This window comes from Bos javanicus, chromosome 9 (genome assembly GCF_032452875.1).
Source record: "Bos javanicus breed banteng chromosome 9, ARS-OSU_banteng_1.0, whole genome shotgun sequence".
NCBI classification, from domain to species: domain Eukaryota; kingdom Metazoa; phylum Chordata; class Mammalia; order Artiodactyla; family Bovidae; genus Bos; species Bos javanicus.
The window spans coordinates 11,130,576-11,707,291 of record NC_083876.1 but is presented as its reverse complement, the minus strand read 5'-3'; the positions used below and the strand labels follow the sequence as shown (position 1 = coordinate 11,707,291).

At 39.2% G+C, this 576,716-nt stretch overlaps 2 protein-coding genes across 36 annotated transcripts in view; both read right to left on the bottom strand.

Annotated features, from left to right (window-relative positions):
* LOC133253673 (regulating synaptic membrane exocytosis protein 1) overlaps positions 1 to 181,437 on the bottom strand; it is a 256,940-nt gene extending 75,503 nt beyond the window's left edge. For 2 of the 34 annotated variants that reach the window (XM_061427155.1, XM_061427156.1), the window contains exons 1-19: positions 175,151 to 175,472; positions 115,817 to 115,884; positions 115,114 to 115,224; positions 113,476 to 113,575; positions 109,447 to 109,570; positions 105,730 to 105,776; positions 102,974 to 103,086; positions 100,712 to 100,842; positions 99,954 to 100,125; positions 99,696 to 99,849; positions 98,488 to 98,559; positions 94,943 to 95,096; positions 93,845 to 93,970; positions 92,130 to 92,192; positions 87,382 to 87,471; positions 70,690 to 70,761; positions 60,268 to 60,380; positions 35,180 to 35,292; positions 29,242 to 29,408 (exon numbers count right to left, since the gene is read on the bottom strand). In XM_061427155.1, coding sequence (XP_061283139.1) covers positions 29,242 to 29,408; positions 35,180 to 35,292; positions 60,268 to 60,380; positions 70,690 to 70,761; positions 87,382 to 87,471; positions 92,130 to 92,192; positions 93,845 to 93,970; positions 94,943 to 95,096; positions 98,488 to 98,559; positions 99,696 to 99,849; positions 99,954 to 100,125; positions 100,712 to 100,842; positions 102,974 to 103,086; positions 105,730 to 105,776; positions 109,447 to 109,570; positions 113,476 to 113,575; positions 115,114 to 115,224; positions 115,817 to 115,884; positions 175,151 to 175,346 — 2,186 coding nt within the window. In that variant the 5' untranslated portion in view covers positions 175,347 to 175,472. Of the gene's footprint in view, positions 1 to 29,241; positions 29,409 to 34,903; positions 35,037 to 35,179; positions 35,293 to 60,267; positions 60,381 to 61,441; positions 61,625 to 70,689; positions 70,762 to 79,720; positions 79,805 to 87,381; positions 87,472 to 87,921; positions 88,015 to 88,629; positions 88,708 to 92,129; positions 92,193 to 93,844; positions 93,971 to 94,942; positions 95,100 to 98,487; positions 98,560 to 99,695; positions 99,850 to 99,953; positions 100,126 to 100,711; positions 100,843 to 102,973; positions 103,087 to 105,729; positions 105,777 to 109,446; positions 109,571 to 113,475; positions 113,576 to 115,113; positions 115,225 to 115,816; positions 115,885 to 175,150; positions 175,999 to 181,095 lie in introns of those variants that run through there. The other 32 variants (XM_061427157.1, XM_061427159.1, XM_061427158.1 and 29 more) reach the window with 29 other exon arrangements.
* Positions 181,438 to 269,471: 88,034 nt separating this feature from the next.
* Positions 269,472 to 533,236, bottom strand: LOC133253675 (regulating synaptic membrane exocytosis protein 1-like). 2 transcript variants are annotated; one of them, XM_061427188.1, is made up of 4 exons: positions 532,210 to 533,220; positions 427,245 to 427,325; positions 273,326 to 273,539; positions 269,472 to 271,401 (listed from the first exon to the last, which is right to left on the bottom strand). In XM_061427188.1, exons 1-4 carry the CDS (start codon positions 532,371 to 532,373, stop codon positions 271,294 to 271,296), a joined length of 567 nt encoding a protein of 188 aa, XP_061283172.1. In that variant the 5' UTR covers positions 532,374 to 533,220; the 3' UTR covers positions 269,472 to 271,293. The 2 variants fall into 2 exon arrangements, with proteins under 2 accessions (XP_061283172.1, XP_061283173.1); XM_061427189.1 differs by lacking the exon at positions 427,245 to 427,325 and having other exon boundaries at positions 532,210 to 533,236.
* Between the last annotated feature and the right edge of the window lie 43,480 nt (positions 533,237 to 576,716).

Sequence of the window (576,716 nt, the reverse complement as noted above, 5' to 3'; positions counted from 1 at the left end):
CTTGAATCTGTCCATGTCAACATTCACCGACAGTATTCAGGTATTCACATTGTTTCCCTTTACTCTAATCACCTTTTCATCAAGCCAAATGCTTTTTAAAGCGATTTGCAAATCTGGTAATTTCACTATGCATTTTATGCAGTCTCTTTTTCCAAACATTAAAAAGGCAGTTTTACATATAATAAATTTAACACTGATTTCTGAGAGGTTTATATACCCAACTCTAGTGGACTTCCTTTTCAGATAAATATTAAGGCCAATTTATTTCGTGTCCTCACCAATTTATTTGAATGTATTTCCTAACTCTGTGATCCTGCTCAAGTCCTCTCTTAGTGTCTGGTTTCTCTACTATTTTATTCACACGATTCTGCTTGAAGGATATACAGAAATGACAGGATTTGGCCAATTTCACCACTATAATACCCATCTTCAAGCAAACACCTGACACTGAGAAATCCATAGTTTTCATCTCTCATCAGTCTCCTCAGCACATTCCCCACAGTGGTTACTGAAATCGTCTTTTCTAGTGATTTTATTTTTACCTTTAAAGTACAGATAAACCAACACACACCTTTTTTCTCCACATGATTCATGAAAACAGAATTATATCACAACTCTCAATCTGCATTTTAAAAATCACTGCACAAAAGTACTATTGTTAAATTTTAGATGCTGTTATTTAGGTTATAGAGAAGTTTGAAAGAACAGGAAGGTGTTTTCTATAATAGTTCTATTATAAAAATGTATCCAATGACGAAGATTCACAAATTTTTCATGGATATTTAATTACAGCAATGAAATGTTCTACGATGTCAACAAATAAAAATTCTGAAAAAAATCAGATAAATCTGTACAGTAAACAATTGCCATTTTTTGGTGGGGGGTGATTTAAGAAGTTATGTTAAAAGTAAGTCTATGAATAAGTAAGACACATTTTTTTCCCTCAAAAAATAAAATATTTTGTTTAGAAGCTCAAAAATCATTATTACGTGATCTGAATAGTTTCCTGAAGAATCTACAGCATCATATGTTCAAATGGAACATGTTAGGGCATTTTCAATTCTGTCAGCTAACTGAAGGGAGAAGTTTGGAGTTGGGTCTAATCAGCCAGATCAATTAAACTAAAGGAAAGGTCAGAGTCTTAGCACAGATTTACCTCTGTTTGCCTGTTTCTCCTTTATTCTGCTTCCATTATCCAAAAACTGATTCCTGTCCTTTAGATGTGCCTGAGTCCTTCAAGGTGCCCTGGAAGGGCTTTTGCCTTATAAAGCTTTTTGGGGGTCTCTGTCAAGCACTGACTGCTACCTCCCACCCCTGTATTTTATATTTTGTACCGGTCACATTATGACTTGGATACCTAATATCAGCACACACTAAACATTTGCAGCATTCCTCCCATTGCTGAGTAAAGTGAAGTTCAGTCCTTTGCTCAGCTGTGTCTAACTCCTTGCAGTTCCATGAACTGTAGCCTGCCCAGCTCCTCTGTCAATAGAATTTTCCAGGCAAGAACACTGGAGAGGGTTGCCATTTCTTCCTGCAGGGGATCTTCCCAACCAAGGGATCAAAGCCAGCCCATGTCTCCTGTGTCTCCTGTATTGGTAGGTGGATTCTTTACCCATCTGGGAAGCCCCTAAATTGAAGCTGAATAAGTGAGTTCTCACTATACAAACAGGCTGACACAACCCATATTTAAAGATCAAACAAAAAACCCTCCTTCCTCCTTTGGAAGACTCTCCCCTAGCTCCTGACCTTGTGCTGAAACCTCTGGGTTGTACATCCAACTCTCTCTCTATTCTCTCCTAAACTAAGCAAAACCAGGCTCTGTCACCAGCACTTCATCCATTCTGCCTTTTCCTTTCATCAAAGTCGAAAAATGACTCCACATGACAAAATCCTACTATTTTTCAGTCCTCATCTCTTTGACATCTTCATACATCATGTATTAGACAAAGCATTTGATTTTGTTGATCCTGGGACACTCTGGTCTCATAGGTTTTCCCACCTTGTGCCTCCTGGCAAGACTTTCATTCTCTTTCATCACTAAAACCGGAGTTCTCGACACCTGCTCCCCACACCTCTATAACTTCAGGAGACTGACCCTCTAGGTGTCTCAGCTGGTTCCAGGTTTTACTTTCTTCTATGTTCTGCCAATTTTCATGGCTTTTCTCCACCTCATTGCAGGCCTTGACTCTGAATTTATGTACCTTTCTTGTGAACTGCTTGGGTTTATCTGATAAGGCTCTCAAAAATGTGTTCAACCCAATGAAAAAACTGCCTTTTCTAATCTTGCACATTACATTAAGGGTATGCCACTTACCCAGCTGCTCAGAGTAATACCTGCCTTCTACCTGTTAAGAAAGGAAAAATCTAAACTTGGAAATGAGATTAGGAAAAAAAAAATCTGGTTTACCTCTTAATGCCATGTTTAAGGATTATCTACTAAGCACCTCAAGGGCCTACAAGCATCTGACTCTCTGAGGGAATGGAATATTTATTGACTTACTATTTACTCTTATAATAATTATGATCCAAAAATTTTACAACTCTGTAAAAGATGCTATGAAGACGGGTCACAAACAGTAGGACATGACTAGGTGACTGAACAACAAAAAAGATGTTAACTTGAAAAGAACATAAGGAGCAAATGATCACTACCTGGTAGTGAGGATAACTCCAAAGGATAGGGTTTTATTGACCTAGAGAACATGATCCAGTTGGGATCAAACTGGACAATGTTCCAGCATTTTCACTTTTTTTTCCCTAATGACTATATATTTGTGTCTATATGCACATCATCTGAGTAACCAGTTTGTTTCTCTGTTGGTTTGCTCACTAATGAGTTAAAATTTTGACATTTCCTATATACTTTTCTGACAACTGTTTTAAATTTGGGGATTATGTTTTAAGAGTGTCAGAGATCCTGTAAAAATGCCCAGATGGACATTTGCTGGACCTCTGGGGAGGGCGCCCCATGAATGCTCTGAGCCCAGTGATGCCTTTTTCAGGCTCCTGAATTTAATATCAAGAGACAAGAGAACGTTGCTTTCAATCTCTGTTTTGTGTTCTTAACTCTGGCCTTGTTTTGTTTGCTGCTGGTTCTGCTTCCTGCTGAATCTGGCTCTTCTTTTGCTTTGTCTGTGGCAGTGGCAGCAACAATAGAGGGTCTGTCTACAGATGAAATCGGGTCGATAGAAAATCTCAGAGGTGTATTGAGAGCTTGGTGGCAGATGACAGAAAATCTGGTTTTTCTGTCTGTTAGTAAGCTACAAAAGTTCATATCATTCAAGAAAATGTCTTGTCCATAATAAAGAACAGCCCTTCATCTTCTGGGATTAGGTTTCTGTGTCCATTTCCATCTATGTCAAGTGGTAAAACTGGAACTACTAGTTTTCTCTGCATGTTTTAAAAAAAGTCATTTCAATTGGTGAAAATGGTCTCTCACTTTCTGTACCCTAAGAATACTGGTCTGGGCAGACAGATATCAACTGAACAGAGCTCCTGCTCTGATTGATCTATGTAGACATAGTTCTCATGCAGTTAGCTAAAGAATTCCCAGGGGGAAAAAAGAAACTGAACTTCTAATACTGTGAATATGCTTCTCTTTCAAGAAAAAGCCATTTTTAAGAAATGGATGACTCAAAAGAATTTTAATATAAGAATCTGAATCCACAATCAAAGTGAATTATTTGAAATATCAAACAAGTTTGATAAATTTGGCTTAAAAGAAGCTTTATGAAAACCATGATGAGAGGCCACTTTGCAAGCACAGGACAGCTACAGTAAAAAGAGGATGCTAACAGGCGCTGACGAGAATCTGAAGAAACTGGACGCCTCATACACAGCTGGTGGCAGTGTAAAATGATGCAGTCACTTTGGAAATAGTTTGGCAGTTTAGTTAAACTAAAACTTAGAGTTTTAAACTAAAACAAAACTTAGAGTTAAATTAAACTTTGAGTTGCCATACTACTTAGTAATTTCATTCCTATCACATCTGTGAAAGTGAAGTCCCTCAGTTGTGTCCGACCCTTTGAGACCCCATGGACTGTAGCCCACCAGGCTCCTCCGTCCATGGGATTCTCCAGGCAAGAATACTGGAGTGGGATGCAGAACGCCATTTCCTTCCAGGGATTGAACCTGGGTCTCTATCCTTGAAGGCAGATGGTTTAACCTCTGAGCCACCAGGGAAGCCCATGAGAGATACATTCATGAGCTGAATTGAAAACATATCCAAACACTGACATAGGAACATTCAGATCAGCATTATTCATAACACTTTAAAAAAGGAAACAACCCAAATGCCTATCAAATGATGAATGGAAACGTGTTTTATCCATACCATGGAATATTATTACTCATAAAAATGAATGGTACATGTTACAAAGTTGGAAACATTATACTATATGAAAGAAGTCAGCTACAGAAGGTCACATACTATATGGGTGCATGTGTGTTAAGTCGCTTCAGTCACGTCTGACTCTGTGTGACCTCGTGGACTGTAGCCTGCCAGGCTCCTTTGTCCATGGGATTGTCCAGGCAAGAATACTGGAGTGGGTTGCCATGTCCTCCTCCAGGGGATCTTCCCAGCCCAGGGATCGAACCGGCATCTCTTACATCTCCTGCATTGGCAGGCAGGTTCTTTACCACTAGCGCCACCTGGGAAGCTCATATACTGTATAATTTCATCTAAATTAAATGCCAAATCAAGAGACAAATGTAGATAAGTGATGACCAGGGGCTAGAAGAACAGGGGGAGGGGTATATGCCAAGGGTTATGGGTTTCTTTGGGAGATGAAAAAAATGTTCTCAAGTTACATGGTGGTGATGGTTGCATAGCTAATTGTGAATATACTAAAAACTACTGAACTGTGTTATATGTACCATAATCCCAAACTCCTAACTTATTCCTCCCCCTTTCCCCTTAAGTGGCCATAAGTTTGTTTTCTATGTCTGCTAGTTTGCTTCTGTTTTATAAATAAGCTCACCTGTACTTTTACATTTCATATATAAACTGATAAGTTTATATATGTCTTTGTCTGACTTCACTTAGTATGATAATCTGTAGCTCCATCCATGTTATTGCAAATGGCATTGCCTTCATTCTCATTTATGGCTGAGTAAGATGGTGACTGCAGCCATGAAATTAAAAGACGCTTACTCCTTGGAAGGAAAGTTATGACTAACCTAGATACCATATTCAAAAGCAGAGACATTACTTTGCCAACAAAGGTTCGTCTAGTCAAGGCTATGGTTTTTCCTGTGGTCATGTATGGATGTGAGAGTTGGACTGTGAATAAGGCTGAGTGCCAAAGAATTGATGCTTTTGAACTGTGGTGTTGGAGAAGACTCTTGAGAGTCCCTTGGACTGCAAGGAGATCCAACCAGTCTATTCTGAAGGAGATCAGCCCTGGGATTTCTTTGGAAGGAATGATGCTAAAGCTGAAACTCCAGTAGTTTGGCCACCTCATGCGAAGAGTTGACTCATAGGAAAAGACTCTGGTGCTGGGAGGGATTGAGGGCAGGAGGAGAAGGGGACCAGGAGATGGCTGCGATTCATGGGGTCACAAAGAGTGGGACACGACTGAGTGACTGAACTGAACTGAACTTAATATTGTGTTTTATACACACACATACATACACACACCCACTCACACACACCCCATATTTTCTTTATCCATTCCTCTGTCAATAGATAGTTAGCTTGTTTCCTGTCTTGGTTATTGTAAATAGTGCTGCTATGAACACTGTAGAGGTGCATGTATCTTTTTGAATTAGAGTTTTTTTCTTCTCTAGATATATGTCCATAGTGGGACTGCTGGGTCATATGGCAGTTCTATTTTTAGGTTTTAAGGAACTTGCATGCTCTTCTCCATACTGTTGTACCAATTAACATTCCCACCAACAGTGTGGGAGAGTTCCCCTTTTTTCCACATCCTTTTCAACATTTATTATTTATAGATTTTTGGCTGATGGCCATTCTGACTGGTGTGAGGGGACACCTCTTTGTAATTTTAATTTGCATTTCTCTGATAATTAATGACATTGAGCATCTTTTCATGTGTCTTTTGGCATCTATATGTCTTCTTGGGAGAAATATCTATTTAGGTCTTCTGTCCATTTTTGATTGAGTTGTTTGTAGGATGTTTATTATATGTGCTGCTACTTGCTAGGCTGCAAAATTGCTTGTATATGACAGACAAATTGTCATGCTCAATTATCTACCTCCAGATTTTCTCTATCAAATAGAAGCTGAGGTTAAAAGTTGATCAATGGGAAGGAAATCTAAAACAGAGGGGATGTATGTATACATATAACTGATTCAGTCTGCTGTACAGCAGAAACTAATACAATATTTTGAAGTTAACTATACTCCATTAAATTTCTTTAAAAGTTGCAATTAGTACAGATGGTTCTTTTTAAACTATAAAAAGTGACAAAAATATACCACATATTCAAGACAATAGATGTGTTTTTATTTATTATATAAAGTAAGGAAATCCTTCTTTACAGTAAAATACTGGAATATAAATAGGGATGGTAAACAACAGAAGGTGGGTGAATATATTAAATTGTAGGAGGTTCGAGGAAAATAAACTATTTACTCTTGTCTGTTGTAGTTCTAAACAGTAAGTCTAAAGTGAAAACAAAAGCAGAACTTTAACTAATTGGCTCTATTTAATGGAAATCTTCATAATATATAACAAAGATGTATGAACCATTTACTGACAAATATTACATTAATGCAAGATTAGAATTGGGTTTTCTGTTAAAATGAAGAATCAATATGCACTTAATCAAATCAATAGGACTTCCCTGGTGGCTTAGCAGTAAAGAAACTGCCTGTAATGCAAGAGATGTGTGTTTGATCCCTGGGTCAGGAAGATCCCCTGGAGAAGGAAATGGTAACCCACTCCTGTGTTCTTGGCTGAGAAATCCCATGGACAGAGGAGTCTGGCAGTTCATGGGGTCACAAAAGAGTTAGACACAACTCAGTGACCAAACAAATCAAATCAATTATGCTCAATATTAAGACACATCAAATTTTATGTATTTTAAGAAAGAAAAATGCCATCAACTGTAAAACATATATATGGAATTCATATATTGCATAGTACCTACCAGTGTGCATTGTATTAATACAGCCAATGAAATTACGGTAACAGGCAATGTAGAAACTCATTTTAATCAAGCGTTGTTTTAAAGGTTGATAAAATGAAGCTGGAACCCTGTGAGCTCACTTTCCCTAAAGTAGACAAAAAGACTTTGCATTACCTATAGACATCCCAGAGATCAACCACACAGGAACCAAACCTGCACCTTTCATTGTCATACTCTGGCTCCTTATTCTAATATAAGATGACTGGCATGTAATTTGGGAACAGAATGAAAAAAAAAATGGGCCTGATACAGCTTCTCATTTTCAGAAAGTAAGGCAACTTTCAGGAAAAGTTTATGAGACACTACGTAAAGATGATTTCCACTCTTAATAATAAATTTAGCCTAAAAATCATAATCAATTTCTGTATCTTGGACACACCAAAAGAAGGTAGACGACTACCATGACTCCACCCTAAGGCCAAAAAAGGATAAGTAATTTAAAGCATATGAAAAGATGGCTATAATACACACAAATTCACCGCTGCTGCTGCTAAGTCGCTTCAGTCGTGTCCGACTCTGTGCGACCCCATAGACGGCAGCCCACCAGGCCCCTCCGTCCATGGGATTTTCCAGGACAAATTCACTATATGTTTTCAAATAAATCAGAAGTCTCCTCAAATTATTTGAGTCCTACACTTGTTTGGATCAATATACAAGTTGTTAATGATAAATGGTCAACACAAAAGGAATTTGCTGATCAAGAAACCCCCAGGCATCTCACTCATAATTTCTAGGAGTTAAAATTCTGGGACTGATAATAGGATGGTGTCAAATTCCATCTAAGCTTATCCACTGGACCTATTTTGACAGCCGCATCACTTTAGAACCAAGGGATGTGCTCCAGTTAGATCGCTATTTACATTTGATCCCTCAAATAGCCAGACCTTTTGAAGTAGTTGTGTCTGTGTAATTCTTATTGAATTTCACTCACACACAACTGGATTTATCTATGAGCCTATAAACACTCTTCATATTGAGGACTTAGATATTATTGATCGATCCCTATTCATTTAGTTTATTTCTAATTAGCTTACCTACTTGGAATTATTCTTAGGTATTTCATGTTTCTAATTATACTGTATTGATGTATTTTATAAATTTCATGTCCTAATGTTTGTTGCTGGCACATAAAAGCACAACCGATTTGTTACTGTTGTTGTTACTGTTATTATTGCCAACTCTCCCCCGTATGTTGTTCCTGTTACTTTTATTCTTACTACCCCTCCCGTGTATTCCCTATTTCTTCTTCCAGTTTGCTCCCAACCAGAGACTTTTTCCTTCCACATGAAGAGTAGGTTGGCTGGTGATGAATTCTTAGAAATTTCATCCATTCATCCTTGCACTATCTGAAGGATATTTTCACTGAGTAACATGTACCATGGAGAAGGCAATGGCAACCCACTCCAGTGTTCTTGCCTGGAGAATCCCAGGGACGGGGAGCCTGGTGGGCTGCCGCCTATGGGGTTGCACAGAGTCGGACACGACTGAAGCGACTTAGCAGCAGCAGCTGCAACATGTACCAAGCATAAACAGTAGGTCTGATGTTTTTCTTTTTTTCTCTACCATTCTTCTTTTCAGTCATTCCATGGGTTTGGGGTTTTGATAACATCTGCTGAATTTCCAGCCAAAGTCTCACTGTTTCTTTCCTGAACATAATCTCTTTCTCCCCTCCCTAGGATTATTTTAAGAAAAATTGTTTTCCTTGTTAGTTGGTTGGTCCTTTTCTTCATTAATTTAAGTTAGATGCCAGACTTTGTGGGTGAAAACCTACAGAGGCTTTGGATGATATTATTTTCCTCCAACAGGAGTGAAATTGTTTTTGATTGGCAGAGAGAATAAGTCCTGCTCCTGTTCAGAGCTGTGCTTAAAGAAAGGTCTGCTGTTACTTGAGAGTGTGATGCTATTTCCAGAGTTTGGCCCTCCTGGAATTTGTCCAGGACACCAAAGTGTTTCCCATGCACTTGAAGTGGGCATGGGGTCTCCCAGCACCTGGCAGCTGCTGGAGAGTTTGCTCAGAAGTTCATCCTCCAGCTGCTGCTGTTTGGTTAATTTCTTGGTTAATTTCTGTGCATGCACAGCTCAGCAGTCAATAAATTAGGGAAATCTGTTACAAACTGTGGGACCGCCCCTTCCCAACTCAGTTTCCAACTTCTCTGTCAGTTCCTGTACTGTGACATCTGTATCCTCACCCCAGGAAGATGCCGCTCTTTGCTTGGTTGCACTTATCTCACACGCTAGTAAAGTGATGCTCAAAATTCTCCAAGCCAGGCTTCAGCAATACATGAACCATGAACTTCCAGATGTTCAAGCTGGTTTTACAAAAGGCAGAGGAACCAGAGATCAAATTGCCAACATCTGATGGATCATCGAAAAAGCAAGAGAGTTCCAGAAAAAAATATCTATTTCTGCTTTATTGACTATGCCAAAGCCTTTGACTGTGTGGATCACAATAAACTGTGGAAAATTCTGAAAGAGATGGGAATACCAGACCACCTGACCTATCTCTTTCGACACCTGTATGCAGGTCAGGAAGCAACATTTAGAACTGGACATGGAACAAAAGACTGGTTCCAAATAGGAAAAGGAGTACGTCAAGGCTGTATATTGTCACCCTCCTTCTTTAACTGATATGCAGAGTACGTCATGAGAAACGCTGGGCTGGAGGAAGCACAAGCTGGAATCAAGATTGCTGGGAGAAATATCAATAACCTCAGATATGCAGATGACATGACCTTTATGGAAAAAAGTGAAGAAGAACTAAATAGCCTCTTGATGAAAGTGAAAGAGGAGAGTGAAAAAGTTAGCTTAAAGTTCAACATTCAGAAAACTAAGATCATGGCATCTGGTCCCAACACTTCATGGTAAATAGATGGGGAAACAGTGGCTGACTTTATTTTTGGGGTTCCAAAATCACTGCAGATGGTGACTGCAGAAATTAAATTAAAAGATGCTTACTCCTTGGAAGGAAAGTTATGACAAACCTAGACAGCATATTAAAAAGCAGAGACATTACTTTGTCAACAAAGAATACTTTCCACAGACCTGGTCACTAACTCTCAGTCCTGCTGTTTCTAACATTCCATTAAACCCACCTATTAAATGTACTGTTAGGGTTTTTTTTGGGGGGGCATTTTTTAGTTTAAAATTATCACTCAATTTGTAAAAAAGGTCTGTCTAGCCACGTTTTTCCAGTAGTCATGTATGGATGTGTGAGTTGGACTACAAAGAAAGCAGAGCACTGAAGAATTGATGCTTTTGAACTGTGGTGTTGGAGAAGACTCTTGAGAGTCCCTTGGACTGCAAGGAGATCCAACCAGTCCATCCTGAAGGAGATCAGTCCTGAATATACATTGGAAGGACTGATGTTGAAGCTGAAACTAATACTTTGGCCACCTGATGCAAAGAGCTGACCCATTTGAAAAGACTCTGACGCTGGGAAATATTGAGGGCAGGAGGAGAAGGGAACGCCAGAGGATGAGATGGTTGGATGGCATCACCAACTCAATGGACGTGAGTTTGGTGATGGACAGGGAGGCCTGGCGTGCTGTGGTTCATGGGGTCACAAAGAGTTGGATACAACTGAGCGACTGAACTGATCTGAACTGAATATCTGTGTCACTGGATTGCAAAGTCCCTCCAGAGGAAAAGGGGTCCATGTGGCATTACTTTATGTCCTTTTCTTCTTTCAAGGGTTGCAGCCCCTTCAATTTCTTTGTCTGAAATATTGCTTATAAGTGCTGTCAAATAGTTTTTTATCTGTTCATCTGTTTTGGTTTAGTTTTTATAGCTTTGTAGGAGAGATGATCCATCTGATACCAGCTACTTTGTCACACCTGCAACTGGACAGGCTGTGTCAACTCACTCCTTACTTTTGAATAAGTTTAGAGTCATCAGGACCAGAGGTGGTGTCAAAATCTCCACTTGGTGAGTAATGAAGAGGTATGCGTTATAGGGCTGTAGCAATTCATTTCTTTGCAAACTACACTGGGTAGTGTTTTCCAACTTGCTTCTATTCACAGTTCCCTGACAGGCTGTAGGTGACACACAGCCTGGCACACCGGCAAGGCTTCTCCTCTGAGCAGATGTCAGCTGCTCCTCTGAGGTATGAATCACTGCTTCAGGATGTCCCAGGCCTGGAAGTTCTCTAGTTCCCACAGATCTGAGGTGCACATTTTAACTGGGCTTTTTAAGGCTATGCCATTTAGAGAACTCTACATTATTCAGGAGCTGAATAAGTCAGCATCTACTCTTGGTATTTCTCCTCCTTTTAGTACAGATTTCACTGGATTTGAAAGGTGTTTTCTATAGTTTATAATTTAAGGAAGCTGTTGTCTCCTAGTTTCATAGTAGACAAAAGTTTAATCTTCTTCTTACAAAATTTGGGTAGCTTTCAGTTGGCAATTAGAGATGAATAAAAATATCTATTGTCTTCAATCTGCAGTCTGTGATCATGAGTTCTATTTAGGAAGTAAAATCGATTGTATTACTTGAAGACTGGCTTGAACACAAATTCTTTATGAGAGTGATTAAGTCTCCCAAAGGTAATCACTGGTTCCTGGAGGCGGGAGGAATGAAAAGATCTCAGGTAACACACCGGTTGGGTCCTCCAAGAGGCCACAGTGTATCAAGACAAACACAGAGTACCTGTGAGGTTAAAATGTCATGTGGGGAGGTCTTTAGGGAAACAACATCCAGAAATATAGTGGGGGCTGATAATGCTACAAATAAAGTGTTAGAAAGAGGACTGGGAGGAGTTAAAACTAGGGCAGCTTCCAACTTTTTGATTTGGGAACTAGGTGGTTAATGGGGTAGAAAGAATATACTTATTCTGTTCAAATACTAAATCAATCAATCATTTGTTTATTATTATTCTAAGAAACATTTAAGGACCTTAGTGATTATAAATAATGAACTAACTATATACACATGTATTTCCAGTCTATCATGAATTCAACCAAATATACATGTGTGTACACACACACACACTGTTCAACAAAAGCTGGTGTGTGTACAATATTCAGTAAATACTGAAACATTAGAAAATAAAAGGGAACCTTCCTACATTGTTGGTGGGAATGCAGCCACTATGGAGAACAGTATGGTTGTTGTTCAAAAAATGAAAAGGAGAACTACCATATGATGTACCAATCCCACTCCAGAGGAAACCATAATTCAAAGCAATACAGGCACTTCAGTGTTCCTTGCAGCACTATTTGCAGTAGCCAAGACATGGAAGCAACCCCGGTGTCCATCCACAGATGAATGGATAAAGAAAATGTGGTACATATATGCAATGGAATATTACTCAATCATAAAAAATGAAATTTTGCCAATGTTAGCAATATGGCTGCAAGTAGAAATGATCATTTTAAGTGAAGTAAGTCAGAAAAAGACAAATATTATATGATATCATTTATGTGGAATCCAAAAAGTGATATAAATGAACTTATTGACAAAATAGAAGTAGACTCACAGATAAAGAAAAACTTACTGTTACCAAAATGGAAAGCGGGTAGGGAAGGGATAAAATATGAGTTTGGATTAACAAACACACACTAAAATATTTATATATATATATATAAATTAGATAAACAACAAGGATCAACTATATAGCAAACTATATATATTCAATATCTCATAATAACCTATAATGGAAATGAATAGGAAAAAAATATACATACATGTATATGTGTATGTGTATATACACATATATACATATACATACATACATATACATACATATACACATATATATGTGTGAGTGCATGCATGCTAAGTGGCTTCAGTCGTGTCCAGCTCTTTGCAACTCTAATGGACTGTAGCCCTCCAGGCTCCTCTGTCCATGGGATTCTCCAGGTAAGAACACTGGAGTGGGTTGCCATGCCCTCTTCTAGGAGATCTTCCTGACCCAGGGATCAAACCCATGTCTCTGAGGTCTCCTGCTTTGGCAGGTGGGTTCTTCACCACTAGTGCCACACGGAAACCATTCCCCTCATATACATACATGTGTGTACACACACACACACACACACACACATAAATGTAACTGAATCACATTGCTGTATACCTGAAACATAGCAAATCAAACTAAAGTAAAAGAAAAATATAAAAAAGTAAATACTTTCTCATATCATGTATGAACCATAAAATAGTATAAATGAGTCACAAAATGATAAAGTCAGAAAGCTGAAGATGGACACACAAGTGATTTCATAATGTAACTGCTGTTTTAGTTTACAAAGGAACAAAGATCATCAATTATTTTGGATGATGCAAATAACTTAGAAAACATTTCCACTAATTATAGGAAGCTAGGGCATAAGGTCTTTTGAGAATCCTTGAAGGTCTAGGGTTTTGAGTCATTAAACTGGGTATGTACTATGCATTCAGTCAGTGAGTGCTGATTATACCAATTTCATTATTGTGTCTGTGCTTTACGATGTCCTGGTTGAAATCAAGGTAATCATATTTAAAAATGAGTAAAGAAATGTAGCTCTAAGTGATTATTTTCTTTAAAAAATGATAAAGTAAAAAAAAGCCTTTACAATTTTTACCATATTGTTTTAAATTTAAGTTACCAAGTGTAGTATGAAATCTGTTAAGTATGTATGCTAAAGCAATGGATTTGAAAGTAAAATATATTATTTTATATAGTATGTATCATACTGTGTAAAGCTATTGTACTAAAAAGCAATCCCAAGCACTTCTTTTACTTCATACACCAGGTGTATAATTCATAAATAAAATATGCAGTGGGAAAAAAGACCATCTAAGCTCAACATAGACCTAGCAGTCTGCAAGTTTCCTTTTTCTTTGAAATAGATTTTTTTCCTAATGTATCATACCAAGGACTTGCAACATACTAGACAAACCATTGGCCAAATTATAATACTATCTGAATTAAAAATACTTAATAGCTAAAGAATTAGAACTGAATCTCATATTTTAATTTTTTCCTTCAAATCATAGCACTAGAAATTATTGTGCCACATTTGTTTTAAAATATGCTTTTTTAAAGGCAGTGATATTTCCTCTTTATATTTAATGATATATTTAATGATTGAATTAATAAAACAAATCCTAGTAAAATTGCTCTCTCGGAAGGGTAAAGCTCAGAGCCCTGCTATCTGAGTCTCCTCTTCTTATCCTTTAATATTCCTGTTTCAAACCTGTATGTGGCAATTTGCAGACAGTTACTGTTCATTAGAGTACCAACAGTCCAGGGGCATGACTCTGAAAATTTCCACACTAATGAAATAGGACTTCTCCAAGCCAACATACAGTCATTCAGCTCATCATAAAGCCCAGTCAAGTGGAAAAGTTAAATATTAATAATCAAAATCCAGATAATAAAAAAAAAAAAGAAAGGTGTTGTGTCATACCTTATGTAGTCATCTGACCTGTGAGAGATGTAAGGATAACTTTTAAAAGACCAAGTAACTCACTTAATTCTTGACATTTGTGTGCAGTAGCTGAGTTATAAACATGCAGCCTAACTACCTTTCATTCTATTCTCTCACAGTCCTGTGAGGCAGGAGTGGCAGGTTGAGTCTCATTTCTCAGATGAATATGCATCCTAATATTACATATATACTATGAGTAGGTTTTGCTTCGCACCATATAATTGGCATCAAGTAGATGGCACCCCGCTCCAGTACTCTTGCTGGGAAAACCACATGGACAGAGGAGCCCGGTGGGCTGCAGTCCATGGGGTCGCTAAGAGTCCGACATGACTGAGTGACTTCACTTTCCCTTTTCACTTTCATGCATTGGAGAAGGAAATGGCAACCCACTCCAGTACTCTTGCCTGGAGAATCCCAGGGACGGGGGAACCTGGTGGGCTGCTGTCTATGGGATCGCACAGATTCGGACACAACTGAAGCAACTTAGCAGCAGCAGTAGCAGCAGCATGGTACCTCCATGTAATAGAGACTCAATAAATGACTGGTAAGGGATGAATGAGTGAATGAATGGATGGCTAAACAGAAAAGTAAATTCAGCTCTACAGAAGTAGTGTAGATGTTGAAGTTTTCAATACTGGTTAGTGATAGTATCAAAGCAGATATAGACAGATAGACTGATAGATATAGATAGATGCTAGAGAGATAATGATAGACAGACAGATGCTGCTGCTGCTGCTGCTAAGTCACTTCAGTTGTGTCCGACTCTGTGCGACCCCATAGACAGCAGCCCACCAGGCTCCACCGTCCCCGGGATTCTCCAGGCAAGAACACTGGAGTGGGTTGCCATTTCCTTCTCCAATGCATGAAAGTGAAAAGTGAAAGTGAAGTCGCTCAGTCGTGACTGACTCTTAGCGACCCCACGGACAGCAGCCTACCAGGCTCCTTCGTCCATGGGATTTTCCAGGCAAGAGTACTGGAGTGGGGTGCCATTGCCTTCTTCATAGACAGATGATAGGTAGATAAATAGACAGATAGACCTATAGATAGATAGATAGATATAGACAGATGCTAGAGAGACAGATGCTAAAGAGACAGATGACAGATAGACAGATAATAGAGATGGACAGACAGACAGTAGATAGTGTTTGCATGTACTTTCAGTTCTTTGTTTACTCTGCATATACTATCTATTTAGTACGTTGTGTGTGCTTAGTTGCATCAGTCGTGTGTTACTCTTTGCAACCTTATGGACTGTAGCCTGCCAGACTCCTCTGTCCATGGAATTCTCCAGGCAAGAATACTGGAGTGGATTGCCATGCCCTCCTCCAGGGGCTCTTCCTGACCCAGGGATCAAAGCTGAGTCTCTTAAGTCTCTGGCACTGGCAGGCAGGTTCCTTACCATTAGTGCCACCTGGGAAGCCCATTAGTACTTTACTTCCTACTAAATAATCATCTTACTTCCCCTTTTTCACACCCTTCTGAATCCCTCAACTTCCTCACACGGGCTCTTGCTATGTTTCCAAGTGTCCTTTTTCATACCTGAGATGCAAACCTGACCACTTTCTGGAACTAGGAACTTATATTAGATAAAACCATACATAAGTAACTGATACTTATAAATGATATAAACTAACATTATAAGTGATAATACAACTAAATACTTTTACTATTTAATATTATTAAATAATATCATTTAATATATGGCAAATAATGCTAAAAATTAGATATTTAGCATGCATTTTATATCACTAAAGTAAATGTAAATATTAAGAATTTCTTATAGTTTATCTTTTCTATGTTTTAATAAAGTAAAATCAAGAATTTATGCACAGACACAGAAACATTTGGAGCAGATTCAGTTAAAAGTTGAATAAGGAGATGATATTTGACAGTGTTTTGAAAGTAATAGAATCTTTCTGCAATGATTTGATCCGTAATGGCTGATCTCCGTTCCCTTCAGAATCCCGGCTTCCTAATGACCTGGTAGGATTTATGCACACATTTCCATCCACTCTGACTACAGCCTGACGCTAGAGGGTCCATGAACCCAGTCCCACTCTAAAGCGAGCAACAACCAAGATGCAGGAGGTCAGCGGCAGCTACACACTGTGGAGAACTCTGCCCACAAAGGTGATCTTCCTTAAGTTCAGTAAAACACACTCTCAGAAAATTCTTCAATCTGGGTAAGGCCTCCTCCTCACACTCATTTTCAGTCGTCAAGCTTAACACCCCTTTATATATGTCTACTCTGACTATAGAAGTACAAGATCTAGATGACCTGCAGTCCCCATCAGCTTTCTGTCCCCATTTCCTGCAAGTTTTCTCCAGACCTTAACTTTGGACTTCAGACCGAGGATCTTGGTGGCTGTCTCCAGGTGTCTACCCAGAGTCACAAAGGATATCCCTGACAAAGGGCTGGGAAGCCACGATTGGCTCTGCTCTGGACAGAATGCAGTTTGGGTGAAAACTCGGTGCTCTCTCATGTGAGTCAGGGGCTTGGGGAAGAGGCTCCCTTCAGTATTTTCTAGAACCTACAGAGACAACTGTAGGCTTCCCTGGTGGCTCAGATAGTAAAGAATCTACCTGCAATGCAGAAGACCCATATTCGATCCCTGGGTTGGGAAGATCCTGTGGAGAAGAAAATGGCAACCCACTCCAGTATTCTTGCCTGGAAAATCCCTTGGGCATAGGAGCCTAGTGGGCTACAGACCATGGGGTCGCAAAGAGTCAGACGCAACTGAGGACTAACACTTTCTACAGAGACAAGTGGACACCTGTACAAACTCCCACACTTCCACCTGGGGTTTCTCAGCCTCACTCACTGCAGTGTAGGGACCTCAGAGGGAAAGAGGGATTATTGTACAGAAACCTCAAGATGCAAAGCTCCAGAGTTTGTCAGATTTCTGGTCTGTCCCTATGGCTGCAGGGTGGGGAACTTTCTAAATTCACTCTGGCCTTCACGGGTCTTATCACTGAAGTCATGTTAGCATTGAATTTACTTTCTTTCCTATTTATGTCTTTAAAAACTTCAATAGTTTTTAAAAGTAGGTGTGCAGAGTAAAAAATAAAAATAACAACAGCAAGCCTATAAGCTTTAAGATAATAAGGACCTAGATTTTTTGTTTGTTTTTTTAAGGAAAGACCTACATTCCAATGACAGTATCATTATTTGCTATTCATGGCCTTGCACAAGTTCTTAAAATCTCATATATCATACTTTCTCATTTCTAAAAGAGAAACGTCTACTTTGTAGGATGACAGCAAATCACCTTTGCCTAAAATTATGCTCAATTGTAAATAAATAGTAGCTCCCAGTATTATCATTACAAGCCTCAGTAATATACTGTCCATGGAATTCTAGTTACTGTGAGGCAGTGATTGTTCTTCTCAGGTGTAGTGAAATGATTTTATATCAATCTGTGGGATGTTAATATCATGGCAAATAGATGGGGAAACAGTGGAAACAGTGACAGACTTTATTTTCTTGGGCTCCAAAATCACTGCAGATGGTGATTGCAGCCATGAAATTAAAAGACGCTTGCTCCTGGGAAGAAAAGCTATGACCAACCTAAACAGCATATTAAAAAGCAGAGACATTACTTTGCCAACAAAGGCCCGTCTAGTCAAAGCTATGGCTTCTCCAGTGGTCATGTATGGATGTGAGAGTTGGACTATAAAGAAAGCTGAGCACTGAAGAATTGATGCTTTTGAATTGTGGTGTTGGAGAAGACTCTTGAGAGTCTCTTGGACTGCAAGGAGGTCCAACCAGTCCAATCAGTCCTGAATATTCATTGGAAGGACTGATACTGCAGCTGAAACTCCAATACTTTGGCCACAAAGAACTGACTCATTTGAAAAGACCCTGATGCTGGGAAAGATTGAAGGTGGGAGGAGAAGGGGACGCCAGAGGATGAGATGGCTGGATGGCATCAATGACTCACTGGACATGACTTTGAGTAAACTCCGGAGTTGGTGATGGACAGGGAGGCCTAGTGTGCTGCGGTCCATGGGGTCGCAAAGAGTTGGACACGACTGATTGACTGAACTGAACTGAACTGAACTGACGGGATGTTAGAGGTTGAGGATTTTGTTGTCGATTTGCTTTGCTTGCTGGCTTCTCGGCATCCTGCGCTGGTCCTGCTCCCTGGGTGAATACAGGGGCCCCAGGTGTCCGGCAGGCCCAGCTTCACATGCTGGGCTGTCCTGTCACCTCAGCCACAGCTGACCAAAGACCGGCATCTGAGTCCAAAGCAGCCTCTAACGGCCTCTTTATTCCAGGATGACCAACAGCTCCCTCAACGTATGGCTCACTCAGGCGCCATCCCTTAAATTCTGACATCCTCAGAGTCTCTTCCTCCATCTGGACCGTAATCTGCCTTTTACCACAGCTCACGTCTCTCTCCCTGGTTTCCATGTCTCCTCAGCACTTTCTCCTCTGGACCTCCCTCTTTCCCTCTGTTCTTCCCTCTCCCTCTCTCCTTCCCCCTCCCTCTCCTCTCTCTCTCTCCCACCCTCCCTTTCCTTATCTCCTGGTCCTCAGGTCCCTCCTGGTCCTCAGCTCCCTCCTCCCCCCATCCCAGCATTTTGTCTTCCTAGGCCTTAGATCTCACTGCCAGTTCAAGACTCAATTCTCTTTTCCCTGCCCTGGCATTTGCCCTTTGCCTTGGGACAAGGTCCTTAGGGCCACAGTGCTTTTTGCTACAATTATTTATTTGTTCCTTTTGTTTTAAACAATATCCTTTTGAGTAAACCTTTAAAAAATTTAAGGAAATAGTAGCACATTTAAATAGGAGCTTCTGTTTCTAGCAAAGTAGTAGATGATACGTTCTGAAAAAATCCTTTCCTTCCCCAGTACCCAGAACTGATGGGAAAATTACAACAAATACGTTTTAAAATACAAACCCAAGTTCCTAAGGAAGGAAGAGAAATTCTGTGGCCCAAAGACCAAGAGGGCCTGAAAACAGGTTGTTAAATAAGTATGAATGTCTTGGGAGGTTTTGCAGTTGAGAAATTTTGATACTTGAGTCCAGGGTCCAGGGAGACTTAGAAGTGAAACCCCTGCACGAGTCAAGACAATTAAAGACAAAGGAAAAATGTGGGTTTTGTCTAAGCCCTCTGGGACCTTCACTGGTGCCATAGATTTGTTTAAATAAATAATAAAATGTAATATAATGTATATATTTCAGGAAGACAGAGAATGCTCCCCCAAGGGAAGCTCTACAATGCACCAAAAAATGGTTAACAGAGAAACTAGAAAAAACATGCATCATTCTAAAGCATTTAAAAAAACCACATCCAATAATGCAAGAAAGAAAACAACATATAATTAAAACACTAGACATAAAATATGTAAATGGTGGAGGGATGGTAACAGAGCTCAAGTGTACTACAGTCATTTTTTTTCCCTCTGGGCCAGCAAAAATAATTATTAACTTTTAGATTTATTGCTTAATGAAATATATATATATCCTTGAAGCACAAAATTAGGCACTAAAATCAAAGAAATAATATAATTTCCATAACAATGGAGAGTGAAATAAAAACAATTCAATTCATAACCAATCAGGAAAGAGAAAAAATAATAACAGCTGAAAATATTAAATAAGATAGTAGAAAGAATTCCAAATACATAAGAAATCAAAATAAATGTAAAAGTATTAGGTAGCCAATTAAATAATACAGATTGGCAAGCAAGAAGGAAAAAAAAATCTAAATCCAGCTCTGTGCTGGTTGTAAGAGATATAACTCATATATAACTTATAACCTTTAACAGATAGGTTAAAAGTAAGAGGCTGTGAAAAGTTAGACTGAACACTGGTTTTAAAACTTTTCATGTAAGACAAAATCAACTTAAAGCAAAAAAAAAATTATTAGAGATAAATAGATTTACTACATAAAGACAAAAGGTTAAATCATCTGGCTCTCAATTCTAGCTCTACTGCTTATTGCCAAGCGAAGTCAATATGTTGCTTCACATTTTATTTATAAAAAGAGACTATTAGCAGTTACACTACTGGGCTGTTACAGCACTCATGATATTGCATGAACACCATCTACTGGAATATCTTATAATCATAAAACACACTTTACATGTCACCACATTTTTAACACATTAAAAATTATGTATGTATTACACAGTCATGGAAAAATTACAAATGTGACATGTGAAATAACTGAAGTTTGGGAAGCATTGGTTTGGAGTGAAAGGATTCATATCCACTTTAAATTATAGGATAATTTCCATGGAAATATGAAGACTGTCCCAAAGAACAGATATTTAATGTTGACAACCAGACTTCATACATGGAGACCATAAAAACTATTAGCTGTTTGTTTATGTAATACTTCCAGGTTTAAAATCAGCAATCAGTTCTCTAACATGCAGATATAAACATGTAAACACAGTAAGATAAATAGAAACTTCAGAATCTGTTAGAAAATTCCCATTAGAAATACCCCTTTATGTTTTGGCATAAAAATACAGTAACAAATTGAGTTCCTCTCAGAACAGCATTGGAGGAGGAAATGGCAACCCACTCCAGTGTTCTTGCCTGGAGAATCCCAGAGACAGCGGGGCCTGGTGGGCTGCCGTCTATGGGGTCGCACAAAGTCGGACACGACTGAAGCGACTTAGCAGCAGCAGAACAGTCACCCCGCTGTTTGAGAGCGAACAGAGTACAGGGCATCCTTCCTATAGCCAGTGTGTGCAGTAGTGACCGCACATCAAACAAAAGGGTCACATCAGTGGTCCTTTAGGAAGCCCTCACGTGCTGTGGAAATTACAGAGCATTGAAGCAAAGCTAGTCAACACCTTACCAACAGGAGTGGCCTCCTACACCTGACTCTGCCCCGAATCCAAAGGTGGTACTTCTGGACATCACTCATAGCCCCAGAGTAAATGCACTGCTCATGCCTGCTGTCAAAAACCAAGATCACAACTACAATCATATCCCTCACAGTGAACGGGGTTTTGAACCCCAAAGTTGAATTCTTTTTCTCTTTCAAAACTATTCCTAGGAAATAAATTGGTTTTATTTGAAAGTTGCTTTAATATAGTCAATTCACTATAGGATTCACAACCTATGTTATTTTCCTTGCACTTAAAAGATGTATAAACTATAGCTTTCTAATAATTTGTTACACTGAAGATGTGCTGTTAGAAGTATGTAAGTTAATTTCTTGTGTATTGTGGGGAAATAATAAGAAGAGAGAGTTACATTTTTATTTCATTTAACAACAGTATTAAATGAAATGTGTAACTTCTTTTAGGATAATTAATTAAATTGGAAAATTACACTCTCTTAAATAAAATCAAGTATGATTTAGTATCATAAATAGATGAGCATGTACTTACAAGCAAAGTTATTAATATAGTTTGTTGGTTTGAACTTTCAAAGATTTTTTTCACCTCAAATAAAATAATAAATGAAATAAACCTTCTAATACATTCTTCCAAACACAGTCTTATTTTTCTCATTAAAGAAAAGTTTCTAATTAACAGTATCTATGATGTCCATTGAGCATGCTCTTTAAAATATTTGAAATGTTAAAAATTATCTGATTTAATCCTTACAGGGAATTCGATTTCTACAAATAACAAAATGTTACAGCATACTTTAAAACTCCATATTCAGTGTAGCTATTTTTCCCTAAGAGACAGAAGTCGTGTCTGAGATCTAATTATAAATGATCACTTTGACAAGTAACTCCCATCTTTATGAGGTATTCTGGGTTTCCATCAAAATTTGAAAACTTTATTATAACTGACCATTTTTATTGCCTATTAAGTAGGAAGCATTTATCTAATACTCTGCTAACTTTCCCAGATTTCAACAAAACATCTCAGTAAACCTATAAGGAACTGACAGAACACATGAGTAAAAACACACAGAATGGAGCTGTTCATATCAGACTGCTGCTGCTTCCCTTCAAACTGCAGTCCTTTATATATATATATATTTTTTGACTGCACAGCTTGCAGAATCTTAGTTCCCCAGCCAGGAATGGAACCAGACCCCTGTAGTAGTACTAAAGGTTTGCAAGGAAGACTCTCACCAGGAAAATCTACTCACTTGCCCCAAGAGCTCAAATTCGCTACTCTAAGGACTGTCTGTTACTTACATTCACAGGTCAAAAGAATTGTGTTTATGTGCTGGACATGGCACAATTTAGCAACTCAGTTGCATGGCCCCTTCAGTCATATGGTATACTAACAGTATCATTTAGTAATTTCACCATAAAGGCAGAGAGTTTTTAAAGGGCACGTGGCACAGTCTTCCCATCTCTCTACTGCTTCCATCTGGTCACAGGAAATAATAATAGTCCACTCATCAGTCTTAGACAATTAAAATGAAGAAATTCCATGAAAGAAGAATGCCAAAATATATTTCCTTCCTCAGATATTGATTCAATATCCAGCATCTCTCACTGTGTTCCAGTTAGTTTCTCCCCATCACCAAATGTCCATGTTATTTTCCCTTCTTTTTAGTACTTCTGCAGATCTCAGTTGACTTTGTTTTTCCATAGGAGAACAGGAGGGCATGCAAAATTGTGTGGACAGCTTTAAAATTCCCTCGTGGTCCTCTTGACTATATTCAGTGTCAGTAGGCATAATAAGAAGTATATAAAAATGAAAGTTTCATTTGTTATTCTGAGCTATAGATACAGCAAATAATTTTGCAGTTAAGTATTTTTCAAATGCCATCACAAAATTTCCAAAGATTATTTTTAAATGGTATCTTGTATTCCCTTGTGGAGCTGAAGAACTACCATGAAATTAAGGGCATTTGAAATTTTCTGTAATATTTTTCAAGCATAACTGCAATATCAAGATTGATTTTCCAGGAGATAGTAAACTACGCACTCATTCTCTATCACATTTTAAAATATCGAATAATTTAACCTACAATGTTTTAAAATCCCTCAATAAGCATATTTCCTTAAGTATGCGCCTACTTATTATTATGCCTACTGACATCAACTGCCAGATTTTAGTAAATTTCCTGCTCTGAAATTACTATTTGTGTATAGGAGAAAGCTTCGCTTAAAAAGCTCTCATATCTTTCAAACTATGATTGTAGAAAAGAACTGCTTTTGAAAATATTCTTCTAAAAAGAGATGATAAAAAGACCAAAAACTATTTGCATCAAATATGCTCAGCAAGTTTGTTTATCAAAATTCACCTTGATATAGAAAGGCAACTTTGTAGATCTAGGCAAACCTTTGTCAATGCTGACAAAAGTTTATATGTGAAGGTCGCTGGGAAACTGTTGATTTTGACAGAACTAAAATTATGTATCATCTGAGTACAATTAAAGGATTTTATAGGATTATGCTTATATTTGGTTTTGTAGTTTGATCTTACATAAAACATCTGAAATTTGTCTGCCTGGAAAAAAAATTGATATATGATGAAGATGAAAAAAATTCAGAGCTATATCATAAAAATTCAGCCTCTTTTTGCGATGAACATTTTCTTTGATGCAAAAAATAAAAAAAATAAATAAAACTTAGAAACTTGAAACTTAACATACTCTTTCTGACTTCCAGAACATGTGCATTTCTTATTATCAATTGCGGGGCTTCCCGCAACGTGGGAGACCTGGGTTTGATCCCTGGGTTAGGAAGATCCCCTGGAGAAGGGAATGGCTACCCATTCCAGTATTCTGGCCTGCAGAATTTAACGGACAGAGGAACCTGGCAGGCTACATACAGTCCATGGGGTCACAAAGAGTTGGACATGACTAATCGACTTTCACTTGTCATGCTCCCTCTACTAATACACTCTACATTCTTTATGGTTGGAAAGGAAATGTTCTTCGAGAACTATTTAAGCTAATACTAAATGAAAATTATATGTCACATTCAGAACAAATCTGAAAAACAAGGGACCTCAAATCTTTATTGATGTTTATTATTTTGAACTCGGTTTCCCAGGTGGAACTAGTGGTAAAGAAATTGCCTGCCAGTGCAGGAGACAGAAGAGACATGGGTTTGAGCCCTGGGTTGAGAAGATCCCCTGGATAAGGGCACAGCAACCCAGTCCCATATTCTTGCCTGGAGAATCCCATAGGCAGAGGAGTCTGGTGGGTCACAGTCCCTAGGGTTGCAAAGAGTCAGACACAACTGAAGCAACTTAGCACGCATGCACTTTGGATTACTCTGTTGATTTTGTCCTGAAAGAATCATCCTAGAAATTACTTAAGTTTTAAGTACTTCGAATCCATGATAACATTTTTTTTGGAAGAACTTTAAATTCATTCTATCTACAAAAGGTTAATTAATATAAACAGTATAGTATATGCTTTTCTACTGTAGTTCCCTGTTTACATAACCTTTGAAAACATTAAGTATGTTTTGGTTTATTTTGAATGAAGCATTTACAATGCACCTAGGGGGAGAGACGTCCTTATTTCAGTTTACACAGAAATATGTGGTTTAGCTGGTGCCACCCCCAGTGGTCAAGTATCTTTTGCCTAATCATTATGTCAAACACAAAAGATTCAATATATGGTCTGTGAATTCCTAATATTCTGAAAATGATCTTTAAGAGATTGATCTAAATATATTTGTATTCTTCAACCTATACACATTCTGTAAGGGCTTAATTTCATTTTTTCCCCAAACAGGGTTTTTAAAGCTCTCTTTACTGCCTATTATCTCTTAGGCAGTAGGATGCTGGCTATCTAAAATGGAATTTCTCAAACTTCACTTGAAAACTATGTAACACATTAATTGATGTCCTTGGGAAATAGGTCTTCCAGAATGAAGTAATCTTGGTATATGCTGGAGTAAGCAGAGGTAAGCTATTACAAGGTAGAACTCAAAACCTCAAGAACTGTACTTTGTCCTGTGAATCACCAACAGGCAAGTGTAGCAAGCAGTGTTTGGGAGATGCTGGCCTATGTAGCACTCTGTGCAGCCCACTGCTCATCTCAGAGGTGCCTATCTTGACATTTTTTTGGTTCATCACATACTTGAATAGATGGAATCAGAACCATATATGGTATTTAATTGCCTGCATACTATGGTTCTATATGATCTGGACAAGGTGAAGTCAGTGGTTTCTCTCTCTCTGGGTCCTTCAGGGGTGTACTGGACACTTGGTGGACTTTTAGATACTGAACACTGTCTTCAGGGGATGCTGCAGTGTCTCCTAATGCTTTTAATGACTTTCAGTATAAAACCCATCCCAGGCAACGTAGAGCCAAGCATTCCATGTTATATCTTCATAGGAAGATAAAAGCAAAGATACTTATATGTGATCCCTGAACAACATGGGTTTGAAGTGAGTGGGTTTATATGCTGATTTTTTAAAATAAATATAGCACATATTTTAATCTTTAAATTTACTAAGTGTGGGGGAAAGTTTGTGTTCAGTGTGGAAAGAAAAGGCTAGGGTTTGAGTCCTGGTTTTATCTTAACCATCTCAGCTTCCTGCCCACATTGTCAAAGATCTGACCTCTTGTATAGGGATCAGATCAGATCAGATCAGTTGCTCAATATAGGGAACCAGAACATAAAAAATAGGTTTTAAGTGTGTGGCATAGATATTATACTATCATGAAGTCTTGGGAAATAATAAAGTCTTTATGCTTGATTGGATCTCAAAGGTTTGCTGGTACCTATTATGAAATGTAAATATATCTATTATCATATTGATCAGATACTTTATATATGAGCTTGAATACATAGAATTTTAAAACCTATGAAGGTAGTTACTAAAAACAAAGAAATGCAAAACAGTATTATATTGAGAAAAATAAATATTCACAGTGTTATAAGCACTAGGAATATTTAAGTTTGAAGAGCCTGCAACCATTTGATATCATTTTGTTCTTTGTTTCTCCATTACAAACCCTCCTCTCAAGTTTTTCAGTTCAGTTCAGTTCAGTCACTCAGTCGTGTCCAATTCTTTGCGACCCCATGAACTGCAGCACGCCAGGCCTCCCTGTCCATCACCAACTCCCAGAGTTCACCCAGACTCATGTCCATCGAGTCAGTGATGCCATCCAGCCATCTCATCCTCTGTCGTCCCCTTCTCCTCCTGCCCCCAATCCCTCCCAGCATCAGAGTCTTTTCCAATGAGTCAACTCTTCGCATGAGGTGGCCAAAATACTGGAGTTTCAGCTTTAGCATCATTCCTTCCAAAGAAATCCCAGGGCTGATCTCCTTCAGAATGGACTGGTTGGATCTCCTTGCAGTCCAAAGGACCCTCAAGAGTCTTCTCCAACACCACAGTTCAAAAGCATCAATTCTTCAGCACTCAGCCTTCTTCACAGTCTAACTCTCAAGTATTTACCACAAGGCTAATGGTGGATGCAAAGTAACTGAACTGTGTGTGTGTGTGAGTGTGTGCATGCATGTGTGTTAACATGTGCGTTTGTGCACCTATGGATATTCCTTGGGAAGAACATATATCAAAAGATAACTAGGTTTTAAATGTCAAAAGAAAGTCATGCCCCTCCGTATCTCATCCTACCCTCTTTATTCCTAAGTGTTCTAAGAAATCAAACATCTACCAATTATGACCTTGAGCATCGGGCCACAGGAAAATACTTCTTCACCTTAGCTTCAGGGGAAACTTGTTTAGCCATTAGTTTAACTGCCTGCCTTTACATAATCCACTTATATAAAAATAACTCAAACATGCTCCAAGCTACAGAGAAAAGAAAGAGGAGCTGAAAACAGGGAAATGTCCAGAGAAAACAGATTTGTCACTAAGAAATTCACTTGTACTGTTTCCAGGTCTAATCTCTGTCTTCATCAACTTCAATAAATAGAAATCATATGAATCAAGGAGGCAAAACATCATCTATCTTCTACTTTGATTCATGGTATAATATAGTGAGTGTTATCACTGGAAGGACTGATGCTGAAGCTGAAACTCCAATACTTTGGCCACCTGATGCACAGAACTGACTCATTGGGAAAGACCCTGATGCTGGGAAACATTGAAGGCAGGAAGAGGAGGGGACGACAGAGGATGAGATGGTTGGATGGCATCACCGACGTGATGGACATGAGTTTGAGTAAGCTCCAGGAGTTGGTGATGGACAGGGAAGCTGGCATGCTGCAGTCCATGGGGTTGCAAAGGGTCGGACACAACTGAGACCGAACTGAACTGATCTGATAAACTATCATTTTCCCACGAAGTAACCTTGGCTCCAATCACTATCATGTAATTCCTTCTCACGCTTTGTACAAAATCATAGTACCTTGCTCTTGAGCTGCCTAAAAATTCTGTTCTTTGCTTTCTTCCTTAAAAGCCATGCTGCCAAGTTTTTTCTGAAGATAAATTTTTGAAGACTTTATTCTCCTGAAATTTCAAGAGAATGACAGTGGACCCACATAGCATTCTCAGAGTTGGTTTGTGACGTGAATTCTATTAATTAGTTATACTTTATACCATAAGACTCAGGCCACTAGAGTCTATCATGAATATAAATTGTTTCTAGTGATTAAAAGTGAAAAGTTTTTGTTTAATCCCTATTTATCAATATTCTTGCTAAACTGAATAGGTTCTGAAACACAGTATCTTAATAATATTTCAATACAAGGGGATCAATTAGAATCATTTTTACACCCTCTAACCTAGCAGCTCAATAGATATATTCTCTAGCTCTTCTAATTCTTTCTTCACTTTTAGAGAACTTAATACTCTGTTAGGACCAGAGGCAGAGAATATTCAAAATAAAGATAAAACGTTCCACTAATATCTTGACTGATCAGAACTTCTCTTGTAGATTCTCCGTGAGACACTGTCAATTAACAGTAAGATAACTGCTCTCAAATTACATCAACAGGTGAGCAAGGTGCAGAGAAATCCAGGAAGACAGAACACTCCAGGATCATCATTCAAACGTGCCATCATACCAGCTTTCAGAGTGTTAGGAAGATAACTGCTCCTGTTTTGAACATTTACATTTTATGGGCCTCTCAACAACCCAAAACTGCCTTCAGTCAAACTTCTACTTCTGGGAACTAGTTAAGAGCAAATACAAAATATGCCTTGTCCATACTGAATCTGTTTTACTGAAGACAGGACCAGATTCCTGAGGTCTTTTCCCCTTTAGCAGGGTTATTTACCTCGTGAGAACCAAGATAATTGCTGGTGATTTAAACAAACTACATGCAAATCTCTTACAAGTCCCATAATGTAAAAAAGAGGTATGTGTATTTTGCAATCACCCCCACCTGAAGGTGTACCAACTGCTTGGGGACTGAAGACGAGCTCAGTAAATTATAGCCTACGGGAAAATGTAGCCTGCTCTCTGTCCTTCTGTAAATAAAACTTTATTGGACTATGACTGTGCTCACTCGTTTGCAGAGTTTCTGTACAATGACATTATAAATCATCGCAACAGAGGCTGTCCAGCAGAGCCTGAAGTATTTACTACCAGGCCCTTTACAGAGAGGCTTCCCAACACAGGACTAAAGAATGCTTTATGGATTTAATGATATTAGAAGGAATTTTAGAGATTGCTCTGTGGTTACAAGCCCCACCTGATAGGAAGGACCACAGAATCTGGGCAATATTACACAACAGTGAACCAAGGCTGAAGCCACCCTAGTTCTGGTCGTTTCAGTGAAACGCTCTGGCTCCTCTACCTAAACTCTGAGCGAGAATAAGCAGGAGGCTAGGTGCACTTCTACCTGGTTGGCACGAGTGGTGGCCACTCACCTGATCCTGCCCCGAGGCCGCTCAGACTGCTCGGACAGGAAGCTGGTGCTGCTGAGGCGGGAGGCACTGCTGGTTCGGGACACGGCAGACGCGTCGCTGACGTCGCTGTCTGAGGATCTGGTGGAGACGTTGTCGCAGCTTCTGTACTGATCTGTGTGTGCGTTATACTAAGGAGTGAAAACAAGAGCGTGTGAGCTCCGTTACCGGGTGGGGGGAAGCAGAGATAACACGGTGAGGTTAGTGGCTACTCTGCCTGCATCAAGCAAAAGTGCACTTTTATAAAACTAGGTGTGAAATCTAAAGTGACCCAACGCTAGCATGATGTATGGTTTCCAACAGAACCATCCCGCGTCCTCTGAACGGTAAGAAGTGCTCTATGAGGACCGACTGACAAAATAATCAGAAGTGTCAATGCTTGGGTGGAAAATTTACTACATAAATGACTCGCACCTACTTACTGCCTCAAAATTGCATTATTCCTCTTCTCCAGTACGTCAATTTCTCTTTTCTTGATTTTCATCACAGCCTACAAATTCTACTCACCTTCTACTCTACTCATGAAAGAGACTACTTCCATTTGTCTGTGCTTCTTGAGGCATTCTAAAACTGATATTTAATTTACCCTACACACTCTCCCCATTTTAAGATGTCACATTCTTTCACATTTTACCAAAAAATATAACTCTCAAAAAAAAAAAAAAAGAGTTGATAAGAAAGCAAAGGGATTATGCCAAATTCAAGTGAGGTGATGGAGGCAAAGACAGAACTTTGACTTTCTCTCTATTATGGTTTAATTACTCATTTTCAGATTAAACTATTAACTAAGTGTTGAAAGTTAAAAAAAAAAAAGGATTCCTATTAAAATTTCAGTATATGCTACATCTCATATTTAAATGTCTTTATTTTTAAATTAATTAATTTAGTTGTGCAGGCAGGTCTTATGTGGCACGTGGGATCTAGGTGCCCAACCAGGGATTAAATCTGGGCCCTCTGCATTGGGAGCGCACAGGGTTAGCCACTGAACCACCAGCGAAGCCCCTCAATGTGTCTTTGTATCTGTCTTAAGTATTTATTATCTAAAGTTGTAGAAATCATTAGGTAAAAGTTAAAATTGGTGAAGATATCAAAAGTATTTTTTTTTCTATTTCTACTTTACTGTCTTACTGCAACGAATCACACTGTGAGTAGCTTTATACAGTCTATATTTTTATGTGTGTTTAAATCATAATAAATAGTAAGGTTATATAAGTATCTACAATTTTGAAATAACAAATACATAATTGATTTTCTATTGTTAGGTACTGGAAGGTAAGATAACTTCTTACATAAAATAAAAGAACATATGACTAAAGGGACACATGACCAACACCAGCTATTTATGTTTCTTATCAAGCAATTTAATTCTGCATTTATGTGCTCAGGTGTGAAAACATCAAATGTTTGTTAAACTTGTAGAAAAACTCACCCTTCCTCTATGCTCCATATTATGTGAGTTTTAACAAATCTAAAATAATCCTAACTAGTTAAACATTTTGCATAAACAATTGTCTTGCTAAAGAATACTATGTAAAATGATGCTTAATTGTGGTTCTATATATACAATTATAGGACAATAATACTTACTTTAAAAGTTCTAGAAAAAGGACCATGTTTATTTAATAATTCTTCATATGACAGCAGTTCAGGGTGAAGGTATTTAAATGTTAGCTTTAATTTTCCATCTCTCACATGTATGTGTTGGGCAAAAAATTTCACAACTCCAAATGTATAGAATGTCTATAGAATTCTATTTTCAGATAATTTTTTCATGATTGCATGATTTATTTTTGAAAGCCATATGCTAAATAGTAATCCAAAAGAAAATGCATATATGTTAATATGTTCAGAAATGAGCTATTTACACAACTTTGTATGTGACCTAAAGTTAACATGAGTTATGATAATGTATTTAAAGTAGCATGGTAATTTTTATCATCAAATTGTCATATCTGGTAGCCTGACACTAACTGGCAGGATTCATTTCAATCAGAACTGGTTTTTATTTACATAGATGTAAAAACATAACATGCTCACATGGTGGAAGCTGAATTTAATACTGTTGCTGGGGTAAAAACATAATTCCAATATCACTTGTCTCTAAAACTATTTTGCTATGTAAATATGTCATTCCTGTAATATTTCCAAAAATTGAAATGATAGCTTGTACTTGAGAGAATATGAACTAATTTGTTTCTAATACAATGAAAATTAATAGCTGTAGGAAATATTCTGGCATGGTGTTGACCCCTAGAACAAAGTCTCCCCTTATTTGGCAAATGCCAATAACAAGCAGTGAGGACTATAAACTAAGGGTAATGGAATATGCATGGAATTATTTCTCCAACTAAAGATTTTCTCCTTTCCTATAAATTATCTGTTCTTCTCCTTTTGTATATAGACTTCTGCTACTCCTGTCAAGAAACAAAACAAAAAAGTTTGAAAGACTGTCATGTTAACATTTTTTTTTTATATTGGGGTAAAGAATAATTCGTCATTCTGACACGTCACAGTTTTCTTCACATGTGTAATTTGAAGGAAAGACTTTACACTCACTTTATACTACTGTATCTATTTATTTTCAAAATCTGTTAAAAGTTTAATAACTTTGACTTTTCATCAAGCATGATTCTTTAAAACTCCTATTTAACAATTAAATATTTTAATGGAAATACATTAAATGTATTTTGAGAAATGTAGCATCCTCAGGAGAAATTCATATTGATCATATAGTAGGGAAATTAGTCCTTGATGTGAAGGAAGCCCTGATAATAGGGCTGCCGTTTTCATAACTTATAATAAACATTCAGAAGCTCCTACAAAACCTATCACGTCAACTCTTGCTGTTTCTAAGTTACAGAAACAGAAGTGCTCTTTCAAATGTGAGACCTATATGAAAATTTGCTACCCATTGATGAAATTCACTCCATCGCCAGGGCATGTGGCTCTAATATCAATGAAAATGTAGCACAGTGTCACATTTCAGGGACAGTGATGTAGTTTTGTATTTTCTCAGAAACCAAGTTACTGCTAATTCCTTACTCAGGATGGAGTTAGGTTCATTTAATACTTTAAGGAGGTGTCAGGCTTGAAACATCTTAGGAATTATACTACATCTGTCTGGTAATTCTTTGTGCTGAAGAAAATCGAATTCTGTTGGTGTTTCATTATAAATATTTGAAAACAGTTAATCAATTTCTAATTTGCCAGAATTTCAATTAAGGTGCTTTGCTTTAGCAAAGTGCTGAATGACTAAAAATAAATCAATCAGGGAATAAAGTTCAAAATTTAGTGTACATTAAATTTATGAAATTATTGGTTCTCAGCTATACAAATACAAATAGATCTTTGTAAGTTGTTAAAAGGTTGGGGTAAAAGGGTAAATTTAAGAAAGAAAAAAGAAGAGAGGATTAACAGAAATTACTACTGGACATTATTTTAAAAATTCATTGTAAGCATTAGGCATATTAGAATCATGCAGAGTATTTACCTTTTACTTAACCCATAAAATTTAATATAAGCCAATTATTTGTTATTTTACCCTAAATATTTTTCCTGTATTATAGTCTCATGTTTTTAAAGATACCATATCTTTGATCTCACACTTATCAGTATAATTTATAATAATTTTATTTATGTAATATATAGTATCAATATATGCAGTGAAAGCAACTGTAACATATTTAAAAGTAAAGGGTTTTTTTAATATTCAAATACATTGAAAGAGAAAAAGGAAAAGCATGCCTATGCAAACAAGAAAGGAATGTTAGAATATAATAATTCAACTATATACAAATTAAAAGCCATAGGAGAGCCTCTGAATCAGGCTGGAGTCATGTATACATTTCATTGGTGTCATAGGAAGAGCAAAGGGCATCTAAGTTCCAGCTAGGGAATGGAGGGCTGACCACCAAACAGGAAGTCTGCTAATGAAGAGAAAGTATCTCCCTTCTTCAGAGAGAGCCTCAGTTTTCATAAATCTGGTAAATGAGACAGCTGGACTAGAGAGGGTCATTTTTAGGTATTTTCAGATTCTGGAATCTCTCAATCAGGATACACCTACTTTTGATTCATTACGAAAACAAGTGTTAGTGGTGGTTTAGGGTGGTTTAGAGGCTAGGGCACTTCATCTTAGAGTTTTTTGATCACCTGATGAATGACTAGAGGCCCAGTTCAGAAAGGCTTTCAGGATTTTATGCTGATTCTTTATTAGAATCTTTCTTGTTTTCTGTACTGGCTCTACCTCTCTCTGTGGTTCAATCTGACCTCGTCCTTTGACATGATGCTAAGAAATTAAGAAAGCATTTCCATCTTTGATTAAGCTTTTCTAGTTTAAAGATCCTTCCCAAATAAGCACATGCCACAGTGAAGGAAGAAATTCTAACTTAACCTGTTTTATAATGCTTACCGCATTTGTGTAAAGGAAAACAAAAATGATGATGATATCCATAAAGACAGACAAATAGCTGATTAAGTGATAATATCATAAAGTACAAACTGGAGGAAAAAACATGTGGAGAAGGAATCAGCAACTTTGGGCAACATCAAGATATTCTGCTTACTAATATTTCTCTCTCTCTCTCTTTTTTTTTGCCTTACTGATTTTGCTTTTTAAAATATTGTTTCAGACTCCTAGGGAGTTGGGCTCCACCAGATCACAGTGACCTTGAGCTTTGTTCAGCTGGAACCTTCTGCAGTTAAACTAAGACATAAAGTCATAAAATGATAAGACGATGTTCAACACACATGCCTGTATGGTGGGCTGGTAACAAATCTGATTTTGTTACCGCCTGTATATTTTTGTATTAGTTTCTGAATATCTGGCTACATAATGAACAACCTCACTATTTAAAAATGAGTAGGTTTTACTAGGTTCATACAACAAGCTAACAACATTAATTTAGTATAGTTTTTACTTAATTTTGAATTTCTAAAAGGTCATTACTTGTAAAAGGGCTCTAGATACCAAATTATAACACAGGGTATCCTGTAGTGTGCTTCTCTGGTGGCACTAGTGGTAAAGAGCTCACTTGCCAATGCAGGAGACATAAGAGTTGAGTTCGATTCCTGGGTCAGGAAGATCCCCTGAAGGAGGGCGTGGCAACCCACTCCAGTCAGTATTCTTGCCTGGAGAATCCCATGGACAGAGGAGCCTGGTGGACTGCAGTCCACAGGGTTGCAAAGAGTTGGACATGACTGAAACAACTTAGCATATCCTGCAGCTTTTGTAGTCTTTTAAAAAATATTTTAAAAATAAATCAGATAATATATTCAAAATTGCTTAATGAAGCATAAAACTCTTATTTTAATTAAAAATCATATTTTAATCAAAATTATCAGACACTATTTAGCAGTTTATAAACTCCTCAATGCATCCTTACAAAATAATTTTGAAATATAAGTTTTTATTATCTCTTAAAATTATGTGGATTTCAGTTTCTAAGAGTTTAAATCAGTTTTCTTACTAAAGACAGATCGATAAGAAATCTCACATCACACAATTTTCACTCACTGTGAAATCTCCTAGGAATTATCAACCACAAATAGTATATGACTATAAATCTACATCTTAATATTTAAAATAGAGTGTTGAATGAAATTCAAGAGATAAAATGGCTTCATTTACCTTACTGATGTGAATTTGACTACTGACAATCATTAAATGACTGTAACATCAAGCATTTTCTTTTTTCTAGAAAACATTTAATCCAAATTCATAAATGATACATTACTAAACTTCTATCTTGTGCCCATGTTAAGAGCAGAGAAGCCATGATGCAAGGCCATCATCTGAAGCATAATTTCTCTCCTGTAACTTAAGGGCTCACTGGTCCTACCTGCTACCCACACTGTACTTTTTTTTTTGTTACCAGGGAAACTATTGGTCAGTTACTGGTTTTACCTTGGAATATTGCTCGCGATCAAGTTCTTGACTAGAACCAGACCCTGTTGTCTGCTTAAATCGATGCACTTTCATTTTCATCTGTCTCGTTCGCTCCTCCACTACTAAGCTTGCTGCAAAAACACACAACGGCAATCTGTTAAAACACCGAAGCACCTCTGGGGAACCGAATGGTTTAATTAAGACTGCAATGCTTTTGATAATGATTTCAAGTAAAAATCTCAAAATGACATGATTAACAAACAAAAGGCAGAAGATCAAATGCTAGCAACTGGGGCTCTAACAAAGAATGTGACTCAAATCACACAGGATGGGGGACACAAAGGTTAGTAACAAAAGCTAAGGACCCTGTGAGTTTATCGGAGATGAAATAATATCAATTCTTCATAAGTGATTATGTAAAATTGAGTTTGATTGTGAAAATACGCTCCCTATTGAATGAACTGGTTGCTTGTACATATAAAGCGAACACATCACACAAAGCTCCACGTGTTTACTGAGACACATGCACACCAGGTAACATTGTCAGCTGAAGCAGGCTCCTAAAAACTCTTCTAACGGAAGAGCATCCGCTTTTCTGAGACATTCTTATTAAATCCTTCATTTCTACCAACCGTTTTTCATGAATATTTGCCAATCTTAAAAACTGGGCTTGCTAAAGGAAAAGATTCATTTTCTATTTCTGAAAGCTCTGTCTGACCACAAAAACGAAATTCATACTTCTTGAAAATGTGATATAGAACTTTAGGTTTTTAAATTGTAAATAAAAGAGTGTATTCCAGTTAAGCCTTCATTAAGCGTCTAAGTAGTGTAGCAGGTGTGACTGTATAGATGTGAAGTACTGCCTTCAGTAAAGTACGAGCTATTTTAAGTCAGAATCTATCACAAGGAGCTTAAAGACCCTGTCTTTAATTCCTTCATTCTTACAAATGAAAAAATAAGAATACAGTTGTGTACATGTACCTGTGTTGTATGAGGACTATGTTTATGCTTTATAACTTATCTTTTGCCAATCTCTGCAACAAGTGCTAGAGTTTATTATTAAGTTGCTTACATACACATATATCTGACCAAAACCCATTGTTTTGTAACAAATGTACTGGGGTTTCTGCCAAGAGGTTTTGTGATTTAAAGGAGAATGGGAATACTGATACATTTAATTGACCTGGTTGTCAATTTCCTATCTAACCAGGAGTTTATAAAGACACTTGCTAACAAATCTTTTCCACTGCAGTGATTAAACATGGCCTGTGATCCTTGATAAAAGACACTGACACTCATGGAAATTCAGTAAATATGTAGCTTTTGCTGTGTGTCCAAGTACAGACTAATAGCCCATGAGATAAGTACATGGTATGAAATGTATGGTAAATGTTTTAATTATCTTTTCACACCAAGTTATTAGATGTTTTGCTTTGCTTAAAGTCAGTGTATTAGACAGATGATATCAACCCCAATGACACAGTTAGTGAATGAAGCAGTCACAACACCTGCTTTGAAAATGTTGACTCATGGTTGTAAATGATAACTATTGTGATTAAAGTGTGGCTCAATAAAGACCTTGGGAAGAGCAGTTTCTAAATGTGTTACTTACTTGACAATATATAAGGAGTCATAGTAAGTATTACAAAACAAAATGCTATGCAAGAGAATTAAAATTATTGAAAATGTGAGCTGTACTTATAGAAAGCCCTATACCCAGTGAGAAAATGTACAGGAGTCTGCTGCCTGCCATCTGCCTGTGATGCGGGTAACTCCTCGGTCATCTGCTTTGGGCTTTGAGGAAAACAGATGAACTGTAAGCAGCTGTACTCTACAATTAATGCTTAAAACAAATCCAAGTAATCTCGACTTGTGATAAAAGCGGATTTAAATGATGTCAGCTTAATATTCTCAGCAATGACAGACATTTTAAGAAATTTTTGACATTGGTTAGCCTATAGCTTTGTGACCTTCACATTTAGCATCATGTAATTCTTGGTGGGGAGCATTGAAAAGATTATTTCCCAAGAGCTACAGCCTAAAGCAGTCTGAAATAGTTCTGGTGACCTAACTTTGCCAGGAAAGCACCTCATTTCTTTAAATAAGAGACACAGAATTCCTGGGGTGGGCCTGAGAAACACGTAGCAGGGTGACCAAGAAGTCATGGAAAAATTAAGGAAGATGCTTCAGATTGAAGGTGATGTGTGATTAGCAAAGTACACGCAGGTTACAGTTGTCCCTTAGAGAAGACCAGGTTTTTCATCCCTAAGAATGAAGGATGGCTTTCCATCTAATACACCTGGAAGACCCTACAGACAGGCTGGTTTGTCATCAGCTACATACCTCCACGGAGAAGGTGATGGCACCCCACTCCAGTACTCTTGCCTGGAAAATCCCATGGACGGAGGAGCCTGGTAGGCTGCAGTCCATGGGGTCGCTAAGAGTCATACACGACTGAGCGACTTCACTTTCACTTTTCACTGCTTTGGAGAAGGAAATGGCAACCCACTCCAGTGTTCTTGCCTGGAGAATCCCAGGGACAGGGGAGCCTAGTGGGCTGCCGTCTATGGGGTCGCACAGAGTCGGACACGACTGAAGTGACTTAGCAGCAGCAGCATATCTCCAGCTATATTTCGTTTTTATTCTTTTCTAAAGGCAACTCCATCCAGACTAGCAATTCTGAAGGCTTTTCTAAAGTTTACAAAAAGAAATGACATTTCCTTTCTTTCTTACTCTCATTTCTTTTTCTTTCCCTTTATTAAATGCAGTCTTATCCCCTGCCTCCCGCGCACCGGAGGAGGCTGTGTCTGTGTTGTATCGCTCTCAGGAGGACCTGCTGGTGGCAAGGGATGTCGGCCCTTCTGCTTTCAGAGGCAGGACAGGGCCACGGCGGATACCAAAGGTGAACTGCAGCAGCAGCGGCAGGATTTTTAACGACTTTAAAAAATACCAACAACAAACTGAGTCCTACAATGGTTCAATGACTTCACTCTGACCTCCCAAAAGTGATTAAGTGATTAATATACTATCTTTATTCCTAAAGAAGTTAAAGTTGACATCCTCTAAGCTGTCAAAGAAAGAAAATCTCCAAATAGTTTCTTTTCAAAATCATGACTGGACACCCTTGACTCATCAGCAGTAATGTCGTTTCTATGTCCTCTGTGCTTGCTCTCGGATTCCAAGATCAGAAGTGAAATGCAAACAGCTTATTGTTCACCTATATAAAAAAGTCAGGTAATTACATGTAATTCACATTTTTAAAGAGTATTTCTCTTTATTTCCGGATGGTGTGCACATTAGTGTGTATTCTAAAATAATTCTTGATACAAGTCGTCATGTTGCAGTAAAATTGCTTTTTGTAAACATCAATGAAGAGGCTTCAGTGTGAATTGGGCAGTTCTTTAGCTTTTCTGGAGAAGGAAACGGCAACCCACTCCAGTATTCATGCCTGGAAAATCCCATGGACCGAGGAGCCTGGTGGGCTACAATCCATGGGGTCGCAAAGAGTCAGACACGACTGAGGGACTTCTGTGTGTGTGTTAGCTTTTCTACATATTTTGTGTATTGTACATTTTATTTTTCAACTGTACGTTATGGAATGAAATGACATCAATTCTGGATTATTGATGTGTCAATCTAAATATGAAGAAAATTTATCAGCTAAAATAGAACATTTATCACAAATTGATAAAGAATAAATGTACATGATTTATAGAGAGAATAATATACTTGGTAATGATTAGAAATAAATCCTTGGAATGTGATTAACTCTTGAGTAAGCAGTTAAAAGTAAAATTAGGGGGGGAGGAGCCAAGATGGCGGAGGAGTAGGACGGGGAGAACACTTTCTCCCCCACAAATTCATCAAAAGAGCATTTAAACGTCGAGTAAATTCCACAAAACAACTTCTGAATGCCGGCAGAGGACATCAGGCACCCAGAAAAGCAACCCAACTCTTCGAAAGGAGGTAGGAAAAAATATTAAAAACAAAAAAAAAGAGACAAAAGAGGGAGGGACGGAGTTCCGTCCCGGGAAGGGAATCTTAAAAAGAGAGAAGTTTCCAAACATCAGGAAACCTTCTCACTGCCGAATCTGTGCCGAGCTTTGGAAGCACAGAGGGCAACATAACAGGGAGAAAAAAATAAATAAACAATTTAAAACTCGCAGATTGCGAGCCCTACGGTAACTCCCCCAGCAGAGAAGCAGCGCAGACGCCTGCATCCGCCATTAGCGAATCGGGGCTGGGCAGGGAGGCGCGGCGTGGGCTGCATCGCTGAGAGTAAGAATCTGGCCTGAATACCCTGAGCGCTATCTGAGCGAAATAATTTGGGCTAGCAAACCAGACTGTGGGATACCTACCACGCGAAAAGCCAGCCCTAACCTAAGACCGCCAGGCCCGCGCACGGAACAAAGGACTGAACAGAGATAGCCGGCTGCAGATCTTCCCCCTCCGGTGACAGGCAGCCAGAGCCGGAAGGGGGCAATCGCAGCCCCAGAGAGACATTATCTATAAAATTGTAAGCAGGCTTCTTTGCTAACTAAAACTTCTTGGGGGTCTGGACGGTCAACATCTGCCTGAGAAGGTGCGCCGGTTTTACATCCAGATAACCGAGTGGCGGGGAGGCGATAAGTCGCAGCATTGGCGCTCGCCTGGGAAGAGCAAATTGGCGCTCGGACCTGGGAAGAGTACAAAACGCAGGCCCAACTGAGTCTGCGCCTCTGAGGACTACCCGAGTGCCTGAACCTGAGCGGCTTGGACCTGGGAGGTGCATGCAGCCCAGGGCCAGCCTCGGATTGTTCCCGGCGGAACAACCTAGAGTCCGAGCAGTGTGGACAGGGAGGCTACACGCGCCGTGAGCGGGGGCAGACCCAGGGTGGCTGAGGCACTGCGAGCCCACGCCAGTGTTATTTGTTTGCACCCTCCCTCCCTCCCTCCCCACAGCGCGACTGAACAAGTAAGCCTAAAAAAAAAAAAAAAAAAAAAAAAGTGTCCTCCACCGTGCCCTTTGAGTCAGGGCGGAAACCAGATACTGAAGAGACTAGCAAACAGAAGAAGATATAACAGAGGGAAACGCCTTGGAAGCTACAGGCAATAGATCAAAACCCTGTGGTTACTACGGACTACATAGGAAGTGGCCTATAGATCTTGAGAAATATAAATCTGACCAAGGAACTAGCCAAAAATGAACTGAACCCACAACACCCACAAAAAAAGAAACAAAAAAGTCCTAGATATATTTTTATTATTTTTACGATCATTCTTTCTTTTTTTTTTTTAAGAGAAAAAAAAAATTTTAAGTCCTCTATTGTTCCTTTAATTTTCACTTTTATAACCTATTACTTTGCAAAAAAAAAAAAAAAAGACCCTATTTTTTCCTTCTTCAGCAAACTTCATATATATATATTTTATAATTTTTTGACCTTGTTTTTTTTGTTGTTGGTTTTTGTTTTTTTCTTCTTTTCTTTAACATTGTATTTTTGAAATTCCAAACTCTACTCTAGATTTTTAATTTTCGCTTTTTGGTATATGTTATCAATTTTGTACCTATAGTTTTTTTTTATATAATTTCTGTGATTTTTTTTTTTTCTTCTTCTTCTCTGTTTCTTTCTCTTCTTCTTTTATATAACATTGTATATCTGAAATTCCAAACTTTACTCTAGATTTTCAATTTATGCTTTTTGGTATTTGATATCAATTTTGTACCTGTATTTTCTTTATAATTTTTGTGACATTGTTCGTATTTGTTTGTTTGTTTTCTCTCTTTATTTTTCTTCTTCTTCTTTTTTTTTTTTTTAACATTGTATTTTTGAAATTCCAAACTCTACTCTAGATTTTTAATTTTTGCTTTCTGGTATTAGTTATCAATTTTGTACCTGTACTTTCTTTATAATTTTCACGACCTTGTTTGTTTTTGTTTGTTCATTTTTTCTCTCTTTCTTTTCCTTCTTCTTTTCTTTAACATCGTATTTTTGAAATTCCAAACTATACTCTAGATTTTTAATTTTCGCTCTCTGGTATTAGTTATCAATTTTGTACCTGTACTTTCTTTATAATTTTTGCGACCTTGTTTGTTTTTGTTTGTTCGTTCTTTCTCTCTTTCTTTTCCTTCTTCTTTTCTTTAACATCGTATTTTTGAAATTCCAAACTCTACTCTAGATTTTTAATTTTTGCTTTTATGTATTTGTTACCAATTTTGTACCTTTAAGGACCCAATCTTCAGGACCCATTTTTCACTAGGGAGTGAGATTACTGGCTTGACTGCTCTCTCTCCCTTTGGACCCTCCTTTTTCTCCACCAGGTCGCCTGTGTCTCCTCCCTAACCTCTCTCTACTCTACCCAACTCTGTGAATTTCTGAGTGTTCCAGACGGTGGAGAACACTTAGGGAACTGATTACTGGCTGGATCTGTCTCCCTCCTTTTCATTCCCCCTTTTATCCTTCTGGCCACCTTTGTTACCTTCCTCCTTCTTCTCTTCTCTGTATAACCCCGTGAACATCTCTGAGTGGTCCAGTTGTGGAGTGCACATAAGGAAGTGACTACTGGCTAGCCCACTCTCTCCACTATTGATTCACCTCATCTCATTTGGGTCACCTCTAACTCCCTCCTCCCTCTTCTCTTCTCTATGTAACCCTGTGAACCTCTCTGAGTGACCCTCACTGTAGAGAAACTTATCATCTTTAATGTAGATGTTTTATCAATGGTGCTGTATAGAAGGAAAAGTTTTGAAACTACTGTAAAAATAAGACCGATAATCGGAAGCAGGAGACTTAAGTCCAAACCCTGACTCCAGGGAACTCCTGACTCCAAGGAACATTCATTCACAGGAGCTCATCAAATGCCTCCATACCGACACTGAAACCAAGCACCACACAAGGGCCAATAAGTTCCAGGGCAAGACATACCAAGCAAATTCTCCAGCAACAAAGGAACACAGTCCTGAGCTTCAAGATACAGGCTGCCCAAAGTCACCCCAAAACTATAGACATCTCATAACTCATTACTGGACATTTCATTGCACTCCAGAGAGAAGAAATACAGCTCCACCCACCAGAACACCGACACAAGCTTCCCTAACCAGGAAACCTTGACAAGCCACCTGTACAAACCCACATACAGTGAGGAAACGCCATAATAAAGAGAACTCCACAAACTGCCAGAATACAGAAAGGACACCCCAAACTCAGCAATTTAAACAAGATGAAGAGACAGAGGAATACTCAGCAGATAAAGGAACAGGATAAATGCCCACCAAACCAAACAAAAGAGGAAGAGATAGGGAATCTACCTGATAAAGAATTCCGAATAATGATAGTGAAATTGATCCAAAATCTTGAAACTAAAATGGAATCACAGATAAATAGCCTGGAGACAAGGATTGAGAAGATGCAAGAAAGGTTTAACAAGGACCTAGAAGAAATAAAAAAGAGTCAATATATAATGAATAATGCAATAAGTGAAATTAAAAACACTCTGGAGGCAACAAATAGTAGAATAACAGAGGCAGAAGACAGGATTAGTGAATTAGAAGATAGAATGGTAGAAATAAATGAATCAGAGAGGATAAAAGAAAAACGAATTAAAAGAAATGAGGACAATCTCAGAGACCTCCAGGACAATATTAAACGCTACAACATTCGAATCATAGGGGTTCCAGAAGAAGAAGACAAAAAGAAAGACCATGAGAAAATACTTGAGGAGATAATAGTGGAAAACTTCCCTAAAATGGGGAAGGAAATAATCACCCAAGTCCAAGAAACCCAGAGAGTACCAAACAGGATAAACCCAAGGAGAAACACCCCAAGACACATATTAATCAAATTAACAAAGATCAAACACAAAGAGCAAATATTAAAAGCAGCAAGGGAAAAACAACAAATAACACACAAGGGAATTCCCATAAGGATAACAGCTGATCTTTCAATAGAAACTCTTCAAGCCAGGAGGGAATGGCAAGACATACTTAAAATGATGAAAGAAAATAACCTACAGCCCAGATTATTGTACCCAGCAAGGATCTCATTCAAGTATGAAGGAGAAATCAAAAGCTTTTCAGACAAGCAAAAGCTGAGAGAATTCTGCACCACCAAACCAGCTCTCCAACAAATACTAAAGGATATTCTCTAGACAGGAAACACAAAAACGGTGTATAAACTCGAACACAAAACAATAAAGTAAATGGCAACGGGAACATACTTATCAGTAATTACCTTAAATGTAAATGGGTTGAATGCCCCAACCAAAAGACAAAGACTGGCTGAATGGATACAAAAACAAGACCCCTACATATGTTGTCTACAAGAGACCCACCTCAAAACAGGGGACACATACAGACTGAAAGTGAAGGGCTGGAAAAAGATTTTCCATGCAAATAGGGACCAAAAGAAAGCAGGAGTAGCAATACTCATATCAGATAAAATAGACTTTAAAACAAAGGCGGTGAAAAGAGACAAAGAAGGTCACTACATAATGATCAAAGGATCAATCCAAGAAGAAGATATAACAATTATAAACATATATGCACCCAACACGGGAGCACCACAGTACGTAAGACAAATGCTAACAAGTATGAAAGGAGAAATTAACAATAACACAATAATAGTGGGAGACTTTAATACCCCACTTACACCTATGGATAGATCAACTAAACAGAAAATTAACAAGGAAACACAAACTTTAAACGATACAATAGACCAGTTAGACCTAATTGATATCTATAGGTCATTTCATCCCAAAACAATGAATTTCACCTTTTTCTCAAGCGCACATGGAACCTTCTCCAGGATAGATCACATCCTGGGCCATAAAGCTAGCCTTGGTAAATTCAAAAAAATAGAAATCATTCCAAGCATTTTTTCTGACCACAATGCAGTAAGATTAGATCTCAATTACAGGAGAAAAACTATTAAAAATTCCAACATATGGAGGCTGAACAACACGCTGCTGAATAACCAACAAATCACAGAAGAAATCAAAAAAGAAATCAAAATTTGCATAGAAACGAATGAAAATGAAAACACAACAACCCAAAACCTGTGGGACACGGTAAAAGCAGTCCTAAGGGGAAAGTTCATAGCAATACAGGCACACCTCAAGAAACAAGAAAAAAGTCAAATAAATAACCTAACTCTACACCTAAAGCAACTAGAAAAGGAAGAAATGAAGAACCCCAGGGTTAGTAGAAGGAAAGAAATCTTAAAAATTAGAGCAGAAATAAATGCAAAAGAAACAAAAGAGACCATAGCAAAAATCAACAAAACCAAAAGCTGGTTCTTTGAAAGGATAAATAAAATTGACAAACCATTAGCCAGACTCATCAAGAAACAAAGGGAGAAAAATCAAATCAACAAAATTAGAAACGAAAATGGAGAGATCACAACAGACAACACAGAAATACAAAGGATCATAAGAGACTACTATCAACAATTATATGCCAATAAAATGGACAATGTGGAAGAAATGGACAAATTCTTAGAAAAGTACAACTTTCCAAAACTGGACCAGGAAGAAATAGAAAATCTTAACAGACCCATCACAAGCATGGAAATTGAAACTGTAATCAAAAATCTTCCAGCAAACAAAAGCCCCGGTCCAGACGGCTTCACAGCTGAATTCTACCAAAAATTTAGAGAAGAGCTAACACCTATCCTGCTCAAACTCTTCCAGAAAATTGCAGAGGAAGGTAAACTTCCAAACTCATTCTATGAGGCCACCATCACCCTAATACCAAAACCTGACAAAGATCCCACAAAAAAAGAAAACTACAGGCCAATATCACTGATGAACATAGATGCAAAAATCCTTAACAAAATTCTAGCAATCAGAATCCAACAACACATTAAAAAGATCATACACCATGATCAAGTGGGCTTTATCCCAGGGATGCAAGGATTCTTCAATATCCGCAAATCAATCAATGTAATACACCACATTAACAAATTGAAAAATAAAAACCATATGATTATCTCAATAGATGCAGAGAAAGCCTTTGACAAAATTCAACATCCATTTATGATAAAAACTCTCCAGAAAGCAGGAATAGAAGGAACATACCTCAACATAATAAAAGCTATATATGACAAACTCACTGCAAACATTATCCTCAATGGTGAAAAATTGAAAGCATTTCCTCTAAAGTCAGGAACAAGACAAGGGTGCCCACTTTCACCATTACTATTCAACATAGTTTTGGAAGTTTTGGCCACAGCAATCAGAGCAGAAAAAGAAATAAAAGGAATCCAAATTGGAAAAGAAGAAGTAAAACTCTCACTATTTGCAGATGACATGATCCTCTACATAGAAAACCCTAAAGAGTCCACCAGAAAATTACTAGAAATAATCAATGACTACAGTAAAGTTGCAGGATATAAAATCAACACACAGAAATCCCTTGCATTCCTATACACTAATAATGAGAAAACAGAAAGAGAAATTAAGGAAACAATTCCATTCACCATTGCAACGGAAAGAATAAAATACTTAGGAATATATCTACCTAAAGAAACTAAAGACCTATATATAGAAAACTATAAAACACTGGTGAAAGAAATCAAAGAGGACACTAATAGATGGAGAAATTTACCATGTTCATGGATTGGAAGAATCAATATAGTGAAAATGAGTATACTACCCAAAGCAACTTATAGATTCAACGCAATCCCTATCAAGCTACCAACAGTATTCTTCACAGAGCTAGATCAAATAATTTCACAATTTGTATGGAAATACAAAAAACCTCGAATAGCCAAAGCGATCTTGAGAAAGAAGAATGGAACTGGAGGAATCAACTTACCTGACTTCAGGCTCTACTACAAAGCCACAGTTATCAAGACAGTATGGTACTGGCACAAAGACAGAAATATTGATCAATGGAATAAAATAGAAAGCCCAGAGATAAATCCACGCACATATGGACACCTTATCTTCGACAAAGGAGGCAAGAATATACAATGGATTAAAGACAATCTCTTTAACAAGTGGTGCTGGGAAATCTGGTCAACCACTTGTAAAAGAATGAAACTGGACCACTTTCTAACACCATACACAAAAATAAACTCAAAATGGATTAAAGATCTAAACGTAAGACCAGAAACTATAAAACTCCTAGAGGAGAACATAGGCAAAACACTCTCCGACATACATCACAGCAGGATCCTCTATGACCCACCTCCCAGAATATGGGAAATAAAAGCAAAAATAAACAAATGGGACCTAATTAACCTTAAAAGCTTCTGCACATCAAAGGAAACTATTAGCAAGGTGAAAAGACAGCCTTCAGAATGGGAGAAAATAATAGCAAATGAAGCAACCGACAAACAACTAATCTCAAAAATATACAAGCAACTCCTACAGCTCAACTCCAGAAAAATAAATGACCCAATCAAAAAATGGGCCAAAGAACTAAATAGACATTTCTCCAAAAAAGACATACAGATGGCTAACAAACACATGAAAAGATGCTCAACATCACTCATTATCAGAGAAATGCAAATCAAAACCACTATGAGGTACCATTTCACACTAGTCAGAATGGCTGCGATCCAAAAGTCTACAAATAATAAATGCTGGAGAGGGTGTGGAGAAAAGGGAACTCTCTTACACTGTTGGTGGGAATGCAAACTAGTACAGCCACTATGGAGAACAGTGTGGAGATTCCTTAAAAAACTGGAAATAGAACTGCCTTATGACCCAGCAATCCCACTGCTGGGCATACACACTGAGGAAACCAGAAGGGAAAGAGACACGTGTACTCCAATGTTCATCGCAGCACTGTTTATAATAGCCAAGACGTGGAAGCAACCTAGATGTCCATCAGCAGATGAATGGATAAGAAAGCTGTGGTACATATACACAATGGAGTATTACTCAGCCATTAAAAAGAATACATTTGAATCAGTACTAATGAGGTGGATGAAACTGGAGCCTATTATACAGAGTGAAGTAAGCCAGAAGGAAAAACATAAATACAGTATACTAACGCATATATATGGAATTTAGAAAGATGGTAACAATAACCCGGTGTACGAGACAGCAAAAGAGACACTGATGTATAGAACAGTCTTATGGACTCTGTGGGAGAGGGAGAGGGTGGGAAGATGTGGGAGAATGGCAATGAAACATGTAAAATATCATGTAGGAAACGAGTTGCCAGTCCAGGTTCGATGCATGATGCTGGATGCTTGGGGCTGGTGCACTGGGACGGCCCAGAGGGATGGTATGGGGAGGGAGGAGGGAGGAGGGTTCGGGATGGGGAACACATGTATACCTGTGGCGGATTCATTTTGATATTTGGCAAAACTAATACAATTATGTAAAGTTTAAAAATAAAATAAAATTGGAAGAATTAAAAAAAAAAAAAAAAAAAAAAAAGTAAAATTAACCACAGCCCAGACAGCTCAAATATCTTACTTTGAAAAGAATGATTATTCATTATTAAATTTTTTATATTAACAATGTTAATGCTAATAGCAAAATTAAAATATGAAATAAAATATTTTCTAATTCTTCCATAAATCCTAGCATTAAATTTACATTTTGGGAGCACTCTGAATACTGGTAGCATTGGAAACTAACAAATCATCAAAATGCCAGTCACTATTCCTTTTTAAAAAGATTTTAAATTTGGAGAACATCTGGGTTTTAATTTTTTTTTAATTTCAATACTGCCACATACTAGAGAGTTAAACAACCTTGCTCATGTTTTACAACAAATGTAATTATCACATAATTTCACTTAGTATTTTAATGAAAATATAGCTTCAGTTATAATTCCCATAGAGTGATAGTAATATAATTCATTTCCCCTAGCCACTAGAGTATAATTAACACTGTAATTTTATATAGAAGCTTTTTTTAAAAAGCCAGAATTTTTCACTATGCTTTCTACAAGCTGACTGATGTGTCTGATGTTAAATAAATTATGTCTTTTAAAAAGCAGGTATTAATTTTCCTAAAAGATACTTATTGAATTTCATCTATTTTCTTTAGATCAACTTTAAACCCTCAGTTAATTTTAAACTCTGACATTTTTATCCAATGAATGTACTTATATCAAATATTAACTCAACATGTTAATGTATGGCAAAACCAATACAATATTGTAAAGTAATTATCCTCCAATTAAAATAAATAAATTTATATTTAAATAAAATAAAATTCTTAAAAAATAGGGAAAGTTTAGAACTTTTCTTAGAGTTTAAGTTCTAATGAGGTGGATGAAACTGGAGCCTATTATACAGAGTGAAGTAAGCCAGAAAGAAAAACACCAATACAGTATACTAACGCATATATATGGAATTTAGAAAGATGGTAAGAGTAACCGTGTATACGAGACAGCAAAAGAGACACTGATGTATAGAACAGTCTTTTGGACTCTGTGGGAGAGGGAGAGGGTGGGATGATTTGGGAGAATGGCATTGAAACATGTATAATATCATATATGAAACGAGTCGCCAGTCCAGGTTCAATGCATGATACTGGATGCTTGGGGCTGGTGCACTGGGACGACCCAGAGGGATGGTATGGGGAGGGTTCAGGATGGGGAACACATGTATACCTGTGGTAGATTCATTTTGATATATGGCAAAAGTAATACAATATTGTAAAGTTAAAAAATAAAATAAAATTTAAAAAAAGAGTTTAAGTTAAAAAAAAACTTGTGAAATCATTTCTTGTCTTCTAAATTCAACAAGGATAACTGATTGGAACACAAAGGGTAAGACTTTCTAGAGTTTTTTTAATGGAAAATATTAGATATTATTAAAGGTAAAGACAGAGTAATATAATTACTTATATTTTCATGCTCCATGTTGTGCTGTGAATCCTTAATCCAGTATTATAGGTGATCTTGGGAGAAACTATGAAGAAGCTGCAATCATTTGCAAATATTGCGTTTGGACCTATATGCACTTTTCTAGATCTATCCTTTCATAAGATTATTAAAGAGGCTTATGACTTAAAATAAAGCTAAAGAATCATTAATAAGTCTTCCCTAATCCATCACTGAAAAATTCTGAAGGTATCACCTCTTCCGAAGAGAAATGCAGTTTTCGGGGAAACTCCTTTGACTTGGTAGACGTTCATGACCTGCTTTAAAACACTGTAAATATCATGGCCCTGTGTAATGTAAGATAATTATTATTTAAACATTAAATTTTCATAAATATATTTTACATATTATTCTTGAATTTACAATTATGTAAATAAAATTGTGTTCTTTTCAAATTCCTTAAGTCTTTCACATTTCTCCCTGTGCATCTAGAAATTAACATGAATTTGCAATTTCAAACATTTGTGTTTATAGGCAAAACAGACAATCCATAAAATTTATTGCTAAACCTACATTTTCAAGTATTCTAGGTGAAATACGAGTATAAAAGGGAATAGAGGTAATGAAAATTTCTGTATTATTAAATATATTAAAGTAAAAAGGCAATGGCACCCCACTCCAGTACTCTTGCCTGGAAAAATCTCATGAACGGAGGAGCCTGGCAGGCTGCAGTCCATGGGGTCGCTAAGAGTTGGACATGACTGACCGACTTCACTTTCACTTTTCACTTTCATGCATTGGAGAAGGCAATGGCAACCCACTCCAGTATTCTTGCCAGGAGAATCCCAGGGATGGGGGAGCCTGGTGGGCTGCCATCTATGAGGTCGCACAGAGTCGGACACGACTGAAGCAACTTAGCAGCAAAAAGGTTATTGAGTATTTTTTTTATAACAAGATTAGCTAACACATGTGTGAAAAGTAAAACATGGTAACATTTGTACAGGATAACAACCTTGTCTAAAGCTTGCTACCACACTGTATGAAATTTTAGTGCCTTTGCATCAAAACGAGTTTGGCGACAGTGAAGCCCTGATCTGGGTCTAATGTGTCTCAAAGTGATGATAAACGACCCCAGGCCCGAAAGCTGTCAGAATTAAACATATGAATGAGATATCTGCAATGCCTGTTACTGACAGCCCTGAGGAAAGCCCTTCTCTGAAGCATTTATTTTTACAAATCACTCCTGGTGGGCACTCAAATACACTGAACAATGTAGCAGGAAATGTGGAGATTAGAAAGTAATAAAAGATGAAAAAAAATGAGCTGACTGAATCTGTAAACTTTGTAAGGTATACACAGCCTGAAGAGAAAGGAAGATGCTTTTATATTAGGAAATTCAAGACTGCAAAACTTATCCCTACACATGGGTTTTTAGACTTTAGAGGAACGCAAACTGTTAAGATGTAGGAACCTTCTCCACACGCCTGGAAGCAATGGGGTAGCATGGTAAGAGCTCAGGACTCAAAAATACTTGGCAGAGATTAAAACCTCAGACACACACCATTCATCAGTGCGAATTTATCAGTCCTGACATCTCACCTTTACGGAGTTTTCACTTGTAAAGAAAATGAAAACTCTAAGACATCACTTAGAGTAACTTCCTGCTGTTGTAGACTCTGACTCTGTACCGTCTCAATAAATTTTGATATTTTTCCGATATTTTTAAAAAATAGGAAGCTAACAACTTTGTCTCTTGCTCAACTAACGAATTTCCAGCATTTTTACTTTTTTTTTTTGTTTGCCCGAATTTCCAGCATTTTTACTATTTTCTTTGTTTGCCAATTTACTAAAACCATAGAAATTAAGGGGCAAAAATTCCCAGTTATATTTGGTTATTTTTTATAATTTTTTTAAAAGATAAAGCAGTCTTTTTACGTCTATCCTTATCTTTGGAGTCATACAAGCATAATAAGCAACTTTGATACAATACCCACATACCCACTTCTCTTGCCTCAACATATAGAACATGTGTATCTAAAGAGTAAATATTTCAAATATTCTGACACTACAGCAATGCCCATATTCTGGGTCATTTTCCTAGAATAAAATGAATTTCAATTTGCAAGGGGAGAAATGTGCCCTTTCATGATTCTCTTGGATGTTAAGGATTATGCTACAGTAATATAAACAATAAAATAAAAGATACTGTCTATCCAGGATGAGAAAGATAAAATGTAACAAGTAAATGACACATGCAAAGTAAAAAGAACCATATCGCCTTTAAGAATTTGAAAAGAGGCTGTGTTTTGGCATAGAAAATTGAAATGGAATATTGATTTAGAGGAAATAGGTAACTTCTATGTATTATCACTTAAATCTCTTTTGTCTGCAGCCAAAACCCCAAGGTCATCTCTTGTTTTAGCTGATTTTCACTCAACTGTCTAAAACAAAGTTCAGGATTTCCAGCCCCATGTATCACTTTCAGTGTCAAAACAGCCAAGCCCCAGAGTAACAGTGAAAATATTAATCTGATACTGGGCGGATGAGAAAGTCAAATGAAAAATCTGTCATTTGACCCTGCCCTTTTGTTACACAGGTTTAAATAGCTTTTTATGTGTATGTCTGTCTTGAGAGCAAGCACTGTCCTCCTTACAAGGCTCTGCATAGAACACAATCTTCGTGAGAGTAGTCCATGGACTTAAGGCTTCTCTGGGAACACAAAGGGTCATGCTGTTCATCCCCAGGATCTCTTAACATGTTTATCCATCATTTTTTGTTAATCCAATTACACTGGAGGCAACAGAATCTATCTTGAAAGGTTTGATGTGGCATAACTACTAAATTCAATGTCTCCTTTCTTTTTTGCAAAAAGTGTTGACAGATTTTAAAGTTTAGAAAACAAAATTACAGTATTTAGGGGAAATACACAGCTTTAGAGGAGAAAACCCAAAAGGTCTATTCATGGCTAGACATCCACCTTTTACCTTCTCTTGCAGAATCAGGGAGGAAGGGGCAAAACTCTTCTCCCTCAAGGGTGCATTTCTGGCAAACTGACACCTGGTCAATTCAAGTGTTAAATACTTAAAACTTTACGAGTCTTTAATACTATTATAAAGCATCACATTTGAATCAGCAGAACAGAAAAAAATGGGTCCAAACCAAGAGTTCAGAACTACTGTACATGGACCACTTTCATATGTCCCTAAAGTTTAAAAAGAAGGCTAGAAGTGGGAGGAGGGTTCAGGATTGGGAGCACGTGTACACCCGTGGCGGATTCATGTTGATGTATGGCAAAACCAATACAATATTGTAAAGTAGTTAGCCTCCAATTAAATAAACTTAAAAAAGAAAAAAAGAAAGAAAAATAAAGACAGTAATCAAAAACAAACAAACAAGAAAAGAAGGCTAGAATGACAAACATAGGTTTGTGATAAAAAGAGAAATGGACCAGTTTGATGCTTTTACTAACAGAGCTCTAAATGTTTATGACTAAATATTCATGAATATTCATCATAAGTGTTCAAGAAAAGCAAAGCCCTAGAAGATTAAATAACTTGAAATCTTTACACACAGTAACATCAAATGAATCACCTGGGTAATATGCACCTACTCAAAATGCAGTTAAGAAAAATGTGAATAAAGCCAAAATCCTTTTCTACATAATGACAGTTAAAATAATTCTGCCTCCATGGATTCACAAATAAATTAGTTTACTTATATTGGCAAAAGCCAAGAGACATGATTTTTCTCCTATAACATGTTTCAAAAGAAACTCCATAAACAATAAACAATATAACATAAAACCATTAAAATGATGTTTTTCACTTTTAATCTGAATTACATTTAATTCAGATTAATGCTAATAGTTCCATAAAGATTATAGGTTGAGTGCTTGCCATTCAAACTACTCTTGTCAACACTTCAAAAAGAAGAGACAGATAATTTATTGGAGCATTTTTCTAACAGAAGTTTAAAAATTCAGTTGACTACAGATATCCTTAAATGGCCCTCATGACCTGCTTACAATAATTATTATATATTTTATTAGTTAAACAGGACCACAAAACAGATGCTAGCTCATTCCTTTTCAACCCTTTAGTTACTTGAACTGTAATTGCACTTCATTCTGTGGGTAAACTACACATTTCTTATGATAAAGGGAAGTTTACTTGTAGAAAAGACAGTATAATGGGTTTTGTTATTCCAAATTGCTTCCAAAAGGCAAAAAGTTAATGCACTTTAGAGATCCTATCTTAAAGGCATATAAATTAGAAACTTATTATGATAATAACATTTTTTCTCACCTGAAGCCTTTTAATTTCTGGTTCTGATCTTCTTATAGCATTATTTCGATGCCCCCAAACTACATTCATGGGCTCTTTAAAACTGTCCAAGAAATGTAGCAGAGAGGGAAAAATTGGCTTACTTTGAGAAGGAATGATTTAAAATATGCCTATAAAACAGTCTGTGAATCCTAGAAAGACAGGGTACCTCAGCTTCCAACATACAAAGAGGAGGTGGGAAAGAGGTAAACAAGCTGTGTGAACGTTTCTATTTCCTCAGTTAACTTTTCAACGCTAGACCGCGTCATCTTAGTCCGAATAGAGTGGTTTCCTTTTCTCAGGGTGCAGGGTTCACTTGAAGAGCAAGCCAGGGATTGGAAGATTTGGCTGAGAGACATAAAAATGGGTCACCGGGGGCGGCAGGGCCCCTGAGTGGGCCTCCTCCACAGGAAGGGGAGGTGACCGCGACCCAAGGGAGTGGCCAGGACGTGGGCTGCGGCTTCGAGGTCCAGCTCTGTCCTGCAGCAGCTCTGCTCTTCCGGGCATCCTCTGCCCTCTTTCTAAAAGAGGAATCACTACACCTTCCTTCAGCTTGTCCTGGGTCATTACCCTGATTATGCAGTGTCACCCCTCAGTGGGTGCTTGGTCAGTGCTGAATGTGGGAGAGGCGGCCGAGCAAAGTGGTTCAGCACAAGGGCTCCAAAGTGAGGCTCAAGCCCCATTCCTGGCCAAGCACTTCCCCAATGAGCAGCTGACCTGGGGTCTGGCTCTGCATCTCTCTATGCTGTAACTCCCTCAGTTGATAAATGAGGATATGGATAGTTATGTCTCAAGTTGGGGCAGAAATATGATGAGATGAAGAGATGACCTTGTTAGTCAAGACACTGACCTAGAGGAAGTGCCCTATAATCTCTAACTCATATTAAAAATGTTCAGTATATTATACCTCTCTGGATGTGTTTTACAAAATACGCTTGAAAATTATATACTGGTCCCCTACGTCCCCTTTGGGTAGGGTGACCTGGTGATATTGCCCAGAGCTTTCCTGGTTTTAACACTGAAAATCTTGTGTCTTATGAAACCTCATAAATCCTGGACAAACTGGAAACATCTTACAAATTTGTCTGCAATTCATCAAAAGCCACCTCTCACTAGGGGTCCTGTAAGCCTGCAGGCTGTTACCTCCTGTAGTTAAGGCAGTACCTAACACTCAGGGAGCACTCAGGATAACCTAATTCTAAATATAGTCGACCTCAGAAAGGTCAGCTCACAGCAGCAGGGTTTCTATGCAAAATAAAACGTTTTCTTTCCTATGGGGCAGGTGAACCTACAATCCGACTCAAAAGAAATTTCTTGAATTTGCTTATATCTTTTCCAGGTTGCCCACGCTTTTCATGGCTAAGCTGTGGCTCCCTTAAATCCCAGGAGAGAAATGCAGCATCCTGGACTGCTCTCTGCCTTACTGGTTGCATTTGGAAACAAGTCTCTTCGATTGTTTTCAGTCACATGGTACATCCCATGAAACTTATCTACATCCCATGTCCCAGGAAGACTTGGAAGAATGATGACACACCTCAGTTAGGACAAAAACGACCTTGTTAAAATGTAACCACCTGACATGCTCTGTAGTGCGGCTGCAGAGGTCCATACTTCCTACACTTGAAGTTGTACAACCCATGAATTTTGCATTGTTTCAATTAGCAAATTAAAGCTTTGGCTAGTAATAATATAGGGGAAGAGCTCTCCAACTGAACAATTATTATACTTATTTTCGGCTAAACGAATGAGGTCATTGACCCATCTCCAATATAACATCTTTTAGCATACTAAAATTTATCTTGCAAGTCTAAATAAATTCTTCTGAATGTAAGCACAAATGCATTGGCCATACCACTGAACCTAAATTTGTGTTTCTGATACCTGAATTAAAAATGCAAGATGGCCAGAAATCTATGAAAAATCTAGGGACCAAAGCCTAGCATCTCATAACATCTTGATCTGAATAACATTTTATTTTTATTAATATCTATTCATTGTCTAGTATTTCAGACACTTTGTCAGAATATGTATTATGTGCTAGAATATAAATAAATTTTCATAAACTCAAACTAATATAAGTACTTGAATATTACCTCCATTTTCAATCTATGACATTGAGAGATATAACACATACTTCACTGTACTCAAAGTTAGGAGTAAACTTGGGATTTGTGCCTATTAAAATAGAATGCAATCAAGTATAGAGGAAGGAGGTCCAAAGTGGGAGATGGGCTTGTAATCTATGTCACATCACCAGGGTGGATGGGTAAATCTCTGAACCTCTCTCAATCTGAGCTTTATTTTTCATAAAAGGTCCTCTCAGGACCAACTTTTAGAGTTACTGGGAACAATAATTACATCATCAAGCTACAAAGAGGGAGCAAAGGTACTTTTGTTAAATTATATAATCTTTTAGCATTGCTAATATTATTTCTTTAAGCTGAAATCTCATATTCAAATATTTAACTATCAAGCTAATAGTCACATCTAATAAGATGGCACGTGAGAGTGGGTTGACGTCTGCATCTACATGAGATTCAAATACAAAGACCAAATATCACATGTGATTCGAAGGGCAGGGCAGGTCAGCAAGGTGGCAAAACAGCAGGATAAATGGTTTCCCTCGAGTGTCCCTCAAGAAGGAAGAACTGATGGATGTTCTAACCCTCCTGGGGCCAAGAGGAGCAGGAATTCTGGCAGCCACTTTCCAATGCATGACTGCAGGGGCCAAATATTCCATAAGGTTAGAAGGAAAACCTAGGGATTTTCTACTCCTTTGCATTATAGACAGTAACCATTGAACCCTGTATCTATGAGTGCAAGGGAATGCAAAAAACATAAAATAAATATGCTACTCATTTCTAAAGAGAACTGCTTTCTAGTTGTCAGTATCGAAAATTAAATTTTGAAGCAAAGCTACTTTTAATTTTAATCCTCTCTTCTTTGATGTGAACTGCTCACAATACAAAACAATTGACACCAAATGCCCTACAAAATCAATGCAGGCAAAAAAGCTATCCGTTAAATAATGTAGCTCATACATAACTCATATACTATGAGAGAAAAGAAACAATATTCAATTGTTAAAAAGTTACGTTAATATTTACCTTTTGTGGATGAGTTATATTTTTCTTGTTCTTCAATGAATTAAATGCACATAATGATGGAAACAAAAGAAAGAAATCAGCAAATTTATAGTTAGACATGGAAATGTGAATCAACACAATGGCATGAATAATAAAAATATGTAACATATAATGTGATATGACAAACTTTAATGACAAACCATGAAGAAGTCTCAAACATGGCACTAAAATCAATCAAAGAAAGAATGAATGCAACAATTTAAAGATTTTAAATAAAAGCATAAGCATTGGGAAATTAATATATTTAGAATTTGAAAAAGTATATTTTGTGTTACTTTTCTTGCCTTTGAAGAATTGCACAATATTTCAGCACCGACTTAACTAAGACATTTTAATCTTAATATATCGTGACAGTTTATTATAAATGTACTTAAAAGCATATTTAATATTCCAAAATTAACATTTTAATTTCAAAAATGATAGCCTTTCAGATAATTTAAAATATTATATAATAAATAAAAACATAAATTCCATTTTTTGGTAGGTCGTAGGCATTTTCTTTTCACTGTGGAAAGTATTCTAGAACATTTTCCACCTGGGAAAAAAAAATATTCTACTTCAAGTAATCCTTTCCTCCTTCTCAAATTAATTATATTAAACTATTTCAAAGTGAAATGTTCTCTGGAGATTATATTTCTCACACATTTCTTATGCATTTATCTACCTCCTTGTTGGCACATCCATTACTGAGAAACAATGGCCTATCTAGATATTTTGAAGGGGTGTGCCATTAATGTTAGGTACCAGAATAGCAGAACAATAACAACAACAACAAAATAATTGGCACATTGTGTCAGTTTATGAGTGATCTTTAAATAGGTCTTCTTAAAAAAAAAAAAAAAAAAAAAAACCTATGCTGCACACACACATACAAAATCACTTGGTTGGCTTCAGAAAACCATCCATTTTAATGCAACTGATTATCTTGCTGTTCTGTCTCACACTGCCTTGGGTTACATTGGAATACAACATTGGAATATACCCAGAGTTTCCTGAAAGCCTCTGCTCTCAATTATCACATACCTTTAGAGTTACCTAAATGTTAAGGCTACTTTTTCAGCTACTTTATCTCAAAATCTGTATCATAACCACAACTGTGCTTCCTCCCTAACTGTAACATAATCAGATTCCATGTAGAAAATAGGCTAGCATTCCTAATTTTTAAAAGAAATTTTAAAATACATTTTTAGAAGTTTAAGTAAATGTGTTTTTTTACATGATGTTAGCCATATATATATATATATACAGTTTTCATTGTTCAAAGAGAGAATGGTAGGACTGAATTACAATGAAGAAAATAAGCATCCAAGCAATCTACAGATCCTAAACACAATAATGCAGATAATTATATCCAGAAATTATGCATGAATATAATTATAAGTTCATCAAGAAGTTATAGCACTATTCAGGAATCTAAATCATTTGAAATATTCACTCTTACCAACCAATTGTCAACTCAGTTCTTTTAATAAAATACAATTATCCTTTGTTAAAATTTTTTTTTAAGTAAAAATAAACATAAAATGAGACTGGAAAGATGGAAGTCAAATACGGTAGGGCCTTCATTGATTGTAAATAAACTGCATTTGGCATTAGTCTTCACAGAACACAGATGTAAATTTTAACATATAATATTAAAGAAAAAAATGACATGATTATATCGCCTTAAGAACATCAATGAACTCCATCTTCAGTAAAATGAGCTAAATTCTATTGAGCCCATGAATAAAATTAGATGTTGATTTTTAAAAACATATTCTAGGAAATACAAAGATGTCATGTGAACTCTTCAGTTTGAAATAGATCCATAATAAGACGAAGGTGGGCAGTATCATCATTTACCAATGTCCTGAAGCACACAGTAACATCATATAGTACATCAGATCCATTTTAATTATAGAATACACAGATAAAATAGTACATGCTTGCTATATTTTTAAAAGGTTGTATCTATACGACTCTTGATGAGCTTTAGGAACCTCAAATAGCAAGTGGCTAGGAATATATTTGTGATATTAACTATCAAAATAACTCCACCAATTTCATTCTCAGTCAGTCCTTTCTTCCCACCTCAATTCAATCCTTACAAATTGGTGATTTCTCTGAAAGACAACTGTGAATATGAATATCATAAAGCAGTAATGTTGATTGACATTAACAACCAAACATGAGTTTAAAAAAAAAAACACAAAGTCTAGCATACATTCCATCTTATTTTGTAGAAGCAAGTCTTATTTCTATAGATTAATAAAACTATAATCTCACTATATGAGAGTTATATTCAATACCCTCATATGCTTTTGAATCTTAAGTGTTTTAGCAACTGGAGGAAATGCAAAGAATTTTAGGAACACATGATTTTTGGATATCAATCTTTAGCACACTATGGCCAGTAGTGAGTTTGCGGCTAGCTGAACACCAGAACCTGTAGTTCTTTTGGTTGTGCAACAGGAGTCCGTGACTGGGTAATTTAAACAAACACCACATTTTTTAAGATAAATTTTAAGACAATTTCATTTAGACTATCGCTAATTACAGCCTTAATAACGATAATTATGAATTATCTTCTCAAAATGTTCCCAAATAAGAGAAAGTTTGTTAAAGACATGAATTGAGAATTCCCATGAATTAATTGCTATTTTAGAAAAGAAAGTCAGAGTTTCACATAGCCTTTTATTTTTCTGATTAGCTAAATGAATAATGTTATAATGACCCTGAATATTAAAGCATGGCATATCAACAGGACGCATGATTTTTAAAAAAGAATACAAATTCAGAATTTATTGTAGCAACATTTTTCTGTCAATAAGATGACACTTCTTAAAATCTATACTAATTTTCTTATAACCAAGTATTCTGTGTACAAACTGTCATATCAGTCTTTGCAAACACATATTTATCTTTTTTGACCACTAATATTTCAGTGATACATTCAGCAAAGTGCTTTGAGTGAGTAGAACACATATTCAGCAATATAGAAGGAAATATACAAGTTTTACATCAACAACAACCAACACTGTTGAAAAAAATATTCAAAATGTTAACCTTTCAGTTTTTCACAGGGATGAAGATTTTTAATACATGTTTTAAATATAAGTCCACTGTATTCACATTACAACCCCAAATTAAACATTATTTCACTAATTTGTTTAAGAAATTTATGATAACATTTACTGATAACATATCATTTCACTTACTGAGAAATGGGAAGGCACTTTGAGTCACATGAAGAAATCTGACTCTTTCAACTGTGTTTAACTCTTGGCCAGGTAGCTTAGTGAATTTAATTTCCAGGAAAATATATCCCCCATTCCCACCCCCTTTCTATCTAGAAGATAAAAACAATGGGTATATGCTTAAAATAAGGGAAATTTAAGTGATGTTAACTGTTTAAAAACACTAAAATGTGTTTTCTAAGTCAGTTTTTCATCATCAGACATATGAAAAATACGAGCTATTGCAAGTAAGTTAAAATGAAAAAACACTAGCAAAGCCTTTAATACGATTGTTTCATTTAAAAATATTTTAAAAATAAGGTTAAATAAGTCTTCCTTTAACACCAAAAATACCGTATTGTACTGAGGTCTTTAAAGTTTTATTTTTTTTCCTTGGTACCGTTGGAAGAAGTATCTCTAAGGGCTCGTTTTTTTCTTTTAACCGACCATCTAAAATTTATTCATTCACTCACTTAGCAAAAACAGCACAGAGGCACCAATTGTTATAACCAGGTGCTGGGAATAAAGATCTAGGTAACTTGAGTTCTTAGGATTCATCCGACTACATGCAACCAGAATATGATTCTGTTAACAGAAGGCATATATAAAGAGGGGTTTCTCGAACCCAGGCTTTTGGCCAGGCTCCCTCTGTGGATACCTTGTTCTATGCTGCCGCTTCGCATGGGCACCTGCGGGAGCTGCCTGCCCCTGCGGCTGCTGAAGGCGGCGTCCATGGGCGGGGACCGGGTGGGGCTCGCCTGCCGGTGCGTCCTGCGGAGGGAGACAGAGAGGGACAAGTCACAAGATGAAACCCCGGAGGGCCCGACAAAAATCCCTTACTTCTTCCTGCTACTATGAAAAGAGACATAAAACCCCTACGTGGGCCTTTCGAAGTAAAATCAAATTATCTTACATGATGTGCATAAAATGACTATGACCAAAAAAGGGGCTAAAAGAGAAAGGAAGCTTTCGGCCACAGACAGTGTTGCAGGATGAATTCCTGAACCGGGCAGAACTGAACACACTTCTTTTCATAAACTGTGTATGAAGCTGTGACTTGCTGTTCAGGTATCCATTTTCGGTAGTACTGGACGGAATGTATGTACTCACAGCCTCTGAATCTTAACAACGTGTGTCAATTATTTAAGAAAGGCTGTTAGACTGCTACAATTAAATCCATATAAGTGACGAGAGTAGTTATAGCTACAGACTTTTGTAAGCTACCATTCACTTGCAATTTATTTTTAAATAGGAAAAGTCTGAAAAGATATGTATAAAAAGAACCTTGGGCACATGCTATGAAATATCCTGGGGAACAGATCAAAATTACAAATATAAATTTAAGAAGCGTGCAGACACATTACTACTGTACCGGAGTAAGCTGACCTCTATCTGTTGTTATTCAAACTTTTTTTTTTATACTCAAGAACTTTAAAGCACTCTCAGAATTTTGTAAACAAAGATGAAAGACTTTTTTTTTTCCTTCTAATTCCTCTTATACATTTTAAAGCAAATATACATTTAATTCCAGGCAATTTCTTATAAAGAATTTCACATAATTAAAAAAAAAAAGTATATATGAATATGCCACAAACAGATGGAAGGACGTAACACAGGCAAGTTCAGTTTTCAGTGATGGCTAGTTGGCAGGAAGTATAGAAGAGAAGGTCACCAGCACAGTGAAGGCAGATGCAGGCAAGGGTGGAAGTGGAGAGGTTTAAGTGTCACAAAGAAAGGATCAAGAGCTATGGTGCCGTAATGAGTGACAGTGGCGAGAGCTCAGGAAGGCACAACACCACAGCGACACCTGGAGGCAGACACTGAACAGCGACCTTGTCAGGAGCGGAGAAGGTGGCGCGGACCCTCCGGGGGCAAGGTGGTGCATAGAGCAGAGTGTTCTGACACTAGGGTGCTCGCTCGAGCGGGAGCGAGCGGGATGTTTCCCCCTAAGGACTGGCTGATCAGTCGCTCTCGCGGCTGCGTATCCCCTTCTAGAAAGACATGGTGGGAGAACCCTAAAACATTAGGGTCAGAAAAGATCTTCAGTCAGCAGGTCACATCCACTTTGATACCAGCACATCTGTCCAAGGAAAACCTGGTTACTCGTACAAGACAGTGATTTTTAAAACCCAGGAGCAAACCCATCACAATGTTACTGAACGGGACTTCACATCAAACCGACGCGTTATTGGGAACGTGCACGCCCAGTGGTCCTGAGAGGACCCATCTGGGTTCCTCCAGGGAGACAAGCCTTCAAGGCCCATAGGGCCGAGACTTCGGACTCTTGTGTCTTACTGAGCTGATCTCTGGTGCCTGGAACACAGCAGCACAGAGACCAAGACCTCAGTAAAGAGATTAGGGCTGCACGAGTGAGCACCATCAGGACAATGAACCGGGGGAAACTTGAAGCACTTGCCTTCAAAAAGGAGCAATATACTCAGCACATTCTCAATGTTCATAATTGTACTCTGCAATAGGAAGTTCCTACCAAACAGCAAAGGGAAGCTGTCTTCTGAGGTTAATTTAAATAGATCAACAAATTAAAATGATATAAGGTAGAGAATTCTTTGCTTTTGAGCTGACTAAATGCGAGTGGCTGATATATGGATAAAAACACATCCTCTAATGCATAAAAGTATCAGAAAGGATATTTGTCCATATATTGACAGCTATTTTAATATAGTGTTCAAAATTATTCTGAAGCCAATTTCTAAATTAAGGATTAAGAATTAAAAACTGATGTTTACATGTGAATAGATGTATGTATATATTATATATATACTTCTTTAAAACATGTACATTTTTGCTTTATCATTTTTTGTATTTTAAATAAAGTGCATATTTAAAATACCTAATCTGTATTATTTTTCATAGTCACAGAAGCCAAGAAATAACACTTCATCCTTTTGAAAACAATGCTGTAATATTCAACTAAGTAATTTAAAGTAGTGAGTTAAGAATCCATACTGATCACTACAGGAAGTAGTGGTACATTAATTACCAAGTGCTTTATTCAGCTTTCATTTGGATTGACAATATTTCTCTTAAATAGAATATCTTCTGCAGCTGTGATTATATTGATTCAGGGTATATCCTCTATTTTCAAACAATAAAATGGGAAAATGTCAGATTTTAGAGCATAAAAAGGTACAGCTTGGGTATCTAATGTGCATTTAACCTTTTTGAGCTCTGGATTAATGCTGCATCAGACCCTAAGGCATATCCAGAAACCTGGATGGTCATTTTGATTTCTGAGTTAATGGAGGAAAGCCCTGGCATCATGTATCAAAACTGTTCATTCATTCTGGATTGACTTCTCACATGAACTCAGCTCTATATAATTAACTTACATGGGAAGGATCAAGGTATGATCAAGTCCTTTCCAATGATAAATAATGAGTTTTTATCTATTATTCTTTAAAAGTCATTATCATGAGAATAAACTTCAACACTCCCTTGTACAAAATACACTTTAATGTGGTTTTAAAGTTTAATAATATAGTTTTTACCCTAGTCCAGACAAATTTCACAGATCTTGCAATTTCACTAAAATCTTGCTTCATTTCTTAATGCAATTCATAAATTAAAAGAACTTCCTAAATGCAACCTGAAACATAAATAAATTATATGAGTCTATACGGCCACAAAGTAAATGACAAAAATATAAAAAGCACAGTTTGCTGGTGGTCCAGTGGTGAAGACTTTGCATTTCCACTGAAGGGGGCGTGGTTTCAATTCCTGGTTGGGGAACTAAGAGCTCCCAAGCCTTGAGACATAGTCAAATATCTATCTATCTATTTAATTTGCCACTTATTTTGTATAAATATAGAAAAGTAATTTCAGGGGCAAATAAGTGCAAATTCATTTCTCGATGAATGTTACACAGATCCTCCCAAGCCACGAGCTTTCAGGGCCCAAGAATAGTGTGCCCTGTTGGGGGTTAATTACTTAGCCCAGGGCTGTTTTTCCTTTGAAACCAATCACAAGTCCCTCAGGAACAAAACAGCTTCTGATCCCCCCCACCCCCTGCCATCTATAACTAGTATGGAAGCACTGACTCTGAGGAGGAGTGGAAACTGTTCCGCCTGAGGATAAAGGAGGCTGGATCACAGGAGCGAGGCAGAGGGGAGTGACAAGGCAAGGGCTAGAGAGAGACGGGCCAGGCTTTGGAGAAAGAGATGGTGAAGCCAAGTTTGTTTCATAGGAGAGGAAGGAGGGTGAATCAGGAAATTCTGAGGTCCAGGAGTGAGATGGGAGGAAATCCAGACTTCTCCATGAAATGGGATGTGCTGAGAAAGTATCCGAGGGAAAGAGACCGGCAAGGAGCAGGACAGAGGATGGACAGGGAGTGAATGATGGAGAAGGAGGGTGATGGGAGCTAGTGTTCCTCACCAGGCATCCACGTGGTGCCGTCTGCATACGCCAGGCTCCAGCGTATCTGTCTGTGTACATGCGTGTGCTGTGGTGTACATATCACATACATACACGTGTCCTTTTTTTGCATTCTCACAACAGCTCTTCAAAGTATTATCATTACTATATGTTATAGATGGGAAAACTGGGGGCTTGTAGTGTGAATTGCAAAAAGACAAATAACTAGCTTGATTAAGGCAGGACCCATAGAGTATATGAAGCGCCAACACTGCTCTCTTTTCTGCCTTTGAGACAGGACTGGCTTCTATTATTATGAGATGAAACATGGTAATATCGATGTATTGTTCATCTTGCAAAACAAAACATAAATGCATGTCCAGTAACAGATTGTTTGACAAGATTTCATAGAATTCTATTTTGAGAGTTTATAGGAACAAAATATATGGAAAATGGTATTTAATGAACATCAACTCTGCTTCATATGTCTACACATAACATACTATTGAAATAATAATAGTGAGGGTTCTAGAACAAAATATGAATTCAATCTAGCTACAACTCCAGTTCACCGTCTCCAAACGAGTTTCTAAATATTTACTGCTGAGTTCAACCCCTGCCTACTCTCTTCACTTAAGACTAGTGTTCCTGAACTAAAGTTAATATTTCCCCACCAAAATCTTAGCTTGTTAGACATTTCTGTTGCTGCAAGGAGACTTGCAGTACGTTGCTTCTATTGCTGCTTAAAAGTAGAGTCCTTTTTAAAAAAAATTACTTGTTAAAGGATAGACATGCATGAGGTACTTAAGGTCACCATGGTTCCTCCCGTGGTGACTGCCTTTTTCAGGAGCACCAGCACAGCAGAAAATGAATGTGTACGCAATTCTATACCAACCCTGACCAAACACCCCCGAGTCAGGATTCAGAAAGCAGGTTCCACAAGAAGAAAAGTCCCCAGAGCAGGACATGCAGCAGTGCTAACAGTCCGCAAAGCTCAACACACATGAGGGTGAAAAGATACACATTTATTTACTAAGGAGCTTCCTCACAGGGTCTGAAGCTGTACTTCAATGGTTAGGCATGTAAGTCAGAAATCAGTTCTGCCTTTCTTCTATCTAGAAATGGTTATCATAGCTTTCAAAACATTTTATTACACAGCTATTCCTGAAAAGGTCACTTTTTTTGAGGCCAACAAAGGGCCTTAAAAATTATGATCGTCACACAGCAAATTCTGCCTGAGGCCAAGATGGGTCTGTGCTGGGGCTCCTCTGGGGAGCCGTCAATTCCTGAGGCCAAGAATCAGTGTCCAGAGCATTCATACTGTGGCCTCACTCACCTGTAGCTGAACATCAACTTAGAAGGTATCGTCAAAAGAAATGAGTGCTAACATAAACCTAGAGAATCCAGGCCAATTCTTCTATTGTAATGAGCTATTCATCAATTCCCTTGAAAGTTAAGCGTGTGACTTACACTCTAATAAATATCAATGAGGAGCTTTAATTATAATCAAACAAATTCAAATACCTAACAGGCTTGAGTTTTCTACATGAAACCTACAAGTAAAGTAAGTAATGGAAAGAGTAATATGAATATGGCCCTTAGACTTCCCTGGTGGCTCAGACGGTAAAACGTCTGTCTACAATGCGGGAGACCTGGGTTCGATCCTTGGGTTGGGAAGATCCCCTGGAGAAGGAAATGGCAATCCACTCCAGTACTATTGCCTGGAAAATCCCATGGACAGAGGAGCCTGGTAGGCTACAGTCCATGGGGTTGCAAAGAGTCAGACACAACTGAGCGACTCTTCTTCTTCTTGAGCAAACATTTGAGACTAGGGGGAATGGAATCCCTTCTCTTCTTACTGGAGGGAAGATCTGTGATTATCCACACACATGTGGTGGCTCAGAATGTAAAGAATCTGCCTGCAGTGCAGGACACCCAGGTTCGATCCCTGGGTTGGGAAGGTCCCCTGGAGAAAGAAATGGCAACCCACTTCAGTATTCTTGCCTGGAGAATCACATGGACAGAGGACCCTGGAGGGCTACAGTTCATGGGTTGCAAAGAGTTGGACATGACTGAGTGACTAACAACGACACACGTGTTCAGTGTTGCCAGGCATGACACTCAAATATCCCTCATCTGGAGGAAAACACGGTCAGTTGACTCTAGAATCATCTAACATTTTGTAAAACCGTATCTGACTGTCAAAAAACCTTGTTCATTGATTCTGGAAAATGACACATGGTAGATATTTAACTAGTAATTGTTAAATGAATTAAAAAGGCCTCAATGGAATATAATGAATATGTAACTTGAGGAAAATTTTTAATCTTGTGAAAACAAATGGGAGGAACTTAAGTAATTTACAACCTGGTAAAGAGACTGTATTATAATTAGATTTATTGAGAGTAAAGAAAATGCAAACAGTTACACAATCAGTATTTTCATTACATTCTTCTCATCTATCATCTATCTAGCTAGCTAGCCATGTATCTATTTCTGTCTGTCCACCTATGTATGAATGCGTGCTTGTATGCATGTATGTATGTACACATGCTGTTGTTCAGTCCCTAAGTTGTGTCCAACTCTTTGTGGCCCCATAAACTGCAGCACGCCAGGCTTCCCTGTCTTCACTATCTTCCTGAGTTTGCTCAAACTCATGTTCATTGCGCCTGTGATGCCACTCAATCATCTCACCCTCTATGGCCCCCTTCTCCTCCTGCCCTCAATATTTCCTAGCATCAGGATCTTTCCCAATGAGCAAGCCAGTTATTCTCATCAGGTGGCCAAAACATTGACCAACAAAGTATTGAGCGAAAAACACTCTCGCTTTTTCAGGAAATCTTGGTTTCTACTAGGCCATTATGACAAACTAGGAATTCTGCAATGGAAAGCAATCCCTTCTGAATTATCCTGATGTACTCACTTGCTGCTGCTGTGCTCTATGTAAGTTCTGAGTCTGAAATTTCAAAGTTGCCTACTGAAGGTATTTTCTAGGGTTTTTTGGGGAGGAGAAAAAGTGGAAAATTCACTTTAAATTTTATAAAGTGAGCGTCATCATCAGTCCTTCCAATGAATATTCAGGGATGATTTCCTTTAGGATTGACTTGTCTGAACTCCTGGTAGTCCAAGGGACTCCCAAGAGTATTTTCTAGCACAATTCAAAAGCATCAATTCTTCAGCACTCAGCCTTCTCTATGGTTAAACTCTAACATCCATATATGAACCTTGTCAGCAAAGTGACATCTCTGCTTTTCAATATACTGTCTAGATCTGTCATAGCTTTTCTTCCAAGGAGCAAGCATCTTTTAATTTCATGGATGAACTCACCATCTGCAATGATTTTGGAGCCCAAGAAAATAAAATCTGTCACTGTTTCCACTGTTTCCCCATCTATTCGCCATGAAGTGATGGGACCGGATGTCATGATCTTAGTTTCCTGAATGGTGAGTTTTAAGCCAGCTTTTTCACTCTCCTTTTTCACTCTCATCAAGAGGCTCTTTTATTCCTCTTCATTTTCTGCCACTAAAGCAATATCAACAGAATGTTTGTGGTTGTTGATATTTCTTCCAGAAATCTTGATTCCAGTTTGTGATTCATCCATCCCTGCATTTTACATGATGTACTCTGCATATAAGTTAAATAAGCAGGATGACTACAGCCTTGACATACTCCTTTCCCAATTTGGAACCAGTCTGTTAGTCCACATTTGGTCCTAACTGTTGCTTCATTATCTGCATACAGGTTCCTCTGGAAGCAGGTATGGTGGATGGTCTGGTTTCCACAGATTGTTGTGATTAAGACAGTTAAAGGCTTTAGTGTAGTCAAGTAAACAGAAGTAGACTTTTTTTTGTGGGAGGATTTCCTTTCTTTTTCTATGATCCAATGGATGTTGGCAATTTGATCTCTGGTTCCTCTGCCATTTCTAAATCCAGCTTATACATCTGGAAGTTCTCAGTTCACGTACTCCTGAAGCCTAGCTTGAAGGATTTTGAGTATTATCTTGCTAGCATGTGAAATGACTGCAACTGTAGGGTAGCTTGAACATTATTTGACACTGCCTTTCTTTGGATTTGGAAAGAAAACTGACCTTCTCCAGTCCTATGGCCACTGCTGAGCTTTTCAAATTTGCTTACATATTGAGTGAAGCACTTTAACAGCATCATCTTTTAGGATTTTAAATAGGTCAGCTGGGATTCCATCACATCCACTAACTTTGTTCATGGTAATTCTTCCTCCAACCCACTTGACTTCACACTCCAGGACATCTGGCTCTAGGTGAGTGACCACACCTTTGTGGTTATCTGGATCATTAAGACCTTGTTTGTATAGTTTCTCTGTGTATTCCTGCCACCTCTTCTTAATCTCTTCTGCTTCTGTTAGGTCCTAGCCATTTCTGTCCTTTATTGTGCCCATCTTTGCATGAAATGTTCCCTTAGTATCTCCAATATTCTTAACATTTTTTTTTTTCTTTATTTCTCATGTGTTCCCCAACCTGAACCCTCCTCCCTCCTCCCTCCCCACACCATCCCTCTGGGTCATCCCAGTGCACCAGCCCCAAGCATCCTTGAAGTGATATCTAGTCTTTCCCACTCTACTATTTTCCTCTTTTTTTTCTCTCTCTTTTTGCATTGTTCACTTAAGAAGGCTTCCTTTTCTCTCCTTGCCATTCTCTGCAACTTTGCATTCAGTTGGGTATATCTTTCCCTTTCGCCTTTGCCTTTTACTTCTCTTTTTTCCCTCAGATATTTGTATGGGCTCCTCAGACAACCATTTTGCCTTTTTCCATTTCTGTTTCTTTCGCATGGTTTGGTCACCGCCTCCTGTACAATGTTACAAACCTCCGCCCATAGTTCTTCAGGCACTCCTTCTGTCTTTATCTGTTTATCTATCTGTTTATCTATGTATCTATTTCTCTGTCCATCTGTGTTTTTATGTATGTACATATCTATTGAGGGCCTCCCTGGTGGCTTAGTGGTAAAGAATTTGCCTGCAATGCAGGAGATGACAGTTCAATCTCTGGGTTGAGAAGATCTCCTGGAGAAGAAAATGCAACCCACTCCAGTATTCTTGCCTTGGAAATCCAAGGGACAGAGAAGTCTGACCGACTACAGTCCATGGGATCACAAAGAATGAGACACAACTTAGCAGCTAAACCACCACTATCACCACTACTGGTCTATTTTATCTACCTGTCCATCTATGTAAGTATGTATGTATGTATCTACCTATCTATTTCTATCTCTATAAGATGGGTATGTATCTATTTATTCAGTGTCTCTGCAAAACTGAATTTCTATTCAGCACTTTTTTTGGCTCCTGGGATCCTTGTTCCATTGTAAGTTAAGTTGCCTATATAGTCCAAATCTCCATAGATCATCAGCCAGAAACCAATTCAACCTCCTCTTCACCCACGATGCTTGATGTGACTAACACCTACTCATTTTTCTAACCTCACCTAAGAGGTATTATCCTCTGGAAAGCTTTCCTTTTTTTGTTGCTCACTATTTATTCCTTGAACTGGACACGCAGCTTGGCACATATTTATTGACTGCATGGATCACTGAATTGCAGTTTTCCTGTCCACCAAGTTTCCTTCTTGTGACAGCCTTGTGGGTGTTTCCCATCTACCCCTGGGTCTTTCAATCCACTTTCCAAAGTGTCGTTCAAGTGATCTACAACTTTGGGACTCAGACCAATCATGTGGAGGGAACTGCCGTGGCTCAAGGTGTAATAAGGTAGAAGTTAAAATTCTATACCACAGCGTGTAAGGTCATTGATAGCAATCTCTAAGAATTTCTCCCGTGTTGTTTTCAGCCTCTCTCCCATCTCCTGAATCGTCCCCAGTAAACATGAGTTCCACAAACTCAAGAGGGTATTTCAGTCCTCAGTGTTTTCACATGCTGTTCCTTTCTCATAGAACATGCTCCTCTTGACACCTACTTTTATACACCTAGATTAGTTCATCTAATCTCACCTGCAGCCTCTCTTTTCCTTGTGTTCTCACTATGCCTTGTGTCACCGCTATGGCAGCTGTGACACCTGAATGCATGTATCCACTTACATCTATGTCACCCTGCACATTCTCAATACTGATGGGATGAGTGGATATATGTTAATTGGATTTTTGGTGTTTCTTTTTTACAGCTATGCAAAAATTGTTTGTATCTTGAACCTAAAAGCACTTTAAAATTTTATAAAAATTGCAAACAAAATACAAGAAATCACTTAATTTCTACATTAACTTAGCGAGTATCTTAAGTTGTAGTTATGAGTAGACTCAGATTATGCATTTGTAGAACAGATTTTAAAGAAGATGGCATCATTTGGATAAATAACAGACACTCAAAATACTTGCATATTTCAGGTAACATATTCATCAGTAACATTTCAATCATCTCAGAAACAAAATATTAATGTCTTAATATGTATATAGGACTACACTGCATTTAATCGTTTTTTAGTGATCAGAATGATCACTAAGAGAAATGCATGAGAATTTTCTTAAGCCCTAAGACTTAGGGGTTGCCTTCAAACTATCCATCTCTCATTTTTTGAATGAGGCTATCCCCATGTAGGAGATTTCTCAACAGGAATGTCTCTCTAAGCATTACAATTGTGTTTAAACACCAATCTTGTAAAATGAGAGAGGAGGTGCCCCAGAACATCTTAGTGAAACAGAAGATGCTGCACAGCACAACACCGAGCCTACCTTTCTGCATCAGAGGCAGTGCCTTTCCTAGTCTGGCTTTGGATGCTAGATCTTTCAGACTTTCTGGAGTGCCTGTGGAATGAAATGTTAAAGAAACACAAAATATATGATGAATCACGCTACAGTCATCTGGTCATCTTGTACAATGATAAAAAGCAACTGACATGGAAAATGGCAACTATTTTACTAAATGGTTTTGTCAATCCGTACTTTCTTAAAATAAAACAAAAATGAGAACGGGTGTTGTGCAGAAGACACAATTTCCCACCAGGAGGCACAGAAGCTGACACCCCACCAGTGTAGACGAGAAAGTCTACAGTCCTGATGTCAAGGAGACTCCTGCTGGCAACTGAGGCGGAAACAAACTCAATGGTGAAACGCAGTGATGAGAAACATGATGACAGTCGTGGTTTAGGTGCCGAAAGATCACACACAGGGGAAGTACTCTCCACCCTGAAAGTCTCAAACCTGATGCTACAAAGATGTTTTCCTTTGCTTTTTTTCTCCTCCAAAAATATGCTCTAGGCTGCTCTAGGGGAATGTGTTTGACATAAAGAAAACTATTTAAAAATCAACTATTCAAATTATTTTTAAAATTATCATATACTTTTGTATTTGTGTAGTATTTTAAAAAGCTAATCATCCATTGCAAACCAAAGAACTAATAAAGTTTGCAATTTACTCTATATTCTAAAAGTACTTATGTATATTGAACATTTGAAACTTGAAATGCATTTCCCACAGAAATAATGCTTATACATACAACTGACCTCCCCAAGGCAGCTTACATACATCTATCTATTCATCCTAAAATGTGTCTGGACTACAATACATTTGAAATAAATAAGAAATACTGTGGTCAAGAAGCTCACTTATTAAAAAAAAAAAAAAAACAGAGAAACTATAAAAGCAATAAAGTTTATCCTGAAGGACAGAATTCTCCAGTATTCTTGCCTGAAGAATTCCATGGACAGAGGCGCCTGGTTGGGCTACAGTCTATGGGCTTGCAAAGAGTCAGACACGACTGAATGACTCTCACTTCAGATAACTGGTTGCCTACAATATATTTTTATTTTCTGATATCCTTTCCTTCCAACAATGTTAAGGAGAAAACTCTGCTTTTTTTTTTTTTTTTTGAGATGTTATTGGCATACATCATTAGACTAGTTTCAGATGTGTGACATAATGACCACCCCAATAAGCCTGGTCTATACCCATCACCACTCAAGTCAGAAAATTTCTTGTGATGGGAACCTTTAAGACCTAGTCTCTCATCTCTATTCTTTTGATATATTAATGCCAGATGCTCCAAGTGTCCAGCACACGTCCAGTTCTGTAAGGCCCAGGGGTGCAGGAGAGCAGAGGAGTCCTGAGCACATGCCTGTGATCAATGAGGATAGTCACTGATAGACAAAGATTTCTCCTGGAGCAGAGGGAAGTACCAGGTGCAGAGCAGGAAGTGATCAGGAGGGAAGGCAGAGGAAAGAGGTCTGCAGACCCAGGGGCCTGAGCTCTAAACAACATGTGGTCCATTATCTGGGGAAATTTATACTTGGCCCCAAGCTTCTCTGGTGGCTCAGATGGTAGAGAATCTGCCTGCAATGTGGGAGACCCAGCTTTGATCCTTGGGTCAGGAAGATCTCCCAGAGAAGGAAATGGCAACCCACTCCAGTACTCTTGCCCAGAGAATTCCACAGACAGAGAAGCCTGGTGGGCTACAGTCCATGAGGCTGCAAAGAGTCAGACATGACTGAATGACTAACACACACATGTTTGGTCCCAAGAGTGTCCTGGGACCGAGAGAGCCAGAGTCCTTTGTCTCCTATGAGAAGTGTGAGAGCCAAGTGAAGACACAGAGTTTCAGGCCAGTTCCTGAAACTCACAATCACTAAGGGTTTTCACTCATTCATTGAACAAATACTGTGTTTATATGCCAGATGCTGCTCCAGCTGCTTGGGCTACATCTGCGAACAAGGTAGACAAAATTTCTGCCCTCAAACAATTTGTGTTTTATGGTAGTAAACAAACAATAAACAAGAACCCCTCAAACAAGTAAACTATATAACATGTCAGATCAATAATGAGAACAACGAGAAAAAGTCAACCAGGGCAACACAGTTCAGAGACATGCCTGAGGGACTGGGTCTCAGATAAAAGCAGGTTGCAGTTTGAAGGAAGATGCTCTGGAAGTGTGTGTGGGTGCAAAGGGCAGGACCAGAAGCAACAGGCAGGCTTTTGTACCAACTTTCTACATCCCTGCAATGAAAAGGTGATGAGCATCCTTTAGACCTTCTCTGCTTTTCTTCTATCCCTAGTCATTGCTACAAAGTCAATGGAGATTTTATTTCCTCTATAAAACTTCCACTCTTCCTCTTCTCATCTCTAACATTTAATGGGCTCACATGTAAGACTGATCATCACAGTGCCTGGTGATAGTGATGATGACAGCGCTGATATTAACAATATCAAATATCTACTAAGAACTTGCTGTCTTTTCTCATCTAAGCTCTCCCATCCAATGAAGGCATACTTCACTTTCATCCTTTTAAGAAGAAGCAGATTGAGGCTTGCAGGGGTGAAGTCAGTTGCTCTTATATGGACCTTGCCTGTCAAACCCACAGCGTAAACTGAGAGTCTATAATCTCAGTAGCTGGGAATGTGTTGCATCTGTGGCACAAACGACACTGGATCGTGGTAGCTAAAAACACGGATCCCAGAGCCAAACTGAGTTTATTCCCCACCCTCTTTCTGAATGATGAAAGAGTGATTTTCGCTGGGTGATTTTAGTCAATTTACTCAAACTCTATGTGCCTCAGGTTTCTTCTACTTGCAAAGTGGCAAAAATACTATCACCTCACAGATTTGCTAACTCTGCTGCTACTGCTGCTAAGTCGCTTCAGTCGTGTCCGACTCTGTGCGATTCCATGGACTGCAGCTTACCAGGCTTCTCCGTCCGTGGGATTCTCCGGGCAAGAACACTGGAGTGGGTTGCCATTTCCTTCTCCAATGCATGAAAGTGGAACGTGAAAGTGAAGTCGCTCAGTCGTGTCTGACTCTTAGCGACCCCATGGACTGCAGCCTACCAGGTTCCTCCATCCATGGGATTTTCTGGGCAACAGTACTGGAGTGGGGTGCCATTACCTTCTCCCTTGCTAACTCTAAATATGTCAATATTACTATTTGTATTATAGTATTTGTAGTATGACACAGAATAAGCATTTTAGTTTTAGCATTACTTAGAATAGCAAGAGATCAATGCTATAAAAGTATTATTTAAAATGATAATAATATGTATTTGTTTCCCTAAAATAAAAACTCTTACTCATCTATAAGAGTATCAACCTCAGGTCAGTGCCCCATAACTAGATGATAAATATTCACACAGAGGTTCATGTGTCTAACTTGTGTTTTTGCTTTTGTTTTTAACCCTCTATTTAAGGATGCCCCTTTTTTCTCTTCAAATGCTACAGACAATTACTCTATTGAAGATTCTTCTAAAGATTTCTACAAAGGATATGTCCTTATAATTTTTCTAACCACTTAAAAGAATCCTGGAGTTAAGTTAAAATGACATACACTTGATTGTAATAATCCAGTGTAAAGCAAGAATAGAGAAGAAAATAGAAAATTCTACTGTCTTTTCTCTGAATATATTGTACATTGTAAAGACAGATTTTTTTGGGAATAGTTTTGTGATGTGTAAACGTGCTTGTGCTCAGTCGCTCAGTCTTGTCTGACTCTTTGCAACCCCATGGACTGTAGCTTGTGAGGTTCCTCTGTTCATGGAATTTCCCAGGCAAGGATACTGGAATGGGTTGCCATTTCCTACTCCAGGGAATCTTCCCGACCCAAGGATTGAACCCACATCTCCTTCATTGGAAGGCAGATTCTTTACCACTAGTGCCACCCGGGTTAAAACCATCAATTTCTATTCATGTACTGTTTTCCTGAAACTACTGGCCACAGAATCATAAAAAAGGATCACAGTGAAAAAGAAATACCTTCTATCTTACACCATTCTTTCCTAAGCTCTTTATGGGCAGGTATTGTGTCTGTAACATCAACACCCAGCACATAGTAGCTTCTCATTAAATATATGTTGAATAAATAAGTGGTTTAAAAAGTAGTATTTTGAGTATGCTACTGGAATTTAAGAGTCTAAAAGATTATAACAAGTAAAAATCTAACTAGGACTATACAATTCAGCTTATATCAATCAATTTAGACATACATTGTTTTCTGATCATCAGTATAACATAAAATACCATATATAAGAAACGCATTCTGGTTACTGCCTTAGGCATAAGGAAGAGTTATCACTACTGGCCCAACGCATGTTCATCATGATGCAACCAGGCAGCATGGACTCAGTTTAGGGTCTTAAGCCATGTCAGAATTCAGCTAATCCATCTACACCCACCTAAATCTACAGAAAGGGAAATGAGTCCCAGGAAGGTTGAGTGACTAGTTGAGGGAAATACAGGCCACAGTCAACTGGTGAGGACACTGCTATCATGGCCCACGATCCTGCCCTTCTGCCATCCAGCAACTCTGAATGATTTGATATTCATTGAAGGGATACCTCAACAAAATCAAATAAAAACAGTGATAGCATTTCCATCATGTCTTAGCTATTTTGGGTTCTAACATGCATTTTGTTACATTAAAATTTTTAATGATCTTTTATTATTCTTAAAGAATGTTTCTCTGGTTTAGGTACGCAAGAATCAGAAAATCCTCAGTTTTTTTTTTTTTCTTAATCACAACTTATAGCTGTACGATTTTGTGCCCAGTTCTTTAAAAGCTATAAAGGTCTATTCAAATATGTTATAACAACAATTATATCATTAAGTGGAAGCGAGAGAAATAATCATAAGAGTGGGGGTGTTCCTAATCAAAGTTAATTTTCTGGACGTCCTATTTTCAATTATCATTCTCTATTAGATTAAGTGTGAAGATTCATAAAATGTACTAATGAAATGCAAGGCAATTGTTAAAAATCTGTCTTTGTGATATTTTCCTTTCCTCATCAATAACTAGGCTCAATTAGAACAATTCCCTGAAGACACTGATAAACACCACTTTTCTAAAGATACTAAAATTCTATTAAAGTGAAAAATTAACATGTTAATAAAATGAAAATATAATATGTTCTGCTTTGGGGAGTAATAAGTTCTACCACATAATGTTTTAATTATAATTAACACTGATGTCATAAGAATATTTCTGTATATATTCTGGTTGATTCTCCAGATGGTCTGATGTGAAATGCAAATCTTCATCATCATGTTGTTTCCTCATAATTTTGGGAAGAAAATATTAAATTTAGATTAAGAATCTACTTAAGCAATGTTCATATGCAGTAAAGATGGATGCATACAATTTAGATACATTTACCCTTTTGCTTATTATTGATATTTATGTATATGACTACAGCCATTAAAAAGACTAAGTATTTTAGTATATGAGTATATTTCATTCCTTTAAATAAAGGACATTTTTGCAAAGCATAGATAATAAGTATTATGAAGCAAACAAAAATGACTAGTAATATACTGAATTTACAAGTGGTTCTATATTAACTCTGCACCTACACTGCAAAAGTATGAATTCTGGAAGTGGAAAAGTGGATAATTTCTTTATCCTAGAAATATTTCCAGTGGAGAAAGAAGATCCATCCACTTCGAATAAGAGGAACCACATGATATTTTTGGTTAAAAATTCCTTGGCAAGTAGCTGCTTCCAAGTTGCAAGTGTGGGCAACTACAGAAATCTGGTTACTTGCAAAAGAAATTAGAACTAGAACAGCAGAGTAATTCAAGAATTAATCTTTAACACAGTGGGATACTTTACTTTTTCTAATAATTAAAATCGCAAAAAATAGTGTTATTCCATTCATATTTCCCATTTTATCAAAGTCACATCAATAAACTGCATCTTTAAAAATATCATGTACAAAAATATGTACACGCATGCAAAAATATTTTTAATCAGAACATTAGAGTCAGTACCTTCAAGCTAGTGAAGCATTAAAATACATCTTAAAACATACTAAAAAAGAAAATATTCTATCAACTCACGTTTATTAGAATGGTCACTATCAATTTTTAATGTATTTAAAAAGAATATATGTATCTTCCTGAAAAAACATTTACCAAAAAGTAATTTAGATGATAGTAATAACGATAGTAATTTATACTTGCCTTTCACATTTAAATATGACTGATTCAACTGTGAGTACTGAACTCAGAAACTTGACGATTTAGGGTTCTATTAAAATACGTTTTTTCTAACTTGCTATTCATAAATTTTGGTTAAATAAGCAGCCATAAGTAGCTCTGAATTTATAAGAGAATTATGTATACACAGGTTCATAAAAGCTACTATTTATATATTAAAATAATGCCATTTACAAAGAAATACTTTGTTATTGGAAAGGTGATTCTTAGAAGTTTCAATATTTTTAGTAATAAAACTACAAGAAAATGTACACTAAACTTTACGGTAAAAAAAAAAAGCTAGGGCTACAGATTTACGTATTTTTTCCTCATCATTGTTTTAAAAAAATCCTACAACTTCTAGGAAATTTTTTTGATCTAGATAAACATATTCCATGTTAATTCCAAATAAAGCTATTGTACCACTTGAAATGACATCAATATTTTTTACTGTTGAAATTAAAATTATGGAGAAATGGTACATTAAAAATTTTGTGTGTGTGTACATGCGTTATGTGAAACAAGACAGCAAATCAATGCTTTCTAACTCACGAGCAAGCTCTCTTAATCAAATATTTACCTCTTGTATTACTATACTGTTTTCAAAATAATCAAGTATGCAGGACATCCAATGGCTGATAACATAAACTGTCACTGATTTTAGAATATTTTTTTAAAGTTACCCATTTCCTAGTGCAAAATTTATCTGATGGCAAATTCTTATGAACATTCACTATCTCCAAATCTGATGCCATGTTCACTTAATTTGCAAATTTTTCTAAATTAGTAAATAAAGCTTATAAGAGGTAAAAAGGAAAGCAAGTATTAAGTGTTTGCTCAGGTTACCAATGGATTTTTTTTTTCTACATCAGCTGATACAGTAATTTCTCTCTAATTTTTATGGGCACTTGTTACTCATATTTTAATAAAAGTATATTTTAAACACTATAAATAATATTCTGTTCCCTACAGTAATAAATCATAGGATCAAGCCATTTAAAATGTATTTCCCTTTGTTGAACCCAGAACTTACTTACAAATAAATTATAATAACAAGTAAAATGTATGCTCAGAATTACTTATTAGGAATAAATTATTATTTATTAGTAAGAGTTTCATTTAATAATCTTATCTAAAAGGACTATTTCTGCTTCTAAAATCTACCTTTACAATGATATATACAATCTACTAAATCAAATGTCAGAGTTAATTCAGGTTATTAAAAAACAACTAATTTTCAACTAATCCTCATCTCACATAATGTTAAGAACTGAAATTATTATTTGGATTTCCATGTTGCTTATTCTAAACCCAGTTAAACTTATGTTTATATTCATTACAAAGAGCATCATACTTAATCATCTTATACTCTGGCAGGCATTATATAAAATGAAACCCAGAACAGCCTTTCATAAAAGGAAATTTTATTTCCTTGGTGTCCATGACAGTTTTTCTTAAACACTGCTGTGATTCTAGCCATTAGAACAGTACACATAAATAAGCACACAATTAATATTTGTTAAATGGATGAGTAGCACTGTGGATGCACATTTTAAATTTTAGTATACATTATTATTTTATATTTTTATTCAAAAAGACTTTATGTTTATAATAATGTTTAGATTGGAAATTTTACTAATGTTTCTAGTCTGATTTCTATTATCCTAGAAATCGGACAGCAGTAGAAAACATTAGATTTACATTTCAAATATGTAAGTCATATTAAGGTCTTAAAGATTTAAGCATAATAACATATTTGAAAAACCTCCATAAATATCATCTTGGGGTCCAACATTTGTAAGATGACTTACTCATTTTTTTCTGAGTGATGATGTTTAGTTTTTCTTTCAAATTGTAATCCTGACGATATCTTGACAATTTACAGATACAGAAAATAAATCATATCACTCTTAACTAAAGGTACAATTACTTTACTATATACACACATACTAAAAGATAAATTAATAAAAACCTGTGTGCTGGCATGACTCCATATCTGAGATACCCCATCTGCTTATCTGCTTAATAAATGTTACCCGTGTGTTGATTGAATTTCTGCTTCACCTGAAGCAAAACAACCAAAACGCCCGAAGCCTTTCGTGGCCAGTTGGGAGAAGATATGCGCTATGTATAACAACTATCACAAAATAGGAGAACGGGGCCAACTCTTAATACAGCCCAGAAGGAAAACAAAGCAAGGGAAAAACACACTTCGGCACTTACGACATCACAGCACGGAGTGGGTTCAAAGCACTGATGTTATTTTCAAAAACCTACCTTGATGACTGACCCTAGCCCTTGACAATATTTGGCTTAAAAACACAATATTCATAAAACAGGTAAGAACCAGGTATTCTACTTTAAATCAGGGAATATATCTAAAAGCCTAAACTTCATCATTGACAAAACAAGATGGTGAAGATCAAACCATCAAACAGGACCACAAAAAGAATAGGCTCTGTGATAGTCTTTAAAATATCTTAAAGCACCTGAGAATTTTAGTCAAGTGTAAACAAAAGCAATAGTTAAATATGTTTCTAGAAAATTGAAACCCTGAAATAAATGCTCATTAAAAGAAAATTCTCCCACTGGACCCAACGTTCTTTCTTTGAACCACGCCCTGTGCATACAACTTTCATTTCAGAAAATATTCTGAGGTGCTTCATCAGAGGTGGACGCATTCAGTTTTGGAATCTCCACCTCTTGGGCTCTGCCCCCCTGAAAGAAAGGCGCAGTAACCACACGCGTCTGGCTACCCTCCACCTGATGGCCTGGCAGCCTCTGGAAGCCACTTGTCTGGGAGGAGGAAGTACCTGTCATTCTCCGGAGACGCATGCTGGATTTGAATCCTGGGGCTAGGAGGTCGTCTCCTATCTAGGGAGGGGGACCATCTACCCCTGTTTGCCCAATGAACAAGACAGGAAAAAACAGGACATTTAGTAACTCCTAAAGTAAAAGAATATATGGAACAAGAGGACTGGAAAAGCACCCCAGAAAGGCAAAGTGTAGGCTTTTTGCTTCATAATGTATTCTTCAGTTTTACAAGCCTTGGAAAGATAAATGATAATGCTGTAAGGAAAGAAAACTGGTAGCCTTATATGTGAATAGGGAAACTCATTTGGGAAGATGTCTAAAATATAGTAAGTGTATTTTTTTTTTCTTTTCAATGTGGTTGTGTGTGTTTGCCTATCTATAGACACATATCTCTATATATGTATGAGATATATATATGTATATGTATGTACATATAATTTTACATATATGTATATAAAACTTTATAAGTATGCATGATTAAGAATCTAGCAGATGTTGAACAAAATAGATTTAAGAAGCTGTCAGTGCTTACTTGATACAAGGTCTTGAAATTACTGGATTAAAGTGGCAAAGATGAGGTATGTACATTTGATACAAGGCAGAAGAAATAAATGTACTCTCTAGTGTAGAAACAATGACACAAAGAAATAACTCACAGAAATGCTACTAGTGACATCTACATAAGTTTCCTTGGCGAAAACTGAGGGTTAATAATTGAAATTAAAATATTGTGAACAAAATCCACTGATGTATAGAAGTGGGAAATGCAGATAAATGCCACAGTAAAATAGCATTACCTTTAAAATAGTCTGCTAATCTTAACTTGCAAAAGGATCTATCAGTGAGTTACATAGTTGTTTTCTTATTTCAGCATTTAGAAGAATACTAATTTTTTATGATTAACAATCAAATGAACTTTCAAAACTTGGTTCATTTTTTTGTTCAGCTATCTTGATATTAAGTCTGTGTAACTACAAATTACAAAAATCTGGGCAAATACTGAAAAGAGGCAGTAAGGGACTAAACAGCCCTATTTTGGAAATTTTAATGTATTAGATATGCACATTGCAAGCAGGATAATTTCTCTGCATACTGGCTTCCTCATATGTAACAAAGAATCACTGAATGATGTTTAAGGCTCATCTAACCATAAGATTTTATAACAATCCAAAGAAGATCAGTCATAATATCTTTTAAAAGCCATCTTTCCTTGCCGTTAATAGCTTGGCTTCCTGGATTTATCAATCTGCACAAAAGCAGCAGAGGGCTACAGACATGACCAGGGTAGCCTTGGTCAGCAGGCTCTCATCTCTGAGAGCCCCCAGGAAACCTGTTCATCATCTCTCAGCTTTGGATGGATTCAAGGAGGGCTGTGCGCAATCGGTACAGCAAGTAGAGATACTCAGTAGCAGAATTTGGGCACAAGACAAAATTGTGTGGCATGTCCTCTGTAATGTGTTACACGTTTGTGAAGGCAAAAATAAAGTTGCATTCAAGTGAGTTAATTATTTTAAATGATTTAAATAGCTGGTCAATTCAGTTGGAATGCTTGAAAAAATATCTTTTCACTGACTTTTGCTCTGCAGACACAATAAAGAAAAATATTTCTAAAGTTTTTAAAGAGAATTACAGCTATAGTGTTTTCTACATGAAATTGTACTCAGTCATGAGAAAGCTTAAGGTGTTCTTTGAAAATACACATATAGAGTCATTATGATTTTCTTTGAACAGTTGTGAAGGAATAAATAGTATTCACTCAACAGGATTATGAATAACCTTGCTTCCTGAGGCAAAATTCCAGTCCTTGTGTTTATTTAAGTGCAAAAATTAAAGAAAATGCTATAATTATGAAACATGCAAGGAAAGCCATGAAGAAGAGAGACGTACATTTAGAAGCAAGCCACAGTGAATGCAAGCTATTAAAAGGGAAATTCTGAAGAAACATTTAGCATCATACATTTATATCTGTACACTCAAAGTCCTTCTGAATATGCTGATATGTAGTCCCAGTAAAAGCAAGGTTTGCTTTTCCCTTGTATCTTGGATATGATAAGAGCAAGATCAACTTATACCTATTTTTTCACCCAAAGATCAGAGATTACCTAAGTTTTAATAACATACATTTATGAGCACTAAATATACTAATGTTTTATATGTTTTTAAAATGTGTGCAACTTCTTTCTCTGTTCCTACTGCCAAACAGATGAAGAGGATCAAAGTTTGAATCTTTATTCGTTATTACTGAATGAAACACCTTCCACATGCATTTTCATGCTAGAAGTGAAAAAGGCACGCTACGCTGGGGGCATTCATTGCAAATCTGAACTACAACAGCTGCTTCTTTATTTCTCCTTCCAAATCATCTTGCCTGCAAGTTACATTAATAATGCTTTAATCTCAGATACTTTAAACTCATTAATTCAGGAAGTCTGTTTACTGAGAGCTCATCCTTTTCACTGGCCTCAAAACAGGGGGCAAAGGTCCCTCTGATGGCTGTGGGACTGAAGGAACAGGCTGCAGAGGAGGTCCCTAAATAAGGGTCTACAAAGTTTTGTTTGGCTTTGTTTTGGCAGTGATATCAACTATGCACAGCACAGAATAAATAATGAATAAATATTTGCAAATATTTAAGTAGATAATAAAGAGGATAAGATTTGAGGTTTGGGGGTAATACTAGTAAGAAATGAGAAACTAAACTGAGAAATCGATAGTGGTGAGGCAATACAAGGACTTAGAACTGACTGTCCTCAGCAAGCAATCAAATGGTTCTTATCTTGGGGCTTTTCCCTACCATGGATATACCTTAAGCCAAATGCATGTGTATTTAAATGTGTAACTAGTATTTATGCTTGCATGTGTACACAGCTTTCAGTGGTGCACAACTCTTGGCAGGGCTGTTTTAGTTACCTGAAAGAGAAAGTTTTTGGAAATGCAAATCCTTCATTCCATAAGCTGCACACATAAAAAGTATCTGTGAAGTTCTGTAATATTAGAAACCAAACCTGACCAAAGGAGAGAATTGATTACATTTATTTTCATGGTCTATTCCCATTATTCATGGAGTTCTTTAAAACATTTTCCCCAATACTATTGAAAATTAAAATTAATATAGGTACTTACATTTTGGAATAAGGTTTATCTATTTCAATTCAAGTTAACAGTTGCTAAGTTTTAGGCAGGAACTTCTTTATCTTAGGCTCTTGTTTTCACATGGAGGGAAATTCTTTCAAGTCGTGCCTTGGGTGTCTGTCCACCACAAGGAGGGAGTAGGAGTAGGGAAGACTTTGTGGTAAAGAATCAGGCACAGATTACTTAGCCCTCTCTGATTTCCTCTTTCCAAATCAGTCTGACTGCAAAACAGCAGCCTTTTGCTGAGCCATCAGGAAGCTTACGGCCTGAAGTCTGGCTCCTGAACTTGCTCACTGTATCTATGGTGATGACTACATCTCCCACCTTGCAGTTCCTGGGTCTAGTTCACAACTGGACACAGACTTCGGAGCAGAAAATAGGGAGTGTTTTTTAAGTGCCCTCAAATCCCCAAACTGAGCATTTACTAAGTAAAAATAATAATAATAATGCTATTGCAACAAACAGCAACGACAAACCGGATATGATCCCTGCCCTCCAGGAGGAAAATCTAGTAAAAGGAAAAAAATACTTGCCTAAGTGAAACAGAAAGTATGCAATACTATGTGAATCCAGAAAACAGCATCGATAATTCTGCTTGGCAGAGAAAGGGAAGTGGGAGGGAGGTTAGGAGAAGTTCTACAGGAGATATGGTTATTTGACCCCCTTTTTGAAAAATGAGGATAAAAACAAAAAGAAAAGAGTATTTTAATTGTAACGGAAAGACAACTTCATACGAAAACTAACAGAATGATTAGTAGAGCTTATGAGAAATTTAGGGGGCAAGAATGACACTGGAAGTGGAGGAGGACTTTGGTGTAATCTGTTTTGAAGATTCTTGAAGGAGAATTGATAGGACTTCCTGTTTCACTCAATGAGACAAAGGAGCAGGAGACGTATTTCCAGATTATGTGGATGGTTAGATGTCAAATTTGTCAAAGCACAGGGACATGTCAGAAAACAAAGCATTTTGCTGTCAAAGGGTGTGAGGGGAGACAGTGAATTTGATGCCTGCAGGGTCTGCCAATCACTGAGGAACTTAGGCATTTTCAGGGGAAGGTCTGGCCTGACCAGCTCCAGTGGACTGTGGTCCTCATATGTATTAGTGTGAAAACTTTTGATAGACATTGAATTTCAGAGATGGGATGGGTGAGCAACAGAGGAAAGGTGAGAGGGAGACCGGGGGAAAAGAAGCCTGTAAAGGAGACTGACTTGACACGGAGGCGTTAGGGAATTTGTAGAGTGTGCTTGAGAAAGGAAAGATTCTAGAGGCAGCAGTGACTGTAAGATGTTGTAAAATGCTGCTGTGCCGGTAGAGGCCAAGGTAACCCATGGCAGGGTTTTAGCAAAGTGGTGGGACTGCAGAACTTTCTGGAAGGTACAAAAAAGAGGTGGCAAGTATAGACTACTCTCTGATGGACTTTAGCAAGGCTACGGTTTCTTCAAAAGGTCCAAGAAGAAGATAAAACATCTAAGAAAAGGACTCATTCTCCAGTGGCTCTAAAAATCAGTGTTTCCAGATACATAAGCGACATTCTGTTTGAAAATCTGGGAAAGGAAAGGCTAGGAGCAGACATGTAACTCACTCCTTTGAAATCAGGTACAAGGGGGAAGTGATGACCTCAAGCTGACCTTGACACAGAGAAAGGAAAGTACAATGACCTTGACTGGATCTCCTTGTAAACATGCAGTGGTATTTGCCAGAGAAGAGATGAAAGCCAGCCATTTCTATTAGACATTTTCAGTTGGGTATAACCAGTCTTTCGGATTATCTTTCATTGTAAATGAACCTCAATTTCTTGACTTATGAGTCATGACTGTATGGGGCTAAGGGTAATATGTATTTTTTCTAGTTCTGTAATCCTCAGAATACATAACAGAGGTGCTCAAACACGGAAATGACCTCCTTTGAAAACAGGATTTCCATTGGCTTATATGGAAATTTATCTCTTAACCTGGGCCAAACCATTCTCCTAAGGAAGACAAGGTCATTCTGACAGTCTGGGGGTAGTTCAGGAGAAGAACATGCTAATTGTACCTGCTGCTCCTGTATCTTGGAATCGTTAGGGATGTGTGACAGTGAGTGTTGACTCAGCTTTAAGAAGTTCATGCTTTGTACTAACACAGAACTTCCTTTGCTCCCAGGCTTAGTGAGGAAACTTCAGAAAGCCTCCTAACTAGGTAGAACACCATAGAAATGGTCATCGAGATGGTTTAGAATCAGCAAACTGCTTCACCTAAACAGGTGATAAAACTGTGGAAATGCGGTGCTATCTCAAGAAAATGAAATTATACTTCTAACAACTTTTCTCTAACATTGTGCCTACTACGTACGTATGAGGCATTAACCAGCTCTCTGCTCCATCACAAGAGCTAAGTAATCTGGAAACCCTGGAAGCCTCCCCAGTGTTTTCACGTCCCATCTGTGGATGGACAAGTGCATCTTCCAAAAAGCACAAAGCCCCCACTGCTGGCCCTGTTCTGTCCTGTCTTGAAGCTGTTCAGGGGTCTGAGCATGCATGAGCAGCATCTTCCACACCAAAACGCATCTATAATGTCTGCAAACTTCCTGATGAAAACTCTTCTCATTTTAGTTTCTTCTTGACAAGAAACTGACCCCAATAAATTAAAGATCATTAGTAATACTGATTCTTGAATTCTCACCCCTTTTTCATTTTAATGGGAAACTTCTCTCTTTTTTTCAACACATAGAGTGAACATGAGTTTCATGCATATTTTATCTTCTTCTATCAAAATTAAGTATCACAAGTGAGTGTACTCAGACTTAACTATGGCCTGTAAAATAACTGTGGCTGGATTATCTGCCTACAGGTTGGCCTGTTCTAAGGGTATTATCCGAGAGATTAAATTCAGCAGCACAAGGGTTTGTGAATTCTATAGCTTCAGAGCAACAATAGAACACGTGCTAGACAGGATTCAACAAAAGAATGACATGTCACTGTCCAATGCAGTGGCCACAGAGCACTGTGAAAAAGGGAAAGCAGAATGTCTCACTAGCAGTTTTTAATTGATTATACGTTAAAATGATAACAGTTCACATACATATTAAAGTACTAATTTTACATCTTTAAGATGGCAAGCAGAAAATTTTAAATTATGCTTGTGACTCAAATCATACTTCTAAATTAGAACTAATACAGATGATATTTAAGATGTCTGGGTGGTGTTTTGTCATCAGCAGGTTCCACTGACTCTTTCTACCCTTGATTTAACACCAACTCTAAACATATAAGGAAATAACAATATGTAAATAATATAAAATATTTTTCTTGCTACTCTTGTAATTGGGGGAGGGGAATATAAAACAAATGCAAACAGTGAAACAATTTCAATTGTGCTTTTACAAGAGCCCATAGTCATTTCAACTAAAATCTCTCCTATAAATGTAAAAAAAATTACAAAACGTAAGTTAGATTCCATTGTTTTCTAACATAAAATTTGCCAATACAAAATAATACAAAATTCAAAAGCAGATTTTTTTAGAATAATCTTATGAAGACATTGAAAATGAATATTTGAAAATGAATATGTCTACCTGAATCTATTCAATTCTAGAAATAAATGTTTCATAAACAAATGAATAGAATCAGACTATAAAGATTGCTAGAGCAAAGCTTTAAATAGCCTCAAAAGAAGAGGAAAAGTGGGTTACATTAACAGAATGAAACATTTTTATTCAGGATTTGTGATGAGGTAGTATCTTATCTCCAGTGAATGACTTCTAATTGAAGAGAGATAACATTTATAATGAACACTATCAAGTATAACCAAGTTTACTGGAATAGAAAATTCCACCGGAAAATTAGCTGCTCACATAGGCGACAGGTTAACATGTGATCACTGAATACCTTTAAATTAAAATCAGACTTATTAATTGATCAGTTAAAAGCATTAAGCAAAATTATGTATGTGTGTATATAATGTGCATTTATTTTTGTAAAGCATCAGGAAATCCATGATAAACATACCACATTTTGTTGTCAAAACATAATTTAATAACAACATGATCTATATCAAAGAGAAAGTTGATTTAATGAGTGAATGCAGATGCACAAAGGAAGTACTCTATCTAAATAAGACTCTTGTTTTTGAGCTTACAGAAGATCGTTGTTGAACCTACAGAACTATTTATCAGCAGATCTACTACGTGATTTTCTCCTTCAAATAATTCCCTGTCCCCATAACCATATCAGCGTACTGAAGGCTCCCTGAGTAGACGTAAAGAAAACCACAGAAAGGCAACAAAAGGGAAAAGCAGCAGCCAGAAGCAGTTACAAATCACATCACGCCATTCGCAACGACACGCACGGAAATATGTGTATGTGTGCCCTCGGGCTCCCCCACGTACACATATGTCTCTGCATGGACTTGGACGGGAGGGAGGGGAGAGGCAGACAGTCGGCGGGTGAACATGGATGAGCAACCTGTGAAGCTCCGTGACACGAAACACAGTGATGGGAAAAAAGGTGACTGTACAAAATGATAGGAGAGTAAGAAAGTCTTTACTGTATACCTTTCTCGTTCTGGTGAATGCAAACTAGCATCTGGTCTCAAGCAGTTGGTACTAGCACTCCTCGCCCTGTCAAGGGAGGGCTGCAGGTCACTAGTGCCAGTGCATTGCGTCCAGGGTGGAGGAGGAGGACAGAGAAAACAGAGAGAGGAAGACCGGTTAGCGAGGAACCCATCCAGGCCTGCCCCTGTTCACAAAGTGCAGAATCGCTGCGCCGCGTTCTAAGGGCTGAGCACCGACAGGACGGCCATGCACAGTTTTGTTTAGAAAGTGACACTAAACAAATATTATGCTCGAATTGCTTTGCATAATTTTTAAAAGGGTCTCAGACGGAAATAAATAAGACTAAGTCACACCTACTCATGAAAAAAACTGGATACAGAAAAAGCACTGAAACGAAATGCCTAACACTCCGTTACCAAGGACAGATGCCACACCAAAACAAAATGAAGGACAGCAGAGGAGGAAAATTTTACAACTCAGCTACTCTGGATCAAACACTAGACAGGGGAGGTGGAAGGTATGACGTCCAAACGTCCTTACCCAACCAGAATCTCATCAGTAAACCTCAGTGCTCTCGAGTGAAAACATTCATGGTGAAGGGTTTGGGTTTTGGTATGTGCAGGCAGAATTGAGCTCCACAAAGTAAAATTATCGAAAAATAAAATAAAATAAATTAATTCTCATAATTCAAATCAACAAGTAACATAGCAAAAAAAAAAAAAAAAACGAAAAAAGATGACAATGACTAGAAATCTGACATTTGAGTATGTAGATTTCATTTAGAGAAGTAGTCTAGCATAAATTTTATAATTAAAATGATCTTATTTTTACTTTCAATTGATTTTTATTAGTTTTTCTACACTGTTGAGTTGTCTCTGCTGTACAGCAAAGTGAATCAGTATATATATATGTGTATTTACTCTTTATTAGATTCTTTTCCCATATAGGTATTGAGTATTGACAGTATTGAGTAGAGCTCTCTGTGCTACACAGTAGGTCCTTATTAGTTATCTATTTTTAAATACAGTACCGTGTATATATAGTGTTTTATTTGTCAGTCCCAGTCTCCCAGTTTATCCTCCCCCTTCCCTCCCTTAAAATTATTTTTAGAAATCATTAGTGTTTCTCTGTGTATAATTAATTTTAAGAGGAAATGCTAGTGTTTTATTAGACTGTACATTTGCTATTTTTAGTAGGCTGGGGATTAGGGATTAGTTTATAACTGAGACTCACTGTTAGGACTCTTACCTGTAAATATCCCAGTCAGAACAGGTCTCTAATAAGGGCATCTTAGGCGGTAATGTTTTATAGTGCCTAACAAGATGTCTGGAACGTGGCAATGGAGACACGCAGAAAACAGAAAAATATATATGAAGTGAGTTTTATTAGAATACAAAATAAGAGGCCTAGAAAGCTAAAAAGATGAATCTTTTGTTTTTCTCAGAAGGACCACCTTGATTATTTGAAGGTAGGAATAGAACTATTAAGTATGGAATTACAGTCGTCTGTGTGCATAATTAAGATACTCTAAATTATAGTTCAAAAGCCTTAATTTGAAAAAGATCTGTAACCTATACTCTATCCAGTATCAGGCATGAAACTTACTATTTAACTCCTGATTTAATATTATACCTACTTCTTTGGAAATAACAACTCATAGTTAAAAAGCACTAACAAAATAATTCATGAAACTTGGGAATTAATATGACTAAAAGTTAATATTCTAATAAGAAGGAAAATGCTAACCAGTGTTTCAGGGAAAAGGCTGGTCATGGTACTGACCAGGCAGTAAAGCGGAGAAGATTAGGAGATGACAAAGCAGGGGCAAGTCCTTTCCACTTATTAGCTTTTGGATACAAACCCAGCAACAGGTAACAATCACTGGAAACTGGGTGAGATGGATATTAGCTGCAATCAGAATATTAATTCTGATTTGGCAGAACAAATGGCAGGAACAAGGCCTAATATCATCTGAATTCACTTAAAACCTATGAGGGCTTCTGGCTGTCTATAGGACAAACGAGTCCCAGTCAATTAATTTTTTTGATCATTTAAATTTAATAATATTTCTACAAATTTAACTATCAATTATGAAAATATATTGTCCATTTGGCTTACATTAAAGTTTGATAAATTGATAATGGATTAAACATTTGCTTAGGACATACTAAATATCAAACACCCCCTCCTCCCAGTTTATTCATGTTTATACTAATGGTTGAATCGGGAAATCTCTTAAAACATTGGTTTAAAATGTATTAAAGTACCACCTTCAAGCACCAGTCAAGGACACTTAAACTGAAGCAAATGATTCAGCCTATCTCACAAACAGTAGAATCTTCTTCTCAACTCCTAAACCTAAGGCAACTATCTTACGAAATAGATTGCCAAATAACTTTTCTAAGCAATTGGTTCAAAAATGATTTGGGGAGGAGTACACTGTAATTGGGGTCAGAAGAGAATGGAAACAATGAAAAATTGCACGCAGTTTACAGAATGAAGGTCCACATTGACTTTGCCATTTACTGACTGTGAACCTGGGTGATTCAAGTCAAATCATCCAGCCTTTTTCTACATCTGTATCACGGGAGAAATAGTCTTTGATGGGGACGCTGTCTGTGAGCATTAAATGAAATAACAGGTACAAAGGATCTAGGACACAGTAAGGAAGCCACCGCATTTTCTGTACCACATGACTTTCTCAGGACATGCTCTATGAAAAGATTATTTGATATGACAATCATAGCAGGGGATGAATTAAACGATATGGGACAGATATCTGTAGCACACAAGTTTGGTATGGTTTGCATGTAAAATCTAGGCACTGATTTTAATTTGTAAAGTTTTCAAAATATGTTTGACTTGCAAACTCTTAAATTGTTTGAACTTTGCAAAACTAACTCCTTGTCAAATGTTTTTTTTGGGGGAAAAAAACCTAATTTAGTGGAAAACTTCAAATAGAACTGATTTTGAATCCTTGCTAAATTACATATCAAATAAAACTTTCTTAGCCTCTTTCCTCAACTGGGAAATGAAGATAATAATATTAATGTGATACAACTTTGTCAGGATGATGAGAAAAAATACATTAATTAATTAGCATAGTTCTTCGTAGTCAATGAATGCTATTTTCCTTGTTTACTGAAAAGTAGTAAATCCACAGGTTTTATTCTTAAAAGTCCTATGTGAATATGACAGGCTGTATCTTGATGATAAAATTTTATAAAATGATGAAACTACTACTTTATTTTATTGAGCATATTATGACATTTTACCTTGAGAAATGAAATATAAGCGAAAGAAAAACCACATAGTTAGTAATTCTATGTATATTATTGGTGTAAGAGTATTAAAAATACCCACACTTTGGTGCCTAATAAACATGAAGGCTGTTTTTTGCTTTTGTTTTATGGTTGGAGTCATGTCAACAGGAATATGAGAAAACTTTCTGAATCAGTAAAGAAATCATTCCTATTAAACTGTTTGTCAAAACAACTAATACTAAAGCTTGAGACTTCAGCATTATGAAGAATCTGAGTTGATTTTTCTAATAGTTATGATTTTACATGATTTATCCAGTTTGGAAGCAGAACTGACATTCCTCACTTTTCACTGTGGCACTGCACAGAGAGCCATTTTTATTTCGAGGCATGTTTTATACGTGTAAAACGTTAGGGCTTATTTGTGTTAAGCACGTATTTGTGGTAAGCATATGTGCTTGTCATGGTCATGGCAGTGACCATGTTCACCACCTCAGCAGAAGCCCATGTCTTCAAAGACGCAATAAACCTGCCCGTGCAGGGGAGGATTTCCAGTACAGCTCTTTCATTCTCTTTCCTACCTACTCTTTACTGCCACAATATTTGAGTTTATCTCTGTGTTGGTTTGTTTGTTTTACTGAATTACTACTTCTTTCCTTTCTATTACTGACATAGTGACATACTATTACCCATACTGACAATAAATATGCATAGATTATCCTCTAAGTAATCTGTAAGATGGTTTATCTGAGATATGAGATCTAAGAGATGTAATAAGATGAAAATAAAGCTCTAGGTTCCAATTTCGAGGATGGTATTATGCCCCTTTTGGTCTCATCTTTAAAAAGCCTTCATACCCTTATGTGCTTTCACGAGAATGTTTGCAGTGGAGCACTTCTGAACTGGTGGCAGCATGAAGGACTGGAGGGCTTGGAAGTTTACATGTCAAATATCCTCACTCTTTATCAAGATAGGAACTGAAGCTCAGCTATTAAAAATGAAAACGGTCAAGATTTTATTAAAATCAAACAAAGAAAACAATAGAATATGAAACACACAAAAATTTAAAAAAAAAGGCTAAAACAAAGCTAACTTACAATGATGTAAACAGTAACACTGCCACGCACAGCTGATCAGATTTTTGTGCCTCGATGGGTGTATGTGGCAGGCCTGGGGACCCCTCACAGCGAGGTTATGGAATTTTAATTGCAGAAATCGGTTCCTTGGTTTTGGCAATGTGTAAACAGTTCTGCAGAGAGGCTCACTAGCCTCTGGATTTCGAATGTACAAACAGAAAAGCAGTCGTCCTGGATTAGAATTCAAATATATTGGAACCTTTTCCACAACCTCCATATAAGACAAAACCAACTGAATACTGGGTAAATTGATTTTACGTATTTGTAATCATACCGCTGAGGGGGAGATGGAAGCAGAGTAGAATGGAAAGAGTCATCACACACAGTTACTTCACCAAATTCCTGTAGTTACCTGGTGGTGTGTAGGCATTCTGCACTTCGTCCTCGTTTTGCTCTGGGAAGCATGAGAAGCTCACTGCACAGACAGGATGGGTGGTGAGTGAAACAGATAGGTCATGAGGCATTAGATGACATGGGTTTTGCCAATGGTATGCCGATGACAACAGGAAAAGGGAAGAAACCAGATTGTCTGCACTAGCATATTTGCTTGAGAGTTCAAACAAAAATAAACATGACAGTATTTTTAAAAATTTAAACAATAAAGTGCAAACATTATGGTCAAAGTCCTAGCTGTTGCTGATTTGCTATTCTACTTCAAAATGATTTTATAGAGTATCAAGAAAAAACTTAATGGATCCCTTCCCATGTAAGACCCAGAAATCTATTTCCAATTCCAGACATTTGGTTATTTTAATAGCTTTTAAAAGCCCTATAAAATCTGGCTTTTCCACTTCTAATGGGAACTCTAGATCCTTTCATTTCTTTTTAGCAACTCAAAGCACAATGGATTTCTCAGCTTTTACAGCCACTAAAATGTAACATCTCATTTTCTGTTTTTCATTTTCTGACTAGGAAAATATTTGATTAGGAATGTTTATCTTAAAATTGATACTTTTTCTATACTCAAATTAATTTCATTCTATTGAACGCCCTGGTCTAGAAGTCCTTTTTTATCCCCTCGTTCACATAAATTTATGGTGGCCCTGGTGACTGGCAACAAAGGGACCCTCAACTGACATCACTCCAGCCTGAGTAGCCTGGAACCCTACTCTGGAGAGCAGTGTTAAGTCCCAGTAAGTTCCATCACCCCATCCTGAAGGTCTTGGCCCCACTCCCTCTACGGCAGGGTGACAATTATGGAGCTAAAGGGCTATCTGTGAGTTCTGTGTCCTTGATTGCACAGCAAAAAACTGGCCACCGAGTACCACACTCCCTTCCTACCCCTCCCTAAAAACCGCTCCACTTCAAAAACCCAGAAGACATTATCCAACCAGCTGGGGACTCTAACAACTAAATCAAACCCTGAGCTAGTGGTCAAGCACATCCTACACGAAGAGGGTTGGCCAGAGGAGCAGGTCCGTGGAAATATAGAACGATGGAACCAGAACGCTGATTTTCAGTAACTGTAAGTAACAGGAAGTACCTTGTTCATAAATAAATGCAGAACTAAGTTTACATACACATCCATAGAAGAAAGAGTCCATTTCAACATTTTGTACTTTATAGACATTTTAGGTTACTACATTTTATGAAAAGTAGGTGTACTAAAAAAATATTACTATTGAAGTTCTCACAGATACTGTGAAAGTAACAGTCTTTCAGATGACCTGTACTTTTTTATTACAGAAAAAACATAATTTCGCAATTATACAAATAATATTCCTAAGACTGAAATACACAAAAAATAAAATATTTAAAAGTAGCTTATATAGTCTCCCTTCTGTAATTTAGTTATGTAAGTCAACAACAAACTGTATATTTAAAACTGGCTAAACATAAATTCTGATTTTGTAAAATAGTGCACATTTTATGACAATATACTATTAGTCAAATACTTCCTAGAGGTGCATTTCTATTAGAATATCTCAAAAGGCATTCCTTGGGAGAAGTTCAGTTTTGAAAGATGGAATTCTTTTACTGTCTTTTGTGCTCCGCTAAGATATCTATCATATATGAAAACATGGCAAAGAAAATGTATCATGTTGAGATCATAATGTGAAAAAATACCTGTCTTGTTCTGATAAACACTGACTGTCCACATCTCTGATTCTCTGATCAATTGGGCTTCGGGAGGCATCACGGTGTCTGGTTGGAGAACGTGATCTTCTGGTTGGATGAATTTCATCTAAACTCCTAAAATGATTACAAAAAATTATATGTCTCAAAATACAACATTTTTCCCAAGCAGTCTGAGAGACTGACAGGAACGAACTGATAGTAATTGGCAAACAACTGACATGGCTTATAAACCTCTGGCCATATCCCCAAACACCTGTTTTAAAGGTATTTATTGTCTGTTGTTGCTTTGCCTGTGCTGTATTTCCCCAATCTCCTTTTGAACTACTATCAAAAAAGGACCATAGTTTTCATCTGCATACTTAAATAAAATTTCAGAACTGCATTTCAGGGTTAGGTGAAATACAGAAGGACATTCTTTATGGTTTATATGCTTTTCCAAACATTTACAGTGCTTCAAAGAGACAGCACCAAATTTCTTAAAAATACATTCTGCCTTTTAACCTTATTTTCTCTGCCACTTCTCTGTCCAAGCTAATTTATTATCCTACAATTTCTCCCAACAGGAGAGAAAAAAAAAAAAAGCAAAGAGAATATAAGACAGTTATTAAAAAACTGCGCTTGTGACATTAACTTCTTCCACGCCCTGGGAGATGTGTTGAGATTAGAGAACAGAATGTTGCACAGGTTGGGTTACGAATAAGATGGCATTTTGCCCACACAGGGTTCTGAAAAATAACTGATTGACCAAACCGTTCTTTCATTGCCCTTAGAGTCTCCTATAAGTTTGCATGTTATGATAACAAAAATGTGCTGTCAGGGCTTCCCCGGTGGTTCACTGGTAAAGAATCTGCCTGCCAATGTAGGACGTGCAGGAGATGCAGGTTCGAATCCCTAGGTCAGGAAGATCCCCTGTAGGGACGAGGAAATGGCAACTCACTCCCATCTTCTTGCCTGGGAAATCCCATGGGCAGAGGAGCCTGGCGGGGTACAGTCCTTGGGGCCTCCACGAGTCCACAGGACTGAGCACGCATGCACATAACGTAAAAAATGTCCCGTCAAGGATGCAAAGCCCTTCTCAAAGCCTACCTCTGTAATGGCACATTTGGTAAACGTGAGCGTGGCCTCCCCTGATCGTCCCCGCGATGAGGAGACACCGACCGTGAGCGGTGATGAGTTGTTCTCTGCTGCTCTGGCACGGTTAATGTCGAAGGTTTGCTTTCTCGAGTGCTAGACCTATAACCTACTGGTGAGAGTACACACGAAGAACAAGTCAATATTCTTCTATAATGTCAATGCTAATGTGGCGACGTCAAATTATACCCAAAGCAGCCACTGACCTATGGAGATAAGTGCCATGCAATCAGTATTATCAGGCTTATCTTCAAAACTACCAAGTACAGGTATGGAGTGTAACATACACATGCATGAGGACCAAGCAGAGTTTGGCTCGACTCAAAGGTTACCATGGAGATACTGACATGAATATGACAGATGATGCCTCAAAAATCATGATGAGTTGGGATACTGGCTTAATTTAAAGAAAGAATTAGTGATTTTTTTTTTTTTCAGCAATACAAATAGAGGACTTGCCAGTGAACTGTTATTCATATACAAGTCAATGCTTAGAAATGTAGTGCCTTTTTAAATTGTGTTTTTTGATTTTTTCATCCAAATGACACTATATGTTATTTGGGTTTCAGATGGCTTCGATAATAAGAAAATAAAATCAATATCATACCAATTTTAATGATTAAAGAAGAGTAGCAGGTCTTCACTATTACAAATACTGATTGTGAATTTTGTGAACCACAGATAATACTGCAATTTTCAAATGAAAATATGGTATGGGTGGAGATGACTATGGAAATAACACAGAACAAATTAAACCTCCTAAAGAAATAATAATAAAATCTACCCTGGACATATGAAACTATTCCACAAATGTGCTATTAAGCTAAAGTAATTAAATTAATAGTTCAAATTAAATTTTAACAGTCATGCTCCCATGAAACAAAAAGGTTTTTACAATCTCTGATTTAGTTAAACAGCAATCTCAATTACATAGTAATAGGTTAAGTATTTTTCAAAAGGGTCATTATTACTATTGTTGCAAGAAAAATAAAAATTATGTGGCCAAAGGAAAAATAACTATATTTACAACTACATAAAATGTACACAACCTATGAAAACATTAAATTTAACTGGGCAGCCTGACTAATGCTCATCTATTTACGTGATAACTCCCACATCATTTTTAAAGGCCATGTGGCATCATTTTTAAAGGCAGACTAAAATTCCCCAACAGTGTATCTGTTGTGATTGTATAATCTTTTGACCTCACTTAGCATATAAGGAAGGTCTTCAGATATTTCATAAAGGCTGATTTGACAATACTGACACCAAAGAAATTCAGCCATTTTATCACTCTCTAAAAACATCTAGCAGCTGGTGCTACAAGATGGCCTTGAAAGGAAAAAAAAAAAAAAACTGAAATAACTTCCAAGCAAGTTTTCCATTCCAAGGAGAAAGCTAAATTTGTACCATTACTCTGAAAGTTTGTAAATTAAGAATGCTTGTTGACATTAACAAGTCCAGAAGCACTATACTGTGAAGACAACAGTAAACTTGGTAGCTTTTGGTGTTCTTGTTTTGGAGATAGGGAATGGCGGGAATGTTTGAAATGTAAACAGTAGTGGTGCAAAATCATTTTCATTTAGTATTCATGCAAAAAAGTAGTAATTACATAGTGGTGCAGTGGTAAAGAACCTGCCTGTCCATGCAGGAGACTCAGGTTCGATCCCTGAGTCGGGAAGACCCCCTGGAAAAGGAAATGGTAACCCACTCCAGTATTCTTGCCTGGAGAATCCCATGGACATAGGAGCCTGGCAGGCTACAGTCCATGAGGTCGCAAAAGAGTTGGACATGACTTAGTGACTAAACAACCACAAAAACATCAGTAAACAACCAAATAATTATAAACATAAGTGCTATTAATTTATAATTTCATATACTTTCATAACAAAAACAATAGCAATTCATGTATTATTTTTAATTTCATGTAGAGTTTCCTTGTTCAGAAATTGTAATATTAAGCCTAGAAAGAGATCAACTAAATATACATGTAATATTTATTATATTAGCCCTTCATTTGCTATCCTGCCCCATCATAAAAGTATGACGTTTTAGGTGAATCAAATATGAGAACCACCCACAGAAGCAGATTCTATTTAGATAAGTTGGAAATCACAGCATTAAGGTAATTGGAAGGCAAAATTTTTGTTAGAAAGATTTGATAACAAGACCCCATTCCTATCAGGAATCATCTGAGTTCTATTAAATACGCCAAGGGGTATAATTTACCTTCCCCCTTTCAATTTCATAAAAAATATTCTATTGAATTTTGTGTGGAAGTTTCCATGTAGAGTGAGTGTGTCTAATTATTCTGATCCTTTTAGAAACCAACAAACTCAGAAAGCAAAACATGAACTGTAATCCACAATTATCCACTATTATTTAAAACTCTCCCTGATGGTCTGATATCAAGGGGTAATCTAAGTATATAGATATACAGAGCCAGATTTATTGTTGTTAAGGATATCTGACACTTCATACAGCAATCAAAGACTACATTTTCTCTGAATTACAGGGAGCAAATGAAACCTAATTTAAAGGAACTCTCCATAATATTCTCCCAGTTTTAATGAAGTCGTAAAAAATCTTTAAATTGTAAACTCAGTCACTAGTGTGGCATCTGTCTATTGACATTTACCAAAATCGCTGCCTTCAAATTAGGTGCATCCCTGTCTGAAGAATTATGCAAATTAAGGGGGCATATGTCAATATCATCCTAAGAAAATGTTCTTAATATCCTAACATGTTCTCTTAATTTTTTTCTCATTTGAATATCTCCCTACTTTTCATTAGCAAATAAAAGGAACAGGGTTAGTGCCAAGAAAATAAGTCTTTACTAATTGGTTTTACTCACTTTCTGACTAGAGTCAGGTGAGAAACAGACTTGAACTGCAAAATATCACAGAGATTTTACTAATTTATACAGTGACAAAAGACATTGACTTAAATAGTAAACTTTTCTAAAGCATTTCCTTTTTGTAAAACGTACATACACATTCTAGGTATAATCATTCTACGTATAATCAGCACATCACAAAAGCATTGAAGTTAAGCCATGCCACATGCAATTTAAACCCTGCCATGCACATTTCTCGGTATATTCCATGGACGGCTACATTATTTCCAGAAACACGGGAAGGAAAGTCACAGAGATACAATATAAAACATAGGAGAGTGGGGTTTTTATTTAAAAATTAACTATATCTTTTCAGAATTCATATTTTCACTTCTGCTCAGAACACTTTGAGTTGACAGTTTTAACCTCACGAGCCATGCTTCTAAAGGAGAACATATCTAATTTAATTTAAGGGAGATGTTAACGAATAGTTACTAGTCCATTTCACACTTTCTCAATAATTTGGAACACAAGTCACCATGGAATAATATCATTCAGACTTCTCTGTGCTATAGATCTGTAGCGTGGGACCCAGGGAAGTCAGGAAACCCACAGGACAGCAAGCACAGAAGCACCGTGACGCCGCCCCGCTCCCCCCACGCACCTGGAGGGACCACTCCAATCGCATCATCAACCTCATAGTCTGACATGTCACTGTCACTGATTCGCTGGGACCCTGCACGACAGGAAGGCAAACAGATACCTCTGCGTCTGCTCGGGTCAGGAAATATGGAGGGCATGGTCACAGTTTTCTCTTTAAATGCTAATTACATTACTACTAAACACTTTATTTTTAGTGAATGAAGCATATTGACTTCAATGTCTCAGGGTGCAAAAAAGTGATTTTCTTGTACATATATATTCTGCGAAGTTCATGTGCAGTTGATTTTCAAGTACTTGTTCTCCAAGGACACCATGTTCTCAGCATCCTTATAAGCACTGAAGACACACATAAGAAAGAAGATTTCATAGAACAGCATTTGGACTTTTCAAATTATTCTTTAATTAAGGTCTAGAGCAAAGTGTATACTGTTTTCTACCCACGTATACACCCTCCTGCACAGTGCAGGCAGGATGGGGCTGAGTGGAAAGGTTCAGAGAGACCTTTCTTGGCTGGGACTCTGGAATTCATGTCATTGAAAGGGTATCAGGTCCCTTTATAAATATTTGTGTTTAGCCTTCAAAATTAGCCATTACACTGCATTAAAGATTTAATCTGAGGAAATAATTCATCAGAGAAGCACTAACATGACATTTAATTATATGAACATTTGAACAATTATTTGAACATTGATTCCAGGTTACCAAAATGAGGCTTCTAAGTTTCATTTGTCCAATAAGAGATTTAGTCATAATTCAAAAATTAATAAATAAATGCAAAAAAGTACTTTTTTTCCCCCCTCCAATCATCAGAAGAGTAAAAGCAAACAGATTTTATAATGTTTTTGAGAAAATGTTTCTTATAAATAATACTAAAATATCCAGGAATTATATGGTTATTAAGATATTCTACACAGCAACCCATCAATTAAGGCAATAACTGCCCCATCAGTCAGCCAATGAACAACTCCATCAGCACAAAGGATTATAATTCACAGGTTCTAAACTTTCACCTCTGGAATGACTCCACTATATTGTATGTATTACTTTCACTGGGAAAAGGAGAAAACGGTCTTGCCAGGCTTCTTTATATAGATGACTAATTTTTCAATAATCTCTAATGAACATTTGAAAAAATACCCTGAACGTCCATATGGAACTCAGACCTAACAACACAATTGCTCCTGGCAACTGAGCAGAGCGTCCACCTACTTTGCAGCTTCTTGCTGGCGCTTTCGCCGTGGGTGTGTCGCCGCGGCATGAACGGCGATGGCTGAGGCAGAGGTAGTGAAGATTCGTCGTGAGTCTGAAGTTTATACCAATGTGGCTCATCGTCTAGAAGCGCTGTTTCCAACTCTATGAGGATCTGAAAGGACAGCCCTCGGGTTAGACCAAGGAAAGGCATTAGGAATAATGCACACTGCAGAAGCTGCACGAAGCATCTCACTCGGCTCTTGACCATATACTCACCTCTCCAAGGAACTCACTCTCCTCTTCCTGCACCCTGGGCTGGTCCCACACGGTTATTTCCAACATCCGTTCTCTAAAGTCTCTACGATGCACGTGCGAATAGACAAAAGTCTGATTCCACTTTGGTTCGAGGACTTTCTTTACCGTTTTGGTTCTCCTTTTACTTTTATCACTGAAAAGTAAGTATGCTTTGTAAATGAAAAAGCAAACCCAAGTATATGCTGCCACCTACTGTAGCTACATGCAATACTGATCTTGGAATATTTTTACCATTTGTAATTTATACCTGTTATATAAAAGTCTGAAAAGACAGTTGCGTTTATTACAATTCTAGTTTTAACTATGATATAAGCAGTTGTTACAATTATAGACACGCACACACAAGGGTACAAGCTAAATGATGTAGCTCTCAAAGACCAACAGATATAGAAACAAGGTAATGAAAAAATTTTTAATTGACAGGTTATTTTAAAGAAATATAAGGCTTGAGGGAATTTTTTAGGGACAATATATAGCTTATCCCCCCATAGAGGATTACCTATTATATTTTAAAATTATATCAAGGTGTACACATATATGCAAACTCATCAAAATATAAATAATTATGTGGAAATTTTGGTATATCAATTATACTTCAATAAAACTTTAAAAACTAAATGAAACTATATCCCAGGAGAAGAAATTCTACTTTTTCTATAAATAAAGATTTTTCTATAAGTAAAGATTTTATTTAAAAAATATTTTAAAAAATTTCATACCTTCTATCTGGAAGAAAATACATTTTTACATAGGGATTCCTGGGACGCCCATCTACTCTAGGGGGTAGGTCTGTTGCTTGCAGAACATTGACAATCAGTTGGTGGCCCACCTTGTCATACCACAGCTTCACCTAAGCGCAAGGGACACAGAAATTAGCATTTATAAAAATCACAAGGTATTAAAATTTCAAAAAAAGTACTAAAATTATTTTTGAAGGACATTTCAAGTTGCAAAATACAGCTGAATCATACTTTTCAGCAAAGAATACCGACATGAGAGCATAACCACTTTAGAACTTGACTTTCCTCTTCACGCATTTTAAACATGACTTACAACAGGCAGGCCTGCAGTGTTGATATATACTCTCTTATACTGTGTGATGAAATAAAAATAATAGTAAAAATTTTAGAAAAATAATAAGGGAAGAGGGAAATATTGAAATAATTATTCTTGTTTTTAAATGCTGAATGCAACTGTTTGGTGATTATAAGTATCTTAATGATTTACAGCATGGCTAAAGGCATTCTGCAGCGCCACTTGTGGCTGAAACAAAACGTCTGATGCTAAAAACAGTACACTGAAATAAAATAAATAAATAAATAAAAACAGTACACTGAAATAACTTGGAAGAGGTCAGGAAACACATTTACTTTAGGCCTCTTTATACCAGGTACTGCTGCGTTCCTCATTTAATTTTCAACTAACCTATTACAGGTTAATTTTCATGAGAGAAGAAAAGCAAAAAGGAAGGTATCCTGCATATATGATGCCTTCAAACCAAATGAAGATCAAGCGATATTTCTTTAACTAAGATTCATGATAGCATGAATAAAGAAAACCAGGAAAAGAGCACATACTGAAATATTACTAAAACTGTGGATACAGTCAGGGCAGTATCTGTACTGGCAGGAGACAATGTTAGCTTTAATTCTTTTTCTTTTTTTAATTTAGAAGTTAGCTTTGGGTTTATGGTTAAATAAGAACTATCAAGATAAGTTGTTTAATAGGTACTTATTGTAATACATTTAAGAGTCATTGTAACAAAATAAGCTAATTTAACAAGGGAGTAGTAAGGAGAAGGCAATGGCACCCCACTCCAGTACTCTTGCCTGGAAAATCCCATGGATGGAGGAGCCTGGTGGGCTACAGTCCATGGAGTCGCTAAGACTCAGACATGCCTGAGCGACTTCACTTTTACTTTTCACTTTCATGCATTGGAGAAGGAAATGGCAACCCACTCCAGTGTTCTTGTCTGGAGAATCCCAGGGACAGGGGAGCCTAGTGGGCTGCCATCTATGGGGTTGCACAGAGTCGGACACGACTGAAGTGACTTGGCAGCAGCAGCAGCAGTAAGGTAAGGGACAGATTAAGAATTCAAATCCAGATCTGTACCAATTCATATCTCTGTTCTCAATTAATTCCAGAGGTGTGTTTTTCATTAATCTGAGATGGATTTTTATCCCTCTTAAAATATAGGTGGCATTTTTGAGAGATTCTCACATGCACTGAAACAGTGGCACAGGGACTAGACAGAGGTCTTCAACCTACTAAAAACAGAAGCTGAAACCAGGAAAGGTTTTAAAAACAGCAACAATTTTACAGTTACCTTTTTTATTTAATTAAAACTAAGAGGAGAACAGCCAAAAATAGACTATAGAAATGCACACATTACCGACGTAGCAGAAGACCAGCTACTAGAGAACTGTGTGAAGCAGGATTTTCTATCAGCTATTAACACAAATATCCTGTATTAGACATGCTTCTTGACTTCAGCTTTTCCCAGATCACATATAAAACAGTAGTGAAGAAAACTGTAGCTTTTTCACACTAAGATCAGTAACGGAGAGTTTCATCAAATGTCTTAAGAAGTTAAAAAATATGTTAAATTTAAGTTTTCCAAGATCCAGGACAATGAGGTTGTTAAGTAAACAGAACACAACTCTTTGCTTTTATTATATCTAAACTACTTACCTTAGAAACTTTCATCCAACACACACAAAAATAATTGATAGTTTATTTTCTTAAGGTATCACTTAATGTTCGGCACATCTGACATATTGTAGGCACTCCATAGATATGTTCAAATAAATATGTGAGTAAAGGAACAATCTAATAAGTGAATGAAAAATTGATGAAGTAGATGATGATGTGAAATGATTCTGACTATATCACAGGCTTCAAGCAAAGCCACACACTTTAAAGACAGAAGCAGAGCAGGGAGCGGACATTAATGGTCAGCAACATGCACTGCAGATACATACAGAAAGTTGTCCTGGTAATACTTGTGGGGCATCTTTGAGAGCTCCAGGGCTTGTGGGAGAAATTACAGAAATGGAAGGCCTTTCCATCTTCTGAGACTCAAAAGAACTAGAACCTAAAATGAGGGGGGAAATTAAGTATTTTTTAACAACATAATTATAACCTATATGTGAAGAATACATATTTTTCATGAAATGTTAAGTGCATATGTTATTGGTATATAATCATAATTCAGTGCCACCCATAAGAGCAGAAACCACTTGCAGTGGGGAGGTCGTAGAAAGTTATTCTCACGTGTTCTTGGATTGTCTATTTTAAGGGAATTTAACGATGGCACCCCACTCCAGTACTCTTGCCTGGAAAATCCCATGGACGGAGGAGCTTGATGGGCTGCAGTCCATGGGGTCGTGAAGAGTCGGACACGACTGAGTGACTTCCCTTTCACTTTTCACTTTCATGCATTGGAGAGGGAAATGGCAACCCACTCCAGTGTTCTTGCCTGGAGAATCCCAGGGACAGGGGAGCCTGGTGGGCTGCCATCTATGGGGTCACACAGAGTCGGACACGACTGAAGCGACTTAGCAGCAGTAGTAGCAAAGTGATACAAACACATATTGGATTTGTTTGCTTCACTCTGTTAGCATTGACTTTCTAAGTTTCTAGAGGATATTGTCCAGTGTAGGTTCTTGTACAGCCTTATCCAGAATTAAAGGCTTCATGCTTTAATGATAAGAAAGATGGTACCCATTATGTTAATTATCTTAGGATCATCTATGACGAACTGCCCTCACTGAAATTAAAATGAATGCACGTATCATATAATTTATGAGCTGCGTCTAAACTAAGATAGTATTCACCACTCTTTTAAAACAAGATTTCCACCTCTTTCGGTTGTGATTTTACAGATCTGTCTCCTGACTGTCTGAGGATGCTGTCCAGTGATTCACCTGTGGAGGAGGGACAGTGGCTTCCCACACAGCACCGCAGAGAGGGTCTTCTCCCCCCTTTCAAATGAAAGTCCACTTTTCCTGGGTCACTGATAAAGTGTCCACAACCAGCAGGATGAGCGTCTGCAGAATGCTATATCCCCAGCAAGTACAACCTTGAACCCACAGCCATCAAGACTTAGTTTTATTGAGAAAACAGTACGTATGAACCTTTTCCCAAGAGTACATCATCCACACTTTTTTCCATACATGCAAATTATCAATATGGTTAAATTAAATCACACAGTGTCATTTTGCACCTTCCAAAGACTTTTAAATATAAGATACAGTGCTATAAAATTCTTTGTTAACTGTGTCTCCTTGATGAAGTATTCTTAGGATAATTTTCTTCTTAGTTCTCAGACATCGTCGCTTCTAACAGTACCTTTCTAATATTATAGACTTTTTTTTTTTTTAAATACAACATCAACATTGTAAATTATCCAGTTGGTCCCATTTCTCCCTTCATATTAGAAAACTCAAAACCAACCGTGGGCTCATGTCTAGCGGGAATGTGGAACACGATGCTATACATTCGAATAATTCATCTGATCCCTACTTCCTTGTTTATCCCACCCGTAAATTTCCTTCTTATAACCATCACTTGTTTTATCCTAAAATCACCTTGTATTTTCTATTCCAATAAGCTAGGTTACATAATAACGCTTGGTGATAAAGCCCTAGTATTATCAATTTAATGCCAATACATTGCAAAGTAAATATTTAAGTCACTTCCACACTGTCCTTGAAAACTTCATTACCCACATTATCATCTTTCATTTGGGGTCCCTTTAATGTCCCTGTAGATAACTTAACCCTCTAGCCTCAACCCCTTTATTTGCACTGAAATCTCCCTCTACCCCACCCATCACTTTCATGGTCATATTCCACACTGTTACACTGAATTAAAATCATTTGCTTCTGTGCCTGTTTTCCTTCACTAGACTGCTCGTGCCATGAAGTCAGTTTCCAATGAAACAGAATAATCCAGCATCAAAACACATGTTTATGTAAGGCAACTAGAATTGTTGTTGTGTTTAGTCGCTAAGTCATGTTCAACTCTTTGTGACCCCATGGACTGTAGCCTGCCAGTCTCTTCTGCCCATGGGATTTCCCAGGCAAGAATATTAGAGTGGGTTGCCATTTCCTCTTCCCTGCCTGCTAAGCAAGAGAGACAGTTTAGATCTCTGGGTCTGGAAGATCCCCTGGAGAAAGACATGCTGATCCACTCTAGTGTTCTGTGAAATACAGAGAAAACTGAGGAATCTCATGGATAGAAGAGCCTGGAGGACTATAATTCATAGGGTCGCAAAAGAGACATAACTTAGAAACTAAACAACAACAAATAGACAAATAGAACTGTTACTGTTTCATTAATTTTGCCCTGTGCATCTTAAATGCTAAGATGCAGAAGGCTACTGCCAAGAAAGACTTTTGAACTTTTGACAGACATATTCACATCCCCTGGTGGTTCAGATGGTAAAGAGTCTGCCTACAATGCAGGAGACCAGGGTTCAATCCCTGGGTCAGGAAGATCCCCTGGAGAAGGAAATGGCAAGCTATTCCAGTACTCTTGACTGGAAAATCCCATGGATGGAGGAGAGGTCGCAAAGAGCCAGACACAACTGAGTGACTTCACTTTCACTTCACATCCCCACCCCCCATACACAAAGAATAGAAAGAGAAAAAAAAGCAGATCTTCTTTGGATTTCCCATGGTTGACAACTCATTTATATCAAATAACTGAAAAAGACCTTAAATTTTATACTCACTGGACTCCAGTGGTGGATGGGAGCTCTCAGGAATCCTTGGAATGTCACTAAAAAAAACAGGGCATGGTGAAAATCCCATTAGCTAAACCACCCTGCCTGAGGCAATCATAACCACACTTTATCTCAGTGGTGTCAAAAAACCTTTTGGTGTGGAAATGGACAAGAGTTACCATTAAGGCAATTTCTAATGTGCATGAATGTCAAACACCACACACACACACACACAAAAACTTCAGTAAAAACAAGTTTTTATATATTTAATACCAAAACACTTTAACATGACAACAATCAGAATAATATTGTGGCTAAAATCGCCACAATATTTTTACCACCAAAACAGCAGGTTTTGGAAATAAAAAATGTTAAAGGCAATATTTTATTTCAATTCTAGAAAATCAAAATGACACATATTTTACAAATCAGTAATATGCTTTACAAACACATCTGAAAGAGTTTACTGAATGAAAGGAATGGAAACATCTCCTGAGAATAAAATAATATGGTGAATATCATGGGCAAAGTTAATAAAACAAAAAAGATGGATTGCTTTGGAAATTAAAAATGGTTCAAGCTAGCAACAAAAAAGCCAAAATATATTATATATGTGAATATATAATTCATATACACATATATAACCCTATACAGAGATTCATATCTCTATGCTCAAATTAGCTAAATATATGGCCATTTACTAGATGATCAGAAAGTGACTTGTGAGAACACCCACTCCTGACACACTCACAAATTATTCTGAATAAATATTTAATATGACCTCAGCTTCGTCCATTATCCACTGTGGCCTTAGAACCCTGGGGTTTGGGAATTATATTGTATTAAACTATTTAACTTCTTTTTTCCAAGATATTTTTGTATCAGTGTAAGGCCATTAACAATATACAAGTATTAACAGGACAAATTAAAGCAGACTGGAGTTAGTTAGTCCCAATAAAATTATCAGAATATTATTTAAGAATTTCTAACCACTTACCTTGTGAACTAACTTTACTTTGATTTTTCTTTGCACTTTTGGAGGGAATTGAAACAAAAACAGTTTTCTGTTTGGTGATTTATTTTCCTGACTCTTCATTTTCACATTTTTGGGCAAAGTAATTCCAACCACCTACAATTTTTACTTCTTACAAATGACAATTAATCTTGTGTATGTTATGTGTGCTCAGCTGCTCAGTCATGTCTGACTCTTTGCAACCCCATGGACTGTTGCCTACCAGGCTCCTCTTGTCCATGGAATTTTCCAGGCAAGAATGCTGGTGCTAAGTCACTTCAGTTGAGTGTGACTCTTTACCACCCTATGGACTGACTGTAGCCCACTAGGCTCCTCTGTCCATGGGATTCTCCAGGCAAAGAAACTGGAATGGGTTGCCATTTCCTCCAGGAGATCTTCCAGGGGAGAATACTGGAGTGGAATGTCATTTCCTAATACCAGGGATCTTCCCAACCTAGAGATCGAACCTGTGTCTCTTGTGTTTCCTGCATTGGTAGACAGGTTCTTTGCTACTGCACCATCTGGGAAGCCAAATTTTATTATATAATCATGTACAATTAATAATGTGTCTGAAATAAATATTTTATGTGATAATGAGGCTAATTATTCAATACCTAAGACACAAGAAAGCAACTATTTATCTTCTACCTTCTTCTTAATTCAAAGGCAAATTCAAAGGCAAAAAAATCAATTCTTAAAAATCTAGAAACAATATTTTTTTAGATAATGTTACTTCTTTGAAAATTAGCCTCAGTTATGAAAGTAAAATTTGAAACTTCAAAACTAGATAGAAGTTTGAATTTTATGTGTCTGTGAAAGAAGAACTGTGGAGAAGTTACAAAAAATTCTTTTGAAGAGACAGAATTAAAATATATTTAATGTTTATTAATTGCTTCAGTAATATTTTCAGGCAAAAAATGTCCTCTTGACAATTATATAAGCCTTCTGAAATTGTTCTGCTCACAAATAAGGTGGTAAAACAGTCTGGATAAAAATTACAATCATTAAAAAAAAATTATAGTTACCATCGTAAAGGTAAAGAACATTACATTAGGTGGGCTAGCAAAAACGGGTGGTACCTCAGGATGGCTGATGTCTATTAGACCATGGTGGTCAGTGTGCGTGTAAGTTACATTTGGGATGATTCTTGGAATCACTATAACTATCCCCTTAAACAATGAATACATATCTGCTTTCTGCTTTAATTATAGAACTACATGAAACATAATTACTAAATACATCTAGAATTAGTCTTCCAAGATTCTAATAAGTTCCCTATTAACTAGAAAGTTGATATCAGATTTAATTTTTATTTAAATATAATCTTTGTATTCCCATATTCTTTGAGTCCCACAATCCATGATGGTTTAGGTCTGTTTTGCAAAGAATACTTTTAAAATTATCTTTACACTAAAGATAATTTGAATGTTATTCCAGTCCACTTTAACTGTCTGTTAATTTTTATTTTTTAAATCACCATGAATCAATGGTATTTTGGCTGATTACTTTTAAAACCACTATATATTTGAAAGTATTTGGTAATGTGCCCAATGCTTTAAGTTTTGTTTTTTATACTTTTGATTCATTCTCCAATTTACTTACCTCTTTTCCAGCCTCATGTTTACCTCAGCACTAGAACACGTCATGTAAAACTAGCATAAATTATATAGTGTTGTTATTCTTAAAAAATCTGCATGGAAATGTACAATACTTCTGCAAATGCCTTCAATCTTTATTCTTAATAATCACCACTTAAAATTGACTATAAGCTTGCCTTCACTTTCGAGTTTTATATATGTATATTATTCTTTAGAATATATGATCATACAGTTTAAGTTCTTTGAGAATTAGGATAATTATATTTTCTTGCATGTTTTGCATTGATATGCATTCATGAGAACAACAAAAAATTAAGGTTACTACTCTTCCATAAAAAGTCTTGAATTTATGGCTCTATAATATTTTAGAGAATAGAAAAAGGAATAATTTCAAAAAATATATTCAAACATTAAGCTAATTATGAAACAGTTCAAAATGCCTTCCAAAAAATTATAGACAGGCAAAATGAATATTCTGGACTTGTGGGTTTCTTAGGAAAATATACCAATATGGGAACTCTATATACAGAGAGAAAATATCCCATTGACTGTAGATTATTAAATTATGCTAAAAATTGGAGTTTTAAAAATATCACACAGATTATCATGGCCAATTAAAATGCTTAAATATTTCACACTTGCTTGATTTTAAATAAAATTTGGAACTATCAATAATTAAAGATATAGAAAAAGTATTCCATTCTTAGTAGAATAACAAAAAGTCATGTAGATGTATGAAATGACTACTATTTTAAATATCACAAAAAGATGAGTTTGTAAGTGACTCTCTTTAAGGAAACACTATAATAATTTAGGATTAATAAAAATAAATAGTTCTACCATTAAAAGAAAAGATTTTTACTTTATAGCCCACTTATGAAAAATACATACTTTTTGATACTACAATTGTTAAATAGTGGAGCTCCTAAAATGTAGTGAAGGAAATTCAGTCCAAGTTTAAAAAATTGAGATTTGAAAGATCTAAAATGTATGCCCATATTTGAAGAAAAAACTATCCATTGTAACATGTACTGTATGAATGTATAAACTTCTTTTAGAAACCCTGCTAATACATGTAATTTACTAAACTTAAGAAGCAAGTTTTTTTAGCCTTACCCAATAGGCCTTGAAACAATAATTTCAACTTGAGGTTCTGATTTTGATTCTAAAATAATGTTGTAAACTTCTTCATTTGTAGCTCCCGGCAGGGGTTTACCATTCCATTCTAGAACTTCATCCCCTTGAATTTAAAAAGAAGGGTATTTTTTTACCTTATATATTGTTTATTTTTCTTATCTTTTCTTGTTTTTTTTTTAACAAAGAAATGCAAAACATATACAAATAGTTTAATCATCTAGGCTCTGCTCTTGAAAGCAAATTGATTGCCATATAATGTCAGCTAAATGGTTCTTTCTAAACACTTTTTTCTTTTTGTTTTTTTCTTTCCCCCATAAAAGATTACTGGTCATTTGAAACAGTACAACACAAACTATCTTTTGAGAAATATCAGAAATAATATAAAAATCATCTCATGCTATGGGATGGAATTAGCATAGCTCATTTGGCAATATCAAAAATAATAATTAGCAGCATGCCCTCCATAATATAAATGTAGGCGGCTCTATACATGAAAGATTATTAAATGCTGCATAAATCCTGCTTTACTTTTGGTAGAAATAGTAATTAACATTTGTTAGCATGAATTTTCCAACTATAAATCATGCTTCATTGCCTTCTCCAGATGCACAACAGAATAAAAATGCATGAAAGGATTTGAATTCATACCCAGAGGGTAACGCAGGGAGCTATGGCAAAATTACAAAGCAAGCAGATGTAAAATTGTTGCATGACAGTCAACCTACTTCCAGATGTTCATACACACACGTTCTATACATAATACATATCATGGTAATTAAGGTAAAATTAGAAAATATTTTAATAAAAATATAATACATATTAAGTTGTTAAATAACTGAAGATTCACTGAAGAGAGTAACACAGTATTAAAATACAAGGACTAATCACCTCCTATATTAACCAGAGCTTTCACCAAAGAACATTTGGAAAAAAACACTTATTTTCACAAATATTTAGAGCAGTTTTAGTTCTCAAATGTCTCTGCAATGTACCCTTGAATTGACAATAGAGGCTCAGCTGAAATATCCCAGCCACAGGGATACTTTGCAGAGTCTTAGTTTTGTGCTTGTTTTGTGCATGCTTATTTTGCTGTTATCAGTTCCTGTAATACTTCAGTAGCAAATGAAATATGTCTCTAATAAATGGATCAATATCACCATCATACATTTAAAGCTAATGACAAATATGGAACTTTTTAGTTTTTAGTTATGCCTTTTAAAAAAGTAGATTTTTGCTTTGCTAGGTTTACTTTAAAATAATTCTTCTCCCTACCCCCAAGTGTCTGCTTACTGAAAAGTAAAAAGGCAAATATTTGACAAGCATATAATGCTGTTTAGGTATGACAAAAGAGTATGGTTAGTACAAATAGTTAAATGACTTCTGATCATTTGACCTAAGATGTTAACTTGCAGTTTTTCAAACAGGAATGAACACACATCACTCTATTAAAAAAAAAGTAATACAATTTTAAAATGTATTAGGAGTCTTTTAAATTTACTGACCAAAAAAAGAAAAGAAAAAAGAAAGTTTACATCATGTGAATGTATATGCGTGTGTGTATGAAAAAATATTTTCTAAAATAATAATTACCCTGATATTTTCTATTCTATTTTGTTCTATTTCATTTTTTTAAAAATAATGAATGTAATCCATTAAGTCAACTTTACTATCCAGTAATGTGCAGCAATCAACATTTTGCAAAAAACCCTGCATTATAAAATTCTTCCTCTTATAGACAGCAATCTAGCAGCACTACTTTTAATATAAAATTAACTTACTATATGTATTGATTTATTTACAAATCAAGAATTCCTAAATTAGAAGCTGGTCTCCTTAAAACTATTTATGAAAGATAATGGGTAAACAAAGATGAAAAGGAGGCTTTCTTCTGTCTTTAAATTTGTTGGAGGAGAAATACAAGAGTGAATCCCTTTAATAAAATGTTGTATGCAATGAGAGAAATCCATGTGAGGAACAGAGGGAGAGTCCAGCTGCACCGGGGAGCAGGGGAGTAGTTACTGCTCAGGGGAAGTATCGGGAAACGCTTCACAGTTAAGGCAACTTTAGAAGAGTTTTGAAGGATGGCAAGGATATCAACAGGCAGAGCCCAGGAACAGCAAAGCCACCTGAGGAGGACAGGCACGGCCAGGTCCTGCAGGTGCAAACAGCGCCCAGGGCCGCAGGTGGAGCACGGCCTCGGCGGGGGGAGGGGGGGGGGGGCGGGAGCGGAAGGAGGGGGCGGGACTGTTAGCGGAGGGCAGACTGCAGAGCTTCAACCCTAGCAGACGGTGCCTGAGGGATGATGGAGGGACTTAACAAGGGGGGTGTCTGTGAGTCCATCATCCAGCAGTGGGCAAGGACTGAAGGGAACAGCAGTAGGAAAAGCTACCGCAGATTAAGGCAAGAATGCAGATGCTGAACAAATGTCATGCTAAACAAACAAAATAGTTTTACAGGCTAAAGCTGTTTATATGTAAACAGAAGGAAAACAGTTCCTAAATAACATGTAAACCAAACAGAATATACTGTCTAATTTTCAAGCACATCAATTGCTTCAAGTGAAAACTACATTTATATGTTTTACAGTTATTTAAGTAGAGCTTCTAATGTTTTAAAGTTTCTCAGACTCTAGGCACATAAGAGGGTTAAATAAGTGAAATTAATTACTAAGGGATATATATACTATAGAAAATCTGACTTTCTTAAGTAACTATTAAAAAATCCCACAAAAATAAAAAAAAATATCATGTTTAGAATCTGATCTCCAAATTCAGATTTCTGTAGTCAAAGTTATCTTACATTTGAGTAGACAACAAGTGATTCTTACAACATTTCAAGTCTTTAAGCCCCTAAACAAGCAGAATCGGTTTAATGACATAGTCACTCCTGATTGAGCTATGTTCTTATAGAATCATAATAGTCCCTGATGAGAAATAACAGAGGACAATGACAGTACATATCTTCAAAGATGTGCATATAGCAGATGGAGAAAAACCTCTCATTTGGATTTTCCCTCTATATAATACCTGGAGAGCACGTCCCTAGCAAATAAAAAAATCTGAATGATTCTGAACTGACACTCTCATAATCAGTTACAGCAAAACTGTCCTTAATAGAATATTTTTCTAAAGGTTCCAATAATTATAACCTTAAGGTATAAAAACTGAAAATAAATAGTCCAGAAATGTTCTCTTTCCACATGCTATGGGTCATTAATCCTCACTTTGACAGGTCAGCTTACTCTGTTTTCTTTATGATTGTCTGGCAAATGAGTAAGCAAATACTCTCACCAAAAGATTTTTACTAAACTCTGAAGTACAGCAAACTGGAAAAAAATATGTTTATATGGCTTTTACTAAATGAAAAATAAAAGATTTATCAAAAATAAATTTTAAAATATGTTGCTACTAAGTATGGCACATTTCAACATGTAAATGATGTTATTATATAATATTAAGGTTACAAGGTAACAAAATGTAAATTTCCAAATACTAAGAAGTAGCACATCTGTATGAATACAACAGTATATGTCACATTTAAATTAACAAATAATATATAATCTGTGTAAGAAATGTGATTGTGATGAGATTTTACTAAAAACTCCAATAATGAATAAGTGTTTTGGGACCATTATGAGAAACTTTAGTAATTACTATGACTTATAAAATAAAGGACTAAACTCTGACATTATTTTTTTCACAGGCTGAACTGTTTAAGACTTTTGTAGCAACATTATGTAGCCATATACAAAAATCAGTAATCCTTTGGCATTTTGCAACTATTTATTTTTAATAAATGCAAAGATTTGACTCATTATCTCCCAACTGCTATTCATGTATAGTTGTCTATTATGACAATCAATTAAATATTCATATCCAGAAAAATATCTGTATGCCTGCATGAAAATTGCTTGTTTACTTAATGGGCATACATAACTTACCCAAAATTGAAAACCACCAATTCATGCATAGAGTACATATGACTTAGATATGAAAAGAGGAACTTTACCTGCTCTCAAGTGTCCAACCACATCTGCAAGGCTACCCTTCTTTACTTTGGTGATGAAGGCACCGAGGCGTCCTAAGTCAGTCATTTTTCCTCCAACAACCTGGATAATTATACATTTGTAAGTTCCCAAGACTCACACTGAAACAAAAGTCTCTTAGTTTGGGGAATTATTCCTACATATTTTGTGATATGTTTAGAATTGAATGTAGGAACAAAAATGACATGAAATCTATTTTTGGTTAAAGGGGGCTGCAGCATAGTAGCAACAAGAACTTACCCTATTGCATGTGAGATAATGTGTCCTAAGGAAGTTTATATACTGGTTCGTTGTACCAACCTCACACAAAAGGGTGTCTGGGACAATGTGCCCCTAAGAATACACGATGTCCCCTTTCACCATCAGACAACAGGTGTTTGACACTTTACTAATACTGGAGTTCATTTTTCTTTATCTAAATTCACTTGAATTTCTATAATTGACCATGGTCTATTGTGACATGGGAACTTGATCCTTTTCATATATTTTTAGTCTAAGACAAAGACTGAGGATTTAAAATTTAAACCAAGAACAGACCACTTTGGGGAAGCAGTTCACCATGGTGCAGAGTAACGGCCTAAGTTTATCACATCTCCTGAACACCTGAATGACCTCCTCATCTGATATACATAGAGGATCCAATCTGAGTCTCCAAGGCTAAGTTATATCACTGAATGGTTAACATGCTCACCTGGATTTTCCTCAATAACTAAAATTAAACATATCTGAAAGGTTCTCAGTTTAATTTCTCCCAATGCAGGGGCTCAATACATATGATTCAAAATGGGAAGGGTATCATCAAAAGTTGAAGTTGATCATTAGGGACATGGCCAATAGTGGAGGTGATCAGAATTAGTTCATAGCAAGAGAATTAATGATAATAATCAATAAGGTGACATTAGCTGAAAAAAAGTTTTTAGTTGGATTCATAGGCAATGGTTTTAAGGAGATCAAACTATTACCCAACTATACAATACAATCTCTTGATAAATAATCATTTTAAAGCAACATTTATGAGTGTTTATGAAAGCAAATAAAACCATGTGACAACATTCATACATGTTACACACAATAAAACAAAATGTATATATATATTTTTTTTCTTGCCAAACAAAATATTTGTAATTTTTAGTTGCTTTGTTATCTGTTAGAAGTCAGTTAATATTTTTAAAGGTACATTTTACTCTTTGGGTATAAATTTTATTGCACTTAGGAAACAATCTTTTCAGTGATCTTTGAGTTGCTTGTCAAAATATAATAAAATTATGAGGTTCATATTATCTAATGTTATTACTTTCCATTAAAACCATTTTAATGTAAAAACAGTCCTTTAACTTTATGTTCAGAGGAGAATTCTACTATTTTTCAACATTTTATTGCAGTTTCCTAACGTATCTGTATGCCATTTTAACAAAATGAGTTTAAAATACTGCCCAGATAAAGGTACTAAATACACCATAAGCCATCAATATATTAACAAGATATATTTACTAGAAGAACTTTTTTCTGAAGAGGAGAGGATGACCACTGTCAGAAACTTTGTTGAATGCAGTCACACTTTAATTCATCATTTAAGAAACATTATAAACCAGGATACTTACTTTCAGACCCAGTAATGCACCTGATTCTTTGGGCATGGTTGTTCTCTTGTTAAGAATAACACGTCCAATTAATCGATCCCCTTCTTTAGAAGGCTGCCACGTTACAGGATGCTATTAAAACATGAACAAAGTTAAGAAGCTAAACCAGCTATTCTCTTTCCTATACACACATAATTACTGGTTGTAGTGTGATGCAATTTCCTCAGTTAAGGACACTCTGAGGGGATTCCTTCTTCTCGTGGGCTCTATCCTTGGCTTATAACAATTTTCATTTACAGTTGTAATTTTTTCGAAATAGGCACTTATTATACTACATCATTCTAAAAAGTAAGAATCTAAGTACCTCTCCAAAATACAGCTCTGAAATGAAATGAAATGAAATATTAAAATGTATCTGCTGATATCAGTCAAGTCGATTCTGTATTCTGAGTTGTCAGTGATGTTGATATCATTAAGCAAATAATATCTCATTTACAAATAGCCATTACTTAACACTTGCTTTTACTACTTTAAAATTTGTTTGAAGTATTATTCAGTGCTAACTTATTTTTCTTCAAAACTGTACTGTCTTAAATGAAATCAGTATTTTCTTTCATAAGATATATAATGGAGCAGAATAAGGTTACTGTCTATCACATATCAGCAAAGGATGAACGGCCTACATCTTCCCGGAGCTCCCAAATCTCCCTCCCCGGATGCTCACCGAGCTAATAGGTGATGTTTCCCGGCTATGCCACGTGGCGGGATCCAGCCAGTAATAATCCAAGTCACCTGCACAGTAGGGAGAGAAGGAAAAGTGCAATGGCTTTGAAGTGGAGAAGGAATACCTTATGTGCAACTTCCTCAATCTATGAAGGGTTAATAAGTTTCATAATCTCGGGTGTGTGCATCTCAGATTGTACACATCTGCGCTGCACAGGCTGTGACCTGCACGCCCAGAATGAGTGGGTGCAACAATGCATATTGTCCTATGGGAGGGTTATCTTTCCTCTCATCCTAGAAACACATAAAAAGTATAGAAAGAACTAGGTTATCTCACGCACTGCCCCGCAATGGACTACCCACGCCAAGACACAGACTGTCATGAGTGATACTGGCTAAAATTATATTCACTGCACTGAGATGAGTACTAAAATTTAGTGCCTCTTCTTCAACTCTTCTGAACTACATCGTTTTTCAAAATTATTCTCTAGTCTCTATAACTGGACACACAGTTTAAGGACATTTTTGAACAGTTTAAGGACACATTCCAGAACACGTGTATACCCGTGGTGGATTCATGTAGATGTATGGCAAAACCAATACAGTATTGTAAAGTAATTAGCCTCCAATTAAAGTAAATAAATTTATATTTTAAAAAAGAGTACATACAACTGACAGAATTCACTTTTACTAAATCATAAAAAAGACTTTAAAAATTCTAACTTTTTAAACATGAATTTATGAACATTTACTTTGGATTTTTTGGTTTAAAAATATAATGTGATAGAAAGGATTTGAGGAAAAAAAAAAGAAGAAGAAAAATCAACGCAAAGCAGCAGGGCTGTAAGTATCCGCATAGGAAGATAGTCCAAATCGGGTAACCGTCTGAAAATTAATGACCTTTAACATTTTAAACATCAGGTTAAATCCATGAAAAATTTTCTCCTCATGGATGCTGAAAGAGAAAAATACTAGGAGAGTGAGTAAAGCATGCCAGTTAACAGTGAGATGTCCAACTCACTGTTAAGAAAATGTTAGGATGCTGCCTGTGAAGGTCATAAATAAAGGATTTTATGTAGATGACAGGCATGACAAACATAATAAGCATGATAGAAGAAATATGACAGAAACGGAAAAACAGTTTAAAATGTGTAGGCACAAAAACTGCATGCATTTCAGTTTTTTAGTAGCTGCCTCTTTTCCTTTTACATAATGTGTTAGGAATGTGGGCGAGTGTTATACATACTATAATAAACACTTAATGTTTTTCAAATACGGCATGTAAATAACTAGCAATATATTCTATGAAGCCGTATTCTGTTAAAATTTACTCCACATGGAGTCTATATCCCTCCCCAAATCACAAAGTTTAAAAGCTGTACATGAATTTGTGACTATAGATCTCAAATATTCTTCTGGACGGGCTTAGGGAATGGAATATAAGGAAAGCTGTAAAAGAAATATTTTTTTCTCCTTTATTTTTACTGTTTGTGAAACTTCATATTTAAGTTTAAATATATTTCACTAAAGCTGTTTCATCTTTAATATTATGACACCATTCCTCTTGAAAGAAAAACTATCTACAATAAAAATAAAATTAAAATTTCTACTAAGCAGTAACTTCAAATATTCAAAGGATTATTTCAATTCATAAAGCTTTCTCCCTAAAATTTCACATACCAAGTAATAAGGCTGATCACTTCTCAAATTCTGATTCACTCTGAAATACTGTGACAAATTAATAGACTTACTGAGATATGCTTGGGGCTTAAAGAAAAAAAAAATTAGTCATTAAGTTGGAAGCTGCTTTGAGAAGTCTTTAAGGATGCAGAAATGACAAAAATCCTCACTATTTTAAAGGCTTTAGGGAAACAGTTCATTGCATCCTTCAGGAATTGATTGAGATCTTAGAAACTAGAATCCTTGGGCCCTTCTCTGTCTCTTCCTCCAAATCCTTGTATGGACTTGAACATTGTTTCACTCACCTTTTCCTGAGCAAATCTGGATATCTGTATCTAGTGAATGTCTGTTGTGCAAAAAGCGCTCCTTATATGCAAAGAGTCAAAAGCTAATGTATCTGGTATAATTCAGTAATGACACTGAATACACTTTATTATGAAAAGACTGCTTTCAGGCAATGGTTTTCTATCAGGTATAAATTGTGTAGGGAAATGATCATAATAAAGATTCTGATTTAATTGGCTTAACCTCAGATACACAGATGACACCACCCTTATGGAAGAAAGCGAAGAAGAACTAAAGAGCCTCTTGATGAAAGTGAAAGAGGAGAGTGAGAAAGTTGGCTTAAAACTCAACATTCAGAAAACTAAGATCATGGCATCTGGTCCCATCACTTCATGGCAAATACATTGGGAAACAACGGAAACAGTGAGAGTCTTTACTTTTTTAGGCTTCAGGTGACTGCAGCCATGAAATTAAAAGACACTTACTCCTGGGAAGGAAAGTTATGACCAACCTAGACAGCATATTAAAAAGCAGAGACATTACTTTGCCAACAAAGGCCCATCTAGTCAAAGCTATGGTTTTTCCAGTGGTCATGTATGGATGTGAGAGTTGGACTATAAAGAAAGCTGAGTGCTGAAGAACTGATGCTTTTGAACTGTGGTGTTGGAGAAGGCTCTTGAGAGTCCTTTGGACTGCAAGGAGATCCAACCAGCCCATCCTAAAGGAGATCAGTCCTGGAAGGACTTATGCTGATGCTGAAGCTGAAGCTCCAATATTTTGGCCACCCGATGTGAAGAACTGACTCATTAGAAAAGACCCTGATGCTGGGAAGATTGAAAGCAGATTGAGAAGGGAATGACAGAGGATGAGACGGTTGGTTGGCATCACTGATTTGATGGACATGAGTTTGAGCAAACTCCGGGAATTGGTGATGGACAGGGAAGCCTGGCGTGCTGCAGTCCATGGGGTCACAGAGTCGGAACACGAACTGAGCGACTGAACTGAGTGACATATGGGCTTCCCTAGTGGCTCAGTTGGTAAAGAATCTGCCTACAGTGCAGGAGACCTGGTTCAATCCCTGGCTTGGGAAGATGCCCTGGAGGAGGGCATGACAACCCACTCCAATATTCTTGCCTGGAGAATCCCCATGGACAGAGGAGCCTGGCGAGCTGCAGTCCATGGGGTCACACAGAGTCAGACATGACTGAGTGACTAAGCATAGCACAGCACAGTGACATATGAGCTTTCTGAAAAGAGATCTTGCTTTTCCTAAACCCAGGTTATTATGGCAAGAGTATGTAACAGTGCATAAACATACATGTCTATGATTTAAATATTTGCATCTTTTGATAGCTAATTTCAAAGCACAAGAGATTTCAATAAGACCAATCAAAGGCAATGAACAAAAACACTTTCTAAATAATACATATGGATGGGTGCATGTGTATGAATATACTAAAACTGTAAGGAGAAAACCATACATAACTTCACACATTAAATATCTACTTAAAAACTCACATAACAAATATACTTGATCAAGCTGAAGGTCTAACTAATGTTCAAGTAGCAAAGGAAAGAGTATCAACATCAAACCCCTGAAGCATTAGAAAATGTGGACTTCTCCATCACCAGAAGACATAGATGGTGTATTTTTAACATCATTATAATGGGTGATAATAAAAGAGGGGACTAAATCAATTACAAGATAGACTCACAGAAAGTCTGAACAATATATATCCATAATTTTGCGACTTATTATCTCAAAATAAATGGATTGTTCTTCCTACATAGAACAGATTGTACCATTCAAAACCATTATAAAAATCATGGACCTAAATCAGAAGAACAAGTCTTCCCAGAGGTTTCATATACTTCTTTAAATTTTTCCTCTTTTTTGTTTACACTCTATGGCAAGGTATGTGTGGAGACTCAATGAAACTATTAATAGATGAATCCTAATGTACTTTATTATAGCACAGCACTAGGCAAATTAAAATATGTCTTAATATCTTAATTAAAATTAAATTTAATTAATTTAAATAATTAATATTATTTCTTTAATTAATTTTAAAATATGTTACATTTATTATATATCTATACACAGTGTATACATAAAAGCCAACTCAGTTATAAGAATATTTTAATTTGAGACAAAGCAAGGTATTTTTAATACTATGTACCATGATCAGCATGTAAGTTAATAAATATTGCTAAATTGCTATTGTTATGATATAATAGAGGCATGTATCCATTTTATTGATTTTAATACATTACAAGGACATTCTTTTCATAAATAGGAAATAAACTATGAAGTCTAAGAATGGAGGAAAAAACTTAACTTCTGATTGATATAACAAAAATGCGTGAAATAGTTTCCTTATGTTTTTAGAAGGTTCTATGCCAATAACCTCAGATATGCAAGATGACACTACCCTTATGGCAGAAAGTGAAGAGGAACTAAAAAGCCTCTTGATGAAAGTGAAAGAGGAGAGTGAAAAAGTTGGCTTAAAGCTCAACATTCAGAAAACTAACATCATGGCATCTGGTCCCATCAGTTGATGGCAGATAGATGAGGAAACAGTGGAAACAGTGTCAGACTTTATTTTTGGGGCTCCAAAATCACTGCAGATGGTGATTGCAGCCATGAAATTAAAAGACACTTACTCCTTGGAAGGAAAGTTATGACCAACCTAGATAGCATATTCAAAAGCAGAGATATTACTTTGTCAACAAAGGTCCGTCTAGTCAAGGCTATGGTTTTTCCAGTAGTCATGTATGTGTGTGAGAGTTGGACTGTGAAGAAAGCTGAGTGCTGAAGAATTGATGCTTTTGAACTGTGGTGCTGGAGAAGATTCTTGAGAGTCCCTTGGACTGCAAGGAGATCCAACCAGTACATTTTAAAGGAGATCAGTCCTGGGTGTTCTTTGGAAGGAATGATGCTAAAGCTGAAACTCCAGTACTTTGGCCACCTCATACGAAGAGTTGACTCATTGGAAAAGACTCTGATGCTGGGAGGGATTGGGGGCAGGAGGAGAAGGGGACGACAGAGGATGAGATGGCTGGATGGCATCACTGACTCAATGGACATGAGTTTGAGTGAACACCGGGAGTTGGTGATGGACAGGGAGGCCTAGAGTGCTGCGATTCATGGAGTCGCAAAGTGTTGGACATGACTGAGCGACTGAACTGAACTGATGCCTCCCAAGGGCAAGTGTGTTCACTCTCACTCTAAGTTATATACAATAATGGAGCTATCTGTGCAATCACTCAGTAAAAATGTGTTATACAACAGAGTGCCAGAAAACCTAATCTCACCTCAGTTACTTTAACAATCCAGGAGAAGAAACAAATATTACTTAAAGATACTTAAAATCTAGGCATTAAAATTAAATTGGAACATGTCCTTATTAACTTTACTGATTAACCAAATAATCTGTGAAAAAATAGAGAATTTCTGCACAGATGCAAAATCAGCAAACTGTCATTCATGACTGGAATCCTGATAGTCTAAGCTCCTAGTAGAGTAAAAGTATCAGCCCACAAACGCTTTCTGGTAACTTCATTCAAATCCCACCATGTCCACTGCACAATCTGGATGGCAAATTTTGTGTAATTAAGTAGCAAATTTATGTCCCTTGAATGCAAGGCCTGAGGCACGGCTGGAGGCATCTTTGTTGGTCTTTAGCAGAAATCTCTTCAGTAATTCTAAGTAACTAAATTGTCTGGTGCTGGCCCAAGACACACACAGAAACTGTCAGTCTTGGAAGAATTATATTCAGTCAGTTCAGTTCACTCCCTCAGTCATGTCCAACTCTTTGCAACACCTGTCCATTGACAGCAGGCCTCCCTGTCCTTCACCAGTATCCAGAGCTTGCTGAAACTCATGTCCACTGAGTCGGTGATGCCATCAACCATCTCATCCTCTGTCGTCCCCTTTTCCTCCTGCCCCTAATCCCTCCCAGCATCAGTCTTTTCCAGTGAGTCAACTCTTCGCATGAGGTGGCCAAAGTACTGGAGTTTCATCTTTAGCATCATTCCTTCCAAAGAAATTCCAGGGCTGATCTTCAGAATGGACTGGTTGGATCTCCTTGCAGTCCAAGGGACTCTTAAGAGTCTTCTCCAACACCACAGTTCAAAAGCATCAATTCTTCGGTGCTCAGCTTTCTTCACAGTCCAACTCTCACATCCATACATGACTACTGGAAAAACCATAGCTTTGACTAGACAGACCTTCATTGGCAAAGCAATGTCTCTGCTTTTTAATATGCTCTATAGGTTGGTCATAGCTTTTCCTCCAAGAAGCAAATGTCTTTTAATTTCATGATTGCAGTCACCATCAGCAGTGATTTTGGAGCCCAAGAAAATAAAGTCTGATGCTGTTTCCATTGTTTTCTCATCTGTTTGCCATGAAGTGATTGGCCTGGATACCATGATCCTAGTTTTGAAATGCTGAGTTATAAGTCAGCTTTTTCACTCTCCTCTTTCATGTTCATCAAAGGCTCTTTAGTTCCTCTTCACTTTCTGACATAAAGGTATCATTTGAGTATCTGAGGTTATTGATATTTCTCCTAATCTTGATTCTAACTTCTGCTTCAACCAACCCAGCATTTCACAAATGTACTCTGCATATGGGCTAAAAAAGCAGGGTGACAATATACAGCCTTGACGTACTCCTTTCCCCATTTGGAACCAGGCTATTGTTCCATGTCCAGTTTTAACTGTTCCTTCTTCAACTGAATACAGATTTCTCAGGAAGCAGGTAAGGTGATCTGGTATTCCCATCTCTTGAAGAATTTTCAACAGTTTGTTGTGATCTACACACTCCAGTACTCTTGCCTGGAAAATCCCATGGATGGAGGAGCCTGGTAGGCTGCAGTCCATGGGGTCGCTAAGAGTCGGATACGACTGAGGGACTTCACTTTCACTTTTCACTTTCATGCACTGGAGAAGGAAATGGCAACCCACTCCAGTGTTCTTTCCTGGAGAATCCCAGGGACGGGGGAGCTTGGTGGGCTGCCGTCTATGGGGTCGCACAGAGTCAGACATGACTGAAGTGACTTAGCAGCAGCACACAGTCATTCAGAAACCTAAGATCATGGCATCCTATCCCATCAACTCATGGCAAACAGATGGGGAAACAATGGAGACAGCGTCATACTTTATTTTGGGGGGCTTCAAATTTACTGCAGATGGTGACTGCAGCTATGAAATTAAGATGCTTGCTCGCTGGAAGAAAAGCTATGACTAATATAGACAGCATATTAAAAAGGAGAGACATTAATTGGAAAACAAATGTCCATCTAGTCAAAGCTATGGTTTTTCCAGTAGTCAGGTACAGATGTTAAGAGCTGGACTATAAAGAAAGCTGAGCCCCAAAGAACGGATGCTTTTGAACTATGGTGCTGGAAAAGATTGAGAGTCTTTGGACTGCAAGGAGATCCAACCAGTCATTCCTAAAGGAAATCATTCCTGTTTATTCAGGAGGACTAATGCTGAAGGACTGATGCTGAAGCTGAAACTCCAATACTTTGGCCACCTGATGCAATGAACTGACTTACTGAAAAAGACCCTGATGCTGGGAAAGACTGAAGGAGGGAAGAGAAAGGGACGACAGATGATGAGATGGTTGGATGGGATCACCGACTTGATGGACAAGAGTTTGAGTAAGCTCCAGGAGTTGGTAATGGACAGGAGAGCCTGGCATAGTGTGGTCCATGGGATCACAAAGAGTCAGACACAACTAAGCGACTGAACTGAACTAAACACAGTCAAGGCTTTGGAGTCATCAATAAAGCAGATGTTTTTCTGGAACTCTCTTGCCTTTTCTACGATCCATTGGATGTTGGCAATTTGATCTCTGGTTCCGCTGCCTTTTCTAAATCCATCGTGAACATCTGGAAGTTATCAGTTCACATACTTTTGAAACCTGGCTTGGCGAATTTTGAGCATTACTTTGCTAGTGTGTGCTGCTGCTGCTAAGTCACTTCAGTCGTGTCCGACTCTGTTCGACCCCATAGATGGCAGCCCACCAGGCTCCCTTGTCCCTGGGATTCTCCAGGCAAGAACACTGGAGTGGGTTGCCATTTCCTTCTCCAATGCATGAAAGTGAAAAGTCAAAGTGAAGTCGCTCAGTCGTGTCCGACTCTTAGCGACCCCATGGACTGCAGCCCACTGGGCTCCTCCATCCATAGGATTTTCCAGGCAAGAGTACTGGAGTGGGGTGCCATTGCCTTCTCCGTTGCTAGTGTGTGAGGTGAGCGCAAATATGCAATAGTTTGAAAATTCTTTGGCATTGTCCTTCTTTGGGACTGGAATGAAAAGTGATCATTTCCAGTCCTGTGGCCACTGCTGAGTTTTCCAAATTTGCTGGCATATTAAGTGAATCAGTTTCATAGCATCGTCTTTAGGATTTGACATAGCTCAACTGGATTCCATCACCTTGACTAGCTTTGTTCATAGTGATGCTTCCTAAGGCCCACGTGACTTTGAATTCCACGATGTCTGGCTCTAGGTGAGTGATCACACCATTGTGGTCATCTGGGTCATGAAAGTCTTTTTTGTATGGTGCTTCTGTGTATTCTTGCCACCTCTTAATATTTTCTGCTTCTGTTGGGTCCATACCATTTATGTCCTTTATTGTGCCCATCTTTACATGAATGTTCCCTTGGTATCTCTAGTTTTCTTGAGGGGATCTCTAGTCTTCCCCATTCATTTGTTTTCCTCTATTTCTTTGCATTGATCACTGAGGAAGGCTTTCTTATCTCTCCTTGCTATTCTTTGGAACTCTGCATTCACGTCTTTCCTTTTATCCTTTGTCTTTAGCTTCTCTTCTTTCTCAGCTATTTGTAAGGCCTACTCAGAAAACCATTTTGCCTTTTTGCATTTCTTTTTCATGGTGATGGTCTTGATCATTGTCTCCTGTACAAAGTCATGAACCACCATCCATAGTTCTTCAGACACTCTGTCTATCAGATTTAATCCCTTGAATCTACTTGTTACTTTGACTGTAAAATCATTATGGATTTGACTTAGTTTATATCTGAATGAAGAAGGCAATGGCAATCCACTCCAGTACTCTTGTCTAGAACATCCCATGGACGGAGGAGCCTGGTAAGGGTCTCGAAGAGTCGGACACGACTGAGCGACTTCACTTTCACTTTTAACTTTCATGCATTGGAGAAGGAAATGGCAACCCACTGCAGTGTTCTTGCCTGGAGAATCCTAGGGACGGAGGAGCCTGGTGGGCTGCCGTCTATGAGGTCTCACAGAGTCAGACACAACTGAAGTGACTTCACAGCAGCAGCAGCAGCATACCTGAATGGTTTACTGGTTTTCCCTACTTTCTTCAATTTAAGTCTGAATTTTGGAATTTTTAGATTATGATCTGAGCCACAGTGAGCTCCTGATCTTGTTTTTGCTGACTGTATAGAGCTTCTCCATCTTTGGCTGCAAAGAATATAATCAATCTGATTTCAGTATTGACCATCTGATGATGTCCATGTGTAGAGTGGTCTTTTGTGTTGTTGGAAGAGGGTGTTTGCTATGATCAGTGTGTTCTCTTGGCAAAACTCTGTTAGTCTTTGCCCTGACTCATTTTATTCTCCAAGGCCAAACTTGCCTGTTGTTCCAGAATCTCTTGACTTCCTACTTTTGCATTCCAGTTCCCTATAATTAAAAGGACATCTTTTTTGAGTGCTAGTTCTAGAAGGTCTTGTACATCTTCATAGAATCATTCAACTTCAGCTTCTTCAGCATTACTTGTTAGGGCATAGACTTGGATTGCTGTGATATTCAATGGTTTGGCTTGGAAATGAACAGAGATCATTGTATCATTTTTGAGATTGCATCCAAGTACTGTGTTTTGGGCTCTTCTATTGACTATGATGGCTACTCCATTTCTTCTAAGGGATTCTTGCCCACAGTAGTAAATATAATGATCATCTGAATTAAATTCACCCATTCCCATCCATTTTAGTTCACTGATTTCTAAAATGCTGATGTTCACTATTGCCATCTCCTGTTCGATGACTTCTAATTTGCCTTGATGCATGGACCTAACATTCCAGGTTCCTATGCAATATTGTTCTTTACAGCATCAGACTTTACTTTCATCATCAGTCACATCACCAGCTGAGCATTGTTTTTGCTTTGGCTGTGTCTGTTCATTCTTTCTGGAGCTATCTTTGCACTCTTCTCCAGTAGCATATTGTGTACTTCCCAACCTGGGGAGTTCATCTTTCAGTGTCATATCTTTTTGCCTTTTCATACTGTTCACGGGGTTCTGAAAGCAATAGTACTAAAGTGGTTTGCCATTCCTTTCTCCAGTGGACCACATTTTGTCAGAACTCTCCACCATGACCCATCTGTCTTCAGTGGCTCTACAGAGCATGGCTTATGGTTTTATTGAGTTAGACAAGGCAGTGGTCCATGTGATCAGACTGGTTAGTTTTCTGTGATTGTGATTTTCATTCTGTCCACCTTCTTATGGATAAGGATAAGAGGCTTATGGAAGCTTCTTGATGGGAGAGACTGACTTTGGGGGAAACTGGGTCTTCTGATGGGAGGGGACATGATCAGTAAATCTTTAATCCAAGTTTTTGTTGATGGGCAGGGCTTTGTTCCCTCCCTGTTGTTTGTCCAGAGACCAAACTATGGTGGAGGTAATGAAGATAATTTAGGTCTGACCTTAATCCATTAAGATTATACAGTGGAGTGACAAATAAATTCAAGGGATTAGATCTGATAGACACAGTGCCTAAAGAACAGTGTACAGAGGTTCCTGACATTGTACAGGAGGCAGTGATTAAGACCATCTCCATGAAAAAGAAATGCAAAAGGCAAAATGGTTGTCTAAGGAGGCCTTACAAATAGCTGAGAAAAGAAGAGAAACTAAAGGCAAAGGAGAAGAGAAAATATATACCCATTTGAATGCAGAGCTCCAAAGAATAGCAAGGAGAGATAAGAAAGCCTTCCTCAGTGATCAATGCAAAGAAATAGAGGAAAACAATAGAATGGGAAAGACTAGAGATCCCTTCAAGAAAACAAGAGTCACCAAGGGAACATTTCATGCAAAGAAGGGCACAATAAAGGATAGAAATGGTATGGACCCAAAAGAAGCAGAAAACATTAAGAGGTGGCAAGAATACTCAGAAGAACTATACAAAAAAGACCTTTATGACCCAGATAACCACAATGGTGTGATCACTCACCTAGAGCCAGACATCATGGAATGTGAAGTCAAGTGGGCCCTAGGAAGCATCACTACAAACAAAACTAGTGGAGGTAATGTAATTCTAGTTGACCTATTTGAAATCCTAAAAGATGATGCTGTTAAAGTGCTGCACTGAATATGCCAGCAAATTTGAAGAACTCAGCAGTGACCACAGGACTGGAAAAGGTCAGTTTTCATTCCAATCCCAAAGAAAAGCAATGCCAAAGAATGTTCAAACTACTGCATAATTGCACTCATCTCACATGCTAGCAAAGAAATGCTCAAAATTCTCCAAGACAAGCTATAGCAGTACATGAATGGAGAACTTCTAGATGTTCAAGCTGGATTTAGAAAAGGCAGAGGAACCAGAGATCAAATTTACAACATTCCTTGGATCACAGAAAATGCAAGAGAGTTCCAGAAAAATATCTGCTCCTGTCTTACTGACTATGCCAAAGCCTTTGACTGTGTGGATCACAACAAACTGTGGAAAATTCTTAAAGAGATAGGACTACCAGACCACCTGATCTGCCTCCTGAGAAATCTGTATGCAGGTCAAGAAGCAACAGTTAGAACTGGACATGGAACAACAGACTGGTTCCAAATCAGGAAAGGAGTACATCAGTGCTGTATAATGTTACCCTGCTTATTTAACTTTTCTGCAGAGTACATCATGAGAAATGCCAGGCTGGATGAAGCACAAGCTAGAAACAAGATTGCCGAGAAAAATATCAAAAAACTCAGATATGCAGATCACATCACTCTTACGGCAGAAAGCAAAGTAGAACTAAAGAGCCGGTTGATGAAAGTAAGAGAGGAGAGGGAAAAAGTTGGCTTAAAACTCAATATTCAGAAAATGAATATCATGGTAGCTGGTTCCATTACTTTGTGGCAAATAGATAGGGAAACAATGGAAACAGTGTGAGACTTTATTTTTGGGGGCTCCAAAATAACTGCAGATGGTGACTGCTGCCATGAAATGAAAAGATGCTTACTTCTTGGAAGAAGATCTATGCTTGGAAGAAACTATGACCAACGTAGACAGCATATTAAAAAGCAGAGACATTACTTTGACAACAAAGTCTGTCTAGTCAAAGCTATGGTTTTTCCAGTATTCACGTATGGATGTGAGAGTTGGACAGTAAAGAAAGCTGAGTGCCAAAGAAAATGATGCTTTTGAACTGTAGTGTTGGAGAAGACTCTTGAGAGTCCTTTGGACTGCAGAGACCCAACCAGTCAATCCTAAAGGAAATCAGTCCTGAATATTCATTGGAATGACTGATGCTAAAGCTGAAACTACAATATTTTGCCTATCTGATGCGAAGAACTGACTCATTGAAAAGACCCTGATGCTGGGGAAGATTGAAGGTGGGAGGAGAAAGGGATGACAGAGGCTAAGATGCTTGGATGGCATCACCACCTTGATGGGCATGAGTTTGAGTAAGCTCCAGGAGTTGGTGATGGACAGGGAAGCCTATTGTGCTGCAGTCCCTGGACTGCAAGTAGTTGGAGATGACTGAGTGACTGAAATGAAATGAACTGAATGAAGGTAAATGCGACCTCCTTTAAAAGGTCCTTTGCAGGCACTGCAGCACTCAGTGCCCCAGACCCTCCAGCAAGCCACTGCTGACCCACGCCTCCGCCAGAGACTACTGGATACTCACAGGCAAGTCCGAGTCAATCTCTTGTGGGGTTACTGCTCCTTTCTCCTGAGTCCTGATGGGCACAAGGTTTTGTTTGTGCCCTCCAAGAGTCTGTTTCCCCAGTCCTGTGGAAGTTCTGTAATCAAATCCCACTTATCTGCAAAGTCAAATTCCTTGTCAAATTCTCAGTCCCTTTGCCAGATCCTCAGGTTGGGAAATCTGTTGTGGGTCCTGGAACTTTCTAAACAGTGTGAGAACTTCTTTGGTTTAATTGCTCTGCAGTCTGTGGGCCATCTGCTTGGTGGCTCAATGGAGGGCTTATTGGTGACCTCCTCCAAGAGGTTTTATGCCACAGGCTGTGTGACCCAGACAGCTACACCCAGAGTCCCTGCCCCTGTGGCAGTCCACTACTGACCTGTACCTCCACAGAAGACTCAAACACAGGTCTGGCTCAGTCTCTGTGGGGTCTCTGGGTCCTGGTGTGCATAGGTTTTGTTTGAGCCCTCTGAGTGTCTCGGGTGACTATAAGGTTTGATTCTAAAGACGATTTCGCCTCTCCTACCATCTTTCTGGGGCTTCTCTGTTGCCTTTGGACATGGGGTATCTTTTTTTTGTGGGATCCAACATTCTCCTGTCAATGGTTGTTCATTGACAATATTGTATATGTTTTTGTTCATCAACAATAGTGTATATGTTGACAATATCCATGGGAATTCTCTGGTGGTCCAGTGGTTAGGACTCTGTGCGTCCACTGCAGGGGACCAAGGTTTCCATCCCTGGTCAGAGAACTAAGATCCTGCAAGCCTCCATTCCACCCCTGGGCTGTTCCAACACTGTCAGGGATCCATCTATCACTGGGGAGCACCCTCCTCCCCAGGGTCCTGCCCTCAGCTGGCTGAAAGCAGACACATACTTGCCATTTGCCATGAGACACTCCCCCTCCCCATGAGCATTACATTATCTCCAGCTTTTAGGGATTCAATAAAAGTGTCTGTTTTCCAAATGTACCTTAGCAATTTCACTTTCAAAATCCCCATCTGTTGACAATGTGCTCTGCTTCTATCACAGAACCAACAATACCACCATCTCTCTGTCTTTGATGTATAAATTTGGCAGTTCAAGTAAATTCAGCAAGTATCAGTTGCTAAGTTAATGAGGTGTCAAAGATGCTTGCATTCAGAGATTATTTATATTAAATAGAACCTACAGAGGTGAACTACCTCTAGGGAAAGGTGAAATATATGTTTCAGGGCCTGTAATGCTGTCTCTGTGGTTTACAATCTCAAGCACAGGAAGGAAGGCTGGTAGCCAATCTGGGAAAGGAGAATTTGTAAGCCTTTTTGGTGGAGGTGGTACTTTTCTCGATACATGTGTCATTTGGTGAGTCTGAGAGCTAATTTTGGGTATGTCAACCCGACCACGAGAGATTTCTACAAAGTGGTGATGTGTAACTGCGAATGAGCATTTCTGGCTGAGCACTGAGTTCCCTCCACTTTGTAGATACTAACTCTTATGACATCTCAGCACTCTTTCCAGGGTAGGATGAGACAATGAATGTGAAATTCTGTAATAAACTGTAGAGCATTCCAAATATGCAAGTGGTCATTAGAGTGTAAAAATACACACTGAAAAGTATTTCCCATCATAATACTGATAAATATTTTTGTCGATTCAAACATTATATAATTTTGTTTTTCTGATCTACAGTTTACTTTTTTAAATCATGACAAATCAAATAATCTCCCTGAATTTTAATTTCTCTGTTAGCAGTATCATCTTACCTAATAGTTAAAATTATGCTGTTTCTATAAAACATACAAAAAAACAAGATGTGATATAAAAAAGCATAGCACTCGAAGCTGGAGACTTGGGACTCTCACCCTAACTCTACTATATCAAGTGCACCAACTTAATAATATCCCTTCATTCCTATAATCCTTGACTGAAAAGGAGGAAGATGCCACTTCCTCACGAAATTTCCACGAGGTTTAAATGAGATCTGCCAGTTTTGTACAGTGTCAAGGATTTTAGAAACAGGTTTTATTGTCTAATTATACAGTTGAGAATAGGAATATGAAGTCATGGTGTGAAGAGATCAGATTGATGCTGAAAGCGCAGCCACAGCTAAAATTCATGCAGTATCAGTAATCTTTTCAAAGGATGAGTTGAAATGGGCTTAGAAAAATGTTAAGTGATTTTGTTTATAAAAATTATTAACTGGCCTGCTATGAAACAGACACCCAAGTGCTCAGAAGGAAGGAATAGTTCTTTAACTCTGACTGCTAAAAGGTGAGAAAAGCAGCCACCATGTACAGAAACTGGGGCAGGAATCTTCCTGTTAATCTCTGCAAAGCTAGCAGGAGCCAGGGGATGAGACAGTAGTTACTTTTTCTGGGAGGTTTTTCATACACCAACATGTATACTGATTAACCCAATCCCAAAGATGTGAAGGAATTAATTTGACCAGGTTGCTTAATATATTTTTAGTCTAATGATAAGCATTTTGTCATTTTTCTTTATAAGATCACATTTTCATGTGGAAAAATGAAACACTTTTGGTATATAAGTCACATACTTGTGACTGAAATCTTCCGTATCTTGAAACAAGGAGGTTATTTTATCCCTTTATATGTTTTTTTCTGATAATTCAAAGATATTCCTGAAATTACTTTTTGAAACTAGCCTGTATTATGGTCTTAAAATTATGTGGTACAGATACAAGTTATGGGATATATTTCAATATTTATATTATAATAGTTATAAGATTCTTAACTTTCTAATATTCCTTTTTTTTAGCTTACATTCCAAACAAAACAATCTAAATCATAACAAGATGGATGGTCTTAATGAAAACCACTGTAAATTTAAATCTGTAACTGGGTTCACTCAGAATGATGGGGTTGTGGCAAAGCACAGAAAATTTTGTTTTACTTTAAATGGGCTAAAAGAGAGGAATACATGAAAAGTTATTACCCACAGTAAATATGAGTCATTTTATTTTTCCTAGCTTTAAAAGTTATATAAAAGTGTATTTTTGAGACTATGTAAAGTTTCAGGGTTCAGAACTACTCCTACAACTGCGATGTCCGTACCCTTACTGCCATGTGGATCTGATGTCACAGATCTTCAAAGAAGTAAGTAAAGTACAATTTCTAAAAGTTCTAAACAACACAGCAACAGAAAACACACACACACACACACACGCACACACACACACACACATCTGTGCTTTTAGAATAATAAAATAAGGATGTTTATATAGTCTTTAGGAAATCTACGGCAGACTGTATATATTGCCCATATTATATAACAATAAAAAATGGGTCTAAAAACAGGTCTGAGGTGACTGATGACGGGAAAAGCATGTCCATGTAGAATAGTTTAGAGAAGGCTTCACGACTGAGCCATTGCCTTCCCAGAATCTACACATACAAAGAACAGTGTTGTGCCCTGAGGAGCAGATCCCCAAATTTACAATCACAGGGACCCTGCTCCCTTTCTCCCAGCACAAGGACCTTTCATAATCGACTTGGGCACTCTTCCTATAGGAGGTAGGGTGTCCCTGCCACTCCCAACTGACCAGGCTTCCTCTGTGACACTGAGCACTCCATTCACGGGCAGACCGGCTGTCACGTGCAAAGTCTCGGAAAAGCCAGCCAGGAAACCCTGTGGAAGAAACCAGGGTTTATTTGTTTTCATGGTCTGGGGACTGGGTGTTACCCATAGGTTTCAGTAGCTGTAGTGCTGGGTGATGACCTAGCAGAGATTCTGGATACAAACATCTCTGATCAAGGAAAACTCTCGTCTTTATCCAGATCTCATGCCCAGGCAACACTAGCAAAACAGTATTAACCGCAATGATCCTGACTGTCGATCAATTTCCACCTGCCTTTACATCCCAAAGACACAAAAAGGAAAAATAGGGAGATCAATGAAGACCAATACACTCTCCTGGTTTTAATGATATAAATAACAAGAATAATACTCAAATGACAAAGATGAATTTTAAGGTTATACAGATCAAAACAGAAGTTCTTATGAGGGACTGATACAGCTTACCTCTTATAAATACACTGTGAAACTATAAAAGAGTAGAAAATAAATTCACCCTAGCAAACATTTTGCAATAAAAACATGTTTTAAAACCAGAATTCCCTCCTGCCAAGTAAGTTATCATAAATACTGTTTCTTTTTTTCTTTTCTTGTTAATTTGTCATTTTTTTATTCTGGGTATGGAAGCAAATGATTTATAGATCTACTAAAGGAGATTGTTTTAAGTTGGAAATTCCTTGACTGGCAATGGGAAATCAATAGGCAAAGCAATCTGGAGAACACTTTACACCTCCACATTATTCTAGAGAAAACTGCTAAGTACTCATATTCATACACCTTCAAAATTATAGCCATCAGAAACCAGACTGCAAAACACCCCAAGGTCACTGGCCTAGATCGCCACCACAGTGCCAAAACAGTCAAGCTGTTCACAGGCACAACCTCTCAACTGGGCTCCCACTCCAGGTGGTAGGAGGAGGCAATGCAAGTATCAAAGCAAAAACAAACCAAAGGAACGAGGCATCCTCAAACCACACGTGCACAGGCCACACACTGCTAGTCACACAGACATCTCAGTTCAGGTGATCAGAGATTAACCTACTGACACAGGAAAGGAATTCTCTCCCAGAGGCCCCGAACATTTAAGGTTTGGATAGATGAAACCAAAGTTACAATTCCAATACAATCATTTCAAAATACATCCTTCTTAGATTAAACCTTCCTACCAAAGCTTGTTACTTGGAAACATCAGGATAGCTTGCTGGCCTTCAAAGTGTTCAGCATGGTTTCTTGGCTGCTCATGGGTGCTGTCTTGGGAAGGATGGGCTTCCGCTGGTTATTTAAACCCAGGACTCCTCAGTCATCCAGCTACACTGACCTACCCAGGCACAGCTCAGGGGGGATTCTGGAACACCCTATCCCTGGATATTTCTGACATGTTTAACTCAAAGCAGTAATGCAGAGCAAGGTCTTGGTGAGGGAGATGCAATGAATGCATTTAGCTGTTCTAAAATCCAGCTTGGCATTAACCCAGACCACAGCCACGCACCTGGACTGCACGCCATCCCCAGTCTGCCCCACTGTTCTGCTATGCTGTCCTTCAGCATGTTATATATTACACAGATTATCACACAGATCACACTGCTGCTGCTACTGACTGTCTTCTCCAGGAAACTGTACAGAGGAGCCATCTTTATGGAGTCTGTGTCAGGACCATCAGTGAGCACTTGAGCAAACCCTTTATTTTCATGTTATGGATGCTGTCCATTTTAAACTAATGATATTTTTCTCAAAGCACATGTGTTAAGATGTTTATGGTTAAATCTACAACTAAATGCCTACCTTGATTCTCCCTTCCCAATCTTTTTCACACATTTTTCACTGATTCCATATGGCTGTATTTTTACATTTTAGTGAAAATGTTAAGTCTCTTTGGTATAAAGGTAGACTGTATAGTGGGAATAAAATAAAAATGAATATACATAGAATAATATTTATTATATTAACTGTAAACCCTGCTTTTGTTAAAATATAGATTTTTCCATCTATCAATCTCAAAATGTCCTTGCTTCCATGAGAAATAACTAAGATGCAACTGATATACAGATGTTAGCTTATCCAGAGCTTAAACCAAAGCATTCAGTAAATAGCAAATTACTGTACTTTACTTGGGAATCTTGCCAAAGAATGGAAAGCAAGCAAAAAAAGATTCTCATCTGACAATCAGTATCACAAATCTGAGCTCCTAGATTGTACTCTTTTAAAAATCCAGCAGGCTTCACTCATAACTTTATGGTCACAATCATATGACAGTTTTCTCTGACATTCAACCCCACAGGATCACTGAAGATGCACATTGTAAGCCAGCAAGGAGTTGCTACAAACACATTGACAACAATGAGAATTCTAAGAGAACAGGAATGGGAAACTTTAAAAAAAAAAAAAAAGCACAAAACCAAGTCAAACAAGTTGGCAAGGCTTTACCTGCCCTCAACACTTCAAAACTGTGAGTCGCTATGAAAAAACAACCGTACTACCAGGGAACAAAAAATGAAAGGTAAGACAATATCCATTAGGCAACAATTATTACTTTATGACATATAAACTTTTATGAAAAGAAGATGAAACCCTCTTCCCCCCTTTCCTGATTTAAAACAAAAAAGAGTAAGTTGCAATTCTGATGAAAAGTATCTGACTTAAAATTATAAAAAAGGAATAGCATCAATAACAAGGTGGCTGGTAAATATTAAGCATATTGTTAAACTCAGCAGTCCAGGGGTTGGAGGCTACATTTTCACAATTTCAAAATTATCACTCATCAATACTATGAACAACAGAAACATGTAGTAACTGCTTATCAAATACTGCTTTAAATTTACCATGTATTAAAGAGTCATGCACTATAAATATTATTTATTTTCTCCCTTTGAATGCTGTATTTTGACATTTTGTGAATGCAATTTAAAAACACGAGAAAAAGATGGTTAATTGCTTTTTGCATAATGTCCTACACACAAAGTGGCTGAACTGTCTTCTAAAGATGCTCAACAAAAGTGATGTCTCTCAAGTAAGAACAAAGTGAAGCAAACAAAACTGCCTTTTCTCAGTACACTTAAGTTCAGTCGCTCATTTGAGTCTGACTCTTTGGAACCCCATGGACTGAAGCACACCAGGCCTCCCTGTCCATCACCAACTCCTGGAGTTTATTCAAACTTATGCCCATTGAGTCAGTGATGCCATCCAACCATCTCATCCTCTGTTGTCCACTTCTCCTCCTGCCTTCAATCTTTCCCAGAATCAGGGTCTTTTCCAGTGAGTCAGTTCTTCACACAGGTGGCCAAAGTATTAGAGCCTTGGCTTCAGCATCAGTCCTTCCAATGAATAGTCAGGATTGATTTCCTTTAGGATGGACTGGTTGGATCTCCTTGCAGTTCAAGGGACTCTCAAGAGTCTTTTCCAACAACACAGTTCAAAAGCATCAATTCTTTGGTGCTCAGCTTTCTTTATAGTCCAACTCTCACATCCATATATGACCACTGGAAAAACCATAGCTTTGACTAGATAGACCTTTGTTGGTAAAGCAATGTCTCTGCTTTTTAATACTCTGTCTAGGTTGGTCATAGCTTTACTTCCAAGGAACAAGCTTGTTTAAATTTCATGGCTGCAGTCACCATCTGCAGTGATTTTGGAGCCCCGGCAAAAAATAAAGTCTCTCACTGTTTCCATTGTTTCCCCATCTATTTGCCATGAAGTGATGGGACCAGATGCCATGATCTTAGTTTTCTGAATGTTGAGTTTTAAGCCAACTTTTTCCCTCTCCTCTTTCATTTTCATCGAGGCTCTTTAGTTCTTCTTTGCTTTCTGCCATAAGTGTGGTGTCATCTGCATATCTGAGGTTATTGATATTTCTCCTGGCAATCTTGATTCCAGCTTGTGCTTCATTCAGCCTGGCATTTAGCATGATGTACTCTGCTTAGAAGTTAAATAAGCAGGGTGAGAATATACAGCCTTGATGTACTCCTTGCCCGATTTGGAACCAGTCTGTTGTTCCATGTCCAGTTTTAACTTATTGAGCTGCATACAGATTTCTCAGGACACAGGTAAAGTGGTCTGGTATTCCCATCTCTTTAAGAATTTTCCACAGTTTATTGTGATCCATACAGATAAAAGCTTTGACGTAGTCGATAAAGCAAAAGTAGATTTTTTTTTCTGGAACTCTCTTGCTTTTTCAATGACCCAGCGGATGCTGGCAATTTGATCTCTGGTTCCTCCGCCTTTTCTAAATCCAGCTTGAACATCTGGAAGTTCATGGTTCACGTACTGATGATGCCTGGCTTGAAGGATTTTGAGCACTACTTTGCTAGGATGTGACATGAGTGTTAATTGTGTGGTACTTTGAACATTCTTTGGCATTGCCTTTCTTTGGGATTGGAATGAAAACTGACCTTTTCCACTCCTGTGGTCACTGCTGATTTTCCAGATTTGCTGGAGTATTGAGTGAAGCACTTTTGCAGCATCATCTTTAGGATCTGAAATGGCTCAGCAAAGTTCCATTACTTCCATTAGCTTTGTTCATAGTGATGCTTCCTAAGGCCCACTTGACTGCACATTCCAGGATGTCTGGCTCTAGGCGAGTGATCACACCATCGTGATTATCTGGGTCATGAAGGTCTTTTTTTTTGTACAGTTATTCTGTGTATTCTTGCCACCTCTTCTTAATATCTTCTGCTTCTGTTAGGTCCATACCATTTCTGTCCTTAATTGAGCCCATCTTTGCATGAAATGTTCCCTTGGTATCTCTAATTTTCTTGAAGAGATCTCTAGTCTTCCCCATTCTATTCTTTTCCTCTACTCTTTGTATTGATTGCTGAGGAAGGCTTTCTATCTCTCCCCGATATTCTTTGGAACTCTGAATCCAAACGGTTATATCTTTCCTTTTCTCCTTTGCCTTTAACTTCTCTTTTCTCAGCCATTTATAAGGCCTTGTTAAACAACCATTTTGCCTTTTTGCACTTCTTTTTCTTGGGGACTGATTTCCTTTTCTTGAGGACTGATTATGCAACAGAATTAAATTATGAAATAAACAGACATTTGTTGAAAAAAAAACTGAAACTGAATAATGTGAGCACTGTTACGAAAAATTTTCAGTGACATTAAGTCTGAAATTTGAAATTACCTTTTAACTCCTTCATAAAACGAATAAATTGAATGTCATTTCAATAATGTTAAAAGTAATACTTTTTACATGTAATTTCTATATCAAACTTTATAAATCCATAAAAAAAACCTTTATGTAATTTCTCCCAATAACTATGAGCACATTTGCTGCTACTGCTAAGTCGCTTCAGTCATGTCCGACTCTGTGCGACCCCATAGCCAGCAGCCCATCAGGCTCCACTCTCCCTGGCATTCTCCAGGCAAGAACACTGGAGCAGGTTGCCATTTCCTTCTCCAATGCATGAAAGTGGAAAGTGAAAGTGAAGTCGCTCAGTCGTGTCCAACTCTTAGCGACCCCATGGACTGCAGCCCACCAGGCTCCTCCATCCACGGGATTTTCCAGGCAAGAGTACTGGAGTGGGGTGCCATTGCATTCTCCAATGAGCACATTTAAGATTGCTCAAATAACTTCAATGATCTTAACTACATAAGATCATTATACTGCACTTGATTTTATATAAAGAAACTTAAATTTCAGTTAAGATATCTTAATGATCACAGCAAAAATGAGCTGGAGAAGTGGATATAACCTATGAGAAATAACTAATTATTATAGTGATTATAATATTAATGGTTCCAATGTTATTAAAAACAAGAGCTTGACTTAAAATTTCCCTAAATATACAGACTTTTATTTTATATATATTTTAAATCAAATTAAAGTCTAATCTCCATTTTAAAATGAGTCAGTAACATTTCTTAAGTTCAAGCTCATATTCTTTCTACCTGGCAAGACTCTAAGTGTAGTATACACTTTTAGGTATAAGCAGCTTATTATTCATATTTCAAATATATTTTTAAAGAACTTGGATTAAAATAATTGTTGCAACTGCATTCTAATAACTAAATACTTATTTTTCAAATGAGAAACTCTATATTATTCTTGCTTGTCTAGTTTGCATTTTCTCCTGCGGAAAAGGGTCAAAACATTCAAAGACAACATATTGCTTGCCTTTATAATTTCACTTTTTACGAAGAATTTCAACAGCTCTGCTTGTTTTCTAAAGTGATGCACTAATAGTTTTGACAACAAAAAATTACACACTTCTTTGAACCTGCTACCATCTTTGGTTGGGGTAACTGTCACTGTATCGCATTTTAGTGCAAACGTCCAGATGGGCTGTTACTTCAATGCACAGAAATGTGCCCACTGCCATTGACCTCCGTCAAAGCAACCAGGGCTGGTAGAGACCAAAGACAGTGTGTTCTGTACAATGAACACAGCGGAGACAATTTCAAGCAAACACTCCAAAGAGGGATCCTTCTCAGGACAAAACATGGGTATCCCACCAACCTCTAGGGGTCTTTCAGAAAAAACTGGGGTTTTTTGAGGCTTTTGTTTTGTGCTCGATTGTTCTATCACTTTCCTGCCTTCACTGAAGAGCTCTAACTGCAGCAAAATCTAATAGACTAAGGCCAATCTTGCACAGAGATTTCTAAAACTATGTGTCTCCACCTAGAACAATGCTGGCCTCTAAGTCAGGGTATCACAGCATTTGGTCAAAGAGACCTACTGTCAGGAAAAACCTGGTCTCTGTCAAGCTGTTCTGAACAGAAACAAGCCCTGTCCAGACCTCCAGGTTCAGGGAAATAAGGCTGGCATGCTGGTTATATTTGGGTTTTCAGTCATTTCTAATCCATTTACTTATATCAAGGTATCTAATCATTTATTCCTGTTCACAGAATTCAGCTTGGGATGGATTTTTTTCACTATGACCTGCAATAACATAACTCATAAAAACATCAAATGGAAATTAAGATTTTTTTTTGGTTTTTGTTTGTTTGTTTGTTTTTGTTTTTTTTTTAAGTAAGAGCTGGTTAGATAGCACCATTGACTCAATGGACATGAATCTAAGCAAATTCTGAGAGATGCTGAAGGATAGGGAAGCCTGACGTACTGCAGTCCATGGGGTTGCAAAGAGTTGGACACAACTTAGCAACTTAACAACAACAAATCCTGAAGCAGGTCTTCCCAGCTGGGGCCTGGGGTCTGGGATCCAACAGACCAAGGTCTCTGATTATCCTAGTTAGCACCCAGGGGCGGGGACCTCCTCTGTTCCCCTACGAAGGAGCTTGGTTTTATCTACTAACTTCAGAATGGGAAACAGGTTACCTTCAAGTTGGCAGACTTTCTCTACCACTGAATGTCAAGTCTCTTGTTTCTGTGACCTTTAGGGCAAGGTCTATAACCTGGGGCTTCCCTGATGGCTCAGACAGGAAAGAATCTGCCTGCAATGCAGAAGACCTGGGTTGGATCCCTGGGTTGGGAAGATCCCCTGGAGAAGGGCATGGCAACCCACTCCAGTATTATTGCCCAGAGAATCCTTATGGACAGAGAAACCTGGCAGGCTATAGTCCATGGAGTTGCAGAGTCCTAAGAACAGCACAGCATTATAACCTGGGATATGTGAGCTGAGCCTTTGGACATGGTCTCTGATTAGACTCAGGGGTTCAATATACTCCTTGAGATTGCATGTAAAATTTTGTGTGTATGTGTAAGTGCTCCATTTCCTCAAATTCTATAAAGGGTCCATGATCTTTACCCAAATTAACAGCAAAGGAGTGACGAGTCTGGATGAAGGTGACTCAGCCTGGGATCTGCTCTACTACCCGGGTGCTTCACCTCGAGCTCCTCTCCCACAGGGCCCCAGCCTCAATGAGAGGTTTTCATTAAGACCCCCATTTAAGCTAGACATTCAGGAAATCCAGAAACCATACTTAGGGAAAATGAGCTTTGTGGTTACATATAGAGAGCAAAGAAATTAACATCAGAAAGCACATTCGTGTGCTCTCAAGACTCATAAAGCACATTTTCAAGAGCCTTTCGTATCGATAGGCAAGAGAAATACTATATACAGACATGCTATTCCTCTCTGATCTCCCTGATGAGCATCTTCATTTCAATGACATTTGCTAAATGCAAAAATACAGAATAAATAATAAACTTTATATAATTTAAATGTTATTAAAAATTATAATCTTGAAATAAAAGTAAAACTCCAAGTGAATAAACATTATTCTAATTTGGACCCGCTTAAACGTTAAGAACAAGTATCAAGGGCTAAGCATTCCCTGGAGAGAAAAAAAGAAAGAAAAACACTGTCAGAAACTATTATTAAGTCTAAAATATACAACAGATGTTGCATTGCTGAAAACGTATTTGATAGAACCTACATTTTATTACTATCAATATGCCCCTTTTACTGAAGTCAGCTTTAAAATTTGTTCAATGTTTAGAGTTTGTCAACATTTCTCTCTCAAATCTTTAAAACTTACATAATACATATAAAACTTTCTCTGAAACAACCTATTTAAATTAAGTAGGCATCCAAAATTCTTCCTTGCACTTCTGCAACAAATTGACCAATTCATTATATGGTTACAACAGTTCCCTTCTTTAATGACCAAAGATGGGCTGCCTGAAGCAGGCTCTCCAAGACCTAAACCCATTTCATTAGCCTGCAATTTACAAGCCAGATAATAAATACTGTAGCAGTCTCCTTAATTCAGTTCAGTTCAGCTGCTCAGTCATGTCCGACTCTGCAACCCCATGTATCACAGCACACCAGGCCTCCCTGTCCGTCACCAACTCCCAGAGTTTACCCAAACTCATGTCCATTGAGTCGATGATGCGATCTAACCATCGATGATGCCAACCAACCATCTCATCCTCTGTTGTCCCCTTCTCCTGCCCTCAATCTTTCCCAGCATCAGGGTTTTCTCAAATGAGTCAGCTCTTTGCATCAGGTGGCCAAAGTATTGGAGTTTCAGCTTCAACATCAGTCCTTCCAATGAACACCCAGGACTGATTTCCTTTAGGATGAACTGGTTGGATCTCCTTGCAGTCCAAGGGACTCTCAAGAGTCTTCTCCAACACCACAGTTCAAAATCATCAATTCTTCGGCACTCAGCTTTCTTTATAGGCCCAACTCTCACATCCATACATGACTACTGGAAAAACCATAGCCTTGACTAGACGGACCTTTGTTGACAAAGTAATGTCTCTGCTTTTTAATATGCTGTCTAGGTTGATCATAACTTTCCTTCCAAAGGAGTAACTGTCTTTTAATTTTATGGCTGCAATCACCATCTGCAGTGATTCTGGAGCCCCCCAAAATAAAGTCAGCCATTGTTTCCACTATTTCCCCATCTATTTGCCATGAAGTGATGGGACTGGATGCCATGATCTTAGTTTTCTGAATGTTGAGCTTTAAGCCAACTTTTTCACTATCCTCTTTCACTTTCGTCAAGAGGCTTTTTATTATTAAAATTACTAATTCTTCCATTGATTCCTCTATGTTGTAACTTGATATAGTTCTTCCTAATCTCCCTGGCCTTGGAAAATTGAGAACAGAAATCATTTATTTCATTTATTAAAAGTTTCTGTGGATTACCTGGAGAGATACAGGGAAGAATATAAAGAATATATACTTGAAGTTCACTCAGATTTTTGTCTTTCTTTTGCAAATGCCTTTCTCCAAACCTCTGACAGTGCTCTCCTCAGGAATATTCCCAGGTAGTCCTTGAAAATGAGCACACCACTTTCTCCTGAAGAGCTTTCCAACCACAGGCAATGACTAACAGCACCATGTAAAGTCAGAAAATCAGAAGACAGCTGAGGGGACCTCCTTCCACCCAATGGAGAGTCACTTTCCTAACAAAGCCACTTCCCTCCATGCATGTCTCACACAAGATGGGCTCCCTGGAGCTGGGCAGAGGAGCCCACCATGCTGTTCATCTTTCATCACCCACTCCTTCACAGTGAGGGGGGACCGTCACAGCCTCAGCCTTCCCCCTGCAGCTGGGTCTGCATCACCCAGTGATGATGAGCATGAACACAAGATTCACCATCTTCATCCATCAGGGATGATCAGCTACGCTGCCAGCATGTGACTCAGTTTACAATCAAATCCTTCTATCCTCCCTGAAGCAACACTAACTGTGTCTAGACTCAGGGATGGGAGCTGGCACTCGACAGGCAGCAACTGATTCACACTTCATCAAGGGGTGGGTGAAGGTGGCTGGAAGCTGCTCTTCTGGTCACCTCTGGTTGTCAGATCCTACGCCTGCCCTCGGCAGGAGGTGAACCTCTTGAAAGTCCTCTACTGAGAAGAGAAGATGGAAGCTGCCCTCAGTTGCCCTCTGAACACGTGTACTGCCAGGGAGAGAGGTGCGCTTGCAGCCCTGGAAGGCATCCAGAGAACTCTTAGTCTGCATCAGCCCTGCATCACTGCAGCAGGACCCTATGACTCCTGTCCCTCCTGGGGGGCAGTCTGCCAGCAGGGGCCCTCAGGACACCGCAGACTCCTCAAGGCCTGTTTGGCAAATGACTTAGAGTGGAGCTGAGGGATTTATCAGTTTAAAAGAGCTGTAAGCTCCCTTTCAGAAAAGCCTCAGTTTCTAAAATGCTGTGAAGGGAGGACTCAAAGAGCTCCATGGCCCCCCTTTACTCAGAAGATTGTATACCTTTAAAAACTTCACAGTGGAGTCTTCTTCTGCACAGACAGAACCATCAGACAATTCTGAGCACCTGAACACTGTGATACTACCCCTACTAAGACGAGCAGCAGAGTCTTCCCCACACTGGCATATGGAAACGGGGGCCAGGGTGCTGCTCCATCATCTGAGGACACATACCCAAATCTTGGACTCAAAGCACTGCCTGGCCCGCCCCCTTCTTTCTGACTTGGCTCCCCGGTCCTCGTATCCTAGCAGGTTTTCCTTCAAACCACAGCTTAAGATCACACAGAAACTCAGGCATTTCCATAACATGCTCTACAATTAGGGCCATCAGTCACAGGAAACCCAGCCTCGGCAACCTTTGTTTAAATGCTTCAAAATAGCAATCTATATATAAACTCACTCCTTTGTATTTTTAAGAAGATTAAGGTATGAGGCCTTCTGATTTCAGCAAAATTCAGTAAACAAGGAAAACAGTTGTCTTGGGTCAGTAAGAAAAGGAAAATACGTACTTTCTGAATTAACTGTATATTATACATACATCAGGTTGAGAGTTAAATACTAAATCATAGACAACTAAATGCACACTTCAGATATTCACTTGAAGGATGAAACATGAAAATAACCTCATATAGATGATTACCACTGCATTCCAAAATGATGTTAATAACATATCTGTGCAATTTCCCTGGTCAAATTCCTTATTCTCTCCTGATAGACTCTAGATAAAGCATTTTATTTTTTAATTGAAGGATAATTGCTTTACAGAATTTTGTTCTCTGTCAAACCTCAACACGAATCAGCCATAGGAATACACATATCCCCTCCCTCTTGAACCTCCCTCCCATCTCCCTCCCCATACCACCCCTCTAGGTTGATACAGAGCCCCTGTTTGAGTTTCCTGAGTCATATCTGACTGTTTCGGATAATGAAACAAATATCCCATTCATTTTACACTTATGCATAAGATTAATATTAGAGCTTGGTTTACCTGTTCCTGAGTGCAATGTATGAAGGAGTCGAAGCTGCAGAAACACAGCCAACATAACAGCAGCACTGGAGGGGTTAAAGAGAGGCTGCTGGCATCAGATCACTAAACTCTAGCTAGCAATGGCAGCAAATCCACAACACAGTCAGAACTCTACTGAAATGCAAAAGAAATGCTAAATAGCATCCCCTGTGGTCCTTGCATTCTAAATCAGAAACAAACGAAAAAAATCCTGCAGTGTCCAACATTATAGAGTAGTGACATTAAACAAGGCCAGAAGTGCCGCTGTCATCAAAACAGATCTCTGCAGTGTACAGATTCTCATTGATTACCGCATTACCGATCCAAAGTGCTCTGTGCTATGCTACAGAGAACCCTGCTGTAGCAAGCACTGAGGCCCTGGCAAGTCTGATTAACCGTTTCCTGAACCAATGCACAGAAGATGCTACCCTCCTGTAGGCAGAGACCTGAAACGCTGTGGTCCCTTAAAGCCAGCACTGGAGAGAAGTCCCAGGCAGAGGCTTGAAAAGCCCCTCCTCTCATCCCTCTTCTGACATTTCAGAGAGACATTCATGGACTCAGATGACAAACGCAAGCAGACCCCTGCCAGTCAGTAGACCCCAGAACACTCACCTGAGATGATCTGATCCCATTCTCAATCTCGGGCTGTGGTCCTGCCAAGCTCTGTAAACCCCATCACTTCCTCTGCAGTCTCCCTACCTGGGACTTTACTCAGCCCAGGGACGACTGGCAGGAGGAGACGTCAGCCAGGAGCTCATGAGTGACCAGTAACAGGACACAGAGCTTCCTCCAGCTGTGCTGGACGGACGCCCAGCCTGCCGCTCACAGGGCTCATCTCCAGGGGGCAAAAGGACAACCCAAATTGGTGTATCTGAGAGCTCGGGAGATGGGGTGGGCTCTCAGCTTCGATATTTTTAAAGATGCAGGCCTCTGATGACTGTGGGATCACACTTAATGGCCCACTAGACTTTCCCCCCTGAGACTGAATCACCCTCCTCTTACCAGATTTCCTACACTTCTTGACCCTCCTCCCCCACGACCATGGATGACAGAACAGCAATGATCACAACGAAACTTTGAAATGCTTTCAAATGATGTCACTCCTCCAAAGTCATGTTTACTGTGGCCTATCATTCAGTTTCCAGAAACAACAAACTTCTCTAATCTAATCTAAGGGAAAATCATTGAAGAATTGGCGCCGACTGCTTCTAGTTTGCTTTAGAAAATGAAATGATCAAATGATATAATGGCAGAATTAAGACCCAGGTTTCATTTATCTAAACTAAGTACACTGTGCTTAAAGTATAGATAATGGTCAAAAATAACTATCAGCAAAGGAAAAAATTATACTGAACTATGATGGATCATCTCATCATTACCAAGGCAAGTGCAAAATACCAGCCTGAAACAAACTGACTAATCTGAACATTCTCCTCCTAAAGCAAACAAACAAACAAACAAACAAAAACAGATTTTTTGATCTCTACCTAGAATCCTTATTTTTTCCTTTACCCCAAACTTTCAAATATGCTTTAATAAACTGGCTCGAATCAAAAATTAGCCAGATCGTTGCTAGTGGAAAAGAGAAAGGGAAATACACATTAGTTGAGTGAGCCTGTGCCAAATATTGTGCTAAATAAGCACGTGCATTGTTTTTAATTCATGTATTTTTCACAGGCATATGGCAAAGTCGATATTATTTATCCCACATTATAGATGAGGCTCAAGAAGCCAGCAAACTTGCCCTAGGTCACATGGTTCATGACTAGCAGAGCTGGGATTGGAACTTGGCCTCATCTAACTAGGAGGCCCAGCTTTTCATGAACCCGGTACATAGTCGCTGCAGAGACTATTTTTTGTAGATCATCTTGAAGTCCTCTCAGGTTTTGTCAAAGTGCTAGGGATTTGGTGTGGAAACTGGCGAGGCAGGAGGGCTGACATTCATCTACCTCTGTGTCCCATGTTGGGAGCCAGTGAATATTCTTCAGACCAGCCTATGGGGCAACACTGGCTCTGTCATACAGACACACAAGCATCCGGGTCTAGAGATGGAGGGGCTGGCCCCACAGGTGCACTGGTGAGAACCAGGGGAAGGACAGTCACACCCTCAGTAATCAGGGCCCTCGCCCCCAGCTGAGCCTGGCACCATGGAGTCTGCCTGTGGGGAAGTAAAAGAGGCTGTGGATATAGGGACTTCCCTGCTGGTCGAGTGGTTAAGACTCCATGCTTCCTATGCAGGGGGTATGGGTCCCACCCCTGGTCCAGGAACTAAGATCCTACATGCCCTAGGGCACAGTCAAAAAAAAGTCTATGGATCTGAAAAAATTTTTCTGTACTAATGTTTTCTGTGGCTATCATCATGCCTGACCTTTACATATTTCTTTTCCATATTTCTCTTCTTCTACTTCTTTTTTTCCCGTTTAGCACCTAGAATGGGCTTGTTTCAAATGATAACATCATTTGAATGCTGCTCATCTCATACCTATCCCTCATTCCATCTTAGAAACTTATGTTAATTTGATGTAATTATCTTGAGTTCCCTACATGGAAACAAATTACTATTTCTAACCAAAGATGCTTGATAAACCAAGTAAAGTCTGTGAAATGGTACACACAGCTTCCCTAATTACAGAACCCAAATAGAAAGTTGAGTTTTAAGAGTGGCTAAGGTTGACCTTATTTTAAAAGACCCTTTCTCTTGTGTCTGGGTACTATTTACTCTGACATCCCATCAACAGTAAGGTGAAGAATGTCTTTCATGGAGGCCACTGTCCACATGTAAATAGGAGGAAAAAATCCCACTTCCATCTATCAATTCAGAAACGTATATTAACAATATTTACTCAGTGAAAATATTTCTACCACTTGGTCTATCTGAGCCATGTGCATCCTTCTCTGGGGCTATGTGTCTCACAGCCTCCTACTCAGCTGTGGACCACAGTCACCCCAAAGACCAGCTAATTTGTTTTTGTCATTGCTGTTCAGTTGCCTAGACATGTCCGACTCTTTGCAACCCCATGGCCTGTAGCATGCCAGGCTTCCCTGTCCCTCACCATCTCCCTGAGTTTTGCCCAAGTTCATGTCCATTGCAACAGTGATACCATGCAGCCATCGCACCCTCTGTCTCTTAGGAGAAGACACATAAGACCTAACACCAACCATGATGCTGAGCTTGCTTCACATACACCATTGACTGCTTGTTTTGTGGTCAGCGTCATGGCTTGTGTTTGTGGAAAGCTTCAGCCCTTTCACAAGCATTCAGAATCCATTATTTGGATAAAGTGACACAAACTTCACATTTGGGAGTAAGATCATTATAGCATTTTTCTATATTCTGTGTCTACGATCTTTTTTGCGAGAGAGAAATAGAGATACAGACATAGGAAACAAACATATGGACACCAACTGGGAGATCGGTACTGATGTACATACCCTACTGATCATATGTACAAAGTAGGTAACTAAAGAGATCTACTGTATAGCACAGAGAAGTCTACTCAGTTCTCTGTGGAGATCTAAATAGGAAGGAAAGCCAAAACAGAGGGGATATATGTATACATACAGCTGGATCACTTTTCTGTACAGCAGAAACTAACACAGCAGTGTAAACCAGCTATACTCTGATAAAATTAATTTAAAAATTCCTATCTGGGGACTGATTCCCTTCCAATAATGACTCCAACTTCTCAAGTCTTTTTCATTCTTTGAATGCACGATAGCAAAGCACAGAAAACATGGACTACAAACAAAACTCATGCACAATTAAACAACCAGCTATTGTTTTCTCTTCAGAAAACACTGACATTCTATTACCTCTTTCTTGACTTAGCTATTACTCAAGAAAATAAAAACACAAATATGATTAATCACCCTGTAATCTTTAGGGCTATCTTACAAGTCTTATCATGTCTTTTCAAAGAAAAACACGGACGATCAAGTTGAAAGCTGGAAACTGCTCTAATGAGAAAATGGAACAAAATCATATTCTACCTGATGCACACTGTTAATATTTTCATGGGAGGTAGATACAGCGTGAGCATTAAATACAAACTTGCATCTGACTGGACAAAACAATAAAGCAGGATCCCCGAGCCCCAGACTCTGGTCAGGCTTACCAGCACCTGCTCTCCAGGCTTCCACGCTCCCCTCTTTGGGGTTGACCGCCCTCATATCTTCCCACCCTTCTGAAGACACAGGTGTCCCGGGGGCACACGTGACAGCAGCTTCTCAGAGAAGTCCAGCCTGGCTCTGAAACAAGTTCAAGATCTCATCCAAGTGGCGTACACAGTGTCTCCTCTGGCCCTCTGCTCAGGCCACTGAGCTACCCGGAGGTCAGGAGCAGCAGCAGACGGAACCCAGGGATGCTGCTGTGAGCGGGAGAAAGTCGCTCTGCACACCTAACTCAGGTCATCGCAGGCACTGCCTGGACGGGACGCCGCACGTGAGCCTTGGTGGCCTGGTGGCCTGGAGCCTGGTAGCATTTACTGAACAGAAACATATTGGCATCTCTGCTGGGTTTTAACCAGATCCACAGGATTCAGGAAATAAGCTCTCAGCCAGATGACACTCTGCTCCAAGTCCTTCCTTCTGTTTACCTACCCCCCAGTCATTCTAACTAGTGTCCTTTATCCTGCTGTGTGCTTATTTGTAGAGGGCGCTAAATAAAGGCTTTTTATGACAACCACATGGCCAGTCGCCCATAGGATGACTCCTTAAAGCTCCAGTCTTCTGCTTCTGTGCAGGGACATTAAAGCCAGGTAAACTGAGAGGGTTCCTTGGTATTAGAGCTCTGACTTGTGAAGAAAAACAATATATTCTTTATATATTTTTCTCCTATTACATAAACTTTTAAAGGTAGATTCCTTCTTCCTATTGCTGTATTTTCTCAGCAGAGGCAAATCCTTTAAATACACACACACACACACACACACACACACACATTTGGCTCTGGGATTCTTTTCAACTACCTGTGACATGATGTAACATTTCTAGACTATAAACAGCTGTATCTTCTTTTAGATAAAATGCAAACTCCAACTTTATGGGAACAAAAAGGAATTAGGGAATTATATTTTCGTCTACTAACTAAAACAACAGATACAAATAACTTTAAGAATATACTATTGTGCAGGTGATCATTAGCTTTTGGATTTTAATACAAACAATGTAAATTGTAAAAATGATGTATATTCAGGTATCTCATACTTCCCAAAACACGTACAAGGGTTTTATTTTTAATGTGGATCCTTTTAAAAGTCTTTATTGAATTTGTTATAATATTGCTCCTGTTTTATGTTTTGGTTTTTTGGCCTCAATGCATGTGGGATAGACTAGGAATTGAATCCACACTCCTTGCATTGGAAGCCCAAGTATGGACTACTGGACTGCCAGGGGAATCCCTCCATGGGTTTTAAAACAAATCTGAAAAGGGACAAGGATGGAGTGCATTACAAGAGAATCAGCCGCTTATAGAAAGAGATAGGGAGTAAACTTCCAGACTAGTATCTCCTGGAAACTAAACTCCTATATTACCAACCCAATATTTCTATTACACCAAGCTTTTATTTTTAAAATTAAACTTTAGTACTAATACAACAGCTGGAAAATAGAGATAAAAATTATTACAGTCAAATGCCAATACTGCTAATGTTGAAATATTAATCACATTACAATTACAATACCCTGGGAACTAGAAGTTTGTGTGTGCGTGTGTGTTTTTCCCTCCGCAGTCCTAGTAATTAAAACAAAACAAAATCTGACTTCAAATCACAAATCTCCTACTAGTGCACACTGAAGTAATAATCAATATGTATTGAATCTCTATGTTCTACATAACCCCAGAACATTAAGGAAAACAGCACTGAAATACTGTCCAGCAATGATTTGTGTGCACATGCTCAGTCATGTCCAACTCTTTTTGACTGCAGGGACTGTAGCCAGCCAGGCTCCTCTGTCCATGAAACTTTCCATGCAAGAATACCACAGTGGGTTGCCATTTCTTACTCCAAGGGGATCTTCCTGATCCAGGGATCAAAGCCACAGCTCTTGGGTCTCCTGCACTGGCAGGTGGATTCTTTACCCCTGTGCCACAGCAAGGTCCTGCACAGTAAATTTATCCATTATCCCTCAGCTGACTCATCTGTGTAATGTCCTTGGCTGCTCACAACCATATCTCAGACAAAAACAAGGTACACCTCTATGTAGACAGATATACTGAGTAATTATAAACAGTGACATTTTAAGTTAGATTGCAAACACCTGTCGGGAGATAAGTAAAGCATCTACTTTTCCAAGAGGTTACAGACTAGAGACAGTCCAGGTGGAAATAACTCATTCTGTGAGCTACACGTGTATTCTTTTAATGCATTGGTGTAATAATATAAATAATTCATTTTTTTTCCAGGTTGAGAACTTCGTTCACACTTGCCTTTCCTGAGCCATAAGGCTGCAGCCTTTCTTGTATCAGGATTTATAGTTTTTCTACAAGGATTTGTTGGATACTAGAAGGACCCTGTCTATAAACTAGCTTGAGAAAGTTTCAAAGGTCAAAAACACTCAAAGAATGTGATGCTATTAAGGACCTCTGGATCCCAGATCACTCTGAAATTCTGAAATACAGGTATGGGAATTATTCTTTCCAAGTTGTACTAATGAAACCATTTTCCATGAAATGAACACAGTCCCCCGAGGACCCTCCCTGTCCTCTGTCTCACAGTGTGTGTGTGAAAGGGATCTTTCAGGAAGAACTGGTCACCCAGCTTTCCTTGGTCTGTGCTCTCCAAGCTCGGGATCTTAAGGCTCCCAGATCACGTTCCATACCTCTATCTGGTATAGAATAAAGGTATCAGAACAGCAAATAGCCCAACACATCAGATAGTGAAAGGATATGAGCCAGGGCTGGTTGGAAAACTTTAGTGAGAATCTCTTTAGGGAGATTAGGGGAAAGACAACTGAGTTATGAAAGGTAGAGAAACAAAGAAAAGGCAAATGTTTGTTATGGATAGTGACCTCTTTGTAAGCCCAACTCTCACCATGGAATATTCCTCCAATACATACCCTCTGATGCGTCCCACACATCTCCTAGAGGAGACCTAGCAAAGCAGGACAATTGGAAATTGTTAATGTCATTGGTGGCAACATTCCCTGGTGGCTTGGTGGTAAAGAACCCACCTGCCAATGCAGGAGCCACAGGAGACACAGGTTCAATCCTTGGATCAGGAAGGTCCCTGGGAAGACGAAATGGCAACCCACTCCACTATTCTTGCCTGGAAAAGCCCATGGACAAAGGGGCCAGGCAGGCTACAGTCCGTGGGGTCACAGAGTTGGACACAGCTGAGCATGCATGCGTTGTACTGCAGATGAACCTGGAGATGATCAAACTAAGTGAAGTCATTCAGATGGAGAAAGACAAAGACCTTATGGTATCACTTACACGTGGAATCTAAATATCATACAAGTGAACTTATATATGAAACAGATACAGACTCACATAGGGAATAGGCTTGTGGTTGCCAAGGGGTATAGGGGGATGAGGGAGGGAAAGATTGAAAGATCCGGATTAGCAGTTCAAATTATTATGCATAGAATGAATAAACAAAGTCTTACTAGATAGCACAGGGAACTATATCCCATCTGGGATAAACCATAATGGAAAAGAATAGAAAAAAGAACACGTGTGTGTGTGTATACACATAAATGTATACATATATGCATGTATAACTGAGTCACTTGGCTGTACAGCAGAAATGAACACAACATTGTAAATCAACTACACTTCAATAAAATAAATTAATGACATAAAACAGAATGAAATTGAGGGCTTTTCATGGTGCTGAGATACTTTAAAGGACAGTCAGAAGTTGAACATTTCAGCCTAAAGCCTGGCACGAATGCTTTAGCCATTACTGCGCTGCTCTGTAAAACAGAAAACATGTCAAAAGAAAAAGAAACCCAAATGATAAAGCCAAAATATTGATTCTCTGAGGGCCACTTCATAGTACTTGTCTGTTCTTCAGAACATTGTTGTCATCGTTTTTATTTAAGTCAAGTCCGACTCTGCAACTCTGGGGACCATAGCCTGCCAGGCTCCTCTGTCCATGGAGTTTCCGAGGCAAGAATACTGGAGTGGGTTGTCATTTCCTTTTCCAAGGGATCTTCTGGACCCAGGGATCAAACCTACATCTCCTCCTTAGCAGATAGATTCTTTACCACTGAGCCACGAGGGAAGCCCATTCTTCAGAACATAGGTCATTGATTATAAAGAAATGGAAGGCTTCTGAGCTTGAAGCTTTCCCTGATCAAGGACCAAAGGAAATACTAATTTCTTGCCTTGAGATTAAATCACAATGTATGTAATATAAATTCGGTCTACAAAATCCACCTTAGGAACAGAAAGAGATTTCAAGTTCTTACAAGAGATACATTGCTTTTTGTTCTCCTCCCAGCATTCAGACAGAAACAAGGTTTCTCATTTATCCAAACTATGTGAAGTTTAATATTAATTTTCTTTTCATTGTGGGGGAAGCATTCTGAGGGTCATATTCTCACGCAGAGATGCCAGTTCCAATCACCTGCCTCTTGCAGGGACCACTGCTCCTCACAGCCCCGGGTTGCTTAAGGCCCCAGACATCACCCGTGTCTATGCAACTAGAGGCATTGCTGAAGCATCATCCCACATCCTTATGTAGATGGTTTTCTCATTTCACTTCTGCCATTTGGAGGTTTCTCTTTTATGCAAACTCAGTGATGCATTTTTAAATAAATGTTTTCTACATCCACCATTTATAGATTTTTGCCAGTGGAAGTTGGTTCTGTTTGATCTTAGTTTCTTTAGCTTAGGCAGACTTGTAACTATAAACTGGAAATAGTTTCCGGGGGTGTGCTGCTCAGCTTTTTCACCTGGATATGATGGCAGTTTAAAATCTAAATGGGTAAGCTCAAAATCCATTAAGGGGATATATTATGTTTATTTGTCTTTCAGTTCAGTTCAGTCGCTCAGTCGTGTCCGATTCTCTGCGACCCCATGAATCGCAGCATGCCAAGCCTCCCTGTCCATCACCAACTCCCGGAGTTCACTCAGACTCAACGTCCATCAAGTCAGTGATGCCATCCAGCCATCTCATCCTCTGTCGTCCCCTTCTCCTCTTGCCCCCAATCCCTCCCAGCATCAGAGTCTTTTCCAATGAGTCAACTGTTCATGAGAGGTGGCCAAAGTATTGGAGTTTCAGCTTTAGCATCAGTCCTTCCAAAGAACACCCAGGACTGATCTCCTTTAGGATGGACTGGTTGGATCTCCTTGCAGTCCAAGGACCTCTCAAGAGTCTTCTGCAACATCACAGTTCAAAAGCATCAATTCTTTAGCACTCAGCAATTGAAGTGGGGTGAATAATGATACCTTTTGCTATTAACCTGTGGCCCAAATACCTAGCTTCCTACAGCAGTGGACACGAGTTATTTCTCCATAAAGAAAACAACTAATTCAAAGGGCTTAGTAGAAATGTTAGAAAGGACAAGATTTCCAACAGCAAGTTATTAAGGAAATCACATTGTCAAGGAGAGGTGGAAGACTATTTACATGATGTACAAGCTAATTAATTAAACACAACATAAAAACCTATAGCTTTATTTCATTATTTCTAAAACCCTATTTACCTTTTTATTTATTTTTATCCTAATTGCTGTCCTTTTTCTGTTTTTGTTAGAAGGATTTTTCAAATCTTTCTAGGAATTAAGCAAAACATACCATAACCATTGATTTCCCAGAACAGGAGGTCCCTAAGTTCCACCTCAAGTGAATTTCCAGCCAAATTACACCAAGGCCAGTCTTTTCTCTGCTTTATACCATGACTGAAGGGCCACAGTGTTTCTGGTTTGCTTAGTCCTCCTGCACTTTGTTCAAAAAAATCTTAAAAATGATATATGTGCTTCAGGTCCAGATAAAACATGCCTATGTTCCTCACTTCTGCGCCATAAATGTAATAAAATATTTATTCCAAAAAATAGTACTTTTTAATATTTATTCAAAAGAGAAAAAGCCTGTGCTGTACACCCAGTTGGGTGTCCTGCAAGAAATGATAACAAGCTATTCCTAGACTCTCACTGGAAGAATGAATACAGGATAAGCTCTGACAAGAAGAAAAATGAAAGCGGGAAAGAAAAGAGATGTAAAAGGTAATAACGAACATGAAATCAGGTAAAACATATTAAAGATGTTGGCAAATCTAAATAAGTCTTAATTATAAAAATAGTAACACCTACTTATATGAATGGGGAAGGACAATCTGAACCTATTCTAGACAACAATAACATAGACAGTAGGAAAAGCAGTAAATTTTAGAGGAAAGGTAAAATGTGTTAAAGTCATCTTTCTTAGAGTTAGTGATTTTCAGTTCAGTTCAGTTCAGTCGCTCAGTCATGTCCAACTCTTTGCGACCCCATGAATCACAGCATGCCAAGCCTCCCTGTCCATCACCAACTCCCGGAGTTCACTCAGACTCACGTCCATCGAGTCAGTGATGCCATCCAGTCATCCCATCCTCTGTCTTCCCCTTCTCCTCCTGCCCCCAATACCTCCCAACATGAGAGTCTTTTCCAATGAGTCAGCTCTTTGCATGAGGTGGCCAAAGTACTGGAGTTTCAGCTTTAGCATCATTCCTTCCAAAGAAATCCCAGGGCTGATCTCCTTCAGAATGGACTGGTTGGATCTCCTTGCAGTCCAAGGGACTCTCAAGAGTCTTCTCCAACACCACAGTTCAAAAGCATCAATTCTTCAGCTCGCAGCCTTTTTCACAGTCCAACTCTCACATCCATACATGACCACTGGAAAAACCACAGCCTTGACTAGATGGACCTTTGTTGGCAAAGTAATGTCTGCTTTTGAATATGCTATCCAGGTTGGTCATAACTTTCCTTCTTTAGATTTCACTAAAAAATTATAAAACTAAGTATTGCATTGAAAAATTCAGGTCTGCATTAAGACTACCACAGGAATGTGTTAATATAATGCCTTCAGCTTGAAAATAAGTGAAAAAGCACATGAAAGTACCTTGTCAATCTTACAGAAGGCATGAAGAGAAAGATCCAAGCAAAGGAATGACTGGCAAACAGAAAACCCAAATACAGCTAATATGAAGGAATATGTTCATGGTGGGAGTTTAAACATACAAAGAATACAAAAAGAAAAATAACGAATGTGTGCTGTTTCATCATCCAGATATAAGTAGATACAATACTTGGATCTTTCAGTTTTCTTTACACATATTCTGTAAACATTCTTTTTCAAAAACATACCATATAGTATGTATACAACTAGCATTACCTTTCTCTCAATAATCACAAACATATTTTATGTCGTAAATATAAGAATATACAACGTTAACTTTTATTGCAACACAGTATTCCTTTAACCAGAGCTTCTTAATTTGAAAGCTGAGCTGGCTTCCAATTCCTGTATTATAAAGTGTTGTAATAAGAAGTATTTACCCATATTCATCATAAAAGGTTAATCTGCCAAGATACTCTTTGGGATGCAATAACATCTTATATATCAAATGTCCCTGAATTCCTTGGATCATGTAGTACTGTATTTAGTGCAAGAAATCCATGTATGAGTGCACCTGTGCAGTACAAACCTGTGTTGTTTGAGGTTCAACTCTACCTGGGCCAGGGCTCCAAAGTACACCTGGACAAAGCCAACTCTATTCTGTCCTGTAAACATTAGTAGTCATTAAGTTGTTTTTTCCAGCCAAATGTTTCCCCGTATAAATAAGCAACTTTTTTTCATGGCAAGTTTGTGTGATACAAAATAACATTTTTCATCGAAGAATCAGCACTTCATAATTTAGGAAGGGTCAAGTCTGAGACTTGGAAAGGTCCTTCAAGGCTCTGTGGCCATAACCTTGACCTCAGAATGGACTCACCAAAGAGATGCCAAGAACATCAGATGCTTGGGCCTCAGTCCAGAACCATCAGATCAGGAGCTCTGGGCTTGGGACCTGAACACTGGTACCTTTTTTTGTGAAGTTCCTCAAGTGATTATAAAGTACTCTGAAGTAATCCTACAGTTCTCAATTCAGCTACATGCTTTAATAAAATAAACTGGGGCTTGACTCCACACTGAACAAATCAGAATCTCTTCGTGATGCCTCAACTTTTTTTTTAACTGAAGTATAGTTGATTTATAATGTTGTGTCAATTTCCACTGGACAGCCAATTGATTCAGTTACACAAATACACACTGTTTTTTAAAATATTCTTTTCCATTATGCTTTATCCCAGGAGACTGGATACAGTTCCCAGTGCTGTACAATAGGACCTTGCTGTTCATGCATCTCATATATACTAGCTTGCATCCACTGACCCCAAACTCCCAGTCCACCCCGCCCCTACCCCACCCCTCCGGCAAACACGAGACTGTTCTCTATGTCTGTGAGTCTTGTCTCTGTTTTGTAGTTGTCATACTTTAGATCCCACATAAAAGTGACATCATATGTTGTTGCTGTTCAGTCGCTAAGTCATGTCCAACTCTTTGCAACCCCATGGACTGCAGCACGCCAGGCTTCACTGTCCATCACCAACTCCCGGAGTTGGCTCAAACCCATGCCCACTGAGTCAGTAATGCCATCCAACCATCTCATCCTCTGCCGCCCTCTTCTCCTCCTGCCTTCAGTCTTTCCCAGCTTCAGGGTCTTTTCCAATGAATTGGTTGTTTGCATCTGGTAGCCAAAGTATTGGAGTTTCAGCTTCAACCATATGACATCACATAACATCTGTCTTTTCTTTCTGACTTATTTTATGTAGTATAATAACCTCTATGCTCCCCCAGGAGGTTCTAAAGAGTACCCAAGAATGAGAATCACTGGCACATTCTATCCCTCTAATTCTATTGCCCAAGGTGACCTAGTCCTTCAAACTAGGATTCAAACTGTTCCCTCAATCACTGGCCTCTGGGCTGTTTCCTTTCACAGGTCTGGGAGTCTCCTGTTTCCACATGTGTGTGTCTCCGCATCTCTCATTGCTCAGGCCCACCTCTCTGACTTAAATGCCGCATTGATTCTTCCCACAAAATTCTACTGCAGCTCTGACATGAAGCCCTGGCATCCCAGCTTTCCTTCTGATTCCTGTTACGTTTACTGTCTCTGCATCCTCCTTGGTGTCACAGAAATAGAAACACTTGTTGAGCATTTGCTGTCTACCATCATCTCTTTTAATCTTTACAACGACTCCATGGAACGTGTACAGTTAATAACTCCACAAGTTCCAAACAGAACGCACTTGAGTCTTACAGAGGTTAAGAAACATGCCCAATGGGTTTAGTCCCTGGCAGTGCCTCAAACTGCCTGTATCTTGCTGATTGTGGATGGCAACCCTCTTTACAAAGTAACAACCCAGTGACATTCCTGATCATCTTATCCTTTTCACAAACGGAAACCAATGGAGTCAAGCTCCAGACATGAGTATTTATTTACCATGTGTGGATACAAACACGTGGAGGCTGTGGGCTTTCGTCCTGAGAATGCGATAATTATGGACTGGATTGTCTTCATGCCAAAATTCGTATGTTGAAGCCCTCCTCCCAACTCCCTCAGGGTGTAAACATATCTGTGGATAACATCTTTAAAGAGATAATCAATTTGAAAGAAACTCATTGGGATGTTCCCTAATCCAAGATGCACAGTGTCCTCAGAAGGAGAGGAAACATGGATGCACACAGAGAGGAAAGACAACGCAGAGACTCAGAGAGAGGGAAGCTCCTCACAGGCCAAGGACAGAGGTCTGTTCACGGACCACAGAAGGGCCAACCCTGCCCACACTCAGATGCTGCAGTCCCAGCCTCCAGACTGGGAAAAGCAAATTTCTCTTGTTCAGATTACCCAGGCTATTGAGAGAGTCAATTCCTGGGCAGGCTGATAAGAAGTCCAGGGGTCCCCAAGGAGAGAGGGGTCTGGAATTCTCAAGGAGGAGGAAAGGAGAAACATATTTTTCCCTCTACATTCCTTCAGTTCAGTTCAGCTCAGTCGTGTCCGACTCTTTGCGACCCCATGAATTGCAGCAAGCCAGCTTCCCAGTCCATCACCAACTCCCGGAGTTCACTCAAACTCACGTCCATTGAGTCGGTGATGCCATCCAGCCATCTCATCCTCTGTCGACCCCTTTTCCTCCTGCCCCCAATCCCTCCCAGCATCAGAGTCTTTTCCAATGAGTTAACTCTTCGCATGAGGTGGCCAAAGTATTGGAGTTTCAGCTTTAGCATCATTCCTTCCAAAGAACACCTGGGACTGATCTCCTTTAGAATGGACTGGTTGGATCTCCTTGCAGTCCAAGCGACTCTCAAGAGCCTTCTCCAACACCACAGTTCAAAAGCATCAATTCTTCAGTGCTCAGCTTTCTTCACAGTCCAACTCTCATATCCATACATGACTACTGGAAAAACTATAGCCTTGACTAGACAGACCTTTGTTGGCAAAGTAATGTCTCTGCTTTTTAATAGTGCTATCTAGGTTGGTCATAACTTTCCTTTCAAGGAGTAAGCATCTTTTAATTTCACGGCTGCAACTACCATCTGCAGTCATTTTGGAGTCCAGAAAAACAAAGTCTGACACTGTTTCCCCTGTTTCCCCATCTATTTCCCATGAAGTGATGGGACCAGATGCCATGATCTTTGTTTTCTGAATGCTGAGCTTTAATCCAACTTTTTTACTCTCCTCTTTGACTTTCATCAGGAGGCTTTTTAGTTCCTCTTCACTTTCTGCCATAAGGGTGGTGTCATCTGTATATCTGAGGTTATTGATATTTCTCCTGGCAATCTTGATTCCAGCTTGTGCTTCTTCCAGTCCAGTGTTTCTCATGATGTACTCTGCATATAAGTTAAATAAGCAGGGTGACAATATACAGCCTTGTCGTACTCCTTTTCCTATTTGGGACCAGTCTGTTGTTCCATGTCCAGTTCTAACTGTTGCTTCCTGACCTGCATATAAGTTTCTCAAGAGGCCAGTCAGGTGGTCTGGTATTCCAAACTCTTTCAGAATTTTCCACAGTTTATTGTGATCCACACAGTCAAAGGCTTTGGCATAGTCAATGTTCATTTCCAAGGAAAACTATTCAATATCACAGTAATCCAAGTCTATGACCCAACCAGTAACGCTGAAGAATCTGAAGTTGAATGGTTCTATGAAGACCTACAAGACCTTTTAGAACTAACACCCAAAAAAGATGTCTTTTTCATTATAGGGGACTGGAATGCAAAAGTAGGAAGTCAAGAAACACATGGAGTAACAGGCAGATTTGGCCTTGGAATACAGAATGAAGCAGGGCAAAGGCTAATAGTGTTTTGCCAAGAGAACATACTGGTCATAGCAAACACCCTCTTCCAACAACACAAGAGAAGACTTTACACATGGACATCAACAGATGGCGAACACCGAAATCAGACTGATTATATTCCTTGCAGCCAACGATGGAGAAGCTCTACAGAGTCAGCAAAAACAAGACGGGGAGCTGACTGTGGCTCAGCTCATGAACTTCTTATTGCCAAATTCAGACTTAAATTGAAGAAAGTAGGGAAACCACTAGACTGTTCAGGTATGACCTAAATCAAATCCCTTATGATTATACAGTGGAAGTGAGAAATAGATTTAAGGGCCTAGATCTGATAGATAGAGTGCCTAATGAACTATGGACGGAGGTTCGTGACATTGTACAGGAGAAAGGGATCAAGGCCATCACCATCGAAAACAGAGGCAGAAAAGCAAAATGGCTTTCTGGGGAGGCCTTACAAATAGCTGTGAAAAGAAGAGAAGCGAAAAGCAAAGGAGAAAAGGAAAGATATAAGCATTTGAATGCAGAGTTCCAAAGAATAGCAAGAAGAGATAAGAAAGCCTTCCTCAGTGATCAATGCAAAGAAATAAAAGAAAACAACAGAATGGGAAAGACTAGAGATCTCTTCAAGAAAATTAGAGATACCAAGGGAACATTTCATGCAAAGATGGGCTCGATAAAGGACAGAAATGGCATGGACCTAACAGAAGCAGAAGATATTAAGAAGAGGTGGCAAGAATACACAGAACTGTACAAAAAAGGTCTTCATGGCCAAGATAATCATGATGGTGTGATCACTGGCCTAGAGCCAGACATCCTGGAATGTGAAGTCAAGTGGGCCTTAGAAAGCATCACTACGAACAAAGCTAGTGGAGGTGATGGAATTCCAGTGGAGCTATTTCAAATCCTGAAAGATGATGCTGTGAAAGTGCTACACTCAATATGTCAGCAAATTTGGAAAACTCAGCAGTGGCCACAGGACTGGAAAAGGTCAGTTTTCATTCCAACCCCAAAGAAAGGCAATGCCAAAGAATGCTCAAACTACTGCACAATTGCACTCATCTCACATGCTAGTAAATTAATGCTCAAAATTCTCCAAGCCAGGCTTCAGCAATATGTGAACCGTGAACTTCCAGATGTTCAAGCTGGTTTTAGAAAAGGCAGAGGAACCAGAGATCAAATTGCCAACATGCGCTGGATCATCAAAAAGCAAGAGAGTTCCAGAAAAACATCTATTCCTACATTCCTTAGGATTATATAACAATAATGTATCCTGCTTGAGGACAGTTTCTGGAAAAAAACCTTCTGGCTAATCCTGTTATTTTAAAACGTAAATTACTAGAGTGGGTCTAGTAAGGTCTTTACAACCTCCAGACATTCTTTTGATTCACTGCAACAACTGATTAAAAGTATATAACTCCATTGATAACAATAGTGAGGGGGCACTCTTTCTGCCCTCTTCTGAAGTCTGTGTCAGAAGCTTTCTCTATATCTTTTATACTTTAATAAAACTTTATTACACAAAAAGTTCTGAGCAATCAAGACTTGTCTCTGGCCCCAGATTGAATTCTTCTCCTCTGGAGGCTAAGAATCCCAGCATCTTTCATGGTTCAGCAACAACCTTTCATTTTGGGGACCCCGGACTTCTTATCAACCTGCCTAGGAATGGACTCTCTCACTGTGGCATCATGTTACAGCAGCCTAAGAAATTGATATATTATTACCTCATACACACCAGCCTCAGAAGACTTCATCAGAATTACAATTAGTCTGGCCCTTGGTGCAGAACTGGAGCTTTTAAGAAGACCCAAATGTAGAAGTCCAGCTCAGGAAGAATACCAAGATGCTCAAAGAAGATGGCCACAGAAAGTAACCATTCAGTGCAGATTAGCAATGCCAGGTGGATGTCCATAAAGTATGAGTAAGAATGACACACAAGGTAACACATAGATTTCCAATCTGGCAACTGGCACCAGGGAGTCAGTATCAGCAATCCAGTTCCTAGTTCCTACAGCAGGATTGGTTAGGGCCAAGCATTAGTTCCAGAGGGACTCCAGCAGAGAGTTGGACACGACTGAGCGACTAACACTTTTCACTTTTCACAAAGATCCAGGAATAGGAATCTAATAACGAAAACCAGGCACCATCTAGGGGCCTGGTCTCAGGAATATGTTAGAAACCAGATTGCTAGGGCTGGGCCTTGACTAAGGACAGAACAGTGGTAGGACTGACTCACTGCTGGTCCTCAGAAGTCTGGCTGGAGCTGGGACCACTATGCATTCCACCTCTTCTTGCTGCAAATGGAAAATGGTGCCGGGGCAGGACAGCTGACAGTGCCCACGATGTCCACTTCTCAGTTCAACAGTGTGTGACAGGGGTGGCTTTCTCTTTCTTTGCTTGCTTCCCAAGTCTCTCCCAGGTTCTGATGTTTTGTTATTCTGTGAAACTGAACCCCAAGTAAGGACAACCTTTCCATTCACTGGATAAAATGGGTCACAAACACTGCAGTATGATTCTGCATTTTGAAAGGATATTGAAGTAATAACCTAGGAGATAAAATAGACGCACTGAAATTTTCAATATCAACTCTTCTTCTAAATGCATTTTGAAGCACAGATAGTTTCCCTTAAAACGTCCTTCAATCATACACCCAAACATTCCACTTTAAAAAACTGTCAGCATACGTGTCAAATTTGTATTTGATTACTTTTGAAAATGAGATGTAAACCAGATTTTAATTGAGTTTCTCCTGATTCTAGAATAGAAATCTCCTTCAGATGTAGCTAAATGAGTGGTATTTCTAGCCATGGATTAATTTGGGGAAAATATTATTGGATCTAATCAGGTTAGATTTATAGACTTAATTTCTTTTCTTTTTATAGGACTTCTTTTAAGTCAGAGCTCCTGCTTTAGAATCAAGGAGATTTTCCAGTCCTTTATATATTATGATAAAACTGTAATTCTGAAAAACTCAGCTCCTTACCATGTTTCCCAAAATGTTCTTATCCCATATTCTTGGAAATCAGGAATTAGCACATTAGCTCTGACAACCCCCCACATGCATGGAAACAGTTACCTATATCCACTCAGTCTCTAAGATTTAAATTACATAGATGATTAAAACAGTCAAGGTCATTTTATACACACTGTAAGAAGAAATTAATTCTCAGACTTTCTCGATGGAATCTAAACTGAAGCACCTAAGACTCTGTAAACGCTGGCTCTTCCAACAGCTGCAAGGGAGAATTAAATTCCTCTTCCCCACAGAAATAGTAGGAATCAGTGAAAGATTAATGTATAAAAGGTCAAAGAGAAGCAAAGGCTATCAGAGTTCTATGTGGATCAACCGCTGATAGATGGTGGGTAAAATTATGAGAGGGCCCAGAAGACAACAAAACTGATCATTTGGAACTTATCAAGGGGAAGTTAAATAGCAGTTTTCTGTTTTCCTATTTTGGTGGATATCAAGTGAACCTGTGCACATGATGAAAATAAACTTCTGAGGCGGCTACAATAACTCATTTATCCTCATGGCCCTTTTGCCCACACTGTCGTCTCCACTACCCAACCTATTTCAAAATGATCACTTTCTGAGTTCTTATGGAAAGCACTCTAATGTTTAAATAACTTTGCTCTATCCACTAACCACTCTATTTAGGACATTCTCTATTGATTTCTAATTTTATGACATCATATTAAAAACCAATGAAAGAAGAGACTTTATTAAGTTTACTGTGATACTGATACCCTTTTGCTTTCAAAACCAATAGATTTATTTCTATTTATATATTTGTATACTTAAGTAATCTTAATTCCCTATTTCTTGGCCTAAAATTTGAGCGGGATGTTGAACATTTTAGATAAGAATATTCATCAGTTCAGTTCAGTCGCTCAGTCACGTCCAACTCTTTGCGACCCCATGAACTGCAGCACACCAGGCCTCCCTGTCCATCACCAACTCCCAGAGTTTACCCAAACTCATGTCCATTGAGTCTGTGGTGCCAGCCAACCATATAATCCTCTGTCGTCCCCTTCTCCTCCTGCCCTCAATCTTTCCCAGCATCAGGGTCTTTTCTAGTGAGTCAGTTCTTCACATCAGATGGCCAAATTATTGGAAGCTTCAGTTTCAGCATAGTCCTTCCAATGAATATTCAGGACTGATTTCCTTTAGGATTGACTGGTTGGATCTCCTTGCAGTTCAAGGAACTCTCAAGAGTCTTCTCCAACACCACAGTTCAAAAGCATCAATTCTTCGGCACTCAGCGTATTTTGTGGTCCAACTTCCACACCCATACATGACTACTGTAATAACCACACCTTTGACTAGATGGACCTCTGTCAGTAGAGTGATGTCTGCTTTCTAATATGCTGTCTAGGTTGGTGATAGTTTTTCCTCCAAGAAGCAAGCATCTTCTAATTTCATGGCTGCAGTCACCATCTGCAGTGATTGTGGAGCCCCCCAAAAATTAAGTCTATCACTTTCCATCATTTCCCCATCTATTTGTCATGAAGCGGGACCAGATGCCATGATCTTAGTTTTCTTAATGTTGAGTTTTAAACCAGCTTTTTCATTCTCCTCTTTCACTTTCATCAAGAGGCTCTTCAGTTCCTCTTTGCTTTCTGCCATAAGGGTGGTGTCATCTGCATAACTGAGGTTATTAATATTTCTCCTGGCATCTTGATTCCAGCTTGTGCTTCATTCAGTCTGGAATTTTGCATGATGTACTCTGCATATAAGTTAAATAAGCAAGGTGACAATATACAGTCCTGATGTACTGTTTTCCCAGTTTGCAACCAGTCCATTGCTCCATGACCGGTTCTAATCATTGCTTATTGTTCTGCATACAGATTTCTCAGGAGGCAGGTAAGGTAGTTTGGTATTCTCATCTCTTGAAAAATTTTCCACAGTTTGTTGTGATCCACACAGTCAAAGGCTTTAGCATAGTCAATGAAGTACATGTTTTTCTGGAATTCTTTTGCTTTTTTGATGATCCAATGGATGTTGGCAATTTGATCTCTGGCTCCTCTGCCTTTTCTAAATCCAGCTTGAGCATCTGGAAGTTCACGGTTCATGTACTGTTGAAGCCTGGCTTGGAGAATTTTGAGCATTACTTTGCTAGCATGTGAGCTGAGTGCAATTGTGCAGTACTTTGAACATTCTTTGGCTTTGCCTTTCTTTGGGATTGGAATGAAACTGATCTTTTGCATTCCTGTGGACACTGCTGAGTTTTCCAAATCTTCTGGCATATTAAGTGCAGCATTTTAACAGCATCATCTTTTAGAGATGATGATTAAAGAATATCCATATGCATCTCTAACTCTCTGTTCTCCAAATCATTTGTCTCCCATATGTGTCAGTTTTTTCTTTATTTTAACATGTACACAATATTTATCTTCAATTGTGTAAAACAAAGAGACCAAATAAGTATACATATATTCAATGTAGAAAGGGGTTTATTCTAAAAACTGAAAACCAGTAACTGGCATCGAACTGTGACGCTAGAGACTCTTGAGAGTCCTTTGGACAGCAAGGAGATCAACCCAGTCAATCCTAAAGGAAATCAACCCTGAATATTCATTGGAAGGACTGCTGCTGAAGCTGAAGCTCCAATACTTTGGCCACATGATGCAAAGAGCTGACTCAATAGAAAACACCCTGATGCTAGGAAAGACTGAAGGCAGGAGGAAAAGCGGGGGTGGGTGACAAAGAATGAGACAATTGGATGACATCACTGACTCAATGCACATGAGTTTGACCAAATTCCTGGAGATAGTGAAGGACACGGAAGTCTGGCATGCTGCAGTCCATGGGGGTTGCAAAGAGTCAGACATGACTTAGTGACTGAACAACAAAACTGGCATTGACCATATTATTACATGTAAATACTTCAGGACCAAGTAAAACCAGTAACAGGCAGATGTTAAATTTCCTATTCTACAGATGAACTTTCAGGCTTCCTGTTCACTTAGAGGAAAGATTACCTAGGTTAACATTCAAATAGTCTGTGTCAATTACTAAAATAATGCCATATTCTTGATTGCTTCATGTTTGGACCATGATTTTCCTTAACAGTTTCCCCCCCGCATCACCCCTCCATCAAGTTTTAACTGTTCTTCTTTATTGTTGAGAAAGATAGCCTTTCTTTACCACATTAATAATATCAAGCAACTGATTAGTCATTGGATACTTCTTGGAATCTACGGCATACTTCTCAAAAAAATATTCTTTGTGGAGCTTCCTATATATGATCTCCAGTGTCCTTCGTGGATTTCTCTGAATTGGATTCCTCAGTCAGCTCCACTGTTTCTTCTTTCTCATTTGTCCCACTTTCATGATTATTTCTCAGTTTTCTTGAGTACATACAAATTTAAACAATTTTCTCAGGAGACTGCAAAGTAGAATTTCTGAAAATGGGAGCTGATTGATAACTTAGATGTGTCTAGGATGGGTTTCACTCCAAACTTTGAAGGCATTGGTCATTTGTAGTCTAGAATCCACTATTGATGAGAAATGTAAAGTCAGTGTAACTCCTATTTTACATATAACCTCCTATTTTACATATAACCTTTATTCTTTAACCTCCAGAATTGTATAGATGTTCCCCTTGGCATGGTGTTGAATTTCCTCTTTCTTTCACGACTGATCCCTGGAGCCATCTTCTGGGCATTCCCAAGGTTGTAACGGGCTTGCTTCTGTATGGCTGCTTCTTTCTGGACCCAAAAGAATTTTTACAGATTTAATATCAGCTTTTATTTTAAGGTCTCAGATCTAGATATCTTACTTCCTGTTCAGAAGAATTAATCAATATTTGCAGGTAAGAGTTTAATCTTGTGTCCAGGTGAACAGTCTTGTATTTTGTCCAAATATGTCTTCCAAGCACTTCAGAGCAATGGATTTGCACACTCAGAGTTTTGTTAATAATCGTATTAGTAAATTAAAGTTAATTATTTATTAATTTTTTAATATAAAAATATTTTGCAGGGAACATCCATAGGTTTGGGCAGGGACACTGCCCCGGGGGTGAGTGCTGGGAAATTCAGGCTGTACTGAACTCAATTACGATGTGTAGCATTTTTTTCTGTTTGCTTTTCTAGCATACCTCTGCTTTTGAGCTATCCCTTACTTCTAGGGTCCACATGTCCCCTTATTTATGCTCGTATCTCACAGCCGTTGGTGCTGCCTCGTGCAACATTTGGTTTCAGGTGGACACTTGTGGTGGGTACCACACAGGTGTGATCAGTAGCGCTCCTCCTGCAGAAACTGATGCCGTCTCTGACATCTGGGAAGGATGGCGCCTGAGAGTGGGCCCCTTCCCCGCACAGGGAATGAGCTGTCGGCTTGGCGGGATCTGGTGGAAAGGTGGGGGCCCCAGAATGCAGAGCACCTTCTCCAGGCCCTCCAGCTTTGCTGAGGCAGCTCACCGCATTGCCTCTTGATTTTTCCTGGGAATTAGATGCAGGGCTGCTCCTGCTGGGTGGCAGGGGGGTAGAGGAGGAGGAGGGAAAGGTAGGAAGGATGAAGAGTGTGCTGCAGGGGCTCTGTCAACAAACACTGAGTATGTCTGTGATCAGAAGCTCCGCTTCTCACTCCCAGCTTTGCTGACTCTTAGGTCTGAGCCTGAAGTCGCTTCAGGGGACCTCACAGCCGGGAGGCCTCCCTCTGCTCTGACCCTTCTTGCCTCCTCAGCAAGCTCCTCTGTCCCAAGGCAGGCTGCTTGCCTCTTTACACCATCTTTACACCTCTTTACACAATCCGCTTCCTCTCCTCTTCATTGCTGTTGGGTCTCATGGGGTAGGAAAAATAAATACCTACATTTGAGCAGACATTAAAAGAGAAAGTCCCTTTGAGGTTTAGCATATACATACTACTAGATATTAAACAGATAATCAATAAGGACCTACTGTATAGCACAGGGAACTCTAGTCAATATCCTGTAATAATCTAAACTGCAAGAGAATCTGAAAAAGAATGTATATATGTATAATGGGATAACTTTACACCTGAAACTAACACCACAGTGTAAATCAACTGTACTCCAATATAGAACAAAATTTAAATAAAAAAAATAGAGAAGTCTTTCCAAGTTGTAACTATTTAAAGGTTTCAGATTTTAATGTCAGTAGTCAAATTCTTACCACAGAACCTGACTTGACTTTGGAGTGTCTTGGAGACTTTACAGAGAGAACATATTCATTAGACACATTGTTGTTCAGCTGCTAAGTCATGTCCAGCTCTTTGCGATCCCATGGACTGCAGCACACCAGGACAGCTTCCCTGTCCTTCACTATCCCCCAGAGTTTGGTCAAACTCATGTCCATTGAGTTGACGATGCCATCCAACCATCTCTGTCACCCCCTTCTCTTCCTACCCTCAATCTTTCTCAGCATCAGGGTCTTTTCCAAAGAGACAGATTTTCACATCAGGTGGCAAAATTATTGAGCTTCAGCTTCAGCATCAGTCCTTCTAAGGAAAATGTCCTCTCTATTAAGTCCTCAATAACAGTTCTCTTGGTTGCCCAGAAAAGTGTCACAGGATCAAGAACCAGGGCTGGCCCCATATGTATCTATCTGTATCTATGTACATGTCTGTATTTATTTGATCACTGTACCTCTAAAACCTAGCACAAGGTGCCTAGAATTCAGCAGATTCTTGTAGATACCTTGCTTAATATCATGTAAATAATGTAATACTTACGTAATATCACACAGAAATTAATACATGACTGAATGGTGACCACCTTCTTTAATTGAAAACCCTCTTAAAGTTATAGGAAGAAGCACCAGGAGCAACAAAAGAATATAAAATGCATTCTGTGCTCTCAAGAAATGGAAGTAAATCAACTTCTGTGTAGAATTAAAAGTACTATGTAAGCAACAGACAATATACTGCTGGAGCCCAAACAGGTGACTCCTAACAGTTTTAGCTTAATAACTAAAGGATGATACAAAGCACTACGTGAATTAGTTACATCTAAATAACTTAGTACCTGATAGTTGCAAAGCTTCCCAATGCTTGTTCCTGACTCCCCACTGTTTAAGCTGTCAGGGACCCAGACTACATAGTGAATAGTTCACAGTGCCCACAACTGACACACGGATCCCCTGAAACTGTTTTAGTTTTATGGGGAAAATTCAACCTTGTGATTAAGTGTCCTTGGTCTCTCTTTTCAATACCTCATTATTTGCTACCTTTAGAAGTATCATTTCTTGCTAGTCATCCAGGTAACACACACTCCTACCAGGACTGCTAAATGATGCTTAGCAGTAACAGCTACAAAGAAACCTGTTAGCCCTCGTTCATCAGAAGCCATTCACAAAGTGCTTTAAAAGTTCAAAGGTAACATTAATTTGGGTCGTATTTTTCCCAGTCACTCAAAGCCAGCAAGAAGGCAAGGATTAAAAGGAAAGGAAATCCTTTTATCCCACACCAGACTCTTTTTCCAGTATGCTTTGTCAGAGGGCTTCAGGTTCCTTCTAAGTGTGAGTGGATGAATCCCCTGATTGAGGCAGTGATGCTCTGCTTCTTCTGAGCTATGGTGCCTTTTCCTCCTCTCATCCACTTTGCACCGCCTGTCTCTTGTTTTTCTCCTTAGGCCTCCTGACTCAATCCCTTAGGGGTACAAATCTTCACTGGACTTGCCCCAGGGGATCTTGATACACATTTCATGTAAATTCAATTGCTTTCTTATTACAAGTAAGATTTAGTTCTCTGTTTTTCTTCTGCATGGAGAGATTCAATACTTACAGTCTAACACAGTGGTCTCCAACCTTTTTGCATCAGGGACTGTGTCACGAAAGACAGTTAGCCCAGGGTGGAGAGGGAAGTTTCAAGATGACTCTCATAAAGAGTGAACAACCTAGACCCTCGCCTGCACGGTGCACAGAAGGGTCCACACTCCTAGGAGAGTCTAAAGCCACCAGCGATCTGACAGGAGGTGGATCAATGTGGAGTGGCTCTAAGTGCAGATGAAACTTCCTTCCCTAGCCTGCAGCTCTCCTCTTGCTGTGCCGCCAGGTTCCTAACAGATCACAGACCAGCAGTGGTCCCAGGCCCAGGGGTTGGGGTCCCCTCATCTAAGAAATCAGAGATGCCCAATTTTTTCCAGTTGGCAAAGAGAAGTACAAATACCGAACAAATAGCCTTCTCTTTGAAACATGCAGTAGCTGACCTCACTTTTTAGACAAGCCCACTAGATAGAGCTCACTGTTAATCCATGTGTGTGTGTGTGTGTATGTGTGTAATTACACTGCACACAAAGCATCACGCTGACTATCTATGTGTTGACTTTCAGACACCATTTGCCCAGGGAACCTTTCTGGTTAAACATCTGGACACAAAGCAAAACTGTATCAATACATCTGGAAGGAATGCTCCTTTGAGGCATTTAATAAATTATATTTCATTGTGTAATTATACTTTATTTCTCTCAACAACATGTAAGCTCCATAAGGGCATGCAGCACATGTCTTTGTTTTTGACATCTGTGTATCTACTGAAAGTGTTAAATCTACACTTACCAATAAACACACAAACCAACTCAGCATAATGAGAAGGATAACAACATAAATGGCAAAAGTAGTACACATATTGGAGAAGGCAATGGCACCCCACTCCAGTACTCTTGCCTGGAAAATCCCATGGACGGAGGAGCCTAGTAGGCTGCAGTCCATGGGGTCGTTAAGAGTCAGACATGACTGAGCGACTTCACTTTCACTTTTCACTTTCATGCATTGGAGAAGGAAATGGCAACCCACTCCGGTGTTCTTGTCTGGAGAATCCCAGGGACGGGGGAGCCTGGTGGGCTGCCATCTATGGGGTCGCACAGAGTCAGACACGACTGAAGTGACTTAGCAGCAGCAGTAGCAGTAGTACACATATATTAAGTAGATGCCTTGTGCCAGAGCTATGGTCTAGATGCTTGTATTCCCTCAAAATTCACATGTTTAACCCCTCAAATAGGATGTGGGGCCTTTGGGTGATGCTTATATCAGGAGGGTGAAGCCCTCATGAGTGGGATTAGCACTCATCACAGACCCCACAGAGCTCCCTGCCGCCTCCCCCATGTACGGACACAATGAGAAGGAGCGACTCCACCTGAGCTAGAAAGAGCACCTTCCCCAGGACAAGACCATGCTGGCACCTGGACCCTGGGCCTCCCAGCCCCTGGAACTGTGAGAAAACGAATTTCTTTTGTGTATAAGCTACTTAGTCTGTGGAATTTTGTTACAGGAGCCCAAACAGACTAGCAGAGCCATTCAAGTGTTCAATTGTTACATGATACATGTAACTGATAAAACTGAGCAAGTGAATACTCGGGATATAGTCAAAACGCTGCTTTCTTATATTTATTTCATGAAGATCACCTTCCTTGACCGGGAAGGTCGCTATATGGCTTCCTCTCCTGGGAAAATGGCTCTTCCCTGATTACTCGTCCCCTTCTCATCCCTCTAGAGCCTGGAAGATATAAAATGGGTTCTTTCACCTCTTCTTTGATTTATATATATATATATATGATATATATATATATACAATGATCTCACCTTCATTGCAATACTAGATCTATGGGGCATATGCCACAGGCTCATCAAGACAGGACGAATGCTAACTTAGCATCCTGCTGCAGCTACATGAGCTCATCCAAACCACTCTGTCACCTGACAAAGTAAAACTCTCATCTCCACTGTGGCAATAAGAAAACTGAGACTTAGGGATGCTAAAAAAGTCGTGCAGGGTCACAGCATGCTGGAGATGATCATGGCTGAGCTCTTGGTCAGCAGTGGTGAGCCTTGGCAATAAAGGCATTAATCAATATTACAGATTAAGGTTAAAGGAGGAAAATGCCTATGCTACATTCATAGACATTGAGAATGAGATTATTTACAAATGAAGAGAAATCAGGGCTGTGTGTATCAGATGATGGCTCCTATGCTTCCATATGAAGAAACTGAACCCCAACTTCAGAGGTGGCTAAATTCCAGGTCATCACCCAAGTGCCCAGAAGATAATCCATGAGAAAGGGAGATAGCGGCCAGAGACAATAAGCGCCTCTCATCACACTAGCTGCCTTCCTCATGTTTCTTTCATAATCTGTTGTTACTGTAAATAATTCTGAGCTTCATTTCTAGTTTCACGCCCATTGTGATTTATTAAACACATTCAAGTGGAGCTGGTGTACACCCTTTCTTTACAAAGTAGGAAAATATACATATGTAACTATATCTATGCTGCTGCTAAGTTGCTTCAGTCGTGTCCGACTCTGTGCGACCCCATAGACGACAGCCCACCAGGCTCCCCCATCCCTGGGATTCTCCAGGCAAGAACACTGGAGTGGGTTGCCATTTCTTTCTAAAATGCATGAAAGTGAAAAGTGAGAGTGAAGTCGCTCAGTTGTGCCAGACTCTTAGAGACCCCATGGAGTGCAGCCCACCAGGCTCTTCTGTCCATGGGATTTTCCAGGCAAAAGAGTACTGGAGTGGGGTGCCATCGCCTTCTCAGTCTATATCCATCCTCATAAGGGGTTTTCTTCACACCAATTAAGCATATCCACTTACTTAACACTTCCCTTATGACTTAAGGGAAAAAAAAAATACATGTTCACAAAACACAACATTGAGGCACAAAGACAGCAAAAGTCTACACATCATCTGACTTTTAAAAAACCGATATGCACTTTATAAACATCAATGCCTAACTGAAAAAGCCAAATTCACCTCTCTCCCCCATATTCCAAAGATACCTATTACCAGTTGAATTGTAGTACTAATAGCAACAGAATGAGCTTTTAAAATTGTTCCCAAATATAGCATAAGATCATTGGGGCATGCTGCATGCATGCTAAGTCGCTTCAGTCATGTCCCACTCTGTGCAACCCTATGGACAGCAGCCTACCAGGCTCCTCTGTCCATGGGATTCTCTAGGCAAGAATACTGGAGTGGGTTGCCATTTCCTTCTCCTCATTGGAGCATCAGTTCAGTTCAGTTCAGTCGCTTAGTCGTGTTGGACTCTTTGAGACCACATGAATTATAGGCCAGGCCTCCTTGTCCATCACCAACTCCCGGAGTTCACCCAAACTCATGTCCATCAAGTCGGTGATGCCACACAGCAAGGAGATTCTTCACCATCTGAGCTACCAGGGAAGCCCCAGCCCTACAACAAAGATGATAACCACCACCAACTGAATTTATGGCTGTGGTCAGTTTAAATCTAAGTGAATAGCAGCAAAAGGAGGAAATTCTTCAAAATAAACACAGGAGTTTAAATTGAAATTGATGTATCTTCTAGACCAGTATTATCTAAAGGATTTTCTGTGATGATAGCTATAGAATACTAAATTTCCCAGAATGAGAGGAACCAACGTCATGAATTCTGAAAGAGATGGGAATACCAGACTACCTGACCTGCTTCTTGAGAAATCTGTATGCAGGTCAGGAAGCAACAGTTAGAACTGGACATGGAACAACAGACTGGTTCCAAATAGGAAAAGGAGTATGTCAAGGCTGTATATTGTCACCCTGCTTATTTAACTTATATGCAGAGTACATCATGAGAAACGCTGGACTGGAAGAAACACAAGCTGGAATCAAGATTGCAGGGAGAAATATCGATAACCTCAGATATGCAGATGACACCACCCTTATGGGAGAAAGTGAAGAGGAACTCAAAAGCCTCTTGATGAAAGTGAAAGAGGAGAGTGAAAAAGTTGGCTTAAAGCTCAACATTCAGAAAACGAAGATCATGGCATCCGGTCCCACCACTTCATGGGAAATAGATGGGGAAACAGTGGAAACAGTGTCAGACTTTATTTTTGGGGCTTCAAAATGACTGCAGATGGTGACTGCAGCTATGAAATTAAAAGACGCTTACTCCTTGGAAGGAAAGTTATGTCCAACCTAGATAGCATATTCAAAAGCAGAGACATTACTTTGCCAACAAAGGTCCATCTAGTCAAAGCTATGATTTTTCCTGTGGTCATGTATGGATATGAGAGTTGGACTGTGAAGAAGGCTGAGCGCTGAAGAATTGATGCTTTTGAACTGTGGTGTTGGAGAAGGCTCTTGAGAGTCCCCTGGACTGCAAGGAAATCCAACCAGTCCATTCTGAAGGAGATCAGCCCTGGGATTTCTTTGGAAGGAATGATGCTAAAGCTGAAACTCCAGTACTTTGGCCACCTCATGAGAAGAATTGACTCATTGGAAAAGACTCTGATGCTGGGAGGGATTGGGGGCAGGAGGAGAAGGGGATGACAGAGGATGAGATGGCTGGATGGCATTGCTGACTTGATGGACGTGAGTCTGAGTCAACTCCGGGAGTTGGTGATGGACGGGGAGGCCTGGCGTGCTATAATTCATGGGGTCGCAGAGAGTTGGACATGACTGAGCGACTGAACTGAACTGAACTGAATGTCATGAAAAATTCTTGTAACTCATTCGGTGCCTGAGGTGACATTTTTAAACTCCACATCCAAAAATAAAAGGAAACAAAACACTAAAACCTTCCATTTGCTGGGAGACTGCCTGGAGCATTCCAAGCCCCACTTTCCTCCCCCACTTTTACTGAGACTTAATTGACATACAGCTTCCCTGATAGCTCAGTTGGTAAAGAATCCTCGAGGAATGCAGGAGACCAGATTCCTGGTGCGTAGATCTGCTGGAGAAGCGAAAGGCTACCCACTCCAGTATTCTTGGGCTTCCCTTGTGGCTCAGCTGGTAAAGAATCCGCCGGCAATGTGGGAGATCTGGGTTCGAACCCTGCAGGGGCGCACCCTGAGCCCAGCACACGCACCTCTCAGCCACGCTCGCGAATCCGGCACTCTGCACACACACCCCCAGTCCCCAGCGGGCACCTCAGATTTCTGCACACGAGCCCCAAGTCCCACACTCCGCTCATCCCTTGGTCGCACCTAGGATCCCAAGGTTGGGAAGATCCCCTGGAGAAGTGTAAGGCTACCCATTCCATTATTCTGGCCTAGAGAATTCCATGGACTGTTTAGTCCATGGGGTCGCAAAGAGTGGGACATGACTGAGCGACTTTCACTTTCACTTTCCATGGAAGTTTAAGGTGTACCCCTAACCACCTGTGGATTTCCAGGAGGCCCAGTGACAAGGAATCCACCTGCCAGTGGAGGTGCGAGTTCTATCACTGGGTCTGGAAGATCCCCTGGAGTAGGAAAAGGCAATCCACTCCAGTATTCTTGCCTGGAAAATTCCATTGATAGGGGAGACTGGCAGGCTATACAGTCCATGGCACGGCAAAAAGTCACACTGCTGAGCGACGTGTGAACTTAAACTAACCATCAGACATACACAGGAGGCCAGAAGACTACCCCAGGAAGTTTAGTTAACATCTATGTCTTCATCCGGTTACCAAAGTAATAATTTTCTTGTAATGAGAACTTTTAGGATTTGCCTTCGTAGCTTGTTTCTAGTATACCATAAAGCAGTGGTAACTGCAGTCACAGTCACCGTGCTAGACATTACCAGCTACGCTTGTAAACCTTGCAGGCGCGCACCCTGAGCGCACAGCACACGCGCCTCCGAGCCACTCTGGCGAATCCCCGAGCCCCGCACACAGGCCCCCAGCTCTGAGCGTATATCTCTCATCCCAGCTCACGAGCCCCCATTTCGGAGCGCGCACCTCGGATCCCGGCACAAACACCCCCAGCTCCAAGCGTATATCTCGGATCCCAGCACACGAGACCCCAGGCCGGAGCGCGCACCTCGGATCCCAGTTCACGAGCCCCCAGTCCCTAGCGTATATATCGGATCCCAGCACACCAGCCCCCAGCCCGGAGCGCGCACCTCGGATCCCAGCACACACACCCCCAGCCCCGAGCGTATATCTCGGATTCCAGCACACGCCCCCAGCCCGGAACGCGCACCTCAGAAACCCACAGGAGCGCCCGGTTCCCACCCACCCTGCCAGCCCCGCCCGCGCCTAGAGCCCGCGCGCCGCGGCTCGCTCACCCTTCTCGCTGACGCTCTCGCTCTCCAGCTCCACGTCCTCGCAGCTCGTGTACTCCGGCGTTGACACACCCTCTTCTTCCGAGCTGCTCACGGACATTTGGCGCCGCTTGCCGCCCCTCTTGGCGCGGTGCGGCTTGGGCGGCGACGGCCGCACAGACTCGGACTGGTCGGAGCTGAGCGAGTCGTTGCGCAGCATGGTCTCCACTTTCTCGCGCTTGGCCTTGCGCACCAGGACGGCCGAGCCGGGGTCCAGGCGGCTCTGCTTCCGGAGCGGCTCCGGGACCTCCGCGGGGCCCGGGCCTGGCCGGGGCGCCGGCGGACTGGAGTCGGCGAGCGGCTGGGCGCCCGGCGCCCGGGCCTCCGCGGTCCTCTCAGCCGAGTAGGCGCGCGGCGAGGCCGGCGGCGAGCCCCGGGCGGCGTGGGGCGCGCGCGGGCCGGGCCTGCCCTCGGGCCCCGCGGCCGCCTCGGTGCGCGGCAGGGACACGTCGCTGTGGCGCCGCTCGTGCCGGGCGCGGGACACCCGCGCGTGCATGCGCATCTGCTGCTCCTCGGGCGGCGGCTGGACGGGGTACCGCGCCAGGTTCGGGTCGCTGCGGTACCGGGTCTGGTACTCCTCCTCTTTCCGCTGCTTCTCCGCTTCAGCCACCGGGCCTTCCTCGCGTTTCTCCGGCACGACGGAGTAGTCCTGGGACCGGCCTTTCTCCAGCCTTCGGCTTTCCCGCCTTTCCTTCCGCTCCCGTTCTTCCGCGGGCGCCTCTGCAGGAGGCGCCGAGGTCCTGGGCGCGCGTTTGCGCTCGCCCTTTGGAGCGCCTTTGCTATTCTGCTCAGCCAGCCCTGGGGTCTTCTTCCTGGGATGCACAAAGAAACGTGGAGAAGGAGAATCGCGTGTAAACTCAAGGCGAGGACCAGACCCCAGAAGCAGCATCCTTGGAAATAGTTCTTCGATGTCTAATTAAAAAGCGAGATGTTAAAAAGGCGCATTAAACCCGTATACCCGAGTCGCTTTCTAAATAAGGCTCCTTTGCGTTACAAGATATTCAGGGTCTTCACAACTGGCTTTCAGATTTTTAAATTCTCTATCAGTTAAACAGATCATTTTAAAAATCAATGAATTAATTCACTAAAAGAACAAGTTTTATGTTAACCTCTTTAACATGTTCTAGATAAAATGATTGGAGAAGGAAATGGCAACCCACTCCAGTGTTCTTGCCTGGAGAATCCCATGGACAGAGAAGCCTGGTAGGCTGCAGTCCACGGGGTCGCACAGAGTCGGACACGACTGAAGCGACTTAGTAGTAGTGGTAGTAGATAAAATGATATAGGTAATAATAAGTTAGGATAAACGCTAATAGATATATATCAGTTCAAAAATTAATACCTGACATATATTTGGGCGATATATATTAATCTCTTATAACGGAAACATTCAAGGAAATGTGAATATAAGTATGTCCATTTCAGAAATTAATTCTACTAGCGTTCTTGCCTGGAGAATCCCAGGGATGGGGAGCCTGGTGGGCTGCCGTCTATGGGGTCGCACAGAGTCGGACACGACTGAAGCGACTTAGCAGCAGCAGCAGCAGCAGCAGCACTTCAGTTGTAGAACAAAAGTACTTTTTAAGAGATCATGTGCAGTCCAACACTTTTTAGGGAATTGGTTAGGAAAAAAAAAAAAATGATTGAAGCTGAGCCTTCATTGTACCTTCCCCAGCAAAAATTATAGAAATGTTGACGTTTTGAAATTATTATTCATTTTTCCTCCCTCTCAGGCCTTCTCCCCTCATTCCAAAATGCAGAGCACAGGGAACCATGTTCAATATCCTATAATCATAACAAAAAAGAATATGAAAATAAAAAGCAGTTTGTGTTCTACTTTGCTCTCCATCTTGTAGGAGACACTGACAAAGATAAAGGAAAAGTGTTTCACAGTTTGAATATTTAAATTACATTGTTTAAGATGCCCCTGTACAGCCCTTTTCTGAACATTGTAGTCCATCTGCTTTGGGCAGCTTTCAGCAAGGACACCCGAAGTTACAGAAAGGGGATGCCTACCAAAGCATTCAGACCCTGTATGCTCGACTGTGCAGTTAAAATGGGGACAGATAAGCTCTTTCTGGAATCCTTAGATCCATAGAAAGGGCTTTCTAGAGAGAACATTGGAAGTCCAAAAGCAGACTTCATGAACAAAAACTGAGAATAATATACAAGATGGGGAAAAGTAGAGCGGTTTCTATTGTCCATTATCAAAGTAGTAATTGCTAAAATATGTTGTGGGATCAGTTTGAGCAGGAGCTGGTGATAATGGAAAGAAAGGGGAGAGGGTTTCCAATGACACAAAAGCAAAACAGAAGCATCGTCAACTCTGCCTGAGGCTTTTAGATTACTTGGTCCGTTGAAGTGGGAGAGATTTTCAGGGAGGGTGGAGTTTCATAGGTAGCATTGCTGTTTTCCCGTGTAAGGGGTCTGCTATGAATGCAGTCATCATAATTAGAGTTTTCATAAAAATGTGATGAATGTACTGCAAACCTCAGTAGCTCATTAAAGCAGAGTTGCCCTTGTGGAAGTTTCTATAGAGTCGATTTTTTTGTTGCTGTTGAAATACTGATCAAGGATGCTTACCTTGCAGAGTTCGTGTGCAGATTAAAGGAGACAGCATCTGTGAAGATGCTTTATGAAAGGATAGCCTTATATGCAAATGGGACTCTTCTCCAGTCTCTCTGATTCTTGTCTTCAAAATAGGCCTTTTCTCACCTCTAATGTTTCCATCCCCACTAGCTCCTGATGAGTGTACAAATTAGGATCAAAAAGATTAAGATCTTGTTTCCAAAAGAAATATGTACCCCAGTGTTCACTGCAGCACTACTTACAATAGCCAGGACATGGAAGCAACCTAAATGTCCATCAACTGTTGAATGGGTGAAGAAGATGTGGTACATATAATATACAATGGAATACAGTAATAAAAAGGAACAAAATAACAGTAATAAAAAGGAAGAAAATAATGTCATTTGCCACAACATGGATGTGACTAAAGATTGTCATACTAAGTGAAGTAAGTTGGGATGAGAATAACAAATTTGGTATGTTACCACATGTTTGTGGAATCTAGAAAAATGGTACAGATGAACCTATTTGCAGGGAAGGAATATAGAGACACAGACGTAGAGAACAGAACTTGTGGACACAGTGGTGGAAGGAAAAGTGAAGTGAAGTGAAGTGAAGCTCAGTCACGTCCGACTCTTTGCGACCCCATGGACTATACAGTCCATGGAATTCTCCAGGCCAGAATACTGGAATGGGTAGCCTTTCCTTTCTTCAGGGGATCTTCCTAACCCAGGGATCGAACCCAGGTCTCCCGCATCACAGGTGGATTCTTTCCCAGCTGAGCCACAAGGGAAGCCCAAGAATACTGGAGTGGGTAGCCTATCCCTTCTCTAGCAGATTAGGATTCCCGACCCAGGAATCAGACCAGGGTCTCCTGCATTGCAGGCAGATTCTTTACCAACTGAGGTATCAGGGAAGGAGAGAGTGGGACAAATTGAGAGAGTAATATTGACATACATACACTCACATGTAAAACAGATAGCTAGTGGTGGAAAGAGAGGGCGGGACGAATTGAGAGAGTAGCAGGGACACACACACTCCCACGTGTAAAACAGATAGCTCATGGGAAGTGGCTGTGGAGCACAGGGGCTCAGCTCAGTGCTCTGTGATGACCTAGGGAGTGGATGGACGGTGGGAGGGGGGTCACAGAGGGAGGGGGTATATCTGTATATATAACTGATTCACTTTGTTGTATCAGAAACTAACACAGCACTGAAAAGCAACTGTACTTCAATAATAAAAATTTTTAAATAATGAAATGTAAAACAAGACAGCCAGCCACTCCTTCAGGCTTGGCTCATTCTCTCAAGGACCCTGACTACCAACCAGGTCCCCCTCTTCCTCCTTCTCCAGCCCCAACATCCTCACTGTTGTCCTCGGTATTTATATAATCAGCAAGTCATTTATATCATCAGGAAAGCTATTTGTTCTTCTCAGTCTTTTTCAAATTTCATCAAAAAGCCTCTCCTCAGTGCCTATTCTCGACTTCTTTGTAGTTTTTCACAGTTCATCATAAGCAGGACTCAAATTTTCTCTTTGGAAACTCTATACTTCCAAACTCTTCCTCTCCTTTAAAAGAAATCCTTTTCTGACCAATCGTGAGCTGCCCTTTCAGCATCCTTTCTTTCCTTAACTCACAGCACTTTGTCACCATGCTGCAAGTCTGGCCATCACCAGGGTGGCTCTGGTGTCTTACCATCATGGTCTCTCCGATTTTGCCTGGCCATCCCACAACTTCTGGGTGTCCTATCTGCCTGTGTTCAGAAGGTGCTCCCCTTTCCTGTGGCCTCCAAAGGACTTGTGTTTGTATTGTCGAGCTCTGATCATGTCAGCCCTCTGGGCCAGTTCACTGCCCAGGGTGGTGTCTTCCCTAGGGGCCGGTGTGGTCTCTTTCCCAGGATCTGAATGAAAAGGGACTATGCCCCAGTCATCTTGATGCCCTCTGGCTCCTGTAGTGTTCAGTAATGGTAAACACATGGTGCCTACTGTCTGCATTCACTAGAGGCCTCCCATGGGCCTGCTGCTGAGCACAGGTGCTCACTCAGTCCTCCAACATGCCCGTGAGAATCCCTGGTGACAGAGCGAGGCCTAGAATCCAGATCAGTTCAGCTTTGAAGTCTTTGAGCTTATTGTGGGAGTTTCGTTTGACAAGGAGATTAGAAACCTTCCTTGGATCCTACCCTCGGATCCTGTCCTCCCACCCAGTGGAATAAATAAGGGTCACACAGGCGAAGGCAGCCACACCCAGTGCTAACCGTCAGGTGTCCCAGACTCCCAGCCTCGGGAAGAAAAGGGCTATATCCCCCCTTGTTAACGCTGTCCCCACCTACTGCACAGCATCCTGTCTGGTCATTAATACACGGTTGCTGCTAAGTCGCTTCAGTTGTATCCGACTCTTGTGTGACCCCAGAGACGGAAGCCCACCAGGCTCCCCCGTCCCTGGGATTCTCCAGGCAAGAACACTGGAGTGGGTTGCCATTTCCTTCTCCAATGCACGAAAGTGAAAAGTGAAAAAGTGAAAGTGAAGTCGCTCAGTCGTGTCTGACTCTTTGCGACTCCATGGACTGCAGCCTACCAGACTCTTCCGCCCATGGGGTTTTCCAGGCAAGAGTACTGGAGTGGGCTGCCATTGCCTTCTCCATGAATGAATGATACAGTAGACAAATTGAAATTAATAAGCTGATCACGTGAGCCCAAACTTACAAGCCTCCATTGCATTCCGTTGTTTTCAGGATAAAGTCTGTGAAATTGAACCTGGCTAAAAGGCCCAGTGTGACCTGGGCGCTCAGACCCCACGGTCATCCCCTGCTCCCCCACCTTCTCCAAATCACCCTCCAGCCAAGACCAGCCTCTGGGTGGTCCCACTGTTCCTTCTGGCCAGACACCCATGCACCCATCCCTTGCTTCACCTGGCTCATCTCTAGTCACCTTCAAAGCTCAGTGTAGAAGAAAGCATCCTTCAGGAAGCCTTTGCTGATGCACTCCCAGCCCTAAGTGTGTCTGTTCTCCATATTCTTCTCTCAGAGCACAGATTCAACTGCAGGACTCACTCTAATAGCCAATAACAGCCAATGGCTGTTCTCACCAAAGGGTTGGAAGTTCGTAGTACACTTGGGTGACTTGTTTACCTCCATGTGGGACGTGAAAGACAAGCTTCTCAGCAAAGGCCTCCTAAGGAAAGATAGGTTCTAGAGAGAGACAAAGGCAGTGGGCTCCCTATCGCTTTTCTGGTTGAGTCTGAGAGGCACCCTTTCTGCCTATCCTAGCGGTTCGATTCCTGAAGATGGGTTTGCTCTCCATTTAAGATCTTGCCCTTTGCCTGTGGGTTGCTGACCTCTTACCTGTCTCTGGGAGGCTCGCTTCTAGATCTGGAGGATGCCTGCTTCTGCTCAGGGCCCCCGGCTTGCGGGGCGGGCTCAGCGCCCTTGGTCCTGTCCACCTGTGCGCCGGGGGTAGCCTGGTCCTGGGCGGAGGCCGCGGCGCTGCTCAGGGGGGTCTGCGACCTCGAGCGCTCTTGGAGCCGGGCTTTCTTCTCTCTAGGCGCCTCGGAACCCGCCCCTGTAGCCGTGTCGCTGAGCGTTCCGTCCTGACTGGTCTGCTGAGGGCCGCTGCCGAAGAACCACGCCCCTGACTTGGTTAAGATTTCCTGTTGCTTTCGACACAAATTGCATACCCACATAACCTGTTTGAAGAACAGAGAACAGTGTAAATTTTCTGTGCTGTGGAAATAAATTTATTTTCATCACACTAAAATATCTCTTAAGGCAAAACAGAATGCTTGTCATTTTTATGTTGATCCTTGAGCAGTTCTTATGAAAATGACCCCTGAACAAGTTTATGAATGCCTGCAGCATGACCCATTGGAAACCATAGACTTATGGTAACCAGAACAGAGCCTTTCTTGGCATTCATAATCTATGATTCTGAGTTTTCTATTACTATGTATTCACCACATTTTGAATGACTGACTCTGAAGTTTCATTTAAAATATATTTGTATACTTGTGGCAGATTCATTTTCATATTTGGCAAAACTAATACAATTATGTAAAGTTTAAAAATAAAATAAAATTTTAAAAATAGAAAAAAAAAGAAGCAGAAACTCCAAAAAATAAATAAAAAAATAAAATAAAATATATTTGTAAAAATGGTCTAAGCAAGGTAGTTGATTGATTAGAAAAATGTTGTAGGGAACCATGGAATTAATATTTATGTATATACGCCTCAGTGTGTCAAAGGATTTAGAAGCTGTCTTCTCAAGAACCATCCATTATTAAAATCAATATAAGATATTCAGGAGGAATTAACAAACAATGAAAGGTAGTCGCTGAAGAACAGGACAGGCTATATATGTTCTCTAGTTTACTAGTAATCAACTAAGCTCAGCTGTAAGAGCTATTTTGCAATCATCACTGGGAAACACATCCGCTGATAAATTATGAAATGTATCACCACTTAAAATCTATATAGCTGCTCTCTTCTTGGGCACACTTAGTGAAGTGAAGGTAATAATGAGGACAATGGTGTTCATAGAAATAATGAATAATAATACAACAGCCAAACCTGCCTCACTTACTCTTCTCAGAATGCACTTCAGTTTTCTCTTTGTATTTCAGACCCAGCACCTCCAGGAAGGCTGATCACCTACCTCTAGGTGCCCATTTCCACTAACAAGACTAAGTCAACAGTCACTCAAATATACTGCTCAAGGATGGATAAATCCTAGATACATCAAGCAAGAAGCAATGCAAGACAGTAGAAGAAGCAGCATTTAGTTGGCAAAAAGCAGAAAATAGAATACTGAAAACTTTCCAGTGGATACAAGGAAAATTATCACTTGTTACTGTTTATAAGACTAAAGCTAAAGTGATAATAAGGAAATGAGAATAAAAGCAATACATTTTAAAAAGAAAAATATTGCAGATGAACTGTTGAGAACTCCTTCTTTCCAACAAAGAAAATTCAAATGAATTAATAATATGGGGAAAACTAGGATGTAGCAAATATATTTGCTATAATATGTTTAAGCTTTATGACACTTAACTCAGCCCTCTATATTTCCTTGGGTCATAAAACAAAGAAAATGTGGTCCACAAAATCAATTAATTACAACATCTGCACAGTGTATTATATCATGGACTTCCCATCTACTGAAATGTTAGACAAGATGAGCAATATGCTGTGTATGCCTATAGCAAAGTAAAGGATCTATGGAGTGGAACTTCAATTTAACATGCTTGCCAAATATGGCTATACTTTGCACAGCATTCGTCCATCTCTTTGATCTTGTAAATAAGGTCCCTCAAGTTCCGACTGATTGAACGTAGAGGTATCAGTGATAACGTCGTGAGGATGATGCTCTATAACCAGGACTTCCATCAACAGTGACACCATGTCTCCTCTCCCCAGACCCTGGATGAGGACAGGTGACACCCTTCCTCCTTGGCTGCCTCATTGTTGCTAAGACAGTGAAGAGAAAGTCTGAATTCATAGAGTGCTAGGACACTGATATGAAATTTTGACTATTTCACAGTAACAGGAAGCAACAGTTAGAACTGGACATGGAACAACAGACTGGTTCCAAATAGGAAAAGGAGTACGACAAGGCTATATATTGTCACCCTGCTTATTTAACTTACATGCAGAGTACATCATGAGAAATGCTGGACTGGATGAAACACAAACTGGAATCAAGATTGCCGGGAGAAATATCGATAACCTCAGATATGCAGATGACACCACCCTTATGGCAGAAAGTGAAGAGGAACTCAAAAGCCTCTTGATGAAAGTGAAAGTGGAGAGTGAAAAAGTTGGCTTGAAGCTCAACATTCAGAAAACGAAGATCATGGCATCTGGTCCCACCACTTCATGGGAAATAGATGGGGAAACAGTGGAAACAGTGTCAGACTTTATTTTTCTCCAAAATCACTGCAGATGGTGACTGCAGCCATGAAATTAAAAGATGCTTACTCATTGGAAGGAAAGTTATGACCAACCTAGATAGCATATTCAAAAGCAGAGACATTACTTTGCCAACAAAGGTTCGTCTAGTCAAGGCTATGATTTTTCCTGTGGTCATGTATGGATGTGAGAGTTGGACTGTGAAGAAGGCTGAGCACTGAAGAATTGATGCTTTTGAACTGTGGTGTTGGAGAAGACTCTTGAGAGTCCCTTGGACTGCAAGGAGATCCAACCAGTCCATTCTGAAGGAGATCAGCCCTGGGATTTCTTTGGAGGGAACGATGCTAAAGCTGAAACTCCAGTACTTTGGCCACCTCATGCGAAGAGTTGACTCATTGGAAAAGACTCTGATGCTGGGAGAGATTGGGGGCAGGAGGAGAAGGGGACGACAGAGGATGAGATGGCTGGATGGCATCACTGACTCGATGGACATGAGTCTCAGTGAACTCTGGTAGTTGGTGATGGACAGGGAGACCTGGCGTGCTGCGATTCATGGGGTCGCAAAGAGTCGGACACGACTGAGCGACTCATCTGATCTGAAGTAGATATTAAAATTGTATTGATTGCACTAATAATTTGCAAAGTATTACTTAGCACCAAATTAGTTTCTTTTCTACAAAAACATTAAGGTGTACTTAGGATAAATATACCTTTCCTTTAAAACTATACAGAACACAGCAAAATTTACAATTATTACACAAGTTCCAAAATGAAATTAAGCTGAGTAAACAGGCAGAAAAAGAGCACACATCTGCATATTTCTTATAAAATTGTTATCACAGTTTTATTTGATTGTTTCATGATTTTAAGTATTATAAAAATGGACTAATAAAAAGTAATTGTCAGATTTGGACAAGTTCCAAATTTTGAATATGTGCAAAACTGCTGTAGGATTAATAAAGGCAAGCAGAATGTGCTTTTTATTCAGTTCAGTTCAGTCACTCGGTCATGTTCAACTCTTTGTGACCCCATGGACTACAGCCCACCAGGCTTCCCTGTACATCACCAAATCCAAGAGCTTGCTCAAACACATGTCCATGGAATCGGTGATGCCATCCAACGATCTCATTCTCTGTCGTCCCCTTCTCTTGCTGCCTTCAATTTTTCCCAGCATCAGGGTCCTTTCCAATGAGTCAGTTCTTCACATCAGGTGGCCAAAATATTGGAGTTTCAGCTTCAGCATCAGTCCTTCCAATGAATATTCAGGGTTGATTTCCTTTAGGTTGAACTGGCTGGGTATCCTTGCAGTCCAAGGGACTCTCGAGTCTTCTCCAACACCACAGTTCAAAAGCATCAGTTCTTTGGTGCTCAGCTTTCCTTATGGTCCAGCTCTCACATCCATACATGACTACTGGAAAAACCATAGCTTTGACTAGACAGACCTTTGTTGGCAAAGTAATGTCCCTGCTTCTTAATAGGCTATCTAGGTCAGTCATAGCTTTTTCTTCCAAGGAGCAAGCATCTTTTAATTTCATGGCTACAGTCACCATCTGCAGTGATTTTGGAGCCCAAGAAAATAGTCTGTCACTGTTTCCATTGTTTCCCCACCTATTTCCCATGAATTGATGGGACCAGATACCATGATCTTAGTTTTCTGAATGTTGAGTTTTAAGCCAATATTTCCCCTCTCCTTTTTCACTATCATCAAGGGGCTCTTTAGTTCTTCTTTGCTTTCTACCGTAAGAGTGGTGTCATCTGCATATCTGAGGTTATTGATATTTCTCCCGGCAATCTTGAGTCCAACCTGTGCTTCATCCAGCCTGTCATTTTCCATGATGTACTCTCCATAGAAGTTAAATAAGTAGGGTGACAATATACAGTCATGATGTACTCCTTTTCCAATTTTGAAGCAGTCCATTTTTCCATGTCCAGTTCTAACTGTTGTTTCTTGACCTGCATACAAATTTCTCAGAAGGCAAGAACGGTGTTCTGATATTTCCATCTCTTGAAGAATTTTTCACAATTTGTTGTGATCCACACAAAGGCTTTGGCATAGTCCATAAAGAAGAAGTAGATGTTTTTCTGGAACTCTCTTGCTTCATCTATGATCCAATGGATGTTGGCAATTTGATCTTTGTTTCTTCTGCCTTTTCTAAATCCAGCTTGAACATCTGGAAGTTCCCTATTCATGTACTGTTGAAGTCAATTAAGTTTTATAATTCACTTAATTTTATTTTTGATTTATTTAAAAAGTTACAGTTAATGCTTAGTAGAAGCAGCTACTTTAGCATTTTGTAATATTATTTATTCATTTAAATCTGTGATATTATATTTGTCAAACTCTAACAGTTAGGAAAACTCTTGTTTAATTCCAAATTTTCCTACATCTTATTTATTTGTGTACCACAGTATTTTTTATATTTGTATTTAAAAATTAATTAAAAATAAAATATTAGTCATATTTTTCAACACAGTTCATATCAAACATTGCAGACACGTATAAAAATAACCAATTAGTTGCTAATAAGCAATGCAGTTATTTGTGCTTAAAGATTCTATTTTTGAATTGATTGTTAATTATTATGCTTGCTTGTAACTGTAGAAAAGTCCACAAGTGGGTTGGGGATCCTTTCTTAATTGATTTTTTTTCAAAGAGGAGAAGACATATGTATATATAAGTCTATATGTATATGTATATATACGTCTACTGGTATATTTACCTCTTAACTATATTCATAATATATTTTTAAAAGTAGAATGGTGTACACTGATCATTTACTGCCATTTATTGATGATTTTATTACTTTTGTTCATTTCAGTTGTACCAGTGTTTCTACATACCCACTAGGATATTAACTGCCCCAGCCTTTTGTGTATTTATCAATTGAATTAGTAGCATTTTCTTACCCATTTAATAACTATTTGATAGAGTTTTCAAATTGTTACTTGTCATATCAACTATTTTTTTGTTACAAAGATGACTTTTCATTTTACGTTGTCTAATCTGTTGTGCTCTTCCTTAATGATTTTTCTGTTGCTTCTAATTTAGCACCAAAAATTCTGTGATAAATATTCACTTTTATTTTCATTGACTATTTATATGATTTAATATGTTACAACTTAATTCTTGATCTCTCAGAATTTATCTTGATATGTGACAAGAGACAGGGATCTAAAGTGGTTGTGTTGCTCTCATAGCTAACAATCTTGACATGATGTACTGGATAATCTCTCATCTCATCACTGAGCTTGAAAGAAGCATGTCGTGTCTAAACGGTCCAGGTTCTCACCTCAAATCCACCCCTTGTTTGCTGTTTACTCCAGCCCCTTTCATAGCCTCCATAACTCATCAGTAAACTTGGGATCCTGGCAGTTTCTAACTCACTGAGACATTTTGGGAATTAATGGCATAATTCATCTAAATCACTCAGCACAGAGCCTGACAGACAGTAAAAGCTTACCAGGCACTGATCACCGTGGTAATGTCTAATTATGACTAACAACTAATCATTACCATCATCATCACCTCGTTAATCATATGTGTAAAATTTGGGGGGCTCTCTGTAGCATACAAAGCCAGCAAGAAACTTGTATTTTGTTCCTACAGAGAAACAAACAGATGTTCCCGAGCACTTATTAATCCAACCCCATCAGTTAAATTATGACGCATAGCCCTCCGTCTTGATCACTTCCACGTGGGCTGCCTGATGGCGTGTCTCTCACTGCTCCTGTTTGTGTAACTATCTGTGTGGGTCATGGCACGTCAAAGGGAGTGGGGAACACTGAATATGATGACCCACCTTCCTGCTCTGCTAATGAGGAAGTTACATCATCTCTCTATATTTCAGTTTACTCATTCATAAAATAGGGAAAATAATAATAGTGATGCTTTCATAGACTATGTGTTAGGATTTAGTCAGTGAGAAAATATATACAACCTTGTTTAGCTCATGGAAAGCACTCAATACATATGAATGATTAACAGCAAACAAAAACTCACTGAAGATGACTTTAGTTAAAGGTAAGAAGTCTTTTTTATTTTCTGTAAAAAGTGCCATACTCTGGACATATTTCTGATTTAAACAAGTGTTTCTGTAACGCACTGTTTTTTTTTTTCTAGGCCATGGGCATACAGCAGTGAACAAAATGACATATGGAGTTCACATTCCAGTGAAATGATAGTAAATAGATGAGGAATGCTGGGTAGTGAGAAGTGCAATAGAAAAAAATGAAAAAGAACAGACATTCTGTGTGGTGGTGGACAGGGTTGGTTTACCTTCATACTAGCTGTCGGGAACATTTCACTGAGAGAGGGTATTGAAAAAGTCCAGCTGTAACAATAGCAAGTGAAGACGATTTTGGGGAGATATAAACCTTTTGATTTCAAGGCAGTGAAGGTAGAGCCCAGTAGTAGGTTCACCAAGCAACTAGGGTCAGAGTAAATGGACCTTTGGGAGTCATGGCAAAGACTGACTTTCGTGATGAGAGTAACAGAAACTCCTGGAAGGTTTTGAGCAGAGAAGTGACCTAATGTATTATGTTTTGATAGGACCCTTCTAGCTACTGTGTTGGGGACAAAATGCAGAGACTCAGCTGAAAATCTTTTTGAATTGAATTCTAACACAGTAAGTTCCCTACATAGTGTGAGTTCTGTTCAAAGAGCTTGTTCATAGGTCCAGTCTGTAAGTTCAATAAAGGTAGCCCAGCTAACACAGTGGGTTATACAGCAATGTACTGTAATAGGTTTGTAATACTTTTCACACAATTTATACATAAAAACACAAAAAATAAATAAAGCATTTTAATTTTACAGTGCAGTAACCTTGAAAAGTAGTACTGCATAGCAGCTGGCATACAGGGGCTGGCATCACATGAACAGACTAGAGGACTTACTGACTGGAGGAGAGGGCATGGGAGATGGTGGAGCTGAAGGCTCATCAGCAATAGCAGACGGAGGCAAGCTGCAATTTCACTCATGCCTGATGCTGGTGGAACACACGTTCACATCTTTGAAATGTTGCAACTTGAATGTTTATATGTTGGGGGTTTACTATCCTGCTGTTTGGGTTCATTTTTGCTATACATGTTTTTTAAGCCCTGTAGGTTATCTTTTCCTGTCATTTTGTTGGTGGTGAATCTATTCTCATATACAGCACAAGACTGAATTGTATTTATTTGTCTAATTTTTGTGTTTTAGTAGCATCTAGAAATGCACAGTCCTTATTTCAGAAGTCCTGACTCATACTCCTTTCCTGGCATTCAGTAAGTTTATTGACATTTAATAAATTGTGGCAATTATTATCACTATAATCTTAATTTAAGGAGCAGAATCACATCTGTTGTTTTCAGGGACAGTATTGAGGACCTCTGTATGAGAATTCACAAGTAAGTTCAAATTTGTCATTTTTAATGACATGCACATGTTCATGCTCAGTCGCTTCAGTCGTGTCTAACTCTTTGTGACACTATGGACCATGCATAGCCCACTAGGCTCCTCTGTCCATGGGTTGCCATGCCCCCCCTCCACCCCCCTGCCCAGGAGAATCTTGCCAACTCAGGGAATCTGTGTCTCTTATGTCTCCTGCATTGGCAGGCAGGCTCTTTACTACTAGCGCCACCTGGGAAGCCCCTTCCAGTGAAAGAAAGTGTATAAAGTCTAATAAAATATTCTACTCTGAGTAAAATGACTCTTATTATAGATATTACTTGGTCAATAGATAACTGGCATTATGGAAATTCACAAGAAATATTGAAGTACTTTTTATTCTTTTGATTTATAACATCATATAAGTTTCACATGTACAATATTTTATTTTGAATTCTGTATGCAGGACTGCATGCTCACCACCAAAAATTTAGTTTCCACCTGTCACCATCGAGTTGACCACCTTTACTCATTTCAGCCTCCCCAATCTGCCCTTCACTCTTAACTGATGCTCTATTCCCTGTAACTTCTGGTTTTGTTTTGTTTGTTCATTCGTTTCCTTGTTTTATTATATTGCACTTATGTGTGAAATTATTTGTCTTTCTCTATTTGACTTATTTCACTTAGCATGATGCCCTCAAGATCAATCCATGTAGTCACAAATGGAAAAAAATAATTATCTTTTTTAATGGCAAAGTAATATTCTGTTATATGAGACACATCTCCTTTATACATTCATCTGTTGACAGGAACTTAGGTTGTTTCCATATTTTGACTATTGTAGATAATGCTATGGTGAATATAGGGGGGCTGCTGCTGCTGGTAAGTCGCTTCAGTCATGTCTGACTCTGTGCAACCCCATAGACGGCAGCCCACCAGGCTCCTCTGTCCCTGGGATTCTGCAGGCAAGGAAAGTGAAAAGTGAAAGTGAAGTTGCTCAGTCGTGTCCAACTCTTTGCGACCCCATGGACTGCAGCCTACCAGGCTCCTCCATCCATGGGATTTTCCAGGCAAGAGTACTGGAGTGGGGTGCCATTGCCTTCTCCTGATATAGGGGGGCTTTTTTTAAATTAGTGCTTTTATAATCTTTGAATAAAACACCCAGAAGTGGAATAGCTAGATCATATGGTAGTAATATTTGTAATTTGGGTGGGAACACCTATAATTCCTTAGGGCTTCCCTGGTAGCTCAACTGGTAAAGTATTCTCCATATTAGCTTCACCAATTTACAGTCTCACCAACAGTATGTGAGGGTTCTCTTTACTCCATATCCTTTGATTTCTTTGTTGACACAATAGTTGTTCAGTAGCACATTGTTTAGTCTGCATGTTTTGTGATTTTCCAGCTTTCCAGCTTTAATCGATCTCTACTCTCATAACTTTGTCATTAGAAAAGATTCTGTATACAATTTCAATCTTCTTAAATTTTTTGTGTCCCCATCTATGGTCTATCCTAACAATGCCCCATGTACACTTGAAAGGAATGTGTATTCTGATGCATTTGGATGGAATGTTCTGTATAAAATCTATCAAGTCCATTCAAGTCCATTTTGTATAAGGGGATTCCCAGCTGGCACAGTTAGGAAGGAATCTTCCTGCCAATGCAAAGGCCATAGGTTTGATGCCTGGGTTGGGAAGATCCCCTGAATGAGGAAATGGCAACTCATTGCAGTAGGATTGCCTGGAAGATTCCGCGGACAAAGGAGCCTGGCAGGCTACAGTCCATGGGGTCACTAAGAGTTGGACACAACTGAGGGATTGAGCACAGTTACATCTGATGTTTCATTTTAGGCCTCTGTCTCCTGTTTAACTTTCTTTCTAGATGATCCATCCATTGATGTACTGATGCTTCTATACCAGGTGCATATGTATTAGTCACTCTTATGTCTTCTTCATGAATGATCCCCTCTATCTCTATATAACGCCCATCTTTGTTTTGCCTTGAAGACTATTTTCTCTGATATGAAAGTGGCTGTACTGTCTTTTTGCTGCCATTTCCTTAGCATATAATCTTTCATCCCTTCTCTTTGAGCTTATGTTTGTCTTTAGAGCTATAGTTTGGTCCTGTTTTTTAATCCATCCAGCCACTCTGTGTCTTTTCAATGGTGAATTCAAGTTATTTATATTTAAGGTGATTATTAATAAATGAGAACTTAGTATTGCCATTTTATTTTTTCCTTTTCTGGTTGTTCTATATCTCCATTGATTCTTTATGTTTTTGTCTGTCATTTTAATTTGGTGGTTTTCTATTAATATCTCATAAATAACATAATCTGTTTAATGCAGATGACATCTTATTTTCATTTGCCTACATGGATATCATCCTTTTTTTTTTCTTCCCTATTTATGTTTTTGTTGTCTCAAATTATTCTTTTATTATGTTGTGAGTTTGTTACCAAATTGAAGTAGCTATTGTTTTTTTTTTTTTTTTATTGCTTTTTCTTCTTTAACAACCTATTTGATTAAGAACCTCTTCAGTCTGATTCTATTTATCTACTTATTCAAAATTTATGTATTTAAAAAATTTGGTTTTGATGTGGACAATTTTTAACATCTTTATTTAATATGTTATAATATAGCTTCGGTTGTTTTTTATAAGTTCTGTTTTTTTGGCCATGAGACATGTGGTATCTTAATTCCCAGATCAGGGATCAAACCACAGTCCCTGCATTAGAAGGTGAAGTCTTAACCACTGGCCTGCCAGAGAAGTCTCACCAAAGTACTTTTGACTTTTTTTTTTTTTCAAATAGAAGAGCTCCTTCCAACTTTTCTAGTAAGGCAAGTCTGATGATGATGAACTCCCTCAGCTTTTGTCTCTCTGAGACAGCTTTTATTTCTCCTTCATGTCTGCAGGGTAACTTTCCTGGATAGAGTATTCTTGCCTGATATTTTTCCTCTATCAGTGTTCTGAGAATGTTATTCTCCTTTCTTGGCTTGCAGAGTTTCTGCTGAGAAATCTGCTGGCAGCCTAATAGAGGTTTATTTGCAAGTGACCATCCATTTTTCCCCAGCCACTTTAAAATTCTTTGTCATTGATTTTCAATAGTTTTAATATAACGTCTTTTGGAAATGGTCTTTTTGTATTGAGATAATTAGGTGTTCTCAGTTCCATGGAATGGTAAGTCCAGTTTCTTCCTAAGGTTTGGGAAATTCTCGATTAATATTTCTTTAAATAAATTCTCTACTCTTTTCTTCCTTCTTCTCCTGGGATAACTATTCTGTTAATTTTGCACTTCCTAATAGGGTTAGATAGTTCTTGCAGAATTTCTTCTTTTTTAAAATGTCTTAATTCTCTTTCCTCTTGTGCATGTATGATTTCTAGACTTCCAACTTTGAGCTCACTAATTCTTCCATATGGTCTGTTTTATTTCCAATGCCTTTAATGCATTCTTCTTGCCCTTAATTGAGGTCTTCAGCTCCAAAATTTCTGTTTGGATCTTTTTCAGAATGTCAGTCTCTTTGGTAAAGTATTCTTTCTGTTTGAGAATTTTATTCCTAAACTCATGGACCTGCATGACTTCTTGCTTCTCTGCATCTCTTATTCCATTTTCATCAGAACTCCCTTTTTGCCATGCCATGTGACATGTGGGATCATAGTTTCATGGCCAGGGATCAAACCTGTGCTTGAGAGTGTGGTGTTTTAACCATTGGACTGCCTGTGAAGCTTCACAAAGTATTTTTGAAGCTTATACAATAAATGGGTATTTATTTAATAAATTATATACATATCTATTAGATTAACACAGTATTTGCAGGATAAAACTTGCAAAATATAAATTTAAATGAATGAGATTAAAAATATATAGAATAATAATAGAATAATGTATATAAAATATATAGAAAAATAACAGAATAATAATTTTATTTTGTACTTGAATAAAATTATAAAACAATCCCAAAAGTATTAGAATATCCTAATTTTAAAAATAAAGGAACACAAATCTAAATATGCCAATGTCAAGGAAAAAAATCACAAAATTAAAATGTGTTTTTGGTCTAAATGTTAATAAAATACAACTTATCAAAATTTCTGAGATGTTGCTAAAGTATTTTTTAGAAAATCATAGCTTTAAATACTGCATTCCAAAAGAAAAAAATTACAAAATCAATTATCTCAGTTTTAACAATAAAAAGAACAAAAATAATAAAATTAATTAACAAGAACAATGAAATAAAGAAGAAAACAATAAAGATGAGAGGGGAAATCCATTACACATAAAATTTAAAAATCAATAAAACCTAGAGAAAATCAATGAAATTAGAAACTGGCTTCTTTGAAAGGACTAATAAAATTGTTGAACATCTCACTTCACTGAAAAAAAAAAAAAAGGAACTAGAATTACCCAAAGAGAAGACAGTGCCACAGACCCTAGATTCATTAAAAAGATAAATAAGGGAATATTATGAACAACATAATATATATTTATTTATATATAAGTATATATGCTGCTAAGTCACTTCAGTCGTGGACGACTCTGTGCTATCCCATAGATGGCAGCCCACCAGGCTCCCCCATCCCTGGGATTCTCCAGGTAAGAACACTGGAGTGGGTTGCCATTTCCTTCTCCAATGCAGGAAAGTGAAAAGTGAAAAGTGAAAGTGAAGTCGCTCAGTCGTGTTCGACTCTCAGCGACTCTGTGGACTGCAGCCTACCAGGCTTATCCATCCATGGGATTTTCCAGGCAAGAGTACTGGAGTGGGGTGCCATTGCCTTCTCCGTAAGTATATATATTTATATATAAATATATATATATTAATATTATAATTTAATATTTTAACATTATAAATATATATATTATATATAATACATATTATATATTTATACATAAATATATATACTGAATATGTTTATAAATTAGTATACTATATATATAAATAGTATATTTATTTATGCCTTTAAATAAAATGTGTGTGCTTAGTGGCTCAGTCATGTCCACCTTTTTGTGACCTCATGGACTGTAGCTCACCAGGCTCTTCTGTCCATGCATTTTCCAGGCAAGATTACTGGAGTGGATTGCCAGTTCCTACTTCAGGGGATCTTCCCAACCCAAGGATCAAACCTGCATTTCTGGTATTGGCAGGCAGGTTCTTTACCACAATTGCCACCTGGGAAGCCCCAATAAATTAATTAACATGCATTAAATAGAGAAATTCCATTAAAATTCAAACTACTAAAAGCAATACAAGAAGAAATAAAAAACCTGAAGAGCTCCATAAGTAGTAAAGTGGTTGAATTCATAATTAAAAGACAATATACAATGAAAATTCCAGAACCAGATATCTTTAATGGAAACGTCCTTTAAAAATTTAAAAGAGTAAATGATACCAAAATAATACAAAATTTTTTTAGTACAAAAGTGGAAAATGGACCACTTCAACTTATGAACTCATTTTATCTGGCCAACTTAGCATTGAAACTCAATTTCTGATACAAGAAAACCCTGCTATAAGAGAATAAAGTTAAAAACCACAATCCCTGAAAAGCATAGAAGCAAAAATCTTTAAGAAAAGATTTATCAAATCTATAGGAAACTCACCATAAGCAGTATATTTAATGTGAAAGTCAAATGCTTTCTACCTAATGTCAGGAACAAAGCAAGGATTTCTGTTTTCAACACCACTATTAGCCTTATAGTACAGATCAGAGCAAACAATAAAACAATGAAAATAAATAAAACATAAATAGGAAAAATTAAATCTATTATTATTTACAGAAGTAATAACCATACATGCAAGAATTCCTAAAGAATCAACAAAACACGCTACTGGATAAAAAGAAGTGGTTTTATCTGGCAGTAAGTCACAAAGTCAATAGAAAAAAATCAATATAAATACTTAAAAATTAATTTAGCAACAATATATGTAAAAAGTTCTACACTAAAATTTATACAATGCTACTGAGAAAAATTCATAAATACTGCTATAGACTGGACTGTGACCCCCTCCGCAACTAATATGGTGAAGTCCCAACTCTCTTAATCTGCTTATATATGACAAATCCCTTATGATTATACAGTGGAAATGAGAAATAGATTTAAGGGACTAGATCTGATAGACAGAGTGCCTGAGGAACTATGGACGGAGGTTCCTGACATTGTACAGGAGACAGGGATAAAGACCATCCCCATGGAAAAGAAATGCAAAAAAGCAAAACGGCTGTCTGAGGCCTTAAAAATAGCTGTGAAAAGAAGAGAAGCAAAAAACAAAGGAGAAAAGGAAAGATATAAGCATCTGAATGCAGAGTTCCAAAGAAGAGCAAGGAGAGATAAAGAAAGCCTTCCTCAGCAATCAATGCAAAGAAACAGAGGAAAACAACAAAATGGGAAAGACTAGAGATCTCTTCAAGAAAATCAGAGATACCAAGGGAACATTTCATGCAAAGATGGGCTTGATAAAGGACAGAAATGGTATGGACCTAACAGAAGCAGAAGATATTAAGAAGAGGTGGCAAGAATACACAGAACAACTGTACAAAAAAGAGCTTCATGACCCAGATAATCATGATGGTGTGATCACTCACCTAGAGCCAGATATCCTGGAATGTAAAGTCAATTAGGCCTTAGAAAGCATCACTACGAACAAAGCTAGTAGAGGTGATGGAATTCCAGTTGAGCTATTTCAAATCCTGAAAGATGATGCTGTGAAAGTGCTGCACTCAATATGCCAGCAAATTTGGAAAACTCAGCAGTGGCCACAGGACTGGAAAAGGTGTTTTCATTCCAATCCCAAAGAAAGGCAATGCCAAAGAATGCTCAAACTACCGCATAATTGCACTCATCTCACATACTAGTAAAGTAATGCTCAAAATTCTCCAAGCCAGGCTTCAGCAGTACGTGAACCATGAACTTCCAGATGTTCAAGATGGTATTAGAAAAGGCAGAGGAACCAGAGATCAAATTGCCAACATCCGCTGGATCATGGAAAAAGCAAGAGAGTTCCAGAAAAACATCTATTTCTGCTTTATTGACTATGCCAAAACCTTTGACTGTGTGGATCACATTAAACTGTGGAAAATTCTGAAAGAGATGGGAATACCAGACCACCTGACCTGCCTCGTGAGAAACCTATATGCAGGTCAGGAAGCAACAGTAAAAACTGGACATGGAACAATATACTGGTTCCAAATAGGAAAAGGAGTACATCAAGGCTTTATATTGTCATCTTGCTTATTTAACTTCTATGCAGAGTATATCATGAGAAACGCTGGGCTGGAAGAACAAGCTGGAATCAAGATTGCTGGAAGAAATATCAATAACCTCAGATATGCAGATGACACCACCCTTATGGCAGAAAGTGAAGAGGAACTAAAGAGCCTCTTGATGAAAGTGAAAGTGGAGAGTGAAAAAGTTGGCTTAAAGCTCAACATTCAGAAAACAAAGATCATGGCATCTGGTCCCATCACTTCATGGGAAATAGATGGGGAAACAGTGGAAACAGTGTCAGACTTTATTTTTCTGGGCTCCAAAATCACTGCAGATGGTGACTGCAGCCATGAAATTAATAAAAGACGCTTACTCCTTGGAAGGAAAGTTATGACCAACCTAGATAGCATATTCAAAAGCAGAGACATTACTTTGCCAACAAAGGCCTATCTAGTCAAGGCTATGGTTTTTCCAGTGGTCATGTCTGGATGTGAGAGTTGGACTGTGAAGAAAGCTGAGCTCCAAAGAATTGATGCATTTGAACTGTGGTGTTGGAGAAGACTCTTGAGAGTCCCTTGGACTGCAAGGAGATCCAACCAGTCCATTCTAAAGGAGATCAGTCTTGGGTGTTCATTGGAAGGACGGATGCTGAAGCTGAACTTCCAATACTTTGGCCACCTCATGCCAAGAGTTGACTCATTGGAAAAGACTAAATAGTTCTTTTAGGTTTTTCTTACAATCTTATAAAAAAACCCAAATGAACGTCTTGGCCAACCCAATATTTCTAATTAGCTAATGAATAATAGAATGCTATATATAATTAACTAAAAATTAGATAATAATAGGGTAAATAGAAAATGCAAAGCAAGAGGGTAAATTTAAACACAAATACAGTGACATGGCATAGAATGTAAACAAATAAATGTTCCAGCTGAAAGGAGAAAATCATTAGACTGGATTTTGTAAACAACCTAGCTGCTAACTAAGAGATATTCCTTGAGTATAGGGATACAAAGAGATTAAGCAAAGAGAAAACAAAAGAAATATCACGCAAACACTGACCAGGAGAAAACTAATGTAGTCATACTAATGTCAGGCAAAGTAGACTTGGTGGAAATATTGATAAAAAGACACATTTCAATATAGTAAAACATTAATCCATCCAAGAAAAGCTATGGTAAACCTAGACACATTATTAAAAAATAGACACATTATTTTGCTGACAAAGGTTCATATTGTCCAAACTATGTTTTTTCCAGTGAGAACTGAACCATAAAGAAGGTTGAGTGCCAAAGAACTGATGCTTTCAAACTGTGGTGCTGGAGAAATCTCTTGAGAGTCCCTTGGACTGCAAGGAGATCAAACCAGTCCGCCCTAAAGGAAGTCAGTCCTGAATATTCACTGGAAGGACTGATGCTGAAACAGAAGTTCCAATACTTTGGCCACCTGATGCAAAGAACTGACTCATTGGAAAAGACCTTCATGCTGGGGAAGATAGAAGGCGAGAGGAGAAGGGGATGACAGAGGATGAGATGGTTGGATGTCATTATTGACTCGATGGACATGAGTTTGAGCAAGTTCTACGAGATACTGATGGACAGGGAGGTCTGACATGCTGCAGTCCATGGGGTCACAGAGCTGGACATGACTCAGCAACTGATCAACAAAAATCCATTCAATGACACTAATATCTAATTGTATATGTATTAACATTATAGTCTTAATATAGAAAATAAAACATGCATAATAAAATCAGTAAAGTCATAAAGATTTGAACAACGTTGCCCTCATCAATAAGCAGAACTGTGTTCATTAACTGCAGAATCACAAACGTGTAAATGTGTACATCTAACAATGCTGTATGGATGTGGTGCAATCTTCAACACACACACACACACACACACACAATCCCACTATGTTTTCCTGGAAATGAATAAGGTGATTCTAAAATTATTATTATAGAAAGCTAAAGGCCAAAAATAACTAAAACAATCACACAGAAAAAGAAAAATTTCAGATTTAGACTCTTTTTACTCCCTTACTGCAAATATTTTGCAACTACTTTTTTAAAGCAGTGCCATCAGGCCACTTGCACAGTTATTCATTATTTAGACAGACGATTCTTAGCAATTCAAAAAAAAAATCATTAAGCTCCAACAGGTGTTTTTATTTATTTATTTTTTTTTACAATGAAAATGCCTGACTTAAGCTTTGATTATGGAGGCATCCACTTCAAAAACGGCCTTCCCAAATAAACACCTAGCCAGTCACAACACAAGAATAAAAAGACAGGCTACCTCCCCACACTGACTCCTTTGTTTTAGAGATCTTGGCTCATTTCATAACTGATTATTTGGGGCCCTTGTTTTTTTCTTTTCCTAGATAGCATATTCAAAAGCAGAGACATTACTTTGCCAACAAAGGTCCGTCTAGTCAAGGCTATGTCATGTATGGATGTGAGAGTTGGACTGTGAAGAAAGCTGAGCACTGAAGAATTGATGCTCTGAACTGTGGTGTTGGAGAAGACTCTTGAGAGTCCCTTGGACTGCAAGGAGATCCAACCAGTCCATTCTAAAGGAGATCAGTCCTGGGTGTTCTTTGGAAGGAATGATGCTAAAACTGAAACCCCAATACTTTGGCCACCTCATGCAAAGAGTTGACTCATTGGAAAAGACTCATGCTGGGAGGGATTGGGGGCAGGAGGAGAAGGGGACAACAGAGGATGAGATTTCTGGATGGCATCACCGACTCGATGGACATGAGTTTGGGTGAACTCCGGTAGTTGGTGATGGACAGGGAGGCCTGGCGTGCTGTGATTCATGGGGTCACAAAGAGTCGGACACGACTAAGCAACTGAACTGAACTGATGCTTCAAATTCCTGCTCTTCTGTTTTTAATTCACCAATAAAGAGAGACTTGGGAAACCTACACCTCTACCCACAATCCCAATAAAATCAGAACCCCAGGCCAAGCACTATTCCTGTCTACCTGTCTACCCAAGACTGTGCTTGTGCTCCCAGGTGTGCCAACGTATTTCCAGGAACCATAAGTAATAAACTTTTCTTTTTTTTTCTGTTTCCTGATGGTTATTGCTAAGGGCCTCTTGCACTTATAATAAGAACCACAAGGGCCAATCCAGCCCCCACACTGAGTATGATTGGCTGAATCAGGCACACAGCAATTGTGGTAAAATATTCACAATGATCATATGCCTTGGTTTTGTGGTAGTCTTATATTCAGGTATTTTAATTATTCTGATAAATGTGGATTAGTAAAATATTAATTCAGGTAGACAGATGATTATTCATTTGTTAGAATTTTCACATTAGCCAACTGACCAGCTTTTCTTCTCTTAACTTCTCACAGTATGCTGCTGCTGCTGCTAAGTCGCTTCAGTTGCGTCCGATTCTGTGCGACCCCATAGACGGCAGCCCACCAGGCCCCGCCGTCCCTGGGATTCTCCAGGCAAGAACACTGGAGTGGGTTGCCATTTCCTCCTCCAATGAATGAAAGTGAAAAGGGAAAGTGAAGTCGTTCAGTGGATACATTTTTGCATTCATACAACTTTCTAGCATTTTGCTGTTATCTCCATTAAACCGTAGCTCCTTGCAAGCTAGGCCTTTTTTCCTTTTCATCTTATAGGGAAACCATCATATGCCTTTGGTGTAATTGATTCTCAGTCAATTTCTGTTGAAGTGTTTGCTTCCTTTTTATTCTACAAAGTTGTATAATCAATATATCCATCCAAGGGTCAGTTGTCAGTAAGCATGGCAACAGGCTGCTGTTTGGGAGAGCCAAAAACATTAAGCAAAAGGAAAAGAGAAACATTCTGCATTTTGTGCAAATGTGTAACTTTTTTTTATGTGTGATTATCCTCTCAGCTTGCAACTTTATAGCTGTTATAGAAATATATATATATATACATATATATATACGTAAATGTATATATATATTTTTTTCCAGAAATCAAGCAGTTTGCCAAGCAGAAATAAGTCATCTCACCAAACAGCAAAGATATTATGAAGCAGTATAATAATTTGCATATTCAAGCTTATAATTAATTCTATGCCTTCATTGGTGAGAGTTATGTTCTGAACAGTGTTGCCTCCTTCATTTTTATACCTACTGGGCTTGCAAATATGTTCTGTCCATTTTATTCCTTATATGTTTGTAAATTTGATCATTTTGAAATTAAAAACTGTTTCTATAGTATGACAACCACCTGTACAAGCAAAAACAAAAAATGCAACAGCTTAACACATCATATTTTCCAAAATAATGCATTTAAGGAAAGTCCATTATAGATTAGCCGGCCCTATCTATATTCCTAGTAAACTCTATATTCCTCAGTAAACTCATCACCTAATTATACCATATTAGGTCTGCTTCTCCCACTCCCTCCTCAGGATCTTTCCTGAAGCTCCTCTAGAACTTTCTTTTTCTGTGCAGTAAATACACAAACCCAATTTTGTTTGAATGCAGGTATAGTGCTGCTGAGGTTTTATCTGATTGATTATATAATACAACAGTGTAAATTTGGTCTTATTACATAGCTTTTTTGTAATAATTTTGTAAGTTATTTATTTTAGCATTTTAGAGCTGAGACTAGAAGTAAAATTTTCATTTACTTACTTTCATTCTTAGCATATTTGGTTATGGGATCAGATGCTGTTTTGCAAACATAGGGATTTATTAAAGTCTGGGGGTATAGTTTTTCAAATGTCAAAAGTACTCAGTTTTAAGAAGAAATTTCTTTTCTGGCTGCTTTATAAATCAATATATACCCTGATCCAGGTTTAGAATTTGAATAGAAAAAAAAATAGAAAAAAAATCAAATCCATCTCTTTTACTTTGCTAATGTGGAAATTGACTCAGAGTGGTCATGAATTGCTCAGGGTCTCACAATGCAATTAGTTAGGAATTTGTGTTTTTGAGGAGGGGAGTTGTTATATATTCTTCTCTTGCTTCCTAACTTAAGGTTCCCCAGTGTTAGCATCTCCAAAAATGCTGCGATAAAACAACACATGACCAGCATTGCACACGAGCTCACACTGCCGCACACACGTAGGCTGATCTGGTGTCTAAGCCCCTTGTGCCCCTGTCCTTTGAAGTAAATCGCTTTTGCTTTAGTCTCCTAGGTCTTCCTTGAGTCTCTAAAGGCTGGCTCAAGAAATAGTGGTTAGGAGACGTGAAGATGTAAAAATAAAGAATAGCTCTTAGGCTGGGAAACTGGAAACAACTTAGATTATAAACCAGCCACATAGCAGAGTCACTGAAAGATATAGATAAAGGTCTGACACACATTCCTACGTTGTTTTTGCAGGATGTAGACTCACACTAGATGAAAACTGCTGACCACAAGCACATAAACTCTAGACTGGTTGAAACCAGAGGGCTTGAAGCTTCATCTTGATGCCAACCAACCAGAGAACTATGCACAAGCTGATCATGCATCCTGCCACTCCCTCCTTCACATTGCCTTCAAAATCCCTTCCCAGAAAGGCATCACAAAGTTTGGGTCTTTTGAGCACGAGTTGCCCATTCTCCTTGCTTGGCACCTGCATTAAATGCTGTTATTCCCTTTTGCCACAGCTGGTGTCTGCAGGTTGGATTTACTGTGTGTGGGCCAGTGGATCCAAGTTGGGTTTGGCAATAGGCTAGACACACACTGCATAACAAGCTCAGGATACCTGTAGCATAGATGCAGGGTTGGTGATACTTCTAGGAACAGAACACATTCAAGATGTTGGAGAAAATCATGCAGACGTTTTCATGGAGAGGAATGCAGCACAGCAACTGAGAGCCACCTGGGTCACGCATCAGTTACTGGGATCCTGGGCAAACTACCCATCTGCCCTGCGCCTCAGCTTCCTTGTCTGCAACATGGGATCACTAATGATGCCTCCCCCACAGGCTTGTCATGAAGGCATTAAATGAATAAGCATTTGTGAAGTAGTTGGAGTGATGCCTGACACGTAGTAAGTGCTATAAAAATATTTGGTAAACAAATTAAATGTGGGGTTTAAAAATGAGCGTTTTCCATCCAACTCATGCTGTCTTCCCTTAAGTAGAACGGCCTGTCTTATATGCAACATGTTATTACACAGAGAAAAGAGGGAGAGAGAAAGTGAGATTTAGAAGCTCTTTTGGCTCCAGAAGAAGGTATCAGAGACAACACACACACACGTATAGCAGTGCCAAGATTAGCATCTGATACAAGGAAGAGTTTATTGACAATAAGAGATGCCAAATACAGCACAGAGCACCGGGATGGCATGTTTGTCTTGCCCATACAGCTACTAATCTGAGTTTCAGCTGCTAATTTGAACAGGTTGTAATGAAGATCAGAGAGTGTAAAAAAATCTCAAGATGGCTTCTTTGTAATTTTTAAACTCTGAAACCATTTCTTTCAACATTTACCCTGATTCAGTCAACTACTTTTTCAAGTAGAATATATGCCTTTCCAGCTTTCAGGTCATTCAGAAATTCTAGACCAGAATGATTGTCAACTGCATTTATGACTGTCACTAAGGTCAACTTGAATCCAATATAGCAATATTCCTGACCATCATTATTAGGTTGCAAAGCCTTGGGAAGCAGAAAAAAGCCTTGGAAGGTAATAATACAATGTGGATCCTGCAGTCTGGCACTGCAGGGCAGCCATCCTTAATCTGAGGGTAAGGGCATGCATGGAAACCCCAGGAAAAGGATGAAATGAAAACAAAGTGTTAGACTTAAGGGAAGGAGATGAGTGAATGGTGATGAACAAACAGAACAGAGAATTACCTCCAATTTCTGTCTGCTTCAGTTCCTGCAAAACTAAGCCTGAGACATTAGGATGCTTGCAAAGTGAACAATTCTGGCTATGCTAGCTTAAGAGCTTTCTACACAATAAAGTATATTTGTGATTAGTGAGGGGGGTCAAAGATTCTCAAATATTTTTCTCATAAATATGAGCAAATCTTTTCAAGCCTTAGTTTTCAAGTTTCCATCACCTCACATCCTGACACATGATTAGGACATAAGGCATGTCCCTGAGAGTTAGCATCTCAAATTCCTTCTTTCCCCAGGAAAGAGCTCTGTAGAGGTACAGTCTTCACTGTTAATTCTTGGACAGAGTGCAGTCAGCTCTTTTTATGGAGTTTAGGACCATTGTCAAAATGGTGAGAACTCATTCTGAGTTAACTAGCCTTTGTAAAAACATACTTGGCTTTAATGTAAACCATCTCATTAGTGATCAAGTACTTGGATAACACTTAATGGAGGCATGGTGGCTAACTGTATAATGAAAAGGTGTTTACTCTTAATTAATGATTTGCAACTTTGGGAATGTCAGCAACTACAGGTAAGACATCAAACAATTATGAATATGTCCCCAGAAAACTGTCCCCAGCTCACATTTACTCTTTAAAAAAAAAAAAGAAAAAAAATGATTTTATTGAAGTATAGTTGGTTTACAGTGATGTGCTGAGTCTGCTGTACAGCAAATTAATTCTTTTTCATATTCTTTTCCACTATGGTTTATTACAGGATATTGGATATAGTTCCCTGCCCTGCATAGTAGGACCTTGCTTATCCATTCTCTAAAATATATAGTATTTAGCTCATATTTGCCCTTAGTTACATCTGACTTTTTCTCTCTTCACTTTCCCCATCCTTTTTCTCAGTATTTTCAGGATTCACATATAATGTTATCTTCTCCTTGCCAAGCTATGAATGGCTCAGAGTTGTCATTCAAGTAATAGAACCTCATCCAGTAACGTGCCACATGTTGCTGGAGTGTCATACTTTTAGCAGAAAAGATGTAGAAATGTGATCATGCAGATGGGCATTTACTGCAACATGGAATTAGTTATGTCCCTCTGTCATATTCTGGACCCTTCCTCTGCTCAAAATGGAATTTGATCTTCACGGACAGCCCTGAGCACCAGCTGAGCATCCACACAGTTTGATGGAGGAAAGGCAAGGTCCTGGGACCATCACTTAGGTTTCAGTTTAATGACTTGCTCGCCCTGCTCCTGGAGTCACAATCCAGGACATCTATGGAAGCTATGAAGTTCTGCACACATTTCTGCAACCCGCTGGTGGCAGACTCTTGACTCCATCCTTTTCCCACACTCTCTAAAACTGGTCACTCTTCCCAAACCCAGGGCTGAATGGTGGAGACTTTGTTGACCCACTGTTTTGCTCTGGATTTCAGTTTCCGTGAAGCAATTTAAATGGATCCCCCCACACCCCTCTCCTGAACTACACCCTTAAACAATCTTCTATTTTGATATGGCTTGTCCACTTAAAGAGAAAAAGGACCAACTCCACATCCAAGTTTTGTAAACTATCTTCCTTCCTCAAAAAGACTCACTGATGACCAGGAACTATGTGTCTTTCTGCTGTTTTGAGATAAACATCATATTCTAGAGCATTTTATGACTAGCCTATATGTTAGAAGCCTACATGGTTCCAAACTGGGAAAGTAGTATGTCAAGGCTGTATATTGTCACCCCGCTTATTTAACTTATGCACATAGTACATCATGCAAAATGCCACGCTGAATGAAGCACAAGCTGGAATCAAGATTTCCAGGAGAAATATCAATAACCTCAGATATGCAGATGACACCACCCTTATGGCAGAAAGTGAAGAGGAACTCAAAAGCCTCGTGATGAAATTGAAAGAGGAGAGTGAAAAAGTTGGCTTAAAACTCAACATTCAGAAAACTAAGATAATGGCATTTGGTCTTATTACTTCATGGCAGATAGATAGGGAAACAATGGTAACAGTGACAGACTTTGTTTTGGGGGGCTCCAAAATCACTGCAGATGGTGACTGCAGTCATGAAACTAAAAGGCGTTTGCTCCTTGAAAGAAAATCTATGACTAACCTAGACAGCATATTAAAAAGCAGAGACATTACTTTGCCGACAAAGATCCATCTAGTCAAAGCTTTGGTTTTTCCAGTAGTCATGTATGGATGTGAGAGTTGGAGTATAAAGAAAATTGAGTGCCAAAGAATTGATGCTTTTGAAGTGTGGTGTTGGAGAAGACTCTTGAGAGTCCCTTGGACTGCAAGGAGATCCAACCAGACAATCCTAAAGGAAATCAGTCCTGAATATTCATTGGAAGGACTGAATCTGAAGCTGAAATTCCAATACTTAGGCCATCTGATGCAAAGAACTGACTCATTGGAAAAGACCCTGATGCTGGGAAAGGTTGAAGGTGGGAAGAGAAGGGGGCGACAGAGGATGAGATGGTTGGATGGCATCACCGACTTGATGGGCATGAGTATGAGTAAGCTCCAGGAATTTGTGATAGATAGGGAAGCCTGGCATGCTGCATCCATGGGGTCAGACATGATTGGGTGACTGAACTGAACAGAACCGAACTATATGTTAGAAACTAACTGAAACATCTTTCAATAAGAAAGAAAAACATACACATACCAATTCGACATTAACACTGTTTTTTGATCATAAGTGTATTCACTGTACACTAACCTATCATAAGTAACAGACCCATGATCATCAAAGAACTTGACAAAGTAGCTTGCTTCAAACTAGCATTTATAAGATGGACAAATAACAAGATCCTAAGGTATAACAGAAGGAACTATTAATATATTCATTATCCTGTGATAAACCATATGGGAAAGTATATGAAAAAGAACGTATGTGTATATAACTGAGGCTTCCCAGGTGGCACAGTGGTCAAGAATCTGCCTGCTAATATAGGCGATGTGTTCGATCCCTGGGAAGATCCCCTGGAGGAGGATATGGCAACCCACTCCAGTATTTCTGCACAGAAAATTCCATGGACAAAGGGGCCTGGTGGTCTACAGTCCATGGGGTTGTAGAGTCAGACACAACTGAGCATGCATGCATGTATAAACGAGTCACTTTGCTGTACAGCAGAAATTAATACAGCATTGTAAATCAACTGTCTTTCAGTAATATTTTTAAAATATAGCTTGCTCCATTAAACTGTATCATGGAGAAAACTGTGTGCATAAATTCTCTTATTTCTAGTAAATTAACGTTGACCTAGGTTTCATCATGTACTTCATGTACTAGGTGATTTTTGAACCTCTCATAATCCTATATGTATCATAGCTGGTGGCAATGTTTACCAAAAATGTCATCTACTTTCAAAGTTTTATGAAGTTTCTGTGAAGTGTTCTCCTGCTGTTTATTTCACACCTGCCAACATAATCCTTCCTTTGTGATGTTTTGTTGAGTTACCCTGGAAATATATCATAACAGAGCAGAAACATCTGTCATTGGAAGATGATTCCTGCTTAATTTTAAGCTGGAGTTAACCTCATTTCTGTATACATAATGGGAAAATGTGACTTGACACAGATTTCACACTGACACAATTCTGCAACAACTCGTTAAAAAATAACCTTTCCTTGTTATTGTGTATGATCTGTGAGTAAATTCTGATGAATTTTAGAAACAAATATCAATGGTTATCTACTTTTCTCAGTAAATGAAAATATATCATATTATAAAGGAGGAATGTACTGTCTAACCTGCTAAAAGACATATTGATTATTTTTAATGTTCTACCACTTTCTCTTAGAAAACTACTTTAAAATGATAACCAAGTATGTCATATTTTGTTCCAAGGAGTAAAGAAGGTGTTTTCATTTAAAATAGTACAGTGAGGGGAATAAAACAGTCTTTAGAGTTAGGTATACCCAATTTTGTGCTTTTTGAAGTACAGCAAGTCAACTTACATATACAGACTTAAGTTTCCTTCTTTGTAAACTGAAGACAATAATACTCAACTTGCTAAATCTGGGTGGAGGCTGGAAAAGAGAGTTTCTACAGTATGGGTAGCATAGTGCTTGACTTTTAAAAGGAGGCTAAATTAATTCCTACTCATCAGTTCAGTTTACAGATTTTAAGATAGTGAATTTAAATGTCTTATAAAACATCATAAAAAATTAAAAACCCTACTAGTAGCGAAGGCAAATTTCACTTTTAATAACTGTTTTACAAGCATGATATAAAGTATTTCATTAAAATGCAAATTATAAACATTTTTAGTTCCAGAATGTGAGAACCTGAAGGAAGTTGATAGGTCACCTAAGTCAACATCCACTGCTTCCCAGGAAAGGAAAGGACACTTACATCACTTGCACACAGTGAAGGTGTTGGACTAGCAACTTCATTGAGGTGAGAACAGAGCACTTTAGTCAAAGTCTAGTGATTTATCATTTTTATCACCAGCTTCTTTCATGCCAGCTGTACTCTAAGCTCTAAGCGCATTAAATTCTGAAAAATGTAATTTTTAAATATAACACCAAGAATCCTCATCCTTTTGAAATTCCTTTCAATTACTAAACATACTGGTCATCATTAAACACTATAATTCTTTGAGAAAGTATAATTTTCTTGTGATATTTTTGCCACAAAATGCAGCCTCTAATTTAACAATTGTAACAAATATGGTTTCTAAGACTTCCTGCTAAGTCACTTCAGTCGTGTCCGACTCTGTGCGACCCCATAGACGGCAGCCCACCAGGCTTCCCGTCCCTGGGATTCTCCAGGCAAGAACACTGGAATGGGTTGCCATTTCCTTCTCCAATGCATGAAAGTGAAAAGTGAAAGTGAAGTCGCTCAGTCTTGTCTGACTCTTCGCAACCCCATGGACTGCAGCCTACCAGGCTCGCCGTCCATGGGATTTTCCAGGCAAGAGTACTGGAGTGGGGTGCCACTGCCTTCTCCAGCCATTTGATTTAGATACACATAGCTTTTAAGTATATTTAAAACTTTTTTTTGCAGGGGGGGATTAGGAATAAATAATAGCAGAAAAGCCCCACGGGAACTAAGCGCTACTGTGCACAGGCTTGGTCTGCACCGCTGGTGAGGCAGGGAGGGGAGTCAGCCTTCCCTCACATCACTCCTGTCCTTGTCACTCAGACCACACCCCTTTTCAGAGAGTCATGATCCAAATGCCATAACTGTTACTTGACAGCTCACTTTATAGCTGCTTCAAAGAGTTTATGAAACATTCTGAAAAAATTACTAAGAAATCAATGATCTATTTCTAAAGGTTGTGCAGAATAATCTCTCAGTATGGTGCTGGCACTATTGGAATTCACATAACCTATAAGGGAAAAGAATCTGAAAAATAGTATTGTGTGTGTATGTATTACGGCATCATTTTGCTGTACACTTGAAAATGAAACAATATTGTAAATCAACCATACTTTTGTTTTAAAAAATTGGAATTGTACCAACCCCCAAATACGAGATATTTGTAACTTGCTTATCAGCAATTGGGAACATTGATAAATTACTGTTTTTTCTACCATTTCAGGAAACATTACCACCTTAGGGAACGACTGATTTCTCCTTTCTTTTGAACTTGTTGCCAACTTTCTTTTTTCACACCAAAACCCTCGGGAGGAGTGTCAGAAAGGTATATACATTTTCATTCACATGACAATAAAAAGCAAGCTGATGCAACTTTTTCCTTAATATATTTTCTATATATACTTCATATACTTGCATTGCACTGCACTGCATTGCATGTGTGCTCAGTCATGTCTGATTCTTTGTTACCCATGGACTGTAGCCTGCCAGACTCCTCTGTCCATGGGATTATCCCAGGCAAGAATACTGGCATGGATTGCCATTTCCTACTCCAGGGAATCTTCCCGATCCAGTGATCGAACTGCGTCTCTTGCATCTCCTGTATTGGCAGGCCGATTCTTTACCACTGGGCTAACTTTATATATTTACCTTATATATTCTATGTATTTATAATATATATTATATTTATGTATATTGTGTAAATTTCGATGTCTCTTAAAGACAGAGATACACATTTGAACTAAGATGGTAACTTAATCTTTGATAACGGGAAGGAAGATGAGAAATGCAACTCTGGATGTCTTAACTCCTGGTTTGAAATGATCTGGGCTGTGAGAAGTCTGATAACACACACACGTGCACGCGCACACACACACACACAAACACACGTAACAGCGATCTGTTTTCTTGCTGGAGAAATGAGGTTGCCTTTTTCTCACAAACTGAAACAAAATAAAAATAACCACAATAAGGAACTTCAGGCATTACGTTTTAAATATAACAATCACACCAAGTGGAAATATTAAAGCATAATGAGTAATACTATGTAATAGTAATATTTCCTCTTTCCAGTGCTCTGTAACTTCTGCCAGGCAGAATAACAAAGTATTTTTAAAGAATTCTAACTGTGCTGAAATACTCTAAACTGATTAAATTGATTAAATTTCAACATGCCCTCACTACAGACTGTTCTGTCTCTGTTTAACCATGTTACCCACATCATTTCTGATTCTCATTGTGATATCACCAGGCATGTACAATTATATCCAAACTAAAACAATAGTGTTTCTTCTTGTCTTTAAATCATAAATTTAAAGAAAGTGATGTAAAGAGAAGAAAAAATCTTTATTTTAAAATAAAGGTCAGTTGCTTAAATGCTTTTTTAACTCAAAAGGTCACATTAAAAGAAATAATTATTGTTTGCTGTACATCACTGATTAGAACAGTTTGCTAACCATTATAGCTCCAAACTTAGTCTGAAATCACATGTCCATAAAAATAAGGAACATTTTTCATCTGACATAGTATAAGGAAAGCAAGCTCTCCCCAAACTTGGACCAACGTTGCACCCCACAAAGTTAAGTACAAAGATACTAACACGCTGTTTTCTTTATGACTATTCATGTAAAACCTTAAATCAACCTTCAAATTTCTTATCTTTTTTAAGACAAAGGCCTTTATTTTAAGCTTGGACTTGTTTAGGCCATTTGAAGAATGTAACTAAAAGCACATTTCTTGGATTAATTTGGAAGTGTGAGAGATTTCATCTGTGATTTCTAAAATAATAAAATAATCCACACATAAGGGAAACATATTCTTTAAAAATAATCAAAAGTAATTAAAGATAATTGAGATATGACATTTTCCTTTCATGCAGTCTCTTATAACCTTTACAATCTAGTCCATTTATTTAACAGTCACTATTCCGTATCCATCTTGTGCCAGGTATTAGGCCTTAGGGAAGCAAGAAGTTCCCATCATCAAGAAGCTTCCGTGACGGTGGGAAGAAACAGATGATAAAGGACACTGAGAGCAAATATTATGTGTATAGTGAGACATATACATAGATATGCAGCATGCTAAGTTGCTTCAGTTGTGTCTGACTCTTTGCAACCCTAGGGACAGTAGCCTGCCAGGCTCCTCTATCCATGAGATTCTCCAGGCAAGAATACTGCAATGGGCTGCCATTTTTCTCTCCAGGGTATCTTCCCGACCCAATGATTGAACCCACATTTCTTGCATCTCTTGCATTGACAGGGGGATTCTTTACCACTGAGGCACCTGGGAAGCCCATATAGAAATATATAGCAGACAACATTAAGAAGATGCAGCAAGAATACACAGAAGAACAAGAAAAAAGATCTTCATGACCCAGATAACAACAATGTTGTGATCACTGACCTAGAGCCAGACATCCTGGAGTGAGAAGTCAAGTGGGCCTTAGGAAGCATCACTTCAAACAAAGCTAGTGGAAGTGACAGAATTCCAGCTGAGCTGTATCAAATCCTAAAAGATGATGCTATTAAAGTGCTGCACTTAATATGCCAGCAAATTTAGAAAACTCAGCAGTGGTCAAGGACGGAAAAAGATTAGTTTTCATGCCAATCCCAAAGAAAGGCAAGGCTAAAGAATGTTCAAGTTCAGTTCAGTTCAGTCGCTCAGTCGTGTCCGACTCTTTGCAACCCCATGAATCACAGCATGCCAGGCCTCCCTGTCCATCACCAACTCCCGGAGTTCACTCAGACTCACGTCAGTACTGCACAATTGCACTCATTTCATACACTAGCAAAGTAATACTCAAAATTCTCCAAGTTAGGCTTCAACAGTTTGTGAACTGAGAACTTCAGATATTCAAGCTGGATTTAGAAAAGGCAGAGGAACCAGAGATCAAATTGCCAACATCCGTTACATCATAGAAAAACCAAAACAATTCCAGAAAAACATCTGTTTCATTGACTTTGCTAAAGCCTTTGACTGTGTGGATCACAACCAACTGTGGAAAATTCTTCAAGAGTGGGAGAGCCAAACCACCTTACCTGCCTCCTGAGAAATTTGTATGCAGGTCAAGAAACAACAGTTAGAACTGGACATGGAACAACATACTAGTTGCAAATAGGGAAAGGAGTACATCAAGACTGTATATTGTAATCCTGCTTATTTAACTTCTATGCAGAGTAAATCATGCTAAATGCCTGGCTGGATGAAACACAAGCTGGAATCAAGATTGCCGGGAGACATATCAATAACCTCAAATATGCAGATAACACCACCCTTATGGCAGAAAAGACTTCCCTGGTGGCTCAGACGGTAAAGCATCTGCCTACAAGGTGGGAGACCCGGGTTCAATCCCTGGGTTGGGAAAATCTCCTGGAGAAGGAATGGCAACCCATTCCAGTATTCTTGCCTGGAAAATCCCATGGATGGAGGAGCCTGTTAGGCTACAGTCTGTGAGGTCGCAAAGAGTCGGACAGGACTGAGTGACTTCACTATGGCAGAAAGCAAAGAAGAACTAAACAACTTCTTGATGAAAGTGAAAGAGGAGTGAAAAAGCTAGCTTAAAACTCTACATTCAAAAAATGAAATTCATGGCATTTGGTCCCATCACTTCATGGCAAATAGGTAGGAAAACAATGGTAACAGTGACAGACTTTGTTTTCTTGGGCTCCAAAATCACTGCAGATGGTGACTGCAGCCATGAAATTAAAAGACACTTGCTCCTTGGAAGGAAAGTTATGACCAACTTAGACAGCATATTAAAAAGCAGAGACATTATTTTGCTAACAAAGATCTGTCTAGTCAAAGCTATGGTTTTTCCAGTGGTCATGTATGGATGTGAGAGTTGGACCACGGAGTACACTGAGTGCCGATGAATTGATGCTTTTGAAGTGTGGTGTTGCAGAAGACTCTTGAGAATCCCTTGGACTGCAAGGAGATCCAGTCAGTCCATCCTAAAGGAGATCAGCCCTGAATATTCATTGGAAGAATTGATGCTGAATCTGAATCTCCAACACTTTGACCACCAGATGTGAAGAACTGACTCATTAGAAAATACCCTGATGCTGGGAAACATGGAAGGCAGGAGGAGAAGGAGATGACAGAGGATGAGATGGTTGGATGGCATCACCAACTTGATGGACAGTAGTTTGGTCAAGCTCCAGGAGTTGGTGAAGGATAGGGAAGCCTGGCATGCTGCAGTCCATGGGGTCACAAAGAGTCAGGCATGACGGAGTGACTGAACTGAACTGAGATGTAAATAGATGAATGGATGGATGGGTGGATGGATAGATAGATCGATGGAATATGTATGGGTATATACACACATATGTGTGTTTACACATAAATGTGTTGCTGTGTATAGATGTTTTTATTTAGGTATTACAAAATACAACTTTGGTCATATGCAGTTTCCCTAGGATTCAAGGGAGAGGGTGTTGGGGAAGGCATGGATTGGAAGTTTATATATACTCTTTGCAACACCATTGACTGTAGCCCACCAGGCCCCTCTGTCCATGGGATTCTCCAGTCAATAATATTGGAGTGGGTTTCCATGCCCTTGTCATATAGATATATATATATATATATATAGTTGAGTCATTTGCTGTATACCAGAAACTAACTCAACATGTTAAATCTACTATATTTTAACAAAATAAGTTAAAAAATATAAAAGTAACTCATGGTAAAGTTATGCTAAATGTTGGCAAATGTTAATAAATTACCCTTTAGAAAAGGCTGTACTGATTTACTTTTCAACCAGCAAAGTAGGAGAACAGCCGTTTCTCAAAATCTGCAACAATATCAGGTTTCATCTGCCTAAGGCAGAGGTCCCTAATCTTTTTGGCACTAGGGGCCGATTGTGTGAAAGACAATTTTTCCATGGAACTGGGGAGTGGATGATTTGGGGATTATTGAAATGCATTACCCTTATTGTGCACTTTATTTCTATTATTATTACATTGTGATATATAATGACATAATTATACAATCACCATAATTCAGAATCAGTGGGATCCCTGAGCTTGTTTTCCCATAACTAGATGTTCCCATCCGGGGGTGACGGGAGACAGTGACACCTGTAGTTTATTGCTTATGACCAGTCTACTTTGTAATCTTGTTTTGGTTGAGTCCCCGCAGAAGATATGGTTTCTCAAAGGTAGGATTTTGGAAATGGAAGCAGGCTTTTAGTGCTTTTATTTCAATCTCAGGATATACCACCTTGACTTTAATACAGACTGTACGGATATTTAAAGTTTTATCAAACATACTTTTAAGGTCACTGTCATTTGAGGTATCAAGCAGGTGATCCTCTTCTAGCATAGACAAAGTCAATTCACAGAAACTTATTCATAAATGCGTCTTGGATCCATTCCTGCCCAGTTTTGGGGTCTTTTGTGGCTGGGAAGTAATGAACAAACTCTTCTGAAAGATGTGATAGGTGATCATGGACCAGCAGGAAGAAAGAAGGCCCTTGCTCAGTCTCTTCCAAAATCTCTGATAATGTTCCAAAGTCTGTACTAATCCCAGTGTTCACTCATCACCCCCATAATTCCAGTTTGGTTTTGAATGCAGCCACTTTATCTGTAGACTTGAACACAATTGTCATTCTCCCCTGAAGAGACAGATTGTTTGCTGAGTGAGTTGAATGTGTCACACAAGTAAGCAAGTTTTGTGATCCATTCTGTGACAGACTTTATTTTGGGGGGCTCCAAAATCACTGCAGATGGTGACTGCAGCCATGAAATTAAAAGATGCTTGCTTCTTGGAAGAAAAGCTATGATCAACCTAGACAGCATATTAAAAAGCAGAGACATTACTTTGCCATAAAGGTCCATCTAGTCAAAGCTATGGTTTTTCCAGTAGTCATGTATGGATGTGAGAGTTGGACCATAAAGAAAGCTGAGCACCAAAAAAAAAAACAAAAAACGATGGTCCTTTTGAATTGTGCTGTTGGAGAAGACTCTTGAGAGTCCCTTGGACTGCAAGGTGATCAAACCAGTCAATCCTAAAGGAAATCAGCCCTGAATACTCATTGGATGTTCTGATGGTAAAGTGGAAAGTTCAATACTTTGGCCACCTGATGCAAAGAACTGACTCATTGGAAAAGACCCTGATGCTGGGAAAGATTGAAGGTGGGAGGAGAAGGGGATGACAGAGGATGAGATGGTTTGATGGCATCACCGAATTGATGGACATTAGTTTGATCAAGCTCCGGAAGTTGGTGAAGGACAAGGAAGCCTGGCATGCTGCAGTCCATGGGGTCGCAAAGAGTCGGACATGACTGAGCAACTGAACTAAACTGTGTCACTGCAGTGTACTGCCAGTGGTTAATTTCTAAAAGAAATTCCTGGAGCAGATCTCATAACTCAAAAACACTGGGCAGTGATACACCTTTAGAAATCCATCTTACTTCTGTGTTTAAGAGAAGAAACGTGTGCTCTACATCCATCTCCTCACAGAGATGCAAACAGATGTGGTTTAAGGCCATATACTTTAATGTGGTCGATAATTTTAATCACATCATACAAAACATGACACTTTTTTGCTAGCCAGCATTTCTATGTGGATAACACAGTGTGTAGTCTCACATTCGGAAGCGACCTCTTTGACCTGAGTAGTGAAACCAGAAAGCTGTCCAGTTACGACATCTGCTCCAACACAAAATGACCAATTCCATTTTCCATATGAATGACTACATATCATTCACAGAGTTGAATAGCTCTGTAACTGTAGTGTTGGTTGGCAACAAAATGCAGATATCTTCAAACACATCATTCTGAAAAATACATCTGATGAAAACAAACATCGTTGCCTTGTTGTCAGAACTGGTAGACTCGCCAACCTGGATTGCATACCATGTGTCACTCATTAATTCTAACAGTTGTGCCTCAATATTCTCTTACCATCTGATCAATTTGTCTAGTTATAGTGCTAGATTAAAGAGTAATGCATGCGATCTTTTGAACTGCAGTGTCTTCTAAAAGTTCATGACAAATATCCTTAGTAGAAGACAGGATCTACTTTTCACCAGTAAGAAAGGGATTCTTAGCTTTAGCAATGTGGTTAGCCACTAAGAATGATGCTCTCTGTATAGACACATTCGATGAAGTGGTGGACTTCAATAACTGTTTCTGTTCTTCATGTTTATGTTTTCTTTTGAAAAACTCCAAAGGCTTTTCTTTTATGCAGGGTGCTTGGTCTCCATGTGGCAAAGCACCTTTTTTTCTTGACTTCTTTGTATAGATGATCAACATAATACAAAGTGTGCTTGGAGAATGTAAATCACCTGTTGTGATTTAAGTAGGACTTGGAATTTTCTTTCAAATGCAACTTTCTGCTTGACAGTCTTAGACTCTTCTGCTGTCTCATCATTGGGTCTTTCCGCCTTTTCAAAGGAGCTCTCCAGAGATTTTGTTTTTATTTTTTATTTTTTTTAACTCATTTGGCTAGGGTTAGCTTGTGGGCTTACCAAAACTGTGACTGAGAAAGTGCACAGTGTGGGAAAGAGGCATGGAAGAAAGTACTAAATAAAATAAAGGGCGAGCCATATGCAGTGTTGGATTCTGAGTTAAAGCCCTTCACTGCTGCTGCTGCCACTGCTAAGTCCCTTCAGTCGTGTCCGACTCCGTGCAACCCCATAGATGGCAGCCCACCAGGCTCCTCCGTCCCTGGGATTCTCCAGGCAAGAACACTGGAGTGGGTTGCCATTTCCTTCTCCAATGCATGAAAGTGAAAAGTGAAAATGAATTCGCTCAGTCGTGTCTGACTCTTAGCGACCCCATGGACTGCAGCCTACCAGGCTCCTCCATCCATGGGATTTTCCAGGCAAGAGTACTGGAGTGGGGTGCCACTGCCTTCTCCAAGCCCTTCACTGGATGCAGCTTAATTTTCACTTGCTCTTCACTGATGAGGGTTTGATATGAGTCTACAGGAAATTGATTTATTATAGTCTCTGTGTGGTCAGATCTCTCTGATGATGATGATCTGTATCTTCAGTCACTCCCCAGCGCTAGCATCACCTCCTCAGCTCCACCTCAGATCATCAGGCATTAGATTCTCTTAAGAGGCAAGAAACCTAGATCTCTCAGTTCACAGTAAGGCTTAGGCTACTATGTGAATCTAATTCTGCCTCTGATCTGGTGGAGCTCAGACAGTAATGCAAGAGATGGGGAACAGCTGTAAATACAAATGAAGCTTCACTTTCTTGCCTGCCACTCACCTCCTACTGTGTTGCAAGATTCCTAACAGAATCACCTGTTATGAGTCTGTGGCCTGGGGTTTGGGGATCTCTGGTCTAGGAAAGTTTTATCAATCTGGTAGTGAAACAATCATTCATTGCACATTAGCGCTATACTTAATGCACGTCTACATTATTTGTAATATGTTTTATGTGAATTTCCTGTTAGGAAATTCTATTTTTGTTAGGTTATACTTCTTTTGTGTTAGAGAGTGCTTATTTGATTGTCTTTATTCTGCCTCCCTTGCTCTTACCACAAACGTCTGATTTTTAACCAGTGCAAACAACCAATGTGTATCACTTCTCAGCTATCTCCTTGTTCATACAAACATATGCAAGCCTATTTTCAAATATATATAACTGTTTGGTTTTTATTTATTTGAAAACACAAGAAAAGGCAGTATATGGAGACAAAAAGTAGATCAGTGACTGCCTAGGGCTGGGGTTGGACATGTGGGTTAATTGCAAATGGGAATGAAAATGTTAGGGGGATGAAAATGTTTAAAATTGATTTATGATGATGGTATCACCACTTGGTAAAGGTACTAAGACTCATTGAAATGTAAGTTTGAAAGAGATGAATTTTATATGTATATTTCAAGTCACTTTAATAAAAGAAATATACACATTACTCAGTAACTTTTTTCAAATAACAATATATCATGGATATCTCCACAAGTTAGTACAGAGTGTCTCAAAATCTACCTTTTCTGTATTGTTTATACACAAATACACATACACACACTCACATATGATTTTTTGCATTACATAGATCATACACACACTTCTGCACACATATTTTTACCCTACTTTTAGCACAGAAGAGCAAAATAGCTGTGAAAGCAAAACAAAATCAGTAAACAAACAGGACATCAATTCAGAAAAAAAAAATGTATATATATACACACACACTGTATTTAACAGATACTATGTCAATACATTTAATACACAGTGCTTACTAACTGATGAGAAAAAAAAAGAAAAATAAGCAAAAGTTATGAATGAAAAATTCTAAGAAAACCAAACCCAAGTGGCCCAAAATATGTGAAATAAAGCATAACTTAACAAATATCTAAGTAGAACAAATTAATAATTAAATGCTAACTTATGTGCATTATGTTGACAGGAATAAAAAAGAATGTCACCAGCTATTACTGTTGGATCTGTGGGAGAAATGAACTCCCAAACATTTCTTAATCATTAAAATGCTTTTGGAAAGCAGTTCAGAAAACTTATTTTTAAAAATTTATCCCTAAAATGTAAAACATTAAAAAGTAAGAATATATTGACAAGGACATTCATTATAGTATTATTTTCAGAATTTAAAATAATTTCAGAAAAAAAATTTTTTTTTCAAAAAAAAACTTTGAAACCGTAAGAATGTAGAATAAATTATGATATATACAGAGTTTTGCATATTTGTTTCATATTTAGGTATCATACTGAATTTCTCATTTCCATTTTGGTATACAATCTTAGCCAAAAGATACCTCCTTACTTTTTCTATTTTCTCACTTGTTAGTTATTTTATCTTCTTGTCTTATTACTTTCACCAAAAAGTCTAAGACTAAAATAAAAATAGTAATCAAGCTGAGTTCTGTCATTTATTGATATGCCTTTAGTTTTTCACCTGTAAGAAAAATAGTTGCTGTTAGTTTCTGATAAATATTCCTATTCATATTCAGGATGCTTTATTATGGTTCTAGCTCTCTTAGGGTTTAATTAGAAATGGTTGTCAATTTTATCAAATGTTTTTGAAGAATCTATTGATATGATTATATGACTTTCTTCTTTACATGTCTGATACACTGAATTATGTTGTTAGATGTACTTTATCAAACTTATAGTAGCTGCTACCTGATCATTTTGTTACATTAAACCTTAGACTGACTATTTCAGAATGGGTCTGTAAAAGGTAAATTTTCTGAATATTTTTATGTCCCAAATGTGCTAAATTTGTACTCACACTTGGTTATATATAGATTTCCAGATTCAGGACACTTTTGCTTCAAAACATTGAAGACATTGTTCAATTAACTCCAAACATTCTTTTGTTTGTTTGTTTTGTTTTTAATATAAATTTATTTATTTTAATTGGAGGCTAATTACTTTACAATATTGTAATGGTTTTGCCATACATCAACATGAATCCGCCACGGGTGTACACGTGTTCCCCATCCTGAACCCCCCTCCCACCTCCCTCCCCATACCATCCTTCTGGGTCTGTCAATAATAAATCACATGATAGTCTGCTTTTCGTTTGCTTGTATATCAACATTTTTCATTTTTTCCTAAATCCTTTTAGGACTTTCATCTGCATATTTAGAGTAACAAATTTTCACTATGTGACATCTGTGTTTACAGCTTTTCTCAATAATTTCACTTAATACTTGATATATATCTTTTTAATCTCAAGATTCAAGTCGTCCAACAACTTGGGAATAGTTTTCTCAATTTTTGTATGTATGTTTCCATTTTCTTTTTCTTATCCTCTGGAGCTCCTGTTAATTGTTATTAGATTTCTTTGCTTGTTGATTTGTTAGTTGGTTTCTTTGTTTTCATTTTTTCTAATATTTATTGGAATTTAGTTGCTTTACAGTTATGTTAGTTTCTACTGTATAGTCAAGTGAATCAGTGAATAAGTTATGTGTGCATATATTTATATATATATGTATAGTTATATATATGTTTGTATTTAGTACTTTAATCCTTTTTGAGGTTTGTGTGTGTGTGTGTTTGTGTGTGTGTGTGTGTGCATGGTGTTAGAGTGTTCTAATTTAATTCATTTACATGTTGGTGTCCAGTTTTTCTAGCACCACTTCTGGAAGAGATTGACTTCATTGTATATTCTGCCTCCTTTTTCATAAATTAGGTGTACATAGGTGTGTGGGTTTATCTCTGGGTTTTCTACTCTCTTCCATTAATCTATATTTCTGTTCTTGTGCCAGTCCCACACTCTCTTGATGGCTCTAGCTCTGTAGTATAGCCTAAAATCAGGGAGGCTGATTCCTCCAGCTACATGTTTTGATTGTGTTTGTGAGTATTTTGTTGAGGATATTTGTATCTATGTTCAGGGATATTGACCTGTGATGTTTCTTTTCTTTTCTGTGTGTGATATTTGTTTGATTTCATTACCAGGGTTAAAGTGACTTCATAGAGTGAGCTTGGGGGTATTCCTCTCTCTGCAATTTTGGAAGAGTTTGAGACGGATAGTTGTTATATTTTCTTTAAATGTTTGATAGAATTCATCTGTGAAGACACTGATCCTGGCATTCTGTTTGTTCAGTTCAGTTCAGTTCAGTCGCTCAGTCGTGTCCGACTCTTTGCGACACCATGAATTGCAGCATGCCAGGCCTTCCTGTCTGTCACCATCTCCCAGAGTTCACTCAAACTCATGTCCATAAAGTCAGTGACGCCATCCAGCCATCTCATCCTCTGTCGTCCCCTTCTCCTCCTGCCCCCAATCCCTCCCAGCATCAGAGTCTTTTCCAATGAGTCAACTCTTCGCATGAGGTGGCCAAAGTACTGGAGTTTCAGCTTTAGCATTCTGTTTGTTGGAAGGTTTTAAATCATAGCTTCAATTTCATTACTTGTGATTGGTCTGCTCTTATTTTTTCCTGGTTCAATCTTGGAAGGTTGTATCTTTCTAAGAATTTATCCACTTCTTCCAGGTGTCCATTTTATTGGCTATTATTGCTTATATTCATCTCTTGTGATTGTTTGTATTACTGTGGTGTCAGCTGTAACTTTTCCTTTTTATTTATAATTTTCTTGATATGAGTCCTCTCCTTTTTTTCTTGATGAGTTTGGCTAAACATTTACCATTTTGTTTCTATTTTTAAAGAGCCCGCTTTTGGTTCTATTGAATTTTGCTATTGTTTTCTTTGTTTATATTTCATTTATTTCTGATTTTTATGATTTCTTTCCTTCTACTAACTTGGGGTTCTGTTTGTTCTTCTTTCTCTAGTTGCTTTAAGTGTAAGATTAGGTTGCTTATTTGAAATTTTCCTTGTTTCTTGACGTGGGATTGTATTGCTATAATCTTCCATCTTAGAACTGCTTTTTCTGCATTCCATAGATTTTTGGTCACCATGTTTTTCTTGTCATTTTTTTTCCCTAGGTTTTTTTAAATTTATTATTTGATTTCTTCAGTGATTCATTGCTTATTTAGTAACATATTGTTTAGCCTCCACGTGTTTGTGTTTTTTTACAGTGTTTTTCCTGTAATTGATTTCTAATCTCATAGCCTAGGGGTCAGAAAAGATATTTGATATGATTTCAATTTTCTTAAATTTACTGAGGATTGATTTTTGATCCAAGATGTGGAGAATATCCCATGTGCACTTGAGAAGAATGTGTATTCTGCTGCTTTTAAGATGGAATGTCGTTTGAATATCAGTTAAATCCATCTGGACTAATGTGTCATTTAAGGCTTGTGTTTATTTCTTTTCTGGCTTGACGATCTGTCCATTGATGAAAGTGAAGTGTTAATATCCACTACTATTATTGCTTCACTGTTGATTTCTCCTTTCATAACTTTAGCATTTACCTTAAATATTGAAGTGCTCCTATTTGGGATATATAAATATTTACAATCATTACATTTTCTTCTTGAATTGATCCCTTGATCATTATTTTAGTGCCCTTCCTTGTCTCTTGTAATAGCTCTATTTTATAGTCTATTGTTTTTTCTGATATGAGTATTGCTACTCCTGCTTTCTTTTGATTTTCATTTGTATGGAATATCTTTTTTTTCACCCCCTCATATTCAGTCTGTCCAGGACCTAAGGTGTGAAGGGGGTCTCTTTTAGACAGTTTATATATGCCTATTACTTCTGTATTCATTCAGCCAGTCTGTGTCTTTTGATTGGAGCAGTTAATCTATCTACATTTAAGGTAATTATTGATATATATCTTCCTACTGCCATTTTCTTGATTATTTTGGGTTTGTTTTTGTAGTTCCTTTTTTCTTCTCTTCCTCTTTTTTCTCTTCTTTTGTGTTTCCTGCCTAGAAAATTTCCTTCAACATTAATTATAAACTTGTTTGGTGGTGCTGAATTAGCTTTTGCTTGTCTGTATACCTTTTTATTTCTCTGTCAAATCTGAAAGAGGGCCTTGTTGAGTAGAATATTCTTGGTTGTAGATTTTTCCCTTTCATCACTGTAGATATTTCTTGCCTTCTGACCTGCAGTGTTTCGGCTGAAAAAAATCAGCTGATAACGTTATGGGGTTTCCCTTGTATATATTTATTGCCTTTCCATTGCTGCTTTTAATATTTTTTCTTTGCATTTAGTTAGTTTGATTAATATGTGTCTCTACATTTTCTTCCTTAAGTATATCCTGTATGGGACTCTTGGCACTTCTTAGACTTGGGTGACTCTTTCCTTTACCATGTCAGGAAAATTTTCAACTATGATCTCTTCAAATATTTCTCAGGCCCTTTTTCTCCTTGTACCCCTGTAATTCAAATGTTGGTGCTTTTAATCTTGTCCCAGAGGCCTCTGACACTGTAGTCATTTCCTTTCATTCTTTTGTCTTTATTCTATCCCATGCAGAAATGTCCACCATCTGTCTTCCAGGTCACTTATCTATTCTCCTGGCTCATTTATTTTGCTATTGATTCCTTCTAGTGTATTTTTTATTTTGGTTACTATCTTGTTCATCTTTCTTTGTTCTTTATTTCTTCTAGGTCTTTGTTTCTTGTATCTTAAAAATCTGTTTCTCCACTCTGTTTCTGAGATCTTGGGTCATCTTCACTATTATAACTCTGAAATATTTTTTGGATAGATTGCTTATCTCATCTTCATTTAGTTGTTCTTGTAGGCTTTTATCTTTTTCCTTAACCTGCAACATATTTTTTTATTGTCTCATTTTGTCAAATTTACTGTGCTATGCTCTCCTTTCTGCAGGCTACAAGACTATAGTTTCTTTTGCTCTGCTGTCTGCTCCTTGGTGGATGACATTGGTTCAGAGACTTCTATCAACTTGTAAAACCAAGTTTTGCAAACATATTTTAATTCCTAACTCATTCTTATCCACTTGTAGCCCCTTTTAAATAGGAAAGTGTTTTTATTTATGTATGCAAATCTCTCTTTGAGTTATATCAAATCTCACTTAATCATCTCTGTTTACTTTGGGGTGCCTTCCTTTTGCCATTGTGCAGATCATAGGGTATTTCCCTATTTCTAAATATGAGAGTTCACTATGAGTTTAGTGTAAGAGGGTGAATGTGTTGATTGCCTGGCTTGATTTTCATTACTGGAGCATAGAACACATGTGAAGAAAGGCAATGAACACCCACCCACAACCAAACACACAAAAACCTTTCTTAGTATTTTATTTATCAAAAGGAAGTTGACTGTTCTCTGTGAGTTTGTCTCAGATGTACATGCTATACTTCTCTTCTTTCAAATCAACTTTGTATACCAAGTTAAAACTTAAAGCTCCTTCTGATTCCCTTCCAGACTCCTTCTGATTCCCTTCCAGACCCTGACTCTTCTACTAGGCACCTTCCACAAATAAATAAATTTTCTTAGAGTGTGGTCAAGTCCTCCTGTGTTAGAAAGTTAGTGTGGAGCTTAGGAGTCAACCATGCTGCTGCCCTGTTCTGTTAGGTGCACATGTAAAGAAGTAGGAGTGGGGATTGAGGAGAACCCAAATGTCCTTAACATTCTGAATGATTTCCTCAACAATTTGCACATAACTAGACAAAACTACTATTTGTTGATAATTTATAATATAAATCATGTTAAGCACTTTATAAATGCTAGTGCTAAGTTGCTCAGTTATGTCCAACTCTGCAGCCTCATGGACTGTAGACTCCCCCATCCAGGAAATTTTCAGGCAAGAATACTGAAGGGGATTGCCATTTCCTACTCCAGGGGATCTTCTCAACCCAGGGACTGAAACTATCTCTCTTGCATATCCTACATTGGCAGGCAGATTCTTTACCACTAGTGTTACCTGGGAAAACTCTATAAATGCTAGTAATCATCCCCAAAACATAGAAAGTAGGGAATATTATCCCACTTTAGGAATGAGGTACTGAGGTTCAGTATGGTTAAGTAGACCATCCTAAGTCACAAATTTCATGAGTAGAGAAGCCAACTTTTTATTCGTGTTATACTTTTAAGCTCAGACTCATAACTATGTTTTTCTATATGTTCCTAGAAAATATTATCACTATTACAGCATATTAAGATGTCAAATTCCTGAGCAAAAAACCTTTTATATAAGCTAATGATATAAATTAAATTAAAAATCATACATATATATATGAAATCACATATATTACTGGGCAACAGTGTGTGTATATGAATTAAATATATTTAATATATTTATTTATATATATAAATAAATTTATATTTATAATATAAATGTATATATAAATTTGTATAAATAAATAAATATAAAAATATATTATATATTTTATATATAATTTATATATAAATAATAAATTATATATAATAATTTACATATAAATAAATATATTTAATATATTTAATTAAATAAATATATTTAATTCACACACACACACTGTTGCCCAGTGGCTTAGTGGCTCAGAATCTACCTGCAATGCAAGAGACTCAGGTTCAATACCTGAGTCAGGAAGATGCTCTGGAGATGGAAATGGCAATCCACTCCACTATTCTTGCCTGGGAATTACCATGGACAGAGGAGCCTGGTGGGCTGCAGTCCATGGGGTTGCAAAAGAGTTGGACATGGCTGAGCACACCTGCCTCTTATACACACACACACACTGGCATACCTTGGATATATTGTGGGTTTGGTTCTAGACCACTGCAATAAAGCAAATATCACAATAAGCAAGTCACATGAATATTTTGGTTTCCCAGTTCATATAAAAGTTATATTTACACTGAACTATAATATTTCAAGTATGCAATACCATTATCGGTATTGCAGTTTCATCTCAAAATACTGGAGTGGGTTGCCATTTCATTCTCCAGGGCTTCTTCCCGACATAGGGATTGAACCCAGGTCTCCTGCATTATAGGCAGATTCTTTACTGTCTGAGCCACCAGGGAAGTCCTAAAATATAATGCAATACCTTAATTAAAAAGTACTTTACTGATAAAAATACTAGTCCTCATCTAAGCCTTCATGGAGTCATAATCTTGCTGTTGGAGGGCCTTACCTCCATACTGATGGCTACTGACTAGTCAGAGTGATGGTTGCTGAAGGTTAGGTGATTGTGGCATTTCTTAAAATAAGACAATAGTAAAGTTTACCACGAAGATGTCTTCCTTTCATGAACACTTTAACCTGCACTGCTATTTGATAGTATTGTACCCACTGTAGAAATTTTACAAATTTGGAGTCATTCTTCTCAAATCCTTGTGCTGCTTTATCAACTAGGTTTACGTCATATTCTAAATCTTTTGTTGTCATCTAACGATCTTCACAGCATCTTCACCAGGAATAGATTCCATCCCAGGAAACAACTTTGATTGCTTATTCCTAAGAAGCATCTTCTCATCCATTCAAGTTTTATCATGAGATTGAAGGAGTTAAGTCATATCTTCAGTCTCTACTTCTAATTTTAGTTCTCCTGCTCTTTCCACCACTTCTGTAGGTATTTCCTCCATTGAAGTCTTGAACACTCCAAGTCATCTATGAGGGTTGGAACCAACTTCTTCCAAACACCATCTAATGTTGATATTTTGATCTTGTTTCATGAATCACAAATATTCTTAATAATATCTTTCATGGTTAATCCTTTCCAGAAGGTTGTCAATTGATTTTGTACAGATTCATCAGAGGAATATCTACCTATAGAAGTGTAGCCTTACAAACTATATTGCTTAAATAATGACTTGAAGGTTAACATTACTTCTTGATCTATAGGCTTCAGAATGAATGTTATAGTGGGTTTCTTATAGTGATCTTCTATCCAGACACTAAAACTTTCTTCATATCAGCAATAAGGCTGTTTCCCTTCCTTATCATTCACATCTTTACTGGGGTAGAACTTAATTTCTTTCAAGGACTTTTCCTTTACATTCACAACTTGACTGTTTGGCACAAGAGGCCTAGTTTTGGCCCGTCTCGGCTTTCTACATGACTTTCTTGCCAAATTCAGTCATTTCTAACTTTTTATTTAAAATCAGAGATGTTTGACTCTTCCTTTCACTCCAACACTTAGGGGCCATTGTAGGAATATTAATCAGCCTAATTTAAGTATTATTATGTCTCAGGGAACAGGAAGACCTGAGGGAAGAGAGAGAGATGGCTGGTCTGTGGAGCAGTCAGAATATACATAACATTTACTGATTAAGTTCATCAACTTACATGGATACTATACATGGTACCCCCAAATAATTAAAATGGTAGTATCAATGATCACTGTTCACAGATTATCAAATATGATATATTAAATATAACAATAATGAAAAAGCTTGAAATATGAGAATTGCCAAAAACTGACACAGAGATATGAAGTGAGCAAATGCCATTGGAAAAATGGTACGAACAGACTTGCTCTGTGCAGGGTCACCACAGATCTAGAATTTTATAAAAAAATGCAACATCTATGAAGTGCAGTCTTCCTATACATAGACACATGTCTATTTATGTGTATTCATATCCATCACAAGTAAAACAAGATATTAACTATGTATTTGTTTTTCTATAATGAAACTAAAAACAACCAGAATTCTAATGAATAAATTATGTTGAACTACCAATGATTCATTTTGTTGTTGGTTTCAGTTTAATGTTTGCCATGTAGGATACAAATATTTCCAAAGCATGTAGCATACTTGCAATATTGTTTTAAAAGAAAGAAACTGGAAATGATACATATAGTCTTTACAATTATCATTTACTGAAGATATAAGCAGAATACTATTATAATTTATAGTTCTTACACTAACCCAGAAAAAAGACATTACGTGATTCTCTTTTGCAGACAGGTAAAATGAAGCACTGAGTTCAAGTAGCCTGCCTGTCACCCAGCTGGTGGGTGTGTGGCCAGCATCTGGGCCCGGATTTGGCTGGCTCCTCTCCTACCCTCCACATCCTTCATAACCTCGAGGATTGCAGAGCAGGAACCTGGGTCCCTACTGTGCAGTAGGCATTGTCTTTGGGAACCTGCCCACCTGGTCTTTTTATCCCATCTAAGGAGACAGTTGTTATGACTATCTCACAGATGAGAAAATATAGTTTCAGAAAACTTAGTGTCATATGCATACAGGAAGTGGAGCAGCTAGGATTTGAAACTACTCTGTTTTATCCTAAATCCTATTTTTTTTTTTTTTCTCTCCCTGAAGCCATCACTGTTTAAGGACAGGTGTGCTTGCTCCTGCTACAACAACTGAGAATCATAGTTGAACAGTGATGGGCAGGCTAGTTGGATTGTGCTGTCCATTTGGATTTTTGTGCTTATCTTTCTATCTTTGACTGTCCACTGAAGGGCCACATAATTAGCAGCAGGCACCTGCTACACTGGAGTAGGCATTTTTTTTTTCCTTCTGATCCAGTTTTCCAAACTTGAAGACTAAAAATCAAATCCAGCTTTTAAGACTTCTGAATAAACTAAGAGCCAATATGTTCTCTTATGAATTCATAGTACACACTTAATTCTTTGGACATGGAAAAATCATCTGTGAAATTCCACAGTATCTTTTTGTTTCCTTTCTGTCTCTCACCTGATTTTATCAAGAAGGTGAAGCTGATTAAAGGCTGAAGTGTACAGGAATGAGGTGTTACTTTATTACTAAACTAGGATATAATGTGAAACTTCACAGCAATGCATAAATATAGTAGTTACCTGGGCCAATGATACTCAAAATCCATGGATACTTGTCTCCTGAGTGATGTTTACAAATGCAGATTTCTGGGCCCTACCCCAAACCCACTGAATTACAATGTCTGGGAGTAAGGCAAAGAAATCTCCATATAAACCTGCTCCTGGGATGGAACCCATGTCCTTGTGCAGGAGGGTGCCCTGCAGGACTCCCAGGGTGTGTCAGATCTGCTGCGTGCCCCTCAGGCTGAAGCTCTAGGACAAGCACAAAGCAGATGAGTTTCTCTTACACCTTCTGGATCTGGATCTGATGCTTCTGTGCTGGACCCTGGGCAGAGGTCAAGCCTTCAGCCTATGGAGGCGAGTGCTGACTCCAAGACCCTAGTGTACCAGAGAACTAACCTTAAGGAGTATAAAATAGTGAGAACTCACACTGAGGAACCCACTTGAATACAAGACCTGGCGTCACCCAACCACCAGTAGCACCTTGTACAGGATGCCACATCTAAACAACAAACAAAACAAAAAGACAAAGCCAATCATCAGCAGACAGGATTACCACCTCACTCAGCCTTGCTCACCAGAGGAAAAACAAACAAACAAGCAATAACTCAGCACAAATCTCACCCTATACAAAGTTCACACAAACCACTGGACCAGCCTTAGGAGGGCATTAAACCAAAAGGATGAAAGAATTCAACTTTCCTTGAAGCCTGGGAAAAGGAGACCTCAAATACAATAACTTAAAGAAATAATAATAATGAAAAGGCAGAGAAATACTGCACAAATGAAGGAAAAAACTAGAAACACAGAAGTCCAAATAAATGAAGAGGAAATAGATAAACTGCCTGAAAAAGAATTCAGAATAACGGTAGTAAATATGATCAAAAACCTTTAAAAAAATTAAGAAAATGCAAGAATCAATTAACAAAGACCTAGAAGAATTAAAGAACAACCATAGAGAAGCAAACAACACAATTACTGAAATTAAAAATACTCTAGAAGGAATCAATAGCAGAATATCTGAAGCAGAAGAATGAATCAGTGAGCTGGAAGATAAAATGTTGGAAATAACTTCTGAAGACCAGAATAAAGTAAAAAGAATGAAAAGAACCAAGGACGGTCTCAGAGACCCCTGGGACCATATTAAATGCATCAACATTTGAACTATAGGGGTTGCAGAGGAAGAAGAGTAAAAGAAACAATATGAGAAAATTTTTGAAGAGATTATAGTTGAAAATTTCCCCTACAATAAAAAGGAAATAGTAAATAAAATCCAAGAGGCACAAAGAAACCCATACAGGATAAAGCCAAGGAGAAACACTCCAAGACACATACTAATCAAACTAACAAAGACTAAACACAAAGAAAGAGTATTAAAAGCAGTAAGGGAGAAGCAAGAAGTAACATACAAGGGAAACCCCATATGTTTAACAGCTGATCATTCAGCAGAAACTCTGCAGGCCAGAAGGGAATGGCAAGATATATTTAAAGTACTGAAAGGGAAAAATCTACAACCAAGATTACTATACACGGCAAGGGTCTCATTCAGAATTGATGGAGAAATAGAAAGCTTTCCAGACAAGCAAAAGTTAAGAGAATTCAGTCCCACCAACCCATCTTTACAACAAATGTGAAAGGGATTTATATAGTAAAGAAATACAAGAGAAGAAAAAATATCTACAAACTCAATGCCAAACAATTAAAAAAAAGAATTAAATATCTAGGAATACATTTACCTAAGGAGACAAAAGAACTGTACACAGAAAATTATAAGACACTAATGAAAGAAATCTAAGCTGACATAAACAGATGGAGAGATATTCCATATACCTGGATAGGAAGGATCAACATTGAAAAAATGACTATACTACCAAATGCAATCTAGAGATTCAGTGTGATCCCTATCAAATTACTAATGACATTTTTCACAGAACTAGAACAAAAAAATTCACAATTCATATGAAAACACATAAGACCCCAAATAGCCAAAGCAGCCCTGAGAAAGACTGGAGCTGGAGGAATCAAGCTTCCTGACTTCAGATTATACTACAAAGCTACAGTCATCAAGACAGTATGGTACTGGCACAAAAACAGAAATATAGATCAATGGAACAAGATAGAAAGCCCATAAATAAACCATGCACCTATGGGTACCTTATTTTTGACAAAGGAGGCAAGAATATACAATGGGGAGGAGACAGACTCTTCAATAAATGGTGCTGGAAAACTGGACAGTTACATGTAAAAGAATGAAACTAGAACACTGCCTAACACCATACACACAAAAAAAACTCAAAATGAATTAAAAACCTAAATGTAAGGCGAGAAACTATAAAACTTTCAGAGGAAAATATAGGCAGAAAACTCAATGACATAAATCAAAGCAAGATCCTGTATGACCCACCTCCTAGAAAAATGGAAATAGAAACAAAAGTAAACAAGTGGGACCTGATTAAACTTAAAAGCTGTTGCACAGCAAAGAAAATTATAAAGAAGGTGAAAAGACAATCCTCAGAATGGGAGAAAATAACAGAAAATGAAACAACTGACACAGGATTAATTTCCAAAATATACAAGCAGCTCATACAACTCAATGCCAGAAAAACAAACAACCCAATCAAAAAGTGGGAAAAAGACTTAAACAGACATTTCTCCAAAGAAAACATACAGATGGCTAACAAACACATGAAAAGATGCTCAACGTCGCTCTTTATAAGAGAAATGCAAATCAAAACTAAAATGAGGTATCACCTCACACCCGTTAGAACGGCCATCATCAAAAAGTTTACAAACAACAAATGCTGGAGAGGGTGTAGAGAAAAGGGAACACTCTTATACTGTTGGTGGGAATGTTAATTGGTACAGCCACTAGGGAAGACAGTATGGAGATTCTTTAAAAAACTAGAAACAAAACCACCATATTACCCAGCAATCCCACTCCTAGGCATACACCTTGAGGAAACCAAAACTGAAAAAGACACATGTATCCCATTGTTCACTGCAGTGCTATTTGCAACAGCTAGGACATGGAAGCAACCTAGACGTCCATCAACAGATGAATGGACAAAGAAGTAGTGGTACATATACACAATGGAATATTACTCACCCATAGAAAGGAACACATTTGAGTCAGTTCTGATGAGGTGGATGAACCTAGAACCTATTATACAGAGTGAAGTGAGTCAGAAACAGAAAGATAAACATTGTATTCTAATGCATATATACGAAATCTAGAAAAATGATACTGAAGAATTTATTTACAGGGCAGCAATGGAGAAACAGACATAGAGAATAGACTTATGGACATGGGTAAGGGGAGGGGAGGGTGAGATGTAGGGAGAGAGTAACATGAAAACTTACAATACCATATGTAAAATAGATAGGCAATGATAATTTACTGTATGGCTCAGGAAACTTAAACAAGGGCTCAATATCAATGTAGAGGGGTGGTATGGGGAGGGAGATGGGAGGCAAGTTCAAGAGGGAGGGGAATATATGAATACCAATGGCTGATACACGTTGACGTTTGACAGAAAACAACAAAACTGTAAAACAATTATCCTTCAATTAAAAAAAAATAAAAAACTGCTCCTCAAGGGATGCATTTGCATAGATCTAGATTTTAAAGAGCACAGATTTGAGTAATAACCTTCTCCAAGCCAAGCATGGAACAGCTAAGCATGACCTTGAACTACGGGCTATGACTCAGCTTCCTCACCTGTCCCATGAAGATAGAACTAAGGTTGTCTAGATGATCAAATAAAATATATATTAAAATTTATCACACACACACACACACACACACTGCAGAGCACACCAGAGCCCTGACTGCCACAGTATTTTGTGCTCAGCATACATTAACCCCAAATGTCTGCTTCCACGATTGGTGTTATTTTCAAATGATATTTTCTGCAAATCGATTTTCATTATAATATTACTGCCGACACTAATGCTAACTTGGTTACATTTGGGGCATCCTGTTCCTCTTCTGTCTTCAGGGAGAATCAGGCCATTTTCCACCCTTCTCAGTGCAGGAGGATTCTAATCCCTGAGATGTTTGAGAATGCAGATTGATGAAGCACTTCCTCACTAATCATGGTTTGTGTGACCAGCAGATGTAGGGGGCAGGTCTCTCTGCACTAAAAGCAAGCAACAGGCCCAAAGAGATGCACTGAGAACACAGTCGGTGATTAATCAATGCCTGGGAAATCAAACTGATCAATTCCTATTTCTTTCTTAGAACATCTCCTTTTTAATGCTGTATTTTCTAAACTTTCAGATTTCTTTGAAATAATAATGTGGAATTTTTCATAATTTAGGGGAGTCCCTCAAGGTTATTTTAAAAATATATATCTTGCCAATTTCCTTGTTTTAAAAAGAATTGCTTGTCTTTCTTTTATTGATTAAAGGAAATTCTTTTCCAGTGCCTTAGTGTATTTTCCTCAGGGAATATCAAAGTTTCAATCCTTTGACCTTTTTACAACTTTCCAAATAGCTTATAGAACAGAATTTTGCCCCTCCAAGATAAGAGTTATCAGGCATGTGTTCCAAAATATGTTTAAAAGCAATGTGTTACCTGTGGAATAATAAATTATCGCTAAAATAATAAAAACACTAAAATAAAGAATAGAATTATGTTGATGCTGTAGGAGAATTTGGTGTATATTGTACCACACAGTATCCCCCAAACACATGTCTCTAAGAAGATTATCCATCATTATGACCTACTTCCATAATCAGGCTCTACCTTGATAATTTACTTTAAAAATGGATGTGGAATATACACAATTTATGCTTAACTGCTACAGCAGCATTGATAAAATATTGACCTAAAAATAATCAAACCTCACAACAAAGAAATGAATATATGAATAAAGTAAACTATGCTTTTATCTGGAAAATAAAGCTGATGTACAAAATAAATTAAGAAAAAATAGCTGGAATAACTTATACCACATAAAAGGAAACGTCATTCAGGCACATTAAATAATAAGGTTACTGAAATAATCACCTAGCTAGAGAGTCTGGGCTGACAGAAATAACTGACAAGGAGATAGAAAAAAAATAATTTTAAATTCAAAACAGTGACAAGACAAAAAGGAAACTAAAATGCACTTCGTTTTTAGAATAACTGAAATAAAATCTGGGAAATTCCCAATAACTAAAATTAGGAACTAAAACTTGGACAAGTTTTAAATTCTTTCTAATTATTTGGGAAGACTCAAAATGATCTCATTCTTAAGGAATGTGGATAGAAGACAAAACTTGTGGAGGAGGATCATGGAAAAGTCATACCTTATAATATCTGAACAGGAATCATAGGCAACAAACAGTCCAGTGTTACAGTGTGAATGGCCAGGGCACATTTGGTTTATTATGATTCATGATACTCTGGAGGCTGTGTGGATAGGCAACCATAACATAATGATCGGACAGTTACCACTTTACTGTGTATATCATAGCTAAGAGATAGACTGTCCATTTTCTAGTGATTTGCAACCAGTAAAGAAATACAGTTTAATCAATCATAAGAGAAAAATAACTAGAGGCCCGCCTGCATCAAATGAGCACTAATCATAAATACTCATCTCTCTTCTATTTACAACCCAAGTCTTATGTAAAAATGTGAATAAAAAATACTTATACTTGTAAAGTTTTCCAATATCAGGAGTTTCCCACTACTTTAACTCAGTAGCTCTGAGCAATAGGTAATGGGTAATAATATTATTTCCATATTACAGGTAGAAAACTAATCCAGAGAAGACTTGATTTTTTGTTCCAGGTCATAGGACTGCTACTCAGACCAAGATGACTCAGCTCCTAGGGACCACTAGTAAGGCCACCCCAAACACGGCCATTTCTTACACTCGATTTTTTCAGTGGCAGCAATGAAGTGCGATCAAAAGTTATGAGATGGGACTCAGCCTAGTGAGTTGATTTAATGTCATAAGATGATCTGGAACTGTCACAAGCAATGTAGGACTGCTAACGAGAGGCTATTATTATACTCATAAAGGAAATTAAGACCTTGATAATGTATATGGTGCTAATGCTAGAGAAGGAAGGGGTATTTGCACATGTGCACACACACACGGACACATCCTGTAATCCGTGTAATCTGGTTGATCCAGTACACTTCAAAACATAAGGAGTAAAAACAATAATAATGGTGTGATGGAAAGTTATTAAGATATTAATTTGCATTTTCTGCCTCTGGATTCCAGGTGTTTATTCTCTCAGTCATGTCTGATTCTTTGCAACCCCGTGGTCCCTCCAGGGTCCATGGGTAGTCCTGGAGGGTAGCCCTCCAGGGTCCTCTGTCCGTGAGGATTCGGCAGGCAAGAATATTGGAGTGGGTTGACATGCCTTCCTCCAAGGGATCTTCCCAACCCAGGGATCAAACCCTGGTCTCCTGCACTGCAGGCAGATTCTTTAACATCTGAGCCACCAGGGATGCCCAAGAACACTGGAGTGGGTAGTTTAACCTTTCTCCATGGAATCTTCCTGACCCAGGAATCGAACTGGGGTCTCCTACATTGCAGACCAGTGGTTTACCAGTTGAGCTACAATGGGAGGCCTTTGTGTTCCATAGCCATATCCAAATCAGCTTAAGTAACCTCTGTTTCCTTGTCTTGAGGAGTTTTTCCAACATAAAGGAGCACACTGTAGATTTTATGAGAGGAATACTGCAAGATTCCGGAAGACTGGGGGTTGGCTGCCAGCTGTGGGGTGGATAGCAGAAACTAAGGCAGGGCTGGCTGGTGATTCCCTGGGTGTATGGTCAAACTTTTAAATAGATGGGTGAGTGTGGATCTGGATTCCTGGGTAGTTCAAATGGTAAAGAGGCTGCCTGCAATGCAGAAGACCTGGGTTCGATCCCTGGGTTGGGAAGATCTCTGGAAAAGGGCATGGCAACCCACTCCAGTATTCCTCCCTGAAGGATTCTGTGGCCAGAGGAGCCTTGAGTGACATAGTCCATGGGGCCACATATAAAAAAGATGTTAATGACCCAGATAACCATGATGGTGTGATCAGTCACCTAGAGCCAGGCATCCTGGAATGCAAAATCAAGTGGGCCTTATGAAACATCACTACAAACAAAGCTAGTGGAGGTGACGGAATTCCAGTTGAGCTATTTCAAATCCTAAAAGATGATACTATGAAAGTGCTACACTCAATATGCCAGCAAATTTGGAAAACTCAGCAGTGGCCACAGGACTGGAAAAGGTCAGTTTTCATTCCAGTCCCTAAGAAAGGCAATGCCAAAGAATGCTCCAACTACTGCACAATGACACTCATCTCACATGCTAACAAAGTAATGCTCAAAATTCTCCAAGTGAAGCTTCAACATGAACCGTGAAGTACATGAACTGTGAACTTCCAGATATTCAAGCTGGATTTAGAGAAGGCAGAGGAACCAGAGATCAAATTGCCAATATCTACTGGATCATAGAAAAAGCAAGAGAGTTCCAGAAAAACATCAATTTCTGGTTTATTGACTATGCCAAATCCTTTGCCTGTGTGGATCACAACAATCTGTGGAAAATTCTGAAAGAGATGGGTATACCAGACTACCTGACCTGCCTCCCCAGAAATCTGTATATAGGTGAGGAAGCAACAGTTAGAACCAGACATGGAACAACAGACTGGTTCCAAATTGGGAAAGAAGTACATCAAGACTGTATATTGTCACCCTGTTTATTTAACTTATATGCAGAGTACATCATGCAAAATGCTGGACTGGATCAAGCACAAGCTGGAATTAAGATTGCTGGGAGAAATATCAATAACCTGAGATATGCAGATGACACCAACCTTATGGCAGAAAGCGAAGAAGAACTGAAGAGACTCTAGATGAAAGTGAAAGAGGAGAGTGAAAAAGTTGACTTAAAGGTCAACATTCAAAAAACGAAGATCATGGCATCTGGTCCCAACACTTCATGGCAAATAGATAGGGAAACAATGGAAACAGGGACAGACTTTATTTTCTTGGGCTCCAAAATCGCTGCAGATGGTGACTTCAGCCATAAAATTAAAAGACACTTGCTTCTTGGAAGAAAAGCTATGACCAACCTAGACAGCATATTAAAAATCAGAGACATTACTTTGCCAACAAAAGTTCATATAGACAAAGCTATAGTTTTCCCAGTAGTTATGTATGGATGTGAGAGTTGGACCCTAAAGTATGCTGAGTGTGGAAGAATTGATGCTTTTGAGCTGTGGTGTTGGAGAAGACTCTTGAGAGTCTCTTGGACAGCAAGGAGATCCAACCAGTCAATCCTGAAGGAAATCAGTCTTGAATATTCAATGGAAGGACTGATGTTGAAGCTGAAACTCCAGTACTTTGGCCACCTGATGCGAAGAACTGACTCACTGGAAAAGACCCTAATGCTGGGAAAGATTGAAGGCAGGAAGAGAAGGGGACGACAGAGAATGAGATGGTTGGATGGCATCACTGACTCCATGGACATGAGTTTGAGCAAGCTCTGGGAGTTGGTGAGGGATAGGGAAGCCTGGCATGCTGGAGTCCATGGGGGTCGCAAAGAGTTGGATACGACTGAGCGACTGAACTTAACTGACGTGTGCAGATCCAGGGAGGATTTAAGGGCAAAAATTCATTCAGAAAAACAAAAAAGGCATAGTTCTTGCTGTTGAAAGTAAGGGAAGAGACTTTCCCTCTTTACTTTTTTAAAGAGAGACTTTATTTTGCAAAACTTGTAATTTCTTCTCTGTCCCTTTGAAATGTCTGTAAAATTTTTAAATGCTAAAAAAATCCTTTTGTCAGCTTTAAAACTCAAGGAGGTCTTTCCCAAGACCTGCAGCCTTCTTTTTGAAATGCCATCACCAAAGAGGACCGCACCCTCTCCAGGACGGTAGAAGCTGACTCTCTACAAACTGCAAATCAACCTCCTGTTCTAGAGAGATGAGTTCATTTTATCTTTGTATAAAGCCAATCAGCTAACGCAGGCCATACACCAGAAGAAGTTAGCATGAACTACCTGTGATGAATAGTGTTATCAAGCCCTTTTACTTGAGGGCTAGTTTCTGTTTATCTTGAGAACACGTACAGTGAGCTGCATCCACTCGGCTGTATTAAAGGGCAGGGTGTCTCTCTGTCTTACAGTCTCCTAGTGGATGGCCTCACATCCTGGCTTAATGCTTATTCGATAGTGAGAGTCTTTTTCTTTCTTCACTGTCTTTGTCGACAGGTTTTCTGGGTTTAGAAACAATTTGGTTTTTAATTTGATTTTCCATAAAGCTGGACAGGAAGCACAGAGCTTCTGCTTCGTAAGATTGCCAGGTTCCAGGTATGGCACCAAGCCTCCAATAGTGTCTGTGGTTGCTGATCTGGGTTTGGGGACTGGAGGAGCTGTAAGATGCCTTGGTAGTGTATAAGTAAGGTGCATATCTGGGAGTCGGGGTGGCTAGGAGGAGTGGATCTAATGATAACTGAGATGAAATTTCCCATTGGTCTCATAGGATGAAATCAAACAGTCATAATCATATTAAGGGAAGTGAAGATGATTCAAGAGACTCCATGTCCTTACTACATTGTTAGTACCACTAAAATTTAGGAAATAGAACACAACTGAGCAGAACATTTGCTTGCAAAACAATATACACAAATTAAGAGGAAAAAACTGTCACTGTATGTACTGGCATTAGCCTACAGCACAGGAGAATGATGATCCCAGCTAGAGAAGTGAAACTGAAGTTCATAAATCAAAAGTGACCTGATGCCTTTGCATTTTGTTCACATAAGGTATTAACATTAATAATACCATATTTAAGTATAAAATATCTGGAAAATTTTTCTGGTAAAGGGGTGCCTCCTCTCTGCTAGGAGAGCAGTTATAAGACATTAAAACAAACAAGCTTTGTGAGGAATTTTGGATCTTCATCTTCAAAACTTTGCAAGTTGGAAAAGCAATCCACAATCATGTTTCTAATAAATATCAGAATAATGATTTTAGTAAGAATGCTACATAAAAATTAAACTTGATAGAAAAAAAAATAAGGAAATCTAAGTATGTACAGGTTTTATATTTCTCCACTATTGAAAAGTGACGCTCTTACACTTAAAAGAGAAAAGGAAGAAGTGAATTTCCCATTTATAGCTTTAGAATACTTGTAAGTATAAAAGAGATGATCTTTCCAAAATGTACCTAAGAAGGCTTTCTCATCCTTTTTAACTTGTGATATGTTACACATTATCAATTTTTAATGTAATTTTAATAATTTAGGAGAGAAACCAGGCATATGCATTATAATGAGTATATTGTCAAGGAAATAGGTTTCTGTTTTGTTTTGTGATAAAATATAGATACCTTATTCTTATCACAATAAAATGTTTAAAATACTAATTATATGTTTAGTTTTAAAATATACACATCAAACTGTTTAGGATAATTTCTATTATTCATAGGAAGGGCCTTCAGTTGGCCTGCACATTCAGGAATCCATGATTTAATAAAAATAATCATAGATATATGTATATACAAACATACATATATGTTCTTTTAGTAGTTTGTATAATGTATTTCAGCTTCATGGATCACAGCCTTGTCATGGCAAAGAGACTTGCATAACTCAATGAAGCTATGCCACGCCATGGTGGGCTACTCAGGACAGCCACATCATAGTGAAGAGTTCTGACAAAACATGGCCCACTGAATGAGGAAATGGCAACCCACTCCAGTAGTCATGTATGGATGTGAGGGTTGGACCATAAAGAAGGTTGAGCACTGAAGAATTGATACTTTTGAAGTGTGGTGCTGGAGAAGACTCTCGAGAGTCCCTTGGAAAACAAGGAAATCAAGCCAGTCAACACTAAAGGAACTCAACCCTGAATATTCATTGGGAGGACTGATGCTGAAGCTGAAACTCCGATACTTTGGCCATTGATGCGAAAAGTAAACTCATTGGAAAAGACCCTGATGCTAGTAAAGAATAAGAGCAAAAGAACAAGTGGGTGGTAGAGGATGAAGTTGTTAGCATCACTGACTCAGTGGATGTGAATTTGAGGAAACTCTAGATGATAATGGAGAAAAGAGAAGCCTGGTGTGCTGCAGTCCACAGGGTTGCAAAGAGTCAGACAGGATTTAGTGACTGGATCTCAGCAATAATAATGAATTTTATTAAAATAGTCATATATTACCAACAAAGGTCCGTCTAGTCAAGGCTATGGTTTTTCCTGTGGTCATGTATATGAGAGTTGGACTGTGAAGAAGGCTGAGTGCTGAAGAATTGATGCTTTTGAACTTTGGTGTTGGAGAAGACTCTTCAGAGTCCCTTGGACTGCAAGGAGATCCAACCAGTCCATTCTGAAGGAGATCAGCCCTGGGATTACTTTGGAAGGAATGATGCCAAAGCTGAAACTCTTTTTTTGGCCACCTCATGCGAGGAGATGACTCATTGGAAAGGACTCTGATGCTGGGAGGGATTGGGGGCAGGAGGAGAAGGGGACAACAGAGGATGAGATGGCTGGATGGCATCACTGACTCAATGGACGTGAGTCTGAGTGAACTCCGGGAGTTGGTGATGGACAGGGAGGCCTGGCGTGCTGCGATTCATGGGGTAGCAAAGTCAGACACGACTGAGCGACTGAACTGAACTGAACACATTAATGGCATTATATTATTACATTACTATGCATTAATGTGTAACATATATATATATATAATATTAGTTTGTTAACATTTATTATACACCAGATATTTTGTTAAATCTTTGACTTATAATCAACTTTAATATTCATAAGGAAATTAAAAATACATTCTCTCTCCCTTTGATATACACACACATAAAATTACACTTTGGGAAGTAAGAGAAATAGTGGATAAAATTAATGATAATGCAATGAGACTAATTACTCCTATTGTTCCACTAACGGCTGATATATAGTATTGATCAAAAGATGGTCCTAACGCAGGATCAGCAGCTGGAAACTATAGGCAAAACCCTGCCTGACACCCCTGCTTGAATAGCTCAGCATCTAAGAATAATAATTATACTTTTTAATGTCAAGAAATAATCAAAAGAAGAAGAATATTTTGTGACACATGAAAATTATGTTTCAGTCAAGTTAGACTGCATCGAGCCACATTGACTCATTTATGTAGACTTGAGTGGATATGACCGGTTTGAAGGCTCACAAAGCCTAAAACATTTACTATCTAGCCCTTTACAAGAAAGTTGATTGACTCCAGGTGGCTCAGTGGGTAAAGAATCCACCCACAATTTAGGAGACATAGAAGATAACGTAGAAGATGTAGGAGACATAGAAGAATAGGAGACATAGAAGACAAAGGAGACATAGAAGAATCACAGGTCAAGAAGATGCCCTGGAGGAGAGCATGGTAACCCACTCCCGTGGGCTGGAGGATCCCATGGACAAGAGGAGCTTGGTGGGTCACAGAGTCAGATATGACTGAAGTGACTGAGCATGCACACAAATATAGTAGGAAAATTCTGAAAATTAAAAATATATATATATATGTAAAGTGTGATTACATGGAGGCTTTGAAGCAGTAAATCATGTGGTTATGAGTCCTTAGGAATGCATCGTGTGTTACCTAATCTGAGTAGAACATAATAAGTCTATTTTCAATTTATTTCCAGTTTTCTTGGTTCTGACAGTGGCTTCTTGATCGAATCCTCACTCATTTGCTTTTTATGGAATCTAAGACTACACTTAGAGTTGCAGATTTTAACGTGATACCACCACCATCAACATTCACACTGACACACCCTGATGACTCCTGTTAGAACCTGTTAGATCCCCATGTCCAGGCTAAGCAGTGAGTAGATGAGCCCTGGGAACAGTCCGCTGCCTTTGCCAATACTAGACTGGAAGTCAGGGGTATTTCATGTGGCTCCCCTCTCTAGAAGATGGGTTGGGTTCCTGCCCAAATTCAGACTCTTTAGCCTTTATTCTCATGTTCCTCACTCAACTCGAGACTTCCTCGGTGGTCATCTCAGCAGCCACAAGAAATAATATTAAGTAGGAATAGAAAATGATTCATACACTCCTTAAAAATATAAAGTAGTTAAATATATTTACATTCTGTCTTTAAGAATCATTTCTTTGCAGCAACAGAGATGGACCTCAGTCCATCAGTTCTGTCACTCAGTCGTGTCAAACTCTTTGGGACCTCATGGACTGCAGCACACCAGGCTTCCCTGTCCATCACCAACTCCCAGAGTTTGCTGAAACTCACATCCATCGAGTCGGTGATGCCATTCAACCATCTCATCCTCTGTTGTCCCCTTCTTCTCCTGCATTCAATCTTTCCCATCATCAGGGTCTTTTCAAATGTGTCAGTTCTTCCCATCAGGTGGCCAAAGTATTGGACTTTCAGCTTCAGCATCAGTCTTTGCAATGAACATTCAGGACTGATTTCCTTTAGGATGGACTGGTTGGATCTCCTTGCTGTCCAAGGGACCCTCAAGAGTCTTCTCCAACACCACAGTTCAAAGCATCAATTCTTCAGTACTCAGCTTTCCTTATAGTCCAACTCTCACATCCATACATGACTACTGGAAAAACCAAAGCTTTGACTAGACAGACTTTTGTCAGCAAAGGAATGTCTCTGCTTTTAAATATGCTCTCTTGGTTGGTCATAGTTTTTCTTCCAAAGAACAAGCGTCTTTTAATTTCATGGCTACAGTCACCAACCACAGTGATTTTGGAGCCCAAGAAAATAAAGTCTGTTACTTTTCCATTGTTTCCCCATCTATTTACCATGAAGTGATTGGACTGGATGCCATGATCTTAGTTTTTGAATGTTGAGTTTTAAGCCAGCTTTTTCACTTCTCTACTTCTCTTTCACTTTCATCAAGAGGTTCTTCAGTTCCTCTTCACTTTTTGCCATAAGGGTGGTGTCATCTGTGTATCTAAGGTTACTGATATTTCTCCTGGCAATCTTGACTCCAACTTGTTCTTCATCTAGCCCAGCATTCCACATGATGTACTCTGCATCGAAATAAAATAATCAGGGTGACAATATACAGCCTTGTACTCCTTTCCCAATTTGGAATCAGTCTGTTGTTCCATGCCCAGTTCTAACTGTTGCTTATTGACCTGCATACAGATTTCTCTGGCGACAGGTCAGGTGGTCTGGTATTCCCATCTCTTGAAGAATTTTCCACAGTTTGTTGTGATTACACAGTCAAAGGCTTTGGCATAATCAATAAAGCAGAAGTAGATATTTTTCTGGAATTTTCTTTTTTTTTTTCTATGATCCAATGGATGCTGGCAATTTGTTCTCTGTTTCTTCTGCCTTTTCTAAATCCAGCTTGAATATCTGGAAGTTCACAGTTCATGTCCTGTTGAAGCCTAGCTTGGAGAATTTTGAACATTACTTTGCTAGCATGTGAGATGAACACAACTGTGAAGTAGTTTGAACGTTCTCTGGCATTGCCCCTCTTTGGGGTTGGTGTTGGGAAGCCCAGTACAAAATAGCCGGTTGGAGGAAGTCCTTGGGAAAATGGCGAAGGGCCAGAAGTACCCCGGCTTGGTGCTGCAGGCAGAAAAACATCTCCTGCCTTTGATGTTTTAAGATTTAATAATAAATATTATTTATTGAATATAGTTCAATATATTTATTGAACTATAAATAAATTTATATTTAATAATAGCCAAGATTTAATAATAAATATTAAGGATGTTGCTTGAGAAAACGGGTTATGGGATAAGCACATGGGTCACTTAGAGCGCGCTGTCCCTGAAATATTTTTACTGATTAGGTGTTAACCCCATATGCACTCTGCTGGCTGTATACTCTAAGCTTTTTGTTCCTGCTTCTATAAAAAGGCTTGACTGCAGAAATAAACTTGTCAGTCCTTGCAAGAGACTGTCCGAGTGTCATTCTTTCAGGTTCATCGCTTCCAAGTCCCAGGGAGAAAATCCCCAACAATTGGAATGAAAACCTCTTTGGGGTTGGAATGAAAACTTTTTTGGGATTGGAATGAGATGGACCTAGAGGTTATCATAGTAAGTGAACTAAGTCATATATATCAAATAATATATGATACACTTACATGCAGAATCTAAAATACAACACAAATGAACTTATCTATGAACAAAAAGAGATGCAAAGATGTAGAGAACAGACTTGATGTTGCCAAGTGGAAGGGGTATGGGGGAGGGATGGATTGGGGGTCTGTGATTAGCAGATGCAAACTGTTATACATAGAATGGATAGAAAATAAGGTCCTAAAGTGTGACACGGGGAACTATATTCAATATCTTGTGACAAATCGTAACAGAAAACAACATGAAAAGAACGTATATATGTATAGCTGATTCACTTTGCTGTAGAGCAGAAACTAACATAACACTGTAAATCAACTATACTCCAATAAAATAAATTAATAAAAGAATTACTCTCATAAGCCATACTTTCTGCTTCTACACTGTGTTTATACCTGACATTTACATTTGTATCACTGAAACTAAATATTGCAAAAATAATATTATCTTTAGTTCTTTCTGTGAATGCAAACAGAAAAATCAGGTTCAGAAGAAAACATCTTAATACAAGCAATTAAGAATATGACTGACCTTCTTGCTGCAGTTGTAGGAAGTTACTTACATTTCATAATATAAATTAAATGACAGAGGCCTCACAATTGAATAAAAGTAGGACATTAGATATTTTTATAGCCTACTACTTAAGTAATAGAATTAGTTACACAGTTTTAACTTTCCTAAATCAAATTAAAAGAAATAGCACCACAAAAAAATCTTTAAAAGTCAAAAAATTATGTAGCAACTTATTTTGGAAGGATATTATATTAGCATAATATTCTATTTTTTTGCTTAAATATTCTCTAATTCACTAACCAAAAGTCTAAGTAGCGAAAACACTTTTTAAGGAATACTGACAAGGCTGAATAAAGACAATCTCAAATGTTTGGAATAAATATAATCACTTTATAAATCTAACTTGATAATGTATGTTTTAATTGGCTTATGGAGGATGACAAAAATACTATTTGCATTATGTATTTGGGTCACATACTTCTAAAAATAAGCTCCTTATGATAAAAGAGTGAATTTAGAGAACAGATGAAATCAGTTTCTAATAATATCATACTTTCCCAATTCAGATCAGTTTAGTCAGTCAGTCGTGTCCAGACTGCAGCATGCCAGGCCTTCCTGTCCATCATCAACTCCCAGAGTTTACAAAAACTCATGTCCATTGAGTTGGTGATGCTATGCAACCATCTCAGCCTCTGTCATCCCCTTCTTCCACCTTCAATTGTTCCCAGAATCAGGGTCTTTTCCAATGAATCAGTTCTTTGCATCAGGTGGCCAAAGTATTGGAGTTTCAGCTTCAGCATTAGTCCTTTCAATGAATATCCAGGATTGATTTCCTTTAGGATGGACTGGTCGGGTCTCCTTGCAGTCCAAGGGACTCTCAAGAGTCTTCTTTAACACCACAGTTCAAAAGCATCACTTCTTCAGCACTTAGCTTTCTTTATAGTCCAACTTTCACATCCATATATGACTACTGGAAAAATGATAGCTTTGACTAGATGGACCTTTTTTGGCAAAGTAATGTCTCCGGTTTTTAATATGCTGTCTAAATTGGTCATGACTTTTCTTCCAAGGAGTAAGCGCCTTTTAATTTCATAGCTGCAGTCACCATCTGCAGTGATTTTGGAGCCCCAAAAAATAAAGTCTGCCACTGTTTCCACTTTTCCCCATCTATTTGGCATGAAGTGAAGGGACCAGATGCCATGATCTTAGTTTTCTAAATGTTGAGCTTTAAGTCATCTTTTTCACTCTCCTCTTTCACTGTGATCAAGAGGCTCTTTAGTTCCTCTTCACTTTCTGCCATAAGGGTGGTGTCATCTGCATATCTGAGGTTATTGATATTTCTCCTGGCAATCTTGATTCCAGCTTGTGCTTTCTCCAGCCCAGCATTTCTCATGATGTATTCTGCATATAAGTTAAATAACAGGGTGGCAATATACAGCCTTGACGTACTCCTTTTCCTATTTGGAACCAGTTTGCTGTTCCATATCTGGTTCTAACTGTTGCTTCCTGACCTGCACACAGATTTTTCAAGACGCAGGTCACGTGATCTGGTATTCCCATCTCTTTCAGAATTTTCCAGTTTATTGTGATCCACATAGTCAAAGGCTTTGGAATAGTCAATAAAGCAGAAATAGATGTTTTTATGGAACTCTCTTGCTTTTTCCATGATCCAGCGGATGTTGTCAATTTGATCTCTGGTTCCTCTGCCTTTTCTAAAACCAGCTTCAACCTTGTGCACACCAAGACCCAGGGACCTCACAGAGACTTAGACAGACTATGTTTGAGTGTCTCCTGTGGGGGTACAGGTCAGCAGTGGACTGCCACAGGGAAAAGGGCTCCGGCTGCAGCAGAGTTGGGTATGGTACAAGCCCTCTTGGAGGAGGTCACGATTAACCCCACTATAGAGCCACCAGAACTTTACAGTATTGGAAAATAGACTCTTAAAGGACACAAACAGAGCCTTGTGCACCAGAAACCAGGAGAAAGTAGCAGTGACCCCACAAGAGACTGACCCAGTCTTGCCTGTGAGTGTCCAGGAGTCTCCAGCAGAGGTGTGTGTCAGTGGTGGCCTATTGCAGGGTTGGGGACACTAAGTGTAGCAATACATGCATGGGATCTTTTGAAGGAAGTCACCATTATTTTCATTACCTCTGCCATAGTTTGGCTCCAGGTAAACAGCAGAGAGGGAACACAGCTCCACCCATCACCAGAAAATTGGATTAAAGATTTACTGAGCATGGCTCCCTCCATCAGAACAAGACCCAGATTCCCCCTCAGTCAGTCTCTCCCATCAGGAAGCTTCCATAAGCCTCTTACCCTTCTCCATCAGAGGGCAGACAGACTGAAAACCACAATCACAGAAAACTAACCAATCTAATCACATGGGCCACAGTCTTGTCTAACTCAATGAAATTATGAGCTATGCCATGTAGGGCCACCCAAGATGGGCGGGTCATGGTGGAGAGATCTGAAAGAATGTGGTCCACTGGTGAAGGGAATGGCAAACCACTTCAGTATTCTTGCCTTGAGAACTCCATGAACAGAATGAAAAGGTAAAAAGATAGGACACTGAAAGATGAACTCCCCAGGTTGGTAGGTGCCCAATGTGCTAATAGAGATCAGTGGAAAAATAACTCCAGAAAGAATGAAGAGATGGAGCCAAAGCAAAAACAATACCCAGTTGTAGATATGACTGGTGATGGAAGCAAGGTCTGATGCTTTCAAGAGCAATATTGCATAGGAACCTGGAATGTTAGGTCCATGAATCAAAGCAAATTGGAAGTGGTCAAATAGGAGATGGCAAGAGTGAACATAGACATTTTAGGAATCAGGGAACTAAAATGGACTGGAATGGGTGAATTTAACTCAGATGACCATTATATCTACTACTGTGGGCAAGAATCCCTTAGAAGAATTTACATGTTATTTATTCTATGGATATCAAGAAAATCAATGCCTGTAATAAGTATTTGACTTTCAACCAGATTCATATGCCTACAAAAGATACAATTTGAAGCAAAGTAACTTATTCCAACTAATAATAAAGTGCCCACCAAGTGCATGATTAAAAAGGATTAATGAAATGGAAGCCAGATTGTGTGCATGCATTCTCAGTCATGTCCAACTCTGTGACACCATAGACTGTAGCCCGTAGGCTCCTGTGTCTATGGAATATTTCAGGCCAGAACACTGGAGTGGGTTGCCATTTCCTACCCAGGGACTGGACTCACATCTCCTGTGTCTCCTGCATTGGCAAGCTAATTCTTTACCACTCTAGATATTGAATTAATAGTCTAAAACAGAAAAACCTATATGTGCTCATTCTTCATGCCTGTGCCATTCACTACTGAGGCTGACTCGGATTTGGACTTGGTAATTTGAAAAGCTTGTGGGGAGCCTCCTTTGATTCTTTTCAATTCAAATATCTCTCGAGGGAAAAAAAAAAAAAGGCCCATGTCATCCTGCAGTTAGTTAGAGCAAAGTGAAGGAGTTAAAACATATCCACAAATATAATGTAAGATTTCATACTCGCTTTAAAATCTGTTATGAACACAAAGATGCTTTATAACCAGAGAATTTGTCTTGGAAGAAATTAATCACATCACCTTACTTTAAAAACCATGAGTTCTGAGGCAAGTAAATTGGATTTCCAACCACATTCTGTCAACATTTTGATGTAGAAAAATATCACTCAACTTATTTAGCCATACTTTTCATCTTTACCTGAAAAGAACTATTGTGACTATGTACAAGTGAGTGAAGTCGCTCAGTCATGTCTGACTTTTGGGACCCCGTGGACTGTAGGCCACCAGCCTCCTCCGTCCATGGGATTTCCCAGCCAAGAATACTGGAGTGGGTTGCCATTTCCTTCTCCAGTGGATCTTCCCGACCCAGGGTTCGAATCCAGGTGGGTCTCCCGCATTGCAGGCAGACACTTTAACCTCTGAGCCACCTAATGCAAGTTGGAAATTACTTTGCAAAACATTCAAACAATGTTAAGCAAATTAAAAGACATATTACGAAAGTATAGTTTTGGCTCATTTGCATTCACTGAATTGTGCCAAGTCAAATTGTAATCCTCTCATTTTCTCTAACCTTCACAATACTTCATCAATGAGAAAGTGTGCAATTCAACAACATCTTTACATAAGCCAAATATTTTCTTTTCAAAGAATTTCAAGATACATCAGAGAACAACTACTTCAATTGTTCATTTGATGTTTGACATAGTAATTTTCATAAAATATTCTCATTATTTAAAAATACTACAGATTACAGTATTTTATATCTGTATATGAGTTTTAGGGGAAAGAGTAAAATGATCAAGAAGTGTCTCACATCAAATATTTATTTATACAGCATTAATCACCAAGTTTAAAATTACTTAAATACTTCTCTGATATTATAATATCATTGATATATATTTTCTTATTGCAATAACTAGGATTATTGGTTTTCAGTAATCTATAACTAGCATTACTGATTTTCACTAATGGGCCAATCAACCCAATAAGACTTGGAGGTGACAAGAATTCAAGAAAAAAATTATTCAGGGTCATATAAGAAAAAACTAAAAGCACTAAATTTTTGAAAATATTCACAAAAAGGAATATTTACAACAAAATTAACTTTAAAAGCATGCAGGTCCAATGCCAGGATAAAGACTCAGAATTTCTAAATTGGGGGAAAGTTTATCATTCTATATAAGATCTTATGTTATTTGTCTAAAAGTTCAACCTCATCAAAATTACTTGATGAATTTTCATTTCAAGAAGGCAGTTACCTACTCTTCCAAAAGCTATAGAAATACAAAGGTAAGAATGGCATCTGGATATGTTCTGTGGAACAAGGATGGGCACCATTAGTAGTCAGAAACTTAGAGAAAATTTTAGAAGACACGGTCCAGGTAAGAATCAAGTTGAGGGCTTCCCCTTTGGCCCAGTGGCTAAGAATCCACCTTGCAATGCAAGGGACGCTAGTTTGATCCCTGGTCCAGGAAGATCCCACATGCTGCCGAGCAACTAAGCCTGTGAGGCACAACTGCCGAGCCTGCGTTTAGGCACCCATGCCCCACAACTGCTGAAGTGCACATGCCCGATGGCCTGTGGTCCGCAACAGGAGAAGCCAGCACAGTGAGAAGCCTGCACTTGGCAACAGGAGGCTAGTTGTCTACTCTCTGCAGCTAGAGAAAGCCCGGGCAGCAATGAAGACCCAGAACAGTTAAAAAAAAAAAAAAAAAAGAATCAATCTGAGTAGGACATGGTTAGCCTGTGATCTGACAGAGACAAAGGGAAGGCTGGGCATGGACCAAGTTCCCAGAGATGCCTGAGCTAAGGAGCATGTGGTCTCAGGATGGCGATGGTCCACAGTCCAGTGAGAGAGGGCAGAAAAGACTTCCAAAATTATGCCACCACTCTGCATGCAGACCTGGGCTGCAAATTTCACTCCTCACTTTAACATGCAAATACAGCATGTGAAGTACAGCAGTCCTGTGTCCAGTGAGATTCTCAAGGCAGGAGGATGGTGCTGAGTGGAGAAGAGGTCCTTTGTCCTGCTGACCTGAAGCTCATGCCACAGACACTAACTTCTCAGCCCTCATCACTGAGATGGTTCATGTCACGGGTCAACTCTACTTGGCCACAGTCTACCCAGATACTGGGTTGAATGATTTCTGGGTGTGTCGGTGAGGGTGTTTCCAGATGAGATGAGCATTTGAATTGGTAAACTAAGTAAAGCAGATGGCCCTCCCCAGTGTGGGTGGGTGGTAACCAATCCCTTGAGGACCTGAATGGAACAAAAAGGTGGAGAAACGGAGCATTCACTGTCCACCTGACTGCTTGAGCTGGGGCTTCAGTTTCTCCTCCTGCACTGAAGTCAGGACTTGACCACTGGCCCCTCCGGTTCTCAGGCCTTCTGGCCTGGACTGGAAGTAACCACTGCCTTCTAGGAAGTAATCACTCCTAAGCCTTCCTACTACAGACAGCGGGTCATGGGGCTTCTCAGCCTCTGTAGCTGCATAAGCCAATTTCTTATATATATACATATGTATATATATAGGACCTGTTTCTCTAGAAAACCCTAATACAATGAAAAGGAAGCCCAGTCTTCACAGAACTCATATTGAACAAATACACACACACACACATATACGTTATTCAGTGGCTCAGTCTTGTCCAACTCTTTTCACCCCATGGACTGCAGCATGCCAGGCTTCCCTGTCCTTCACTATCTCCCAGATGGAATATATATATATATTCCATAGTACTTATATCCACATATATATATATATATCTCCCTAGTATTTTCCATATATATATATATATATATGTATGTATGGAGAAAAATTAAACGTGAAAAAAGGATATTGTGGTGGAGGAGGGTGCTGAGATTTTATATGGGGTGATTACAGAGGACATCTTTGATACAACAATATTTGAACAAAGACCAGAAGAGAGTTCAGGACTGAGATATGAGAAGAGTTTCCAGAAAAAGCTGCAGCTGCGCCTGGACCCACACAGGTATCTGCTTAATGTGTGGCAGGGACAGGAAGAAGGCCTCCAGCAAAGACAGTGTGCAAGGGTGAGATGACTGGAAAGGGCACCTGTGTGTGTAAGTATAGATCAGGTCACAGAGAGTTTGAGTACCACTCTGAGGGGCTTTTCTTTTACTTTTACTTTCATCATGAGATGAAAAGCCATCATGAAGCTTTGAGAAGAGACATCACATGGTCTGCTTTACATCTTAAAAATCACAGCTAAGATTGGGTTTGGGGAGTGACATTTTTGGGGCAGAAGGAAGAGTTCAGTTAGCAAATGAATGCAATAATTCAGCCTGGATGATGTCTCAGGGCAGGCTGGAAATGGAGGAGATGGTGAGAAGAGGTTGCATTCCTGATATATTTTGAAGACAAAGCCAACAGGATTTCCTGATGGGCTGGATGTGAGACATGAGAGAAAAGCAAACAAACAAAACCAAAAGCAAAGACAAGTCAGGAGGATTCCTAGGTCTTTGGTTTATGCTTCTTCAGAAATGGAGTTGTTTCCTGCAGTGAAGACTGTGGAGTAAGCTAGCTTGGGAGATAAAAATGGGAGCTGGGTGCTACTTGCGTTAAGTTAGAGATGTTTATTGAGCATCTGCAGATGCACGTAACTGCCACACTGAGGCTTCTCCCCTGGAGTGCCTCCCCCCAAACAGTTCACTAGCACAGTTAGAATTCCAACCTGTCACAAATACTGAGAATCTCAGGCGTGCCCACAAGGCTAGGAGAAAATTATGAGGAACAGAAGCACTCAGTTCAGTTCAGTTGCTCAGTTGTGTCTGACTCTTTGCAACCTCATGGACTGCAGCACGCCAGGCTTCCCTGTCCAACACCAACTCATGTCCATTGAGTCGGTGATGCCATCCAACCATCTCATCTCCCATTGTCCCCATCTCCTCCTACCTTCAATCTTTCCCATCATCAGGATCTTTTCAAATGAGTCAGTTCTTCACATCAGGTGGCCAAAGTATTGGAGTTTCAGCTTCAGCATCAGTCCTTCCAGTGAATATATTCAGTACTGATTTCTTTTAGGATGGACTGGTTGGATCTCCTTGCAGTCCAAGGGATTGTAAAGAGTCTTCTCCAACACCACAGTTCAAAAGCATCAATTATTTGGTGCTCAGCTTTCTTTATGGTTCAACTCTCACATCCATACATGGCTACTGGAAAAACCATAGCTTTGACTAGACAGACCTTTGTTGGCAAAGTAATGTCTCTGCTTTTTAATATGCTGTCTAGGTTGGTCATAACTTTTCTTCCAAGGAGCAAGTGTCTTTTAATTACATGGCTGCAGTCATCATCTGCAGTGACTTTGGAGCCCCAAAGAATAAAGTCTGTCACTGTTTCTATTGTTTCCTCATCTATTTCCCATGGCGTGATGGGACCAAATGCTATGATCTTAGTTTCATGAACGTTGAGTTTTAAGCCAACTTTTTCATTCTCCTCTTTCACTTTCATCAAGAGGCTTTTTAATTCTTCTTCACTTTCTGCCATAAGGGTGGTGTCATCTGCATATCTGAGGTTATTGACATTTCTCCCAGCAATCTTGATTCCAGCTTGTGCTTCATCTAGCCTGGCATTTAGCATGCTGTACTCTGCATAGAAGTTAAATAAACAGGGTGATAATATACAGCCTTGACACACTCCTTTCCCAATTTGGAACCAGTCTGTTGTTTCATGTCCAGTTCTAACTGTTGCTTTCTAACCTGCATGCAGATTTCTCAATAGGCAGGTAAAGTGGTCTGGTATTCCCATCTCTTTAAGAATTTTCCACAGTTTATTGTGATCCACACATCAAAGTATTGGAGGGAAGGAAATCTGGATCCTGAATGATGCTGAGGATTTACCAAAAGAAAGGGACCTGAATGCTCGAGTCTGAGAGGCATATAGCAAGGAGGGGAACCCAGGAATCTGCCCCAAATTCCCTGCATCAAGGCTTCCTCCCACAGCATCGTGCTCATACCCTCCCCTAAACTGACAGATAGGGCTATTAGAAAATGAAAACTTTCTTCTTCACCTAAATCTAAAATTTAGAAAAGGGATCAAACTCAAATTTTAAGGATGAACCAAAAGGTGAAATTTTCATTTGATAAAAATTGGAATTTTGTGAGGAATCACAGCAAGTGTTTCCATAAATAACAATCACATTATATACTAGATGAATTGGGGGAAAACTGACATTAAAAAGAAAATGCATAATTCATATTAAGGAGTTTTGAGAAAATATGTGTTTCATGGAAACAAGACAATCTGATATAAAAAATTTGCTTTTGGATAATTCAAAATTCACATGAAGGGATAATTATATAAAAAGAGCTTTGAGATTCTGAGAACTATTAGCAATGAAAAGTAGTGAAAATGATGCAAAAAATATGAAGAGATGGGTGCAGGAAATTTAATATACATATGATAGAAAGTGGGGCAAATCATCCTGCTGAGAAACAATGACCAAGGAAGCAGTTAGTGTGAGCAGCTGAAGAAAAACACATGTAATATGATCAGAAACACACACAAGCAAACGAGCAACATCAGTAAGACAGAGACAACTGACCATGTCTTTGTACCTTTTTCTTTTATATTGATTATAAACCAAGTTTTATGACATCATCAAAACTGTTTTCCATTTTAAAGAACAATTTTGAAGTAGAAATACAGTTGTATTCATTACATAACTTCTTAATTTATTTTACACAATCCCTGATTATCTTTAAACTATGTCTTGCAATTCACCTTAATACCCCAACTTTACCTTCTTATGAAAAACTGAAAATAAAGCAAAGATTGAGAAAACAAGTCAGTCAGACATCAGGTAAAATGAGAAGTTCCTCCTTGTACTTAATCTACAAGAAAGGCAGGGAGATAGTCTTTCATTCTTTAATTTTCAAGAGAATAGAGAACTCAAATAAAAATAAGGAGAACATACTATTCTGGTAAACAGAAAGAAAAGACTGAGTTGGGTGACATGTTGATATGTTTCCTGAAATAGTTCAGGGATGATGGTGATGCTGTGATCCAGAAGGATGACGAATTAAAGACTGAGCTGGGCTGACACCAGCAAATGCAAAGGATGCTGTGGATTCTCTGATATAAACTGCACATGAATTAGGCCTGTGATCTCGGGCTGGAAAAAGACATGCCAGGTAAACACTAGTTAGTTTCTAGGAAGGATTTGCTGCACCTCCTGATACTCATATTTCAAAGACATAGAAAATGTCAGAGTTGGAGAGAAATTATTTGTTATCTCATTGAATTCATGTTTTTCTAACAAATATGAATCAGATACCTAATGGGTGTCAAGCAGTGTCCACATCATTGAGCATTCAAAAGAGTATTTAATATTTCCTTGCCTACAAGAAACATAAATCAAAGTGGAGTATATGATAATTTAGATGTATAAAAAGTGCAGAACAAACTAACTCTGCCTGAGACCCTTGTGGGGAGTGCTTTACGTGGCAAGATTATTTTAGTACAGAAAGAACCTAAGCAAAGATATCAAACTACAAAAGAGCATGATACATTCAGAGAAATTAATATTATTATTAATTGGTAACATGATGGATGAATCTTCTCTACAAAACCCAAAATAAATGGTTTATGAATCTAATAATATTTTAGGCATCTCTAATAATTTTAAATGTTAAGAACTAAAATGTATAGATATAAGAAGAATGTATAGATATAAGAAGATATTGTATTATCATACAAATAAAGTAATTGTGTTGGTGCTGTAGTTCCGTGGCTCAGTTCTGTCTGACTCTGTGAACCCATGGACTGCAGCTGAACAGACTCCTCTGTCCTCCACTATCTCCCAGGGTTTGCTTTAATTCATGACCATTGAGTTGGTGATGCTACCTAAACATATCATCCTCTGTTCCCCTCTTCTGCCCCTTCCCTCAGTCTTCCCCTGTTTTAGGGTCTTTTCTAGTGAGTCAGCTCTTCACATCAGGTGGAGCTTCAGCTTCAGTATTAGTCCTCCCAATGAATATTCATGGTTGATTCCTTTAGAACTGACTGGCTTGATCTCCATGCAGTTCAAGGGACTCTCAAGAGTCTTCTCCATCACAATTTGAAAGCATCAGTTTTTCAGCACTCCGGCTTCTTTATGGTCCAGTTCTTACATACATTCATGACTACTGAAAAAACCATTTGTTGATGTCTCTGATACACAGTCTTATTGTCGTTCTGTCACTCAGTCATGCCCAACTCTTCACAACCCCATGAACTGCAGCACACCAGGCTTCCCTGTCCTTCATTGTCTCCTGGAGTTTGCTCAAACTTATGTCCATTGAGTCAGTGATGCCATCCAACCATCTAGTCTTCTGTCGTTCCCTTCTCCTCCTGCCTTCAGTCTTTCCCAGGACAGGGTCTTTTCAAAACAATGAGTCAGCTCTCCGCATCAGGTGGCCAAAGTATTGGAGCTTCAGCTTTAGCATCAATCCTTCCAATGAATATGCAGGGTTTATTTCCTTTAGGATTGACTGGTTTGATTTCTTTGCTTTCCAAGGGATTCTCAAGAGTCTTGTGTAGCATCACAGTTCATAGGAATCAGTTCTTTGGTGCTCAGCCTTTTCTACTGCCCAACTCACACATCCGTACATGACTACTGGAAAAACCATAGCTTTGACTAGACGGACCTTTGTCGGCAAAGTAATGTCTCTGCTTTTTAATAGGCAGTCTAGGTTTGTCATAACTTTCCTTCCAAGAAGCCACAGTCTTTTAATTTCGTGGCTACAGTCACCATCTGCAGTGATTTTGGAAAAAGTAAAGTAAAAAGTAAAGTTTATCATGGGTTCCATTGTTTCCCCATTTATTTGCCATGAAGTGATGGGACTGAATGCCATGATCTTAGTTTTTTGAATGTTGATCTTTAAGCCAGCTTTTTCTTTCTCCTCTATCACCTTTATCAAGAGGTTCTTTAATTCCTCTTCACTTTCTGCCATTAGTGTGGTGTCATCTGCACATCTGTGGTTATTGACATTTCTCGTGGCAATCTTTATTTCAGCTGTACTTTATCCAGCCCAACATTTTGCATGATGTAGTCTGAATATAAGTTAAATAATAAAGATGACAATATACAGCTTTGTTGTTTTCCTTTCCCAATTTTGAACCAGTGTGTTGTTCCATGTCTGTGTCTAACTGTTGCTTCTTGACCTGCATCCAGGCTTCTCAGGAAGGAGGTAAGGTAGTCTGGTATTGATGCCCCTTAAGAATTTTCCACAGTTGTGATCCACACAGTCAAAGGCTTTAATCTATTTAAGAAATCAGAAGTTGTTCTGGAATTGCCTTGATTTTTCCATGATCCAATGAATGTTGGTTATTTGAGCTCTGGTTCCTTTGCCTTTTATAAACACAGCTTGTACTTCTCAAAGTTCTGTTCATGTAATGTTGAAGCCTAGCTTGAAGGATTTTGCTAGCCTGTGAAATGAGTGCAGTTGTGCAGTGCTTGGAACATTCTTTGGCATTGTCCTTCTCTGAAATTGGAGTGGAAAGTAACCTATACCAGTTTTGTGGCCACTGCTGAGTTTTTCAAACTTGCTGACATAGTAATAGCAGCACTTTAACAGCATCATGTTTAGGATTTTAAATAGCCTATCTGAAATTCTATCACCTCCACTAGCTTTGTTTGTCATAACGCTTCATAAGGCCCACTTGACTTCACATGTAAGGATATTTGGCTCTAGATGAATGACAATATTATCGTGATTATCCAGGTCATTAAGACCTTTTTTTGGTATAGTTCTTCTGTGTAGTCTTGCCACTTTTTATTAATCTCCTCTGCTTTGTAAGTCCTTGCAGTTTCTGTCCTTTATCGTGCCCATCCTTGCATGAAATGTTCTTTTGATATTTCCAATGTCCTTAAAGAGATCTCTAGTCTTTCCCATTCTGTTGTTTCCCTCTATTTTTTACATTGTTTGTTTGAAGAAGGGCTCCTTATATCTCCTTGCTATTCTTTGGAACTCTGCATTCAGTTGGGTATATCTTTCCTTTCTCCCTTGCCTTTCACTTCTCTTCACCTCAGCTATTTGTAAAGCTTCCTTGGACAACCACTTTGCATTCTTTCTTTTCTTTTTCTTGGGGATAATTTTGTTCACTGCCTCCTGTACAATGTTATGTACAGAATGATCTCAGTTTGTTTCCAAGGAAAACCATTCAACATCACAGTAATCCAAGTCTATACCCCAACCACTAATGCTGAAGAAGCTGAAGTTGAACAGTTCTAGGAAGACCTGCAAGACCTTCTAGAATTAACACACACACACACACACACACACATGTCCTTTTCATCAGGGTGAGGTCCATAGTTCTTCAGGCACTCTGTCTAGATCTATTCCCTTGAATCTATTTGTCACCTCTATTGTATAATCATAAGGGATTTGATGTAGCTCATGCCTGAATGGCCTAGTGGTTTTCCCTACTTTCTTCAATTTGAGCCTCAATTTGGCAATAAGGAGCTCATAATCTGAGTCACAGTAAGCTCCAGGTCTTGTTTTTGCTGACTGTATAGAGCTTTTCCATCTTTTGCTGCAAAGAACATAATCAACCTGATTTCATTTTTGGCCATCTGGTGATGTTCATGTATACAGTTGTCTCCTGTGTTGTTGGAAGAGGGTGTTTGCTATGGCCAGTGCATTCTCTTGGCAAAACTCTGTTAGCCTTTGCCCTGTTTCATTTTGTACTCCAAATCCAAACTTGCTTGTTACTCCAGGTCTCTTGTTACTTCCTACTTTTGCATTCCAGTCCCTCTGATGAAAAGGACATTTTGTTTGTGTGTGTGTGTGTGTGTGTGTGTGTGTGTGTGTGTTGGTTCTAGAAGGTCTTGCAGGTCTTCATAGAACTGTTCAACTTCAGCTTCTTAAGCATTTGTGGTTGGGGTATAGACTTGGATTACTGTAATGTTGAATGTTTTTCTTGGAAACAGACTGAGATCATTCTGTCATTTTTGAGGTTGCACCCAAATACTGCATTTCTGATTCTTTTGTTAATGATGAGGGTACTCCATTTCTTCTAAGGGATTCTTGCCCATGTAGTAGATATAATGGTCATCTGAATTAAATTCTCCCATTCTTCTCCCTTTTTGTTCACTGATTCCTAAGATGTTGATGTTCAGTCTTGCCATCTCCTGTTTTGTCACGTCCAATTTACCTTGTTTAATGGACCTAAACTTCATGTTCCTATGCAATGTTTTTCTTTACAGCATTGTACTTTACTTTCAGCAACATACACTTCCACAACTGAGCGTTGTTTCTGCTTTGGCCCAGCCTCTTCATTCTTTCTTGAGCTATTAGTAAGTGGCCTCTGCTCTGGCAACCCACTCCAGTATTCTTGCCTGGAAAACACCATGCACAGAGGAGCCTGGTGGGCTACACACAGTCCATGGGGTTGCAAAGAGTTGGACATGACTGAGGGACTAACACACATTCTTCCCCAGTATCATACTGGACACTTTCTGACCTGAGGGCTCATCTGTTGTCATACCTTTTTGCCTTTTCATATGGTGGATAGTGTTCTCTTTGCAAGAATACTGGAGTTGTTAGCCATTTCCTCCTCCAAAGGACCACGCTTGTCATAACTCTTCAATACGACCCATCCATCTTGGGTGGCCCAACATGGCATGGCTCATAGCTTCCTGAGTTACACAAGCCCCTTCTTCATGACAAGGAAAGAATACTATAGAGAGTTGCCATTTCCTTCTCCAGGTATCTTCCCTATCCAAGGATTAAACCCGCTTCTCTCGTGTCACTTACATTGGTAGGCAAGTTGTTTGCCATTGTGCCACCTGGAAAGCTCAAACTATGCTATGAAGTAATTGTAATCAGAAATAAAATTATGGGGCTTCTCTGGTGTCTCAGATGGTAAAGAATTTGCCTGCAATGTAGGAAACTCGGGTGTGATCCCTGGGTTGGAAAGATCTCCTAGAGAAGGGAATGAAACTTTAACCACATCTAGAAGTAAACAACAACAAACAAAACAAGGAAAACATTAAAAAATGCAAATAAAGAAGAAACTTTTGTGATCTTCTATTCCAACCCCCAACCTGAGTATTGAATTACTGCCTCCAAGTACCCAATTTCCCTGAGATGATCACATCTGGTACATGTATATAACTGCACACTCTACTCAGTTGCTGGCATGCTTGATTTTCTGCTTAAAAGCACAGACATTTTCAAAACCCCTAGGCATAAATGAAGTGTTCAGTGGTGTAGTATTTTTCTCATGGAAGATGAGCCTTCTACTTTTACCATATTCTTTGCTACAACAATATTTTACTAGTCCATAAAAATAATTGAGTTTTATGAGAATTAAATTTTTGGCAAAACAAGTATTTGCCATTTTTTTCCTCCATTATGAAACAGTTCAGTGGAATTTTGGAAACCAAATATTTGCTATTGAAGTTGATGTAAGAAACATATCTATTGGATGTATTTATACATAAAAAAATAAATTACTCAAAAAATACATTTGTTAAATGATGTGGTAGAGATATAACTGAAAACAATGACGTCTTAAGATCTAGGTGTGTAACTTTAATTATGACTACAATATTTAGAACATATTAAAATATTTCAGTTCAGTTCAGTTCAGTCGCTTAGTCATGTCCGACTCTTTGCAACCCCATAAATTGCAGACACCAGGCCTCCCTGTCCATCGCCAACTCCCGGAGTTCACCCAGACTCACATCCATTGAGTCAGTGATGCCATCCAGCCATCTCATCCTCTGTTGTCCCCTTCTCCTCCTGCCCCCAATCCCTCCCAGCATCAGAGTCTTTTCCAATGAGTCAACTCTTCGCATGAGGTGGCCAAAGTACTGGAGTTTCAGCTTTAAGCATCATTCCTTCCAAAGTAATCCCAGGGCTGATCTCCTTCAGAATGGACTGGTTGGATCTCCTTGCAGTCCAAGGGACTCTCAAGAGTCTTCTCCAACACCACAGTTCAAAAGCATCAATTCTTTGGTGCTCAGCCTTCTTCACAGTCCAACTCTCACATCCATACACGACCACAGGAAAAACCATAGCCTTGACTAGACGGACCTTTGTTGGCAAAGTAATGTCTCTGCTTTTGAATATGCTATCTAGGTTGGTCATAACTTTCCTTCCAAGGAGTAAGCGTCTTTTAACTTCATGGCTGCAGTCACCATCTGCAGTGATTTTGGAGCCCCCCAAAATAAAGTCTGACACTGTTTCCACTGTTTCCCCATCTATTGCCCATGAAGTGATGGGACCTGATGCCATGATCTTTGTTTTCTGAATGTTGAGCTTTAAGCCAACTCTTTCACTCTCCACTTTCACTTTCATCAAGAGGCTTTTGAGTTCCTCTTCACTTTCTGCCATAAGGGTGGTGTCACCTGCATATCTGAGGTTATTTATATTTCTCCCAGCAATCTTGATTCCAGTTTGTGTTTCTTCCAGTCCAGCATTTGTCATGATGTACTCTGCATATAAGTTAAATAAGCAGGGTGATAATATACAGCCTTGATGAACTCCTTTTCCTATTTGGAACCAGTCTCTTGTTCCATGTCCAGTACTAACTGTTGCTTCCTGACCTGCATACAGGTTTCTCAAGAGGCAGGTCACGTGGTCTGGTATTCCCATCTCTTTCAGAATTTCCCACAGTTTATTGTGATCCACAGAGTCAAAGGCTTTGGCATAGTCAATAAAGCAGAAATCAATGTTTTTCTGGAACTCTCTTGCTTTTTCCATGATCCAGCGGATGTTGGCAATTTGATCTCTGGTTCCTCTGCCTTTTCTAAAACCAGCTTGACCATCAGGAAATTCATGGTTCACATATTGCTGAAGCCTGGCTTGGAGAATTTTGAGCATTACTTTACTAGTATGTGAGATGAGTGCAATTGTGTGGTAGTTTGAGCATTCTTTGGCATTGCCTTTCTTTGGGATTGGAATGAAAACTGACCTTTTCCAGTCCTGTGGCCACTGCTGAGTTTTCCAAATTTGCTGGCATATTGAGTGCAGCACTTTCACAGCATCATCTTTCAGGATTTGAAATAGTTCCACTGGAATTCCATCACCTCCACTAGCTTTGTTCGTAGTGATGCTTTCTAAGGCCCACTTGACTTCACATTCCAGGATGTCTGGCTCTAGGTGAGTGATCACACCATCGTGATTATCTGGGTCGTGGAGATCTTTTTTGTACAGTTCTTTTGTGTATTCTTGCCACCTCTTCTTAATATCTTCTGCTTCTGTTAGGTCCATACCATTTCTGTCCTTTATCAAGCCCATCTTTGCATGAAATGTTCCCTTGGTATCTCTAATTTTCTTGAAGAGATCTCTAGTCTGTCCCATTCTGTTGTTTTCCTCTATTTCTTTGCATTGATCACTGAGGAAGGCTTTCTTATCTCTTCTTGCTTTTCTTTGGAACTCTGCATTCAGATGCTTATGCCTTTCCTTTTCTCCTTTGCATTTTGCTTCTCTTCTTTTTACAGCCATTTGTAAGGCCTCCCCAGACTGCCATTTTGCTTTTCTGCATTTCTTATCCAGGGGATGGTCTTGATCCCTGTCTCCTGTACAACGTCACGAACCTCATTCCATAGTTCATCAGGCACTCTATCAGATCTAGGCCCTTAAATCTATTTCTCACTTCCACTGTATAATCATAAGGGATTTGATTTAGGTCATACCTGAATGGTCTAGTGGTTTTCCCTACTTTCTTCAATTTAAGTCTGAATTTGGCAATAAGGAGTTCATGATCTGAGCCACAGTCAGCTCCCAGTCTTGTTTTTGCTGACTGTATGGAGCTTCTCCATCTTTGGCTGCAAAGAATATAATCAATCTGATTTCAGTGTTGACCATCTGGTCATGTCCATATGTAGAGTCTTCTCTTGTGTTGTTGGAAGAGGGTGTTTGCTATGACCAGTGCATTTTCTTGGCAAAACTCTATTAGCCTTTGCCCTGCTTCATTCCGTATTCCAAGGCCAAATTTGCCTGTTACTCCAGGTGTTTCTTGACTTCCTACTTTTGCATTCCAGTCCCCTATAATGAAAAGGACATCTTTTTTGGGTGTTAGTTCTAAAAGGTCTTGTAAGTCTTCATAGAACCGTTCAACTTCAGCTTCTTCAGTGTTACTGGTTGGGGCATAGACTTGGATTACTGTGATACTGAATGGTTTGCCTTGGAAATGAACAGAGATCATTCTGTCATTTTTGAGATTGCATCCAAGTACTGCATTTCGGACTCTTTTGTTGACCATGATGGCTACTCCATTTCTTATGAGGGATTCCTGCCCGCAGTAGTAGATATAGTGATCGTCTGAGTCAAATTCACCCATTCCAGTCCATTTGAGTTTGCTGATTCCTAGAATGTTGACATTCACTCTTGCCATCTCTTGTTTGACCACTTTCAATTTGCCTTGATTCATGGACCTGACATTCCAGGTTCCTATGTAATATTGCTCTTGAAAGCATCAGACCTTGCTTCTATCACCAGTCACATCCACAGCTGGGTATTCTTTTTGCTTTGGCTCCATCCCTTCATTCTTTCTGGAGTTATTTCTCCACTGATCTCCAGTAGCATATTGGGCACCTACTAACCTGGGGAGTTCCTCTTTCAGTATCCTATCACTTTGCCTTTTCATACTGTTCATGGTGTTCTCAAGGCAAGAATACTGAAGTGGTTTGTCATTCCCTTCTTCAGTGGACCAAATTCTGTCACATACTTAAAAATATTTAAGTGTATGCAAAGTTAATAAATTTAGAACATACTTTATAAACTTTTAAAGATCTCTCCAAAACAGCTTTACTAAATAGAAAATGTGAAAGTTTATATTGCATGTTTATTTTGGACAGACTTCTGTTAAGTATGGTGCTTTTACTGGTTTAAATAAAATGTTAACATGAAAAAAAGAAAATAACATATAGAATATGGGGAGTAGTCATAGTTTATTAAACTTGTGGCTTTAAAACAAATAAGCACAGATATTGTGGCACTAAAAAGTTTGAGTAGGAATGTTTATAGAATTATCCAATACTTGTTATCATGTACACTAAGAGGAAGCTTTTGAGAATCTTATTTTCCTTAATGTGGTGTTTCTTAAATATTTTTATGCGTCAAAACAACACATGCACACTCACAATTTTAATCTGGATTTATGAAATAATAAGCTCACAGAAATAATTTTACATGAATTAAACAAAAAGAATGCATCTTGGCATGTATCCCCATCAAAACTGTGTTTGTTGAATCAAATAGTAGTTAATTCTAAAAGGACAAAATTATATATAAAAACCTCATGTGAGAAAGAATAAACTAATAATAAAATGAAAAATGAATTAATAAGTGAATAGGTGAGTTTTAACATAGAACCATGAAGAGTTTCTTTGAAAGGCATTTCTAGAATCAAAGTGAGGAGCTTTTCAGACTTCTTCTCCATGACTGGTGAAAATTACTTTTCAAAAGTAACCATTTAAAAATCCCTAGAAATTGTCTGAAGGGCATATAACAAATGGAGAAAGTTTTATTCAAGAAACTCTACTTAAAATCAATCAGAACAGTGAGGGAGGGTCTGTGGCTTCTGAGCTACAACCCACTCCCTTCCTTCTCCCCTCGAAGCTCAGAAAGATGGAAGTTCTACCTGAGTGAGTGCACTACCTCCAGCCCTGGTCAAGCATTATAGCATCTGCCCTAGCAGGTAAGGCCACCAGTGCTCCTTATCTCCACTTCCAGCTCCATCATGCAGAATCTCTCCCCAGGCAAAGGCTGTTTAGTGGTCAAAGGGTCCCCCACCCGTCTCCCAGTTGTAGGGTTAAAACTCTACCTCTGCTGGGCAGGCCAAGACTGTGGGACCCCAAACATCCTTATCTCAGCTACCTCATGGAGTGGAGGTTCCACATGAGGAAAAGTACATCAAGCCTATCAGGAATTAGTGACTTCATCCAGTGCCACACTCATGGAGCAGGAATGTCTGCCCGAGAGAAGCAGGCTGTTGTCCCTAACCTTAGCTCCAGAACAGTGACATGGAGTTCTGACTAGGAGAAGAGGCAAGTCATACACAGGAATAAGGAGCTCTGTATTTTTCTCTAGGAGAATGGATTTTATCTGGAATAGAGATTAGGAACATTCAAGCAGAGCAGCACAGTCAAAAGCAATGCAGATTTTGGTGCCCAGCTGTAAGGAGAAGACCGACAGCTCTATGATAACAACAAGGAAAACAAAAGGCAAGCAAGAAGCTGAGCAGAAAGAACCATGGAGACAGAGAAGAGCCTGGAAATGGAACAGGTTTTAAAGACTGGCTCCAATTTGAGCAGAATAGTTAAAATCTTAACTTGGAGACCAAGAAAAGAGAATGATGGTTAAAGACAGTCTGGTTAAAAACACCAGCATCTCTGATGGGAAGGCAAGACTGATGCATACATGGTAAAGTTTTGCCCATGATGACACCACCCTTATGGCAGAAAGTGAAGAGGAACTAAAGAGCCTCTTGATGAAAGTGAAAGAGGAGAGTGAAAAAGTTGGCTTAAAGCTCAACATTCAGAAAACAAAGATCATGGCATCCGGTCCCATCACTTCATGGGAAATAGATAGGGAAACAATGGAAACAGTGTCAGACTTTATTTTTGGGGCTCCAAAATCACTGCAGATGGTAACTGCAGCCATGAAATTAAAAGACGCTTACTCCTTGGAAGGAAGGTTATGACCAACCTAGATAGCATATTCAAAAGCAGAGACATTACTTTGCCAACAAAGGTCCGTCTAGTCAAGGCTATGTTTTTCCTGTGGTCATGTATGGATGTGAGAGTTGGACTGTGAAGAAGGCTGAGTGCCAAAGAATTGATACTTTTGAACTGTGGTGTTGGAGAAGACTCTTGAGAGTCCCTTAGACTGCAAGGAGATCGAACCAGTCCATTCTGAAGGAGATCAGCCCTGGGATTACTTTGGAAGGAATGATGCTTAAAGCTGAAACTCCAGTACTTTGGCCACCTCATGCGAAGAGTTGACTCATTGGAAAAGACTCTGATGCTGGGAGGGATTGGGGGCAGGAGGAGAAGGGGACGACAGAGGATGAGATGGCTGGATGGCATCACTGACTCACTGGACGTGAGTCTGGGTGAACTCCGGGAGTTGGTGATGGACAGGGGGCCTGGAGTGTTGCGATTCATGGGGTCGCAAGGAGTTGGACATGACTGAGTGACTGAACTGAACTGAACTGAGAAACATCAGAGGCTGCACACTACAGGGGAAATAGGCTTTACTGAAATAATATAGCCAACTCATGAAACCAATAAAGAAACAAGCAATCAAAAATAAGCCCTGGGAGTGAGGACAGGGATCGGTATCCAGATCTGCTACAATATACTATCTAAAATGGCCAATATGCAACTATAAATTATGAGGCATCCAAAGAAACAGAAATATGACTAACCTTCTTCAGAGAAGGCCCAGATGTTGAACATACCTGACAAAGACATTTAAAAAAACTGTTGCAAATATGTTCAAAGAACTAAAATGAGCATGCTCAAAGAATAAAAGAAGTTAGGAAAACAGCATCTCATCTAATAGAGAAGATAAAGATATATAACTTATTAAAGAAATAAAATTATTCAAAATGAAAAAATCACTAAAGGGATTCAATATTAAGTTTTAAACTGGCAGAATACAGAATTCATGAATATAAAGATAAATAGTGATAATGAAACCTGGTGAAAACAAGGATGAAAATGAAGAAAAATGAACAGAACCCTGAAGAAATGTAGAAGACTATCAGCCACACGAATATATGTGTAGTAGGAGCTGCCATAATGAGGACAGAGAGAAAGAAATCCCTTCCAAACACAAAGCATTAAAAGCTGAACCTTCCCAGATTTGATGGAAATCATCAATCTGTACATCTAAGAAGCTCAATGAACCCAGCTAGGAACAACGCAAAGAGATCCATTATCCAGATACATACACATCACAATAAACACTGAAAACAAAAGGAAAAGAGAAATTCTTGAAAATAACAAGAGAAAATACACTCATCTTACACACACACACACACACACACACACACACACACACACACACACACACACACACACACACACACGGGCTTTTAGTAAGATTAACAGTTGACTTCTCATCAGAGACAGTGGTGGTCAGAGGCAGTGGGATGGTATATTTGGTTTTCTTTTTTCTTTTTTTGTATATTTGAAGTGCTAAAAGAAAGAAAAAGAAACTATTAACCAAAAATTCTACATTCAGCAAACTATTTTTCAAAAATGAAGGTGAAATATATTCCTAGGTAAACAAAATCTGACAGAATTCGTTGCTAGGAAACTCACTTTTAAGAAATACTAAAGGAAAGTCTTTAGGGTAGATAGAAACATGAATTCACATAAAAAAGAACTCTGATAAAGATAATTATAGGGGTAATTATAAAAGTATAATTTCATATTTCTTCATTATCTTAAATTATTTAAAAAAGGTATAAAACAGTATTAATATACTAGCATTGTTAAGCCTATAATGTAAAGAAATCAGATAGATTTGGCAATAACAGAACAAAGGAGATGGATAGAAGCAACTATGAATTGGAGTTGGGAAATGACACCAGATGGTATCTTGAATCCCCAGGAAGAAATGAAGAGAACCAAAAATAGTAAATAAGAACATTACATAACAGATCCTATAAATATATACTTGCTCTCATTTCCTCTCTTGGCTTTATTAAAAGGCAAAACCATATAAAGTGTTAGTTATAACAACGTATTATTGGATTTGTAAAATATATAGACATAAAATATATAAAAATAATAGCACCAAAAAGGGAGAAAGGTGCATAGAGCTATGTAGAATTAACATTTATGGGATCTCCTGGGCAGGCCAGTGGTTAAGACCTCGCCTTTCAATGCAGAAGGTGTGGGTTTGATCCCTGGTGGGTTAACTAAGATTCCACATGCCTGGGGGGCAGAAAATTAAAAAAAAAAAAAACAGAAGAAATATTGTAACAAATTTAATAAATAAGGTCTAAAAAGGTCCACATCAAAAAAAAAATCTTGAAAAACATCTTTCACTTGAATTAAGGTAGTGTAAAGCTGAAGTAGATTCTGTCAAGATGGATTTGTAGGTATATGCAGCAAACCATCACATTGAATATCTTTGATTTACACGTTGCATGTCAATTATATTTCAATAAAACTAGAAAAAAAGTTGCAAACTGGAAAATCTAGAGTCACTAAGAAAATACATCATAAATATAGTTTAAAATCACTGAAATATTTAAGGCATGCCTAGAATTCATTCAATGCAAAAGAAAGTAGTAAAGGAGAAACAGAGAATCAAAAAACATAAAAAGCAAAATGTGAACTAGGAGAAAAAATATGGTCATATCAGTAATAATGTTAAATATGAATGCATTAAAATCTAGTCAAAAGGCAGAGATTGTTAGAGTGAACTAAAAAAAATCCAAAACCTAAGTACATGTCATTGATATGAGACACACTTTAGATTCAAAGATAAATGTATGATTCAATTTTAACAAATACAAACGGATATACCATGCAAACAGCAAACATAACCGAGCTGGAGTAACTATACTAATATCAGATAAAATAGGCTTTGTTTGCAACTTAAAATGTATTCCCCACTAGCAGCAGCAATGACAGGGAATCTGTCTACTGCTGAAATCAGCTGGAAGCAGACCGCAGGGAGGTATGGAAAGCTGGGTGGCGGATGACAAAAAGTCTGGTTGATAGTCTCTATGTGGGTCTGTTTGCATACTGCTGCAAGCTCACATGACTCAAAAAAGTATCTTGCACACGCTGAAAAAAGATGATCTTTTAAAATCTGGGCTTAAATATCTGTTTTAATTTTGGGCCTATGGCTGAGTGGAAAAACAGAAGCTGCTAGTTCTCACTATGTGTTTAAAAAAACAGTCTTTTCAATTGGTAATAAAGTCTCTAACTTTGTGTGCATCCTAGGGATAGATGGTCTAAGCAGACAGATGTTAGATTCCAAGTTATCCTAAACTCAACAGAGCTCCTGTTCTGATTGGTTTATGTAGATTATTAAGTAGTTGTGTAATTGTAACATAAGAGACAAGGAATCACTAAAGAAATAAACCAAACGGCTAATACTTTGAATATGGAAGCTTAAAAAAATTCATTCTCAAGAAATTGCTAACTTAGAAACATTTTTATTTTGTAAGATACAAAGTGAATTCTTGGAGATATCAAATTAGTTTGATAATTTTGGTCTAAAAACAGCTTTGTGAAAAGCGCAACAGGATATAACATCACTTCACATGCAACATGATGGCTAGAGTAAAAATAAAGCCAGCTAGTAACAAGTGTTGATGAGAATGTGGAGAATTGGAACCCATAAACACTGCTATGCAGCTGCTTGGGGAAACGATCAGTTCTTCAAATTGTTAAACATAGGGCTATCATGAAATCCAGTAATTCCACTCCTAGGTAAATGAGAAACAGATCTGACAACTTAGGTTTCAAAATACCAGAGAGTTTGCCATGGGTTAGTCTGCCTTTGTGAAAGTTCTGACTTCCACAGCCCCTTTCCTGAAACTAGAAGGGTTTTCTCTGCACCCTAAGATGCATCTGTATTGAACATTTGTTGTGAAATTGTGATTTCTGGAAAGAAATTGTTTAAACATTTTAAAAATGGTTTGTGGAGTGGGGGCAAAACCAGGACTATAAACTTCCTAATTATTAAATATTACAAGCATTTCCAGGACAGGAAGGCTAAATTCAAGAGATTAAAATTCCTGAAGAACAGTGTAGCAAATTCTTAAAACAGATTTGGAATAAAAACTCTGAATTATCTAATAAAAGTCTTTACAACTTGATGTTTTACCCCTCTCTCTGGGACAAGCAGGCTTCCCTTGTGGCTCAGTGGTAAAGAATCCACCTGCCAATGCAGAGGGTTTCCTGGGTTGGGAAGATCCCCTGGAGAAGGAAATGGCAACCCATTCCAGTGTTCTTGCCTGGGAACTCCATGTACAGAGAGAAGCCTGGCGGGTTACAGTCCATGAGGTCACAAAGAGTCAGACTCAACTTAGGGACTAAACAATAATAACAACAGCTGGGACGAGCACAATACATTAAGAGGCACCTTAACAAATTTAATCAATTAAATTGCTTAGTGAATGTCCTCCTCTCAATTTACCCTGACATTTCCTTACTGATATGTTTATAAACTTCTCTACTTAGGCCCATACTATCTTTTTGGGCAGAATCTCTAAGAGAACACTCTTACAGAGAAAACCATCACCAAAACGTCTACCACAAAAAAATGAATAAATAGAGAGAGAAAGAGGGAACATGAAAGTGGGTCCAGGAACACTCTTCAGTCATTTTTTTCCAAGAGTGAGTGTGGAAAATTGTGACTAGATGACTCATCATATCATGGACTAAATATGGATAATTCTGAGGGTTCTTTTCATAAGAATAAATAATGCAATCATGCAAATAATTTTTTAAAATGGATATACTTCTACTGAGTTGCTTTTCTTTATCTAACCCTAGTGAGAGAAAATACAAAATAAGTTTGGCATTTAAAACAGAGTCTCTGAGAGCAGTTTTTTATGATGTCAAGTGTCAATTATTCCATAGATAACACCTTAGGATGAGACCAATTCCAAACTCAGTTGGTGCTATCCCATTCCACCCAACCCTTACACTTTATGAATTGTTTTCTACAAAAACATACTTACTTTATCAGCATATCATTTAGCATAATTATATAAATAAACACCAATGAAAACATATGAGGAGCCAGTTTAAAAAATCATGACTTTGTAAACACTGCCCCTCATTAATTATTATCTTGATAGAAAAAGAGGTTTTATTATTTTTATACATGACATTTAAAAGGTAGATATGTTTAGCTTTCACATTTAAATAAAATAGCAAAGAAAATGGTCATGTTCTGTTTTCTGAATATTGCTTACATTTATTACAAAATACTCAACTTATAATACATGACACTTCTTTTGTATGAAAATAAAGATTAAATAGAAAAGTAGCAAGGTAGTTCATTTTTAGTTGCTTTGACAGTCAATCACCCTCACCAAAAGGAAATACTGATGAAAATTTAAGGAAAACCCTAAGGAATTGAACTTAGAGGACTCAATTCAGCCGATTTAGTAAAAGCAAATTGTTAATTTACCAAAGGATTTATCTAAATTCAATACTCTGCAGAGGATAAAACAAAGACCAAAACAATTTAAACAGGTTGTGGGGAAATTCTCAGAACCCCTATGTATTCAGACTTTGGAGAGGCCTTTTGATGAAGTAAAAACTGCCATTTTATCTCTGAAAGTGTGCACTTTAAAATAATATAAATAAACATTACAAAAATAATATCAGTTCAGTTCAATTGCTCAGTGGTGTCCGACTCTTTGCGACCCCATGAATCGCAGCACGCCAGGCCTCCCTGTCCATCACCAACTCCCGGAGTTCACCCAGACTCAAATCCATTGAGTCAGTGATGCCATCCAGCCATCTCATCCTCTGTCGTCCCCTTCTCCTCCTGCCCCCAGTCCCTCCCAGCATCAGAGTCTTTTCCAATGAGTCAACTCTTTGCATATCTCTTATGAACTATTATGGGTCAATTGCAAAGTGACTATATATGACAAGTCATTTTCTTTCTAAGCAAGTATACACTCTCCCAAATTACTAGAGCTGATTTAGACTAACAGTAAAATTTTAAAATAAAACATTGCCAGGCTGTAAAAAAAAAAAAAAAAAAAAAGGGTCATGAATATTTTTCACTGGACTCAATAAAGAAATATTTATATCTTAGCTAACCTTAGGTCTTCATATCATATATAGTAGTATTTTAGTCACATTATTCATCAATTTAACCACCTATGTAGACTTCATTATCATTGCATTGATCAAGATGGAGATTGATTTTAGAAAGGTTTTATTCATCCTATTACTCTCTGCTTTCCTCTTATACCAACAGCCTCCTCCTCCCGCTACACACACATTTGCAAATTATAATTTCTCCATGTATACCTGTGGCGGATTCATTTTGATATTTGGCAAAACTAATACAATTATGTAAAGTTTAAAAATAAAATAAAATTTAAAAAAAAAATTAAAAAAAATAAAATAAAAGATGCCAGAGGAATATAGAAAGAAACAGTAAGCACTTTGCTTAATACTCAGCTATTTAACACAAAGACAAAATCTGGTTTCAGTTTCCTTGGACTAGAAAGCAATTCACTGAACAACCTCAATCGGCTACGATGGGTTTTAATGAAATCATGACCAACTACTTGAACATAAATGGTAGGTTTAAGATATATACATTCTAATCAAAGTGAAGAAAATAATTGAAAGCTATTGTATTTTATAGGTCTTTTAATTTTGTTATTAGCCTGAGAACCACAAAATCCACCTGAATTCTTGTTACAGAGTCAGTAATCATAACAAGCACATATAGAACAGTCAACCTGGCCAGTTCCACCGGAGTGGCTAAAGTTTTATCACCAGTTCTTCATGACACTAGCATTATTTATGTACTTAACTTTTATTTTTTAAAGGATTTAAAAATTATCTACACTTCAAATTCAAAGTGTCCAAAGTAATAATATTCATGAAACCAAAAGTGTGATATTATAATTTCTTTTTTCTAACGTGATACACTACTGATGTCCTTCACTTTTCAAAAGTTACTTCTTTTCCACTTTACTTTCATGAAAGACCTGTACTTGTACCTGTTTTGACTAAATGAAGGAAATTCAAAAAGGATTTTCACTTTTACGAAAAAAAGGTGAGATGTGAAAACAGCATGCTGTGTTTGTTTTAGAGTGAGCTGTTATAGAGGCAGTGCTCAGCCACAGCAGAGAGAGTGGGACCACCAGGCTCCTTTCCCACACCCACCAGCATCTCAGCATCTGGCCACCATACTCCGATCTGTGTCTCTGGACATCTGTGCTTTATCTCATTTATTTTGTGCATCTGTTAGCAAGATGTGTCCAGAGGTAATTGATTCTTCCTTTTATATGCCATTTGGAAACACTCTACTTTCAGATAGCATGGGAAACCTGTATTGCATTAAAATAACAACCGCTAAAATGATCTCACATACCACCCATGTTACAAGCAGATGCAGTGAAAATAATTAAACTGCATAATTTTCAACCTAATTTCTTATTCATAGAAAAAAAACTGATAACATACACTAGCAACAAACTTAAAAACACAAATTAATGTTCAACTTAATGTCACGCTGACTACCTATGCACTATAGTATGTAATCTAAAATTAAAAACAGTTGAACAGGGTCAGCTGAGTTGATATATTGAACCTGAAATGCTCATTGCCTCAGTCTCATACCGGGAAATTAATGAGTTTGGGGGGAATTGAAATTTACACCAAACGGAAGTGTATAGTATGTATACAAAGGACAGGCTGATTGAAGATGTCACTTATCTCCTGTCTTACTGAGTACAGCCTCTGTGGTTTCCAAGGTTGATAAAAATTAAAGGTAAACTTTTACTCCCTGAGGGAGTGATTTCAATGAATGAGGGAAAAGAAAAGAGCAAAACTGTGGTTCAATATGACAACTCTACTACTTGTGTTCCAGAAAAATATCATTTTATTCTGAGCTCTTGATCCTAATTTGATCCTTCCTCTCTACTAAATTAATGCATTCCATTTCTTCTACCAGAAAGTTTCAAATCATCTGTCTATGCATCTAAAGAGTGTTGAGAAAGGTAGAGCTCGTTAGGCATTATTGTTCCTAAAGGCAAATAGATCATCCTCAGAACTCAGGGAGCTAAGAGCACAAATGAGTTTGATAATGATTTAATTATATTAAAATATCACTATTTCCGTGACTATTACCCAGTCTTTGCCTATTAATATAAAACTCTGTAATGCTCCTAGATGTTCATTTTATTTTTCCATGAGAAATGGGAATGAGCTCTTCCTAGCATTTAATTTCTTTTTGAAAGTGAAACATTCTCTTAATAAAATTCACAACATTGAAATAACAAGTGATAGAAAAGAAATCATGGATTCTAACCACTTTGTCCTCCTTTGGGAAAGCATCCAAGGAAGCGGAGTGAAGGGAGAGAGAAAAGAAGAGAAAAATAAAAATAAGGCACGTATTAATAAGCAGATTTTAAGAAAACAGTCATATGTTACTTTAAAGTATAAAAATACAGGTACTTTGAAAAGTAAATGTTTATTCTTACCAAAAAATAGTCACTATTCAATCCTTCATTCGAAATGCACATATGCTCATCTTGCTACATGGTAGGTACAAAAGTTGGACACTACAATTTCAGAATTTTTTTAGAACTTGGATTATTAAGTCTACATTTAAAATATTTTTTAGAAAGAAAAAATTTGCTACCATATTTGGCTTACTTATTATTGAAAAGATTATATTAAAATGCATAAACTTTGAATGAATACTTGTATCAAATTGTCTTTAAAATATTTATAGTTATGAATTGGAAAAATGTAAGAAAGGGAAGTGTTTGTAATAAAGAGAGAATAGAAATATACTATTTTAGCCATAAATTATCTCACAAGGTTGATTTATTTCTAATACGAATTTAACATTTACAATGTCACAGGAAATACCAACTGTATACAATTTTTGTCTTTTGCCCAAGATTAAAAATTGTAAGTTGTGCTTTCTTTTATTTTTTTTAATTTTAATTTTTCTCAAGATTGAATGGGTATAGTAAAGATAGATGAACTTCATTAGGCCTGGGTTTCTGTTTGAAAGCATAAGTATCCCTTAGCTCAATCTCCTTTAAACACATCTCCTGTTTAAAACATGAGTTTGACTCTGTTACTGGCTTGCTTCAAACCTATAATGTGAATTTAAAAGCATCCAACTCTATGCACACTCAGTCTGAATTAACACTTAACCCCTTTGCATTGTACTGTTCAGGGCCAACACTTTTCAGGGTGCTGCATGAGTTGTTAAATATTTTGAATATCATCACAGCTTTTATTTGTGAGATATTATTCCAAAAGTAGACCCTGTGCACTTTTCATGTGCCAAACAAGATCTCAATCCAAAGTTGCTCTAGAAAGTCTGTAAGGTAGCATATGAAGATTAACTAAAACACATAATTTTTAGGAGGAAAAAAATTCTTATATGGTCAAAAGAATGGAACCTAAAGAAAAATTGAACTGTTTTAATTTTCATAACAACCATACATAGTAATTATTACCATACAATTTCATATATAAAGAAGTTGTTTTTCAGATAAGTTAAAGCTACAAAGATAATAGTAGGCTCATCTTAAGTATAATAATGCATCTATTTTACTGAATGTCTTAATTCCCCTGAGAGAGATTTTAGAATAATACCCTACTTACAACTCAAATATACTACTAAAAAACAATATTAAGTGGTAACCTCACTTTAATTCTAACTATGATTTTTCCAAATTAGGGAGACATAAGTGCAAGACTCCATGAAATTAAAATTAAAAACAAACAAACAGTATTTTGACACACTCTTTAAATATCCAAATAATTTTCATGAGATAAGCTTCGTACTACATTTCTTAGACTTGATAGTAAATGAAGTGATTCTCACAGAGGCTAATTATCACTTCATAAATGATTATATTGGATTAAATTAATGCCATACAAATTCTATTGATTTTATCTTCATTCAATCTGAAACATGTTGCAGAAACTAAAAGTAAGTTGTTAGGTTTTGTTGCTTTGTACAAGAAGAACTGGCCACCACAACTTTCAAGCGTTTCATAATTCCTGACACTAAATATAAATTTCCAACCTTCTTCAGAAAACAAATGTGCTCCCACGAGTAACCTGTTGGTTTTGAGTGGCAATCATTTGTTGAGATGCATACATACAAAGGGCATCTTTTGTGAATTCTTTGCATCACTCATCCCCTGAGTGGCTAGGCGCAGGTGGGGCGCATCCACCTCCGCTCAAGGACGCTGGATGCTCGCGGCCACGGTACTCACGTTGCTGGACCGCAGAGACACGCGGCCCCCACAGCGCGCGCAGAACTTGGTGCGGCAGTAGGAGCACAGGTGGCCACAGCCGTCCGCGAACTTGGTCTTGTGGCAAATCCCGCAGGTCGGAGCATCGTCCTTGTGCTCTCCTTGGTAGCGCCGTGCTTCTTCCCCTATTTTCCTCACTTGTTCTTTATAGCTTTCAAATTGTTGATGCAATCTCCTAGACAGAAGAGAAAATGGGCACAAACTAAGTAGATGAAGGAGCTGGAGAAAAAAAACCACTTTTTCCTAGCAGAGGAGACATCTAGTTACTTAAACTAAAGCAAAACATATAAAGCCACTTCCCTCAATAATGGGCTTCCCCAGTGGCTCAGCTGGTAAAGAATCCTCCTGCAATGTGGGAGACCTGGGTTCGCTCCCTGGGTTGGGAAGATCCCCTGGAGAAGGGAAAGGATACCCACTCCAGTATTCTGGCCTGGAGAATTCCATGGACTGTATAGTCCATGGGGTTGCAAAGAGTTGGACACAACTGAGCGACTTTTACTTTTCATTTCTCCTCTAATCATACTGCAACAGCATTGAACCATATATTAGTTGACTCTAAATAATCACTATTTTCCCCAACAGTGGAATTCCTGTATCCAATCATTGCCTCTGCTTCTTTGACAGGCAGTTTTCAAAGTATTTTACTGGGACTCAACACTTTACAACAATAAGTATGTGTGTATACAACTGAGGCAAAATTATACAATGTTCTTAGGCCAACTCTACAGAATTTGCTTTGAAATTTTGTCTTACTCTGTTTGAAGTCTAATAGTGATTTGTTTTGTTGTTCTTGTTTAGTTGCTAAGTTGTGTCTGACTCTTTTGTAACCCATGGACTTTGGCCCACCAGCTCCTCTGTCCTTAAGATTTCCTAGGCAATAATACTGAAGTGGGTTGCCTTTTCCTTCTCTAGGGGATTTTCACCACCCAGGAATAAAACCTGCATCTCCTGCATTCTTTACCAGTGAGCCATCTGGGAAGTCCCAAATACTGATTACTATCTAAGAAGTTTGTCACAGTAAATTGAATTCATGAAGTATAATGCATGCTTGGGAGTTGACTATTTTAAGCTACATGGCTAAGCAAGCTGTCTTCACTTCCATTCCTGGAGACTTTTGTTTGGCATCAAACATTTCACACAGTACACAGAGTATGACATTTATCTCCATATGTGTATATATATATATATATATATATACACACACACACACACATATACATACACACATACATATACATACACAAATTTTTAGATGAATATAGATTTAATATATAATTATTAATATATAATATATATGTTTAATATATATGGGCTTCTCTGGTGGCTCAGAGGTTAAAGTGTCTGCCTCTCATGCAGGAGACCTGGGTTCAATCCCTGGGTCAGAAGATCCCCTGGAGAAGGAAATGGTAACCCACTCCAATATTCTTGCCTGGAGAATCCCATGGACAGAGAAGCCTGGTAGACTACAGTCCACAGGGTCACAAAGAGTCAGACACGACTGAGTGACTTCACTTTCACTTTAATATATATGAATATATAATATAATATATATAATAGTTGAGCTTGCTTAGATCTGCTGCATCACCTTACAAGTTCTAAACCATAACTTGAAAATATTCAGACTTTTACATGCCCCAGTTTTACTGGCTCTCTCACACCTTTTACGTATGAGGATCCCTATTCCTCTTTATTGATAACTACCGGAAGTGGGACAACTAAATTTGCTGAAGCAAAGCATTTCCCCAAGACGAAGAATGTTCACACTTAATGTGATTGAGGCTACATAGCCTTCCCATCAGTCCAAACTCCTCTCTCTCAGACTACTACAAACAGAAACAGAGCAGGGTGACATCCTCTAAATCCCCGGAGGAAGCTGCCTTTGTTTAGTAAATGAGAACAGAGAGCATTTCCCAGGCCTAACAGTCATTGTCTCTTACACCAGAAGAGAAACTCATGGGAAATGTCTAAGCAGATGCATCTGTGTATCTAAGCTTCTTTCTGGATGTGAGTTCTCCATGATCAGAGAAAACACATGCTATTGTTAATTAATGCAGTTTGTGTGATGTTCCACTTCTACAATAACCATGGGGGGTCTGGGACTCCCTGGAAACTGAATCAAGTTAATTCTCAGCACTATATTGGTTGAAATACTAGGATTTTATTATATTTTCCTTTTAACATCAACAACTTTTAAGCAAAACTTTAATGATTAAAAATTCTGAAATCCCTTTCCTGCTTTACCAATTGACACTTTTTCTAGTTCATTGAAACATGTATAATATCATGTATGAAATGAGTCACCAGTCCAGGTTCGATGCACGATACTGGATGCTTGGGGCTGGTGCACTGGGACGACCCAGAGGGAGGGTATGGGGAGGGAGGAGGGAGGAGGGTTCAGGATGGGGAACACAGGTATACCTGTGGCAGATTCATTTCGATATTTGGCAAAACTAATACAATATTGTAAAGTTTAAAAATAAAATTAAAAAAAAAGGAAAAAAATTTTCCATAATTAAAGTAAACACAGTTGCACTAGTACATAAAGTAGTTTAGAATCTAAAACTTCCCTAGTTTAGAAGCCAGCAAATTTCAGCTCAGAGAAGGATATTTTGATATTTGGTTTAATGAATATAAGAATATCTGCTCAATATATTGAAGAGCAGTTTGACCCATTCTAAAATGCTAAGCAGACCAAGAGTACATGCATAAATATTTATTGTGAGAGCCACCAAATCATAAATATATATAATACAAAGGGGAAAGCTAGGCTAGGAAAAAGCTCTTCTATGAATGTGTGATATAGAATATGATTTAGTTTGGGTATTGGCAAATTTTATGGTCTAAGGCCAGTTTGTAAATATTTTAAGCTTTTGTGAGCCAGGAAACTTCTGTTGAAAGTACTCAGTTCTACCATAGTTAGCAGGACAGTGGCACACACAGTATGTAAATAGTAAGCATGGCTGTGTTTCAATTAAACTTAAAAAAAAAAAAAATGGTAACCCAGATTTAGCCAGTGCACCAGGTTGTCAACTTCTGACTTAGTGTCTGATTTATACTACAGCATAACAGTTTGCAAAGTAAAGATTTTCTGACTTTTAAAATTTCAAACACAGACCCAAAATTGGTTAAGATGCCAGATTAAAAGGATGTGTGCTCATCTCCTCCTGAGAGAGCACCAACATCGCAGCTAGCTTTGAACACTCATCAGCAGGAGAATGCTGCAACACACCAAAAATGATACCCCACGTGCAAAGACAAAGAAGAAGCTGCAACAAGATGGTAGGAAGGACACAATCATGATAAAACCCAATCCCATACCTGCCAGGTGGGTGACCCATAAACTGGAGAATAGTAACATCAACAGTTCTCTCACTGTTGTGAAGGTTCTAAGCCCTGCATCAGGCTTCCCAGCATGGGGATCCAGCAATGGGACAGAGAATCCCCCAGAATTATGATTTTGAAGGCCAGAGGGATTTCACTTCCATGGGACTGGCAGAAACAGAGACTTGACTCTTGGAGGGCACAAACAAAAGATTGCATGGACCAGGACCCAAGAGAAAGGAGAAGTGACCCCACCGAAGACTGAGCCAGATCTCCTTGGCAGTGTTGGGTGGTCTCCTGCAGAGATGTGGGTCAACAGGGGCTTGCCACAGGGGCACAGCACTGGCAGCAGCAGTGCTGGGAGGAGCCCCTTGGTGGGAGCCCTCTTGGAAGCCACCACTGACCCATCATAGAGCCTGCAGATTCCAGGGCTGGGTTGCCTCAGGCCAAATAACTACCAGGAAAGGGGCATAGCCCCACCCATCAGAAGACAATCAGATTAAAGTTTTACTGATCTCTGCCCATCAGAGCAAGACCCAGTTCTTCCCACTGCCAGTCCATCCCATCAGGAAGCTTACACAAGTCTCCTAGCCTCATCCACCAGAGGGCAGACAGAAGATGCAAGAACTACAATCGTGCAGTTGCCAGAATTAAAAGTACATCACAGAAAGTTAATCAAAAAGAAAAGGCAGAAGATTATGTCCCAGGTGAAGGGACAAGATAAGACCCCAGATAAATAACTACAGGAAGAGGAGATAGGAAATCTTCCAGAAAAATAATTCAGAATAATGATAATGAAGATGGTCCTGATCTTGGAAAATGAATGGAGAAGATGCAAGAGTCCCAGGCAAGATAAACCCAAGGAGGAACACACAAGGACACACAGTAATCAAACTGACAAAAAGACAATGATAAATATTAAAAGCAACAGGGGGAAAATGACAAATAACGTACAAGGGAACTTCCATAAGGTTACCAGTTATTTCCTCAAAAGGAACTCTACAAGCCAGAAGGGAATGGCATGATATGCTTAAAATGATGAAAAGGAAGAACTTCCAACCAAAAATACTCTACCCAGCAAGACTCTCATTCAGATTTGATGGAGAAATCAAAAACTTTCAGACAAACAAAGGTTAGAATTCAATATCACCGAATCAGCTTTACAACAAATGCTGAAGGAACTTTTCTAGGCAAGAAACACAAGAGAAAGAAAAGACTACAATTAATAAACACAAAACAGTTAAGAAAATGGTAGTAGAATCATATATATCAGTAATTACCGTAAGTATAAAAAATGAAAGTGGAAGTGTTAGTCACTCAGTCGTGTCCAACTCTTTTTGATCCCACGGACTGTAGCCCAAGCAGGCTCCTCTGTCCATAGGATTCTCCAGGCAAGAATACTGGAATGGGTTGCCATTTCCTTCTCTAGGGGATCTTCTCCACCCAGGGATCGAACCTGGGTCAGGCAGACTCTTTACCGACTGAGCCACCAGGGAAGCTTAAGTATAAATGGATTAAATACATCAACCCAAAGACATAGGCTGGCTGGGTGGACGAAAGCATGTGACTATACACCTCCACTTACCACATCACTCTACTTAACCACTCAAATTATATGCAATTATTTTCTATTGTTAGGTTAATCAGGTTTACATTATGGCTTGCAATTGTAAATAACTTTGTTTTGAGGGGGCTCTAGCTATTGACTGTGAAAACTGATAAACATCTTTTACTGTTGTGATTATGTAACTATTCCTCATTTTATTAACATTGTATCATGATTGGTCAACAGAAAATAATTATAACTAAAACTACCATTTAATAGAAAAACATGTAATCACTTTTTATTTTTTTTTAATTTTATTTTTTAACTTTACAATATTGTATTGGTTTTGCCATATATCAACATGAATCCACCACAGGTATACACGTGTTCCCCATCCTGAACCCACCTCCCTCCTCCTTCCCCATACCATCTCTCTGGGTCGTCCCAGTCAGATACACATTAGAAATACCTAGGAATTTTTTTGAAAAATACAAATGTCCAGGTTTTGTTTTGTTTTTCTCTAAAGTTCCAGATGTGATTCTAATGAGCAGCCATCTTTAAAAGCAACTGCATTATATGATGATGCTTTACTTCAATTTAGTTGAACTTTTATTATTTCATATTCTGCGCTCCCATTTCATTTAGTTTATGTTCCCCAATTTGTCCATCCCTTTTGTTGTTGTTCTTTCACAAGAAGAACAAGTATATTAAGTATAGTAGGAAAACTTGTGTGTGTATAGTATTTATAATATATATACTTTAGAAAACAAAAACTATTGCTTAGCTAAAACATTTATGACATTTTAGTTTATATGTTGACTATGAATAGAATGCTAGATTTCTAATTTACACTTACTCAAAACACTGATATAGTTCCATTTATTCTGGCATCTAGTATTACTACTAAAACTCTAGAAAGCTTATCATTTCAGTGAATCAAAAATAATTTGAATGAGGCTTGAAACTTCTAATCGAATTCTGAGAAAGAAATACTATGTTGTAAAAAACAGAAAATTGACATGCGATATAGTATTGTTAAATATAGATTTTTTTTCAAATTTCACAAAATTTTATGCTAGTATCCATTATTTGTTTTCATACTTTATTCAAGATTTCACATTTTATTTATCTGCATTGAGCAGCTTGGCCTGCATATAACAGATTCTTATGAATCATTTTTTCATTTTTATTCTGTTATATATATTTTCTAATTTTCTTTGTTATGGCTTCTAAGGTACACGCATGATTTAATATTGGATGTTTAATTTTCAAATACATGGGGTTTTTAAAGTATCTTTGGTATTAATTTCTCATTTAAATGCTTTCTTCTCTGCAATCACCCTCTGTGTTTTCTCAATTTTCTAACTTTATTGAGGCTTCTGATGGCTAAGTCAAAGATCTCTGTTGGTAAATATCACATCACACTTTTCTCCAAATATAGTTTGATACTGATATATTGATTTCTAGCATAATTCCACAGTGATAAGAGAACAGACTCTATGATTTCAATACCTTTAGACTATGAAATTTTTGCAGCTTGTTTTATGTCCCCATATATATTCTAGTATCTCTTTTTTTATAGTCCAGTGTTCTTGCCTGGAGAATCCCAGGGTCGGGGAAGCCTGGTGGGCTGCCGTCTATGGGGTCGCACAGAGTTGGACACGACTGAAGTGACTTAGCAGCAGCAGCAGCAGCAGCAGCATGGGGACTTGAATAGAATCTGTATTCTGCTGTTGTATGAAAATTGTATACATTTAATCACATTGAATTGGTTCATGGTGCTTTTAATTTTTGTATATTCATTCTATTAATTTTTCAAAGTTTGATATTGAAACTCCAACTGAAAATCTTACTTTACTTAAAAATAACTGTAATTCATAGTGGAACTATATGTAACTTTGTTCTGTATTTTCCAAGTCTCCTGTAAATTATGAAAGTATGTGCTATCATACTTTAATAATTAAAAAAATAAAAAATATTTAAAATATAAGTAAATTTAAAAAAATCAAACACAAGGCCTTTTATCTGCCCTATTGGGTCCAATCAAAAATAGATCTGTTTCAAGGAAGCTTTGTAAAATACATTTGTGCAGAGCACTGACCACTGAAATGAAAACTCCTCTACTACAATTTCATAGCATTTCCTTCGGTCCCTCAAAAACTACTTCATACTATTTCTACCATATATTACTAGTGTTTCTGGACATGATACATGTCTTATACCAAATGGTAAATGGTTTAGAAATGCACAGTTCAGTCAGATAGTAAAATCATACAACTTATGAATGGAAATGTCACATATACATACATACATATATATGTCATTTTGAGAAAAAAAGTAAAACTCACAATTTATAAAGAAGTTTATACTGAAGACTAAATATCCATCATACTTACTACCACAAAATGATAGAAATGCTGGATAAAATATTTAAAAGGATAACTTTATGTTTGAATTTATGTTTGAGCTTAGCAGATACAATGGAGATCCTCAAATGAGAAACATGAAATAGGAGCAGTAATTCAGATACAATATAGCTCTGAAACCAATGGCTTCCCTGGAAACAAAGACAGAGGCTCTGTGACCAAGAACTTCAGTTTTAACTTTTGTACATGTAATTGTAAATAACCTAGATGGGTTATTAAGGAGCAAAGACATCACTTTGCTGACAAAGGTCCATATAGTCAAAGCTATGGTCTTTCCAGTAGTCATGTACAGAAGTGAGACTTGGACCATAAAGAAGGTTGAGTGCCGACGACTTGATGGCTTCGAATTGTGGTGCTGGATAAGACTTCTGAGAGTCCCTTGGACTGCAAAGAGATCAAACCAGTCAATCCTAAAGGAAATCAACCTTGAAGACTCATTGGAAGGACTGATGCTGAAGCTGAAGCTCCAATATTTTGGCCACCCGATGTGAAGAGCCAGCTCATTGGAAAAGACCCTGATGCTGGGAAAGAAAGACGGCAAAAGGAGAAGAGGATGGCAAAGAATAAGATGGTTTGATAGCATCACTGATTCAATGGACATGATATTGGGCAAACTCTGGGAGATAGTGGGGGACAGAGAGGCCTGTTGTTCTGCAGTCCATGGGGTCTCAAAAAGTCGAACACGACTTAGTGACTGAATGACAATGGTTGAAAATACAATTTTAGTTAGGTAGCTACCAAAAATAATTAAAGTAGAATGTATAATATTCAAACCAGGAGAGGGTAAAACAGGGAATGAGGAAAAAGTCAATACAAGGAAGATAAGAATTGAAACAAACAAACACAAAATCCAGAATACAGCATGTGCTCATAGAGACAATTCAGCCTATCAAGAGTCACAGTAATTGTAGACTGCTGCTAAGCTGCTAAGTCACGTCAGTCATGTTCGACTCCGTGTGACCCCATAGACGGCGGCCCACCAGGCTCCCGTCCCTGGGATTCTCAAGGCAAGCATACTGGAATGGGTTGCCATTTCCTTCTCCAGTGCATGAAAGTGAAAAGTGAAAGTGAAGTCGCTCAGTTGTGTCCAACTCTTCATGACCCCATGGATTGTAGCCTACCAGGCTCCTCCGTCCATGGGATTTCCCAGGCTAGAGTACTGGAGTACCCACTGGAGTATGCCATTGCCTTCTCAGAACTGTAGACTACAGCATTATTAAAAGTTCATAATATTAGATTTTAAAATTCAGCTAAATGAGTCCTAGATAAGAAATACTCAAACTATAAAATAAAAGCACAGAATGTTTTAAATAAAAATATGGAAAAATATATGTAAGACAAAAAACATTACTTAAGATAGTGTTCATTTCATGTGTATGTGGTAATTCTAAACTTCTCTGCACAAAACATATAAAACCAAAAACTGATAAAACTAACAGGACAGAGAATTCTACCAACACAGTAGAATATTTTTACACACCTCTCTCCAGTACTTTGGCCACCTCATGTGAAGAGTTGATTCATTGGAAAAGACCCTGTGCTGGGAGGGATTGGGGGCAGGAGGAGAAGGGGACAACAGAGGATGAGATGGCTGGATGGCATCACCGACTCGATGGACGTGAATCTGGGTGACCTCCGGGAGTTGTTGATGGACAGGGAGGCCTGGCGTGCTGCGATTCATGGGGTCGCAAAGAGTCAGACACGACTGAGCGACTGAACTGAACTGATCTATGTAGTTGACAGATCAAAAGTAAACAGTGACAGGGGAGGTTTGAGCAAGTTTATATGTGTACATGTATACATGTGTCCAGTAAACTAAACTTGTTTTAACTTGCTGAGTGCAGTAAATATATTCAAGAAATACATATTTTTTCAAGGAGATATGAAATTTTTCCAAATCTGGGCCCCAAAAGTAAGTGGAAATGTGTTATTTATTAAGCAGCATAGCAAATGAATGATGTATGTTTTGTTCTTTTTCTTTATGTTCTACATATGTGTAACATAATACTCTTGTAGGTGTGAAATATTTTATGTTAAAAAGAAGGAAAATTTGTTTCTCATTAGGTATCACTGGCTAACAAATGAGTGCTGTTAAAGAATTTAAAAAGTGAATGTATTGAGAGCATTAAAATCTACAAAAGAATTTACCATGTATGGAATATAATTTTAAGAAGAAATGCATATGTTTAACCACATAATGACTTTTTATGAAGTATACAGTCTTATTCATGTTTTATTGATGAGGAAACTAATTTTTGTTTGGGACTTTGCTTTTATTTTCTACCTGAATATATCTTTCTAAACTGCATGCTTTAGTAAAAAAATTAAAATAAAACATTCTCTAACAACATATAAAGAAATAAACTCAAAATGTTTTAGTGATTTAAGATCAGATACTATAAAAATCAGAGGAAAACCTAGGTAGACACTCTTTGATATAAATCAAAGCAGTATTTTTTTTGGATCCATCTCCCAAAGTAAAGGAAATAAAAGCAAAAAGAAGCAAATGAGATCTAATGAAACTTAAAAGCTTCTACACGACAAAGGAAACCTTGAATAAAATGAAATGACAACCTACTGAATGGAAGAAAATATTTCTAAATGATATAACTGTTAAAGGGTTAATATCCAATATATATAAACAGCATACGGAACTCAACATCAACCAACCAACCAACCCAATTAAAGAATGGGCAGAAGAACTGAATAGACATTTTTCCAAAGCAGACATGCAGGTGACTAACAGGCACACGAAAAGATGCTCTACATGGCTAACCATCAGGGAAATGCAAATCAAAGCCACAATGAGATATCACCTCCTATCTGTCAGAATGGCGACTGTCAAAAAGAACACAGATAAAAAACACTGGCAAGGATGTGGGGAAAAGGGAACCCTTGGACACTTTTTGTGGGAATGTAAATTGGTGCAGCTACGTGGAAAACAGTATGGAAGTTTCTAAAAAAATAAAATAAAATAAAAATAGAGATACCCATGGTCTGCCAATCCCACTTCTGGGCATATATCTGAAAAAAATACAGTAATTTAAAAAGATACATGCACCTTGATGTTCATAACAGCACTGTTTACAATAGCCAAGACACAGAAACAACCTACATATCCATCATCAGAGGACTAAAGATGTGGTGTGTGTGTGTATGTATGTGTGTGTGTATATATATGTATATATATATATATAATGAAATATTACTCAATCATAAAAAGAATGAAAAGTCACCATTTCCAGCAACATGGATGGACCTGGAGGATCTCATGCTAAGTAAAATATGTCTCTCAGGAGATTTCTTGGCTATCAGGAGGTTAAGACTTGATGCTTTCATAGCCAGGGCCCCAGTTCAATCCCTGGTCAGGGAACTAAGGTCTTGCAAGCCAAGTGGTGGGACCAAAAAATAAGAAACCAGACAGATAAAGACAAATATTGTATGATTATCACTTATATGTAGAATCTAAGAAATACATCAGTCTAGTGAATATGACATAAAAGAATCAGACTCACAGATCTAGAGAAAAAGCTAGCGTTTACCAGTTTGGGGGGTGTGGTATGGGGCAGGGGAGTGGGAGGTACAACTATTGGTGTAAGATGGACTTAAAGTGTGTACTGTACCATGTGGGGAGTATAGCCTATGTAATACCTGTAAATGGAGTATAAACTTTAAAATTATATAAAAATAAAAAATTAAAAGTAAATACATAAATAATGACATACTTCAGATTTTATATCGAGCTTACACAAAACATGAGAATAAATACGATTCAACTTGCAAAGGAAAGCATTTCTGGTCTCAGCAAAGTGTTCACTGGGAGTGAATGTCCACTTTCGATCATTACTAATTGAAAGTACATGAACAAAGCTGACTATGGAAAAGCAAAAGCTATGCTGAGAAGCTCAGCTGCAATGTGTCTACAGAGTCTGTACTCCTGCTCAACTATGCTTCCACTCATCTCTCAGCTCCTCTATGGTATTTATTCCCCAAATTGACTTCAAGTGACTGTGTCCTTCTGTGAAACTCAAAATGCTATTTTTGTGGCTTGGCAACTCAGTGCTGGTCTCCTAAGTGCTGCTGTGGCTTTGGGAGACCCCACAGTCTAAGTCGCAGTAACACTGGGACATGAGCACTGCATTCCCAAGAGGCCCAGAGGCCACAGCAAAGGGTCGGCAAGATGAGGCTTCTTAACTGGGTCTGAGGGTGAGATCTCCAGGTTCGTACTTTCTCCACGGGATGCCTTAGAGGGGCATTCCCTTCCAGTCTCACCAAAAGTGAGGAAAATTTCAGCCCACAGAGTAGTTTATCAGGACAAGAGCCAGCAGGGAACAGAGCTCTTCTCCCAGAAGGATGTACCCACGTGCCTCATCCACAGGGATCACTCCAGCCCCTACCAGGACTCACACCCTTCCGGATGCCACGTCTTGGTGGCAAGTATGCATCTGAATCCTCTTCTCACATGAATTTAAAATTCCTTCTTGGTTTCAGCAATAGGCCCTGTTTATACAACTGGTTTGTATGCTATCACAGAGAGCAGAACCAAAGAAGAAAGACCCCGCTGTTTCTCAGCACAGAACTCAGGCCACATCTTCACGTCTCTTTCTTCCTGGGCTTCTTCCTCTGCTTCCAGATGGGACTCCCTTATTGTGCCCTGAAAGAAAAAGCCCGACCCAAGTCCTCATCATCCTCTCCAAGTTATTCCCTAGAGGACTCCTTGTTTTTGCCAGTAGAAATTATAAAAGGAAAGCAGGAGGGGAGCAGTCGCAAAGAGTTGGGAATGACTGAGCGACTGAACTGAACTGAGGAGGGGACAGGCAGAAGCAGCCTTCACAATTTCGACTTCTTCGAAATCTTATTCCATAACCCTCTGAAATGCTCTAGAAAACTCTCTCTCACAAACCGACCTCAACGCCCTTCTCTTCCCCCCACGTCACTCACACCGCACACCATCAAGATGCTGTCCTCATACGCTGCTAGAATCAGGATACAGGGAAGGAAGCTGTAAACAGTATATTCATTTTTTGTATCTAACGTTTTAATGCTTTAATCCACATCAAATATGTGACAGTATTCTATTATGAATAATACATGGAAATTCATATTTGATTATATGGTATTTCAGTAAAGGCAGGGACACAAATGTAGAATCTTTTGTGAAATGTATTGGTACTTTTCACTTTTAAAATCAACACTGTATTCTTACTGATTAGCAACATTGACAGACTATATGATCACAGATCTCTGATTTAAATTTTCTATGAAGGAAATAGAGAGTATTCTAAAATATGCTGTGCTATCAGAAGTAAAGCACTGATGGAAACCTTGGCTTTCTCCCTGGATGTAATTTTTCCATTGTTTCACTATGTCATAATCATTGCATTATTTTATTATCTCTTCACTCAATTCAAGAAACTCCAAGAATTCATTTATAAGCAAACTGTTTGTATGAGTAATGACACGTACTTGAAGGAAATAATGACAAATGCCTAAGAAACTAAATATTATTCTCTGTACATCTAAAATATAAGTATCATCCTATAATGCAAAATAAATTATTTAAACAGGAAGTTATTAATAACCTCTTTACCAGTTAATGCATATATGTGGATCCCTTACTATAAATAACTGGTGATGCTGAGTGCATGAAGAGGGACCTTTATAGTCAGCACGGTGCCTAATTTACTTCTTTTGTTCCATCCTCCAACCCCAAAGTCATCAGAAGCTGGAAGACCACAATTTTGCCTTTCTTCCTGGCTTTGCTTTACAAAGTCTAACCTAGATTTTCCTGGAGTAAGAGGAGATGGGAACCAGGGCTTTGAAGTTTCAAAAACCAAGGTTACAGGTCGTGAAGAAAGGTGAGAGCAGTTTGCATGCAGCTCCCCGAGATGGACAACTGTTGCTCCCGAGATAGACAATGTTTTGGAACATACATGAGGCAGGAAGGCGGGGGTACTGAGAAGCAAGCATGGTCTTTGTTTCCTTCCAAACCTTGGCACAGAACACATACCACAGGCCACCTGCCAGGACCCGTGCAAGCTGTGACAGGGCAGATACAGTCAGGAGAGTTCTGAGAATTCTGGATTGGTTAAGTGCCTCCAGAAGACCTGGGGGATGTCCAGGAGGGAGCCCCAGTAGTGACTGAAATTAAACATCTGCTAGCCTGATATGCTGAAGGCTTGCTTTAGAAATTTTTGACAGCAAACTCACACGAATCTCAACCCTAAATAGCATTCCTTGTGCTTTACTCCCAGGAATGTTCCTTATACTTAGGAAGTAAGTTATATGTAAACATAAATTAGCACTTATGGCAACATATGCCAAGTGACAAAGAATGCAAATAAATTGTTCAGTAGAGAGTAATAATTCTGGGTGAAATGATCAGGGAGATTTATTTGGCTTAGCTGGTCAAAAATATTTTCTTAGATGATTTAGAACTTGGACTATTCTCCGAAATGATAAAAATCTAGCTCATGGTGGAATTAATAGAAGTACTTACACAAAGAAATAGGAAAGCATGCTAAGATAATAATAAAATAATTATGAATGTTCCCAAATGTCTCAGAAATGGAGTTTAAATCAAATCACCTTTTAGATTCTTTGTGTATCAGCAAACAAGCATGCAGATGTGTGTGTTCTAGTAAATGACAATTCCAATCATACATAACTGTCCATGAAGTGAAGACACAGGTGCAGTTAAAATGGTTTCTTGACCCCAAAACACAATTATCCACTTTTTCATGAAACTGTCTTTTTGATTCTATTCTGTAACAGAGGGGAAGTAAACTTCCACTACATTTCAGTGGGGACTGATTTTTTCTTTTAAATGATGCTTGGAAGTAATGGCCCCTGTATGAGAGTTGATTTGAAAATATTGAAAATAACAAACATCACAGTCTTTTAAGCAAAAAGTTTAGGTAATAGAATTTGATGCTACTAAATTGTTGAAAGGGGGAAAGAAGCGATTCTTGGCCTGGTCCTCAAGGATGACCCCCAAAACTAAAGCACAAAACCAGCAACTCAAAGTTCCTCAGCCAGGAAGCTGTGGAATCAGAAAGCCACTGCCCAAAGAGCTCGTGCTGGAGACCCAACTCCTCAGCTGAGGTGCTCTGGTCCGGGAGCCACCCCCAGAGCTACACTGAGCCCCCCAGCCACAAAGAGTCAGACACAACCGAGCAACTAAGCATAGAGCACAGCCCCCCGAGAAACTCTCATACACATGTATGCAGCTCTGTCTGTCCAGTCCGTTTCCTCGAGCAAACAAGTTGCAAGAACGGCAAGTCAAGGCGAAACTCAGACTCAGATACCATACACATACAATCAGATGAACACACATCCAACTTTGCTCCTGTGGTCATGATGCACAGCCCAACCTACCACCTCTAATGAGGACTTTCACTGTTCTTAGCTTGGGTTATTTCATCAAGTTTTAGTGAGGCTCTGGCCACTTTGGTTCACACTCTTTGAGTGACCTCGCTTGAAAAACTGAACCAATTACATTGGTTAGCAGCTGAAGTATCATTTCTAAGAGTCCATTCCCCATCCCGAGATCCAAGGTGATTCTCCCTCCTTCCCACTTATCTACTTACTATCAGTGTCTCTCACAAACCCTTCCCATATATCTTATAGCTGCTCTTGCATCAAGCTTTCTCCCTAGTTATGAAACACAGTAGAATCTTACAAGCAGCAATGCAACAAACATTTACTGAGCTGCAACTGTACAACAGGCATTGCTTGCCTCCCTGCGGGTACAAAGAGAACAATGTAAGACAACATAAGAAAGTATGCTGCTGCTGCTGCTAAGTTGCTTCAGTCGTGTCCAACTGTGCGACCCCATAGACGGCAGACCACCAGGCTCCCCTCTCCCTGGGATTCTCCAGGCAAGAACACTGGAGTGAGTTGTCATTTCCTTCTCCAAAGCATGAAAGTGAAAAGTGAAAGTGAAGTCACTCAGTCGTGCTGACTCTTTGTGGCCCCATCGACTGCAGTCCACCAGGCTCCTCCATCCCTGGGATTTTCCAGGCAAGACTACTGGAGTCGGGTGCCATCACCTTCTTCATAAGAAAGTATAAGTTTCCCTTATTTTATTACTTTATTTAAGGCTTTTTGATAAATATCAGAAAATGGGTCTTTTCTATTGTACATGGAAATCATCCTCCCTACATTAGAGATTACTCTTTTCTTTTTTAATCTTCAAAGCCTAGTGTACACTGTTGATGGAAATGTAAATTGGTGCAGCCAGTGTGGAAAACAGTATGGAGGTTTCTCAGAAAACTAGAGTTAGAACTATCACATGATCTAGCAATCCCACTCCAGAGTATACATACTGGAAAAATACAAAACCACTAATTTGAAAAAATGCATGTACCCCAGTGCTCATAGCAGCACTATTTACAATAGCCAAAATACGGAGGTAACCCGAATGTCTATCAACAGATGAATGGGCAAAAATAAGTGATATGTAATATCACTTTAATGATATTTAATATCACTTTTAATCTATCCATATTTATCTAATGAAACATTAGGTATGAAAAAGAATTAAATTCTGCCATTTTCAACAAAGTAGATGGACCTAGAGAGTATTATGCTTAGTGAAATGTCAGAGGAAGACAAATAGTGTATGATATCACTGATATTTGGAATCTGAAACATAAAACAATGAATGAATATTAAAAAACCAGAAGCAGGCTCACAGATACAGAGAACAAACCAGTGGGGAGAAAGAGGTGGCGGGGGAGGGGCACGGTAGGGACAGGATGAAGAGGCACAAACACTAAATGTAAAGTGAATATCCTACAAGGATATACTGTGCAGCACAGAGAAATAGAGCCACTATTTTGTAGTAACTTGAAATGGAGTATAATCTATAAAAATATTGAGTCACTACACTGTTTCCCTGAGTTATAATATGGGTTTAGTCGCTAAGTCGTGTCCAACCCTTGCAATCTCATGAACTGTAGCCTGCCAGGCTCCTCTGTCCATGAGATTTTCCAGATAAGAACACTGCAGTGGGTTGCAATTTTCTTCTCCAGGGGATCTTCCTGACCCAGGGATCAAACCCTGGTCTCCTACATTGCAGGCAGTTTCTTTACCAACTGAGCTACCTATAAATAAACATAATATTATAAATCAACTGTACTTCAATTAAAAGAAGACATCATGCTGATATCTGAAAAAAAAGTAAAGCAATTTGATGATAAAAACAAAACAATTTATTTTAAAAATGTAAATTTCTAGGCTCTAGTCACAAAATTAAGAAAGGTTTATGATTTGTTAATATTCTTGATTAAATTAAGTAGTTTTTGTTACTTAGAGGAATAATTAGTCTTAGTTAAAATGTGTAAATGTATTTTTGCAATGTTTTCAGATTATATAAAACATACATAGTATAACAAGTTATTTGCAGGTGTTTATATATATGCTGCTGCTGCTAAGTCACTTCAGTCATGTCCGACTCTGTGTGACCCCATAGACGGCAGCCCACCAGGCTCCCCCGTCTCTGGGATTCTCTAAGCAAGAACACTGGAGTGGGTTGCCATTTCCTTCTCCAATGCATCAAAGTGAAAAGTGAAAGTGAAGTCGCTCAGTCATGTCTGACCCTCAGCGACCCCATGGACTGCAGCCTACCAGGCTCCTCCATCCATGGGATTTTCCTGGCAGGAGTACTGGAGTGGGGTTTATATATATATGTATATATAATATTCTTCAGAAGGAAATGATTGTGATTGCAAATTCATATAATTCACGTGAGATCACCTCTGCAGCAGTGTATTTTCCTTGCAGCCTTGAACTGTCTTTTGCAACCTGAACCCTTACCAAGTATTAGAAACCTTTACTTCTCAATGTTTTGTTAATCTATGTTTACTTGGGTTAATTTTTCACTGGTATGTAGGAACACAATATGCTCTTTCTCTATATGACCATGCTCGCTTTCTTTTGACACAAGTTTGAACTATTCTACATTCCATCTTTGTTTTCTACTTCAGTAGTTCTTGACATTTAAGAAATCCAATTGTACACATCTAAATCAACACCCTTGTTTCTTTGCTAGGACTTGGGTTTCACAACTTTGGAGTCATTTGAACCTCATTCTCAGAGCGAGAAAAGATAAAGAAAAGATGTCAAAACTTGTTTTCAGTGGAAATATTTATGAAAATAGAGACACAGGAGGGACCTTGAAGATCTCTGGGGATAAGCTTCTCATTATAAAATGGGAAAATCTAGGCAAGGTCCTGAAACTGGTTTGTGATAATTAGGTCCAGTATTTCCACTACACCTTCCTGTCTTCAGAATCTCATCTGAATATGGCTGAAGGAATGGAAAATTACCAATCTATGAGGGATGTTCCCAGGTGTTCTCAAACATAACACCAAAAGTATCTAAGGGGCTTATTAAAATGCAGCTGAACCTCAGGTGTTTCTGAGTCAGTAGGTGTGGGGTGCATCCCAGGAACCTGCCTTTTTAATAGTCAACCCAGGTGATCCTGAATATCTGAGGACTGTAATTTAGTAGAGATCCTACATTAAGGCTAAATAAGAAAATGAAGGCATTTTTCATATATCTTTCATATCACTTGTTAAAATAGTCTTCATCACATTATTAAATTTCAATTATAAATGCAAAATTTGGGGTATGGCCTGTGTGAAGCTATCCTGAAAATGTAAATATTGTGTTATCTGAGTTAATGGGATCTCCACCATTGTTTAAAGCTTAACAGATTTATGAATGACAGATACGTACACATTAGCATTCATAGATTTTAAAAATAATCATAGTAGAGGTTGTGGAGAGGGAAGGATGAATAGGCAGAGCAGAGAGGACATTTAGGGCAGCCAAACCACTTTGCATATTATAAGGATGGATAGGTGTCATCATATAATTATCCAAACCACAGGATGTACCACATCTAGGGCGAATCCTAAGGTAAACTATGGACTCTGGATGTTACTGATTTGTCACTGGAAAGTCATCAATTGTAACAAAAGTACAGTTGTTACTTTGTACAATTGTGGGGGGGAGTGCATGTGTCGGGGCACAGGATCCTTGGGAAATCTCTGTACCTTCCCCTCGGTTTTGTTGTCAACCTAGAATTTCTCTAAAAAAATAAAATCTAAAAATATTAATGGAGGCTAACAGAGTGTTGCCAAGAGAACGCACTGGTCATAGCAAACACCCACTTCGAACAATGCAAGAGAAGACTCTACACATGGACAGCACCAGATGGTCAATATGGAAATCAAATTGATTATATTCTTTGCAGCCAAAGATGGAGAAGCTCTATACAGTCAGCAAAAACAAGACTGGGAGCTGACTGTGGCTCAGATCATGGACTCCTTATTGCCAAATTCAGACTTAAATTGAAGAAAGTAGGGAAAACCTCTAGACCATTCAGGTATGACCTAAATCAAATCCCTTATGACTATACAATGGAAGTGAGAAATATATTTAAGGGACTAGATTTGATAGATAGAGTGCCTGATGAACAATGGACAGAGGTTCGTGACATTGTACAGGAGGCAGTGATCAAGACAATTCCCAAGAAACAGAAATGCAAAAAGGCAAATGGTTATCTGGGGAGGCCTTACAAATAGCTGTGAAAAGCAGAGAAGTGAAAGGCAAAGGAAAAGAGGAAAGCTATACACACTTGAATGCAGAGTTCCAAAGAATAGCAGAGAGATAAGAAAGCCTTCCTCAGTGATTAAAGCAAAGAAATAGAGGAAAACAACAGAATGGGAAAGACTAGAGATCTCTTCAAGAAAATTAGAGATACAAGGGAACATTTCATGCAAAGATGGGCACAATAAAGGACAGAAATGGTATGGACCTAACAGAAGCAGAAGATATTAAGAAGAGGTGGCAAGAATACACAGAAGAACTATACAAAAAATATCTTCATGATTCAGATAAGCACGATGGTGTGATCACTCATCTAGAGCCAGACATCCTGGAATGCGAAGTCAAGTGGGCCTTAGGAAGCATCATTATGAACAAAGCTAGTGGAGTGATGGAATTCCAGTTGAACTATTTCAAATCCTGAAAGATGATGCTGTGAAAGTGCCGAACTCAATATGCCAGCAAATTTGGAAAACTCAGCAGTGGCCATAGAACTGGAAAAGGTCAGTTTTCATTCCAATCCCAAAGAAAGGCAATGCCAAAGAATACTCAAACTACCACACAATTGCACTCATCTAGCATGCTAGCAATGTAACGCTTAAAATTTTCCAAGCCAGGCTTCAACAGTACGTGAACCGTGAACTTCCAGATGCTCAAGCTGGATTTAGAAAAGGCAGAGGAACCAGAGATCAAATTGCCAACATCTGTTGGATCATCGAAAAAGTGAGAGAAAAACATCTACTTCTGCTTTATTGACTATGCCAAAGCCTTTGACTGTATGGATCACAACAAACTATGGAAAATTCTTCAAGAGTCGGGAATACCAGACCACCTAATCTGCCTCCTAAGAAATCTGTATGCATCTCAAGAAGCAACGGTTAGAACTGGACATGTAACAACAGACTGGTTCCAAATCAGGAAAGGAGTATGTCAAGTCTGTACATTGCCACCCTGCTTATTTAACTTAGATGCAGAGTACATCATGAGAAACACTGGGCTGGATAAAGCACAAAATGGAATCAAGATTTCCAGGAGAAATATCAGTAACTTCAGATATGCAGATGACACCACCCTTATGGCAGAAAGTGAAGAAGAACTAAAGAGCCTCTTGATGAAAGTGAAAGAGGAGAGTGAAAAAGTTGGCTTAAAGCGCAACATTCAGAAAACTAAGATCATGGCATCTGGTCTCAACACTTCATGGTAAATAGATGGGGAAACAATGGAAACAGTGTCAGACTTTATTTTCGGGGGCTCCAAAATCACTGCAGATGGTGACTGCAGCCATGAAATTAAAAGGTGCTTGTTCCTTGGAAGAAAAGCCATGACCAAACTAGGCAGCTTATTAAAAAGGAGAGACAGTATTTTGCCTCTTATAGTCCGTCTAGTCAAAGCTATGGTTTTTCCAGTGGTCATGTATGGATGTGAGCGTTGGACTATAAAGAAAGCTGAGCACCGAAGAATTGATGCTCTTGAACTGTGGTGTTGGAGAAGACTCTTGAGAGTCCCTTGGAATGCAAGGAAATCCAACCAGTCCATCCTAAAGGAAATCAGTCCTGGGTGTTCATTGGAAGGACTGATATTTGAAGCTGAAACTCCAATACTTTGGCCACCTGATGTGAAGAACTGACTCATTTGAAAAGACCGTGATGCTGGGAGGGATTGAAGGTGGGAGGAGAAGGGGACTACAGAGGATGAGATGGTTGGATGGCATCACAGACTCAATGGACATGAGTTTGATTAAACTCCAGGAGTTGGTGATGGACAGGGAGGCCTGGAGGGCTGCAGTCCATGGGGTCGCAGAGTCTGACACAACTGAGCAACTGAACTGAACTTGAAAAAATACTAAAGTCTGTTTTAAAAAAAACTTTACTGTCTGAGAAAGGTTGCAATAGCAATGTTACTATATAGAAAATGTGTCTACAATACATTCATATGAATATAATACTATTCATAGTCTCAACATTTCAGTAATTCAAAATTATACCCCAGATATTATTGACTAATTCCCTGATAGCTCCACTGGTAAAAAAAAATCCACCTGCAATGCAGGAGAACCCCTTTCCATTTTGTGTCGGGAAGATCGGCTGGAGAAGGGACAGGGCTACCCACTCCACTGTTCTTGGGCTTCCCTTGTGGCTCAGCTGATAAAGAATCCGCCTGCAGTGCTGGACTTGGGTACGATCCCTGGGTTGGGAAGATTCCCTGCAGAAGGGAAAGGCTACCCACTCCAGTATTCTGGCCTGGAGAATTCCATGGCCTATATAGTCCATGGGGTGGCAAAGAGTCGGACACGACTGAGCAACTTTCAGTTTCAAATAAATCAGTACAGGTGAAAAGACTACTTTTCAGTTTGTATTTAGGACCATATTTAGTCTTGAAAATGAGCATGCATGTATGCACGCTCAGTCGCGCAGTCGCGTCTGACTCTTTGCGACTGCATTGACTGTAGCCCGCCAGGCTCCTCTGTCCACAGGATTCTCCAGGCAAGAATACTGGAGTTGGATTGCCTTTCCCTTCTCCAGGGGATCTTCCTGACTCAGGGATCGAACCCACGTCTCCCACATTGCAGGCGGATTCTTTACCAATTGAGCCACAAGGGAAGCCCCATGCTTTTTACTTATTATCAATGTCCAGCAGATGGCGCCCAAGATTCTTACTTTCATATAGAATTCTTCGTAATTGAAACTGCTTTTCTTGAAAGTACCTATTATGTTCAATCAAACCAGACCAATCAGCAGGAGGTGTGACTTATTAGAAAAATATATGTTTTCAGAGGCAGCTGAAAAAGAATAAAAGAGCAATGTACAAAGTGGTGGAGTTTCTGCTCTTCTTTGGAGGACCTCTTTCTACATGCCCTGATAGAAATTATGTATAAGAACTCTGTCGTTTATTTTTGTTTGTTGTTTGTTTGGTTTGGCAGAGAACTCTTGAAGATGTAGCTCATCCAATCAGCATCCCACGGGGCTCTGAAAGCACAGAGAAATGACACTTTGGAGAAGTAAAGCTGAGCGGATGATTAGCTGCAAGTGTTTCATAGTCTGTTACTTCAGTCAAGCATTTATTTTTAATTCTGTTTTCAATTTACCACAGGACGCCACTCCTGAGTCAGCATTAAGTGAGCATCTCAGGACACAGAGGCCCCCTTGCACACTTCACAATTTTCGTTCCACTTCATCTCCCAAGAAACACTCTCCCTGGACTCCTGCACATTGAGGCCCTGTGTGTATAGAAAATTTGTCTTAGATCCTACAGCTATTGATTCCAAATGATCGGATATGATTACTGCTTCTAACACTTGAGATACACCAGAGGACTAAACCTGAAAATAGGCCCAAGAAGGGATCATTTTAATACTTTGAGGAACAGGTTATTCATTCACAGCACAGTCCAAGAGAAGAAAGTCAAGTGAGAGGAGGAAGAGAAACCATAAAGTACCATAAAGTTAACTAGGAAGGAAGTTAGTTTTTTTGAAGAAAATAATCTAATAGGTAATGTTGGTGCCACCTATGTGATAAAAGATATAATTGATCAATATTAAGTTGCATTCCATGCAGACTTCTCTGTCTGTATCATGTCATTTGATGCTAATCCATCTGAGATAGAAAGGCCAAACCACATGTGGGAACCATTTAGAAGGTTGTGTCCACACATATGATAAAGTCAAAGTGCTGAGCAGCCCTCTCTTGCCTGCATCTCCCGGGAGGCACAACGCCATCAGCCTTGCTTTTGCTGCATCCTGACCATCTTCCCCGGCCTGGCTGTGTTTTACTAGAGTTCAGAAGCGAAAGATAAACCGACTTCAGTCCGCAACTGGATGCTCTTCAGATTCAACATAACAGTTGAAGGACAAATCTAGGGTAGCCTGCTCAGCGTCAGATCTAGTTCTGTTCTTAGCTTCTGACCATGACTGTGTGTGTGTCCGTGCTCAGTTGTGCCCAGCTCTTTGCACCCCTACGGACTGCAGCCTGCCGGGTTCCTCTGTCTGTGGAATTTTCCAGGCAAGATTACTTGAGTGGGTTGCCATTTCCTACTCCAGGGGATCTTCCCATCTCAGGGTTCAAAGCTGAGTCTCTTGCTTCTCCTGTATTGGCAGATGGATTCTTTACCACTAGCGCCCCCTGGGAAGCCCAAGAAAGAACTTACATAAACTCTCTATTCCTTAGTTTCCTCACGTATGAACTGGTGACCTGACATGACCCTGGGGAGGGTTAGCTGAGTTCCTCCAGTTAAAGTGCTGAGCTCGGCATAGCTGGTGGCATGAGCTCAGTAAACCTTAACTGAGCTCAAATTATTACTGAGCTCTTATTACTACTCATATTATTATTACCTGTAGACACAGATCATACACGAGGGAAGAAAGGACCTCACACTGAAGTTTTGGGGAAGCAGCTATTTGTGCAGGATTTCCTGGCATGTAGGGACCAGTGTGAGTGACTCAAGATCATCTATCAATAGACCCAGGAGTAAGGGACAAAAAGGACATTTTATAAGACAAAAGTCAGAGAGAAAGGCAAAGCTACTAGTACAACTTGTTTTGTGAAAAGTCTAGAAGATACAGCCACTGGGGAAATTCACGTCATTTCATCCGGTCAGCACTTTTTAAAATGGTCATTGCTAATTCACACAAACAGAAAAAGAGAAGGGGGATTCTAAAATCTTATATTTAAAAAAAGAATATTATTATTGAGGGTAGTGGAACTGAGAAAGGTAGATTGTCCAAATCACAAGTGTCCCTAATGCTCTGAAATAGTGGATGGATGAATGATCCACCCTTTTGTTTTTAATGTCCGATCAATTTATGCACACTGAATTTACCCTTCTTACCAATGCGTTAACCAAGTTTTGCTATGTGTTCTTTTGAATGATAAAATATAAGGGGAACCTTTACATGTAATTTGGACAAATATTTAACTTATATTTGTAGTATTTGATCAGAATAATTCCTTTTAAAAGTCAATAGCCCACAAAGCCATGTAAGGGCCTTTGTTTCCCAGAAACCAAAGAGCCACAGGAGGTAGATGGGCAACATGCCCTGATCTGCAGACTTCTAAGGAGTGCCTCCATGAACAAATCCTTCTGATGGTCAAGGCTGAGCTTACCCACCCAGCTACCAGGCTCTGTTTGGCCACCAGTCACTCTCCTGTCTTGTCTGGTCATATGTTCTGTCTCATCTCTAGAGAGGGGGTAATGAAGTGTCAACCCTCCTCTGAGTCTAGAAGGAAATGGATTGTTGCCCCAGGAACTGAGAACACAGGCATATTTCCCTGGTTTTGAATCTGGCAAACATGGGTATGTACCAATACCTGAGAAAACAGCAGAGCTCAGGGCTTCTGGGGCCAAATACCTGGGTGCAAATCTCTCCTGGGCTCTTCCTTTTACACCAGCTCTGTGGCCTGGAAAGTTATTTAACACTCTAGGACCTCACTTTTTCATTTATAAAATGGGGTTGATAATGCCTAACGACTTAAAGGGTTGTGAGGATTAAAACAGCTAATGCATGTAGAGTGCTTAGGTAGGTATGGACATAGTAAGTACTCCATAAAATATTTGCTCCTTTTATAACATACAGAGAAAATAGTGAACGCTATCAGATAAAGCATCTGTTTTTGTTCTGTGACATCTAATGTTATTTTTAATGGATTGCAATATGTAAGTAGAATTTAAAATAATAAAATATAGAGTACTTAGGTTGAGTTCAGATTTCTAAAAGTAGCACCACCAAATATCCTACTTTTAGAGCCTAAATTGAATATCTGAGGACTAAGACATTTATTCCAAAACGGCTTCCTTTTTGCTATTTCTTAAAAGCAGAGAAATACAAGCTTCCTGGATTCTACTTTTGCCATGTAGATGAATTAGTCAGCCATCATTAGGTACCATATTTTCTAAGCCATTCTGGAGTGCATTTCAAGACAAGTGACAAGATGTAATTTCCTCCCCATTATATTTGCTAATGGTGACATCTGTTTTCATCCTTTAATTAAAATACATTGTTAATATGCATTTAAGATTTAATGATCGTCTAAATAATTTAACAGGTGTTGTAAATAACTTAAGTTCTTTTAATACTGTGAAAGGGAGATCATAAAGTGGATTGTTCACATGGTTTGGCAAATATAGAAGCTAAAATGCCAGAGAATATTGGAAGAATTTTTAATTTATCCAAATGTATATTGACTCTATATCTCTGCCATGTGACCCAGAACCCCAACCACTATTTAATCAACTCCAGACATCATCTACCCTCACCAGCCACTGCCTAGGAATAATCAAGTCTATTTTTAAAATTTACCATCTTAAGCTATATTTAGAGGCTAAAAATGTGTCATAATCAGCTTTCATTAATCACAGTGCACACAAAACTAGAAACAGTCTATTTTACCCTTCATAATATTGCATTATCTATGAAAAAACTTTGTATAGCATCAAGGTACTTTAAATGTGAACTGCATTTAGTTCAATAGAATATGGACAGAAAATCTTGCAACCTTTGTCCCTGTAACCATCCATCAGAGTGTGAGTGAGCGAAGGTTGCTCAGTCATGTCCAACTCTTTGCAACCTCGTAACTGTAGCCCACCAGGGTCCTCTGTCTATGGAATTTTCAGGCAATAATACTGGAGTGTGTTGCCTTCTCTTCTCCAGTGCATCTTCCTAACCTAGGGATAAACCCCAGGTCTCTTGCATTGCAGGCCAATTCTTTACAGTCTGAGCCACAAAGAAGGCCTATCCATCAGGTTGCTGCTAAGTCGCTTCAGTCATGTTCGACTCTGTGCGACCCCATAGACAGCAGCCCACCAGGCTCCCCTGTCCCTGGGATTCTCCAGGCAAGAACACTGGAGTGGGTTGCCATTTCCTTCTCCAGTGCATGAAAGTGAAAAGTGAAAGTGAAGTCACTCAGTCGTGTCCGACTCTTAGCGATCCCATGGACTGCAGCCTACCAGACTCCTCTGTCCATGGGATTTGCCAGGCAAGAGTACTGGGGTGGGGTGCCATTGCCTTCTCCGCATCATCTAATTTCAGCTCAACTATCTGATCAATACTGCAGAGAATGCTTTGCTCTACTTCACTGATGGGTAACACCTAATCTTATACCTTTTGGGGTGATTTCTCTTGAGTATTTAACTTCCTCTGATGAGCATTGAAAACTTAAGGTCTGGGTCCCTTGCTCTCTGATCCGCTCAGTAACACCTGCACAGAGTCCTATAGAACTGGAGATCAGTAAATATTTAGAGTTTATCTAAATTGAGTTTAGATAAATATTTAGAGTTTATCTACCTGGAATCTATACAGTGGAGTGGCCCAGAAAGTCACCTTGTTATCACACAGAGGAATCCACTAATTTCCTTCTCTTTAAACTGTATTACTCTGAGCTCCTCTTAGAGGCAAAGCCAGGAATATAACAGAAAATACTGTATCTCTGTAGATTGCAACTCATATTTTGCCATCATCTGAGGTCTCTGAATGCTAAGTAATGTTTGTTTCTGTTGATTTCCTGCTTCTGAAAGGAGAGATGGGAAAGCTGGGGAAGGCTTGACTGGGAGGGGTTTAAACTGAGTGAGGACCTGCAAGAGGTAAGTGGACATGTTCCAAAGCGAAGGTGTCAAGGAGGGTCAGCAGGCAGAGGGTGAGAGGGGCGGAGGAGCCAGGGAGTGGGTGTGGCTGGTGCGGCTGGAGAGGCTTGGGCAGCAGAGCGGTATCAGGCAGGGGCAGGTTCTGTCCATCTCCTGGGTCACTGTTCAGTTCAGTTCAGCTGCTCAGTTGTGTCTGACTCTCTGTGATCCCATGGACTGCAGCATGCAAGGCCTCCCTGTCCATCACCAACTCCCAGAGTTTACGCAAACTCATGCCCATTGAGTCGGCGATGCCATCCGACCATCTCATCCTCTATTGTCCCCTTCTCCTCCCGCCTTCAATCTTTCCTAGGATCAGGATCTGTTCCAATAAATCAGCTCTTCTCATCAGGTGGCCAAAGTATTGGAGTTTCAGCTTCAACATCAGTCCTTCCAATGAATATTCAGGACTGATTTCCTTTAGGATGGACTGGTTGGATCTCCTTGCCATTCAAGGGACTCTCAAGAGTCTTCTCCAACACCACAGTTCAAAAGCATCAATTCTTCTGCGCTCATCTTTCTTTATAGGCCAACTCTCACATCCATATGTGACTACTGGAAAAAAAAAACATAGCCTTGACTAGATGGACCTTTGTCAGCAAAGTAATGTCTCTGCTTTTTAATATGCTGTCTAGGTTGGTCATAATTTTTCCCTCAAGGAGCAAGCATCTTTTAATTTCATTGCTGCAGCCATCATCTGCAATGATTTTGGAGCCCCCCAAAATAAAGCTTGTCACTGTTTCCACTGTTTCCACATCTATTTGCCATGAAGTGATGGGACCAGATATCATGATCTTAGTTTTCTGAATATTGAGTTTTAAGTCACTGTTAGCAGATGGCATTTACTCTGGGTGATGGGAAGCCCCTGGAGGCACCATACAACTGGAATTAGGTTTTTACAATATCCAGGTGGTTCCTCTGTCCATAATGAGGCCTTATGATGATCTGACATGGAGGTCTGGACACCAGCTCAGGGGTGCAGGTGGTGCTGGGCTCAGAATCTGATTCTCCCTTTCATTCTGTTTCAAATACTCCCAGAGCCTGTGCAGGTAGGCAGAGGGCCTTTCTAAATTCTATTCATTTTATTGAAGCATAATTAATTTGCAATGTCATACTTTTAAAGTTTCAGGGCTTCCATTGGTGGCTCAGATGGTAAAGAATTGGCCTGCAATGCGGGAGACCTGGGTTCAATCCCTGGGTTGGGAAGATCCCCTGGAGAAGGGAATGGCAACCCACTCCAGTGTTCTTGCCTGGAGGAATCCATGGACAGAGGAGCCTGGCGGGCTACAGTCTGTGGGGTCACAAAGAGTTGAACACCACTGAGCAAGTAAGTACAGCACAGCACAGTTTCAGGAGACCAGAAAAGAGATTCAGTTATACACATATACATATATATGTATTCATTTTATATTCTTTTCCCTTATAGTTTATTACAGGATATTGCGTATTGGTCCCTGTCTATACAGTGGATCCTTGTTGTTTATCTATTTGACATATAGGAGTGTGTATATGTTAATCCCAGCTCCTAACTTATCCCTCTCCCTCTTCCCCTTTGGTAACCATAAATTTGTTTTCTGTCTGTGGGTCTATTTCCATTTCATAAATGACTCTAAAAATAGAGTTACCACATAATTCAGGAATCCCATTCCAGGACATATACCCTGACAAAACTATAATTCACAAAGATATATGCATCCTTATCTTCATAGCAGCATTATTTACAATAGCTAAGATATGGAAACAACCTAAATTTTCAGCAACAGATGAATGGATAAAAAAGATGTAGTTCATATATTCAATGGAATACTACTCAGCCATCAATATACTATACACGCTGCAACATGGATGGCCCTAGAGATGATCATATGAAGTGAAGTAAGTCAAATACATATTTGATATATATATATATACATATGTAAGTAAAAATCTACATTTGTATCATTTTGTAAGATTTCACATATAAGCGATATCACATTACACATCATGCAAAGTATCATATGTATGTATATGACTTAGCGAACAACACCACCCAAAACCCGTGTGATGCTGAAAACACAGATAGAGGAGGGGATGGGAAATTGGCTCAGATGCCAAGGACATGCTTCTTCAAATAATCCCTTCTATCAACTTCTGTTTTGTTTTGGTTTTTGTTGTTTCTTTTGTTGGTTTGAGTTTTATTTTGTTTTGTTCTGTTTTCGCTTTTGCTTCTCTGAAGTCTAGGAGAAAGCGTCTAACTAATGGAGGGTCTCAGTAGACAGGCGGTGAACTAAATAAACACCTTCCAACCCCTGATCAGACACCAGTGAATGCCTCTGGTCCATGACAGAAGGGGAGTCAAGGTCTCGGGCCTCTGCACTATGGGCTCCGGGCAGGGGTACTGCCACCAGTGCCTGGTTTAGAGAACACACATTCTTGTCAGTATAACAAGAACATTTCAAGAACATTTTTCTTAGTAACAGGGCAATCTGCAAGATGGACAATACATGAGAACCCAGGCAATGGACCTGGGAAGAGAGAGAGAGAGAAACCCTCCTCAGTGCGACTACAGGCAAAGAGGGAGGGCGTTTTTCAAATTAATTACTCGCATCTAACGCCTGGTGAGTACAGTGTGTCTCCTGCCTAAAAATAATGTAAATGGCCTGGCAGGGAGCCCACTCACTTGTCTCTGTATGCACCCGCAGCCCACCTTTCCCTGGAATCTGTGTGAGAGGACACCGCAAAGCTTGCTTCAGCCACACCATCCCAGCTGTCTAAAGGGATAAGATTGCAGGCCTTGTGTGTAAATACTCTTGGCTCTAAAAACACATGATTTATATGTAGATTTACCATATTTCCTTCAGAACCTAGAGGGTTCTGGCTTTTGTTTGAGTTTTGAATTACCCTCACAGTAAACAGAAGAACAAGAATTTGAGGAAGGAGTCTTCTACATTCTAGAAAACTTGGCTAAGGCCAAGCCATCCTCTCCCCTTAAACTCCTGAGTGAATGAGGCTGGGAAGGTGATTCATCCAAGGACCCTGGGCAGCATATCCTGGTAAGGGCAGGCCTGCCACGTCAGAGCCAGGGTTTGAGCAGAGGCTCTGCCAGGGGCTTGTTGAGTGATGTCAACAAGTGCAAAGTCTGTCTGGAAAGTGAGAACAGCCACTGTTACCCCTTGGGCCTCTAGAGGGATGACCATGTGTGTATCGGGTGCTGACCTGACCCTCAGTGGCCCTGTAGCTCTGCCTACACTCCCCCCTTTCTCAGCAGGGTGCCTGCTCCTGACTCTGTGCCACTGCAGGGAAGGGCAGCAGTAGGGATGGAAGGACCGGTAGAGAAAGAAGACGTGGGTTTCAGGCTTTGTTTTGCCTCCGCATCCAGGAGAATTTCAGATATAGCCCTTGGCACCTCTGATCCAGGTTTCTTTACCTCCATGGAAGGGATAAACTCGGACCATTTAGAGTTACCCTTCATTATTCTGTAGATTCAGCAAATAATGCATATCTCCTATGTGCTGGATGCTGTTAGAGATATTGGCGAACTCAACACAAACACAACTGCCTCTCTGTTCAGGGGAAACCTGCATTTAACTAAGGGAGGTGGGTGTGAAAACACAGTAAGAAAAGGACCGAGGGTAGGGTTCTGTCAAGCAGCAGTGTGGGCTCTGATGATGAATACGAGAGGGTAAAGAACACAGTCTCAGGTGGGGTGGGGCATGGTCCCAGAGATGGGGTGGTCAGGGTCCCAGAGAAGGGGTGGCAGGCTCCGGCAGGCAGGGCGGAGTCTGGCAAGGACTGGAGACAAGGTCACCATCAGAAGAGGCCAGAGCACTTCTGGAGTCATGGAGGGCTTTCTGTTTGCTCCTGAATGGGGTCGAAGGCCACTGAAGGGCTGAGTGACCAGTTGATATGATGAAGCTGAGGAGTGCAAGGGTTCCTCAGTTTATTGTGTGGAGAACATGTGCGCAGCAGGGCATTCAGCAGAGCAGCAAGCTGCGTGGTCTTTCGATGGGGTGCTTGTCAGGAGGGTGGTAAAGTCACACTGAGTGTCTTTTAAAGCCATCACTCCAACATAAGCATGTATCTTAGCAAGTTCCAGGGGCTTGCTCCATCTTTAAGGACTTACTTGCCCTGTGTGTGCATGCATGTGTGCTGAGTCACTTCAGTCGTGTCTGACTCTTAGGGACTCCATGGACTGTACCCTGCCAGGTTCCTCTGCCCATGGAATTCTATAGGCAAGAATACTGAAGGGGGTTCCAATGCCCTCCTCCAGGGGAACTTCCTGACCCAGGAATCAAACCCTTACCTGCTGCGGCTCCTGCATTGCAGGTGGATTCTTTACCCCTGAGCCACCAGAGACACCCACTCGCTCTGTAACAAAAAGCAAATTCCTTAACCTCCTCAACCTTCAGTGCTAGGGACACGATGTACTTGCCCTCCCCCTGCAATGCATAAGGTGAAGCCCTACCTCCTGCGAGACGGTGTTTGGAGTGGGGCCTTCGGGAGCTGGTGAGGTGAGGATGAAGTCATGAGGTTGGGGCTTTTGATGAGATTAGCATCCCCACAAGAAGGAGAAGAGGCCAGGGCTGGGGACCTTCCACCACATGAAGACACAGTGATAAGGCAGCTGTCTGCAGCCCAGAGAGAGACCCTTAGGGGAACCAGTTCCTCTAGCACCATTATCTCAGACACCCAGCCTCCAGAACCAGGAGGACTGACTTCTTGTCATGTAACCCAGTCTACAGCACTTTGCTATGCAGCCTGAGCTGACCAAGACACTGAATGCCCTCACCTCTCAGTGGGGCAACAGCCTGGTCCACTCCATGGGGCTGTTGTGGGGCCTGAAGAGGGGAAGCTGAGCAAAGTCAAGGTCTGGCCCGTGTTAGCATGCTTAGTCTGCATCACCAACTATCAATGGAATTTGAAACTTCCTCAAGTCATCATCATTAATATAAGGATCAGTTCCTAGGAACAAATGCTTTGAAAATTCTTAGTTTGCTGGAGAATATTTAACATGACAAGAAATGTAGGTCACATATAATTACACCTGAAAAAACAGGTCACACATTCACAAGAAACTCATTGCAAAAATTTATCTGCAGTTACAACTTTGAGCATAAGCAAAATTAACTTTAGCTTTTCCAATCATTGTCTTTTTCTCATAAAAAAGTGCTTTAATTTTTTTTCTTATTCATGTGGATATTTTAAAAGACTAGGGTAAAAATAGCCTTCAAGGTAGAATCCTGAAAAAAAAAATCCTTATTAATTAAAAAAAAAAACCCACAAACTTATTCAGTGTTATTGTACAGGTATAGACTTAAAATTAGTTCAGACCTGTGCTATTTAGACACCCGAGGAGAGAATTTCCAGAGCGTTTATAGATCTAGAGCTTGTGAACATGCTTTTTTGTTTTATTCTTCTATTATTAGTTAAGCAGAATAATAACTTTTAACCTCATTAAACAAGAGATGCCGGGATGAAATTCCTTAACCATTACAGTCCATATAGGCCTGAAAAATGAAATTCACCTTCCCCAGAACATGGCATAAGGAAGTATCCCACGCTCCAAAGGATAGTCTGAGTTTCCTCTCAGAATTATTTCTGAACCGGTGGACTTCACTGTTTGAAAGGAGCCCCTCTCCTATACATACAGACTCTTCCTTTTTAAGAACACAGAGAGGGGTTGATTCCAACTGCACAGATCCAATAAGCATCAAACCTGGTGTCTGCGGTATCAGTGATTGGTAGCTGCTTGTTATTTAGGTCCAGAATTCAGCTTATTCTCTTGAGAAGTGCTGACTGGTGACATCCAGTAGCTGTGGAAACTGCAGAAACTATATACATACTATCATTTCCCCAACTTATTCATCTTGGAAATGTTGGCCTGCCAGCAGACACCACATTTCACTCTGACAATGATTATTAACAATCATTTTGGCTTTGTTTTTGCCTCATATTCAAACAAAAGATATATTGATGAAATAAAAATAACTACCAATACCAGCTATGTAATGCAATCCCTGGTGGCGTTAGTGGTAAAGAACCCACCTGCCAGTGCAGGAGACATAAGGGATGCAGATTTGATCCCTGGGTTAAGAAGATACCTTGGAGAAGGGCATGACAACCCACTTCAATATCCTTGCCTGGAGAATCTCATGCACAGAGAAACCTGGTGGGTCACAGTCTATAGGGTTGCAAAGACTCAGACATGACTAAGGTGACTTAGCACAACATACCAGCTATATTATGCAATCCATTTATGTGAATGAATGTGGCTTTGTAGTTTGTCCCCCCTGAATCATTTTAGCAAACCTGGCTGAGGTCTTGCCTCTCTCTTTCAAGGCAACCTAAGGGCATGGGAGAGTGGGTCAGAGGAAGCACCCACTTTTTCACAGCAAAGTACAGGATTTGGGGTTCTGAACCATTTTGGGGTTATGGACTTCATTGTCAATCTACAGATCCCTCCTCACACTGATACTTTCAAGCATAGATCATAAGATAGGTATAATGATCAAGGAAATCAATTATGTTGAAAAAGTTATCCAGGTATTAAAAGAACACATTTAAAATGTAGTAATACATATGATCATTCTAACTTCTTGGACACATAAAAGGAGAACACTTTTTAAAAATATACAATAAAATATAATATGCTGATGTTTATTTTATGCCTCAAAGCCACCTTAGAAGGCGACATTCACAGACTCAAAAGTTAACAGATGAGGAGGCCAGGAGCCAGGGGAAAAGTGATTTACAGAGGGAAAGGCAGAACCTCCCCAGTCCACCAGCAGGTAGACCTTTGGTTCTGCAGGGAAACCAGGGAAGCTGTTTCCTTTGGAAAGCAATTTGACCTGGACCCCAGAGTTAACTCACCTTTTGTGAAATCTAATATGGCCTTTTCAACAGTGAGAAGCAATCTGATGCTCAACATTAAAAAATGTTTTTTCCATGTGGAAAAAAAATGAAATAAGTGTGCTATTTGGTTCTAGATATCAAAATCCATCATTTGGTATAAGAAGTATTTTTATCTCTACTGAATTTTTGGCTTGTCTTCTGAATTCATCTCAATGGAAAATTCAAGTTGCATTCAGTGTTTTTCTCTCAACGCATCTCAGTTTTAACCTTCAAATACTTGTTCATTGAGATAAGCGTTTAGCTCTGACAAGCATATGATTTGCATTTTATTTGTATGAAGAGCCAATACTGATTCCACCCAACAAGAAACGTGTAGAGTGACAAGAGCTGAGACACAAAGGATGAAATTTCCAGTTTAAATCTTGCAGGTGCTAAAAAACAAAACCAAAATCACAATGGAATGGATGACAAAAATACAAATGCTGCTCAAGGAAGGAGCAAAGATTTTAAGAGACACTGCTAAGTCTTTTACAGATGGAGCTCTAAATATTCTTCTGAAAGCCCCCAGAAGATGTCTCTCACATTGATTTTGCCCTCTCAGTGTTTGCAAAACAATAAATAGTGTCTAATGTTACTTGAAGGACCAGGGAAAAACAAAATCATGTTTAGATCACACCCTGGTCATGAAGGTTCTTCCTGCTTTGTCCACGGACCCATCTCCAAGAGCCAGTACAATGCTGGAGTTCAACATGGATTTGTTCAATGCATGTTGGTGAGTTTTTTAAGATGGAGGAAGCTTGTTCAAGACATTTCCAGTAACTCATCTAGTGGCTGAATCACCTAGGAATGAAGCTACTGTCGAGAGTCGTCAGCATTGATTTTCCTCTTCCTGGGCTAGAAGTTTCCAGAGGACAAGAATCTTTATTGTACTCATCTTGGTAACCTCTTGTATTGCATTGTGGTTTCCTGTAATGGGTGCCCCTTCAGTGTGGAATGAATCATTGCTCTAAGAAACCTTTTTTCTCCCCACCGTCCACATCTCCTACCCTACCCCTCCTTGACTGATATTTGCTCATACTGCTCTTATCACCTAGAGCCTCTGTGTTCTTATTACCACCCACCCAAATTAAAACCAATCTTCAAAGCTCATTCAGAGCTCATCCCCTTCCTGAAATGTTCACTGACCCCATGCTCTTTGAATGACCATGGAGTTTCAGTCTACACATCACTCATCCTGATGTTTAATGTGTTTATCTCTTATTTGCAAGTGTCTTTCTTTTGTCCCCCTTTGAATCCACATCATGGATTTCCTTCGTCTCATTCACAATTATAAACTATGCAGTCAGTGCACAAGGAATATCAAAATGCATTCATGGCAATTACTCTCTGGGACGCTCAGTTTCAAGAGAGATCTTACATGTCATTTAATCTAGATTTCCTTCTGATCTTCTGATCCCATTAACAACATCATAACTCAGAGTTCTCTGTCCACACCTTCCAGGGAGGAAAAGGAATTACCTTCTGAGGCAAAAAAAATCCCATATTTGAACAATAATTCAAATGAGTATTTATTTATACTGAGCCTCCTCTCTGCTCCTCCATCACTGACTTTATACCCTTGGCTCACATAGAATAAACCTAATCCTTTTCCCATAAGACATTCATCTGAATATTTGAAGACTGTTATCTATCATGTCCCCCCAGAGTCTCCTTTGACAGACTTTATTATAGAGGTACATGTGTAGAAATCAGTTACTACAATGCCTCTCCCCCAGTTGACTAAAGGCTCTTTATGATCCACACCATTGTACCATTCATAATCCGAGATCAATAGTTGCTAATGAATAAAATGGTATTTAAAATTATTTATATGCTTTTCCATTTTACTTCTGTTAAGTGGTAGATTTCAACGTATTTTATAAAATGGCTGTGTTAATGAATCTTTCCACACTATGTTATTCACCATTATATCCTTAGTACCTAGAGGTGGCTCAGACGGCAAAGCGTCTGCCTGCAATGTGGTAGACCCGGGTTCGATCCCTGGGTCAGAAAGATCCTCTGGAGAATGAAATGGCAACCCACTCCCGTATTCTTGCCTGGAAAATCTCATGGATGGAATCTGGTAGGCTACCCCCCATGGGGTCACAAAGAGTTGGGTCACTACTGAGCAACTTCACTTCACCTAGAACCTTGCCTGACACATAGTGAGTATTCAAGTATGTGAACTGAATAAGTGCAAATAAATATGCCAAGAGAGAAAATGGAAAGTTATGATAAACAGAAGGAACGTGTCAAATTAAAACTTGTACTGAAACTAGAAAATAGAATCAAGGTGTGGTACACGTTTTCCAAAGAGGCGACAATCCCTGCAGTTACTCTCAGCTCCACATCTGGATACTCCCTGACTCCCATGTGACGCCCCAACACACACAAATGAAACCCAATTAAACCAACCAGGGGTCAAAAAACAAAAGCAAGACCCCTCGGATGGCTGCACTCCTAGTCTAAGATAAACTACTCAATCCTTTGCCTCAGTTTGGTGGTGAAAAACGGAAATCACGCCACTGGCCCTCTGCTCAAGACACTGTGAGAAGGAGAAACCTGCTTCTCTTTGGAGCCTCAGGAAGAATGAAGGTTTAGAGCAGCAGACACAGGGTGCAGTCAGGAGGCAGGGGCTTGGGAGGTGATGACTGCTTTGCATATGCAAAAGAAACAGAAACAGTTGCCTCCTTTTGAAAAACCCCAGAACGAGTCTAGTTTTCATTTTACCTTTGCCACAGCACTAACGTGCAGAAAGCCCACTCCAGTTTTCTTGCCCTTGAAACCCCATGGACAGAGGAGCCTGGTGGGCTACAGCCCATGGGGTTGCAAAGAGTCACACACGACTGAGCACACACATACACAACATGCAGAAATCATTTCCTCAATTCTAATCTGATTTTTATTTTTTTTCAGAAGCACTTTTTAGTTTGTCCTCCAAGCTCAACAAATCACCAGAGACCTCCATCAGCGAGCTCTGGGTTGGGGGCCGCCTCCCCTGTCTACACTGCCTTCAGGCAGAGGAAGCAGCTGCTGGCTCAGATTTGCCCCCCAACAGCAGCCCTAAGTGCAGTATTTCCGGGTGCCCTGCATCTCCCACTGGTCAGATCAGCAGCAGGCAGAGCTAGGTGTAGCCTCCTGTTTCTCCCTCAGCTTGGCGCAGTCTGAATCCCGGGTTTCACAGCCACAGGCCAGTTTCATCCTGAGCGTCACAACCCCTGTTAACCTCTGTGATATGTAAATCACTGCATCACCCCAGTCACATGTCCATCATGTCACCTGGACCACACCCTGTCTTCAGTTCCTGCCTATGTTCTTCCTCTGCTTGCTTCTGTTCTGTTCCCCTCAGCATGGCCCTCAATGCCTGGAACTTTGGAAGATCGTCACTGGTTTACCTCTGCTGCTTCCTCGTCGATGAGGCTGCGGCACATCCATCACCTCTCTTCCACGTTTCCGTCCCTTCCCACTGTCCCCTCTCCAGCTCCTCTGCCATCTGCATTCTCTCCCACAGCCATCTCCTGCCTCTGAGGACAGTTTAGCAGGCCCGCAACTGGTGCCTAACAGTACAGGAATGGTTTTATCTAGTGCGAAGCATGGTGGATTTTGGGGAGAAAAAACTGTTCCTAATTGGCTCATGTAACAACTATCCTTAGTGTATAGAATGAAAATTAGTTTAAAAAATTTAAAGCCTACACACATGGGGAACACATGTATACCTGTGGCGGATTCATTTTGGTATTTGGCAAAACTAATACAATTATGTAAATTTAAAAATAAAATAAAATTAAAAAAAAAAAAAGAAAAAGAGCTGATGCTGGTTTCTTGGCAGTGATCTGGGAGGCAGACACAGCATCATACAATAACGTTGGATGTTAGAACATGTCTAATTCTAGAAAGTTTGGTTGTTGTTATTGTTCAGTCACTAAGTTGTATGTGATTTTTTGTGACCCCATGGACTGCAGCACACCAGGCCTTCCTGTCCTTCACCAACTCCTGGAGCTTGCTCAAACTCATGTCCATTGACTCAGTGATGCCATCCAACCATCTCATCCTCTTTTGTCCCCATCTCCTGCCTTCAATCTTTCCCAGCATCAGGGTCTTTTCCAGTGAATCAATTCTTCACATCAGGTGGCCAAAGTATTGGAGTTCCAGCTTCCACATCAGTCCTTCTGATGAATATTGATGTCGATTTCCTTTAGGATTTACTGGTTTGATTTCCTTGCAGTCCAAGGGCTTCTCAAGAGCCTTCTCTAGCACCACCAGTTTGAAAGCATCAATTCTTTGGCACTCAACCTTCTTTATGGTCCAACTCTCATATCTGTACCTGACTACTGGAAAGACCATAGCTTTGAGTATTCATTTGGTACCATGAATCAAACATGTTCCTGGCCTTCTGGAATGGGTTATCTTCTCCCAGACATGAGCAGTCTGCAGTAAACAAAGAGGAGGCACTGACCCAACAGTGACATTAACCAAGTCAGCTTTGTTATCAACAGCATGGTAGCCCTTCATTTAAACAACCTTTTACTGCATGATCCCTGGACATAGAGATACGAGTTTGGACCAACTCTGAACATCTAATGATTGTGTCATTCTGGGCCAGTTAAGCACATAACCCTCAGTTACTTCATCTATGAAATAAAAACACTGACCTAACAGATTCCATGAGGAAAATATAAGTAAATTCAATTAAAAGTGCATAATACACTTCAATGGCAAATAGAACATGTTCTGACTTTGTAATGTGTCTCAGCAGAAAGAGAGATAAGAACTAACATTCAGGAGGACTTAGTATGCTTCAGACTGTGTATGCTTTCTATTAATTATTTTTTGACAAATCTATATAAAAATAACATTCAGGAGGACTTACTATGCTTCAGACTGTGTATGCTTTCTATTAATTATTTTTTAACAAATCTGTATTAAAAAACCTACCATATACCATGTCTGCTGTGGACACTGGAAATACAGCATTGAATAAGGCAAGTTCCTTCACTCAAGGAGCTTACATCCTGAATGAGGAGAACACATAAATGGAGAAAAATATCCTGCAGAATGGAGAAATATGTAACAAGTGATGTGATTGTTGAGGAAGAGGTTAGGGAAGTGACCAGGAATGTAGGAGGAATATTTTAGATAAATTATGCTAAAAATGCTTGATCCAACCTCTTCATGAAAAAATGGATTTGAACAGAGATTAAATAAAGTGAGGAAGCAAATGATGCAAATATCTGTGGGAGAATATTCTAGATGGAGGACATGGCAAGTTCAGAGGCACCAAGGCAGGAATGAGCTTGATGTACCAAAGAATCAGCAAGAAGGCCAGTGGGGCAGTGCCAGCAGGAGCAAGGCGGGTGGATATGGGGGTGTGTCCACACCCCTGGGGTCCCACCATCCCTGATAAATTGCATAGATTTTATTTCAGGTGGGATGGAAACTGGCCAGAATATTTTAAGCAGAGAGGAGACATGCTCTATTTAAAAGATGCACAGAATCTCTCTGGCTGCTTTTGGGGAGCAGGATGATGACTTGTGATTAGCTAAAGTATATGAGCAAGGAAGTTACTGAAAATGGCCAGATTTGGGCTGATTTTGAAGGTAGAGCTCTTCAAGGAATGATTGGAAAAGACAATTCAAGAGTTGAGTCCTAAATTTATGACCTGAGGAATTGGGTCAATTACAGAGACTAGAAAGTCAGGGAAGGAGCTTATTTGAGGGAGAAACTTCACTGCTTGAGTCATGTTCAGTTTGGCATGTCTACTAGATATCTGAGCAAAGATGCTGCATAAGTAATTACATATTGCTCAGGAAAATGTTTAGGCTAGAGATACAAATATACAGTCTTGTTTAATGCTCACATGGTTCTAAGACATGAGAACTATTATTACTTCATTTTTATAGAAGAGAAAACACACTTGGATAAACAACACAATTTGCTTCTGAGCACAGAGAAAGATTACAATTTAAAACAAAAGAGAAGAAGGATCTAAACAGTTTACCAGTAGCTGGGCTCACATCTGGGTTGGTTGAGGGGATAAATCTAAGTACAGTTAATAGAAAAAAAAATCTGACAAGATAGATATACAATACAAACTTGGTTACTGGCTGAGATTCAAGTTCAGCATTAATTATAATACTGAATGACCTCAAAAAGAAGGCTCCAGGTGTACAGTCAGTGAAATGCAAGGACATATTTCATAAAGTCACAGATATAGAATAGGCCCAGTCCGCCAAGTATGTACCTGGAAAGCAATGAACAAAACTAGAAAAGCCAAATATTTTTTTCTTGGCTCACTGTAGATTTAAAAAGGGAGCACTGAAATCTATAAATATGTAAGAAGATAATGATGAATCATTTATTACACTTGCATGTCTCTAAACTGCACTAAATATCCCAAGAAAGGAGTTGTCTAAGCCCTCAGTGTGATTGGAATTCCCCCATGGTTTTTATGTGCCTTTAAAGAAGCAACTCTGAGAATGAGTTGAATCAAACAGAAAATTCACTTCTTCCCATGCATAAAGCTGATGAATTCCTAGCACAATATATATTCAGCTGCATTGCTGGGATCCAGCATTCCTTTTCTTCATCTCCTAATTCTGTTGCTTCTCTCTGGACATTGTTTCAGATTCACTTTCTGTGAGTGATTATTTAGCAACCACCCTAACTATAGCATGTATGGTTAAGAGCATGGTTTCCAGACAGCCTGGATTTGAATCTTGGTTCAACCACTAACCAAGTATGTGCTCAGGGGCAAGTCCTATTACCTTTCTGTGCCTCACAGACACTCTCACTGGTCTAGTGGAGATAATGATTCAGCCTTATCACAGGGTTATGCTGAAGATTAAATGAGATACCATAGGTATCTGGCATAGAGTAAGGAATCAATCAAGGTTTGCCATTACTGTTGTTGTTTTCATTGGTACTACTATTATTTTTACAAGTCCCTTGAATTTCATGTGTCCCATATCTACTTTTCTCTCCAGAAGAGGAAGAAACCATTAACAAAAGATAAATTATTCAAAAAAGTAAAATTACCAACAGTAGTCACTCTTTCAAGCTTTAACATTTAAAAGAGTTTATTTTGTAGAAACCTTTTGCAATTTCCATTAGTAAAATTAGGTACTTATCCTTTCATATATGCCTATTGGAGAGCTCAAGCCAGTATTATGATCCAACATAACATAATACTATGGCCAGTTTTCAGTAATCCTGGGTATAGAGGAGAGGTGAGCCTTGGCAAGAGTGTGGTACCCATTAGGTGCCACAGCATCACAGTCAGGCTTGGGTTTGGGGTAAGATCTGTTCAGCCTCAAAGGGTTCTCTTTCTCCTTCATTTTAATTCACAGAAGAGTTCCCTGGACCTTTTAACTAAATTGTATCTCTAATCACAGCAGATGAATAACTGATTGTTGTTGTTCTATCACTAAATCATGTCAGACTCTTCACAACCACATGGACTGTAGCACACTAGGCTTGAATAATTGATTATAGCAGCATAATTCAGTTGAACAATACAGACACTTTAACCAGACCTCAAATCAATACCTTCACACCATCCATCATACACTGAGCATCAATAACACTGATAATGCTTGTACAGAGGTGACTCTGGTATAGGATGACACACACCAATCCCATGTTACAGCAAACACATATCTCCAAAGGCAGACGACCTATACAAACAGCACCATAATGCAGGTGGTGATAGTCCAAACCCTATTCCCAACTCAAATCCATCATTTTAACTTTCTTCCAAACAGAACCTCACACCTGTATTTATATAAGTGATTCCTAGGTGGTCTTTCAGAGTCCAGCCCATGCCAAATAGCTTAAATCCACTCACAGCTGCTGAAAATAAAGTTTTTAAAGCATCATCATGGTGGCGCTAGTGATAAAGAACCCATCAGCCCATGCAGGAGGCATAAGAGACCTGGGTTTGATCCCTGGGTTGGGAAGATCCCCTGAAGGAAGAAATGGCAACCCACTCTCTAGTATTCTTGCCTGGGGACTCTCATGGACAGAGGACCCTGGGGGGCTACAGTCCATAGAGTCACAAAGAGTTGGACACGACTGCAGTGACTTAGCACACACACAAACGTCATTTTAAAGGATATAAGAAAACTGAAGTCTAGCTTTTTTACTTGTCAGATAAAGCCCAGTGAGGTTAAATCAGTTGAACAAGGTGACCTGCCTAGCTCTTATGTCTCAGGTTGCATTCAAAGCTTCCTATCAAGTAGGCTCTGAGCCCATCTTCCCTCCATGTAAATAAACCTTTTCCTTCTTTTCTTCTTCCCTTCCTTCTTTTCTTTCCCTCTGGAAGGCTTTCCTTTCTTACAGGATCCTGTCTTAGAGAGTGATGAGCGCATTTAACCCTGAATTTGACTGTGACACGTGCTACCACAGGGAAATACAGGACCTTGAGAGAACAAGCAAGCAAAGGGGACCCTGAAGGAAGTAGAGTGGAATCATTTGGAAGGAAATGCCAGGTGGACATCTGCTTAGTAGATGAATAGGAAACACAAAACAAAAGCAAACAAAAAATTAGATTTTATCTTTAGAATTGACGTTGGATGGGATTAAGAATTCTGGTCAGTTGGGAGAGGGCAAGTGCTTTCTGCTTGGGAGAAGGACGTGACTCATGGGGGCAAAGTGTTATGGGCTGAACTGTGTCCCTTCAGAAATTCATGTACTGGAGTCCTAGGTAGTGGTACCTTTGAATGTGACCCTATGGGGTGATTGAGTCTTTATAGGGATAATCAAATTAAAACACAGCCATGAGGGGGAGTCCTGATCCAGTGTGACTGTTGTCCCTGCAGAAAGAACAGATGTGGACTCAGACAAGTACAGAGGGAAGAGGGAAGAGGACTGAGCCCTGGAGGAGGGCTGCGATACAGTCTCTGCTCAGTCCTTGGAAGGAACCAAGTCTGCCAGCTCTTTGATCCATGACTGGGATCCAGCCTCCATAACTGAGAAGATACATTCTGTTATTTAAGCCACTCCACCTGTGGGACCTAACAGACTGAAACAGATTTTAACTTTTATGGATAAAGCAGATACCAACTGACAGCTGGAGGAGCTTTGAGAAGCAGGCAGTGGCTAAATCATCCAAAGCACAGGATGCAGTGTGGACTCCCCCTGCAGCACAGGCGAGTCTCCGCCTGGAACAGGTACCACGGTGGTGCAAGGCCCCTCCTCCCGTCTGCTGCACACAGACCACCGCTGTGACAGGTGTGATGGGGTCTCTGGGCTTTGCTGTTTCCTGCTCCGTTTCTCACCAGTGGACAGCACTGCATGTGTTACCTGCTCTGGGTAACGCTGACTCCTGGTTTTTACCTGCTTCCTGTGGCTTTGGGACAGGCTGGTGACAGGACATTTCATATGGTCACACAGACTGAGGGTGCCCCTCCCATACCACCCCCCCCACCCCCACCCCCCCCACACACACACACTGCTTCAGTGGAGCCACAGTTCCCAGCTCTGAGCGCCTCATCCTTTGCCTGTGGGCTTTCTCTGCTCAAGAGAGAAGCGCTGAGCACTGCCTGCCCCTGACCCATGGGGCCTTGTAATCATGGCCCCTGCTCCCTCCTTCCATTTAGGGAGGAACCTGAGGCCTCTGTCTTCACAGCTGCTGCCAGAAGCTGTTGCTTCTTTACTAGAATTAACGTTGCCCTTTGACTTTCTTCTCCTACTTCTTATGAATTGAGGTGTGTCCCACAAGAAGACGTGTGGAGTTCTGATCCCAGTCCCTCAGGAAGAGGGCCTGATTTGGAAATATAGGCCTTTATGGAGTAACCCAGTTAAGAATGAGCTTATTATCTTGGGCCCCCATCCAATAGGACACATGCAAAGAGGGGATATGGCCATGGAGACGGACCTATAGGGATGGAAGATGGAGGAGGGTAGGGGAAACACTTGCAAGGACAGCGAGGTGACAGGAAGCAGAGAAAAAGATGGGTAAGGGTTCTCTCCCAGCATTGCCAAAGGGAGCCAGGCCTGCCGGCATCTCCATGCCTGCTAGCCACCCTCAGAGCCAGCAGATAACACATTTCTGCTGTTCTAAGCAACCTGGTCATCAGTGCTTTGTGAAGGCAGCCCTGGGAAAGCAGCACACCTCTGTTCCCACATCCATGCCTCCCACCCACTGACTCCTCCCTGCCCCTAACCAAGTGTTTGTACTTGAATTTTTATTTTAGGGTCTGCTTAACTTCCCTGATTAGATTGTCAGATACTTTAGAAAAAATACTGACCATTCTAATTCTTCTAACTCTTCTGATTACTAGCAAAATACTCTCCATAGTGTCAAAGTTTAATAAAGGTTAGAAAAGGATGAAACAACCTAAGTGTCTACAGATGAATGGAGTAGAAGCATTTTCCTTTTAACATTTTAAATCTGTTACAAATCATTCTAGAAAAGATTTGCAATACAATAACATTTTTATTTTTCCCCAGAGGGAAAATTTCACGTTTTTATAAAATCAGTCACTAAGTGGTGTCTGACTCTTTGCTACCCCATGGACTGCAGCATGCCAGTCTTCCTTTCCTTCAGTCTCTACAGGAGTTTTCTCAAACTCATGCCCACTGAGTCGGTGATGCCATCTTGTCCTCTGTTATTCCCTTCTCCTGCCTTCAATCTTCCCTAGCATCAGGGTCTTTTCCAATGAATCAATTGTTCACATCATGTGGGAAAAATATTAGAGCTTCAGCTTCAGCATCAGTCCTTCCAGTGAATATTCAGGGTTAATTTCCTTTAGGATGACTGACTTGATCATCTTACAATCCAAGGGACTCTCAAAAGTCTTCTCCAGCACCACACTTTGAAAGTATCAATAATTCGATGATCAGTCTTGTTTATGGTCCAACTCTCACATCCATACATGAATTTGAAACCATAGTTTTGACTAAAGGGAACTTTGTCAGCAAAGTGAAGTGTTTTATATATATATACATATATATATATATATATATATATATCAACATGGATGAGTTTTGAGGGCATCATGTTAAGTGTAATAAGTCAGAGAAAGACAAATACTGTATGATCACACTTAACTGTTGGAATCTTAAAGAACAAACCCATAGATACAGAAATCAGGTTATCAGATTGGCAGTTGCCACAGGCAAGGAGTGGAGGCATAGGCAAGAGAAGAAGATCGATATAAAGAACAGAAAGAAAGAAAGAGCAGAAGAGAAGCAAGTAGGAGAGAAAGAAAGGGGGAAGGAGGGAGGAAGTGATAAAAGAACTCTTAGGACAGAAGTGGTTTGGTGCATGTAAACAGATAAATGGAGAAATAACTAGAGCTACGACTTGGAAAAGGCTGGATCATAGTCACTTTACAAGGACAAGATTGTTGTACTTTGTCATCCCATTACTTATTTCCCTTTAATAAAATGAAGGAAAAAAGCAAACAAAAAACTAAGTCCTTGATAAAAAATATCTGGGCATTTTTGGAGCCTTAGATGTTGCATAAGCTTCAATGCCATTCATCCTAAGCGACTCCTCCACTGCAGTGGTCCACTGAGATGCTTATAGGGCCACCAGAAACTATTTCTTTTTCACTCTGATTCAAGGTCAAGCACAAGTCTCCCCTGTAGCTCTGCTGATAGGGATATGCCGAATAATTATATTTATGCACACTGTGATGGCTATATTTATGAAAATGCAATTGTTTCTCTCTTTGAAAGCAGTGAAAATTTCCCTCTGGGGAAAAATAAAAACGTTATTATGTTGCAAATCTTTTCTAGAATGATTTGTAACAGATTTAAAATGTTAAAAGGAAAATGCTTCTACTTGAAGTTTATGAAGGTACATGCCTGACAGGGCATCTCTTCACTTTGCTCTGAGATGCTGAGCCAGGCTTGGGGGTTCCTGGTGGCCAAGGCTGGTCTCCATACCCACCGCCATCTGCCACTGCACTCTCCTCAGCACAAGGAGGGCAGTAGGGGGCAAGGCCCAGGTCCCAGCTTTGGGAAGAAGATAAGCAAGTGAGAAGACTGGAAGGCAGGGAGCTGGAAAAACTGGCTGCTAAGTGAGTTCTAACAAAGGAATGAGTCTATCAATGGGAGCAAAAGAAGTTGTCGATCCACACTCATATATAACACACATGTAACACATGTGTCACGTGTGTTGCATATGTAACACATACGTAAATATAAGCACACCCTTCCGAGTTAGTAACAAGGAGCAATGACTACTCTAATAAACTCTGTAACTGAAAGGAATATTATAGTATTTTGTTTTAAAGGACTTCCATGAGCTACAAATTCCCAAACTTCAAACTTAACATTGAATCCCACTAACCTAAAATTTAGCACAATGTTACAGTTTAGGAGTAACAGTTTTTCTTATAGTTTGGACATGATACTATTATACTGTCAAGAAAGACATACCACTGGTATTTCATAATTACTTCTGTATTATTTTCATAGGAGAGAGCTATAAAGAACCAAAATACATCATGGAAATAACTGGAAAGAAAAGATTAAACAAGAAGGTCAAATACTTGATTACACAAAAGCTCTAGAGTTTAAATGACTCACATACGTCACAAAAATTAGTATTTTAAATACACACATCTGTCATCTACCTAATGAGAACACAAGCATATATATCAACATCTGTGTCTCACACAATGTTAGTTACACAGAGAATATTGGAACAAAGAAAACAATTTTCTCATTCAACAAATAACTACCGAGTCTCAAATAAGTATAAGGAATTGTGCCAAATATCCAAGGAATTCAAACTGAACAAGATTTAGACCCTACTTAACAGTCAAGATAAAACTTGATTGAATGTAATTTCAACATAATGTTCAGGAATTTGAGAGTTGGACAAATCTGTGATATGAGTGTAGACCCATCTCGGCTGCTCAGGGAAGAACAATATGAGACAAACTTTTAACTGGATCTAAACAATGGGTCCAGTATTCATACATGAATACAGATGAGAAGAAATGTGAGGCAGAAGAAAAGCATCCAAAAAGTGAAGGTGTATAAAAATAAAAGGTGGAATCTGGTATCAACCAGCCCCACTTGACCAGAACAATGGTACTGAGTCCCGAGTATCAGAATATTATACTGCAGTCTATAGATGGAGCAAAGAGAGGTCCTAGTGGGGTGTGGCATACTTACCGTGAGGCACCAGAGGTCTAATCTGGAGGCAGCTGGAATGTGGGTGTCTAGATCAGGGCTTGCAAACTCGGGTGCATATCAGGCCTGGGGGCCTTGTGCCAGCAGTCTCGGGGGACCACGTTGTTCTAGCCCATAGGAAACTCAGCGGGTCCAGTTCTGCCAGATACCTGGTTTCTTCAGAACAACTAGAAACCCAGAGTTTGATGTGAACCTTTCTAATTCCTGGATGTCACATAATTCCAAAGGAGCTTTCTACTGACTGCTGGATGGATTGATTGACTGATGGATGAAAGTGGTATTAGATCTCTGTGCTGACAGCTTTCAATGGGTCCACAAGTAACAAGGATGTTAGCATGATCTTGGCATGAATTGATGAGGCCTCAAATGGGATAGCAACAGCATTATCACATGTGTAGTCATTTTTTCTTACACTTAATCAATTGATAAGTTAGCTTTTAACACATAGTAATCAACAACCTTAAGGTAACATGATTTAGAAGGCATTTAAAACTACCTGGTAGAAGCAGGTCTCAGTTACATGCAATTTTTGGTTAAAGGTTTTGGCTGTTTTAAAAATATTATTTTAAATATATTTTGAATTATAAAACTTTTTTTGTACTTTTCCCCCATTGAATTGGAATGATTTCCAAGGTTCTGCAAATAAGGTAATTGTAAAGTTAAAGCATTAAGCATTTATTGTTGAATAATTGTTGAATAATATATAATATATATATATATATTCCTATTCTGGGGACCTTCCTGGCAGCTCAGATGGTAAAGCATCTGCCTACAGTGTGGGAGACCTGGGTTCAATCCCTGGGTGGGGAAGATCTCCTGAAGAAGGAAATGGCAACCCACTGCAGTATTCTTGCCTGGAAAATCCCATGGATGGAGGAGCCTGGTAGGCTATAGTTCATGGGGTCGCAAGAGTCGGACACGACTGTGCGACTTCACTTTCTTTTTTTCACTTTTTCATTATAGAAACCTATAAAACACTGGTGAAAGAAATCAAAGAGGACACTAATAGATGGAGAAATATACCATGTTCATGGATCAGAAGAATCAATGTAGTGAAAATGAGTACACTACCCAAAGTAATCTATAGATTCAATGCAATCCCTATCAAGCTACCAATGGTATTTTTCACAGAGCTAGAACAAATAATTTCACAATTTGTATGGAAATACAAAAAACCTAGAATAGCCAAAGCAATCTTGAGAAAGAAGAATGGAACTGGAGGAATCAACCTGCCTGACTTCAGGCTCTACTACAAAGCCACAGTCATCAAGACAGTATGGTACTGGCACAAAGACAGAAATATAGACCAGTGGAACAAAATAGAAAGCCCAGAGATAAACCCTGCACCTGTGGACACCTTATCTTTGACAAAGGAGGCAAGAATATACAATGGAGAAAAGACAATCTGTTTAACAAGTGGTGCTGGGAAAACTGGTCAATCACTTGTAAAAGAATGAAACTAGAATATTTTCTAACAACATACACAAAAATAAACTCAAAATGGATTAAAGATCTAAATGTAAGACCAGAAACTATAAAACTCTTAGAGGAGAACATAGGCAAAACACTCTCCGACATAAATCACAGCAGGATCCTCTATGACCCACCTCCCAGAATATTGGAAATAAAAGCAAAAATAAACAAATGGGATCTAATTAAAATTAAAAGCTGCACAACAAAAGAAACTATAAGCAAGGTGAAAAGACAGCCTTCAGAATGGGAGAAAATAATAGCAAATGAAGCAACTGACAAAGAACTAATCTCAAAAATATACAAGTAACTCCTGCAGCTCAATTCCAGAAAAATAAATGACCCAATCAAAAAGTGGGCCAAAGAACTAAATAGACATTTCTCCAAAGAAGACATACAGATGGCTAACAAACACATGAAAAGATGCTCAACATCACTCATTATCAGAGAAATGCAAATCAAAACCACTATGAGGTACCATCTCATGCCAGTCAGAAAGGCTGCGATCCAAGAGTCTACAAGCAATAAATGCTGGAGAGGATGTGAAGAAAAGGGAACCCTCTTACACTGTTGGTTGGAATGCAAACTAGTACAGCCACCATGGAGAACAGTGTGGAGATTCCTTAAAAAACTGGAAATAGAACTGCCATATGACCCAGCAATCTCACTGCTGGGCATACATACTGAGGAAACCAGAATTGAAAGAGACACGTGTACCCCAATGTTCATCGCAGCACTGTTTATAATAGCCAGGACATGGAAGCAACCTAGATGTCCATCAGCAGATGAATGGATAAGAAAGCCGTGGTACATATACACAATGGAATATTACTCAGCCATTAAAAATAATACATTTGAGTCAGTTCTAATGAGGTGGATGAAACTGGAGCCGATTATACAGAGTGAAGTAAGCTAGAAAGAAAAACACCAATGCAGTATACTAACACATATATATATGGAATTTAGAAAGATGGTAATAATAACCCTGTATGCGAGATAGCAAAAGAGACACAGATGTATAGAACAGTCTTTTGGACTCTGTGATGGGGGGATGATTTGGGAGAATGGCATTGAAACATGTATAAGAAACATGTATAAAAATAAAGTAAAAATAAAAATGAGTAGAAACAGTATCTTTCAGGCAAAAAATATTAACAAATTGGCTATTTCTTTAATTTATAAAGGGTTCATTCAGTAAGTTAAAGTGGGAAAAATGGATTATGATGTTACTTTTTGATTTTTTAATTTGTGCTAATTGATTTCATTACTTTTCAGAATATTGGTCTTCATTTTAGCTTAACGTTTATTAATGTTTATTCTTAGAGTATAGTAATAGTTTTTATTTAGAACTTAACATTTGTAATTTGTAATATCTAATATTCAGTAGATTAATATAATAAAATTAATTTCCATTTTAAAAGAAAAAAAAAAGAAATGAATTGGCAGTCCAGGTTCGATGCAGGATACAGGATGCTTGGGGCTGGGGTACTGGGATGACCCAGAGGGATGGTATGGGGAGGAAGGTGGGAGGGGGTTCAGGATTGGGAACACATGTACACCCGTGGTGGATTCATGTTGATGTATGGCAAAACCAATACAATATTGTAAAGTAATTAGCCTCCAATTAAAATTTTTTAAAAAATAGTAAAATAAATAAATGCTTTGCAAAGATTAAAAAAAAAAAAAAAGAGTCAGACATGACTGAGTGACTAACATACCTGCCCACTAACACACACACACACACACATAAAAAAAAAGAAATATATAAATTCTTTAAAGTTTACTACATTGCCAGTGGTTTCCCAACCATTTTCTTGTATTTATTTGTCACTTAAGTCAAACAAAAATGATTAAGACTAAAAAAAAAAAAAGTTTGAATGGTAATCTAATGGAATCATATCATAATTAGATAAAATCTCTGAAAAGGTCATATATGTGTCCCCAGTGATAATCATAGGGCTTCCCAAGTGGTGCTAGTGGTAAAGAGCCCGATTGCCCAGTGCAGCAGATGTAAAGAGATACAGGCTCAATTTCCAGGTCAGGAAGATCTCCTGGAGGAGGGCATGGCAAACCACTCCAGTATTCTTGCCTGGAGAACCCCTTGGATAGAGGAGCCTAGCGGGCTACAGTCCATAGGGTTGCGAAGAGTCAGACATGACTGAAGCGACTTAGTATGCACACATGCCTTAAAAATGATGATCATGAAGTTAAAATTAGAAACAGTAAGTTGAGTAATAAATATGGGCAGTAGCAATGTTGTCCAAAATGAAGAATCATTTACTATTACTAATAACATATTAAAATAATTGATTAAGAGTTCTATTTTAATACCTTAAACAGCCAATTAGAAGGCTGCTTTTCTCTCACAGCTAGTTATAATAATGCAAATATTTTCAATTTCTCACAGCTAGTTATAATAAGGCAAATATTTTCAACACTTGCTGTATAGAAAAAAGAGTTCAGTTGGTACTATTTTAATAATATTTTCATGCCAAGAGCATGACTCCCATGGATCATATGCAGCCAAGTCATCTTCCTACACTTCTCTTTGTGTCTCCTGTGCTCAAATTATGCTTAATAAGTGATGCACAGAGAATTAGGGATGCTTTTGGGAAAAGTAAGATAAAGAAGCTTCAGAGCGTCCACAGTCCTGCTCTTAATAACCCAGGAAAGAAGGTTTAGGGAGAAACCAGAGCCTGGGGGAGGAGACTGACACTCTTCTGGGGTGTCTGGAGGGCACATACTCCTGAAAGCGACCCTCTTCCAACGCACAGCTGGAACAAGATGGGCTCGGCAGGTGGAGGTGTGCTTAGCACCTGGCAGTCACCCCAAGCTCAGAAGGCCTTCCAAAATGGTGAGTCAGTCCCACTGTGTAAATCAGGTCACCGAGACACTTGTCACTGTGCATGTATTACTCATCTACCATCTCTGAGCCTTGTCCAGAATGTTGTTTATAAGATAAAGATGAGGGTCAACTCTGAAACGAGGACTCATGGGGGAAGTTGACCTTCATAGAGCTTCTCTGAAGCCAGTCTGTGGGCTTTAGTGGGGATGAGTGAGAACACCCCATTAGGAGGGGACATTTGGGCATAAGGGTCAAGTCCAGCGTTTGATTTCTTAAAAAAATAATAAATAAATAACAGAGAACCGATGGATTTCTCCAACAACTTAGTACCCAGATGTCAGGAGACTCAAAGAAGTCCTTTAAAAGTCCATGAGGTTGCTGAAAACATTTTGTAAAGGTATGTGGATCTATTTCCTAGGCACTTATGCAACAGAAACCATCCTTAGGAGGTTGGCATCTGCACAGATGAGGATTAAAATGTGGCGCTAGTGGTAAATAACCCACCTGCCAATGCAGCAGACACAAGAGACATGGGTTTGATCCCTGGGTCAGGAAGATCCCCTAGAGGAGGGCATGGCAACCCACTCCAATATTCTTGCCTGGAGAATCCCATGGACAGAGGAGGCTGGTGGACTACAGTCCATGGGGTCGTAAAGAGGCAGACACGACTGAAGTTACTTAGCACAGCACACCTAAGTGCTACTGGGGCTGCTCTAGGGGTGCGCTGACCTCAGGTAAGACAGCTGTTACCTAGGGCCCCCGTAGTCCCCATGTGCCTGACATGGTATCTGATGATAACTCTTCACTTGGTATAATATGATCAGTTCTCCTTTTTCCTCTCAAGTACCCCAGTTTGGACCATAAATTGTATAAACACAGCACCTTACCTTAGGTATTTTCTGCATAGCAACCACAGTCAAAGGACCTGAGTCCGACTTTACTGGATTAAAGCATTGCGAAAGACTCTACTCCAATTCAACATTTTCAACAACCTTGTTCACAGGGTACTTTACGTTCTCCTATGTTTGGTTTATCTATTTATTCTATAGCCAGAGGGACAGAAAGCAGTGATTTAAACCATGTCACCTCAGCATCACCTGAAATCCATTAGTGCACAGGGCCACCCCCAAATCTGTGTATATGAAAATTTGTTCTTCAGCATAGCTTTTGAAAACTATCAAAACGCTATTCTACATGTTTTGTTATTAGGAAAGATAATGTAGATTATAAATCGTACTTTTCTTATTTAAATAATTTTAGAAACTAGGTATCTAAATTAGCTCTTCTTAAGTATACTTCACTATAAATTTTAGCAGATCTTGTTTAACCTGTTTTATTACTTTCTGTTATGTTTAACTGACAAGCCACTTCAACTCTTTCTGTAAACTTGAAAATACTAAATAAATATAAAAATTAAGAATTCAAATAAATGTTTAAAATCTTCTTTTCATCCTAGAAGTAATTATAATCTTTGTGCAGAGAGAAAATGGTTAGAAGTTGATAGGCAAAGGAGTCATTCATTTTCCAAAGTCAAAATATGAAAGGGAAAAAGTGACTTGTCTTGCTGGTTTGGAGCAGAAAAACATCACAGAGACTCAATTTTACATAATAATGCACAGGAGTCCCTTTAGAGTTCTTTTGAAAATGAGTTAGGATACACACGGAAGGATAGACTGTATGACATTGGATAAGAAAATTTACCTCCCTGACTCTCAAATTCTTCATGTTTAAAATATGGTTAGCATTTGCTTCATGTACATTTTGTGAGAATAAAATATAATTATATGTAAGGAGAACCCAGGAGTATGCCTGCCTGGAACAGATGCTCATTAAGTGGCAATTATTCTTATTTTTAAAGGAAAGAAAAGCAGCTCCTTAACAATCACAAAAATTGCATTCCAAGATTTCTGTGAATTTCCCATTTCTCAAAGTTCCCTCTATTACCTCATGTAGAAAGTAACACTTGAAGACTGACTTCAATACTCACTGAAACACTTTTATGAGTCACATTGCTTCATTGCCTTTGGAGAACATAATAAACTTATTCATGTCACATATATTAACCACCAGGAGATCTGGTGTCCAACCATAAGGTTTTGCAAACCTGAATTTATGTCCTGGTTCAGAAGTATTATTTTTATACCTCTTCCTGTTCTTTTACTTCTAACAGCAGCCATTAAAGTTTGCCTGATTCCCAGGACTGTTCTTCACAAAGGAATGAAATGTACCTCCCTTGGCTAGAGTGATTAAATATGCCTCTGTGACCGAAATTCCTGAATTTTCAGCGAGATGCTAAGAAGACTCAGGGTAGATGGCAAGATCTACCTCACTGAGATCCCTCACTGTTTTATCTTTTCCCCTACTCAGGTCCTCTCACTGTTTAAGCAACGCAAATCTGTGCTCCCATGGTGACCAAGTACCACAGGACTCACAGCGAAGCTAACAGATATTAAACCATAAAAGCCAAGAAGAGTCTACCCATTCTCTGTTTTTTTCCCCCTTTAACATTTTACAAACACAGAAAGAAAGGCAATAGATAATATACCTAGCTTATCAGGTCAAAGGAGACGATGGAGCAAAGATTTCTACATGCAGCAGAGTGACAGACAGGTATGTGAGCCATGGCGGGGATAACAGAGGGCCTCTGCCCCTGTGGGGCCCAAGAGGCGGGGCCGCTCGGGAAGGCAAGCCCTGGTTCTGGGTCCTAACTAAAGCTGGGGCTTGCGCTTTGGAAGCAGGAGGTGACCTCTGCGGAAGAGCCTGAGTTCCCCGTGCCTCTGTTGCATACTCTCCCAAGCGGGCTCATCACACGTGTCACCTGTCCAGCCCAGCAGATCTGGGGTAGCCACAGGGGCTTTCCTGAAAAAGCTATTTCCCCACCTGTTTGTGGGTAGAGCCTTGTGGTTTCCCTTCTCACCCAAAGAGTGAGCATTTACAAGCATCTGAGTGAATAACAGTCATGAACGGCTATATTTCTGTTACATTATTGGTCAAGTGGCCATGTAATCCAAAAGGTAGAGAATAACACTTGTTCAAACAATACAGATGCTCTCCATATCACATCTATTTGGTTGTCATTGCCAGCCAGGAGCTTTCATATTACTTTCACACATGAAGAAACTGAGATTAAATGAGACCCCCAAATTGCCAGAGCCATCAAGGGACAAACCTGAAATACAAAATCCAGGTCAGGTGGGTCTCAAAGTTGATGATCTTGATGGTTTACCATAGTCACGCTGCATTGAAATCTTAATGATGGATTTTTTTGTCATTTGAATAGATGCCAAGGAAGTATGAGGAGAGATCACTGAATGGCCAGCAAAGGAGGCAGGTCTATAGAGATGAGGGCTAGAAGCAAAATGTCCATGGTTCACTTGGGTACCCCATGCCCTATTTCTAACTGTTCATCTGGTCCTTCTTTATCCTTCTTCCTTGGATTCTGCAAGAAACCCCAGTATCTCTTAAGCAACCCAGATGGGATTCTCTGACTCGCAAAAGGAATCATGCTGTTTCCTACATGTGCTTCTGTAGCAGCTGCTGGGGGCTCTCGAAGGCTGCAAGGACCACACTTCAGCCTGAGCCACACAGAACACCATTGCCCCTGAGAAAGCACAGCTGTGCTGGAGGGCAACCCAACAGTTTTCACCACTAGAAACTTAGCTATGTACATCATTGTCCTATAGATAATAGCTATAGAATTCTGGGAGATTTACTAAAGACTAAAACTTTAGCAAAGCCTAGTATATCATGATGAATGCATAAAATGATGCATTTATTCCCCCCTTGTTTGTATGACTACTAATCTGCTGTCAGCATCATGTTTTTAAATTTCTTTGGTTGTCTAACAAATCTATTGTAGATCAGCTTAGTGTGCATTAGATTTTTTTTTAAAAAGCTGCTAAATTTTCTAATACTTGCAAAATAAATTGTTAATTCAACTATAAAAGGAGAGTGTGCTGATAATTATAATTTGTTTCAATACTTCAATACGCCTTATTCAGACAGAAAGTAAATTTAAATTAGCTGGGATCTTGGGGTCATTGGCTGCTACTGTCTCAAATATGGCACTAACCTCCACAGTGCTATGTCTTGGAGTTCTCACCATAAGAGGAATGTGCAGATGCCTGGTCTCTAGTGAGCATGTCAGCCTCTTAGAAATAGCTTTTCCTTGATTTGGATTCTCCAAGTTTGGGGAAGTAGAGACATGGGCTTCTCTTTTGATTTCTTTGGCCAGGCCTTCAACATACATTCTTCAGTTTTACACTGAAAAAAATGTACTTTGGGTCCAGTAATGAAGGTGATTGTCACATGAGTAACAAATACACACACACTTTATATACATCTATTATATACATAAAATATGTAATTACATCTAAGTCTATGTCTATAATAAAAAATAAGTGCTTTCTCTTGGAAAAGAAATTTATAAAAGTATTAGTATAACCCACCCGCAGAAACTAACACTACACTCCAAAAGTAAATTAATAAAAATAACTTGCTAAGAAGAGGTAGCAGGGATCAATAATGGAAGTGTGGAGAAACGTTACACTTACTGTTTCTCTATATTATTTGTACTGCTTCTCCACAAACAACGACTATATGTTTATAAAGAAAACTTATACTGGATTCTTTTGGGGGGCTGTGGGAGAGGCCACAGTATGTTTCATGCTGCCTGGTGACCTGCTCCTGCCCCTCAGTTTACAGGGTTTACAGGAACAAAACCATCTGGGGATTGTTCATTCCTTACTGGTTAAGTTACACAATGACACCTAACCATCCCACTTCCTAACATCCAGATCTGCAATAAATGCTATCTGAATGCCCACTGTCCTGCAGCTACAGAACCTGGCCTTGCAACTACAATCAGACAATTAGATGCTTCAGTGTGTGGACTCTTCTACAATAAAAGATTTTCCATCATCTGCTTTCACTGCCAAATTGTTAGAAATGATGAGTTCCCAGATTCTAAGTTCTACACTCTTAAGGCTGGTTCCTACCTGATCAGTGAACACACAAGGGAAAACAACAAAAAAAATTCCCCCAAGAGAAAGCCAGCAGTTTTCAGCTGCTTGTGTCCTTTCTTGGCTGCCAGAAGTTCAGATGCTCATGTTTCCTCAATGGCTTGACCCCATTCCAAGTCCCCTGCACTTGACCTTTGACGTTCCCACATCTTGTTCTCGAGTGCCTGGTCCTTCTGGTCTACAATGAACTCACCCATAGGGCAGCTCTACTACTGGCCACGCCCTAGGTCCCCTCTAGCAGCATCTCTTCATCAGTTCCCCTGGGTCCTGTGTTCATCTTTGCCCCATCTTTGCCTACAGGTCTATCATCCTCCCCTGCTTGCCTGCCAGCATCCTGGATCATGCCCACAGCCAGGGTAAGACACCGACAGCAGATCAAGGGCTTGAAGGTAATTTATGCGGGGTTTATACAGACTGCTAACACTCCTCCTTCCAGTGTTTTACTTGCACTGAGAACCAAGAAGCTTAATCTCAGGCAAAAGTCCTGAATATATTCCCTCTTCTCAATCTGTTTCTCATAATTAAAGTTTAAAGGTAAGAAAATAACTTTTGATAGGATAATAACCTTTTTCATTAACATTTTTATATTTAATCCTCTTTTCCAGCAGACTGTTGATGAAACACTTTACCCAACAGGCCCAGTTCTTACATTATGATACTATTACCTACTACTATAAATATAGTTTGTTCCTTCCCAAACTTTTAATTATCCCTTTTATTTTGTTTCTACATTCTGTAGACATAGTCAAACAAAATGAATCATGTAATTCTTGAGAAAACAACACTGAGGTCACACTGTGCTGCCAGTCCCTGTTGAAAGGAAAATCTTCCCTGCATCTTTAAAGGACAACAGGGCTTGGAGAAGGGCTGAGCAGAAACACTGAGGCTACATTGGCTGAACCCCATGTTTCATTGGGAAATCCTCTCACTGTGGATGCAAAGGCCTCTGAACCACTCCCTGGTACAGGCCTGGGTTTTTACACCCTGACCTAAAGTAACTTGTTGTAATATGGCAAGTGAAGATATTTTTAATATTTATTTTGTGCTCCTTTGTCTACCATTCCTACTTAAATTCATTACCATACCTAATGCTATGCATATATTTTCACCACTGTAGACAGGTCATCACAGATTTTAGGTGTCTCAACAAATATGCTATTTTAACCAAAGGGTGGCAGACAAAAGTTTAATGGCCAATCTTCCCTCACTTCACAAGGATCAGAAGGCAGGACCAGAGGGAACAATTCAGTTATATTCAAGACCAACATAAAGAGTGATAATTCCTTTCATTCTTCAGAATCCCTTTTATTCATACAATACCCACCCCCATACCCCCACCAAAGTAGTTTCATTTAAGTATTGTAACAGTGACATTTTGGAAATATAGATTTTACATAACTCTTTTCCCTTCAAGCTAAGAATATAAGTCTAACTCTGAATTATATCCTATTGTAAGGAATACTAAAAGATTTGGGGAGTAAGGCAACCTTAATTTTTTGAAAGAAATTTTAAGCTAGATTAATACCACTCATCTCTGAAAGACCTCATTTCTCCTTCTTACTCTCCTGGTTTCTACTAGAATTTGTACCGTGAGCACCAAAATATATATCCTTTCCCCTCTTCTCAGTTTATTTTTTTACATTTTACTCCTAAAGCCCTAGGGCTCCAAAACTCACACTTAAAGCTAATATTGGAAAGAAAATATTCTGAAACAGAAAATTTAATGAAGTTTCTATTTTGAGATTTGAAGTGGCTTCATCATAATCTCTGTAGACCTTTGAGACTAGCAGATCTGAGATGACTGGAAGCTGAGGGAGGAAGAGGTAACTGACATGCCAGGCTCTGAGTAATGACTGGGGAGTCTTCCTGGTGACTATCAATCATGACCCAATGGAAAGCCCACTGTCAAGTCATAAATGAGACCTGAAATCATCCTGGAGGCTCTCTTTCAAGCAGAAGTGATGCAATGGATCAGCTGGGTGCTCTTGGGAACTGCAATCAAAAGGCACCCATCAGACTCACTCTCCTTTGTAGACAACAGACACCTTGTACTTACTGGTCAACTTCCACTAAAACATAAATCTAGTCTGGCTTCAAGAATCAGATTTGGCTCTGAGGCATTGGAAAAGGATAAGAAGAACTCATGCCTATGATAATGAGTCTACAGTTAAGGTAAAGCCACTGTATTAAATATAAATGGCAAAAATTCAGATTGTATTTTGAGTGATTTCATGCTTTTATAGGGTAATGACTCTCTTCTTGTTTTCTAAAATATATGCTTTAACATTCAACATTCTGTCTTTACTGCTGAAAAGTAGGCCATCCTTTCCATAAAGGAAAACAAAACACTAATTTTACAAATTGCATGCAGTGTGATAATGCAGGAGTCAGCAACCACCTGTGGAGCCTGCATTGTTCATGTTGACTGTTGGAGGGACAGCCACAAAATGTCACGTTCTGGCCTCACCCTTGCCACTTTCCTCCTCATGTCCTCCTGTCCAGCCAGGTTGGCTCCTTACTGCTCTGAGAATTCCCTGGGAAAACCCTGGCCTGAGAGCTTCCACTGCTACCACTGCTTCATATCTTCCCCTACTTCTCTGCTTACCTCACTGTGGTGTCCTTTCTAAGTCCTTGCTGGAATGTCATTTTATCCCTGAGGCAGCCTCGTGGTACAATGGCCACAATGGCCATTGTACAATGGCCCTGTGGGAGGCCCACTGCGAAGTGATAAAGGAGAATACCCATGCTATCTGAATATGCAAATGCACCCTCCCTTGAGACCCCTGATCAAGGAGTCTCTCTTGAGACTCTTCTCTCCTTTCTTTGTCATTTATCTGATGCTGGGAGGGATTGGGGTCAGGAGGAGAAGGGGATGACAGAGGATGAGATGGCTGGATGGCATCACCAACTCAATGGACGTGATTTTGAGTGAACTCCGGGAGTTGGTGATGGACAGGGAGGCCTGGCGTGCTGCAATTCATGGGGTTGCAAAGAGTCAGACATGACTGAGCGACTGAACTGAACTGATGAACTGAACTGAATATAATATAAAATTTGCTTGTTAATTTTATTTTCTGTCTCTTCCCAATGTAATATAAACTCCACCAGGGAGGTATCTTTGCTAGTTTTATTCAGTTTGTATTCCCAAAACCTTGAAGAGTGGCAACCTCTCATAGTTGTTGAAGGGATAACTTGTTTCACTAGCAGTAGTATTTGGTTTGAATCCACTACGATTTGCTGACAACACGGGATGATGGAAATGGGAAACAATTCAAAAATAACTGCCCAATAAACTGAAAGTTTTGAATAATAGTTCCAATCAGTATGTAACTGATTTTTAAAGTATAACCCACATAAAAGAACACAGATTTACCTAAGACTTCCTGATTAGGAAGATAATGTTGAAAGCCACCCAATACAACCATATGATTAATATACCATGTTTCTTTTAGAGGCTGAATGTGAATTTTATGGGAGGAGGATTTGGATTGAGTTTGTACTTCCTTTAGTTCTGCATTGCTACCTACCTCAGAGAAGCTGTAAAGTCACCTCCGTAGCTTACAGAGGTGGCAGGTAAACTTTTTGAAAGTAGTTTTGTTGTTGTTCCATTAGCCTCTTGTCTCTTGTAATTATGTCCATCTCTTTAAATCTGGGATTACAAAGCATTTAATTCAGGCAGGTTAGCAAACTGCCTAAGGCTGTTCACTGGGAATTAAAATATGGTAGCCCAGCAACATCTTACATGGTCATCATTTCTAGATTTACTTCACCACAGAATTCCTCCTCTGTAGTATTTACCAGGTCACCAAAGAAATTGTGAAACAGAAAATTCCATGGTTTGCATTTGAATTTAATTTGGAATTGTTGAGTCGAGTGTCACAGTGCTGCTTCTAAGAGGTAAAACTCTAATAAGTAAAGTCTGATGAGCTCATTCAAAGAATCTCCTGCAGTGAGGAGTGCAAGAAAAAATCAATTTCTGCAGTTTTCAGGGTCACACAAATAATTCACAGCAGCTAAAAGGAGAATTTTGAAGTTGTTATTAAAAAAATCTACTGTTTCTTTACACAGATCACTTCCAATTACAAAGCATATCATTTTATGCCATAAAAACAGATTTTTGGGGGTAATTATATATTTTAATCTTCCTGTAAAGGACAGAAGTATTTGACTAATTGATATAAATACTATTTACTTTCCCAAGTCAGATGACTTCAAAATTTATTTCCTAAGTCTAAGTCTATTTTAAAAAGTATCTATTTTATGCAAAGACTCAGGTCACAGGAGGACAGAATATAACAGCTTATAGTAAAAGATGAGGGAAGTTAACTATCACAGTAGAAATTGTTAAAATGGTGTTAAGTGTCTACTTTATATGATCTATTGGCCTGAAATGAATATTTGAAGCAAACATTCTACAAAAGTCTAATTCTCTCAGAACTCCTTGTTTGGAAGAATGGAATCTAAAATTTCAGTTCTCAGTATGATTTTTCTAAACCATCCTAAACCATTTGGCATGTGTCTCCAAATCCTAATTTATAGCACATCATCTTGCTTAAAAGTAGCAAATGAAAATACAAATAAACACAATTGGGTAGGCTTCCCCTCAGAGTCCTTCTGACTTGTTGGTAAATATTCCTATTCCTGTTCCCATCCTTCCCTCTCACTTCAGTAATGATAACTTCTTTCTAATCCAGGGTGATCTCTCTGAATAGACTTGGAAACCCTGCAGCATCCTCAGAAACGCTAGTTCACCAGCTGTCCTCCTACTTTGTAGCCTCAAAATTTTCCAGAACTATGGATTCTAGTGTCTAAACATGGTCAAGTTTCCTCCATGTCAGCATCCCCCGAACAATAAAACTTGTACATCATTTCGCCCCCACGCCACTCTCTGACTCAAGACTTACAAAAGTGGATGAGGACACCAACTGGAACACTTTCTAAACAGACCTGATGGTTACGTAAACTCAGAGCTTGAGATTAAGGTTCATACCACAGGCTGGTCCCTGGAATTCAACACCTTTCTGAGATTTCAAGACATACGTGGTCACTGATTAGTCACTATTAGTCCAAATATCAAACCACTTATCTGTGAACCAAAATAGTTTCTTTTGCTTTCATAGGAGCAGTAGTAGTTTTCTTAGAAAGAAAACAGTCTCCTATGTTTTCTTCTAATAATTTATACTTAAGTCTGATCTGTTTTGACATATTTTTGTATATGGTATGAGTTAAAGGTCTAAATGTTTGTTTTTTTTTTTTTTTTTGCATTTCTATTTCCAGCTGTTTTAGCACTATTGATTATCAATGAATTACCTTGGCACCTTTGAAAAGTTCCCCAGAATAATTTAAAGACAACATGTAATTATTTTTATGCTAGTAATTTTTTAAACTTTACATTTTATAATGGGGTATAGCTGATAGAAAGGGGCAGAGACCCCATAAGAGACTGAGCCAGACTTGCCTGTGAGTGTTTGGGAGTCTCTCACGGAGGCGTGGTTCCACAGAGGCCTGCCATAGGGTCAGGGGCATGGGAAGCAGCATTCCTGGGAGGTGAGGCATGTTGGCATAAGTCCTCTTGGAGGAGGTCACCATTAGGCCTAAGAGGACACTATAGCCCTTCTGTAAAGAATACAAGACCCCAGGACTAGGCTGCCTCTGGCCAAACTACTTTGAGGGAGCACAACCTCATTCATCAGCAGAAAATTGGAAAGATTTACTGAGCACAGCCCCTCCCCTCCCATCAGAACAAGACCCAGTTTCCCCCACAGCCAGTCCCTCCCATCAGGAAGCTCCCACAGTCCTCTTATCCTCATCCATCAGAGAACAGACAGAATGGAAACCACAATCACGGAAAAGTAACCAAAATTATAACAGACTTGTGTAACTCAATGAAACTATGAGTCATGCCACATAGAGTGACCCAAGACAGACTGGCAATGGTGCAGGGTTCTGACAGAATGTGGTCCACTGGAGAAGGGAGTGGCAAACCCCATCAGCATTCTCACCTTACAAACTGCATGAATAGTATGGAAAGGCAAAAGGATATGACACTGAAAGATGAACCTCTCAGGTCAGTAGGTATCCACCATGCTACTGGAAAAGAGAGGAGAAATAGCTTCAGAAAAATTACAGAGGCTGAGCCCGTGCTACGAAAAACAATACTGCATAGAAACCTATAATGTTAGGTTCATGAATCAAGGCAAACTGGAAGTGGTCAAATAGGAGATGGAAAGAGTGAACATTGACATGTTTTAAATTAATTTACTTTTTAAAAATAAAAATCTAAGAAAAAAATAAATTAATTTATTTTTTATTGAAGGATAATTGCTTTATAGAATTCTGTTGTTTTCTATCAAACTTAAACATGGATCAGCCATAGATATAGGAATTGGTGAACTAAAACAGACAGGAATGGGCAAATTTAATTCATATGATCATTATATCTATTATTGGAGGCACGAATGCCTTAGCAGAAATGGAGTAGTCCTCATAGTTGACAAAAGAGTCTGAAATGCAGTACTTGGGTGCAATCTGAAAAACAACAGAATGATCTTGGTTCGTTTCCAAGGCAAACCATTCAACATCACAGTCACCCAAGTCTGTGCCCCAAACACTAATGCCGGAGAAGATGAAGTTGAACTGTTCTATGAAGACCTACAAGACTTTCTAGAAAAAGCACCCCAAAAGATATTCTTTTCATCATAGGGGACTCAGGTACAAAAGTAGGAACTCAAGAGACAACTGGAGTCACAGTCAAGCTTGGCCTTGGAGTACAAAATGAAGCAGGGCAAAGGCTAACAAAGTTTTGCCAAGAGAATTCACAGCTCATAGCAAATACCCTCCTCCCAAAGCAAAAAAGACGGCTCTATACGTGAGCATCACAAGATGGTCAATAATGAAATCAGATTGATTATATTCTTTGCAGCTGAATATGGAGAAGCTCTATACAGTTGGAAAAAAGAAGTCTGGGTACTACAGCTCAGATTATGAGCTCCTTATTATAAAATTCAGACTTAAACTGAAGAACATAGGGAAAATCACTAGGCCATTCAGGTATGACCTAAATCAAATCCCTTACGATTATACAATGGAAGTGACAAATAGATCCAAAGGATTAGACTGGGTAGAGTGCCTGAAGAACTATGGACAGAAATTTGTAACATTGTACAGGAGACACTGACCAAGGCCTTTCCCAAGAAAAAGAATCGAAAAAAGGCAAAATGGCTGCCTGAAGAGGTCTTAACAAACAGCTGAGAAAAGAAGAGAAGGGAAAGGCAAAGGAGAAAAGGAAAGATATACCCATCTGAATGCAGAGTTCCAAAGAAGAGCAAGGAGAGATAAGAAAGATTTCCTAAGTGGACAATGCAAAGAAATAGAGGAAAACAATGGAATGGGAAAGACTAGAGATCTCAAGAAAATTAGAGATACCAAGGGAACATCTCATGCAAAGATGGGCACAATAAAGGACAGAAATGGCACGGACCTAACAGAAGCAGAAGATATTAAAAAGAGGTGGCAGGAATACACAGAAGAATTGAACAAAAAAAGGACTTAATGACATGGATAACCATGAGGGTGTAGCCACTCACCTAGAGTCAGACATTCATGATGTGAAGTCAAGTGGGCCTTTGGAAGAATTACTAACAACAAAGCTAGTGAAGGTGATGGAATTGCAGCTGAACTATTTCTGATCCCAAGAGATGATGCTGTTAAAGTGCTATACTCTATATGCCAGCAAATTTGGAAAACTCAGCAGTGACCACAGGACTGGAAAAGGTCAGTTTTCACTCCAATTCCAAAGAAGGGCAATGCCAGAGAATGTTCAAGCAATGTCACGATTTCACTCATTTCACATGCTAGCAAGGTAATGCTCAAAATCCTTCAAGCTAGGCTTCAACAGTATGTGAACCAAGAATTTCCAGATGAACAAGTTGGATTTAGAAAAGGCAGAGGAAGCAGAGATCAAATTGCTAACATCCATTGTACCATGAGTTGGTGATGGACAGAGAGGCCTGGTGTGGTGCAGTCGATGAGGTCACAAAGAGTTGGACATGACTGAGCGACTGAACTGAACTGAACTTATTGTACCATAGATAAAGCAAGGGAATTCCAGAGAAACATCTACTTCTGCTTCATTAACTATAATAAAGCCTTTGACTGTGTGGATCACAACTAACTGAGGAAAATTCTTAAAGAGATAGGAATATCAGACCACCTTACCTGCCTCCTGAGAAACCTGTATGAAGGCCAAGAAGCAACAGTTAGAACTGAATATGTAACAACAGACTGGTTCAAAATTGGAAAAGGAGTATGTCAAGGCTGTATATTGTCACCCGGCTTATTTAACTTACATGAAGAGTATATCATGTGAAATGTCAGTCTGCACGCCTCACAAGCTGGAATCAAGATTGCTGGGAGAAATACCAACAATCTCAGATATGCAGATGACACGACCCTAATGACAGAAGGGAAAGAGGAACTAAAGCACCTTTTGATGAAGGTGAGAGAGGAGAGTGAAAAAGCTGTCTTAAAACTCAACTTTCAAAGAAATGAAGATCATGGCATCTGGTCCTATCACTTCACGGTAAATGGATGGGAGAGAACTGGAAACAGTGACAGACTTTATTTTCTTGGGTTCTAAAATCACTGAAGATGGTTACTGCAGCCATGAAACTAAAAGATGCTTCTTTCTTGGGAGAAAAGCTATGACAAACCTAGACAGGGTATTAAAAATCAGATACATCACTTTGCCAACAAAGGTCCTTATAGTGAAAGCTATGGGTTTTCCAGTAGTCATGTATGGATGTGAAATTTAGACCATAATGAAGGCTGAGCACCAAAGGATTAATGCTTTTAAATTGTGGTGGTGGAGAAGACTCTTGAGAGTGTCTTGGATAGCAAGGCCATCAAACCAGTCAGTCCTAAAGAAGATCAGCCCTAAATACTCTTTGGAAGGACTGATGCTGAAGCTGAAACTCCCATACTTTAGCCTCCTGATATGAAGAGCCAACTCATTGGAAAAGACCCTGATTCTGGGAAAGATTGAGGGCAGGGGGAGAAGGGGGTGACAGAGGATAAGATGGTTGGATGGCATCACTGACTAATGGACATAAGTTTGAGCAAGCTCCAGGAGATAGTGAAGGTCAGGGAAGCCTGGCGTGCTGCAGTCCATGGAATCATGGAGAGTCAGACAGAACAGAGCAAAAGCATCGCTGATTAGTAATGTTGTGTTAATTTCAGGTGTACAACAAATTGATTCAGTTATATATATATACATATGCCTATTCTTAACCCTAAAAAATAATTATGTTTTATAAAACAAGGACCTACTCTATAAGACATAATTATTTTTGTGTATTATTATGTCAGAGAGCTGCAGATTTTAGTAAGTGTTTTTTATAACAGATTAATTAATAATGTATTAAAATGACACACTGTTATGTGAAAAAAATCTTAAAAGCAAAATGTATATACAAATCTGGAGCATAACATACCAAAATATATGCACCAAGGTTATTGAGTTTTGACTATATAGTGGATATTTTTACTTTTATTTTTATATCTAATTGCATTTTCCTTCATAAATGTACATATAAATTATAATAAAATTTTGGAATTTTATTCATTAAACTTGTGAAACAGATTCCTGAGTTATAACTCTATTTAATGCTAAAATTGGAAGAAATAATCACATAAATAAATGAAACATTGTACATCAACAGAAAAGTGGAAAATCTGGTAAAAAGTACCTTACAATTTTCTAAAACAGTATCAGATTATATTTGACAGTTTCATTGCTAAATTGAATAATCTCAAAGGAATAGACAGAATTTTAGAGTTAAACCAAAAGTTTGCAACAGACTATATCTTTAAAAAGAAAAAAGAAAAATAATTAATAAATGATTTAGGCATACAATTATATTGTGTGATCCCACCCAATTTTAATGCTGAACTTTCTACATGCTCACTGATGATCAAGGACTTTCTGCCAGAACCTGAGTGAATGAAAAACATCAATGGATAGCAATTGATTGTTTTTAAAGATTTTCCCCCTAGATTTTAAGGTAGAAAGATAAAAATGACAACTATGAACAGTTCTATTTCTTTATCCTTTTCCTTATTTTTTTTTTTTAATAATAATTTTGGCAGAGCGGAACTTGCCTTTTCAGGAACTTCTTATTTTACATTCATAATATCAGTGATGCAAATAATCTTGCAAGTCTGTGACTGTGTGTGAGTGTGAGTATGTTCCATGACTATGGCATTATATAGCACGACTCTAAGAAAAACTGAAGCATGGCAAAAAATATAATTAGTACCAAGTGGGAGTAGTGTAAGAGCTAAAAAAGCTACGAAGGAAAGTCACATTCAATTCAAGTCCTGTCTAAAGCTTGCTTTCGGGTGATTTCTGATAGTTGGAACACTCAAGTTGTCTCCAAATTTTTCAAATGATTAACAGTGCTTCATAAAACACTCTGTATGCTGCATTTTTTTCTTCCTTATTTCTCAATAGAGGTTCACATGTTGTGTTTAGAAATTACAGATAAATAACAGCCCAATCTAGTATATCTCAAAGATATTTCTAATAGAGATGCCTTTCCTTTTCCCATTATAATAATGGTTCTTAACATGCAGTATGTGGTAAAATAAAAATGGGTGGACATGATTTCCCAAACTGGTGTTAGCATAAGATATAAAATGATGGCCTAAAATACTTGGTTCAAAGGGCAATCTATGAGATTGAGTTGAAAAAACAATGTTCTTTTAATGTTCAAAATACTCAAGAATAGTACAGTTTTAATAAACAGGAATCCCCTAAGAAGAAAGCTTCAGACAACATGTGAATTGAATATGAAGACTAACATCAGCTTTTCTGCTTTGCTTCTTTAGCCCTGCCTCTATATCCACCTGGCCATCAAATGCCACTTGGAGAAGTCACGTGAACCCATCATTCAGTAGTTTACTGTGTGTTATATGTAAAGAACCTTAGTAACAGGAAAGGGAAAGGCAGCTGCATTAGAAATATTCTTTGAGGTATACACTAGAGTACATTGCTACTTGTCTGAAATTTCTCAGCGTAGCATGCTCACCTCAATTAAGGAAGGAAAAATGCAGCATACAGAAGATGCACCAGAGTGTTTTATAGGGCACTGCTAATATGTTGGGTAAAGAGGAGACAACTTAAGTGCCTGTAGATAAAAGATTATTGAAGTAAATTATAACACACCTGTATGGTAGCATACCCTCCAAATATTAACTATAATGTGGCAAAAGAATGCTTATTGACATAAAAAAAAAAAAAAACTTTGTATAGTCTTGACTTACATGTGGGTGGTAAAATAAGGAATGATTTTTAAATTTTTTTCTTTTATTTACCTAGATTTTAAAAAAGGGATGATATGGGGAGGGAGGTGGGAGAGAGGGTTCAGGATTGGGAACACGTGTACACCCGTGGCAGATTCATGTTGATGTATGGCAAAACCAATACAATATTGTAAAGTAATTAGCCTCTAATTAAAATAAATAAATTTAAATTAAAAAAAACACTTTATATATAAAATTAGAGGATGAGAAGATGCTCATCTGAACCTTAGAGCACAACTACTGAAATGATACTTTTGAAAAACACATATGACAGAGGCTTTATCCATCAGAGGGCAGCTCCTGTTAGCAAGGTTTCTTGTCCAAACTACTGGGCATGTGCAACGGAGATCAGTCAAGGTTGACAGCTTTCTACTGTGTTAAGACTGTTTAACTTTACACAGTGTCTGATCTGGATTGCTAGGATGAGAATGTAGTAAAATTTTAATGCAACTAATAAGAATATTGTATATGTTGTGTGCATGTGTGCCAAGGCACTTCAGTCGTGCCTGACTCTGTGTGACCCCTGGACTGTAGCCCTCCAGGCTCCTCTGTCCATGGGATTCTCCAGGCAAGAATACTGGAGTGGGTTGCCATGTTCTCCTCCAGGGGTTCTTCCTGATCTGGGGATTGAACCCTCGTCATTTACGTCTCCTGCACTACCAGGCAGTCTTTACCACTAGCACTGCCTGGGAGGTCATTGTATATGCTATAGTCTCAAAATGGGCTTCCCTGGTGGCTCAGACGGTAAAGCGTCTGCCTGCAGTGCGGAAGACCTGGGTTCAATCCCTGGGTTGGGAAGATCCCCTGGAGAAGGAAATGGCAACCCACTCCAGTACTCTCTTGCCTGGAAAATTCCATGGACTGAGGAGCCTGGTAGGCTACAGTCCATGGGGTCGCAAAGAGTCGGACTGAGGGACTTCACTTCATTATCTTAAAATAGGCTCATTTAGAAAGGGTGTTTTTATGATACACAGAAACACTGTAACTATAGAAAGACAAAATATAATATAAGGCAACATTTGGGTATAATGTAAGGCTACAAAATTTACTTTCACTATTTCACTTCATAGCTGCTGCTAAGTCACAACATGTGAACTGAATATGAATCAAACACTTCACTCGTGTCTAACTGTTTGCGATCCCATGGACTGATGCCCACCAGGCCTCTCTGTCCCTGGGATTCTCCAGGCAAGAATATTGGAGTGGATTGCCATTCCCTTCTCCAGAGGATCGTCCTAACCCAGGGATTGAACCCATCTCGCTTTTGTCTCCTGTACTCACAGCCAGGTTCTTTAAAACTAGTGCCATCTGGCAAGCCCATTTCACTTCATATAATAATAATAATAATAAATGAAAAAGTACAAACCCTATTTTAAAATTTTATCTATTTTCCCCAAATATACTAGCTGAGAGCTCTACATTTTAGTTCAAGAAATGTTCTAACTTGCCTCCAGACATACCTCTCAGGGCTGAGTACATTATATCTGTATGACATGGGCATTGGCCTAGACACAAGGATTTAAAATGTAGACAAGCATATCCTAACACCATGCTATTGTCTTGTTGCCCAGAAAAGTCTATTCTTGATTAAGTCCTGTTACTGCTCTCACTTTGCTCCAAATAACAGATGGTTGGAAACGGTAAGCCAGCACCGCTCGTCACTCGTGTTCCAGTGGAACAATCACGTGCAAGGGGAAACATGGGAAGGGAACACAGCTCACAGAGCTGCAGAGACAACCTAGTTCCCCTCTTCATCTTGCAGATGAAAAGCTGAACTGCATGGATATTAAGTGCCTTCTATCCCCTTTCACAGAACCTTTCAGCAGAAAAGTCCAAAATACTATTTTGAAACACTCCCCATGTTGCATTCAAAGCGATGTGCTGTGTGCAACACACATCTGCAATCTCTGTGAATATAAAGTGACCGATCCTGGCATATATTCTTTTGTAATGCAAAAGTGAATGGCAGAAACATGAAGGGGAAATATGATGGTAATTGTATGAGGCCACTATTTCTTTTTCTTTCCTTATTAGTGGGTCCATCAGGTCTGCCTCCTGAAGAAAGTTGTCCTAGTTATACCAGTCTTTGAAAGTGCTGTGAATGCTTTGAACCATTGTACTTATATTAGACAAATCGTTTGACCAAAAAAAACACATTGAGTTAAAATCTCATTTGGGCTATTGAGGTTAATCATAATCCATTAAGATTTTTAATATATACTAAAAATGTAAACTAATGACTCTGCTGAAATCACAAAACCGCTTAGAGTGCCTGATTCAAAGATAAGTCATCCTAAACTCCTTGAGAGGCTGCTTCACAGATGGTCCCAGTGCTTGGGAGGAAGGAGCCCTGTGGGGGCACTTAGGAAAGGGGGTCTTTATCTGAGTGGGAGAGTAGTGTTTCCGTATTTCAGCACTGTGGCTGACTTGCAGATGAAGCCATCATCTCTGCTGAATACCAGAGATCATTTGAATCGTGTGGAAACATCAATATGTTAACATTTGACCAAACAACCTGCAGTTTTTTTCATACTGTCAAAATGAACATCAAGTAAAAAGGAAGATCTACTTTAAGGGAAAAAATTAACATTTTCTCTCTGAATTTGCAAGATGAAGAGAATTGTGCCTTATATTAGTTTTTGCTCTTCATTGATGGAAAACATATTAAGAATAATTAAATTGATTTCTAAATGACATATACTGTTAAGAGCGTCATGTTTCACAATAGATATTATTCAAAATATGCATGTGGCTAAGGCACACTGTTACTTCTAAAATGTATTGGTGTTTCTTCCTGTTGGAAAGCATGTCCTGAACAGTGATCTCTGGAACAGAAATTATGGCAAACAAAAGAACTTTGCTAAACCACATTTAAACTGTTAGGAAAAGTCAAAGCAAGTTGATTTGTATGTTGAAGCCTCGGTGAAATGCTATTTCCATTTATTTTTAGAATTCCACTGATAATTAAAAGAAACCATTATTTCAAGTTTTTAAAATGTAAATACACTAAGAGACACCCAAGAGACAGCTACTGCTTTAAACAGTCATTGCATAAGAATTCTGTTACAGCCCAGCCAGCTCCAGGCAACAGGGAAACACCGCACTACGGGAACTTGAAGAAACCCCAACACAAATGATGTCAGAGCCCTACGTACACCTCACTCCCAGGAGGATCCTGAAAAACCCAGAGCAGTGAGAGGTGCCCTCCTCTTTCCAAAGCGCTTGCAATCTGAATGCTGTTCCTTTGAGGAGCAAAATACGCAGCTTGGCGCCTGCTAGCATGGCTGCACCATGACTGTTGACTTGCCCACACCCAACCTCTACTCTCTCCCCTTCCAGAACCCTGACTCATAAACATGCAAGCCAACACCTATTTTACTTTATTTTCTATTTTTAAAATAACACATCTTTAAAAAAAAAACATCCAATAATACATCTTTATCGGATGTGTTACAATATTGCTTCTGTTTTATGCTTTGGTTTTTTGTCCTGTGGGGTCTTAGCTCCCTGACAAAGGATTAAACCAGCACCCCCTACATTGGGAGGCAAAAATCTTAATTACTGGACTGCCAGGAAGTCCCTAAACACCTATTTTAAATCCTCACTTTTCCTATTTCTGGCTTCCCTTGTGGCTCAGCTGGTAAAGAATCCGCCTGCAATGTGGAAGACCTGGGCTCAATCCCTGGGTTAGGAAGATCCCCTAGAGAAGGGAAAGCTACCCACTCCAGTATTTCTGGCTTGGAGAATTCCATGGATTGTATAGTACATGGGGTCACAAAGCGTCAGACACGACTGAGCGACTTTCACATTTCCTATTTCAACGCAAGCTTACAAATGTACAATATTTCAACTTGAACTTGTAAAGTATGTAAGTTCTGTTATGTCTTTAAAGTGATGGGACCATTCGAAGGATATTCTTATCTTTTAACATTATCATGAATTCTGAAAAACCAGTTGCCCAAAGGTTTGAATATGTCCTTTTTATGGTTCTGATGTGACAGGGCTTACATGTGATCACAGCTTATTGACAGCCTACCTGAAAAAGAGACTGACTATTCATTTTTAGAACTCTCTTTGTCATGACATTGTTGTCCATGTATCGAGGTTTTCCATTTCTCTCTTGTTTAACCTTCTTTCCTGAAGATTTCTAGAGTGTCTTTTTGGAAAGTAGGAGTGGAGAAGTTAATATTTTGTTTGTTCAACTGAGAATGGAATAAAAATGGATTCTTTCCATGTCCCAGAAGAGACTGGAACCACGTTGTCCCATCACCAACAGAAGATCTTCTACCACGGGAGACAGCCCAAATTTGTTAAGAGATGAACACTTCTGGACTGGTTCAGAACATAGATGCCACATGAGGCCAACGGCTAAAGGTTGGTGATGTGGCTCATATCAACAATGAACCACTTTATTTTAACTGAGGCAGCCAAGGTCTCACAAACCGCCCCACAACAGCAATGATGGGGTGAAAATTGTTTCCTTCCCAAGAAGATAGGAACATAAAAAGCCCACTGTTGACCTGCCAAAGCATTGCTTCAAAATTCAAACCATCATGCAGGTTTTGCTAATACACTATGTAAATAGGTTACTTGCTCCTATTATTTTTAACTCTTGGGGTTCTTTTCCTCTAACTCTGCTCAGAGTGACAAATTAAACACTGTGCTTTAGAATGTCAGAAACCCTGGATTACATTTCTCGTGACGAGAATACCGAAGTGTTTTTAGAATCCCTGACTCTTTTTTTGTGCCTGCCTATACCCGCCCCCAAATGCCACCGAATCCTGACAGTCACTCCCTTCTCCATGCCACCTGCTCCCCGCACACCCACCCACGGGCTGCTAAAATTTTCCTGTCACCTCATCCACATGCCAACCTAGAAGACTGCCTGCATCCCTACTTCCTCACCTCCAAATTGCCTTCAGAATAAGGAAGCAAACATATGGAACTCAGACTGCCAAGGGGCTGATGATGGCCAAGGGTTGTTGACCAGAAAGCTGGGAAATACTTTACTGTCCTCATGAGCCATTTCCTAAGAATCCCAGCTGTTTTCTCAGGTTCCCCATGAGATACTTACTCAGAGACATCAGTTGCTAGGAGAAAGTTCAAGGCTAAGATGCATTTATTGATCTAAAAGCAGACTTGGAAGATACAACATTTCCCTAGCCCATTAGAAGTTCCCATGCTGGCCACTTCCATTTTTAGCCTAAGAAAAGCTTTTTATGTGAGTGACAGCTTCAGATTGTTTCAGCCTGTTTGTATCTACAAGAAGGATGGTTTTGGTAGAATATATCTAGATTTTACTTCCTCTTTAAAGGACCATTCACCTACTATACAGTCCACACTGTGTTAAACATGTGATCACTGCTAATACAGATATTATAGTTTGCTCTGATGCCCAGTTATCAGGCATCAGGAATTGTCCATGGTTTTATTGGATTTATCTCAATGACTCACAGAACTGAGACTGGAGGGAGACCTGATTGTTTGGAGGCTTCTCATGTGAGCTACAGACAGAGCTTCGAGGTCAGGAATTATGCTTCTTTGTCTTTGTAGGCATCTATCAAAACACATGGTTCTCAGTTAAGGCGAGCTCAGTTATGCGTACTCACCACACATATACACATCTGTGGGCATAGGAATGGGAAGGGTTTCCCACAGCAGACACACTTGGCATCACTGCACATCAGGAAGTCATTCTTTTCTCTGTTGCTTGCTCCAATCAACTCCTCTTTATCAACAACTTTTGAAAAATGAAGAGAATTGTAATCTAAATTCAAGGTCTTACATTGAAAACAAGTAATCAATAGGCCTTCTGAGTTATGAACTTGGGTCTTCACACCTGAAATTACTTTTACTCTTTGGCAGGGACCACAGGTCTCACAGATATGCTAGGAGACCAACACAGAAGAAATTTGTTTAGAATGTGTTACATAAATTGTTAGCAAAATGTTGTGAATTTGAGTACTTCAGGAACACAAATGCAAGCTATCTTTTGCCATTCAGTGGATTATATTGAGTTTGAATCTACAGAATAACAGCTATCTACTTGTTTAGCTTGGCTTCCCTGGTGCCTCAGTGGTAAAGAACCCACCTGCCAATGAAAGAGACATGGGTTTGATCCCTCAGTTGGGAAGATTCCCTGGAGAAGGAAATGGCAACCCACTCTAGTATTCTTGCCTGAGAAATCCTACAGAGAGAGGAGCCTGGTGGGCTACAGTTCCTGGGGTCACAGAAGAGTCAGACATGATTGAAAAACTAAACAACAATAACTTGTTTAGTTAATTTTCAAGGATGTGGAGTCTTGCTTTGTTTAAAAAAAAATAACTTTCTACCCCAAAGTATGACTTGGTCTTTTCTATCCCAAAGCGTTACTGAGCTAAATATAGTCAGCCTCCTTTGTGACTCTTCTGGAATTTAACACACTGCAGCCACTAATTTTGGAAACGTATCCCCAAATGTTCTAGATATAAACCTCTAATTGGAATGATCAGAATTACAGTGTGAAGATACTCTTTTTCTCTTTCCCACAAGGGACTATTTGAGCCTCTTGGGACATCACCAAAGAACCTGAATGCTTACAATGTTTTCTTCCTGTGTGTGTGTGTGTGTGTGTGTGTGTGTGTGTGTGTGTTTTAATCTCTAAAAGGACTGTATAACTTCAAAAATTCAAATACTAATTTCTTACTCAGTCAGTCAGTTCAGTCTCTCAGTCACATCTGACTCTTTGCAACCCCATGGACTGTAGCACGTCAGGCCTCCCTGTCCATCACCAACTCCCAGAGGTTACTCAAATTCATGTCCATTGAGTTGGTGATGCCATCCAACCATGTAGTCCACTGTTGTCCCCTTTTTCTCCTGCCTTCAATCCTCCCCAGCATCAAGGTCTTTTCTAATAAGTCAGCCTTTCACATCAAGTGGCCAAAATGTTGGAGCTTCAGCTTCAGCATTAATCCTTCCAATGAATATGCAGAATTGATTTCCTTTAGGATGGACTGGTTTGATCTTCTTGCAGTCCAAGGGACTCTCAAACGTGTTCTCCAACACCACAGTTCAAAAGCATCAATTCTTCAGCGCTCAGAGTTCTTTATAGTCCAAATCTCACATCCATACATGACTACTAGAAAAATCATAGCTTAATACAGACCTTTGTCAGCAAAGTAATGTCTCTGCTTTTAAATATGCTGTCTAGGTTTGTCATAGATTTTCTCCCAAGGAGCAACTTTCTTTTAATTTCATGTCTGCAGTCACAATCTGCAGTGATTTTGGAGCCCAAGAAAATAAATTCTGTCATTGTTTCCATTGTTTCCCCATCTACTGGCCAGGAAGTGATGGGACCAGATGCCATGATCTTAGTTTTTTGAATGTAGAGTTTTGAGCCAGCTTTTTTCATTCTCCTCTTTTACTCTAATCAAGAGGCTTTTTAGTTCCTCTTCACTTTCTGCCATAAGGGTGGTGTCATATGCATATCTGAGGTTACTGATATTTCTCCTAGCTATCTCGATTCCAGCTTGTGCTTCATTCAGCCTGGCATTTCATATGGTGGACTCTGCATAGAACTTAAACAAGCAGGGTGACAATACACAACCTTGATGTACTCCTTTCCCAGTTTGGAACCAGTTTGTTGTTCCATGTCCAGTTCTAACTGTTGCTTTTTGACCTGGATATAGGTTTCTCAGGATGCAGGTAAGGTGGTCTGGTATTCCTATCTCTTGATGAGTTTCCCACAATTTGTTGTGATCCACACAGTCAAAGGCTTTCCTACTGGGAGAGGCATTTCCTACTGGAAGGGGCATATTTTTCTAATTAATCCTGAAAAAATGAAAGAAATTCAAGGCTAAATCTCCAATATGGTATCATTGAAAGCAATAGGAGAGGAATTTGGGTTGTCCCCTTTGATTGGTGAAGTTGTAGGATGGGGGACTATTACTTTTTAAAAAATAAAAACAGCAATTTATACAATGCTGAGCATCAAATATTTTCTAAAATCATAAAATCTATACCTAAATTGAAGCTTTTAATCCCATTCTTAATCACATCTACTCAGACTGGGGTTGGGACATTAATTTCACTATTTGTGGGTATCTGAGGAGTAACAATATCAAGGCCAATAACAAGTCAACAAGAAGTCACCCTTATTAGATCTTGATCGGCGTCAGGCACTGTTAGATGTTCCCTACAGATCTGTTGTTTTGTTTAGTCACTAAGTCATGTCCAACTCTTTTGTGACCCTATGGACTGTAGCCTTCTAGGCTCCTCTGTAGGTGTGCTATGCTAAGTTGCTTCAGTCATGTCTGACTCTATGGGACCTTATGGACTGTAGCTTGTCAGGCTCCTCTGTCCATGGGATTCTCCAGTCAAGAGTACTGGAGTGGGTTGCCGTATTCCCATGTAATTCCTACCCCAGTTTTTTATGGCACTCTCATAACCATGACCCCTTTCTACAGATGAAAACACGAAGTACAGAGAGGTTACTTGGTGAAAATAAAACAGCCAGTGTATTGTGAAGCAAGAAGCATGGCTGTTAGCTCTTAATCGATGATGGCTAACTGATTGAACTTCAACAATACGTGAACTGGGAACTTCCAGATGTTCAAGCTGAATTTAGAAAAGGCAGAGGAACCAGAGATCAAACTGCCAACATCTAGTGCATTATTGAAAAAGCAAGGAAGTTCCAGAAAACCATCTATTTCTGCTTTATTGACTATGCCAAAGCTTTTATGTGGATCACAATAAACTATGGAAAATTCTGAAAGAGATGGGAATACCAGACCACCTGACCTCCTCTTGAGAAATCTCTATGCAGGTCAGGAAGCAACAGTTAGAACTGGACATGGAACGGCAGACTGGTTCCAAATAGGAAAAGGAGTACGTCAAAGCTGTATATTGTCACCCTGCTTATTTAACTTATATGCAGAGTACATCATGATAAACGCTGGGCTGGGTGAAGCACACACAAGCTGGAATCAAGATTGCCAGGAGAAATATCAATAACCTCAGATATGCAGATGACACCACTCTTATGGTAGCAAGCGAAGAAGAACTAAAGAGCCTCTTGATAAAAGTGAAAGAGGAGAGTGAAAAAGTTGGCTTAAAACTCAACATTCAGAAAACTAAGATCATAGCATCTGGTCCCATTACTTCTTGGCAAATAGATGGAAAAACAGTGGAAACAGTGGCTGACTTTATTTTGGGGGCTTCAAAATCACTGCAGATGGTGATTGCAGCCATGAAATTAAAAGAAACTTACTCCTTGGAAGGAAAGTTACGACCAACCTAGACAGAATGTTAAAAAGCAGAAACATTACTTTGCTAACAAAGTTCCATCTATTCAAGGCTATGATTTTTCTAGTGGTCATGTATGGATGTTAGAGTTGTACTATAAAGAAAGCTGAGCGCCAAAGAATTGATGCTTTTGAACTGTGGTGTTGGAGAAGGCTCTTGAGAGTCCCTTGGACTGCAAGGAGATCCAACCAGTCCATCCTAAAGGAGTTCAGTCCTGGGTGTTCGTTGGAAGCACTGATTTTTGAAGCTGAAACTCCAATACTTTGGCCACCTTATGGGAAGAAATGACTCATTTGAAAAGACTCTGAATCTGGGAAAGATTGAAGATGGAAGGAGAAGGGGACAACAGAGGATGAGATGGCTGGATGGCATCACTGACTCAATGGACATGAGTTTGGGTGAACTCTGGGAGTTGGTGATGGACAGAGAGGCCTGGCATGCTGTGGTTCATGAGGTCGCAAAGAGTCGGACACGACTGAGTGACTGAACTGAACTGGTTGAATACAGTAAGTAATTAGTGATACTGGAAGTTGTTAGTGATGGTCGATAACACCTAGGCCAGTGCATTTAAACAAGATATTGAAGTCAATTAATTTCTTCTTCTTAATTACTTCACAGCTATGCATGTTGATACCTTTGTAGAAGAGAAAGAATATACCCTCGTATTCACATTCCTCTTAGCACAGGACCAAGAGCTGGAAGATGTAAGATCAGTTTCAGCTTATTTACCTGCTAACTTTTTAACTTATCAATAGTTACTTAACATTAAAAGCTGTGGTCCTATTCCTTAACTGTAACAAAGATTATTTAGGGATATTCATATCCCTTGAGCTCCAAATTCCTAGAATTCTATAAACTCTAGATATGTGTTCTATCTGATAATGAAAAATAATTTTACACAGAGTTTCCTAGTTTTAAAGGAACATTTTAGAAACCTAAATATGGAACAGATATTGTTCAAGGAAAGAATAACCTTTGAGAACTGACAAAAATATTTCCATAGTTGCCCAGTCTGAGAAACACTGATTCAAAAATATCATTTTATACAATGAAAATGTGAATCATCTCTGAAAAAGAGAAATTTAATCTCTATCACTAATAAACAGAGTTGCCAGATTTAGCAAATAAATATGGACTATACCCACCCATTTAAATTGAAATTTTAAATAAACAGTGAATAACTTCTTAGCACACCCTGTATCCTTGCCTGGAGAATCCCATGGACAGAGGAACCTGGCAGGCTACAGTTCATGGGGTCTCAAGAGTCAGACATGACTTAGTGACTAAACCACCACCACCACACTGAGGGATGTGCATTTTCATATATCCTGCAACTTTACTATAGTCATTGATTATTTCTAGTAATTTTCTGGTGGAATCTTTAGGGTTTTCTATGTAGAGGATCATGTCATCTGCAAATAGTGAGAGTTTTACTTCTTCTTCTCCTATTTGGATTCCTTTTATTTCTTTTTCTGCTCTGATTGCTGTGGCCAACAAAATTCTAGCAATCAGAATCCAACAACACATTAAAAAGATCATACACCATGACCAAGTGGGCTTTATCCCAGGGATGCAAGGATTCTTCAATATCCGCATTTTCATATAAACATGTGCTATCCTAAAATGTTTAGGGATGTACTAAAATCTAGGGACATACTTACAAATTATTCATCATTTATCTGAAATTTAAATTAAACTGGGCACCTGTATTTTATCTGGCAAATCTACTGGTAAATGACTCACCTGGTTGAGGTGAAAACATGAAACCCAAAGAAAATAATTAGGACTTATGAACCACTGAGCATGCATCTGAGTGAGAAATGCTAGCTAGCCTAAGGTATCAGCTCTTGTTCCTCAAATTCCTGTACCTACCCAATACCAAGTTATAACATCATACATATATACAAAAAGACTAACCTACATTTCTGGTTCCTATTCAAACATGCTACAGACAGTAGAATCTTTTTAAAAATCTTCTATAAACCAGCCCTCACAGGGTTGTTGTTCTTTAATACTCTGATGAGTTTTCTTTTTTTTTTTTCTAATTTTATTTTATTTTTAAACTTTACATAATTGTATTAGTTTTGCCAAATATCAAATGAATCCGCCACAGGTATACATGTGTTCCCATCCCGAACCCTCCTCCTCCTCCTCCCCATACCCTCCTCTGGGCCGTCCCAGTGCACCAGCCCCAAGCATCCAGCATCGTGCATCGAACCTGGACTGGCAACTCGTTTCCTACATGATATTTTACATGTTTCATTGCCATTCTCCCAAATCTTCCCACCCTCTCTCTCTCCCACAGAGTCCATAAGACTGATGAGTTTTCTTTAATGATGACAATACTAGTAGAAAGGAAGTGGCCATGAAAGGTAAAAACAAAAGCATCTGGCTGTTTTGGAGGGAAGAGACAGTCCACAGAATTTGGTATTGAAAGGAGACATGTGATATAAGGACTAAAGCATGTAAGCCTAGACCTGAGTGATGGTTAGGAATCCAGTTCATATAATTAGGTAATTAACATGGACATATTAAATGCCCCAGACAGGGCAAGAAATCACATCTAGTGGACAAAGTATCCGTGCAAAGCCCTAGCCTGCCTGCTGAAGGCAGCATAACCCACACAACTTTCCCCTGGATGGTAAATGTCTGGAGGGTAGCCAAGCACCTGTGACGAAAAACTGTGAATCTAGGATGGATATGGTAAAAAGCAGCAGCCTGCAAAAGACAGCAATCAGTTACCAAGATGCAAGAGAGTTAGGCCAGACTGGAATGTTCCTTTCCTGTTTTTTTAAGACAAATTTTTGACTGAAGTATAGTCAATGTACAATATTAAATGTTACAGGTGTACAGCATAGTGATTCACAATTTTTAAATGTTATAGTCCATTTATAGTTATAAAATATTGGTTATATTCTCCAGGCTGTACAATATTTCCTTGTAGCTTATTTGACATCTAGTAGTTTGTACCTTTTAATCCCATTCTCCATACTGCCCCTCCCCACTTTCCCTTCCACACTGGTAACTACTAGATTGGTCTCTGTATCTGTCAGACTGCTTCTGTTTTGCTACATTGCTGCATTACTAGTGTGTTGGACTTTTTAGATTTCACATGCAAGTGATACTATATTTGTCTTTCTGACTTACTTTCACTTAGTATGATGATCTCTAGTTGCGTTCATGTTGCTGAAAATGACATTATTTCATTATTTTTATCACTAATATTTTATGAGTCATAAAATACCATTCCATGGTATATATACATATATTTATGTATACATACTTTCTTTTATTCACCATCCACCTGTGTTTTTTCCATCTCATTACTTTAATCATTTTGTCAAAATAATCTAAACATGAGTACATACATGCTTAATTTTTATAAGAATGTACAGCATTAAATTCCCTGAGACACAACCAAAAATGTCTTGAAATGTATTCAATGCAATTATTCACCATACTAATTACCATGGACATGGCTCCCTTCCCTGATACGTAAGGTATGTGACTAAAAAAATATATGGGAGATATATATATATATGATATTTATAATTATATATTATACATAAGCATATATATTTTCATACTGTTGATAGGCATGTTGTTCCATGTCTTCCATGTCACTTCCATGTCTTCCATGTCACAGCAGCTACTGTGGACAGTGCTGCTGAAACATTGGCTTGCATGTATCTTTTCAAATTAGAGTTTTTGTTTTTCTCAGGCTTATCTCCAGGAGTGGAGTTACTGGGCTATCTGGTAGCTTTTTGCAAAACACCCACATTGTTTTCCACAGTGGCAGCACCAATTTACATTGCCACCAACAAGGGTGTTCTTTTCCTTGTTCACTTCCTGGGAAATGCCTACTTAGCTCACAGGACCCAAACTCTGTGTCTCACAGGAAATCTTTCTTCACCATTTGTCTGTCCATCTGCACAAATCCTCACAGGCCTACTCAGCTGACTCTTCATTAGGACTCCGTAGACCTGTTTACCCCCTTGCTGCACCCACAGAGCTAGCGCTATATTATCAGATGGAGCTGGGAATCTGCATGTCTGCTTTCCCTAAAAGGCAAGAATGATTTCATTTGACATCAGGAGCTGTGCCCCTCCGGAGTATCCTGAGACCATTCTGAATGAATGCACAAAAACGGAAGTGCTCACATGACCGACGAGAGAAATAATCAAAGATGTTTTATTCAGATTCACCTCTCCTCTGCTCCTCCGCTTCACATTAGGAATGTGTTTTACACATTTTATTTTTAAAAATTCTAATTTTATTCTTAAGGAGTTGGGGTGAAATCTGACTGAAGTGCAATAAAGCATTTCTACTCACAGAAGAGTTATACCAATAGAACTCCTCTGAAACAAGCCCTCATGAATAAATGCAAATCCACAATGTTGTAAGAGTATCCTGTCTCCTCTTCCCAGATACCATTTCCAGTGAAAATGAAAAAAGCCCAGTACCCTAGGGTAAGCAGACTCCAAACCCACCCCTGCAGGAACAAAATGGTCTTTAGAGAGAGTTCTGAAAGCTGGGGTCCCCTGAGGGGTCTGGGTGTGCATCGTGAAACAACAAAGGAAGATCCTGAATCAGTCACAATGTGCTCTGGCTGGCAGCCAGCTCTGTGCTTTCCTCTTTGTCTCCCATCCTGGTCTTTCTGCTTAATTCAGGATGGTTTGTCATGTTTTTAATACCACACAGAAATGCCCTAATGCAGACCCATATTTCCAACATGCCTCCAAAACTCATTCCTGCACGCTCCATCCCTCCCCTAGCCCCTCCTGCCCCTTCTCCTCCCTCCCTCCCTCCCTCCCTTCCCCGTCTGGCTCCCCCTGACATCACTCTATAACCGATTACACTTGACACCTCGTTTTCTCCCCACCTCCTCTCCTCCAATACAAGCCTCCTTGGTCTCCAAATGGGACCCTTTACAGAGGACTCCCTCGGACACATCCCTCATGGTTTGCTATTAAAACCAATACTTTACACTGTACCATCAAACACTGGCTCATTGATTCTCATCATTGTATATGTGGTTGTTCTTCTTTCCATCTCTATTATTATAACTTCAAAGGCAAAGTCTTTCTCTTCTATTCTTTTTTGTCTTCTTTGATAACAAAGTATATGGCTCTGTACCTAGTAAGTGTTCAAGTAACAAGCATGTGAGTAATAAATGATGGTAGTGGAATATGTAGATGTTAAAGTTTAAGGATTTCTGAATTTTACCCAAATGCATCATCTAGACCTGCAAAGCAGGTCTCACCTCTGCCTGGCTGGACCATCAAGCTGTTAAGATTTGTGTTTATTGCTTCCTGTTTGTCCATAGGAATCTTGTGCCTGTTTAATTATTTCCCCCAGAATTTAGTTTACACCAGTTCAAGAGACTCTGAGTTCTATAATTACTTTTCCATATTGGAGAAAGTTCTCTATATTTTTAATCCCAGTTTCAAGAATAACAACTTCCTTATTTGGAATCACTGGAAAATTATACCCGCATATAGATAGACTGTTATTCTAGGCTATAAATGAAAATGCTTTGTTGGGAAGATGAGTTGGGGAATAGAGTCGGCTGTGGGCTCTGACAGAAGTATCATTTAATCCTTCATATACTGCTAAATATATAGCGGAAGTGGCGGACATCTCCACCAGACAGAAAATGTAAGGGATGACCTCTCATTTCAGTACTTCTTTTAATGGAACCTCAAGCTGTCATCTTGCAGTTTTTTCTTATTTCTATTTATGGCCATCTGTATAATCTTTGGTTACATGGAGTGATCAAAGGTAATCTAAAGTTTCGCAAGGGAGAGTTTCATGACCACAAGACACAAAGCTGCTAAAATAATCGTGCCGTGTCTTGTATTTATTTTACTTGTTTGCTTTTATTCCAACGAGATCTCAAAGCCTTCACATAAGATTTGTAGACAAGAATAGTAAAGAATTGAACCAAAGTTACAAATCCACAGAAATATATTTAAACTGTTCCCCTGCTTTTTTCTATCTCAACAAGAGTTAGACAAGGAGAGTTTGAATTAAATCTCTTTACTTTTATTGTGATCTACACTTGGGTGAAAATAAAACAGAAATAAGCAACTGAAAGCAGCATCTCCTTAATTTTGTTTTTCTAGCTATACAGTGTAGTTGTGTTTAAACAGATCATATGTATTTTGGAGTCAAAGTCTTTTTTACTTCACTGAAGATATTAAACCATACTAAAAATCTCATTTAAAAGTTGAATCACACATTTATTGAAATAACTCAAATATAACTGTCTTTTAAAATTTATAGTATTTTTCGATTATAGAAGTGGTCAAAATATCTGCAAATTATAGCAAAAGATTTATGGAAAAATGTCATTGCAATTGTAAATATTTATAGAACATGCATAACTTATACTTCTTCCATTACATTTTGATAGGTTAGTTTCAAACATATACTATGGTAATACTAGCAACATAACAGTTTAAGTAAAAATGAAAAGTCACAAGTATATTCTGTGGAAATTGCAGCCAAAGTCTCTATAGTCACTAATGGAGGGAAAAGTCTTTTGGGATCAAGAAACATAACGTTAGTAATGTAAATACTGCATTGTCAGTTTCCTTCATAAGGACATGGGGCATTTCTGACCATAGTTTAAGCCAGTCCACAGTGGGTTTCTGCTAATTCTCACAGAGGGGCAGATACATAGAAGGTGGACAATGCACGGATATTTATTGAATCTCCACTTTTACTTAGACTCTTCATTCAGAATCCAGGGAACTCCGAAGACTCTATATGTTTGGTGAAAGAAATATGTATTCTGATCCTTTTAATCCCTGAAATATTTTGAGGAATATCCTATTTTAATACGTGCAAACTCAACTAAAATAACTGAAAAATATTCATGCTTTCATTTGGCTTGTTAGGAGGGGAGTTGGCAAAAAGTTGTATTGATTCATCACCAATATGATAATGAAGAAGCTAAGAAAGGAAGCATTCCATTTTCCATCATGTTGAAAATGGTATTGATTTAGGAGGACAAGCCTGTGAAAACGTTTTTCAGCTTCCATTGTTGGTCTGTCTGGAAGACTATGTAGATTTCCCAACTGTATATGAAGTTCCAAATCACAAATTATATTTTTAACATTCTATTTTGGTACAATATGAAAATAAAACATTTCCAAGAAATCTTTCACACACACACACACACACACACACACACGCACGCACATGAATATAAATGTTTTAGGTCAATTAATAGTTTGACAAATGTATCTAAATATTTACTTTTTATTAAATGTCTTTTTAGAAATATTACAATGGAAATATTGGCCAAGAGATTGGCCAAAAAATCATGGCCAAAATATTGCCCAAAAAATCATGGCCAAGAGATTAAGGAATTGCACTAGGCTATGAGTTTGTTTAATACATTGATATTACATAACTAAATAAGGTCATTTCTTGGTGACAGTTTCACTACATTAAATAATCACTGTACTTAACAGACCCAGGTAGAATCCAGAATATGTTTTCCTTCATTTGGTAATAGTTTGATAGCCTATACAACCTGATATGTATCTGTTTGATTACTTAATCTCTTCTTTAATCTGAATTCTTAAAATAAGTAATTTTGCATATTGTTCTCACTGAGCAAAGACAAATACACATGAAAATGCAAACATGCCTCTCTGGTCCACTTACCGCCTCAAGAGCACAGCAAGAGATAAAAATTGAGACCACTGGTATCGATACTACAATGAGCATCCATGCAAGAGGTATTTCAAAATCTAAATTGTGCAAAGTGGCAAATCACATAATCCTTGAGTTTCTTATGTCTTCTCTACTGCTATGAAAAAGTCCACAAAAATTAAAGTAGTTGTCATTTTGGATTACAATCCTATTGGTAATATAAGGACAGTAAGGAGCCATCAACAAAAGAGGCTGTGATCAAGGAAATTTCATACAGCTTTTTTTAATGAAGAAGTTGGCAAGGATACATTTTCAATTGATCTTTCAGTTCATTTCTAAGGATTTGATAGTCCATTTATAAGAATTTCATAATGCATGAACAAAAGGAGATATTTTCTTTAACCTATTGTCACGAAATAATAAAACAGCTTTGCTTTATATTATGTCCCACATTCTGAGGGCATCCTCAAGTACTTCCTGTTATACCTGCTGTATTAGTCTTAAGAATTTGGGTGGTACAGATTTGGTTAAACTGATCATTTTCTGCAGCTTACCCATGTGACCACCGCTTCAGAGAGGTGGACAGTCCTCACTCCAGCCACAGGACCACAGGACCTATTTGACAACTTAAGTCTTCTAGGCTAATGAACTACAGTCCTCCTGGGCACAGTTCTGGGCTCATCCACTTCTGATGGAAAGTAGATGTTGTGTGGTAGCCAGTAAGCCAGAAGAATCTGAATTTGGTCTTAGAAAGCACAGAAAATTAGGAAGCCACTTTTTACAAGAAAACAATTCTGACTGTCAAAATGAGTTGGCCCAAAAGAACATGTGAAAACATTTTAAATCACTCATCCTTGTTCCCATGAATGATTAAAAATGCATTCATGGAGTTCATTCATTGAATTTAGAGTGAGAAGTATTTCCTCACTTAATTTTCCATATATTCCAAGTTTTCTAAAATGAAGATATTTTACTTGTTTTAGAAAAATATAGGTTTGCAGAATCAAAAATAATTTAGAAATGACTTCTGCTATCAAAGCCTTTAGAGCTTTTTTTGAAGAGGTGAGACATTAACTCAAAATGTTGACAGGAGGTAGTATGCCAAAACTACCATTATATAACATATATACACCACTATATGTAAAAGAGAAAACCAACAGGGAACTACTGTATTACACAGGAAACACTACTCAATATTCTCTAATCATTTATAATGGAGAAAAGTTTTGGAAAAGAATATATATATATATAAATCACTTGTATACCTGAAACTAACACAACATTATAAATCAACTACACTTCAATAATAAAATAAATTTAAAAAGAAAGAAACATTGAAAAAATTCACCAAATACCGTAAGGTTTATTGAGGAGTAGGGTAGAGTGAGGGTGGGAATGATCTTTCAGCAGTTTAGATAACATTTTATGTAGAATTCTTCCTTTAATCTATCCCTGGAAAGAAGTAACAGTAGAAAATCTGGGAACATTTCAGTGTCAAAAAAAGAAGTGTACATATATTACTATGTACACTATTAAATTTCTAAAAGAGGATGCTATTAAAGTGATGTATTCGATATGTCAATAAATTTGGAAAATTCAGCAGTGGCCACAGGACTGTAAAACGTCAGTTTTCATTCCAATTCCAAAGAAGGGCCATGCTAAAGAATGTTCAAACTACTGCACAATTGCATGCATTTCACATGCTAGTAAAGTAATGCTCAAAATTCTTCAAGCTAGGTTTCAGCAGCACATAAACTGAGAACTTCCAAGTGTATAAGCTGAGTTTAGAAAAGTCAGAGAAACAAAGATCAAATTAAAAACACTCCTTGTATCATAGAAAAAGCAAGGGAATTTCAGAAAAAAAAATCTACTTCTGCTTCATTGACTATGCTAGCACCTTTGACTGTGTGAATCACAGCAAACTGTGGAAAATTCTTAAAGAGATGGGATACCAGACAAACTTACCTGTTTCCTGAGAAACCCATATGTGGGTCAAGAAGCAATAGTTTGAACCAGACATGGAATAACAGACTGCTTCAAAATTGGAAAAAGAGTACGTTAAGGTTGTATATTGTCACCCTGCTTACTTAACTTATATGCAGAGTACATCATGTGAAATGCTGGGCTGGATGAAGCACAAGATGGAATCAAGATTGCTGGGAGAAATATCAACAGCCTCATATATGCAGATGATACCACTCTAATGGCAGAAAGTGAAGAGAAACTAAAGAGTGTCTGATGAAGGTGAAAGAGGAGAGTGAAAAGCTGGCTTAAAACTCAACATTCAAAAAATGAAGATCATGGCATCTGGTCCCATCACTTCATGGCTAATAGACAGAGGAAAAGTGGAAACAGTGACAGATTTTATTTTCTTGAGTTCCAAAATCACTGTAAATGGAGACTGCAGTCATGAAATTAAAAGACACTTGCTCCTTGGAAGGAAAGCTTTCTTGGAAGGAAAGATAGACCTAGACAGCATTGAAAAGCAGAGACATCACTTTGCTGACAAAGGTCCATATTGTTAAGGCTATGGTTTTTCCTGTAATCATGTATGGATGTGAAAGTTAGACTATAAAGAAAGCTGAGCGCCAAAAAATTGATGCTTTTGAATTGTGGTGTTGGAGAAGACTCTTGAGAGTCCCTTGGACTGCAAGGAGATCAAACCAGTCCATCCTAAAGGAAATCAGTCCTGAATATTCATTGGAAGGATTGATGCTGAAGCTCTAATGCTTTGGCTGCTTGATGTGAAGATTTGACCTATTGGAAATGACCCTGATGCTGGGAACGATTGAAGGCAGGACAAGAAGAAGGTGACAGAGGATGAGATGCTTGGATTGCATCATTGACTCAATGAACATGAGTTTGAGCAAACTCTGGGATATAGTGAAGGACAGGGAAACCTGGCATGCTGAAGTCCATGGGGTCGCAAAGAGTAAGACCTGACTTAACAAGTGAATACCAACAACAACAATACTATTTTATATAATTCCTGAGTTTTGAGGACTTCCTGATACCTATACTATGGGTACGTTATTCCTCAGTTAAAAATAATAGTGGGAAATAAAGGGAGTAAAGAAGGTTAGAGACAGAGTTTTGGTGACTGTTTCATGCAAAGATCAAAAGTTTTCACTCTGTTCTAGTGGCAATGAAGGGCCATACAATTTTGTAACAGTGGTTTTCCTTGATCATACTTGTGCCCTTTCACACAAAATCCACTGCCTTCTGTTCTGGATAAGGAGAAAATACTGCTGTTTCGTCTGAAAAACTTGGTAGCTGGCCTCCAAGATGTCTACCCCAAGTCCACACCTGTGCATTTCAGACCCTCCATAGTCCCTTTGCAATTGGATCTCCATGTTCTGGCAGAATATGGAGGGCGTGACAGCGTGTGATTTGCAATGCTGGGTCTTAGCGGCACTGCAGTTTCCACCCTGCCTACTCAGATTGCCTGCTGTGATGGAGGCCGGCTGCCGCACTGGAAGGACACTCAAGAAGCCCTGTGCACAGACTATCTGCAGAGAAACCAACTCCCAGTACCAACTTGCCAGCATGGGAGTGAGTTGCTTTACAAGTGAGTCTCAAATCCCCAGTCAAGCTGCAGTTGCATGTCTCATAGCTGGTGACATCCCATTGCGGCCTGGAGAATCCAAGCCTGAACCACTCTCACATTGCCACTCCCCAGTTACACATAAAAAAAAAAAAAAAAAGACAGCTATTTAGGCCACTAAATTTGGGGGTAATTTATATGAGTCAAGAAATATACAACTAACACAAAGAGGTCCTAACTATCTGCTCAACCATGAGTTCTACCAGACAAAATATTATTTTAGAAAATGAGAGCGACTATGTAGACCCTGATGCTGGGAAAGACTGAGGGCAGGAGAAGAAGGGGACGACAGAGGATGAGATGGTGGGATGGCATCACCAACTCAATGGACATGGGTTTGGGTGGACTCCAGGAGTTGGTGATGGATAGGGAGGCCTGGAGTGCTGTGGTTCATGGGGTCGCAAAGAGTCGGACACAACTGAGCAACTGAACAGAACAGATGTTTCTACGTGCTCTATTGATAGATATTCTAGTATAGGCAGAGTTTTGATGTGGCAGCAGTTAATTGTATCACATTTTAGTTAGACTATCATCTGAAGATATGGAAAAATAAATTAGAAAATATTGGCTTCACTTTAGAGAAGCAGCAGACACAGGGCATAAAAGCTGGTCAAGCCACTGTTGAATTTCATCTCTGCCATCTATACGGGTTAAGTCTTGTCACTTCTACACATGAAGGGGAGTGGGCAGGGTGAGAAAAACAGTTGCCCTGCTTCCATCACACTGGTTCCCTGGGTGGAGCCAAATTTAAAGCAGCAAGTCTGCGTAAAAGTGTAAAACAAATGTAAAAATACACAGTGAAGTGAATGGGCAATTTGAGAAGCCTAGGTTCAAATCTTAGCTCTGCTACTTGCTGTATTGACCTGAAACTGGGTGATTCGCTATTTTGGAATTCCAGTGATTTGTTTCTCTGTTCATAAAGATGGGTAATGACTGTGAGACCTAAATAGGATAGTGTAGTGGATGGTGCCCAGCACACTGCTCGGCTCAGAGCAGTCTTTGAGAGCCTGTTATTTGATCCAAAGCAGCTGGTGGAGGCACCTACTATCAGGGAGAGGTGACGAGGAAATCCGAAAGTGAGTGGGTTTGAGAGATTCATGTCTGATTGGATATATTGACAAAGACAGCTGAAGTCATAGAAATTAAATGTTAATACAAATAACAAACGCCATTTGAATTTAACACGTCAAGTATTTTACGTTCAACATTTCATGTGTATGAACTGATGTCCTTCCTTTCACAATAACCCTATGAGGTTGAGATTAGCATCTGTTTCACACATGAGGAAACCGAGACTGAACAATACGTGCAAACTGTGATAAAACCCAAGTTCACTGAACTCAGAACTGGGAGTGCATCTTACCAGAGAAAACTGCTCGCATAGAGGTAAAAACACGTTGTAAAGAATTCACAAGAAACAGAAGAAGATGGACCTGCATCTAAATGAGGAACAAAGGCATCAAGAAGGAAGATAAAAAATCAGAAATGACGGATGGACATAGAGCTTATCACACTAACTGAAGTAAGTCAGACAGAGACACACAAATGTCACATGATATCACTTATATGTAGAATCTAAAAAATGGCGCAAATGAACTTACTTATAAAGCAGAAAGAGACCCACAGACATAGAAAACTCATGGTTACTAAAGGGGAAAGAGGGCAGGGTGCATGAATCATGAGTTTGGGATTAGCAGATACAAACCACTACACATAAAATAACAAAGTCTTACTGTATAGTGCCAGGGACTATATTCAATTTCTTATAATAACATAATGGAAAAGAATACAGAACAGAATATACATCTGCAGCACTTTGCTGTACACTTGAAACTAACACAACATTGTAAATTAACTCTACTTCAGTAAAACAAATTTTTAATCAGAAATGTGCAGGGAGATAGACATAACAAGAGGCACAATTGAAAATCAAGTTAAGGAAATCCCTTCCACAATCTCACCAAGGCATTTCCTTTAAAGCTCGTTAAAACATAAAAATTATGCTTTATAACCCGATTTTGGGGAAAATGACTTAGTGACACCCCTAAGTTGTGTCACTGAATGAGAAGCTTAGCCTCACTAAGACCGTTTTCTTATCAATAATTGGAGACTATAGTCAAACGGATCCAAGTTAGCTCACCTAAAATTGTCATAATAGTGCCTGAGATATAACATGTGTTTAACACTTGATTTTTATTAAATACAATTTAAGGTGTATTTCGGAGAAGGCAATGGCACCCCACTCCAGTACTCTTGCCTGGAAAATCCCATGGATGGAGGAGCCTGGTAGGCTGCAGTCCATGGGGTTCCTAGGAGTCGGACACGACTGAGCAACTTCACTTTCACTTTTCACTTTCATGCATTGGAGAAGGAAATGGCAACCCACTCCAGTGTTCTTGCCTGGAGAATCTCAGGGATGGGGGAGCCTGTTGGGCTGCCATCTATGGGGTCACACAGAGTCAGACACGACTGAAGTGACTTAGCTTAGCAAGGTGTATTTATTTAAATATATCCATGAGGTAAGTTTACACATATAAGTGTGTATATATATATATACATGTGAAACAATTTAACATGAAATAATTTTGGTTTCTGAAACAAATTAATGAAATTCTAGGCTCACTAAGATACAAATAGCAAAGAAATGAAAAATCCTTATAAAATTTTAAAAATTGCAAAGTTTTATCTATATCTGCATATTTCAAATAATATATTTTAAATAATAATCAGTAGAAGTTTTTCTTTTATTTTCATAAAAGAATGACTAGGAAAAGATATTTCATAAAATCAGATATTTTCCTAAACATTTTCTAAATCTAGGTTAAGAACTAATTCTACTGTGAAGAAGGCTGAGTGCCGAAGAATTGATGCTTTTGACTGTGGTATTGGAGAAGACTCTTGAGAGTTCCTTGGACTGCAAGGAGATGCAACCAGTCCATTCTGAAGGAGATCAGCCCTGGGATTTCTTTGGAAGGGATGATGCTAAAGCTGAAACTCCAGTACTTTGGCCACCTCATGCGAAGAGTTGACTCATTGGAAAAGACTCTGATGCTGGGAGGGATTGGGGGCAGGAGGAGAAGGGGACGACAGAGGATGAGATGGCTGGATGGCATCACTGACTCGATGGACATGAGTCTGAGTGAACTCCGGGAGTTGGTGATGGACAGGGAGGCCTGGTGTGCTGCGATTCATGGGTTGCAAGGAGTTGGACACGACTGAGCTTTGAACTGACTGACTCACTAGCCACATTAAAATAATAACAACCCCCTGCCTACAACTATAAAAGATTATAAAAAGAATTATTGAAATTACATATGATTATATAAAATACTTCAAAAACTTATTATAGTAGAAACATATCATGCTATTTATATACAACACATAAACATTATGTTGATCTATATTACATATCTAATTTACATATCTACAATCAACACCAAACATTTAATAACATTTTTTTGCTCTTTTAGGATGTAAAAGAGTCTTTTAAAATGATTTAGGTAACTGAAATAACACTGAAAACTCTAATTAAGATTGAATCTTTTTTTTTAATTTTTATTGTTAACTTTCTTTGCAAAAACCAAAATAGTAATTCAAAATCACTCAAAACTTAGAGATGTGCTTAGCAACAACCTGTGACTCCCAAATGTTGCCACAGAGGGAGAACTGATAGTGGATAAAAAGCTAGATGTAAGCAGATAAAGAAGCTAACACATACTTACATGTATCTTGGTGTGCATATGTTTGTCTCTCAGTGGTTCCTATTACATTTAGAACAGATTATTGCAAAAAGTGTCTCTGCCCTGCTAGTTATCTCCTTCCCACTCTGGGCCCATATTCTAAGGATTAATTAGAGATATTCCTCTTGCCTGCACCTAATATGCTTCTGAAGATGTGTTGGATTGTGAATTTTCTGATAGCATGAGCCTACCTTCCAGTATTTTAAATGGGAGAGGTAATAAACTCTTCCTATCAGTCCAAAAAACCTAATAAACTTCACCAAATATGAGTAAAACCCTCTTAAACATAAAAAAGCCACCAAGGATGCTTGCATAATGCAAAGCATTTAGGACACTAATTACCTAATTTTTTAATGCTTAATGAACTCATTAGGTATTTTGCTTGAAGTTAGAAGTAATACGCTAAAGCACTGAGTATTAAGTCATCTTCTTTACTGCAATTGGAGAAGAAAATGGCAACCCACTCCACGATTCTTGCCTGGGAAATCCCATGGACAGAGTAGGCTGGCAGGCTACTGTCCATGGGGTCCCAGGAGTTGGACTTGACTTTGAGACTAAACCCACCACCACAACTATATTGTAACAAATATATACTGTAATGTCAATGTACATAAAATATCAGAATATGTTAGAAAGACAGATTACCTACTTCCCTCCCAAGCTTTTCCATTTTCATATAAATGTTTCCACGTAATAATCTAAAGAAGACAATCATGATATGGCCCACCAAGTTTGAAGAAGTTAAGCACAGACTCTGTTCTAGTGAAAGAAAGCTAACCTCCACCTACAGCATACTCCACACCCTTCTGTCTTCACTTGTAAGCAACATAAACATTTTGCTGTCAATGAATGCAAATTGGTTACATTAGGTTTTAAGTTAGATTGGGAGTTTTTCTGTAAATGCTTTTTGAAATTCAATATAGCTTATCAGTTAAAATGCCACATACTAATAATATTATTATTTTAATAATAACACTTGACAGCTTCCTCTACTCCCACTCCTATCTGGGTTGGGTTTTATGGCAGAATTGCTGTTGTCAAATACCCATTCTTTCCACCTTACATTGTATGAAAAAATAATTTGCCATTTTACCTGGGTACATGATGGCTTGGAATAAAGATTATATTTACAAACTCCCTTTGTACACCCTCCACATCAAGGGGATGCATGCAGATGTTCTGTACAAAACTTTTAGGATTTACTTGTCAAAGGTTCCAGTGAGTCCTGCATTCTCTTCTCCTTCCTCCCTGATGGCTCAATGCAGATACAACTGAATATCAGCAACCAACATGGGCCACGAGTGACGTAGGGAAAGGATACTGCTCACAGAGTAGTAACAGGATAGAGGCCTAACTCCTGACATTGTGAGGCCCTGTTCACCTCCTACATTGATCACTATACCTTTTTTGGACTTGTGAGAGAAATAAACTTTCCTCTTGTTGTTTGGGGTATTTTGCTTTTATTATTACTCTCAGGTGATTCTAATCCTAAATGACACCACGTCCTTTATTTGTGCACCAGACATCTTGGCTTAAGCTTAGCATAGAGCTTATCAGCAGGCTATTGTGAGTATCTATTTTTCTGGATAAGTGCCTCTAAGATAGACACTGTGTCATTTTTTTATCCCCTAAGGACCTGGAAAATAATACAGACTTAATAAATGTTTAAAATCCTCCTTATACACTATATTGAGTGCATTACTGGCAAGTCCAGTTCATCAAAACCTGTCAGTTTCAACACTAAGAGATCCTATAACAACAACAAATTTTTATTAAGACTTTTTTTTAGATACACATATTTCAGAGTTTTAATTTCAGAAGAAGGAAACACATTTATTAATATTATCTTAAAAGATGATCTCACATTTAGAGCCTTCCTGGGTGAAGAATTAAAAGACAATTCCAATCCAACATGAGCCAGCTGTTTAAAATGGGAAACAGGGCAAGATCATTAACCTTTATGTATCTGTGGACATGTTTTTACAAGTAAAGCCAAATTAGAGGGGACTAAATCATCTACTCTGTCACATTCGCTACGACTTTAATTAGAACATGGATCTGGCATAGCTTGGAATGAAGAGAAAACAGCTTCTGTCCCTAGAAGAGTCAAACACAGAGAGGGTTCTCAGCAACAGCACACTGAAAGAATGGTTATTAATCTAATAGGCTTGACTTTTAGAAAAGAATGATCGTATAACAAAAGAAGCTATGTGAGGATGCTGTTACCATTACCTCTGTAGCTGATAATGATCAGTGTTACCTATACTATCTATTCAGTGCTTATCCTATGTCTAGCATCATCCCAGGAGTTTTATATAAAACCAATCTCATCTCATTTCACCAGGAGTTACAGTGTCATCATAGGAGGAGGATAATGGGGTCTGAGGTTAAGTATATTTGTACTAGTTCATCCTTTTAGTAATGTGCTTTTGAGCACTCCCTGTGTGCTAGGGAGTCTTCTAAGAGTTAAATATCATGACACCACCACTGCCTAGAAAGGCTTAGTCTCCTCCCTGTACAGATGAGGACATGGAGAGGTGGTAAATGTCAGTCACTTGTACAATATCACAGCCAATGAGCAGTAGAGCTGAGACCGAAACCGATATAAAGTAGGAACCCACAGTTCCACTCCTAATCACTGTGCCATGCTGTCTGTCACGGGAATGGCTGGATTAGGAGATGCAAATTGACACAGGTCCATCTTCTAAACCCATAGCTACTGCGTGGAGACCACACCACTATGAGCTGCTTCTAGGCCACCACTGAGCCAGGCAGGGATGCAAAGGTCAATTTTGTTCCCAGGAAAAAATGTACTCACTCACCTCATCACCAACATTGGCTTAAAGGCTCTCTGACCACCTTGCGGAACCTTCCTTAGACTGCACAGCAACCTAGGGTGTTTCCACCCAACCTTCCCTTCCCTCTTCTTCCACCCTTCTCGTGGTGTCAGATTTCAATGAGTCTTCCAGTCTTTTCTGACTGTCTTCTCTCTCTCTGTGCATTTCGCCTAATAGAATCCTTCTCAGCATCTGCTTCTCCAGGAACCCGACTGACACAGGTTTGATGAGTTATTTCTCCTGGGAGTTCTTGGGCAGAGAAATCAGCCTAGTTCCTGGTGAGAAGGAAGAGCACTTCTGTCACTTCTGGTACCCCCACAGAGAAGAGGAAGACTGAGAGAGAAGTGGAGTACTTCAGGACCCACCGCTTGATAGTTGGCAGGATGAGCTCAGAATTTGGGCATTGGATCACTTTGTCTAATAGAAAGAAGAGTAGGAACCTCCAAGGGGATTTATCCTAAGACCTCCACAATCAGTGTTGACAGCTGCTTCCCTAGAGCCAGGAAGACCTATACAGCAAGGCATGGTGAATAAAGGACAGATTCCAGTGATTTAGGGAAGCAAGGGGCAGGGGAAGATATCCACTAGTATGGTGGGAGGGAGAGGAAAATGTCTGCGTGTTTACCCATCCTCTTTATGAGATTTTAAGATAGAAAATTTGAAACCAATAGTCTTATTGTATGGTACTGCATGGTACTGTACAAAGGATCTCATGCCCTTTTGCATTTACTATTTTTGGCAACTCTGCTGGGACATTTAGGTGGGCTTTTTGTTGTTTTGTTGTTGTCTTAATTTGACCTCACATTAGGCCAGTGAATAAACTGTAGTGAGAGATCTTTCATGTACAATGAGAAGTTAAGAGGTCTGCATCTCTGAGAATCTCATTTCTTATGTAGGGATGGTAAACTGAGTCAGAACCCCTTCTGGAGTCTGGGGTTTTACTTCCAGTAACTTTATCCATCTACCTCATGTTCTCCAACTTTCTTCACCCGTGTCCTCTTTGAGGGTACACAGAACTAGCCCAGTAAAGGGGATAGCAGTCCTTGGTCATATCTTACTGTAGGGTTTTCCCCAAAGAAACCACTGATAGGTTTGAAGCAAAGAAAACTTATTTCTGTGATTTTAAAAGTTTGCTCTGGCTGTTGCACAGACTATTTGAGAAGGACTTTGCCATGAAGATATTTTACTATTTCCAGGGCCTCCAAAGAAATGAGGAGAAGCAGTTCACTGAAGGTACACCTAGAATCACAGAATATCTCTATATTAGTAGTAGTAATTATTAACTGATTGGCATATTATACTAATGAGTAATAGTTCTATTCAGAACTTACTCTGAAACATTGTTTTAAATAAATATAATTATTGTCATTTTCATGTAAGAACACAGGCTCGAGAGGTGGAGAGACTTGTCATGGAAGTGATGGAGTCAGGATTCAAACCCTAATTTTTGGTCTCTAAAACCTAAGCTCTTTAAAAGTTTGTGTCAAACTCAAATTTACAGTAAACTTTGCACAGCTCAGCACAAAGAGTACATGAAAGAACTAACTGAACTACCTCCAGCAACCTCACATGACAGTGTGGGCATCACATCAGGACCAGTGTTCTGAGAAGTACATGCAAATTCACATATCTATATGGGAAAAGCTGCAACAAGTGAGACTGCAAAGATTAAACTGATAAAATCCCACCACTCCCATCTCCTTACAAAGATCTATAACCCACACTGCCAGAGAGCCAAGAACACAGAAACCAAGGAGAACAAGAAAGGGAAGGGAGATTCAAGTAGCTTCTTTAGTCAGACTATCAAGGGGAAATAACTTTCCAGTATATTAGGTCTATATCCATTCAAACTACATTACAAAATAAAAAATTAACATCTTGATTATTCCATGTTTTGTATGGCCTATATCATCGATTCCCTCTAATTAAAAAAAATTAAAATGGCTTACTGTAATAATCCATCATATGCACAGATATTTATGTATGACAAAGTAATTTCACTTGTTTTGCCTGCTGATCTTTTCATCTGATCCCCACTTTTTAAACAAATGTCAAGTAAAAAAGAAAATATTAGTGACTTAATTTGTTGACCAAGATTTGTGTTGACTGCAATCTGTAAAGAAATCTCCCATACAATAATAGTTTAATAGGTGAATCAAATTCTAAATTAAAGGTCAATAATATTTTTCTGAAAGCACATTTATACTGCACAAAGACAAATCTGACTCATTCCAAATTTATATAAATATGTTCATCCTATGAGGTCAAAGAATTCTCATAACTCACATAGGAATTTATCCAACAAACAGAAATTTTGGCAAGAAATTATAATAAGAGCCGTAAGTTTGTACATCTCACCCCAGAATACCACGGTGCATCCACAGGGTATGCCTCATGCTGCCCCTTCTAGGTACTGTCTCATCCCATCAGGAGGGTCAACTAATGAGGTAGTAGAGGACCAAATACTCAAAGACTGTGACTGTGATACTTTCTACCATGAAATCATTTAACAATGTTCTGAAATTCAGAGCAGAATTCCTGTTGCAACGATAAACTCATTATTTGGGGGATAATCTTCCCAATGGAACAATGGTATTTATATTACTAAATGAAATGGTCAGTTTTCAGTTCTTATCTGCTCACTTGAGACATCCTTTGTTTCTCTTCCTTGAGACATTCTTCACCTGGGTTCTAGGATACCATGCTCCCTGCTTCCTTCTTCTTAGTAGCCTCTAAAGGGTGGAGTACCCCAATGCTCACATTTGGGATCTTGCTATTTTCAATCAGGGTCCTCATTCATTAAATGATACCTATAAACTCATATCTCTCACAATAGACCTCCAGCTCACATGTCTCCCTAGACTCTAGCTCTGTGTAAAAGACTGCCTCATCTCCATCTCCATCTAGGATGTCTAAAAGGCACCCAAGATTCTACAGGTCCAACAGTGAGCTCTTGATATTCCGGCCTCCCCCTACAATGTACAAAATCTGCCCCTTTAAAAGTTCTCCCTATATCATTAAACTAAAACTCAATTTTTATATTTATTCAGGCCAGACAGAAAAACCTCAGCCACACTTGACTCTCTTCTGTTTCTCACGCTCTATATTATATGTGAAAGGCCATCCTTTCAGCTCTAATTGTGAAAAACTATTCAGAACCCAAAATATTTTTAAAACCTAGACTGCTACTACAATTACCAAGGTCATCATTTCTCAGGAATGGTACTGCCGTAGCTTGCGGTTATAGCTCCTGTTCCCGACCCTTCACCCCTGCGGCCATGGTTAGCACAGCAGCCAGAGTGATCTGGTTAAACCATGCCTCAGGTCAAGCCCCTTCTGGCTTTTCCACACATGACTGGAAAGACGGAAAGTGCTGCATCCAAAGAGGCACTACGCATCATCTCAAGATGCAAAGCCCAGTGTTCACAGACCACCATAATGGCACCTGTGCATCACTCAGTCACCAAAACCAAATGCTCAGCATCACTACTGTTCTGGCCGGAAATATATCTCAGCTTTAATGTGAGCGCATGAGAATGAAATTAGGTGTTGATAATCTAATTACAATGTTTGAATGTTAACACTGAGAAGAGCTAAGAGTGACTGGTAGACGCTAACAGAAGGAGATGCAGTCTTCCCTCTCACCGCAGCCACAGTGAACATGCTGTGTCACTGTCTAGGTCTAGAATATGGGCCACGCTGGATTAAAAGACGCTTACTCCTTGGAAGGAAAGTTATGACCACCCTAGATAGCATATTCAAAAGCAGAGACATTACTTTGCCAACAAAGGTCTGTCTAGTCAAGGCTATGGTTTTTCCAGTGGTCTCGTATGGATGTGAGAGTTGGACTGTGAAGAAAGCTGAGCACCGAAGAATTGATGCTTTTGAACTGTGGTGTTGGAGAAGACTCTTGAGAGTCCCTTGGACTGCAAGGAGATCCAACCTGTCCATTCTAAAGGAAATCAGCCCTGGGTGTTCTTTGGAAGGAATGATGCTAAAGCTGAAACTCCAGTACTTTGGCCACCTCATGTGAAGAGTTGACTCATTGGAAAAGACTCTGATGCTGGGAGGGATTGGGGGCAGGAGGAGACAGGGACGACAGAGGATGAGATGGCTGGATGGCATCACCTACTTGATGGACATGAGTTTGGGTAAACTCCGGGAGTTGGTGATGGACAGGGAGGCCTGGCGTGCTGCGATTCATGGGGTCGCAAAGAGTCAGACACGACTGAGCAACTGAACTGAACTGAACTGAAAGGTGTAGTAACATGGGCACTTTTCTCAAAAGGTGGCTTTTTAAGATTTAATGGACTCAACTCAGTTAATAAAAGCAAATATTTTTCTTAAGCCCATGGGCACATTAGCCTTTACTCACTAGAACAAAAATAATCAGGACTCCCACTCTATAACAATTGCGACTGTCAGGGTCCCATGTCACTGGCACATACTCACCAAGTGACAGTCAAGCATGCTTTATTTTCCCCATCATAGGCATTTGAGACGCATTTTAATTATTATCCACATTGTATCATCAACTACTTTGTGTTCGCATAAAGGAACAGCTAATGCCGCTCCAAAATTTTGTGGATCATTCTTCTTTCAAATGTGGTTAAAATAACACAGCGGAGAGAATCACTTCTAGAATGGGAGAATTTGGCCCTCCCAAAATCCTGTCCTCCATAAAATGAGGACACTGACAAAACTTGTCAAAATCATTTTTTTCAGAACTCTGGAAATTACCGTAACTTGAGACAATCCACTTATTCAAGAAAGATGGCTGAATCTGGGTAAGAAAAGTGTGCTTTATGGCATTTTCTCTTGTTCTCTTCCCACTTCTCCCCTCTTAGCTTCTCAGTAGCTTTCAAAACCATCTGCCCCAGAACCAAAGTATCCATGAAAAACAGGAGCCTAGGAGTTAGTTTCTTAACTAGAAAAAGAAAAGCAAACAAAACCAAAAGCAAAAAGAAGGAAGGAAATGATGAAAATAACAGTGGAAATAAATGAAATAGAGAGTAGAAAGACAATACTACCCTGACAGTAAAAGGAGATATGACCCAAAGAGGAAACTACAGACCAATATTCCTTATGAATATTTATATAAAAGTCACTGAAAACTTACTAATTAACTGAATCTATGTGACATATAGAAAGGATTACAGACCATAACCATGTATAATATCATAGGAATGCAAGGTTGATTTAACATCTGAAAGTCAATTACTGTAAAATACTATAGCAATATAATAATGGGAAAAAACCATATGATCATCCAAAAAGGTGCAAATATAGTAACTAACAAAATTCAAAAACTTTCATCATAAAAACTTCATTAAGTTAGAAATAGAACAAAACTTTTTCAATCTGATAAATCCCATCTATGAAACACTCACAGCTCATACTGCACTTAAATTAGGAAGACTGAGCTCCTCACTCAAGATGTGGACAATACCAGCATGTCTGCTCTTATTACTATGTTCAAAATTGTACTGGAGGATCTGGTCTGGGGAATTAGACAAGAAAAATAAATGAAAACATTCAGAAAGGATGAAAAGAATATGAAAAACTATTTCTATTTGTAGATGACATGATCTTCTATACAGATGATTCTGAAGAAGCCATAAAAAACTAATTAGAACTAGTAAGTGAGCTCAGGAAAGGTGCAGGATACAAAATCAATATACAAAAGTCAACCGTACTTCTATACTCTGGCAGTGGAAAATGCAGTTCAACAATGACAAAAGAAATAACCCAGTATAAAAATGGGCAGATGATTTGATTACACAGTTTTCCAAAGAAGATACACAATGGCCAATAAGTACATGAAACTCAAATTTAACTATTCATTAGAGATTTGCCCATCAAAACCACAACTATATAACACTTCATATCCACTAGGATACCTCAACTTTTAAAAGATGGTCAATAATAAGTCAAACATGTAACAATCAGAAACCTCTGTCATTGCCTGTGGGATTAAAACATGGTGCAAACATTTTAGAAAACAGTTTGCTATCAAGCAGTACTGCATGCTACAGAGAAACCGTTCCTTATAGAAAGAGTGTCTTAATGTGGGAAACTTCACTGTCATCTCATTTTCAAAAATTTCCACAGACACACCAGCTTCCAGCAACCACCATCCTGGTCAGTAAATTTGAAAGGAAGACCCTTTACCTGTAAAAAGATTACAACTAGCTGAAGGTGATGGTGGTTAGCACTTTTTTTTTTTTTTTTGCAATAACATTTTTAAATTAAGGTATGTAGACTCTATTTTTAGACAAAATGCTATTGCACACTTAAAAAAATTACAAGATTACAGTAAAAGATAACTTTATTTACGCACTGGTAAACCAAAAAATCACGTGATGGTTTATTGCAACATTCACTTTATTGTGGTGATATGAAAATTGAACCTGAAATGTCTCCAAGGTGTGTCTAAACATCAAATAGACAAACTTCCTCTCAGGTCCTGGTTCTTCTACCCCCTGGAATGTGCAGCTACATTTCTTTCTTTTCAACAGGCTCTACTTTTTTATTTTTTAAACAGCTAGTTATTCATCCTTCAAGTCTCAACCTAAATGTTTTCTTCTCAAATAAGTGTGATTTGACCACCCTCACTCCTTCCCATTTACTACATCCTGCATTCTTTAACTTCATAGAACTTAAGTTTTTGGAATTTCTCATATACTTATTTCATATTTTTTGTCTCCTATTAATCTATATTGCATGTCAGCAGAGACCAAATTCATCTATCCAACTCACTCTTGTATTCCCAATATGAATCTCAGAGTAGACAGCCAAGAAATGATTTTAGATGAATAATAAGTAAATAATTGTTGATCAAAAGAGCTTTGCTCATGAGCACAGCAGGTCTTGAATTCCAGAGGTATTTGTAACAGAGGCTAGTCATCATGAGGCATCACCCATGGCCTTTTCTGTGCCAGATGCTTGTTCTAAGTCATTTTACTTACTTGAGTTTAAGGAAAAGAAAGCTAATTTTCTCAAATGATAAATGATTTTTTGAAAAGCTGGAAGCAATAAACTGCCTCCAAGCAACTGATTCATCAGCAAAAGCCACTGCTGAGCTCAGTGTTAGTTCCACGGGGGAAGGAAATGGAGGAGCTGTGGCCTTATTCTTCAAAAATTATTTAAAATCTAACTGAAGAAAGAGAACCACTATAGTGGACAGTTCTTTCAAGTACAAGGCTGTCCAGGGTCATCTGATATATCTAATTGATATTTGACCCCATTTTTAGAGGCATCCATGTGGGAAGAGCAATGACAGCTTAGGTGGAGAATCCAGATGAATTCTGATGACAAGTACACACACATTTATGCCCATCAGCAAAATGGCATATCTCATCATTTTAGTAAGTGATTATTACATACTAATCATTTTAAAAACAGGAGTCCATGGAAATAGAAGGGGACGGTCAGGAGGGGGCTAAACAGCTTCATTCATTATCCACGTATACATCCACTGATGCAGGCAGGCAGGCTTCTAGAAAGTGCTGTGAGAGAACAGTGACCGCTTGCGCTCTGCTGCCAGAGGAGATAGGACTGGAGATAATCAGCTAAGGGGGTGGAGTGCTGCAGAAGCACTCAGGAGGCTCAGACACTCAAAGGGCTGCAAGGCCTGACGGTGAAAAGATCTCCGTGCACATCGAGTGGTGCCAACGGATGGTTCCTCCACACCCAGCCCACCACAGCGTCACCCCCGTCAGCACCGTCCCAGCTATTTTTGAGTCCTCCCTCCTCTCTGCCCTTGTCACCGAGTCGTGATAAGTCGCGTATGCTCTGCCCACCGCAGGCTGACTGCTGTGGAGACACCATAAAAGCAGATGCCTCATTAGGGGCTAGAAAGCATACCTGTGACCCTGAGGATGGAAGCGCACAGACCGGCATCCTGAGGCTTGCGGTCCCTGTGCTGAGAGCGAGGACAATTACTCCACGGGTCATTTTCCTTGATGGGATTTCTGACATGGATTTAGCTACCTTCTTTCAGGGATAAAAGGGTAAACAGCACCCTAGGTGACTTCCATTTTTGCCTGTGTTCTTGACCTTCAGCTTCTTCATCTGCTAACCACTCTTATCCTGCTCAATCCTATTTTTGTTGCATTCCGCTGATCTGCCCTGGGTTACCTGTTCACACTGGGGTCCATGGGCATCCGTGGTGATCTTGTTTCTGGATACACAAGCATTTTGCTTTTCTCAGTGAAAACTGGTTCTGCCCCTGCCCCCTCCAGGCCTCCAAGCAGGTTCCCTGCCTGCAAAGCTGTGCTTCTGTGGCTGCTAGCTCCTTCTGTGCACTCCCACCCCGTAGGCTTTTGGTCCTTTGTTCTCACCAGTCCCACTGAGGTATTTTAATACATTTTGTCTTTAGGATGCCATTTTCTGCCTATTTTTTAAAAATCTATCTTCCTAGGTATTGAGAGCATTAGTGCCAGGCCTGACTGTAATGATGCCAGAGGTGGTATATCACCCTTCATAGTCTATATATTTTAGAGCATCTTTTTGCTGTTAACATCATTTCTTCTCCAGTTGGAGATGCAGCAGCAGCTTCCCTCAGTAGGGAGTTCAGGCAGCTTTTTAAAAAGTCCGTGAGAATGAAGATGTTTCTCGTTGTGTTCTTAACCTACTGCCTTTTGCAGGAAAGTTTACAAGTTATAAGTGAAAATATATGTAGCAACAAGATGGACCATGAGGAGCAAAAAATAGCATTCTATTTACTATTGGGCTCTCTTGTTGGCACACTGGCAGATTTTAATGAAATCTCCCCTGTTGTGCGTTTAGTTTTAACTTTTATTTTTAAAAATCATCTGCTTGTTTATATCATAGGGACATGAAGAAAATAAAATGAGCATTTTGAGCTCTTTTGAGAACTTCCATGTCCTCATCATTCATTCCTTTATTTTGGAGAATTTTCTGCACCACATTTTGGACAGAATAAGATCTTCTTACTGCCCAAATACAAGCCACGTGACTCTTATAACTGACAGCCATGATCTCTCAAGAAACAGTTTAGTTCAGTTCAATCACTCAGTTGTGTCCAAGTCTTTGCGACCCAATGGACTGAAGCACGCCAGGCCTCCCTGTCCATCACCAACTCCTGGAGCTTACTCAAACTCATGTCCATCAAGTCAGTAATGCCATCCAATCGTCTCATCCTCTGTCGTCCCCTTCTCCTCCTGCCTTCAATCTTTCCCAGCATCAGGGTCTGTTCCAAAGAGTCAGTTCTTCATATCAGGTGGCCAAAGTATTGGAGTTTCAGCTTCAGCATTAGTCCTTCCAATGAATATTCAGGACTGATCTCCTTTAGGACAGACTGGTTTGATCTCCTTGCAGTCCTAGGACTCTCAAGAGTCTCCTCCAACACCACAGTTCAAAAGCAACAATTCTTTGGCACTCAACTGTCCTTATAGTCCAACTCTCACATCCATACATGAGTACTGGAAAAACCATAGCTTTGACAAGATGGACCTTTGTCGGTAAGGTAAGGTCTCTGCTTTTTAATATGCTGTCTAGGTTGGTCATAGCTTTTCTTCCAAGGAGCAAGTGTCTTTTAATTTCATGGCTGCAATCATTATCTGCAGTGATTTTGGATCCAAAGAAAATAAAGTCTGCCACTGTTTCCATTGTTTCCCCATCTATTTCCCATGAAGTGATGGGACCAGATGCCATGATCTTCGTTTTCTGAATGTTGAGCTTTAAGCCAACTTTTTCACTCTCTCTTTCACTTTCATCAAGAGACTCTTTAGTTCTTCTTCAATTTCTGCTATAAGGGTGGTGTCATCTGCATATCTGAGGTTATTGATATTTCTCCTGACAATCTTGATTCCACCCTGTGCTTCCTCCAGCCCAGTGTTTCTCATGATGCACTCTGCATATAAGTTAAATAAGCAGGGTGACAGTATACAGCCTTGAGGTACTCCTTTCCCACTTTGGACCAGTATATTGTTCCATGTTCAGTTCTAACTGTTGTTTCTTGACTTGCATACAGATTTCTCAGGAGGCAGATCAGGTGTTCTTGTATTCCCAACTCTTTAAGAATTTTTCATAGTTTATTGTGATCCACTCAGTCAAAAGCCTTGGCATAGTCAATAAAACAGAAATAGATGTTTTTCTGGTATACTCTTACTTTTCAATGATCCAACAGATGTTGGCGATTTGATCTCTGGTTCCTCTGCCTTTTCTAAATTCTGCTTGAACATCTGGAAGTTCATAATTCACATACTGTTGAAGCCTGGCTTGGAAAATTTTGAGCATTACTTTGCTAGTGTGCGAGGTGAGTGCAGTTGTGTGGTAGTTTGAGCATTCTTTGGCATTGCCTTTCTTTGGGATTGGAATGAAAACTGACCTCAAGAATGACATATTTATTATAATGGAGCCCTAGCTATGGGGTCGCATAGAGTCGGACACGACTGAAGTGACTTAGCAGCAGCAGCAGAATACTATTTATATGGGTGTAGACAACCACAACGTCTAGAGTTTGTACCCAAATATACATCAGAAAGATTATAGGTTAGTCATAGTTTTAGACTATATCTACCTAAGGGAATGAATGCTTGTTTTTTTTCTCCCATTATTGAACTCTTATAATTTAGTAAAGCTTAGTTGTTTATGCAGTATAATAACATACGGTACTATTTCTGCCTTCAAGAACACATTCTAGTGAATATGGGGGTGGGGTTAGGGAGAGGATGAAAGGGAAATTGAGTCACTCAGTCCTGTCCGACTCTTTGCAACCCCATGGACTACACAGTCCATTGAATTCTCCAGGCCAGAACACTGCAGTGGGTAGCCAGGTCCCTTGTCCAGGGGATCTTCCTGACCCACGATTTTCACTGCTGTCTCCTGCATTGCAGGCAGATTCTTTACCAGCTGAGCTACCAGAGAAGCCCAGGGAGAGGATAACAGGCATAAATTACAGTAAATACTAATATACTTGGTTCTAAAATAGCACATGAACCAAATACTGTGATCATAGAGCAAGAAGTGCTTATTAAGGGACTGATATTATATTTGAACTATGTACTGATGTTTGGGTAATACTTTTATAGAGAATTGAAGATGTATTTTAGGACAAGAGAAGAGTGAAGTGATATGTATACACATGCAAGAAAGCATGTTGTTTAGCCTAAACGAGCACAAAGGGGAGTGTGGAGAGGCTGGCTGGTGGATGGCCTGGAAATGGAGCATGTGGTCAGCCTATCACAGGTTTTATGATCAGCTAAGGACGCTGAGGTTCCTTCTTCAGGCTGAGATTTGTGACTTTAGGGAAAGAGTAGAATTAATGACTCTAATGCCCGTTGAAAAATGCACTGACCATAAGGATAGTACTTGTATTTTGTTTGGGTGTTTCACTTGGGATGACTGGGGAATATACAGATAGCATTACTCAGTCGATAGAATACACAACATAACCTGTCTCTCATGTGTGTTTAAATCTGTGTGCCTCACAGTGGTGGTTAAAAATCACTGAAAAAATGTTAAAGGGGAGTTGATGAAGGAAGTCATTGAAGAACAAATTACTGGGATGGGGGGAGAGGGTCTGGATAGATTAGTACCTGTGTAAGCAAAGTGGGGAGAATTTCACAGAGGAGAGCCCAAATGTGAGCAAGCAGTTTGAAAATGAAAGCAAAACAAATAAATCTGGCAGTTTGAAATTATCTGTGACCGAAGCGGGCAGGTTCCAAGTATTGGCAAATGCAACAGAACGCCCACAGCTGAGAAGAAGCCCCTTCCTTTGATGAGGTTTGGAAGTCAAGCAGAAGGTGAAACGGACCTCAGTGTAAGTGCAGCGGATTAGGGGAAAATTCGTTTGCTTATTTGCTTGCAGAGGGATTATTTGGTTGGGCCAACTTTAAGTGTGACTATAGGATAAAGGAAAAAAGACCTGTGAAGATGAGAAACTGAAAATAAATAATGTAGTAGAAATTATTATACTAAATCTTATAAGCAATGAACTTACTAAGCATGTTTTGTAAACTATATTTACAAAGTGTTATTAATACAATACAGTTTTGTAACTTGAAGTTTTCTATATCTTGAACTTAAACAATGAAAAATAAATGACTTATAGAAAAAAGTTTGGGTTGTTATTTCAAATTCTGTCTGAAGAATTTGGGGTTCTTTGTATGGCTTTATTTACAATACAAGATATACTTGTTCTTGACTTAAAAGAAGTTGTATGATATAATGGCATCCTTGATGAAGTCAGGGTAAAAGTGTGAGGTTACACTACTTCCCTTTCATCTCCTGCCCCAGTCCTCAGAAAGTGATTGACATAAATAAAAAGGACAAATTAGGTTAAAAACCGTATCAGTGCTAAAAGTAATGACCATCTCAAATTTGAGAAGTGTCTGCCAGATAGAGTATTTCAATCCACACTGTAATGAGATGCTGAAAGTTGACATTCAGTTATCCTTTACAGTGGTAACAAGTCATAGGTAGTGGAAGAAATTATTATTTTTTAAGTCACAACACCCATTATGAAAGAGGAAGACTGGAAACCCCAAGTAACTGTAAAAGACAGAAACAGTTCTCCAAAATCCTCCTAGTCCCACCACTGACAAACAACAAAGGTAACCAGTGAAGTCGCTCAGCCGTGTCGGACTCTTAGTGACCCCATGGACTGTAGCCTACCAGGCTCCCTCGTCCATGAAAATTGCCAGGCAGGAGTACTGCAGTGGGTTGCCATTTCCTTCTCCAGGAAAATCTTCCCCACCCAGGGATCAAACCCAGGTCTCCCGCATTGCAGGCAGATCCTTTACCGTCTGAGCCACCAGGGAAGCCAACAAGGTGAGGCTGGCAGAAAATTCGGACAACCCTACCAGCCTGATGCCATGCTAGTAAATATCAATGGTTTACAAGCGTTAATTTAAAAGAGGTGTAACTCTGAGACATATTAATAAAAATGGATAGATTTTAATTACCAAAGAACTCCACTTCTTTGTCTCAAAATGCCAGACTCAGATTGTTTAAAGCTGTCAAAATGTTTCCACATAATTAAAACTATCCGAGGAGGTTGGGATTCCTGACAGTTTATTTTACAGAAGAAAATAATCTTACGAGGAAGACTTAACAAAGGTAGCACAGAACTTATATACAATTTGTATAACAAAGGATATACATGTTGTAACCATATTTCTATCTGAGTCTCTATATCTCTGTTCATCTCAGCACTAATAGCCAGGGCTAACCCTTTTGTAACAATAGTTGCTGCTGCTGCTGCTGCTAAGTCACTTCAGTCGAGTCGGACTCTGTGCAACCCCATAGACAGCAGCCCACCAGGCTCCCCCATCCCTCGGATTCTCCAGGCAAGAACACTGGAGTGGGTTGCCATTTCCTTTTTCAATGCATGAAAGTGAAAAGTGAGAGTGAAGTCGCTCAATTGTGTTCAACTCGAAGCGACTCCATGGACTGCAGCCTACCAGGCTCCTCCGTCCATGGGATTTAGTGGAGTCCTTTACAATGGATTTCAATAAGGAAATAAGAAATCTAACATTTAGAGAAGAAGAAATAAAGTTACTGATGTTTGCTATGACTGTCTACTTTGAAAGAATACCAAATTAAAATTAAGTTACTTATAGAAATTAGATTTTGATTAGGTGCTCAGTTATATTAAAAATTAAAATTATTTTACAGGCAGGAAAAAATACTATAAAGTGAATCTTATTTTTAAAAAATAGAGAAAAAGAACACAAAATAACTTGAATTGTGGAGGATGTATTTAAAAAATATATAGTACTAATTTGATGTACAGTAAATAAATAAGAATTAAGTGGTATTCTATCCTTGATCTGGAATGAAAAGAGTCAATATTGAAAGAGGCAAATTCCTTTACAGATTTAGTATTAATCTAATGGTCGCTTCACTGGAAACCTGATAGGATTATTCTAAAGCTCAGCCTGGAAAACTACATATACAATAGTCAAAATATATTTGAAACAGTATTGGAGTGAGGGACTGTTTGCTTTTTTAAGTAGGAAAGTATATTTTAAAGTTACAATAATTAAAAAAAAAATGGTAAAAGCAGAAAAATAGATCCCAAATGAAAAGAGACTCTAAAATATATGGTAAATGTGGACTCTCAAATAAGTGAGGAAACACAGATTATTTTATTCAGCTTCCTTTGAGTGATGATTCTTCCCCAGGTACAATGTGATGACGGTTCTGCGGGAGGCAGCATCCAAGATCTCCAAGAGCCCTGCTCTTCTGGAGTTGCCACCCTAAGGGCAGAGACAGACATAACCACGCCACACGTGGACACACCACTCAGTGAAGGTAGGGCTGCGGCATGTGCCCTAAAGAAGAATAAAACAGCACAGGGAGGAGGCATGGGGGTGGAGGCAAGCACAAGACAGGGCTTGCTAAACTGGTGAACAGAGCAGAGAGCTGCAGGGAGAGTCTGCACCCAAGGCGCAGTAAATAAGGGGTGGGGACCCTGGAGCCCAGATCACAGCAAATACCCTGAGTTTAAGAAAGACAAACATTAAAACTCCAAACACTGCATTAATAGGTGAACATCTTTTAAAGACATAGCAGAAGAATATTCAAAGTATTAAAACCAAGCTGAAAAGGGGGGCCAGGGCACCAAGAGACCTCACATTGAGAGCTAGCTGCCTCCCAGTTTTCTCAGGAGTCACTCTACTGTGGATGTGCTATTTCCACCCATAATTCTGAACAACAACAAATGCCGTCTTCTTTCAATCCCTAAACATTTTAAAATCATTTCATCATTAGAAGCTTCTGAGAAGAGCCAGTGATTTTACTTGTTTTCTGAAGTAGAGTAGTACAGTACTAACTACAAAACGAAGATCTTTAAAGCAATGTTTAAATGATTTACTCATTTTGATCCCTTATCTGCTTTGATATAGTATTAGAAAGAGACACTGAAATTCCTAGAACAGTAGCCTGTATTAACTAGTTTCTCTCCTGCATACTGTGAGGGTGTGGCTGCTCATAATTACGATAAAATTTCCTTCTTTTCACCCATCCCACATATAAAACACAGCTTGATTTCTTGTGATGAGATATTTTCATATTTGCAGTTCTTATGCAATAACACTTCCTTCAAAACACCTTATTCCCAGAAGTGCTATTTAAGTTTTGTAATGACTTTAACATTCCAGCCTAATTGCTCAGGTTTTAGAGAAGATATTAATGAAAGGGGCAGGCATTTAAAGCACAAGAGCTTTGCTCACACTTCATTAAATATTTTAAATGGCTATTTTATTTTATGGCTTTTGCAATCCCTTTGAATTTTAGCTGGCTTGCTTTTTATAACCAAGAAGTTTGAATCTTTCTGCAAAGAATTCTTGTTACCTGTATGTATCACCTGGCTTATAAGCATGTTATTCTTTTTCTATTTCCTTTAATTCTAAAATGAAGCTAATATTGAAAAGTCATGTCAAGGTTTAATCATTTTAGGGACAGGTAATGGAACTCTTCATTAATACAAAAAAGTTTATTTCATCTCTTTTGTAAAATTATATGAAAGTGAACTCTGCCTCCTTCCAAAAGTAATTGATTTACTTCACTATTGTATTTTCTGTGCTGAATAGTCACTGGGAAATATTTCAGACAAAATGTTGGTATTGCTCTAAGGAAAAAGTCATTTATCAAAACCAATGTAAAATTCCAATAAACTACATTGAAGCTAATTATCTCTCACTCCACATGAAAACTATTTGTGGACACAGAACAGTTGGTACACCTGATTGGTTATTGCCCAACAATTATTAGGTTGACAGATTAATTTTTTTTATTCATTAGAAATGTGTATAATTTTCAAATCTAGTGCAATTTTATTAGTCAGATTAGGAAGCAGCTTTGTAGGGACATTCCTTTTTTTTTTCCCCCCCCAGAGAACCTCCCTCTACCAGTATGGAGGTCAGTTAGTACTATTTTATTTCTGTCTGCACAGAGGTTTGTGCCAAGTGGGGCCCTTGTAAAGTATCTTCACAGCTGATCAGCAGCACCATGGCTGGGGTGTACCACAAACTCATAGATGAGTCTGCCATTTTCTGCTATCTTTATTCTCGGTAGTAGAGAAAACACAACTATTGAAAGAGAAGAGAGTGAAGCACAGATTATAAAAGAGAGCCTGGGGTCCTGAGTGAATGCTTTGAGCTGTTACCAAACCCCCAAACCAGTATAATTTTCTTAAGCCATTCTAATTCTGCTAATGGTGAATTTGAAAAATGTAATAATGAAAGTATATAAAACCTAAAGATATAAAACATAAGCATGGAGCATTAGTTGGGAAGCAAGGTTTTAATATTTTTCATAAAGTTTAGAATTTAGACTAATGATATTTACAGCCAACCTCATTAAATGAGGGCTTCTCTGGTGGCTCAGACAGTAAAGAATCTGCCTGCAATGCAGGAGACCCAGGTTCTATCCCTGGGTTGGGAAGATCCCCTGGAGAAGGGAATGGCTACCCACTCCAGTTCTCTTGCCTGGAGAATTCCATGGACTGAGGAGCCTGGTGGGCTACAGTTTATGGGGTCACAAAGAGTTGGACATGACTGAGCGACTAACACTTTCAATACGTGAATATGGGGTTAATTTAACCTAAGAGTATAAACTGAAAACAAAATTTTTGGTTTGGAGGTGTTATGAACTTAATATATTCCCCCCAATTACAAATGTTAAAGCTCTAAGCCATAGTGTGGCTGTATTTGGAGGCAGGGCTTCCAAGGATTGGGGCTCTGATTGCATAGGATCAGTGTCCTTATATGGAAAGACATGAGAGAGCTTGTCCTCACTCTCCATTTGTAAGAACCAAGGGAAGGCCATGTGAGGACATGGAGGGAACACAGACTCTACTAGCCAGGAAAAGAACCCTTGCCTGAATCCAAGGATGCTGGCAAACCTTAATCCAGGACTCTGTTCCAAAACTGCTAGAAAACAAATTCCTGTTTCATTCACCCAGTCTATGGTATTTGGTTGTATCAGTGTGAGCAAAGTAATATAGATCTCATTTTACTGCATTTTGCCTTGTTATACTTTGCAGACACTGCTTTTTTTATTTTAACAAATTGAAAATTTCTGGTAACCCTGTGCCAAACATTTATCATTACCATTTTTTGCAACAGCATTTGTTCACTTTGTGTCTCTGTATCATATTCTGATAATTCTCACAATATTTTAAGCATTTTCATTGTTATTATATTTGTTATGGTGATCTGTGATCAGTGATATTTGATGTTAGTATTATAAATGTTTTGGCCTTTTTTAGCAATGTGCTTAGTAATCAGTAGCTCAGTCATGTCTGACTCTTTGTGACCCCATCGACTGTAGCCCACCAGGCTCCCCTGTCCATGGAATTTTCCAGGCAAGGATACTAGAGCAAGTTGCTATTTCCCACTCCAGGTGATCTTCTTGACACAGGGATTGAACCAGTGTCTCTTGAGTCTCCTACACCGGCAGGCAGACTCTTTACCACTGTGCCACTGTTCCCTTTTTTAGACACAAGGTATTGTACACTTTGGCTGCATGAAGCACAAGCTGGAATCAAGATTGCTAGGAGAACTATCATAACCTCAGATATGCAGATGACACCACGCTTATGGCAGAAGGTGAAGAAGAACTAAAGAGCCTCTTGATGAAAGTGAAAGAGGACAGTGAAAAAGCTGGCTTAAAGCTCAACATTCAGAACACAAAGATCATGGCATTCGATCCCATTACTTCATGGCAAATAGATGGAAAAACAGTGGAAACAGTGGCAGATTTCATTTGGGAGGGCTCCAAAATCACTGCAGATGGTGATTACAGCTATGAAATAAAAAGACACTTACTCCTTGGAAGAAAAGCTATGATCAACCTAGACAGTGTATTAAAAAGCAGAGACATTACTTTGTCAACAAAGGTCCATCTAATCAAGGCTACGGTTTTTCTAGTAATGATATATGCATGTGAGAGCTGGAGTACTGAAGAATTGATGCTTTTGAACTGTGGTGTTGCAGAAGACTCTTGAAAGTCCCCTGGACTGCAAGGAGATCCAACCAGTCCATCTTAAAGGAAATCAGTCCTGAATATTCATTGGAAGGACTGATGCTGAAGCTGAAACTCTAATACTTTGGCCACCTGATGCAAGGAGTTGACTCAATTGAAAAGACCTTGATGCTAGGAAAGATTGAAGGCAGGAGAAGAAGGGGACAACAGAGGATGAGCTGGTTGGATGGCATCACCGACTCAATGGACATGAGTTTGAGTAAACTCCAGGAGTTGGTGATGGACAGGAAAGCCTGGAGTGCTGCAGTCAATGGTGTTGCAAAGAGTCAGACACGACTGAGCGACTGAACTGAACTGAACTGATTGTACACTCAATAGACTAAAGTATAGTGTAAGTATAACTTCTATATGAACCAAAAAGTTCATGTAACTTGCTTTATTATATATTCACTTTATTGCAATATTCACTTTACTATGATAGTCTGGTGGAGAAGGCAATGGCACCCCACTCCAGTACTCTTGCCTGGAAAATCCCATGGATGGCGGAGCCTGGTAGGCTGCAGTCCATGGGGTCACTAAGAGTGGGACACGACTGAGTGACTTCACTTTCACTTTTCCCTTTCACGCATTGGAGAAGGAAATGGCGGCCCACTCCAGTGTTCTTGCCTAGAGAATTGCAGGGACGGGGGAGCCTGGTGGGCGTCCGTCTATGGGGTCGCACAGAGTTGGACACGACTGAAGCGACTTAGCAGCAGCAGCAGCATGATGGTCTGGAACTGAACACATAATCCCTCTGAGGCGTGTTTGTGCACAAGGGATCAAGTAGTACACAGTCTGTACACCCTTTTATACACACACACACACACACAGACACAGACACACATCATATGACAAACCAAAACACTGAAAACCAGAAATAGAGCAGTTTGTCTAAGTCCATATTGATATAAATGAAGTCAAAACTTATAATATTTTCATCCCTAGAAGAACAGAGAAAATGTAGTCTGGGTCAAAAATGGCTAAGGAACTAGTTTAAACTTGGAAATTCCAATTAGAATCACTCATTTCTAAATTATTTTCTTTTGATTTCTAACAGAGCCTTTTAGGAAGCTCAGTCTTGCAGAGTTCTGCCTCATCTCCTCTCTCTTTATAAGAAATCACACCTGGGGAATGGCTCTGGGTGCTTCCCCTACACCATGGGTCCTTTCATCCCAGAGGAGCAAGGGAAGTATGGCTCAGCCTGCATGGCAGAAGGAGCATTCATCCTTCACTGTAAGAAAATTCTATCACTTTAGCAGAGTTCCTGATATGCTAATGGATCTAAGACAATTCCAAAAATCAATTACTTCCTAACAAAGCTTATATTTCAGAATATTTTCTTTGCTGAAAACCGTATTAAGAGTCAGCACTGAGACGCAGAAACAGAATGATGACATTTTCTTACTAGGCAGTACACGCACCTCTTCTTCCTTGAACACTAAGTATTGCAGCCCAACTTGGAGACAGAGCATGCTAGATAATTTCAGGAGAAAATCAGCATACATCATTTAAATATGTTTAAAATGCAGTCTCCATCCATTCCGCTGACAATACTGACAGTGCTCCTTCTTGTTCATTTTATTTTCCCCTTTCAAAGAATAGTTGATTTGGGTGGAGCATTAGCTGAGTCCGAAAGACACCATTGGGATAGCTGAGTCCAAAATATGAGTACAAAAGACACCTTACAGATAAAGCTCAGGAATAGAGAGAAATTCAGGGGGTGAGAGAAGATATCCATCAAGCCCATTCCTAAGCAATTAAAAATCTGTATTGAGACAATGACCATATATACATATATATACACACACACATATATATACCTGTGACATTGTCCACTGACTTGTCCAGGGTCTATTAGAATGTTTCATCCATGGTCCATCTTATCTTTGATGCTTCTTGCAAGCAGTCACTTACTCTCAGCACATTAATCCTTCTAGACATTACGTGAACTGTTGACTTATTCCATGGGTTTCGACTACATGTATTTGATGGAAACATTTTCTCTAACAAAATGTTTCACCAAACCCCAAATGGTTTGGCTTTATTTTTTGAAGATCAAGTTTAAAGTATAATACTGAATACCCCACATAAACTCTCTACATTTAAAATGACAAAGGAGGTGAAAATAAACAAAAGGTTCTGGGGAATTCTAGTTCCTATCTTCCATAAACTGTTTTGATAAAACAAAGTAATGAATAATTCTCCACTCTCACTGACTTAGGAGTCAATTATAGTCATCTGAGAACCATTTTTAGGAAATAAAGCACTTCCCAAAAATCACATAAAAATGTTTCAAAAGTTCTTGAACAGCATTCATTCAACCCATGACAATGTAAAAGAAGTCTGCTTGTGACTGAAATAATATATAATGTACATATGTTAGCCATAATTTTCAAAAGAAATCCAACTTTGAAAATTCTAAGAAAATAACCTCCAGCCTACCACTGTGTGAAAGCTTAGACAGAATCCTTCACGAATCAAACAGTGTGAAGTTTATAATGAAAAAAAGTAAAAGCAAAGTCCCTCAGTCAAGTCCGACTCTTTGAGACCCTGTGGACTGTAGCCCACCAGGCTCCTCTGTCCATGGGATTCTCCAGGCAAGAGTACTGGAGTGGGTTTCCATTTCTTTCTCCAGGGGATCTTCCCAACCCAGGGATCGAACCCAGGTCTCCCGCATTGCAGGCAGAGGCTTTAACCTCTGAGCCACCAGGGAAGCCTTATAATAAATAATGATAAATCTGGAGAAGAATAACTATTTATCCGGGGCCAACCTGCAGCTTATACAAAGCTTTCACTCTAGAAGTTCTAAGCTGACCAGGTTGGCTAGACTAATTTGTGATTGTTTTCTCCGTCTACACCAAAGACAGGAAGGAGATGAAGAGGCCTTCTGCATTATGATTGACTTCTACCCAGGCATCTTCCCATTTAAAAAAGTATTCGGCAATTAGTCAAGATGCCAATCACACCAAAATAGCATCACTCCTGTTTATGTTTCTATTTTGCTGCCATGGACTTTTAAAACAAACAGACAGATGTCAGCAGGTTCCACCTGGAGCTTTCTTGCCCTTTCCTCATAGCTTTGGAAGCAACAACAACAATTTAAAGTCACAGAACACAGAGGCCTTGACAGACCTTGTGACAAGGTAATATCTGAGAACCATAGGCAAAACAGTCTTCTTTCTTTAAAATGTTGGGATCTAAGACTCAGAAACCTCTCTTTATAGAGCGTGCCTGTGTTCTGACCCACCTGAACATGAAGAAGAAGCTTCACTCATGACCAATCAACACCTCAACTGGTTTTGTTAAATCCAATTTCTCCCTTAACTGTCTTCTATATATTTAGATAAGAAGACTCTGATTAAAATGCACTTGCTCATTTAAATTCCAATTAAAAGTCAACTGAAAATAAAATGTGATTATTTTAAAATTAAAAAAAAAAAAAAAACTGTACAGCACATTCTTTGGATAAACCTTGACTGTCGTAGCATCTTCCCTGGAAAATCAGCACCTGTGTCCATGTTGGAGAAAGCAAGCAGCCCAGGCTTGGAATCAGCTTTACCACTCTCTTCCCAAGTAACACTGGGCAGTGGGGTAATTTTACCTCTGCACCTCAATGTCTCTGTTCAAGCATGGATGTAGATTGGATGATCCTGTAAACCTCTTTCAGCTCTAAATTTTTATTTTTCTATTTGGTATACTTTTAAGAGTAAAGTTACCCCACGTCCAAGGTCAGGGGCGGTGGCCGGGAGGAGATACCCCATGCCCCAAGCCTGAGGCCAGGGCCGGCGGGCAGGAGGAGCTACCCCATGCCCCCATGCCCGAGGCAGAGGGTGGCGGCCGGGAGGAGCAACTCCATGCCCAAGGCCAGGGGCGGTGGCCAGGGGTTCAACCCCACTTCCAAGGCTGCGTGGGCGCAGGAGGGCCTAGAGGAGCTATCCCATGTTGAAGGTCAGAAAGGGGGGCGGTGAGGAGATACCCCTCATCCAAGGTAAGAAGCAATGGCTGTGCTTTGCTGGAGCAGCTGTGAAGAGATACCCACGCCCAAGGTAAGAGAAACCCAAGTAAGACGGTAGGTGTTGCAAGAGGGCATCAGAGGGCAAACACACTGAAACCATACTCACAGAAAACTAGTCAATCTAATCACACAAGGACCACAGCCTTGTCTAACTCAATGAAACTAAGCCATGCCCGTGGGGCAACCAAGATGGGCGGGTCATGGTGGAGAGGTCGGACAGAATGTGGTCGACTGGAGAAGGGAATGGCAAACCACTTCCGTATTCTTGCCTTGAGAATCCCATGAACAGTATGAAAAGGCAAAATGATAGGATACTGAAAGAGAAACTCCCCAGGTCAGTAGGTGCCCAGTATGCTACTGGAGATCAGTGGAGAAATAACTCCAGAAAGAATGAAGGGATGGAGCCAAAGCAAAAACAATACCCAGCTGTGGATGTGACTGGTGATAGAAGCAAGGTCCAATGCTGTAAAGAGCAATATTGCATAGGAACCTGGAAAGTCAGGTCCATGAATCAAGGCAAATTGGAAGTGGTCAAACAAGACATGGTAAGAGTGAATGTCGACATTCTAGGAATCAGCGAACTGAAATGGACTGGAATGGGTGAATTTAACTCAGATGACCATTATATCTACTACTGCGGGCAGGAATCCCTCAGATGAAATGGAGTGGCCATCATGGTCAACAAAAGAGTCCGAAATGCAGTATTTGGATGCATTCTCAAAAACGACAGAATGATCTCTGTTTGTTTCCAAGGCAAACCATTCAATATCACAGTAATCCAAGTCTATGCCCCAACCAGTAACACTAAAGAAGCTGAAGTTGAATGGTTCTATGAAGACCTAGAAGACCTTTTAGAACTAACACCCAAAAAAGATGTCCTTTTCATTATAGGGGACTGGAATGCAAAAGTAGGAAGTCAAGAAACACATGGAGTAACAGGCAAATTTGGCCTTGGAATATGGAATGAAGCAGGGTCAAAGACTAATAGAGTTTTGCCAAGAAAATGCACTGGTCATAGCAAACACCCTCTTCCAACAACACAAGAGAAGTCTCTATACATGGACATCACCAGATGGTCAACACTGAAATCAGATTGATTATATTCTTTGCAGCCAAAGATGCAGAAGCTCTATACAGTCAGCAAAAACAAGACCAGGACCTGACTGTGGCTCAGACCATGAACTCCTTATTGCCAAATTCAGACTTAAATTGAAGAAAGTGGGGAAAACCACTAGACCATTCAGGTATGACCTAAATCAAATCCCTTATGATTATACAGTGGAAGTGAGAAATAGATTTAAGGGCCTAGATCTGATAGATAGAGTGCCTGATGAACTATGGAATGAGGTTCGTGACATTGTATAGGAGACAGGGATCAAGACCATCCCCATGGAAAAGAAATGCAAAAAAGCAAAATGGCTGTCTGGGGAGGCCTTACAAATAGCTGTGAAAAGAAGAGAAGTGAAAAGCAAAGGAGAAAAGGAAAGATATAAGCATCTGAATGCAGAGTTCCAAAGAATAGCAAGAAGAGATAAGAAAGCCTTCTTCAGCGATCAATGCAAAGAAATAGAGGGAAACAACAGAATGGGAAAGACTAGAGATCTCTTCAAGAAAATCAGAGATACCAAAGGAACATTTCATGCAAAGATGGGCTCGATAAAGGACAGAAATGGTATGGACCTAACAGAAGCAGAAGATATTAATAAGAGGTGGCAAGAATACACAGAAGAACTATACAAAAAAGATCTTCATGACCCAGATAATCACGATGGTGTGATCACTGACCTAGAGCCAGACATCCTGGAATGTGAAGTCAAATGGGCCTTCGAAAGCATCACTATGAACAAAGCTAGTGGAGGTGATGGAATTCCAGTTGAGCTATTTCAAATCCTGAAAGATGATGCTGTGAATGTGCTTCACTCAATATGTCAGCAAATTTGGAAAACTCAGCAGTGGCCACAGGACTGGAAAAGGTCAGTTTTCATTCCAATCCCAAAGAAAGGCAATGCCAAAGAATGCTCAAACTACCACACAATTGCACTCATCTCACATGCTAGTAAAGTAATGCTCAAAATTCTCCAAGCCAGGCTTCAGCAATATGTGAACCATGAACTTCCTGATGTTCAAGGTGGTTTTAGAAAAGGCAGAGGAAATAGAGATCAAATTGCCAACATCCGCTGGATCATGGAAAAAGCAAGAGAGTTCCAGAAAAACATCGATTTCTGCTTTATTGACTATGCCAAAGCCTTTGACTGTGTGGATCACAACACACTGTGGAAAATTCTGAAAGAGATGGGAATACCAGACCACCTGATCTGCCTCTTGAGAAATTTGTATGCAGGTCAGGAAGCAATAGTTAGAATTGGACATGGAACAACAGACTGGTTCCAAATAGGAAAAGGAGTATGTCAAGGCTGTATGTTGTCACCCTGTTTATTTAACTTATATGCAGAGTACATCATGAGAAACGCTGGACTGGAGGAAGCACAAGCTGGAGTCAAGATTGCTGGAAGAAATATCAATAACCTCAGATATGCAGATGACACCACCCTTATGGCAGAAAGTGAAGAGGAACTACAAAGCTTCTTGATGAAAGTGAAAGTGGAGAGTGAAAAAGTTGGCTTAAAGCTCAACATTCAGAAAACGAAGATCATGGCATCCGGTCCCATCACTTCATGGGAAATAGATGGAGAAACAGTGGAAACAGTGTCAGACTTTATTTTCCTGGGCTCCAAAATCACTACAGATGGTGACTGCAGCCATGAAATTAAAAGACGCTTACTCCTTGGAAGGAAAGTTATGACCAACCTAGATAGCATATTCAAAAGCAGAGACGTTACTTTGCCAACAAAGGTCCATCTAGTCAAGGCTATGGTTTTTCCAGTGGTCATGTATGGATGTGAGAGTTGGACTGTGAAGAAGGCTGAGCACTGAAGAATTGATGCTTTTGAACTGTGGTGTTGGAGAAGACTCTTGGCAGTCCCTTGGACTGCAAGGAGATCCAACCAGTCCATTCTGAAGGAGATCAGCCCTGGGATTTCTTTGGAAGGAATGATGCTAAAGCTGAAACTCCAGTACTTCGCCCACCTCATGTGAAGAGCTGACTCATTGGAAAAGACTCTGATGCTGGGAGGGATTGGGGGCAGGAGGAGAAGGGGACGACAGAGGATGAGATGGCTGGATGGCATCACTGACTCGATGGACGTGAGTCTGAGTGAACTCTGGGAGTTGGTGATGGACAGGGAGGCCTGGCGTGCTGCAATTCATGGGGTCGCAAAGAGTTGGACACGACTGATCGACTGATCTGATCTGATCTAAGAGTAAAGCAGAGTGGACAGATGAGCACACCTTTGCATATGTTGTGGTGGCTGGAAATAACTTCTTCTTTCTGTTTTTCTAATCAATAAAGAATAAACGTCTTCTGTTACAAATATCATTATTTAGGTATATGGGAATATAAGAAAAGATATTTGCAATGCGGTATCTGGTGGTCAACAACCAGTACAATGCATACAGGGGGAAAATTTTAAAAAATTCTGAGTGCACATGAGAAAATCTTTCTAACAGATGTTAAAGATTTGTAACCCAAATGGTTTGTGTGTGTTTTCAAGCACATTGCAGAGGATCAAGGATTTATGATTAACACTGATTCATTGTCACAGATTGTTTATAATACCACTTTGACTAGAGAGGTACATAATACAAAGCACAGTGAAATCTTAATACTTTAAATTGTTACAGAGGAAAATAATATTTTGAACATTATCTTAGTATACTGTGGAGTCTAAGGCTCTTTCTGTAATGTCAGTTTGATTCCTGTTACAATGTATTTGTAGCTGCCATTCCATCTATGCCTTCTCTAAATTCTTACAGTATTTTCTTGCCCCCTTCTGTATAGGTAACATATAATATGCTCTACTTTGTATTTCAGTATTAGACTGAAACTGTTATTAATTGAGTATCCTTGAAGGTAGGAACAGGTTTGATGTCACTGATGATTCCTTTACTTAAGTACATTTTGCATGGAGCACCTGCTTATGTATGATGAGTTAATAAATGCTGAATGAACTATGCTTCATTTGGGGAATATCTGCTAAAGATACAGGCATTTATATAACCTAAAAAATGCAAAGAATAGGATGTGCTACTGAAATAAAGGACATGGTCAAGCAAATGGTACAATCTTAGACATTTTAAAAAACACATTCAGATGGTCTGAGTAAATGACATAAAATGCTGTCAAATTGTTTAAAGTTTTTTTTTTTTAATATAAAAAGACAAGTGACTCACAGAGTATTGAGGCAATTTCAAAAATAAAACCTGCAATTTAAAGGAAGTCATTTGTAAAAATAAAGCAGTTACTACATTCCTTTCAGTGTGGCTTAGAGAGGCGAATTCTAGACAAAAGGAACAGAATTGAGATGAGGCTGGTCACTTTCACCTTGGAAAAGATTCACTGGTTTTTCTGTATTCACATTAATTCTTTAAATATTATTTATGAACAGCAAGTAGCACTTGACTCAGAAGTATATCTTAAAGCATTCTGAGATATACTTTCTTAAATATGAAAACTCTCCATAATTACCTTAACTGCTTAAAATATATTTCATGAAGACTTCTAAGGCTATGGCCTGATATTATTCATAGATGCTATTATTTGGGAATCTTACCATCAGACTTGGAATAAGCCCAGTCCTTACTGTGCCCCAGCTAAGGTCTGCTCCTCCAACCCTGCTCAGGCTGCTCCATCCATCCTGGGTCACAGAGCATGGTTGTTCCCACTGGGAGCTTGTGTGCCTCCTGCCGGGGAACCCTCATCCCAGCTTCTCATTTGCGGGGTCCAGGTGTCTACAGAGTCCATCTCTGACATTTGTGCTAAGTATGTTCTGCCATTATTTTCTACCATCATACCTACTTGTTAAATTCCTAGTGCCTATCACAATCTCTAATTATTTGATCTATTTATCTATACATATTTGCAAATCTAAATCTATATAAATGTATTGGAGTGTCTCCCCCAACTGAAAACAAATTCCACTCCAGGATGGGCCTGGTCTGTCCTCTTCACTATTGTGTTCCTGGACCTCACAGAGGTGCCTGATGGTATACAGCAGATGCTCACATATACCTGCTCAACAAAGCAGGTATTCTTCAACAAAGGAATCGATCAATGGTCACCACCAAGCATAATCAAGAGCTTGTGGCTCAGAAATAAATGACTTTTCATTAAAAGAAACAAATGCAATTATCTGTCAACATTTTGCTTGCAATTCCATTTTCTGATACTACTCAATAAAGTAAGCTAAGCGTATAATGTGACTCCACCTTAAAAATACTATGTTTTTGAAACAAAACAAAACTTCCTTGCAGGTAAGGCCACAGGGAATGAAGACCTGTCCATGCAATTTCATGTATTATAAATGAACTGTCCACATAAGTGTTTCTACGGTCCAAATTTGGAGAGGATAGATGCTGTTTCCAGAGTTTCCTGAACTTGAAACAGTCATAATGACCACTGCTTCTGCTGCTGCTGCTGCTGCTGCTAAGTCACTTCAGTCGTGTCCGACTCTGTGCGACCCCATAGACAGCAGCCCACCAGGCTCCCCCGTCCCTGGGATTCTCCAGGAAAGAACACTGGAGTGGGTTGCCATGTCCTTCTCCAAATAATGACCACAGTAGTTACCAAATATTGAGCTATGTAATATGTGCTGGTGTCTCTACTAGAAAAGCAGTATTTTACACTCCAGTCATTTTAGTGATGAAAGTAATACTTCTTTATTAGGATAATTCACACAAGACAGTTTTCACATAGAACAGCCCTGCCCTGCTGCAGCCCCACCTGCCTAAGGAGCCACTATCAATAAGTCTAACCCTATTGATGTAACCTTGCACATGTCTTCCACTGCCCATGCACACCTTGAGCTACAGGGCTGACACTGAGCTGTTTACAATCTGGTAAACCATGCCGCTGCTCAGAGCCAAGATCTCTTTTGCTAGGCATGTACCTGTGCTTTACAAGTTGCTTAATAATTTGTGCAATAATTAGACTCAATTCAGCTTAGGTACATACATGTGACATTGTGGCTGTAGCAACAACTGAACTCTACATGCAGTACCATAAGTTATTTAGCCATTTTCCTATCACTGTTTATCCAATTTGTTGAAATAAACATCCTTGCAGATACATCTCTATGTATTGGCACTGTATTTCTCTCAGACCTATTCCCACAAGTAGGATTATCAGGTATACACAGTTGCTTTGAAAGTTTTTCCCGATATAAGAATCTTGGATATATGAATTTAGGTCTCATGGACTCAAAACACCTTGGATAGGAAAGCAGAAATTGGATGGAATTTTGAGGAATGAAGTAAGACAAAGATATGGCAGTGGGAGTCAACATGCTGTGCCCGTGTGACAATCACAGACTTAGAGCCTTGAAAGTAAAGCTGGTGGTATAATCTGAAGGCACCTAGATGTGGGAGGGGATGTTACTGCAGGTAGGGTAGCCTGGATCTTGTATAATCTGAGTGGTATAATCTGGTGGTATAATCTGAGTGGTATAATCTGAGATGTATAATCTGGTGGTATAATCTGAGGGCACCTAGATGTGCGAGGGGATGTTACTGCAGGTAGGGTAGCCTGGATCTTGTATAATCGGAGTGGTATAATCTGGTGGTATAATCTGAGTGGTATAACCTGAGATGTATAATCCGAGTGGTATAATCTGAGATGTATAATCTGAGTGGTATAATCTGAGATGTATAATCTGAGGGCACCTAGATGTGGGAGGGGATGTTATTGCAGGTAGGGTAGCCTGGATCTTGATGTCAACTGGAAAAATTTAGATTGGCTGCCCTAGAAAGCAAAGGACATTTATAATTATTATGATAACATTTGCAATAACAAGACAAATGATTAAGCAACCTTTCAGAATCCTAAGGAAAAAAAAAAAAAAACAGCAGTTTGCTGACCCACACATATTTGAGCCTGAGCGTGGTGTTCTTTTCCAGACCATATGGACTGTGGTAGCCTCGGTTTCCTCAGGAACTCCTTGGGAAACAGAACTAGAACAACTCACTGTTCAAATGCAAATGCTTTCTCATCATCTCATAATTGCTTCTATTATCATGTTTGAGAAATATCACAACAGCAGAAGTGTGCTAAGGACACAGTCAATGACACACACAGGCCACTTTTTATTCCCAGTCCTTTCTTCTCCATCACTGGCTGAAGTCAGAGAGGCTGCTGGGAAGTCATCTTTGAGCCCTGATAAGCCCTCTGCCTTCCTTGACTGATTATCTTTGTTTTCATTCCCAGCAGGTGCTCCTGGAGTGATAACGATATATCTAGTCAACCCATCAGTCCAACGAAGGGTGGTCTTCCCATTGCACAAAAGTTCAAGCCTCCAATCTCTGTGGTGACTGTTATTTTATAGAAGCCCCTATATAACCTCACTTCTAACAGAACAATTCAGTCAGTTCAGTTCAGTTGCTCAGTCGTATTCAACTCTGACCCCATGGACTACAACACGCCAGGCCTCCCTGTCCATCACCAACTCCCTGAGCTTACTCAAACTCATGTCCATCGAGTTGATGATGCCATCCAACCATCTCATCCTCTGGTGTCCCCTTCTCCTCCCACCTTCAATCTTTCCCAGCATCAGGGTCTTTTCAAATAAGTCAGTTCTTTGCATCAGGTGGCCAAACTATTGGAGTTTCAGCTTCAGCATCAGTCCTTCCAACGAATATTCAGGACTGATCTCCTTTAGGATGGACTGGTTGGATCTCCTTGCTAGGAGGGGACTCTCAAGAGTCTTCTCCAACACAATTCAAAAGTACTGGTCCATCAGAAAAAATGTGGTGGTTGAAGTGGAAGCAAGAAAATCCATCATCTCCACAATACACAAAATCTAACCACTTCATCTTTTTCTTCTTTCCTACTTTTATTTCTCCTTCTCATCTTGTAAATATTAATATACTATGGATGCACCATTCACCCTCTGCTTCAAATACTCCGCAGATGATCTCACTTACTCCTAGAATATCGATATCACCTGAGTCAAGGACTCTGACATCTTCAGATCCAAATTCTCTCCTGTGTCCCAGACCCAAAGTTGTGGGTTGGATATTGTTGCTGACTTGAAAGCATTGTCATACAGTGCCAATGCCTGCTGGCTGATGGCTGTTATCCATTTCCATTGGTTTATATCTCATTTTCATTGTCAGTGTCCATGCTGTACTGGTGGCTAAATATTCTTAATGCACACTTGGCCACATAACATCAAACTTAACATGTCCCACATAGACCTCCACAGTTATCCTCATTCATTCCAACCTGCTGCATGTCAGACATTTACCTCCCAGCTAAGAGAATCCCCAAGCACTCCAATACCAGAGCAAGAAATTTCAGAGTCGTTTCTACTTTCTCCTTATTTAGCATCTATAACCAGTGATCCTGTCTAGCTGTTCTCTCTCCAACTGTTCCCCATTTCCAGGCACTCTCTGGGCCCCAGTACACACATCATCACTCATTCTGCCTCTTGCCTTCACCTCCAGTCTAGCTGCCCTAATTCCACCATCTCCACTTCTAAACCATTTCTCATCTAAAGTCTAAAGCTTACCTTCATAAGACACAAGTCTTACTATGTCATTTCAAATCCCACAGAAATACTTCCTGATTTTATCCAACAGAAACATGTAGGGATACACGTTAGATAAGAAAAAGAGTAAGATAACTGTACATGTGAGTGTTGGTTGCTCAGTCATGTCCGACTCTTTGTGACACCATAGACTCTATCCTGCCAGGCTCTTCTGTCCATGAATTTCTCTGGGAAGGAATATTGGAGTAGGTTGTCATTCCCTTCTCCAGTGGATCTTCCCACCCTAGGGATCGAACCCTGGTCTCCTGCATTTCAGGCAGATTCTTTACTGTCTGAGCCACCAGAAAGAAAGTGAAGTCGCTCAGTCATGTCTGACTCTTTGCGACCCCATGGACTGTAGCCCACCAGGCTCCTAAATCCATGGAATTTTTCAGGCAAGAATACTGGAGTGGGTTGCCATTTCCTTCTCCATGAGCCAACAGGGAAGCCCTTAACTATACATACATTATCCTAAAAAGAAAAATTTCCGTTATGAATCATTTTCTGTGTAGTGAACAGCAGGAAAGTCTATTCTGCTGGAGTATAAGGTGTCTGTGTATGTGAGGGAGGAGAAGGTGGGGATATGGATGAACAGGGCAGGGGGATGTGGGAAGGGTCTGTGGTCAGTCATGCCTTTTATACAACATCCATAGCCTGTATATGGAGAGATGATAGGTGATAGAGGTAGAAAGATGATGATGATGACAGACAGAATACTGGAGGTTTGCAACCTTGACTTTTAAGACAAGTTACTGAAGGTCCTATCCATCCCTGTGCAATGCAATAAAAGGAGGATTAGAGTCAGAGGTCTATTACTCTCTCATTTAGTAATGATTTAGCCAGTTTGAGCATCAGAAAAGGAAGAATAACACTTCCTCCAAGCCAAGAAAATGAGCTGAGCTTTAATGTGGCAATGGTTTTTAAACCAAAAATTGTGAGAAGATAGTCCAAGTTTGTATGACTGTGGATCCCTGTATCCTTCCAGGAGAATGTACGTGTGCTGCTTCTGTGGAGACTCCCTTATTTCTCCCAGTGTGGCCGCAGCAGTAAAGCTTCCTTTCTTTTCCCCATCCTATTTTCTTAAAGACCATCCTCTTAACTTTAGCTTGCAGTCCTTATGGTGGGGATGTTGGAAACTTTTACCTCTCATTTTCCTGTCTAAGTGTCCCTCTATACCACCTAACAATTAAGAGTTTCAGAGTAGGGAGATGTTTCTCAAGCCTTTTGCCTTCTCCTCAATCTCAGATATAAACACATTGCAGAAATCAGATTATAGTCCCCTTATTTCTAATACATTCTGATTACAGTTGTTAAAATTTTCAGTAACAGCAATTTATAACAGATCAACCAATAAGTAAAAAAATTAGAGTGTTTTATGAGTTTTGGTATATTGCTAAAAGCATGCAGAAACATAACAGAAATGAAGATGAGGACAAGCCAGGAAATACAGACATTGGATTTTGGGCTTAACTTGACATGTAACTGCAAACCAAAATGCATTTTTGAATCAGAAAGGAATATAATGAATGTAAAATTTAGGAAAGAACATCTTAAAAGCATACATAGGCAGTTACTGGGCAGTGAAAGATGTGGGATGATTTTCAGGCTGAAGGCCCCCAAGGGGGGCAGCTGCTCTGTCCAAAGCTGCATGGGATGGTTTTGACTGGAGAATGAATGGGATATACAAAGGACACCTAGGTTTCCGACTCCAGGTGACAGAGAAGAAGAGAAATAGGAGGATGACAGTGAGGATGGAAAGTTGGAGCAGGTATGAAAGGCAGTTCAGAAATGGAGCTGATGGGACTCAGTGACTGACACCAAGGACCCAACGAAGCAAGAGTGGAAAGTGACCAGGGGTTCCTGTCCAGATGACTCAGAGGATGGAAATAGCATGAACAGAGGAGGGAAGGTGGAAGAAGATGCTGTTTGGGGTGGGGGTGGGGGGGCACACAACTGGAAGAAATTAACATATTCAGTTCTGTTTTACTTGGTCCAAATAACATGGTACTTAAGTACACTTATGTATAAGGCTCTATGCTGGCTGCAGCAGAGTATGGTGATACATGAGATCCCACTAAACATAATTGCAAAGAATGATAAATTTAATCTACACACAGAGATATACACAGAAACAATTAAATATAACTCAAAGTCATACTTTTTCCAAGTCTGAACTTTTCTCATAAATATGACCCAAAACTATCCCCTGAACTCTCAGAGTGAATGACTCCACAAAGGACCAGCCTAAGTATTTCAACTAATATTTCAAAGGATAACAGATGGAGAAACAGCTCTGCTGCTTTGCATGGAAAGGCAGAGCTAGAAAAATCTAAGGGATGAATGAAAGAGGCTTTCATTATCCTCCCCAATTCTCCATATTCTCTAATTTTTCATGTTTATCAGACCAGTTTACCATTCCCAATAAGGAGATAAAGGGATCCATTTTGAAATCATTTGCAATTGGACTTTGTTATTCAGATCAAACCAAATCATAATTCAAATCAAAAGAAAGGTATTTATACCAAGCTGAAATGGTGTAGCACAGTATTATGCATTATAGAAGACCAAGGACTTTCATACGAGCTCCACCTTCAAGAAGTTAACATTGTAGGTGGGAAGATAAAAACATTTGAAAAATTAATAGTTTCTTTTTTAAATCAACCAAGACAACCAAAGAAAACACATCCCAAAGCAACACACAATTTATCAACAAATAACTGGTATGCTTTTAAAATGTTGTTGAAGCGCATCTTTAATTTAAATACAACCTCTCCTTTCTGCAAGCAAAACAATAAGAATCTACTTACTTCATATTTGAGAAAACTTAGGTGCAAAAGTCATGAGAGCAATTCTTTACATTCTTCCAGATCAATCCAGTTTTATATTCTCCATGAATTTGTTCCAACTTGTGGTCAACTCCATGGACAATGAAACTTATTGCCTGACTATGTATATTAAGCCCAAAACTCCCAACTAGCGTGAATTCTCCAAATCAAGGACACTGACATCACAGCAAAGAAAAAGTATCAACTGATGGAAAAGACAACCCACAGAATGGGATAAAATATTTCCAAATGATGTGACTAACAAGGGATTAATGTCAAAAATATACAGAAATCTCATGCAACTCAATACCAAAAATAAACAACAACAAAACTGAGCAGAAGAACTGAATAGATATTTTTCCAAAGACGTACAGATGACCAACCAGCACATGAAAAGATGTTCAAGCATCACTAAATATTAGAGAAATGCAAATCAAAGCTACAGTGAGGTTTCAACTCATACCAGTTAGAATGGTCAGCATCAAAAATTCTGCAACTAATAAATGTGGAGAAAAGGCAACCCTCTTAAACTTTTGATGTTCAGTTGCTAAGTCGTGTTTGATTCTGACCACATGGACCGCACCACGTCAGTCTCCTCTGTCCCCCACTGTCTCCCTGAGTTTGTTCAAATTCATGTCCGTTGAGTCAGTGATGCTATCTAACAATCTTATCCTCTGCCACTCCCTTTTCCTTTTGCCTTCAATTTCCTCTTGCCTACACTGTTGGTGGGAATGTAAACTAGTGCAGGCACTATGGAGAACAGGAAGGATATTCCTTAAAAAAACTAAAAATAGAGTTACTATATAGTCCTGCAATCCCACTCCTAGGCATATATCCAGAGAAAACCATATTTCAAAAGATACATGCATCCCAAGGTTCATAACAACACTATTTAAATAGCAACACTGTCAGGAAGCAACAGTTAGAACTGGACATGGAACAACAGGCTGGTTCCAAATAGGAAAAGGAGTACGTCAAGGTTGTATATTGTCACCCTGCTTATTTAACTTCTATGCAGAGTACATCATGAGAAACGCTGGACTGGAAGAAACCCAAGCTGGAATCAAGATTGCTGGGAGAAATATCAATAACCTCAGATATGCAGATGACACCACCCTTATGGCAGAAAGTGAAGAGGAACTCAAAAGCCTCTTGATGAAAGTGAAAGTGGAGAGTGAAAAAGTTGGCTTAAAGCTCAACATTCAGAAAATGAAGATCATGGCATCTGGTCCCACCGTTTCATGGGAAATAGATGGGGAAACAGTGGAAACAGTGTCAGACTTTATTTTGGGGGGCTCCAAAATCACTGCAGATGGTGACTGCAGCCATGAAATTAAAAGACGCTTACTCCTTGGAAGGAAAGTTATGACCAACCTAGATAGCATATTCAAAAGCAGAGACATTACTTTGCCAACAAAGGTTCGTCTAGTCAAGGCTATGGTTTTTCCTGTGGTCATGTATGGATGTGAGAGTTGGACTGTGAATAAGGCTGAGAGCCAAAGAATTGATGCTTTTGAACTGTGGTGTTGGAGAAGACTCTTGAGAGTCCCTTGGACTGCAAGGAGATCCAACCAGTCCATTCTGAAGGAGATCAGCCCTGGGATTTCTTTGGAAGGAATGATGCTAAAGCTGAAACTCCAGTACTTTGGCCACCTCATGCGAAGAGTTGACTCATTGGAAAAGACTCTGATGCTGGGAGGGATTGGGGGCAGGAGAAGAGCGGACGACAGAGGATGAGATGGCTGGATGGCATCACTGACTCGATGGATGTGAGTCTGAGTGAACTCCGGGTGCTGGTGATGGACAGGGAGGCCTGGCATGCTGTGATTCATGGGGTCACAAAGAGTCGGACACGACTGAGCAACTGAACTGAACCTACAATACAATAGCCACTATTATAGTGGAAACAAGCTAAATGTCCACTGACAGATGAATTAATAAAGAATATGTGATATATATCATGGAATATGACTCAGCCATAAAAAGAATGAAGCAATGCCATTTGTAGCAACATGGGTGAACCTGGAGAATGTTACACTTAGTGAAATAAGTCAGAAAGAGAAAGACGTACTATATGATATAACTTATATGTGTAATCCAAAAAGCAATGCAAATGAATCTGTATGCAAACAGAAACAAACTCACAGACTTAGAAAACATATTTATAGATACCAAGGGGGAACTGAGAGGGAGAGCAATAAATTAGGAGTTTGGGATTAACAAATTTACACTGCTACATATAAAATAGAAAAGCAACAGCAATTTACTGTACAGCATAGGGAATTATACCCAATATTTTATAATAATCTGTAATGGAATATAATCTGAAGATTATATAAAATAACTGAATTACAATGCTCTTCACCTGAAACTAACACAATATTGTAAATCAACCATAGTTCAGTAAGAAAAAAATAAAAATACGATGACATTCTTGTCTTCTAATCTCATAGAGCACAGCCCAGGACTGAGCAGGAAGGGAGCCATAAGTGAGGTTCTCACGTGGATTCTGAAATGAATTACTAACAGTGGCTGCTTCTGAGCAAGCCTCTGAGGAAGCTTTGGAATCTGCCTCATTTCAAATCCTGCTTCACTATCAGTGCGTGTGGGTGCAGAGCAATCTCTGTACCTATTTTCTCATTTATAAAATGAAGATAATTGTTGTACTTTACAAAATTTTGTGAGGGCTGAACACACATGAAGTGCCTAAGACAGAAGAACATATGACTTTCATGGGGTTTACCTTTATTACAAGAAAAGTATATAGAAAACTAAAGAGAAAAATACAATTAATCCCCCAGCCACCTCAACTGCAATTGTTAACATTTTGCAGTTGTTGTTACTGCTGCTGCTAAGTCACTTCAGTCGTGTCCGACTCTGTGCAACCCCATAGACGGCAGCCCACCAGCTCCCCCGTCCCTGGGATTCTCCAGGCAAGAACACTGGAGTGGGTTGCCATTTCCTTCTCCGGTGCATGAAAGTGAAAAGTGAAAGTGAAGTCACTCAGTCGTGTCTGACTCTTTGCGACCCCATGGACTGCAGCCTACTAGGCTCCTCCATCCATGGGATTTTCCAGGCAAGAGTACTGGAGTGGGGTGCCATTGCCTTCTCCAGTTGTTGTTACTACTGTGGATAAAAAACCAGCCAAGAGCTAAAACTAGACTGTCTTCTGCCCCAACCTGATGCATCCCTTAGATTCTGAAAATTAGGTGTGCATTCTTTTCCTTTGTGATGCTACCAGATACTTCTCTCCCCTGTAAGAAGCCACAGAGACTTCTTTCCTAAGGATCTTCCTAAATCATTAGAAAAAAGTGCATATCTTAGGGAATGTAATTCCCAAGAGCTACATATCTTTTCAGTTTCCTTATTTTTTCATTAACTTTCTTACAGAACTCCTAGGCTCAAATTCTTAGATGTTTTTAGACTCTTTCCTCTCTCTCTCCCCCCCTTTCTCTGGTTCATTCATTTGTCACCAAAGCTGCTGCTTATTCCTTCCAGATGCTTCTCTCTCTCATCCATTTCTTCTTAACCACTACATTGTCCTTGCTATTATTAACCATGTCTGGTCAATTTTAATCATCTCCAATTGATCTCTTTCTTTCCAGGAAAGCCCTATTATCATCCATCATGGGTACTTCTAAGAAATCCATCATTCTTAAATGTACCTTTCAATTGGATAGCTCCACAGTCAGCTATTTCCACGTCTCCCTTCAGAGTAAAACCTGGTTACTGATTCTGAAGGATAAGGATATTTATAAACTAGAACCAATCTTGCTCCATAGGTTGATATTCCCCAAAACCTTTGTGAAGCATGCTTCTCAAACTAGAGTCTATATTCAAGGCCCTCTTTGCCTGACTAGCTCATTCTCACTCTGAACGGTTACCCAAGTTGTTTTCATAGTTTGGGATGCCCTAAACTCTCTTTCTCCACAATTAATACTCATTCTTGATGGAAAATTAAAGCTCTTCTTTTCCCCATAGCTCTTCCTAACTCCATACCATTTTACCTATGTACTTTTTACCCCTCTGTGAAAAAAAACTCCATATAAACTTTTAAGGAATTCGCCTGATTTTAGTAGGGTATCTTGTAGACCTACATAGCCACCAACGTATCCATCTACTGTTCATCCTCCCATCCAACCATCCATCTGTTCATCCATCCATCCATAAATCAATCCATCCATCCATCCATTCATCCATACATCCATACTTCATCTTCAACAGCTAAAGTATAAATTACTTGAGGGCAAATCCTATTACTTAACACTACCTTGGGAAGCTAACTTCTCTCATCTTCTAATATATACTATATTTAGAACCTAGCTTGGGCTTAATAAACACTTTAAAAATAATTATAGGAAAATATTAGATCAGTTCAGTAGTTCAGTCATGTCTGACTCTTTGTGACCACCTGGATTGCAGTACACAAGGCCTCCCTGTCCATCACCCACTCCTGGGGTTTATTAAAATTCATGTCCACCAAGTCAGTGATGCCATCCAACCATTTCATCCTCTGTTGTCCCCTTCTCCTCCTTCCTTCAAACATTCCCAGGATCAGGGTCTTTTCGAATGAGTCAGTTCTTCGCATCAGGTAGCCAAAGTACTGGGGTTTCAGCTACAGTGTCAGTCCTTCCAGTGAATATTCAGGACTGATTTTTCCTTTAGGATGGATTGGATGGATCTCCTTGTTGTCCAAGGGGCTCTAAAGACTTTTTTCCAACACGACAGTTCAAAAGCACAATTCTGCATCGCTAAGCTTTCTTTACAGTCCAAATCTCACATACATACATGACTACTAGAAAAACCATAGCTTTGACTAGATGGACCTTTGTTGGAAAAGTAATGTCTCTGCTTTTTAATATGCTGTCTAGGTTGGTCATAACTTTTCTTCCGAGGAGCAAGTGTCTTTTAATTTCATGGCTGCAGTCACCATCTGCAGTGATTTTGGAGCCCAAGAAAATAAAGTCTGTCATTGTTTCCTTTGTTTCCCCATCTATTTGCCATGAAGTAATGAGACCAGATGCCATGATCTTAGTGTTCTGAATGTTGAGTTTTAAGCCAACTCTTTCACTTTCCTCTTTCAATTTTATCAACAGGCTCTTTAGTTCTTCTTCACTTTCTGCCCTAAGAGTAGTATCATCTGCATATCTGAGGTTATTGATATTTCTCCCGGCAATCTTGATTTCAGCTTGTGCTCCATCCAGTCCAGCATTTCTCATGATGTACTCTACACATAAGTTGAATAAGCAGGGTGACAATATACAACCCTGACATACTTCTTTCCCAATTTGGAACCAGTCTGTTGTTCCATGTCCAGTTCTAACTGTTGCTTCTTAACCTGCATACAGATTTATCAGGAGGCAGGTAAGGTAGTCTGGTATTCCTGTCTCTTGAAGAATTTTCCACAGTTTGTTGTGAACCACACAGTCAATTGGCTTTGGCACAGACAATAAAGCAGAAGCAGATGTTTTTCTGGAACTCCCTTGCTTTTTTGATGATCCAACAGATGTCAGCAATTTGATCTCTGGTTCCTCCACCTTTTCTAAATCCAGCATGAACATCTGGAAGATCATGGTTCACATACTGCTGAAGCCTGGCTTGGAGAATTTTGAGCATTACTTTACTTGCATGTGAGATGAGTGCAATTGTGCGGTAGTTTGAGCATTCTTTGGCATTGCTTTTCTTTGAGATTGGAATGAAAACTGACCTTTTCCAGTCCTGTGGCCACTGCTGAGTTTTCAAAAACTGCTGGCATATTGAGTGCAGTGCTTTCACAGCATTATGTTTTAGGATTTGAAATAGCTCAACTGGAATTCCATCATTTCCACTAGCTTTGTTCATAGTGATGCTTCCTAAGGCCTACTTGACTTCACATTCCAGGATGTCTGGCTCTAGATGAATGATCACACCATCGTGATTATCTGGTCATCTTTTTTGTATAGTTCTGTGTATTCTTGTCACCTTCTCTTAATATCTTCTGGTTCTGTTAGGTCCATACCATTGCTGTCCTTTATTATGTTCATCTTTGCATGAAATTTCCCTTGGTATTTCAAATTTTCTTGAAGACATCTCTAGTCTTTTCCATTCTATTGTTTTCCTCTATTTCTTTGCATTGATCACTGAGAAAGGCTTTCTTATCTCTCCTTGCTATTCTTTGGAACTCTGCATTCAAATGAGTATATGTTTCCTTTTCTCCTTTGTCTTTCACTGCTCTTCTTTTCATTGCTATTTGTAAGACCTCCTCAGACAACCATGTTGACTTTTTGCATTTCTTTTTCTTGGGAATGGTCTTGATCACTGCCTCTTGTACAATGTCAAAAACCTCTGTCCATAGTTCTTCAGGCACTCTGTCTATCAGATCTAATCCCTTGAATCTATTTGTCACTTCCACTGTGTAATCTAAAGAATTTGATTTAGGTCATACCTGAATGGCCTAGTGGTTTTCTTCACTTTCTTCAATTTAAGTCTGAATTTCGCAATAAGGAGTTCATGATCTGAGCCACAGTCAGCTCCCTGTCTTGTTTTTTTCCGACTGTATAGAGCTTCTCCATCTTTGGCTGCAAAGAATGTAGTCAATCTGATTTTGGTATTGGCCATTTGATGACGTCCATGTGTAGAGTCTTCTCTTGTGTTGTTGGAAGAGGGTGTTTGCTATGACCAGTGTGTTCTCGTGGCAAAACACTGTTAGCCTTTGCCCTGCTTCATTCTGTATTCCAAGGCTAAATGTGCCTATTACTCCAGGTATTTCTTGACTTCCTACTTTTGCATTTCAGCCCCCTATAATGAAAAGGACATCTTTTTTGGGTGTTAGTTCTAGAAGGCTTTGTAGGTCTTTATAGAACCATTCAACTTCAGCTTCTTCAGCATTACTGGTTGGGGCATAGACTTGGATTACTGTGATATTGAATGGTTAGCCTTGGGAATGAACAGAGATCATTCTGTTGTTTTTGAGATTGCATCCAAGTACTGCATTTTGGACTGTTTTGTTGACTATGATGGCTACTCCATTTCTTCTAAGGTATTCCTGCCCACAGTAGTAGATATAATAGTCATCTGAGTTTAATTCACTCATTCCAGTCCATTTTAGTTCACTGATTCCTAAAATGTCGATATTCATTCTTGCCATCTCCTGTTTGACCACTTCCAATTTGCCTTGATTCATGGGCCTAACAATCCGGGTTCCTATGCAATACTGCTCTTACAGCATTGGACATTGCTTCTATGACCAGTCACATCCACAACTGGGTGCTGTTTTTGCTTTGGCTCTGTCTTTACAATCTTTCTGGAGTTATTTCTCCACTGATCTCCAGTAGCATTTTGAGCACCCACTGACCTGGGGAGTTCAGCTTCAGTGTCCTATCTTTTTGTTTTTTCATACTGTTCATGGGATTCTCAAGGCAAGAATATTGAAGTGGTTTGCCATTCCCTTCTCCAGTGGACCACATCTTGTCAGAACTCTCCACCATGACCCATTCATCTTGGGTGGCCCTACACAGCATGGCTTAGTTTCACTGAGTTAGACAAAGCTGTGGTCCATGTGATCAGATTGGTTAGTTTTCTGTGATTGTGGTTTTCAATTTGTCTGCTCTCTGTTGGAGGATAAGAGGCTTATGGAAGCTTCCTGATGGGAGAGACTGAGGGGGAAACTGGGTTTTGTTCTGATGGGCAGGGCCATGCTCAGTAAATCTTTAATCCAATTTTCTTTTGATGGGCGGGGCTTTGTTCCCTCCCTATTATTTGACCTGAGGCCAAACTATGGTGGAGGTAATGAAGATAATGGCAACCTCTTTCAAAAGGTCCCATGCATGCACTGCTACACTCAGTGCCCCCAACCCTGCAGCAGGCCGCCATGGAGCCATGTCTCCACCAGAGACTCCTGGACACTCACGGGAAAATATGGGTTGGTCTCTGGTGAGGTCACTGCTCCTTTCTCCTGGGTCCTGGTGTGCACAAAGTTCTGTTTGTGCCCTCCAAGTGTCTGTTTCCCCAGTCCTGTGTAAGTCCTGGTAGCTCTATGGTAGGTTAATGGCGACCTCCTCCAAGAGGGCTTATATCATACCCAGGTCTGCTGCACCCAGAGCCCCTGCCCCTGCAGCAGGCCACTGCTGACCCATGCCTCCTCAGGAGACACCCAAGCACAGATCTAAGTCTCTGTGGGGTCTCTGGGTCCTGGTGCACACAAGGTATATTTGAGCCCTCTGTCTCTAGTTGGTATGGGACTTGATTTTAAATGTGATTTCGAATTTACCAAGGCTAGCTTTATGGCCCAGAATGTGATCTATCCTGGAGAAGGTTCCATGTGTGCTTGAGAAAAAGGTGAAATTCATTGTTTTGGGATGAAATGTCCTATAGATATCAATTAGGTCTAACTGGTCTACTGTATCGTTTAAAGTTTGTGTTTCCTTGTTAATTTTCTGTTTAGTTGATCTATCCATAGGTGTAAGTGGGGTATTAAAGTCTCCCACTATTATTGTGTTATCGTTAATTTCTCCTTTTATACTTGTTAGCATTTGTCTTACGTACTGTGGTGCTCCCATGTTGGGTGCATATATAATTGTTATATCTTCTTCTTGGATTGATCCTTTGATCATTATGTAGTGACCTTCTTTGTCTCTCTTCACAGCCTTTGTTTTAAAGTCTATTTTATCTGATATGAGTATTGCTACTCCTGCTTTCTTTTGGTCCCTATTTGCGTGGAAAATCTTTTTCCAGCCCTTCACTTTCAGTCTGTATGTGTCCCCTGTTTTGAGGTGGGTCTCTTGTAGACAACATATGTAGGGGTCTTGTTTTTGTATCCATTCAGCCAGTCTTTGTCTTTTGGTTGGGGCATTCAACCCATTTACGTTTAAGGTAATTACTGATAAGTATGATCCCGTTGCCATTTACTTTATTGTTTTGGGTTCGAGTTTATACACTGTTTTTGTGTTTCCTGTCTAGAGAATATCCTTTAGTATTTGTTGGAGAGCTGGTTTGGTGGTGCAGAATTCTCTCAGCTTTTGCTTGTCTGAAAAGCTTTTGATTTCTCCTTCATACTTCATACTTCATACCTTCAGAGGAAGGTAAACTTCCAAACTCATTCTATGAGGCCACCATTACCCTAATACCAAAACCTGACAAAGATCCCACAAAAAAAGAAAACTACAGGCCAATATCACTGATGAACATAGATGCAAAAATCCCTAACAAAATTCTAGCAATCAGAATCCAACAACACATTAAAAAGATCATACACCATGATCAAGTGGGCTTTATCCCAGGGATGCAAGGATTCTTCAATATCCGCAAATCAATCAATGTAATACACCACATTAACAAATTGAAAAATAAAAACCATATGATTATCTCAATAGATGCAGAGAAAGCCTTTGACAAAATTCAACATCCATTTATGATAAAAACTCTCCAGAAAGCAGGAATAGAAGGAACATACCTCAACATAATAAAAGCTATATATGATAAATGTGATTTTGCCCCTCCTACCATCTTGCTGGGGCTTCTCCTTTGCCCTTGAATATGGGGTATCTCCTCAAAGTCACTCCAGCACCACACAGCCGCTGTTCCAGCACCTACCATCTTGCTGAGGCTTCTCTGTCCTGGGACATGGGGTTTCATCCCAGACACATATCAGATAGCATATAATTAAATATTAATGTAATTATGATAAAATCTGACTGGCTCTAACAATTTTTCCTCACCTCCCATTTTGAGCTAGATTCCTCTCTGCTCTCAAAGGAACCTGTAAGCCTTTTCCTAGCTTCATTTTGTACTTTATTGTAATTATTTGTTTACCTGTATGTCAGGTTAACTAAGTTACATCTTCTTAATAGCTTTATAAGTCTCTAGTATTTGTTGAATGAATGAGTAAAAATTAATGAATAAATGTCACAATAGATGCTACATATTTGGGTCATCTGAACTGATGGAAATCTTATTTAACATTACCTAGAGTTAAATAAGACTTAGAGGTCTGCTTCAGCCTGCCATGTTCTGAATTTGTCTACCAATGACCTTAATTACAGATCGCTAGCGACACTATTTGAAATCATTAAAGAGCTAGACACATCCACAAGGTTTAATATTTGTTACATGCATAATAGATGAGTGCATTTATTTATCTACCTAAATCATTTCTCACTAAATAAACATTCATTTGCTGCATAGATTGCCAAGGAACTGGAAATAATCTCTTCCTTTTATTTAATACCTTCCTTCTAATACCAGCAGAAGTAGCCATGGGTACATATTCTCCTTTGGATCTTATAGATCCCTGTTTTTGCACAAACACAATCTATTTTCTTGGCACAGGGAGAGCGTTCTTGTCCCGGACAAAAGACTCCATAGAAGAGTAGAGGAAATAGCAGTGATTCACAGAGAAATGAGGCTAGCCCCAAGGCACACTGACTTTCTAATAATAATGCTGCCAGTATTTATTTCCTCTCTACGTGAATTTTAGAGAAGTGCACTTTAGTGATATTCACATTAATTTGGAATTATGAATGATCACTCATCTCAGCTAATGTTCACTTTTATTGAGCATCTCAGTGGTACATATCAGTGGTTTTAAATCAAGAGACTAGATCAGGATAACTTGGGAAAATGATCCAAATACACATTTCCTGGCCTCCCTACCCATGCATAGGGGGGAACATTTGATACACGTGAAGAGAGGGGGGAACATTTGATACACGTGAAGAGGTAGCATGAGGTGGGTGTATGCTTTTTACACCACTCCTCTCAAGAAGAAACAGTAATAGGTAAGAAAAGATAGTCTATGTTTTGACTGAATTAGCAAATATATATATATATATATTCAAAATGTGTCAGTATAGCACACTGTAATGACTTGGCAAATATTTGTCAAATGGATGAAGTAATAAATAATGTAAAGATTATTGATGTATACGTTCATAGAATAATATTTTTTGTGGTGCTTTATATATAACTCTTGTACTTTATCTCATTTCATCCTCAAAAGCTCCCAATGGGATAACTAGAAATTATTTTCTTCCTATTTTCCAGATGAGAAAACTAAGTATTTAGGAAGTTAAAATAACTGGGCCACCATCATCCAGCAAATGAACATCAGAGCAAGGATAAAAAATACATAGCTTGAAGCCTTAAAGCTAGAATTTATTTATTATTCCCTGAAGAACAGCTTGAGAAACATTGGGTTGGAGGAAGCACAAGCTAGAATCAAGATTGCTGGGAGAAATATCAATAACCTCAGATATGCAGATGATACCATCCTTATGGCAGAAAGTGAAGAACTAAAGAGCCTCTTGATTTAAGTGAAAGACGAGAGTGGTAAAAGTTGGCTTAAAGCTCGACATTTAGAAAACTAAGATCATGACATCCGGTCCCATCAATGCATGGCAAATAGATGGGGAGACAGTGAAAACAATGGCTGATTTTATTTTTCTGGGCTTCAAAATCACTGCAGATGGTGACTGTAGCCATGAAATTAAAAGACGCTTACTCCTCAGAAGGAAAGTTATGACCAACCTAGACAGCATATTAAAAAGCAGAGACATTACTTTGTCAACAAAGGTCCGTCTAGTCAAGGCTATGGTTTTTCCAGTGGTCATGTATGGATGTGAGAGTTGGACTGTGAAGAAGGCTGAGCGCTGAAGAATCGATGCTTTTGAACTGTGGTGTTCAAGAAGACTCCTGAGAGTCCCTTGGACTGCAAGGAGATCCAAGCAGTCCATCCTAAAGGAGATAAGTCCTGGGTGTGCATTGGAACGACTGATGTTGAAGCTGAAACTCCAATACTTTAGCCGCCTGATGCAAAGATCTGACTCATTGGAAAAGACTCTGATGCTGGGAGGGATTGTGAGCAGGAGGAGAAGGGGACAACAGAGGATGAGAGGGTTGGATGGCATCACCAACTCAATGGGCATGGGTTTGGGTGGACTCTGGGAGTTGGTGATGGACAGGGAGGCCTGGCATGCTGTGGTTCATGGGGTTGCAAAGAGTTGGACAGGACTGAGCGACTAAACTGAACTGAACAACAGCAAAATTCTTCTCCTTGCTAATAATGTGGATTATCTGCATAATTTGGATCCATCTTCTACTATGAACTCAGAAAACATGAATTATAGACCTAGATCTGCCCCCTCCTGCTGAGAGGCACTTCCCAGGTCTATGTGGTGTTCACCATATGCAGATGAAATCCACATATCCTCCAAGCTTGTTTGTTGCCCATATGTGGCTCAAGGTAAAGCTGACATTAAATGAACTCAATCAAAGGTTTGCTGGGGTTTGTACAACCTTAGTTTCCTCTGGACATGGACATCTTTTAAACATAATTCTTTGTTCTTATGGACATATATCACTTAGTTAAAGAAAGTGGAAAGTAGGAAAATCCACTGAGCTGGCTGCTCACGTCTGGTCCTTAGCTTAAGGTACTGCTCAGAGCATCATTAAAAGAGGACCTAGCTCAGTCAACAAGGGATAATTGGTGATAGCAATTAATGCCTAGTAAAGTTCCACCAAATATAACTGTTACATATAAAACTACTACGGCTCTATTCCTAAAGAATTAAAGAATTAAACTCTTTTAATATTAGGAAGTTGAAGGAGGCATCTTCTCTGAGAACTCAGACAGAGATAAACACAAAATTAAAATAGCTACATCAGAAAGAGGAGCTTTGTAAGACTTTGTAAACTGGCACAAAATGACTTGCAGAAACTAGCAAATCATACAAAGAGAATGAAGTCTATAAAAGCCACACAATTAAAAAAAATTCTGTCACTTCCTAATTATAACCATGAATTGGAAATGTCAGTGTTCCCAGTACTCTCTATTTTCAAGTTACTGGCTGTTCTGACTTTATTCTAAAAGACAAAAACATGTTTTTTATTTGAAACTTTTTTCTATTATCACTTGCTCAATACGATTCCTACTATGTTTGGTAATAGAACTATAGACTATGACATTGAACATCTTTTATAGTATAAGAAAAAAAATGAACCCAGGAAAATAAAAAACTCATCACATTTTGATGTAAACATGTAGCTAAAAGAAGTCCAGAAACAGCTGCCTGCCTCTGAATAATACATTCATTCATAATAAAATCTATAGCTAAAAGATTATTAGCAAATGAAAACACATTCTCTTTCTTCTTGGCTGAATTTTACTCAGAAAAATGAGACACCTTTCAGAAAAGGATTATTATTTTTATAAGGAGTATATATTTTTAAATATTTATTTCCTCTAGTGTATGCAAACCCCTACAAAATTATTAAATCTATCCCAACAGAATATTAGAGTGAAAAAAAATCATGCAAAAAAAATTTATTTAAAATGGTAAAGTCTAATCATGTTTCAATTATACTCAGTTTTACTTTTCACTATTTTTAATCTCAATACTTGAAGTTCTATGCAAATTTACCTAAAGTGATAAAGTGAGATTTCTAAATTTGTCACTTATATAAGCCATTGAAGATAAATTGGAGATATATAATAGGGTGCTTAAGACTTTATGAGAAAATGTTCCCACACATTATGCATTTAATGAACAGAGGACTGATCAAGTATATTGGGGATCACAAACATGAACTGAAGTCCCCTCCCTCCAGTTCTCATCAGAAATTTCTCCTTCGTTGCTTTAAAAACTTCCTTAAATGCCACTAAACTTCACTGAATTCTATTTCCTCCACATCTCTGGCCACCAGCAGAGTCCAAACCACCCCAACTGCCTCCCAAAGTCCCTCATCTTCTTCCTACCCACTGGCCACACCACATTGGATCATGATTCTCCCTTCTTTGAAAGGCCTCAAGGGATTGTTCATAGTATTACATAAAACCCCAAAACCTGAAAAGTCTTTGGGGTGGAACCTTGCTTATCTCCTCCACCACCCATCTCCTCCTCACTTTTCTCTGCCTTTCTCTTAGTTTACCAACCCCACTACACAAATTTCCTTATAAGGTCCACTGCATGTAGCATTCTCTATGCCTAGAATTCCGTTTCGCTGACTCTTCTCCATGCCAACTTCTTATCTTTCAAGTCTCTCCTTAAATGTCATCTCTTCCCAAAGTCTTCCTTGAGCCTGCTCCCTGGACAGCTTCCCCTGTATGGTCATCAAGTCTCTCCTTAAATGTCATCTGTTCCCAAGTCCTCCTTGAGTCTGCTCCCTGGACAGCTTCCCCGTGTGCTCTCCATCCCTGCACTTGGTTTAGGCCCTGGATTAAAAGGAAGAGTTTCTATCACATATTTTATTTTGTTGTTAATATCTTCCCCTCCACACACTAAGTTCTATGAAGACTCTGCTTTATTCAGCATCACCTCCAGTGCCTGGTGCCAGGCTCTGCACATGGCACAGAGTAAATAAATATTTGTGAAGGAAGAAGGACTAGACAGATTCACTGCAGAGCCAGCAGTACATTGCTTCCCTACTGCACACTCTTCCAACCAACTTTAGACATTCAAACCCCCTTTGCTCAATGCTACCTTCTCATCCAAAGCTGATTTGAGAGGTTCTCACTGAAGAACTAGACCACAGCCAGGCTGAGTTCAGAACTCAGGAGACTTTGGAAAAGATTGGGTATTAATCTGCAGAACATCAGGAGCACAGAACACCAGGAGGCTCAGGAGGAGCTGAGGGTCAAGATCAGGGAAATCAGGGAAAAGCAGGCTCGATTTCAGCACCCAAGGCATCTCTCCTAGGCTATGCAGAAGAATCCTTAGACTCATGACAGAGGTATGCCTGAGGTGGTGAATGTCTGCCAGTGGGTTTCCCAGTTTTCTGTGTTATCCATGCACCTTCTGCCATCTGTTACTACAGCAAGACACAAAGTTCTGGGCGTCAGTACTCACAACCTAAAGATCACATGTGGTGAGCAGACCTTAAAAGCAGTCACACAATGACAAAGGTTGCTGTCCAACTGTTTAAAACCTCCAAGACACTTCTGTTTGATCTGTTATCCATTATGATATATAATTTTGCTGTTATAGATGTGATTTTAGTGAAAAAACATATTTTCAAGTATAAACATATATGTAGATTTCCTGTAGTATTATGGGAAAAGTAAATATATTAATAGGTATTTTTCAATCATATTTTTGGTCCTAAAGGTAGACTATTTTATTTTATGTTTTTAAAATTTTATTTTATTTTTAAACTTTACAATATTGTATTAGTTTTGCCAAATATTTTAAAACTGAGTTTACTACAAGATGCCACATTTCCATGATTATTAAATTCATTCTAGTTCCATACATGTTGGTCCTCAGAAGTCCCTATGTTATAATCAAATCTGAAGGATGACTGTTATTGCTGAAAAAATCCATGCCCCTGATATCTGAAAAAGTATGTCTAGTAAAAGAAAAATTTGGATGCAGGCTCCCTGTCAATTCAAGGCTGATTCATCTGAAGCTGCGAGAAGGGAAAAGAACAGAGTGTATGTGGTGCACATGCCCATGTCAAAAGCCTCAACGCAGATGTACCCAATGATCCAGTTCAGGATGTGAGTTCCCATGGCACAGGAAGACCACTTCTGGGAAGGAGGAAGTGAAGAGGACAGAGAGAGAGTGGCCAAGTAAAATCCTGAGACTAAATAATTTGAATTTTTTATCCAGAACCTAAATTCATTTTTTGTTAGATGAATGAAATTGATAATTAAGTATAGGACCTACAAATATCTACCTAGCAAAACAAAAGAAAAATAAGTAAAAATAAATGCTATATCAAAACCAGTTTCTCAATTTTTCCAGTGGTAATCAGATAAACTCCAACTAAAGAATCTCAACAAGATTTAAGAACTTACACCTTCAAGCTCTTTTAGATACTAATTTTCTTTCTGATTGGCCTTTAACTACATTGATCCCAGACTCTGAGGTTACACTGGTAATTTTTATAATGATTCAGTTAGTCTCACAGAGAGAGAGAGAGAGAGAGAGAGAGAGAGAATTACGTTTATTTTATGGGAACTGGAAACCAAGGTATCAATAACCACAAATCAAGAATGGTTCAAGAGTTAAATAGAACTGACTTTGGAATGTGAGTTGTTCTAAAGATGCAGGGATTTCACATGATACACTTACCTAAATATACATATATATTCTTATAAAACTGTTACAAATATTTAAACAAAATGAACTTAGTAAGAAAAAAACTTACTACAAAGAAAAGATGATGGCTGCACTGGTGAAGTCTACCTAACATTTGAAGAAAAAATTATAGTAATAGTTCACAAACTTTTCCTAGATAGAATGCTAGTAAATACTTCCAAATTCATTCTAGGAGGCCGGTATTATCCTGATACTAAAATCATACAAAGGCATTACAGTAAACCAATATCCCTTATATATACATGCATAAAAAATCATCAGAAATGTTAACAAATCAAATAAAGCAACAAATAAAATAGATAATCAAGTGGGATTTATCACAGGAATGTAAGAGTGTTTAAACGTGAAAATAAATCAAGGCATTACACCATATTAATACAATAAGTTCAAAAAACACATCATTATCTCAATAGATGCGGGAAAAGCATTTGAGACAATCCAACATTCTTTCAAGATATGAACACTAAAACTGATAAAGAATATGAATTGAAACCTCACAATTAACACCATATTTAATCACTAGAGACTGAAAGTTTTCCTCCTAGTATCAGGAACAAGACATGTATGTCTGCGATCACCACATTTTGACAACTAGATGTCCACATGGGAAACTGGATCCTTACCTCACACCATACTCAAAAAATAACCCCAAATGGATCAAAGACATAAATGTAGGAAACAAATGTATAAAAATTCTTAAAAGAAAACCTAGGTGGATATCTTTATGACCTTGAATTTGACAAGAGATTCTTAAATACAACACCAAAATTACAAGTAATCAATGGAAAATATAACTATTCAACTTCATCAAAATTAAAAATTATGTCCTACAAGAAAACAAAAAGACAAGTCACTAAATGAGGGGAAGTATTTGTAAATCATTTATCTGCCAAGAATATAGCAACCATTATATACATATATATATATATATAAAACCATAATATTAGGGGCTTCCCTGATAGCTCAGTTGGTGAAGAATCCGCCTGCAATGCTGAAGACTCTGGTTTGATTCCTGGGCTGGGTAGATCACTGGAGAAGGGATAGGCTACCTACTCCAGTATTCTTGGGCTTCCCTTGTGGCTCAACTGGTAAAGAATCTGCCTGCAATGTGTGAGACCTGGGTTCAATCCCTGAGTTGGGAAGATCCCCTGGAAAAGGAAAGGGCTACCAATTCCAGTATTCTGGCCTGGAGAATTCTATGGACTGTATAGTCCATGGGGGGTAGCAAAGAGTCAGACATGATTAAGTGACTTTCACTTTCATATATATATATATATATATATAAACAATAAATATATATATATTTATATATATATAATAAAGACAAATAATCCAATAAAAAATAGACAAAATATTTGATATATATTTTTCCAAAGAAAGGATACAAATAGCCAATGGGCATGTGGCAAGATGTTAAACATCATTATTGATTAGGGAAACACAAATCAAAACCACAATAAGATAGCCATCCATACACATCACACTTGCAAAGATGGCTATAACTAAAAAGACCAACAATAACAAGTGTTGACAAGGATGTAGAGAAATTGGAACCCTCTTATATTGCTGGTAGAAATGTAACATGCTGCAGCTATTTTCAAACACAGCTTGACAATTCTTAAAAAATGGAAACATATAGTTGCCAAATGACCCAGAAATTTCAGTCCTAGATTTATACTTATGAGAAGTAAGGACATATGTCTATGCAAAAACCTGTACATAAATGTTAAGGGTCACTTTATACAGCATAAAAAATTGGAAACAATTCAAATACAGACACAAGAGTGGTGCATATGTTCCACGGTACAAGCGGTATAATGCAATGCTATATGGCAATAAAAGAAATGAAGTACTGATAAATGCTATAATATGAATGAATCTTGGAAATATGCTAAGTTAAACCAAGTTATAAAAATGAGAGCATAATAATCACACATTATGTGATTTGATTTATACTAAATATCCAGAATAGGTGAATCCATAGAGATGGAAAATAGGTTAGTGGCTTCTAGAAGCTTAGTTTTGAGGGGAATAGGGATGATTCTAATGAATATTATGTTTCTTTTTGGAATAATCCAGCATTGTTTCAAAATTGCATAGTGGAAAAAGTTGCACAATTTTGTAAAAACTGCTAACTTTTTTGCACTCATTTCATATGCTAGCAAAGTAATGCTCAAAATCCTTCAAGCTGGGCTTCAACAGTATGTGAACTGAGAACTTCCAGATATACAAGCTGGATTTACAAAAGGCAGAGGAACCAGAAACTAAATTGCCAATATCCATTAGATCATAGAAAAAGCTAGAGAATTCCATAAAAACATCAACTTCTGCTTCATTGACTACTCTAAAGCCTTTGACTATGAAGACCACAACAAGCTGTGGAAAATTCTTAAAGAAATGGGAATACCAGACCACCTTACCTGCCTCCTGAGAAATCTGTATGCAGGCCAAGAACAAACAGAACTGGACATGGAACAGTGGACTGGTTCTGAATTAGGAAAGGAGTACATCAAGGCTGTATACTGTCACTGTGCTTATTTAACTTATATGCAAAGTACATCATGCAAAATCCTGAGCTGGATGAAGTACAAGCTGGAATCAAGACTGCAGGGAGAAATATCAGTAGTCTCAGATATGCAGATGACATCACTCTTACGAAAGAAAATGAAGAGAAACTAAAGAGCCTCTTTATGAACATGAAAGAGGAGAGTGAAAAATCTGGCTTAAAACTCAATGTTAAAAAAATGAAGATCATTGCATCTGGTCTCATTGCTTCATGGCAAATAGAAATGGGAACAATGGAAACAGTGCAAGACTTTATTTTCTTGGGCTCCCAAATCACTGCAGATGGTGACTGCAGCCATGAAATTAAAAGACATTTGTTCCTTAGAAGAAAAGCAATGACATCCTAGACAGCATATTGAGAAGCAAAGACATTTCTTTGCCAACAAAAGTCCATCTAGCAAAAGCTATGGTTGTTCCAGTAGTACTCATATATGGATGTGAGAGCTAGACAATGAAAAAGGTTGAGCACCAAAGAATTGATGCCTTCAAACTGTGTTGCTGGAGAAGACTCTGGAGAGTCCCTTGCACATCATGGAGATCAAACCAGTCCATTCTAAAGGAAATCAACCTTGAATATTCACTGGAAGGACTGAAGCTGAAGCTGAAGCTCCAGTACTTTGGCCACCTAATGCGAAGAGCCAACTCACTGGGAAAGACTCTGATGCTGGGAAAGATTGAACGCGGGAGGAGAAGAGGACGGCAGAGGACGAGATGGTTAGATGGCATCACTGACTCAATGGACGTGAGTCTGAGCAAACTCTGGAAGATGGTGAAGGACAGGGAAGCCTGGCATGCTGCAGTACATGGAGTCGCAAAGAATTAGGCAGGACTGAGCAGCTGAACAATTGAATAAAAACACTAAATTTTACCCGTTGAAAAGGTGAACTGCAAGTGTGGCATTTATTTATTTTTAAAAGCAGGCAACCACCAACAAAACAAAGGAAAACTGAAAAGACTGAGCTGAAGTATGATGGATGTACCTTCCTGAATGTACCTTCCTGAATCCAAGTTATTCTTGATCATGTCACTGTCCAGAGTAATGTAAAAATTGTTTGCCTAAACACGGTTATTCCTTGGCTATATATTCTTTTTCTAAGTTTCTACTCTCATACTCTAAATTTACCAGTTCTAATGTTGCCAATCATTCCAGTTTTCCCAGGGCTGAAGGTGTTTCCAAGACATGAGACTTTCAGCACTAAAACATGGAAAATTCCAGGAAAACTGAGCAAAGTTTGTTCCTGCCTGATTTTGTATAATTTACTTAATTCCTCTTCTCTTTAATTCCTATCATGTTCTCCATCCTGCTTTCCCCTTTTTTTTTAATCTCAAGTATTTTAATAATGAAGTTACCCCTAAAATTCACTTTTTAGAGATATAAAATTAATCTTATAGAAATCATACTCTGTAAAACAACTTTGAAATTAAATTTATCTGAATCTCCTATCATGTTCTCCATCCTACTTTTTCCTTTTTTCTAATCTCAAGTATTTTAATAATAAAGTTACTCCTAAAATTTACTTTTTAGAGATATAAAATTAATCTTACAGAAATCATACTCTGTAAAACAACTTTGAAATTAAATTTATCTGAATCACCGTGCCATACACTTGAAAATAACACATTATTGTGTGTGTGTGCGTGTGTATATATATATCACTATGTTCAGATTCTTTTCCCTTACAGGTTGTTACAGAATACTGAGTATAGTTCTAAATGCTATTTCACTTGTGTTCATAGTTTATTATAAAATAATTGTTCACAAATTAAGTCATGTAAGTCTCTCCTGAGTTTGGGGTATGAATAGCCAACTACCTTCTGGATATTTCAATCAGAGATTTCTTTGGCCACTAATACATATATATATAAGGGGGCTTCCCTGATAGCTCAGTTGGTAAAGAGTCTGCCTGCAATGCAGGAGATCCGAGTTTGATTCCTGGGTCAGAAAGATTTGTTGGAGAAGGGATAGGTTACCCAGTCCAGTATTCTTGGGCTTCCCTTGTGGCTTAGCTGGTAAAGAATCTGCCTGCCATCTGGGAGACCTGGGTTAGGAAGATGCCCTGGAGAAGGGAAAGGCTACCCACTCCAATATTCTGGCCTGGAGAATTCCATGGGGTTCATGGGGTCACAAAGAGTTGGACATAACTGAGCGACTTTCACTTTCAACTTTCACATACATCTAAAGCTAAATCTAAACTTGTTTTAGTGCCTAAATTAACTCTTCTTGCTATGATCACATCCACCTACTCTCCTGAGATAAAGTGAATTATTTCCTCTTCACTTGACTCTATTATCAGAGCTAATGAATCACTGTGCTCTGATTACACCACCCAGGAAACATTCTCAAATTTGCCCTACCACTGCCTCGCTTGCCTAGACCTGCTTCCATCCACAGCTGGAACTGATTGGTAGACTTAAGGACTGTCAGTGTTCTAAAATCCATGATCACTTTGAAAAACTCAAAAACCTCATAATGTTAGGTCAACTTTCAAAATACTGTATTAAAACTAAACCAAAGACAAGACCAAGTGTATAGCCTATCCTTTCCAAGTTAGACCAACATCCTCATCCTTGGGGCTTCCCTGGTGGCTCAGACAGTAAAGCATCTACCTGCAGTGTGGGAGGGAGAAGGCAATGGCACCCCACTCCAGTACTCTTGCCTGGAAAATCCCATGGACAGAGGAGCCTGGTAGGCTGCAGTCCATGGGGTCGCTAGGAGTCGGACACAACTGACCGACTTCACTTTCACTTTTCACTTGCATGCATTGGAGAAGGAAATGACAACCTACTCCAGTGTTCTTGCCTGGAGAATCCCAGGGATGGGGGAGCCTGGTGGACTGCCATCTCTGGGGTCCCACAGAGTCGGACACTACTGAAGCGACTTAGCAGCAGCAGTGTGGGAGACCCGGGTTCGATCCCTGGGTTGGGAAGATCCCCTGGAGAAGGAAATGGCAACCCACTCTGGTACTCTTGCCTGGAAAATTACATGGACTGAGTAGCCAGTTAGGCTACAGTCCATGGGGTCAAAAAGGGTCAGACACGACTGAGCGACTTCAGTTTCACTTTTCTCTTCCTTAAAGACACTGATGCTGCACCTCCTGAAGTCGTTATAAATCTCTCCACCACACCCAAACACATTCACCCCACCCTCCTACACATGCACTCTTACTCACACAAATACACAGTTACACACACTTGCACACTCTCAGGCTCCAGCAATGAGTACATGTTTCAAATCACCACCCACAACTTGATGTTTTGGGGCACTAATTAATCATTTCCTTCTTCTGGAGACTTTGTTCTAAATTCAGGCTCTGAAAGTTCTTGTCTGACCTCATCAACCCCAAAGAGAACAGGCCATTTTCTCTTTTATAGACATACTTCTAATCTTGCAGTTATCATGTAGTAATAGTTAATTGGATTATATAACTGCTGCCCCCAACTTGAGAGGGCTTTAGCTGTGCATCTCATACCTGAAGAATAGCAGCTATCAAACTCAATCTGTTCAACTCCACTAATCTTTTTGATCAACATTTAGAAAACTAAGATCATGGCATCTGGTATGGCAAATAGATGGGGAAAGAGTGAGAGACTTTATTTTGGGGGGCTCCAAAATCACTGCAGATGGTAACTACAGCCACGAAGTTAAAAGACACCTGCTCCTTGGAAGAAAAACTATGACCAACCTAGACAGCATATTAAAAAGCAGAGACATTACTTAGCCAACAAAGGTCCATCTAGTTAAAGCTATGGTTTTTCCAGTAGTCATGTATGGATGTAAGAGTTGGATTATAAAGAAAGCTGAGCACTGAGGAATTTATGCTTTTGAACTGTGGTGTTGGAGAAGACTCTTGAGAGTCCCTTGGACTGCAAGGAGATCCAACCTGTCCATCCTAGAAGAAATCAGTCCTGAATATTCATTGGAAGGACTGATGCTGAGCTGAAACTCCAATACTTTGGCCATCTGATGGGAAGAACTGATTCATTGGAAAAGACCCTAATGCTGGGAAATATTGAAGGCAGGAGGAGAAGGGGACAGCAGAGGATGAGATGGTTGGATGGCATCACTGACTCGATGGACATGAGTTTGAGTAAGCTCCAGGAGTTGATGATGGACAGGGAAGCTCGGCGTGATGCAGTCCATGGGGTCATGAAGAGTCGGACACGACTGAATGACTGAACTGAACAGAACTTTGATTAAGTGATGACAACTTAAGCAGCATGCTTAAAATATGACCAAGTGACATTTTAATAATAACTGAAAAAAGAATCTTCAGATCATTTACATACATGATTATCAAAATACAAATTATATTGACATGTGCAGCCATTGACCTAACTTGTAAAACAGATAGCACTGAGTGACCTGAATACAAGGACTCTACCACCGATTCACATGGTAATAATCTCTCTCTCTTTTCCTGCTCCCCATGCAAAATCACCATCTCTTCCTCCTGACTATTTTTTTTCCCTTACATCTATACAAATAAAGTATTTCCACCCACTCAGATATTTAAAGTGTTACAACAAATGCCACCAATGACCCAAGGGGCCAAAAAATTTTTAATCTCTTGAATTATTATTATTAGCATTTTTTGGCAGCATTTGCTACTCTGGGGCACCCTCCATGACTCCTCCCACTTAGCTTCTGGTTCTCCAACCTCTTTGACCATTATTTCTCAGTTGAGTCAGGGGAGCCTCTTCTTTTACCCACTCCTTAAACACTGGTTTTACCCAGGCACTCTGTTACTTTTTCTAACTCTGTACCCTTTGGTGATGTCATCTACTTCCCCAGCTGAGTGCTTTGGGTTCATACACCCAATTCGTTCTTGAACATATACTCCTGGATAATGCACAGGTGCCCCAAATCATCCTATCAGGATCTGAACTCCTCACTGCCCACCCTACTGGTTGGCCTGGTTTACTTCTTTATTTCCCCACATCAGCTGCTGGTCCTCAATCACCCAAACCACTGATACAACCGCCCCCCTTAAACTCTTTCCTTACAAACCATATTCAATTGGCAACTAAGCACTGCCCATTTGCCTTCTTACTGAGCTCTTAAAATGTTTCCTTCCTACACCCTCTGCTACTTCTGTAGGTCAAGACCTCGTCCTTCTCTGGTCAGTTGCAATAGTCCCTTAATTGATCTGCTTGTCTCCAGTTTTGCCCACATCCTATTCATATGCCATTATTCTTACTTCTGCTAAAGTAAGTTATACATATTTTATACACACACACACATACATACACATAATGAGAATCTGATGAATTAAAATCCATCAGTGCATGCTCAAAACTAAATGTAGTGTTTATTAAATTTTATTTTGATCCAGTTATCATGTACAGAAATCTAAGCTCATCCTACAATAGTAACCCAGGATGTCATCTTATATTTTCTGTTCCATTCAAAATTTAAACATAACCTCCACACTAAAGAACTAGCTTTTATTGATCTTCAGCCCCACTGATAGGTTGTAATGCACATATTTAAAAACACCAGCCTACAGGCTAAAGCCCATCCTTAGTGTCCTCCCCACCCCCAATTACTGTCATTCTTTTCATAGCAGCCTAGAAAGGGGCTTATATGGAAATGGAAAGCTCAATTTATAAACACCCCTCTCTAGAGAGAATCAGTAGAAATGAGGAATGGACTGCGAACTTTAAATTCTTCAAGTCACCTAAAGAGAGGTCCATTGTTGTGATTAGTTAAGCATGGAGTGAAGAAAAGGATTATCAGAAAGGAGAACCCAAAAGCCACTCTCATTCACTTTACTCAGAAAGGCAGCCAGGAAGGTTCTACTAGGTTCACGGTAAGTTACAACAGCTTTCCACTTCTAGGAGTCCATGGAAAGCAGAAGCAAAATAAGAAAAGATAATTAATGTCTCTTTGGCAAGGATGTCCATTGCTGCTTCGTATCTGATAATTCCAATTTAGGTGGACACTGGAATAAGTGGTACAAATAAAAATGGAACCTCAATATATGAAATATAACACATCTTAAAGTTCATGTTAATTCCTCAAAGCACTTTCCCCAAAGTTGCTTGTTTTCTAATGCCTGGAATATATGATGGAAAATGGGGATTGTAAGTTTTCCATGAATTTTCAAAAAAAGTTCCACCATCAAGAAAATGGATTTATGGCTAGAACATATATAGAACAAAATGGCAACATCATTACAAACAGTTCTTCCAACTTAAAACTTTTTTCAATGCAACTATAAACCATTTTTACTACACTTAGGTGAAAATTATTTGTGTTCCTTGAGAAGTACTGATCAACTGTGGAAGATGATATTCAAATACACATAGATAAAATCTATAACCCATTTATGGAGCCTCTTGAAATTTATTTACCCAAATTTTATATCTCAAGCCATAAATAATTTTGTATTTGTGACTGTGTGTATGCAAAATATAAGCATTTAAACATTTCATTTAATTTTAGTTTTGCCAATGGGACTAAAAACTTGACACAGCAAAAGAATTACAAAAATTTACTTTTCTTTTCATAGCCTTTGGACAATCTTATTACTTTATTTTGGTTTTACTTCAAAAAATTGTCAGATAGCTAAGGAAACCTATAGAAAAATCACTCCTAAGACACATTTCTTCAATGGCTTTTGCAAAAATCACTTGGAAGGAGGCATTTCCCTGGGAGTAACTACTTGGCTGTATTGGTTATGCTAACAGTATTACCACTGCTGAGACATTTTAAGGAAATGTTTAATTTTTCTTACCAGGAGCATAATTTTATTCAGAAGATTGAATAGATTTTGCTGCTCTGCAGGATTTTAAAGCTCTTTACATTTCACCTTACAGAAATCCACATTTGCAACACAGAGTTCATTTACTTAGTTTCTCCTTTAATTCCCTTTGGTGGGCCATTTAATCCTTCATGAATATCCACACTTGAGGTTACAATAATAAAAATAAACTGAAGGTCCATCCCTCTTTCGGACTGTCCCTGACCTTTACCTGACACAGTGCGAGGGTGGTTATGAACGAGCCATGCACTTCCCTTCTTCACAATTAGGAAAGCATCCCCGCTCTGCACCTTTGCATTACTTTCTCGAAAAGGGTCTCAGGCTCGAATCCACATACTTTCTAAATCCGAAAGGTACAGAGTTTCTGATACCACGGAGTTCCCCAATACATGTCTCTTTCCTATAATTAGCTTCATGCTTTCCATATGGCATTAGAAACAGCACTTAATGAAGATGCTTGAAACACAGAGCTCAGTTTCCAGATCATTTTATCTAATTCAGTAGCAGTCTTTTACCCCCAGACACCCCAGAGCAGCCAGAGTTTGCACTCCCACATGCAATGTGAATTAATACATCTGGAACCAGAGATCTGTGTTAGAGACGACATTTTCAGTCAATAAAACCAATGCCATACTCACGGTGGAGGCTGGTGGGGCTGGTGTTCAACATTTCTTGGGGCTTTGCAGGCAGCAGGCTTCACCATGTCCCTGACCACACACCTGGGGCGCATGATAGACAGCACAACGCACTATTAATTATAAAACGGGGAGAAACATCTGGAAATTAAACACGGTACTGAAAACAAGTTTAAGGGAACTGTCTGCAAGCCCCTAAGTATTAACCTGGAGACCCTGAGAAGCCCTAGGAGTTAGGAACCTTCAGCTCATGCTTCCAAGAGCTCAGTTACACCCAGATGAACTCCATACTGGTGCTGGCCTCAGTATTGGATTTCCTGTTTAGTATCAATAAAATGATCCTCATTAGGCTTCCCCATAGAAGCAAAGCTGCTGAAAACTTTGGCTTTACCCTATGGAGACATCTGAAAGTGTAAACATAGGAGCAGCTGTTGTGCTGATATGTTAAAAACAGGCAGGACTTTCTGTGGCTTTGGCTTTCTTACTGAAAGACATGGACTTTTTTTCATGCCCTTCATGCCCTTCTCTTTATGCAAAAAAAAATAGAAAATAAAAAAAATAAAACAGAGATCTGAGATGTTTCAGGACATCCCCCATGTTCTAAATTCATTCAAGCTAAGAAAGGAGGAAGAGTCAGAGGGAAATGTGCATATATAAAGTGTGTGTGTCTCCATAAGTATGCAAAATAAATATGCAAGATGCCTGCACAGTGTGAAAATAGGCAGGAAAAGGTCTTTGGGTCTTAAGTTGTCCATCACAGAATAAATAAATGCAGAGGATGGGTCACAGCTGCAAAGGGCAGCAGGTGGAGATGCTCTTAACCTGATGTCAACAGGACTTAATGGAGCACTGGAGAGAATCACGGCATAAGCCAGAAAACATAGCCCTCTGAGGCTGTCCTTGGATGGCTCAGATATCCCTCTACCTCAGAAGCCTTGAACAAACCTTGGTTTGAATAGGGAAGCCCCGTTTAGAAAGTTGAGACCCTGATTCTTAGACTCTGCTAAATGGAAAAACCACACAGGACTTGGGATTCTCAAGCATGGACCTGGTTCTTAACTTTGACAGTGGTTTGGACTGCACTTGGAGATCTGACTACCTGTAAGGCCAGTCATGCTATTCAAGGGGTAGCTCAGTGGTGAGATAGTGGCAGATAAACTGTTTTTCCAGAGCTAAAAGCTGCATGGCAAAATTCTCCACTTCTGAAAGAAATGATACAGGCAAACGTGGACACTGCACAGAAACGTGCGTGCACACACACACACACACACACACACACACAGCTAAGTCCAAACAGGATCAAGTAAGACTTAGAAATCAATATATAATGTGACAAGAAAAGAAAACGGTGCCATTTCAAAGCCACCCCTCCTGGGTTCAAAGGAAAGAAATGTGGTAACTGTCTAGAGTGAATGCTAAACTCTTAATGGACTGGTCACCAGTCATTGGAGGAGAAGGACCCTCTGGCAGGAAGGTTCAGAGAACATTCAAGAAGGCAGTTGCCAAGGAGAAGTAATACCCTGGGGTATTACTGAGCTATGAAATGTTAATATAACTTACTCAAGTACAGTGCACAGGAAGTTACATTTCATTGCACTGGGAAATCTTTAGCAATTCTCACTCAACTAAAAATAGCCCACATGGCATGTTGAATTTTTACACGCATTGGTTTGTGAAAATATCGGAAATATCACCAACTTCGGAGAAAATCTTGAAGAATTATATGTAGAGAAACCATATGCAACCTTCTGTCTTAGTTCATTTCCTTTTTTCTTTTTCTTTTTCCTCCTGAAAATTCAGGTATTTAGGCAAAGTTTTGGGAAGAAAAGAAATCTGCCACTCAGTTAGAGTTTTCCTTCAATATGTTTTTAAATAACTCTTCTCCAATAAAAGTGGATTATTAGCCAGCATAAAAGACCATGTCTGTGTAAGAAAATTCTCATTTAATCTTAAGAATTGAGTAGTTTTTACTTAAAACTATAGTAACTGGCATATTTCATCGGTCTGCCTATGTTATAGAATCTTATTTATTTATTTATTTTTATTTTATTTACTATATTTTTATTTTATTATTGGAGGCTAATTACTTTACAATATTGTAGTGGTTTTGCCATACATTGACATGAATCAGCCATGGGTGTACATCTGTCCCCCATCCTGAACCCCCCTCCCACCTCCCTCACCGCCACCATCCCATCCCTCAGGGTCATCCCAGTACATCAGCCCTGAGCACCCTGTCTCATGCATTGAACCTGGACTGATGATCTCTTGCACATATGATAATACACATGTTTCAATGCTATTGTCTCAGATCACCCCACCCTTGCCTTCTCCCACAGAGTCCAAAAGACTGTTCTATACATCTGTGTCTCTTTTGCTGTCTCGCATACAGGGTTATCATTACCATCTTTCTAAATTCCATATATATGCATTAGTATACTGTATTGGTGTTTTTCTTTCTGACTTACTTCACTCTGTATAATAGGCTCCAGTTTCATCCACCTCATTAGAACTGACTCAAATGTATTATTTTTAATGGCTGAGTAATATTCCATTGTGTAAATGTACCAGAGCTTTCTTATCTATTCATCTGCTGATGGACATCTAGGTTGCTTCCATGTCCTGGCTATTGTAAACAGTGCTGCAATGAACATTGGGGTACACGTGTCTCTTTCAGTTCTGGTTTCCTCAGTGTGTATGCCCAGCAACAGGATTGCTGGGTTATATGGCAGTTCTATTTCCAGTTTTTTAAGGAATCTCCACACTGTTCTCCATGGTGGCTGTACTAGTTTGCATTCCCACCAACAGTGTAAGAGGGCTCCCTTTTCTCCACACCCTCTCCAGCATTTATTGTTTATAGACTTTTGGATCGCAGCCATTCTGACTGGCATGAGATGGTACCTCACTGTGGTTTTGATTTGCATTTCTCTGATAATGAGTGATGTTGAGCATCTTTTCATGTGTTTGTTAGACATCGGTATGTCTTCTTTGGAGAAATATCTGTTTAGTTTTTTGGCCCATAAAAACCTCATTTGAATTTCTAAAATTTAAAGCTCTTTTTGGATAATAAGAATAAACACATCAATACTCAAAAACAATGTTGCTAGAATTTAATGTATTTAATTTAAAATATACTAAATTAATATACTTTATTTAAAACAAAATAAGAAAAAACTAATTTTTCATACTAACTTATATCCTGATCTCAGGTTTAGAGTGAATCAGCTAGCTGTTGAATCTGTTCTCAGGGAGAAAGTGATCAGTTTCTGATTGCTAGTTATTCAACCAATTTGAGGGGGCACGAAGCTATGCCAATATGTATTCCGACATTTTCTAATCTGACTTTCTAAGACGAAATTGAAATTCCAGGGAAAGAGAAGAAGGAAAAAATCCCTACATTCAGAATAAGATACATAAAATAATACAACGCCCTCCTCAGATTTTTGTCAGCCTGAATGAATTAGCATTTCTTTAAAGTTATATTTGGATTGTTTTGTCTGTCCTGTTGCAGTTTGAGGGATAAACCAAAGTGGTGTCGCCAGTTGTAATGTGTGGAAACTGTTCAGCCGACCACTTCCCATCCTCTCCCAGGCGTTAATCGTAACACAATAACAGGGACCCCTCATACTTAAACACCACAGTGATATATCAGCACACTGCTGTGCACTAAGGCCCTTCAGTGTGTGAGACTCTTTGCAATGAATGCTCTAGGGACCCCACCAGGCTCCTCTGTTCATGAAGATAAGAACACTGGAGTGGGTCACCATGCCCTCCTCCAGGGGATCTTCCTGACCCAGGGATCAAACTCACATCTCCTATTTCTCCTGCATTGGCAGGGGCTCTTTACAGGTACCACCTGGGAAGCCCCAGGGGTCTTCCTTGCTGCTGCTAAGTCACTTCAGTCGTGTCCGACTCTGTGCGACTCCATAGACAGCAGCCCACCAGGCTCCCTCATCCCTGGGATTTTCCAGGCAAGAACACTGGAGTGGGTTGCCATTTCCTTCTCCAATGCATGAAAGTGAAAAGTGAAAGTGAAGTCGCTCAGTCGTGTCCGATTCCTAGCGACCCTATGGACTGCAGCCCACCAGGCCCCTCCGTCCATGGGATTTTCCAGGCAAGAGTACTTGAGTAGGGTGCCATTGCCTTCTCCGAAGGGTCTTCCTTACATATGATTTACTCCATCATCCAGACACAAAGAGGCCACAGATAAGCCACAAAGCCGACTTTCCAGAAAGGCTGTGGATGGAGAGACCAGGAGTCCAAGAGGCGTGACCTCTGATTCTTGCAAAGTCTTCAGTTACTTGGGAAGGACGGTGGACCCCTCACCATCTTGGCGGTGCTTGCGAGCACCCCTTATCCCTCAAGCATCACTGAGGATTTGTTCAAATGAGGCATCCTGCAAGCATCTCAGAGAAGCTCCCTTGGACTCCGCCTTCCGCGCGGTTGGATTTTATGAATGACTGCAATCAATGCTGAACCACTGCCAACTGCCCACCCTTCCCGGCACCGTACACACAAGAGAAACTCACCCTGCCGCAAGCCTGCAGATGAGGCTGTGGCAAGGCTTTCATCTCCCCAAACAGGAACTAAATGTGCTTCCAGAGACTTAGAGTATGTGAATGAAACATTCTCAATGCCTTCAAAAGGCACAATTTACATAATCGCTTTCTCTCTTTTGAGTTTCTATTTTGGTGCCTGCAGTCACCAGCCCCACTTTTGCCTCCCCTTCCCTGCAAAATAACTAAAAAACAAAACAAACAAACAAAAACAAACCCCTTACTGTTTTATGAAAGTTTATCTCAACTCAGCTTGATGACAAGGTCATGAGTCTAGTGACTGAGCACTGAGCTGTACCGCAGATGATGACACCTATGCATTTCTACTCTCCATTTTTTGTGGTTTTGGACTTTACTGGGGCTTCTCCTTCAGTGATAGAGACAATTACACTGAACCAAGGCTAGGGGAAGTGTGTCTGTGCCTACTCCCTGGGTAGGATTGTACTAGTCTGCATTTGTCACAAGAGTTTGTCAGTTATAATGACATCATGTTGAGAAAATGAAATACTTTTCGAACATACAGTATTCTAATTTGCTGATCACCAATCAGACACAAAGAAGTAAGGGAAAAATAGGCAAGAATAGGGCTCTGTAATCAGTTGTTTTCTTCTGAACCTTCTATTCAGCACTTGAGACCCTTCTTACATAAGACATTAGGCAAAAGTACGAAAATGTATGCAAAAGTCTTGTCTTCACCCTGAATCTCTCTTAACTGCAGGCATCCAGTTGTTTCCCCAACACTTTTGCTTGGGTTTCCAGTAGGCTTCCTAAAATCAACACTTTCAGTCAGAATCCACCTATTCTTAGACACCTGACCCTCCAGAGCCAGCACCATCTTGGCTGGTTGTAAACGGTTTCTCTAGCTGTTCAGGCGAAAAGCTTTAGTCTCAAGGCCTCACTTCTCTTGTACCTGTGTCCAGTCCATCAGATTTGATTCTCCTTTCAAATATGTGCAGCCATCTGCCCATTTCTCCTCCTTCCCCTATGGCTACCTCGATGGGGTCAACGCTACTTTTCACTGGATTCCTGAATTAGACTTCTCACTGGCTGCTGGCAGAGACCCTTTGGAAAGATAAATCAATCATGACTCCTCTGCTCCAAATCCTGCAATGGTGCTACAGTTTACTCACAAAAACGCAGGAGTCCTTGGAGTGTCATCTGGCCTCACATAATTCCCAGTGTTCTTCTCCTACTATCTCCTCCCCAGCATCCACACCCAACTCATGCTACCCAGCTGCAGTGACCTTGCTGCTGGTTCTCAGACACACCAGGACCTTTGTACCAAAGATTCCCTCCCTGATATGTATCAGACTAACCCCTCCCCACTTTGCAGTCTTTGCTCAAGCATCAGTGTTTGGTGGTTCCTACCCGACTTCCCTCCCTACTGCTACGGTCTGCCCCCACCAGACTTTCAGTGCCCTTCACCTCCTCTTGCTCTGGTGGTGGTGGTGGTTTAGGTGCTAAGTCATGTCTAACTCTTGCGACCCCATGGACTGTATCCTGCCAGACTCCTCTGTCCATGGGATTCTCCAGGCAAGAATACCGGAGTGGGTTGCCATTGTAAATCTGCCTCTCCTCTTCAACCCAGCTTGAAATACCAGCTGCTCAAGAGGAAGGATGTCTGTTTGGTTCACTGGCAAAGACCCAGAGCCTAGAACAGGGCATAGTCACATAGAACATCACAGTCACTCACTACATATTTGTTAAATGAATAAGACAAAATGCTTTATATTTCCAGCCTGAGTAACTAACATGCTAAAATACAGTTATTTACAAATAGATGTAAGTAATACTTTTTTGCATGATTATAGCATATTTATATAAAATATCTGCAAAATATAAATTAACGTATGACCAACAAATTTTATGATTTGTATAATCTATTATATTTGTTTTTATATGACATGACTAAGGTTCATTCTCTTTCTAAACAAGAAAAAACTGATTAATTTTGTGGAAAAGACTCTTTAGTGTCACATTGTTGCTTCAAAACAATGAGACACTATTTAACATCTAGTATCCTGCTCTTTTATCAAATAAAACTTTAAAATAATTGTACATAAGGTAATTCCTTAATGATTAATTTTGTGGAAAAGACTCTTCAGTGTCACATTGTTGCTTCAAAACAATGAGACACTATTTAACATCTAGTATCCTGCTCTTTTATCAAATAAAACTTTAAAATAATTGTACATAAGGTAATTCCTTAATAGTAAAGATAGAAAATTAATCCCCCTTTCTATTGATTTTTCTAAACAGTGTAGGAAACTAACAAAAAACTTCTGTTTATTGTCATCTATTTTGAAAATGTTCAAGAATATTCAGTTAATATCCTATTTAATCTTCACAATGCTCTGCAAGGAGATCTGATTGTCCTATTTGACAAATGAAATAACTACAACTCTAAGAGATTAAATTTATTTTCCAATGATAACTGGCAAATATTAATATTTTAAGAAGCCAAGATGTGTATCAAGTTTTGTTTGGGACCAAAGGTAATGTCTTCTTCATCATTCAACGATGCCCTCTGACATTAACACTCAAAAGATGAATGAAAATTAATACAAATCAATCATGAAGCTACAGAGTCCAGTATCCTCAGATATGTTTCAATATAATTGATTTCATGATATAGGTATATTATTGAAACTATTCAGATACCTCACATAGCTGAGTGTTCTTGAAACATTATTCTAGTATTCCAAGACCATATTCTCCAAATATATCAGCAGAACAATGGTGACAGCAGGTGTCAGATTGGCTAAATTAGAAATGCAGAGTGACCTTGAGACCAGTGGGAATGTAAAACTCAAGGTGGGTCATCCTGCATATAGAGAAAAGCAACTTATATAAGAAAAAGAGTCAAGAAAGTGAAAAAAAATTTAAAATTACTTGCAAGACAAATATAATTTGGTTGATAAAAATCTCTTCAAAAATACTTTTCAAAGGAAATCTTCAAAAGTGATCTTTTCATCTCCATTTACTAATACTGAAAGCAGAAAAGTTGAAAATATTATTTTACAAAATGCATTTTAAAAGTTGCATATTTATGTCTACTTAGCAGTGAACTGATAAGCGTGATGACTGCTACCCCTAAGATGAAGATGAAACAGTGACAATTCTACACCAGACGGAAAAAGTGGATGTTGAAAAGCCAGATGTACTAATCACAGATCATCAGGGTGTGTTCTACCTCGGATGTACATTCAGAGAATGCTCAGAAGCTACATAAGAGTGACCTTTATTTTAAAAAAGACAATGAGGACAGGTAAGTTAGGCTCTTAATTGTAAGAAAAGGGAGCCCAGCTGGCCGGTTTCCACAGTAAGTTGTGAGGACAGTTAAATCTCCCTTAACTAGGCCAGGAATTTATTCACAAAACCAGACTAAAAAGTATAGGATTCTCAAATAAAGGTGATAACAAGATATCGATTTGCTACAGAGATTAACGGGTGATTTTAAAGTTGGGAAAAACAATTTTCTCAAAGACTGATAAGAAGGGAAATAATACATAAGAAATCAAGCCCTTGGTCTTCTGGACCATTCAAATCTGCCTGTTTATCACCTCTCATGTCTCCAGGATGCTAACAGGTTTGGTTCTATAAGGTCCTAATATTGTTTCCAACATGGCAGCAATACGCCCAATTAACCTTTTACCCAAGCTAATATTTCCTATTAACACAATCAGTTCCTGTCTCCATTTGCCATTCTTGAAGTGTTACATAGACCTATGGATTTATATCTGCTACCATTCCCCACACACCATCCTGCTGACATTTTTCTACTTATTAATCTGTGTGCATTCACCAGAAGCCACCTGCTGCCTGCAAGATAGAACGTAACTTTAGAAAAAAGGAAGATTATGAGAAAATTCCTGCCACTAAACCTGCAAGGGAGAATGACTTGTGTGCATTCAATAGAGGGGAAAAAAATCTCATCTATTAAGAGGTAAGGTATTTACAGCCAGAAGAAACAATCCTAGAATCAAGGCAGCAGAGGCACCAATGAGGCAAGGGAGGCCTAAGCCACCTTCTGGACCCTCCAAGACTAAAAGTGGGGGGTGGGGAGACTTCAGTGGAAAGGCAGAAGGTTGAGGGGAAAGAGCAATGTGAAAATAGAGAGTGAGGTAAGGTAGGTTGTGAAAAGAGTCATGAGGAAGGTTTTAATTTTTTTATATCTATAGGCACAGTCCCAGGTGATGAACTCCCCCTGGCAAAGGGAGAAGTTGAATGGATGGAGAAGGGCGTGACAGAGGATGAGATGGTTGGATGGCATCACTGACTCAATGGACATGAGTTTGAGCAAGCTCCAGGAGATGGTGAAGGACAAGGAAGGCTGGTGTGCTGTAGTCTGTGGGGTGGCAAAGAGTTGGGCACGACTGAGTGACTGAACAACAACAAGAGAAAGCATATTGATCTAAAGTGAATGAGAATGGTAGTACTGAGGAATAATCTTGGAACCAGCATACGGTTTGGAGAAGGAAATGGCAACCGACTCCAATATTCTTGCCTGGAGAATCCCATGGACAGAGGACCCCAACAGTCCACAGGGTCAAAAAGAGTCGGACATGACTGAGCAAACACTCATCCACTAACATATGGTTATTTTAAAGGGGAAATTGTTTATAGTTGTTAGTACTTCAATTCCATTCATAAATAGGACCTCACTCTGGTTTGATCCATGGATCAGGAAGATCTCCTTGTAGGAGGAAATGGCAACCTGCTCCAGCATCCCTGCTGGGATAATCCCTTGGACAGAGGAGCCTGGAGGGCGACAGTCCTTGGAGTCCTAAAGAGTCAGACATGACTGAGCAACTGAGTACACATGCACACATGTGAATGGCTGGCCATTCACAGCCAGCTCCTGGGCCTTAGAGCCCAACGTGGGATCCTTACTCTGAACTGGGGCTCTGTCTCAAGCCTGGCTGAGGGTGGTCTCTCCACCTACACAGAGGGCCACACGATTGAATGACTGAGATGAGAGAGTCTGCTGGATCAGCAATGATATCAAGTTACAAGGAAACAGTAACACAGAGAGTCAAGTAAGTAAAACTGCCTTCATTAATCAAAAATGCAATTCAGCAAAACAAGATGAATTTCAAGAAATGTAAATCTATTCAGATACAAAAACTCTACAATAACAGAACAGGAAGAGGACAGTGAGTGATATCAGCTCACATTTCTGAGTGTCTGCCTTGGGCCAGGAGCTGAGCTAAGGATCCCACATGCCTTTAGAATGCCATCTGCTCACAGGTCATAGGTGGCCCTTGGTGTCACCCAAGTTACATGTTTACTTGTGCAGTATTACCATTTCTTCTCAGAAGCACAACTCATTTCAAAAACTACACACTTCTGTGAAGTGCTTTGTTTTGATCAAATAAATTATTCCATTGTCATTCAAGTGTTAGCATGAGACACAAGATTGTAATTGAGTATTTCAAGCTTTAAGCACCTCACATCCTCTTGTGACATTTCAGGATCCTAGAAGAATAGAGAGCTGTCTGATAATGCTTATCTACAGTTTAATGTCCAGGATAAAAAATTCCATTCGGTAGCAAGGAGGGATGAATGGTATTTGTAAGGATTATTGCCAGAGCTTCTTTACAACTAATGATTTTCCTGTTTTTTATTTGTAACACAAAGCCATAGCTCTTTAAATAATGATTTTAGGATTGTTCTACGTGTGCCTTTTCTCCACAAGTATTCCTTCTCCTTGCTCATGGGAAGCCAGATAGCTAAATAAATATCTACTAAGAGGTCCATAATAGTTCCTTGGTGGGATTTAAGTGGATTTTAAATAGATAAAATGGGGAATTGGAACTTGGAAAAGCATTAATTAATGAAATATTTCAGGTATTGTGTTCAATTAATTATTACTTATTTCTCATCTGATTCACCTGGCTGGAAACTTAGAGAGAAACTGGAGTCAATCAGATATGAAAATACATTGCCCATGGACTATATATATAAATTTTCATATAAATATGAAAGTGCTCAATACTAAATATACACTATTCCTTTCCTATTGTAAATGAAGATTTCTTTATTTTTTCAAGAGGCCATGATGCTTTATTTTTTTTTTACCCAAAATATGACAAAAGGATGAATCCAAATCATTTGGACACATCAATAGAAACTTTAATACCTGAATATGATTGCTTCTTGTTCTAAGTATTTTTGACATTCAGAATGAAAATATCAAAAAACTTGTAAATCATTTTCTTCATCCCCTTCAACCAAACTGATGAAAATATGTAAAGATATTTAGACAAATAAGAGGTTTATGAGATCTGGAAAAGTAATCCACAGACTAGGACTGCTGACTCCTCATTGACAAGGGTAAGCACTCTCTAAGCACTTTTGACTTAATAAGAGCATCATTCTTGTGGCTTCCGAGGGGCTGATGATTCCTGAACTATCATTTCCAGAATTCAATTTCCACTACCTATCAGGTCTGAAATCTGTCTACCTGAAAACCTTCCTAATGACTGAGCCAGATCAGACTAAAGTACTAAACTCAGTGTCCCCCCCACCCTAGACTGAAACACCTCCCAAAGTGTGCCTGGTAGTCAGTTAAACCCTCCCGTTACTGATGTCCACATCTTGGTGCCCTGTGGCCTCTTACTTTCTCTAATGGCCAGTAAGGCATTAGTCCTCTGCTTCCAAAGTCATATTCTTTCTGGAGTGAACTGCTTGAGTTGATCTTCCTCAAGTGCCATCTTCTCCTGCCCTCAGATTCCACAAAACACTTCCCATCCCCGATCATGTCAAATACACACACCACTGTCTAGTTCCAGGGTCCCACCTACACACATCCTCATTCACTAATCTCTTCCTCTTAACTCCTAACAGAGTCTGCTTCTCAAGTTAGGTGCATCCATCTCAATATTTCAGAACATCCTTCTGTCGCTTGCATCTCCAGTTCATATGCCACATTTCTTGCTTAAAATGTTCTGCCTCCTTTTCCCTCTCCATCCATTTTTAGTTCTTACAAAATTCAACTCAAATGCACTGAACTCTAGGAAGCCTTCCAGGCTAAAGACTTCCATTAATCCTTCACTAGCATCTTCTAAGAAACAAATTAGTCCTTATGTATGGATGAAAATTTTTGTTAACAGCTGGAAAGACATTCAGGAAATGCATGTTTTAGAAATAGGACATGAAATGAAAGTGTGTTCCAGGGACCTGACTGGGAAGCTCCAATGACCATGACATCTTTGTGATCAATGAACGAACACTTACAGGACAGCTGCTCTGTGCCAAGTACCATGCCCTGTGCTATACCACAACCTGAAAGCAAATCAGCTTGCTCATCAATAGCAGCAGGAAATTACCAACTTACGTTTACTGAGCATTGATCACACAAACTCTTTTAAGCCCCTATATGCATGAACTCATGTGATCCTCACAACTCTGTATGGTGGGCAAGTTAAATAACCACATGACAAAGCATTTATAAAAGCCTAACGTGTAAATTGCAACGGTATTCATTCCACAACTGAGCTCTATTAGTATACTATTTTAATTATTTGAAATTGCTTAAATTCCTCCTATTTTAATATAAAATATTATCTTCAAGTACAGAAACAACAAGATTAAGTGTAGGAATCTAGGCTAATAATGGAATAGAGGCTGCCTCTTACCCCCACCAAATGTTTAAATATAAAGTTTATATTTATTTTGAAGAAAAAAACTATAGTCTATTTTATTTTAAATGTGTATCTACACTGTCACGTCAGTTCTCCAAGGTCATAAAATAATTATAATTCCATTATAACATATAAGTAATGTTCAGGTTGCTTTTTAACTATCATTTCCAGAGTTCCAGCTAGTCATTCCTAGGGTTTCCTTGGAATACACCTCTTATGTAGATATCATGAGTAAATAAAAACATGAGAGGTTCTTAAACTCCAAGACTTAAATTCAACACACCTTCCATCCAAGTCACTAATTTCCTCTATGACTCTTATGCTTCTGCTGTAGGCAAACCTAAAGCCACAGAGACATCTCTCCATGTACTTGAATTAAATCTCTTTGCTACTTTCTTTCTTTTTCCAAAAGCAAAGTCCTTTAATATTTTAAAAATCATGGAAATAGAAAAGTGATCACTCATCAAGAAGAAAGAGTTTGAAAAATATTTCATCTTTGTTTTATGAGTCCTTTCAAAATTTTAAGGATGACCTTTTGGTCATCAGCCTCAAGAACTAAGACACTTTAAAAAAAATATTGAAGTATAGGTGCTTTACAATCTTGTGTTAGTTTCAACATGGCAAAGTGAATCAGCTATGCAAATCTTTGCTTCTTTCTCATCAGCCCCTCAATTATGTCTCCTAAGGCATTAGCTCAGGGAACTGGCCCACTCTAGCTGCAATTCTTTTGGTTAACAATTCTCTTAAAACCTGGCTCCATTTTTTTGTGCAATATTTTCCCTCTAGGTCCACAGGAAGGAATATAAACTCAAATTTTATGATGCTCCTCTAATATCCAGGTCCTAGAAAAAGGCCAATTGACAGAAGTGATATTCAGGGGAAATTATCAGTGCATGGCTTCCAAAACATGGTCACAGAACCATCCAAAAAGGTTTTTTTTTTTTTTTTTTTAATTTTATTTTATTTTTTAAGTTTACAATATTGTATTGGTTTTGCTATATATCGAAATGAATCTGCCACAGGTTTACATGTGTTCCCCATCCTGAACCCTCCTCCCTCCTCCCTCCCAATACCATCCCTCTGGGTCCTCCCAGTGCACCAGCCTCAAGCATCCAGTATAGTGCATCGAACCTGGACTGGCGACTCATTTCATATATGATATTACACATGTTTCAATGCCATTCTTCCAAATCATCCCACCCTCTCCCTCTCCCACAGAGTCCAAAAGACTGTTCTATACATCAGTGTCTCTTTTGCTGTCTTGTATACAGGGTTATTGTAACCTTATTTTTTCTTACTTAAAAGTTTCAATCTACATTTTACTAATGTTTTATGTTGAAATATATTTGAGAAAAGCAAAAAAGAATAATAGAAAAAGGTTAAAATTTTATCCCATCAGGAAAATTTAAATTTAAATTTTTCTTACATTAGAAAACTCTAATAAATCTTAAAGAGCATACCTGGCATCTAATATATGAATATGTAAACACAATATAAAATATATATATATAAGAATAATAATGATGATAATGACATCTTTCTAAGGTTGACATGTTATACAAAATTAGCATTTCAGAAAGAATTTTTTGTTTCAGGGAAACCCTCCCTAGGAACTGTTAAACACAGAAAGGAAATGATTTAATGATCAAATAAAATAAATGAGGAGAACGTTAATTTAGACAGGCAGGGTAGGTTTTCTTACTGCATAAAATTTCAGACTCTTCAAAATGCTAGTGTTCACTGTTCTCTAAACACAGAAGCATAATATGTAGCATTTTCCAAGGAATAAAATACAGTTCAGAAAGTGATGATGTGACACTTGATAACTGCAACATGAGAAAAATAAGAACTCTCCACAGGACAGAATCAATGCTTGGTAAATTATCCCAGGTGACACAGAAGAACAAAAACTGCACTGAACTTCAGAGGAGAATATCTTGATGTGGCCACTTATTAGTCTAAAAGCTTTATTGTGTCTACCTGAACATAGGCAAAGGCCTTACATTTTGGTCCTTGGAATAAACGTATCACCCAACTCTCAGAAAGTTCACCTTCCAAGTAAGACAATACAGATTAAGAGTACATATTTTTCTCTATTCTTATATATTACTTTCACTGAGAGATGACACCAAAAGTTATATAATAAATTATTTTATTTTATAATTAACCATCAATATCAGATTATCAAAGGGACAGATTTTGCCTAAACTAGCAATCCTTTGGGCAAAGCTTAAAGATTTTGTATGTTGGTTGGATAGCTTTTTATGCAGGTAGTAATCATTTGCTGTTTTCCAGTCCCTCAGTGATGTCTGACTCTTTGCAAACCCATAGACTGCAGCACACCAGGTTTCCATTCTTGGCCATCTCCCAGAGCTTGCTCAAACTCAAGTCCATCGAGTTGGTGATGACATCCAACCATCTCATCCTCTATCATCCCGTTCTCATCCTGCATTCAATCTTTCCCAGCATCAGGGCCTTTTCCAGTGAGCCACTTCTTCATATCAGTTGGCCAAAGTGTTGGAGCTTCAGCTTCAACATCAGTCCTCCCAATGAATATTTAGGATTGATTTCCTTTAGGATTGACTGGTTTGATTTTCTTCCTGTCCAAGGGACTCTCAAGAGTCTTCTCCAACACCACAGTTCAAAATCACATATTCTCTGGCGATCAGCCTTCTTTATGGACCAACTCTCATTTTCATACATGACTACTGGAAAAACCATAGCTTTGGACTATATGAATCTTTGTAGGCAAAATAATGTCTCGGTTTTTTTATATGCTGTCAAGGTTGTCATAGGTTTTCTTCCAAGGAGCAAGAGTCTTTTAATTTCATGCAGTCACCATCTGCAGGGATTTTGGAGCCCAAGACAACAAAGTCTGACATTGTTTCCATTGTTTTCCCATCTATTTGCCATAAAGTGATGGGACCGGATGCTATGAACTTCATTTTTTGAATGTTGAGCTTTAAGCCACGTTTGTCACTTTACTATTTCACCTCAGCAAGAGGCTCTTTAGTCCCTCTTCACTTTCTGCCATAAGCGTGGTGTCATCTGCATATCTGAGGTTATTGATATTTCTCCTAGAAATCTTGATTCCAGCTTGTGCTTCATCCATCCCAGTATTTCACATGATGTACTCTGCATACAAGTTAAATAAGCACAGTGATAATATATAGACTGTTTGTACTCCTTTCCCAATTTGGAACCAGTCTGTTGTTCCATGTCTGGTTCTGTTGCTTCTTGAACTGCATACAGGTTTCTCAGGAGGCAGGTAAGGTGGTCTGGTATTCTAATCTCTTTAAAAATTTTCCACAGTTAGTTATGATCCCCACAGTCAAAGGCTTTAGAGTAGTCAATGAAGCAGTAGATGTTTTTTTCTGGAATTCTCTTGCTTCCTCTATTTATAGATTTCTATAAATCTCTTGCTTTTACTATGCCAATGGATGTTGGCAATTTGATCTCTCATTCCTCTGCCTTTTCTGAATCTAGGCGGAACATCTGGTAATTCTCTTTTCATGTACTGCTGAGGCCTGCTGCTGCTGTTGCTAAGTCTCTTCAGTCCTATCCAACTCTGTGCGACCCCATAGACAGCAGCCCGCCAGGCTCCCCGTCCCTGGGATTCTCCAGGCAAGAACACTGGAGTGGGTTGCCATTGCCTTCTCCAATGCATGAAAGTGAAAAGTGAAAGTGAAGTCACTCAGTCGTATCCGACTCCTAGCGCCGCCATGGACTGCAGCCTACCAGACCCCTCTGTCCACGGGATTTTCCAGGCAAGAGTACTGGAGTGGCTTGCCATTGCCTTCTCCGACAGGCCTAGCATGGAGAATTTTGAGCATTACTTTGCTAGGATGTGAAATGAATGCAATTGTGAAGTAGTTGGAACATTCTTTGGCATTGCCTTTCTTTGGGATTGGAATGAAAACGCCTTTTCCAGTCCTGTGGCCAATGCTGAGTTTTCCAAATTTGCTGGCATATTGAGTGCAGCACGTTCACAGAATCATCTTTTAGAATTTCAAATAGCTCACCTGGAATTCCATCACCTCCACTAGCTTTGTTTGTAGTGATACTTCCTAAGACCCACTTGGCTGTGCACTCCAGGATGTCTGGCTCTAGATGAGTGATCACATCAATGTGGTTATCTGAGTCATGAAGATCTTTTTTGTGTAGTTCTTCTGTGTATTCTTGCCACCTTTTCTTAATATCTTCTGCTTCTGTTAGGTCCTTACCATTTATGTCCTTTATTGAGCCCATGTTTTCATGAAATGTTCCCTTGGTATCTCTAATTTTCTTGAAGAGATCGCTAATCTTTCCCATTTTATTGTTTTCCTCTATTTCTTTGCATTGATGACTTAGGACATCTTTCTTATCACTCCTTACTATTCTTTGGAATTCTGCATTCAAATGTTCAAATGGGTATATCTTTCCTTTTCTCCTTTACCTTTTACTTCTCTTCTTTTATCATCTATTTGTAAGGCCTCCCCAGACAACCCTTTTGCCTTTTTGCATTTCTTTTTTTCTGGGAATGGTTTTGATCACTGTCTCCTGTAAAATGTTATGAACCTCCATCCATAGCTTTTCCAGCATTCTGTCAATCAGATCTAATCCCTTGAATCTATTTTTCGTGTCCACTGTATAATCATAAGGGATTTGACTTAGGTCATAGCTGAGTTACCTAGTGGTTTTCCCTACTTTCTTCAATTTCAGTGTGAATTTGACAATACGGAGTTCATGATCTGAGCCACAGTTGGCTCCCAGTCTTGTTTTTGCGGACTGTATAGAGCTTCTCTGTCTTTGGCTGCAAAGAGTATAATCATTGTTATTTCAGTATTGACCATCTGGTGATGACCATCTCTTGTTTTGTTGGAAGAGGGTGTTTGCTATGACCTGTGTGTTCTCTTTGCAATACTCTGTTAGCCTTTGCCCTGCTTCATTTTGTACTCCAAAAACTTGCCTGTTACTCCATGTATCCCCTGACTTCTTACTTTTGCATTCCAGTCCCCTATGATGAAAAGGAAAAGGACATCTATTTTGGGTGTTACTTCTAGAAGATCTTTTAGGCCCTCATAGAACACTGCAACAATCTTTTCAGCATTGGTGATTAGGGAATAGACTTGGATTATCATGATGTTAAATGGCTTGCCTTGGAAAGGAACAGAGATTATTCTGTCATTTTTGAGATTGCACCCAAGTACTGCATTTCAGACTCTTGTTGACTATGAGGGCAAGGTAATTTGGAAGTGGTCAAAGAGGAGATGGCAAGAGTGAACATTGACATGCGAGCAGTCAATGAAGTAAAATGGACAGGAATGGGAGAATTCAATTCAGATGACCATTATATCTACTACTGTGGGCAAGAATCCCATAGAAGAAATGGAGTAGTCATCATACTCAACAAAAGCCATCAATATACTTATGTAAAATTTGAGAGAAATAATTTTTAAAAGTGCAGAAATCCCAATGTTCTTCTTTGTAATTCCTAAGTAAGATATATGGGAAATAAAAATGTAATTACTGCAATAGGTAAGAATATTTATCACACTAATATAAGAGAAAAAATACCACAAACCTTTAAAATTTATACTTTTCATACATACATTTTATACATTTATTTTTCAGACAAATTTACTGTATATATATATATATTTTTCCCCATAGAGAGAGCGCACCAAAGCGCAGGCGGCTGTGACGGGCGCGCCACCCCGTGTCCGAGGTCAGGGGCAGGAGCCGGGAGGACCCCATGCCCGAAGGGCAGCGGCCAAGAGGAGTTACCCTACATCCGAGGTCAGGGGCAGCAGCCAAAAGTACCAGACTGCGACCGCGCAGGAACGGCCGAGAGGAGCTATCCTGCGTCCAAGGTTGGGGGGCAGCTGAGAGGAGATACCCAGCGTCCGAGGTCAGGGGAGGTGGCCGGGAGGAGATACCCCATACCCCCACGCCCGAGGCCAGGGGCAGGGGCCAGGAGGAGCAACCCCAGGCCCGAGCTCAATAAAGGACAGAAATGGTATGGACCTAAAAGAAGCAGAAGATATTAAGAAGAGATGGCAAGAATACACAGAAGAACTGTACAAAAAAGATCTTCACGACCCAGATAATCACGATGATGTGATCACTGACCTAGAGCCAGACATCCCGGAATGTGAAGTAAAGCATCACTACGAACAAAGCTAGTGGAGGTGGTGGAATTCCAGTTGAGCTATTCCAAACCCTGAAAGATGATGCTGTGAAAGTGATGCACTCAATATGTCAGCAAATTTGGAAAACTCAGCAGTGGCCACAGGACTGGAAAAGGTCAGTTTTCATTTCAATCCCAAAGAAAGGCAATGCCAAAGAATGCTCAAACTACTGCACAATTGCACTCATCTCACAGGCTAGTAAAGTAATGCTCAAAATTCTCCAAGCCAGGCTTCAGCAATATGTGAACCGTGAACTTCCTGATGTTCAAGCTGGTTTTAGAAAAGGCAGAGGAACCAGAGATCAAATTGCCAACATCCGCTGGATCATGGAAAAACCAAGAGTTCCAGAAAAACATCGATTTCTGCTTTATTGACTATGCCAAAGCCTTTGACTGTGTGGATCACAATAAACTGTGGAAAATTCTGAAAGAGATGGGAATACCAGAACACCTGATCTGCCTCTTGAGAAATCTGTATGCAGGTCAGGAAGCAACAGTTAGAACTGGACATGGAACAACAGGCTGGTTCCAAATAGGAAAAGGAGTCCGTCAAGGCTGTATATTGTCACCCTGCTTATTTAACTTATATGCAGAGTACATCATGAGAAACGCTGGGCTGGAAGAAACACAAGCTGGAATCAAGATTGCCAGGAGAAATATCAATAACCTCAGATATGCAGATGACACCACCCTTATGGCAGAAAGTGAAGAGGAACTCAAAAGCCTCTTGATGAAAGTCAAAGTGTAGAGTGAAAAAGTTGGCTTAAAGCTCAACATTCAGAAAACGAAGATCATGGCATCTGGTCCCATCACTTCATGGCAAATAGATGGGGAAACAGTGGAAACAGTATCAGACTTTATTTTTCTGGGCTCCAAAATCACTACGGATGGTGACTGCAGCCATGAAATTAAAAGACGCTTACTCCTTGGAAGGAAAGTTATGACCAACCTAGATAGCATATTCAAAAGCAGAGACATTACTTTGCCAACAAAGGTTCGTCTAGTCAAGGCTATGGTTTTTCCTGTGGTCATGTATGGATGTGAGAGTTGGACTGTGAAGAAAGCTGAGTGCCGAAGAATTGATGCTTTTGAACTGTGGTGTTGGAGAAGACTCTTGAGAGTTCCTTGGACTGCAAGGAGATCCAACCAGTCCATTCTGAAGGAGATCAGCCCTGGGATTTCTTTGGAAGGAATGATGCTAAAGCTGAAACTCCAGTACTTTGGCCACCTCATGCGAAGAGTTGGCTCATTGGAAAAGACTCTGATGCTGGGAGGGATTGGGGGCAGGAGGAGAAGGGAACGACAGAGGATGAGATGGCTGGATGGCATCACTGACTCGATGGACATGAGTCTGAGTGAACTCTGGGAGTTGGTGATGTACAGGGAGGCCTGGTGTGCTGCGATTCATGGGGTCACAAAGAGTCGGACACGACTGAGCAACTGAACTGAACTGAACTGAAGTAGTACATTTACCCCAAAATACGGCATCGGGAAGATTGTCTTCATGGTGCTCAGTGGTAAAGAATCTGCCTGCAAGGCAGGAGATGTGGGTTTGATCTCTGGGTCAGGAAAATCCCATGGAGAAGGAAATGGCAACACCCTCCAGTATTCTTGCCTGGTTAATCCTATGGATGAAGGAGCCTTGTGGACTACAGTCTATGGGGTCACAAAAGAGTCAGACATGACCTAGCAACCAAACAACAACAACAAACAACAATGACTTAAAATGACATTTTTACTTTGGAAAAGTATTATAGGTTTTGACACTAAATAATTAAAAATTACTGATCTTTCACCAGTGATAAAAATTTTAATATATGACTCATTAATATAAAAAAAAAATTGTCTCCCCAAAAATCACATTAAAGTAAAAAATATGCTAGTCGCAAACTGAGAGAAAATATTTATTTTATAAATCTTCATTATATACTAATTATATGTACATATACAGGGCTTGTATCCAGAATACTTATTATAAATCAATAAAGAAGCAACCTAGTCTACTACTCAAGAGAAATGAAACATATGTCTCCAAAATGACTTATACAAGAATATTCAGAGCCTAAAAGTGGAAGCAACCCATCAACAGAAGAATTTATTGAGAAGAATTTTAGTATATTCATAAAAAGAAATGTACTCCTGTTATACGCAACAGTGTGGATGAACCTCAAAAATATTTTGTTGAACAAAGAATCTAGACACAAGGTTTTTGACTGTGTGATTCAACTTTTATAAGGAAGAGGTAAAAAGTTCTTCATGTGTCAAGATTAAGAACAAAGTTGCCACAGGTGGGGTGGATGGATCGAGTGATGAGGATGTTTTATATCCTGTTTTGAGATGTGGTGACGCAAGTGAATACAAATGTCATTATTCATCAAGCCAAAAACTTCAGATCTGTGCATTTCATTGTATGTAAATTACATCTTAATAAAAAAGTAAAAAATAAGCAATAACAATAACCAATAGCTCAAAGAAAGAAGTCAAAAGTCTAGTAATTTCAAGATATATCATCTTTCATGTAAGTAGAAAACAGTTTAATGTGTTTTAGAAAACAGTAACTCCACATATGCAGATTATTTAAAAGGTAAATTTGCTTCCAGTATTTTACACAACATATTATTGAAGACTGGTACAAGCATTTATGGTTGGGGAAAAATCCTAAAAACTGGTATTTTGGAAGACTCAGTATACAATTTATGTAGAACTGAAAATATGTCCTATGCCATATGCCTTATGATAAAGCAAATGACATTGCTTTTATAAGGAATTCTGAGCATTAGCTGTAATTTCTATACACCTTATGCCAAAAGTGTAAAATATTTTTATTAAAAGATACTGAAAAATGCAAAAAGTCATGAAAATCATATCAGTCTGGACCTCTTACTGACTCTCATCCCAAGAGACCTGGATGGAAAAACACAATTGCCAACCAAATACAGGCGTCCAAATTTGTTTATTTTATCAGAGAGCAAGAAGGTTAACATAGAAAGGTAGGATGGTAGAGAAGCAGAAAAAGGCATCAAAAGAACTGAGTTCTAGGTGCACTGGCCACCTACTGACTAGAAAACATTAGATGAGTAACCTTCTGTGTCTCCTTATTGCAGGACACGGTGAGCATAATATTATTGAGGATTCTATTATGCTGAGGATTCTTAGCAATAGGAAATGAAATACTATATTTAAAAATGCATTGAAGACACTATCACATTGTATAGTATTATCTTAAAAAGTCATTCTTTCACCCTGATTTGAACATTACCTTGGAAATAGAGGTGCTTCAAAAATGTTGTGTATAAGAATGTAGAAGACATATCATCCTATTGACTAATGACCTTACTAACAGGGTTGTGTAGTCAGTGCAAGGTGGTTCTGAGAGCAGGGGAACAACAAAAAACCTCCTGAAACAAGGAACTAACCAAGCTGAAGCTAAAATAGGAGCTAGGTCAGAAAAAAATTGTGGAAAAATTCTGGATTTACCATATTATCAACACACTAAAGAGATCAGGCTGGGGAACAGAATGTGAAACCAGTGTCCCAATCTTCGGGTAAGCTTACTTGATTTCTTATGTCTTCCATCTAACCACAGTCAACTAACCAACAATATATTTGATTCTTGCTTGCGGATTTTAAGTACACATTTAAATGCCAAGTATTACAGCTACTTACATATAATTTTGCACTTTAAATATTAGATTTATGGATTTCTTGGTAAAGGCAGTCCAATAAAAGAGGTAAACATGGGAAAAAAATGCACAAAAGGTATGCTTCAGGCAGTGTTTTGAGTTTTCTTCCTTTTTTTTTTTTTTTAAGAGGAAGCTTGTGTTATTTCATCACTTCAGATAAAACATATCAGACTATGGCACTTAAAAACCAGCTTTAAAGGTAGAAGTTTTCTCGTAGTAGGAAAAAAGTATTTTGGGGAGGAAGATTAAACAGCAAGTTATTTTTCAAAATAAATCTTGAAATTTCTGGGCAATTCATAGTTCTCAAACACTCATACAAAAGTTTTAGAAGAGACTTCTAAAATTATTCTAATAAACTTGTAACTGCAGATTTTCTAAGATGTTTCTGTTTTTGAATTCACATTTTTACTTAATTCACTATCACCAGATCCTAATTAGAGACTCAAATGTCAGGATGGCTACATGTGCACTGTCCAAGTTGTTGGTTTCTCCTTTCTAGAATGATTTTCTGGGTTGCAAATTTATGTGATGGTCTCCCTCCTCAGAGATTTCCTTGATATCTGCTTCCTTAAGTTTTAAGAATTGAGATATAGCTTACATGCAATAAAATTCACTCATTTAAAGTTCATGGCTATCAGTTCTTTGACAGATGTATACAGCCTTGTACCAAACACCGCAGTCAATATATGGAACACTCTTATTACCCAAAAAGTTCTTTCCTGTCTCCTGTGTCCATCTCCTCCACTCTTCTCACCTCTGCCCCAACTCTATCCCATGACAACCAGCGATGTCTTTTTCATCTCTATAAATTTTCCCTTTCTAGAATCATCCAATTTGTAGTCTTTTTGTCTGAATTCTTTCAGTTAGCGTAATATATCTGAGACCCACTGTGTTTTCCCATGAATCACTATTTGGGTCCTTTCTAGAGCTGAGCAGTATTTCGTCTTATGGATGTATCACAGCTTGCCCATTCACTCAGCAGCTGATGGCTATTTTATTGTCTCCAGTTTTTGCCTATATGAATAAAACTGCTACAAATTGAGGCTAGATCTTTGGTGAAGGTATATTTCTTCATTCCTTCTAAGGATACACCTAGGAGTGGAACTGGTGGGTTATCTGGCCAGTGCATGCTCATTTTAGAGGAAACTGCTACACTGTTCCCCAAAGTGGCTACACTGTTTTATATTTCTGTCAGCAGTATAGAAAAGTTTCAACTACTAATCCCTTAACTGGTCAATGGAAGCATTACACTTAACCATTGTATGTAAGACCACAGGATGACTTGACAATTCATAGCCATTCAACTTGCATTAGTCTAACATTTATGAAGGTTAAGAGTTTGCCTGTCTCATTTCATTCTTGCTGTATATCTACGAGTAGAGAGTACTTAATATTGTCATTTATTTTAATGAGAATACTGAAGCTTAAAGTGGTTAATTTGCCCATGAAATAAGACAAAATTTGGAATGTTAACTGCTGCTGCTGCTGCTGCTAAGTCGCTTCAGTCGTGTCCGACTCTGTGCGACCCCATGGACAGCAGCCCACCAGGCTCCCCGTCCCTGGGATTCTCTAGGCAAGAACACTGGAGTGGGTTGCCATTTCCTTCTCCAATGCATGAAAGTGAAAATATCTGAGGTGCTGTGATTCCAAAGCCCACTGTGTATAGCAAACACCAGAGGAGGGTGTTGCCTACAACAGTACATTTAATAATACTTGGAAAACAGAACAGAGAGTTGTTCTTTTTCATTCTGTTTTATTCCGGACCTTCAGAGAAAGAAGAAGAAAGTATGCTACATGATATAAAGCACTTTTCTTATTAACTTCCTATGCTCAGATCCAGGATCTAGAAGTGACATCCCAAGGTAGCTTAAACCCTACTAAATTATACTGAGATCAAGTTTGCAAGTCATGTCTGTTTTTCCATTCCTATTCCATACACACCCTCAACCTGCATTAAGATATTGCATTGAAAGCTATAAAAATACACCCATAAGCACTTACAGGGACCAATTTTCCTACTGTAAAAACGTCCTCAGCCCAGTTTGAAATGCACTTGTCTGTCGCCAGGGACCATGTGATGTCTATACTAGGGACCCTGGTAATTGCCCTCACCTCTGCTTTGCAGGCCTGAATTAGCTATGCCCTCACTCCATTTATAGGTTTGATGGGTAAACTTAGACCCTTTTAATGCATAAAGACCAAAAACATAAATGGATATGATTTGGCAAGGTCAGCGTTCTAGCATCTTTACACATCCCCAGGGCCTCCCTGCTCTAACCGCCCGGAGGAGTTCCCAGGTCACTTCAGCCTGCAGCGCCCCTTCCCACCTGCCCTCAGGCCAGCACCACCCCGCCCTCCTCCCCTGCCTTCCCCTTTCTCCATCTGTGAAGCTCTTATAGCCCACAGACTGTTACTAGCAATAATTATGAGGCACATTTTACACACTTATTAGGTGTTAATCACTTTTTATTGTTTTTATTAATTTTATTGGAGTATAGCTTATTTACAATGTTGTATTAGTTTCTGCTGTACAGAAAAGTGAGTCAGCTATAGTTAACATATATTCCCTCTTTCTTGGATTTCCTTCCCATTTAGGTCACCACAGAGCATTGAGTTGAGTTCTCTGTGCTATACAGTAGGTTCTCATTAGTTATCTATTGTATACATTTGTTCTTGTTGTTGTTTAGTTGCTAAGTCATGTGTGACTCTGTAACTTCATGGACTATAGCCCACTAGGCTTCTCTCTCCATGGGATTTCCCAGACAATAATACTGGAATGGGGTGCCATTCCTTCTCCAGGGGATCTTCCTGACTCAGAGATTGAACCCACATCTCCTGCACTGGCAGGCAGATTCTTTACCAATAGTAGTATATATATATACATCAATCCCAATCTCCCAATTCCTTACACCATTCCACCCCCACCCTTTATCCCTTTGGTACTGTTTGTTTGTTCTCTATGTCTGGCTCTCTATTTCTGCTTTGCAAACAGGTTCATCTGTGCCATTTTCTAGATTCCACATCTGTGCATTAATATATGATATCTTTCTTCCCCTTTCTGACTTATTTCACTCTGTACGACCATCTCTAGGTCCATCTGTGCATGAGTGCACGATAAGTCACTTCAGTCATGTCCAACACTTTGTCACACTATGGACTGTACCCCGCCAGGCTCCTCCATCTGTGGGATTCTCCAGGTAAGAATACTTGAATGGGTTACAGTGACCTCCTCCAGGGGATCTTCCCAACCCAGGGATTTAACCAGTGTCTCTTATGTTTCCTGTATTGGCAGGTGGGTTCCTTACCACTAGTGCCACCTGTAAAGCCCCTAGATCCATCCATGTTTCAGCAAATGGCACAACCTTGTTCTTTTTTATAGTTGAGTAGTATTGTATTATATATATATATATATATATATGAAAATTAGATGTGGGATATATACCACATCTTCTTTATCCATTCCTCTGTTGATGAACATTCAGGTTGCTTCCATCATGTACTTTGTTAAATGCATCAAAAATCATCTTCACAGCATCCTCATTGTCTCTAATTTATGTAGGGGGAAAGTGAGTCTTAGAAAGCTGTGTAGTATGTTAAGAGACCACAAATATCAAAGTAGGATTCAAATCCAGGTAATGTTACTCCAGAGGCCACACTTGTCCCCATTTCACTATGCAGTGTCTAAAACTCTAGAGTTGGTCCAAGTGTCTGTTGGGGTATAAATATGTGTCCCAAGTCAGGGCTTGATGTTATGACTCATGGCGCTCCTCATCCTGGAAGGCATCTGAGAACGCTTTACATTTTCTTCGAGCCCAAATTCTTGTGTCACCTCCTGAATCCTGCCCTAACTCATGTGGAGGTTTCATTTTCTGTGTTCCTATGTCTCTGATACCTCTTACTTAAACTTTCTGAGATGCTTTACTGTAATTTGCTTTTAAGTCTACCCCCTTCATTAAATCATGAAGTCCTTGGGAGCTAAAACTCACTCTCATTTACTTTGCTGTATCATCCCACATTAATCAAGTTATTATGTATGACAAACAGCTTCCAGATCTTAGTGGTTGAAAATCATGATGGCTGATTTCCCATGGATTTTGCATCATCTCAGCCAGCGTGGGGGTGTTCTTCTCCACATTGTTCTCATCCCAGGAGGGCTCCAGGCCACTTGGAAGGGAAGTGGCAAACTAAAAATGGGCTCTGATGTACCTGTGCTCAAAAATGGAATGTCACTTCTCTTCCTATTCGTTGCCAGAACAAGTGTCATGACCATACCCAACTTAAGAGTGCGAGGTATAATCCTAGCAAGTGCCTGAAAGATGGCAAACCACAAATATCTGTGAACAGTAATGATGACTTCACTTGATAGTATCAGGACTTGGCAATACCTATGTAGCTTATATGATGAAAGCTTAATATATGAACTGGATGGGTATTTTTAATCCTGTGGTGAATAATAAAGGTCACAAATTATGACTATATGCTAATAATATTGATTTCAACTGATATGAAATTAATTGCATTTTTACTTGAATACCATCCCTAAGAAAAAGATCTTGGGGGTCAAGACAATCCCCAAGAAACAGAAACGCAAAAAGGGAAAAGGGTTGTCTGAGGAGGCCTTACAAATAGCTATGAAAAGAAGAGAAGTGAAAGGCAAAGGAGAAAAGGAAAGATATACCCATTTGAATGCAGAGTTCCAAAGAATAGCAAGGAGAGATAAGAAAGACTTCCTCAGTGATCAATGCAAAGAAATAGAGGAAAACAATAAAATGGGAAAGACTAGAGATTTCTTCAAGAAAATTAGAGATAACAAAGGAATATTTCATGCAAAGATGGGCTCAATAAAGGACAGAAATGGTATGGACCTAACAAAAGCAGAAGATATTAAGAAGATGTGGCAAGAATACACAGAGAAACTATACAAAAAACATCTTCATGACCCAGATAATCAAGATGGTGTGATCACTCACCTAGAACTCAACATCCTGGAATGTGAAGTCAAATGGGCCTTAGGAAGCATCACTATGAACAAAGCTAGTAGAGGTGATGAGAATTCCAGTTGAGCTATTTCAAATCCTAAATGATGATGCTGTGAAAGTGCTGCACTCAATATGCCAATAAATTTGGAAAACTCAGCAGTAGTCACAGGACTGGAAAAGGTCAGTTTTCATTCAAATACCAAAGAAAGGCAATGTCAAAGAATGCTCAAATAACTGCACAATTGCACTCATCTCATACACTATTAAAGTAATGCTCAAAATTCTCCAAGCCAGGCTTCAGCAATATGTGAACCATGAACTTCCTGATGTTCAAGCTGGTTTTAGAAAAGACAGGAACCAGAGATCAAATTGCCAACATCTGCTGGATCATTGAAAAAGCAACAAAGTTTCAGAAAAACATCTACTTCTACTTTATTGACTATGCCAAAGCCTTTGACTGTGTGGATCACAGCAACCTGTGGAAAATTCGGCAAGAGATCGGAATACCAGAACAGCTGACCTGCCTCCTAAGAAATCTGTATTCAGGTCAAGAAGCAACAATCAGAACTGGACATGGAACAACAGACTGGTTCCAAATAGGAAAAGGAGTACGTCAAGGCTGTATATTGTCATTGTGCTTATTTAAATTATATGCAGATTATATCATGAGAAATCCTGGACTGGATGAAGCATAAGCTGGAATCAAGACTGCCAGGAGAAATATCATTAACCACAGATATGCAGATGACACCATCCTTATGGCAGAAAGTGAAAAAGAACTAAAGAGCTTCTTGATTAAAGTGAAAGAGGAGAATGAAAAATTTGGCTTAAAATTCAACATTCAGAAAACCACGATCATGGCATCCAGTCCCATCACTTCATGGCAAATAGATGGGGAAATGATGAAAAGAGGGACAGAATTTATTTTGGGGGGCTCCAAAGTCATTGCAGATGGTGACTGCAGCCATGAAATTAAAAGATGCTTGCGCCTTGGAAGAAAAGCTATGACCAACCTAGACAGCATATTAAAAAGCAGAGACATTACTTTGCCAACAAGGTCCATATAGTCAAAGCTATGGTTTTTCCAGTAGTCATGTATGGATGTGAGAGTTGGGCTATAAAGAAAGCTGAGAACCAAAGAATTGATGCTTTTGAACTATGGTGTTGGAGAAGATTCTTGAGAGTCCCTTGGACTGCAAGGAGATCCAACCAGTTCATCCTAAAGAATATCAGTCCTGAATGTTCATTGGAAGGACTGATGCTGAAGCTGAAACTCCAATACTCTGGCCACCTGATTAGAAGAACTGACTGATTGGAAAAGACCCTGACACTGGGAAATATTTAAGGCAGGAAGAGAAGGGGACGACAGTGGATGAGATGGTTGGATGACATCACCGACTCAATGGACATGAGTTTGAGTTAACTCCAGGAGTTGGTGATGGACAGGGATGTCTGGTGTGCTGCAGTCCATGGGCTCGCAAAGAGTTGGACATGACTGAGCGACTGAACTGAACTAACTTACTTGAATATATTCATTTAGCATCATAAACAGATACACTTATAACCCTTTCGTAAGTTTTTAATGAGAGGCTACTTATGGACATCAGTGTGTTAGATATTATTAGGGTTTAAATTATAAAATATAACCCTGTGTAAGAAAGAGAATTTACCCAAACTATGCATATATATACATAATTAACATATTTATATATAATATATAAGTAATAAAAGTGTGTACACATATGAATGTTTAATACATGTCTTTCCTTTATCCAATCAAGAAATTATTGATTCCCATGGTTTGCAGTGTACTGCTTTAAGAACTGGAGGTAGAAGGGAAAACAAGTCGGATGAGGTCCTTGTTCTTATGAGAGGAGACAGAGGATAGAAAATAAGCAATGGATACATAAATAAATAATTATAAGTAATAACTGATGGCTTCCCTGTTGGCCCAGTGTTAAAGAATCTGCCTGCAATGAAGGAGATATGGGTTTGATCCCTGGGTCGCGAAGATCCTCTGGTGAAGGAAATGGCAACCCATTCCAGTATTGTATGAGGCTGCAAAAGAGTTGAACATGACTCAGCGACTAAACATCAACAAGGAAATAAGCGCTAAGAAACAATCATAAATCATAAAGATTTTATGATGAGTGACTGGTGGGCTGGGGATGACTGTCCCTAGACACTTTCTGTCCATCTCTTCGGATGCAATCCTTCTCCCTGTCTCCACTGCTCTGGGGCCTGGGGGCTCAGCTACTCAAGCTGCAACAATGGGATTCCTTCCTTCCTGGTGCTGGGTTGACTTTATCCACAGCAGGCAGCTGAAGCCTATCAAATAGAAGAGACCTCGGGTGAGGTGTCCATCTTCCCAGCATCCCTTTAGGGAGGCTGTCTCTCTAATGAAGGCCGCACCCTGACATCTGCATGACCACACAGCTGTCTCTGGCTTCAGCCTTGGTCCTCCAGGGTTAAAGACGGAGAAGCCCCTCCCAACTGGCCTGGCTCTAGGTTCCTTTGCCATCCCTTGCTGTCTGTTCTAATCACTGCCCACATCTTTATAGTCAGTCCATTTACTAAATCCTCTCCAAACTACCCATTTTCTCATGCCATTTGTTATAGGACTTCAGGTAGAAGTCCAGAAAGTTCACACACACTATTTTCAGATACATAAAGAGGACACAGGTGTTAGACTTATCCATAAGTGATCAAATCTCCTGCAGGACCTATTCCTACAGGTGGGAACACGTCATCTTCTGGATAAATCATGAGATGTCAGTGGAGCATTGTGGAAAGGGTGCTTTATTGAGGGACCTGAATTCCAGTTCAGATGTACATACATGACCTGAGTATCCCCAGGGCAGGCATTATGCATGATTTCTATGTAGATCACACGAAGTCCACATATGATGTGAGGGATAGTTTTTATTGTTATTGTTACAATGCCTTGAGCCTGTGACTCAGAATCTTCTCAGCCTTATTTGTCACTGCTTCCTTCATGTGAAGCCCTTCTCATGGACTCATGACCCTTCTGCCCACACAAAGGGTCCTCCCTTTCCCCTCCTCCCTCTTGCATCTACTGCAAGCCAGCTCCACATTCTAACACCACTGCATCCTTCACAGCATTTAGACCCCACCCTCCCTCACTTCCAACTTAAGCCAGGTTCACAGCACAGTGAGCAGGCTGCCCATCTTCCTGAAGCACCAGCCTTGGGGTAGAGCTGGCTCCCCCCATACCATGCCCTCCAGCAGGGAAGAGGTTGAGCCCTAAGAAGAAGAGGTGCCTTTTTGAAGCAGCACAGTTCTACTCTTACACATCTATTTTCAAACAATCTGTTTCTTTTTAAAAATATGTACAGTATTCACTTAAAATTCCTAATGCTAACTCATGTATATATAACCTATTTTAAATATTAAATGGTTGTCTAATGTGGTATATTTTTGTAATAAGACACTGTAAATATGAAAATAAACCCAAATGCTTCTCTGAATTTATATTAATCATAATATTATTTTAACAAGTAATATAAACAATGCCTAAGACTGAGAGGCATCATTTATTTTATCATTGCATTTTACATAAGTATGTGTTCCAAAAAATTAAGAAAATCATTTTAATTAAAAATGCTTTAAAGTAATTTTCCTTTATATACATTAAAACTAGTAACAAAGTAGTCTATTTCCATGTGTTGAGTAATATAAAATATTTTGAGTCTATCAGTTTACAACCTCCTACCACTTAATAGGTTTAAGCCATTGAAATATTTGGATTGACATTTTACATTTGAGAGTTGCAACTCAAAGAATGGATCACAACTTTGGCTTTCAAATACTCCAGAAAGTTGCTATGCTCAAACAATTTGGGAGAAAACTAACCATGGCAGCTGCAATTTTGATACTTATAAGAATTACCTACTGCTCTTGAGAAGGAAAAATTGCTTATTGCCTATATTATTTGGTACATGCTAAACAAAGTCAAACTGCTCTTAAATAACCAGTCTGCATTATGCTACATTCACATTATCAACCAGGTTTTGAGTATGCACAGAATCCGTGCATATTATACAGGATTAGAATTACCGAGAAGAAAAGCATGCCAATTTTGAGCATAGGTAAAATTCAACAAATTAAAGAGCAAGTTTTGTCCTTTTTAAGAGTGGCTGACTTCTAATCCTTGTGAAACAATTTTTTGACAGAAACTGCAAATTGTTACTCCTCCTAGAGTGCTAAGTCTGTGGGCCAAAAAAAAAAAAAAAAAGCCTGGAAACAGTGTCAGGGGGAAATGTGTTAAGTGATCCTACTTTATGAATGCAAATCAGCAACATTGTTCCTAAAGGAATCTCCTTCTGCTTGGCCACAGATATCATAGGTTTCAAATAACTAAGCACAGCCAGGAAATATAACCAAATTCAGAATTTATAGTTAAAATCTAAGGGTGAAATTTCACCTCTACACATCTCAAGCTATAAATAAATGTTAATTATTTACAGCTCAGGGGTAGGTAATGTTTTTGTTTTGTTTAATAAAGACATCAGCACTATCTTAGGAGTAACTTCTCTATGTAAGAATGGGCATAAGTAACCTGGACTTTATCTTGACTCTTTCAAATACTAGTTATATTGACTTTTAATTTTTTAATTAATTTATTTATTTTAATTGAAGGCTAGTTAATTTACAATTTTGTGGTGGATTTTGCCATACACTGACATGAATCAGCCATGGATGTACATGTGTCCCCCATCCTGAACCCCCTCCCACCTCCCTCCCCACCCCATCCCTCAGGACTGTCCCAGTGCACCGGCTTTGAGTGCCCTGTTTCATGTATCGAACTTGGACTGGTCATTTATTTCTTATATAGTAATATACATGTTTCAATGCCATTCTCTCATATCATTCCACCCTCGCCTTCTCCCAAAGAGACCAAAAGTCTGTTACTTATATTTGTGTCCCTTTTGCTGTCTCGCAAATAGGGTCATCGTTAACATCTTTCTAAATTCCATATATATGCATTAATATACTGTAGTTATATTTATTTTTGAATCAAGATTTTAACATATCTCTGATCTCAATGGGCTTCCTGATAGTTCAGTTGGTAAAGAACCCGCCTGCAATGCAGGAGACCCTGGTTCGATTCCTGGGTCAGGAAGATCTGTTGAAGGGATAGGCTACCCACTTCAATATTCTTGGCTTTCCCGGGTGGCTCAGCTGGAAAAGAATCCTCCTGCAATGTGGGAGACCTGGGTTTGATTCCTGGGTTGGGAAGATCCCCTGAGAAGAGAAAGGCTGCCCACTCCAGTATTCTGGCCTGGAGAATTCCAAGGACTACAGTGCATGGGGTCACAAAGACTTGGACATGACTGAGCAACTTTCACTTTCACTGATCTTTTCACTCATATATTTTCATTTTAGTACATTTTCCATTTTTAACACAGCAGTCTTTAAGTATCTATGGCTAGTTTTAATACTTACATAAATTTACATTTAATATTTGTAAACCTTTCTTCTTGAAAGTATTGCTCTAAATTGGCACAAGTATTTTTAGATAAATTATGTATGAGCAATTATTAGTATTCAGAGATTCAGAAAAATTTTAATACACAAGCATCTAATTTTTATGCATAGTATTGTTTCTTTGTCTCTGAGTTATTTTAATTTTTGCCTCTTTTGTTTTTGTTTCTTTTATAAAACACCAGGATGTTTTTGGTAGTATAGCAACAGGTAATTCATTAAGAAAATTCCTCCAGAGTTCTAAGAAAGTTACATGCACCTGTTTATTGGTTTATGAATGTTACAATTAAATTTAGGGCAAAACTAAAGCTGTAAAGTACATAAAATAAAATATGCTGTGGAAAAATAAATAGTTTACTATACATGCTTGAATCATTTGATATCTGAATAAAAATTCCAGAATCTATGTATAGTGGAAATAAACTAGTGACATCTATTAAAAATGATATGTAATAACATTTAGGGTGATCAATTTTACAAGCCATTTATGACCTGCTTGTGGAGTCTAGTCAAGGGAGGATTTACAAGTTTACCTTTAATCCTCATGTTAATAACAGAGCAATAAACACAGAATTGGTTGCCTGTGTAACTCAACTTTTTAAAATTAATTTTAATTGGAGTATAATTGCTTTACAATTTTGTATTAATTTCTGCTGTACAGAAAAGTGAATCCATTATGTGTGTATATATACCCCCTCTTTTTTGGATTTCCTTCCCATTTAGGTCACCTTAGAATACAGCATTGAGTAGAGTTCCCTGTCCTATACAGTAGGATCTGATTAGTTATCTATTCTATATACAGTATCTATAGTATATTATGTCAATCCTAATCTCCCAACTCATCCTACTTTCCCCCCTGGTATTCATAGGTTTGTTCTCTACGTCTGTGTCTCTATTTCCGCTAAAAATCATATGATCATCTCGACAGATTAAAAAGAAATCTTTAGACAAAGCTCACCATCCATTTATGATAAAAAATCTCCAGAAACTGGGCACAGAGGGAATGTGCCTCATCAGAATAAGGCCATACATGATGAACCCATAGCTAACGCCATTCTCAATGGTGAGTCGGCTCTGAGTGGCTGTGGCCTTACCTGGGCTGGCCTTACACACAGGGAGAGTAGGCACTGCCCTCTGCTGTGCCTGCGTCACAGCAGGGATGCCACAGGACCAGGAAACTTCATCCACCCGGCCCCGTGGTGGTGAGGCTGGCCCTCCTCAGAATCTAAAGCACTGGCCCAGCAAGCACCCAAGGTAAGGAGCGAAGCATAACTGCAGGATAATCTACCAAGGATTCACTGTTCATAGGCAGGGTGTCAATGGTAGAAAGGGTGGTCCTGTAGAATTGGCATCACGCTTAGGAGAGCAGTGACTGGAAATCACTGGAGGTTTCCTCCCTGGACCCGGGGCCCCTGATCCAATCAGAAAGCCTGGCCTGGCCTTAGGTCAGGACAGCACTAGGTCAAAGCCATAAAGCACAAGGACAATGCGATGCCCCACCCCAACAGCCAAGCAGACAGCTCAACCCAAGTTTTAATCAGAAGAGGCCAGCAGAGAAGCAGCAGTTCAGTGTGTGGAAAATAGAGTCAGCACAGATTTATAACATGAAGCAGAAAGGCCTGATCCACGGGCAAGAGATAGTGTGGAAGCGATAAACCAAAGGGCTGACTTCAGTATCACAAGAAACAGAGAAAGGAAGGAGGGGCTAAAAAGAGGACCCCCCAAAAAAACCCTGCAAATCAACACCCTCCAAAAACTTCTAACTAGTCTGTGTAATTACCAGCATGAGGATCTACCTTAGTTTGGAAATCTGTGGTCCATAACCTGTAGACAGATCACATAGATGCTCTACACTAAATCACCGAAGAATATTTTGGAAGATGGCTTGTAAACTCTGGTTTATAATATCCCATCACCCCCACCACAGATTCACAAAAACAGTAGCTACTGACAAACATTTTTTGCTTGAAAAACCTCTACTCAGGCTCTTCTGAACACATGGAAATTCTGGGACAGTGATGAACTTGACAGGGCCACGAAACCTCTGTGCCCTTTCCCCATCCCCTGCCCTCTGCATCCCTTCCATATGGCTACTCCCGAGTTACACCTTTATAGGACAAACCAGTGATCTGATAAACTCAGACATACCTCATTTTATTTTATTGCATTTCATTGTATTGTTTTGCAAATATCGCATTTTCTTTTTCTTTCTCTCTTTTTTTTTTTTTTTGTTTTTTGCAAATTGAAGGTTTGTGGTAACCCTGTGTCCTGTGTCTTGCCATTTTTCCAATAGCATTTGCTCACTTCAAGTTTTTGAATCACACTTTGGTAATTCTTGCACAATTTCAAACGTTTAATTATTATTATATCTATCATGGTTGATCTGTGATCAGTGAGGCTCCTATTGTAATTATTTGGGACACCATGAATAGTGCTCACATAAGATGGCAAACTTGATTGATTGCTGAAACGGCAGCAAAGGATTTAGGTTGTTCCATAAACTTTGTTGATAAAGCAGCACAAGGGTTTGAGAGGACTGGCTCCTATTCTGAAAGTAGCTCTGCTGTGAGTAAAATGCCATCTAACAACACTGTATGCTACAGAGAAATCATTCATGAGAGGCAGATCCAATCAGTGCAGCACACTTCACTGTTGTCTTATTTTAAGAAATTGCCACAAACACTACCATGATCAGTCGGCAGTCATCAGCATGGGGGCAAGACCCTCCATCAGCAAGATTATGACTCCATGAAGGCGCAGATGATAGTTAGTAATTTTTAGCAATACGGTATTTTAAAATTAAGATTATGTCACTTCAAGGCAAATAAAAGGGGAAAAAGTGGAAGCAGTGACAGATTTTATTTTCTTGGGCTCCAAAATCACTGTAGACAGTGACTGCAGCCATGAAATTATAAGACGCTTGCTATGACAAACCTAGATAGTGTATTAAACAGCAGAGACATCACTTTTCTGACAATGGTCCATATAGTCAAAGCTATGGTTTTTCCAGTAGTCATGTACGGATGTGAAAGTTGGACCATAAAAAAGGCTGAGTGCCAAAGAATTTGTGCTTTTGAGTTATGGAGCTGGAAAAGACTCTTGAGAGTGCCTTGGCAGTAAGGAGATCAACCGTCAATCCTAAAGGAAATAGACATTTCTCCAAAGAAGACATACAGATGGTTAACAAACACATGAAAAGATGCTCAACATCACTCATTATCAGAGAAATGCAAATCAAGACCACTATGAGGTACCATTTCACACCAGTCAGAATGGCTGCGATCAAAAGTCTACAAATAATAAATGTTGGAGAGGGTGTGGAGAAAAGGGAACCCTCTTACACTGTTGGTGGGAATGCAAACTAGTACAGCCACTATGGAGAACAGTGTGGAGATTCCTTAAAAAACTGGAAATAGAACTGCCTTATGATCCAGCAATCCCACTGCTGGGCATACACACTGAGGAAACCAGAAGGGAAAGAGACACGTGTACCCCAATGTTCATCGCAGCACTGTCTATAATAGCCAGGACATGGAAGCAACCTAGATGTCCATCAGCAGATGAATGGATAAGAAAGCAGTGGTACATATACACAATGGAGTATTACTCAGCCATTAAAAAGAATTCATTTGAATCAGTTCTAATGAGGTGGATGAAACTGGAGCCGATTATACAGAGTGAAATGGAATTTAGAAAGATGATAACAATAACCCTGTGTACGAGACAGCAAAAGAGACACTGATGTATAGAACAGTCTTATGGACTCTGCGGGAGAGGGAGAGGGTGGGAAGATTTGGGAGAATGGCATTGAAACATGTAAAATATCATGTATGAAACGAGATGCCAGTCCGGTTCAATGCACGATACGATGGTATGGGGAGGGAGGAGGGAGGAGGGTTCAGGATGGGGAGCACATGTATACCTGTGATAGATTCATTTGATATTTGGCAAAAAGGAAATAAACCCTGAATATTCATTGGAAGAACTGATGCTGAATCTGAAGCTCCAGTATTTCGGCCATCTGATGCAAAGAGCCCACTCAATGAAAAGACCCTGGTACTGGGAAAGACTGAAGGCAAGAGGAGAAGGGGGCGACAGGATGAGATGTTTGGATGGCATCACGGACTCGGTGGACATGAGTTTAAACTCTAGAAGATAGTGAAGGACAGAAAAGCCTGGTGAGCTGCAGTCCATGGGGTCGCAGAGAGTCAGACATGACTTAGTGACTGAACAATAATGTGTGTTTTAAACATAATGCTAGTTTACACTTAACAGATCACAGTATAGTGTAAGCAAACCTTTTTGTGTGTACTAGGAAACCAAAAAAGCCACGTGGCTCACTTTATTGCAGTGTCTGCTTCGTTGTGGTGGACTGGAATCCAGCCTGAAGGGTGTCTGAGGTGTGCCTGTCAAATCCTTCTCCAAGTTCTGTGAGCTGCTCTAGAAAATTAACTGAACCCAGGGAGAGGATCACTGGGACCTGGGATCTGCAGCTATATAACCTGATAGCATTGAAACCTTCCATCTATACAGTTGGTCATGTGCCTAAGTGAAAACCTGGACTTGGGACTGCCTTCTGAGGCAGGGGTGGGGCAGTCCTAGGGACTGAGCCCTAGACCTGCAGGATGTGATCCATCTCCAGCTCCACGGAGTCCGAGCTGAGCTGATTCAGGACACCAAGAGGGTGTGGGAGCACTGTGTGGGAGTGCATGAGAAACCTCCCATATGGACTGGGAGCCAACACTTGGGGACCAAGTTCTGCTTAGAGTCAAGGAGACTGAAAGAGTTTAGGGAGTTACTTCTAAATCCACTGAACATTCAGAAGCTCCTCTGCAGCAAAGCCTGGCTCTCTGAACCACTCTATTCGGAGTCAGTCCTGTGACATGGACACACCATGGGATAGAAGAATAGCCACTGAGGGGCATTTTATTCCCCAAAGTCAAAGACGTTGTTGTGCGTGCATGCTCAGGCATGTCGGGCTCTTTATGATCCCATGGATTGTAGCCCACCAGGCTCCTCGGTCCATGTGGATGTCCCAGCTAAGAATACTGGAGTCGGTTGCCATTTCCTCCTCCAGGGGATCTTCCTGACCCAGGGATCGAACCTGAGTCTCCTGCATTGGCAGGTGGGTTTTTTACCACTGCACTGCCTGGGAAACCCAGTCAAAGACCTCATTCTGGAATTTCTCACATCTAACAGGCAATTGTCTAAATTCAGCTGTCCATGAGCTTAATCCCAACTGCATAATCTCAGGCAGGCTCTCCAGAGGAAGCTCTCCTCTCCTTCTCAGGATAATTCAGCTCATGGTCTCAGGTACAACATGTATATGCTCACGTTTTTAAGGGCATATCACACTGCACTCAGAAAAGATGCTGATAGCAGTGAACTGGGAGACAGGCAAAAAGCAAACAGGCCACGGGGCAGCCACTGTACTCCCGACAGCCTTTTCTTTCCCAGCAAATGCAGGTGGCTTTCTCCTGCAGTTCACCCACATCCATGTGTGTCTAGACAAAAGTGTATGTCACTGAAAGAAACCTATGTTTGTAAAAACATTTTTTCTAGACATTAATTATGGGGTTGTATATTTTCTCGATTTTTGTCTTATAACAATAATGATAGCACAAATGTGAAAATATATGGCATTACAAAAATAACCCTTAAATCAGGGCTTATTGTTTAAGTGCTTATTTTTAAATAAGCACTTAAATCAGGTAAGATTGCGTTCTGACACATTTTTAATTGGGACATAAATTAACTTTTCTAGTTTACAGAATAAGACATGAAGCTGGTGGAAAGGAAATCCACTTGACTTGGTAAATTTTTCATCCCTCACCTCTGTTTGAACTCAAGGACTTTCAGTACAATATTAAATTAAGTGTTTTTCTACAAGTGAGAGGCAAGAGTTAATTTTCAAAGTTATTTTCTCGTCTGATCCAGACCTGTAGGGAAACCTCCCAGGAAACCAACCCATCTGGTTATTTTCTGCCTCTCTCTTGCTATGTAGTACTTTCTTTTCTTCTGTTCTCCCCCAACTCCAGCTGCACTTTATTTTGTCTTTTTATTCAATATACTTGCCTCACCACTGGTCTCAATGTTGACAATAGTTGAACTTTATTTGTAGAGCTTTAATTTTTGTTCTATCTCACCCCCCGCCCTTTTATTTAAGGAGAAAACACACACAGTGGCTCAGTGGTCAAGAATCTGCCTGCAATGCAGGAGGTGCAGGAGATGTGGGTTTGATCCCTGGGTTGGGAAGATCCCCTGGAGTAGGGCATGGCAACCCACTCTAGTATTGTTGCCAGGAAAATCCCGTGAAAAGAGGAGCCTGGTGGGCTACACAGTCCATAGCATTGCAAAGAGCGGGACACAACCGAAGGGACTGAGCACACAAGCACATGCACGCACACATAAATTCTAGAGGGAAAGATGGTCTTTCCACAAACTCAAGGTCATTGTAGTTACGCATAATAATGGCGGAGATTTTCTGAGCTGCAAAAAACATCCAGAGATGCTAGAAACCGAAACCCTGTTTGGGTTCTTTAATAGTTAACAATAGGAATCTGACATCATTCGGCAGCTAACTCTAGGGTTCAGAGTCCAAGATCAAAGTCTGCCCTAAGTTTTTGTTTTGTTTTGTTTTTCCGTTTTAATTTGCAGCACTGATATAATCCAGCTAACATTGACTCCCTCTCCTTCTAAGTGTGACTAATCTGTAAATCCCATAATGCTACCAGTGCCCACCCACAATTAGTGTGATTAGTGAGTTATTATATTTATCTCACAAGATAAATATATAGCAAGGAAAAGATAATTGGTAAGTAAAAAAAGTATACACACACACACACACACACACACACACACATATATATATATATATATATATATATATATATATATATATATATATATAAGAGTTCTAACATTATCACCTAAAAGCCAACATGTAGCAGCTCTCGAGGTTTTTCAGGCAGCAAGCAGGGTAAACAGTAGGGAAGGGCACAGGGCGCCTTAGGGTATTTTTAGGTGGATAATTGTAATTCTTGAAAGCTGACACACTGTGATTCATCGCTACCTATATTCAGTGTTCATATGTTCCCATTTTCATCCTTGGCTTTTATGTTCAGTGCCAATAGATTTCAAACCGCTCTGATTATAAACTTGAAACCAAAGACAACAGTTATATTTCAAACGATTTTCTGAAGCAAATACCAGGGGTAACGCTGGGTCAGGTTGTTGCAAAGTTCTTCTAGGGAAGGCTTGGAATTTAATTTTCGCTATGTGAATTTAGCACACAGGGATGCTCATGCTTTTACTCCCACAACCAGAATTTCTGCACAGAGTCCAGAGAGAACCTAAAACAGTTCTCACTGCGGGAGTTCAAGGACGTGCGGGGAGGGGGTTTCCAGGCATGAATTCAAGTACATTTCCACTTGCCATTTTCCCTCTAGGCATGGGTTTCCCTCTAGCATCTAGGGCAGGGGGCTTGGTTGGGGTTTTGTTATACAGATTGTGTTTTTATAACATGATTAAATAATTATCTGTAGTGATTTGCAATAGCCAGCAACTTGCTGGAAGTATAATAGCTTTGGAGTGGATATCTGATTGGAACCTAGGCCTATGAGATGCTTTGAAGATAAATTCACATTTTTTTTTTTAAGTCCAGTTATATCTACTTGTGATTGCTGCTGCTGCTGCTAAGTCACTTCAGTCGTGTCCGACTCTGTGCAACCCCATAGACGGCAGCGCACTAGGCTCCTTTGTCCCTGGGATTCTCCAGGCAAGAATACTGGAGTGGGTTGCCATTTCCTTCTTCAATGCATGAAAGTGAAAAGTGAAAGTGAAGTCACTCAGTCGTGCCTGACTCTTAGCAACCCCATGGACTGCAGGCTACCAGGCTCCTCCGTCCATGGGATTTTCCAGGCAAGAGTACTGGAGTGGGTTGCCATTGCCTTCTCCGACTTGTGATTGAGGCAGATGTTATTTGGAGAGAGTAGGGCAGCTACAACCCTCTCTCCCATAGGACCTCTCCTCCCCGCCACTGGTATTCGGTCTTAAAAAATTCAAAGGGAAAGATGTTTTCAATCATTATGTTTCTAATGTAATGCAGATGGTCAAGCACGGAGATGATGTTTCTCTACAACCCCTGTACGCTTTGTCAGATAACTGCTAGCATATCGATTAAGCAGAAACCACAGAGCACCTGCCCTGTGCCAGGCAGCAGAGCTGGATCTCAGATGCGAGAAAATTCACGGCTCAAAATGACTCAGAGTCAGGAGCGAGAAAAGGTAAGAAAACATGGTGGGGAGTTGCGGGGGGCGGGTGTGCCAAAGGGAGAGGCAATGGAATGAGATGGTTACTACAAGGTGGGAAACAGACAGACCTTCCAGGGTCATGACCCAAAGGATGTGAATTTGAGTAAACTCCGCGAGACAACAGAGGACAGTGGAGCCTGGTGTGCCATAGGCCATGGGGTCACAAAGAGCTGGACCTGACTTAGCAAGTGGGCAACAACAGTCAGGGTCCATTAGAGGAGCCCATGCAGAATCTGCATCAGAGGGGGCTCCACAGTGGACAAAGTCCCAGAACTCAGCCCGCCTGTACCCTACAGCGATTCTGCCTTTCAGGGCTCTCTGTTCTATCTGCTCTCTGCATCCCCAGGCTTACTCTCGACCACCCCCTTCTTTGTAAGCATTCAAAGCACTGATGATACACCTTTGACAGTAAAAAGTATGCCTTGCTAAAATGTATTATTGTCCACTTCAGTCATTGTTATATGCCCTAATGCCTACCACATAAATATGTGGACCATAAATATTATTTAAAGGATCAGGAACCCAATAAAGACTCTTTGATTAATGTTCCCTTCCTTGGTCCTTATAATTTTCTTCAAATATGTAACTTTAATCAAGTGTGTCCCCCAAACTTATATAGTTCCTCTACGTACTCCATAACAGTTTATTTGAGGATCTTCTCATGTATGAGTGAGTGAGTGAAAGTCATTCAGTGTTGTCTGACTCTTTGCAACCCCATGGACTATAGCCTGGTCAGCTTCTCTGTCCATGGGATTCTCCAGGCAAAAACACTGGAGTGGGTTTCCATTTCCTTCTCCAGGGGGTCTTCCCAACCCAGGGATTGAACCCAGGTCTCCCTCATTACAGGCAGATTCTTTACCATCTAAGCCACCAGGGAAGCCCATCTATAAAAGATGAAAAAAATCCAAGGTAAGTTGTATGTCAAGATATATATCCTAGAATGCCATCTATTAAACACAGCTAATGATAATTCATCATTATCCTAAGATGACAGATTTTCTAATTTGTCTATGAAAGGGTGTCCTTAAATTCCTTTATACATGGCAGAACCTACCCATTGCAAAGTAAGATTATATTTCTTTGGGCCATTTGTCAAGATATTCCTGTCAGATTTTATTTCTCCTCTTTCTTTTATATTTCATAAGCATATGTAAATTAGAGTTTTGATAAAAATGCCCTGTGTTTAAATACACAACATAAAGCAAATATTTCTCCTGAGGTCTTACATGACCCTTTTAAAAGAAAGCATAATAACCTTCTGATGAAATCATTCAGAAAGTCCTATTTTTGAGCTGAGAGAATTAAGTTCCTTAGGGTCATTGGATTTGTGTTTTCAACCAGAGTTATACATGAATACATGAAAATATAATTATAAAAATATATTCCAAAAGTCAAAAAATTAGTGTCAACAATACATAATTTATGATGCAAGGATTTATTTATATTTTTAGTGGCTTTATATAAAAAAAAAAAAGTCAACATGTGGTCAGTCTTTGCTTTAGAGTTTTAATAGATACTGGTCTTAGTGCTTATGCTGGCTTTTGCCTTTAATCCAGGCTGACTTTTCCAACCTGACCTTTATCATAATATAATATAAATACTCAGATCAGGTATCTTCTGGTTCCGGCTGTGCTAACATTATTTCCATCTGTACATTTTCAGGCAACCTTTAAAGTAGAGGAAGAGGACAATTTTTTATTTTCCTGATGAAAAGGAATGCTAATGGAAAGGGGGAATGCAGAGGACAAATACTTGGTCTTGATTCACTTAAAAAATCAGTGTATTATGACACAGAAGAGCAGTAAACTAGGAATCAAGAGTTATGATTGTACTCACAGCTCATCAGTATCTAAATAACTATCTGTTGGGCCCTGGTTTTTCATCTGTAATAGAAGGTAATGGATGGCTAATCTCTAGAGTCTTTCCACCAGCAATATAATTCTGATTCTATAAAATGTTTATACCTTCTAAAATCTGGGAAACTGTCATAGTGAACTTGATACCAATTTTCATTGGGTTTCAGATTTTATTATGATAACCTTCTCATGTGCTTAATCATAAAATTATCTTTATTTGCAAAATACTGTAAAATAACTTAAGATGGAAGACATCATATTTAAGTAGTCTTGAAGTAGATTTTTAAATAATGACTACAGTTTTTCATAATGCCATAATTTACTACTAAAAGCTACACCTTGATCCTCAAGAACAGAGTAAGAAAACGTGGTATTAGAAATGAAAATATTATGAAATAATGAACCACATACATTTCAAAAGGCCACCTCAGTTCAGTTCAATTCCATCATTCAGTCATGTCTGGTTCTTTGTGACTCCATGGACTGCAGCACACCAGGCCTTCCTGTCCGTCACCAACTCCTGGAGCTCAGTCAAACTCATGTCCATTGAGTCAGTGATGCCACCCAACCATGCCATCCTCTGTTGTCCCCTTCTCCTCTCACTTTCAATCTTTCCCAGCATCAAGGTCTTTTCAAATGAGTCAGTTATTTGCATCAGGTGGCCAAAGTCTTGAAGCTTCAGCTTCAGCATCAGTCCTTCAAATGAATATTCAGGACTGATTTCCTTTAGGATGGACTGGTTGGATCTCCTTGCTGTCCAAGGGACTCTCAAGAGTCTTCTCCAACACCACAGGTCAAAAGCATCAATTCTTCAGTGCTCAGCTTTCTTTATAGCCCAACTCTCACATCCATACATGACTACTGGAAAAAACACAGCTTTGACTAGATGGACCTTTGTTGGCAAAGTAATGTCTCTGCTTTTTAATATGCTGTCTATCTAGTTTATTTTATTAAAACAATTACTTTGAACAAACAAGTATTGTCCTAAAATTCTCTTTTAAAGTTGCCACTTGAAAATGCTTGATCCCTTTATATGGGAGAAAAGACATTCCTAATTAGGCCTGCATATGGCACCCCACTCCAGTACTCTTGCCTGGAAAATCCCATGGACGGAGGAGCCTGGTGGGCTGCAGTCCATGGGGTCGCTAGAGTCAGACACGACTGAGCGACTTCACTTTCACTTTTCACTTTCATGCATTGGAGAAGGAAATGGCAACCCACTCCAGTGTTCTTGCCTGGAGAATCCCAGGGACGGGGGAGCCTCGTGGGCTGCCATCTATGGGGTTGCACAGATTTGGACACGACTGAAGCGACTTAGCAGCAGCAGCAACATAACACTGATAATGATAAAATATACAACACAGACAACTGAAGATGTTCAGAATAAAATAATAAATTGGAGAATAAAAACTGCATAGAGGTGGACTGGTTTTGTTTTTTGAGACAAAAGATCATGATAAAATTATTTCACCATTATGCTTCTAAGGATGTCAAATTTAAAACTGTTTTGAAAGTATTGATATTAAATATAAGAAATAAATACAGGGAAATGATTTATTGCAGATAATTATGATTACAAACATGATAAAAATATTTTTCCTTTTCACAATCCACATCTTCATATACTCACACCTTTATTCCCATACACTTGGGCCTTTCCTATTTCTGAATTTACACAGTAGTGAAATCAAATCTATATTAAACTGACAATGTCTGTCATCACCTACATCATGCCTCGGGCCATTAAAATACTATTTTTCATTTCCTCAGATATTACAAGTACAAGTTTGCAAGGATGGCTAAACTATTCTGTTTTTTCTCCAACAGTTGAATGAGATATTTTACACCAAGTTCTTAGATTCCTAGAGTACAGCAGAATCATTCTCATTCTTTCCTGAGTCATGCCTGTCTCATTTATTTTAATATTAGACATTAAACATGATAATGTTCATATTTTCAGTCATTTTAACTGAACTTCTAGAATATTTCCTTTTAATGTAGTTGTCAAACCTCATTCCAGTGCTGATCTGACCCTTCCTGGTTTCTTTAGGTACCGTCTTTATTCCACACGAAATCTTTCCCATTCTGATGAAAATGTTCTTTCACAGAACCAGGTTTCTTTACGATTATTTCTTGCTTAAATACAATTTTTTTTTTTTTTAGAAAAGAGTATAATAATATTTCTCTGCCTTTCTGAAGAATGTACTCATTACCGTATTAAATAAAATGTCTTTTTTTCTTCCTAATATTCTTTATCATCCTTTTCTTACACTTACTCCAGTTGTATATGATGCAAAATCACCTTTCTTCTATTTTTCTTAAAGACAATCCAACTGGAAGTGAAATGCACTCTGATATCTCTCCAAATAAAATGTATTTTATTCTCAATCTGGCTTATAAGAATTTTACAGAGTGAAAACAGAACCAATCTTTTCATATGGTGATCAGCTCTATTTAGTTAGCTGTTACCTTCCTTTGGAGGACAAAAGTCATTTATTTATGAAACAATGCTGATTCAAAGTTGTTTGTGTTAGCTCTACTATGAACTTGGGATGGGGTCCCTGCTCAAGGAAGGTCCCCTCTACCAGGAAAGAGAAGCATGAGTGGAAAAGGGAGGACAATAAATCGAGAAGTAATACCACCCAAACAACTGCCTCGGAGGAGAGATGCCATGAGCCAGCATAGCTGGTAACAGGTCCCATCCTGTGGGGAGCCTGTTACCCCATCCTGTTACCTCTTCAAGCCCAGCAAGATGCTGCAACTTGTTCCTTCACTTCCATTAACCAAATTAAACCAGAAAAAGGACACTTATGGTCTCGTGCAAAAAATTAGCATTCTGTAGACATGTTTTTCACATACATAAAATTCTTGATGACTAACTTACTGAAATTTTTTCCTTGCATCCTCTCTATTTCTCTCTGAGCAGCATCTCATTCTAAAGAAGATACTCTGTCTAGTCAGTCTTCTTTCTTTATTTTCTTTATTGTTATTTTTTGAATTGTAGGATAATTGCTTTACAATGTGGTTGTTGGTTTCTGCCATATAACAACATAAATCAACCATATATATATATAGGTATATCTACAGGGGATATATATATATATATATATATATATATAGTGCCTCCCACCTTTCCATCCTAGGTCATCACAGAATGCCAGGCTGGGCTCCTTGTGTTACACAGTCAGTGGTTTTCAACACTGATTCACACTGGAATCACCTGAGGAGCTTTGCAAAGCCTGGGTCTCCCATGCTAGAGACTCTAATTTAATTAATGCAATCTGGGAATCATGATTTTAAAAGTCTAAAGTGCAACCAAAATTGAGAAGCATTGTTATATGCAGTGCTTTCTACAAATGCAAGGACGTGATGAAGAAAAAATGTATATTAGCTAGTTTATTGTATATATTATTGGTTAACATAGAATATACAGATATAAAGGTTATATATGGGTTTAAGTTTTAGTTTATATATGTTTTTTCTCCTAACATTCTGCAATCCAGTGATTCATGCTGAATATATAAGTAACATGATATAAAATATAAATTAATATATATAACATGATTATGTTATATAATATATAATAATCATACTAATATAATATTAAGTTGGAGAAAACCAAATTTAATTACTTAGGGGATACATGTTGAAAGATATTCTCTGAACAGTACTTCAAATAATGAAAAGGAGACCCTACTACCAAAGAATTGGTTAAATAAACATTATTACATGATACAGTGGGGAAACAGTAAAAATATTAAGGTCATTCTATTTATTCTGAGGGCTTCTCTGGTAGCTCAGATGGTAAAGAATCTACCTGCAATGCAGGGGACCCCAGTTCGATTCTTGGGTAGGAAGGATCTGCTGGAGAAAGGATAGGCTACCCACTCTGGTATTCTTGGGCTTCCCTGGTGGTGGCTCAGATTGGAAAGAATCTACCTGCAATGAGGGAGACCTGGGTTCAATCCCTGGGTTGGGAAGATCCCCTGGAGGAAAGTATGGCAACCCACTTCAGGATTCTTGCCTGGAGAATCCCCATGGACAGAGGAGCTGGCAGGCTGCAGCCCATGGGGTTACAAAAGTCAGATATGACTGAGCAATTAAGCATGTACATACATTCTGAAGGAAAAGATGTCTAGGATACACTGTTAAGTAAAAAAAAACAAAAACAAAAAAAAAAACAGATTTCAGAACAGTTTGAATGAAACAAGTTATCTTTTGTAATTAAATGTGTATATATGTATGTCTATATGAAAACCAATGCATTTGTTTATATTAATAAATACAAAGAGTGACCTCTGGAATCCCTACACTGCAGAATGTGGTTAGGGCTGAGGGAAGAAAATGAAACGGCTGTGCCTTTTCATTCATAAAATTACATATTGCTCAGCTTTTTAAAGGGATAAGCATGCATTCTTTTATTTTAAAACACTAGTTTTTGATTTCTAAAATTTCTACAAAGAACAATAACTTGCCAGCTTATAAAGAATAGGATAAGTCTTCATATTCAACTATAAAACAACTGTATAATTTAATATAAAAGTGTGTCATTTCAGAAGAAAATTGGCCAAATGGAAATTTACAAATGCATTCTACTTACCTGGAAATTTAATATATCATTCTTCAAATGTTATAAATTGATACTTTTATTTTATGATATGAAGATTTATGATAATAATCCCAAGATATTTCTCCATTAGCCCCCAAATAAGTTAACCATTACCTGGTATATAGCCAGAATATTACAGAGTGAAGGCTTCTCTAGCAATTAAAGACTATCCTTTAACATCATTCAATAATATATTTTCCTACTATGAAGTCAAAGAAAAAACTTGACAGATATTCACATGTCCAAATTCACAGTCATATACACCAACTGCAGGTCCTTAAGAACTTAGCTGAATCTTATTTAATCAGTCAGTTAATAACATTCACCTTTATTCAACCAAAACTATCCTTTCATGTCTAACTCACTGTGACTCTATTCATCACAGGATACACTAAAATATATTCAACATTGCTTGAGTTTATTATGTTGTGTGGTTGACTGTAACAATTTTACAAACCATTGCACAGAACTGCACAGTAACAAGAAAACTGTGAATCAGTCAGGTTTAAATATCCAGATGCTTTTATCCAACAGAGTAACTCTGCTGGGTTATATAGAAGAGCCAGGCTCTGCTGGTTTAAATGACCTGGTTGATGAAGGTCAGGGTAGGGAAGTACCTGGGGAGTTGAGAGGTATTCTTGTTTTCCCCCATTGCTCTACTTCTGAGTAAAAATGAATGAAGAAAAGAAATTATTCACTGTCATTCACTAATTCTCACATTTATTCTGCCTTTTTCTCCACCTCTAATCAGTTCAGATAAAGTTGTTTGTTTGTTTGTTTGTTTGTTTTGGCTTTCAGGATCTTAGTTCCCTGACCAGGGATTGAAGCCACACCCTTAGTAGTGAAAGTGTGGAGTCTTACCCACTGGAGAGCCAGAGAATTCCCTAAACTTAATCTTGAAACGGCAGTAATTTAGAGTGGCAAAATAGCCTCCCCTCCAAAAATAAAAAAAGAGAGAAAGCTTTAATATATATGCTGATTTGCCACTCACTGGGTGTATATGCTTTCCTTGGATTTCTAACATGTAAAATGAATTTAATAATTCCTTACTTACCATGTCTCAGAGCAGAACCTATGATCTGTGGGTATCCAGGTAGAAAGAAATTAACATTACTAAACTACTTTGTAAAATCATACCATGAAATGTATCTATGTACTTAAAGTTCATGTCATAACTAAAGATCAAAGTAATCAGGCTGATGTTAACAAGTATAAGTATCTGGGCTACTGCTGTATGTTGAATTCAATAAAAGTTTCCTCATCACCTTACTTGAGGTATATCAACTGCCCCTCCTCAACATGCTGGGAATACTTTATTTTTGATTCTGCTGATAACATGAGAAAATGTTTCAGGTTGGTTGTTCGATGCTGACTGCATTAGCACCACGTACATGATTCTACAATTGTGTTTTTAATGTGCATTATATCCTTCATACTTGATAACACTGAATCTTTAAACTCTTATTTACATTATTAATGTGAGACTGAGCTAGAAGACATCTGTATCAATATATATGCAAAAGTTCCTTAAAGGAGAAGTTCATCTTGATATGAACAACCCAAAGTTCATGTCTAAACTGGCTGAATCAATTAAAATTTACCAATTCTCCATCTAATTAAACATATAATAGTATCGATGGCTGCTATAAAGAAGCACCAGTTAATACCAGCTTTAAAATCACAGAGATAAAAATCTATAAAATGACAGGTAAAAAGACAACAGGGCTGACCAAAGACATAAACACTTGGAGTAATGCTGATTTTTAGTTTTGAATGTTTTTACAAAGACCTAATCTTATTTTGATGTCTAAACTTTCCTCCATGTCTTCAAACTAGATTATATAGAGAAGTAGTTACTATGCTAAATAGCTGGACTATTTCATACCTGTGCATCAATCACAAATTCTGTTGTGGTATGTTATAATTTGTAATATCAGCCGATGTTGTTAAGTGTTTCACCTAAGAGGTCATGCTTCAAAATCCATGTCGAACAAATATTCCAACTTAACAGGACATTGGTTATTTATCAAATCACTTTCTCAATTGCGTTTAAACTTAAATTCCTGCCTTGCAGCCTTTTGACAACCATTTGTCCCATCTGTCTTGCCCTACAACTTGTGATTCAAATAAGAGAGAAGAAAAATAACATTTAATTTATCAGATGCCTGACCCTTTCTCAACTTCTTTTCTCATACAAACTTGATGAAGTCCTATTATGTTTATTTTACAAATGGTGAATGGAGCTCTGACAGACATCATCACACTGATCTCACACTTTTGCAGCTGGAGAGGCATGGTAAGGGAGAGACTCACTAAAGCAGAAGGCCATTCAGTGGCCCAAATTGACAAAGCCAGTTACTGAAAGATGTTATTGTGCCAAAATGAATGATGGCAGAGAAACCTCAAAGTGGATTTGCAGAACGTGGATGGGCCGAGAGTCTGTTACACAGATCGAAGCAAGTCAGAGAGAGAAAAACAAATATTATATATTAACTCATGTATGTGGAACCTAGAAAAACGGTACTGATGAACCTATGTACAGGGCAGGAATAGAGATGCAGACGTAGAGAATGGGCTTGTGGACATGGAGGGGAGGGAGACTAGGATGAATTGGGAGATTAGGATTGACATATATACACTCCATGGGTAAAACAATAGCCAGTGGGAAGCTGTAACACAGGGAGCTCAGCTCAGCGCTCTATGATGACTTAGATGGGTGGGATGGGACAGGAAGAAGGAAGGTCCAAGAGGGAGGGGAGATATATATATATACACACACACATACATATGACTGATTCACTGTGTTGTACAGCAAAAATAACACCATATTGTAAAGCAACTATACTCCATTTAAACTCTTAAATGGATTTAAGTCTTCCAAAATTAATCCTAATTACCCATTAGTGTTATAAAAACATATTATATGTTAAACTCTTCTATAAGTAGTTATCATGCATTGATGCAAACACTCAGGATTGTTCAGGAAGAACCCACCACATTTCACCTGCTAAGACTGCCCTGCATAGTCCCCACCTCTGAGACCCTCAGACTGTTTCAGAGCATTCTTCAACAGGAGAACATTACACATCTGAAAATAAGAGATGGTGGATTATTGGTGAAGTCAACACCCTTGATGCCATTTCTAGCAATGTTTGCCTCTGTGTAAAACAAACGGAGGAAGGGAATGCAGACAAGAACAAACCATTATATTTTATTGACTTGTAATAAACTTCCTTCATGAGAACTCTTTGGTATCCTGGTCCAAATGTGTTTATTCATTGGTATGTGCAATGACAAAGGTGGTATTTTCCCATGCTGAAAGAGCCTCTTGCTGAAAGTAAAAGAGGGGAGTGAAAAAGTTGGCTTAAAACGCAGCATTCAGAAAACTAAGTTCATGGCATCTGGTCCCATTACTGCATGGCAAATAGATGGGGAAACAATGGGAACAGGGACAGACTTTATTTTGGGGGGCTCCCAAATCACTGCAGATGGTGACTGCAGCTTTTAATTTAATTAAAAGATGCTTGCTTTTAATTATGGAAGAGAAGTTATGACCAACCTAGACAGCATATTAAAAACAGACATTACTTTGCCAACAAAGGTCCATCTAGTCAAAGCTATGGTTTTTCCAGTAGCCAGGTATGGATGTGAGAGTTGGACTATAAAGAAAGCTGAGTGCCAAAGAATTGATGCTTTTGAACTGTGGTGTTGGAGAAGACTCTTGAGAGTCCCTTGGACTGCAAAGAGATTCAACCAGTCCATCCTAAAGGAAATCAGTCCTGAATATTCATTGGAAGGACTGATACTGAAGCTGAAACTCCAATACTTTGGCCACCTGATGCGAAGAACGGACTCACTGAAAAAGACCCTGATAATGGGAAAGATTGAAGGCGGGAGGAGAAAGGAATGACAAAGGATGAGATGGTTGGATGGAATCACCAACTCGGTAGACATGAGTTTGAGTAAACTCTGGGAGTTGGTGATGGACAGGGAGGGAGGCCTGGTGTCCTGCGGTCCATGGAATCGCAGAGTCGGACACAACTGAATGACTGAACTGAACTGAACTGACAGCATAGTATTTGTCTAAGTACAGACCATATGTCAACAACTTAAACTCAAAGTGTTTCAGCAACAGCAACAAAAAATATGTCCTTGAAGATGATGTTACCAAACTGGTTACTGGGTCAGCAAGGCCTGTTTCCTATAGAGGGGGGCAAGCAGGATGAGCTTAGACTCAGTAACATGTCTTTTTTCAAAATGGATTTGAGGGAATTTTTTTCATCTATAAAAAGGAATGACATTTTGATACATGCTACCATGTGAATGGGCCTGAATACATCATGCCTGGTGTAGTAAGTCAGACACTGAAGGACAGATATTATAGGATTCTACTTATATGAGGTGCCTAAAATTGGCAAAATCATAGAGACAAAAAATATTAATAGAACAGAGGTTAGCTGGGGATGGGAGGAAGGGGTTGAGGGGGAAGTTATGGCTTAAAGGATACAGACTTTCTGTTAGAGATGAAGAAAAAAATCAGGATGTAGAGAGTGGTGATGATTACTTCACCATTATGAATGCATTTAATGCCATTGAATTGTACATTTATAAATGGTTAAAATGAAAAATATTGATGTGCATATTTTAACCACACCAAAGAAAGGAATTTGAGGAAGGAGTGAGATACATATAACAGAATGAGTGTGTGTGTGTGTGTGTGTGTGTGTGTGTGTGTGTGTATGCGTACATGTGTGTGACAGAGAGACAGAAAGAAAGTGAAATAAAAATAAGATGAGAAAATAGGTTGAAATTGGGTAAGTACACATGCATATGCTATCAAGTTCAACACAGTGGTTAAACGTAAAGGCATATTTTGTTCTGATTTTCTTAACAACCAAAACAAAAACTCACAATATCCATAATATAACAGAGCAACTGCCAGGGAAAAATACTGGTAAAGAAACCAGAGAAGAGTCATCAGGGATTCTCATAAAAGAAGTACTATATGATGTGATGGCCAGTTTTCCTCAACTGTATTTGCATAATAAACACCAAAGCAGGTTCTTTTTTGGGTAGTATTTGGATAAAATGACTATTTTTTGTATTTGTGGTTCCCAATAGATAGAGTACAATATGCAAGCTAATTTTAAACTTTGAAAGATTCAACAACTTTATAGGAAAAGCTTTCCAAAATTCACCATTTCTTGTTTTATAAGCAGTTGTTTTTATTTTAATTGGAGGCTTATTACTTTACAATATTGTGGTGGTTTTTGCCACATATTGACAAGGGTGTACATGTGTCCCCCATCCCGAACCCCCCTCCCACCTCCCTCCCAATCCCATGCCTCTGGGTTGTCCCAGTGCACTGGCTTTGAGTGCCCTGTTTCAAGAATCAAACTTAGACTGGTCATCTATTTCACCTATGGTAATATATATGTTTCAGTTCTATTCTCTCACATCATCCCACCCTGCCTTCCCTGACAGACTTCAAGCAGTTTTGATTTCTACACTTGTTAATGTAGCAGGCAGATGTTTTCTGTGGCCAAAATGCAGGTCAATGAATGTGACTCTGCAGGAGACCAAAATTGTAGAAGAGTCCACATTTGTGTGTCACTGTGCTTCCCAGGTCAGTAGTTGCCCAATATGCTACTGGAGAAGAGTGGAGAAATAACTCCAAAAGAATGAAGAGATGGAATCAAAAGGAAAACAATGCCCAGTTGTGCATGTGACTGGTGATGGAAGTAAAATCCAATGCTGTAAAGAATAATATTGCATAGGAACTTGGAATTTTAGGTTCATGAATCAAGGTAAATAAAAAGTGGTCAAACAAGAGATGGCAAGAGTGAATATTGACATTTAGGAATCAGTGAACTAAAATGGACTAGAATGGGCGAATTTAATTCAGATGACCATTATATTTACTACCGTGGGCAAGAATCCCTTAGAAGAAATGGAGTAGACTTCATAGTCAACAAAAGAGTCCAAAATGCAGTTCTTGGGTGCAATCTCAAAAATGACAAAATGATCTCTGTTCATTTTCAAGGCAAGCCATTCAATATCACAGTCATCTAACTCTATGCAACAACCAGTAATGCTGAAGAAGCTAAAGTTGAATGGTTCTATGAAGACCTACAATACATTCTAGAACTAATACCAAAAAAGATGTCCTTTTCATCATAGGGGACAGGAATGCAAAGAGATACCTGGAGTAACAGGCACATTTGGCCTTGGACTACAAAAAAGCAGGGAAAAGGCTAACAGAATTTTGTGAAGAGAACACACTGGTCAGAGCAAATACCTTCTTTCGACAACAAAAGAGAAGACTCTACACATGGACATCACCAGATGGTCAATACTGAAATCAGACTGATTATATTCTTTGCAGGCAAAGATGGAGAAGCTCTATACAGTCAGCAAAAAAAAGACTGGGAGCTGACTGTGGCTCAGAGCATGAACTACTTGTTGCAAATTTCAGACTTAATTTAGGTATGAACTAAAAAAAATACCTTACAATTATACGGTGGACATGAGAAATAGATTCAAGGGATTAGACCTGATAGACACAGTGCCTGAAGAACTATGGATAGAGATTCATGACATTCTACAGGGAGAAGTGATCAAGACCATCCCTAAGAAAAATAAATGCAAAAAGGCAAAAGGGTTGTCTAAGGAGGCCTTACAGATAGCTGAGAAAAGAAGAGAAGCTAAAGGCAAAGGAGAAAAGGAAAGATATACCCATTGGAATGCAGAGTTCCAAAGAATAGCAAGGAGAGATAAGAAAGCCTTCCTCAGTGATCAATGCAAGAAATAGAGGAAAACAATAGAATGGGAAAGACTAGTGAGCTCTTCAAGAAAATTAGAGATACCAAGGGAACATTTCATGCAAAGATGGGCACAATAAAGAACAGAAATAGTATGGACCTAACTGAAGCAGAAGATATAAAGAAGAAATGGCAAGAATACACAGAAGAACTATACAAAAAAAAGATCTCCATGACCCAGATAATCATGATGGTGTGATAACTCACCCAGAGTCAGACGTCCTGGAATGTGAAGTAAAGTGGACCTTAGGAAGCATCACTACCAACAAAGTTAGTGGAGATGATGGAATTCTAGTTGAGCTATTTCGAATGCTAAAAGATGATGCTGTGAAAGTGCTGCACTCGATATGCCAGTAAATTTGGAAAACTCAGCAGTGGCCACAGCACTGGAAAAGGTCAGCTTTCATTCCAATCCCAAAGAAAGGCAATGCCAAAGATCATTCAAACTATTGCACAATTGCACGTATCTCACATGCTATCAAAGTAATGCTCAAAATTCCCCAAGCCAGGCTTCAACAGTACATGAACCATGAACTTCCAGATGTCCAAGCTGGATTTAGAAAAGGCAGACAAACCAGAGATCAATTTGCCAATATCTGTTGGATCATTCAAAAAGCAGGAGGATACCAGAGAAACATCTACTTCTGTTTTATTGATTACGCCAAAGACTTTGACTGTGTAGATCACAACAAAATGGGGAAAATACTTCAGGAGATGGGAATACCAGATCACCTTACCTGTCTCCTGAGAAATCTGCATGCAGGTCAAGAAGCAATAGTTAGAACCAGACATGGAACAATAGACTAGCTCCAAATTGGGAAAGGAGTATGTCGAGGCTGTATATTGTCACCCTGCTTATTTAATTTATATGCAGAGTACATAATGTGAAATGCCAGGCTGGATGAAGCACATGCTGGAATCAAGATTGCCGGGAAAAACACCAATATCCTCAGATACTCAGATGAAACCACCCTTACGGCAGAAAGCAAAGAAGAACTAAAGAGCTTCTTGATGAAAGTGAAAGAGGAGAGTGAAAAAGCTGGCTTAAAACTCAACATTTGAAAAACGAAGATCATGGCATCCAGTCCCATCACTTCATGGCAAAAGATGGAGTAACAATGGAAAGAATGACAGACTATTTTCTTGGGCTCCCAAATCACTGAAGATGGTGACTGCAGCCATGAAATTAAAAGGCACTTCCTCCTTGAAAAAACAGCTATGACCAACCTAGATAACATATTGAAAAGCAGAGACAGTACTTTGCCAACAAAGGCCCATCTTGTCAAAGCTATGGTTTTTCCAGTAGTCAAGTATGGATGTGAGAATTGGACTATAAAGAAAGCTGAGTGCCAAAGAATTGATGCTTTTGAACTGTGGTGTTGGAGAAGACTCTTGAGATTCCCTTGGATTGCAAGGAGATCCAACCAGTCAATCCTAAAGGAAATCAGTCCTGAATATTCATTGGAAGGACTGATGCTGAAGCTGAAACTCCAATACTTTGGCCACCTGATGCGAAGAATGGACTCACTGAAAAAGACCCTGATGCTGGAAAAGATTGAAGGCAAGAAGAGAAGAGAATGACAGAGGATGAGATGGTTGGATGGCATCAGTGACTCGATGGACATGAGTTTGAGCAAGCTGTGAGAATTGGTGATCGGTTGCAAGGAGTTGGACAAGACTGAGCAATGAGTTGGACAAGACTTGATGCTCAGCACAAGCCTTAGCACAAAAAGAGATGTAAAGTTTGTGGGAATTATCCAGAAATATATTGTATTCAAAAATAAAAGCTAGATGCATGAGCTTCCCTTTGCTGTCAAATGGCGGAAGAATGAAATACATTCAAGACCAGAGGTTTGGTTACAACCTCACTGGCTTCAAAGACCAGAGGGAGATGCTCTGCCTCAGTTGCAGGGATGAACATTTAGCCAGGACTAGATGGAGCATGGCTTTGCTTTGGGTTAATGTGGATTATACACACATATCACTACCCACAAAACTGAAATATGTCCCAGTAAAAGTGAATAGTCATTTTCTTTTTTTTTTTATTTATTTTTTTATTTAAGGATAATTCTTTACAGAATTTTCTTGTTTTCTGTCAAACTTCAACATGCATCAGCCATAGGTGTGCATATATCCCTTCTCTTTTGAACCTCCTTCCCATCTCCTGCCCCATCCCACCCTCTAGGTTGATACTTAGCCCCTGTTTGAGTTTCCTGAGCCATACAGCAAATTCTCGTTGCTATTTATCTTACATGTGGTAATGTAAGTTTCCATGTTACTCTTTCCATACATCTCACCCTCTCCTCCCCTCTCCCCATGTCCATAAGTCTATTCTCTATGTCTGTTTCTCCATTGCTGCCCTGTAAATAAATTCTTCAGTACCATTTTTCTAGATTCTGTATATATGTGTTAGAATATGATATTTATCTTTCTATTTCTGACTCACTTCACTCTGTATAATAGGTTCTAGGTTCATCCACCTCATCAGAACTGACTCAAATGTGTTCCTTTTTATGACTGAGTAATATTCCTACTCTACTCCAATATGAAATAACAAATTACAAGAAGAAAAAAGCGGGGTTAAGAAATGCTGCCACCTTCTGGGCACTTTTCAAAACAACTTAAACCTGAGCTGAGGGGCACTTAACTACTTAACAAAGCCTTTAGGGCTGTAGTAAAAAAAAAAAAACGCCTGCACCTGAAATATCCTAGGGTTGGTCAGCAAAAAAGAATTCAAAACAAGGCAGATGGCCAAGGAGCCAACAACAAGAGGTAAATTTAACTCACACCATTTTAAAAAAATATCTCATGAAAAGCTATCAACACTGCTGCAACAAGAGAAATGCAACAAGATTGCAACAAGGTATAACTTCACATGGGTCAGAATGGCCACTGAAAAAGTCTACAAACAGTAAATGTTGGAGAGGAGAAGAAGAAAAGGGAACCCTCCTACACTGATGCTGCTGATGGAAACTGGGAACAGCCACTGTGGAAGACTTCCCTGATAGCTCAGTTGGTAACCAATCCTCCTGCAATGTGGGAGTCCTGAGTTTGATCCCTGGGTTGGGATGAAGCCCTGGAGAAGGGAAAGGCTACCCACTCCAGGATTCTGGCCTCTAGAATTCCATGGACTGTACAGTCAGTCCATAGGGTCGCAAAGAGTCAGACACGACTGAAGGACCCACTCCCTCACTCAATATTCCATTGTGTATATGTACCACTACTTTTTTTATCCACTCATCTGTTGATGGACATCTAGGTTGCTTCCATGTTCTACCTACTGTAAATAGTGCTGCAATGAACAATGGGATACATGTGTCTTTTTCAATTTTGGGTTCCTCAGGATATGTGCCTAGGAGTGGGATTGCTGGGTCATACGGTGGTTTTATTTCTAGTTTTGTAAGGTTCTCCATACCATCTTCCATAGTGGCTACATCGATTTACATTCCCACCAACAGTGCAAGAGCGTCCCCTTTTCTCCAACCCTCTCCAGCATTTATTGCTTGCAGACTTCTTGATGATGGCCATTCTGACTGGTATGAGGTGATATCTCATTGTAGTTTTGATTTGCATTTTTCTAATGATGAGTGATTTTGAGAATGTTTTCGGGTGTTTGTTAGCCATCTGTATGTCTTCTTTGGAGAAATGTCTGTTGAAGTCTTTTCCCCACTTTTAAAGTAGGTTATTTGTTTTTTTCACATTGAGCTATATGAGTTGCTTTTATATTTTGGAAATTAATCCTTTGTCAGTGGTTTCATTTGCTATTATTTTCTCCTATTCTGAGGGTTGTCTTTTCACCTTGCTTACAGTTTCCATTGCTGCACAAAGCTTTTAAGTTTAATCAGATCCCACTTGTTTACTTTTGTTTTTATTTCCATTACTCTAGGAGGTGGGTCATAAAGGATCTTGCTTTGATTTATGTCATCGAGTGTTATGCCTATGTTTTTCTCTAAGAGTTTTACAGTTTCTGGTCTTACATTTAGGTCTTTTATACATTTTGAGTTTATCTTTGTGTATGGGGTCGCACAGAGTCAGACACGACTGAAGAGACTTAGCAGCAGCAGCAGCAGCAGCATGGTGTTAGGAAGTGTTCTAATTTTATTCTTTTACATGTATCTGTCCAGTTTTCCCAGCACCATTTCTTGAAGAGTCTGTCCTCGCCCCATTGTATATTCTTGCCTCCTTTGTCAAAAATAAGATATCCATAGGTGCGAAGGTTTATTTCTGGGCTTTCTATCTTGTTCCATTGGTCTATATTTCTCTTTTTGTGCCAGTACCATACTGTCTTGATGACTGTAGCTTTGTAGTATAATCTGAAGTCAGGAAGGTTGATTACCCCAGCTCCATTCTTCTTTCTTAGGACTGCTTTGGCTATTTGGGGTCTTTTGTGTTTCCATATGAATTGTGAAATTTTTTTGTTCTAGTTCTGTGAAAAATGCCATTGGTAATTTGACAGGGATTGCATTGAATTTTTATATTGCATTTGGTAGTATAGTCATTTTCACAATATTGATTCTTCCTACCCAGGAACATGGAATATCTCTCCATCTGTTTGTGTCATCTTTGATTTCTTTCACTAATGTCTTATAATTTTCTGTGTACAATTATGTTGTCTCCTTAGGTAAGTGCATCCCTAGATATTTAAGTATTTTTGTTGCTATGGTGAATGGAAATGATTCCTTAATTTCTCTTTCTGATTTTTCATTGTTAGTATATAGAAATGAGAGTGATTTCTGTGTATTGATTTTGTATCCTGAAACTTTGCTAAATTCACTGATTAGCCCCAGTAATTTTCTGACACTATCTTTATGGTTTTCTATGTAGAGTATCATGTCATCTGCAGAGAGAGCTTTACTTCTCCTTTTCCAATCTGGATTCCTTTTATTTTTCTTCTCTGATTGCTATAGCTAGGATTTCCAGAACTGTGTTGAATACTACTGGGGAAAGTGGACATTGTTGTCTTGTCCCTGATCTTAGGGGAAATGCTTTCAGTTTCTCACCATTGAGAATAATGTTTCCTGTAGGCTTATCATATATGACCTTTTCTATGTTGAGGTAGGTTCTTTCTATGCCCATTTTTTGAAGAGTTTTAATCATAAATGGGTGCAGAATTTTCTCAAAGGCTTTGCCTGAATCTATTGAGATGATCATATGGTTTTTATATTTTAATTTGTTAACATACTGTATCACATTGATTGTGATATATATAAATCATAATCACATTGATATATGATTTGCATATATTGAAGAATCCTTGCATTCCTGGAATAAACCCAACTTGATCACGGTGTATGAGCTATTTGATGTGTTTCTGAGTTCTGTTTGCTAAAATTTTGTTGAGGATTTTTGCATCTATGTTCATCAGTGATATTGACCTGTAGTTTTCTTTTTTCGTATTGTCTTTGTCTTATTTTGGTATCAGGGTGATGGTGGCCTCACAGAATGAGTTTGGAAGTGCTCCTTTCTCTGCAATTTTTTGAAAGAGTTTTAGAAGGATGGGCATTAGCTCTTCTCTAATCATTTGATAGAATTCTCCTGTGAAGCCATCTGGTCCTCGGCTTTTGTTTTTTCGGGAGAATTTTGATTATAGCTTCAATTTCAGTGCTTGCAATTGGCTAGTTCATAATTTCTATTTCTTCTTGGTTCAGTCTTGGAAGATTAAAATTTTCTAAGAATCTATCCATTTCTTCTAGGTTATCCATTATATTGCCATATAGTTGTTCATAATAGTCTCTTATAATCATTTGTATTTCTGCATTGTCTATTGTAACCTCTTCTTTTTCATTTATAATTTTGTTGATTTGACTCTTCTCTCTTTTTCTTGATGAGTCTGTCTAAAGGCTTGTCAATTTTGTTTATCTTCTCAAAGAACCAGTTTTTAGTTTTATTAATCTTTACTATTGTTTCTTTTATTTCCTTTTCATTTATTTCTGCTCAGATCTTTATGATTTTTTCCTTCTATTAATTTGGGTTTTTTTGTTTGTTTTCTTCTTTTTCCAGTTGTTTTACGTGTAAAGTTCAGTTGACTGATGTTTTTCTTGTTTCTTGAGGTAGGATTGTATTGCTGTAAACTTCCCTCTTAGACTTGCTTTTTGCTGCATCCCATGGGTTTGAGTTGTGTTTTCACTGTCATTTGTTTCTAGAAATTTTTTTTATTTCCTTTTTGATTTCTTCAGTAACCTGTTGGTTATTTAGAAATGTGTTGTTTAATCTCCATGTGTTTGTGTTTCTTAGCTTTTTTCTTGTAATTAATATCTAGTCTCATAGCATTGTGGTTGGAGAAAATGCTTGATACAATTTCAATTTTCTTAAATTTACTGAAGTTTATTTGTGACCCAAGATGTGGTCTCTCCTGGAGCATGTTCCATGTGCACTTGAGAAGAAGGTGTATTCTTCTGCATTTGGATGGAATGTCCTGAAGATATCAATGAGATCCATCTTATCTCATGTATCATATAAGACATGTGTTTCCTTATTAATTTTCTGTTTTGATGATCTGTCCACTGGTGTGAGTGGGGTGTTAAAGTCTCCTACTATTATTGTGTTACTGTCAGTTTCTCCTTTTATGTCTGTAGTGTCTGTCTTATGTATTGAGGTGCTCCTATGTTGGGTGCCTAGATATTTACAACTGTTGTTTCCCTCTTGGATTGATCCTTTGATCATTATGTAGTGTCCTTCCTTTTCTCTTGTAATCTGCTCTATTTTAAGGTCTATTTTGTCTGATATGTGGATTGCTACTCCACCTTTCTTTTGCTTCTCATTTGCATGGAATATAGTTTTGCATCCTCTCACTTTCAGTCTATGTGTTCTTGAGGTCTGAAGTGGGTTTCTTATAGACAGCATATATGTGGGTCTTGCTTTTGTATCCATTCAGCCAGTCTGTGTCTTTTGGTTGGAGCATTTAATTCACTTACATTTAAAGTAATTATTGATATATGTTCCTATTGCTATTTTCTTAATTGATTGGGGTTGATTTTGTAGATTTTTTTTCTTCTCTTGTATTTATTAACTATATAAGTCCCTTTAACATTTGTTGTAAAGCTGGTTTGGTGATACTGAACTTTTTTAACTTTTGCTTGTCTGCAAAGCTTTTTATTTCTCCATCAATTATGAATGAGATCTTTGCTGGGTACAGTCATCTTGGCTGTAGATTTTTCCCTTTCAGTACTTTTAATATATCCTGCCATTCCCTTCTGGCCTGCAGACTTTCTGCTGAAAGATCAGCTGTTAAGCATATGGGGTTTTCTTTGTTTGTTACTTGTTGTTTCTCCCTTGCTGCTTTTAATGTTCTTTCTTTGCGTTTACTCTTTGCCAGTTAGATTAGTATGTGTCTTGGTCTGTTTCTCCTTGGATTTATACTGTATGGGACTCTTTGTGCCTCTTGGATTTGATTGACTGTTTCCTCTTTCATGTTGGGGAAATTTTCAACTATAATCACTTCAAAAATTTTCTCATACCCTTTCTTTTTCTCTTCTTCTTCTGGGAGCCCTATAATTTTAATGTTGATGCATTTGATATTGCCCCAGAGGTCTCTGAGACTATCTTCAATTCTTATCATTCTTTTCACTTTATTCTGCTCTTCAGAAGTTGTTTCCACCATTTTATCTTTCAGCTTACTGATTCATTCTTCTGCTTCAGATATTCTGCTATTGATTCCTTCTAGAGTGTTTTTAATTTCAGTAATTGTGTTGTTTGCCTCTGTATGTTTATTCTTTAATTCTTCTAGGTGTTTTTTAATTGATTCTTGCATTTTCTCCATTTTGTTTTCAAGTTTTTTTTTAATCATCTTTACTATCATTATTCTGAATTCTTTTTCAAGTAGGTTGTCTACTTCCTCTTAATTTATTTGAATTTCTGTGTTTCTACTTTGTTCCTTTATTTGAGTAGTATTTCTCTGCCTTTTCATTATTTTTTTTAAACTTATTGTGTTTGAGGTCTCCTTTTCCCAGGCTTCAAGGTTGAATTCTTTCTCCCTTTTGATTTCTGCCCTCCTAAGTTTGGTTCAGTGGTTTGTGTAAGCTTCGTATAGGGTGAGATTTGTGCTGAGTTTTTGTTTGTTTGTTTTTCCTCTGATGGGCAAGGCTTAGTGAGGTGGTAATCCTGTCTGCTGATGATTGGGTTTGTATTTTTGTTTTGTTTGTTTTTAGATGAGGTGTCCTGAATAGGGTGCTACTGGTGGTTGGGTGATGCCAGGTCTTGTATTTAAGTGGTTTCCTTTGTGTGAGTTCTCACTGTTTGATACTCCCTAGGGTTAGTTCTCTGGCAGTCTAGGGTCTTGGAGTCAGTACTTTCACTCCAATGGCTAAGGACTTGATCTCTTTGGTTGCTCAGACCTGGCAGTTGACCCAGTCTCCCAGGCAGCACACTTCTGCTGCTTCACTGGAGGGATCCTGTAAAATATTCTGCCCATGGTAACATGGACTTCTAAATGGGAAGATGTGCTTTCCTTTCTCTAGTTCATCAAAAAGACTCATTATAGGGGTTCCAGAAGGAGAAGCCAGTCCTTTTCTTAGTGACAATGATTTAAAGTTGATTCTTGAACAACTGAAAGATTAGTCTGCAAATAATTTACAGTCAACATTCACATTTGTGGTTCTATCCCATTCATAGGTACAACCAACCACAGACGATGTAGTTATGTATCTACTACTGAAAAAAAAATCCACATACAAGTGGACCCAGGAAGTTTAAACTCATGCTGTTCAAGGGTCAACTGTATTTATTTATTTGTAAACAGTGGCCACATGTCTCTTTCTGGTCTTAAGTTCCTAGTGAGGAAAAACATATATGCATTATTATTATGAAAAAATACTAAATACAAATATAAAACTATATCTGATTTCATTGTGTAAATAGGTTTATTTGGTGCTGTCTATTCAGGTTATAGATCAAAAAGTCAACTGGAGAAAGGAGGTGACTTGAAGGATATCTTATTCAGTTTTACTATTTGACCTCAGAACAACAATGCCTCATACATATAAAACCACGTGAGGAATGAGTTAGTTCTGAAAAATTAAATTTCCATTAACTAAAACTTACCTTTGTAAGCACCAAAAGTATTAATTTAACTATTTGGGCTGGAAAATCTGTTTATATTACACATCTAAATATGGGGGCACATATTTTAAAATGTGCTTTTAAATTTGGAACAATTTTAAATTTATAGAAAAGTCACAAAGGCAGTAGAGGATTTTCATGACCCTTCATCTAGCTTCCCTAATGCTCCATCATACATGGAATATTATACTAAGAAATTAGCATTGGTGCACGACTATTAACTATAGACTCAATTTTTATTTCACTAGTTTTTCACTTGTATTCTTTTACTGTTCCAAGAAGAAATGCAGGGTTCATATTGCATTCAACATCAGTGATTTTTAAACCAATATCTGTAATGTAAATTGATCTTTTCTTAAAGACTTATGTTTTGATATTATAGTCATCAATTGCACCATACCATAATATTTTTTATTTTCATTTTAATTGGAGGCTAATTACTTTATAATATTGTGGTGGTTTTTGCCATACATTCACATGAATCAGCCATGGGTGTACATGTGTTTCACATCCTGACCCTCCCTCCCCAACCTCCCTCCCCATTCCATCCCTCAGGGTCATCCCAGTGCACCAGCCCTGAGCATCCTGTCTCATGCATCGAACCTAGACTGGCGATCTATTTCACATATGATAATATACATGTTTCAATGTTATTCTCTCAAAATCATCCCACCCTCACCTTCTCCTGCAGACTCCAAAAGTCTGTTCTTTACATCTGTGTCTCTTTTGCTGTCTCACATATAGGGTCATCATTGCCATCTTTATAAATTCCATATACATGTATTAATATACTGTATTGGTGTTTTCCTTTCTGACTTACTTCACTCTGTATAATAAGCTCCAGTTTCATTCACCTCATTAGAACTGATTCAAATGCATTCTTCTTAATAGCTGAGTAATATTCCATTGTGTATATGTACCACAGCTTTCTTATCCATTTGTCTGCTGATGGACATCTAGGTTACTTCCATGTCCTGGCTATTGTAAACAGTGCAGTGATGAACACTGGGGTACACATGTCTCTTTCTATTCTGGTTTCCTCAGCATATATGCCCAGCAGTGGGATTGCTGGGTTGTATGGCAGTTCTGTTTCCAGGTTTTTAAGGAATCTCCACACTGTTCTCCATAGTGGCTGTTCTAGTTTACATTCCCACCAACAGTGTAAGAGAGTTCCTTTTTCTCCACACCCTCTCCAGCATTTATTGTTTGTAGACTTTTTGATAGCAGCCATTCTGACCAGTGTGAGATGGTACCTCATTGTGGTTTTGATCTGCATTTCTCTGAGTGATGTTGAGCATCTTTTCATGTGTTTGTTAGCCATCTGTATGTCTTCTTTGGAGAAATATCTGCTTAGTTCTTTTGCCCATTTTTTTATTGTGTCACTTATTTTTTTTGGAATTGAGCTGAAGGAGTTGCTTGTATATTTTTGAGATTAATTCTTTGTCAGTTGCTTCATTTGCTATTATTTTCTCCCATTCTGAAGGCTGTCTTTTCATGTTGCTTATAGTTTCCCTCATTGTGCAAACTCAAAATGGATTAAAGATTTAAATGTAAGACCAGAAACTATAAAACTCCTAGAGGAAAACATAGGCAAAAGACTCTCTGACGTAAATCATAACAGGATCCTCTATGACCCACCTCCCAGAGTAATGGAAATAAAAGCAAAAAATAAACAAATGCGCCTAATTAAACCATACCATAATTTACCAATTCCTCCAGGGTTTGCTTAAATGAGTCTCATTCTTTGAATCTCAAACTATCTGGCCCTGTAAACTACAAACCTGAGTACATTCTCATGTTCCTGGTGTTTGGACTGTGTTTTCTCTGCTGATGATAAAATGCTGCTGTTGAATTGTTCACAAAGTCTAAGCTATTGTGATGGTTGTTATTCATGTTATTTTGCTATTGTCTGTCAATTGTGATTTCTCAGTTAAAAATCCAACGACATATTTTCGATTCTTATTTGCAGTGCTCCTGGATTGTTTGATGAAATTAAATAGCACTTTCATTCAAAATTTTTCCTTGGATTCAGGGACATTACAGTCTCCTAGGTATGCTCTGTGGTGACCTCACTATATCTTATTTGCCTTAATCTATAGCCCTTTCTCCTCATTCTTCCCCCATAATAAAAATGTGCCACGAAGACTTCCATTGATATTATTTATCTCTCTCTCACACCCACCCTTTCCTTGGCATTCTAACCTGGGCTCACGACTCCTCCCATCAGCACTGAAGACTCCCAGGTGCCAGGGTTATCCTTCAGATCACCTGCAGATATGCCAAAACCAAAATAATCATCTTTCTGCCTGCCCTTGGTCCTTTCCTTCCTCTGTCCTCTATTTATCACCAACTTTGTCATTTTCTTGACTCTCATACTCCATACTTCTCAATACTACGTGCATCCAATCAGTTGTCAATATCCGTTGACTGAATCTCTGCTTGTTTTATTAATTTGACCCCACCAATCCTTTTCCTTTGCTATTATTACTATCATCCCAACCATGGTGGGCTTCGTAAATCATAAAATAAATACACATCACTCTCTGCCTGTGCTATTAACTCACCTCTTTCGTAGACTCCTCCTCCTCTCTCCGTTGGACTTGGGGCTGTCACTTCTCTTTCCGAAGCCCAAATCCGACCACATCATCTGTGTGCCTTTACATCCTGCTCCCCTCCTTGCTGCTTGTGGAAGGAAAGGCCTTTGTTTGGCATTAGATTCCTTTCATCTGGTTCCATTCAGATTTTCCAGCGCTCTCTCTCTTCAAGCATCGTGGAAGTCAAGATACACCACTTGCTGCGTCCCTGTAATTCTTCATTTCCATGCCTTTGCTTCCATTATTCTTTGTGTGAAGCTTTCTCTATCCTATCTCCACACTCAAACTCTTTCCAGCCTCCAAATTCCATATGAAAGGCACTTCTTCCCAATAGCTCACCATGGATTCTTCCCCATCTCAAAGGAGATGCTTCTGCTAACTCCAGTCTGTGTTTTACCTATACTGCTATGGTCTATTGTATCCCATTACCCTGCTTTTATATCACTCATGCACGATTTTCATCTCACCTATGAAATGACTTCAAACTCCTTAAGATGATTGTCTGATGCATCTTTTGATCCCCTGAAGCACCTGCATATTATAGGTACTAAACTCTCTCATACCTAGAAAAAGACCCTTAAAAGTCAAAGTACATGTCATGAACCTATATCTCCTATGTAGTTTTGGAAGCAAAACCCTGGTCACCTAAAACATTTGCAGTGACTTATCATCCTTTTCTTCACCACTGCTCTCTCCAGTTGTAACAGACTGAATGTTTGTACTCCCTCAAAAAATTTTTACATTGAAATCTTAACTCCCAATATTATATTATAGAGTAACAACTTGTGGAATGATTAGGTGGGGTCCCCGAGAATAGGATTAGTGCCCTCATCAAAGGGACCTCAGGGAGCTCTCTCATTTTTTTCTGCCACATGAGGATGCAATGAACATGTGGCCGTCTGCAACCTGGAATAGGTCTCCCAGCAGTACCTGACCATGCTGGCACCCTGATGTCAGGTTTCTGTCCTACAGAACAGTGAGAGATATATTTCAATGCCAGGCTTCCCCATCCATCACCAACTCCCAGAGCTTGTTCAAACTCATGTCCATCGAGTCAATGAGACCATCCAGCCATCTCATCCTCTGTTGTCCCCTTCTCCTCCTACCTTCAATCTTTCCAGCATCAGGGTCTTTTCTAATGAGTCAATTATTTGCATCAGGTGGCCTAAGTATACTTTGTTAGAGGAGCTCATTTCAGTGCACATGTAGATCATTCATCTGACCACTGGCCTCTCAGTGGCTCAGCCTCTTTTTCCAGTTCACTGCCATGACTCAGATGCTCACTGCCACAATCACAGACTGGACCAATTCTCAATTTCAAAGATTCTTCTCACTCAAGATCACTTTCTCTTCTTCTGCTCACTCACTCTAGAAATCCTTCTTCACAATCCTCTAGCCCAGAAGTACCTACACTCATGGACTCTACCCTGTTACCCATGAAGATTTCAAGGACCATGATTCCCTATAACCATACTGTGATACACACTCTCAGAGCATCTGCCTTTTATTGAGTGTTCAGACTCATTTGGTGAAACTCTAACCCTGGTTCAATCCCACTCTCCACTCACCCACTGCTTACATCCAAACAGCTGAATACAGCTGGAGAAAAATCACACAACATGTCAACTAAATTCAAATTAAAAATGTATAATCTCCAACCTCAAATAAATCCTCAGGACTGCTTTCAACTCTCTATATTTCTCTGGTGATTTTATTCACCCATTCTCTTGGGGCTACTGCTTTGCATCTTTTCCTCCTAGAACAACCCTAACTCCTCATTGTTCTCAGCTGGTCATTATATTTCTGAGAACAGAAGTGATCAAGGGAAAATTTCGACATTTTCCCATAACTTTCCTGTCTTCCACCTCCTGGCTCTGTGACCACTGAATATGTCTCTACACAGTTATGATGCTCTGTTCACCTGCCCACCCCTCCTCCTTTCCTCCCCATTCAAGGACTTCAGTCCCATAATTACCCCATAGTCCTCTGCACCATCAAGATTTCTCCTTTAAGCCCTAGCTTGACCCATTCTCAGTAGTACATACACTTCTGAAAACACCTCTAAAAAAGAGAAAGATAACCCCACATTTTCTGCAAATAGCACCCAATCTCTCGGACTCTTTTATGTCAAAACTCTTCAAAGGAGTTATCCATCCCTGGAGTTTCTCATTCTCTGTTGAATCTACTCAAATTATGTTTCAGTCTTAACCACCCCAAGGCACATGCTCTTGAAAAGAGAACCAGTGACCTTCACATTGTCTAATCCGATAAGACCCTCTTGCTGCTGCTAAGTCACTTCAGTCGTGTCCGACTCTGTGTGACCCCACAGACGTCAGCCCACCAGGCTCCCCCGAGTGGGTTGTCATTTCCTTCTCCAATGCATGAAAGTGAAAAAGTGAAAGTGAAGTCGCTCAGTCGTGTCCGACTCTTAGTAACCCCATGGACTGCAGCCTACCATGCTCCTCCATCCATGGGATTTTCCAGGCAAGAGTACTAAGTGGGGTGCCATTGCCTTCTCCGTAAGACCCTCTTGGGGTTCATTTTTTTTACTTGGTTCCTCAAGAACACACAGCAAGATTGGGTCACTCTCCCCTTCCTGAAACTGTTGCTTCACTTGGCTTCCATGACTCCACACTTTCTTAGTCTTCTCCCTATTTCAGTGGCCACTTTGATATTTTTTCCTTTACTCTCCCTGCACCCTCTTCTCTACATCTAAAAATTAGCAATCTTGCAGCTCCCTCTTTATTCTTCCGCTCTTCTCTGTCTATCCCGGATTTTGGCGATAAAATCCAAGTTCCACAACTTTCCAAAATATCTATAACCTGGTCACTCCAAATTTATATCCCTAGCCCTAATATCTCTCTGTATCTCAAACTTGAATATTCAACTACTTACCCAGTATCTCTAGCGTTTACCTAATCAGCATCTCAGTGTGATAATGTCTCAAACTGGACTTTTGGTCCAATTAGACCTCATCCTCAAATAGACACCATCCCTTGTAGCTCAGTCAGTAAAGACTATGCCTGTAGTGCAGGAGATCTGGGTTCAATCTTTGGGTTGGGAAGATCCCCTGTAGAAGAAAATGGCAATCCACTCCAGTATCCTTGTCTGGAAAATCTCATGGACAGAGGAGCCTGGTGGGCTGCAGTCCATGGGGTTACAAAGAGTGGGCACGACTGAGTGACTAACACTTACTTACTTACAGTAAATGGCACCTCCCTCATTCAGATGCCTACATACAAAACTGGAGAGATTGTTGACTCTTCTCTTTCACTTACACACATTAAAATTTATAAGAAACTTGTCAGTTCCATCTCTGTTAGATAACTTGCACTCAATCTGCTCATCAACCAACCGACTCTCACTTCTGCTCTAGTTCAAACTATGATCATATCTTATCTGAAATTCTGCAGTAGACTGTTGAATGGTCTCTTTCACCCAGTTCACCCCATTTATGTTTTTACGTGATGCATGTTAAATAACTTCTCAATAATAGAAGCTAATGTTTACACAGCACTCACTGTGTGTAAGGCATTGTTTTAAGCACTTTACACATATTAACTCATTTAATCATCAAAATAACCCTACAATGTAAGTAACTTCATAATTCTCACTTCACGTATAGAGACACTAAGGTATACAGAGGTTGAAACTCTTGGTGTGGCCCACAGTAAGTAGTACTTTAATCAACCATTGGGATATAAACAGGCCCTGTTCCATCACACCTGGAGAAGGACATGGCAACACACTCCAGTATTCTTGCCTGGAAAACCCCATGGACGGAGGAGCCTGGTGGGCTACAGTCCATGGGGTCACAAAGAGTCAGACATGACTGAGTGACTTCACCATATCCATCACACCAGTACTCCATCAGAATGTAACCTCCAGGAGGGCAGGGAGTTTGTCTGGTTGCCACTGTGTTGTCATAGTCCCTGGACTGAAGGCACTCTGTAAATAAGTACCGACTGGGTGAAAAAGATGAATGCATCTGCCTCTGCTTGACCCCCTTCCCCTCCTAACTGACAATAAGCAACTAATTAACTCATTAAATTAATTCATTTAATAACTACCTAAACAAGGTAGAATACACAGCCTCAGTGTGAGACCCTAAAGGGTTTATTTACCTAAGAATAAAGTGTCAGCCTATGAATAAAGTGTTGTAAGACACAATTTGCTGAGTAATATCCCCTTTGATTCTTAAGACATTAAAAAATTTATGCCTTGTTCCTCATGGTGCTAGAAATGAATGACTTTCAGATTAGCAAATTAATATTATACTCAGAAATCTAGAGTAAGAATAATCTTATGAAGTTAATTTAAAAATTGGCTTAGACCCCTCAAAGTTAAGGTAAATTCTTAGCAGTATAAAACCAGGTGATTGTTAACCTCTGGAAGAGGAGCAGACACTGAATTTTTAAAAGGAATTATAGAAAAGTAAAATTTCATCACTGCTCAGTGGGACAATGGATTTAGCAAGGAGTCTGCTGGAAAATGCTCTGTAACCTTGGAAACAGTTTATAAGCTCTCCCTCAAACATGCTAATCCACAAAGCCATCTTTTTGAATGCCCAGGGCTTTAGTTGGCTTTCACAGGAATAACTTTGACCCATTATGTGGCAAAGCTCTTCTTGGTATTCATTTCTTCTTCTCTAACCACTAACTCACAGAACTGGAGAGTGAAGGATTCCTATGCCCTCCATATCAGTTTCTTCACCACTGATTTTCCTCCACACCCATTTTCATTTATTTTGTTTATCAAATGATTCAAAGTTTACTCTGTGCTTGGGATTGTTTTAAGTGCTTCATAAATATTATCTAATTTAATTCTCCCAACAACCCTGTGATAACAGGACACAGGCCAAGAGCTGAGCGACCTGCCCGGGCTATGTAATCTTCCATGAAGAACCCCTGTGAGGAAGAAGGAGCCAAGGACAGTGAAGGAGACAAAGAGGTGTTTGAATAGAAAGCATGCAGACAGTTGGAAAAGGGCTGGGACCACCTACACAGAGCAAATGGATCCTCAGATGCTGCTCTTTTCAGAACCATTGTTCTAAAGAAAGGCAGATGACCTCACGTGTCACTAGACTCATTGCTTTGGGAGCAGCTTGATCATCTCGTAGTTGGAGAGAAAGTAGAGGCAAAGATGAAAATCATATATGACAGGATCTGGGAAATATAAAGAATAAGACCTTGAAAGGGGGAAGGAGTACACCTTGTAGATAACATTGGTAGGAAATCTTGTAAATAGGAAAGTAGTCAATATATAGGTTGGCAGAGGTTCAGAGTAATTAAAAAAACACCAAATAATCCACACATAGAAGAAAAGGAAGCCTTGGGTCCATGTGCATAACTTAGCAATATTTCTGCAATTGGTATTTTGATTATGAAAACCAAGCTTCTCAAATCATAGTATAAATGATTATATACTTAAGTTCACTAGAACAAGAGCACCCACTGAGTTTCACTGTATTTTAGACACTCCTGCAGGAAACACAGAGGTGCTAGAGGAAACACAGAGGTCAGCAACTTAGGATGACCCAGATCCTCATAAAACTTAAATCCAGCAAAAAATGGCCCTAAATTTGTAGCACGCTTTATGTTTCCTAAGATTTGATTTGTTTGGACATGACAGGCTAACAGTCAGAGGTCATTTCTCCCTAAAGAGTTATGTTTGCTTTATAAAGAGCAAACAATAAATTACGGCGCCTTGGATAGATCTCAAAGCTGTTTGGCAAAATGAGATGAAGACCATAACAATGTCTGACCTTATTTTGGCCATTTTATAGAGTGACCAATCTATATTTATAATCAATAAATATTAGCCAGCATTGGTATATGAACATATCTATGTAGCTCTTGTTTTAAATAGAAACACCTAAAAATAAATCGACACCTTCATTATTAAAGCGTCATATGTAATCTCAACTTAGTTCCACCTTTAGTTTTTGAGAACTAATTCATCCTACGATTTTCACTATATTCTTTGCTCTAAAATCTCTGGACAGGTTTTGATTTTTAAAAAACCCTCTATCTACTCTTAACTGTTTTGTAAGCTACTAGATCTCTTACTGAATGCTTGTCAGAAGAAATGTCTCGTTGGCATTCATAGTTCCCTCTTATGAGCTCCTGTTTTTGAAACAGGCCAAAAAAAGCAAACAAACAATGTTTAGAGTAGAAATATACTCTACCTGGGTTATAGCAAGCCTTGGAGTTCATATTTTTCCCATTGCAGAGAAAAACAAAAATAATATATGTAAATGTGAGTATATATACATATATGTATTATGTGTGGGTGTATATATACACATACACACATGTTTGTGTGCATAACTACACGTGTGTATACATATATGTGTGTTTATATACACATGTGTGTGTATATATGTGTGTGTGTGCTCAGTCGCTTCAGTCATGTCCAAATCTTTGCAACTCTATGGACTGCAGCCGTTCAGGCACCTCTGTCTATGGGATTTTTTTAGCATGAATACTGGAGTGGGTTCTCATTTCCTAGTCCAGGGATCTTCCCAACACAGGGATCTTCCTGACACAGGGCTCTCTTGTGTCTCCTGCATTATAGGAGGATTTTTTGCTGCTAAGTCCCCAGGGAAGCCGTGTGTGTGTGTGTGTGTGTGTGTGTGTGTGTGTGTGTGTGTGTGTACATAATGTGTATCCATCACATCCCATTCATCCCAAGATAGGAAGAGCAGGAACTTCCGTGTTTCCTTAAATGGACCTTGGAGAACTCTTGGTCAGCTGGCCTGACTCTCCCTCCCCCCAGCAAGGACCCTTATCTCCTCTCTGGAGGAACTGGTTAGTAGATATGCATGGAAACCTAGTTATCATTTTCTATCAGGCCAGAGCTGTCCTAGAAGGGTGCATCACTCTTAGCCTGCACTCTCTGCCTGATTCTGTGTACCCTTGGAGGGTCCTCAGGTGTACAGGGGACCAGCAAATGGGTGAAGATTCAGGGCTCAGGGGAGGCCTAGACTTCACAGATTGGGAAATGAATCCAAACACCAGGAAATGTGTGACACAAACTCATATACCAGAATTCTTTCCATACATTTTCTTTTCTTTACTTTTTCTCCTTTACTTCTTAAAGGGAGATCTGGACTCATTTCTAAGCTCCTCTGAATAGTCCCTTAGCAACCATTTTAAATAGGATTAGATGCAACTGTTCTCTATTTAAGGATGATACATTATAAAAATCCCAGTATAAATAGAAAGAGAATGGGGGGGGGGTTATAGAATATATTTTTCAAACACATTTAAAGAAGATTATAAAACGTATAAAAAGATTCCCCTAAACAACACTGTAATCTAAAAAATATTTGGTGGTCAACCACCCATCTGGGGAGATTTGGGAGAATGGCATTGAAACATGTATAATATCATGTATGAAATGAGTCGCCAGTCCAGGTTCGATGCACAATACTGGATGCTTGGGGCTGGTGCACTGGGACGACCCAGAGGGAGGGTATGGGGAGGGAGGAGGGAGGAGGGTTCAGGATGGGGAACACAGGTATACCTGTGGCGGATTCATTTCAATATATGGCAAAACTAATACAATATTGTAAAGTTTTAAAATAAAATAAAATTTAAAAAAAAATAAAAAATATTTGGTGGTCAACCACCCATCCTGCCCTTCCAGTCTCCCCCACCCTGCAAGGAGCATTCATGAAAACTCATCCATTTGTCCTATTGCTGGTTGAGCCAAGCCGAACTATTTCTCAGGAATGTTTTACCATAAGGATCTGTTTACAGATATTTTGCAAAACAAAATTATATTCCTAATCATTTAAATGGTATAACATATCTCCATATTTTAAATAAGTATGTATTTTAATGCAAACTACACAACTTATAATTTCAAAGCTTTGGCTTTGAAGGTGGCTTATGGCTAAAAAAAAAAATGTTTGAGTGCACTTCCTTTAAAAAGTTCAAACTATATCTGATTGCAGTCAATTGTTTTCAGAACAAAAGATGGTACATGAAATTCAAGAAGCTTGCATGAAGTCTGTTTTTCACATTTGTTTTTACCAAGGGTTTTGTAATAAAAAATACTTATCTTTTGTTTGCAAAATAATACTGAAACATCCAATCATTCTTTCCCATGCCACTGGCTTCAAAGAAGGCAGCAAATGCTTCTCTGCATTAAAATTCCACTTATTTTAATAATAGATTTTTTATGTTGGGCAATATGATTCAGCACCTGACATATAATACTTAATAAATATTTGTTCAATTAAATTGAATAGTTAAGCTTGTGTTCATTTCTAAGGGCTAATATTTGCCAAGACCTCTGAGCACCATTTTTACCATTAAAGAGGCTCCCTTTCATTACAAGAAGTCATTGTTTGGAGAAGATTATGGAAACCAGCCTTGGGAACAATGCTACAAAATTTTAAATAAATGTGTTAGCATAGGGAAGAAAGTCATTAAAGCTAACCGTCATTACAGAAAAATACATGTATTATAATGTAATAGAAATTACAATAAACAATAGCAATAAGAAGGTAGGATATTTAAATTCTATTCCAATATTGTAGAGATCAGAGTGTTCTTTCTGTTTGCTTTATAGCAAACACAATGTTGGAAGAAATAAGGAACCAGGGAAAGAATGAATGTTGAGAAATAAAGAATTAATTTGAGGGTCAGAGACTTTGTTTACAAACATTTCATAGCAAAATATATTTTGATTAAGTGAAAAACCTATTACCTAAAAACAATGAAAGAACTGGCCCTGGATCTTTGAAGCACATTCTTATATAAGTTCTGATATAAGTTCATAGACTACAGAAAAATTGAATGCCAGTTTTTAAGCCTAATTCCTCAACTTCAGATTTTTTTCCCTCTATACACAATTCCAAACTCTCCTGTGGATTTGAATGAATTTGAAAATTTAATAAAAACCTTCTATGAAGTGGGGAGCAGCGAGAACTTGAGAACATAAGGCCACACTGACACTGAATATGAGCATTGGCCCTGGTGTGGACGGAGTGCTTCATCCATTCAGTAGACGCACCCCTGAAGGGACTTCACACTCCCAGGTCTTAAGTGGGGATGTGATGAGGTCAAGTGTAGGAGAAACAGAAAGACCAAGTTCAGAGGGAAGCCCTACAAGGGCTGCAACATGAACCCCTTCCATACACTTCTATGTCCCTTCTATACACTGATGTGCCAGGGCCAGGTGATGCCTTACATTTTTCAAGCACCGCCAAATTTTTGACAAATAAATGCCCTTCAATCCTTAATCATTAGACTGATGTGTGGTAGGGAAGCAAATGTTTCCAAAGTTTTGCATATTTTAAGTCTCTGGTGAATGTGATTTTGTGAGAACAAATCTAGCCCATTTCTGTAGAGGTAATCCATACAATGGATATCCAAGAGAGGAATCTTTACCAGTGGACATTTTTATTTCCAGTGCTTCATCCACCAAGAAATGGAGTACAAGGATCCCGGGAATCTTCTTTCCTCTGCTTTGGCCAATTGACCACAAACAATGTCCATTTGTGTTGTACAAGCACTTAGCTTATGAGAATGGAACCACACTTATGGGACAGAGAAGTAGGCAAGAAAAAAATTTAAATAGTCGACAGGAATCCCTTCAGTGTTCCAGTTTTCTCCATAAGCATTTACTCTGAGTAAGCATGCAAATTTTCCACTCAAGGCAGCCTCAGGTCCTACGTGGTTCACCAACTGAGAGAAACCCTCTCCAACTAAAGGACACTGGTAGTCACTGGATTCAATGGTATAGTGATGCATATATTTTATCTAACAAGGACCTTAAAGCACAAGCCAACGACATCTTCTGGTGTTCAACAGAGCTGCCTCCTCTAGGGCCAGAAGGTAAATGCCTGTGTGGATGTGATAGACAGGATGTGTTTACCTTCAGTGTGACTCCTCTGGCAGAGTTTTCAAAAGCAATTTCAACAATATTCAAGTTTTGCCTGATCTACTGTATTGCCTTGGGAACCAAATGCACAAATTAGATTTAACTTCACCATCAGCATCACTCTTGCAATTTTTTCTAGCCCAGTCTCTCTGGTGGAGCCAGACTCACTGACGCCTCTGATTCTTTGGAGCTGGGAGCCCTCCCAGGTTCTTGTATTTAACCTTTGACTTGGGACAAACTTCTGAGCTGCTGGAGGGTATCTTATACACATCTTCCCTGAAGTACCCACATTTACTTAGATACAACCCTAACTAACTTCCTTTATCTCTTGGATCTTCACACTACCAAAAGCACAGGATGTAGGTGCAAAGGACAATGACATCATGTGTACCACACATCATCAAAAATGTATGTGAAATATGCCTAAAAGCAACGCTGGATCACAAAGGATACAGAACAGAGAAAAGAGGGTAAGTGCCTTGATGGGATCAAGAAAGTCACCAGGAAGGAATAAGTTCAAGTCAAAAACTCTGGGTGAAAGTTCAGAGTGGCAGTAGCAGCATTTAGTGGATTTTGAAAAACATGAACCTAACAAATATAAATCAGTTGGTGTTCAGTCACCCATTCGTGTTCAACTCTTAATGATCCCATGGACCATAGCATGCCAGGCCTCCCTGTCCCTCACCATCTCCTAGAGTTTGCCCAAGTCCATGTATATTGCATTGGTCATGCCATCCAGCCATAAATCAGTAGCTTCTTAGCATTAAAAATCTGTTTTAAAAAACCCAGATGCATATGAAAATTACATAGCACTGAGAATTGCAAATTATCAGTATAGAATATGGGACCTTATCAAGAATTTGGTACACATAATGTGGCCCAGTGTGTATTCCTGGACTGGATATTGTGTGTCCAAAAATACACAATATTTCACAGTGTGACAAAGCTTCCACTGTCAGACAAGCACACTGAAACCTACATTTTATTTTGTTCTCCATCCTCCTAAAGTTATATATTTTAAAAATATGGAATGTTCAGATTTCCTCTGAAGCCTTGGATTGTCAGCTTAGCTGAGAGTCTATCAAATGGGCAGTCATCTTTTATTTTCTCCTGATCTCAGAGCAAGTGTGTACAGAGAAATGCTTCTCTCTGATTTCTATAGACTTCAAGATCGTCTAGCACTAATACGTTCTTTCCTAAATGTAAACTCTTTTCTGCTGTAGCTTAGCTCTCTAAATAGAAACTTGAATGAAGTCTCTGACCGTCCTGCTCAGAGCAAATAATCAGTGTTGCAAAAGAAGTGGGCTGACTTCTCGTCCAGGCGGCCTTTGTGCTTTGTGAGAGGGCAGAGGGCAGGATGACCACAACACAGGGATGCCAGGAAGCACAGTTTCCAGTTCAGATTACATCGAACCAAAGACTGAATCCATACCATTTTTTTTTTCTGATCCAAAGAGCATACATTTTATGGTCAGCATTACAGTAATTACAAGCCTCTTCAGACAAATTAAAAATTCACTCTGACATGTACATAAAAAACAGAGCTTCCTGAAAGTTTAATATGATCAGCAGTAACTTAAAATGTAATTGTTGTTCATTTTAGTACACCTCCGCAAGGCAGAGCCAGAACAATATTTTAATTAAGAAATTAATGAATTAAGAAGAATGGAACATTCTTGACAACTCAGAGACCCTAGCGGGTTAGATTACAGACAGTAGAATCGGGTCTAAAATCCAGGATCTCCTGAGCTAACCTGTGACTAGGACAGGGGCTCCCACACAGTCATTTCAAGCTCAGAGTTGAGTACGCATGTTCATGTTCGTTGAGGTGCAAGTCCTCAAAAGGAGGCCACTAAACTCACTGATGGTTGCACGGGTCACGTAATGTTAGAAAGAGATGAATTCAGAAACAAATTCAATGAATATAAGTAAGAAAGAAACCCCAAAGACAGTAGGATGAAAATATTGATATATGGGGCAATCAAGGAGGTGGAGATTAAATGAGCTTTAACTTTCTCATTTTACCCTCTAATCAACTCGTACGGGTTTAAATACATTCTCTGCAAAACAAACACTGACTGTGGCTCTGGGTCTTAATTTTCTAAACAAAAATATATGGTGGTAGGAGAAACACTGCAAAAAAGTTAATTACCAGATAAAAGGTTCATTTAGGCTTGAACAAAACATACTGTAACATCACACTGAAGGGAAAATAATAGGGGGGTGCCCAAACTCTACAATGACTGTGCAGACAGCACAACATCCTCTTCCTTTCTAAATTTGTTGTTCTGCCTCATCCACAGTTTCTGTTCTGCCTACAAGTAAATTAAGTACCCCACATGCCCATAGAGTCCAAGATGCTGACTTCATCCTAGGAGGCTGACTCTCCCAGAAGGAGCTCACTCCTATCTGCACAGCTTCTCTGCTAAAAAGTCTCCCTTCCTTCAGCCCTGGGAGGATCACTCGAACAGTTGGGTTTGCCCAGCAGAGCAGAGCCCAAGGGCCAAACAAGAAACATCACTCCTCCCCGGAAATGACTGGCATTATAGATGAATGGATATTTCATCTATCCCTTCTGGGAAAATTCCCCACTGAGGCTCTCAGATTTCCATCTCGTGTAATGAGGAGAAGAGAGAGCAAAGAAAGGAAGACGGAGATAAAGTCCCTAAATTTCAGCCTAAATTATCCATAATTTCTTCCCTAAAGAAAGAAAAACAGAAACTGAAAGCCGAAGAGTGCCATCTTTTAGGGTGTCAACAGGGAGGGGCAGATAACCTGCCCACCAGAACCAAGAGTCCAAAGGTTAAACAGACATACAGTTATCTACCTTAAGATTAACCGCCGCTCATACAGACCTAAGGGAGAAGGCAGTGGCACCCCACTCCAGTACTCTTGCCTGGAAAATCCCATGGGCGGAGGAGCCTGGTGGGCTGAAGTCCATGGGGTCTCGAAGAGTCGGACAGACTGAGTGACTTCACTTTCACTTTTCACTTTCCTGCATTGGAGAAGGAAATGGCAACCCACTCCAGTGTTCTTGCCTGGAGAATCCCAGGGACAGGGGAGCCTGGTGGGCTGCCATCTATGGGGTTGCACAGAGTCAGACATGACTGAAGTGACTTAGTAGCAGCAGCAGCAGCATACAGACCTACAGCACAAAAGATTTAATGATGCTGGTGGGATACAGGCAAACAGCTTAGCCTCTTAATTTCAAATTTGAAGGAAACAAAATTAAGGATTAATTCTCAGAATTACACCGATTCTTTTCAGTCATCTTTTGTGTGTGTGCTCAGTCACTCAGTCATGTCCAACTCTTTGCAACCCCATGGACTATAGCCCGCCAGGCTCCTCTGTCCATGGGATTTTCCAGGTAAGAATACTGGGTTGCCATTTCTTCCTCCAAGGGATTTTCCCTACCCAGGGAGTGAACCTGGTTCTCTGGTGTCTCCTTCACTGGCAGACAGATTCATTACCACTTGCCACCTGGGAAGCCCAAGTCATCACTGTATTTATTGTTTTTGATCAGTCGCTCAGTTGTGTCCAACTCTTTGCTACCTCATGGACTGAAGCATGCCAGGCCTCCCTGTCTTTCACTATCTCCCAGAGCTTGTTCAAACTCATAGCCATTGAGGTGATGATGCCATCCAAACATCTCATCCTCTGTTGTCCCCTTCTCCTCCTGCCTTCAGACTTTCCCAGCATCAGGGTCTTTTATAATGAGTCAGCTCTTCGCATCAGGTGGCAAAAGTATTGGAGCTTTAGCTTCAGCATCAGCCCTTCCAATGAACATTCAGGACTGATTTTCTTTAGGATTGACTGGTTTGATCTCCTTGCAGTCCAAGGGACTCTCAAGAATCTTCTCTAACACTGCCATTCAAAAGCATCAATTCTCTGGTGCTCAACCTTTATTATGGTCCAACTCTCACATCCATACATGACTACTGGAAAAACCATAGCTTTGACTAGATATACATTTGCTGGCAAAGTAATGTCTCTGCTTTTTAATATGCTGTCTAGGTTTGTCATAGCTTTTCTTCCAAGGAGCAAGCATCTAGAAGGAGCTTTATCTTTTGGAAAATTTGCATTAAATGCTGTAGAATATATATTCAATTTGCCAGAGTTTCACCAGTAAAACACAGGTCATTATTATGGGCACTTGATTTTCTCATGAGTTAAAAGCAGGCATTTTGATATATGTGGTGATTTGTACACATGCACAGACACTTGCTATAAGCTAGATGTTGGTAGTCATGGTTAGATGTTTTTATTATATCTTTCAGTTGTTTCATTACACCTTAGTCTCAGCAAAGGTACAGATCTATGATGCAGTTGTCTCTTTAAAACACCAGAAATTTATTCTCATTACTTCCAATTTTGTATAAAAATGTCAGCATTATTCCAACTATTCACCAGTATAAATTCATTCTTGCCTTTCATTTAAACAATGTTTTTGAAGAACATTTTTATATTTTATTCAGCATTTATTGTGAGTACTTACTCAGGAATATCATTGATTCAGTGTGGAAATCTGTTAATTTTTGAAATAAGGAAGTCTTGTACAAAGATTATTTCTGGTTGGAAATAGGATATTTGAGTTTCAGTCCGTCTCACTGAATATAAACCATATGAATTATGTATGTAAATCCTTACGCATTCATCTGAGATTATAAACCAAATAGGTGAGTCAAAATGTTTCCTTAGTAAAACAACAAAAGGGAAGAGTTAAATCTGGTATAATGCATGGTAAACCTATTTCAAATTGCTGCTAAAATAAGGATATTACCCAAGTTGGATAAAAAAGCACCCCCTTCTTCTGTGTGTTCCCAAAGCTCAGGTAACTGAATTGTGCTAAAACCACATCAATGAATAGGGTATTCAGGCTCAGCACACTTGAGAAAGAGGCTCCAATTGTGATTCAAAATTCCTTTATGTAGCATCAACACAGCAAGTTCTGTACCTCTGAGCTGGAACAGGGCTCACGCCATGTAGTTGCGCCTGTCTTTATACTCAAAGAGACGTGAATGCTGGGTGCACAATACTATTTACATTCACACTGTTATAAATACTGATTATGACAGCCTGAGTTGTTAATGCTGCCCTTGGATGAAGAGTTGTGCCAAGTGTATCATGTAACTGTTGCTCTCTTAGTTACTGCTCCACCAGCTCTGTACCACAGATAAGACCTTGGACGGAAATATGGCTGATCAAGATGACATAGCGGGTCCTAGGGTCTGGGATGCACGCCCAGGCCTCTTTGATTCTGAAGTTCACATGTTTAAGCTCTCCCTCCTCTGCATCCCACAATAATTCCTGCCACAACGAGGGGTAAGTGTGCACAATCAGAGAGACTCTCCCTTACGATTTGTATTTCAGTATCTGGTTGTAATAACACATAGTAATGAAGTTAATTTCCCAAGTCCATGGAGCATTCACTGCTCGTTCTGTGTAATCTTGACTTAAATCACTTTTTTCTCTATTTAATGTAAGTACAAATAGTAGTAATAATTGTCTTACTTCATAGCACCAGAGTAAGAACATACGAGAAGTGTGCATGCAAGCACATTCTGCTCCAGGTACAAATGCTAGTTGTTAATGATAATACTTGGTCCTAACAGATGCATCAGGCTTCCCAGATGGTGCTAGTGGTAAAGAACTCTCGTGCCAAAGCAGGAGAGGTAAGAGATGCGGGTTCGATCTCTGGTTTGGGAAGATCCCCTGGAGGAGAGCATGGCAACCCACTCCAGTATTCTTGCCTAGAGAATACCATGCACAGAGAAGCCTACGCTATGGGCTACCGTCCACAGCATCACAAGTTGGACACAACCGAACCGATTTAGCATGCATGCAGCAATGGATGCATGCTGGACTCTGACAGGAAAATTCCGTGGTCAACTAGATATTAGAAGTGAGGAAGAAAAGAAGTCCAAATGATGCCCATATTTTGGACTCAAAAAAAAAAAAAAAAAACTTCAAGGGGTTTAGTGTTATTTCTCCAAGACAGATGCCATCTTCCATGGGAAATATAGACACTCCAGAGCTAGTCATTTCTGGGCAGTCTTCAAAATATTCTCAGTTCACAAAGTACTGTAATTTCAGTCGGCTCTAGATCTTACTTAGATGCTGGGGGCACTGGTGCTCTCTGGGACATGCCAGAGTATTCTCTTGAGCAGGACAGGGATCCTGCTCTCACAACCCACACCGGCACCTGCTGCATAGCAAGTGCACAGAGATATTGGTTAAATGGATGAATAAACCTCCACAGCTATGAAAGGAGTAGAATTGGAATAGATGAGTGGTTTTCAGACATTTCCTTTAGCTGCAAAACTGTTCTTTTTTTTTAGTAAGATACCCAAATTGCAAACTATAAAGAAGCTAAAGTCGAGATCTGGGGTTAAAGCAGGAGCTATGGCACTATAGCATCCATGTGCTCAGACCCTGTTCACCAACTTTCTCTTCTCTGCTCACTATCACTCCCCAAACTCTGGGGAAATCCTCCAGACACAGTGTGGAAACCTCTGATTTGGATGCTGAAGTCCCCCTTTGACTCCAATTCCATGAGCCTAAATACTGACATCTATCTTCAATGGGTTAATAATTCTATATTGAGGAAAGTAACATTTCTTTTTTGCATCAAGTAGCTTAATTAATAAAACACTGACTTTTCAATCATTCTAAATCACTCATCCAATGTCCACATGCTCTCTCACAGCTCCTCTCCTCTCTCACAGCTGTCTGGACCCCGCCAGTGGCCCATGGACAGCAGTGACACAGGTTCATTCAACCTCACCTATCCATCCCCTCCCTGGCTGTGGCCACGTGGTCCAGAGGTCACTACCTTCTGGAAGAAGAGCCCACTCAACCCACACAGAGCTGTACTCGTGAGAAATGAAGTTTTACTATGTTAAGCCAGGAAAGTTGCTTGGCTCATTTTTTTCTGGCAAATATACACTTTTAATTTAATAAGGATATTCAGGCTGAACCCTGAGTAGATCCCTAAAATTCAATTAATTGTCTATTTTCACAGATAATAATGGGTCCACAGAGTTTAGTGCTTTAGAAGCACATGTTTCAGAGGATGAGGTAAGGATATTTGGGGAAGAATGGTCTAAATAGGAGGAGTCATATGCGTCATAGCTGTCTCATGTGCTAAACTATGCATCATAGTTGTCTCAAAAGTTTTGTCACTGAATAAAAATCCTGTAATTGCATATCTTCCATACTGTTTGAAGTACCAGGTCAATTGTCTTGTTTATGGGAAAACTGGTGGGAAGAAATATTATACAGATTAAGATTTTATGAAGGCTCATCTTTCCAATTAAATGCAGAAAGAAATCAGAGATATCTTTCCCAAGTGAAGTCACCACCCTCTACAAATCTTATTCACTGCCTCAGGAATTTTCAAATGTTCTATTTTGTTGTTGCTCAGTGACTCAGTTGCATCTAACTCTGCAACCCCATGGACTGCAGCACGCCAGGCCTCCCTGTCCTTCACCATCTCCCAAAGCTTGTTCAAACTCATGTCCATCGAGTTGGTGATGCCATCCATCCATCCCGTCCTCTATTGTCCCCTTCTCTTCCTGCTTTCAATCTATGGACAGACTTATAATTTAATATTCTGGTGATATTGTCAAACCTCAAATAGATGTACAATTTGGACAGTCTCAAAAATTGATTTAAATATTCAATTTTGTTCATAAATGATAAGTTTAGCTCATTAATGACTTCATACATAGCATTTGGCTTCCTTAAATTTTCAGGCAGTTAAAAAATATTTAATTCACCAAATTTCTTAGTTTGATTTTCAGCTAAAACTATGAAGTGGTGCTGCCCAAAGCTGTCCAGATGCCCCATTCATTGTGGGCACACATAGGGGATGCTCTTAACTGGCAAACCTCTCTTTGAATTGTCCTCTGCTAACCAGAGCCAGCTCTCCAATGGCCAGGTCCCACGGCCTGGGCGGCATGAGTCTGGTGATCATTCAATGCAAGAATACTGTAACTATTGTTACTGCCTCCAAGGGACTGATGGAGTCTTACTGGACCTGCTCAGCAGTCTAGCTTCTCTCTCTTTATAATCTGCTGCTTTCCTTTCTATCCAGATGTCAATCCCAAAAGCACTGTCTAATAAACTTCTTGCACAAGAATCCCCATCTCAGAGTCTGTTCCTAGGGAGTCTGACTGACAGCAAATCTAAATGACTCTCTAGCCACAAAGATGGGAAACAAGTCAAACTAAGGTGTTCAGAGATTTTCCCATCACATCGTGTGTCCCAGGCTGTCCCTCACGGTAAAGATGTGAAGCAAATCATGTCACTCTCTATTCTGTGTCCCCAAATACATTCAACTCAAATAAACAGGAGCATCCTGAGAGAGAGGACAGAACATAAACTAAGAGAGGTATGTGGAAGAGGAGGAGGACAAGGTCTTTTGCTAGCACAGTGCTCATTTATGGAGACTTCAAATAAGGTTTGCATATGTGCACACACACATACACAAGCACACACACACATACACATATATTATTGTTGTGTTAGTCACTCAGTTGAACTGTAGCCCATGAGGCTCCTCAGTTAAGTTCAGTCACTCAGTCGTGTCCAATGCTTTGCGACCCCATGGACTGCAGAACATCAGGCCTCCCTGTCCATCACCAATTCCTGGAGCTTACTCAGTATCGTCCATTGAGTCGGTGATGCCATCCAACAATCTCATCCTCTGTTGTCCCCTTCTCCTTCCACCTTCAATATTTCCCAGCATCACGGTCTTTTCAAAGGAGTCAGTTCTTCACATCAGGAGGCCAAAGTATTGGAGTTTCAGCTTCAGCATCAATCCTTCCAATGAACACTCAGGAATGATTTCTTTTAGAATGGACTGGTTGAATCTCCTTGCAGTCCAAGGGATTCTCAAGAGTCTTCTCCAACACCACAGTTCAAAAGCATCAATTCTTCAACACTCAGCCCTCTTCACAGTCCAACTCTCACATCCATACATGACCCCTGGAGAAGCCATAGCCTTGACTAGATGGACCTTTGTTGGCAAAGTAATATCTCTGCTTTTGAATATGCTATCTAGGTTGGTCATAACTTTCCTTCCAAGGAGTAAGCTTCTTTTAATTTCATGGCTGCAATCACCATCTGCAGTGATTTTGGAGCCCCACAAAATAAAATCTCTCACTGTTTCCATTTTTTTACCCATGTATTTGCCATGAAGTGATGGGACCAGTTGCCATGATCTTTGTTTTCTGAATGTTGAGATTTAAACCACTCTCCTCTGTTACTTTCATCAAGAGGCTCTTTAGTTGTTTGCATTCTGCCATACGTGTGGTGTCATCTGCATATCTGAGGTTATTGATATTTCTCCCAGAAATCTTAATTCCAGCTTGTGCTTCATCCAGTCCAGCATTTCTCATGATGTACTCTGCATATAAGTTAAATAAGCAGGATGACAATACACAGCCTTGACATACTCCTTTCCCGATTTGGAACCAGTCTATTTCCATGTCCAGTTCTAGCTGTTGCTTATTGATCTGTATACAGATTTCTCAGGAGGCAGGTCAGGTGGTCTGGTATTCCCATCTCTTTCAGAATTTTCCACAGTTTATTGTGATTCACACAGTCAAAGGCTTTGGCATAGCCAATAAAGCAGAAATAGATGTTTTTTTTTCTGGAACTCTCTTGCTTTTTCAATGATCCAATAGATGTTGGCAATTTTATCTCTGGTCCCTCTCCTTTTTATAAATTCAGCATGAACATCTGGAAATTTACGGTTCATTTACTGTTGAAGCCTGGCTTCAAGAATTTTGAACATTACTTTACTAGCGTGTGAGATGAGTGCAATTGTGTGGTAGTTTGAGCATTCTTTGGCATCTCTTTTCTTAGGGATTGGAATGAAAACTGACCTTTTCCAGTCCTGTGGCCACTGCTGAGTTTTCCAAATTTGCTGACATATTGAGTGCAGCACTGTCACAGCATCATCTTTCAGGATTTGAAATAGCTCAACTGGAATTCCATCACCTCCACTAGCTTTGTTTGTAGTGATGCTTCCTAAGGCCCACTTGACTTTGCATTCCAGGATGTTTGGTTCTAGGTGAGTCATCACACCATCGTGGTTATCTGGGTCATGAAGACCTTTTTTGTATAGTTCTTCTGTGTATTCTTGCCACCTCTTCTTAATATCTTCTGCTTCTGTTAGGTCCATACCATTTCTGTCCTTTATTGTGCCCATCTTTGCATGATCCCTAGTTTTCTTGGTATCTCTAGTTTTCTAGAAGAGATCTGTAGTCTTTCCCGTTCTATTATATTCCTCTATTTTTTTGCATTGATCACTGAGGAAGGCTTTCTTATCTCTCCATGTTATTCTTTGGAACTCTGCATTCAAATGGGTATATCTTTCCTTTTCTCCTTTGCCTTTCAGTTCTCTTCTTTTCACAGGCATTGGTCCATATAATTCTCCAGACAAGAATACTGAAGTGGGTATAGCCGTTTTCTTCTCCAGAAGATCTTCCTGACCCAAGGATGGAACCCCATCTCCTGCATTGCAGGCAGATTGTCTGAGCCACCAGGGAAGCCCACACACACACACACACACACACACACATATGTATATATGTATATATGCTGAGTTTACCAAACAGTTTTTTGGGTTTTCTGTAAGATGTTACAGAAAAATCCAAACAAACTTCTTAGCTAGCCCAATATGTACTCATTACTGAATTGAAAATATCCTCTCAGAATGTGAAAACTAAAGATGCAGACTTGAGAATAGCTGGCATCTCTAGTGCAGAAAGAAGCAGAACTAGAAAGTCCTAATTATGGCTTTCTTTAGGCTGGAAGAAATAGAAACCTACTCAAATAAGATCAAGATGAACAGCCAAGAGTTCAGACAGCCTCACTGTGACTCTGCCCAGAGGTCAGGACCAAAGTCTCTTCACTTGGGAGCCAGAAGGCCTCTCTCAGCAGCCACGCCTTTTACCTGAAACTATCCCCACCACTGAATCCTCTTGCACATGACCCAGCGTGGCTTCCTCTGGATACTTCTGCAAATCTACAATCCTGCTTTCCAACTCAAATATTTCAGAATTTCTTCCTCACCCTCAAATCTCCAGCTCCCATCATTCTCAGAAGATGACTCCAATCCTACTTCCCAGAAAAACAGAAACCATCAGACATAAGGTCCCTCATCTTTCCAGTCACAAACTTATACCTTCCTTTATTCAAGCCATTTTGTTCGCTACATTATTTCCATCAACATTTTTATTTTTGTCACCTTGTTATTAATTGGGGGATAATTACTTTACAATATTGTGATGGCCTGTGACACACATCAACATGAATCGGCCATAGGCATTCATGTACCTGCAACCTCCTGAACCTGCCTCCTGCCTCCCTCCGTCCCCACCCCAGCCCTCTAAATTGTCACAGAGCACTGGTGGGTTCCTGGCCTCATACATCAAACTCCGACTTGCTATCTAGTTTACATATCTAAAGTGCATGTTTCAATGCTATCCCCTCAAGTCATCCATCCTCTCCTTCCCCCACTGTGTTGAAAAGTCTGTCCTTTGTGTCTGTGTCTCCTTTCCTGCCCTGCACATACGATCATCAGTACCATCTTTCTAGATGCCATATACATGCATTAACATATGATATTTGTCTTTCTATTTCTGACTTACTTTACTCTGTATAGTAGGCTCTAGCTTCACCCACCTCAATAGGACTGACTCAAACGCTTTCCTTTTTTATAGCTGAATAATATTCCATTGTGTATATGTACCACAAATTCCTTTTCCATTCATCTGCCAATGGGCATATATTCTATTCAAACAGCATTTAAAGGAGGCCCACCTTGGACCTGCCTCCCATACCCCCTGCTACACCTTATGCCCCTCTTCCCAAAGTTCTGAAAAGATTTGTCCATGCTAATTAATGCATTTGTCAGCTATGTGTGTGTATTTTATGAAGTTACAGTGGTATTTCTTGTTACTGACTCTAATAGCTATTTATCGGTTCTAATTCTATTGTCTGTCTCAGCTGAATTCCTTTTCTATTAATTCAGATATAATTTACATATAGTGAAATGCATAGATCTTAAGTGTACAGTTTGATTGGTCTTGAGAAGTACATACACACATATAATACAAACCCTTATCAAAATAAAGAACATTTCTATCGCTCCATAAAATTGCCCCCTATCCCCTTCCTGTCAACCCCTCACCTGTGCTATCAGAGCTGAATGCCAGTCTAGTTTCTAACACATGGATTAGGTTGGTGTGTTCTAGAGCTTCATGTAAATGGAATTTTATGGTCTGTATGATTTGTGTCTGGCTTTTTTCATTCTGCATGATGCTTCTGAGATTCATATGTGTGTTCATGTACCAGTGGTTTACTCCTGTCCATTGCTGGATAGTATTTCATTGGATGAATATACCACAGGTTTTTAGTTCATTCTTTTGCTGATGTACATCTAGGCTATTTCCAGTTTAGCGCTATAATGAAGAAGGCTGATCTAAATATTTTTGTAAAAGAATTTTTGCAAATAAATGTTTTCATTTCTTTTCTATAACCTCTATGAATGGTATAAATAATTGCTAGACCATAATATAAAAGCATGTTTAACTTCTACAGCAATTACCAAAGAGTTTGCTAAGATGGTACACCATACTATGCTTTCACAGACAGTAACTGAGAGTTCTACTTCCTCATGACCTTCCTCAGCATGGGATGTTGCCAGTCTCCTTCATTTTAGGCATCCTAGGGAGAGTGCCTTATCCTCCTTGAAATTCTCTCTTCCCTTTTGTTTGGTGTAACAAGATGTCTCCAGAGTTTTATCCTTTGCTTCTCTACACCGCCTTTGCAAGGTTACTGTTGCTTTTCTGCTTTGAAAGGTAAAGTTTCTTTAAGGCTAATTCCTAGGTTTTCTCCTGCTCTGGATCTAATCACTCATCTTCATCTGTAGCATCTCTGACACCTGTGCAGAGACGACTCGCTGGGAGTTTACATTTCCAACCATCTTTCTTCTAAGGTCCAAACCTCCAGCCTGCAGAAGCAAAATGACCAAGACAAGATATAGGATCTCCCTTTCTGGTGGTACAAGCTAGAAGTTAACCCATTTTCAAGATATTAAAAGGAAAAAAAAATGTGGCTCTGGCATACCAAAATCTCTCCAGTCCTAATATTTTTCCATTTCCAAGAAGCCCTTGCTTCTAACATCTCTCACCTGCTGCTGCTGCTACTAAGTCACTTCAGTCATGTCCGACTCTGTGCGACCCCATAGACAGCAGCAGCCCACCAGGCTTCCCCGTCCATGGGATTCTCCAGGCAAGAACACTGGAGTGGGTTGCCATTTCCTTCTCCAGTCATCTCTCATCTAGAATCCTGCAATAGCCTCCCCAAGTCTTTACACACACCTGTGCTCCATCCAATCATTTCTAGATACTGGAGCCAGATGGATCTTATACCAATAGGCTTATATCATCTCTCTCCTCAAAGTCTTTTGGCTCTTCAGATGAAGATAAACCTCTATTACATGACCTGGAAGACCTCACGTTGTCAGGCTTCTAGTCTCCAAGACCCTCTCAAGCCATCTTTCTGCCCTTCCATGACACTGGTTTCCTTCCCCTTTTTCAGAATCACCCCTCCCTCTCCCACCTGAGACCCTCTGATTCCCTCACTGGCTGGGTACCTCTCTCTGTTTTTGCCCCACTAACTCCTCCTCATCCTCAGACCTTAGTTCAGTCTCACTGTCACTTCCACTCCTGGCCAGCTTGATCTCAGTCAGAATTCCTGGCTCATATTATCAAAGGATCATGTATTGTCCTGTGTTGCATTTATCAGAGATATTAATTCCTCATTTAATTTTGATTTGACTTAAGTGAAATACATCTCCCCCTGCAAAGGGCATGGACTCTGGATAATTCTATTAATTTCAGTACAATTCCTGGCATATCATAAATGCTCAATCCATTTCTGTTCCAAGAAAAAATGAATGGGTATCACTCACCCTCCTGACTCCCTGATTGTTTTTTATTTTCATTTTGAAAGAGAACCTTACTAGTTCTTGGTTGGTCAATGAATCATCTGGACTTGGATCATATCTTTTATCTTTAGTCCAATCACTATGGCCAGGGTAGGCACATATGGAAACAGGACTGCTTCTTCCAGAATGCTCATTGAGGCAAAATTCACAGGATAGGTTGTGCCTACAAAAATACTGTATAGCCCAAGGGGAAAAAAAGAAGGAATAACTGTTTGTTAGGACATATATTAAGATAACCTTAAAGTGCATTCCAATATACTTAGGTGCAGACAAATACTGTTGATTCCACTTACATGTGATACCTAGAATCGTCAAATACACAGAGTCAGAAAGAACATTGGGAGGTGCCAAGGGCTGGGGTTCAGGGGGTGGGGAGGGGGAATGGGAACTCACTGTTTAATAGGGACAGAGTTTCAGTTCAGGAAAGTGAAAATTTTGAGAGATGGATGATGGTGAGAGTTGTACACAATATTAATATTCTTAGTGCCACTGAACTGTACAGGAAATATGGTTAAAATAGTATGTTTTATATTATATGACTTTTACCACAATAAAATAAAATTTAAAAATAAATAAATGAAACTATGTAATGCAAAAAAGTGAGGAATGTCTAGATCATGCCAATTCTCTAAATGAGATAAAATTAAACTCCTTAAAAAAGACTTTCTAGAAAGAATACGTTTTCCGGTGTGTGGGTGTGAGGTGTATAAGTACAGATGGATATATGAGTGGGAGTGTTCACAGATCTATATATAGGATACCACCCCCTTCCCTAACCTACTGATTCTTTCTTTGGGTCACTGACCAATAGTCTGCGTGTGTGTGTTCAGTTGCTCACTCGTGTCTGACTCTTTACAAGCCCGTGGGTTGTAGCCCACCAGGCTTCTCTGCCCATGGAATTTTCCAGGCAAGAATACTGGAACAGGTTACCATTTCCTTCTCCAGGGGATCTTCCCGACCCAGGGATTGAACTTGTGTCCCTTGAGTGTTCCACATGGGTGGGCAGATTCTCCACCACTAGGACCAATTGGGAAACCTGACCAATCATCTAACTGAAATCAAACCTTCAGATGAGAGAGAACCAAGGAAAGTTCTCAGAATGAATAAAGACCAACTGGTTTTTCCTACTGATAAAACAAAACATGAATTTAATCTGTATATAATTCAAATGCATGCTAGGAAAAGCTCTTTGGAATCATGAATAAATTACTGCATACTGAAAACATTGTCGCTTTCAAGATGTATTAAAAATTAAAAATAAAATGATCACAGTTAATAATTATTCAATTCAGTTCAATTCAACTGTAACAAATACCACTGAAAATGAAATCTTTAAATAAAGTATTTCTTGATCCCTGTAAATGACCTACTTATTATAAGTAATATTAAATATAACCAAATTCAAAATCATCAAAATAAATAAGAGGTTTCCTTGGAGTTTTCTATAACAGGATATAACCATATAGAGCAGACAAACCAAATTTGAAAAAAAATAATCATTTGAATTTGATGGTCATTAAAATGAAACCATGGGGAGAGAGTGTGACAGTAGAAAAAACACTGGACCAGGAGAAAGAAAACCCCAAGTCTTATACCTAACTCTCTAGCCAATTACTAATTAAAGTTGAAACAACCTCTGGGCTTCAGTTTTCTTGTATTAAAAGTGGAACTGGAATAAATATTCAGTGGCTAAAATGTGTTATCTTGATTGCAACTCTCATCAGTTGATGGCCTGGGATACTCCATGCAGAAGGGTTTTGAGGCATCTGACATTTATCGGCAATACTGTTCTAGCTTCAGAAAGTTGTCTGTGCATTCTGAATATTTGCCAGACCTGGACAAGGCAGCCTCTAAGCTCCCATTCACATTTCAACTCCATCTGTGTTGTGTCAAAGAACAAGTGCGTGCAGCTCAGCTCAAGCAGCACTTACTGAGGTCCCACTGTTTATGGGCCACAGGTTAGGCAATGGAAATATGAAAATGAGTAAGAGCAGATACTTGTCTTCGAGGGGTTTAAGTTTGGAAGAGGATGGGTAAAGAAGATGTGGTTCACATATATAATGGAATACTACTCAGTCATAAAAAAGAATGAAATAAAGCCATTTGCAGCAACACAGATGGACCTAGAGGTTATCAAGATTATCATTTTAAGTAAACTAGAAAGAGAAAGACAAATATTAAATGATAGCACTTACATGGAATATACATGGAATCTACAAATTAATCCAAATGAAATTATTTAAGAAACAGAAATGGACTCACAGACATAGAACAACATTATGGTTACCAAAGAGCAAAGGAGGGGAGAGATAAATTAGGAGATTGGATTACCATATACACACTACTGTATAAATATATATATAAAACTGATCATCAACAATGACCACTACATAGCACAAGGGACTATAGCCAATATTTTATAATAACCTATAAGGGAAAAGAATCTGAAAAAGAATACATATGTGTGTATGTGCGTATAACTGAATCACTTTGCTCTACATCTGAAATCAACACATTATAAATCAACTATATTTCAAATTTTAAAAAAAGTTTAGAAGATGACTTAACCAGAAAACATTTAAAAATATAATACTTTACAAAAGTGCAATACTTTACAGTCATAAGCATCTGATCTAATTCTAAGTATCAAATCAGAGAATCCATATTATGCTTTAAACACTCACTGAAGTTACTAATGTTTGAATTCAAAGGAAATGTTTCCATTAAGCTTGTCTGTCTAGAGGATTACTTTTTAAAATGTGTTGTTTACATCCTCCGACACTGGCATTCAAACACTGTCAGAATGCTGTCCTTCACAAAGCCATGAATGATAAATTAAGAGTACAACATATCATCTGAAAATCTTACTTCAATTTCACATTGTGATATCTAACAACCAGTATGCTCTTCTCATAAAGTCTGGCCAACATGGTTCTCTCAATAGTCAAAATACACAGCTCATTTTTTTTGCTTTCAGAATATGCTGATAGAATTCTTCTAGTTAGAATAAACTTCCCACTCCAGCCACCTACTCATACCCTATGAATCTATCCAGCAGCCTTAGATGACTCCTCTGCCCCACATCCTCTGGATGTGCTCATTCATTCATGCACACAGTTTAGAAATCAGGTACCTATCCCATGGCAAGCTCTGTGCTTATGTGACAGACATAGATGAGAACGACCTTGCTCTCAGGGCTGATGCTGAGGTGACAGTGTACACAGTCAGATGATCGAACCTGAAGGATTTGACAACACAGTGAGTAAGGGGTTGCAGTGGTGATCTACCCACACAGACAAGACTCATACAAGTGTTTGTAGGGCTGATGCAGAAAATCAAGAAATGGATGAAGGATAACACTCAGTTTGAAGCACCCATGGGGCATCCAGGTGGAGACAATTTAGCAAGTGGTAAGGTATGTGATAGAGAAGGCAATGGCACCCCACTCCAGTACTCTTGCCTGGAAAATCCCATGGACGGAGGAGCCTGGTGGGCTGCAGTCCATGGGGTCGCTAAGAGTCGGACACGACTGAGAGACTTCACTTTCACTTTTCACTTTCATGCATTGGAGAAGGAAACGGCAACCCACTCCAGTGTTCTTGCCTGGAGAATCCCAGGGACGGCGGAACCTCGTGGGCTGCTGTCTATGGGGTCGCACAGAGTCGGATACGACTGAAGCGACTTAGCAGCAGCAGCAGCTGCAAGGTATGTGAATTCAGGATTTGGTAGATAATTTCAGTGTTGTAATACAGACTTGAGATCATTAACACATAAGGGTGACTGAGTTCATGACCAGAAACCACACTGAAGAAGGCAAATCAGAAGTAAATGGAATTATAGAAGGAAGGGCAAGAGGAAGCTTCCAAAACTCCTCCAGCTCTTATAACCACCACTCATTTTGCACAATTTGTCTTGCTACCTAATTAGCCTTCTCCAAAGTACATATGTCATGTTTTCTAAGATGTGTACTACCTTACCATATCTGACCCCAATGGTCAGGACCATGTTTTTCTTTTTTAACTTAAAAAAAAAAAATCTATTGAAGTATAGCTGATTTACAGTGTTGTGTTAATTTCTACTGTACAGAAATGTGATTCAGTTATACATATATGCACATTATTTTTCATACTCTTTTCCATTATGATTTATCACAGGGTGTTGAATGTAGCTGCCTGTGCTGTATAGTAGGACCTTGTTGTTTATCCATTAGGACTTTGACTTTTTAAAATTGCACCTGTGCCTCCAGGAATCTTCCACTTTGCTGTCTTTCTAGAAGGCAGGACTGGAAAGTCACCTGACTGACTATCTATCATACAGTGAATATTATAGCTCAGACCTTTGAAGCTCCAAATACCATGAAATCCCTTTCTAATACTTATGTCTGGAACAATACTCAGATGGTACAATCTTTTTAAGACAGGTATCAAGATTTTACTTCAGGCTGCTATATATTAGGTCACTATTTTTGGCCTAGGGAACAGAGAGTCTGTACATTGAAGTATTCAGCCTAAAGACAGGAAGATTTTATGTTATTTTATTTCTCCAAATCACATTTTGTGACAATTGTCATGACTATCGTGAAGAATATCAAAACAGAATCTCTTTATAATTTTTACTCTTACCAAAAATTTAATATCTAAAGTATATTAGCCAGCTGATACCTATAGTCCTATATTTCAGATAACAGGATGTAAAATATATCATGTTTTTCTGAAGAAAAAAAAAGGGTTAGCAAAGAAGACTTAAGCTTCAATATATTACAAGACAGAGGCAGCTAAGGCAGATAAATCTGCTACACTGGGTGAAAAATAAAAAGAAAGCCAATGGGTTACTTTACTTTTGTTTTCATCTCTTTATACTAAGACACTAACTAATCTTTCTGACCTGGATAGAACTTCTGAATGTGGATCCCTGTGAGTGTGTGAGTCGCTTAGTTAAGTCCGTCTTTGTGCGACCCCAAAGGAATCCTGCCAGGCTCCTCTGCCCATGGAATTCTCAGGCAAGAATACAGGAGTGGGTTGCCATGCCCTTCTCCATGTGATCTTCCCAACCCAGTGGTCAAACCCAGGTCTCCTGCACTGCAGGCAGATTCTTCACTGTCTGAGCTACCTGGGATACCACTCCATACTTAAAAAGACCTGATACATGGATTTAGGAATTCCTTAGCTATTTCGTATACCATCTATTTTTTCTAAAATATAAACCCCGTAAGTTGAAAACAGAACAAAGAGCTCCTCCTTGTGTGTTAAGAACTATATTTAAACAAGAAAAATGTGTCACATGACCCTTGTGTACTCATCACTTACAACTTTAAAATAACTTATATTAAAAAAATAAATAAATAAATAACTTGATATGCTTGAAATTAAGAACACTTCTCAAATATCCATCAAGAATGCTTTGGGTACAGGAACATAAGTTAGAACTAATTTAATAGACTACATGCTGCTGCTAAGCTGCTGCTAAGTCACTTCAGTCGTGTCCGACTCTGTGCAACCCCATAGATGGCCTCCTACCACGCTCCTCTGTCCCTGGGATTCTCAGGCAAGAACACTGGAGTGGGTTGCCATTTCCTTCTCCAATGCATGAAAGTGAAAAGTGAAAGTGAAGTCGCTCAGTTGTGTCCGACTCTGTGACTCCATGGACTGCAGCCCACCAGGCTCCTCCGCCCATGGGATTTTCCAGGCAAGAGTACTGGAGTGGGGTGCCATTGCCTTCTCCGACTAGACTACATAAAGTTTAGCAAATACAGACAGAAAACCCCATCAAAAACCACTACTACACTAGTCCTCATTTGTGAATATGCAGATCATGAATCAAAGTCTATGGGAAAAAGCTACGCAGTTAAGACACTTACAAGACAGCATAGATACCTTAATTGGTTTTCAATTCACATCTCCTCTCTATCTGAATATAATGGCATCTCCCAGAGGATAATTGGGCTTCCCTTGTGGCTTAGCTGGTAAAGAATCCGCCTGCAATGAGGGAGACTGGGGTTCAATCCCTGGGTTGGGAAGATCCCCTGGAGAAGGGAAAGGCTACCCTCTCCAGTATTCTGGCCTGGAGAATATCATGGACTGTATAGTCCATGGGGTCGCAAAGAGTTGCACAACTGAGTGCTGTTGTACAAAAATAGAGGATAATTATCTGGCATAATTGTGGGAAATACAGAAAATATGGTACTAAATAATATGGAAATCATCAGCTAAGTGTTATACTTTATACTAGATACACATATATGTTTGGTTCATTATGGTTCTTTAATATCTAATTAAGCATTTGCTTTCAAATTTCATGAAATTACTTTCTATAAAATTATCTTGTTTTACTATATATAATACAGAGGAATTATCAGTATATTTCTTCCTAAAATCTAGTTAAATATCTTCTCTAAACCATAGGCTGCTCCTTTGCAAGTCCCAAAGAAAAATCTTCATAGAGAGAGTCCTGCATATAGTTGCATTCTAGTTACTGTTATTTGAAAAGTCTTTTGAACTTTTAAATTCACCTTTGCCATTAAATGTAGCATTTCACTGAGAATCCATAAAAGATAATACCTGATTCTCAGCAAATGCTCTTCCATTTACCAAACAATGATTTTCAAGATTCTACATCTACATCTTGCTGTGTTACTTATTGATAATTACTAACTTCTATATTTTATGACCGTTAATTACTTGACTTTCTGATGAATAATTTGGTTCAGGGAAAGAAAAATCTATAAAGAGGGAGATAATTTAAGTTATCATTCAGACTGAAATTCAAAATTGCGAGAAAGAGGTACGAGCTCTAATTAAGGAAGAAATTGGCATCAGCAGATACTGTCATGGGCAAGCCAACACATAACTACTTTCCTTTTTAATATTTTATTCTACGGTTAAATAAATGTTTATGTGTATGAAAAGTTTTCACAAGTTAGCAACAGATTAGAGAATATCTAAAGCTAATTCTGCAGACCTAAATAGACATTTCTCCAAAGAAAACATGTGACTGTCCAATAGGCACGTGGAAAGATGCTCAGTATCACTAATTATCAGAGAAATGCAAATCAAGACTACAATGAGGTTATCTCCTAGCACTGGTCAGAATGGGCATCATGAAGAGGTCTAAAAATGATAAATGCTGGAGAAGATGTGGAGAAAAAATGGAACCCTCCTACACTGTTGGTGGCAGTGTAAATTGGTGCAGCCACTCTAGAGAACAGTATGGAGATTTCTCAAAAAAACTAAACATAGAATTACCATATGATCCAGGAACCTCACTCCTGGGCACATATCTAGTGCACATGTGCTCAGTTCAGTCGTGTGCAACTCTTTGTGATCCATGGACTGTAGCCTGCCAGGGTTTTATGTCTGTGGGATTTTCCTGGCACCAATACTGGAGTGGGTCATCATTTTCTTCTTCAGGGACTCTCCCCACCCAGGGATTGAATCTGCTTCTCCTGAACTGCAAGCTGATTCTTTACCACTGAGCCACAAGAGAAGCCCCACAAATACCCAGAGAAAACTATAATTTGAAAAGATATATGCATCTGAATATTCACTACAGCATTATTCACAATACCCAGAACACAGAAGCAACCTAAATGTCCATCGACGGAGGAATGGATAAAGAAGTTGTGGTACATATACACAGTGGAATATCACTTAGCCATAAAGAAGAATGAAATAATGCCATTTGCAGCAACATGGATGGGCCTAGAGTTTATCAGACTAAGTGAAATAAATCAGGAAGAGAAAGAGAAATACCATATGGTATCACTCATATGTGGAATCTGAAATCCAACACAAATGAACATATCTACAAGACGCAAACACTCTCACAGACACAGAGAACAGATTTGTGGTTGCCAGGGGTCGGGGGAGAAAGGGATGGATTAGGAATTTGGGATTAGCATATGCAAACTACTATATACAGGATTATCTACAGTATGGACGGACAACAAGGTCCTACTGTACAGCACAGGGAACTATACAATATCTTGTAATGAAACATAATGGAAAAGAATATAAAAAATAATATATATAAAAATAACTTTGCTGTTACTTATATAAATATAAATATATCCCTTTGCTCTACAACAAAAACTAACACAACATTGTACTTCACCAAAGCAAATTTTTAAAAGTTAATGTCAATTCTGCAATATATTCCCCTCTCATAATCCAAAGAACACTTACTTAGATCATAATAAATGTACATAAGCCTGATGTAAAAGCATAAGAAAATAAATACAGAAAACCCAAGACATCCACCACAGAATCTTAAAAAATTCTTCAACACATACCATATTTAAATCTATTCTGTACCCAGCACTTAACTGACATGAAACAGGAACTTCTGCTTGGCAAGTAAATGGCCCCATATTCTAATTCACAGTGAATAATTAATTAAATCTTGTGACACTAAAATCATCAGTCTGTTTCTCCAATTTTTTTCTAGCAAAAGATGATGGAATGACCCTAAGCTAATTTCTCTTCTCATTTTTGAATTAGGGTTGCCTTTTAGTCATTTCAAACTTTATCATTTTGCCCACATTGCTTTTCCTGCAAAGACATTTATGAGCTATTTAATGAGAAAGAAAGAAGACTGGAAGGAAGGTAAAAATAACCTCAGGTCAAACCCTGGACTCATTTTACCTTCTATGTCTTTGCCAAATTTGCACCCTGGAGGCTGCAGCCCTAGTCACACCACCCAGCTAGCACAATACAATGGATGGATTCTTCCACAAGGACCAATCTCAGCAGGACCTCTAGTAGCTGCAGCCATCACAGGAAAAGGTGTTCCTGGGAATCTTCTGTAGTTTTACAGAGTAAAGTTAATAATGCCACCTTTCTTGGTACAGCAATTGGAACTTTAAGGATGCCTGTACCATCATGTTAAAGCCTCATAAGTTAGAAAGGCAGAAATTAGCAATTTGACTTTACACAGGAAGAAATCAGGGCACAGATGAGTTAACTTATCTATGTTTACACCTATGGAATATGACAATGTTGAGTTGAATGTAGTCCACTGCTCTGTCACACTCTCTCATGCTCACCTTCCTTTCTGGCCATGGCAGTTTTTAAGTGGTAGGAACTAGTCAACATCTGGCTAAAGCAAAAGATTTTCTCTTTACTCTACCCAACAGCCCAATGCCTGACCCAACCCTAACACCACACAAAATGGTCTTATTTGGTGAATTTATTATCACATGATATCTTGTTAGAAATAACCTACCTAACACATAAAATTTATCACAATAGTAGAGAGAAGAGAGAACCTCACTGTGGGAAAGTGCAAAGGGATTCGAGAATTCTGTGAGCAAATGAGCCAGATTAGAGAACCCAGATGTACATGGGGTGGGCCAGATCCAGAGCCTGGAGTGTGATTGGGGTCCTCAGAAAAGGCTGGAAAATGCCACTGTTCACATGACATCTTTTTGCTCCTTTTAGGTTTATTTTCTGGATCCAGGATCAAATATTAAAAGGCAAGGAAGGAACCAAGTTAGTTCTGGGAATTTCACTAACAGAAACTAGTAATAATAGAATACTCACAGAATAGCCCTCTCAGGAGATGAGCGTGGGGCAGAGTAAAATATGTAATGTATGCAGCCAAATGACCAAATGTTAAGTTCCTTCCCCGACAGAAGAGGGAAACTAACCCTGATATCCACAGCTTGATGCAGTTTTGAAAGGACTTTTAAGAACACTAAAGATATGGAGTCCATGTATGTGGGTTCTGGGTTCTATTACTTTCATCGTCATATGCCTCAGGCCAACTTAATTCAACTCCCAGGACAAGTTCTAAAATATCCAGCTCCTATCATAGAACAACATGTAGAAAGCTGCTTAAAAATATAAAACAGTCCATAAAGATGAATGAAATGCCATACAACAGGCTTTACAATCCATGGTACAGTAATCTCACCAGCATATTACAGATGTTAGAGGGCAATAATATTATTGCAGACTTTGCTATTTGATATCTTTGCAGGAAGCTGACTCTTTCTGCATAGGTTGAACTCAAACCTTTCTTCTCATCTGACCAGTTGAGCAAGTAACACTCACAAGATGCTGTGTTTCTATTCAAGTCAGCAGGGGTGCCTGCAGTCCACACTGGTTTCCACATTCTACTGCAGATTTAGGAATCTATTTACTTCAGCAGTGGTGCCCCTTGCTTCTGGTTAAGACAGAACACTCAGAGGTAAAGGAGAAGCAAGTGAAGTGAAAGTGAAGTCGCTCAGTCGAGTCCGACTCTTTGGGAGCCCATGGACTGTAGTCTATCAGGCTCCTCCGTCCATGGGATTTTCCAGGCAAGAGTGCTAGAGTGGATTGCCATTTCCTTCTCCAGGGGATCTTCCCAACCCAGGAATTGAACCCAGGTCTCCCGCATTGCAGGCAGACGCTTTACTGTCTGAGCCACCAGGGAAGCCCCAGAGAAGCAAGACAGGTTGGCAAAAATGTGAACTAAGTGTTATGTTTCTTACCCTCTCTTCTCTTTGATAATGCCTCATTTTCATTTTTTAAGGCTTCTCTTTTTCTGAATTTTCTCCAGGAGCATTTTGGGACCTAGTACTAGGTATGTATATTTACTAAGATAGATTTTTGTTGAATCAGAAAACTACAATAATTCAAGAACAATCTTCCCTAAATTTAACCCTATCCAATTAGGGGTGTGAATGAGACTAGACTCTGGGTGAAAGGGTACATTTTATCCCCCAAACTTTTCTACTTAACACAGCACCTTGGGCCTGTGAATGCATTAGCAGCATTCTCAAATTAATATTTACTTTTCTCCTTATGCACCCCTGCCTCAGCAACATGAGAGAGTATTCTGGGGTATAATATGCAAAAATCTATGCAAATGTCCATGAAAAGATGATATCTGCCTTCTTGGGGACTCTGCCCTCACTCCACTCCAGAAGCCCTCTGCTACCATTCCTTCATTTCCCAGTTGCCAATTGAGACTGCTGGATGAATTTTGAGTCACAATATTATAATTGGTTGGAGGAGAAAAAGGAGGAAAAAAAAGCTGAAGGTACAAGGGTTCTACCCCCTCCTTTGTCTCTCCTCTCACAAAGGAAGTAGGCGTTACGGAGGTTTGAAGAGTTAGTGGGTGCAAGGTTCCCTGTTAAGAGAGATGGAGAAGTCCAGACTCAATATCCTTTATAAATCAATTCACACCATGAATTGCAGGATTCGTAAGAAAGACAGAACCTCCTAGAATCCCAAATGAATTTTCTTGCCCACATTTATACAATGTAAGTGGCAGAACTAAAACTTGAACCCCCAAATGTTTGATCCAACTTTAATGGACTTTCCACTATGCTTTTTATAACCTTCAAATTGGAGATAATTCCCTTGCCCTCACTCCACTGGGAGACCCTATTAAGAGTGTGGGTGAAGCTCCTGGTTCTCCTATAATCAGCAGCTCATCCTCTGAATCAGCCTAACCTTCTGCCAAACTCCTCTGACACTGAAAGAAGAACAGGCACCAACTTAAAGAAGAGGTGGATGAAACACAGGTTTCTTCTTCTCGGTAGAAGGGCAGAGTGGCATGTGGGAACTGTGCTCGGACTTAGCATAAAAGGCCTGGACCTGGTTGGGCTATGTTTTGTGAGGCGGTTCAAGGTACCACAGGAAACCTCTAAGGGCAGGACAAGGATCTGTGGATGACATGATTACCTTCTACACAAGCTCTTTGGGAAAATCCAAATACACACATATTGAACTTGAACACAGTTCAGCTCTTTGGCATTTGTTTCAATAACCACTTAGGATAATGGCCAATATGAGGTAAATGCTCAATAAATGTTAGTAGTTCTATTAAATATTCTGACACGATTCTCAATTCCCTGCCTCTAGCAATCACTTTCATTTTCTGCTTCTATATTTTTTTTCTCTTGTCTCACTACTCTGTAGCTCTTTTCTCTATGAAGCTTTTATAAAAAGGGAATAAGATTTTAGATCTAATGAGATCTTCTTTGATTTAGGTCCCAGGATAACACAGTTTTCAACCCATGTAATATATTGGCTCTTGGTGTCTGGTGACAGTTACCTCAAGGAGTATTCATTGAGGAAGTTAGGTTCCAAAAAAACTTCTGGAACACATAGTCATACCCACACCAACACGCCTCGAAATCCTAAGATTAAGAAAGACCTTCTATTTGCAGGGAAATAAATCAAACCATTAGAAATTATTTGCAGGAGTAAATTATATCTAGTAATTACTATATGGCAATGGTGTCTAAAAGTAGTGCACCTTGCCAACAAAACAAATTATTTGTATGACAAATTACTTACAAATTTCAAAGAATTCCTGTTCTGAAATCTTAAGGTGAAACTAGCTTCATTATTCTTTTCTATTTATAAAAATTTAAAGACATTATCAAGACAAAATTCAAGCAGTAATATAAAATCAAGACTGATGAAACTGCATGAATATATTGTAATTGATATTGTATAACATTTCTTTGGCATGTTCACCCATCAGTTTTCTCTCTTCTCTCTGCTGATATCTGATTTTACAAATTGTGAACAGCGAGTACACACAGTAGGTAAGGAGCCCAAGGGGATGACTCTACAGTAATGACTAAAGTGAATTTCAAGTCTAAATGCTCTGTTACCAGGAGCTTAGCTTTGTAAGACCTGTTGTGAGAGCAATTTCTTAGGTATGTGCTATGATGACCACGCATTATCACAAAAACTTGTCTCTGATTTAACAACTGTTTCAAAACCTTGTGAAAAGCCTCCTGCTTTTTTCCAATCTATCTTTATGCAAAGTTTAGAAAGGGCTACCACCCATGACTGTGTGTCATTACATTCCCACATAGGTGTGTCATCTGAATACCCCCTAAGGATCCTATTTTTAAGACATAAAGTGCCCTCTAGAAAAAAAGTACAGCTCTGTTCCACCAATGAGCTGATAACAGCGCAGACTTACATCGCAGCAAACTGGGATTCCAAAGCATGCCCAATCTGCCGGGGCAAGGAAGGCCAAGACATTAGGCTGATTGACAGAGTTAGTGCTCAGGCCCCGGGTTACAGAGGCTGTGGTGTGACAGCATCACACCCTATCACGTTTTGTGAATCTGCAATAAAGAAGCGCTGTGTGCGGGAGAGCAGTCTCGGGCACAGCAGCGGGAACGATGCTTTCCACGTGAGCAGTTGGACAGCATCTTTCATTTTTATTTGTCCATAGAAGCCGGTAGGATCTGATCACTACCAGGATGCACCCTCCCCACTAGAATCCCTCACTCCTTGCCAGCCCTGAAACAGCCAATGAAGAGGCGTGACGCCCACCCGCGTGCCCTGCACCTCCCTTCCCGGTCGGACCCTGTCAGGCAGCCTCCCATGTTTTCCACGGCGGCTGGAGGCCTCCGTCCACCTGCTGTGTGCAGCGAACACCAAAAGAAATGGGAGCCAAACGGTGCGTCCTGACCGGCAGGAGAGATGTCTGGGACAGGTGGCAGGGGTGGCGGCCGGGGAGGACAGACGGACTGACAACCAGACAGACAGACAGTAGCACCAGCAGACACCATCCATTACTTCCAGTCTCAGAAGAGGGGAAGCCTGCAGCGCCAGGGACAGACAGCAGATTAAGGAGGTTCTGCCTCCCTCAAGCCGGGAGGCTTAAAGTCTTTGTTTTTTGTTTTGGATAAGAAGGGACAGGGAATTTAGAAACCTGCTGCTCTTCATAGAACCAGGCCAACTCTGGCCTTCCAAGTTAATGGCTCCTCTCGGAGTCTACCATAAAAGGGCAGGGATGACTGGGTTTCTCCCTGTGTGCTATGATCGGCCCCAATAGCTGTCCTCAAAGCCCCCCTCCCCCATATGGGCTGCAACCATGCTGCTGGAGACCCAACAGGTCAGGGACACAGCTCCCTCCAGCTCTCTCCTGCCAGCCTCCGCTGCACCCAGGCAGAAGGAGGAAATCCCCCCTCCTATGGCAGCATCTTCTCTTTTGGAGGCCTTCCGGAGGGTGGGTCGGGCAGAGGCCCTGGCTGCCCTGAGCTCTAGTGGGTATCACCCTTTTGCCATCCCTCCTGCTCTGTTCACTAACTCCAGATGCAACAGGCTCCCTTTTGGCTCTTCACACAAATCTTCTGCCCCCGGACACACCTTCTGGCCTTAACTTGGGGCTCCAAGGAGCTCGTCTCCATCGGGGCTCTGAAGCCCCTCACTGCCAAGTTGAAAACTTTGCCCGATACTGGGAGACCCCTTTAGGGGAAGTCCCCTCCAACTCCACTCATCATCAGTGATGGGAAGCAGGTGCAGGAAGGCCAGCACCCCAGGGCGGGTTGGCCTGAGACTAAGGCAGGTGGCAGGACAGGGTCACCCATGCCTACATCGCCAGCCACCAGTCCGTCCCCTCCCCAAACCCAGCTAAAAGGGGCACTGGACAGAGGTCCCTTGCAGGGTTGGTTGATGGGATTTAAAGAAGGGCTGATGTGTGCAAAGATTCAGTCCTCTATTGTAAGGCTTGCACCAGGAAGGAGCAGGCCCTGGTGCTCCCTTGAAAACCAGTAAGGAGGAACCTGTATTTTATTCAGGCCAGGGTGCCCATCAGCTTCTCCCATTGTTAAAAAACTTTGCATTGCCAATGGCATCATATGTAGGGAAGAAAATGTCTTCACACAGGTCTTCTGTGTAGCAGACCCTGAATCAAAGGTTAAAGAGAAGCTGGGGAGGCAGGTTACCAAAGATGGCAACTGCCTAAAAAAAAAAAAAAAAGACCCAACCTCGGGCTGCGAGATGAATGAGTAGCAAAATGAACACTCAAAATAAGCATCTTTCTTGCATCAATGCTGGCACCCTTGGCTGGGGTAACCCCAACCTGCTCAACAACTCCAAGGCAAGAAGAGCTATTCTGGCAGCTCTTCCCCACCTCGCCTTCCTGCCTGTTTAGCGCCTGCCCCTCCTCTGCTCCGGCTCCGGGGCCCCTTCCTTCCACTCAGGCGGCATCTGCTCTTCTGAGCTTCCACACATCCCACCCCCGGGTGGCCCCCGCACACCCAGTCCTCTCCTGCACCTCGGTCCCCAGCCATCGTCTCCCCAGGTTCCTCGGCTCAGGGCTCAGCGCATCCTCGTCTGACACCTGTCCTGCACCCCCCCCCACCCGCCTCCTTGCACCGGCCTCTGGGGCCCCAGGCCCCCAGGCAGGCGCTTCCGCCCGCACCCAGCACCCGGCCCGCCCCGCCCCCACCCCCAGCCGGGAGGACCGGGCGGCAGCGGGGAACGGCCCGCGGGAGGGAGGCTCGGCGGGCCCGGCCGGCTGGCTTACTTGAGCATGGCTTCTTCCTTCTCCTCTTCCTCCTTCTGCCGGTCCATCACCGCCAGGATGATGTTCCTCTCCTCCTCGGTCAGGTGGCTCAGGTCGGGCAGCTCGGGCATCGGGGGAGGCACGGTGGGCGGGCGGGGACCCCGGGGCCCCACGGCCGAGGACATCTTCGCGGCCTGGCCCGCCCCTCCTCGATGGCCTGGGTTCGGCGCGAGCGCACCTTCGGATCCACGCCCGGCGGCGGCCGCGTCCCTGCTCGGCTCACCGCGGCGCCCTCCCGGCGGCGGGACTGGGCAGCGCGCGAGCCCGGGCTGTCATGGTCCTCCGCCTGCACCCAGCCCCGGAGGCGGCCGCCTTTGTTTTGGTGGCCCTGGCGAGGCGCGGGCGCCCGGCCGCCTCCCGCAGCCCAGCCTTCCCGGGCGGGGGCGGGAGCGCACGGGGCCGAGGATGCTCGGGGCTCGGCTAGGATGCTCCGGCTCGACCGCCTCCGTGCGTCCGCGGTGCGGGAGGAGAGTTTGGGTGGCACTTAGGCGGAGTCTCCGCGGCTCGGCTCCGGTGATGCTGCTGAGCTCGCAGACACTGCCGCCAGCCGCTCGGCCCCGAGCCGCTCCGCCCACGGCGCCCACCCGCCCACTCCCGGGCCCGGGCCCGCGCGCCCCCTACCCCCGCCCCTGGCCGGCGTGAACACTGCCGCGCTCCAGCCCAGGTACCTCGGCCCGTGACTCATCCTGCCTCTCCCGCTCCCTAGTCTCTGCCATCCTCGCCAGCCCTGTGTCTCCACGGTTTGCCTTAATCGTCATCATCTCCGCTCCCCATGTTCTTCGTGGATCATTAGTATTATCAGAACACCCTTGGTGTTCTGAACAGGACGAAACAGCCTCGGCATGCATTTCCTCCCCTCCACAGTATCTTTCTCATGTACTGATCAAGTGTTCATAGCCACAACGATGTGTTTTTTTAAGATAATTTTGATCCACCTCGCCCCCTCCACCCTCCACACACACACACCAGCCTGGGTTTTCTGGGTCTTCCAGTCTTCCTTGACCCACCCTCTGCGTTCCTGCTGTGCAATGTATCTGAAATCCCCCTCCAGAGGCACCACGGCGAATCTTTAATTTGTCATTTTGGCCTCTGGATAGTCCATCTTATCACATAACTGCACTTCTCTGCTGTTGGCAAATGGATTATCTTCTCTAATTCCTCTAATGATGCTCGCTATCATCATGCACTCACTTCTTAGCCTCTGTAGGTACTTCTCAAGAATCACCGATCCCAGATAAGAAAACCACTCCACCACAGCCTACTGTGAGAAGCTTCTGCTCAGTGCTTGGCCCAATGATAAGCATTAAGGATGAGGTCCCCTTGCTGATAAAGGCAAAAAGAGACAATCCTTTCAAAACTGTTGATGTTACTGGCTTTCAATACTTGAGACTGAATTTTGTCAATATATTTATTTAAAAAATTAATATAGAGAAGAGTGCAAATTGAACAACAATTTCTCTTAGCAATGGTGTTGGAAAAATTTGATGTTTCTCTCCCGTCCAATTCTTTTTATAGTTCTGGAAGGGATCTAGTTTTTTTTTTTTTTAATTTTCCCTCCAAGTCTAACTTTGTTAATAAAGAAGATAAGGATGATGACATTTATAAGTGCTTAAAAGCCCTAAAATATTCCAGTTTAAAAAATTTAGGAGTTTAATTAGTTGATCTCCCATTCAATGAAGGGGGGTATTGTTTCTATCTGGACACATTCATTTGCATAATCTCAGTAATGGAAGTTTTGCTACCTCTTAATTTTATCCATATATCTAAATTTCCCTTCTACCTGAAAATCTCTCTGTTCCTTGAGATGCCCATCTTATCATCTTCCATTTTCTCCACAGTAACCCTTCCCAGTTTATTCAACCAACAATCTTGTAGCATGATTTCAAAATATGGTCATTTTTGTCACCTGCCTTGGGACATTCTGGTGGTTTTTCACTGCTGCTGCTGCTGCTGCTAAGTCACGTCAGTCGTGTCCGACTCTGTGCGACCCCATAGACAGCAGCCCACGAGGCTCCCCCGTTCCTGGGATTCTCCAGGCAAGAACACTGGAGTGGGTTGCCGTTTCCTTCTCCAATGCATGAAAGTGAAAAGTGAAAGTGAAGTCACTGAGTCTTGTCCGACTCTTAGCGACCCCATGGACTGAGGCCTACCAGGCTCCTCCGTCCATGGGATTTTCCAGGCAAGAGTGCTAGAGTGGGGTGCCATTGCCTTCTTCGGTTTTTCACTAGCCTTCCTGAATAGCGGTATCAAGAACACACAGAAAGAACCAAGAACAGGGCCTGACGCTTGCTCTGTAATCATTATTTTTATTTGCACAACTTAACATTTGGCCCGTCTTTTTGGTAGTCATGTTGGTTATGAGGATGTCGCTGAAATAAACACATAGTTCTAAAATTTTCAGTCCTTTTTTTGTAACTGCTACTGCCTAGCCAGATTTCCCCTTTCCTCTAATTAAGCAATTGATGAAAACACTCTAATCAGCATCTTTTCTTCACTTAAAAAAATTAGCCTTATTTCCCTTAGACCAGCATATATTCGGGAGGGAAAGATATATGAGTTTGAATTCTGACTCTATCAGTAATTTCATGATCTTGGCAAATCCATTATCCTCTTTGGATCTCTGTTTCTTCCCCTAGGAAGAGGAGTAAAGATATTCACCTCAAAATAGAAGAGGGATGTTAAATTAGAAGGCATATTTGGAGCATCTAGCTGTGTGCCTAATATTTTCTAGTCCTCTTTTTTTCTTTTTTTCTTGCAAAGGATGTTTTAGGCCATCTCTCCGTGATTGATGTTCAAAGGGGAGGAGAAATGCAGGTGACACGTTCATTCTGTCTGACGCCTGCCTCTCTGCCGGTCCATGTGAAGACACAACAAGGTCCATGTCCTCACATGGTGGACAATCAAGCTGTTGAAATCCTTCTAAGATGTCAATAAAGGAATATGAAACCCTCAGTAGACACTAGAACTAGTTAAATGAAGTTCTTGAAGGTAGGGGCCTAATGAACAATTAACAGTGTGGTTTTCATCTGAGAGAGCTGCTGTAACAAAATACTGCAGGCTGGGTAAACAGCAGAAATTTATTTTCTCACAGTCCTGGAGGCTAGAAATCCACAATCAAGGTGTTGGCAGGATTGATTTTTCCTGAGGCCTCTCTCCTTGGCCACCTTCTCGCTGTGTCCTCACATGGCCTGATCTCTGAGCAGGCCCATCCCTGCTGTCACTCCTCTGCTTATAAGGACATTGTTCCTGTTGATTTAGGCTCCCCACCCTTACGACCTTATTTAACCTTAATTACCTCTTCAAAGGTCCTATCTCCAAATACAGTCACATTCTAACGTGCTCAGGATTAGGGCTTCGGCTGTGACTTTCGCGGTGCGGGGCACACAGTTCCACTAGTCCATTACTAGTGGCTTCCATTTATTAGAATCACTTTGGGAAATGGTGATTGAAGTGTATTATCTAAATGATTTAATGATAAGAAGTCTGGTCTCAATCATCTTTATGTTTACAACTCCTTGCCTTCTCTTTTGAGTATGAAATCAGCGAGTGGATAAATGAATAAAGGAGAGACTGAATTGACCAATGAATTAGTGGATGCCAAGGTATACCCATTGATGTGTCCCCTCTGTCAGGGATCCCATCCATTATCAAGGGGTTCAAATCCAAGAGAAGTACATTTCTTTATATTTTCCTCCAGAAAATCAGACTTATATGCACTTAAGCAAGCAAATAAATGCCCAAGGTAGATGTGCCAAAGTGTGTGGCACAGATGATTAGTTCCTGAAGATACTGTACAAAAAATATCCAATAAACATAGAAAAATATGCATAATACCTCCTCCTTACAGGGTTTCCCTGGTAGCTCAGCTGGTAAGGAATCTGCCTGCAAGGCGGAAGACCTGGGTTCGATCCCTGAGTTAGGAAGATCCCATGGAGAAGGGAAAGGCTACCCACTCCAGTATTCTGGCCTGAAGAATTCCATGGACTGTATAGTCCATGGGTCACAAAGAGTTGGACACAACTGAGCAACTTTCACTTCCTCCTTAGAAACTCACAAGCTACCTTAACAAATAAAAGGTGCTAAGAAGCAAGTTATTTACTGCAGTAACAAAATTTGTTTTGCTTGGTTTGGCCTGGCATTTCCCAACTCTGTTTGGACAGTGATGAAACTGCCCATTTCCCTAAGGGACAAAGCATACTTTGGACAAGTACTGGGAAAAATCTCATCTTATAAGCTTGGCACTCAGAGATGTTGACTAGAGAGACTATGAAACTTCTCCTGAGATGCCCCTTGCCCAGCCAATGAAATCTACGGGAAACTGTCTTAAATCTTTATTCATAAGATATGTATCAAATGCCTGTCAGGTCAACACTAATCCTACATTCAGGACTTAAGTCAGAAGAGATGACTGAGACCAAGCTCCTCTCAGGTAAAATTCTAAGCTCTCTTTTCCACTGATGTCCTCAAATCATCATTTCTTGAAAGATGTCTAAAATTCAACATCACTGATAACTGCTAGTTTAACTTAGTAGCAAAGACTATAACTTCCAGGTAGAAAAATCACTGAAATGAGGTCAGGTTCAAATCCTTACTATACCATTTGACAGATGTAATGAGTTTAAAACTGCTTTTCCCCAAAGTTCAGGTCTATTCAGAACCTCAAAATATGACTGTATTTGGAAGTGGATCTTTACAGATGATATTAGATGAAATAGATCGTATTGTAATAGGATGGGTTCTAAGCCCAATGACTTTTGTCCTTATAAGAGGAGAGAAGCTCAAATACACAGGGAGGAAGGCCATGTGGAAGCAGGCCGGGGTGGGGGGGGGCGGGGGGCGGGGAGAGGCAGCCCCAGACTCAGAAACACAGGGAGCCCCTGAAGCTGGTAGACGCAGGAAGGATTCTCCTCTGCATATCTGGGAGGAGGTTTGGCCTACCAACCCCTGGATTTTGGACTTGCAGCCTCCACAGCTGTGAGAGACTAAATCTTTATTGTTTCAAGCAGTTTTGCAACTTGTGCTGCATTGCTATAGAAGCCCTAGAAAGTTGTTACAACATCTACGTGTGTTTGGGTGAAGTATGCCTTGCTGAGCCTTATGTTGCATATCTATAAAATGTAAATAACACTATCCAGCTTCCAGGATTTTGGTAATATTGAAAGCTGGGCTCTGAGGCTATGGGAGTGAAGACTGAATATAAGTTAATGGCCCTAGAAGGATTAGCAAAGTATGACCCATGAGTCAAATGCAGCCCAAAGCCTGTTTTTGTGAATAAAGTTTTATTGGAACACAGCCACACCCATTGACTGATGTAACATCTATAGCTGCCTTGCTGCTATGATGGTACAGTGGAAACCACAGCAAAACTTAAAATATTAACTATCTGCCTCGCAGAAATAGGTTTGTCGACCTCTGCTCCAGGTGCTTACAATGTGATTGGAGCAGAAAGAGTCATAACTAAATAAACACAAGAACAGGGACTTTAATAATTGCTCTAAAAAATAACTTGCAGTATAGAATAGAAAGTAAACTGTGGGTAGTGGGTAGTCATGGTGTCCTAAGGACGGCTTCTGTAGGCAGAGATTTAAAGAAGAAGAAGGCATTTTCTTTTTTTGTAGTAGTGGGACTAATTTATTTTGTATTTTAGTTTATATATATTCTAAGAAATGCCTAGCTCAGAGTGTTCCAAGTTGAGGAAGGCAATGGACACAAGGCTCAAGTCAGGAAGGGGCAGAGCCCTAGAGAAACAGAAGATGGGCCAGGGAGGGGGGTTCACTGAGAGGAGAGGAGGAAACACAGGAGATGAGCTCCTCCAGGGAATTTCTACTCCAAGGAATTAGCGATTTCGTGATGTTAGGATTCCATATAACTCGTTACAATTATGAAAGTTGCAATGTTTAACTTCTGGAAAATTTGGAAATAAATTAGGAACATCTTCAACACCTAAGCAGTCTTGCCTAACCAGTGAATGGCAACAGTGAGTTTTAATTTAATTTATCATCATCTCAACCTGTATATTATTCACATATTGTCATGGGCACCTATGCCGTTACACAAAAATGGTTTCCATATAAGTTGATCACGTGTCCCTGTCTACCCAGGACTGTCTGAGTTTGTGCCTCCTGTATAAACAGCATCTTCTTTCACTTAACAGTGTTCTAGTTTGGATGACAAATGATATGGTCCCCCTATTTATACATAGTTATCATTATTTACAGAAACAATGTTGTATTTTTGGCTTCAGCAAACATTTAACTCTCATGTGATCTCACTTAAAATATTTGGCTGAAAGTGGACATGAGATTTTACTCGAATTCAACCAAACTCTTATTTTAACTTTAATTTTGGTAAGGTTCCACTATTGTCATTTATTTCATGAACAACTGAATGTGTGGGACTGTCTTGGTCCTTGGACCTAGAAGGAACATGATTCTGTTCTCGCCTGGTGGGTCACACCAGCCTTGGACATACTTCTAAGCAATTAATTCTTGGAAGAATAAAAATATTCTTAACTAGTCTCTCTTTGAGTTATTGCAATACTTATCTCCTGATTTAAAAAAAAAAATCAGAGTATCAGAGTTCATGGCCTCTTTTACATTCTTTTGAAACTGATCATCTTCGATTTTAGTCACACTTAGAATGTTTAATTGGCAGGGTTTGAGCATAATTTCTCTACATTCTGTTCTCTACTTTGAGTAACTTCTTAAGAACTCTTTGGTTGTGATTTTGTGTGATATGAAGAGTCTCCTTCTTACATGCTGTAACTATTTATTAGCTCTGTCCTTCTGAGAGTGCCTTCTGAGTGTTTATACCAGATGGGTTGAGGCACTAGTCTTAGTGCCATCCTCCCCACTATGGGAATGAATTCCTCCTCTGTATACAATCAATCTCTTTATTGAAAAGGAAGATGGATGGAATTGTCTAAAAAGGAACATTAAATTTTACCTACCTACAAAGATAACAACATCTTAAGTGGAAAATGGATTTGGAAAGTAATTCTGATTCTTTCTTCCTTTCTCCACATGCGTGGATAGTAAGGTGTGTTTATCAGTCTTCATCAAAATAATGGGTAGAATCAAAGCAAATTACAAAATGAAAGGGAAGGATTTTAAACCTAATGCTAGATATGATTTTATTTTGGCTTAAGAAAGAGCCCATCAAGCAAATAAATTCTTCCCAGTTCATTCGCTAAGGAAGTGGAAGTGTCAGTCGCTCAGTTGTGTCCAACTCTTTGCAACCTCATGGACTATAGCCCACCAGATTCCTCTGTCCACAGAATTCTTCAGGCCAGAATACTGGCGTGGGTGGCCATTCCCTTCTTCAGGGGATCTTCCCAACCCAGGGATTGAACCCAGGTCTCATGCATTGCAGGCAGATTCTTTACCATCTCAGCCACTGAGGAAGTCCCTATGGGAGTATCCATTCATTTCTAAACGTGCTACTTGCCCTTGGGTCTGCTTCTGTCTACTTCTCTCTCCTTCAAAACTTAACAGCTCAGATCTCCATCCACGTTTCTACCAACAGAATTTTGTCTCTACCTCTATTCATCCCTGGTTATCCTGCCCCTTCCACTACTCTTTCAGTTGTGTATGTCCCCAAAGCTAGATAGAACTTGTAATGCTTTGTGAAGTTAAAGACAAGTATATGTTATCTAATTATCCTCTGGTTAAGGGTATCAGAAGGCCAGGGAGCTAGAGAAAGTAGTAAATTAAAAGCATTCATTGACCATACACACACTTTCATACACACACATCCATCATTAATACAATGCAGAGTTTAACTCTACTAAAAATCAATCAAGGGCTGGGTATTTGAAAAACAGGCAGTTGACAAAAACAAATGTGAAAAACTGAGCTGGAGGAGAGATTTTGTAACTCTCAGTCTATTAATAAACAAATAACTATATTTTGAATACTTGCTGTGTTCAGGGGAATGTGCTTGATGTGGAAGGAGGGAAAATGAAACACACATATAAGTTAAATAAGCACTTCCAATTTGTCAAGGGAGACCAAACGTCAATATATAATTGTGTCAAAATAGGGAGTGAACCAAGACACTGTTCATCAGGATTTCGGTTCCAACTCTAAGCGTGCAATCTTGAACAAGTTACGTAATATTTCTAGACCTAATTTTTTTCTTATTTTCTTATTTCTTAAAATTACTTAATATTTCTAGACCTAATTTCCTAATTATGTAAAATTCAGTATTCTACCAGTATTTTTAAGAGTCTAGCCATCTTTAACCAGACCACCTGATCTGCCTCTTGAGAAACCTATATGCAGTTCAGGAAGCAACAGTTAGAACTGGACATGGAACAACAGACTGGTTCCAAATAGGAAAAGAAGTACGTCAAGGCTGTATATTGTCACCCTGCTTATTTAACTTATATGTAGAGTACATCATGAGAAATGCTGGGCTGGGTGAAGCACAAGCTGGAATCAAGATTGCCAGGAGCAATATCAATAACCTCAGATATGCAGATGACACCACCCTTATGGCAGAAAATGAAGAAGAACTTAAAGAGCCTCTTGATGAAAGTGAAAGTGGAGAGTGAAAAACTTGGCTTAAAGCTCAACATTCAGAAGACGAAGATAATGGCATCTGGTCCCATCACTTCATGGAACATAGATGGGGAAACAGTGGAAACAGTGTTAGATTTTATTTTGAGGGGTTCCAAAATCACTGCAGATGGTGACTGCAACCATGAAATTAAAAGACGCTTACTCCTTGGAAGGAAATTTATGACCAACCTAGATTGCATATTGAAAAGCAGAGACATTACTTTGCAAAAAAGGTCCATCTAGTCAAGGCTATGGTTTTTCCTGTGGTCATGTATGGATGTGAGAGTTGGACTGTGAAGAAGGCTGAGCGCTGAAGAATTGATGCTTTTGAACTGTGGTGTTGGAGAAGACTCTTGAGAGTCCCTTGAACTGCAAGGAGATCCAACCAGTCCATCCTAAAGGAGATAAGTCCTGGGTGTTCATTGGAAAGACTGATGCTGAGGCTGAAACTCCAATACTCTGGCCACCTCATGCGAAGAGTTGACTCATTCGAAGAGACCCTGATGCTGGGAGGGATTGGGGGCAGGAGGAGAAGGGGACGACAGAGGATGAGATGGCTGGATAGCATCACTGACTCGATGGACGTGAGTCTGAGTGAACTCCGGGAGTTGGTGATGGACAGGGAGGCCTGGCGTGCTGTGATTCATGGGGTCGCAAAAGTCGGACACAACTGAATAACTGAACTGAACATTATAACATACAAAGAGACAGGGAATGATATATAGCAGGCAGTAATTAATAAATAAAAAACATTTTTTGTGAGATAAGAGTATCATTATAATGGAATGTGTAGGCAAGAAAATCAGGAACATTAAGCTAGACAATTTACTTCAGTCAGACCTATCAATTTACCAGCATCATTAGTTATTAAATAAATTAAAGCTAATGCAAATTAAAGCCATGATGAGATATCACTGTATGCTTTATCAGTACACCTAAAATAAAAATAGTGATAATACTAAATGCTTTCAAGGATGCAGGGAAAGCATGCTTTCAAGGATACATCTCTCACACATTCATGGTGGAAATGTAACATGTGGCAGTCACTTTGGAAAATAGTTTGGCTATTTCCTCTAAAACTAATATACTCACCATAAGACTCAGCAATCAACTAAAAACAAAAGTACCACATAACCCAGCAATCCCACTCTGGGCATATACCTTGAGCAAACCATAATTCAAAAAGATACATGCACTCCAGTGTTCACTGCAGCACTGTTTTCAATAGCCAGAACATGGAAGCAACCTAAATGCCCATCAACAGAGGGATGAATAAAGAAGATTAAAAAAAAAGTTAATATCAATTGTATATATGTGACATATCTTCTTTTAGCCATCCCTCTGTTGATGGATAAAAACAGATGGATGTTACCCATCAACAGATAAAAATTAACAAACCACTAGCCAGACTCATTAAGAAAAAAAGGGAGAAGAATCAAATTAACAAAATTAAAAATATAAAAGTAGAGATTACAACAGACAACACAGAAATACAAAGGATCATGAGAGACTATTATGTGCAACTATATGCCAATAAAATGGGAAACCTGGAAGAAATGGACAGATTCTTAGAAAAGTTAAATCTTCAAAGACTGAACCAGGAAGAAATGGAAATTATGAACAATCCAATTACGAGCACTGAAATCAAAACTGTATTCAAAAATCTCTCAGAAAACAAAAGCCCAGGGCTGGATAGCTTCACAGTTGAATTCTATCAAACATTTAGAAAAGAAATAATCCCTATCCTTCTAAAACTCTTCCAAAAATTGCAAAGAAAGAATCACTTCCAAACTCATTCTATGAGGCCACTGTCACCCTGATACCAAACCCAGGCAAAGGAAACACTAAAAAGAATATTATAGGTCAATATCACTGATGAACATAGATACAAAAATCATCGACAAAATTCTAACAAACAGAATTCAACAACATGTCAAAAAGATCATACACCATGACCAAGTCAAATTTATTCCAGAAGTGCAAGTATTCTTCAGCATACATAAATCAATCAATGTGATACACCATACTAAAAACTTGAAAAATATAAACGGTATGGAAATCTCAATAGATGCAGAAAAACCTTTTGACAAAATTCAACACACATTTATATTTAAAAGAAAAAAAAGTCAAAGAATTGGCACAGAAGGGACCTACCTCAATATAATAAAGGCCATATATGATAAACCCACAGCAAACATTATTCTCAATGGTGAAAAACAGAAAGCATTCCCTCAAAGATCAGGAACAAGACAAGGGTCCCCACTCTCACCACGATTATTCAACATGGTTTTTGGCGATCAGAGAAGAAAAAAGAAATAAAAGGAATTCATATTGGAAAAGAAGAATTAAAATTCTCACTCTATGCGAGACAGCAAAAGAGACACAGATGTATAGAATAGTCTTTTCAACTTTGTGGGAGAGGGAGCGGGGGATGATTTGGGAGAATGGTATTAAAACATGTATAATATCATATAAGAAACGAATTGCCAGTCCAGGTTCAATGCAGGATACAGGAAGCTTGGGGCTGGTGCACTGGGATGACCCAGAGGGATGGTGTGGGGAGGGAATTGGGAGGGGGTTCAGGATGGGGAACACGTGTACACCCGTGGCAGATGCATGTTGATGTATGACAAAACCAATACAATATTGTAAAGTAAAAAAAATAATAATAATAAATAAAATAAAAAAAATAAAATTCTCAGAGTTTTCAGACAGCATGATGCTATACATAGAAAACCCTAAATAGACCATCAGAAAATTACTATAGCTAATCAGTGAATTTAGCAATGACAGGATACAAAATCAATACACAGAAATCATTTGCATTCACATAACACTAACAATGAAAAATCAGAAAGAGAAAATAAGGACTCAATCCATTTCCCATTGCAACAAAAATAATAAAATACCTAAGAATAAACCTACCCAAGGAGACAAAAGAGCTGTATACAGCAAACTATAAGACACTGATGAAATAAATCAAAGACAATATAAACAGATAGAGAGATATCCTAGGTGCCTGGGCTGGAAGAATTGATATTTTGAAAATGACTATACTACCAAGTGTAATCTATACATTCAATGCAATCTCTATCAAATTACCAATGACATTTTTCACAGAACTAGAACAAAAAAAATCACGGTTCATATCAAAACACAAAAGACCCTGAGCAGACAAAGCAATCTGAGAAAGAAGAATGGAGCTGGAGGAATCAACCTTCCTGACTTCAGACTATACTACAAAGCTATAGTCATCAAGACAGTATGGTACTGGCACAAACACAGAAATATAGACCAATGGAACAAGAAAGAAAGCCTAGAGGTAAACCCACACACTTATGGATACCTTGTTTTTGACAAAGGAGGCAAGAATATACAATGGGGCAAAGATAGCTTCTTCAATAAGTGGTACTGGGAAAACTGGACAGCTACATGTAGAAGAATGGAATTAGAACATTTCCAAACACCATACAAAAAGATAAATGCAAAATGGATTAAAGACCCAAATATAACACCAGAAACTATAAAACTATAGAAAAAATAGGCAGAACACTTAATGGCATAAATCAAAGCAAAACCCTCTATGAACCACCTCCTAGTTTAATGGAACTAAAAGAAATAAACAAATGAAACCTAATTAAACTTAAAAACTTTTGCATAGCAAAGGAAACTATAAACAAGGTAAAATTACAATCCTCAGAATGGGAAAAAATAATAGCAAATGAAACACATGACAAAGGATTAATTGCAAAAATACACAAGCAGCTCTTACAAGTTAATAGCAGAAAAATAAACAACTCAATCAAAAAATGAACAAAAGACCTAAACAGACATTTCTCCAAAGAAGACATACAGATGGCTAATAAACACATGAAAAGATGCTGAGCATTGCTCACTACTAGAGAAATTCAAATCAAAATTGCAAAGAGATATCACCTCATACCAGTCAGAATGGCCATCATCAAAAATGCTGGAGAGGGCATGGAAAAAGGGAACTTGCTTGCACTGTTGAAAGAAAATGAACGTGAAAGACACTCAGTCATGTTCGACTCTTTGCGACTCCATGGACTATACAGTCCATGATATTCTCCAGGCCATAATACTGGAGTGGGTAGCCTTTCCCTTCTTCAGGGGATCTTCCCAACCCCGGGATCAAACCTAGGTCTCCCACACTGCAGGCAGATTCTTTACTAGCTGAGCCACACTTGGTGGGAATGCAAATTGATACAGCCACTATGGAGAACAGTATGGAGATTCCTTAAAAAACTAGGAATAAAACCACCATATGACCCAACAATCCCACTACTATGTGTATACCCTGAAGAAACCAAAATTGAAAAAGACACATGCAACCCAATGTTCATTGGAGCTTTATTTACAATAGTTAGGACATGGAAGCAACCTAGATGTGCATCCACAGATGAATGGACAATGAAGCTGTGGTACATATATACAATGAAATATTCAGTTCAGTTCATTTCAGTCGCCCAGTCATGTGCGACTCTTTGCGACCCCATGAATTGCAGCACACCAGGCCTCCATGTCCATCACCAAATCCCCGAGTTCACCCAAACTCATGTGCATCGAGTTGGTGATGCCATCCAGCAATCTCATCCTCTGTCGTCCCCTTCTCCTCCTGCCCCCAATCCCTCCCAGCATCAGGGTCTCTTCGAATGAGTCAACTCTTCGCATGAGGTGGCCAAAGTATTGGAGTTTCAGCCTCAGCATTAGTCCTTCCAATGAACACCCAGGACTGATCTCCTTTAGAATGGACTGGTTGGATCTCCTTGCAGGCCAAGGGACTCTCAAGAGTCTTCTCCAACACCACAGTTCAAAAGCATCAATTCTTCGGCGCTCATCTTTCTTCACAGTCCAACTCTCACATCCATACATAACCATTGGAAAAATCATAGCTTTGACTTGCGGACATTTGTTGGCAAAGTAATATGTCTTCTTTTGAATATGCTATCTAGGTTGGTCATAACTTTCCTTCCAAGGAGTAAGCGTCTTTTAATTTCACGGCTGCAATCACCATCTGCAGTGATTTTGGAGCCCCCCAAATAAAGTCTCTCACTGTTTCCACTGTTTCCCCATCTATTTCCCATGAAGTGATGGGGCCAGATGCCATGATCTTCGTTTTCTGAATGTTGAGCTTTAAGCCAACTTTTTCACTCTCCGCTTTGACTTTCATCAAGAGGCTTTTTAGTTCCTCTTCACTTTCTGCCATAAGTGTGGTGTCATCTGTATATCTGAGGTTATTGATATTTCCCCCGGCAGTCTTGATTCCAGCTTGTGCTTCTTCCAGCCCAGCATTTCTCACGATGTACTCTACATATAAGTTAAATAGGCAGGGTGACAATATACAGCCTTGACGTACTCCTTTTCCTTTTGGAACCAGTCTGTTGTTCCATGTCCAGTTCTAACTCTTGCTTCCTGACCTGCATATAGGTTTCTCAAGAGGCAGGTCAGGTGGTCTGGTATTTCCATCTCTTTCAGAATTTTCCACAGATTATTGTGATCCACACAGTCAAAGGCTTTGGCATAGTCAATAAAGCAGAAATAGATGTTTTTCTGGAACTCTCTTGCTTTTTCCATGATCCAGCAGATGTTGCCAATTTGATATCTGTTCCTCTGCCTTTTCTAAAACCAGCTTGAACATCTGGAAGTTCACGGTTCATGCATTGCTGAAGCCTGAATGAAATATTACTCAGCCATTAATGGAACATATTAGAGTCAGTCCTAATAAGACGGATGAACCTAGAGCCTATTACACAGAGTGAAGTAAGTCAGAAAAAGAAAACCAGTTATCATCTACTAGTAGATATATACAGCACTTCCCTGGTGGCTCAGCTGGTAAAGAATCTGCCTGCAATGCAGGAGACCTGGGTTTGATCCCTGGGTTTGGAAGATTCCTTGGAGAAAGGAATGGCTACCCACTCCAGTATTCAGGACTGGAGAATTCCATGGACTGTATAATCTAGGGGCCACAAAGTGTCAGACATGACTGAGTGAGGTGGATGAACCTAGAGCTTATTATACAGAGTGAAGTTAGAAAGAGAAAAACAGATTTTTGTATGCTAACACACACACACACACACACACACACACACATATATATATATGGGATCAAGAAAGATGGTACTGATGAACCTTTTTGCAGGGCAGCAATGTAGACACAGACATAGAGAACAGACTTAAGGACACAGTTGGCTGGGGGAGAAAGGGAAAGTGGGGGGTATGGAGAAAGTAACATGGAAATGTACATTGACATACGTAAAATGGGTAGCCAGTGGGAATTTGCTGCATGACTCAGGGAACTCAAACAGAGGGGTACAATAGGGAGGGAGCGAGGAGGGGTGTTCAAGTGGGAGGGGACAGGGGTAAACCTATGGCTGAATTGTGTTGATATTTGGTAGTAACCAATGCAATACTATAAAGCAATTATCCTTCAATTAAAATAAATTAATTAAATAAAATCCAAAATAAAATAACATCACTGAAGGGGGGGAAAAAAAGGTAAATAGCCAGTCTTTGTCCGTTACCTCAAGGGAATAATAATGGCATGAACAAAGAAAGGAAAACACCCTGTCTGAAAAGGGAGACACTACACATTTGCAGAAAGACTCCTTGGAGTCAGAAGCCAGGGGATGATTCCAGGCCATAATGAGTCTTGGTCCTCCCAGAAGCCTTCACTTTGAGATCTATCTTGGCTAGGGTGTGAGTGCACACCCCAGGGGAGGGTCCTGAGACAAATTAACCATGGGAGACAAAGTAAGGTGATTGGCCTGAGGGAAGACAAAGAACCAGAATGCTACTCCTTCATAAAGGATTTAAACTTCCCAAAGGTGCAGTTCTTTTCTGAGCTGGCCTGTGTGCTTTTCCACGTGTACTTATCTTTTCAGAAAATTTTTTAATTTACTCTTAAAAAAAAAAATAGGGATGGATAAAGAAGATCTGACACCTACATACAATGAAATATTACTCAGCCATGAAAAAGAACAAAATAATGCTATTAGCAGCAACATAGATGAGCCTAGAGATTATAATACTAAGTGAAGTATGTTAGACAGAAAAAGACAAATATGATATCACGTACATGTGGAATCTAAAAATGGGGTGCAAATGAACTTATTTACAAACAAAATAAAGTCATTGATGTAGAAAAAAAATCTTATGGTTACCAGGTGATAAGGAAGAGGAGGGATATATTGGAAGATTAGTATAACATATACAAACTAAAACTGCTGCTGCTGTTTACAGTTCACTGTTTCCACAGTTTATTGTGATCCACAAAGTCGAAGGCTTTGGCATACTCAATAAAGCAGAAATAGATGTTTTTCTGGAACTCTCTTGCTTTTTCCATGATCCAGCGGATGTTGCCGATTTGATCTCTGGTTCCTCTGCCTTTTCTATAACTAGCTTGAACATCAGGAAGTTCACGGTTCATGTATTGTTGAAGCCTGACTTGGAGAATTTTGAGCATTACTTTACTAGAATGTGAGATGAGCGCAATTGTGCAGTAGTTTGAGCTTTCTTTGGCATTGCCTTTCTTTGCGATTGGAATGAAAACTGACCTTTTCCAGTCCTGTGGCCACTGCTGAGTTTTCCAAATTTGCTGGCATATTGAGTGCATTACTTTCACAACATCATCTTTCAGGATTTGAAAGAGCTCAACTGGAATTCCATCACCTCCACTAGCTTTGTTCATAGTGAAGCTTTCTAAGGCCCACTTGACTTCACATTCCAGGATGTCTGGCTCTAGGTCAGTGATCACATCATCGTGATTATCTGGTCATCTTTTTTGTATAGTTCTTCTGTGTATTCTTGCCACCTCTTCTTAATATCTTCTGCTTCTGTTAGGTCCATACCGTTTCTGTCCTTTATCGAGCCCATCTTTGCATGAAATGTTCCCTTGGTATCTCTAATTTTCTTGAAGAGATCTCTCGTCTTTCCCATTCTGTTGTTTTCCTCTATTTCTTTGCATTGATCACTGAGGAAGGCTTTCTTATCTCTTCTTGCTATTCTTTGGAACTCTGCATTCAGATGCTTATATCTTTCCTTTTCTCCTTTGCTTTTTGCTTCTCTTCTTTTCACAGCTATTTGTAAGGCCTCCCCAGACAGCCAGTTTGCTTTTTTGCATTTCTTTTCCATGGGGATGGTCTTGATCCCTGTCTCCTGTACAATGTCAGGAACCTCAGTCCATAGTTCATCAGGCACTCTATCTATCAGATCTAGTCCCTTAAATCTATTTCTCACTTCCACTGTATAATCATAAGGGATTTGATTTAGGTCATACCTGAATGATCTAGTGGTTTTCCCTACTGTCTTCAATTTAAGTCTGAATTTGGTAATAAGGAGTTCATGATCTGAGTCACAGTCAGCTCCCGGTCTTGTTTTTGTTGACTGTATAGAGCTTCTCCATCTTTGGCTGCAAAGAACATAATCAATCTGATTGCAGTGTTAACCATCTGGTGATGTCCATGTGTAGAGTCTTCTCTTGTGTTGTTGGAAGAGGGTGTTTGCTATGACCAGTACATTTTCTTGGCAAAACTCTATTAGTCTTTGCCCTGCTTCATTCCGTATTTCAAGGCCAAATTTGCCTGTTACTCCAGGTATTTCTTGACTTCATACCTTTGCAATTCAGTCCTCTATGATGAAAAGGATATCTTTTTTGGGTATTAGTTCTAAAAGGTCTTGTAGGTCTTCATAGAACCATTCAACTTCAGCTTCTTCAGCGTTGCTGGTTGGGGCATAGACTTGGATTACTCTGATAGTGAATGGTTTGCCTTGGAAAAGAACAGAGATCATTCTGTCGTTTTTGAGATTGCATCCAAGTACTGCATTACGGATTCTTTTTTTGACCATGATGGCTACTCCATTTCTTCTGAGGGATTCCTGCCCTCAGTAGTAGATATAATGGTCAACTGAGTTAAATTCACCCATTCCAGTCCATTTGAGTTCGGTGATTCCTAGAATGTCGACATTCACTCTTGCAATCTCTTGTTTGACCACTTCCAATTTGCCTTGATTCATGGACCTGACATTCCAGGTTCCTATGCAATATTGCTCTTTACAGCATTGGACCTTGCTTCTATTACCAGTCACATCCACAGCTGGGTATTGTTTTTGCTTTGGCTCCATCCCTTCATTCTTTCTGGAGTTATTTCTCCACTGATCTCCAGTAGCATATTGGGCACCTACTGACCTGGGAAGTTCCTCTTTCAGTACCCTATCATTTTGCCTTTTCATACTGTTCATGGGGTTATCAAGGCAAGAATACTGAAGTGGTTTGCAATTCCCTTCTCCGGTGGACCACATTCTGTCAGATCTCTCCACCATGACCCACCCTTCTTGGGTGGCCCCACGGGCATGGCTTAGTTTCATTGAGTTAGACAAGGCTGTAACTTTGCAAATCAACTATACCCAAATAATTTTCTTAAAAAACCTAGCAATCAGTATCTTGAGAGTTATTCCCAGATAAATAAAAACATTTGTTCATGCAAAAACCTACATACAAATGTTTATGGGAGTTTTATTAGTAATAGCAAAAATTGGGAAAAACCCAAAAGTCCTTATCTGGGTGAATGGTTAAAGAAACTTGTACATCCATACTAATGGAAGGCTAAACAACAAAAAGGAGTTAACTATTAGCACAGGCAACAACTTGGACCAATCTCAGGAAATGATGGTGACTGAAGAGATAATTCCAAAAAGGTCACATGTAGGCAAAGAATGTGATCCTATGGACTTTCTAAATAATTCACACTAGAAACTAAAGGCAGATGAAAGCATTTATCCTATTCTTTACCTTAAATGGTTATCATCTACACCTGTTATTTCACTCTTATAAACCTGTGGCTTAGGGATTAATTCCAGCTTCCTACTTGGAGCTTCTTTGCTCAAACCAAATGGAACCTTCCCAAAAGGTTCAATTTATAGCATTTAATAAATAATAAAATTATAAAGATGGAGAATAGTTTAGTGGATGCCAGGGTAAGGATGAGAGTGGGCTGGTTGTGAACTATACACAGACATACACACAAGTACTTGGATGTATATTTTTTAAGTGCTGAAAATGGACTAAGGTCTAGTTAATATCACACCAACGTCAATTTCCTGGGCTTCCTTGGTGGCTCAGAGGTTAAAGCATCTGCCTGCAATGCAGGAGACCTGGGTTCAATCCCTGGGTCGGGAAGATCCTCTGGAGAAGGAAATGGCAACCCACCCCAGTATTCTTGCCAGGAGAATCCCATGGAAAGAGGAGCCTGGTGGGCTACAGTCCATGGGGTTGCAAAGAGTCGGACATGACTGAGCGACTTCACTTTTCACTTTCCAGTTATATAATATGTCACCATTGAGAGAAGCTGGGTGATGGTTTATGAGAATCTATCTACCAACCTCTGTGATTCCCTGGACTCCATAAATACTTTAAAACAAAAATGAAGAAGGCAGATGAAAATGTTTGTCTTATTCTTTACCTCAAATGGTGCTCTCATCTGCACCTTTTATTTCACTCTTAGAAATGTACAGCTTAGGGATTGATTTCAGCTTCCTGTTTGGAGCTTCTTTGCCTAAATCAAGGGATAAACTTACTTTCCTTTTGAAACAAGGAATAGCATTATTTTGGGCATGGGGACTGATTCAGGAGTTGGCATGTGGTCCTTGATAGGTAGACAAATTTTATGGAGTTACCTAGGAAACAGTACATCATTATATTCTATGTTGGAGCATATTTCATTCACACGATGTTTAAGTTATGTGTTTTACCCATTCTCTGTCATAGTACTGCAGCATATGGAAGAGCTGTAGTCTAAAAGAGAGTGATCCTACTTCAAGGTCAAGGTGAGAATAAAAGGATTATGAAACCATTGAGTTGTGATGTCACTGTTTTATTAAGTACTGAGAAATCCTAACATCCATTTACAACGATGTCACCCTCGTTTCTTTCAAGACTTAAATTTCCCACGCATTTTCTTCAATTCACAAGTTACTTCAACTGACTCTAGTTCAGACACCTTGGATGTAACACGCCCTGTTTTTAGAAATACAATGCTTACTCTAGTGGATGTAGTCAAGTTTCACTGAGATCGTCCTTCAGAACCAAGGCACTCATTACCTCTCTGACTGGGAGTTTGGTTGCTTGCAGACATTTAGATTAAGAGTGCTGTCTCACCTTACATTCCTTTCCTTGAAGAAGCCCTCATTCAATGAGTGGTCAAGGCTGCAGTTTACAAAGATCCAGCCTGTTTATTTGTTATAAAAAGGGAAGCATCTTTAGAGATCCTGTGTAATTGGTAGCATGCACTTTTGCACCTGTGTGGATATTCAATTTTTCTCCCCACCAAATTCACCCTTCCTTGGTCCCTCACAGGTGTTCTCAAAAGTACAGCATGATAAACCTCTTGCCTGCTAATCACAGAGTTTTTGCGTCTGTTTCCCTGGGAACCTGAAGCACAGCAGGTGCTATCAGGAGTGGTCCAAGGAAGCAGACTTAAAAATGGGATTATGATGCTGACTCACCTGCTGGCCAACCGGTGATAAAGAGCCCATTGGTGGTAGGCATAATACACATAGCCTTCATTCAGCAGCCATACAATTGTTCAAACTTTCATTGAGAGTGAGCTGGGATGGGCAGCAATGCATAAGATTACTCTGATGAGTGCAACATCCCTGACACTTGAGAGACATGAAAAAGTTACAGTTATAAAGACTGGAATTGGATGGCTGCTTCTGAGTGAAATGAATTCACTGGATGGAGACATTAAATGAGGGCAATTAATCATCAATTAAAGATCAAGTGTAAAAGTCAAAGGGCTTCCTTGGCAGCATGTACCAAGAGTCTCATCTCGTACAGCTATAAAACAGACAAAGATGATATTCAGACCTGAGTGGTTGAATTCTCCAAGTGACTGAATTCTCCAAGTGGTTGAAATCCTTAAGTGGTTGAATTCTCAACTTCAATAATTCAGCTACACCAAAATCAGAGCATGAATGGAGGGAGTTTGGATGTCTGAGACATGGGATGAAAGCATCTGGGCCTATGTTCTCAGAAAGACTGAATCCCCAGAGACCTTTAACTCTCTGAGCCAGCCAAAGTGGCTTTCTCTTATGTTAAGTGCCAGGGATAACCCTTAACTGAAGGGAGATGTAGTATCTCCCCTAAGATTTTTCTTTGCCTCCCTTCTTGGCCACCAGGCCAGTAATGACAGGCCTGAGTCACTATATAACCCAGCTGGGTCATGCTGAGCCTGTTTGGAGAGAACATGGGCCACACCCTGAAGGAGCCACAGGACTGGCCACCCTGCAGGAGGAGCCGAGGATGTAGGTAGGGGACTGAACCCTGACTCTCTTGGATTAAGCAGGCCTGGAAATAAAGTCACAAACCAGAGAGCTTATTGACTTGAACACAGACAAACTTTCTCATTTGCAGGACAAAATACTCTGGTGAGGCTTTGGGGAGGCACTGCTGACATATCACTGGGATGGATGTTTGAAATGTGGGGAAAGTGAAAGTCCATAGTAAGTGGGTTAGAAATACCAGAACTGCTGGGGCAGACAGTGGACCAAAAGACGCAGAGAAAGGAGCTTGCTAGTGTGGGTATATCATACAAGGTCATAAAAGCTAATGGCCAAATATCTTCTGAACAAGACCCTGGAAGACACTCCATGTATCAAAGCAGTATTCTAGAAGCTGGTGGAAAGGGCAACTGACATCTATAAAAAAACTCAGTGGTGGCTTCTTCTCTGGGCCAGAAGTAACTAGACTCGCTGACAGAAATGAGTATCAGACAATTCCAAAATTATAGAGGTCAGGTGGTGTTTAACCATCAGAAGAAAATTAGATACAGTTATTATAAGAAGCAACATGATTGGAGAGGCAGCAGCTATGGAGATGGCTAATTGATCCATCTCTTCAAATACAGAAAACAAGGATTTGTTCCATCTATATAATGATTAGAAATAAAGGATAGTAATCAGGGGATGGGGACATCACTTTGCTGACAAAGGTCCATGTAGTCAAACCTATGGTTTTTCTAGTAGTCATATACCAATGTGAGAGTCGGAACATAAAGAAGGCCGAGCACTGAAAAATTGATGCTTTCAAACTGTGGTGCTGGAGTAGACTCTTGAGAGTCCCTTGGACAGCAAGGACATCAAACCTGTCAATCCTAAAGGAAATCAACCCTGAATATTCATTGGAAGGACTGATGCTGAAGTTGCAATACTTTAGACACCTGATGCAAAGAGCCAAGTCATTGGAAAAGACTCTGATGCCGGGAAAGATTGAAAGCAGGAGGAGAAGGGGACAACAGAGGATGAGATGGTTGGATGGCATCATCGACTCAATGAGCTTGAGTTCGAGCAAATTCCGGGAGATGGTGAAAGACAGGGAACCCTGGCATGCTGCAGTCCACGGGGTCACACAGAGTCAGACATAACTGAGTGACTAAACAACAAATCAGGGGACAAAGGGTAGCTTCCTTGGGTGACTTTTAAGACTTAAAAATCCGTTTTCAAAAAAGTACACATGCCCAGGTACAGAGACTGCAAAATCAGGACAAGTCTATAATGGTAATGACTCTCCAAATGACCCACACTCACCTTCTCAGGCACCTGTGCACTAAAACTACAATTTTTCAGAACTTTCAAATGTAGGGTTTGAGCTGAATTTGATAAACAGGGTAAGTACCATAATTGTCTCTTTTTAAAATTAGGGCTGTATAAAAGATTAATTTTAAAAAGAAGTCCTGACACAGGTCTGGCTTATATTCCATCCACTGGATCTGGCTTACTGTTCCCCTTAGTCATTTCCTGGGTTTCTGAATATAATTAAAATAGACATAATTGGAAGTTGGCAGAATCCCCAATTAGCTTCTTGGTCTGTGAGATAAGAGCTACTGTAGTAGAGAAATCAAGTAGAAACTTCTTCAATAATCTCCCACTAGACCAAGAGAGTGAATAAAAACAATACTGCACACTGAAGAGGAATGAAAGAGAATATCACTACCAGTGAAAAATTAAAGACAAACTATTTCATATAGGATTGCTAGTCAAGGTGCTAATATACAGCACAGGGAACTGTACTCATTATCCTATGATACACCATAACAGGGAAAAAAAAAAGTATATGGGATTGATTGGTTCCCTCGTGTACTCAATTCACAGAATCCTAGAAATGACAACGGTCTTGCCCAAAATAAACTGAATAGTAGCCCTAATTTTAACTGTTTTTTTCAGATATAGTAAGTTTCCTAGAACAAGTTAACATGTCTTCAAGTTCATTGTATGTAGACATTGATCTAACGAATATATGTTTTTTTCATTACTCTTCTGGGAAAGAGTTCCAGATGCAATTTACCTCCAAAGAAGACATACAGGTGGCCAAGAGGCAAATGACAAGAGGGTCAAGATCACTAATTATGATCACTAATTATCACAGAAATGCAAATCAAAACTACAAATAGGTACCACCTCGCACTGGTCCGAATGGCCATCACCAAAAAGTCTACAAATAATAAATGCTAGAGAGGGTGTAGAGAGAAGGGAACCCTTCTACACTGTTGGTGGGAATGTAAATTGGTGCAGTCACTAAGGAGAATGTATGGAGATTCCTTAAAAAAGTAAAAATAAAACTACCATATGATCCTGCAATCCCACTCCTGGGTGTATATCCAGAAAAAAATGATAAAAAATATAATTTGAAAAGATACATGCTTCCCAGTGTTCATTTAGAAGCAACCTCCATATCCACTGAGATGAATGGATAAAGAAGATGTGGTATATGTGTGTGTGTGTGTGTGTGTGTGTGTGTGTGTGTAGGGCTTCCCAGATGGTGCTAGTGGTAAAGAGTTGCCTGACAGTGCAGGAGATGCCAGAGATGTGGGTTAGATCTTTGAGTCAGGAAGATATCCTTGAGAAAGAAATGGCAATGCATCCAGTATACTTGCCTATGGAAATCCTATGGACAGAGGAGCCTGGTGGGCCACAGTCTGTGTGGTCACAAAGAGTTGCACACAAATGAGCATGCATGCCCAATATGTGTGTGTGCTTATGTATATATATTCATAGATAGATAGATAATGATTACCTATAGGTAATGGAACATTATATATAAATGGAACATTATATATAAATGGAACATTATATATATGGATTTCTTTGGAAGGAATGATGCTAAAGCTGAAACTCCAGTACTTTGGCCACCTCATGCAAAGAGTTGACTCATTGGAAAAGACTCTGATGCTGGGGGGGATTGGGGGCAGGAGGAGAAGGGGACGACAGAGGATGAGATGGCTGGATGGCATCACTGACTTGATGGACGTGAGTCTCAGTGAACTCTGGGAATTGGTGATGGACAGGGAGGCCTGGAGTGCTGTGATTCATGGGGTCGCAAAGAGTCAGACACGACTAAGTGACTGATCTGATCTGATCTGATCTGATATTATGGATATTGGCCACAGAGGATGAATTGGTTGGATAACATCACTGATTCAATGGACATGTACTTGGGCAAACTCTAGGAATACTGAAGGACAGGGAAGCCTAGTGTGCCATAATGAAGGGGATTGCAAAGAGATGGACCCAACTCAGTGAATGAACAGCAACAACAAATTCAGTATTAATGTAATATCTGTTGCTGTTCAGTCCCTCAGTCACATCCGACTCTTTATGACTCTGTGGACTGCAGCATGCCAAGCTTCCCTGTCCTTTACCATCTCCTGGGTCTTGCTCAAATTCATGTCCATTGAGTCTGTGATACCATCCAACCATCTCATCCTCTGTTGTCCCCTTGCTCCTCCTGCCTTCAATCTTTCCCAGCATCAGGGTATTTTCTAATGAGTTAGCTCTTTGCATCACATGCTTCATCTTCAGCATCAGTCCTTCCAATGAATATTCAGGGGTAATTTCCTTTAGGATTGAGTGGTTTGGTCTCCTTCAGTTCATGGGATTCTCAAGAGTCTTCTCCAAACCACAGTTCAAAAACATCAATTCTTCAGTGCTCAGCCTTCTTTATGGCCCACCTCTCACAACCATACATGACTACTGGAAAAACCATAGCTTTGATTATATGGACAATTTTCGGCTAAGTAATATCTCTGCTTTTGAATATTGTCTAGTTTTCTCATAGCTTTTCTTCAAAGGAGCAAACATCTTGTAATTTCATGGCTGTAGACACCATCTGCAGTGATTTTGGAGCCCAACAAAATAAAGTCTATCACTATTTCCACTGTTTCCCCATCTATTCGTCATGTAGCAAGGGGAACAGATCCATGATCTTCATTTTTTGACTGTTGAGTTTTAACTAGCTGTTTCAATCTCCTTTTTCACTTTCATCAAGAGGTTCTTTAATTCCTCTTTGCTTTCTGCCATAACAGTGGTGTCATCTGCATATCTGAGATTATTGATATTTCTCCTGGCAACCTTGATTCCAGCTTGTATAAGTGAAATAAGCAGGGTGACAATATACACCCGTGATGCAGTTCTTCCTCAATTTTGAACCAATCCCTTGTTTCATGTACAGTTCTAACTGTTGCTTCTTGACCTGCATACAAGTTTCTCAAGAGGCAGATAAGGTGGTCTGATATTCCCATCTCTTTCAGAGCGTTCCACAGCTTGCTGTGATCCAGACAGCAAAAGGTTTTTGTGTAGTCAATGAAGCAGAAGCATAGGTTTTCCTGGAATTCTCTTGCTTTTTCTATGATCCAACAGATGTTGACAATTTAATCCCTGGTTTGCTGCCTTTGCTAAATCCAGTTTCAACAAATCTAAATTGAAGTTCTCAGTTCACATACTGTTGAAGTCTAGGTTGGAGAATTTTGAGCATTATTTTGCTAGCATGTGAAATGAATGCAATTGTGCAGTAGTTTGAACATTCTTTGGCATTTCCCTTCTTTGTGATTGGAATGAAAACTGACCTTTTCCAGTCCTGTGGCCACTGCTGAGTTTCTAAATTTGCTGGTGTATTCAGTGCAGCACTTTAACAGCATCATCTTTTAGGATTTGAAGTAGCTCAGCTGGAATTCCATCATCTACATGAGCTTTGTAGTGATGTTTCCTAATGCCCACTTTACTTCACACTCCAAGATGTCTGGCTCTAGATGAGTGATCACACCCTCCTGGTTATTTGGGTCATTAAGATCTATTTTTGTATAGTTCTTCTGTATATTCTTGCCACTTCTTCTTAATATATTCTGCTTCTGTTAAGTCCATACTGTTTCTGTCCTGTATTTTGCCAGTCTTTGCATAAAACTTTTCCTTGGTATCTCTAATTTTCTTGAAGAGATCTCCAGTCTTTCCCATTCTATTGTTTTCCTCTATTTCTTTGCATTGATCACTTAGGAAGGCTTTCTTATGTCTTCTTGCTATTCTCTGGAACTCTGCATTCAGATGAGTATATCTTTCCTTTTCTCCTTTGCCTTTTGCTTCTCTTCTTTTCTCAGATATTTATTAGGTCTCCTCAGACAGCCATTTTGCCTTTTTGCATTTCTTTTTCTTGGGAATGGGTTTGATCACAGCCTCCTGTGCAATGTCATGAACTTCCATCCATAGTTCTTCAGGCACTCTATCAGATCTAATTCCTTGAGTCTATTTCTCACTTCAACTGTATAATTGTAAGGGATTTGATTTAGGTCATGCCTGCATGGTCTTGTGGTTTTCCCTACTTTCTTCAATTTATGTCTGAATTTTGTAATGAGGAGTTCATGATCTGAGCCACAGTCAGCTCCCAGTCTTGTTTTTGTTGACTGTATGAAGCTTCTCCATTTTTGGCTGCAAAGAATTTAATCAGTCTGATTTCAGTATTGACCATCTGGTGATGCCCCTATGTAGAGTCATCTCTTGTGTTGTTAGAAGAGGGTGTTCATTATTACCAGTGCATTCTCTTAGTAAAACTCTGTCAGCCTTTGCCCTGTTTAATTTCCAAGGAAACTTTTGTGTTGCTCCAGGTATCTCTTGACTTCCTACTTTTGCATTCCGGTTCTCTGTTATGAAAAGGACATCTTTATTGGTGTTAGTTCTAAAAGGTCTTGTAGTTCTTCATAGAACTATTCAACCTCCACTCTTTTGTTGTTAGTGTTGTAAATTTGGATTACTGTGATATTGAATGTTTTGCCTTAGAAACAAACTGAGGTCATGCTGTTGTTTTTGAGATTGCACTCAAGAACTGCATTTTGGACTCTTTTGTTGACTATGAGACCTACTCCATTTCTTCTAAGGGATTCTTGCTCACAGTCATAGATATAATGGTCATCTGAATTAAATTTGCCCATTCTGGTCCATTTTAGTTCATTGATTCCTAAAAAGGAATATTAGTCAGCCATAAAAAATATAAATATGCCATTTGCAACAACATGGATGGATCTAGAGATTATCATATTTAGTGAAGTGAGTTGGACAGGGAAAGACAAATACCATATGATGTCCTTATATGTGGAATCTGAAAAGAATGATGCAAATTAACTTATATGCAAAATAAAGATAGACACACAGACATAGAAAACAAACTTATGGTTACCAAAAGTGAAAAGGGAGAAAGATAAATTAGGACTTTGGTATTAACATATACACACTACTGTGTATAGAATAGATAAACAATAAGGTCCTGCTGTATAGCACAGAGAGCTATGCTTAATATCTTGTAATAACCTATAATGGTAAAGAATCTGAAAAACAATATAGTTATATATATATATATGTATATTTATACATATCAGATATAATATTATACATGTATATCATTTTATGATATATACATATCATTCAGATATTCAGAAATATACATATATTCCTTTGCCATATATCTGAAACTAACACAATACTGTAAATCAACTATACTCCAATAAAAAATGAAAAATAAAAGCCCCACAATGGACAAGCATATCCATTTACACTGCACAACAGGGTTTTGTTGACCCCATTAATCTCTCTCATAATAGAATTCAAAGACACCCAGGCTGTGGAGCCAAGCCATAGAACATCACATCTCTCCACTACATTGGTAACACCATGTTAATCAAACTGAATGAGCAAGGAATCACAAATACATAAAAAACCATTGTAAAACATTAAACTCTTCTAAGAGAGTAAACTAAACTCTACAAAGATTCAGCGGCTTGACCCATTGGTCAAGTTCTAGGTCTAGCGGTGGAGAGAAAACAGGAACCATACCAATCCACATAAAGGAAAATTTATTGCATCTTTTATCTCTCACAACTGATGAGCCTCTTTAGGTCTTAGAGACAACTTGGCTCCCCACTTGGGAATACTGCTCCCAATACTCTCAAATACTGGATGATACAAAACGTTTTTAGAGGGGTTTAGAGATGGCACCCCACTCCAGTACTCTTGCCTGGAAAATCCCATGGACGGAGGAGCCTGGTAGCCTGCAGTCCATGGGTTTGCTGAGGGTCGGACACAACTGAGTGACTTCACTTTCACTTTTCACTTTTCACTTTCATGGATTAGAGAAGGAAATGGCAACCCACTCCAGTGTTCTTGCCTAGAGAATCCCAAGGAGGGAGGAGCCTGGTGGGCTGCCGTCTATGGGGTCGCACAGAGTCGGACACGACTGAAGTGACTTAGCAGCAGCAGCAGAGCAGGGGAAGTCTGTGAATTAAGTCCATGTTATGGCTCAGTATTCCATCAGCTTGTTCCATGTGACCCAGCAGACACTAGTATTAGAGTATCTAATGAAAGACAGGCATCTTTACGGGAACAATGCCATATCTCACCCTCCAATAGGAGAATCACAATATGAATCTTTTGGGCTTGACCAAGGCCATACTATCTGAAGCAGCAAGTTGTACAGTATTTGAAAATAAACAAAAACACTTGGCATGGTCCAGGGCCCTGGTAGTAATGGAACACATTAATCATGGGATACAAGCAAGCATGCAGCCCAAACTCCCTATCATGAGCTGGGTTATACGAGTCGCATTGTGTCATTAGGTCAGAAGGTCCAGAAGCAATACAAGTAAGGTGTAAATGCTCTGTTATTAGACATAAGCTGGTCTGGAGGGCACAAATATGAGCAGGTGGCTCTAAATCCTGTCTACCAGCTCGTGACCATAGCTGCATGAGAAGGCCTTTATGTCCAGCTGACTAAGGGAAAAAAGGCTTATCATGGCTCAAAGGTAGGTCGTCTTTGCATCCCTGTAGGTCTCAAGCATGACCCTGAAAGATACCATTAAAGGAAAACCTTTTAACAGTCAGAGATTTGGGCAGTACATTAGTCATCTACTCTACGTGGAAAAAGATTGGCTCAAGGTAAGAATATATAGCTCCTCCATGAATCACAGTCTTGTGATGAAGGGGCTTGTGTAACTCAAAGAAACTATGAGCCATGTTGTGCAAGGCTGTCCACGATGGATTGGTCAGAGCGGGGAGTTGTGACACAGCGCAGTCCACTGGAGGAGGGAATGGAAAGCTACTTCAGTATTCTTGCCTTGAGAATCCCATGAACAGTATGAAAAGTCAATAAGATATGATACCTGAAGATGAGCCCTCCAGGTCAGAACATGTCCAATATGCTACTGTGGAAGAGTGAAAAATAGCTCCAGAAAGAATATAGAGGCTGGGACAAAGTGGAAATGATGCTAAGATGTGGATGCATCTGGTGGTGAAAGTCACATATGGTGCTGTAAACAATACTGCACAGGATTTTGGAATGTTAGGTCCATGAATCAAAGTAAATTTGGACATGATCAAGCAGGAGATGTTAAGAGTGAACATTAACATCTTAATCAGTGAACTAAAATGGACAGAAATGAGCAGATTTCATTCAGATGGCCATTATATCTACTACTGTGGTCAAGAATCCTTTAGAAGAAATGGAGTAATCCTTAAAGTCAACAAAAGAACCTGAAATACAGTACTTGGACATAATCTTAAAAACAGCAGAATGAGCTCAGATGCTAAAGCTGAAGCTTCAATAATTTGGCCACCTGATGAGAAGAGTCAACTCATTGGAAAAGACCCAAATGCTGGGAAAGATTGAGGGCAGGAGGAGAAAGGGGTTACAGGGGATGAGATGGTTGGATGGCATCATTGGCTCAATAGACATGAGTTTGAGCAAACTCCAGGAGATAGTGAAGGTCAGCGAAGTCTGGTGTACTGTAGTCCATGGGGTCTCCTAGAGTTGGACACTACTTGGCGACTAAACAACAACAGCCACCACAAGACTATATACAGTTTCATGGGAAGATGAATGACTTAGTGTTTTGGTTAGGGGTCTGGAAGGAGAATTATTGCAGACAAGGAGATCTGGATAAGAGGCCTGTAGATTGAACTGTGGAGGCGGCACAAAGTATAAAGACGTTTTTGTCTCATAATCATGCCTAACAGAGAGAATCCATCAGGTAAAAGTACTAGACAGCTAAGTAGGCAGGATGTTTGAGATAGCTGATGCCTGTCATGCTGTGTCATTGATGACCAAGTTACTGATGATCCCAAGGCTGGTACAATAGGCTCATGAACAGAGTAATCATGAGATTGAGATAGTAGGTATACATGGATCCAAATGTATATTTTTCCAACTCAATGGCGCTGATCTGGCCTCCTGATGCCAAAGAGCCAATCTACCAGAAGCAGAGGTAAGCCCTGAGCCCCAGTATAGCACCAGCTTTAGAGAACACTAACCAGCCACTGGGATGCAAGTTGATTTCACTGAACTCTTTGCATCCTGGAATGGGAAGCAACTCATCTGGATGGAATCAGCACATACTCTGGCTATGTATTTGCCTTTCTTGCTCACCAAAGTTCAGCAAGTATACCAACTTAGAGCTTATAGAGTTTCTAAACTACTAACAGAGAATCCCACATATAGCCAATAAGACTAAGAGATCTAATTTAAAACAAAAGGAATGGGCCCATGATCTTGGAATCTACCAGTCCTATTACATACTGTACCACCTCCAAACTACTGCCCTGAAGGAATAGGTTTGAATATGAAATTAATACCATAAAAGTGAAGTGCAATATTCCAAAATTCAATACACACTCTAAAATCAATGGAAATAATATTGTATGGTATCTCCTGCAATCAGAATATGAGTTCAAACAGCAAGAGGTTGAAGTGTCCCCCCTTTACCATCATTTCAAGTAGCTTCATGGAGAGTTTGTGCTTCTCGACCCCATACACCTAGGCTCTGCCAGTCCAGAGATTCACAGAGACAGAATATTTCCCCTCAGGGACACAGAAATATTCCCATTTATCTTTAAGCTATGGATGCCTCTCAGTCACTTCCACCTCTGTGCCAAGAAACCATCAAAGAAAAGGAGTCTATGCTGCAGGCATTGTTGACTCTGGTCATAAGCAGGAAGCTACATGATGGTGGTCAGGGATCTCCATGACACGTGTGACACTCAGATGATGTGGAATGTCTGGAATGTCTCTTGGTACTCTCATGTCCATTTAATGGAAAATTGGCAAGGTCATTAGCCAAAGCCTGAGAAAGGTGTGGTGATCAAGAGACGAGGATTTTAAGGGTTAGTGGTCTTGGACATCTGGCCAGATTAGCTACTACACAAAGAATGATGTGCACTGAGTAGCAGAAGAAAGAGATGATGAGGGTCAGTCATGGTCTCTGGATCCACTGTTCCAGCTTTTCACTAACCTTGCTTTTGAAAGGTGCCTCACAAATGTAGACTAACCAGGATGCTGGAAGAGTTGTTCCCAAATGGGATAAACACACTCTTCAAAACAAGTAGATTCAAGCAGCAGAAGGAGTGGACAGGAATGAGTGCCACGGTGTCCCCCTAGGTCTCATTTTTGAGCTGATGCATACTTTTCCCATATGCTGGGGGGACTGGCTTCTGGTGGCTCACATCTGCATCTCTTTCTTGGAATTGCCTTTGACATAAGGAATCTGCCTCACTCAAGGTCACACCATCTCCCCAGGAGAGCCCACGTCTGATAACTATCCAAAGTAGGCATTCAAAAGCCTGGTCTCCTGGCTTCCACTAGTGACATTCCTGCAGGGCCTTGTTTTGGAGCTCCTTGTGGAGATCAGGTGAAACTCTGCTATGATTCTGCTAAATTCTGCTGTGATTCCTTCCATCGCTGTTCAACTTTGCACTCTTTCCAGACCTCTTGGGCTTCCCTCATAGCTCAGTTGGTAAATCGTCTGCCTGCAATTCAGGAGACCTAGGTTCGATTCCTGAGTCAGGAAGAACCCCTAGAGAAGGAAATGGAAACCTACTCCAGTATACTTGCCTGAAGAATCCCATGGACAGAGGAGCTTGGCAGGCTGCAATTCATGGGGTTGCAAGAGTCAGACATGATTGGCAACTAAACCACCACCACCACCAGGCCTCTTTCCTTTTTTCTCTCCCATTAGTGCCAAGAACACTTCATAACAAGCTCTTGCTGCACATAAATATCAGAGTCCACAGTTTGTTTCCTGGGGGTCCTGACCTGGAACACATGTGGGTCACACTCTCAGAGTCTATGCCTACTCATTCTTATCATCCACTTCAGTCTCTGGATCCCTAATCCCAGGAGACCCACCTTCATGGGTAGAATGACAGCCAACCAGCCTGCGTTCCAGGATCTTTTGCTCAAATGCAGCCCTAACTTACAGGCAACTTTGCCACCTTTTCTCCCTACATGTTGACTAACCCTGAGTAACTGACTTTCTGTATCAGGGTATTGAATGAAGAGCTTTTCCAGATGGAGGGTCTTATTGCATGACATCCCTGGCTTCCATTGCTCATCTTCCTGAGCTTTCATGACATTAGACAGTTTTGGAGCTCTTTCAGTCTCACAGGTTTTACCAATGATTTCTCTTCTCTCTTTTAAAAAATAATTTACATCTATTTTTGATTGCATTGGGTCTTCATTGCCATGCACAAGCTTTTCTTTAGTTGTAGCAAGTGGGGGTTCCTCTCTGGTTGTGGTGTGCAGGCTTTTTAATGCAGTGTCTTCTCTTGTCACAGAGCATGATCTCTAGGTGGCAGGCTTCAGTAGTTGGGGCTTGCAGGCTCTAGAGTGAGGGATCAGTAGGGACTGAACAGGTGTCCCCTGCACTGGAAGGGGACTGCAGACTCTTAACCACTGGACCACAAAAGAAGCCCTCTCGTCTCTCTTCTCATCCATGGGTGGCACAATTTTATCCTGTATCTGCCTACACTATTTTAAAGATCTCACTGGCTGCCAAGGCTTCAACTCTGAGTTCTCACATTTCCAGCTCCATTTCCACTCCCAGACTCAGGTCCATATTTCCAGTGGACAAATGATCCTAGCCCACCATCACCTCAAAGGCAATTTGTCTAATGTTAAAGTAAGGGCTTTCCTTGTGGCTCAGTGGAAAAGAATCTGCCTGACAATGTAAAAGACACAGAAGACATGGGTTTTATCCCTGGGTTGGGAAGATCCCCTGGGGTAGGAAATGGCTACCCACTCCAGTATTCTTGCCTGGGAAATCCATAGGCAGAGAAGCCTGGTGGGCAATAGTCCATGGGGTCGCAAAGAGTTGCACATGACTGAGCACACATACACAAACACAAACACCCTTTCTACCAAAACTAGTTTCTTTTCTTCACTCCCATACTTAATAAGCATTTTCTTTATGGATAAATTTTCAGTCCCATATCTTTCCTTTACTCATTTATTAATTTTTCTTTTCTAAATAAATTTTAATGAGCTCCCATTAAGGTCATGGAGAAGGCAATGGCACCTCACTCCAGTACTCTTGCCTGGAAAATCCCATGGGCAGAGGAGCCTGGTAGGCTGCAATCCATGGGGTTGCAAAGAGTCGGACACGACTGAGTGACTTCACTTTCACTTTTCACTTTCATGCATTGGAGAAGGAAATGGCAACCCACTCCAGCGTTCTTGCCTGGAGAATCCCAGGGACAGGGGAGCCTGGTGGGCTGCTGTCTATGGGGTCGCACAGAGTCGGACACGACTGAAGTGACTTAGCAGTAGCGGTAGCATTAAGGTCATTTTTGCTGTCAGAAATGGGAATACAAATATAATGTCTTTCATAATAAAGATTACAACCTAGTGAGAAAAAATCATTAAATCATTCATACAATGATCAACAGCTCTATTAATGAGGTAATACACAAGAATATAACCTAGGTTGTGTTTTAAGACTTCTTCCAAATGAAATAAAGAAAAAAGTAAGACATTACAAGAGACAGATAGGAGAGAGATGGGGACAGAAGGGACATCTGGAAAGACTTTCAAGTAAGAAAATATTTAGAGGTCCTAAAGTGAGGCTGGTAAGGTGGTCTGATATGCCCATCTCTTTTTGCACAGTTGGCTGTATACTGTCACCCTGCTTATTTAACTTATATGCAAAATACATTATGTGAAATGCCAGGCTAGATGAAGCACAAGCTAGAACCAAGATTGCTGGGAGAAATATCAGTAATCTCAGATATGCAGATGACACCACCCTTATGGCAGAAAGTGAAGAGGAAGTAAACAGCCTCTTGATGAAGGTGAAAGAAGAAAGTGAAAAAGCTGGCTTAAAACTCAACATTCAAAAAACAAAGATCATGGTTTCTGGTCCCATCACTTCCTGGCAATTATATTAGGAAACAATGGAAACAGTAACAAATTTTATTTTCTTGGACTCCAAAATCATTGCAGGTAGTGACTGCAGCCATAAAATTAAAAGATGCTTGCTCCTTGGAAGAAAATCTATGACAAACATAGACAGCATATTAAAAATCAGAGACATTACTTTGCTGACAAAAGTCCATATAGCCAAAGCTATGGTTTTTCCAGTACTCACGGCATGGATAGATGTGAGTTGGACCATAAAAAAAACCTGAGCGCCAAAAAATTGATGCTTTTGAACTGTGGTGTTGGAGAAGACTCTTGAGAGTGCCTTGGACATTAAGGAGATCAAACCAGTCAATCCTGAAAGAAATCAGTCCTGAATATTCATTGGAAGGACTGATGCTGAAGCTGAAACTTCAATATTTGGCCACCTGATGCAAAGAGCTGACACTTTGCAAAAGACCTTGATTCTGGGAAAGACTGAAGGGAGGAGGAGAAGGGGACGACAGAAGATGAGATGGTTGGATGGCACTACCGACTCAGTGGACATGAGTTTGAGCAAGCTCCGGGAGTTGGTGATGGACATGGAAGCCTAGTGTGCTGCAGTCCATGGGATCACAAAGTCAGACTCGACTGAGTGACTCAACTGAACTGACTGAAAGTGAGGTTAGTCTGTGCTGATCAGTACTGCCCTAAAGGACCTCATGCCTTGATGGAAAAGTTCTGTATTTGACTGTCCATCTCAGCAGTCATTAGCTACATGTGGTTGTCAAGCACCATAAATATGTCTAGTGTAACTGAGGAACTGACTTTTACATGTGCTTGACATTAAATTTAATTGGTCAAATGCAACAGGTGACTTCTGTGTTGGACACCAAAGATATAGGTATTGAAATGACCATCTTCACAGAGAGTTCTGTTCGGTGCCGCTCTTCTAGTGAAGAGTAAGTAGGAGATAAGACTGGGGAGATGGTTAGGGCCACACCACACGAGGGTGTGGTAGGTACATAAAGAATTCTGGCCCTTCTCACAAGGGGAGGGGAAGTCATGGGAGAGTTTCAGGTGAAGACAACATGGTCAGGGTGCATCGTACAGAGATGAGTCTGCATGGTCTGGGCAGAGGTGGGTGGACCACAAGGATGGATTGTTAAAATGTATCACATGTTTCATAAAGCAAACTGAGGCTGCAAGCAGAAAAATGGGTTTAGAAGTTTATCCCAGAAGCACTATTCTGGGATGATCTATAAACACTTCAGCAATAGTCGCCGCTGTCTTTGGTTGAACAGGCATCTTTTGGAGTCTGCAGTTACTTTGCCTCTCTGTGATTGGACGTCATGTTGAAACTCATCAGACCTCACGATGACCCTTAAATTAGTTTTATATTTTCCTTTTTTTTTTTTTTTTAATCTTGTAAGGCTTGGCACCAAATTCTTGAGTTTTCACAGTGAATTGGGCAGTTGAGGAAATTAACCAGCTTCTTCAAGCTGTCCGGTCACATCTGGGAAAAGGAGAGAAAATGATCTGTTGAAAGCAAACAGAGGTTTACTTGTGGAGTCTCCTCTCCTCTGGCCCCTTGTACTTGTGTCAACAGTCCCACTGGTCTGGCTAAGCCCGAGAGATCTCCTTTGGTTTCTTCTTGTTCCCTGGGTCTAAGCCATAGCCTGTGCATTAACCTCTGCTGGGGACATTTGCCAGCCTCCAAGTGTCACCTGTGTTCAGGTTACCTTCTTAACATAACTGTGTATTTCAGACAGAGCTTCCATGTATGGATTTCTCCAGGTTTTTTCTATCATCCACAATTTCCCCAAACATCTCTCTCTCAACCTCCCCCCAATCCTGGTTCTTCCCTTTATTCTCACTTTCTGCCTGAAATGTGGACATTTTTCTAATTGTTAACTCTAATTATAATAATGTTATTATTTCCTAAAGTAAGAATTAACTACTTGGATGTCAAAATCTATGTTTAATAATTTTTTGAATGAATACATCACCTGAAGTTGAATTATACTGAAATCATGAATATACATTTTGTAGAATATTTACTTTTAACAAGGAAATTTTTCAAACTTTCTGCTTAGACAACAAAAGCCTAAATATTATTTTCTTGGTAATGTTTTCAGACCCAGCACTGAAGAATGTAGTGGAATTTACTTAAATATCAATATTTCCAAGAAAGGAACTCATATAGTTTTTCTTTCATATATTTGTAATAATAGAATAAACTTGTTTTTCTCAAACTAGGAGATGAATCTCCCCTATTATGATCCAAATATTTTCTAGAAACCATAAAGGAACTCATATTTTAATGCCAAGAAGAGTTGAGGTGATTTTTCCCCTTTCCTCTTTGATCATCCTCACATAGGACTTCACCAGCATAGAATCAAATGTTGATCAATGTGACTATTTTTGACAAAGGTCAGCTAAACTTGATGCATCAAAAATGAAACCAGTTCCTTGTCTCTATGACATGTTCACGAGGAGAAACTGAGCTACCATGCATGATCTGGCTAAGTACCACCATTTCCTCTGCTATAGTAATCAGAAGTCCCTGGCTTGTTTGGATCAGTGAGTACTGAGACCCCATGGTGGCCACAGGGAAGACAATTCATGGTGGTAGGAAATGAAAGATTAAGAACGACATGGGGATGTCTGTGTTCACCTTTGTCGTATAAAGAATTTGCAAGTTGCTACTCCCAATCTTACAACAAAGGAAAAAATATATATAACAAATTGAAAGGTAACTTTTCTTGGAGCCATCAGAGAATTGAGGTCACAAAGCAAACCACCACACCAAAATCTGGAGAGACAGGAGAACGCAGAGACTCACAGCTGAGACCATGACTACTGGGAGCAGAGCCCGTAACTGGTGGGAACACTTAAATGGTAATCTTAACAAACTGCTAGAGGATGAGTATAGACTAGTGCGAGAAGGAGAAGCTCCTTGGAGCTGCAGTTTTAAAGGAACCCCTCCACGATTTACCTACTTCACCCTAAGGAAAAGTTTCTTAATGTTCTCACAGTGAGGAGCCAATAAAAGTCCTCTTATGGCTCTAGAAGAGGGAGAGAGAAATATCATTTTGAAACATACCCTGAGTGTCTTCCATTACAGAGAGCTACTGTCTCGCCAATCCTGTTCTTGATGCCAGTTGTATTGCTGTTCACCCTGTTTGCACTGTTCATTGAAACCAAGGTAGGCAAGGCATGAGCTAAGAGATTGAAGGAGACTGGAGGAGCTGTAGGAACTGCAGACATGTTTATTCTCTCCTGGTTGGCATGGCAGCCATAGCATAGCCTCCCTCTAGGCTGATGCAGCAGCCATAGCAGTAGACTCCCTATATTCACTCCTTTTGTAGCTGACCCAATGGACACAGCTGTGACTCAGCAGTAAATACCACCACTTTCTAGGTGGAGCCCCTATATCCCTACAGCACAAAGTAACTTGTGACCAACCAAGTGCCTCGTGATGCTGGTGTACAGTGCTACAGATGATCTCAGCTGTTACATAGTCAGTATTTACAAAACGTGGGGCGAGAGAGCCTGAACACTCCATCTTGGTTAATTTGCTCTCCCCACAACTACTCTCCAGGAAAAATAGTTTTACCATAGCCTTATCCCACCTAGGGAGAAAAAAAGTTTATCCAACCCCGCTGTGCTGAGTTGCTCAGTTGTGTCTGCCTCTTTGTGACCCCAGGGACTGTAGCCCTCCAGACTCCTCTGTCCATTGGGATTTCCAGGCAAGAATACTGGAGTAGATTTGCCACTCCCTTCTCCAGGGAATCTTCCCAACCCAGGGATTGAACCCAGGTCTCCCACATGACAGGCGGATCCTTTGCCATCTGAGCCACCAGGGAAGCCCTTATTCAACCCTAGAATCTTTTATCCTTGCTGTCTCCCTAAAGGGGAGGGGAGAAGTTAAGAAACACCTGGGAGGGTCACTGCCTAGTGAAACCAGCTCAGTAAAAGAATAATATTTAATCAAAGATTATAGGGGGATTCCTAGATGGTGCTAGTGGTAAAGAACCTACCTGCCAATGCTGGAAATGGAAGAGATGCAGGTTCGATCCCTGGGTCGGGAAGATTCCCTGGAAGAGGAAATGGCAACTCCCTCCAGTATCCTTGCCTGGAGAATACCACGGAAAGAGGAGCCTGGCAGGCTACAATGCATGGGGAGGCAAAGAGCTGGACACGACTTGAAGTGACTTAGCATGTAGTTTATAGAGTACTCCCCTCCCCTACAATTTGTCACCAAATTACAAGTGTCTTAGTATGATAAGAGTAGATTACTGATTACAAGAGTTGCAAGAAAATACATTATTTAAGGAGAAGTTTCTAGGGAAGTGAAGAGACAAAAGCAGACATTAAAACAAGGACCCTAGAAGAATTTGAAACTTCTGACAGGCATAGCTACAGAAAACTGTAAACACAGCCCAACTTTCAGTCCAGGAACACAAGGTCTTTCATTTTGGTTCCTATTACCAATACGTCAAATCTGCTTTTAACAAAAAATTACAAAGGCAAAAAAAGAGGAAAATAAAAGCAACAAAGAATAATTACAACAAGTGGAAAACAGATACATATATGGTAGATACAAATATAAGGTTTTTTTTTTATTTAATTTAATTTTATTTTTTATCTTTACACCAAAACATTTTAAAATGTGAGTAAGGCTGTATATTGTCACAATGCTTTATTTAACTTATATGCAGAGTACATCATGAGAAATGCTGGGCTGGAAGAAGCACAAGCTAGAATCAAGATTGCAAGGAGAAATATCAATAACCTCATATATGCAGATGACACCACCCTTATGGCAGAAAGTGAAGAGGAACTAAAAAGCCTTTTGACGAAAGTAAAAGTGGAGAGTGAAAAAGTTGGCTTAAAGCTCAACATTCGGAAAACGAAGATTGTGATATCTGGTCCCATCACTTCATGGCAAATAGATGGGGAAACAGTGGAAACAGTGTCAGACTTTATTTTTCTGGGCTCCAAAATCACTGCAGATGGTGATTGCAGCCAGGAAATTAAAAGACACTTACTTCTTGGAAGTAAAGTTATGACCAAGCTAGATAGCATATTAAAAAGCAGAGACATTACTTTGCCAACAAAGGTCCATCTAGTCAAGGCTATGGTTTTTCCTGTGGTCATGTATGGATGTGAGGGTTGGGCTGTGAAGAAAGCTGAGCACCAAAGAATTGATGCTTTTGAACTGTGGTGTTGGAGAAGACTCTTGAGAGTCCCTTGGGCTGCAAGGAGATCCAACTAGTCCATTCTGAAGGAGATCAGCCCTGGCATTTCTTTGGAAGGAATGATGCTAAAGCTGAAACTCCAGTACTTTGGCGACCTCATGTGAAGAGTTGACTCATTGGAAAAGACCCTGATGCTGGGAGGGATTGGGGGCAGAAGGAGAAGGGGACGACAGAGGATGAGATGGCTGGATGGCATCACCAACTCGATGGACACGAGTTTGAGTAAACTCCGGGAGTTGGTGATGGACAGGAAGGCCTGGCATGCTGGAATTCATGATGTCACAAAGAGTCGGACACGACTGAGTGACTGAACTGAACTGAACTGAATGTCAATATACCAAATAATGAGAGAAGACTGTCAGTGAATTAAAAAAAAAAAAACACCCAAGTACATGGTCTATAAGAAATTTACTTTAAATTCAGAGTCACTAGGTTAAAGTAAAAGAAATGAAAAAGACATGCAATGCTAACACTAATCAAAAGAAAGTTGAAGCAGTGAACTTCAGAGCACAGAAATTATCAGTCTTAAAGAGGGGTAACAATAAAGAAGTCAATTCTCCAAGACATAACAATTCTTAGGCTGCATGAATCTAACATGAGAGCATCAAAATACACTACAAAAACTGGTAGAACTTCAAGGAGGCATTTGGATTGTAGTTGGAGAATTAAACTTCCTTCTAAAAAAAAATAAAAATAAATAAACTTCCTTCTTTCCGTAAGTGATAGATCTAGGGGAAAGAAAATTAGTAAGAAGAAAATCAACCTGAACAGTGCTATCAATCAATTTGATTAAAAACTAGCATTTAAAGACCACATCTTCTTCAGTTTTCTGGAATGGTTTGAGAGGGAGAGGTATTAGCTATTTTTACATGTTAATAGAATCCATCTTTAAAGTAGTCCAGTCAAGGACCAAATAAAAAAAATAAAAGCTTTCACGCAGCAAAGGAAACCATAGACAAAACAAAAACAACCTAAAGAATGAGAGGAAATATTTGTAAATGATATGACTGTTAAGAGGTTGATATCCAAAATATATAAACGGCTCATCCAACTCAATATCAAAAAAGCAAACAACCCAAACAAACAATAGGAAGAAGACCTAAATAGACAGTTTTCCAAAGAAGACATACAAATAGCCAATGGGCACAAGAAAAGATGCTCACATTGCTAATTATTAGAGAAATGAAAATCAAAACAATAATGAGTTGTCACCTCACACCTTCAGAATAGCCGTCATCAAAAAGTCTATAATAACAAATGTTGACAAGAATGTGGATAAAACATAATCCCTGTATGCTGTTGGCAGAAATGTATCCTGGTGCAGCTGCTATGGAAGAGAATATAAAGGTTCCTCAAAAAAATAGAACTACCGTATAATCCAGCAATTCCTTTTGGGACATATATCTGGCAAAAATAAAAGTGCTAATTAAAAAAAGATATATGAACCTCAATGTTCATAATAGTATTATTTGCAATAGCCAAGATATGGAAGTAACCTAAGTGTCTATCAGCAGATGAATGGATAAAGAAACCATGGTATACATACATACATACACACACACACACACACACACACATATATATATATAATGGAATATTATTCAACTATTAGCAAGAATGAAATTCTGTTATTTGCAACAATATAGGTGGACCTAGGGATTATTATGCTTCGTGAAATACGTCAGACAAATACTATATATTATTACTTATATATGAACCCTAAAAATAAAACATAGAAATGCATATAGCAAAACAAAAAGAGGCTCACAGATATAGGAAACAAACTAGACATTACCCATATGAGAGGGAAGGGGGGAGGGGCTCATTAGGAGAAAATGATTAAGAGAAACAAGGTGCTCTGTATAAAGTAGATTAGCCACAAGGATATATTGTACAGCAGAGAAAAGCAGAGCCAATCTTTTGTAATAGCTTTTAATGTGTATAATCCGTTAAAATACAGAATCACTATGCTGTACAACTGAAACTAATAGAATATCGAAAATCAACTGTACTTCCATAAAAATAAAAAAATTAAGCTGCAAAATCCCTTTTAAATAAAAAGCAGCTTGGTAGGATATTGGCTGGAATTGAATTGAATTTGTAGATCAATTTGGAAAGCATTGCCATCTTGACAACTGTGTCTACCTATGAACATGGAGGGCTTCCCCAGGTAGTGGTAAAGTGGTAAAGTGGTAGTGGTAAAGAATCCATCTGCCAATGCAGGAAACTTGAGAGATGTGGAATGGATCCCTGTGTCAGGAAGATCCCCTGGAGAAGAGCATGGCAACCCCCACCAGTACTCTTGCCTGGAGGACCATGTGAACAGGGGAGCCTAGCAGGGTATAGTCCATAGGATTGCAAAGAGTTGGGCATGACTGAAGAAACTTCACACACACACATGAACATAGAATATCTTTTTCTTTATATTTTCTTTGACTTCTTCTACCAGTGTTTTATGATGTTCTGTTTTTAGATTCTCTATGTATTTTATAAGATTTATATCAAAATATTTCTCTTTTTTGTAGTGCTATTGTAAATAGTGCTATGTTTTCAAATTTCAAATTGCAGTTGTTTATTGCTAAAAGCCGGACATGACTGAGCAACTTCACTTTCACTTTTCACTTTCATGCATTGGAGAAGGAAATGGCAGCCCACTGCAGTGTTCTTACCCGGAGAATCCCAGGGACGGGGAGCCTGGTGGGCTGCCATCTATGGGGTCGCACAGAGTTGGACACGACTGAAGCGACTTAGCAGCAGCAGCAGCAGCAGCAGCATTGCTTGAATATAGAAAAGCAATTGGATCCCATGGGCTTACTACTATCTCTTATTAGTTCCAGGAGCTCTTTGCCTGTTCTTTAGGATTCTTCACATAGACAATCATGTCATCCATGAATAAAAACAGCTGTTTCTTCCTTCTCAATCTGCACACTTTTTATTTTACTTTATAGCCTTGTTTCCCTAGCCAGGACTACCTGTACGAGGCTGGATAGGAGTGATGAATAGAGATATTCTGACTTTGGTCTCAATCTTAGGGGAAAGGGCATTGTCCTGCTCTTCATCATGAAGTAGGCTGTCTGTGTAACTGTAGGGTTTTTGCAGATGCTGTTTATCAAGTTGAGTAAGTGCCCCTTTGTTTCTACTTTGGTCAGAGTTTTTAATTCTAAGATTTTTCTTAAAAGTCCAACTTAGCAGTATTTCTTTCACAGATTAAGCTTTCGTGTTGTTAAAACGCATTTAAAATTCTGTTTTCTGCATTATCTGATGCAGTCATGTCTTTGATCCTTTTATATTGCTGATGTGATAGATTTATTATCTTACTTTTGAGTATTGATTCAGCTCACATACCTAGAATAAATCCTACTTGGTATAATCCTTTCTACACATTGAATTAATTTGCTGATACTGTCTTGAGGATCTTTGCATCTATGTACTAAAAAGCCTCTTGATGAAAGTGAAAGAGGAGAGTGAGAAAGTTGGCTTAAAGTTCAACATTCAGAAAATGAAGATCATGGCATCTGGTCCCATCACTTCATGGCAGATAGATGGGGAAACAGTGGAAACAGTGTCAGACTTTATTTTGGGGGGTTCCAAAATCACTGCAGGTGTTGACTGCGGCCAGGAAATTAAAAGATGCTTACTCTTTGGAAGGAAAGTTATGACCAATCTAGATAGCATGTTCGAAAGCAGAGACATTACTTTGCCAACAAAGGTCCGTCTAATCAAGGTTATGGTTTTTCCAGTGGTCATGTATGGATGTGAGAGTTGGACTGTGAAGAAAGCTGAGCACCAAAGAATTGATGCTTTTGAACTGTGGTGCTGGAGAAGACTCTTGAGAGTCCCTTGGCCTGCAAGGAGATCCAAACAGTCCATCCTAAAGGAGACCAGTCCTGGGTGTTCATTGGAAGGATTGATGCTGAAGCTGAAACTCCAATATTTTGGCCACCTCATGCGAAGAGTTGACTCATTGGAAAAGACCCTGATGCTGGGAGGGATTGGGGGCAAGAGGAGAAGGGGACGACAGAGGATGAGATGGCTGGATGGCATCACCGTCTCGATGGACATGAGTTTAAGTAAACTCCAGGAGTTGGTGATTGACAGGGAGGCCTGGCGTGCTGTGATTCACGAGGTCGCAAAGAGTCTGACATGACTGAGCGACTGAACTGATTGACTGACATAAGATATATTGGTCCGCATTTTTCTTTTCTTGTAATGCCTTTGTCTAGTTTTGGCATTAGAGCAACGCAGGCTTCATTGAGTGCATTAAGAAGTATTCCCTTAGCTTCTATTTTCTGGAATAGAATGTGAAGAATTGATATAACATTTTTGTTCAAATATTCAATAGAATATATCAGTAAAACCATTTAAGCTTGATGCTTTCTTTTTTAAAGTTTACTTATTATTTATTTATTTTATTTAATAGACATAGGCCTGTCTATGTTATGTCTCTCTCCTTGTATGAGTTTGAACAGTTTATGATTTTCATTAAATTGATCCATTTCATTTAAGGCATCAAATTTGTGAGCATGAATTTATTCTTAATATTCACCATGTTTTAAGCTTCATGGTTTCAATAGTGATGACTATTTCATTTATGATATTGGTAATTTTTTCCCCCCACTCTCCATCTCTGACTTTTGATTACCTTGCATAGAGGCTTTATCAACTTTATTGATCTTCTCTAAAATCATATTTTAGAGTTACTTGATTTTCTCTACAATTTCTCCACTATTTACTACTTTATTGATTCTTGTTTCTTTTTTTTTAATATATAAAAGTAATGGTATAATTTTCCTCTAAGCACTGCTTTGTTGCATTCTGCACAAATTCTAATAAGGTGTATTTCCATTTTCATTTTGCACAAAACATTTCTTGATTTTTCTTGAAACTTCTTTTTGTCTCCATGTGATGTTGGAAAATGGTTATTCAGTGCCCAGATAATGGAGGATTTTCCAGTTCTCTGTGTAGTGTTTGTTGCTCATTTAATTCCATCATTGTCTGAGAATGTTCTTTGCATTACTTCTATTTGTCAGAATTTATTATGATGTTTTATGCCTAAGAATATGCTTTGATTCTTATTGTTCAGTGTTCCATATGAGTTTGAGAAGCATGAGTTCTGTTGCTGTTGGATGCAGGCTTAATTTTTTCATTGAA

Coding starts and splice junctions, on each gene's coding strand:
- LOC133253675 (XM_061427188.1), bottom strand. CDS start 532,373: ATGTCCTCGGCCGTGGGGCCCCGGGGTCCCCGCCCGCCCACCGTGCCT. Junction 427,326..532,209: donor AAGGAAGAAGCCATGCTCAA/GTAAGCCAGCCG, acceptor CATGCGCCCCAG/GTGTGTGGTCAGGGACATGG. Junction 273,540..427,244: donor CAGCCCCACCAGCCTCCACC/GTGAGTATGGCA, acceptor TCTTCTGTCTAG/GAGATTGCATCAACAATTTG.